Below are 576,716 nucleotides of genomic sequence, written 5' to 3'. Positions count from 1 at the left end.
GTGCCACAATGAACATTGGGATGCATGGGTCTTTTCAAATTTTCCTTTTCTCTGGAAAAGAGAAGGTGTGGGATTGCTGTATCATATGGTAGCTTTTTTTTTTTTTTTAAAGCTTTCCAAGGAAACTTCATACTGTTCTCCATAGCTGTTGTACCAATTTACATTCCCACCTATAGTGTAGGAGGGTTCCCTTTTCTCCACACCCTCCCCAGAATTTATTGTTTGTAGACTTTTTGATGGTGGGCATTCTGACTGGTGTGAGGTGGTACCTCAGTGTAGTTTTGATTTGCATTTATCTATTAATTTAGCAATGCTGGACATCTTGTCGTGTGCCTACTGGCCATCTGTATGTTTTCTTTGGAGAAATGTGTTTTTAGGTCTTATCCCCATTTATGACTGGGTTATTTAGTTTTTTGATATTGAGCTGCATGAGCTGTTTGTATATTTTGGAAATTAACACCTTGTTTGCAAATACATTCGCCCAGTCAGTAGGTTGTATTTTCTTCTTAACCTTTCTGACCTCAGTCTTCTCCTCTGTGACTTGGGGCTGATAGCACCTATTTCATAACATATTCTATGATGGTTTAATGAATGTGCCTGCATATCATGTGAATTTTCAGTAACTTTTTTCAAATTTATCTTTTTTAAAAAATTTTGTTTATTTTTAGGGCACATGGAGATTCCCAGCCTAGGGGTTGATCGGAGTTGTAGCTGCTGGCCTACACCACAGCCACAGCAATGCCAGATCCAAGCTGTGTCTGCAACCTACACCACAGCTCATGGCAATGCTGGATCCTTAACTTGCTAAGTGAGGCCAGGTATTGAACCTGTGTTCTCATGGATACTAGTCAGATTCGTTTCCACTGAGCCATGGCAGGAACTCCTGAAGTTTTTCTTAAAGAATTTATACTATTTATTTTCTTGAGAAGCTGGTTACCTGGAAGAGAGAGGTGCAGAGAGAGGATACAAAAGTCATCTTAGAATCCTATTTTGAAAAAAAAAAAAATCCTATTTTGTTCATAGCAAATCAGCTAAGTACAGGTCACTTCCTAAAGCCTAAAGCCTTAGCAGGTTTGTAATGGGTATGGAGTGAAATAATCTAAGACTATCTAAACCCATGGTTTTTAAATTTTAATGTGCATATGAATCACCTGGGGAGTTTTGTAAAATTCAGATTCTTATTCCAAAGGTCTGGGTGGGCCTGAGAGTCTTCATTTCCACCAAGTTCTCAGGTGCCTCCCAAGCTGCCACTCCAGGGACCAGAGACTGTGACTGGTGAGCATCTGAACTCTTCTAGCCCCACAACTCACTTGCCATTGCGACCTTGGGCTAGATATTTACCTTTCTGTGCTTCAGGTACACCGTCTGTAACACGGCAATATTACTATCTACTTTGTAGGGTGGCTACTAGTTGTAAGTAAGTTAATGCACATACAGTGCTTAGACCAGTGTCTAGCACATGGTAAGCCCCATAGATGCATTATCATATGACACAGATCACTAGCAATATAAACTAGGAAACTGCTAACTTCGGGGCCAGAACATGAAGTAACCTGTGATGTTAATTAAAGCTCACATGTAGTATGTTTTTTAACCTGCTCACTAATGGCCATTTGGATTTTCCTATAAACTTGATCTAAATACTACTAAAGAAAACAAGTTCCGGAGTTCCCATCGTGGCGCAATGGTTAACAAATCTGACTAGGAACCATGAGGTTGCAGGTTCGATCCCTGGCCTTGCTCAGTGGGTTAAGGATCTGGCATTGTGGTGAGCTGTGGTGTAGGTTGCAGACGCGGCTCTGATCCCATGTTGCTGTGGCTCTGGCATAGACTGGTGGCTGCAGCCCCGATTCGACCCCTAGCCTGGAAACTTCCATATGCCGTGGGAGCGGCCCTAGAAAAGGCAAAAGACAAAAGAAAAAATAAAACAAGTTCAGTTAAAACGATGTCATAGAATGGCAGATTTCGGAATACCACCTTAAACCTCATGAATTCACGTGATCTTGGTTAGGAAGATGACAGGCCATCCTATGGTCAGGAAGAATGGAAAGGTCTCCTTAGGGCCCTCTGGGCAGGAAGGGACCCACTTTGTTCACCTCCCTGGAGTCCATTCCCCCTCCCCTTCCCTCCGTCTCCTGCAGGAGGAGAGGCAGCAGCACTTTCCCAATGCCCTGCTGTGTGTGACCCTGGTCAGTTTCACTCACAGCAAGTGATAAAGGGTAAAGTGCCTGCTGTCTCACTAGCCCCAGTTGCCAGCAATTGTCTCAGAAAAGGTAGACCCTTTCACAGCACCTATTAAAAGGCCTCTTTGACCACAGATATCATCTTTAAGAAAAATACACTCCAGGGAAGAGTCAGAGACACATAGACGATTATCCATGCCTTTAAGAATAACAGCACTGAAAGCGACCTTGAAATACTTACATGGTTAAATCATTTATTTGGGGCAGCACTTTCGAAAGTCAAGGAAATTTCTGGAAATTGTAGAATTGCAGGAGAGCCAGTTGCCTGAGAGGAGTAAGTTCTGCATCAGGGGATGAACTAGACAGACCCTGGGAATGGAGGTGGGGGCACTGGAGGGGAGAGTCAGCAGCCTCCAGTGGATTGAAACTAGTGCAACACCTCCCACGGTTTTGTTTTTTTTTTTTTTTTAATACTGTTTTTCTTTTCATAGCCCCACCTGCAGCATATGGAAGTTCCCCTGCTTAGGGGTCGAATTGGATGCACCTGTGGTCTACACCACAGCCACAGAACTCTAAGTGCATCTGTGACCTACACCACAGCTTGTGGCAATGCCAGATCCTTAACCCACTGAGCCAGGCCAGGGATGGAACCTGCATCCTTAGGGACATTATGTCTGAACCCACTGAGCCACAATGGGAATTCCTTAAAATAAATTTTATTGGAGTATACTTGACTTAGAAAGTTGTGTTAGTTTCAGGTGTAAGGCAAAGTGAATCAATTATACAAATATCAGTTCCTTTTCAGCTTCCTTTCCCTTATAGGTTATTACACAGAATTGAGTAGAGTTCCCTGTGCTACACAGTAGGTCCTTAGTACCTCCCTGATTTACTAAACACTAATCAAAACTCACCAGCGTGTAAATGGGGGAGGGAAGAGGCTACTGAGGAAAAGGGAGATGCAGTGTGCCCTGAACTGGGAGCCAAATCCACTTTCCAGGCTCTTTGCGACATTTTACTGTCAGCAATACTAAGACCTCCCTGCAGGGGACGCTGAACTAACCACAGTCCCAAATCTAGGGCACTGAGTCTCGTAATGTGCGGAGGGATCACTTAAGCATGCGGGATACCACACATTCTGAGTCAGTTTCCTGGGGCCTTGGAATCTGCACCTAAGAAAGCACGTGGGGAGAGTGTGACCCAGGGTCTCTGTCACACCGCGTGGGAAACGCCACAGACCCTGGGGCAGCAGGGGCTGCTCCCATTCTGCCCCTGGAAGCCCCTGGGTCCTCCTTCAGGTCTGGAAGGTCTCACCGGCCTCTGCTCAGAAAATCGGAAGTGCCAGCTCAGCATCATTGGTTTTTCAATGTAATTCAATGACTTTTTTTTTTTTTTTTTTAAGAATGGGAACATGTGTGTAATTCAAATTAGCTCTGTAAATGACTGCATGAAACGAAGTGTAGATTATGGCCCTGATGACAGGATTGTTAGGAATGCAAGTCATCAAAATTCATGCAAACAAAGCTACCTGAATGAAGTTGAGAAAAGTTTGGTGCGTGAACATTGTTGTCCATTAGGTTAGACCCAGTCTTAGTTCCCAGCAAGGAAGTAATGTCTCGCACATCTCTTATTTTAGAGATTTCCAGACACTTTCAAACTTGGGTTCACAATCTTAAGTAGATTCAACACACCCTCTTCTCACAAAACGGAAGCAGAACAAAGTAGACGTGCTTGTCACGTGGGCTAAAAAACGTTTAGAAACACACGTCTTTGAGTCCACAATCCTCGGAACTGACGAGGGGGATCTCGTTCATTTCCTTTTCTGGGGATTGTAAGTTAGCTCCAGATCGCAAGGGTTTCTTTTCTTTTTTCTCTTTTCACAATTCCCATGTCTTAGACGCCCCTTGAAATGCCTCCTGCCCCCCCCCCAAATGAGAGCTTATCACTGACCTTGGCATATCATCCATCACTAAGAAAAAAACACTGAAATGAGAGTTTACAGTAAACCCCCATCTCTGTGAACCGTAGGAGGGGAGGTGCTGCGAAAATACTCTGGTGTATGGATTTTTAGTGTGAGGACCACGAGGTAGGAAGTTGTTTACATTAGTTTCTATGTTGGTCAAGGATCCCATTAATCACTGTTAAATAAACTGTCCCTGCAGCCCCCCCCCACCACCCAGGGTGCTCTGAGGAAGCAGCTTGTCCACAACCCACGCAGGAGATTGAAAGCCACTGCCTTTGCCTTTGGGGTTTGTGGGCTTTCACGTGTCTTTCTGCACTTGGGCGTTACATCACATCAAATTTTTTTTTCGAGGCTCATAGCATTTATTATTGATGTTGAGGTCTCTGTGGATCCCCAAATAACTGGCACAAAGCAGCAACCCTTGAAAGCTTTAACACATCCTTTTAGCTTTTATAAACATATGCATACAACAATGAGGAAAGTCTAATCTTTTACTGTGTGAGAACACAGAAGATGCCAACTGAAATAGCCTACATCCATTCATGTAATCATTTACTGTGATCTATTCTTTATTTCATTCTGATTTCATGCCTTTATTTGGTCATATTTGTTGACATGAAAAAGAAACCCCCATGCTGTGCAGTCTTCTATTTCCTCAGTTACAAATGTTGAACAAAGTGGAAACTTGTTTATTCTTCCTTAACAATTTGCAGTTCAAATACTGCTATTTCTACTCCCTCTTCCCATCACTAGTAACTGCTGAAGTCAGGAAATCTCATTGAAATTTGCCACCTCACCCTGCTCAGGCAGATCGACCTACTTAACAGCTTAGTCTACAATTTTTTGCCTGATTGTTGTGAACATCGCCTCTTGTTATATTTTTGTGTTAGTGGCCTTAGAGGGCGGCTTTGGAAGACTGGGATATTCATACACAAATCTAGCCATTATCTTCAGTCAGACGGTCTCTCAAACATTATCTCCAAATTGGGATGGGACTTTGTCCAGGCTTTTTTTTTTTTTTTTTTTTTTGACTACACCTGCAGCATGTGGAAGTACCCAGGGCCAGGGTTCAAATCCAAGCTGCAGCTGTGACCTCCGAAGCTGCAGTAACACCAGATCCTTTAACCCATGGTGTCTAGCCAGGGATTGAACTGGCAACACCACTGAGACAAGTGAATCATTAACCCACTGCTCCACAACCTGAACACCTGTCCAGCCATTTTGGTGTGATGATATAATAAACATAGACAAAAACTCATATGTAAACATTCTCCTCACCACTGCGGATCACCTAAAAAAAAGCAGGGTGCCTTAGCTAAAATGGTTTGAAGTTGAAAGGTACATTTGGGCCTGAGATTGTGCCCAAATCATATTCATTGTATCATATGAAGTTAGGACCATGTATTTAAGTACAGAGTTCCAAGTTCGCAGAAGTTGGGGTAAGGCAGACACACAGATAAATGGAAAGGAAAAGACCCCCCACCCCACCTGGCACACAGGCAGAGAATTCAAGGTCAGGGATGCTTATCTTCTCACATCTCCACCAGACACCACTGAGAAGACAAAATTTTGAGCAAGCGGCTTTGAAGACAACTTCTGCTATGATGGTTATTCTTGCTGTCTGTTCATCAGAAGGAATCACACTTTGGGATCTTCTATCAGCTCCTACTTCCATCAAGTGACTGATGTACCATAGACCTCACCTCACCCGCATCGTCTTCTCTTCTGCAGTTACGAAAGGATGGGAGAAGGAGCAAAACAACACAAAAATCATCCCAAATCCTAGTTGGTCTCTGTTGACATTTGTCAAACTCCTGCTGAAGGACAGTTAGGGAATCTTGACTAGAGCTTTGAACTTCAGCAGCAATTCAGAGCTGACTCACCATGGTCCCCACCCTGGCAGCAAGTCAACAGCCAGGTGGCCTCCCACTCCTTGACATTTCCTCTGCCTTCGGGCTCTAGTTTCTCCTGTTATCCAGGCTGAGACCTTGTTCCAGCCACACACACACACTCCGTCCTAGGATGACCTGCTGCCCCAGTTTACCCCAGGATACTGGAATTTCAGTGCTAAAACTGGAAGAATTTGTCACCCTAACTCCAGCGCTGAGTGGCCAGCCTCCCAACCCCAACGCACTGATTTCAAAGTGTGGATAGAATGCATGATCTGAATTTTGCACAAAGCAAGGTGGGGAAACGTTTGTGCTGTCAGAGCAGTAGGCTTCCTGCACGTGGAAGCCATTACTGCCTTCCTCCCTGGCCCTCAGAGAGCTAGATGAACAGCCTGGGCTCAGGCGCAGAGACTACTAGGTAGACCCACCTCTGCCCTGAAGACATCCAGCCAGTTCTGGATCAGGTGTGCTCACTGGCTCTTTGCCTCCGTCTGCTCTTTCTCTTGACTAAAGACTGCTTGTTTTCTACGTCTGTGGATCTGCTTCTGTTTTGTAAGTTCATTTGTATCATTTTTGTTTAATTTTAATTTTTTATTTGTTTTGCTTTTTAGGGCCATACCTGTGGCATGTGGAGTTTCCCAGGCTAGGGGTCGAATGGAAGTTGCAGCTGCCGGCCTACACTACAGCCACAGCAATACCAGATCTGAGCTGTGTCTTTGACCTACACCACAGATCAGGGCAATACCAGATCCTTAACCCACTGAGTGAGGCCAGGGATCAAACCGACATCCTCATGGATGCTAGTCAGGTTTGTTACTGCTGTGCCATTATGGGAACTCCCATTTGTATAATTTTTTAAGATGCAAAATATAAGTGAAAACCATCTATTTTTCTTTCTCTGACTTAATTCACTTAGAATGATAATCTCTAGGTCCATCCATTTGGCTGCAAATGGCAGTATTTCATTCTTTTTTATGGCTGAGTAATATTCCATTGCATATATGTACCACCTCTTCTTTATGGGGAAGGGGGGAAGGGATAATTTAGGAGTTTTGGATTAACATATACATACTGCTATATATAAAATAGATAACCAACAAGGATGTACTGTATAGCACAGAAAACTATATTCAATATTTTATAAAAATGTATAAAGGAAAAGAATCTAAAAAAGAATATATACAAGCGAATATATATAAATAAACATATATGTAACTGAATCACTGTGCTATACACCTAAAACTATCATGACATTATAAATTGACTATACTTCAATAAAAAATTTAAAGAAAATTAAGGGTATTTACCAAAACATGGGAGACGATAATTGTGAGATATGACACCAAAAGCACAACACATGAGAGAAAAAACTGCTGCATTGGACTTTGGCAAAATTGAAAACTTTTGCTTAGCATGAAATGGAGTTCCTGTTGTGGCTCAGAAGTAATGAACCCATCTAGTATCCATGAGAACGTGGGTTCACTCCCTGGTCTCGCTCAGTGGGTTAAGAATCGGGCATAAGCTGTAATGTAGGTCACAGACTTGGCTTGGATCTGACATTGCTGTGGCTATGGTGTAGGCTGGCAGCTGCAGCTCTGATTTGGCCTGGGAACCTCCATATGCTTCGGGTGCAGCCCTAAAAAAAAACCAAAACAACTTTTGCTTGGCAAAGATACTGTTGAGAGAAAAAAATAAATAAAATAAAGGCCATTTGCATCAGAGTACCTATTGAGTTCATGGTAAACTTTAGTAGGAGACCCTGAATCTATCCTAAATTATTTCTAGTAATCCAAGGTGACCTCAAATTTTGCAGAGGCTGTTGGCAAGACCAGCATTCTGGGCCATCAAAAGAAGAAAAAAAATCAAAATCTTTTCTCCGTTTTAATGTTTTAGACTCCCCCCCCACCCCGGCCTTGTTCTCAACAACTGGCTGTCCATGTATTTGACTGGTTTCTATCATCCACAGGTGAAATGCCCTACCTCATATTAGGGTCAAATAAATTGTGTAAAGGTCAGACAAGAGGGACAACATAGCCCACTGGCTATTTGGAACTGGCCACAACCTAAATGAGCTGGGGTTTGTGCCTTGTCAACTGAGGGAAGCTGAAACTACGTTTCCCAGAACTCCCTTCTCTACCTTGTTTTGTGTGAGATTTGAAGGCAGAGGCGAGATCCTGTGTCTCTGCCTCCATGTGCAGCTGCACCCACTGACCATCCACAGTGCATTCAGTGCCTCCTTCAGCCTCACCGATCTCTGGGCCAGGTTGTGTTTAGCCTTCAATTTGGAGGCTTGGAGTCAGGGAAGGACCTACCAGGTCCAGCTAATCCTTACGGGCCCAGGTTGTCCCACTTTCAATTGGTTGGGAGTATCCCTAAAGCTCACTGGGGCCAATGCAGCAGCCAGCATTCAGGATTTGTGTGATCCCATGCCTTGCTCTTCCTCACCTCCCTATGTGTCTTACTGCCCCCAGACCCCCACTCTACTATTTCAAACCCACATTGACTTCATCACTGCCTCTGATCTACTGCTTGTCTCCTAGCATTTGAATCACTTTCCTGACTCTCCATGGTAGGTGTCTCACAGGCAGAGTCTTTCTTGGGGAGCTGGGGGACCAGGACTTCTTTCTGGGACTCACCTTCCTTCTGGTTCTTGCATCAGAGGCTAAGAAGACAAGGGGTTATCTTAGCACCAAAGGCAGCCTAACGCAGAGCACACTGTCAAAATTTCTCTGGAAGGAAGGTGTGAATGAACTGACAGATTCTCTGAGAGGTTTACAATCTGGCATTTTCCTTCATCACACTCTTCCCAGGCACTAACTTACACATTTGACCAATTGTTCTCCTATCCAGAGAATCAGTCTGAATATCTTTTTTTTTTTTCCCCAAAAGATAGCATATTTTTATTCTGTTCGTTAACTGTAGGTACAACCATTTCTTAGCCATAGCTTGAGTTCAAGTTGTCTTATACTCTGGCCAGTTAAGAAATCAAGCATCTGAATTACAAAGGAATTGGAGATGTTTATCTTGAAATGAACAGAAGTTAAAAGTACCCTTTGGGACATTTTGACTTAGCAGCCAGTGTATCCAGAAGCTAACCTTTCAGCCAATGTGAGGTCTCCAATCATTTTATAAGGTTCTATTTATGTTTTCAGTTTTCAGGTAGTTTATTCTAAATATTGTTTTATCCCTAAACTGGGTCACTTATGATCTCAGCACAGAAGGACATGGCAGAGGGAACACATTGCTCTTTCCTCTCTGCACTCACTTCTGTGCCCAGAGTAGATGGATGTGTGCTGGTGGGAAGGACAGAAGTCCTCCAAAATATCTAAAATATCCCTTACTCTCCTTTCTCATGGTTGATAGGATCTGCTCACTAACAGAGCATGGCTGAGACCAACATCAGAAACAGATTTCAGAAAAAGAGTTTCCACCTGCTCCCTCCAATCTACACTCTGCTCACTCAGCAGCCCGCCCGCCCAAATCTTTCCAGGGCGGTGGTTGCTTCTGTTCATGCTCCTTGGGAAGACAGAGACTTGCTTTTTAGTGGAAATGGAAAAGTAAAGGTTTTGCAGATGCATTGTGAACAGCAACGGGAGGGAGTCATACAGCCTCAAAGGGGATGGCTTGAACCCCCTCTTTCTTCCAGTGGCTCAGCTGCTGCTCACCCAGGGTCTCCTTGTGGGGGGCAAGCTGCTGTAAAAATGAGAAATGGAGAGCCCAGTAGGACTCCCCACTTTAGCCTTTTTAAAGTGACAGACAAGCATGAAGTGGCTAGGCTGCCACCACAAGGGGTTACCGAAGAAAAGGTAGGAAAATACAATAGAAAAGATGACAGTCTAGGAAGCCCAAGAAAGAAGAAGAAGAAGAAGAAGAAGAAGAAAAAGGAATAACAGAACGAATCCCTCCCCTCTTCTGTTAACTAGAAAAAAGATCTGTTACTTTAAAATTATTGCATGTTCACCTGAAAAAGTAACACCAGAGGGTACACAGGGAATATTACTTTGTTATTTGTGATCTCTGCAGTGATAAGTGGGCTGAAGAGAGCTCAGCTAACTGGTCCATGGTTATTGATTTAATGTCTTCATCTGCTAGGAGGAATAGCCAGCGTTTGCAGAGGGTAGAAAACTCTGAGCTGGTTTTATATGAAACTGTGCATGTCATAGTGGTCTGGTTCATGGAGAAGGTTGGCAGTGGCATTGGAATCTCTTTGACATCCCAGTTTTCCTAACAGTCAGCAGGAACATTGACCAGATTGCCCTCCACACATTTCATCATTGATTTGATTGTATATTTACTTTTTATTATATTATTCTATTCTATTCTATTCTATTTATTTTTTGGCAGAGCTCATGGCATGTGGAATTCCCCTGGCCAGGGGTTGAATCTGAGCCATAGATTCATAGAGTGACAACACCTGATCCTTAACCTGCTGAGCCACCAGGGAACTCCAATATACTTGCGTTTTAAAAAGCTACAAATTCTGTGTTCCACCTTGTGTGTTGACTTCTTCAACCTGTCCAAGTCCTATTCCAGACCCACATTTCCCCTGACGACTTGTCCCTGCGCCTGCCCATCTGAATTTCCTGCTCGGCAGAAGGCAGCAGCACCCACCTTTGCTCTTCTTGCTCAGTAAGTTTGTTTGTTTGTTTGTTTTTTATTTTTAGGGCTGCACCCACGGCATGTGGAAGTTCCCGGGCTAGGAATCCAATCAGAACTGCAGCTATTAGTCTACACCACAGCCACAGCAACAGCAACACTAGATCCTTAACCCACTGAGCATGGTCAGGGATTGAAGCTGCATCCTCAAGGATACTAGTCGGGTTGGTTAACCACTGAGCCATAAAGGGAACTCTCCTCAATATAATTTTTAAATACTAATCAGTCTGCACAAAATTCTAAGTTTTTATCTTTGTCAGCATTTGAATATACATCATTCATATTTATATATAAATTACAATACAAAACATTACAAAAAGTTGAATTTCTTTGTTCCAACTCTTTTCTTTCTAACAGAGTAGAATATCTCTCTTCCCTTGGTCTAGCGAAACTCGGAAATTTTGTATTATAGTACTTGCAAAGGCTATGAGACAGATAGCCAGAACTCCCACCTGTGTTCCTGGCTTTTGCTATACGAAGGGAACTAGGTGATGCTGAACGAAGTTTCATTTCTAATTGCTCTGCTACATTTGAAAAAAATTCTTTCTAAATGGAAAGTTATCAGTTTACTTTAAAAACTTCATTATTCCTGCAAGAGTGTGATATTATTTCAAAATGTGTTGCTCCAGAGTCCGTACCTAACTGGTTTGATTGAGACATTAAATTCCTCCCTTCCTTTAGTAAGGGAATTGTTTCTGTAACCTGCACCCCACATGTTTGTTCATTTATTCCACAAATATTTACTGTATATCAGGACCCAGACATTCTCTGCCTTTGAGTATTGGTTGAGGAAGGGAAAAAGACCAAGGGCCAAACTAGTCTGGGGCTTTCCAATTCTGCTAGTTTAGAGTCAATTAGCATCAAAGAATATTGTTACATTATTTACATTCTTGTAGAGCTTGGAAGTCCCCGAACTGATTTTCCCGTAATTCAGTAAGTATAATTTTATTACCATTACTGCGATGTCAACACATGTGAAAAATTAAGATGTAGTTCATACTAAAGGGATGGATGGGGAGTATGGGCTTGGTAGATGCAAACTGTTACATTTGGAATGGATAAGCAATGGGGTCCTTCTGTACAGCACGGGGAACTATGTCCAGTCTCTTGGGTTATCACATGATGGAAGATGGTATGAAAAAAAAAATAATGTGTATATATGTATGATTGGATCATTTTGTTGTGCAGCAGAAATTGAAGGAATATTGTATACTGACTCTAAAATTTTTTTTAAAATTTAAGAGGTTCTATGGAGAGGTTGATGTAGAGGATGAAATACCCAACCTCTACATTTGAAAAGACAATGTAGAAAAAAGCCTAAACAATGAAAGACCACTGGGAATTCCCATTGTGGCTCAGTGGGTTAAGAATCCAACTAGTATCCATGACGAGGAGGTGTTGATCCCTGGCCTTACTCAGTGGGTTAAAGATCTGGTGTTGTCATGAGTTGTGGTGTAGGTTGTAGATGTGGCTTGGATCTGGCATTGCTGCGGCTGTGGAGTAGGCCCACAGCCTCAGGTTCAATTGGACCCTTAGCCTGGGGACTTCTGTAGGTGAGGCCATAAAAAAGAAAAGAAAAGAAAGACCATTGGTTAATAGATGAGAAGTACATCATGGCAACACAGTAAGTGTGTGTGTTTCAATTTGTTTCAGGAAAAAGAGACACACCAAGAGCAAGTGCCATTTGAGGTCATACTAAAGCATGGATGTTTAACCAAAGAATATTTTCTCTTTTTTTTTTTTTTTTAAAATTGTGATCAAGTCAACATAACATAAAATGGGACACTTAAAATCTTTGAAAAAACACAAAATGGTAAATATTTTAAAATGCACAGTTTTGTAGCATTAAGTACATCTACGTGGTCATGCATGGTTCACCATCACCATCCTCAGCCTTTGTTCATCTTACAAAATTGAAACTCTGTACCCAAGAAACACTTATGCTCTGTTTCCCCCCTCCATAGCCCCTGGCAACCACCATTCCACCATTCTTTCTATCTCCATGAACTTGACTACTTTAGTAATCGCACATAAACAAGATTGTACAGTATCTGTCCTTCCAGGACTGGCTTATTTCACTGAGCATCCTGTCCTCAAGGTTCATCCATGTTGCAACTTCTGCCTGACTTCTCTTTTTTTAAAGGCTGAATAATAATCTGTGTAGCACTGGGAACTATATATAGTCACTCATGATGGAGCATGATAATGTGAGAAAAGAGAATCTATACATGTATGTGTAACTGGGTCACCTTGCTGTACAGTAGAAAATTGACAGAACATTATAAACCAGCTATAATGAAAAAAATTAAAATCATTACGTAAACTTTTTTTAAAAAGTCTCCATAAAATATACTGGGAAAAAAAATCTATTGTGTGTCATTAGAGACTGAACTCTTCCCCCGCCAAAGTCCTAGGTTGAAGTCCCCAGTCTCCAGCGTGACTGCCTCTGGAGACAAGTCCTTTATGAAGGTAACCAAGGTCATAGGATGGGACCCTAATCCCATAGAATGGGTGTCCTTATAAGAGGAAAGGGCAGCAGAGCTCTCTCTCCCTCCCTCTCTCTCTCTCTCTCTCTCTCTCTGTGTCTCCCTCTCTGTCTCTCTCTTTCTGTGTCTGTCTCTGTCCCTCTGCAGAGGAAGGACCACTTGGGGGCACAGAGAGAAGGAGGCCTTATAAACCAAGGAGGGAGGTATCACCAGAAAGCAACCCTGAAGTCACCTTGATCTTGGACTTCCAGCCTCTAGACCTGTGAGAAAATACATTTGTGTGGCTTAAGCCACCTAGTCTGTGGTATTCTGTTATTGCAGCCCTAGCAGACTAACATGTGTATTCCACATTTTGTTTATCCATCCATCCATTGATTAAGTTGCTTCTTCTTTTGGCTGTTGTGAATAGCACTGCTATGAACATGGGTGTAAAAACACCTCTTAGAGTCCCTTCTTTCTTTCTTTGGGGTCTATACCCAGAAGTGGAATTGCTAGATCATAGGGTAATCCTATGTTTTCTTTTTGAGGAATCTACAGCAGCTCCACCATTTTACATTTCCACTAGCAATGGAATTTCTTTGGCTTCCAATTTCTCTGCCCTGTATCTCTCATTTTCACATGATGATGATGATGATGATGATGATGATGATGATTATTATTTTGGCTGAGCCCAGGGCATGTGGAAGTTCCTGGCCCAGAGATAGAACTTGTGCCACAGCTGTAACCAGAGCCACATAGTGACACCACCAGAGTCTTAACCCGCTAAGCCGCCAGGGAACTCTTGTGTCTCTCATTTTTGAAATATTTAAGTAGGATATTTTGGTTATGGCAAGGAGCTAATAATAATTGTAGCCTTGAGACTATTGCACCCATTCAAATATGTCCATTAATTTGCTTTCCTGAAAGCATGCAATAGTACACAACATTGCATTTGAGGGGAAATTCAAAATACACAGAACATTTGGTGCCGTTTTGCTCAGTATTGCTTTATCAAAAATTACTGTAAAATTCTGTAGTGCTAGATTAGCCAGGGGTATTCGTGTTGAAAATGAAAAAGTCGAGAGTTCCTGCTGTGGCACATGGGCTAAGGATCTGACTGCAGTGCCTCAGGTAGCAGCTGTGGTTCGGATTCAATCCTTGGCCCAAGAACTTCTATATGCTGCAGGTGTGGCCAAAAAAGAAAGAAAGAAAAAAAAAAGGAGTCATGCACATCCCTCTTCCCCAGCAGTAGCCTCACTCATGTCAACTGAAACCTATTTTCTCATCTTTCCTTTCCAGGTTGTCTAAAGGTATCAGATCAGACGTCATCTCAGATACCACCCCTTGAATCAAATGATGGTATTTGTGATCATGATGTTATTTGCTTTCAGCTCCACATTTCAAAAAATCCTGTAACTCATAAATTGAGGTTATAACCTACAAAGTCTAAGTAGTAATAATCTGTGCTAGAAGGGTATCTTCTTTAAATCTCTTAGCGTAATTATCTCCAATTTTCAAATATTTAAGGGGCCACTTGAGGAATAATTTTGACAAACACAAAAATAAATTAACTTGAAAAATTGCAAGAAATCAAAATTGTGGAGTCATGTTTTCCAGTGGAGTATCAATATTCACTAAACACTTCAACTAATGCCAGATCATAATGAAAGCTTTTAATTATTCTATCCTATTCTTAAACCATCTCCTTCTGCAAACATCAAAGAATGAGGATATATATTTCAAATAGTTAATAGCAGCTATTAAATTCTAAATGTTCCCTAGGAATTATTTTCAGTGCTTGCAGCATTTCTATTTTTCAGGCTACTTTAGCTGGAACAGACCAAAGCAAAATTGGCAAGGGAGAGTCAATATTTAACTAGTACTTCACTTGGACATTTTATTCTAGTTTCAAGCTTTGATGTTTCATAATTGATTGAAGGAGGGGGCAGGAGTTAGCTCATTTTGTTCAACAGTTTCCTTTTTCCTTTTTTTTTTTTCTTTTTATGGCCATTCTGCGGCATATGGAGTTCCTGGGCCAAGGATCAGATCTGAGCTACAGTTGCCACAGCTGTGGCAATGCCAGATCCTTAACCCACTGTGCCAGGATGGGATCAAACCTGCAACCCAGCACTCCAGAGACACTGCCAATTCCACGTGCCACAGTGGGAAGTCCTATTCAACAGTTTTCTGAGTGATTTGAATAGAGGAAAAGCATGCTGTTAGGTTTGCATAAGGCATCAATGTAGAAGGGAGAGAGGGAGTGAAAATTAGATGACAATTTGGATTGTGAATGATAATATTTTACAGTTAGGGGCTGAAACTAACAAGATGGTAATTTAACGGGAATAAATATGGTTTTTCCAATAATACAAGTAAAGACTCAACAAGACTTTTTCAGCCAGTTGCCGACAAAGCTGGTGTGATCACAAGAGTTCTCCACTCAACAGTCAAGCCGGCCACGTGGTAGGATCATTTTTGGTGATGAGCTACCAAGTTTAAGGGAGATGTTAGTGAATTGAAGAGCACCAAGAGGCAGGTTGGGGAGCAGTCTGAGCATCATGTCACACAAAGAAAACTGGGAAAAAGTAGGAAGTCTGATTTGCAAAAGAACCTAGTGTGACCCTTTCGCAGCGTCTGCCAGGTGGTCCCTTGGAAGAGGGATTATTAGCTGAGATTCAAAATTCAGACCTAAGTGGGGCTGTTAAAGGAACAGAATTCAGCTCAACAAAGAAAGAATAATTAGATCCGTCCAAAAATAATTAGATCTGTTTCTATTGCTGGAAATATTTTGGCAGTTGGATGAACCACAGCCACAGAAGGGTACAAGATTATATCTGCTGACCCATCCCAACCCCCAAAACACACTGGAAATATGTCCCTTTCTGCCATGCTGTGGATACAATCGCTGGTGTCAGAGATGTATTAACACAATTGCCAAAACCCACTGGCAACCCAAGTGGATTAGTATATCCACTAATGCAACAGGGCGTCTCCATATTTTACATGGGAATTTTGCCCTGCTCTCTACTGCAGAAGGCACCAGAGATCACAACCAGTGGCACTTAGTGACCTACTCTCAGAGCCTCTGAACAGCAGCTGAAATGTGGAAATATTGGAAGACGAAATTATCTTTCTACCTTCCCCAGAGAGCAGCCTCGTGGTGGCCCTTCTTGATTCCAGGAATATATGAGTTACAATTTCAAGGGACATTATTAGATGCTCTTAAGAATCAAAACACCAACATTGCCGGGGCTGGCACACCAGTTAACATACGATAGAAGTTAATGAGCACTTCCGCTCCTTCAGAAACTACTGTGTAGTTTAAAGCAATTGTTCTCAAACCCTAGCAGGCATCAGACTTGCTTGGAGCAGTTTACTAAAGACAGAGAGCTTGGCTTTGCCTTCAGAGTTTCTGTTTTAGGAGATGTGAGGTGGATTCTGAGATTCTGAATTTTTAGTAAGTTCTCGGGTGACACTTATGTCCAACTCTGCATTCAATGACAGTAGATTTGTAGTTTGGGATTGGCTATGATGGGAATATTTACACCACAGGAATTGGTGTAAATTCTGAGAGCCAATAGTTCAACATTTACCAGTAAACCATTGCTCAGAGCAGAAAGAAAATATTGAAAGATTGAATGTCTGATGTAATGCTGCTCAATTCACTTCATTTGTTGACTTAATGCAGGTTCACTGAGTCCTGGATAAGTAACCACAGCAACATTTTTTCAATTATAATGTGTTGAAAGGGTTTAAAAAGAATGGAGTTCATGAAATAAAATGTACTGTGCTCTTGGACTAAAGCAATGAAATGTGGTTTCAGATGTTAATAATTTGCCATTAGAAGAAGCCAACATTTGATCCATGTCATAGATGTGTGTTAAAATTATAAATTAAAATGAACATAGACCAGTGACTATTAAATAAATGTATGTATCAATTCATCCAAGTCTTCATCATCATAACCATCTAAAATTTACTGACTCTTGGAATGTGCCAGGCACTGCTGGAAGTTTTTCATATGAATGATCTCATTAATTCTTATGAAAATCTACCCCATATATATTGCTATCCCCATTTTACAGATTAAAAATCCAAGTCACAGTAATAGGTCTTTGATACTTATGTATCAGTGTCTGTGGAGTAACGGGCAGCTGGGTATAAGATCTCACATGCAATGTCCTGGAAATCTCAAATACAGCATTTCTTTCTTTTGGTAGGACTTAAATTTTTTAAAATATATTTTTATTAAATATAGTTGATTTATAAGGTTTTATAAATTTCTACTGTGCAGAAAAGTGATTCAATTACATACGCATATATATATATATATATATACACACATACACACAAATATATATATATTCTTTTTCATATTCTTTTCCATTGTGGTTTATCACAGAATATTAATATAGTTCCCAGTGATGTACAGGATAACCTTGTTGTTTATGCATCTTATATGTAATAGTTTGCATCTGCTAATCCCAAACTCCCAGTCCATCTTTCCCCCATGCCCCTCCCCCCTTGGCAACCATAAGTTTGTTCTCCATGTCTGTGAGTCGGTCGAATACAGCATTTCTTAAAGACAGCTTACTGACAACCACATCATTATTATATAATCACTGTATATATAAATATATATATATATATATTTTTTTTTTTTGTCTTTTTGCTATTTCTTGGGCCGCCCCTGTGGCATATGGAAGTTCCCAGGCTAGGGGTCGAATCGGAGCTGTAGCCACCGGCCTACGCCAGAGCCACAGCAACGCGGGATCCGAGCCATGTCTGCAACCTACACCACAGCTCACGGCAACGCCGGATCCTTAACCTACTGAGCAAGGGCAGGGACCGAACCCGCAACCTCATGGTTCCTAGTCGGAATTTGTTAACCACTGCGCCACAACGGGAACTCCATTTTTTTTTTTTTTTTTTTTTGTCTTTTTGTATATTTTTAATCCTTTTTAGAAGAAAGCACATCAGTGTTTTCACAACACGGTCCTAGAAGAACTCTGGCATTCCATGGAAAACAACATTAGCATTGGCAAAACGACCATCCTAACTCTCCTCTTTGGAGCTGCACCTCCCGAGAAGAGACCCCTCTTTTTGATGCGTTGTCACCATCTGTGTTTGGCATTCTGCCTCCCGTGTTTCTATGCTTCTATGAGGTTGACCTACTATTCCTGACATTTTTTATTTCTCCACCATTCTTAGGATATTATCTGTCTATGACAGGTTCTGACTTCAAAACCTTCCATCTTTAAGGTCCTTTTGTATCTCTTTAATCCCAGTGACTGCACACACTGGGGATTTCTGCTTGTCACCACTTAGTGCCTACAATTCGCCTTTGACACGCCGTGATTGGGATCGGAGGCTTCACGTGACCTAAAACAAGTATTGTGTGTAGTGAAAACATAGCTCCTCCCCAGCTGGCTGTCAGCACAGTCAACACATCCTGTTCAGTGTGTAATCTCACTTTAAAAGGGATCCAACTGTGAGCAATTAGCTACAGAAACCTGGGAGGCAGGTTTCAGGGATGAGTAACAAGTCAAACAGTAGTTGCAGGGACAAGGGCGGGGTCACTTCGTTACCTGGCCAAGCCACTCACTCTTCCCCTGTGTAAACATGGTTGCTCACTTTAGTTTCATTTTTGCCTTCCGAATAGACCCTTCTCAACTGTTTAGGTCTGACTCTTCCATCAGCTATGTGCCCTAAAGACCTCACGCCCTCTAACAAACATTACAACAATTTCCTCAATCTTCAAGAGACACCTTTATAATTAGCCGTGAGTTTAAATAGCACAGAATTTCACAGTTTCCAAACTCCAGACCAGCTCATTTCAATAGGAATAAAAAGCAAACCACATTCAAAATGTCCTGGTAACTGCATTTTTTTGTTTGTTTTTTATTGAGGTGTACCTCACATGTTGTGTTAGTTTCAGGTGTACAGGAAATTGACTCAGCTATAATATACTCCTTTTTTTTTAGATCCTTATTTTTTTTTTTTTTTTTTGGCTGCACCCATGGCATATGGAAGTTCCCTGGCCAGGGGTCAAATCTAAGCTTCAGGAGTTCCTGTTGTGGCTCAGCGGAAAGGAATCTGACTAGCATCCATGAGGACGCAGGTTCAATCCTTGGCCTTGATCAGTGAGTTAAGGATCTGGCATTGCTGTGAGCTATGGTGTAGGTCGTAGATATAGCTCAGATCCCTCGTTGCTGTGACTGTGGTGTAGGCTGGCAGCTACAGCTCCAGTTCAACCCCTAACCTGGGAACCTCTTTATGCTGCTGGTGAGGCCCTAAAAAAGCCAAAAAAAAAAAAAAATCTAAGCTTCAGCTACAACCTACACCACAGCTATGGCAATGCCAGCTCCTTAACCCACTGTGCCATAGTGGGAACTCCTGGATGTCAAAAGCTACTAATGGAAACTTTTACATTCTCTCTTTCTTTACTAAGTCTTTGAAATCTGGGACGTGTCTTTAACTCACAGCACGTCTCAGTTTGGACTGGGTCTTTCACAATTTCCCTAAGTCACTTGTGGCTAGTGGCTATGATATTGAAAAGCATGTCTCCAGACTTGTTAAAATCAGATGAATATTTTCTTGGGCCATCCAAATATCCCAACCCCCAGTTGATGGGTTTTTAACTAAGTTTCTGCAATGACCTATCAATTAAACACTCTTGTCCTGTACCTTCTGTACCAGACCATCCTTTCTGATTAGGAGGAATAATAATGAATTAGTTATGGTGAAGAACAGCTAGATGCTTACTGTATACAAATGAACATGAGTACATTTATTGAAGTGGTGATACAGTGCAAAAATGGAACAACCACACTCACTGCCAGAATTTTAGTTATTGATAATCAGGTAGGGTCTACCTAGGCTAGGAATCTAGGTATTCATAGAGTGTCTCCTTGGTTATTTTTAATATTTTAATTCTGAAAGCAACACATTTAGAGTAGGTTGACAGTTTTCTGTTCCTCTTCACAAAGATAACTCTTAAACAGTGTCCCATCTGAATACTTTTCTAAGCCCAACATTTTCTTACATGGAATAAGTTAGAATACTCTCTTTTTTTTTTTTTTTTTTTTTTTTTTTTTTTTTTTTGCCACGTCCACAGCATGTGGAAGTTTCCAGGCCAGGGATCAAATCTGAGCTACAGCTTCAATCTACATCACAGCTGCAGCAATGCCAGATGCTTAATCTGCTAAGCCACTAGGGAACTCCAAATTAGAATATTCTTGACTCTGTCGGCAATCACAGAGTATTCTTATTTTGGCTTTTATGTTCTGGGAAATGGTAGTTCAAGCTATAGCTTTGCCTCTCTTAGCTAAATGGTTAACATTTCTAGCAGCTTTGCTCTTTTTTGAGAGGAACATTTTTCTGTCCACCTTGACAATGGGAGGAAGATTTTCATGTCTCTCATGGAAGGGTCTTTCTTTTTTAGAGTAAAATTATTATTTTTTTATTTTTGTCTTTTTAGGAGGCACCTGCAGCATATGGGAGTTCTGAGGCTAGGGGTCAAATCAGAGCTGCTTCTGCTGGCCTACACCACAGCCACACCAGATCTGAGCCACATCAACCTATACCACAGCTCATGGCAATGCCAGATTCTTAACCCAATGTGCGGGACCAGGGACCAAACCCGCATCCTCATGGATACTAGCTGGGATCACTGCCGCTGAGCCACTACAGTAACTCCTTTTTTAAGAGTAAAATTAAAGCTAATCTCCATCTTTTCGCACCACGATACTTCTGTGTAATATCATTAAACATTTCTCACTCCAGTATTTCAGTGCATTGTGTTTAGTTATCTCAGGCCTGATCTGCATTAGCAGAAGATATGGGCATGGCAGAGGGTGATAGAAGTAGCAGCGATGGTTAGAAGTAGATAATATGATAATGACTAATGCCAGGCATCTGTTATGTGCCAGGTACATGTCTAGACATAGTTTACACATGCTACATAGAATATCTTCTAATTCCTTCCACAACTGTACAAGGTTGTTAGATGGAGTTTCATTTGTCAGATTAAAAAACCAAGCCTGAGAGGCGTGGTTTTTTGGTTTGTTTTGTTTTAATGTCCACACTTGCAGCATATGGAAGTACCTGGGCTAGGGGTTGAATCAGAGATGCAGCTGCCAGTCTACACCACAGCCGCAGCAACACCGGATCTGAGCTGCACCTGTGACCTATGCGGCAGCTTGCAGCAACACTGGATCTTTAACCCACTGATCGAGACCAGGGATCAAACTCAAATCATCATGGACACTATGTTAAATTCTTAACCCATTGAGCCACAACTCAGTGAACTCCTAACAAGCAGTACCTTGAAAAAGGTTATGAATGGATTCTGAAATAGAATTCGGATGAAGTGTGGTGCCTTCTCTTCTCCCCACACTGTGATGCCTCCCATTTAAGCAAAACCAATGGAAGAGGATATGGTTTGCTGCAAACCAGCTGCAACCTGCAAGAAATATTGAATGAATGGGCAGAGTGTGAATTATACAGAGAGTGATATGAATGTGGTGGGGAAAAATCAAGCATCTCATCACTTCCCTGTGTAACAGAGATAAGGGAATGACTGAAGGGGAAGTGAAAACAATGGTTCCCCGGGGTGAGCATAAATACGCTTCCCCAGAAGATGAAGTTTCACAGGAACAGTGAAAATAGAAGTCGGAAGGACTGAGTGTGTAGAAGTGCTAAGGATGATTAAAAGACCAAAAGAGAGAAAAAACTATAATTCAGGTGACCATTATATCAGTGGCTTTCAAACTTTTCTGACTACAGCCCAGAGTAAGAAATACATTTTCACAGGGACCCAGTTAACTAACTTGTGTGACTAGGTGTGTATACACACATCACTAAAACACAGATGTGAAGGCAATTCAGTGGAGAAAGGACGGCCTCTTATTTTTAAAAATTTTTAATTTTTTGCTTTTTTAGGGTCGAACCAGTGTCACATGGAAGTTCCTAGGCTAGGGGTTGAATTGGAGCTACTGCTGCTGGCCTACACCGAAGCAACAGCAATGTGGGATCTGAGACTTGTCTGCTACCTACACTACAGCTCAAGGCAACACTGGGTCCCCAACCCACCGAGCAGAACCAGGGATTGAACCCACATCCTCATGGATACTAGTTGGATTTGTTTCTGCTGCACCCACAATGGGGACTCCAGGACAGCCTTTTAAAGAAATGGTGCTAAAACAATTGGATATTCACATACAAAAAATTGAACTTCAATCCATATCTCTCATCATTGACAAAAACTGACTTGAAATGGATCATAGGAGTTCCCTCTTGGCACAATAGGATCAGCAGCATCTCTGGGGCACAGGGATGCAGGTTTTGATCCCTAGCCTGGCACAGTGGGTTAAGGATCTGGCATTGCCACAGCTGTGGCATAAATCCCAACTATGACTCAGGTCTGATCCCTGGCCTGGAAAATCCATATGCTTTGGGGCAGCCAAAAAAAAAAAAGGAGCTTCCAACATGGCTCAGCAGAAACAAATCTGACTAATATCCATGAGGACATGGTTTTGATCCCTGGCCTCGCTCAGTGTGTTAAGGATCCGGCATTGCCATGAGCTGTGGTGTAGGTCACAGACATGTGTCAGATCTGGTGTTGCTGTGGCTATGGTACAGGCTGGTGGCTACAGCTCCTATTGGACCCCTTGCCTGGTAACCTCCATATACCATGGGTGTACCCTAAAAAGAAGAAGAAAGAAAGAAAGAAAGAAAGAAAGAAAGAAAGAAAGAAAGAAAGAAAGAAAGAAAGAAAGAAAGAGTTCCCGTCGTGACGCAGTGGTTAACGAATCCGACTAGGAACCATGAGGTTGCGGGTTCGATCCCTGGCCTTGCTCAGTGGGTTAAGGATCCGGCGTTGCCGTGAGCTGTGGTGTAGGTTGCAGACGCTGCTCGGATCCCGCGTTGCTGTGGCCCTGGCGTAGGTCAGTGGCTACAGCTCCGATTAGACCCCTAGCCTGGGAACCTCCATATGCCACAGGAGCGGCCCAAGAAATAGCAAAAAGACAAAAAAAAAAAAAAAAGAAAGAAAGGAAGGAAGGAAGGAAGGAAGAAGAAAAAGAAAGAAAAAGGAAGAAAGGTAGGAAGGAAGGGTAAAAGAAAAAAAAAAAAAGAAATGGATCACAGACCTAGATGAAAATCCTCAAGCTATAAAACTTCTAAAAGAAAATATCAGAGAAAAATCTTTGTGATCTTGGGTTAGGTAAAGAGTTTTTTAGAGTCAGCATCTAAAAAATGATCCACAAAAGGACACGTTTATAAATTGGTCTTTATCCAAATTGAAAAGACACTGTTGGAATTCCCTGATGGCTCTGTGGGTTAATGATTCCGCATCATCACTGCTGTGGCTTGGGTTTGATCCCTGAGAGTGCAACCAAGGGAAAAAAAAAAAAGACACTGTTAAGAGGATAAAAATACAGGGACAGACTAGAAGAAAACATCTGGAAAGTACATACTGATCAGACTTGTATCCAGAATACGTAAATCATTCTCAAAACTCTCAAGAAAATAATGGGCCAAAGGTTTGGACCCTTCATCAGAGAAGATAGATGGCAGATAAGCAGAAGATGCTCAACATTATTGATAGAGAAGTATAGATTGATATTGCAGGGAGAGAGAGTTCCTGCCATGGCTCATCGGTAACAAACCTAAATAACACAACTAGTATCCACAAGAATGTGGGTTTGATCCCTGGCCTTGATTAATGGGTTAAGGATACGGCGTTGCCTTGAGCTCCGGTTTAGGTTGCAGACTCTGCTTACATCTGGCATTGCTGTGGCTGTGGTGTAGGCCAGCAGCTGTAGCTTTGATTCAACACCTAGCCTGGGAACCTCCATATGCCTTGGGTGCAGCCCTAAAAAGACAGAAAAAAGAAGAAGAAAAGAAGGAGGAGGAGAAGTAGGAGGAGGAGGGAGGAGGAGGAGAGAGGAGAAGGAGGGAGGAAGAGGAGGGAGGAGGAGAAGGAGAAGAAGAAGAAGAAGAAGAAGAAGAAGAAGAAGAAGAAGAAGAAGAAGAAGAAGAAGAAGAAGAAGAAGAAAGAAAATTGCAGGGAGAGACAAGCACCCTTATTAGAAGGGCAAAAATTAAAACCAACTCTACCAAGTGTGGGCATGAATGTGGAGAAAATAGAGCACTGCTGGCGGGAATGTAAAAGGTTATGACCCCTTTGGAAAGCATTTGCCAGCTTCTTAGGTTAATACACCTACTGTATGATCCTACCATCCCAGTCCTAGGTATTTACCCAAGAGAAATGAAAGTGTTATGTTCACACAAAGATCTGTTCACAGATGTTTACAGCAGCTTCATTTGTAACAGTCTCAAACAGAAAACAACCCCAAAGTCCATCATCAGGAAGGTGGAGAAAGTGACTTTTGGATATCCATATTATAAGATATTATTCAGCAATAAAAAATGAATAAACTCTTGGTACATGTTATAATAATACAGATGATGTCGAAATATAGCCCAGGAAACTATATCCGGTCTCGTGGGCTAGAACATGATGGAAGACAGTGTGAGTAAAAGAATGTGTATATATATATATATATATATGTATGATTGGGTCACTATGCTGTACAGTGGAAATTGGCACAACACTGTTAAGTCAACTATACTCTAATAAAATTTTTTTAATTGCTTATTATCAGTATCCAGACCAAAGAGACTACATACTGAATGATGCCATTTATATACAATTAAAGAAAGTGCATATTAATTTATAGTAACTAAACCCAACTAGTATCCATGAGTATTGCCTGGGTATGGGAAAGTTGGGATTTACAAAGGGGAATGAGGAAATTTGGGGGTATAGATATGTTTTTTACATTGATTGTGCTGATGTTTCATGGAATTTCCCAGGCCAGGGATTGAACCCATACCTCCGAAGTGACCCCAGCCACTGTAGAGACAACACCCGATCCTTAACCCAGTGGGCCATGGCAAGAACTCGGGTTGCCAGATTTAACAAATGAAAACGTAAGACACCCAACAAAAATTTGAATTTCAGATGAAGATTTTTTTTTTTCTTTTTTTGGCTGTTCTCTGTAGGATATGGAAGTTCTCAGGCTAGGGATCAAATCTGAGCCAGAGCCACGACCTACTTCACAGCTGAATCTGAGCTGGAGCTACAGTCTCATAGATTGTGGCCACATGAGATCCTTAACCCATTGCCCTGGGCTGGGGGTCAAACCAGCACCTCCACAAAGACCAGCCAGATCATTAACCTACTGCATCACAGTGGGAACTCCAAGAATATTTTTTAGTAAAAATATGTACCATGAAATGTTTGGAAGATTCTTGGACTAAAAAAATTACTTCTTGTTTGTCTGAAATTCAAATTTAACTAGATGTTCTGTATTGGCACACTGCTCCTGTGTGTACATGTCTGTAAAACTGAAATTGCACACTTTAAATATCTGCACTTTATTGCATGTCAATTATACTTCAATAAAGTTGTTTTTTAAAAAAAGTTGGATTAATTAAGAGATGTAATGATTTCCCAGCTGTGGCAACCACACTGAAGCCGAAGTCCCAAACCCACTCTCCTCCGTCTAAGGGCACTTCTTGCTCCACCAAGTTGACCCCAGAAGAAAATGTTTGCTCACAGGGAGGGAAGAATAGATCCTGAAAGTAAGGACATTGAGATACAGACTGATATGGAAATTTAAGTTAGTTTATTATGTATAATCTCTTCTGTCACATGGCTTTGTGAATCTAATATTTCATCAGTTCACAAACCCATTTTATTTTATTTCTTTTTTTTTCTTTTTTTTTTTGGTCACACCTGCGGCATGCAGAAGTTCCCTGGCCAGGGATCAAACTCAAGTCACAGCAGTGACAACACTGAGTCCTTAATCACTAGGGCCACCGGGGAACTCCTCACAAATCCATTTTTTTTTTTTTTTTTTTGTCTTTTTGTTGTTGTTGTTGTTGTTGCTATTTCTTGGGCCGCTGCCGCGGCCTATGGAGGTTCCCAGGCTAGGGGTCGAATCGGAGCTGTAGCCACCGGCCTATGCCAGAGCCACAGCAACGCGGGATCTGAGCAGCGTCTGCAACCTACACCACAGCCCACGGCAAAGCCGGATCGTGAACCCACTGAGCAATGGCAGGGACCGAACCCGCAACCTCATGGTTCCTAGTCGGATTCGTTAACCACTGCGCCACGAGGGGAACTCCACAAATCCATTTAAAAGCAAAGTGCTGCAGCGTTGTGAGTCCATTCTTGAAATAACTGAGGAGTTGTTTCTTTTCAATCCCCTTAACTAGTACGTGAGAACATAACTAGTCTCCTGGCTGGCTGAGTAGAAAAGGGTGAAAGTATAATAAAAAAGACACAAGAATGTACAGAATACTGATCTGTTGATTACTGCTTACCCTCTTATTAAAATTAAATATTTCTCAATAATCCCAATAGTGGGTTCATATGTTTTTCTTACAAACCACTTTTAGCCATTTTAAAAGAATTTTTATTCTTCCATTACATAATTTAAAAGGTTGAGAAATACCACTTATTATTCTAAATTGCCCTGGTCTAAATTGAAGTCTCTTCCAGCCGTGGAGAAATAAATAATTCTTTCCCAAAATGTACTATTTATCCAGGAACAAAGGAAATGGCCATACTTCACAGAGACTTAAAAGTATTATTTTCTTTTTTTTGTCTTTTTGCCTTTTCTAGGGCCGCACTTGCGGCACGTGAAGATTCCCAGGCCAGGGGTCAAATTGGAGCTGTAGCCACCAGCCTACACCAGAGCCACAGCAACTCAGGATCCGAGCCATATCTGCGACCTACACCACAGCTCATGGCAATGCTGAATCCTTAACTCACTGAACGAGGCCAGGGATTGAACCCGAAACCTCATGATTCCTAGTCAGATTCGTTAACCACTGAGCCATGACGGGAACTCCAAAAGTGTTATTTTCAAAAATTACATTTTATCTTGTCTGTAATTGTTTTTTTTTTTTTTTAATTTTCCCACTGTACAGCAAGGGGGTCAGGTTATCCTTACATGTATACATTACAATTACAGTTTTTCCCCCACCCTTTCTTCTGTTGCAACATGAGTATCTAGACATAGTTCTCAATGCTATTCAGCAGGATCTCCTTGTAAATCTATTCGAAGTTGTGTCTGATAAGCCCAAGCTCCCGATCCCTCCCACTCCCTCCCCCTCCCATCAGGTGGGATTGTCTGTAATTGTGAAGTGCCTTGCTGTCAATGCCTACATTTAAAGTGGTAAATTTCTGGAGATCCCCATGTGGCTCATTGGGTTAAGAACCCGACATTGTGTCCATGAGGATTTGGGTTCAATCTCTGGCCTTGCTTAGTGAATTAAGGATCCAGTGTCGCCGCAAGCTGCAGCTTATTCACAGATGCAGCTTGGATCTGGTGTTGCTGTGGCTGTGGTGTAGGTCTCAGCTGAGGTTCAAATTCAACCCCTGACCTAGGAACTTCCATATGAGGCAGGTGTGGCCCTAAAAAAGAAGAAAGTAACTCTTTGATGAAAAGAATGCATTTAAATGAAATACTTACTTTTGCCATGAAGTTCCCCAGCCTGGGAACTTTCATATGCTGCAAGTATGGCCATAAAAATAAAAAATAAAATTTTAAATAAAGTGGTAAGTTTCTTTTCTCTCTTAAAGCCAAACTGGTATTAGATTGATGGTATGTTTTAGAAGCCATAGCAGTAGTGCTCTTGTGGGTTTTTCTTAGTTCTGCATACGTAGATCTTTTTAATATCTTTTCATGGGAATGTCTAGAGCTGTCTCCATAAACAATCAAGAGTTACTTATGATAAATTGACTATGTTATGCACATTTATACTAGGAAAATTTCAAGTCAGAACCAAATGAAAACAATGAAACCTATTTATCATTACCTACTTAGATTTTCTCTTTGGGTAAAATAAACACGTGGAGAATCACCCACCCAGTTGCAGTTTTATCAAGATGAGTCTGCCGATTTTATTTTCCAAGTAAAAAAGTCCAGAAATATTTACAAAACTTTTGATCCTGCCTTCTTTCTGTGCTCCCCAGGAAAAATATGGAATTTTATACTTTTGGATTACATCAGCAATTTGATGATAAAGTTGTCTTTCTTTCAACAAATATTACCAAGCATTTGCTTAGTGCATCGCATGGCCCAGAGTGCTATGAAAATTTCAAAGCAAATAGGAGACAGTTCAAGCCTCTAAGGGAACTAACCCAGGGCTGCTGGACAAGCAGGGAGAAAAGGTAGGCTCCTGGAACAGCTGGGAAACCTGAGCTCACTCATGAAACATGGATCAAGCTGTCTTTTCAAGCATCAGTGAATAACAATGTTGGTCCTGAGAGCCAATGACGCTTCCTGAAGGAGGCGCATGTAGTCTTTTTACCTTGTATAGCATATCTGTCTGTTTGGGATTATTTTCCCATTTGTGGGTCACTCATCTGGGGCTATAGGTCTTGACTATATGTGTCCTCTGACCTTCTACCTGTTCGATTGTGATTCCTTCTTCATATCTTTATATATATATATATATATATTTAGGGCCGCATGTGTGGCATATAGAAGTTCCCAGGCTAGGAGTCGAATTGGAGCTGCAGCTGCAGGCCTATGCCACAGCCACAGCAACACCAGATCCAAGCCACATCTGCAACCTATGGCACAGTTTGTGGCAAGTCAGGTTCTTAACCCAATGAGCCACAGCGGGAACTCCCTTTTTGTATCTTTAGTTGTAGATCTTGTTTGTAACAATAGTTTTTTGTAACTGGCTATAATTTTGGTGTGCCCATGAGAGGAGGTGAGCTCAGGATCTTCCTACTCTGCCATCTTCCAAACACACATCCACAAGCTGAGTCTTTCAGTTCATTCGATGGTTAAAGCTATTGAAGAATTGCACCAAAGTGGCTTGAAATGCAGAATTTAAAAGTGTTCTCGTCCAGGAGTTCCTGTCATGGCTCAGTGGTAATGAACCTGACTAGTATCCATGAGGACCCAGGTTCAATCCCCGGCCTTGCTCAGTGGGTTAAAGGATCTGGCGTTGCCATGAGCTGTGGTGTAGTTTGCAGATGAGGCTTGGATCTGGCATTGCTATGGTTATGGCATAGGCTGGTAGCTGCAGCCCCAATTCAACTCCTAGCCTGGGAACTTCCATATGCCGCTGGTGTGGCCCTAAAATAAATAAAGAAAGAAATGTATGTGTTCCCATTCGTGAGTGCATCCTGTGCTAAGGGTTGGAAATAGAGAGTCCTGTGTACATCAGCAGTTACAATAATTGATCCCTATCGTTTCCGCTTCTTTCCCCACACTCGAATGTGAGGTGAGTCCATAGTTTGTTTCCTGTTTCACATCCCACTCTCTGACCTTTGCCTCGGCTTGACTGCCCTGACAAACCCTGCTCTTTTGCAGAGCACATCAGCAGTGGCCAATTTATACCCATATTGTCAACATATTTTTCAAATATGCTTATTAAAACACTCACTTCCATGTTCCACGTGATTCTTTTTGATGTATTTTCCTGGTGTGTTTCATTTTGGTTACCGGAGTGGAGAATTGGCCTCCGGAGGCAATATTATGGGGGCAAGTGATATTACTGAGAGCTCTCCTCCTTCTCTCTGCCTCCAACTCTTAAGAGTAAATGCAGTGAAAAGCAATTCTTTCTCTGACCTCACCCTGAAGTGTCATGTCATAATGTCCAGATGAGGAGGATCTAAGGCAGTTCTGGGAATTAGATTGCCTTTAGGTATTTAAAGAACTGTTTGCTTCTCTCTCCATGTGGCTGGATATACTTCCCATCTTAGGTTGTCTTTAATTCACTTCTTCAACAAACAGTTCTCTTTAGTGTTCAACACGTTTCTTGACCTACTATATTCTAAGCACTGTGCTGGTAATTAAGAGTTTATAGAGTTTATATTTGTATGTATTTATGTCAATTATATAATATACATCTATATATCTATTTTATACATACACATACACACACATATATGTATAATTCAGCCATAAGAAAGAAGTCATTGGAGATGCTGTCGTGGCTCAGTGGTAGTGAACCAAACTAGTATCCGTGAAGATGCAGGTTCCATCCCCAGCCTCACTCAGTCAGTTAAGGATCTGGTCTTGCCGTGAGCTGTGGTGTAGGTCGCAGATGCAGCTTGGAGCCTGGGTTGCTGTGGCTGTGGTGTAGGCCAGCGGCTACAGCTGTGATTCAACTCCTAGCCTGGGAACCTCCATATGCCAAATGTGGTGCCCTAAAAAAAAAAAAAAAAAAGACAAAAAAAAATAGAAAGAAAGAGCTCTTCTGCCATTTATGATCACATGATGGACCTTAACGACATCATGCTGAGTGAAAAAAATTCAGACAGAGAATGACAAGTATTGTATGATATCACTTACGTGTGGAATCTAAAAGAGCCACACACTTAAAAACAAAGAGAAGTTACCAGGGGCTGTGGAGTAGTTGGATAGAAGAGATGTTTAAAGGTTCAAACTTGCAAAGAGTAGTAAATAAGCCCCGGAGACATAATACCCAGCATAGAGAATATGAACAATATTGTATTATTAACATCAAACTTGGTAAGAGACTAGTTTTAATTAATTTAGTTCAACCACTAAAAAGAAATGTTGAGGAGTTCCCATCGTGGCGCAGTGGTTAACGAATCCAACTAAGAACCATGAGGTTGAGGGTTCCATCCCTGGCCTTGCTCAGTGGGTTAAGGATCCGGCGTTGCCGTGAGCTGTGGTGAAGGTTGCAGACGCAGCTCGGATCCCGCGTTGCTATGGCTCTGGTGTAGGCCGGTGGCTACAGCTCAGATTCGACCCCTAGCCTGGGAACCTCCATATGCCGCAGGAGTGGCCTTAGAAAAAAGGCAAAATAAATAAATAAATAAATAAATAAAAATAAAAAGAAATGTTGATTAAGTGACATGATAGATGTGCTGATTATTACTACAATGGCGATCATGTTAGAATATATTCATAGAAAGATAAACAAGTTCCTACTATACAGCACAGGGAACTTTATTTAATATCCTGTGATAAACTGTAATGGAAAAGAATGTATATATATAACTGAATCACTTTGCTGTACAGCAGAAATTAACACATTGTAAATCAATTATAAAATTAATTAAAAAATAATATGTAAATTACCAAATCAATATATTGTATAACTTAAATGTACACGGTGTTATATGTCCAACCTATTTCAACTTAAACTTTTTAAGTTGTCTCCTTCTGATCTTCTCTGCATTTGCAGTGTTTCGATTAGTTAATTAACTCAGTCATTCATTTATTTTGTCGCTGATGTATGTACTCATTTATTCAACAAATATTTGTCGTGGTGCAGTGGTTAACGAATCCAACTAGGATCCATGAGGTTGCGGGTTCTATCCCTGGCCTTGCTCAGTGGGTTAAGGATCCGACGTTGCCGTGAGCTGTAATGTAGGTCGCAGACATGGCTCGGATCCTGAGTTGCTGTGGCTCTGGTGTAGGCTGGTGGCTACAGCTCCAATTAGACCCCTGGCCTGGGAACCTTCATGTGCCTCAAGTTCGGCCCTAGAAAAGGCAAAAAGACAAAAAACAAAACAAAAAAAACAACAAAAAAATCCTTTTTAAAGAGTTTAGAGAGATAAATAAGATATAGCCTTTATCTTCTAGGACAAATTGAGTAAATCCCATAGTACGCTATTTTTAAAAATGAAATTAAAGGAAACTACTGTAAAGGCAGCATGCTAAGCGTCTAATTTTGTCTTGGTGAGAGTAAAGGTATTTTCCAGAAAAGGCAGCACTCACAATAATCCTTGAAAGATGAATTTTAATAATGAGAAGAGGTGAAGGAAGGTAAGACTCAGTCCGTAGGCTTGGCTCAGTTTATGAGGACACTAGTCAACAATCCTAAGAAATCTGGTTAAAAAGAATTATCAGCACTGGTGAAAACCATTTCATGTTTTCTAGGAGAGGAGATATATATTTTTATTTGGTTTTAGATTACTTTTGGCAGCTTCATGGAACACGGATTGGATGGAGAGAAACCAGAACTAGTGATAACACCAGATGAAAGATGCTGGATTGTTTGCCAGCATCGCCTGTCTCTTAATTAGATGAGAGGCCCTTTGCTCCTCTATGCCCATCATTCCAAACAGTGCCTGGCATTTAGTTGAATAAATATTTGTTGAATAAATGAGTACATACATCAGCGACAGAATAAATGAATGACTGAGTTAATTAACTAATTGAAACACTGCAAATGCAGAGGAGATCAGAAGGAGACATTTGCTTCAGGATGGAACTTTCTTCCCTCTCTCCAACACAAGCCACAGCCCGGTCCTATCTGAGTGCTGGCAGCAGGTGAAGTTTGTTGGGAAGTCTCCCAGATTCGCCCGTCTGTGCTCTCCCAGCCTCCATGGCATCTGTCTCCTTAGGGTCCACCCTCTTCGGAGCCTGGCAAACTGTGGCTCCTGGATCAGATTTGTCCTGCCACCTGTTTTTGAAAGGCTCACGGGCAAAGAATGGTTTAAAATTTTTCAAATAGTTGGGGAGGGAAGCAAAAGAAATTTTATAATGTGAGAAGCACATGAAATTAACATTTTCATGTCTATAAATAAAGACTTATTAGAACATAGTCATGCCCACTGTTTACACAGTGTCCCTGGCTGCTTTTGCCCCAAAGGGCAGAGTTGAGTAGTTGAGACAGAGGCTGTACACTCCGTACACAAAGCCAAATCATCTCTTTTCTGGCCATTACAGGAAAAGTTGGCCAACTTCTGATCTAGACAAGCTCTCAGGAAAGGCTTTAATGTTTATTCACAATTAGAAATAAATCGTTCATCAGTGAAAGTTCTTAAAATATATTTTAAAAAATGTGACAGGTAAGAGAAAGCATCAAATTACAACAAGAAATAAAAAAGAAGGAAGAAGAGATAAAATAATAATGTTGTTGTATATTATGTGCCAGGTCCTCAAATAAGCACTTTTTTTCAGTAAAATTATTTCCGCTCCTTCCAACAAGGCTACTAGACAGGCATCATTCTTCTTTCTTTTTAAAACCATTTTATTTTTTTTTAAATTTTTTGCTTTTTAGGGCTGCACATGTGGCACATGGAAGTTCCTAGGCTAGGTGTCAAATCATATCTGCAGCTGCAGCTATGTTGGTTTCGGTTATTTTTATGTACACTAAGTTTGGAGTAAGTGTCTCTAATATAATTAATCGTTTGGAAACCAAATAAAAGGGAGGGAATAAAAGGGAAATGTCACCTCATGCATCAGATTATTCAAATACTAAAATTAATTTCAGATTATTAGAGATTGACCTAAAGTCTTCGAGGAGATTAGCAGATGTAAAAGGGGAATTAGGAAATGAGACCACTGCTCCTTGCTGCTAATGGCCCGTGAGGACCCCTTGCTCTGGAGACCATTTTTCTTCTTCTTTTTCTTTTTTTGTCTTTTTAGGGCCGCATCTGTGGCAGCATATGGAGGTTCTCAGGCTAGGGGTCGAATCGGAGCTGCAGATGCTGGCTTACACCACAACCACAGAAACTCAGGATCTGAGACATGTCTGCAACCTACACCACAGCTCACCACAATGCCAGATCCTTAACCCATAGACCAATGCTAGAAAAAGCTAGGGTCCTCGTGGAGACTAGTCAGATTCATTTCCTCTGAGCCACAACATGAACTCCCTGGAGGCCCTTCAATAAATGTAGGAACCATATACCCTAAAGATTGTTCTTTCTCTCTTTTTTTTTTTTTTCTTTTTAGGGCTGCACCTGCAGCATATGGAAGTTCCCAGGCTAGGGATTGAATAGGATCTGCAGCCACATCAACACTGGATCCAAGCTGCATCTGCAGCCCACACAGCAGCTTGTGGCAACCCCGGATCCCTAACCCACAGAGCAAGGTCAGGAATTGAACACAAATCCCCATGGATATTAGTCAGGTTCATTTCTGATGAGCTGCAATAGGAACTACCCCCCCCCCTTTTTTTTTTTTTTGCTTTTTAGGGCCTCATTCGCTGGCATATGGAGATTCCCAGGCTAGGGGTCTAGTCAGAGCTACTGCTACTGGCCTTCGCCACAGCCACAGCAACATCAAATCCTTAACTCACTGATTGAGGCCAGGGATTGAACCCACAACCTCATGGAACTCCCACTTTTTTAACCATTTTTAAATTGAGGTATAGCTGATTTACAATGCTCTATTAGTTTCAGGTGTACAGCAAAGTAATTCAATTATACATATGTAAATATACGTATATTCTTTTTTCAGATTCTTTTCTGTTATAGGTTATTACAAGATAATTGAATAGAGTTTCCTGTGTTATACAGTAGGTCCTTGTTGATAATCTGTTTCATTTATAGTAGTGTGTATCTGTTAATCCCAAACTCCTAATTTATCCTTCCCAGATCCTTTTCCCTGTGATAACCATAAGTTTGTTCTCTATATCTGAGTCTACTTCTCTTTTGTAAATAAGTTCATTTATATCATTTTCAGAGTCCACATATAAGTGAAATATGATATTTATATTTCTCTGCCCAAATTCATTAATATGATATTTTCTAGGTCCATCCATGCTGCTGCAAATAGCATTATTTCCATCTTTATCATGGCTGAGTAATATTCCCTTGAACATATGCACTATATCTTCTTTATTCATTGCTCTGATGATGGAAACTTAGGTTGCATCCATGTCTTGGCTATTGTAAGCAGTGCTACTGTGAACATTGGGGTGCATGTATATTTATTTCCTCATTTTAAGGCGAAGAGCCTAAACTCAGAGGCTGAATAATGTTCCCTAAGTTGCAAAGCCAGCACAAGACAAAGCCAGGATTTGAGTAGTTTTTAGCTTCAAAACCTCATCCTCAACTGTACCTTCAAAATTTCAGACACTGATGAAGAAGTCATGTTGGGTGCACAGAGGGGAGAGAGGAAGTGTTATCTACCCACTAACCTTGAAGGCACAATTTCTCCAGGGTAAGAAGAGGCAGACGAGCACCCTTGAAGGTGGTACAGTTGTTAATGGCATTACAGTCCTTCCCCCATCATGACATGCCCCCCCCACCCTTGGGATGAGGACACACTCCAGGCAGCTCTGTTCAAGCATCACTGCTGTGATTCATCTTGGTGGAAGGAGTTTATCTTCTGATATGAATGAGGACCTCAAAGTGGTCAGACATATGAGGGTTTTATTAACCCAGGAGCTGCCAACATTGTGGCTGGCCAATGAAGGCTGGAGTTTTGGAGAAAAGGATGAACAGTCCAAGAATCACTGCCATAGGATGAAAAACAACTAGGAACCTCCTAGAGGGTGTGGCTAGAGTAGTCACACACAGATTACACTTGTAAAAGGAAAAATAAAGAGACTGTGGATTGGACAAGAGCTGGAAGTTTGACTTTTAAGCAGGGAGTCAGATCCAGCAGAGTCTAGACTTTGGAGGATGAGGGTTAGGAGATGAAATGTGGATAGTTTAAAGCCAAACACCCTTGGAACTGCCCATCAGGGAAACCCCACGTCTGCTCCACTGGTTGGGTGGTGACAGGTGAGCCTTTCAGTGAGATGAACACTGGGGAAGTTTCCAGAGCTCCACACTGAAGGTGGCTCATGGGGGATCAGGGACAGTGGTACCCAGCTGCCTCTGCTGTATAGACTGTTCCCTGTATCAGCTATGGGGCCAGGGACGGTCATCCCAGAACTGCCTATGCCATGCATGTTGCATCACACTATTTCTACATCACAGATGAGGAGATAGGGGCAGAGTTCAGGAAAGTCCAGTGACTCAGCTAAAAAGTCCCAGAGAAGCTTGATTCTCTGGGGAGCCCCTCCCCTCGCACTTGCTTTTCAATGCCTATGCCTTTTCCACTATTCTGTCTAAAACTAAGAATTTGGGTTCAGCTGTCAAGTAATCATTCTCTTAAAAAATGTATTGAGGGGAGTTCCCATTGTGGTGCAGCAGAAATGAATCTGACTAGTATCCATGAGGATGTGTGTTCGATCCCTGGCCTCAATCAATGGGCTAAATTTCTGGTGTTGCCATGATCTGTGGTGTAGGTATCAGAAAAGGTTCAGATCCAGCATTGCTGTGGCTGTGGTGTAGGCCAATGGCGGTAGCTCCAATTCAACACCTAGACTGGTAACTTCCATATGCTGCAAGTGCAGCCCTAAAAAGCAAAAAAAAAAAAAAAAAAAAAAAAAAAAAAAAAAAAAAAAAAAGTATTGAGTCCACAGAATAACGGAGGAGGAATAACTACAGCTATACGCCTGCTTTCCCATCTGCAGCAGCATGAGGTGATGACAAAAACTTTTGCAACAACTGAAACATTATATAGGGGATCAGTATTTCCCCAAATCTGCTGCTATCTGCAGAATGTGTACAGGTGATCCAATGGGGGAAAACGATCCAAGCTTGGGAAATTCCAGGTTACATAACTGCAAACAAGTTAATTTGCTGCAATGTTTCTCAGAAATTTTTTGTTTGTTTTTAGGGTGGCATACAGAAGTTCCCAGGCTAGGGGTTGACACAGAGCTGTAGCTGCCAGCCTACACCACAACCATAGCAACGTGAAATTCGAGCCATGTCTGTGACCTACACCACAGCTCATGGCAATGCCGGATCCTTAACCCACTGAGCAAAGCCAGGGATCAAACCTGCATCCTCATGGATACTAGTTGGATTCGTTTTTGCTGAGCTAGGACGGGAACTCCCCCTCAGAACATTTAACTCACTTTCATATGCCAGGAATTTCTCAAAGGCAAATGGATATTGCTCCCAAATGTGTCTGAGAGTGGCACACCCCCCCACACACACACCCAGAGGTCGTCATGGTCACTCACAGCAGCAGCATTTGGGGAAAACCCTGGCTTACACAGGCCCTGAAATTCCAGCCAGACCAGTACGGTTCTAATTTCATCCTGTTTGGAGGAGGTGACAAAATTTTCCTTATGGCAGGGTTTTTGTAGGTGAGCCCTCAGCACACATCAAATTGGAAAACAGTTTTTCACTTTGGGGCCATGCTCTAGGCACTAGAGAAGTTCTAGCTGAGAGCAAGCCTGGAGCCATGATGGAGTCAGCAAGAAAAATTAGCCACAGTGACCTTGCAGGCACCACAGGGGGGCTAGGAAAACATCCACCCAAGACATGAGTGTGGACAACCACCTCTCATGTTTTCAGCTTCCCTGGAAGGCTTAGGTGATTTTCCAAGCATAGACTTGTTACCACACTGACTGCTCTGTCAGAGCACCTGGTCAAACCCTCCCAGACCTGAGCTGTCTGCAAACTTGAGATCCAAAACTCAGGATAAAACAAAAGGGGCCAGGGGGCCAGGAGGGCTCGGTGACACCATGACCACAGCACCACTTCTGCCTCCAAGGTCTGGGGGTCAACTTCGGGAAGAGAAGTGATGTTCCTTTTCTGTGTCCCCAGTCTGCCTGTACAATCCTGCAGCCCCTCTGCTTCCAGCACTTCTGAGACCCTTGCTGGGCTGGCAGTTCCTTGTCTATTTCAGTCAGGATTGTTTTTCCCACAGGTCTGAGCTCACTTTTGCAAGTCCGCATTATCAACTTTCAACACCGAGTGTATGTAAGTGGTCTTTTCTCAGACCTCCTCTTATTTTTCTCCTTTCACCCACTTCAATAATGCACAGATTCCTTTTTATTCATTGTCTTATGTTTAAAATGCCAATATTGGAGTTCCTGTTGTGGCTCAGTGGTAATGAACCCAACGAGAATCCATGAGGTTGCAGGTTCAATCCCTGGCCTTACTCGGTGAATTAAGGATCTGGAATTGCCATGAGCTGTGGTGTAGGTCAAAGATGAGGCTTAAATCCTGCATTGCTGTGGCTGTGGTGTAAGCAGCTCCAGTTGGACCCCTAGCCTGAGAACTTCCATGTGCCGCACATGCGGCCCTAAAAGGCAAAATAACAATAATAATAATAATAGTAAAAAATAAAATAAAATGCCAATATTTATTAAATGTCCCTGCCTTTTGGAATCATCTGTTATAAACTGTCCTCTTCATCCTACAATTGTCTCCATTTTCCCATGGCTTCTGTTACATTTGGGGAATATTCTCTTTTTTTCTTCTTCTTTCTCTTTCTTTCTTCCTTCTTTCTTTTTTCATTTTCTTTTTTCTTTTTTGGCTACAGCATGCAGCAGCTTGAGGTCCCAGATTTGGGGAATTTTCTAATCCTCATTTCAGGATTTTTTCTCGAGAGAAAAAACATCCCAATGTCTAAAGACCTACATCCTGCAAAGGTGGCATGAGTGAAGATTTTTAGTGTCTATAATGTGTCTGTATTAAGTTGGTTATAAACAAAGCAGTAGAATGGGGTGATCAAGAGCCCCAACTGTGAGAATCTGTTAGGGAGTGAAGAGCTCTTTAGCCGTGACCCTGGACAAGTAACCAATCTTTCTGGGCCTCATTTTCCCCACTGAGAAACTGGGGGAATTAACACTACCTAATTCATTTGTCATTATAAGAATTAGTTGAGGAGTTCCCATTGTGGCTCAGTGGCTTAAGAACACAATATAGTGTCCATAAGGATGCAGGTTCCATCCCTGGTCTCGAATGGTGGGTTAAGAATCCAGCATTGCTGCAAAGTGCAGCGTGGGTTGCAGACACGGCTCAGATCAGCTGTGGCTGTGGGGTAGACCAGCAGCTGCAGCTCCAATTCGACCCCTAGCCTGGGGACTTCCACATGCCATAGGTGTAGCCATTAAAAAAGAAGAATTAGTTGAATTAACACACATGAAAGTCTTATATTAGGACCTAGAACATAATAAATGCTGTACAATCATTAGTTCTTATTTGTTCCACCAATTAAAATAACAAAAGCATCTTAAAGTGTGGAGATTTCAAGTATTTTTTTCTCTGTTTTTAGGCCCAGATTATGTAAAGGATCATCTGCCTAAAGTTGCTCAGCACACTTCCTACATAGGAGAAAAGCGTCCAGAGTTAGAAAAAACTGGAGATCTCAGATATTTATGGAGGCCTGCTTCGAACAGAAGCCTACCAGCAAAATACAAACCTGAGTATGTTGGTGAAGTTGGCTGGGGAATACCAGTGTATGATTTTATCAACAGGACAAGGCTTCAGAACGGCTTTCACATCAAGGTATTGCTCTGGAATGTATATTCCTCCTAGCAAATTGTTTTCCGGTTTGAATGCTCTCTGAGCTTGCTTGCCTAGGAAATGTCATGTGCTTGACCTGTCATTGAAAAGCAATGGGATTTGAGTTTTTGCAGAAAAAAGGATATGTGAATAAATGTACTTGTTGCCATCATTCCCTTAGTCTCTCTGATAACATGAGGGGGGTGGAGGGTAAAGAAAATGAAGCCCTGAGCCATTCAAAAGCATTTGCCCTTGGCCTTGGAATACTTCCAGATTCCTGTCTACCCTGTGACATTCACTCACAGACACTCCCCCGTCCCCGTGCTGCTTGGCGAGTGGGTGGTGTAAGAGCAGCAGCCTGTGCTGGGCTGGCGTCAACCTACAAAGGAGCCCCAGGGCTTTAAAACCCACTGTGTCTATCAAGCCTTTCCATCAGATGATCCAGGCTATGTGGTCTGAGGGCCCTTAGAAACTTTATCTCCGTTCAGGGATGTGGATGCAGCCCACCTGGTCTCCTCTGAGCTAGGAGAGAGCACAGATGATTTTAGAAGCAAATTCTGAGAATTCACATTTTTTCCCCCAAGTAAGCCTTTGCCTGAAATTTGAACATATGTCACCTTCGCAGTAACTGGTTATCTTAAGGCTATTTGGTACAGCTTCATCAAGCAAAGACAAACACAGGAAGAAACCTTTTCCTGGCCCAACCTTCACCCGTGCAGGAAAGCTGGGTGCTCAGTCTTTGATGGATGTGGTTCCAATCCTGCCTCTGAGTCTGGCACTGTTACCCTGGGCTGCAAGTTTACCTCCCTGGGTCTCTGCCACCTCCCCTGACCTGTGACGCTGTGTGGAGCACCCTCCTGGGATCACTTGAATTTCTAACCCACTCCTGCCACCGACTAGTTGTGAAGTGACCTTGTGTCAGTTCCGTAAGCTCTGTACCCCAGTATTTTCATTTTTTTTTAAGTACTTAAATACAGTCAATTTATTTATTTAGGCATGTGGAAGTTCCCGGCCAGGGATTGAATCCCAGCTGCAGCTGTGACCTACTGTGGCAATCCCAGATCTTTTAACCCACTGTGCTGGGGTTGGGGATTGAACCCACACCTCTGCAGTGACCCAAGCTACTGCAGTCAATTTTTTTTTTGTCTTTTTAGGGCCATGCCTGCAGCATATGGAAGTTTCCAGGCTAGGGGTCAAATCAGTGCTGTAGCTGCCAACCTACATCAGAGCTCATGGCAACACCAGATTTTTAACCTACTAAGTGAGGCCAGGGATTGAACCCAAGTCTTCATGGATACTTGTTAGATTTGATACCATTGAGCCACAATGGGAACACCCTGCAGTCAGATTCCACTGTGCCATCATGGAACTCCAGTGTCTTCATTTTGAATGTGATTATCTACCTCCTTGGGTTGTTGTAAAGAAACACTTTTAAAGTGCTGGGTGCAGTGCCTGGCACGCATCAAGACTCCGTGTGCTAATATCATTATTGTTCCATGGTGATGACCAAACACAAGAAGACAAGGAAAGCACTCAGCACGGTGCTCTGTATGCAGGTGGCACTCTGATGTCAGCCATTAGGACTGTGGTTCTTGTACTTAATGTCACTCAGTGCCAGTGACACAGCATGAGGGCTCTCGTTCTCCAACTGCATCCTTTACCACTCAGGCAATAAAGATGAATATCAGAAAATGGATTCAATATTGAAACTGGCCACCCAAGAGAAGAGGACAAATGAAAAGCAAAGCAGCTGGTTCTGAAGGAGTCCAGAATTTCCATGGCCATGTTGCTTCTCTTTGGTGATGCCCAGCTTTGTGCACGGCCTTCCATCTGTCTGCCCATCTTGAGTGGGTGTAGCTGTGAATTCAAGATCCATGTCAGCTGAGACTTAGGCTTCCAGGAAGGTATTTATTCTGTTTCTTTGAATGGAATTTCACAGATGACTGTAGGTCACCCCTCTGCATGGTAGCACCCCCTCCGCATGGTAGCACTTAACCCCTGTGGGAATGAGTGTGTGCCCTACAGAGAGCCACCCAACTGTGGCTAGTGGAGAAGCTAGTCTTGTTTGGCACAAGCTGCAACAGCCATTGCTTGTCATCTGTGCATTTTCTTGGCCTCAGCATTATTCTGTTCTACTTATATTCTGTTCTGTTCTGTTCTGTTCTATTCTATTCTATTCTATTCTTTTGCTTTTTTAGGGCCACACATGCAGCACATGGAAGTCCCCAGGCTAGGGGTCGAATCAGAGCTGCAGCTACTGGCCTAACCCACAACCACAGCAATGCCAGATCCAAGCCATGTCTGCAACCTATGCCATAGCTTATGGCAATGCTGGATCCTTGACCCCACTGAGCAAGGCCAGGGATCAAATCTGCATCCTCATGGATACTATGTCAAGTTCTTATCCCACTGAACCACAGCAGGAGTTTCTTGGCCCTGGCATTTTGACAGTAATTGTTTTCAAACATGTACCTGTCTCAGGTAACAATCTTAAACAAGTCTGAAAGGATTCCTTGGATTTAGAACTTTATCCTGAGAACAGAAAGATTCACTGAGAATGATTCTCAAGAACCACATAGGGGAAAAAAAAGGAAACAAAAAATAGAAAAAGACACTATTGCCGTCTTCATACAGGGAAAGTGAAGGCCGTCCTTTCCCAATGCTTCCCCTGGCCTTGTGCCTTTCATGATTCACCCTGCAGTCCACCTGCCCATACCTCTGGGCTGCAAGAGGGTGGCTCTGCTGGCGTATCCACCCTCCCATTCCATCCTGGGCTCAGACCCAGCTTCTGGAAAAGTTTGCCTAAGGAGGATTGCTAACCCTCATTCTTTCCAACAAAATGATGATGCCAGAGAAAGAGTTTGAAACCCATCATCTCTTGGTTTATAAGTGCTCATGTGCATATGGAGTTAAAAAAAAAAACACCTGATTTCTAATTTGTACCTAATTAAAGTTATTACTGGGTTTTAAATTGCATGTGGAGACTGAAAAAAATAGAACTATATAGGATTTACCCACCAGCTAAGCCTTAGGATTTGCCATGGAGACAGCTTTTCTTTTCTCCCCCCTCAGGGCCACACCTGCGGCATATGGAGGTTCCCAGGCTAGGGGTCCAATCAGAGCTACAGCTACCAGCCTGGGCCACAGCAATGCAAGATCCCAACAGTGTCTGTGACCTGCACCACAGCTCAGGGCAACACCAGATCCTTTCTGGATCCTTAACCCACCGAGCAAGGCCAGGGACCTAACCACAACCTTATGGTTACTAGTCCTATTCGTTTTTGCTGCACCACAAAGGGAACTCCCACCATGGAGACTGTTGATCACGTCCCCCTCCAGCAACTCCCCGCCCCTGTCCCCAACCCCCTCACCCAGGGCCTGGCTTCCCCTCACCCCTCCATCTGAGGCAGATGATTGTCAAGCCTCAGACTTGGATTCCTTATCAACTCAGGGCTCCAGGCAGCCTCTTCCGATCATGAGAAATGGCACAAAGTGACATTTGAGCTGCTCCAGGATCACAAACAACAAATGAGCGTCTATGCCATGATTCACACAGTCCTTGCTAGGCAGCTGGTTGATTTCTTAGTGTTATGTAACACGGGGCAACATCTTCATCCAGGTCCTGTTCTCTCCCTGGTTCCTCGGCCTTGGTGGCCCTTGATCCCCTCCCCCCACCTTCGGGTCCCTGAGTCCCAACAAGGTAGCCCTTTGCTTCTGTCTAACTTAAGAGACCCTTCAGTATCTCCAACTGCAACAAATATCTCAGGACTTTGGTTTTAAGCACAAACCTTCATCTAGTGAATTTTTACAGCCCGAACAGCTGTTCTTTCTAATTTACTGTGCCAGATTCAGATAAGCAGGCAGCTAGGGGAGCGCGGGCACCTCCAGTTGACCTGGGCACGAGGTCTGGGCTCTCTTCTGGGCACGAGGAAGGGTCCTATAGATTATCTGAGGAAGATGATAAATTCCAGGCTGAGTGACACCTTAAAAATTTCCCTATATTGCAGAGGTCAGTAAAAATCACAATATCTGATTCCTCTTCTGGGTCTTTGTGTGCGTTTAGCTGTTTCCTACTCACTCTGCTGTGAGCCACATGCCATGATAATACATGTATAGTAAACCAGTAAAGATCTCTGCTTTTGTTATTATCTTAGATTTAAGAGCAGTACATCCGTTTTTGTAGTGGATTTGGTCTCTGCCAAATTATATGTGTTTATGCAACAATAAACGGAGATCAATGAAACAATTCCTTTGTTTTATAACTTAGGAGTTTTCTACCTCTTGGTAGCTGGGCATGTCTCCCCACCTGGCTTTTCTTTACTCCAGACCTCAACAGCATCAGCTGGCCTCCTGATGCCTATTTTCTGCTCCTGCATCCGACCTCATGACCAAATGACTGAAGTTATTTAGTTTTCCCACAGAAACAATGTGATACTGGACTTGATGACCAACTCATCACAAGTGTGATTCCAAAGGCAATATTAAATCAATTCATCATAACAGATATTACAACCAATATATCATATGGTGTAACACCTTGAACGATCTGTAGAAAGTAATAAGGAGAAGCATGGAGACACATCAATTATATACGTATATGTGCTAGAGTGTGATATAATAAAAAGGAAACCCCTGCCTCCTGTTTAACTGCCCTGAATGCCTGTATCATGAACACAGGGAGCTATTCTGAGTTTTACGGACATGTGAACAGACTTCTTGATGACTGCTGAATAAATCAATCCAATGTTGGTTGCTTTCTGAGATATTTTTCTCTCTGTGAATTTATTTAGAGAAAGTAAACATAAAAAGAGTTCCTGCGGTGGGAATGTAATTTGTTGCAGCCACTATGGAGAACCATACTCGGGTTCCTCAAAAAGTTAAAATAGAGTTTCCATATGATTCAGCAATCCCACTCCTAGGTATATACCTGGATGAAACTCTAATTCAAAAAGATATATGTACCCTATGTCCATAGCAGCACTATTTACAATGGCCAAGACATGAAAGCAAGTGTCCATTGACAGATGAATGGATGAAGATGCAATGGAATATCACTCAGCCACTAAAAGAAATGATGATAATACCATTTGCAGCAACATGGATGCAACTAGAGATTCTCATTATAAGTGAAGTAAATCACACAAAGACAAACATTATATGATATCACTTACATGTGGAATCTAAAATATGACAAAATGGACTTAACTACAAAACAGAATGTATATATACACCAGAAACAAGCACAACATTGTAAATCAACTATGCTTCAATAAAACAAATTTTTTTGAAAAAGAGCTCCTGTCAACTATGTACTATGTGAGGAAGGTAGTGTGATTATTTTCATTTTACAGATAAGGAAACCAAGGCATTGACAGCTGAGGTTCTTTGCCTGAGGCTGCACAGCTGGCCAGTGGTGGAGCCAGGATTTCAGCCCAGGCTGATTTCAGGGACATAGTGGGCATCCAGCATGTATGAGAGGAAATGATAGGAAAGGAAGTCAGAACACTGGACTGGAGCCACCATGGGAGGTGCTCAACTGGCCAGTCACTTTTCTGTAAGGCTGGGTCTGGCTGGGTCAGCCCAGCTGCCACCTATTTAAGGCAGGCACCCCTCTTTCATGGGCCCTTAGGGGTCTCCTGGCTCCCCGTTACGCATCACCAGCACACAGTATGCTTCATTTATAATAGCAAAATGAAGCATCAGTAGTAGATATCACCCATATATTTGATTTGTGGGTCTATTTCTGTTTTGTATATAAGGTCATTTGTATCATATTTTATTTTATTTAATTAATTTATTTGCTTTTTCAGGCTGAACCCATGGCACATGGAGGGTCCCATCTAGGTGTCTAATTGGAGCTACAGTTGCCCACCTAAGCCACAGCCACAGCAACACCAGATCCGAGCCTCGTCTGTGACCTACACCACAGTTCATGGCAACTCCAGATCCTTAACCCACAGAGCAAGGCCAGGGATCAAACCCACAACCTCAAAGATTACTAGTCGGATTCATTTCTGCTGTGCCAGGACGGGAACTCCTGTATCATATTTTAGATTCCACATATAAGTGATACCATATGGTATTTGTCTTTCTCTTTTTGACTTACTTCACTTAGTATGAGAATTTCTAATTCCATCCTAGAGATTGGAATCTCTAGTTCCGTCCATGTTGCTGCAAATGGCATTATATCATTCCTTTTTATGGCTGAGTATTATTCTATTATATATATGTACCACATCTTCTTAACCCATTCCTCTGTCGATGGACGGTTAGGTTGCTTCTGTGTCTTGGCTATTGTGGATAGGGCTGTAAGGAACATACGGGCATGTGTATCTTTTTGAATTATAGTTTTGTCTGGATATATGCCCAGGAGTAGGATTGCAGGATCATATGGCAACTATATTTTTAGTTTTATTACTTTCAAATTTCTATGCAGTAAGTACTCTATACTGCTCCAAAACATATTATCAAATAAAATCTTTGGCATTTTGGGGAAAAAAAAGAGAAGACAATGAGGTTGCTCTCCAAACTTTACCTTCTTTCGAGCCTCCCCTCATCCATTCTTCCAAACTCCATGTTCACATAACAGTGTCCTGGAAAAATTTCACAATCACTTAGAAAAAAGTATTGACAGTTTGGAGTTGATTAGTATATAGACCACCAATCACATCTTTCAGAATTTCTATAAGTTTTTCACTTCAAATTTCTCATTAACCTTTGGGTTCATTTGACAAACAATCTCATTAAAATCCCCAAGATCTCACACTTCTAATCGCCAGATGTTATTATCAATTTAGAAGACTTTTGAAAGATCATAAAGCTTCCTTTTTCAACCAAAGGCAAAATAGAAAATAGCTTTTCTAAAATTAGGCGCATCTTTAGATGGCTTCTGTTTCTTTCCCAGATGGGTGTGTGTTTAGTTCTCACTTTATCCTTCTTAGAGTTATTTGCATCCTAACAGTTTGTGGTTTAATATAAAAATAATTACATTAGCACCTTTCATCCTTAAGTGCTGTGTAAAGTAGTGGATTTTCTGATAGGAAGAGAAGCTTCTGGTAGGGGAGGGCCACACACTGACCATCTGTGAGGGATGAGAACCTTGGCTGTGGAGACCAAATAACTTTTCTTTTTCTTAAAAAATAATATACTTACACCACTAACCTCCTTGTACACAGGTGCTATGTTTTCTGCATTTTAATACAACTTGGGTTTATGGGATTCTTCAGATAAACTGAAGGAACTTACTCATATTTGAATGTTCCCCCCAAATATATGTATTTTAGGGCCTCACCTGTGATCTTTGGAAGTTCCCTGGCTAGGGGTCAAATCAGAGCTGCAGCTGAGGGCTACAGCACAGCAACACTGGATCCAAGCTGCATCTGTGACCTATGCCACAGCTTGTGGCAATGCCAGATCCTTAACCCACTGAGTGATGCCAGGGATCGAACCCTCATCCTCACAGGATAACATCAGGTCCTTAACTTGCCAAGCCACAATGGGAACTCCCCAGAAAATAATTTTTAAGTTTTATGCTTCCTTTCTGAAAAAGGCCATGAAAACAGCAAATGAGGCTTGTGTCACTTGATGTGCAGTCTCTGTGCTGGGTTCAAAGCAGTTCCAAGGAGAATAGCTGGTTTGGAAGGGGGAGCACCTGCTCGTAGCTGGGAACACTGCCTCTCCACATTCACCAGCCCCCAGTCCAGCCCCCATGACCTGGCCTCCCATCCAGACATGGGCCTCCTCCTTCTGACTGTGACTTTATAGGTGATTACTGTGAACTAGAAAAAAGACATCCTAATATTGGAGTTCCCGCTGTGGCTCAGTGGCTTAAGGACCCAACATTGTCTCTCTGAAGATACAAGTTTGATCCCTGGCTTTGCTCAGTGAGTTAGGGATCATGTTTTTTGAAAGCTCTGACATGGGTTGCAGTTGCAGTTCCAATTAGGCCACTGGCCTGGGAACATCCATATGCCACAAGTTCTATCATAAAAGAAAACAAAAACATCCTAATAGTCACATCTTTTATTAGGATGTGGAAAGGTGAAAAAAAGAAGGAAGAAAGTAAAGAAAGGGAAGGAAGGAAGGGAAGGAGGGAGAGAGAAAGAAAAAGAAAGAAAGAAAGGGAAAGAAGGGAAGGAGGGAGAGAGAAAGAAGGAAAGAGAGACAGAAGAAAGGAAGGAAGGAAGGAAGAAAAAAATCTCAGTGTAATCTAGTGGGTGATTTTTTCCTTAATTAAGGAAAGCTAAAAATACACCGTAGTGGCTACTAGCTTTTGTAAGGCTTGACATGCATCTTGAATATTTCTCAATGTAAACATCACCTTTCAAAAAAATACACTTCATAAATAAAGTTAGTATTAAGCATATGCCATAGGTTTTCAGTGAATATTATTTGATGATGATAGGAAGACCCAAAGCTAAGAAAAGACTGTGTAAATCAGAATGGGTTCCAGTAAACCTGACATTTGACTCCACAGCCAGGCTCCTTTAAATATATTGTCAAGAATTCGGAAAGTTTTGCGTGATCTAACATCCCAAGCACAGGAGGCTAAGATACCAGGACATATGTTTTCTAAATCTGGCACTTATCCTGGCTTTTTAAGATCTTTGGGAGAAATGCTAATATCATTATAAATTTAGGATTATAGTTTCCCCTGTTACTCATATGCGACAATTCTGGAGTATCTCAGCTGTGTTGACAAAAATTCATAGAATGCAAAGCAATCTGGAGGTATACATTCTCTCCTCAAGATTGAAACTAGGATTCCAAAAATCTGAACTGAGCAAATTGAAAACAATATACTCAATAAAGGGCCCTTGGGCATGTGGTCCCAACATGTCTCTGGGCACAAAGAAAATGGCACTGAAAATAAATGCTTTGGGGAGTTCCCACTGTGAAACAAGAAGATTGGCAGTGTTTTGGCAGTGCCAGAATTCAGGTTTGATCCTGGCCTGGCACAGTGGGTTAAAGGATCCAGCATTGCTGCAACTGAAGCATAGGTCGCAACTGTGGCTCAGATCTGATCCCTGGCCCAGGAACTCCATGTGCTGCGAGGCGGCCAAAAAAGGGGAAAGGGAAGGAAAGGAGAGGAGAGGAGTGGAAAAGATGTGCTTTGGAAACTACGTGAGGTCCTGCAGTTGGAGTAAGAATTCATAGAAAGTATCTTTGCATTTTTGTTGTTGAAGGTTTTAGTTTGTTGTCAGAGATTGTTCTGCATAGTCCTAGCCACATTCCAAATGGCTTTAACTAACTTGAGGTCTGAGATTTTTTCTTTTTTTTTTCTTTTACCTGCAGCAAATGGAAGTTCCCAGACTAGGGGGTTGAATTGGAGCTGCAGCTACCAGCATACACCACAGCCACAGCCACACTGGATCTGAGCTGTATCTTCAACCTATGCATAGCTTTCAGCAACTCTGGACCCTTAACCCAATGAGCAAGGCCAGGGATGGAACCCACATCCTCATGGATACTAGTTGGGTTCTTAAGCCACTGAGCCACAACGGGAACTCCAGGATCTCTCTTATTTGACTTTATACTGACAGCACCAACAGTACCCTTCCCAAAATAGATGATCATCAAGAAATGATGGAGATGAAGATGGAGATTAAAAATCCTGAATGCAGAAATCTTCATGCAGAGTCTTTGTTAAAAGACCGAGTTGCTGAAGGGGGACACGAGATTTGAAGTGTGCATGAGGTTGAGAATTGCTTTCCTCCTAGCTTATTCAATCGTCATTTGAGAACTACTTTACATTCCTTTTTTTTTTTTAAACCGAACCCTAGTTATTCTGTTATGTTAACAATGCCTGGGCTGCCATCCTTAGTGCCATTCTGTGTTGTAGAGCTAATTGGACAATTAACTTGGGAGGCGCACACTTCCTCACCTTTGAATTAACCACAGCACCAACACATTAGAAAACTCTGAGAGGGAGAACAATCACCAACCAGACACTTGATCATATTTGAGAAACCTTGTGCTGAGCCCAAGCGGAGATTTGGGAACCTCCTGTGTAGCTTATCTGTACCTTGAATAGTTAAATCCACTCATTTTCTAGACCCTGGTCAGGACCGTCCATTGACTTTAGATAAAGGGCTGGTTGGAGTTCCCTGATGGTACAGCAGGTTAAAGATCAGGTATTGTCACTGTAGTTGGCTCCAGTCACTGCTGTGGTGCCCAGAACTGGCCCCAGAACTTCCACATGCTGTGGGTTCGGTCAAAAAAAAAAAATGGGGTGGGGGCGCTGATAGCAGAATGATTGGTTATTCATCACAAATCCTAACAATTCCCATCAGAATACTTTCCAGTCTTGCTTTAAAATAAAATCTTGGGAGTTCCCATTATGGCTCAGCGGAAACAAATCTGACTATTATCCATGAGGATGCAGGTTCAGTCCCCGGCCTCATTCAGTGGGTTAAGGACCTGGCATTGCCGTGAGCTGTGGTTTAGTTCGCAGACTCGGCTCAGATCTGGAGTTGCGATGGCTATGGCATAACCTGGCAGCTGTAGCTCTGATTCAATTTGATCCCTAGCCTGGGAACTTCCATATGCTGCAGGTGTGGCCCTGAAAAGACAAAAAATAAAAATTTAAAAATTTAAAAAATAATAAAGTAAAATAAAATATTTGTGTAACTTGAATTATAGCATGAATAAGGAACACATTAATCTCCCTGGAGAAGGGCAGAAAAAATCATAGAAATATGCATTCTTTCTGAGAATAAATGAGGAAGCTAACATTTACAATCTCAGTTTGCAAATCTTTATTTGTGGCCATAATGAGAAATTAAGGTAATTTACAGGCAAAAACAGCCTTTGAAGAACTTTCCCCCCTTTCTCTCTTTGCGTGCTCATCTGCCTAATGTTCTTGATAATATCTCAGTTTTCCCATCTACAAAATGGGCATTGCCTAGGTTTTCTCTCGGGCATAACAAATTACCATTAAAGTAGTATCTTAAAACAACATCATTTATTTGTTCATGGTTTTATATGTCAGAAGTCTCAGGAGAGCATGGCTGAGTTATCTGCTTGGGACTCACAAAGGTGAAATGAAGGTATCGGCTGTGGCTGTGATCTCACCTGAGGTCTGGGGTCTCTTCCAAGTTCATGTGGTTGTGGCAGATTGCAGTTTCTCATGGTTGTAGGACTAAGGCCCCATTTCTTTGCTGGCTGTCAGCCAGGGACCAGTCTCAGCATCTAGAAACTGCCTACATCCCCTATGATGTGGTCCCCTCCATCTTTAAAGCAACAGCAACAGACACTCTCCTTCATGTTCAGTCCCTCTCATGTTTCAAATCCACTTTGCCGGGAAGCGCCCAGATCCTTTTAAAGGCTCACCTGGTTAAGTTAGGTCCACTGAGGTTAAGCTCTCTTTCTTAAAGTCAATTGATTTGGGATCTTAATTGCACCTGCAAAATCCCTTCACAGCAGTATCTGGGAGAAGTTTTGTATATGAAGGATTGAGACTCTCAGGGGTCTTTAGAATTTAGAATGCCTTCCACAGGGATAATAATAACACATTAAAGTTGTTGTTGTTGTTGCTTTTTAGGGCCCCACCTACGGCATATAGAAGTTCCCAGACTAGGGTCAAATCAGAGCTACAGCTGCCAGCCACAGTCACAGCCACAGTAACTCTGTATCTGAGCCACGTCTGCAACCTACACTAGAGCTCTTGGCTACTCCGGATCCTTAACTCACTGAGGAAGGCCAGGGATCGAACCTGAATCGTCATGAATACTAGTCAGGTTCATAACTACTGAGCTACAACAGGAACTCCAGCACCTTAAAGTATTAAGTGAGATATGTGTGTAAAGCATTTAGCATAATATCTAGTGTAGTAAGTCTCAAGAAATGGGATCAAGTATTATCAATATTGCTATAGTCCATACTTTCTTGCCTATGTGAATTTTTGAAATATATTATGATAAGCACATTAGAAACATGATGAAATAGGTTTCTCATTATTTGGCTACCCCACAGAAAAACAGAGATACTGGGGCCATCACCAATGAACTCACGTAAGTCAATGTTTAGTCTATTTGCTGAAAGTTGATGCATTAATTCAAATTATTTAAAACAGTGCAATTTTTTTAAAAGAGAGAGACCAAGATATAACTCATGCTGGTACTCAAGTCCACATATAATGTGGCATAAAACGAAGTATGGGTCTCTGCATTTTTCACTTTTTGCTTAAGAAGAAAAATGCATCAAAGAATCTATGCCTTAAACATTAACATTTTTCAGAGAGAATTGTTCTGTTTCCACTCATGCTCTGAATGTAAAATGAATGCTTCATTTGCTCCATCCACACAAAGGCCTTGATGTCGCCTCGCTCCCTTCCATGGTTCCAGTCTAGAATAGGCAGCACTGTGCAGTTTGATGACCCAGTGCCAACAACGAGAATGCTCCTCACTGGCTGTGAGAAGAAAGACACCGAAGGGGTTAACAGTAATATTTTGCAAATTGAGGCAAGTGAAGAAAAAAATACATTAGCATAAGAAAGAGTAGCCTTAGGGGATTTTCCACTCCAATGTTTGGTACTAAAAGCTTTGCGTTACCAAGGAGGAGGATGTCGAAGAAGAGAAACTCTAGTGTCTACGCATTCTTGAAATCATTGCCATTGTACTCATTCTACTGGTGAGAATAGTTATAGAGATGGAAAATGGTCCTTTCTAGGGAGGGAATGGGATGGATGGGGAGTTTGGCATTGGTAGATGCAAACTATTACATTTAGAACGGATAAGCAAGAGGTCCTACTATACAGCACAGGGAACTCTATCCAGTCTCTTGAGGTAGAAGATGATGGACTACAGTATGAGAAAAAGAATGTATATATATGTATGACTGGGTTACTTTGCTACACAGCAAAAATTGGCACAACACTCTAAAATGACTATAGTTTAACCAAAATAAAATTAAAAAAAAAAAAGAAAATATCCCTCTAGCAAGGAAAGTCAAAATTCAATATATAAAGAAAAACGACCTGAATTAAATATAGCAACAAAACAAATGGATTCCTTCATGATCTATGTGAGTTCTAGACAAGAGGTGGTTTGAGATTAAAAGCGAAAGTATTACTGTTAAATCAAATATACATACATATATAAACACATTAATTAATTAATAAGTGAAAGTATTAAGGAATGATTTTCATTTTCAACTAGAATGGGCCCCAAATGCCTGTGACTAATTTAACTCCAATTTAGCAACTCTATTTCAGAAACTGTGTCTAATTCATACAGTATCTAAAAGTAGCTAGCAGATATTTCCTTTTTAATTAATACCTAGACTTAGTTAAAGATTGCTTTTTTCCCCTCTTTTCCTTTTTTTTTTTTTCTTCCTTCTTTACAGCCACACCTGCTGCATAGGCAAGCTCCCAGGCTAGGGGTCAAATTGGAGCTGTAGCTACAGGCCTGCACTACAGCCACAGCAACACTGTTATCTGAGCAATATCTGCAACCTCCACCAATGTTTGTGGCAACACTGGATCCTTAACCCACTGAGTGAGGCTAGGAATCCTGCATCCTCATGGAGACAATGTCGGGTTCTTAACTCACTGAGCCACTTGTGGGAATTCCAGTTAAAGACAGGAATAGGGAATATCCAATTTCAAGTTATGATTATTTTCTCTAGTTGAAAACATTAAAAACCGTAAAAGATTCTCTTTGACTCCTTAAGTCAGAAAATATACTAATCAGTTGTTTCCTGTTTCTATGAAGATGGTGAACTCATTTTGTTGTTTTTTATTTTTTATTTTTTTGTCTTTTGTCTTTTTAGGGCCACACCTGCGTCACGTGGCGGTTCTCAGGCTAGGGGTCCAATCAGAGCTGTAGCCACTGACCTACGCCACCAGCAACACGGCTGTGTCTTTGACCTATGCCACAGCTCATGGCAATGCTGGATCCCCAACCCGCTGAGCGAGACCAGGGATCGAACCCACAACTTCATAGTTCCTAGTCAGGTTCGTTTACCACTGAGCCACAACAGGAACTCCCGGTGAATTGGTTTTTCGATCAGTCTTTTCTTTACTTTTATCAATAACTGACCAGTAAAAAAAAAAAAAAAAAGATTTCTTTGATTCTGAATTTCATGAGATTTAATACCAAAGTGAGCCTGACTGCCCAAATAAATCATGGTGAATTCCATTAATAAATTAAGATAGAGAAATGCCAGCTTATTTTAGATAATGGATTTTTTTAATGACATTATATGTTGACAGCTATAGGAGAAATAGTGCGGGGGTGGGTAGCAAATAAATCTGTCAAGTGTCTAAGAAAAGTCTTTTCTTCTAATATATGGCACAAATGAAACTTTCCACAGAAAAGAAAATCATGGACATGGAGAACAGACTTGTTGCCAAGGGGTTGGGGGAGAGAGTGGGATGGACTGGGAATTTGGGGTTAATAGATGCAAACTATTGCCTTTGGAATGGCTAAGCAATGAGATCCTGCTGTATATCACTGGGAACTATACCTGGTCACTTGTCATGGAGCATGATGGAAGATAATATGAGAAAAAAGAATGTATACATGTATGTATGACTGGGTCACCTTGCTGTACAGTGGAAAATTGACAGACCACTGTAAACCAGCTATAATGGAAAAAAATAAAATCATTATAAATACACCAAAAAATTAAAAAAAAGAAAAAATGAAAAAAAGAAATCTTTTCTGATTAAAACAATGAAATCATTTGGTGATTAAAAATGGGAACAAAGATCAAAAAAGAATGATTAAGTCATGGAAAATTTGTTCAAAAGCTGATAAAATATTAAGTCAATTGAGAAGGTCAATTTTCAGTGAATCATCTTTAGAAATCAATTGAGAAACAATGATTTTACCATTACATGCAGAGGCTCACTTTTCTAACTTTCTATAGGTAGTGGGTCAACCTTGCATTAAAATCTTGCTTGTTTTGTCCCTTCCTTTGTTTGTATATTTTATACATAGACATTAAAGATATAGAAGTAATCAAGTTTTCAGTTTTTCACCACTGAGAAAACGACCTAAGTAAATAGATCTGCTTTTCTGACACAATAACTCTGTAGCCCTCGATTGGGAAGGTTATTTTATTTTATTTTTCAGGGCCGCACCTTCAGCATGTGGAAGTTCCCAGGCTTGGGGTCAAATCAGAGCTACAGCACCAGCCTATGCCAGCCACAGCACCTCAGGATCAGAGCCACATCTGTGACCTATACCACAGCTCACAGCAATGCGGGATCCTTAACCCACTGAGCCAGGTGAGGGATTGAACTCGAGTACTCATGTTTACAAGTCAGGCTTGTTACCACTGAGCCACGATAGGAAATCCAGGAAGGTCATTTTAAACCAAAGCTTGAGGAAAAAAGACAGGGAAGATAAAAAAGAATACTACATGATTCCTCTGATGTTAACATTATGATGTGATTTTCCTGGTTTTTCAGATGTTGTGAATACAGCATCACATCAGTGTAAAAATGGATTCCAAAACTGAAATGAAATGATTTTGATGATCCATATCATTGTTTCCCAACCCTAGCATGGAAAATTGAGAAATGATTATGGACAAAAACACTTCTTTTAAATTTTTTTAAATTATTTTTTTATGCCACACCAACAACTTATGGGAATTCCTGGCCCGGGGATTGAATCCAAGCCACAGTTGCAACCTCCACCACAACTGCTGTGGCAACACCAGATCCTTTAACCCATTGTGCCGGGCCAGGGATCGAACCTGCTCCACCACAGCAACCTGAGCCACAGCAGTTGGATCCTTAACCCAGTGGGCCACAGTGGGAACTCCCCAAGCCCTTTTCAGTATAAATATGACACCCCCTTTTCCCAGGCTTACATTTAAGATGTACCCTCCATTGACCAGTTCCTGAGAAAAACGTGCTGGTATACAGTCAGTTATTCAGTTATGATAGATAATTTGATGCACATGAGAGGGTATGGGGATTATGTTTTAATGTAAGAATGAGTTCTAAGCAAACAAGTATTTTATCAGTATTCTAAGGGATGCTTTCTGAAAGGAGTGTTGAGAGCTGCACCTTGCCATAGGCTACCTGTGACCCAGCTCTTTCCTATGTAACTTTCCCCACATTTCTTAACTCTGAGAGGGTAAGGTGAAGGGAAAAGAGCTAAACTCTATGAGTCTAAATGATAAATTGTGGTTTTGCATGCCTGCTTGTGTAGACATAGAATCGTAAGGGGCTGAGAAATTGTGGACAACTGTCTTCTTGGTACCCAACCCCTGTCCTTTAACAGAGAGGGCAGGGAAAACACCGAGAGTCAGATTCATTTTCCTTCTTGCACCTTTTCCTCTCAGTTCAAGAATCAAAAGACCATTTTCTTCTAACTGAATTTAGCATTTCCTGTTGGATTTCTCAACCTGAACTCCATTGGGAATAGGAACCGAGATGGTTAGGTATGTTCATGCCTAGTGACCTTGGAATCAGGGTACAATTTTTTTCTTCCTTTTACAGTATGAAGAGCTAAGTCAAGCTGCCATTGAGAAACTAAGCCACAGATACCAGAACCCGTGGTAAGCACATACTAATTCATACGTTTTAAGTCAATCAATTAATTAATGTATTTCCTTCCTAAATTAATAACAGGGCTAACTTTTTAAAACATTTTATGTCCTGTAATTTCATTGTACAATTATGAATTTTCATTCCTAATAAACACAAAATGTTCACTATCTACTAGGTTTTAATTAGAGGAGGAAAGGGACAGGGTTTGAGTACAGTTTAAAAAAAAAGGAACCAGCCTGTTAAGAACAGCAACTGGATTGAGTAGCTTTAACTATACAAATAACTCTTTTTTGTAGAAAAACAAGAATGTATGTTTTCTTTTGGAAAAAAACTCTCATTTCATGCCGTTGACTTAGAAACCATCACAACGGGTCGTGTGGGTTAATAAATGTAGTCCTACCGAAGTCACACAGTGGCTTGAATTCACACTCTCTAAAGGCAGCTGGTAACCTAAATTAAACATGTCTAGTACAAGGTATGTTAAATTACAGGAAAAGAGCAGAACCTGGGCTTGTCATGTGGATGAAGCATATAATTCAGATCTCTAAGACTGCAGATTCAATAATGCCTTTGTTCTCCTTAGATCATTGGAGGGTTTCTGGAGCCTATTTCACATCATTTTTTTTAATCACTGATGATTCCTATTATTAGTATGTGTAAAATTAATAGGTTTTAGTCTGTTTCTGCTATATCACAACAACGTAAACTGTACCCAAAAGAGACAAGACCTTAAACCTCATATCAAAAGCCTATGAGGGGAACTATGTCTAGTCATTTATAATGGAGCACGATAATGTGAGAAAAAAGAATCTATACATGTATGTGTAACTGAGTCACCATGCTGTACAGCAGAAAATTGGCAGACCACTGTAAACCAGCTATAATGGGAAAAAAATAAAAATCATTATATTAAAAATAATTTTTTTAAAAGCCTATCAGTTACTGCAATACAATCCCAGGACAGCAAAATATCTCATTGCACAAGTACTACAACTTAGAAGCATGTTCTATGTTTAAAGCCATGGAGAAATACTTACAATTATTGCACACACAGTACATGTTCTCATTGAAATATTCCATTTCCTTTTTTCAGATAGCATTGCAAGCATCTCCACGCAAATGCCCTATCAAATACTTGGAAGCAAAAAAAAATAAAAATAAAAAATTAAAGCCCATTGAAAATCTAAGCAATTCAACAAGCATTCATGACATTAAGTGTGAAAATCTGCTTCATTTATTTAAACATAAAAAACTTGTAAGAAAGAACCTGGGTAATATTGAAGCTTTGAATGTTTTCCTTGGATGAAAGAATGTTGGCTACATTTATTTCTAGGGTATATGATACAGATTGTACCAAGGCTGCAAAATGTTTATGAGAAGGATCTTGTACTTAAGGAACTGTGGATTCGATTGGGAAATTGTGTAAGTTATGATACCAATCTGCCTATGCTAAATTCTTTTTTCTTTTTTTCTTTTTATGGCCGAACTTGCAGCATATGGATGTTCCCCAACTAGGGGTCAAATTAGAGCTGCAGCTGCTGGTCTACAGCACAGCTATGGCAAAGCCAGATTTGAGCCTCATCTGTGACCTATGCCACAGCTTGTGGCAATACCGGATCATTAACCCACTGAGGGAGGCCCAAGGATTGAACCCTCATCCTCTTGTACTATGTCGAGTTCTAACCTGCTGAGTCACAATAGGAACTCTAAGTGCTAAGTACTTAGTGAAGACAGTTATAATAAGAAAATTATAACTAGAAAATTTAGAAATTATAAATACTGTTAGAAAATTATAACCTGAAAAATGAAAAAAATTGAATATAAAAAATTGAAATATAAAGTTAAAAATTAGATTTGCTGCTGGCTCGAGTTCTGTCTCTAACTGGTCAGGTACCAGTAACACGAATGCTGCCTCCTTTTAGACTCTAAGCACAACTGCTGCTTAAAAGCTTTGACCCCACCCTACTCAGGCTGGGAAGAGGTTCTTGAAGAAGATGCTGACTCAGACAGGTGGAGGTGTGTCCCTACTCCCCCACTCCCACCCCCTACTTGTGTCCTTTCAGCTGAACTGAGGGCCATCACCTTCCTGGGCAAGGTTCATGCTTAGCCTCTGCGACAGTTTTCATGACCTGTCCTCCTTGACCAACTGCCTTCATTCGATAAATCCAACATCTCTTGTGTTCAAAGTGCTGCTAGATTCTCCAGCCACAGTGCAAAACAAGACAAGCCCAGTGTGGGCCCTCGCTGGAATCTGTATTCTAGAGGAGAGACACTGAACAACTGTATCATACTGTTTCTCAAGCTTTAAATAAATTTTTTTTTCTTTTTTGGCCACCCCATGGCACATGGAGTTGCCGGGCCAGGGATCAGATCCAAGGTGTAATTGCAATCTACACGGCAGCCACAAGCAATGCTGGATCCTTAACCGACTGTACCAGGCCGAGGACCAAACCCACATCCCAGGATGTCAGAGATGCCACCAGTCCTGTTGTGCCACAGCAGGATCTCCTAAATAAGTTTTTAAATGACAAATACAATTCATGCTGTGGCAACAAATCAAACACCATAGATTTGTTTGATTTTTAAGAAAAAGTTGGGTATTTGTTGGGTATTAAGGAAAATTAAACATCCTGCTGTATTGCATCCATAAAACATTTCATTACAAAGGTTGTTTATGGGATGAAAAGAGAAGGTGTTCCTGAGAACATCAGCCTGGTCTGAGAGTCAAAGATTTCACTCAAGAGGTAATTATTATGTTGACTTCAAGGAGGTGGTGTAAGATCATTTCTGGCAGAAGGAATGGCATGAGCAAGGAAAGAACATAGCTAGCTAGTTATCACCAGGGAAATGGGCAGGGAGCAAGATAAGGGTCAGATTTTGCAGAATCTGGTGGTCAGGTGAGAAAATTTGGATTTAACCTAAGAACAAGGAGAATTCATTGGAAGATTTAAAATAGGAAGCAATGGGATCCAATTCTTTTTTTTAAAGATCACTCTGGAATGCTCACGTGCTGTATGGAAAAATCATGGAAAGGTGGCAGGGGCAGTGGTAGGAACCCTAGCTAGGAGGCAATTTCATTTTTAACAGGTTCCTCTTGAGTTTTCAGTGTGCATTGCCAATGATCCAAAATAAATTGTGATTGTGGAGAGTGGTAAGAAGGAAGGGGTTGGAGTCAAGCTTTCCAAGAAATTTAGGCTTTCAATAAATGAGGAAGAGAGATGATGTTTGCTGTGACTATGGGGAGCAAGGATGAATTCCGCCATCAGCTGAGGCAGATTTTGGCATTATCTTCATTTTACATGAGATGAAATTGAACTTCGGAGGCTGAGGTACCTGAACAAGTGTCACAGAGCTCATATCTCAGAGCAAGTTGACTGATCGCCAGGATCTGGGCTGGGATCTGGGCTTGGACTTCAAGTTAGAAGGGCCCTTTGAGTGACTCTGATGATCAGCTGGGGCTGAGAACCAGTAGGAAGTCTGAGGGAGGGAGGAGAGGAGACCTGGGGTACGCATCCTGAGGACAAAGTGCATGAGTGCCACCCAAGGAGGAAGCAACCAGGACAGAGCCTTGAATATGGCAGAAGGCTGTAGAAGCCAGTGAAGAATTTCAAAGGGCAGGGTTTAATACAAGGAGATGGGAATCCAAGAAAACAATAACAGACAAATATTTGGAAGTGATCAGTGGTCTCAGACAAAGCACTGGAGGAAGAGTCAGAAGATTGGAATACAACCATCACTGAAGAATTTTTGTCTGCTGACATAATAGGTGAGAGTCCATTCTGTTTTTGAGACTTAAAATCCAGTCAAGGACAATGACAGGATTTCCTCCATTCTGGGGCATACTTCTAAAATTTAACTTTCTTGAAATCAGAATGTGCTTTATAATAGTAGTTTACAAATGTAGTCCCTCTTTTTCTCCTCCCATGTGAAACAATTTAATCAAATATTAAATCAATGGCTTGTTATACAATCAATTGCATCTTAAAGACCATTAAAGATATACTTTAACAAACTTGAGATAAAAACCTGCTATGGGCCAAGTGCTCAGAATTTAGAAATTAGTAAGCAGATAAGCAATGAGGTCCTACTATATGCCAAGGGAACTGTATTCAATCTCTTGGGATAGAACATGATGGAAGATAATATGAGAAAAAAAATATATGTGTGTGTATATAATATATATATATATACAAATGGGTTGCTATGCTGTATAGCAGAAATTGACACAACACTGTAAATCAATTGTACTCTAATAAAACAAATTAAATTTTAAAAAGATGTAAAGGAAAAAAAATGAGTAATCAGGGTCCCTGTTTCCCTGTTCTCAAGTAGCTCACATACTCTCAGAACAGCTAAATATAAACAGAAGATTTCAATACAGTATCCACTGATGGAGAATGATTGCAGTAACTGGGCATGGGTTAACACTGTTTTTTTGGGGTTTTTGTTTTTTGTTTTGTTTTGTTTTGTTTTCTTCTGAATTAAAGGAATTGTTCTGTTGTTTTAAATACAGAAGTTTCTCTAGACATGTGACCTGCTGATTAATTCATTTTCATATGGTCTCTTCTGTTCACAGCTGGGTGTTTTCCAATATATACAAACAGTATTTCTGATTTCAATAAGAAGAATAAAAAACACAGACAGGAAATGGAAAAACAATTTACGGTCAACTTAGAAGAGTCAATTTATAAGAGAATTCTCTGCAAATAGTGAATGGTCAGGGCTTTTTGTTTGGTTTTAAGAAGTAAGTAATGGGAGTTCCTATTGCGGTTCAGCAAATTAAAGACCCGACATTGTCTCTGTGAGGATGCAGTTTCAATCCCTGGCCTCAATCATAGGTTAAGGATCTGGTGTTTGTGTAAGCTACAGCATAGGTTACAGGTGCAGCTTAGATCTGGTGTTGCTGCGGCTGTGATGTAGGCTGGCAGCAGCAGCTCTGATTCCACCCCTAGCCCAGGAACTTCCATGTGCTGCAGGTGTGGTGTAAAAAAAAAAGAAAGAAAGAAAGAAAGAAAGTGAGGAATTGCCTGGTGGCCTAGTGGTTAAGGATCTGGCATCGTCACTGCTATGGCTTGGATCACTGCTGTGGCATAGATTTCATCCTTGGCCCAGGAACAGCTGCATGCAGCAGGTATGGCCCCCCCTAAATTGAAATCTGTAGATGATACATAACAGTACTGAAGATTGTGGGGTGTGGAGTATCTTGCTTTCTTTTTCTTACATTTAACACAGAGCTTGGTACATATTTGCCAAATCAGATATAAAAGATAAATCCCGGTCCTTGTACTCATAATGGCAGAGACTGATACAGCTCAGGCTGGAAAAGCGGAGACATTCAAGTGGTGAGGTTTCCCTGAGAGAGATGAAATTTAAATCAGGTGTAGAGGGAGCATTTTAGGAAAATCTCTGGCTGCCTACCTGGGCAAATTTGTTTTCCATGCAAATGAAAGTCTTGCTGAGATCATGAAATCAGCAGAATCATTCACAGGCAAACCTCATTCCAGAAAGGAACTGCCAACACAACCTGGCCCTAATGTCACTACAAAGTTGCCCCATGCCACTTATTTGCCAGTTTATAGCTTTGTCTTAGGAATAATATCTTAAGGAACAGTTCAAGTTCCCATGGACAGCCATAGTCAGTAGATAGCGGGGTGGAGGGAGTGGGTGTCAAGGAGACTGCAGATTCTAAGGTGAGGACGACCAAACTAGGTGTCAGCCATGCAGAGAAGAGCAACACGAGCTTCAACAAATCAGAATTGGAGTTCCCTGGTGGTTCAGAGGGATAAGGATCAGATATTGTCTCTGCTATGGCATGGGTTTGATCCCTGGCCCGGGAACTTCCACATTCCATGAGCACACCCCCCCTCCAAAAAAAAATAAGAATTAACTACAACCTTCCCTGACTTTCCATTTACTTGAAGGTCACAGCTCTTTTCAGAGTGTTGGCTCTCCCAGTCTGCTTTCCCGTTGCCTGCCTTCTCATAATCCTAGGATCTGGTGCAGCCTCTTCATGAGGTACACAGTACAGCCTCGTTGAAAGAAGGCTGAATTGAGAATCAAGAAAGCTGGTTTCAAGAGTTCTTGTTGTGGCTCAGTGGGTTAAGAACCCAACAGTGTCTGTGAGGATACAGGTTTGAGCCCAAGACTTGCTCAGTGGGCTAAGGATTTGGCATTGCCACAAGCTGTGGTGTAGGTCACAGATGCAGCTCAGATCAAATGCAGCTGTAGCTATGGTGTAGGCCCCAGTTGCAGCTCGGATTTGACTCCTAGCCCAGGAACTTCTATATGCCACAGATGCAGCTGCTTTAAAAAAAAAAAGAGAGAGAGAGAGAAATCTGGTTTCACTGGATATTTATCATCCTCCAGGAAATAACAATCCTCCTACTCAAAGGTTTAGCTAGAAATGAGTCTTACAGTGTTTGCCATAATGCAAATTCAGAAAAAAATAATATCCCCCAAATAGGGAATTGGAAGCATTGATAAAAGGGGTTCAACAATGATTAAGAGCAAGGGCTTTGAAGACAGTCTTCCTGAGTTCAAGTCCCTACTTTCCCCACCTGGTAATCATGACACCTTTGACAAGTTATTTTAATATTTATGCTTCAGTTTCCCAATCTGTGAAATGATTATAACAGAATCTGCTCTGTGGGTGGTTGTAAGATGTGCTGTCACACATATGGCACTTAGGACAGCACTAGGTACATACTAAGTGCTCATTAAATATTGTGACCATACATTTTTCACCTTCATGCTTCACTTTTGAGAGTGAAGCAGGAAGGTAGTAGACTGGGTCAGCTGGATAACAGAATAAACTGAAAGTATACTGAGCAAATTTGGCCCCTCTCAATAAATGTTATTGATTAAATAAGTGAAGTGCATTGAAATAATGTGGCAAAATGCATCCATTAAAATTCCTATGAAATAGTTAGTGAAAAATAATCAGTAGAGAGATTCAGTATAAAAGAGAAATGTCATACTATATAGTTGGATTAATCTCCCAAAAGTAGAACAAACAGTCCAAGAGACAGAAAAGAAGAAGGGGGAAATATAGGAAAATAAGAAATCGATTAAAATGAAATTAGGCTGATACCAAACCATTAAGAGATCTCAAAAGGGATCAGAAAAAAACAGAAGAAAGAAAATCAATAACACAAGAAAAATTCTCAGAAGAGAATAACATGAATTTCCAGACTGAAAGTCTCCACTAATGCAAAACAACAATAACAACAACAACACTACCAGCAACAACAAAATAATTGCATCAAGCCATGTCACCATGAAACTCCACTGTGCTGGGATGAAAAGACAATTGTAAGGCCCTCCAAAGGGAAACAAGGACACATACAAAGGATTCAGAATCAATAAAGTGTCACACTTCTTGACCATGATGCTGGGCCTTGGGAGACACTGACTTCCCTGCCTGCCAGAAATTGACCTTCAACGTGGAATTCTATACCCAGCCCAACTATCAAGTGGGAAGTTAGAAAAGAGACATTTACATTCATGTACATACCCCAACGAAAGCAATTCTTCCGGAGTTCCCGTCGTGGCGCAGTGGTTAACGAATCCGACTAGGAACCATGAGGTTGCGGGTTTGGTCCCTGCCCTTGCTCAGTGGGTTAACGATCCGGCGTTGCCGTGAGCTGTGGTGTAGGTTGCAGACGCGGCTCGGATCCTGCGTTGCTGTGGCTCTGGCGTAGGCCGGTGGCTACAGCTCCAATTCGACCCCTAGCCTGGGAACCTCCATATGCCGCGGTAGCGGCCCAAGAAATAGCAACAACAACAACAAAAAGACAAAAAAAAAAAAAGACAAACAAACAAAAAAAAAAAAGAAATTCTTCCTAAGAAGCAACTGGAGATTATTTACTAGCAAGACAAAAAAGGAAAGTCCAGGAAAGAGAAAAGGAAAATATCCAAGGAACAAGAGACCCAACAAAGGTGACAGGCCAAGGAGAGTCCCAAGATGGTAAAGGAGAAGATCAGGGATGTGGTTGGTGGGGCACCTAGAAGAGGAGCAGGGTAAGTGGGGACTCCCAAGTGGGCATTTACTTTGTAAAAACATTGCAGTAGATTCCAGAGGAAGCATGTGAGCTGAAGAGTGGTTGCTTTGGTGAAGAGAATGTTGGGACAGGGAGCAGGGAGAGAAGGGGAGGATTTTAATTGTAAGCATTTTACTATTTTCTTTTTATTTATTTAATTGAAGTATGGTTGCTGTACAATATTATATATGGTACAGATGTACCATACAGTGATTTCACTTTAGTACTAGTTATCAGTATGATGTGCATATACCTAAGTTATTGCATTAAAGTGGAAAAAATTAGCACTACATTATGTGCAAGGTATAAGCACTTTATTTTGATAAAAACAAAAGTTAATTATAAAGAGGGAGAAATAGCAACAATCAACTAGAGTTTTAGTAGTTAAGACTCCTAAGCTGAAAAAATTTCTAAAACTACAACTTGAAGTCCTAAAGAAATATGCACTGACCTGAATAAATAGGGTTTTCTGTTTATTCTAAAAGGTGGAAGGTGTGCCTGTACTTGGCATTAGGGAGGTGTAGAAAATTGCTGGGTTTATGTCATAATGAAATACTGCCAAAGCCAGTTGTTAAACTAGCACAGACTTAATGACAGCCGCTACTTAAAAATATATTGGTACATAAATGCCTGCTTTTTTCTTGGAGTTGTTTTCCTCAAAACATCCTTAAATCTTGACAACTTTCTATTTTTAAGGCTGTCAGTGCCTGGCCCATTGGAAGGATTCCCATGAACATTAAGGAACAAAATGCTGCAATTTTTGAGAACTTCAGCACACGTCCCTGTTTTTGACTCTTTACCTAAAAACTTCCTTCAAAGAAGGGAAAAGCATCTGAAAAAAGAGTGTATATATAAATTATATATACTAGGCATAGATAAATCACTTTGCTGTATGGCAGTAATTGATACAACATTGTAAACCAACTACAATTTAATAAAAATAAAATAAAAAATAAACTGTTGCCATTTTTGAAAAAAGAACCTATCAGCTATTACAGAGTTTGATAACAGCTTTGAAGATTAGATGCATGTAGATGTTTAATATATAATCAGTATATATAACATCTATGTAAAATACACTTACATGCACACCTGTAGGGGTGTGTGTGTGTGTGTGTGTGTGTAGTATATGCAATATAAACCAAACATCAGCCTTTGACTGATAAACAAATAAAGATACTGCCTCCAACAGAAAAAAAAAAAAAAAAAAAAAAACTCCCTCCGGAGTTCCCAGGTGGCTCAACAGGTTAGGAATCTGGTATTATCACTGCTGTGGAATGAGTTGGATCCCTGGCCCAGGAACTTCCAGGTATCACAGGTGCTGCCAAAAAACACCTGCCTTTGTACTTCCTCCCCTGGGGCCCCATCCCAGGCTCCTCTCCACACTGAGGGAGGAGAGCTCTCCCAAAGCTGACATGCTGTAGGGTCAGCATGGAGCCCCTGTGCTTGGGCTTGTCACCACTGCAAAGCCACACAGATAGCGGGGGGTTAGGGGGTCATTCATTCATTCAGAAAATACCCAACTGCCAACTCCATACCAGGCACAATGCTGGGCCTGGACATTCAGGAGAAAAGGAGACAGACGTCATTCCTGCTGTCCTTAGATTCTATCAGGAGAGACAGGCCAGAGGTAGGAGGGAGGACTTAGGAAGTATCTTAAGGGGCAACCACTGTGGAAAACAGTATGGAGATTGCTCAAACAACTAAAAATAGAACTATCATATGATCCAGCAATGCCACTCCTGGGCATCTATATAGAGAAAACCATGACTTGAAAAGATACATGCGCCCCAATGTTCATTGAAGCACCATATGTACAATAGCCAAGACATAAAGCAACCTAAATATCCATCAATAGGGGAATGGATAAAGAAGATGTGGTATATATACATACTTGAAAATTACTCAGCCATAAAAAATAATGAAATAATGCCATCTGCAGCAACATGGATGGACATAGAGATTATCATAGTAAGTGAAGTAAGTCAGACAGTGAAAGATAAATATGTGATGTCATTTATATGTAGAATCTAAAAAAGGATACAAATGAACTTATTTATAGAACAGAAACAGACTTACTGACTTTGAAGAACTTACAGTTACCAAAGGGACGGGTGTTGGGGGGTGAGGTTCACTAGGGGTTTGGGATGGAAATGTTCTAAAATTAGGTTGTGATGATGGTTGTACAACTATAAATATAATAAAATTAACTGAATTTAAAAAGTATTAAAAAATAAATGGCTTATACAGCGAAAAATAAATAAATAGAAAGTAAAACGTCCTTATGAAATTGATTGTTATGACTGCAAAGAAAAAAAAAAAAAGAAACACAGGATGCCCGTAAATGTTTCTTGTTGAATCAGTGGCTATTCCTCCTCTCAGGATTGACCACTTACAGCAAAAACATAAGAGACAGCTGTTTTTGAGAGAGGAGACGGTGCGGTTATTCTTAAGAGGAAAGCTTACTGAGCACCACTTGATGTCCAGGTGGGGAAAATTCAGTTCATGCCAGAATGGGGCCATTCATGTGTATGACTGGGCCACTTTGCTGTACAGAAGAAATTGGCACGATATGGTAAATCATCTATACTTAAAAAAAAAAAATGTCCTTCACTGTGAATTACTCTCTGTGGAACTTCTGAAAGACTGTGAGATCTGAAGTGTGTAAGAAAGAGGCACCCCCAAATTTCTGGCCTCTCCCCACCTCTCAATCAAGATTTCAGATATCAGAACTGTAGCTCTTAGAGCCGGCTTCAGGAGACCAGGGTCACCAAGAGGGCAGCTGCTGGACCTAACGGAATGACCTGTGGCTGTGAAGTCCAAGCATAGGCTGCAATCCAACACAGGTGTTAGGCTCAGGCAAAGAGAGTTTGTGTACTGCAAAGAGCACAGAAAAACAAAGGATAAGGTGTGCTACAGGTGTTTGGATTGTTTCCTTTCACTATCACCTGTTTAATTTTGGGGAGTCATCAATATGCCCGACCATGGTCATTTCAAACATTCTTCTCTTACCGACATCTATGGAAGTGGCTTACGAAAAATCAATACTATCCATATTTGGCTCCTTTCTACACTATCAGATGAATCAACAGAATTGTGGTCACCCAGTCCATTTAATGTGCACTATTTACCATCATCTTTGCCTTCACTATTTCTTTCACTTTTTCTTTTAAGCCCGCTCATAATTCCAGGTTTTCTGCAGCTGACAGAATTGGGCAAAATTCCTCCATCTTGTGAAATGTAGACGCTCTGAGACCTCAGTTTTGAGGGTAAAAGGGGGAATGATCACACGTCTGTCTCACAGGTGGTCTTGAGAAATGAAATGTGGGTGTGTAAGCCCCCCAGCATGGATATGACACACAGGAAGGGTATTTCTCCCCCATTTTAAGAAAGCCTCCAAATAATTGTAGGATTAGCCACTTTCTTAAGGTTTTCTATTCATTTTTTAACACTACCATCTCAAAATAGATTAATTCTAATTTTATCCTCTTCTGTAAAATTTTGTCTAAGGGGACTGGACTGTTTGGAGATGTACTATTTCTTCTTCTTTCTGCTTTAAAAAATGATCATTAAAAAGGTTTTTTTGGGAGTTCCCTGGTGGCCTAGTGATTAAGGATCTGGTGCTGTCACTGCGGTGGTTCAGGTTCAATCCCTGGTGTGGGAACTTCTGCCTGCGAAGGGTGTGTCCCAAAAAAAGAGGGGAGGAGGTTTCCCTTCCATCTTTCTGGTAGGGCTTAAACCACTTCAAATAATTTGAGTTTGGAAAGACTTCAGCTTTCAGTGGTGTGGTTTTATCAGCTGGCCCATCCTTTCCAATCAGCGTTATCATTAGTTTCATGATTGGAGCATTTCCCTATAATTTCTGGAGCACCATGATGAGGAGGGGTAGCACTGCTCGGATGGGATATTTGAAGATGAAAAAAAAATCCCAGACCCTCTAATAGGGGTGCTTTGAAATTATTAGCAGTGGGAAGGAAAGTTCTTGTTCAGCATTTGCATTTTTCTTGAAATTCATTTCTTCCACTAGGAATCGTGAGGTTGAGGGTTCCCTGGCCTCGCTCAGTTTGGGTTGAGAATCCAGCGTTGCTGGGAGCTGTGGTGTAGGTTGCAGAGGCTGTTGGGGCCCCGAGTTGCTGTGGCTCTGGCCTAGGCCCGTGGCTATAGCTCTGATTAGCCTGGGAACCTCCATATGCTATGGGCGTGGCCCTAGAAAAGACCGAAAAAAAAAAAAAAAAAAAAAGACACATAGATAATTCTGACATGGGGCCACAGGAGTGACACAGCCACGACCGGTATTATGCATACAACCCAGCGCAGCAGGGAGGAGACGGGACACAGGAGGCCGTAGAGGAGTCTGAAGAGGAGGGATTAGGTAACAGGATGAGCAGGGATGCAGGGAAAGAGTGTTCGAAGAAAAGAAATATCAGCATCAAAGTCCAGAAGTGAGAAACAGCATCGATTGATGCAGTCAGTGTTTCAGTGCTGCTGGATCTCAAAGAGCTCAGGATCAGAGTTCAGGGATGGGTGAGAGGCGCCAGACCAGGCAGGGTTCACGCTTGAGTTCCGTCCGCCCTTTAAAACATGGGAACCCCAAGAAGGGATTTACATTTTACCCACCCATCCTTTTACGGAGTACCCGAAGCCATGACGTTAGGCTTCCAGCTTGGATGCGGGGTTGGACAGGATGTGGGGTTGGACAGGATGTGGGATTGGACAGGAGGGGAGCATCCGCGGAGATGGGCAGGGGTCTGTTAGAGAGAACGGTGGTAATCTAGGGGGATGCACAGGAGGGAATAGGTTCCAGAATTATCAAGGAGCTAAATTGGGCAGGACTTGGGCGGTTGGTTGTGGGGGATGAAAATAATGATGGAAGCAATGACAATCCCCGAATTGCCAGTTTGCATGAATAAGTGGGCGGTGGACGGACTGAGATCATGCGCAGGGAAGATGTTCCTCTACTGGTGATGCGGCCAGGTACGCAGGTGGACCGGAAGTCTCCATGCGACTGTAGCAAGCAGGGAGACCGGCACATGAAATGTGTGCTGGTGAGAGGGAACTTTGCCTGTCGTCAGAGATGGGCTGTATCTGAACATACAGGCGTGGATGAGAAGAGAGAAGACCGGAGACATAAGAGCAGGGCCCGCAAACTCTGCTGGTCTGAGGACGGGGCAGGACTGTGAAAGGAGATGGGCAGAAGCAGAGGAGGGGCAGAATCAAGGTCCGTGAAGAGAGGAGATGGGGAGTCAACAGAGACCCAGCTGACAGGAGAAGCACAGAACAATTTCTGAGATGGAGAAATAAAGAAAGCTCAGAGAAGGGGGACTGGGGTGTGCATACAGTCCGTAGTTTTGGACTTAATGTCAATTAAGAAAGAAAATAGGGAGTCCCCATTGTGGCGCAGTGGAAATGAGTCCAACTAGTGTCCATGAGGATGTGGGTTCCATCCCTGGCCTTGCTCAGTGGGTCAAGGATCCTGCCTTGCCTTGAGCTGTGGTGTAGGCCACAGCAGCAGCTCGGATCTGACGTGGCTGTGGCTGTGACGTAGGCCGGCAGCTGCAGCTAGCATTGGACCCCTAGCCTGGGAACTTCCATAAGCCGCAAGTACAGCCCTTAAAAAAAAGCAAAGAAAGAAAGAAAGAAAATAGGAAGAGTAATTAGAACGATGAGGGCTCCCATGTGAGATTTTTCTGGGAGACACGTTATCCAGAACAGGATGCTGTGGAACCTGCTGGGGTATTTGGTGATACAGCTGTGTGCTTGAGGAGGCAGGTGGATGTGGGGCCCTGGAGAAGGAAAAAGGCCCCCTCATCCCCAGAGGCTGAAGGAAGGAGATGGGGTTTCCTGGTTTATACAGGTGGGGTGGTGGTTGAAAGAGCTTAGACCCTGGGGCCTTGGTGTTCTCCATGAAGTCTTTTTGTGGATTTTTTCTATGAGGGTAAAATATACCTAACATTAAAATGTCTATCTTAATCATTTTTTAAAGTTGTTTTTATGGCCACACCCATAGCATATGGAAGTTCCTGGGCCAGGGACTGAATCCTTTAATCCAGTGCAGCTGCCACCAGGATCCAAACTGGCCTCTGCAACGACCAAAGCCACTGCAGTCACATTCTTTATTTGTTTGTTTGTTTTTTTAGGGCCACACCCATGGCATATGGAGATTCTCAGGCTAGGGGTCAAATCAGAGCTGCAGCTGCCGGCCTACACCACGACCATAGCAACACCAGATCCTTAACCCACCGATCAATGCCAGGAATCAAACCCTCTTCCTCATGGATACTAGTCGGGTTCTCAGACCTCTGAGCCACCAGCGAGAACTTTTGCTGTTGGATTCTTAACCCACTGTGCCACAGTAGATCTCCCCTATTTTAATTATTTTTAAGTGTACAATTCAGTGGTTCATCGACTGTGGTACAAAGCTTGGTCCTATGAGGACTGAGGACTGAGGAACGCTGTGGGAGTGAGATGGGAGTAGGTCTTGAGGAAACAAGGGAGGTATTGAGCAGCTGTTGGAGTGGGGAGGCCGAACACAAGGATATGTGAGAAGATCACCGTTGTGTGAGTACAAAAGGCCTCGTGGGGCTGGAGGGCACGTATTCACACCAGCAAGGTTACCTGATCCTTCTAGGTAAGACTTATCCACCTGGATATAGGATCAGAAAAGTTGCAGTTGGGCAACAGCCTAACTTGTTCCAAAAAGTAAGATTTCATCTATATGTCATAACATCAATAAAATAAATGCCAGATGGACTAAAAAATTAACTGCTTTATAAGTGAAATAATAGGAGTTCTTGTCATGGCTCAGTGGTAATGAACCCGACTAGTATCCATGAGGATGTGGGTTCGATCCCTGGCCATGCTTAGGGGTTAAGGATCCTGCATTGCTGTGGCTGTGGCTGTGGCTGTGTCAGGCAGCTGCAGCTCTGATTCAACCCCTAGCCTGGGAACTTCCATATGCTGCAGGTGTAGCCCTCAAAAGACAGGAAAAAAAAAAGTGAAATAATACACTGTGGAATAGAATAAACAGGAACATTAATATTATGCTGATTTGTAGTCTGAGAATATGAAGGTCAGACTGTTGCATTAAAGCTGCAGCTGAGAGTTTATGAGGATGTTATTCATTATCTTCAGATGTGGCCTCATACTTTTAATGTGAATCTCGAGAGGACATTGGGTTTATCCTCTATTATCCTAATTCAGTTTTCAGCAGTATCACTTTGGTTCTCTATTTCATCCAAACCTTGGACAAGTGTAGCACAGAGGAAATAAGACACAGTTTCTGACTCCAAAAAAACATTTTGGGGCAAGAAACATCTAAACAAAGAGAAATATTAAATCAACAACTTTTTTGGCTGCACCCATGGCATGCAGAAACTCCCTGGGGCCAGGAATCAAACCCAAGCCACTGCAGTGACAACTTGGATCCTTAACCTGCTGTGCCACAGGAGAACTCTAATCAACCAATATTTATTGATGACCTGTTTGTGCCTGGCACCATGCTTGCTGCCATGTTTAGACAAAGTGTACCAATGACTGTTTGTCATTGGAATATTTTAGCGGATGCCATGGAAACAGACATGGGGAATCTACAGGCTGGGGAAGGATCAGCAAGGCTCCATAAGTTCCCCTGAGCTTGAAGGAGGGTGGGAGCAAGCTTCTAGAGTGGCTATATTTAGATTCCAAAATGCTATAATTTTAGAGATGAAACTTCACACATCTAGACCTTGGAGCTCATTAGCATACATTTGACAAAAACTTTTCACTTCCAGCATCTCCAGCAAAGCGTAGAGATGGCAAGCCTGAACCAGAACAGTGTGGCTGTTTTCTGTCTAGCAGCCCAAAGGTTAACTCATTAAAATTCAAAGAAGAATTACATGGTGGGTGGCGGAACAAATGTTTTCTTCCCTGAGCAGAACTAAGGCCTTCCAGACAGCTTCTCCCAGAATCTCAGTTATTCTTTGCAGCTGTTCAGTAAGACATGATTCAGGCATTGCCTCCTCTTCCAAACGTGCCACCACACAGCCCATACCTCTCTCTGCCTTCGACACATATGGTGACAAGAGAAAAACAGGAAAGTGATGCTGCGGCTATAAGATGCTGGGGCCATGCTCAGTTTGACTTTGAAACCATGTGCATGTCTTACCTAGAAGATCTACACCTTATATCTTAGCTCTTATGTATCAAATAAATTCATTTAAATATAAAATGAAAAAAAAAACCCTAAATATGCACCCGGTTGATGGCTTCACCCACAGAGGAAATATTCCCAGGGACTTTAAAGCACATAATTTGCGTACCAATCTAAGGATAAGAGAGCTGCAAAAATCTTGCTGTTAGTTGTGTTACTCTGACTCTGTTGTGGGAAAAAGCAAACAGGCAATAACATGTTTTTCTTATTCATTCATTCCTGCCGAGGCTGAGACCAGGATTCTTGGAGTGGGAGAAAGGAAATGCTGATGTTAAGATAAAACAAACCTGAATGTGATTGGAAGACATGTATGTACATACATGTATGAGTATGTTTACATAGATTTTTTTCATAGTCCTGCTCACTATAGGGGCCAAGATGTAAGAACTATGGGAGCTGTGAGCTCCTCTAGTGCCCAGACTCTTCTCAAATACCTGTTCCACTAAAAGTAATGGGAGCTTTTTAGATCTGAAGAAGGAAGTGGAAAACGTGAGACTAGCAGTCATGCCACACTAGACAAAGACGCTCTCCAAGATGACTACAGTCCTGTCTGAGGGACCAGGGAGCCAAGCTTGAAGAGATTCCCACTGCTAAAAATAGGACAACCTGAGGGAAGGGTCATAAACGTAGTGGATTAATACACATCACACCTTCATATACACGTACATGAACATGAGTTCACAGTGTCACTTAAAAAAGCACGACTAGGTGTTCCAGTTGTGTCTCAGTGGTAATGAACCTGACTAGTATCCATGAGGACTCAGGTTTGATCCCCAGCCTCACTCAGTGGGTTAAGGATCTGGCACTGCCATGAGCTGCAGTGTATGTAGCAGACGTGGCTCAGATATGTTGTTGCTGTGGCTGTGGTGTAGTCTGGCAGCTGTAGCTCTGATTCAACCCCTAGCCTGGGAACTTCCATATGCCATGGGTGCAGACCTAAAAAGACAAAAAATAAACCTGCAACTAACTAATCACATTGGATGAACCAATGAACCAAACTGTTATTCTGAAAAAAGAGTAAATAAAAGGAAAGAACCAAGTATTAATTCTGCCTTTCCAATACAAACTGTACCACTGCACACCAAATAGAAGATCAAGTGACTTTTTTTTAAAAAAATCAAAGTAATCCATCTGATACATAAAGAAGGAACAACAGAATTAGGGCATCATCATTTTGCAAACTCAAAGGAATGATTCTAGGCACAGATCATCAGTGGCTGTCAAAACCACAAGACAAACAATCCAGTATTACGTTCCTCCTGATGGATGAGCTTGTGACCACCTGGAAAGTTATTACAGGATGAATTGTTCACCCCCAAAATCCACATGTTGAAGTTCTAAACCCCTAGGACCTTCAAATGTGACTGTGTTTAAAGACAGAGTCTTCAAAGAGGTAATTCAATTAAAATGAGGTCATCAGGTCTGGCCCCAATCCAATCTGACTGGTGTCTTTGTAAGAGGAGGGGGTCTGAACACAGGTGCATACAGAGGAAAGACCTCATAAAGACTCAAGGAGAAAGCGGCTGTCTGCGTGTCAAGGAGAACAGCCTCAAGAGAAACCAACCTTGACGACTGCTAGATCTTGGACTACCCTTTCTGCTGTCTAGCCACCCATCTGTGGCCCGTGGTAGGGTGGCCAGAGCAAATTAATGTGCTGGTCTTGCCTCGGAGCCCAGCCTGACTTAGATCAAGCCTCTAAATCCAACCAACAGTGTATAAGAAATAAGATGATGGTAGAGGAGTTCTCATTGTGGTTCAGTGGGTTAAGAACCCAACATAGTGTCCGTGAAGATGTGGGTTCGATCCCTGGCCTTGCTCAGTGGGTTAAGGATCTGGCATTGCTTCAAGCTGCGGCATAGGTCACAGATGCAATTTGGATCTGGCATGGCTTGTGGCTGTGGTGTAGGCCAGAGGCTGCAACTCAGATTTAACCCCTAGTCTGGTAACTTCCCTATGATGCTGGTGTGGCCCTAAAAATAAAAAACAGAACAAAACAAAAACAAGGAAAGTGACAACAGAAAATATTACATGACGACATGGATGTATTGTCAGAAAAAGATTGTAGGAAATTTCATAGGACAGATGGAAACAACATTTTAAAAATGTGTTCCTTTAATAAACAGTGAGAAGGAGAAAGATGAGGAGGAAGAATTACTAGGAGGAGGAGGTGGAGAAGAGAGATTTAAGAGTATCCATGTATTAAAGGAAACTTAAAAGACTTAACTAGTTGCAGGTGAGAACTTACTCATTTTCTGTTTTTAACAAATGGGCTGTTTAAAAAAATCATAACACTGATGAGACAACCAGAATTTGGAATGCTGCATGCTTGGTGAAATTATTAAAATTTTAGAAAAAATAAGGGTATTCTGATAATGTTAAGAAAAAGGATATTTACATCTTTGGGAGTTGATATCCTGGCAGGGAGTAGGACTAGTACATGAGATAGAGATTGAATGAGATTGGCTATAAATTGATAGTGTTCGAAATTGGGTGACGGGTGCTGGGGGATCTTTATTTGGTCTGCTTTTGTGTATCTTTCAGTTCCAGAGTATGTAAAACTAAATTGTACCAACTTTATCCTTAATTCAAGAAAGTCAAGTTTGCCTTCTGGATAAACTTGTCCAAAACTAAATTGAGTCAACATTGCTATAGTCTCCTAACCAACCTTCCCCTGGGTTGCCATCACGCAGCTGAAATAAGTGCTCCTCCCCTTTCTTCCCCTCGTTGTTTTCTGATCCTGACACAAAAAGGCAAGTGATGCCTGGGAAGCCCCAGCAGGGCAAGGTAGCCGGCAGTCAGGAAATTGGCAGGACTTCCTGAACATCTTAGGGGAAACCTCCCTTATCTCCAGCAACATCAGGAATGGCCTTCAGCATCCCTCCTAGGTGACCCTGGTCGGTGTCATAAGCTGCATTCCTGTAGGATTTTGGACAGCTGCCCCTGCGGCAATGTGCACGAGTGAGCATCACTTCATAGAAATCATTCAAAGTACTGAACAAAAATCAGTTAACACCTCTGGGTGTCTTGGGCAAACTCTTGGCAACTAGAAGATTTTGAGTGTGTTATTTGGCATTGGAAGACAACACATTTGATTTCAGCCACATGACCCACGTGACTGGAAGCCCAGCTGGTGCCCACAAGGGCAACCAGCCATGTGCTGGTGACATCACTGTAGCAAGAACAGCATTTTTCACCTTCTGGAGCTCAGGGAAGACAATCTGGCCAAGTAAGGAAGTGTTCCCTTAGGGTCATGCAAGACCTCTCTTGTTCCAATTAATTCTTAACTTGAGTACAGTGGTAGAATATTTAACAAGACTTTCAAATACAGTGGTTCTGTTTCCTACAGAATAAAAGCGATAAATCACACTAAAAGAATTACCACTCGAGGTTTGAAGCATATGGGGTGTATAATTTTACGGAACTGCACATGCCTTATATGCTCTCCTACATGAAGAAAGCTGGAGAGAGGGGGATTTTTCTTCTTGAAAGAAAAATAAACTTTTTTCTTTTAAATGGCCACACTCGTGGCATATGGACATTCCTGGGCCAGGGATCAAATCCAAGCCACAGCTGTGACCTGCACCACAGCTGCTGCAACGCTGGGTCCTTAACCTGCTGTGTCACAGCAGGAACTCCAAATATTCTTATGTTTGGTTATATCCTCCTGTCTTTTAAAAATATCATTCAAGCAATATTCTTACATCTAAAATAGTTACACTGGGAATTTGGGGAGTTGCCTCTTGTGTTTTCTTCTTTGGGAAGCAAATTCATTTTCATCCTTGAGACGGTATGTTTCATGTTAATCTGAATTACACAGTCTTATTTATAAATATAAATAATCCTATCTACTTTGCAAAATAATTTATGCCTAGGAAGTTCCCATTGTGGTTCAGTGGTAATAAGCCTGACTAGTATCCATGAGAATGCAAGTTCGATCCCTGGCCTTGTTCAGTGGGTTGGGGATCTGGCGTTGCCATGAGCTGTGGTGTACGTTGCAGATGCAGCTCAGGTCCCAAGGTGCTGTGGCTGTGGCATAAGCTGGCAGCTGCAGCTCCAATTCAACCCCTAGCCAGGGAACTTCCATATGCTGCAGGTGCGACTCTAAAAATAAATTTTAAAAAAAATTGTGCCTACAGATATGCAGACCTATGGAATAAGTTTTTGAATTGTTCATGATGTAAAGTTGATTGTAGGCATTTTTGCTATTTGGGTAAGGGGAGAATTACTAAACAAGAATAGAAGATTCAAACAGGTATAAAAATGCATCTTCTGCATTGCATCATGAATGATTAACAATGGAAGGTTATCAGAATCAAAAACCTCTTTGTAGCCATTGACTCATACACAAGTGTAGCAGCAAGTAAGCAATTGTTTTTTCATGGACTGATGTTTTGATCTCTTGCTGTGTATCTACCTTACCTAGACTGTTAGCTTTCTGTGTGGTTTCCAGAGACCAAGACACTGCCCAACATATACTAATGTCTGTTCAAAAAAATTTGAGCTCAGACTCTTGTTGCCTGAAGGACAGGATCACAATGCAAGTGGCTTCTGCATCTTTTTTTTTTTTTTTTTTTTTTTTTTTTTTTTTTTTGATCTTTTTTAGGGCTGCACCCACGGCATATGGAAGTTCCCAGGATAGGGATCAACCTACGCCACAGCCACAGCAACTTGGGATCCAGTCCTTGTCTGCAACCTACCCCACAGCTCACAGAAACACCAGATCCTTGACCCACTGAGGAAGGCCAGGGGTTGAACCCTCATCCTCATGGGTGCTAGTCAGGTTCATTACCGCTGGGCCAAGAATAGGAACTCCAGCTTCTGCAACTTTGAGGCTCCATCACCTCATCTTGCCCTCATCATTCAGTTACATTTAATGTTGGACTTATATCATAAACTGATTAAGTCAATACTCAGAAAGAACCTTGATTTTTCCTAGCATCTTGAAGACCGAACATTAAACAAGCGAGCTTGGCACACATCTTCCAGACAAGTCTTTAAAAGCTGCTTTAGGTATGAATTACTATGAATTAGCCTCTTAAATAAGTCTCTTTCCACTCATTCTCCTGGGCAACCACCAACCTAGGATAAATTCTATTTGCATTACAATTTTCTCTAATGAGAATTGCTAAATATAGTAGTACACCCACTTTTTGTCCAAATATGAAATATCAAGAAAATTTCATATTTTTAATCTCAGTGACAGCTGTTGATCCAGGATCAAATAAGTTCTATTCCAGAGAATTAAGATGTTGTCGTTTGAAAGTGAGACGCAACATCCTCACATATGATTGTATAGGGTAGGGTGATAGGAAGGTCAGTGGCTATGAAATGAGGTCTTCTTCTTCCTTTTTTTTTTAGGGTCACATCTGCAGCATACGGAAGTTTCCAGGCTAGGGGTCCAATTGGAGCTACAGCTGCCGGCCTACACCGCGGCCACAGCAATGCCAGATCTGAGGCCCATCTGTGACCTACACCACAGTTCACAGTAATGCCAGATCCTTAACCCACTGATCGAGGCCAGGGATCAAAACTGCATCCTCATGGATGCTAGTCAGATTCGTTTCTGCTGAGCCATGATGGGATCTCCCAAAATGAGGTCTTTCTTAACTAAATGAAGACATAGTGAACACCAACCTCCAGCACCCTCAATTTCCCCATGTCCACCTCCGTGATGTGACCCCTTCGGGATAAGTTCTTTTGGGAAGGCCCAGGTAATGATGCTTTATGTGGCCTGTATGACTGGGTGCACTGGAGGAAGCCTGCTATATGTCTGAAGTCATAGGACACATGGCTACCTGGGTCAGAAGTAACACCCACTCCATAGTTGCAGAAGGCCAGTTTAGAAGAAGAAACTGTAGTTTTAAACGTCTTTGTAATACCTTGGCAGATGTTGACTTTATCTGTAGAGTATGTATAGATGCAGAAAAAACTGGGATCTTATTTGCCTGCCCATATTCCATAGAGACAATAATGGAGGGAAGTCCTGTTCTCCCCAAAAGCCCAGATCCAGCCAAAGGTTCCTATATGTGTTTCTCCAAAGTTCCCATGTGCCCTCAATGGCTTGTGAATACTTTTGGAGCAGAAATCAAGGATCCTGCAAGAAAGCAAATATTCAGGGGAACTAGCTTGCTAGGAAAACAGTCATGCCTTTAAGTCATGATGCAGGTACGGCCCAGGCTTCTTCACAGGCTAGAAAGGCACAGGGTTACATCACTGTACCATGCTGCATAGAAAATGCTGAGCCCGATGGGAAGTTTCCACATCTTTCTCCATTGACTCTCAAGTGAATAACGGTCGTCACAGTATGTCTTAGGCAACTAGACTGACTCACAGGGACTTCAACAGTTAGCAATTTGTTTCCCTAACTTTGGAATCCAGACAACAGTCATTTCAGCACTTATTTGAACTATTTTTACTCAACCAGAGGGAACCCAGAAGTTGTCCAAACAGGAGAAAAAGCTTTGCTCCTGGACTAGATGGATGCCAGTGGTCAGTCTCTAAAATAATTGTCGGCTTTGATCAATTTAAGTAAACATAGGAATTCAAGGCCGGTATTTCACCAACACACTGAGAGTTCATTGAATAGTTGGGTCGTGAATCAAAGTGGCCACCCGGAGTCCCTGCAGGCCCGGCTCAAACAAAAAGGCCTGGAAGACCAAGAAGAGCACTGCCCTGGCAGGGCCCCTCTTCAGCCGCATGGAGTATTTTTTCTGGCACAAGGGTCCAAAGGAAAGTTAAGTTTGTCCCATCGGCTTTAGACAGTTATAGAAGCCGGTCCCTGCCTGTCATTTCCTAACTTGGTGCTAGAGTCTGTTTTATCTTCTCACCCCACTTCTCTGCTGTCCAGCCTGCTAGGAAAAAATTTTTGATCATTTCCCAAATAATCAAGTTTTTAAGGAAAATTTGGACATCTTTTATTATTTAAAATAATTACATGCTCCCAGCTTAAACATTTCAAAGAGCAAAAGAGGGTGTGAACTTGAACTCAATCCCATCTCCCTGCAAACCCTCCATGACATGTGCTTCACAGGCTCTCTGGCTGGAGGTAAGGACAGAACATCTTTTGGTTTCTTTCTTCCTTCTTTCTTTCCTTCCTTTTCTTCTTTTTTGTCTTTTTAAGGCTGAACCTGAGGCATATGGAAGTTCCCAGGCTAGGAGTCAAATCAGAGCTGCAGCTGCAGGCCTCCACCACAGCCACAGCCACATGAGATCCAAGTCGCATTTGCAGCCTACACCACAACTCACAATAATGCCAGGTCCTTAACCCACCAAGCAAGGCCCGGGATTGAACCCACGTCCTCGTGGATGCTAGTTGGCTTCATTACTGCTGAAGCATGACAGGAACTCCATCTTTTGGTTTCTTGATAGAACAAACTTGTCTGGAAATGTGTTCTATGTCAGGAACTCTGCTAGACGTTGAAGGCACAAAAACAGTATGACACAGTCCCTTCCTTTTATCCATGGATGTATGAGGGTGAATGACAATAGGAAGATATCAAGGGTAATAGATGTGAACAGTATGTGGACAAAGAAGGTTACCAATTGTGATCCATTGTGAGGGGCAGGGAGCCAATCAGGAATGCTTTGCAGGAAATCTAACTCCAGCTGAGTTTTTAAGGCTGGGCAGGAATCAACAGGAAAGCATGGAGGTGGAGCCTGGAAAGGAATTCCAGCCCTAAAGAACTGCATATACAAAGTCACAGAGGAGTGAACCTTCCTGGAGTGCCAAGGGGGTGCCTGCTTTTCTGGTGTGGCTGAAGCACCAGGCGTTGTTTTGGGAGGGGTAAGGTGGGGAGGTGAGACCCAGATTGCAGTTTAGGGGCTCTAGAATGTCGTGTTTTGAGTTCCAGATGAAAGATGTGCTCAGATCTCTCGGTGACATAATGTTGTTTTCAGATTTTTAAGTAAGGAAGCGATATAATTGTCTCTGTGTTAGAAAGAATACTTGGCAAGGGATAGCTGTTGAAAGTTGTTTGCAGAGTGGGTGGAGCAGAGAAGAAAGGCAGTTTAGGTAAAATTGCAATAAGCCTGAGTGAGAGGTGAGGATGGAGAGACAATTTAGAGAAAGACTCTGTGAGACTTGGCAGCCAGCTCGACATGGGTGGATGGAGATGTGAATCATGTGCATGGCAGTTTTGGTGTCCGTCTGTTCCTGAAGGTTAGGTTCTCATCTCCTCGCAGAAGGAATTCAGAAATGAGGCGAAAAGTGAGGATTTACTTAAATGAGAAATACACCTCTTAAAGAGAGGCCAGCAGCTACTCTGCGTTTCTCTGGAGCTAGTTATAAGGGGCATCCAATTGCATGGGCGGGATATTCACTGAGAAGGAGGGGTTTGGGGATCATATTCCTTAATTTTCATTCCAGTTCCACCTTCCCAAAGGGGAGAGGGATTTGTGTCCTTATTTAGCTTTGACAGGAAGTGTCATGGCTTGGTGCATGATGGACACTCTACCTGCATAGATAATTTTATTATAATTTTATTGTAATGAGGGCACAATGAGCAACAGGTTACATTCCAAAGATGGACATTCGAGCCCCTTTTCCACCTTTCTTTGTCTGCCTCCAGGGCACTTATCACCCTAAAATGTGTGATTTCCTGTCAGTCTGGAGGTTCCTGCTTTTCTTTGTCTGCTCCTGGACCCTGATGTTTATATGACGTGTGGTTTCATGCCATGTGGCCCCATGCTCCCCTTCTCTGCTCATACCTATAGCTATCTGCCCGCTGTACATCTCTTTTGAGCTCAGAAACATCACAATGAACTAACAGCAACACAGAGCAGACTGCAGTGTTTGGGAATTCCTATCTGGCTCAACAGCAATGAACTAGACTAGTATCCATGCATACACAGGTTCGATCCCTGGCTCCTCTCAGTGGGTTAAGGATCTGCATTGCTGTAAGCTGTGATGCAGGCTGCAGATGTGGCTTGGATCCCACATTGCTGTGGCTGTGGCTGTGGCGGGTGGCTGCAGCTCTGATTTGACATCTATCCTGGGAACTTCCATATGCCATGGGTGCAGCTCTTAAAAAAAAAAAAAATTACATCTCTTTTTGGGGGATGTGTGTGTGTGTTTGCTGCTATTGTGGCTATTGTGCATTTGTACCCAACACCAAAACCATTACTGATGGCCTGACATTCCAGATCCAAACCATTCAGAGCCCAAACTCCTTCTCCTTGTTTTACCTCTTAACTTACTCATTTGTAAGCTCTGCATAGTATATGTAACTCTCCATAATTGATGTGGCCATCCTTTCTATAAGATCTTTAAAATCTGGGAATTCCCATTGTGGCTCAGTGGTTATAAACACCATCAGTATCATTGAGGACATGGGCTTGATCCCTGGCCTTGCTCATTGGGTTGAGGATCAGGCGTTGCTGGGAGCTACAGGCTGCAGACACTGCTCAGATCCCGCCTTGCTGTGCTGTGGTGTAGACAGGCAGCTATAGCTCTGATTCCACTCCCAGCCTAGCAACTTCCGTATGCCACAGATAAAAAGAAAAAAAATCTTTAAAATCATTGAATTACAACTAATCGTTAACTTTCCATTGCTCCTGGTGATGCAAGATTCAGGGCCATAGGAATTTGAAAGAGAGGATAATTAAATATTTTAGTATTTAAATGAAGACTAACTACATGCAAGGATTTTCCTTTCTGGAAACTATTCAGGAGAATTACTTCTGTCATATATTCTTTTAAAGAAAATGTGGCACATTCTCATGATGTGGTTTTCCTCTGAATCAAGCTAATGTAAATGGTAAGCAATGCCTGTTCCAGATTCTAACCAGTAGCTACCTTCCCATTTACAGTTTCTTGAAAAGATTCTCAGCTGTTGCTCTGTGAATAAGAAAACTCATACACAGCAGGCTATAGGGTCCATTCCTGCACACCTGCCCTGGTGGGAGGGGAATGGCTGCAGAAGCAGGAGGTGTGGGCCATGGGAGGGAGGGTCGAGGACCTTAAAGTATTTCAGCTTTGATCCTCTCCTTCATCTTCCATCCATCATAGATTCACTAAGCCTCAGCTCTGTTTTAGGACTGTAATAGTCTCGAGTTTGTCAGGGTGGCAGTGGAGCGGGGAGCAGCATTTGGGAGCTCAGAGATCTTTGTCCCAAGAGCAGGGCTGGGTGGAGGCCGTCCCAGGGGTTCACGTGGATGGGGCTTTGGAACAAGAAACAGAGGGAAGCAGACAGCAACCAAACCACACCCCCCTCCGTGCTGTGCTGGGTAGCTTGGTCTCTGGCCTGTGGGTTTGCTGGAGGGTTACATGTGCTCTGTGGTTGTGGGGAAGGAGGAAGGGGCTGGCGACCCCAGAGTTGTAGCTCCCCCTCCACTCAGATCTGCTCCAGTGCTGCCTCCCTCCTGCCCACCCTTGCAAAACAGCATGCCTGACCTTTTCTAGGACTCACCTGGCTTTGCTTTTCTTCATGCTCATTTCCCTTTATTTGGCTTACTTCTCTGTTTATGGGTTGCCCCTCACCGGTATTTAAGCTCTGTGCTAACAGGGACCTTGTCCTTCTGCTGTGGCCCCCTGTGCTTCTTCTGGGTGCGATGCTCTTGAAGGAGTGAGAGGCTGTGCAGACCTGCCCCGAATCTTGACCCAGAGGACTGTGGTAGCTAATAGGTCTAGGAAGGAAGCTTTACAATGGCCAAGAGGCCCTGGGCATCCAACTGTAGGGGTTTGGGGATTAGAAACCCTTAGAAATTCCCGTTGTGGCTCGGCAGTAATGAGCCCAACTAGTATCCATGAGGATGCAGGTTCAATCCCTGGCCTCGCTCAGTGGGTTAAAGGATCCAGAGTTGCCGTGAGCTGTGGTATAGTCACAGATGCAGTTTGGGTCCCGAGTTGCTATGGCTATGGTATAGGCCGGCAGCTACAGCTCTGATTCGACCCCTAGCCTGGGATCTTCTATACACCACTATGTGGCCCTAAAACACACACACACACACACACACAAAGGAAGAAGTCCCAAGAGCTCTGTCCAGGGACAGCAGCCTTACAGATGAGACAGTAAATCCTAACACTTCAATCCTTTTTGTCTCTCCCCCAGACCTGACCCTTTACACTGGGAAAGCAGTCCTTAGATGATATTCTAAGTTAGGGGTGTTGGAATCAAGACAATGATTTCACCTGGGAAGGAGAATGAAGCCTGGATCTTCCCTCTGGCACACTGTCCAAAGCCAGAGTCTGCCATCATGAAGCTTGCTTCCGTGAATTCCCCTGAGTCTCAAACCTGGCGGGTGTGTCCCACAGGAGAACTTGGGGGTTCCATGAAGCCTTAGCCGGATTGTGCTACTGTTGACAAAACTTGGCCTCTATGCTGTTGCCAAATAGAAATGCTGAGACAGAATTTTGGGTGAAGAAGAAATAGATGTCTTTATTGCTTTGCCAGGAAAAAGGGGCCACAGCAGGCTAATGCCTTAAAGACTATGCCCTCCTTGGAAAGGATTAGGAGGTGGTTTTATAGTTTGGGGAGTGGAAAATAGGGCCACAGATGAGGATCAGGGTAGAGGCAAGCTTGCATTATTTCTCAAAGCTGGTGTTTAGGGGCTCCAGATCTGGTTCTGGTAGTCCTCCTTCTTCCTGGAATGAAGAAGGCTTCATCAGGTAGTTATTCCATTTGCTGGGGGTTTTAGTTCTGCAGAAAAGCTCAGATATTTTTGTGTATATTCCTTGAGGAGGAACCAGGACCCTGCCCCAAGACTACGCTATTGTCTCTTGCCTGCTTCTCCCAGGAGAGTCATCCCTTCCCTTCCCTGATTAGCAACTGCCCTTTGGAACTCAGGGAAGGTCGTGGAGGCTGAGGTGTATTCCCTAAAAACAAGAAATGGAGGGCACAGAAAGGCTTGTGTACCCAGGAGCCTCACAGGGCCCTCCTCAGTTACACTACCCCCAACTTCCCAGGAACTTGCCTTCAGGACTTTGAAGGATGTGAGGAGCAGTCACAGTACAGGGGCAACATCAACAAACAGCTTCCTGGATAAGCGCCCACCTGGGCAGTTACTTTCCTGTGTCTCCAGCAGCTGTATGTCCAGGGAAGTGGAGGGGAAGAGCCCAGAAACTTCTCAGGACACCTGCTGGGGGCTCAGGTCCCAGCTTTTCCCAAGCTCTGTGGCTAGAAATCACCATGAACCACAATAGAAACAGACACATCTCAACTTATTGGTGGCCTTATTTCTAACATCTTTCCAATCTGAGAACCAACCAAAGTGCTCCTATTTCAGGCAACCAAATCCTTCGATTATGGATGCAGAGGGAAGCTTCAGTCGTGGTTCTGTCGCCTGGCATATGGGTGATTATGAGAACACAGATCAAAGAAATTCCAAACGGGCCGTCCTCCTTAGGCAGAGCAAGTCAGCCTTGCCAAGAGCATACAGACCACCCAAGCTGCCAAAGCTACCAGAAAAGGAGGTATGATCATTTGCTTGTCTGGATCATCATAGAAAATGTCAAACTGTTTTAACATGAATTAGATAATGCTATTTAATAGTAAGTCTATGAATAATCAGTTCTATAGCTCCTTTTAATCTATCAAAATTGTTTGTAGTTCATATTGTATTTCCACAGTGATGTCCATCCAGTGGGTAGGTGGGCATTTTCCCCATTTAACACCTAAAGAAGATAGGTGGTATGGGCTTCAGTCCTTAGGACCACTTATTTATCATATGGTTTAACCTGGAGAGAATGGCCATCTGCTTGGTTTCTAAAACCTGAGGAAACTCTCAGCCTGTGAAATGGAGGTAAATGTATAGCCTATCTTAAAACCTCACAGACTGGTTAGCAGAGTAAGAATATACCAGTTCCAGAAACAAACTCAAGGACATAGAGAACAGACTTGTGGTTGTCAAGAGGGAGGGGAGGGAGTGGGATGGACTGGGAGTTTGGGGTTAGTAGATGCAAACTATTACATTTGGAATGGATAAGCAATGAAGTCCTACTGTACAGCACAGGGCACTACATCCAATCACTCATGATGGAACATGATAGAAGATCATATGAGAAAAAGAATGCATATCTATATATATAGATATATAGATATATATATATATATATGTTTATATATATGTAAAACTGGGTCACTTTGCTGTAGAGCAGAAATTGACAGAACATTGTAAATCAATTATAATAAAAAATGTAAATAAACACACAAAGAATATACCAGTTCAAATTCCATTTTTCCCCCATTACTATCTAGGACTCTTGAACAAGTTGCATCACTTTTACCAACGTGGGTTTTTTTATTAGTCAAAGGGGGATATTAGTCTTTGTCCTGAATATTTTGTAGAGTTATCATGAGAGTCCAGTAGGTTGTATAAGCATATGTTCTAATGAACAACAATTTCCTGAGGTCCTTCTGCACAATCCCACAGCAAATCTACTTTGTAGTCATCCAGCATTTCAATAATGAGTGTGACAAGCTCCCATGGTAGGGAGGGAAGAGACTAGCTTGGCTACATTGAGAGACTCCTGTTCCTATGTGGAGAGAGGCTCCTTGATCAACTGGAGAATCTGCCACTGCCCTAGAATACTGCTTAACCCTTGTCACCAGAGATCTGATTCACTTGCAGTTTTCCACTTGACAATTAATTGTACATCTATTGGAAACACTCTGTGAGGAGCCTTGGAAGTCCTCCTTGGTACTCCTGCTCCCCAGGGGTATTGCTCTGCATTGAAGAAGGGAGCAGGCCAGCTGCTGACATTACTATGTGGTCCAAATTTTTTTTTTTTTTTTAAAGGCCGCACTCATGGCATATGAAAGTTCCCAGGCTAGGGGTCAAATTGGAGCTGTAGCTGCCAGCCTACACCAGAGCCACAGCAACACCACATCCCAGCCATGTCTTCGACCTACATACAGTGCAGCTCATGGCAATGCTGATCCACATTCCACTGATCAAGGCCAGGGATCGAACCCACTTTCTTGTGTATACTAGTCAGGCTCATTACGGCTGAGCCACCACAGGAACTCCGAGTGGTATGAATTTTGAGCTGGGTCCAAATGAGATTTATTGCAATATGTAAGGAGGAGACTTGGATTAAATATTTTCTACCACTGAAGTAATTTTGTGTGAGCTTAGATCAATCATGGATTAAATGTTCTCAAATGCCACCTCCTATCATTCACTAAATCCAATTGAGATTTTTTTTGCGCACTAGAAACATCTCTTAAAAGACTGATTTGGGGAGTTCCCACTGTGGTGCAATGAGATTGGCAGCCTCTCTGCAGCCCCAGGACACAGGTTCAATTCCTGGCCAGCTGAGCACAGTGGGCTAAAAAGATCTGGGATTGTGGGAGCTCCAGTGTAGATCACAGCTGCAGCTCAGATCTGATACCTGGCCAGATCCCTGGAACTGCGCATACCATGGGGCGGCCAAAAGAGAAAAAAGTCCGATTTTGAAATTATTTCAAACTTTCAGAAGTGCTAGAACCCTACAGAGTGAACTGATACACTCCTTATCCAGCATCATTAATTGTTCATTTTATTTGCTTTAATGCTTTCTTTCTACACACACACACACACACATTTGTTTTTACTGAACCATTTGAAGGCTGCTTTACCCCTAAATATTTCAGGGTGCACTTTCTAAGAACAAGGATATCCTTCTCACATAATGATGGTACAATGATAAGATTCAGGAAATTTAGCACTGATACAATATTACTTCACCTATAGTTCATAAGCAAATTTTATTAATTGACCCAACAATGTCATTCATTATTTTCCCTGATCCAGGATCTGACCAGGATCATGTATTACATTTGGTTCTCATTTTTCATTATTCTCATTCAATTAAGAACAGTTCCTCAGCCTTGTTCTGACATTCTTGAAGGGCTTGGACCAGTTCTATAAACACCTTCTAATTAGGGTTTACCTGACATTTTCTCAGGTGATGTGTTTGGGGCAGGAATCCTAAGGTGAATGTTGTCATGCCATCCTCAGGGTATCACATCAAAGAGGCACTTGACTTGAGTTTAACTCATCACTGGTAGGGTAATGAACCACTGGTTCATACCTCTTCCCTTCCAGAGGTAAATAAAACACTCTATCATTCAAAATAAGCTTTTTTACCAGCTAGGCTTTCTTCTAAATTCCAGAGATACCTTAGGAACTTGTCCCCCAAGTCCAGTTTTTGGACCATCCCACAGGGTTCTTTTGGATGATACATCAGTAGGTACTCAAGCCTTCCCCCCACTCTACATAAACTTTCTTCTGGGAAAACAACTTGGAGTAAATTATAAATTCAAAAGAAAATCATGAGTACAATGTGTATAATGCTGCCAATGAGGTAGGCCTTTGGCATTACATCAGCCCACATGCGTGCCTTGTTTCTATATTCACCTGAGATGCCGCACACCTGCCATTTTCATGCTGCAGGAATCAGAACCACATCCTGGAAGCAGCTTTGGAAAAACAAAACTTGTCAGTGGTTTTGGGGGACTTGGGGGAGACTTTAAATGTATAAATCTATACACAATTATCACAATGCTTTCTCATCAAGATAGATGGTTGAAAATGAGGGTATTTTGTATTCATGCTCTTGAGTTTGGATTTATACTTATAAACTAAGTTTAGAGATTAATTTTTAAGAGTTTCTAAGAGCACAATTTATGGTGTTTAACAGTATATATCATTCTTGTATACATTACCCCAAATGCTCTTACAAAGTTTTTGGAAATCAATTGGGAAAATTTCTAAATTTGTTTCCCCAAATTTCTTCTTTAAAATCACAAAATGTCTCAAATTCTATCTTCTATTACATTTGTTGTTTTCCCATCTTGATTTTTTGGGTGACCTTTTTTTCTCCACATAAATAATAGGTACTTAAGTGCTGTCAAATTTATGTCAGATTTATGATGTTCAACATCGCCATCCATTTCTATTTCATTACTCTGCTTGCAAATATCCCCATTGCTCCCTTTCCTTCCAAAACATGGACATAATCTCAGTGACTGATACATTCTTTCCCTCACCCATTCACTCATTCACATTGGGTGTGAGGGCAGTACTTCTCTGATTTTTATGTGCAGACCCATTGTCTGGGGATCGCATTAACATGTGGATTCTGATTCAGTGGGTCTGGGAAGGGGCTTGAGATCCTGCGCATCCATCAAGCTCCCAGGCAAGGCAGCTGTGGCTGGTTCGGGGACCCTGAGTTGCAAGGTGCTGGCGGATTTGCCCCGAGCTCATTTTCAGCCAGGAACAGGAGGGACTTGATGGAGCAAAGGGGAGCAGGAGACCAGGATGAAGGAGTAACAGGGCAAAGGCAGTGATCAACTAGCGCCATGGTGGAAGGGTGCGTGGTCCAATGAGATTGGATAACCATCAGCCTGCAAAGGCGGGTGTTGGGTGCTGAGGCCAGAGGAGAGGGGCCAGGTGTGGAGGGACTTGGATTTTTCTGGGTCAACTTCTAAACAGAAGTGACAGGGATTAGCCTTTCATTTGGGGGAGGTTATTTAGACATCAAACTGGAAGAGGATTCTTTAGAAGTGTTGCTCTGAAAGAGAGGTGAGTTTGGAGGGCACCTTGGTATGAAAAATGAGGGACTGAAAGAAGGCAAAGAGAAAGGAGAAAAGATGATGCATTTGGGATGCAAGAAAAGTAAGTTCAGCAAGTCTGGGTACTGGTCACGCGGAAAGACTTCAGTTGCTGTGGAAGGAGGTGGTGGAGACGCATGGACAGCAGGCTCTGTGAGATGGGGGGCATGTGCTAAATGAGAGAAGTGAGTGCTGCTAAGCCTCTTTAGAAGATGCTCAATTGTTAAGGAAGGAGAAACTGAGCATGAAGAGTGGAGAGGCGTTTATGGGAGAACATTCAGTAGCCAGGGAACTAGAAGGTGAGAGAAAGGGATGATGACGATGGCCTGAGGTCCCCAAGAACACAGAGGGCAAGGACAGCTGTGCACAGGGGTTAATCTCTTCCCTCCCACTGTGAAGGAAGTGCTACCTCATCCTCTGTCATCTCTGGGGGCGGGGGGGGGGTCCTAACTTCCACCCCTCTTCCTCAGCAACCCCTTCACAGCACATATCCAGAGATGGGGTGACTTGTCTCTCAGCCCTCAAGGGAAAACTCTTAAGTCTATGGTGTTCCCTGCGTTATGGATATTTGCTCCAAAGTCCTCCTCCTACAACCTGGTGTGACGATGTTCTGACTCTCAGCTCCATTTTGGGTCCCCATTACATCACCGGGCTGATAGCTTAAGTACCTGTGTGAGTTAGGGTTCTCCAGAGAAAGACAGCCAGGAGGATGGATGGATGGATGGATGGATGGACAGACGGATGGATAGACAGAAGACATCCTTCTTTTAAGGAATTAAGGAATTGGTTCATGTGATTGTGGAGGCTGGCAAGTCCCAAATCTGCGCGTTGGCCAGGGGGCAGGAGACCCAGACGAGGGTGTGGAAGCAGCCTGGAGGCAGAACTCCCTCCCCAGGGGGATCTCAGTCTGTTTCCCCTGAAGCCCCTCAAGGAACTGGCAGAGGCCCGTCCCCATCACAGAGGACACTGTGCTTTACTCATCTAAATGTTAATTTCATCTGAAACATACCCTCACAGCACCACTCACACTAGGCTTCGATCAACTATCTGGGGACCATATCTTAACCACGTTGACACCTAGTATTAACGATTGCACTACCCACCTCATCCAGGTGCGAGGATTAAATGAGGTAATGGAGCCAACATGACCAAAAAGCCCTGTGATATGTACCTGTGTCTGGAAGTTCTTTACCAATGGCATGATTTTCAAGGGAACCTGGAAAACACTCAAAATTTTCATTTAATCACAAAGGATTTTGAAATACCTACTATTACTTCTTCCCATAGACTTAAAACAGGATTCAGTATTATGTCACAGAAGTTACGCTCAACAGTCTGTTTTTTTCCTGAGGCCGTTATGTATCAGTGACACATTTCATGGAAGCTATTTTGTAATGCCCTTTATTTTCCTGAAACAAAATTCATAAAATAACCTACTTCCACCTATAGTTTATAACAAACCAATATAATGCCCTAGTTGTACTATGTTAAAACTTATATTAATATATATTTTAATATGTACACATTGGGGCACTAGCAGATTAGAACAGAAAATATAGGAGTTCCTGTCATGGCTCAGTAGTTAACGAATCCGACTAGGAACCATGAGGTTGTGGGTTAGATCCTTGGTCTCGTTCAGTAGGCCGTGAGCTGTGGTGTAGGTCGCAGATGCGGCTCAGATCTGGCATTGCTGTGGGTGTGGTATAGGCCAGCAGCTACAGCTCTGATTAGACCCCTAGCCTGGGAACCTCCATATGCTGCGGGTGTGGCCCTAGAAGACAAAAAAAAAGGGGGGGGGATATAATGAACTAAGCAGATGCCTACTTTTGTATGGCATCTCCGTGAAGGCAACATCTATAAGTGGAGATCCTACAGACAGACTGGACTCAAACTCCATGAATGCCACAGCTATTGGTAATATGGTTTTCCAAATAGGTCATTTTTTTAAAAAAATTCTAAACCTTATGAAGCAAAATCTTGCCCCAGTTTATACAACAGTGGCATTCCTAGAAAATTCAGCCCATGGTAAGATCATGAGAGAAATGAATTGTGCTTTTATGCAAGGCAGAATTCAATTATCAGCTTAGATCATTCTAAATAGGTCTTTCCCCTGACATGAATAGCAGCAGGATATTTAAAAGTCACACAGGAGGCAGGACAGTTCCTCATTCCATGGGGGGGGGGTTCCCACACATTATAGACCTTCTCCTACCTTCAGCAGGAGTACCTTTTCTTCACCCTCAGTCCTCACCTACCACCCTGACAACCAAAAAGTGCTGTTTCCCAAGCACCGCTGTTGAAAAATCACTGACATAGGGAGTTCCTGCTGTGGCTCAGCAGGTTAAGAACCCAACATGACCCTGTGTCCATGAGGATGTGGGTTCCATCCCTGACCTCACTTAGTGGGTTAAGAACCCAGTGTTGCCAAAAGCTGCAACATAGGTCACAGATGTGGCTTGGATCTAGTGTTGCTGTGGCTGTGGGTAGGCCTCAGCTGCAGCTCAGATTTGACCCTTGGCCCAGGAACTTCCATATGCTGCAGGTACAGCATCCATAAAGAGAAAAAAGAAAATCACTGACACAGACAGTGAACTTATTTCAGCAAGAATCCCTGGAAACGAGACCTCTAGTCTGATGAAATCTAACAAATCATATGCAGCACCAGGAAAATGTTGGAGATAAATTCAAAGGTTTATTGCACCAAATGCCACAGAAAAATGGATCAAAATAATATGTGAACGAGTTTTAAGAAAAAATGTCCACACACTGACATGGAAATCTATTTAAGTGATCAAAAATAGAATGTCTTACCAATTGCATTAATGGAGTTTTAATAATAATGAATCAGTCCCAGAATTTTCTCCTATTTTAAACACCACTTAAATTTAAGCATATGTAATCTTGCTTCCAAGATATACGGTTCACCAAATGCTGACATTTAAAAATGAACATTCAGAAGGGGCTGCTTGATTTAAGTAAATATTATATTAAAAGGTCCCTTCCCCAAAGCACAATAGAAAACAAAGGGTTCACATTTACCAAGAAGCTAAAGACTTTTTGGATTTAATGGTATGCATGAACAAAATACCTTCAAAAGTTCATATTAGTGGAAAAATCCATAAATTTAAAAGAACTGTGAGGTTACTGTATATTCTTTATCTTTATGTACAACCAACTTAGTTACAGACTGAATTTTATAAAATCTCAGGACCTAATCAGAAGGGCCTAAACAACAGTTTAATATCATTCAGCAGGCGGGGATTCTCCTCCCTCCAAAACAAAGTTAATTTTGAAAAATATGGTTAAGTTTTAAAAAGTTGCGACGCATAAACAGCAGTTCCATGGGATGTGAAAAGTTGAAAGTTGCGTTCATTAAAAAACAGCACACTTGAGGAAAATGGATTGAAGCCTGTACAAAAAGCTATTTAACACTGATAAAAAATAAAATACTTTGGAATTATGCACAAGTATGGAAGCTGCATTTTACATTTTCATTACGCCTCAACATACACAACTCTCTTTACATTCATATCACTTGGCGATCTATGCAAAATCCAACGCACGTTCTGGAAGGAGGCCTATCAGAGTAACTCAGACACACACCTGCCCGGTCGTGCCTCCTTCCAGCTTGCTCAGAAAAGCAAGGTGCTACACAAGGTACACTCAACAGGTAAGACTTCAAAGCTGAAGAAACCCTAAAGATGGAATCCTGTCGACTGAGGTAGTTTTCTCTGTTTTCACTTTTTTTTTTTTTTTTCATGTTTATTTTTTCCTTGAGGTGGGCCTGGGCTGAGGGGCGGGTCCCTTTTTGCCTCTTGGGCTGAGACCAAACGAAGCCACCGCCTGGGTGGGGTCCGGTGTGCGAGGGTACATCCCGAAGCGACCCGTGAGATCCTTTGCGTTCCCGCTTTGGGGAAGATGCTGAGTTTAGCGGAAGGAACACAGGAGTGTTCTTCAGAGGAGGGTTATAGAAGAGCAGTGACATTCCTGGTCTGTGGTGCAGGCAGCAGCCAGGAGGACTGGGGCTGCCCGGGGTCCTGAGGTCACAGAGGCGGCCTCCCCAGGTGGCCCCCTTCCAGGGGAGCCTGGGACAGCAGGTGAAGAGGCAGAGCCAGTCTCCTCCCACTTTGAGGCCCAGTCTTTCAGGTACAGAGTTCAGGATCGGCCACTTAAAGCTCGACGTCCCCCGGTTTGGGTCTAATTTTCAACAGGCCACTATGTGCCCACAAGAAAAGAACTGATTTTATATCTCATTTTCTACAAACTCTGGAAGGTGGCGGATGAAGGAAAGTGCCCAGAATGTGTAAACAAGGACAAGGAACCAGAGATGGGGGAATGCTTGAAACTGGTGCAAGAGGGGATGCTGTGACGTCACTTGTCACAACAGGGTCACATGTAATGGAACATGACTGAGGGAGGAGCGCAGCCGCAGGTGAGGTCTGCTCCCCGTGAACAGGACAACAGCAATGGTGTCACGGAACCGGGGACTCCAAACACCAATCTTAGGTGTTGGGCAAGAGCAAACAGAAAGACACAGACAAACGGACAATGTTAATTTTGTTAAAAGACAGAAAAGTACAAATTAAAGACCTTAAAAGAAGAGCCTCAATGCACCCATCTCCATTTCACATGGTAAATAACAGGGGGAGGCAGCAGTTCTATTCCTAAGAATCTTTCTTAACAAATAACACAGCCAGAGTTCCTGCTGTGGTGCTGTGGGTTAAGGATCTCGCTTTGCCACAACTATGGTGTAGGTTGCAGCCATGGCTCGGATTCGACCACCTGGCCTAGGAACTTCTATATGCCGCAGGTGGGGCCATAAAAAAAAAAAAAAAAAAAAAAAAGGAATAACACACCTTTTCTTCTCCATGGGTTCTGCTGCTCTGCACTTTCAAACAAATAACTAACTTGCACTTGTAAAAGAATTACAGACATAGCCTTATGTAACCTGATGTTTGGGATGAGGATTTTCTCAACTAGAAAATCTGAAGTCATTCTAAATCTTGAAAGGGAAGTCGTTTCATATTCTTAGGTGCAAAGACTACATGGAAAGGGCCAGAATCAATTCATAAAGGAGTGGAGGAAATCAGCGCCTGGTTATATAGTGAACTATCAAGACCTGCAGGATGCTGTTTTCTGTACGAGGTCAGCTCCTGCCTTTTAATGATCCGTTTATCAAAAAGTCTTTTCCTTTACCCTGGATGTCAATATATTGTCTGCTTCACGGTTGGTCAATAAACTCAAGTTTCTTTTATGTCAAAATAAAATCAAGTTCTTGCTTGCTTGTTTTTGTTTTTTTAAAGAAAGCAAATGATGCTAAAAAACAAACAATTCTTCATTTTGGCAGGTTTTATACTATGGGTCAATTTCTGGAAAGGTGATTTGAAAAGAACATTGGGATTGGAAGGGACAGAAATGATAATGTAAAAATTTAGGTCATCTATGAATTGTTTATGAACGTTCAAACTAATTACTTTCATGACTTGTCCTGAATGGTGGCAGGTTCTCTTCCCCACCTGGATAGCTGTGCCTTTTAAAGTCTAAACAGTCATTTGTATTAAATATTATAGGAAGGGGGTAACCTCAGCTGGAAGAATTTAGCAACAGAAACTCTCTTGAGCTTATACAAATAACTTTGGTAAATGGCCTCTCATGAAAAGGCTGCTGAAAGCCCTGAAGCATCGGGACCAGCCACGTGGGGTCAGATGGTGTCCGTGGCTGCCACAGACCTCACCTTGATGGGATCCAAATGCTACATTGATTCTTGGGTTTATTGCACCAACAATCCACCCTTAGCCTACTGGGGCCTGCAGTCAAACAAGGTAAACTCAGAGAAGACTGGCCTCCCAGCCAGGCCACCTATGTTTTACATTAGACGGTGACACCAAAGCCACCGGAGCTGAAGATGGTACCTGCACTGTCTTCACTCCACCCCTGTACCTGGTGTCCAGGGTCCCTGCCCTGGCCAGTTCCTCAGGATAGCGGGATAGCTTTCTCCAGTTTGGAGAGCTCATGCTTAACTGTGAAACAATTCCTATTGGAATGGTATGTGCGTAGTTCAGCCCTGCTCTGAGGCCGCTTACCACCGCTGTGTCCAAACATAGGCTATCTGGACCCCCAGCTGGGCATCCACGCAGGGTTCTGCTTCCTCTGCAAGAAGCTGGAAGGCTGCCCCCTGCTGACTCCAGGGTGACAGAGGCCTGATGTGCTCAGGACAGTAAACCACAGTCTTCCAACAGGCACCCCTGGACAGCGACACAACAGACACGGCCCAGAACTGGAATGATCCTTCCGCTGCTCTGCTCTGCTCACACTGCATCGTCCCAGGGGGTCTGCCCTCTCCCTCCTTCAGCTGAGCATCAGGTTTTACTTCCTCCGAGGAAGAGCTGTCCTGAGTGTTAGCTTATAACAGTATTTGGGCCACGTAAGGAGAGTGAGTGCTGGCGACGGCCGTCAGCAGAGGCAGGTCGTTGGACTCGATCCTGAACATGGGGAAAGGAGAGAAAGTTATTTTCAAGCAGCAGATTTACAGGAAGGTACCGCTGCCAGATTCCAAGCCCGCCTGGTGCGCACTCACAGCTGATGGAAGCACTGCACCGCTGTGTGCAGGGATGGCTCCAGGACCCCTTCCTGCATCCTGCCATCTTTTGCACACCTCCTCGTCCCGTACCCCTCGCCGCCCCTGCGCCCCCAACCCTGCCAGCATTCCTGACTCTGCACTGGGCTCAGTTATTCCCCTGGAACCTGGGACAGTGGCAATGTTTTCCAGACCCTTGGGGGTTTCATCAACCACGCACACAAGCAAGCACCTCACTGAGCATGTGTGCCCAACATGACACTTTCAAGCAGGTGATGCTTGCAGGTGCGAATGGTTCAGTGGATGTGCCTTGGGCTGCCCCTTAATACAGGGGATACAGATGGGCCCACGCATCGTGCTGCCAAGAGTCCTGAAAGGTCAGGACATTTGGTCCATGAAGTACATCCTAATGCTTTCCCTTGAACTCCAGAAACTAGAAATTAAAAATAAAACTGAAAAAGGCAGCTGGCATGACCTCCTGGAGTTTTCCATGCTTTCTCCGGCAATGCTCCCTACAGATCACATTTCAGAGCAGGCTGGAAATTTCCAGCACCAGCAGTGCTGCTGGCCTGACTAAGGGTAATGGGGCTAAGGAGAGTCTGGACAGGACCCCCCACTAACAAGGCGTGGAAGGTGAGGAGGGGTGGCTGGAAGTAAAGCCACCTACAGGATCCCTCTGCTGGTGCTGCTGGGCAGCCTGCAGCCAGGGGCCGGGCAAGTGTCCTAGAAATGGAAGCCGCACATAGGCCTTGGGAACCCACAAGCCAGGACTGTAGTGTGAAGCTGCTGAAGAGATCAAAACAGAAACTGAGGTAAAACTACCACCAGGCCATACTCGGCAAGTAAATGCCTCAAAAGGGGAGAGTGGTTTCAAAATGAAGCATGTAAAAAAACAAAACCAAACAAAATAAAACAAAAAACCCCACAACTGTATGACAGGAAACTATTAAGAAGCAACAATACCATTAAGTCATATCCTGGCCATGAAAAGTGAAAAGTTTGACATGAATGCAAAGGCCTGAGTCTTGAAATAATACTCTGATTGGCAGTCTTAATAGAGAATTTCGGGATTGTTTTATACACAGTATTTTCTTGCCACCAACTGGGGCACCATTGTCACAGGGAAGGAAGGGGAACAATGCCCCATGACACAATGTCTTATTGTTACCCCTCAGAGGAAAAGTTACACAGAGGGTGAAACACAAGTCAGAATTTCTTCTCCCAGAAAGGTTAGGGCAGAGACCCACCTTCTGGGAGACATGGTCACTGTGAAACACACGCCCCCTCTTCTGATGGGCTTGGATGGGAGGGAGGAGGGCAATTACCCCAAGACATGCAGGTGGGCCCCCACACCTGAGGGATGGGCCTTGCCTGCCTCCTCCAGAAAAAGCAGAGAAAACACATCTTCAGCTGCCTGTCTACATACAGCTCATGACTTCCACATCTTGCTGGGTGACTAGAACCAGGCAGATGGAGGAGGATGCTATCTTTCATTTTAGAGGATAAAATAATCAGGGGAAGACTGACCCAAGACCACTCGCTGAAAGGGCTGTTTATTTCTGGATGTGAAACTCTGGTGTCAGATCCCAGAAATGCGCTATTCACTGGGGAGCTGCAGGCTCTGGGGCCTGTTGGCTTAGGGTCCGTGAACACAGTACTAGGGACAGCCCTGTCACAGGGAGAAATGGAGGCGCTTCAAAGAACTCACCCCAACACGACACTTAATTCCTTCACATGGACACGTGTGTGTCCACGGAGATATTCAGACAGCATCTTACTCTTAAGGTACATCTCCTGCAGTCTGTCTTCAAGATGCATGATGCACTGCAAAGCCAACCACATTCACAGTGAGGGCCAGTGTTTTAAGAGCTGGAACTCCCTTAATCCATTGCTAAGTACACAACTATAATCTCATTTCTTTAAAATATACTTTAAAAATACACAAGGTGGAGTTCCCATTGTGGCTCAGCAGAAACGAATCCAACTAGTATCCATGAGGATTTGGGTTTGATCCTGGCTTCACTTAGTGGGTAAGGATCCAGCGTTGCTGTGAGCTGTGGTGCAGGTAGCAGATGAGGCTCGGATCCTGCGTTATTGTGGCTATGGTATAGGTCAGCAGCTGCAGCTCTGATTTGACCCCTAGCCTTCCATATGCCATGGGAGTAACTCTAAAAAAAGACAAAAAAACCCAGAAAACAAAAACAACCACAAGGCATCTCAAACTCACTCTACCACTAGTAGGGATAAGAATAGGTTTTTGTGAACTTCCCTAAAGGCTCAGCAGGTTAAAGATATGGCGTTGTCACTGCTGTGGCTCGTGTCACTGTGGTGCAGATTTGATCCCTGGCCCAGGAACCTCCACATGCCATGGGCGTGACAAAAAAAAAAAAAATAGGCTTCTGTAAAACAATACAGTTTAATTTTTCCAAAGACTGTTAAGATCTTCATATACATACCTTCTAGTCTTTTTTAAAAGGCATTTTTTATATAGTCAAAATCATTCCATAAGGACAATTATTTCCTGCTTTCAGAAAACTTTCTAATAATACCTTCCTCATGTTATTAAAAATTCTTTTTTTTGCTTTTTTTTTTTTTAGGGCCACACTTGAGGCATATGGAGGTTCCCAGGCTAGGGGTCAAATCAGAGCTGTACCACAGCCACAGCAACTTGGGATCTTAGATGTGTCTGACGAACACCACAGCTCACGGCAATGCTGGATCGCTGGCCCACTGAGCAAGGCCAGGGATCAAACCTGCAACCCCCTGGATACTAGTCGGATTTGTTTCTGCTGCACCACAATGGGAACTCCGTAAAAATTCTTTATCAATGTAATTTTATGACTATATAATTTTTAAGAATGTACCTTTACTTAACCATATAACTATCTGCATTTCTGTTATGACACAATTTTGCAAAGAGCATCTTTGTTGCCATTTTCCTGTATCTCAGGGTATTTTGGTGCAGTGCATTCCCAGAAGAATGGCTGGGACAATTTTATTCTGAACTCTTTTTTTCTTTCTCAAGAGTGTATTTTAACTAGGTCTCTAGTAACAGTAAAGAAAGGGCAATTATTTTCAGGACATCACTACCCTTGGAGTTGTGTCCAACTTCATTTCTGAGAGAACAGCCACCATCTGTGTCTTGCACCAGAGGCAAATGCTGTTGATTTGGCAGGCAGAACTATCCAGCCACCTTCAGGAAGTCACCTGATGGCTCTGCCAAGGGTAATTCCATCAGACATGATTTTCATAGCCCATTATGCCTATTTTTCAGGTAAAGATTAGCTGATGCATTTGAAAATGTTGATGGTGACCATCTGGGCTGAGTGGTGATATGGAAAAAAGCACCCCTTAGAGATGCAGTCTTTTCCATTTTTCATGGACTTAAAATCTTAAATGCACCATGTTGGGGGGAGTGAAACACAACTTGTGAATGTGTTAAGAGTAATAATCAAAGCCCAGAGGATTTCAGCAATTCTGATGAAGATGTTCCCCCAAGTAAACAGAGTTAAGTGGTGAAAGATCTCTTGTTAAGCTTCAGTTCCTTATGAAGGAAATACAAAGTTTTAGTAAGAGTGTCATAAAATATTAACAAGAACATTCACATTACATTGAACCCTTTACATTTTAAAATAGTTAATTTACAGTGCTTTCATCATCCCCAGGACTATGTGTGTTGCAAAGTGGAAATAAAAGCAACACTGGTTTGGAGATCCCGTCGTGGCTCAGTGGTTAACGAATCCGACTAGGAACCATGAGGTTGCGGGTTCGATCCCTGGCCTCGCTCAGTGGGTTAAGGATCCAGCATTGCCATGAGCCGTGGTGTAGGTCACAGACGAGGCTTGGATCTGGCATTGCTGTGGCTCTGGCGTAGGCCAGTGGCTGCAGCTCTGATTAGACCCCTAGCCTGGGAACCTCCATATGCTGCAGGAGCGGCCCTAGAAAAGGCAAAAAGACAAAAACAAACAAACAACAACAAAAAAAACCCCAAAGCAACACTGGTTTACATGGACTGTACAGGAAACTTGAAGTCAAAGCATTTATACACATTTTTTTAAAAGTCTGATTACAAAATTGAACTGTCTTTGGATTCCCTCTCTCCCCTTTCTGAGATGAATTTCTTCACTTTTAACTTCTGAATTTTAAATAGCTACTTTCTCTTTTGGTACTGAGGTACTAACAGACGTTTAATCCTGTGTTTCACTGGAGTGATTTTTAAGGAGAATTTTAAATGGCAGATGAAGTTTTCTTTGATCTTGATTTTTTTCAGGTTATCTAAGTCATTCATATTACTAAGTGGTTAAACATAACTTATGTCCAAATGAAGTACAAAGAATTAACTCTGGCAATTTCTTGCTGGGATAACTAAGGTATCAAATGTAACGAGAGGAGTGTCCGTGAGGATACAGGTTTGATCCCTGGACTCGGCGGGTTAAGGATCTGGCATTGATGCAAGCTGTGGTGTAGGTCACAGATGCGGCTTGGATCCAGTGTTGCTGTGGTTGTAGCGTAGGCCAGCAGCTGCAGCTTCAATCTGACCCCAAGTCTGGGAATTTCCATATGCCACAGGTATGGCTTTAAAAAAAACAAAAAACACAACAAAATGTTACAAGAAATATGTATTACAGAATAAAAGATAAAAGTCTAGTAAATACTTATAACAGGTAAAAAGCTATAAAATCAAATATATCTTTCTTCCCTTACAGAAAAGGAGATTCCCACCTCTAAACCAGCATGATGCCAGGTGCTACTAGAAAGAAAAACTGTCTATAAATGTAGAACAGAAATAAAGCCCTAATAATCCACAGGTGCCTCTTGTGTTACCCCCGGGACAGGGGTCCTGTGGTTTAAGGCCGAATAAAGGTTTCAGTGAAAAGGTGGTATCTATCTTTACAGCCATGAATACCGTTTCACCAAACTAATTATTATTATTATACTAATAGGAGCTTTTCTTGAGTGTTTATAACATCCAACACGGCTCTAAGCACTTGACCTGAATTATCTCACTTGATTTTCATAATCTCAGGAGGTAGCTCCTGTGGTTTCCCAGCTTTGACCCTGGCAAGGCACTTGGCCAGGAAGTAGCGGGGCCTGGACCTGAATTCAGGCTGTAGGACTTGGAAGCCCATGCCCTGGCCAAGGCCCTCCTGGCTGCCAGGGTGCCTCATCTTGGCCAGAGTTCGGACGGCAGCACCTCAGAGGATTCCCCCATGTTGAACAGGTGCCACCTTAACCTTACAGACAACAAAGGTGACGTCCCCAGAGGCTCAGACTGTCCACCATCACCCAGCAAATCAATCACAAAGCCTGGACATGACCCCAGAGACGTCCAGAAGTGCCCCGGGATGCCACGGGCCACCTCGGGTGATAGCAGGACAATGTTTGGAAGCTCCCTCTTTGAGGAAAAAGTAGTCTTGACCTTCTGAGTAATGTGGTGCAATTGCAGATTCGGTCCCAAGGATTCACTTCTCTGCCAGCAATGGGTGAGGTAATTCACATGCACCTCCCCGCTTGGTGGTTAACAGCTCTGTATTTTCTGTGAGGCCGGAAGGGAGATGTGAGCTGTCTGGGTTGGGGCTGAGGGCAGAGTGGAGAGGAAGGGCTGGAGGCGGCTGCTCACCCAGCTGCATCTCCACTGGCCAGGGAGCTCCTCCCGCATGAACTGACCCTCAGCACCGCTTCTGCTTTAGAACTCTCCCTCTCTCTCTAAATATACTTCCTCCATCTTTCTTCACACACACACTATCCTGGGAACCCGGAGAGAGCGGCTGTCTGTATTTAATGTAAGGTTATCGAAGTAATTTTAAAATTTAAACTTCAAGGAGTTCCCGTCATGGCTCAGCAGTAACAAACCCAACTGGTATACAGGTTCGATCCCTGGCCTCACTCAGTGGATTAAGGATCCAGCATTGCTGTGAGCTGCAGTGTAGGTCACAGATGAGGCTCGGATTTGGCATTGCTGTGGCTGTGGTAGAGAGTGGCAGCTATAGCTCTGATCCAACCCCTAGCCTGGGAACCTCCATATGCTGTGGGTGAGGCCCTAAAAAGACAAAAAGAAAAAAAAAAATCCCATTCAAACAACTGACACCAACCCCCATGGATTATGGAGCTTCAACATTTACACAATCTTCTATTTTATCCAGAACAACCCTATGAGGGTGGTCCCTGAATAGACAGAACTCCAGTCCCTTTGGAAACTGGCTTGCTTGGTATCGATCTGATAAATAGAAAACCCAGGAGTTTTCCCAAAGGAGGATTTTAAATTTCCCTTCATGCTTGACCCCTGTAACTCACCTACTTCTCCCTATAACCTGTTCACTCCATGCTCTTTGCCTCACAGAAGGGCAGCTGTTGCTGAATGTAGCCCGTGCTGGCTCTGTGTCACCTGTTCCGGTTTTACTTGGGCTATCAATCAGTTACACTAAAAATAATACGACTGAAAGTGTTTTTAGCTCTATTTCTTTGATGACAGGAGAAGACGGACTTACAAAATCGGCGGGGAGGTGAAGTTTGTGCAGCTGCAGGATGGACTGGAGTAGATTGGACACCTGACTCGAGACCAGGACGTCCTGGCCAAGTTTCGTGCTGTCTACTGCCTTCCTCTGACTTGTGGCCACCTGGACACTCCACTTATCCGTGTCTGCGATGATGCAGACTGCCTCGGCGATAGGTTCATCGAGCACGGGGTGCTGCAAGGGAAGCATAGGGTCAGCTCCTCACCACGCTTCTCAGCACACTTCTGGTGATGCTCAGAGCAACCAGAAATCTCTGGGCAGCATCAGACCGAGGGTGGACAGGGCGACCTGGGGGCTACAGGAACCCAGAGGTGCCCAGTGGGCTCAGCCAGGAGTGTCACAACATTGCTATTTATTTTTAAATTTTTTTCTAATGATGTTTTTATTTTTGATATAAAATAAGTCTTTCAGATAAACCAAGAAAAAAATGTCTACATAATCCCATTCAGTAAACAAACAAATAAGAAACAAATTTAAAAGAAACTGAGATCCAGACTAGCTTCAAGTATCTGATATGGTAACAAAAGTGTGGATGATGTAAAGCTATTTAAAAATTAACTCAGAGGAGTTCCAGGGTGGCTCAGTGGGTTAAGGATCTGGCAATGTCACTGCTGTAGCTGTGGTTACTGCTGGGGTGCAAGTTTGATTCCTGACCTGGGAACTTCCATATGCTATGGCACAGCCAAAAAAAAAAAAAAAAAATTAACTGGATAAAATTGCAATCATGATTGTCTTCTTCCATCCAGGAGGCACACTATACATGTCAAATGTTCAGGGGTAAGTAAAAAGACACACCATTTCTCTCCATCCCAGGACATTAAAGCCCAAGTCCTTCTGGAAGACTGCACTTGACTTTTTTTTGGAGGGGGGGGGGCCCTGCACCTGGGACATGAGGAAATTTCTGCGCCAGGAGTCAAATCAGAGCTTCAACCTACACCACAGCAACACTGGATCTGAGCTGCATCTATGACCTACACTGCAGCTCACTGCAACATGGGATCCTTATCTCACTGAGGGAGGCCAGGGATACAACCTGCCTCCTCATGGGCACTATGTCGGGTCCTTAACTTGCTGAGCCACAAGGGGAACTCCTGCAGTTGCCTTTTAAGTGGAGACTCAGAAGAGGGTGAAGGATTCTACTGTCATCATCCCAAGAAGGAGGTCTGGTGGGGAAAAGGAATGTCCCCTGAAAGATACGGTGCTTCAACCACTAAGCAATGTTGGTTCAGTAACTGTGCGCTACCTGCATCAGCAACTCTGACAACTGACTGAAACCAGACAGGGCCAGGAAGCGACTGATCGAGCCGAGGCCAAAGGGTACGAGTGTGGCCACTGACAAACATGCTTGAACACAAGCTCCTTGGTAACTGGGCAGTGGTGGACAAAGCATGTTAACCAGTAAACAGTGCCCCAGGGCAATAGGGTGAAAGCTGACACAGTCAAGGCAAGGGCCTAAAGCAACCAAATTCCTTGAAACTGATCCAAGTACAAGCACTTCCCCACCAACTCCTTTGACACAGGCTTGGTGCCCCATGTGTGCAAAAATCGACAGCACAAAAGCCTTCCTGGCCCCAAGCTGAGAGAAGCAGGCGTGGGCAGGTATACAGACAGACGCCCCTCATGGCCAGCATGCACGGGCACAGCTTCCTGACCTCAGTCACCAAAGGAAAACATGCCTGGCTTCCACGGGTCATTCTGTCCCTGTCGCTGCCCTGGTGCCTTTTGCCACTTTGGCTGCCAGGCCTAACTTCCTCCTGTTAACTTCCTCCTCATTTCCCCTTGGACAATGAACTTTCCTGGCTAAATCCTGCAAGGCCCACCCTCCCTGAGTCTTGGGAGGTACCAGGGCCAGTCAGATGCTTCCTCCCTAAAGCAGGGAGCCAAGGACACTCAGGGCCACTGTGTTCCTACCCAGAGAGCAACTCGGAGGTACCTTGTTTCCCACCTACCCCAAGCCTAGTTCTTCAGCCTTCTTACCATTTTTAAGAATCCCTACTTTCCCTCCATTTAAATGAACACAATTTGGGAGTTCCCATTGTGGTGCAGCAGAAACAAATCTGACTAGCATCCATGAGGATGGAGGTTTGATCCCTGGCCTCGATCAGTGGATTAAAGATCCACTGTTGCCGTGAGCTGTGGTGTAGGTCACATACTCGGCTCAGATCTGGTGTTGCTGAGGCTGTATTGTAGGCTGGCAACTGCAGCTCAGACTCAACCCCTAGCCTGGAAACTTCCATATACCTCGGGTGCAACCTTAAAAAATATACTTTTTTTTTTTCTATTGAAAAGAATAGCAAACAGCAAATCAGACAAAGCTGACTGGGCCAATACTTAAGCATTTGTTCAAATAATCCTTTTTTTAAAAAATCTTTCTATGGCTGCACTTGCAGCAGATGGAAATTCCTGGGCCAGGAGTTGAATTGGAGCTGCGAACTTCTGGCAACCTAGGATACTTAACCCACTGATTGAGGTAAGGGATCAAACCCAAATCCTCACAGAGACAATGCTGAGTCTATAAGTGGCTGAGCCACAATGGAAACTCCTCAAATAATCTTAAACATGAGAAATAAAATAATATGACAAAGCAGATTCTTGAATTAATGAAGCCCAGTTTTCCAAGGATGGGTCTCACTTTCTTAGACTTGTTAACCAAATAGTATGGATGCTCATACACATAATGACCCCAAATTTCATTGTCCCCAAAAGGTTTTTGGACCCCTCACTCCTACTCTCCTTATGCAGACATATACACACTCTCCAAAATTGAAAGCAAAGACGGGGCTGCAATGACTTCCCTTTACAAGTTCCTGCAAATTCTTGCCCATGTGTCCTGAATTCACAGCAAGATTAAAATGGCTCACCATCAATGTACCTGGTCCTTATGAGCAAAGAAAAGGAAATGTGGACATATAAAAAATCTGTACTTCGGGAGTTCCTGTCATGGCTCAGCAAAAATGAATCAGACTAGTATCCATGAGGACGCAGATTCAATCCCTGGCCTCGCTCAATGGGTTAAGGATCTGGCGTTGTCGTGAGCTGTGGTGTAGGTTGCACTTGCAGCTTGGATCCTGGATTATTGTGGCTGTGGCGTAAGACAGCAGCTACAGCTCCGATTCAACTCCTAGCCTACGAACCTCCATATGCTGAGGGTATGACCTAAAAAGGACCCCCCCCCAAAAAAGATTTGTATTTTGAGCTCAATTTCCTTCAAGGCTTTTTGTGCCTATCAGAAATTCACAGTTTTCTAGGTAGCACAGAATGGATCTATACTAAAGCCTCTCCTCCAAGGGGCTTCCATCCTGAAAGCATTTATGTGATCTAAAGGTCTGTCCACATGTAGATGATGAGTGGAATGTCTGCCAACCCCCTTCAGCTGGATTCCAATCACCTGCCTCTGTCAAGGTGGCATGACCAGGCCAGGTAGATGTTTCTTACCAAAAACGTCCTGTGAGCAGGGGGCCCAGAGGCTAAGAATGCTTGGTGTAAAAATCCAGCTTTTTTTTTTGACTATAGGCAGTAGATAATTTGGGCCTTCATTTCCAATTCAACTCAATTTCCTAAACAGTTTCCCCATCATAGCGGTAGGGAAGCACAGACTATAGATTACATGTCCCACCACACAGAACTCTATTTTTGGAAGGGAGCTGCTGGCATGAGGACAGTGAGGCTCCCTGGGGAGGTGACGGATGGAAGATTATAATAAGATACCAGTTACCCCTGAGGGTTGTGGATCCAGACCCAGGAACAACGGAGAAGGAACTGAGGAATTGGCTCAATTACCTTTTTTTCTTCTTTTTTTTAGGGCCACACCTGTGGCATATGGAAGTTTTGGGCTAGGGGGTTGAATGGGAGCCGTAGCTGCTGGCCTACACCTCAGCCATGGCAACTCCGGATCCGAGCTGCATCTATGATCTACTCCGCAGGTTGCGGCAACACTAGATCCTTAACCCACTGAGTGAGGCCAGGGGGTCGAACCTACATCCTCACAGACACCATGTTGGGCTCTTAGGCTTCTGAACTACAATGGGAAAAAGGAAAAACTAAATGGGTCAGAGAAACATAAAAGGGAAAAAAAAGAGCACAAGCCATTTTTAAGTCACTGGTGGAAACCTGAGTAAAGACTAAAGGGGTTGGGGGAGGTGCTAAGAGTTGGGACAAATGGACAGAGGCCCATTGCCTGAAGGAAAGGCTGAACTTTCTCTCCCTGGATCCTTAGTCCTGAGCAGGACTGGGTCCTCGACTAACTTAGAAATAGGCTAAGCACAGCAGTGACACAGCTGCAAACACCCTGCTACCCTGAACAGGGTGAGGCATCCCTGACTGTTATGTACACAGGCTCCAGGAGCATGAAGGACCACAGAACATTTTCAGAAGTGAACCAAAAAAAAAAAAAAAAAAAAATACCTTTTCGGGCCACTAAATATCCAGCATAGAATTCCATGAATACATCCATGGGGCACCCCCAAATGCCTCCATCTAACCACACTCTTGAGGAGTTCCCATTGTGACTCCTCAGGTTAAGAACCTGACATAGTATCCATGAGGATGTGGGTTCAATCCCTGGCCTTGCTCATTGGGTTAAGGATCTGGCATTGCTGCAAGCTGTGGCATAGGTCACAGATGTGGCTTAGATCTAGGATTGCTATGGCTGTGGCGCAGGTCACAAATGCAGCTCTGATTCAACCCCTTGACCAGCAACGTCCATGTACCACAGGTGCAGCCATAAAAAGAAAAACAAAGCAAACAAACAAAAAAACTGAAAACACTCTACTGAGTAATTACCCACTTATAGTAAATAATAAACACTTTTTAATGGCAGATGAAAATAGAGGGAAACACAAATAGGCAAGAAAAAGAAATGAATAATGGAGAGAGATTTTAAAAATGTCATCAGTAATTATGTTGGTTACAATTTAAGGGGCACCAGGGGTGATAGGCTGCCCAGCCCTGATCTGGTCTAAACTTCCAGGTCAGAGAATTGAAGCTTAAGTTCTGGTGATCTGGAGATTTCTGACATGTATCTTTCCAAAGGAGACACAACTCCACTAAAGAGAGGGCAGTTTCTGGAGTTCCTGCTGTGACGCAGTGGGTTTAAGAATCCCACTGTAGTGGCTCTGTTTGCTATGGAAGTGTGGGTTTGATCCCTGGCCTGGTGCAGTGGGTTAAAGGATACAGCTTTGCTGCAGCTGCAGCTAGGATTTAATTCCTGGCAGGGGAACTTCCATATGTCTCAGGTGTGGCCATAAAATTTTTAAAACCAGAGAGAGAGAAAAAGAGGGTAGTTTAAACATATTATGATTTGGCTCATTAGTCAATCTCTAAGCTTCTAGAACTTAAAGAACTCCATGATCCAGAAGACCACGGGTGGATTATCACAGGGGCACACCCACACACACCCTCTGTCCTGTCTTCAACTGAAAATTCCTCTAAGAAAAGGCTCTGACACAACACTGTAAGCCAACCATATTTACAAAATAAAATACATTAAAAAAATTTTAAAGGCTCTACTTTTAAGGCATATAGAGAACTAAAATAAGTCAAGGAAACCCTGAACTGCATGATGCTTCTTTTTTTATTATTACTTTTTCTTATTAGCCATATCTGAACTGTTGAAGTAATTAATAGTGAAATCTGTCAGGCAGTCTTTTAAAGCTCATTATTTTATCAAGTTCACGTACACAAAATATTACACATGAGTACACACATGCTTAGCAACAGTAATATACAGGGAGCAGTACTTTGGAGAAATTAAGTACTTCAACAAATGCTATAAAAATAGCATTTTAAAGCTTAACACTGAACAATCAAATTCCTGTAAGAAGCCTGATCTATCTGGGTCTAGCCTTAGGGCTTGGTTCTGATATTTATTCTTTCTCTCCTTCCTTCATTCCCTCCTCCCTTCCTCCCTTTCTTTCTTTTAAATTTTATGGTTAGAGTTCCCGTTGTGGCACAGAAGAAACGAATCCAACTAATATCTATGAGCTTGAGGGTTCGATCCCTGGCCTCGTTCAGTGGGTTAAGTGTCCGGCGTTGCTGTGAGTTAGTATAGGCCGGAAGCTATAGCTCCAATTTGACCCCTAGCCTGGGAATCTCTATATGCTGCAGGTGTGGCCCTAACAAGCAAAACAAAACAAACAAAAAAAGAAAAACTATGTCGTAGTTGGAAGATGACAGAAGAATGTTAGTAGGGGCATCAAGGATTCCAAAGCTGCTTCCCTCCTCTGCCAGCCAACAGGCTGAGCCTTCCCGCCTCCCATCTGCCATTTAATGTCACTGTCTTAAGTGGCTCTTGAATTCACATCTGTTTGTCTACTCAGTGATTTCATAAGTAACTCAAGGAGAGAAATCACATTTTTCTTCCACAGCCTTGGAAATGAACATAACAAAATGCAAGGCATGGGCTGAATATCTAATACACACCAACTTCCTTGAACAACTCTATTTAGATTCCTTTATGTTTAGATTCAATCCAGTTCCTATCAAGTCATCCACACAACTACTAACATAGTCCTCTTCCATGAACTGCATTTAAATAACTAACCTTTCACGTGGTTCCCTATTTCTTCTTTCTTTCTTCTTCTTTTTTTTTTTTTTTAATGGACCCCAAGGCATATGGAAGTTCCTGGGTCAGGGGTTGAATCCCAGCTAAACTGCGACCTTTGCCGCAGCTGTGGAGATGCCAGATCCTTTAACCCACTGAGTTGGGTCAGGGATTGAATGTGTATTTCCACAGTGACTCAAGCCACTGCAGTCAGATCCTTAAGCCACTGTGCCACAGGGAGAACTCCTATGGTTACCTATTTCTAACTCAAGAGTAGGAAAACACGCTGTGGTGCAATGGGATTGGCAGCATCTTGGGAGCGTTGGGATGTGGATTCAATCCCTGGCCCGGCACAGTGGGTTAAGGATCCAGCTGCGGCTCAGATCTGATCCCTGGCCTGGGAGCTCCATATGCTACAGGGCGGCCAAAAAAAAAAAAAAAGGAGTAGGACAACTCCATCTCATATGTATGCTTCCACAGACTATGATGGAGTTCATTACACCATCTTCCCCTGCTGCCCAGGACTCCAGAGAGAGGAATGCGAGGCAGAGGATACAAGAGCTTATTAAATAGTCTGGCATGTCAGAAATCAAAGCTGGGAACTCATGCAAGCACTCTGACTTGTGGGTTAACAAGTCTGCCAAGCCCGCTCCTTTGAAACCCTGGGACTCTGGCAGAGTGGAAATCCCTAGGGGGACGGGATTTCTACAAGTGTCAACGACAGTCGCCACATAATATAAGGAGAAGAAAACACAGCTATCTCTGTTGTGATTCTGCTGGGAAACTTTCCATTTTTCCACTGCTGGCTGTGCCCAATATACACCCTGAACTGACTCTCTGGGAATCCTTGAAGACGCTGGCCCTCATGTGTGTGTTACACGTAACAGCCATGCAGACAGACCTCTGGTCTCACAGCCAGTCTAGGATCCGCATGCTGGTTATGGCAGAGCAGATTTAACAACCAGAATGGGCAGCCTTTCACACACATAGGGAACAGGAGATTTATGACTCAGGTAATGGGACAAACCTCTCTGTATCTTTTCCTTTCCTCTGAAGTACCTTGAATTATAAAACATAGGATTTGTGGCTTTCACTTGAATGTCAATTTTCTAATCACTCTCTAGAGGATAATTCTGGCAAGATCTTTAAGTTTATTAAGCCGAACTCGAGTAAGAGGATGCTCCATAACAAAACATCTTCCAGAGAACACCGTTTTGCTAGAGCACCACAATGTAATGACAGTATCAAGGATTCGCTTAGTCAGAGAGAGAAGAGATTTAAGCAACCTAAGCCAGCCCTTGGCTAATTCAGCCACTTCTGGATGGTTGAGGGCGGCACACAAGGATGCAGATGTGTGTGGATTGCTGACCAGTTGTTTTTAAAAACCTCCAGTCCCGGAGTTTCCATCATGGGGCAGCAGAAACAAATCCAACTAGAAACTGTGAGGTTGTGGGTTCCCTGGCCTCGCTTAGTGAGTTAAGGATCTGGCATGAGCTATGGTGTAGGTCACAGAAGCGACTTGCATCTGGCGTTGCTGTGGCTGTGGCGTAGGCCAGCAGCTGTAGCTCTGATTAGACCCCTAGCCTGGGAGCCTCCATATGCCGCAGTGCAGTCCTAAAAAGTAAAATAAAAACAAATACAAAAAAAACCCCTCCATTCTCACAGCCATGAGCAGAAAAGAAGCCTGATTATCACACGCCATTCTTAAACACTTCTTCCCATCTTTAAAACCATCCTGGGTACTAAACACTCAGCATCCAGACTTTCCAGACAGTGATTACAGAGACAGATAGAACCTTTGGGCAAAGCTGGCCCTGCCTGGTTAGACTGCAGCTCCTGGGAGAGCCTGCTGTGACTGTACCCTGCCTGGCCCCTCTCACCCTCTCTCTGTTTAGCCCCACCTCCTCCAGCAAGCCCCTCCACACCATCCTGTGCCTCCCCCTGCAGTGGGCTTTCACACATGCAGCCCCTTCCTGCCCTGGGCACCTGCAGGCCTGGCAGGAGATGCTGGGAACAGAATCAAGGGGCCACATGCTAAGGGGCCTAGCACTGTTTCAGAGAAGTCTCAGTGCTGGCGTGGGGTCTACAAAAGGGACAGTTGGTCCAATAATGCCTGAGGCAGAGGGTGCAAATGTATGCAGGCAAGGGGGTGAGAGAGAAGATGGGCTCTTACAGAAGGGCAAACAGCATGGCCGCACCAAACAGGAGTTGCAGGACTGCGTGTGTGTGTGTGTGTGTGTGTGTGTGTAAAGGACATAAAAAGGGGTCATTCTAGCCCAGGAGCCTATATTTCAGTCTCTAAAAGAAATGGGCCCTTATTTGAGGGTAAAACAGTAAACAAGCAAACCCAAGTTTTGAGAAGAAGCCCAATGTAAGGTGCTGGGCTGCAGGCTTGGGGGGATTCTGTTGAGCAGTTGTTTTAAAGACTGTGGTCATGGTGGGGGGGGTGCAGGGTGGGGGGGGTCACCAAGATTTCAGACTGGAGTTGGCAATATGCTGAGATCCATTTTTTTTCAAATATTTTAAAACCACAATCTGCAGGAAATACGTTTTAACCCCATGTACATGCTTATACATGGGCACACGTAAATACACAAGTGTACGTGAACATGCTCACCCACCGAACATCTCACCCAACTATAAGAGGTCCACGGCCCTGCCACATTCATCACCCCATGCAGGGGAGAGAAGGCAACAAGGCGACTCAAACAGCAGACCTGTCTGCATGGGTGTCTCCCCCACAACAACCCGATTCCAGGTTGCTGCTGACTTGAGGCCACCTTAGGGCTGCTCGTGTTACTTAGGCAGTGATTTCTCTTTTGCTTTGACCTGCTGCTCTTTTGCAGCTTTCCCGGCCTCTTCCGCCTCATGGCTTGATTAGGTATTCATGGGCATACCTCATGGTCGAGCCTTTAGCAAAGCTCTTCATCTGCTCTACTGATTTCTGCATGATATTCTGGAGTCAGCCTGTTGTGACTTTTAAAATTAAACGAAAGAGGTTGCTCTATCCTACTGTTGTTTTATAGAGTATTCTGGAAATGCCTGAAGCCCACAAACATGGACCTCAAAAGAAACACTAACATGTGATGTTAATTCTGGTCTTGACAACCCAATCCTGCACAGCTGGAACCGCCTGGCCTGCCCTACACGATGTCATTGGCAAATGGAAAATGGCCAAAATGGCCACCGTCAGCACTGAATGCACACGTTCTGCTTGTGTGCTGTCACTGCTAAGGGAGCTTCCTGGGAAATGTCTAACAAAGCATGTTCACGTGTATCATTTTAATAGCTAATGTTTATCAGGTATTTAATAACGTGCAAGGTACTGTTCTAAACCCTCGATCTGGATCATCTCCCAGTCTTCAAACCAGACCTATAAGAGCTGTTGTTTTCTTCCTTCCTCCCTCCTTTTTTTTAGGGCTGCACCTGTGGCATATGGAAGTTCCTGGGCCAGGGGTCAAATCAGAACTGTAGCTGAGGCCTATGCTACAGCCACAGCAACATAGATCTGACTGCATCTGCAACCTACACCACAGCTCATGGCAATGACAGAACCTTAACCCACTCAGTGAGACCAGGACTGAACCCACATCCTCATGGACACTATGTTGGGTTAAACCACTGAGCCACAACAGGAACACAAAGGCCCGTCATTTTCTAGAAGATGAAACTGATCTGTAGAAGATTAAAGAAACCTGCCCAAAGCCAGAAGGCCATGAGGCCACAAGGGATAAGACTTGAGTTAAACTCAGGTTTGTCTGCCTTTAGAAGCCAAACTCTTAACTGCTGGGTCCTATTTTATCTGTTCCTCCAAAAGCATTTTTCTGAGGTTTAGAGATACCCACTGATAGACGTGACCGCCATCAAACAAGCACGAACATTTAAGCATCAGTGTTAAGTCAGCCGCCTCCACCTCCCTCACTGTCCTGTAACTTGGTACCTTCCCCAGCCCTGGGCAGCAGTATCCACAAGTAGACAAGCACACAGGAGAAAAGAAGGAGAGAGAAAAAGCTCCTCCAGGGTCTCAAGTGCAGGGTGAAGCTGGCTCTCTCACCCTCTCTCTCTCCCCCACTTCACCACATAAAGTCAAAAGGAAAACAGATGAAAGAATGCACATTTAGAGGTGGCAGGAAAAAAAAATGAAACTAAATATGACTTTAGCCTAATTCAAGGCAGCTGTATAATCTGTACGTTCAGAGGCAGAGAAATTGTTTGAATGACAGAACAGAGGTAGTATGTGGATTAAACAAGAACACGTGTTTAAATATTTAAAGACCATCAGCATCTTGCCATGCGAAAGCCAAGAATAAGAATGGAAGTGAATGGAATCGAGTTAATATATCTGTCTACCATACAAGAATAAAATAAGAAAATGCCCCAAAAGAAAGCCTTAATATTGGATGCTCTGGATTCAGCGCTGCAGTGAGAGAAGAAACCCCACAGGCTGGTTGACCGTGGTTTCAAAAGAGCGCGTTTACAGAAGAGATTTTACAATCTAATCATGCAGAGGCCTAGAAAACAGATCAATAGCTTAAACCAACTTTTAAACAGCTATTAAAAATCCTTCTCTAAAAACAATTATAATCTCCAAGCTGGATGAAGTCTGGCATGAACATTAGAAATTATTAAGATCCTCAAAATAGGTTTTTGAAAGCAAATTATGATAAACCAATTTATCCTGATCTCCTCTTCAACAAGCTATTATTTCAGCTCTAATTCTGGCTATCTAATTGTTCCTGGATCTTTGCTTCTTTCTCCAGCAACACGCTCAAGAATTTAAATAATTATTAGGCTTTATGGAGCAATAAATTCACTTTAATGTTCCCCTCAAACCTCCTAATTTTTCAATAAATATTTGTCAATGGCAATTGAAAGTAAGGCTGTTTCTATTTAAATTCTGCCACAGACCATAGTCCTAGTTTGAGAAGTAGTTTAAATAGAACACTTCGAAAGCAAAATTCATTCTGATGAATGTGCCAAGTGAAATTAGAAATCCACTAATGCTAATTGGATACACTGTGATTGCATTAAACTTCTGAAGATACTTTTTATGACCCTTCACAATTTCCTATTAACACCCATGCCCACTGCACTGGGGATGTTCCTGCAATTTGACAAAATACAGGTTATTATGCTTAGTAACTTTTCATCTCTCAGGCTAAAGAGATGAGAAACCACCACTTCAGACAGGAAGAGAAAACAACATATGAAGAGCCTTCAAGAGAACTTCAAGAGACAGAGGAAACATGGTTTGTTTCATTATATGTAAGAATTAGAGAGGTGGATCACCATGAAAACCTACACAAAAATCTGAACTTGGCCTATAGAAAGTATAAAAAAAGTCGTGAATGGTTCTGCAGATAGTAAGTTCAAGGAGGTTTATCCATCAATATATCACACCTCTCTGATGGTGGCAAGTGGGTTCAGGGCATTGGCGGTGCTGATCCCTGATAGCAGGATCAATGGATGAGGAACACATGATCCTCTCTGAGTGCACACATGATCCACTGGTACCTCTATCAGAAGCAGAACATGGGCCAAAATAGAAGGGCCAGCAAACACCAGTGTTCTTACAAATCAAACTGGCACAGAGCAGAAGACAGACCCTACAGGTTTATGATTATGAACCCATGTATGATTATAAACATACGGTACTGACAGAAAAGGGAGGATCCCTAACTCCCTGTCTACGGCTCCAGGTGGCTCCTAAATACAGGTGCATCCCTGAAATCACTGAGGCTCCAGGAGTGATTCAGACAACGGAGAAAGAGAGAAAGAGCATTGCACAAGGCGGGCATCTCCTTTCTCTGAGGCCATTGACATGCAGGCCTCTGAGATAACCAACAAGTATGCAGGGCTCACCGTTGCTTCCTTATAGAAACCAAAGCTTCCTTCTAGGAATGTCCTGGTGAGGGTGGTGGCCCAGCACAAAGCAGGGCAGGTCAGGAATGCGGTGCCAAGTCCTACACTGGCCCGCGGTTGGGAGGTCACCCCTCCCCGTGTCCTTCCCTCCTCATTCAGGGTGCATATGTGCTAACTTTTCTTCCCATTTCACACAGCCGTCTTTAGCCTGCGTGGCCTGGGGCTGAGGGATGTTTAGTCCTCACTGAGGAGAAGCTTAAGGCCAGAGATAACATGCACTACCTTCTGTGCCAGTTCTCCAAAAAAATGTGTTGGGCAAGGAGGCAGGTAACAAGCCAAATTCCAATTTTCCTAATGCAATGGAGACTTTCCCTATTGTACAAGATACAAGGTTTTTCCAGTGCAAAACATCTATTTTCTCACATCTGCCCAACAGCACCTCAATTAAAAACATGCCCATCAGACTGACAGAGTTTCCTTAACTGCACGGTTCCTGTCACGCTGCACACAGCAGTAAGGCACTTAGTGGCAGCCGCAAGGCAATTTTCCAGTGAGACTTGTTAATCTTTATACAGTCATCCTCATGCAGCCATCAAAGTGAACTTAATTACAAATCAGTTAAAATAAATTACTTTGAGGAACTTGCAAGGATCGGATAAAAAGCAAACCATATGTGACATCTCTTTGGTCCTGCCTATGATGACACATAATTGTTACCATCTGTGCTGTTTGTTCTGTCTGCCCAGCCTACCCCACCTCCACTTGCCCCCAGATCCACTCTCTGACCTGTGCAGGAGGTGACCTCTGTGGATGGCAGGACTATATCCACATCAGCTACAACCTTGCTCTGTGGCTTCCAGATGGACTCAGCCAACAGAAGGCAATGGAAGGACTCAGAGGCTGGAGAGAGATGTTGGGGTTCCCCCACCACCACCACACTTCTACAGCCAGGCAGCCCCTCTTCTTTCCCCTCTCTGCTTCAGGCCCGGTGTGCTCACAGCCTCTAGCTGCTGCCTGTCGATGAGTGCCCTGCCAGCCCTTGCTGGTTTCCATAAACTGCATCTCTATCAACAAGCCCTTCATGGCACCTGTCGCTGACACAGCCCCCCACCCCCACCCCCACCCCCCGTGAGCAGCCAGAGGCTCTGAGCTGGGGTCACTTACATGGACCGTGTGGACCAGGTCAGCTGCCAGGCACTGCTTCAGCTTCTCATCGCTGCTGGTCCCATGAAGCACCAGGTCAGGCATGTATGTGGGGCAGTAACCCGCCAGAAGAGAGCGGCCAAAGTTTCTCACGTTGGGGTTGCTGATGCTCCGAGACCTAAAACCACACTGATCCATTACAGCATCCACCTGGAATGTGCTCCCTTCCTGCACTGCAGCCAGAAACAATTCCCAGTGACACAGGTGAGAAAACAGATTCCAAGTGGTTCACATCAAGGACCCTCCAGCGAGCAGGTTGTTGGGGTGGGAAAAGAAAGGGAGCTGAAGAGAAAGTTTTTTTCGAGAGTAAGAACAGGGAGAAAGTAATATTCTGATGATTGGCTAGGAGTCTGTTCACTGGCCTCACACAGAAGAGCCACCAGGCAATCTGTGTTAAGACAGTGAAGAAAGTAAAAGTCTAGGAGTCTTGGTGAAGTATGGCTATAGAAAGGTGACACACCTGCGCACGGTGGCTGGCGCCAGGACATCAGGAATAGAAGACATCTCTAATTGCTGCTTTCAGCCCCGTCAGACCAAATTACTAACCTGATGGATGTTAGGAAGAGGGGCTGTTTCCTGACCACTTCATGCTGCTCTGACCGCAGGGAGAAGCCACTCAGAGTGTAACCTGGTACCACCTCCCAGGCTGGGTGTCTGCTGTGGAGGTGGAACCCCTCACAGAAACAGAAGATGACACTTCCTCCTCCCAGTGGCCATCACATCCCTTGGCTTCTCCCAAGTGACTCAAGAAAGTAGATACTGCCGGCCTCCTGGCTCAGACCTCAGCTGCCCTAAGCCCGCCATCATCCCTGGAGACAAATGCAGGCCAGTGTGAGGGTACTTCTGATCCTTAGAGAAAAGAACCTTAACCTGTAACTCAACCCCGGCAGCAGTGATGGTGGGTGTTGGGGACAGCATCTGACCCCAGCCCTTACCTGGGCAGCGGCAGCTCCACCTCCAGAGACCTTTCAGGCCCGTCAAGGTCACCTTCACGATTGCTGGGACCCAGATCCAGCGAGGCTGAAGCGCACGCCTCGTCGTCACTGGCCCCGAGGGCGCTGTCCAAGCTTTCGTTTCTGGGGATGTCTCCTTCCACCCTGAAGCTGGCCTGACTGCTGGCGTCCCCATCGGGAACAGGTCCCTCGGTGTTCTTCCCCCGCGTACCCCAGGTTCTTCCCCGCGCGCGGGCAGAACCCACAGATGCGCACCAACCGGCAGGTGCGCTGGGCAGCCCCGCAGCATCCGCCACGACCTCGGTCCTGACACTGCGCACCTCCACAGAGCCTCCGCTGCTGCCAGCAAAGGCTGCCGGGAGAACCCCGGGGGGCGCGCAGGAGCACCTGGAAGCCTGCTGGTCCTGGGCCTCTAGGGCTGAATCGTCGGCAGCCGACCCAGGGCGGGCTGAGGGCTCCACGCACCAGGCCTGCAGCCGCTCCTCCATGGTTTTGGTGCGACTTTCAAAGTCCGACTCTGGAGACGCGGAGCTTCCGATATGGAAGGTGACCTTCTCCCAGGGCGACCTCTCCCGGGAATGAGCATCCGGGCACGGCCGGGCCCCGGATCGGTCCGGCAGCATCTTCGGCAGCTCTGCTCTCACCTCCTCACCCATCTTCAGTCCTGGCCCCAGACCCGCGCAGCTGGGGAGCCTCGAAGAGCCACCTCGGGGGTCCTCCTTTTGACTCTCCTCATCCCCACACGACATGCCCTGAGATCTCCAAGCACCGGAATCCGCGGGACTCTGCCCGGGGCCCAGACTTCCTTCTCCGTCGACTTTGGGACATGGGCCTTTGATGTCGGTGCCAGCTTGGGCCCCAGCCAGTCCCTCGGCCGCCGTCGGGGTCAGGATGGGCGGCAGCAGGGCAGGCTCGCTCCTGACCGTGACCACCACATACTCGGACTCCTCCACTTCCCCCCTCTCCAGGGCCGTCGTGATACTGCTTCCATTTAGCACCTGCTCATCTTCACCGTGGTTCCCGCTCCACGTCAGCTGGTTCTCTTGCAGTTCTGAGCAGCGGAGGAAGTAGGTCAGGACGTAAAGAATGCGCTGGACCAAATCCTTCTGCTTCCCCACCACCACTGTGCGGGTCAGCCGCACAGGAGAGCCGATGGCTCCATAAAGGTCGCCTGGGGAGCAGAGTGGACACAAAGACAAAGTTGTCTGGGTGAGCATGTCAAGGGTATGTCAGCCTGAACAAGAGAAAAACAGATGACTTGTTCCTGAGCTAGAATCTGTGCAGTGCACAAATGCCACAGTGTTAGTGTGTATCAGATACACTTGCTGGTGTATATGGGGTGCAGTGCACACAGGTTGCAGGGCTGGTGTGTATCAGGTGCACCTGCTGGTGTATATGGGGTGCACTGCACAGAGGATGCATTGCTGGTGTATACAGGGTGCAGTGCACACAGGATGTAGAGCTGGTATGTATGGGGTGCAGTGCAGAAGGGGGTACACAGTTCCTGGCAGCCATTGCTGGGTCTTCCCAAGCAGCTTGGTGGGCTGGCTGGCTCCCATCTCCCAAGCAAGGTAAACGTCAGAGCCCTGGATATGTGACCAAATCAAATAATTTATCTTGGAAACTAGAATGGATTTTTTAGAAGAATCCCAGGACAATAGGCCTTGGGGCAAAATCTGAACTCTGGGATCCCTGATCTCTGAAATGCAGTGAATCAATTAAAAATGCTTAATGACGTGGTCTGCTCAATACACACACATACCAAGCAGACTCAATTTGATTAACAAGAAGAAAATCACTTTGTCATGAATAATGAATCTGTTTTTTTTTTTTTTTTTACATTACTCCACATGAAAATTCTAAAGGAGGAAAATATCTAAGTTATATCCCAACACATTGTTTGAAAACTGGCTAATGAATCACAAGCATCTGGCTTAAAGGTGAAAGTAGGGAGGGGAATGTGTGTACACACCCAGCAGTGCAGGCTTATGTCCCAAGCATCTGTCCAGGGCCTGACTGTTAAAATGACTGCATTTGGTCATCTGAGTAACACACTTGATGGGCTGTGCCTTGGACCTTTGATAATAATATTATTGACAAGTACAACAAAAAGCCAACACTGACTGAATGTGCGGGCACAGTGCTGAGTGTTTACCTTGCTTACATCTCCCTGTAAGCAACCCCGAGTCAGAAACCGCTTCAGGAATAATCAGAATGTTGGAATAAATCAAAACATGAAAAAATCGTAAATAAAGGAGAGGAGATATATGGTAACAGCTATAGAGGAGAACTGGAGAAATTGGACTCCACCTGGAGGGAGGAGGGGAGGCATTTATTAGACAAGACACACTGGTAAGGTTAAGGTGAGGGAAAAGGGAGGGGACCGTGAGAAGTGCCTCCTCTGGGGAGGGTTCCCTGGAGAAAGGCTCCTGAGAAAGGTTCAAGGGCAGGACAGAAGTGCACCACACAAGCCTCTCCATAAAAAGAATAAGTTACTGAACTTTCTCTGAGGCTTTTCCAACTGTCTGAGGGATTGTGCGAGAATTCAGAAGGACAACTCAGATCTGTGGTCTGATGCTAACACAAGCGGCTGTTTTTGGAAAACACTTTTGAGCAAGTACTACTGTTACTTCCCATGTCCATGTTTGACCATAGTGTGGGGTGTCATGGCCACGACAGGAATTCACAAGACACTACTGTTAAGTCAATCCCAGTGTCAATGAGGAAGATGAGCATTGCATACCCCAGATCTGGTATTAAAAACCACATTGGAAAGGCCACTCAGAATGACAAGATTAATTTTTAGCAGTGCATTTAACCTTTGGTATTATGAAGGGACAGAAGTAAAACAAAGCGGGGAGTTCCCATTGTGGTACAGCGGAAATGAATCCAACTAGGAACCATGAGGTTGCAGGTTCAATCCCTGGCCTCGCTCAGTGGGTTAAGGATCCAGCATTGCTGTTAGCTGTGGTGTAGGTCACAGATGTGGCTCAGATCCTGCATTGCTGTGGCTGTGGTGTAGGCCAGCAGCTGCAGCTCCAATTTGACCCCTAGCCTGGGAACCTCCATATGCTGTGGGTATGGCCCTAAAAAGCAAAAAAACAAAACAAAACAAAACAAAAACAATAAAATAAAATACCATTAAAAAAAAGAGAAGTAAACCAAAGCAAGCTACTAAAATACAACTATAACAACCTGTGTAAAATAGAGAGCAATGTGTGGAAACAGTGCTGCAGTTCACAGTCTAACTCCACAGAATAGGCATTATTATAATAACATTCTTACTGGACCTTGACCTTGAAGGCAACTTTTTGAGTCCTGGACTGGTGAAGCCATTAATTTTAGAGTGGGATTCCCTTTGTTTCCCCGAGTATAATTTCACACCATGAAGAAGAGGCTGCACAAGGATGTGCACAGACTTAACACGTGATATCGTCACATTTAGAAATGGCTCAGGAGTTCCTATTGTGGCTCAGTGTTTAACAAAACCGACTAGCATCCATGAGGATGCAGGTTCAATCCCTGGCCTTGCTCAGTGGGTTAAGGATCTGGTGTTGCCATGTGCTTTCATGTAGGTTGCAGACAAGGCTTAGATCCCAAGTTGCTGTGGCTATGGTAGAGGTGGGCAGCTACAGCTCAGATTTGACTCCTAGCCTGAGAACTTCCATGTGCTGCAGGTGCTTTTCCTAAAAAGCAAAAAAATTAAAAAATAAAATGAGTGACCCGGCAGCACAAAACACCATGTTTCCTAAACATCCAGTGCCATTCCCTTCACCATGGAGCGAGAACTACTTTCTTTCTAGACTGCTGTTCCACAGGAAGAACATCAGTGGCCTGTTCTCCCCAGGAGGAACCTAAGGGCCCAGGGGGGAGTCTGGCTCACAGTCCTTTCCTGAGCTCAGTACTGTTAGGCTGTGGGAGATCCATTCCTAACACCCACAGATCCTCTAGCTAATTCATCTAACCCATGGTCCCTGCCCAAGGGCCCTGTGCTCGCCTTTGCACACGACTCACGACCCAGGACGCAGGGGAAGACATCCTCATTGCCTGTGTTACAGTAAGGAGCCTACAAGAGGTTTAGAATAGAACCTAATGAATGAATATGTGCAAAAAGCACCCCGAATAGCACTTGGCTCACAGGGACAGTTTCATTAGTATTTTTTTCTCCTTTTTTGGCCACCCTGTGGCATGTGGAATTCCAGGGCCAGGGACTGAATCTGAGCCACAGATGTGAACCACGCCACAGCTGGGGCAACATCAGATCCTTTAAGCCCCATTGTGCGGGGCCAGGTATTGAACCTGCATCCTGGCACTGCAGAGATGCTTCCAATCCTACTGTGCCATAGTGGGAACTCAACGGTTTTTGTTTCATTTTTTTTTTTCATTTCCTATTATAACATGCCGTTTCCTAAGATGACAGTGCTTTTCCCTTGCCTGCAATTCTTTTTCTGGAAAATGCCATTTAAACATTTCCTCAACTCTGTCTTCCTTGAAAGCTCTCCCCGCCCAATCTCTTGGTGACTCTCTGATACTAACATCTCGTCAGCAGCACTGATAACAAAGCGGCTTCATGCACAAACAGTTTCATTCCCACAGCGCCAGGAACATCCCCACCCGCCTCACAGGTGAAGAAGCAGAGACAAAGAGCGATCAGGTCGCTGGCCCACGAAGACTGGCTCTCTGAGTCCAGCAGCCTGGCCTCAGCCCTGCCTCACCCTCTACACTGTACTGTCCCTTGAATCCTTCCACACACCCACCAAAGGAGTAATTAGGGCATTCCCAGTACAGTCTGCCACCTCCATCACCAGCAGGCTTCCCAAGGCTGAGCTGCATGTCCCCCAGCTCCCCAGCCTGAGTCCAGCGGGGGAACAGGGTCTGGAATGGAGTGACTGTGAAGGCCTGACCGGTCATTGCAGATGCCTGTCGAGGGGGAGGCCTCTGCTACAGAGAAGCCCTGGCCCCACAAGTCTACCCTCTGCCACCAGCCATGCCAGGTCCCTGTGCCAGGCCCAAGCACAAAACTTAGAGGAGGCCAGCACAGCCAACCAGCTAATGCAGGCAGTGTCAACAGTCTTCGACTTCAGCTCAGATCTAAGAGGGGATGAAATCACAGTGTGTGTGTGGCTTTCTGTTTTCTCTCACTTTCCTCCTAGCCAATCCATCCTTCGAGGTCAGCGGTTTTCAGTCAGGGGCTGTGCCCCCATCCGCACTCTGCCCCCAGGACACTCAAAAAATGGCTGGAAACATTTTCCATCACTACAACTTTGGAAGGGCGTTTTCACTGGCAGCTTATGAACAGAGGCCAGGGATGCTGCTGAACCTCCTATCAGGCACAGGACAAGCCCCCCCCACCCCAGCCCCCAACAAAGAACTACCACTCGGGGGTTGGCACTGTGGGTGGGTGGCTGTGGGAAGACACAGCAGACCCCAGGGCTTGAAGAGAACAAGGTCCTGGCTGGCTGGCTTTACAGGTAGCATCTGTGGACCAGTCTCCCGCCCCCTGCCAGCCCGATGACAACCTTGAATAGCCAGGTGTGGGGGTGGGTCGTGGGGGGAGGCAGTGTGCTGTGCCGCCATCCAAACCAAACATGTAGGACTCTTGACGGTGATCACTCGGCTCATGCATCAATGAAGAACGAAGCTAGGTGCGAGAATTAATGTGAATTGCATGACACATTGATCATCGACACTTCGAATGCACTTGCGGCCCAGGTTCCTCCTAATAACTAAAAGCTCTAGCGTGTTCCTTTTTTTAGGGCCACGTGTGTGGTATATGGAAGTTCCCAGGCTAGGGGTCAAATCAGAGCTGTAGCTGCTGACCTATACCATGGTCACAGCAATGTGGGATCCAAGCCGAGTCTGTGACCTACACCACGGCTCACGGCAACACCGGATCCGAAACCCACTGAGCAAGGCCAGGGATCGAACCCATGTCCTCATGGATACCAGTCGGATTTGCTACCACTGAGCCACTCTAGCGTTTTCCTATTTCATCCCTCAGTCTCTGAATGGTCATCTCAGGTACTGACCCAGCTGTGCCCACAGAGGATTGTACGGGTGCGTCTTGGCCAGTGTGTTCACCAGCTGAGAGGTGCGTTTCTCTGAGAAGGCCTTGATGGGAGGGTGATCAACAGGCATGACGGTCGGGACCCAGGCCAGGTGATAGGTCAGCACTGCAGTCAGCAAGGCAGCAAAAAACCTCGGAGAAACGGGAGAGAAGAGCACCAGGTGAGTCAGTGACAGGACATCCATCAGCATCGGATCCAACAGCTGGGGATCCAGAGAGTGGGTGCTTACTGGTTCTTGTTGATCTGCTCTATCAGGAGGGTGAATTCCTTGAGGAAGCGCTGGCAGAGCTGGGTTTTCTCCAAGGTGCTGGACATCATGGTGAGCCACACAGGCTCCGCTATCCTCGGAACGGAGTACAGGCTCCAGACGGTCCCTCTACAGAAAAGAGAAGGGGTGCACGGAGCTGCCACAGGATTACTGTGGGCAAGCTTCATATAAAGGAATAAAGAAAAGAGCAATAGCTGGACCTACCCCTAAGACATTCAAAGCAGCATTTAAAACAGGGAGTCAGTAACTATGAAGCATGAGCCAAAACTAACCTGACTGCACTTTTTTTTTTTTTAGGGCTGCACCTCCCACATATGGAAGTTCCCAGTCTAGGGGTCAAATTGGAGCTGTGGTGGCCAGCCACAGCAATACCTGATCCAAGCCATACCTGTGACCTATACCGCAGCTCACAGCAATGCCAGATCCTTAACCCACTGAGAGGGGCCATGGCTCAAACCCACACCCTCATGAACACCTGTCGGGTTCTTAACCCACTGAGCCACAACAGGAACTTCACTGATGGCACTTTTCTTGGTAAATAAAGTTTTATGGTAACACGGCCATGCTCAATCATTTCCCTATTTTACAGCACTGCATTTGCACAATGGCAAAGTTGAATAGCTGTGACAAAAACCGTTTACAGAGAAGGTATACTAACCATCAATACAAAATATCCATTATTTAAAATATTTTATTTTCATGATTCCTTGTGTCAGAATTTATGCCAATTTTTATAGTAAAGGAATAAAGGAAGAAATACAAAAGATCATGAATAGCCAAAACAATGTTGAGGAAGAAGAAGAGAGCTGGAGGAATCACACTCCCTGACTTCAGGCCATATTACAAAGCTATAGTAATCAAAACAGTGTGGTACTGGCACAAAACCAGACCCATAGATCAATGGAACAGAATAGAAAGCCCAGAAATAAACCTAGGCACTCATGGTCAATTACTCCATGACAAAGGAGGCAAGAACACACAGTGGGGAAAAGACAGTCTGTTTAAATAAGTGGTGCTGGAAAAACTGGACAGTTACATGTAAAAGAATGAAATTAGAACACTCTCTAACACCATATACAAAAATAAATCAAAACAGATTAAAGACCTAAATGTAAAACTCCTAGAAGAAAACATGGGCAAAATACCACTCTTTGACATAAGTTGCAATAATAATTTTTTGGATCCATCTCCTAAAGCAAAGGAAATAAAAGCAAAAATTAATAAGTGAGACCTAATTAAACTTAAACATTTTTGTGTAGCAAAGGAAACCATTGACAAAATGAAAAGATAGCCTACTGAATGGGAAAAAATATTTGCAAATGATATAACTGATAAGGGGTTAATATCCAACATATATAAAGCTCATATAACTCAATATCAAAAAATAAACAACTTGATTTTAAAAAGGGCAAAAGAACTGGATTTTTTTTTCAAAAAAGACACCCAACAGATGGCTAACATGAAAAGATGCTCAACAATGTTAATCATCAGGGGGATGCAGATCAAAACCACAGTGAGCTATCACCTCACATTTGTCAGAATGGCTATTATCAAAAGACAACAAATGACAAGTGTTGGCTATGAGGATGTGAAGAGAACCTTGTACACTGTTCAGCCACTATTGAAAACAGTGGAGGTTCCTCAAAAAACTAAGAATAGACCAAATCACTCAGCAATTCCATTCCTGGGCATACATCAAAAACACCCCCAAAACACTAATTCAAAAAAAATACATGAACCTCCAATGTTCATAGTAGGACTATTTACAATAGCCGAGGTATGGAAGCAATCTAAGTGTTCAACAACAGATGAATGGATAAGCACATGCTATAAATACACAATAGAATACTACTCAGCTATAAAAAAAAATGAATTTGGAGTTCTCACTGTGACAACAGGTTAAGAATGTGGCTTGGGTCGCTGCAGAGGCGTGGGTTTGATTCCCAGCCTGGTACAGTATGTTAAAGGAACTGGCGCCCCTGCAGCTGCAATGTAGGTTGCAGCTGTGGCTCAGATTCAGTCCCTGGCCTGGAAACTTCTACATGCCGTGGGTGTAGCCATACAGTAAAATAAGAAATAAAGTATTTTTGCCATTTGTAGGAACATGGATGGACTTGGAGGGCATTATGCTGAGTGAAATAAGTCAGACAGGGAAGGTAAATACTGTATATCACATATATGTAGAATCTAAAAAAATACAACAAACTGGTGAATATAACAAAAAGGAAACAAACTTACAGATATGGAGAACAAACCAGTGGCTGCCAGCGGGGAGGTGGGGGAGGGGAAAGATAGGGGGCAAGAATTAAGATGTACAAACTATTACGTATAAAATAAGTTACAGGGAGTCCCTACTGTGGCTCAGTGGAAACAAATCTGACTAGTATCCATGAGGATGCGGACCTGATCCTTGGCCTCACTCAGTGGGTTAAAGATCTGGTGTTGCCATGAGCCGTGGTGCAGGTCAGTCGCTGGTTAGATCTGGCATTGCTGTGGCTGTGGTGTAGGCCAGTGGCTACAGCTCCGATTTTACCCCTAGCCTGGGAACCTCCAAATGCCGAGACTGTGGCCCTAAAAAGTCAAAAATAAAAAAATGAAAAATAAAATAAGCTACAAAGATATATTGTACAGCACAGGGAACATACTCAATATTTCACAGTAACTATAAATGGAGTATAACATTTAAAAATTGTGCATCATTATATGTACATCTGTAACTTATATAATACCATATAGCAATTCTAATTTAAAAAAAAAAAGAAAAGAAAGAAAAAAACCTTATGCTGTACCGAAAATGTGACCAGAGGCAAGTCAACTCCCTCAATTTCTGGTTAATGCTTTCCTTCTTTGAACTAAAGCACCTTATTCACCTTAAATGAAAAAAAAATCCACATAAATGGCTCTTCTTCAGTCTGTTATATACTAGATTGTTACATGGAGTCAGAGAATCCACTTCTTAGAACTGGAAGCTACCAGGGAAACTGACAATTCAGGTTCCAGACTAGGAAATGAGGCCAGGAGGAGTTATGTTCCTTGTAGGAGACACACACTGAAGGACAAGGTCCGTGTGAGAACGCAGGGTGCCAGGGTCTCTGCTCCAGCTTATGGGGCCCTTCGAAAGGGCACGCCAACTTAGCCAGGATCACCACCGACACCTCTGAATCCAAAACACATGCAGTCTTCCTGAGTGAAGACATACAGGCCATAATTTTTTTTTAATGCAGTTGCGGCATATGGAAGTTCCAGGCTAGGGGCCAAATAAGAGCTACAGCTGCCACAGCCACAGTAATGCAGGATCCTTAATCCACCGAGCAAGGCCAGGAACTGAACCCACATCCTCATGGATACTGGTTGGATTCATTTCCACTCTGCCGCCAGCCAACAGGAACTCCACACAGGCCACATTCTGACACAGTTTTCTGGCTGTGTGCATTCATAAACTGGGTCGCAACAGGACCTCAACTATGCAGCAAGCAGAGACTCTACTGAGGCAGGAGCATCGATGGCTTGCAGCCTGGTGGACCCGGGGTTCACTCATTGGGAGCTAGGTCGCCAGGTGCTAGCACTACCCCATCGCCATTTCTGCAGGGGCAGGCTGCTGAAGGAAGGACCAGACCTGTCCATACACAGTGAGACCTCTGGTTCTGTCCCTTTGGGGTCTGGACCTTCCCTTAGATGAGTGTCCAGACCCCCACGCACTAGCCAGCTTCAAGTCTGACCACAGCAGAGCAATAGCAGACCCAGTGCTGCCCACCAAAAGGTAGGTTTACTAGTCATCACGCTGCCATCAAAAGCCCTGGTTTCCCACTATTTCTCAGATATATGACTTGGGTCTGGACAACCTCCAGATAATGACAAATGTGTTACTTGAGTACTTTAAATATAACCCAAGATTCAAAAAAATCCTGGGGATTTTGCTCTGAGTAGCATTGGGGTTTACTGCCATTTACCTAAAGCATCCCTCAAATGTTCTAACATTCTAAGAACTGTAAAACTTTTTATTCCTCAACTCCCGAGAACCAGATGGACTCAGCTCTTGACTGCCTTGAATGGGAATCCACTCCCCACGAAGAAACTGGCCCCAAGAAGCAGTGCGACAATCCAGCTTGGGCTGGTGACAGTGAATCCCGGAGCAGGTATCTTTCTGCCCAGACATGAGAGCAAAGACCTCCAGAAATTTGGTCTCCAGAGGACAAAAGCCATTGATTAGAAACTGACATAAAAGACACACTAGGGTGACCACACAGTTTAATGTCCAGAGCATACTGATGGGAGGCTGTCCAGGGAGACAGCAGTGTAACTGCTCTGACACATACCCACTTCCCACCTGTACCCTGGACAAGCCTCCATGACCCCAAGTTTGCACACCTGTGAAATGGGCTAACAGTGCTCATGCTAGGGCCCCAGTGGGGACGACGTAAGACATGAATATTAGTTTTCCTTGTTTGCGCTATTAGAAGCAATCACAGCAGGAAGTGTCTGTTAGGCGGTGATGAATATTACTTGCTGCTGGGGACTTAAGATTCTTGCTCCATTGGATCTTAGCTTCCGTATGGAAGGAAGGAGTTGCTAAAATGACTAAGAGGGAATTCCCATTGTAGCTCAGTGGTAATGAACCTGACTAGTTTTCATGAGGAGGAGGGTTCAATCCCTGACCTCACACCAGTGGGTTAAGGATCTGGCCTTGCCATGAGCTGCAGTGTAGGTCACAGACATGGCTCAGATCTGGCATTGCTATGGCTGTGGCTGTGGTGCAGGCTGGCAGCTGCAGCTCTGATTCTACCCATAGCCTGGGAACTTCCATATGCCACATGTTCAGCCCTAAAAAAAAAAAAATTACTAACAGCTGCCAATCCCCCACCAATCCTAATTCTCCTGGGATCCATGGATCTTGCCACCACTCATCTACTTCCCCCGTTGGGTTTGCCAAACGTTGACAGTTTACCTGAATTCTCCCAGAGCTTCCATCAGACGGCTGACATAAAACTGGACACGGAGACCTGACTCAGCTATCTTCCTGCAGGAGATCATGGCCTTTATGGAAGAGAAAACAAGCCACATGATGCTTGGAGAGGAAATTCCTTTGTAAGCATCCCCTGGGCTTTAGTAACCAGAGACAAGGTTATAACCCACATTCAAGGTAGCAATGACTGAAGTCACCGGGAAGCACCTGACATCCAATGTCATGTGCTAGGGAGCGATCTAGCTCTGCTGCAGATTTCTGTTCCCTGGGGAAGGGGCCTGGGGCAGAGAGGCCTCATCACCTTTAAGGCCCCATGTGACAAGGGACTGCCTCTTTTTTTTTTTTTTACTTTTTTGTTTTTTAGGGCTGAGCCCATGGCATATGGAAGTTTCCAGACTGGTGGTCAAATTGGAGCTGTAGCTGCTGGCCTACACCACAGCCAGAATAATGCCAGATCAAGCCATGTCTGCGAGTTACACCATAGTTCACAGCAATGAGGGGTCCTTAACCCACTGAGTGAGGCCAGGAATCAAACCCATGTCCTCATGGATCCTAATCTGGTTTGCTACTGCTGAGCCATGATGGGAACTCTCTACATCTCTTTTTTTTTTAATGGTCACACCCATGGCATATGGAAGTTCCCAGGCTGGGGATGGAATCCGAGCTTTAGCTGCCAGCCTACACCACAGCTGCAGCAATGCTGGATTCTTAATCCACTGCGCTGGGCCATGGGATCAAACCTGCACCTCAGCAGCAACCTGAGCCACTGCAGAGGCAATCCTGGATCCTTAACCTGTTTGCACCATAGCGGGAGCTCGGGGACTGTGTTCTTAGTACCTTTTCAATTGCACTCTTCAGCCTGTTCAAGTGAGATTCAAATAGGGGGAAATGAGAAAAAAAGAAGTCCTGGAAATTCCTCTGCGCTTCTTCCTTTTCGCACAGGCAGAAGATGATGCTGATGGCAATCTTCTTCCTCCGAACTATGGCAGGGTTGGAACTGCAGGTTTCCTCAGCCAAGCTGAATGTCTCATCAGTTGACCTGGAAGAAGAAGGCGGTTGAGAAGCCGTCCACGGCCGTGAACCACGCTCTAGGTGAACCTTATGGCTGGGGCAGCACTCAGACGGCTGATCAGGACATGAGTCCTGACCAATGCATATCTACTTTTCTGGAATTCTCTGCCACATGGTGTTATCCTCACATGAAGAGAGACTTAAGCAGAAACTGAAAGTGCTTTGAGACTCAGACCTTTCTCCGTGGACTACTTTATAGCAGGTCGGCGGTATTTGGGAAGGGGTGTGAAACATCTGTTTGCTCAAAGTACAGGCCCTGTGTTTTGGTTGACAGATACCGATGGATAAGAACAGCTGGGAGAAATGACCCTCCATGGGAATCTGTGTGACCTGGTGTCACTTTTGGACATTCCTAGCAGCTGAGGCTTACTTTCCCAAGGTCATTAATACCACTAGCTGAAGTTACTTCCATAAATACTCAGATTAGGAGTTCCTGTTGTGGCTCAGTGGTAATGAATCTGACTAGTATCTATGAGGACTTGGGTTCAATCCCTGGCCTCACTCAGTGGGTTAAGGATCCGGCACTGCCATGAGCTGTGGTGTAGGCTGGCAGCTGTAGCTGGGATTCCACCCCTAGCCTGGGAACTTCCATATGCCACACGTATGGCCCTAAAAAGAAAAAACATATATAAATGCTCAGATTAAGCCACATAACTGAAGGGAACCCCTCTCCTCCCCCACCCCCCTTCTCCCCGAAGCAGAAAGACCATCTCTCTCCTGGTATAGTCAGAGCCTCAACTTCAGATTCTGGAGTTCCTGTTGTTGCTCAGTCGTTTAAGAACCCAACATTGTGTCTGTGAAGATACAGGTTCGATCCCTGGCCTCTCTCAGTGGGTTGAGAACCCGGCATTGCCGCAAGCTGCAGTGTAAGTCATCAATGCTCCTCAGATCTGGCGTTGCTGTGGCTGTGGTATAGGCTAAAGCTGCAGCTCCAATTCCACCCCTAGCCTGGAACTTCCAAATGCTGCATGTGCAGCCCTAAAACAAAACAAAACAACTTCGGATTCTTTTCAGAGACTCTGCTTCTAGGGTAAGAGAATCAAGAAGCCAATAAATGCAGAACAGGCATTCAATCTGTCTTAAGGGGTCAGCCTCGCAAATATGACCCAAGTCATGTCTCTTCTTTAACTACTCTGAAAAACCAGCAAAATGACCCCTTAGGCACTAACAGAAGAGTGAATTCTTTTTAAAAATATTTTGTTCTTTTTCTACAAAGACACTAAAGCAAAGACCATAACACTGTAAAGGGAAGCACCTCGCCCAGCCCGTTTTAGGTATGCAATGTTCCTTCCTGTCGACTCCACCATTTAGCTCCTCTGTCTGCCAAGTGGGGGAGGGCACAGCCTCCTCCACGTCCTGTGCTACGAACTTCTGCTGGCAGAACTCCAGCCTCCTTCTTGGTCTTAAATTTCTCATTCAGTGCACAGTTCCCAGTCTATAACCGTCCTGTGATTTCAAACACACCCATGTTTTTAAAATATACGTTAAGGCAGGATTTTTATGGCTGGGAGAGTTATCCTGGCCAAAAACAAGCTATCTTGTTTTTAAAGGAAAGGAGACAGACATCTTGTTCCAACCTCAGTGGGAGAGGTCACTGTTGCTCTCAACATCAAGCAGATGGAGACGTAGGTGTGGCTGAGAAACCAATAAAAGACCTTGCTGATAGACACATCACAGGAAGGACACAAATCCGAGAGGCTCTTGTAAAGGCTCCTCATTAAAATAAACCAGCAACAGGAGTTCCTGTCATGGCTCAGCGGGAACATACCCGACTAGTATCCATGAGGACGTGGGTTCGATCCCTGGCCTTCCTCAGTGAGTTAAGGGTCTGACGTTGTTGTGAGCTGTGGTGTAGGTTGCAGACAGGGCTTGGATTCCATGTTGCTGTGGCTGTGGTGCAGGTCTGCAGCTACAGCTCCAATTCAACCTGTGGCCTGGGAACTTCCATATGACATGGGTGTGGCCCTAAAAAGAAAATAAACAAACCAGCAATTGTTTTCTCTAAGAAATTCCTGTGTCCTCTCACAAAATCAAATACCTCGGAATACACCTGACCAAGGAGGTAAAGGACCTATACGCTGAGAACTATAAAACTTTAATCAAAGAAATCAAAGAAGATGTAAAGAAATGGAAAGATATTCCATGTTCCTGGATTGGGAAAATCAATATTGTAAAAATGGCCATACTACCCAAAGCAATCTACAGATTCAATGCAATCCCTATCAAATTACCCATGACATTTTTCACAGAACTAGAACAAACAATCCAAACATTTATATGGAACAACAAAAGACCCAGAATCGCCAAAGCAATCCTGAGAAACAAAAACCAAGCAGGAGGCATAACTCTCCCAGACTTCAAGAAATACTACAAAGCCACAGTCATCAAAACAGTGTGGTACTGGTACCAAAACAGACAGACAGACCAATGGAACAGAATCGAGAATCCGGAAATAAACCCTGACACCTATGGTCAATTAATCTTTGACAAGGGAGGCAAGAACATCAAATGGGAAAAGGAAAGTCTATTCAGCAAGCATTGCTGGGAAACCTGGACAGCCGCATGCAAAGCAATGAAACTAGAACACACCCTCACACCATGCACAAAAATAAACTCCAAATGGCTGAAAGACTTAAATATAAGACAGGACACCATCAAACTCCTAGAAGAAAACATAGGCAAAACACTCTCTGACATCAACATTATGAATATTTTCTCAGGTCAGTCTCCCAAAGCAATAGAAATTAGAGCAAAAATAAACCCATGGGACCTCATCAAACTGAAAAGCTTTTGCACAGCAAAGGAAACCCAAAAGAAAACAAAAAGACAACTTACAGAATGGGAGAAAACAGTTTCAAATGATGCAACCGACAAGTGCTTAATCTCTAGAATATATAAGCAACTTATACAACTCAACAGCAAAAAAGCCAATCAATCAATGGAAAAATGGGCAAAAGACCTGAATAGACATTTCTCCAAAGAAGATATACAGATGGCCAACAAACACATGAAAAAATGCTCAACATCGCTGATTATAAGAGAAATGCAAATCAAAACTACCATGAGATACCACCTCACACCAGTCAGAATGGCCATCATTAATAAATCCACAAATAACAAGTGCTGGAGGGGCTGTGGAGAAAAGGGAAACCTCCTGCACTGCTGGTGGGAATGTAAACTGGTACAGCCACTATGGAGAACAGTTTGGAGATACCTTAGAAATCTATACATAGAACTTCCATATGACCCTGCAATCCCACTCTTGGGCATCTATCCGGACAAAGCTCTACTTAAAAGAGACACATGCACCCGCATGTTCATTGCAGCACTATTCACAATAGCCAGGACATGGAAACAATCCAAATGTCCATCGACAGATGATTGGATTCGGAAGATGTGGTATCTATACACAATGGAATACTACTCGGCCATAAAAAAGGATGACATAATGCCATTTGCAGCAACATGGATGGAACTAGAGAATCTCATCCTGAGTGAAATGAGCCAGAAAGACAAAGACAAATACCATATGATATCACTTATAACTGGAATCTAATATCCAGCACAAATGAACATCTCCTCAGAAAAGAAAATCATGGACTTGGAGAAGAGATTTGTGGCTGCCTGATGGGAGGGGGAGGGAGTGGGAGGGATCAGGAGCTTGGGCTTATCAGACACAACTTGGAATAGATTTACAAGGAGATCCTGCTGAATAGCATTGAGAACTATGTCTAGATACTCATGTTGCAACAGAAGAAAGGGTGGGGGAAAAACTGTAATTGTAATGTATATATGTAAGGATAACCTGACCCCCTCGCTGTACAGTGGGAAAAAAAAATATATATATATATATTATTAAAAAAAAAAAAAAAGAAATTCCTGTGTCCTAACCAGTTGCTCATAAAAAAGAAAATCTCCAGGAGCTCTTTCAATTTTACTGAATTTCTACAATGCCCCTCACCTTTCCCAAAGTACCTGTCCTACAACTTTGTTTTTTCTGTAAAGGAAATTCTGAGCTTATGTTACACAATGCTTTCTTGCTACCCTTCGTTGTCTGTTATTTCCTATTTATCTTCCCCTTCCAATGTAAAATGACAATATCGGTACACTGGTCTTTGGCCGGTGTGGTCCTTAATAATCAAGTCACAGCGACTGCTGGGCCCTCAGCATCCTCTCCCCACACAGTGACCAACTCCACTCACAGGGCAGATGGTGCCCCCTATTGATTTTCTGAAAAACATCCTCAGTTGAATAGCGTGAACAGCTCTTACTACACTATAGACATCTCTGCTAAATTCTGAAGCAACTGAGCCTCATCCACTCTATGGTCTTGGATTGACCAGGAAACTGGAACAAGTCAGGTCATGTGGTATTTGTAAATATACTTCCAAAATCAATCTACAATGAAAGGATGTCTTTAGAATGTTGCAAAAAAATTAAGTAGGCACCTAAATACCTTGTCATATCTTTACCCTCCAGGCACTGGGGAAGAAAACAGGCCATTTTGCAAATGTGGAAACTGAGGCACAGTGATTAATCAACCTGCTTCAGAACAGAAAGCTTATCAGTGACCAAGGCAGTCAGAACCCAGGTTCCTATCTACTAGTCTAGGCTCATTTCTTGGATACTGGGAATGGCCAGGAGCTCTGTTCCCATGTCTGATCCGTCTGCTGGGGTTCTCCACCCTCAGAGGCATCACTCAGCTGGAATACCAAGGCAAGAGGCTGGGAGCAACCACACCAGCTGGTAGGTCTACAAATCAACAGAAGACCATACTACACCCAGAATTCTTCTTTTTTAAAAATATCGAATGGAGTTTTGTTGACACTTAAGAGTAAGCATTTACCTGCATTATAAGTACTTCGAGATCTGTGATTATTTAGGCAAGAATGGTAACTAAGTGGATCTCAGGGACCAGTGACTGATCACTGGACTGCTCAGTCTAACTGGTTATATCCACTCTGAACATTTGCCGAGTCTGTGCCTGATCCCAGAACAAGTGACATCACATTTTTATAGGTCAGAGAACATCTCATCATTTTACAATTCAAGTCAACAGCTCCCTGAGACATTATACCTGCTTCCTCAGGGTTTCTACAGCCCCACTAAGGGGGCAATGTCGGCAGCTTTTCTCACCCCAGGCAGTAGTTCTGCACCAGCTGTAAACCCCCGCACCCCCAACTCCTCACCCATCACCCAGCAGGAGCCCCAGGCACAGATGTCAGCGTGCAACCTACCCTGATGGACTGAGAAGACCCTCCCTGGTCACCCCGATCTCTCTTAGGAGTTAAGTCTTTGACTGCAGTGATTTTCTCTCAAGCCAGAAGCAGTCATATTTTTGGTACCGACTGTGCTCCCGTCTGATCCCCACCTACACACCCACCAGAAGGAGAAAGGGGCTGCCACCCCTGGAAACCAGGGGTCTTCACAGCTCAGGGAAGGGGTCCATCCAGGGTGCGGGACAGGATGGAGTCTAGGGCAGCCCCCGGCCTGTGCTTGTCCCACCCCATCCTGGGGACTGCTCTCGAAGGGCCCAGGCTCGGTGTCCTGTTCTGTAGGTGCTATCTTGACTCTCAATAGTTTCACCTATAACTGAGAGGAGCAGGTCTTCATTGAGATGCGCTCCCTGGGGTGCTGGGAGCCTTGGAAGCAGGGGTCCAGCAGGCTGAGGTGTTCTACTCACCCTGGCCCGTTCTGTTAGTCCCACCTCTCCCTGGAAGGTTCCCCAACCCCCAAGACCTTCAACAGGGGTGCCTCCCTCCCCTGGGCCCCACTCTATGCCTTGCTGAGTGTGTGTCACTTAACATCTTGATACTGCTATGTATGTGAGCTTCTTAAATCTAGCCGTCTTTACTCCTCACAGATCCCCGCACATGACAATCACCACTCAATCCCCTGTCAACTTTCTTCCACGTGGATTTTTTTTTTTTTTTTTTTTTTTTGCCACTGAGTCACGATGGGAGCTCACCAAGTGGCTTTTGTTTGTTTGTTTGTTTGTTTTTGTCTTTTCTAGGGCTGCACCCGTGGCATATGGAGGTTCCCAGGCTAGGGGTCTAATCAGAGCTGTAGCCACTGGCCTATGCCACAGCCACAGCAACACAGGATCCAAGCCGCATCTGCGACCTACACCACAGCTCACAGCAGCGCCAGATACTTAACCCATTGAGAGAGGCCAGGGACCTGCAACCTCATGGTTCCTTAACCACTGAGCCATGATAGGAACTCCCCCAAGTGGATTTTTATAGATACAACCTATCATAATTCCTTTTTAAGTTTTTGGGTTGTAGGAAGAAAAAGTTGGAAGTTACTGATATTACATCATAATAAGCCAAAAATGCACATTTTGCAACAGAACTAAATTTATATCAAAAAACCAACTAAGAAGTTCCCTGGTGGGTCAGAAAGTTAAGGACCCAGTGTTGTTACTGCAGTGGCTCAAGTGACTGCTGGCATGGGTTTGATCCCTGGCCTGGAAACCTCCGCATGGCCATGAGCTGGGCCAAATAAAATAAAATAAATTTAAAAAATAAAAACCATCTGAAAATGAAGGCAGGAAATATTTTATTTTATTTTATTTTTTTTAAACAAAGGAAATTTTTTTTAAATTTTTTTTTTTTTCCCACTGTACAGCAAGGGGGTCAGGTTATCCTTACATGTATACATTACAATTACAGTTTTTCCCCCACCCTTTCTTCTGTTGCAACATGAGTATCTAGACATAGTTCTCAATGCTATTCAGCAGGATCTCCTTGTAAATCTATTCAAAGTTGTGTCTGATAAGCCCAAGCTCCCGATCCCTCCCATTCCCATATTTTAATGCCATCTCAAGTCTTAATCAGATTCAGGACTATTTAGTTTAAGAATTTAAGTTTTAGAAAAAAAAAAAAAAAGAGAGAGTATGTTACAATCCTTGCATTCATACATTTCCAAAGGCCACACTGGCATCACAGTAAGCCACGGAAAAGGTCTACCCCAGCCTTGTAACTTACAAAAGCTCCATCAGGAAGGGAACCAGTGAAAAGGGAGCACACTCCCTTTAACACCACACCTCCCCAGATATTCCCAGTGTCTTCCAAAGAACCTCTAACTTGTAGACTTCTGTGCTAAGCTGAAGCTGAGCTGCAAGTCTCAGCCCTCTCCCAGCACCAGCAGCTGAGCGCAGCCCCTGCCAGCATCGCCATGCTGCCCACACCCCCACCCTCCTCACCAAACTGCCCCCCGCTCACCTCCGGGGAAAGATGCCATTCTCCAAGCTTGTTGTCTGGCTCCGAAGCCAGCGGCGCTGATAACTGCTAGACGAGGACGTGGAGGAACTTGGAGATGGGAAAGGTGGGATCAGAAGGCTGCTTAGGGAGGCTGCAGGGAGAAAATTAGAAAGTTGAGAGTTGCATCTGATGAATCCTAAAAATCACAAGCCAAGTAATCTAACCGTTCTGGTTCTAACAGTTACCCCTGCAGGTGGGGCTAGTTTCTCCAAGATCTCTGAGCCACAACGAAAACATCCTTTAAAAGAGGGAACACATCGGGAGTTTCCTGGTGGCTCAGTGGGTTAAGGATCTGGCATTGACACTGCTGTGGCTCTGTGGTTTGATCTTTGGCTTGGACACTTGCGCATGCCTCAGGCGTGGCCAAAATGGGGGGGGGGCAAATCAAAGGGAATAGGGATTACAGACATGGCAAGTGACATCAGTGATCAAGCCTCACATTACAAACGCAAGCAATTATTTATCACTCATCAGTGTGTAGATTGCAGATTTCTGAGAAAATGGTCCACATGACTACTGAGTTGCTGCCTCGTCACTGATGCCGTGCACAGAGTTTACTCATGATTCCACTCTTGACCACTTCATCACTCTGTATTTTGAGGTGAAATCTAGGCAGAAAAGCAGTTCCTCTAGACAGTACCCTCTCTCCCACCCCCTTCCCCAAATACACGGCATTTATGCCGTCCCCCAGCCCCCACCACTCCCTTGGCTGTGGAAAAGCAACTTCTAGTCCTCGATATCTTTTCTGCCTGGGTTACTTACTGGCCTCTGCCCTCTCTCTGCTTCCTCCTGCCACATAATGTCAGTGTGAGTGACACACAGCCCAGACAGGTCCCTGTCAGGGCAGGTGAAGGGCTTCCTTCACACTCCAGCTGCCTGGCAGGGGTCTAGTTTGGAGGAACGGAGGGAGGGGGCAGGCTTTTCTCCTTTGACGACTTCCCAGTGCCAAGGAGTCCAGACACAAGCATGACTCAGTGAAATGGAGAAAGAAATGGAATGTCACAGGTGGCTGGTCAACATTTTCAGAAGCAAATCCCAGGGCAAAGGATGCTGATAGCAGAAAACACAGTGTACTATGCTCATGGACATCACTTGCAAGGCAGTTTCTCCATAGGAACCATCATATTTTTCTTATACTATTATAGGCTGATGGAAATAAGCAGAGTCTCTGATGTGAGTTCTGAAATCCTGCCAGAGTTGCCCGGCTCCCACTCAAGGGTCTCCGCTGTGCCAGGCATAAGGTCAGGGAACTTGACTGGCTGCAAGGCTGTGATACTGATGATCAGGCTGCCTCTGTCCACTCGGAGGTGCTGGGGGTGCTACGAGACGCTTCTCTTCTGACCCAGTCAACAGGCAGGGGAAGTGTGTTTGGTGATCTTGCTTATCTTTGATCCCTGGGGCCCAAGACAGTTCCTGGGACACAACAGATGACTAATAAATGCCTGCTGAATGTACGGTACTTCTGCACAGAGATGGGAAGATGAGGCTGGCCTGGTTTCAGCCTTGAGGCTGGACTTAAACCTCCCAAATCAAATCCCCATTTCAAATATCAGCGAGTAGGTAATTTTACTGAGAATTTGGAAAGGTGATAGAAGAGATTTTTCCCTCACATAATATTACTGAATAAAATCCCAATTAAATGTGTCTGCCCCATCCCCAAGTTTTCAAAGTCCCCTTAAGATCCAGAAGATCCTAGTCCCTGTTTCTAGATCTTCAGGGTTCCCAGTCTCTCTACGTCTTAGGCTGACGAAAGCAGCTTCTTTCTGGCAGCTGGAGGACACCATTGAGGGGCGTGCTTATATTTTAGGTGCTTTTTCCTTGTCACAGAAGCAAGGGAGGACCCTGAGGCCCACTTTCTTCTGGAAGTTGTATTGCTGCCTAATTCGGTTTAGTAAACAGAGTAAGAGCCAGGCTCTCATTTGAATCCCAGCTCTGGGAGGTTCCTGCTATGTGCAACAGGTTAAGGATCTGGTATTGTCTCTGGGGTGGGGCAGATTTGATTCCCAGCCGGGTGCAGTGGGTTAAGGATCTAGTGCTGTTGCAGCCATGGCTCATATTCAATTCCTGGCCTGGGAACTTCCTGGCTGGGATACTGGGCAGTTTACTTAACCTGTCAGCTTTCTCACCCATAAAATGTGGATGAGACATCTCAGTATTTTTCACGAGAGCTGCAATCTACTAATGGGTCATGAATTGTCTAGTGGATCGAAACCTCTATTTTTAAGAAGTAGTGGGATGCATCATTTGAAACTATTTTCTCCCATTCTGTAAGTTGTCTTTTTGTTTTCTTTTGGGTTTCCTTTGCTGTGCAAAAGCTTTTCAGTTTGATGAGGTCCCATGGGTTTATTTTTGCTCTAATTTCTATTGCTTTGGGAGACTGACCTGAGAAAATATTCATAATGTTGATGTCAGAGAGTGTTTTGCCTATGTTTTCTTCTAGGAGTTTGATGGTGTCCTGTCTTATATTTAAGTCTTTCAGCCATTTGGAGTTTATTTTTGTGCATGGTGTGAGGGTGTGTTCTAGTTTCATTGCTTTGCATGCAGCTGTCCAGGTTTCCCAGCAATGCTTGCTGAATAGACTTTCTTTTTCCCATTATATGTTCTTGCTTCCCTTGTCAAAGATTAATTGACCATAGGTGTCAGGGTTTATTTCCGGATTCTCTATTCTGTTCCATTGGTCTGTCTGTCTGTTTTGGTACCAGTACCACACTGTTTTGATGACTGTGGCTTTGTAGTATTTCTTGAAGTCTGGGAGAGTTATGCCTCCTGCTTGGTTTTTGTTTCTCAGGATTGCTTTGGCGATTCTGGGACTTTTGTTGTTCCATATAAATGTTTGGATTGTTTGTTCTAGTTCTGTGAAAAATGTCATGGGTAATTTGATAGGGATTGCATTGAATCTGTAGATTGCTTGATCTCTAGAATATATAAGCAACTTATACAACTCAACAGCAAAAAAGCCAATCAATCAATGGAAAAATGGGCAAAAGACCTGAATAGACATTTCTCCAAAGAAGATATACAGATGGCCAACAAACACATGAAAAAATGCTCAACATCGCTGATTATAAGAGAAATGCAAATCAAAACTACCATGAGATACCACCTCACACCAGTCAGAATGGCCATCATTAATAAATCCACAAATAACAAGTGCTGGAGGGGCTGTGGAGAAAAGGGAAACCTCCTGCACTGCTGGTGGGAATGTAAACTGGTACAGCCACTATGGAGAACAGTTTGGAGATACCTTAGAAATCTATACATAGAACTTCCATATGACCCTGCAATCCCACTCTTGGGCATCTATCCGGACAAAGCTCTACTTAAAAGAGACACATGCACCCGCATGTTCATTGCAGCACTATTCACAATAGCCAGGACATGGAAACAATCCAAATGTCCATCGACAGATGATTGGATTCGGAAGATGTGGTATCTATACACAATGGAATACTACTCGGCCATAAAAAAGGATGACATAATGCCATTTGCAGCAACATGGATGGAACTAGAGCATCTCACACTGAGTGAAATGAGCCAGAAAGACAAAGACAAATACCATATGATATCACTTATAACTGGAATCTAATATCCAGCACAAATGAACATCTCCTCAGAAAAGAAAATCATGGACTTGGAGAAAAGACTTGTGGTTGCCTGATGGGAGGGGGAGGGAGTGGGAGGGATCAGGAGCTTGGGCTTATCAGACACAACTTCGAATAGATTTATAAGGAGATCCTGCTGAATAGCATTGAGAACTATGTCTAGATACTCATGTTGCAACAGAAGAAAGGGTGGGGGAAAAACTGTAATTGTAATGTACACATCTAAGGATAACCTGACCCCCTTGCTGTACACTGGGAAAAAAAAAAAAAAAAAAAAAAGTCACCAAGAAAAAGTCTGAAAAAAAAAAAAAAAGAAGTAGTGGGAAAGAAAACAGAGTAGATTGCAGTGTTAATATTAATTGGTGACACTTTTGTTGGTGGTACAGAAAGCTCTTCGTTACTGGATCATGATGTGAAATGCGGTAGTGTGGGCTGCAGACAGAAGGAAACTGAAACCACTGACCTGTTCCACATGGCTCCTGTGAGAATTAAACTAGTCGATATGTGTAAGACACTTAGCCTAGTGCCCTGCACAGTAAACGTTACCTATTCACTCTCTCTGATAACTCTTGAAAAAGGCGGGCTAAGTAAGACATTCCAGAGGGAAAAATGGTCATTAATTCTGACTAGCTAATTATGAAAACAACTTAGACCTTGTAATGGAGACTTGAAAAGGAAAGGCAAAAAACTAAAATAATAAAGACCTAAGAGGGATATTCCTTTTATCCTCCTTCTAAAATGCTGAATAACAGGAGCTCCCTGGTGGCCTAGTAGGTTAAGGATCCGGCGTTGTCACTGCAATGGTTCAGGTCATGGCTGTGGTGCAGGGTTCAGTTCCTGGCCTGGGAACCTCCACATGCGTGAGCACGGCCAAAAAAAAAAAAAAAAAAAAAGAATGCTGAATAACATGGCAGACACATGAGATATAAGCTAAGGGGCTGGTTTAGTGCTTTCTAGCATTTCCTCAAAAATACTTTAGGATCACACACTTAGGTTTTTATGTAAAAGTACTATGTATATGTCATAAATCTACAACTCTCAAACACAAGAGCAGAGTCTAATTTGGACTTGGAAACTACTGTCATTTTCACAAGAAGAGGGTGGACTCACTTGCCATTTAGTGCGTGACTGTTGGCTGGGCCAGGGTCCGAAAGGCAGAGCAGCCTGGAGCCATGCTAGGGCTGGTCTCTACTGGCACAGGAGTGTGATCACAAACAGAGCTTCGTGGCTCTGCCTGGCCATTTTCCTACCTTTGCTGTGGGGACTGAAGAGCTCCTGCGTGTTACATTGGAAGGGGTACCAGCCCATACTGTGCCCCTCCACCACGTCAGCTCTGTGAGCTAGTAAAGACATTCTCCAGTTGATGCCTCAGTCGTAATAAATGTGAGACATTTAGTTAAATTATTCATAGACTCAGTTTTGCCATTAAAAGTGCTATGTCTAACACAATATTTTTAGTATCACTTTTCTTTTTAGAATACTTTTATAATTAAAACACATGTTACTACACACAGATTACAAAGACTTTTGGAGTTTTGCACATTAATGAGAAAATAATGAGGGAGGGCTCTTTAACAAACATTTATTCCTGCAGAAATTAACAGTGAGAAAAAAGTAAGTCAAAAGACTTAAAACTGCTGATTCAAAGGCTCTTCTTGGTCTGGATCATTCAAGTTCATGATAAATATTTAACTTCCTCTGGAAATATATTTGCTATTCTGAGAGTTTACTAGAAGCACGGTACTGATGATTTGATGACAGGATCTCGATTTGAAGAAATCATGCCCTGAAGCTCAAATCAAAGCCATTCCTTCAACACATGTTTCCTGAGCACCTAGTAAGAGACTAGCACCACCAAGGCCTGGGATGGAAAGTTAACACGTAGAGACATCTCTGCCCTTAAGAAGCTCAGACATTCATGCAATAAACAAGATGATTTCAGACTATGATAAGTTCTGCCTTTAAGAAGCTCACACACTCATGCAATAAATAAACAAGATGATTTCAGATTGTGATAAGGTCACATAATTTTCTTTAGGCAACTAGAGCAAAGGTTTATGGCAGTGGTAGAGGTAGATTCTCTCACTGGCAGTCAGAGAACATCATCATGAAAATGAGACACCTCAACTAAGACTTATATGCCAGAGAGAGGCTGCCATGGGAAGGGCAGGCAGTGGTCTGCACGGAACTATATCTATCAATAACTCTTTCAAAAATCTACGTGTGCTTCTCCTTGTATCTACGTGGGACAAATCCCCCATTCAAATATCCATTGTGCATCTCTCATATGCCACGCAGGATCCAGGCCACTGGGGACAGGACATTCAGCGTGACAGAGTGGGTAGTTCTCTGCCCCCATGGAGCTCACCTTCCAAGAGAGAAGAAGAAACACACGAAAAACTCCAGGGAATTATAAGATATCCACAGAGTGTGGCGAGTCACAAGGAACAACCTCAACGGTGGAAAAGGAAGTGCAGAGGTCAAGCGCTCAGGAGCTGTTTCTTTAAGGGGAAGAATTTTTGAGGTTGGGGTGCTGATGCTACTGGAAAATGGGATCATGAGATCGAAGATGCAGCTGCACCTCTGGGGCAGTGCAAGAGCAGGCCTGGAGCCAAGGTTCTGGGCAAGGATGAACCCTGCCCAGAGTAGCAGGCTCAGATCTGCCAAACAGCTTTCATTCACAAGGTGACACTTGGTGGGGAAGGACACTGCACAGAGCCCCTACTCTTCCACCTCCTCTGCTTGGAAAGACAGGTCTATATGTATCCAGAAAAGCTCCACCAAAAGAAAATAGGTTAATGTGCTGGCGCCCCTACTTCCTCCCCAGGCTCAGCTTGCACACTCTTCCCTCCCCACATCTGGCTGCCTTCTCTTCCTGTTACACAACAGTCTTTCTATTCTCTATGCACGAATCTGCAAGGCCTGCTCTGGCTGCCCCCAGGCCCAACAGCTCTTTGCTCTAGTCTTCATGAAGCCAGCCCAGCTGTTGTGGGCACTCAAGTCAGTGGAAATTTCATCTTGGAGAGGACTTCTTCAAGCACCTTGGTGGTGATGAGCTCTTGTCTACATTTTATTGTCTATTTTCTGTGTCTCCTTTGCTGAGAAGAAACTCCATGAGGACATCAGGGATCGTGTCTATTTGATCACTGATTTATCTCCACTGCCTATAAAAACATCTAGAATATAAAATGCTCAAGAAATGTTGCTGCAAGAAGAATGAGCAAATGATTATGTGAAAGATAGCAATGCCTGTCTCGATCGGTACATATGACGGAAACTAAGCGTTAGAAAACAAATTTCCAGAGAGTTCCAAGCTTGATTTTGTAAAAAGTTTCCTGTGGTCAAAGCTGTATACAGTGTTTGAATTTTCTCTCCTCCCCCCTCTTCATTAAATAAAGGTCTTTTTTCTATTTGGAGGTGACGATGGTGGTGGTGGTGATGGTGGTGGTAGTGGTGTTGGGGGGTATTGGTGGTGATGCTAGTGGTGGTGGTGATGCTAGTGGTGGTGATAATGGTGATAATAATGGTGGTGTTGATAATGGTAGTGGTAGTGTTGGTGATAATGGTGGTGCTGGTGATGATTGTGGTGGTGGTGATAATGGTGGTGTTGGTGATGGTGGTGGTGATGGTGGTGACAGTGATGATGCTGGTAGTGGTAGTGGTGATAGTGATGTAGCCTCACCTCTCTGAGCCGTGAATCTTTCCCTTTCCCATGTGTGTCTGTGTGTATATGTGTATGTGTGGTGTCATCAGATTTAATACCAAAACTACACAGTGGCCAACACTCTACCCTATGTGAACCCCATGACAACATGTGCTCTTATCCTGAAGGTTCACTGTAAAACAGTGGCAGGAACATGTCTGAACACACACATTAGGAGTTCTCCTTGAACTATCTTACCACTTTTAAGAGCCCAGGAAATGCAGTGGCCCACAGAATGGTGACACTGTTTTTCCTGTCCATGCTTTGATTATTCCGGAGAGGAAGAGACTCTGCACCTGAGTTAAGGTGATGGAGGACAAGTCTAAGTGACTCTGGTCCCAGCCCTGGCCCTCAGAACCTTACCCTTCCCATGTACCCAGGCTGACAAATGTAGCCCCTGCCCCCATCCAAGGTCCTGTTTCTGAATTCCAGCTGACTGCTCACAGCTGGAGAACTTCTGGGTACTTGTGAGACTGTGTTGATGTAGGTCTCCTCAGACTGGCCTCCGGCTGCCCCAGCCAATGTCACCATCCTCTGCTTGTTTTCTCAGATCAGAAACTGGACAGTTAGCCTTTTCCCTTTCTGTCCCACATCCTGTGTCCCATCAGTCACTGAGCCCCACCAACAGCACCCCCCCAGCTCGGCTTGAACTCACCCTCTTCATTCCCATTGCCTACTGGAACGTTTCTAAGGACAACAACTCCAATAACCACTCAAAAAATAATTTATCTTCCTGATTCATATATGCACAGAGGATACGCTCAAAATCTCCAAAAGAGAGTCAGAGATGATCTCCCTTTATACCTGTCCAGACACATTCTGTGAACACACATTTCTACCTTTCTGCATGGAGCGAGATCTTGTATATTCCTTTTGTTCTTGAAACATAAATGACAGTCTACTGTAACACACACACTGTGGATAAACCTTCCTTTTTTCGCTTAAAAATACATCCAAGAGAATTTTTTTTTTTTTTTTGGTTTTTTTTGGTTTTTTCGAGCCACACCTGTGGCATATGGAAGTTCCCAGGCTAGGGGTCAAATCAGAGGTACAGCTACCGGCCTAAATCACAGACACAACGATGCAGGATCCGAGACGAGTCTGTGACCTACACCACAGCTCACAGCAATGCCGGATCCTTAACCCACTGAGCAAGGCCAAGGATCAAACCCACATCCTCATGGACACCAGTTGGGTTTGTTGCCTCTGAGCCACAATGGGAGCTCCCTCATCAAAGAGAACTTTTCTAATTTAGGGCCTGCCAGGCTGCCGCAGCCCTTTTAACTGCCACCTTCTTCTCCCGTGTAGGGCATGGGATGTGGCCCCCACCAGGCCCTTGTGACCACTGAGATACCTCTAATCTTCTGCTCAAACTGTGGCTTCCAGTTCTTATCCTCCACAATGACACAGAAAAATGCTTCTCAGACATGTCCTAAGTAAAACTCTATGGATAGGAACCTCAAATTTATACATGTATTTCTTTCTTGACTTCCTTAATACAAAAATTCAGGGAGTTCCTGTCGTGGCTCAGTGGTTGGTGAACCCAACTAGCATTCATGAGGATGCGGGTTCTATCTCTGGCCTCGCTCAGTGGGTTAAGGATCCGGCATTGCTGTGAGTTGTGGTGTAGGTTGCATATACGGCTTGGATCCCGAGTTGCTGTGGCTGTGGCATAGGTCGGTGGCTGCAGCTCTGATTCGACCCCTAGCCTGGGAACCTCCATATGCCACTGGTGCGGCCCTAAAAGACAAAAAGACAAAAAAAAAAAAAAAATTCAGGAAATAAGGCAAAGACCTTTGAGTAAACTTTTGAGCAATACTGTTATGTAAAAAACATTGTGAACTTGTTAGCTAGTCTGATACTTTACTGAGGAAGTGTCTTTTTAAAAACAGATGGGTAGATAGTCTTTCTAACCCATTAAGCCAGTCAATAAGCTGGATATTATCTGTGTTTTTTGGCCACACTTGCAGCATGAGGAAATCCTGGGCCAGGGATCAAACCTGAGCCACAGCAGCAAAAACACCAGATCCTTAACCTGCTGAGCCACCAGGGAACTCTTAAGCTGGATAGTCTTGTTTTTGCTCTATTTCATTGTCTCTGTGTTTGTGTTACAAGCTATGCAAAGAGGCACTGGGTCACTTAGTGTGAGGAGTAAAGTGCATGAAAGCATAGGTCAGAATTAAGATTCGACTTCCTCTCTGTTATTACAAAAAGCTACTGAGTAATCCAGGAAAAAAAAAAAAAAAAGTTGTGTATTTTTCTTAGACTTAATATGAGCCAGAGCTGCGACCTATGCCTCCACTGCAGCAATGCTGGATCCTAACCCACTGCTCAGTGCCCAGGATTGAACCAGTCCCTCCACAAAGACAAGTTGGATCACTAACCCACTGCACCACAGCAGGAACTAAACAACTAAAGTTATTTCTTTATTGAACTATTCAGATGAAAAAGAACCTTAGTCACTCCTCAGATATGACTTGTGATGTTGAGAGTTTTGGGCAGCCTTCAGGAGGCCAGCTCACCTCCTGAAGATGACCTGGTGTCAGCTATGATTCCCAAGCTTCTGCTGGCCTGGTACTCAGACCAGCAAAAATTCCCCATCTCCAAGGATGCTGCCCTAGGTAACCTTGGAAACGACTGGACTTCTCTAAGACTAAAGGCCAGAGGAGCTATATATAAGCACTGCACTTGGGTTTAAGATCTGTTTCCCACAGGAGTGCAGGTTAACAATTCTGATGCTGAGATATGTGTGCTGGACTGAATGGATGCAATTAACTAAATGGATGGCAGGTAGGGGAGCCAGGCTTCTCCCTGTGGGAGGGTGGTTTATAGATAAGCAGGCAGAGGAGGGCAGGATGATCCACATGGTCATGGCTAACAGGTAATGGAGACATCCGTACCAACTCACATTTAACTCAACACGGTGTGGGCAGTACTTATAGAAACGTGCGCACACAGTCAGCACAAACTCTTACTTTTTGCTTATTGGCTGAGAGGGCCTACAAGAAAGGACATTCCAGCTGTAACAAGCCTATCGAGTGTCCAGACCTTGGCATCTAAATCTGTTCTCAATGAAAGGCCAGGGCTCCATGGAGATACTTGGGGCGGGGGGGCAGGTATATGAAAGAAACATGGGAGCTGAATGTGAGCAACCAGATAGAGCAGTGATGGGTAACCCAAATTGTAATGAAGTATCTCTGAGTCCACAGTGATATAAATGGCTAATGGAATGGATGGATGAGGGAACAAAGAAAACCTCCCATATGGAATTCCAGATAGCTGGTGTGGGGCTCTGCCCTCAGCAGGTGGAGCACGGCTCTCCATCCTTAGGGGTTGTTCCATGCACAGAAGCCTCCTTCCTAAGCTACGGTGACCAGGAGAAACCAGACACTGGTTTCTCAGGCAGGTGGTCAAGGCCAACATCAAAGGTCATGAATTATGTTAACAGCACACACCCTTGATCAGAGGCAATGGAAATGTCACTTTACTGATGTAATCTTTCTTCCAACCCATAACTCCTGTCTAATCATGTGAAAAACACTAAACAAATTCTAATAGTTGACATTCTACACAATACCTGACCACTACATCTCAAAACGTCAAGGTCATCAAAACAAAGTCAGAGAAATTGCCAGAGCTGAGCAGAGCCTAAAGGACATGGGGACTAAATGTCATATGGTCCTGGAAAAGGAAAACAATACTGGGTTAAAAACTAAGGAAATTAAAATAGACTATGGAGTTTAGCTAATAATAATGTATCAATGCTAATTCTAGCAAATGCAGCACACTAATGACAGGGAGACTGGGGGCAGGGTACATGGGAACTCGGTTCTATCACCTCAATTTTCTTGCGAATCTAAAACTGTTCTATATGGGAATTCCTGTTACGGCATAGTGGAAACGAATCTGACTAGTATCCATGAGGATGTGGGTTCAATCCCTGGCCTTGCTCAATGGGTTAAGGATTCAGTGTTGCTCTGAGCTGTGGTATAGGTTGCAGATGTGGCTTGGATCCCACACACTGCTATGTCCTCACAGATGTAGGCTGGTGGCTATAGCTCCAATTCGACCCCTAGCCTGGGAACTCCCACATGCCATGAAAAAACAAACAAACAAAAAAAAAAAACCTGTTCTATAAAAATAAAGTCTTAGAGTTCCCTGATGGCTCAGTGGGTTAAGGACTGTCATGTCACTACTGTGGCTTGGGTCGCTGCTGTGGCATAGATTTGATCCCTGGCCCACAGGTGCAGCTAAAAATTTTTTTAAAAATCTCTTTAAAAATAATCCCCCCCCCCCGCAACTCTTCAGACAGGAAGTTAAAAATTAAAGAAAAAAAGCAATGTCTTTCATTGCTCTACATCTTCTACTGCTAATTCGGTCCAAATACTTGGAATCCCTGTTTGGCTTTAGAACGAGAAGCCTGGTGCCCACGCAGTTTGGTGACAGGAGGAGAGGAGGGCCAGAGGGCAGCTACAGTGGGACATCAGGGGGTTACCTTCCCCAGGTCAATGCTCCCTATGCAGACTTGGCCATTGTCGGGCAGCTTGCAGTAGGAAGGACGAGCATACCAGTCAGGAAAACAAGAGGGGCAACGTGCAGCCCCATGTCTGCCCTTCCCCCAGCTGGGCATCTCCAGGGAGAGACTGCTGCTCAGGAGCCACCAACGAAGCCATAGTTCACGTTCATGTCAAGTTCACATCTGCCCTCTCTGCATGAGGAAGCTTTCAGATCTGGCTGTTACCTTCCAGTTCAATTCAAACCACGCCCCTCAACTTTCCTGCTTCTCAAAGGGCACAGGAACTCCTTTCAAGAGAAACCTAGAATCAGAATAGTCCCAAACCAATGGGATTCTGACGTGCACACATGAATGCTTGATATCAATCATATGATAAACCGAGAAGTTACCCAGGAGCACCCAAACATCCAGCTAACAGTTCTGTTGGTACCAATGTCCTCAATGTCTAACCTTGTCTGGAACAAGAAGGGCATAAGCAGGTAACTAAAAGGCTACTGTGGGACCCCATGAACCCAGCAAACGCTGGTTGCCTTTCCCTCTTTGACAGGGAGGTGAAGAGCATCCATCACACAAAGTAAAACATACTAAATTCTATGAGCCACTAAGGCAGTGGTTTTGACTGAGAGTGATCCACATGGTGCTACCTGGGCAATCAACCAGGACAGAGCCAGGCCAGCCCCCGTAGCCAGCACCTGGGCTCTGGGCACAGCACCCATTCAGCTTCAAGCACCTGATGAGTGGGTATAACTCAATGACGTGAGCCACCCTGTTGGGGGGAGGGGGGAGAGTGACAAGGGCCACAGGGGATGGGGAGATTAACACAAGCACCATCAAATGCAAACACAAGGAAGACAGCTCTCGTAATGTCACCTCCCCAAATTTTATGTTTGGAAAAATGCTGCTCTAAGTGAAATTGACACAAGTCTAATTAATGGGACTTACACTTCTAACCAAGGGTTCACCGCCCAACTTGACAGAAGCTGGGATTAGGAAGACCAAAATGAATCAACCCACTTAATTTAATCTAAGGAGAATGCTGTGGGAGTTCCCTGGTGGCTCAGCAGGTTACGGATCCAGCGTTGTTGCTATTGTGGTGTGGCTTTGATCTCTGGCCTGGAAATTTCCACATGCTGCAGGCAGGGCCAAAGAAAAAAAAAAAAAAAAAAAAAAAAAGAAGAATTCGAAAATATACAATGCTGTGTACTTTCCATTATGTGGCATATATAAACCAAATGGGGACTCAGTAAAAAAGTCCACCTCATTTAATTACTCGGGAGCAAGCTGTGCCCAAGGAATGAATGGCTCTGACACCACAGGGAAGGAAGCAGAAAGGGGTGAAGGCACGGAACATGGCCCCAGACTCAGCTCAGCCCAGCCCCCAGGCAGATACAGGAGACACGAAGGTGCTCTGAGCCTGCAGTGGGCAAGCCTATACATCTCTGAACCCTCAAATTCCACATCATTTGCTCACCACCCTTCTCTCACAGCATGGAATCTACCTCAGATTCAAGGGAGAGACACGAGTCCAAATCCATAGCCAAATCGTATACAAAAGCAGAAACCAAGCGGTCTTAAAGAAGCATCATGAAGTTTGGAGTTCCCACCGTGGTAGAGTGGGTTAAGAACTGACTGCTGCGCTCATGTGGCTGCAGAGGCACATGTTCAATCTCTGGCCTGGGAACTTCCATATGCCATGGGTGTGGCCATTAAAAAAAAAAAAAAAAAGGAAAGTTTAAGGTTTGATGTAAAGAAAAGATCCTGGAGATAAAAGTTAAAGCAGCATGGCTCCAGGATGGAAGAAAGAGGGACAAGACAGCGGGCAGGACCTCCCGTTCCCCTCCTGTGTCTCATTAGTCACCGAGTCCTGCCAACTCTGTCTCCCACAGATGCTGTCCTTCCCCTATCTGATGCTCGGTGCTCAGCAGACCAGGTCCCAGGACAAGGGGCAGAAGGAGGCTCCCTGCTCAAAGTACAGTGGTCCCGCAGGGGTCTGAGTGTTAGGAAACATCAGTCCCTGGGCATGGTCACCCCAGAAGGTCTGCACCTCAGTTCACTCCACCAGTTACACCAACAGGAGGAAATGCAAGTACCTGATCGGGCGATGCCGCTGTCCCTGTCTTCATTCTGTCCCCTGCTGGGCATGTCCACTGGAGTGCTGTGCGCTGAGGGAAAGGCAAAGGAAACTTGTCACTGGGCTCTCCAGGGGGCGCTGCTCGAAATGGACTGCGGTCGCTTTACAACAGTGAGTGATGACTGAACATGTTTACACGGGGAGGAAGGAGAAAGCAAAATTCAATACAGAAAAAGAAGAAAACAGGGTCTAGTGACCATCTGCTGGTCACTGTCCTGCTGCAGCAGGGAAACCTTCCTGAGTGCTGCACTTCTCGCCAAGAAATTGAATAATAAATACACAGGCCCTGAACACAATGGGCAAACCTCCTCTGGCACTTTCAGCCATTTTCCTCATCATTAGTATTTAAATAGCATTTAAAAGTATTAGCAAGTATTTTCGATATACGGAAATACTTCAAATATTGAGCACTGCCAAAATGCTTTATAATCAGTTCTGATAGTAACTCTAGGCATCCCAGAGAAGAGAAAGACTCGAAAACCATTTCATACATTTAAAAAATGCCTCTCTGTTTATAATCCCTTCTCTTGGTAGATAGAAAACACCAATATTCATTTTCAAATATTTCTTCCTCCACCTCTTCCCCATATACACCCAAACATGGTATTATTGTAGAGCCACTTAGAAAATCCTCTGAAGGGTTACAGACCTCTAGGAACATGTCAGATCAGTCTGACTGCGTACTTACTGAGCTGGATGGTAGCTGACATGTCACAGTGAGTTACCGTGAGTTACAGGGTACAGGGAGCCCGATGCCCTGCTTGATTATTATACTTGCCAGCCCTTAGGCGAAGCATGTTTATTTTCACAATTTTAAGGAGCATATATATCAACATGTTATCCTCACTCTGGGGTCAGTTAACTGGGGTGCCTAGTGGATTTCAGGCTATGAAGGAAAACAGAATGAAGAACACTGGTTGCCATAAACCCAATCTTTCACGTTAGTAATGAGGCTTCCCATACGTGTTGCTCATGCAGGACCACAGCAGACATCCGACAGCCTTGGCAAACAAGGCCAGGCCAATCTCAGAATGTACCTACCCGGAGTGACCGAGACAATTACACCTGGAAAGAAGCTGGAAAGTGCATCTGAACTACTCAAATGCTAGGGAAAGGGAGAGAAGGAGAGAGAGAAAGAGAGGTCGTCCATGCTCTGGTTAGAGTGACTTTTGAAGACACTGCAGGTGAGGGTGCGGGTGAATAAAAGGGTCAAAGGTGCCACAGCAAAGGGAAACAGTTCACAGCAGCAGGAGGGGCTGAGGAACATCAGAAAACATTATCCTCTTAGGAACACGAAGGGCTCACTTCAGATCCAAATCACCTTCCACCTGGGTGTTAGCAGAGACATTCACAACAGAGGTTCGCGAGAGAAATTTCCACAACACCTGGAACTTGGCAGCATTGGAAACTAGTGTCTTAAGAGCCCCTCGGATTCCTAGAGAGGCACCAAACAGGACTGGCTTCTAAGAACCTGCCTGGGACTGACTAGCGGGCGTGGGTCACAGGCACTCAGCGTCCCCCACAAACCTGCGAAGAAGGAGGCACTGCGGCTGAGCGGGAGTGGTCCTCCTTCGGCCGCCCCCCGTGACAGCTTGCTGCCACATCCCTGCAGCACACCTGGGGCAGAGACACACACGGGTGGGCAAACAAGGTACACACACAAAAATAAACACAGATTAAAGATAATGCCGAAAACAACACGACACCACCAACTCAAGTAAAGCACAGCGCACGCCCGCCACAGTGATGCTCGGCGAGAAGGAAGCCGTCCATGCGGTGGATTTTACCTAAGTTACTTCCAGTCCGACAGGGACCCAGGTTGTTGTGATTTGTGTTCAGTTTCCCCAAGTTAGGATCTTGGTTGATGTATTCAAAGCTGTCCTGCAGGCTAAATCCAGAGGGAGGAAGGGAGAGAGGAGAAAAACATCAAGAGACGGAGAAGGTTGCTTGCTAACGGATACAGACACCCTGACAGTTGGTCAGACTTCTCTTTATAAATAAAGTCTCACATCTACCAAAGGAAAGGAAACTTTATGGGAATCTGCTGGAGGAAAGGACAAGTAAGGCTTTGGGGAGTACTTCAACCTATAAAACTAAATAACATGTTCCAAACAATTTTATATTATGTAAGGGTGGGGGGAACACTGAACTCTACACATCTTGCTTTGGAAAATGACACCCAGGATATTTACATAAACCTTCAAAGTCAAATTCAGTTTAACCCTGAGTTAACATCTAAAACTTTTTTCAAGAGGAACATGTGACAGAAACTATGATTCCTATAGGAGCTTGACTTCACAACTTCTAAAAAACTACAATCACAAATACACATATGAGAGAAGCACATTTTAATAATTTATTGTATTTACTAACAAACAAAAATTTTGAGAATAACATAGCATCCTGAGGCCAACATAATTTTTACTTATATCTGACCTTAATATTTTATTGGGGGGGTTGTATAAATGTTCAGGGAATATCAATGGTCTGAAAAAGAATATCTCACAAAAGATAAACATCAATTCCTATACTGGCGTCAGTCATGACCATCCAGTGTTAAATGTTCAAATAAGTAAATTCATGATTCCATTGAAGAGTCACCAGATTTACTCAGTGGTGCCCAAATCTTCAGAGAAACATGCTTTCAAATTCCCAGGACTGTAAAATTAGCATCCTTCATGTGACCCCTAAGAATAGCCCTTTAACTGACAACAAACATTTCTTTCAAACTTACCTACGTATAACAAATGTTTTGCTGTTTCATTAAAAAAAAAAAAAGGAATGTATGACATATTTCTGCTTGAAAAATTCAAAATATATGAAAAAATGTGCTAGAATAAGAGTTAAGTTAGGCATTTAAGTATTTTCAGATTACAAAGAAGTGTAAAACAAAGGGGGGTGGAAATTCAGGAGGAAGAATCAAAATATCACCTGGCCCTAGCCCCTACCAGCCACAGAGGCTACTGGACGGTAGAGAGATGGCAAACACAGAACGCCCCTCCTGCCACTCAGGAGCCCCTTGGCCTGAGAACCCCACTCTGTGCGTCACTCCTTCAGAAATAAACAGACCAACAGACTAACAAATGAGAATTTTTTTTTTTTTTTTTTTTTTTTTTTAATGGCCACACTCTCGGCACATTGTTCCTGGGCCAATCCAAGCCACAGCTGTGGCAACTCTAGATCCTTTAACCTACTGCTCTGGGCCAGGGATGGAACCCACACCTCTTCAGTGACCTGAGCTGCTGCAGTCAGATTCTTAACCACTGTGCCACAGCGGGAACTCCCAGATGAGGTTTTTGTTTTTGTTTCTCAGGGCCATACCCGAGGCATATGGATATTCCCGGGCTAGGGGTCAAATTGAAGCTGCAGCCGCCAGTCTACACTATAGCCACAGCAATGTGGGATCTGAGCCACATCTGCAACTGACACCACAGCTCACGGCAACACCAGATCCCTGACCCACTGAGCGAGGCCAGGGATCAAACACGCATCCTCATGGATACTAGTTGGATTCATTTCTGCTGCACGACAATGGGAACTCCTAAGGTTTTTTTTTTTTTTTTTTTTTAAGGTAAAATAATATCATAAGCTCATAATCACATAAGCTCATTACTGTGGCCTCTCCTTTTTCCCTTCCCCTTTTCATTTTCTAGGGAATGAAAACTTGGTGAACGTACCCAAAATATATGCAGAGACAGTCATTTGTCTCTAGGGCTACCTGATAAGGTCCAAGGCCTTTTCACACTCCCTATGTGTGGGACAATAGCCACTTTGAAAACCCTTTTGTTGATGTAGACTCATTCTGCATCTCTTCTCAAAAAAACCTCCTGGCCCCCAAATAATGACCCCATCCAGAAACAGCCACTTAGGAAAAGGGGGGTTGGAGGGTGAGGGCAGATACAAAAGCCCAGACTTACTTATTTGTACTCCCGCAGAAGCTGCCCATTCTGGCTGAGAAGACTTTACTAATCATCAGTTGTGGAGGAGAGCTGGAGACAAACAGAAGGGCAGAGAGGGAGAGACAAGAGTTTGATGAGAGGGTGGGCACCCCAGTCTGTGTCGCATGGCTGCAGAAGCTGCCCCAACTCACCGGATATAGTGTATCTTCAGGGTGGAGCCCTTGTAGCTCATGGCGACAGAGCCGAACATCATCTCACCCAGCATGTTGACGTCGGAGGCTGGCCGTGTGTACTGGTGGCCGGGAAAGAAGCCAACATCGCATCACCAACAATGTGACAGAAAATGACGTGCATACCAGCTGGTATTTGATAGCTATTTCTCAAAGCAGCAACTGATCATTCTACAATCTTAACCTATATGTTGCCTGCCTACTTTCCCCCAGATTATTACCGGTATGTGTGATTTCTTCCTTATACACAATATCCTCAGACAGGACCCAGGCATTTTGTCAGAGTTTATTTTTAATCTTATCACAAGAAAACAAGTATTTTCATCATCTCCATTTGCAAACCCTAAATAGGAAAGATTAAGTGGTGAAAGGCCCAGTACTAAGAACACATCCTGAGAAGAAAGATGGCTCAGGATTATTCAGCCAAAGAACCAACAGTCAGAGAATCATTCAAGTTGATTTGGAATGGATTAGCAATGAGATCCTGCTGTGTAGCACTGGGAACTATGTCTAGTCACTTATGATGGAGCACAATAATGTGAGAAAAAAGAATGTATACATGTATGTGTAACTGGGTCACCTTGCTGTACGGTAGAAAACTGACAGAACACTGTAAACCAGCTATAATGGGAAAAAAAATCATTATATAAATAAATAAATAAGAATCATTCACATTGAATGAAAACTCCAATTGGTGCAGGCAGGGTTTTGAGGGGTACAAAAGATAACAGAAGGTCTGTTTTACTAAAGCATTACTAAAATATTTTAAAGTTTTACTAAAATATTTTAAAAATATTTGATCCTCCAGCTTCTGACATCTTTCAAGTCCCTTTTGTCATCAAAGAGGGTGTAGGGTGCTGCCGCTCTGCCCCCAGTCCCCCACTATTCTAATGTCAAGTCCAGTGGGTGCCTCCCAGTTTGCTTTGTTAAACTCTCTTACAGTCTCTGATGCATATGACTGCTCTTCTTCTAAAATCTCTACTTTCCTGAATCATCCCTTGAACTGGGTTGTTCCCAGACAGCCCATGTTCCCAACCACTACTGTGGTCCTAGTTATTCCTGGTGTGGGGACCCCCGCCTTTTATCTGGAAGCCCATGCTCTCCTGCAGCTCTGGAGGCCCCCACCCAAACACATTCACTCCTAGGTCATGACACTTATATGGTCATACAGGAGAGATATGTTTAGGGAGAGGATTCACGGCCCTACCAATAAGGCTGGTGACATGTGGATGAAGAGGGTAGAAGTGAGTGTGGACCAGCCTAGGGTGCTGTGGCCTCCATGGCTGGACCAGACAAAACTACCCTCTCCTGTGACTCAGCCCACCAGAGAGATTCTTTGCTGTTTTGCCTTTTAGCCCAGCAAGAGCATGGCAATCGCCCTTAACTTTTTTGTTTGTTTGTTTTTTTAGGGCTGTGCCCATGGCATATGTAAGTTCCCAGGCTAGGGGTCAAATTGGAGCTACAGCTGTTGGCCTACGCCACAGCCACAGTAACTCGAGATCTGAGCTGTGTCTGTGACCTACCCCATAGTTCATGGCAATGCCGGATCCTCAGCCCACTGAGCGAGGCCAGGGATCAAACCCAGGTCCTCATGGATAATAGTCGGGTTTGTTACTGCTGAGCCACCATGGGAACTCCACTCTTAACACTTTTCTTTTTTTCTTTTCTTTTTTTTTTTTTTTTTGACTGCCCCAAGGCAAATGAAGTTCCTGAGCCAGGGATCAGATCCAAGCCACAGCCTATAGCTGCAGCAATGCCAGATCCCCTAATCCACTGTGTCAGGCTGGGGATTGAACCTGCATCCCAGTGCTAAAGACACCACTGATCCCATTGTACCATAGCAGAAACTCCAATATTGTAACTGAGCTTTTTTTTTTTTTTTTTTTTTGGCCACCTTGCAAGTTCCTGGGCCAGGAATCAGATCCAAGTTGCAACTCCTTTAATCCACTGTCTGGTCCTGGGGACTGAACCTACATCCTGGAGCTACAGAGATGCTGCTGATCCCATTGCATCACAGCAGGAACTACCTCTTCTTTTTTTAACTCCAAATCCATATGCACACATATTTACACACAAATGCACAGACACATACACACGCACACACCTCTTCATACACATTTGCCAAGGAAGAAAGAGAAACATGAATCTATCAGCCTTATTTAATAGGCTCTTTTGTGGTTACAGCTCATACCAATCTCTTCTCACTATGTACAGACAGAAACTAACAGGGCTTCACATTCTTTATTAATTATTTCCACCCACCACCTCCATTTCATAACCTGCTTTTTCTTGGGGTACAAGGTCCACAAACCAACTCTGAAATTAACAAAGTTCCACAGACCTGTGGCAGCTGATACTGGTAGTTTTCCTGGCTTTGCTATTCTAGGAATATGGTAGACAAAATTCCACATGACTCCAAAAAAACCCACCAAAAGCCAAACAAAACAAAACAAAATAAAAAAAACACCTCCATCAAGTAGTAGCCCTCTGCTATTTAATATTTATGGGGCATCTTCCCTTATACCTAGTTAGCCAATATTTCTCAGTAACCCTTATGCTTTACTGAGTTACACACACACACACACACACACACACATACACACACACAATAAATGCTACCAGCCCTCTATCCTCCACGCTCAAGTTCAGCCTTGGCTTCCAGTTTGCTCCTCTAAAGGTTCTCTCCCTTCTACTGGCAAATACTACCTTCTTACATGTGAATACACATCCCCAAGACTTCTTAGAGCTCTTAGAACAAAACTGGAAAATGCCTTAATTCAGCTGGTTCTGACAACAAAGGAAGAAAACCCTGCCTTGCAGTACCTGTTCCTCATTAGGTCCTTGTCACCCTGAATCACCCCCGACCACCGCAGTTTCTATTGCAAGATGAAAGCCTTGAACACAGCACTGACAAGAGACACAGGGTGCATTTCAGAACAATTAGTACCCACCCCCCACCCATGGCCAAGCCCTCAGACTTCATCCCATGTGTAGGAATCACAGCGAACATCAGCCCCGCGGGGCATTGGGCTTGGAAGGGATGGTGGTTTTACCTGGTACTTGGGGAGCTGCTCCTTGGTGTGCTGGAAGGAGCTCCCAGGAGCACCGTGGGAAGAGAGGCTGCCACCGCCGCTGTGGCAGCACTTGGCCGAAGCTTTCCCAGCAACGTCCTCTGTTTTCTGTGGGAAGAGGGAGAAGCGGTTGAGCCAGGACCACGCAGAGTGGTCCCCAGCACTCGCTTCACTGGGAGTCCTCCCCTAAACCATTCTGTGCTGTCCGGCCCAAGCTGCGCAGAAAACCTGAGTTTCGTTTTTTCCTTTTTAATGAGAACAGAAACATGGTACCCGAGAGTCTCTCGTATCTAATTCATTCATTCATTCATTCTCTTGCGTTTTAGGGCCGCACCAGCGAGCGGCATATGGAGGTTCCTAGGCTAGGGGTTGAGTCAGAGCTATAGCTGCCGGCCTACGCTACAGCCACAGCAACCGGGGATCCAAGCTGCCTCTACGACTTACACCACAGCTCACAGCAATGCCGGATCCTTAACCCACTGAATGGGGCCAGGGATGGAACCCATGTCCTCATGGATACTAGTTGGATTTGTTTCCGCTGAACCACAAGGGGAACTCCAAGAGTCTCTCTTATTTAGAAGAGCTGAGTGTTAAAGAAGGGTGGCAGAGAGCAGGTGGGAGGCCATGTGTGAAGACTATTCTTGTTAAATAGTTCAACTATTATTCAGGTTTCAACTCATATTTTAAAATCATCACTGAGATCTGACCTGTTTGGGTCACTAGACGATTTTTAGCACTAGGGAGTCGTAAGCTACAAAATTGATGAGGATGAACACACTGCTCCAAATTTAAGTATCTAGCAAGCTAATGGAATTGAGAAGACAGAACTCTTAATCTGGAAAGACTGAGCAAGTGGGGTTTTTTTGTTTGTTTTGGTTGTCTTTTTAGAGCCACATCTGCAGCATACGAAAGTCCCCAGGCTAGGGGTCAAATCGGAGCTGCCGGTTTAGCCTATACCTCAGCCATGGCAGCACCAGATCTGAGCCACATCTGTGACCTACACCACGGCTTGTGGCAATGCTGGATCCCTAATCCACTGAGCAAGGCCAGGGATCAAACCTGCATCAACATGGACACTGTTGGGTTCTTAACCCACTGAGCCACAATGGGAACTCCTGGGCATGTGCTTTAATGACATACCTCCCATAACTCCTTTAATGAAAGTCACGAGGTCCAGTTTATAAAAGATGAGGATGGGACTCTGGAACAGGGCCTCCTGGGACCACACAGCATGTGCTACAAGGTGGCCTTCAAAGGGCAGGGGTTGTAGGACAATCTACTACATTCCCCACATGGAGTTCACGCTAATTTTTATGACAATGACATAAAGGATGGAGTTCCTATTGTGGCTCAGTGGGTTATGAACCCAACATAGTGTCAATAAGGATGCAGGTTCAAAAACTGGCCTTGCTCAGTGGGTTAAGACTCCTGTGCTGCCGTAAGCTGCACCATAGGTCACAGATGCGTCTTGGATCTTGTGTTGCTGTGGCTGTGGTATAGGCCTCAGCTGCAGCTCTGACTGACCCCTAGACTGGGAACTTTTATACGCCACAGGTGCAGCTGTAAAAGGAAAGAAAAAGAAATAAAGAGGTACTTTTTTAAGGTTTCCCTTCCTCCTACACCAAGATATAGTCCTTACCAAAGTATCCTGTGCCCTCTGTGATAACGCTGTTTCCATCCTGAGCCTTATTTGCTTTTCTGTGTGCAGCTTTTGCTGGGAAAAACATGAATGCAACTGCAGCTGACCTAATCTCCAATGTGACAGTCACATTGGTGGTCGAATGCAAATGCCTGCAGTCATGTGCCTGCTGGGAACTCAGGCTTGTGGAGGGGGCGGGGGGTAGGGGTGGTATTGAGGATGGGCAAAGGGACAGGGGAGCCATGCACCCACAACCTCCAGCAGCAGGGATGGTGGTCCAGGGACTGAGGTCACACCAAGCACACACACACCCCAGCACCCCCTTCAGATCTGCCTGCTACTTAACACCACCTAAGCCAGGAACAGGAGTGACATACAGTCCCCACCTGCCCAGGCCATCTGGCTGGGGACAGCTTGCTGAGCATTCTATGGCGATAGCAACTGGTACAGTGAGCAGAGCCCAGGATGGACTTGTTTTGTGGCCTTGCAAACCTCCCTGGGTCTAACTGCCTTTGTGGTTACATGAGTGCATCCCAGGAAGCTATTGTTTCAGACTCCAGGGTCATGGCTAATCTGAAGGGCTGAAGATTCTGGTTCCCTTTGCAAACTGGTGAGAACTCTTTCCCCTTCACCTCTTTCCAACATTAGGAGCCCTAGTGATGGAGGGTTGGTGTTCAACTAAACCATCTGTGCAAGGCCTTCAGGGAAACAAGACATGATTTGGGAAACCAAGGGGAAAATGTGTCCTGTCCACCAAAGGGTCAATTGCTAGCTCACCTAAACTCTGATACAAATCTACCATTAAAGCCTTCAGGGGAATCACCTGAGAGATTGCTCATCTATTCCCCACCCCCACCCCCCACCTACCTAACAAGCCCAACAACTACTGTAATGATTAGCTACCTGGCCTTCCACTTTAAATAAGCACTATGCAATCTGCCCAGCCAAACTGCCTTTAACCAAACGCTTTCTTCCTGCAGAAACAACCTTATCAAGAGCAGGAAGAGATCTCGGTCCAGATGACACAGTGACATAGAGTATTCACTTATCTACACGTTCTGTTCTCTAAACTGCCAGGATTTGGTCAATACAGGTAGCAGGTTATTGAACATGAAAGGAATGGACACAAGTGAATGTATTTAGTTTGTATACATCTAAATGACTGTTGAAAATGTGGTAAGTCAGAAGCACACTAGACTGACATCCCAAAGACACACAGGGAGGACCAGATCCTGCTCCCACCTGGACACATCACTCCACCTTTCCCATTCTGGCTCCAAGGGATCAAGAGCTGCTCTGCTCTTCCTTTACCCATCCCCAGGTCTCCCCATAACCCACACTACCACCACCAACACCTCTATCACCACCACCATCAGCAGCACCCAACTCCATCACCACCACCAGCAACTCCTCCATCACCACTATCAACACTACCACCAACATCATCAACTCCTCCATCACCACAACCATTACCACCAACACCTCCACCATCACCATCACCTCCCTCATTATCCACCACCTATCTGCCATCACCACCACCATCACCACTCCCTCCACTAAAAAAAGGAGATCTACAAAACTTCCTTGGTCAGACAGGCTTGAGACACAGTCCCTTTTGCAGACAACAGTGCACATTAGCACCCTGAGGCCCTGTGGGGAGGAAATCTCTTAACCCAGTGCTGTGTAACCTCTTAGTATCTATGAGAAACACAAGACAGAACGATCTACTACCTTACTTCTGGGCTAACACTTCATGAATTTCAGAGTTCTCAGTTTTCCCTTACATGGCACATTTCTGGCATCAAAATCCTATTGGATTGCAACTTACCAGCAAATTCACTTCTAGTAATATCTATAGTACGCTGTTTAGCATCTGCATGATTACTTACAGTCTCACCTGTGTATATTAATAAGAACACAAATGAGATGGGGTAAGGGCTTCTGTTTGTGTTTCTTCTGAACCACTAATGGCACTGTATGGTACAGCCCAAACAGAAGATGATGACACCTGCTCAGAGAGGTGGTTAAAAGCACAAACAGAAAACACACTACCTCACACTGGTCAGAATGGCCATCATTATTAAGTCTAAAATAACAAATGCTGGAGAGAGTGTAGAGAAAAGGGAACCATCCTACACTGCTGGTGAGAATGTAAACTGGTACAACCACTGTGGGAAGCGGTACGGAGGTACCTCAGAAAACTAAATATAGAACTACCATATGACCCAGCAATCCCACTCTTGGGCATATATCTGGACAAAACTTTCATTCAAAAAGATACATGCACCCCAATGTTCACAGCAGCACTATTCACAATCACCAAGACATAGAAACAACCAAAATGCCCAGTGACAGATGAATGGATTAAGAAGATGTGCTGCATATTCACAATGGAACACTACTCAGCCATAAAAAAGAACAAAATAAAGCCATTTGCAGCAACATGGATGGAATTAGAGATTCTTATACTAAGTGAAGTAGGTCAGAAAGAGAAAGACAAATACCATACGATATCACTTATATCTGGATTCTAATATATGGCACAAATGAACCTATCTGCAGTAAAGAAACAGTCATGGACATGGAAAAGAGACTTGTGGTTGCCAAGAGGGAGGAAGAGGGAGTGGAATGGACTGGTAGATTGGGGTTAGTAGATGCAAACTATTGCATTTGGAGTGGATAGGCAATGAGATCCTGCTGTATAGCACGGGGAACAATATCCAATCACTTGTGATGGAAAATGATGGAAGATAATATAAGAAAAAGAATATACATATGTATTTATATATATATAAAACCAAGTCACTTTGCTGTAGAGCAGAAATTGACAGAATTTTGTAAATCAACTAAAATAGAGAATTTTTAAAAGAAAAAAAATGCAAAAGATGAAAGCAATCCATGTTTCATACCTGAGTTGCCACCTCCTCAATCTCGTGCACAGCTTTAGAATCAAACAAGACTTGTCTGCCTCTCCTTTCACAGTCCTGGTAAACTATCAGGCGAATCTCATTCAGGTCCAACTCCGAGCACGACCAACTGTGGATTAACAGGAGAGAAAGAAGTCATGTTACCTGCAACGTTCGGGATGGTCATGGGGAGTCTCCCAGTCAGGGTGCCCCTGTGCCCAAGGGCCACCAACGGGCAGAAGGCAATCCCTTCAGACCTCGGACGGAAAGCCCTGTCTGTGGATGCCAATGGGCCACATAAATACTGCCACAAAGGCTGGGAAGGCTGCTGAAGTGAAAGATCACAGGAGTTCCCGTTGTGGCTCAGTGGTAATAAACCCGACAGTATCCATGAGGTCACGAGTTTGATCCCTGGTCTCACTAAGTGGGTTAAGGATCCGGTGTTACTATGAGCTGTGGTATAGGTTGCAGATACGGCTTGGATCCCACGTTGCTATGGCTGTGGTGTAGGCCAGTGGCTACAGCTCCAATTTGACCCCTAGCCTGGGAACTTCCATATGTTGCAGCTATGGCCCTAAAAAGACAACAAACAAACAAACAAACAAAAGTCATTGGAGAGAACGTTTCTCCTGCCAATGCCTGTCTGGGCGAAGATGGCAGGCAGGAGCACAAAGGGCATGTGGACAGAGTTGAACTGGACACCTGGGTTCTAAGGGTTGCACACCTGAGGTCTGGGGGGTCTTCATGCCTCGCCCCATTGGGCCAGGAATTTATAGCAAGTCATGAGAGCCCTCTCTCTCCTTCTCCCAGCTGCTCAGGCCAAATTTACAGGAATTACATATTCCAAAACTTGGTATTTTCTTCTACTATAGCAGGCTCTGATACAGAAGTTTGGAAAGCCAGGTGTGTCGCTGGAGAGCATCTGAACTGCCAACAGTCAGCAATGAAGGAAGTGCAGCTTATTCCTAAGCAAGGAGGAAACCACTGGGACAAGACTGCTCTGAACGCATGTTTGCTCTTTTTTTTTTTGGTCTTTTTAGGGCCACACGCATGGCATGTGGAAGTTCCCAGGCTAGGGGTCTAATCAGAGCTGTAGCTGCAGCCTATGCCACAGCTATAGCAACACTGGATCCTTAACACGCTGAGCAGGACCAAGGATTGAACCCGTATCCTCATGGAGACTAGTCAGGTTTGTTACCACTGAGTCACAACAGGAACTCCAAGAATACACGTTTGCTCTTGAGCAGTAAGTGAAACCAGAACACAAGAACCAACAAAGGGCAGTCATCTAACAAGGCTCCGCCCTGGTCATCTTCAGTCATCAGTCTGTTAACCCGCTCAACATGGATCTGGATGCCTACTATGTTCCAGTCACCAAGCTCGATGCTAGAGGTTTAGCAGTTAGTTAACTGAGCAGACCTGGTCCCTGCCCTCAGGGAGCATGCGGTTTCGTGGGGAACACTGGGCTGCTCACCATATATAAACGTGTAAATACAGACTGTCAAAGTGCAAAAAGGAAAAGACTCTTCTATTTTCAGATTTAAGGGTTGGGGGAAGGGCAGGGAAGTCCCTAAGGACTTAAGGACATGACACTTAACCACGACTTGAAGAAGGAAGAGACAAAGAGAGGACAAGTGTGTGGATGAAGAACACATTCAGAAGAGGGAGGGACAGGACAAGGTTTAAGACTGGTGCACTGGAGGAGCTCCGTGTGGCTCAGTGGGTTAAGGGTCTGGAATTATCACTGCTGTGGTGCAGGTTTGATCCCAGGCTGGGGAACTTCTGCATGCTGAGGGAGTGGCAAAAAGAAAAAAAAAAAGAGAGAGAGAGAGAGAAAGAGAAATAAGATTGGTGCATTGGAGAAAGAAAGAAAAGGCTGAGGGAGAAAGTGAGCAGGAGAGACAAGCAGGGCAAGGACCACTTCTGAGAGGCCAAGGTGAACAGGTTGATAAACTCAGTCTATCAGGTGTCAGTATACACCTTCCAAAGGACAAGCTGCTGCTCTAAGGAAAACACGGCGGGGGGGGGGGGGGGGGTAGATTAAGACCAGAAGCAGGAAAGCCAAACAGAACTTATTCTAAGAGTTCAGGCCCTTCAAACAAAGGCGAGAATGACAGCCTGACAGCCACAGAGGCAGAGGAAAGGGGCAGATGGGCTCAAGGGGCAGAACTGAGATGGTTCAGTATGGGCGGTGGCCAAGGCGGTGCCAGATGCTGGGAGCACGAGGAGAGGATGGGTGCTGGGGGGTAGTTTGAGGACAAACAGACAGAAACCAAGAGACAGTGTAAAAGAGTGAGGTCAGACATGTGGATGCAGATCCCAGTTCTCTGCGGTCCCATCTCTCCGTCAGCACAATGGGAACATGAACAACAACCTCACGAAGCTGCCCCAGGAATTAAGCAACATGTGCAGAGTGCTTCACACGGAGGCTGCTGTGGGTAAGTGCTCCAAAGTGGTAACAAATCACTAAAGGACCGTTAGCATGATTTTTTTTTTCTCTTTTTAGGGCCGCACCTGTAGTATATGGAAGTTCCCAGGCTAGGGGTTGAATCAGAGCTACAGCTGCCATCCTACACCACAGCCATAGCAATGTGGGATCTGAGTAGCACCAGATCCTTATCCTACTAAGCAAGTCCAGGAATAGAACCCACATTCTCATGGATACTATGTCGGGTCCTTAACCCACTGAGCCACAAAGGGAACTCCAATATAATGTTTTTTTAAAACTTGCTTTGGAGTTCCCATCGTGGCGCAGCGGAAACAAATCCGACTAGGAAACATGAGGTCGCAGGTTCGATCCCTGGCCTTGCTCAGTGGGTTGAAGATCTGGCGTTGCCGTGAGCTGTGGTGTAGGTTGCAGACGCGGCTCGGATCTGGTGTGGCTATGGCTGTGGCTGTGGCCAGCAGCTGTAGCTCCAATTCGACCCCTAGCCTGGGAACCTCCATATGCCACCGCTGGTGCAGCCCAAAAAAGACAAAAAAAAAAAAAAAAAAAAAAAATTGCTTTGATGTCTGGTCCCCAAGCATGCCTTGTGCATCGCTGGTTCTTCCCTTTGGGGGCTGTTGTAGTTAATACTAAGCATGGGCTTTTTCTTTTTTTTGTCTTTTTGCCATTTCTTGGGCTGCTCCCACGGCATATGGAGGTTCCCAGGCTGGGGGTCCAATAGGAGCTGTAGCCACCGGCCTACGCCAGAGCCACAGCAACGCAGGATCCAAGCCGCATCTGCGACCTACACCACAGCTCACGGCAATGCCAGATCGTTAACACACTGAGCAAGGGCAGGGATCGAACCCTCAACCTCATGGTTCCTAGTCGGATTCGTTAACCACTGCGCCACGACGGGAACTCCAGCATGGGCTTGTAGAGGGGCAGATTTGTTTTCTTCAATCCTAGCACCAGAAAACACTGAGTTCTGACTGTAGTCCTTGGCAGCCTGTGCTCCAAGCTGCCTACCCAGCACACCTCCTGCTAGTTTTGATACAACTGGGGAGCGTGTGGGAAACCACAGGTCTCCTGCTCACAGGCCAGGCCCAGCCGGTCAGATGTAGCCACCTGACCCCACCTGGCTGATGGCTGTGAGTAGTCACCCTGGGGTGCTGGGGCCTGGTTCTGCCATCGTGAGCTGAGGACGGTCACGAAAGGAGCAGAGGGGGGCGGTCAGCCAGCTGTCCCCAAGGAGCATGACTCTCAGAGCCACTTTCTGTCACTTCCAACCAAGTCGTCCTGATGTTTGTGCCTGAACCACTACACTATAAAATTACAGGTCATGAAAAACACCCTCTGTAATTACTGAAACACAGTACACAGGCCGAAGTTGTCAAAGGTGAAAGATCAACAAAGATGTAATTGCTCTGTGCTTTCTTGTTCAAATGATTTTGCCCCAATAATTACATTTTGCCAAGACAGCATTATCATTTACGAAGGGTAACAATAACTCAGATACATATCAAACTGAGGATGCTGTGTCTGGAAGAGCTAAAATTTAATAATGATCACAATACCTTATCACATGTTTCATGTTATTTTTCAATCAAAAAAGATGAAAAGAAATGGGCTTGGGGTAGAACGTGATGGAAGATAAGTACGAGAAAAGACTATATATGTATGACTAAGTCACTATGTTGTAAGCAGAAACTGACACAACACTGAATCAATTATAATAAAAATTGAATTTAAAATTAAAAAAAGAAAAGATATGGGAAAGGAAAAGCATGTATGTCATATTGTCCAACTTTTGGACCCAAATACCTTAAAAAAATATTTTCTAAAAAAGAAAAAAAGGCAAAAAAAAAAAAAAAAAAAAAAAAAAGGAGCTCCCATTGTGACGCAGTGGAAAGGAATCTGACTAGTATCCGTGAGGACACAGGTTCCATCCCTGGCCTCACTCAGTGGGTTAAGGATCCAGGGTTGCTGTGAGCTGTGGTGTAGGTTGCAGATTCGGCTTGGATCCCTCATTGCTGTGGCTGTGGTATAGGCTGGTAGCTGCAGCTCTGATTTGACCCCTAGCCTGGGAACTTCCATAAGCCACAGGAACAGTCCTAAAAAGCAAATAAAAAAGAAAACCCAAAATGAAAAAAGTATTTTCTAAAATATGAGGAAAGCTCTGTTCTCCCTCCTGCATAAAAACATTGTCACTAGTTTAACTCCTAATTGTGAGTCCAGCTGTCCCCATCACTGACTGTCCCCATCACCGACATTCTGACTGTCCCCATCATCTTTAGTAGAGGCAATTCTAGCCACGGAATCTGGGAAAGGACATGCAGGAAGTTCACTGAGGGCTTCAGAAGAGGGCAGGCCTGGGACCACACGCCAGCTCTCCTCTGTGGCCCTGTCTTAAGGAAGCCCAGCCTCTGTGAAGATTATAGGAAGTGGTGTGTGGAAATCTCAGCACACCACAGGCTCTTGCCTGCCGCCCTGACTCACATGTAACCATAGGCCACGCTATTCCCTTCACGACAGCATCCAGCCAACAGGTACCTGGAGCTGCCCAGAGCACCAGCCACAGGTCCCGTGTGTCACTGAGGGTGGCTCTTGGTGGGAGCCAAAGAGGTTGAAAAATAAGCCTTGGGCTTTTGCCTTAAAATGTCTGACTCGGAGTTCCCATCGTGGCTCAGTGGTTAACGAATCCAACTAGGAACCATGAGGTTGTGGGTTCGATCCCTGGCCTTGTTCAGTGGGTTAAGGATCCGGCATTGCCGTGAGCCGTGGTGTAGACTGCAGGCGCGGCTCGGATCCCAAGTTGCTGTGGCTCTGGTGTAGGCCGGCAGCTACAGCTCCGATTCGACCCCTAGCCTGAGAATCTCCATATGCCCCAGGAGCAGCCCAAGAAATGGCAAAAAAAAAAAAAATGTCTGGCTTATCTTTTAAAGACATTTATTCTGGTCAGAAACATCATGTTTCTCTGCTTTTGCTGAAAGCAAGGGAAGAACACTGTCCCTGGTCTCGGGGACATGGTATTATTTATCTATTTATGGTCACAGCCATATGGCCTGAGTCACAAGACAATAAGGCTGCATCTCTACCTTTTCCTACTGTAAAATTTAGACAAAAGGGCTTATATGAACCCTTTTCCATGATGCCAAGATTTGCCTGGTTGGACCTAAAACCAGGTCTTTTTTCTGGAATAACTCAAGAGCAGAAAGTGTGTGACCAAAGTCTAAAAGACTTACCTGAGGGGGTGATAAGCAATAGTACAAAGGATTTTTTTTTTTTTCTTTTTTAGGGCTGCACCTTGTGACATATGAAAGTCCCCAGGTTAGGGGTCAAATAGGAGCTACAGTTGAGGCCTACGCCACAGCCACAGCAATACCGGATCCAAGCCACATCTGTGACCTACACCACCACTTGCGGCAACACTGGATCCTTAACCCACTGAGCGAGGCCAGGGATCAAACCTGTGTCCTCAGGTAGACTATGTCAGCTTCTTAACCCCCTGAGCCACAGTGGGAACTCCAGTTCAAAGGATTTTAAGTAGAGAAAACAGAATTGTCTTTATGATAGATATAACCATTGCTGTGGTTAAACTGTGTTTCCCCAAAGATATGTTCAATTCCTAGTTTCTGGTACCTGTGAACATGACCTTGTTCAGAAACAGGGTCTGTGTAGGTATAATCACACCAGATTAATCACACCTAATCCAATGACTGGTGTCAACACAAGAGGAAGGAACCTGAACACAGACACAAAGGGAAGAAGGCTATGTGAGAACAGACACTGGATGGTGAACTATGAGCCCAGGAAAGCCAAGGAATGCTGGCGCTCTTATCTTAGAGAGTAGATTAAGAAACGTGAAGGTCCCGGTTTCCAGGGAACTTGAAGAGACAGCCATGTGGGCAGCCACACGAAAACAAGAGGATGCAGAGAGCAAGAAAGAAAACAGGACACATGCCTGGAAGCAGCAGTATCTGAACGAGGAAGGGAAGAGGGGAGGCCGGGATCAGGTGCGGAGGTGACTTCAGAGTCAGGGCAGACAGAGGGCAGGCATCAGACTCAGAGCACAGGGGCACGACGTCCAAGTCCTGGGTGTTGGGTACAGCCACTGCAGGAGAACCGCAAGGAAAACAAGGCTGGAAATTGGGGCCACCCATGGAGGACCTTGGCTGCTGACTGAAGGAACATGCGTTTGGTCCATGGGCAGAGGTATGAGTGCCATTCCCACCTTCTGAGAAAAGTGAACGACACAGTCAGCTGTGTTTTAGGAGAGGAATAAACCATTCTCACCTTCTGAGAAAAGTGAACGACACAGTCAGCTGTGTTTTAGGAGAGGACTAAACCATTCTCAGGGCAAAAGGAGAGGGCGCAATGACCCGCACCAGGGTCTCCAGGGGCCAAGCTCACAAGGCAGAGGGTAGCAGTTTTATGCTTTGCTGCAGCGATCTGCTCCGTCCTCTGAGACCCCCGTGTTGGTCTATGATACTGCCCTTGAACGTTTACAGGAATCAGGCTGCAGGTGCCCTCAAGTTCGCCCATGTGGAAGCATGGTCTATGAGAGACGAACAGTTCAGAAACGTTCTTCCTCAGACTCCATGCAAGGCAACAAAGATAGTCAAAGTTAAGTTCATGTGCAGAGTTTAAAGAGCTGTCTTGTGATCCAGGAATGTGAATGTTTAGAGTCAGGTATGATCAGGAACTTTAAATGGTCCAAGAAAAGGTAAAACGAAACAATACAAACCCAATAAAACCCACAAGAGTGATCACAACAAAGACTGGCACACACTGTCCACCTGGCAATCGGCTCCTGCATGCCTGCTGCCTGCGCGGCACCTCAGGCACAGGGTACAAACCACAACCCCGCCCCATGAGCTCACTGTGTCCATGGTGACATTTCCCTGCCACACATGAGACCTTGGGTATGCTCTTTTCTCTACTGATTCCCACCACTCCTCTTCTCTTCCTCCAAAAAAGTTTTCAGACACAGACAGAAGTCCATCTCAAGAGTTAAGGAGGCTCTAATGACTATTACCTGAAAATAAAGTAACGGCAGGATGGAGGAAAAGGGAAAATTATGCTTGAGACGGCGATCAGAGTTCACCCTGTCAGCACAAATGTACATTATTTCCTGCCCAGTAGCAAGCTATTTATTGCAAGAAAAAAATTATGTAAATAGATGGCAGTAATATATTTGGAACTTTTTGTTTCTTTTTTGCTAGGTTCATAGCTCAGCAAGATGGCAACAGGAAAAGGAATTTGCTAGTCAGTTGACTTTTCCTTCCTCTATTTTGCACATATACAGCATCCCAAATTGCCTGGTTTAGTTTCAGAAAGCTACATAAAAATTCACCTCTGAACTGCTATCCTGCTTTCAACAGTATAGTAAAAAAAAACTTAGAATCAAATTCTCATCATAAGCTTTAATATACAATGTGAACCGAAAGATTTAACTTTAAAATTCTTTCAGAGTTCCTGTCATGGCTCATCAGTAATGAACCCAACCAGTATCCATGAGGACTCGGGTTTGATCCGTGACCTTGCTCAGCGGGTTAAGGATCTGGTGTTACCATGAGCTGCGATGAAGGTCACAGATGCGCCTTGGATCTAGCATTGCTATGACTGTGGTGTAGGCCGGCAGCTGTAGCTCAGATTCAGCCTCTGTCCTGGGATCTTCCATATGTTGCACGTGCAGCCCTAAAAAAGCAAAAAATAATAATAATAGGGAGTTCCCGTCGTGGCGCAGTGATTAACGAATCTGACTAGGAACCATAGGCTGCAGGTTCGATCCCTGGCCTTGTTCAGTGGGTTAAGGATCTGGCGTTGCCATGAGCTGTGGTGTAGGTTGCAGATGTGGCTCGGATCCCACGTTGCTGTGGCTCTGGTGTAGGCCAGCAGCTATAGCTCCGATTCAACCCCTAGCCTGGGAACCTCCATATGCTGCAGGAGCGGCCCTAGAAAAGGCAAAAAGACAAATAATAATAATAATAATAATAATAATAAAATGACTCCAATTAGATGTATCCTACTGTTATTTTCCCAGAAATTTATATTGGATGTTGGCCACAACCCTTTGTCTTTAGTAGGTGACATGTACATCCTTTATTGCTCTTGTAAAAGAAACGTGTGGAATGAAAGAATCGTCCTGCCTGGCTGGGAAAGAGGACTGTAACCTGAGCCACGAAGACCACACCTGCATCCATTCCTTTCCCACGCTCACCACCTGGCTTGACCAGGTGCCTGGAAAGGTGGGAAGAGAAACCACCAAGGTCCCAGCTCACACCCTGGTAGGGAAGGCTGGTGTGCAAGGCAATCAGTAAACTAGACCATCTCAGGTGCTTCAGGAAATGTCTACATAGGGAAGGAAAGGTCAAGTCCACCTAGTTGGGTGAGGAGTGGGTCCCAGTCACAGATGACGTGATGCCTGGCACCTGGTTGTCCTCCAGGGCACACTCTCAGGTAACTGGGCAGGTGCTGACTCCAGCTCGGCTCTCCCCAGATGCATGCCTTACCTGCCTCCCAAGGCTGCTGGGAAAGCCAAGGGGAAACTGCAAAGCAGGACTCCAAGCTGAGTTCAGATACACAATCCTTTAGCCAAGACCCTTGGGGCCAGATGTTTTAGAATTTGAATTTCTTTTGATTTTAGAAAGATGCTTATATAACAGCTCTTCCAGCATCTGAGGTATAGTCAAACCCCAAATAAAACAAATGAATATTTCACCAGGCTGACTAAGAAGCATTTGTGCTAAGTGGATTATCAAGTGGCTACAAAAGTCTTATAGCAGTTTGGGTCAGTTCCACTTCTTTTTTTAGGGATTTTAGGATTTGAGAACTTCAGGATAAGAAGCTGATGCCCAGTGTAAGGCTAACTTGTCTGAGGGAAGGCAGAACTCCCCCTGCATTACCCAGGTATGGGAGGTCTGGAGGCTGACGAGCAAGGAAGCTGCTGGTGACTCTGAGCGCGGCTTCCCACTGAGAAGATGCTATAAATGGCCACGAGGGTCACAAGCTAAAACCACAGTCTTTACATAATACATTCACCCAGCAATGACCAAACATCATGAGTCACCACACAGCTGAGGTTTGGGAGCTACAAAGGGGAACCATGACACCAGGAGAGGAAAGGCAGATTCCACCCTCCTTTCCCGAGGTCAGGGTCAAGGCCAAGTCAGGTAGAACTCCAAGCCAGGCAAGGTCTGTGTGGCAGTCAGGGCATCACCACCCACAGCTGCTGGCTAAGGCCCTGCTGGATGTCAGAATGCCTGGGTCCAGGCAGGATGGAGTGTCTGCTGGACATCAGAACGCCAGGTCCAGACAGGATGGAGCATTTACTGGAACACCTGGTCCAGGCAGCATGGAGCATCTACTGGATGTCGGAACACCAAGGTCTAGGTGATGGAGTGTCTGCTCCCAGGCATACCCAGTGCTCCCTCCTCTGTAAACGATGTGCTGCAGTTGGGATGCCCCTCAACATCTCAAACTTCAACTTTCACACTGATTACCTGCTAAGTGTGCAGAATGCAATCCAAACAGACCCCAGCTGGGGACTGAGGGAAAGGCAACTTCCGTGAATTGGTTTCCACCTCAGCACAGCACACCACACCCTTGCCTTACTCGGAGGACTCTACACTGATACAGAAGCAGACTTCTTAGCACAGATGCACCACTGACTGAGAGAATGTACAGGAGATGCTGGCAAAATCTGAAGGGGAAAGGCGCAAGCTCTCTGGAGGCAAGAGAGGCTGGGGGGCAGGTGTCACCGAAGGGTACCGCGCCAGCCAGGACTCCACCCCTGCAGGCTTCCCAGATTTTGTTGTTATCACTAACAGGTTCTTCCCTTCCTCCCCTTTAAAAAAACTTACAGATTCTCCAAATATGGCTCATATGGTATAAGAAAAAGAATGCATACGTATGTATGTATGTATGGGTCACCATGTTGCACAGCAGAAAATGGCACGGCAGTGCCAATCAACTATAATTTTTAAAAATGTGGAGTTCCCGTCGTGGCACAGTGGTTAACGAATCCGACTAGGAACCATGAGGTTGCGGGTTCGGTCCCTGCCCTTGCTCAGTGGGTTAACGATCCGGCGTTGCCGTGAGCTGTGGTGTAGGTTGCAGACACGGCTCGGATCCTGCGTTGCTGTGCCTCTGGCGTAGGCCGGTGGCTACAGCTCCGATTCGACCCCTAGCCTGGGAACCTCCATATGCCGCGGGAGCGGCCCAAGAAATAGCAGCAACAAGAACAACAACTAAAGACAAAAAAAATAAAAAAATAAAAAAATAAAAAAAATAAAAAAAAAATAAAAATGTAAAAAAAAAAAAATCCAAAATGGTCCATTTAATTTTTTTCTTTTCTTTTTATGGCCATACCTGCAGCTCATGAAGTTCCCAGGCTAGGGGTCAAATCAGAGCTGCAGTTGCAGGCCTAGGTCACAGCCATGGCAACACCTAGATCCTTAACTCACTAAGCAAGGCCAGGGATCGAACCTGCATTCTCAGAAACAACATCAGGTCCTTAGCCCACTGGGCCACAATGGGAACTCTGGTTCCTTTAATTCTTAAAAGAATACCACTTAATTATTTTCTGGTATCTAGAGACTAGAAACTACCTGTAATTTTTTTTTTTTTAAAAAGATGCTCTGCCATCCATCTCCAGAAATGCATTGACTCACTGTTCACTCAGCTAATTCTTCCACACTCTTGTCAGCATAACCTGAATAGTCCACGTGTATTACTGTATCCCAAGGTGAATGAGATGTACTTTTCAGCTCTGCTCACAACTAACTTGCATCAACGTGATTTCCTGTCTTTTCCTAAAGGTAAAGGCTTCCCATCCTCCCTTCCACCCAGAGGAACTGTCTACTAAAAACAGGTAAGTGAACTTTGAAGTAAATATTTAAGACACAGCTTTATATATAAATTCTAGATCCAGTTAACTTGCATACAGATAAGGTAACATTCTTTTTCCCTAGAGGTTTTCAAGGTCAAAAGCATGATTCTCTTCCATAAGATCTGCTGTTTTCAAAATAGGGATGTCAAGATCAATAGAAACTGTACCTATCTCTGGTTGTAAATATGAACTTTAGAAGAGATGGCATGGGGTGGGGAGACAGTCAGAGAGCAGGGCTGCAGCGCAGAGGCTGGGGCCAAACTAAGGAAAATGAGATGGGGAAGGAGGGAGGACACAGTTCAAATACTCATTCTCACATATGCTTTGACCCAGCAATTCCACTCGCAGGAATTAATCCTACAGGTCAACCTGCACAGGTACAAAAAGGGACCCACCACAGCGCTGTCTGGAACAGCAAGGCATCAACATGGGAGGGTACATCTACACAACAGAGTGTTAACCAGGGTACAGCCCTAAATGGGGAGGCTCCTTATGCGATTACAGAATACACTCTAGCATATCACTTTAACTGGAAACAAAAAAGAAGCATAAAACCCTGTGTACATGGAGTTCTTGTCGTGGCTCAGTGGTAACAAACTCGACTGGGATCCATGAGGATGTGGGTTCGATCCCTGGCCTCGCTCAGCGGCTTAAGTATTCAGTGTTATTGTGAGCTGTGGTGTAGGTGGCAGTCAGGGCTGGGATCCTGCATTACTATGGCTGTGGTATAGGCCGGCAGCTGTAGCTCCAATTCGAACCCTAGCCTAGGAACTTCCATGTGCCATGGATGAAGCCTTAAAAAGCAAAACAAACAAACAAGCAAACAAAGAACACTGTGTATAGAATGCTACCATATGTATTTTCAAACAGGAAAAAACGAGGAGAAAAAATGGATTTTATGATACATGCAGAGTATGTCTAGCAAGACGTCGTCATAAGACTGGTGGTATCTGGGGCAGAGAGCTAGGTCGCTAAGGGAGAGAAGCACGTTGGTCACTCCTTACAGAGCTCAGGCAAAGGCGCTCCCTGCACCGCTTAAGGTGAGTCTGTCAAAGCAGTGGAATGAGGATGCTGTCGGAGCCAGGCAGCCTGGGTCCACGTCCCCACCCAGCACCTCCCCAGCCATAACCTGGCAGGTACCCACCACTGCGTTCCTCATATCCTTATCTGCAGAATGGGGGTGATGGGAATACCCGCCATGTGAGTCTTGCTTTGACACTTAAATGTAAAGTGGGTGTTCTCAGCAGGCAGTGGGTGTTACATAAATTTCCACCAAAGCTTTGTGCCTTTTGAATATTTAACCAAATGTCTCTGCTATTTCTTGAAAAATTAAAAATAATGAAATCAAGGAATACAACAGGAAGAGTTCTATTTTTTTTTAACCCATCAAAGATTCTAGTATTGTTTTAAGACAAACAACCTTAATGACTGTTGGCTTTAAGAAGCTTTTGGCAGCTGAAGCATGAGGCAGTGGGTGAACTCCTACCTTAATGAATTCAAGACATTCAGATGCAGTTTCAAGTATGTAGTTTGGCCTTAGATAATGACATTTACTGAGCGTCCTGCTCAGCGTTCACAGACCACATTTTCCTCCTTCCTCCCCCCTACCCCACCTCCCCCAAGGACAGGACAAAGTTTCCAAAAAAGTAGCCCCCTTCTCATTTATTAAACCTAATTACCACTATGAGTTTGCTACTGCTGTTTCAGGACTGTATCCAATTGACTTCCATTGCATTAAATAACTGTCCCTTTTTAGTGCATCATCTCGGAGCCTAGAAGGCCTGGTGCCTGGGTGCAGGCAGGGAGCAGCGCACAGGAAACAACTGCTGAACACCTTTCCAGAATGTACAACCAGAGCTGGCCTTCGCAAGTGTCCTGTGAGAGACTCTTCCACCATCTGGCTGACACAAATGTCAGGAGACTTTAGTCAGGTTAGAACCACCACGTGGCACCAATAGGATTAAAACCAGTGTCTCTTGACTGCAAACCCATGCTCTGCCAATTGTGCTGCACCACCTTCATGTCACCAGCAAACAACTTAGGCTCACATGCCCTGCAGCCCAAGCCCTGCCTCTGCATTTCTGTCTCAGGAGTCAGAACACGCCATTCTGGAAAATACAAACACTGGTGACATAGCGGTCAGCCTGAAAGACACAACACAAGGCTGTGTAAGCATTACAACTTTAGTTACATAGAAAAATGTGATCCAGGCCTTTTCAAAAAGTTCACAAAAAATCAGCAGCTCATACGACAGACAAAGGATCTGTCTCCTTAATATATAAAGAACAATCAGGAATCAATAAAGATGTGCAAACCAGTGCAAGTGTAGGCAATAGATACAGATAGGTCACAGAAAAACAGAAATAAGATGGCCTTCAAAACACAGAAAAAGATGTGAACTCTCACTCTTAGGGGAATGTCAATTAAAATCATATACCTAGTCAGGTGGACAAAAATTCAAAAGGTATGACACCCCACATGAGAGAAACACAGGCAGAGGTACCTGTGAAGGGCAGATGAAAGGCAACAAGCACAGCTCTCAGGGTCACAGGTGTGTTTAACCTTGGACCCACCAATCCACCTCTGGAACTAAACAGATCTAACATGTGACTGCAGCATGTCTACTGAAAGTAGAGAACTGGAAACAACTGGGGAGGACGCCGGCTGGGGCAAATTACATCACTTAAGCTCCCTCCACACAACATAACCCTAGCTGCTGCCAGGACAGCACCAGCGTGATCGTGGGCCTGGAGACCCCCGAGACCACAGCCAAGTCTGATGCATGCAGCAAGTTCTCATGCAGAGTATGCTGCCCTCTATGAGAGAAGGAATACATGTCTGTATTCACTTGCTTCTTACAAAAGAGATAATACAGGACTTAGTCTTAGTACACCGAATTTTTAAAAAGTAGAAAGAGAAAGAAAAAAATTTTTTTCAGTAGGAAGAGGGGCATTCCCTTGGGGTGCCTTGGTTAAGGATCCAGTGTTGTCACTGCTGTGGCAGATGGATCCCTGGCCCAGGAACTTCAACATGCCGCAGGCATGGCCAAAAATCATTAACAACAACAACAAAATAAAAATAGGAAGAGAAAGAATAATACTGACCTCTGAAGGCAAAACTCACAAAAACATTCTGTTCTCCCAGGTAAAGAGCAAGGCTGGTTTATCAGAAGTGGTTTTGGGCTCCACTGGTTCTGAAAGGGAGATCCAGATCTTAAGGTCCACTCCTGGCCATGGACAGGCCTGGGGATGACGCAGAGAAAATGAGGCCAGGAACTGCCCCAGTGCCTCCTAAGCTTGGTCTTTAAATTACACAGTCCAAATAGTTGATGAATTTGCCTGAAAATGCTCTCCCTGGCTAGGTGGGGGAGGGTAAGCCTTTCAAAAGACAATGCTGTTCTCTATATCTGAGTCTGTTTCTGTTCTATAGACAGGTTCATTTGTGCCATATTCTAGATTCCACATATAAGTGATATCAGATGCTATTTGACTTGTGATTGCCAAGGGCAGGAGAGTGGGATGGACGGAGAGCTTGGGGTTGGTAGGTAAAAACTATTACATTTAGAATAGATAAGAAATGAGGTCCTACTGTCTAGCACAGGGAACTATACCCGATCTCTTGGGATAGACCATGATAGAATGAGAAATAATATGAGAAAAGGAATGCATATATATATATATATATATATATATGAATGACTGGGTTACTATGCTGTACAGCAGAAACTGGCACAACACCGTAAATCAATTATAACTTTTAAAAAGTTTTAAAACAAGAAAATAAAAAGTTCAGTTTAAAAATTAATTTTTGGGGAGTTCCCGTCGTGGCGCAGCGGTTAACGAATCCGACTAGGAATCACATGAGGTTGCGGGTTCGATCCCTGCCCTTGATCAGTGGGTTAACGATCCGGCGTTGCCGTGAGCTGTGGTGTAGGTTGCAGACGCGGCTCAGATCCCGCGTTGCTGTGGCTCTGGCGTAGGCCGGCAGCTACAGCTCCGATTAGACCCCTAGCTTGGGAACCTCCATATGCCACAGGAGTGGCCCAAAAAAACAGCAAAAAGACAAAAAAAAAAAATTAATTTTTGGGAGTTCCCATCATGGCTCAGTGGAAATGAATTTGACTAGCATCCATGAGGACACAGGTTCGATCCCTGGCCTTGCTCAGTAGGTTAAGGATCCAGCACTGCTGTGAGCTGTGGTGTAGGCCAGCAGCTACATCTCCGATTCAACCCCTAGTCTGGGAACTTCCATATGCTGTGGGTGAGGCCCTAAAAAGACCATAAATAAATAAATAAATAAATATAATTAATTAATTTTTAAAAAGATAATGCTGGTTTGCCGTCCTAGAGAGACTGGCAGTTGCTATCTGGGAGCCAGAACTTGAGGCCGAAATGTGTATTATGGTATATTCATGTCACAGAAAGGCACCTGCAGGATGGGGCTGGCACAGTGGCTGGGAAGTGCTCGTGCTGCCATGCCTGTCGCCACGAGGTCTCTGTGACCCTAAGCCACAAGGCCAGGGGCTGGAGGAAGGGGTCCCTGCTGCTTCTCCCCCACCCCCCTGTGGACACACCTGGGACCTTTGCCCACCGTTCCTGGATTCCAAACTGATTTTTTTATCCTCTCCACCCCCAAAAAAGTCCATATCAAAACTTTTCCACGAATCCTTATTATTTTTTAAAAATTTTATTATCATTGATTTATTTTTCTGTCCATTTCTGCTGTACAGCAAAGCGACCAAGTCATACATCTATACATGCCCTCTTTCTCACATCATCCTCCATCGTGTTTCACCACAAGTGACTGGACATAGTTCGCTGCACTATACAGCAGGATCTCATTGTCTGTCCATTCTATATGTACCAGTCTATATCTATTAACCCTGAACTCCCAGTCCATCCCACTCCCTACCCACCCACGCACTCCACCCCATCCCTGTCCAGGAATCTTTATAACAGCACTATTCACAATAGCCAAAATGTGGAAAAAATCACATGCCTGGATAAATAAAGTCTGGTCTATCCATACAATAGGATATGATTCAGCAATAGAAAGGAATGAGGTAACAATACATGCCAAAGCATGGTAAATCTTAAAAACATTATGGCAAGTGAAACAAGTTAATCCCAAAGGATCATATATTGTATCATTCTGTTACAGGAATATCCAGAAATACAGGAAATATCCAGAAATAGGCAAATCTAGAGAGACAGATGGTAAAGCAGTGGTTGACTAGAGCTGGAGGGAGAGAGATTAGGGAAGAACTGCTAATTTCCCGGGTCGGGAGTCGAATCTGAGCTGCAGCTCCGACCTACACCACAGCTGTGGCAATGCTGGATCCTTAATGTACTGCACCAGGCAGGGGATCAAACCCACACCTGAGGAGTGACCTGACCTGTTGCAGAGACAGCACTGGATCCTTAACCCATTGCACCACATCAGGAACTCCTGTGTGAGCTTTCTTTTAAGCCTAATGAAAATGTCCTGAAGTTGATGTGGTGATATCTGTAAAACTCTGTGAACACAGTCAAATCCACTGGGGCGGGACACACACACACTTGTGTGTGTGTGTGTGTGTGTGTGTGTGTGTGTGTATCTTGTCTTTTTAAGGCCATACCTGTGGCATATGGAAGTTCCCAAGCTAAGGGTCAAATCAGAACTGTACCTGCCAGGCCTCACCACAGCCACAGAAATGCCAGATCCAAACCACGTCTGCAAACTATGCCACGGCTCACAGCAACACCAGATCCTTAACCCACTGAGCAAGGCCAGGGGTCGAACCCACATCCTCACGTATACTAGTTGGGTTCGTAACCCTCTGAGCCACAACGGGAACTCCCTATGTACATATATTTTAAGTGGGTGGATTGTAGGGAATGTGAATCACATCTCAAAAAAGCTGTTTTAAAGAAAACGAGATTCAATTTACATTCCCCTTTTCCCTGACCTCCCAGCCCAGCCCAAGGATGACGTGTGGTGGGGATATCATGCACTGCTGACAGGAAAGGAGACAGGTCACCACCATAGAGAAAACTGAGTAAAGCCCAAGAGTCACATTTCCCAAAACCTAAACTCCATTCTTCATAGGCATATACCCTATGAAATCCATGCAGATGTGCAGACACAGCCATTTATATACTACTATTCATTGCAACATTATTTATAATAGTAAAAATTTGTAAAAGAAAAACTGGAATGTTCATTAATAGACTAACAGATGCATAAATTGTAGCATGCTCATACAATGGGATGCCATACTAAATTCAGAATGAAGAAACTAGAGCTACACGAATTAATATGGATAAAACTCAAAAACATAGTTTTGTATAAAAAGTAAGCTTTGGGGTTTCCACTGTGGCAAAACAGGATTGGCAATATCTCTGCAGCACCAGGACGCAGGTTCCACCCCTTGCCCAGCACAGTGGGTTAAAGGATGTGGCATTGTCTCAGCTGTGGCAGAGATTTCAAGTGCGGCTCAGATCTGATTCCTTGTCCAAGAACTGCATATGCCAAAAAATAAAAAATAAAAAAATAGTAATAATAAAATAAGCTTCAAAACAATATGTACAGCATGATATCCAGTTTATAATATTAAATATATGTGTAAGCCAGTATTATTTATGGACCACAGACAAGCAGAGGAATGAGAACCATCACATTCGGATGGCGGTTACCTCTGGAAGGAAAGGAGGGAGAAGACGGGGGCCAGGAAGGACAATGCAGGAAGCATCTTTCTCTTCCCCAATGTTTTAGTTCCTTTTAAAAATTATACATGTGAGGCAAAAGTGGCAAAATGTGAAGATTCAAGAAAACTGGGTTGTGGTTATACATAGAGTGATTCTAAAACAGTCTGCACTTTTTGTATGATTGAAATATTTCATAATAAAATGAAAAGTGCTAAATGACTTTTTAAATGAGAAGAAAAAGATTTGGTAGGAAACTAATAAAATTAAATGGGATGAGGAAGAAAAAAGAGGTGGGAGCAACAAGTGTCAAACATATATTTTTATTGTTGAACCCAGTGAATGTATTAGCTCTGAAGACATATAGAGAAAATGCTTTTTGAAACATTAAGGGAAAAGAACCTCACACTTGTATCATCTAAGAAGTGATTTAAACCTATCCAAGAAGCTGGAGGTCTTCAAGTTGGCTGAGGCACCAGCCCAGTGAGTGTGACTCCTGACCTCACTGCACCCTGCCCCAACTGCAACCCAATTTAAAACAACCCAATTTAGGAGTTCCCATTGTGGCTCAGTGGAAATGAACCTGACTAGTATCTGTGAGGATGTGGATTCAATCCCTGGCTTCACTCAGTGGGTCGGGGATGCAGAGTTGCCATGAGCTGCGGTATAAGTCGCAGTCATGGCTCAGATCTGGCATCACTCTGGCTGTAGCAAAGGCTGGCAGCTATAGCTCCAATTCAACCCCTAGCCTGGAAACTTCCATATGCCTCAAGTTAAGAAGGAAGGAGGGAGGGAGGAAAGAAGGAAGGAAGGAAGGGGAAAGGAAAAGAAAAGAAAAAGAAAGAAAAGGAAAGGAAAAGAAAGAGTAAAGAAAGAGAAAAAAAATAAACCAACCTAATATAAAAATATGCAAAAGACCTGGACAGCTCATGAAAGATACAGATGGCAAACAGCATGTGAAAAAGGTGTTCCACATCATCTGTCATTAGAGAAATACAGATCAAAATACCAGTAAGATACCCCTACACACCTATCAGAACGGCCAAAATCCAGCACACTGACACCACCAAATGCTAAGAGGATGTGGAACAGCAGAAACGTCACTTATTGCTGGTTGGCGGAAATGCAAAACATTGCAGCCACTCTGGAAGTTTCACTGTTTCTTACAAAACTAAATAAACTCTTACTTTACAATGCAGGAATCACATGCCTTGATTTTACCCAGAGAAATAAGACTTACACCACATAAAAACCTGCACGTGGATGTTTACAGCAGCTTTAGTCATAATTGCCAAAACATGGAAGCAACCAAGATGCCCTCCAGTAGGTGATGGATCAATAAACTATGCCACATCCACAGTGGATAGTATTCACCACAAAAAAGAAATGAGCTATCAAGCCATGAAAAGACATCGAGGAACCTTTAATGCTTATCACTAAGTGACAGAAGCCAATGTGAAAAGGCAACGTTCTACATGATTCCAACCAAATGACATTCTGGACAAGGTTACAACTATGGAAACAGTGAAAAGATCCATGGTTGCCAAGGGAGATAGATGGGCAGAGCACAGAGGACTTTAAGGGCATGAAACTATTCTGTGTGATACTATTTTTTTTTTTCCACACCTGTGGTACGTGGAAGTTTCTGGGGCAGGAATCGAACCCTCGCCACCACAGTGTCCAAAGCCAGATCCTTAACCCACTGCACCACAAGTGAATTCCTATACAACACTATATTGATGGATACATTTCATTACATATTTGTCTTAACCCTACAGAATGAACACCACCAAGAGTGAACCTTGAATGTAAACTACAGTTTGGGGTGATTACCATGGGTCAGTTGTAGGTTCATCAGTTTTAACAAAAGTCCTGTCTGGTGTAGGATGTTGACAGTGGGGGAGGCTATGAGTGTGGAATGGGGGCTTAGGGAAAATCTGTCCTTTCTGCTTAATTTTGCGGTGAACCTAACACTGCTCTGAAAAAGAAAGACTCAAAAAAATTTCAATGGCCAAGAGAGCCTTTAAAATATAGGACTCTGAGTAATAAGCACTGTTTTCTGTTTCTTTTCTTTTCAGGGCCACACCTGCAGCATATGAAAGTTCTCAGGCTAGGGGTTGAACTGGAAATTTTTTTTTTTGACTACTTCAGAGAGTTTCTTTCCACTGGTTGATGGTTGGGATTTAGAGGTGCAATTTGAGAATGAGTGAAAGGGTGCCTTGTAATAACCTATATTGGAAAAAAAGAATGGACCTATGTATACACATGACTGATTCATTTTACTGTACACTCGAAATAATACACATTGTAAGTCAACTATATGCCAGTAAATTTTTTTTTGAAATCAGTGAATAAATTAAAAAACTATGTCTTTGGGGATTAGTCAACCAATCTCCCACTTTAATTTCTTTTAGAGGAGAAACTAGAAACAGAGAGATGAGGTGATGATCCCAAAGACAATCAGTTTGCAGGGGCAGTGAGTGGATTGAGCTTTTCGATGGTGAGATCCAGGCAGAGAAGACCCCGGATAAGAGGAGCTGCCTCTAAATCTGGCACCACAGCCTATGTTCTCACATGTTCGGGCTGAATTTTTTTTTTTTTTTAATCAGCAATGAAAAAACTAACTTAGCTCTAACAAGGATGTGGTTTTTACATTTTTTTTTTCTTTTGTTTGCCTTTGGTGAGGGTGAGGCATGAAAGTAGAAGGAAATATCATAGAAAAAAAAAAAAAAGACAGCATTTAATTCACTTCTGTTCTATAAAGACCTGAGAGTAGTGGTATATATATTTTTAAAACCTTTCTTATCTCAGAAAAATCTGAGATTAAGCCAAGGATCAACCTTCAAGATGTAAACATGGACTGATGATGTAGGCCTGATGCCCATGTCCCATGTACCTCGGGGTCCCACGGGCTGGATTCCCCTTGGTGAGTTTGGTTCTAAGTTTGCCCGTCACCTCAGCCAGGCCCCAGGTCACCAAATCCCACCAGGGCTGGGGACAACATGTTACTCAGACAATGAAGGGATAAGGCTGAGCTGGCCTGGCTCACGGGAGAGGTTGCAGCAGGACACCCAGGCTCAAGCCCAGCTCACATACCCCAGGCCAAACCATTGATCAGGAGCTCAAGGGGAAAGGTCGCAGAAGTGGCCCAGCACCTGGCCTATGGCCGCAGGGTTAGAGTCACCTGTCTTCTGCCTGAAACACTGTCATTTTAAACACAATTTGTTATGATGACTGACAACACGGGCTCTGCCCTGCTCGCCACTGATATGTATCAAAATAAGACGCAGACATGGTTTTTGTCAGTGTTACCAGGCCATTCATTCGCCCCCTCACTCATTCTCAAATTGCACCTCTAAATCCCAACCATCAAGCAGTGGGAAGAAACTCTCTAAAGCAGTCAAAGAAAATTCCATGTGATGCAGAAAACCACCGAGAAGGGAAGGAATGCAGGAAGGGCAGTGAACTTGTGAGGGCAGGGCCAGTGCATCTGGGAGGGGGAGAGCCCCGCCCAGGAATCCGCAGGCTCGCTGGGAAGCTGGTCACCAGCACAAGACCATCAGCTGACCCGCCTGGGATTTCCCTGTGCTTCCCACTCCCGCAGTGCAGCAGCTCCACAGCTTAAACACGAAAAGCAGAACAGTTCTCGCTAAGTGAAGCTCAAATGAAACCCTCCCCCGTCCCCCCACCCCGCCGCCTGCATTAGACGTTCCTCTAACAGCCTTTTACTAAAATCTTTAGTAACCCCACAACCCCACCTACTCTAAATAAAGACTGCTGGTGAAATCATGGCCGGCTTGTCACCAAGCAGTGTTCACTGGGGAAAATACACCCCGGTTTCCGTACTTGTTCTCTTGTTAAGGAACTTCCACAAACAAGCGAAGGCTCTTTCTTTAATAAAATCACTGCGTCCAAGTTGCTGATAAATCAGAGATCCACCTTCATGACTTGGTCTGTCCCCTCGTCCTGGAGATTCTACAGTTCAGCGCATCTCCTCTGAACCCAAATGTCAAGATGTGAAACTTCAAGCGCCATTGACTCTAAATGACTGTTTCAGTTCCTCTTTGGCGTGCATGGGGCATACTGTTAAAAAGGCAAGGTTATGGCAAATGTTCTCTGGCCATAAGAGAAACAGTGGTTCACAGATAAGCTCGGCAAATCCCAGATTCCACAAATACACAGCCCTATGGACATATCTGATTGGCTGGGAAGGTTTGGAAAAATCAAGTTATTAGCAGCTTTGCTGTGGTTGATATTTTAAGAAAGAATGTTGGAAGCAATGACACTTGAAGACTACACCACACACCCAGTGATATGGTTCAGAGTTTTGAGATTTGACTTGAGTTTCAGCAAATTTTTTTACTAACAAACAGTTTAAGGTGCCTCATCAAACTGTACTGGTTTTTGTTGACTCTAGGATTTCCTGAAATAAACTGAACCCCAAGTTCTGTCATTCTAGAAACGAAGGAGCGTAGAAGTGAAAATACAGAAGACAAACTTCTATCCTGAGATGTTTCTTTCCACAGGAGCCTCAGTGAGAAGATTAAATGTTTCCTTTTGACCTACACTGTGTCTGTTTTGCACTGTGTCACTGTGCCCTAACTGACACCATTCCACTGTACTTATGGAATCTTTCTCTTCACTTTCAACTAATTAGAAGATGGTGAGGAGAGAAAAAGAGAAACAAAAAACTCCTTCTCGGTGTGCTCAGCTAAAACAACCACCTGAACCTGTTGGTTTAAGACACCCGAGAGCACAGCAGGCGCTGGAAGTCACACCTGTCTGGCTGCCACCTGACCTGGACACACAGGTGACTCGTGAGCACTTTGGGGCCAGGTCCTTGCATCTCATACTCCTATCAATCTTCACTCCACCCCAAGACTGGCCTGGGTCCAAAAGGGAGTCAGGAAGGCAATCTCTTCACTTTCAACTAATTGGACAATCATAGGGAGAGAAAAAAAAATTCCTTCTCGGTGCACTCAGCTAAGATGACCACCTGAACCTGTTGGTTTGAGACACCCTCTCTGTTGGAAGTCACACTTGTCTGGCTGCCACCTGACCTGGACACACAGGTGACTCGTGAGCACTTTGAGGCCAGGTTCTTGTAGCTTGTGCTCCTATCAATTCTTCACTCCACCCTGAGACTAGCCTGGGACCTAAAGGGAGACAGGAAACCAAGCACAGTGCTGCATATGACCAACATCTTTTCGAGACCATAGGAGGGGAAGAGAAAGTGGACAGTGGACCGTAGTGGCTGGTCTGGCCAGAGATGACTTCCAAAGAAATGACACATCATTGCACAGAATTTTTATTTTTAAAAATCTCAACATCCGAGGAGCAAATCCAAAGGAAGTTAAAGTAAGAAGAGGAAATAATGGATATGAAAACATTTTGTTAAGTTTACAGGGTTGTTTAAATAAACTGGTTAAAGTCCTACCCCAAATGAGCAAATTCACTGACAGTGAGAAGCAGAAGCTCCTATCAAAAACTTTAGAAGTTTTATAAAAAAAAAACAAAAAAAACAAACAAACAAAAAAAAACAAAACAAAAAAAAAAAACTTGTGTGGCCCTCCCTGTTACCTTCTCACGTGGGTGCCACTCCCAACACCCCAATACCAATTTGGAGGAATCTAGAATTGTCTGAGTAACAAAAATGGGAATCCAAAGGTCCTGATGATGTACTATAGAATCTCAGGGGAGGAAAGAATTTTCAAAGTGATCTTAACCAATCACCCAGCTTCAGAATTGAGGGTGAGAACCAGAAAAGGCAGGGGACTAGCCCACGGTGACAAGGCTGCTGGGCAGCAGAGCTAGGGACAGAAGGTCCAGATCAAGACCCAAGACAACTGGGTGTCAACCCACCACTCTCTCCTATTATTACACCACTCACCCAGTCTAGATAAGAAACAGACGCAGACAGTATAAAAGTGAAATTCTTTTTTTTTTTCCTCACAGCCACACCCTTGGCACATGGAAGTTCCCCAGCTAGGGTCAAATTGGAGCTGCAGCTGCCAGCTGACACCACAGACACAGCAACACCAGATCTGAGCTGCACATGCAAGCTACACTGCAGCTTGTGCCAATTCCAGATCCTTAAACCCACTGAGTAAAGTCAGGGATTGAATCCTGAATCCACATTCTCACAGATACTACTTTGGGTCCTTAATCTGCTGAGCCACAATGGGAACTCCAAAAGTGAAATTCTTATCCGAACCCTCAATACGTGTCTGTAATTGAGTGGAGAGCACATGACTTCCACACTTCTCCCTAACTTTCCGCTCTCCGCTCTCCGGGGTGCTTATACACCGCTTTATTAATTTCCCATTGAGAAAATACTATGACTTTTACATGACAGAATAATCACATCCTGATTATTTGTTAACCAGCCAAGAAACACATTTATGAGATTAACAGTTTACAAGTCAGGTTAATTTTGAAAAAAAACTTCTATAAGGAAGAAAGTAATGACATTTAAGCAAATGGAGAAACTTAGGTTTACACTAATCATGAGAATCAGAGCTTACTCTTTGGCTCACCTTACATAATCTATGTAAGATTTTGAAATGAAATCCAGTTCTCAAAGGACTTTTCTGTTTCACTGATAAGCACTAAAATTCTTAACAAGTAATGTTTCAGTTAAGAGCTACTACTACCAAAATTAATGAACTCTTCCAAAATGAAGGAAATAAAGCAAACTAAAGGGACACAGCAAGTATGATGTGACTCTTTTGATGAGCTGCATTACTAACACTGGTTCATCCCAAAGCCTTCCTTCCCAGGAAAAGGACTTTCCAGAAGAGGATGGCTGGGCTGCCCCCCGCCCCCCACCCTGCCTGGATCTCCAGCCAGAAGTGCCCAGTGCCCCCATCCAGACTGAGAAGTGAGGACCCCCAGCCTGCACCCCATCCATCACATGGCAGTCCTTCAGGACTACACCTCTCTCGCAATGACACTGTCAACAGTGATGCCCAAGCCTCCATGCAAGACAGGATGTACCTGCTGCCTACAGGTGGCTCATATGAGGGCAACGGAAAGTTGAGAAAAAAGCACACGGGCAGTAGAATGGAAACAGCCACCAAAATACGTCCAGGCCTCTACTTCTCCAATAAAGGAGAGGACTTGTCTTTGCACCACCAGCCACTCCCTGACTCCTATTCGGAAGCAGTTTGGAAACACAAGTTTCAGATCAACACAATGTTGTCTCTGTGGTGTGCAGTGAGTTAAACAGGAATTTTTCTGAGATACTGAGATAGAAGTGAAGTCTCAAACCTGCCACCAGGTTCCATGGGACCGGGTCCCCCCCGCATCCTGGCATGCTTTTGGATCCTCGCACATGGAAGCGCCTGGCAAGTCCTCCCATCACACACATGTCCAGCAGAGTCCCGCCAGCCCCTGGGCTGGGTCTTGGTCTTGGCCGAGCCACCACACATCTCCTCTGTAGGTCAACCCTCTTCTGGGTCACTTTGACCATCAACATGGACTTGGCCCCATGGCTGGAGGGGCTCCCGCAGGGATCACCTGTCCAAAAAGATCCCGGCACTCCGGACATAGATGCTGTAGGTGAAGACAAGCTTCTAGGCAGGAGCCTACTATTTCCTCTTTCAAAGATTTTTTTTTTAAAGCAACATTCATTTGTTAAGTAAATGAAGCCCGCCCATGATTTATGAAGTCAGATACATCCATCACATTCTAAAACACACTCTATACTATAAACAGACAAGTCCAAGTCCTGCTTCCTACTTTTGTCCCCGGCTCTGTGCTGGATTAGCAGAAGAGAAAACCCTCAACAGGTTGAGCAGCTCAGGCTGACTCACTTGTCCATGGCCTCGTAGGAAATTATGCAGTGGCCAATTAATTGATCACAAGACCCACTCTTATGGCTCATGTATATGCTCTGGGCAAAATGCAGTGATCTGCCTTCAGCTGTAAGGTTGTTCTGACATTGGCCACCCTCTGGATGGCCCTCTAGTGAGTAAGTGTCAGCTGACAGGCCTCGCTCTGCAACCTTGCAAAATTCTACCCAGAGCAAGTGAAAGAGGGTTAGTGGCAATGGAGCAATGTGGGGCTTAATGTACAGGAGGTGACGTGGGAGAGGGGGGCATCCCTGCTTTAACAGCCACGTATAATTTAATATATATGTAAGAAAAAAAAATAAATGATATTAAACATAAATGAATATAAATTAAATAATAATGATAAATAATAAACCCTCAAAACTCTTGCACCAGTTTCTTAATTCCTAAGAATATTCAAGCTGAGAGGGCCCTGAACTACGAGAACCCAAGAACAAAAGAAGTTCAACTTTGACCTCTGACATGAACAAACTGCATCTGTAAATTGAGACTACTACTATAAAATTACATATCAGGAGTTCCCGTCGTGGCGCAGTGGTTAACGAATCCGACTAGGAACCATGAGGTTGCGGGTTCGGTCCCTGCCCTTGCTCAGTGGGTTAACGATCCGGCGTTGCCGTGAGCTGTGGTGTAGGTCGCAGACGCGGCTCGGATCCTGCGTTGCTGTGGCTCTGGCGTAGGCCGGAGGCTACAGCTCCGATTAGACCCCTAGCCTGGGAACCTCCATATGCCGCAGGAACGGCCCAAGAAATAGCAAAAAAAAAAAAAAAAAAATTACATATCAATATGATATATATCTATGCTATATATTGATATATCACATATTTCAATGACTTTATATAAGCCATATTTTGTATTATGATTATATGCTTTAGACATGTATTTACAGTTTATATATTTTATATGATATATATTGATATAAATACCAGTATGATTCTTCCATAGTAGTGTGAAGTCATGGAAAAAATAATCTTTCTTTTAGAAGAAATAGAAAGTACAGATCCCTAAAACACAGGTCAAGTCTTGATACAAAAACTACAAGGGACCATCCCCATTCATTTTCCTCTGGTCATCCTCAAATCTGGCTGAAGAGAGTATTAACAGACCCCTAAAACCTGATGAACTCTTGGCTGGGTTTTTAGTTTGATGAAATAAAATTCATATTTTGTGGCAAGACAAGAAAAAAATCTAAACATAAAATTTTCCTCTGCCGTGTGGGCACCCTCCCTCCCCTATGGTGTGTGCTGTGCATCTGCACTGACCAGACATCCTAATCCTGCAAGGGGCCTGGGCGACCCACTAACTCTGCACATGAACATTTGGATTGTCATCTGACGGATAACCTTCAAGAACCACGTCCTCCTTCTAATGGCAGAGCAGCCTCAGAACCTTGGGAATGACTGTCTCCTGGGTGATAATCCTCGGGCTGGTGAGAATAAAATTTCCACTTCTTTCTGGATTCTGGGTTAATTCTTCATTGACAAATTTCAGGAGGTTATAAGTGTAACCTTATTCACAGCAGCCAGCTATAATTTGCTCTGCACAGGCAGGAAGATCTAATGGTGTTGCAGCAGAGGCCTCAGTTACCTTAGGACTTTACTATGTATGTGACCATAAAGTTCCTCTGTAACAAACCCAAAGAAGATCTTAACTACACCCTCCTGTGAGAGATAAAGTCAGCGACACACCTACATTTTCCAGGGAGAGGACACATTTTGGGCTTAAGACTTAACATCACAGCCATGGTGTGATCTTGGGTTCCTCTTTTTCCTCTGAACTGTCTAGAAATTCACTTTCTCTTTTTCGCAAGAGCACCCAGGCAAGTTCTCTGCCAAGGCCATCTCACCCCAGGAAGCCCAGCAAGCAGACGCTGGAAGCAGAGCCCCTTCTCCATCATGCCCAACCTGACAGGTGGCCCCAGCTAGGCCCCAGGTCCATTCTCTAACTCACCTGGGGCTTGCCTCATCTAAAATCACAGGAGAGAGAGTTCCCATCATGGCTCAGTGGTAACGAACCTGACTAGTACCCGTGAGAATGTGGGTTTGTTCCCTGGCCTTGCTCAGGGGTTAAGTATCTGGTGTGGCCGTGAGCTGTGGTGTAGGCCACAGACGCAGCTTGGATCCTATGTTGTTGCAGCTCTGATTCGACCCCTAGCTCGGGAACTTCCATATGCCGTGGATCTGGCTCTAACAAAAATAAAACTAAAATAAAATCACAGCAGAAACGAAAACACAGTTCAGTCTTCACGGGGTAAGACCTTTAAAAATGCCCAAGCAACGAGGTTTTATAAAATATGCCGAGGAAGCACTGGGGGAACACATTCCACTTTTCATGCATAAAAAGATGAACTTCACTTTTAAAACTTCAATCTCTAAAACATATTTGTCTAGGACTTGATGAAAGGACAGAAACCCTTTCTAAACATGTATTCTGTACGTACACTTACCTAGCAGTTGCCCCAAAGTTGTTCAATCATTCCAATATTTTATATTTCCCAGAGGGTTCAAACACCATTATAAAAATACAAATTGTATCTCCTATGCAAAAGATGCAAACATTTTAAACAATCACATTAATAAGAGATGAAAATGACAGTGTGGTTACAAAGGACATTTGGATGAAATAAGGATCCAACTGCACTGGGAAAAAAATTCCCTTAAACAGGAACTAAGCTGAATGGCACAGGGAACCCCAACACCTCACTCAGCCTTTACCTAATGTTCAAAGATGAGGAAGAAGATAAGGAACTGGAGGTCCCTTGCAGTTTTGCAGCAAGACTTGCCCTGTATTTTAGGGACCAGTGCTTTTCATTTCTGTACCAGTCACTGTTTCTCCCTACACACCTCTCAGCCTCCATTCGCTTAGCAGTGGTGCTCAAACTCTACAGTCTCACCAACACCCAGTGCCGGCCAACCACTGCCTCCCCCAACCCCGCCTCATTTCTGGTTTAGCAGTTTCGGGTGGAATCTGAGAATGTGAATCTTACAAGTTCCCAGGACGCTGCTGCTTCCAGCCTGGGAACCAGCTGATGGAAAACCACTTCCATAGTGAAAATCCCATGTTCCCCGTAACGCTGCTGCTTCCAGCCTGGGAACCATCTGATGGAAAACCACTTCCATAGTGAAAATCCCATGTTCCCTGTGAAGATGACCTAGGCTTGAATTCTGTCAGGATGTTTTAAAAACATACTCTTACACTTAGCACATAATTGCTTTGCAATAGAGAAGTGGACCTGTCTTATGATCCTCACCAGATCATACATTCTTTGAAGATAAAATAGGGTCTTGACATTCACTTTCTTCGTCATGCAGGTCTTAACCCTGACTTTTTGATTGGTGTAACACCACCAAATATTTACATTAAAACTAGGATGTGAACCCACTTACAACAAGCCGTGTGCCTTAAGGGTAGGTGTATTCTGACCAGAGGGTGCTTATGCACGCACGTACACACACACTCCCTTCTCTACTGCAGCAAAAGTTCCCTTAGAAGCTTTACCATCTTTTACTACATTCGACATTAACTCCTGGTATTTTAACATTGAAAGTTTCCTCTGTTCTCCCCTTAGTAACCCTGAATTCCACACTTCAGAATCTGATCAGATGTAATAAAGCAGAAATGTACATCAACACCACAAGCACTGTACTTAAAAGGGATGCCTCCGTATGGCTCTTAACTTCCGTTTACTTACTTACTTATTGCTTTTTTAGGGCCACATCTACAGCATATGGAGGTTCCCAGTCTAGTGACTGAATTGGAACTACAGCTGTCGGCCTACGCCACAGCCACAGCCACGCAGGATTCGAGCCGTGTCTTCCTACACCACAGCTCATGGCAACGCTAGATCCTTAACCCACTAAGTGAGGCCAAGGATCAAACCTACATCCTAATGGATACTAGTCAGATTCGTTTCTGCTGAGCCACAATGGGAACTGCCATAAACTTCCTTATATTGAAATGGGAGTTTTAAACTGTCATCAGAAAATGGAAGAACCAGGAATAATAATATCACAACCATCTCATGAGACATGAGAGCAGCACATGGAGTTGCTAAGAGAAGGCACATTTAGACCTTTGGTACTTCAAATCTGCTCCCAACTTCAACCCAACCTCCCTCTTCCTGTATCTCCTCGTCTGTCTGTGGAAGCATTCTCTCTTGGAGGTGTTCATCCCTCATTACCATGCTGGGTACCCTGCCACTAAGCAGCGAGCACTACCCATGTGAGCATTCATGCTGGGCCCTCCTTGTAACCCTCCTCGTGGAAGAGCTCCCATCTCCCCACACGGTCAGCGCACACGCACACACTGGAGAAAGTGTCCTCGGTCACCCGCTGGGTACTCACATCCACCTGCACCTGTACACATGCTGTACGTGCCACAACTGCCCCACAGATGCCTACAGGCACAGGCGCACTTAATCAGGCGCTGGAGCAGAGGATGGGAGCAGAACAGAGTGCGACTCCATGGGGCCCACATCAGCTAGGGAGGCTCCTGTGTCAGGTTTTTAGGCTGCATCTGCCTTGCTCCCCTTCCCAGATGGGACCAAGCGGTCCCCAAGAACAGCAGGAGTAAGTACCACTTAGGGCATATGAGGAGGGCGGCCGGGACTCAAGACACACCAGTCCCTTTCCTCTGCCCCTGACCAAGATCTCTCATCAACCAGAATGCTGGCTCCCACTCTGCCTGGAGCCTCTCTAGCCTTTCCAATGCAACATCCCAGAGCACCCACCTCAAATCCAGAGTCTGAGGAAAACGCCATCTCCAGGCCTGACTCAGAGCAGGGAGAATTAAAGTCAGGCAAGGTTCCCAGTAAGTATTCATGCATTTCTGCATCCTTAAAAAATCCATCCCCAGGCCTGACTCAGAGTCAGCAGAATTAAAGTTTGGAAAGTTTTAAGTATTTGTGCATGTCTGCACCCCAGACTGCTCACTCTTCAGGTGACAAAAACACAGTGATCACTGTGTGTAATAAAAATTTAATGAAAAAGCTACAACCAAGAAGTGGATCTGAAGAGAGGAAAAATGAAGGCCTAACAGTTCCCTTCAATGTCCAGTCTAATCATTCAGGTAATGAACCTTCCCCTGCCTATCTGCATTACCTTAATGAAGAAAAGGAGAGAATATATGGGGAGGAGGGGGTGGCAGGCTTCAGGGTCCTCTGATGGGGGTAACTCTCTCCTTCCCTCATGCCTCTCCCAAAGCAGGGGCGACTGACGGCAAGCCTCCCTCCCTGGGACTTTTCCAGCGTGGTCCCTTCCGGGGGAACACACAAAGTTATGGATGCTGGTAAACTGTCTCCTGATCTGGGCACTGGTGCTGTGAGCAGGCAGCAGGCACATTTCTGTCTATAGATTCTAATTCCATATGAATCTAAACAATGGCCCCTGCCAGGCTGCAGAAAGTGGACACAGGTTAGGGGTGAGAAAGCTCGCTCCAGGCAGTAGGCTCTGAAGACAAGCAGGAGGAAGACCATGCCAGCAGACTCGGCTCTTCAGAAACATGATCACAGAGGGCTCCTCACACTGAGCCTTACCCCGGACCAAATGCAGATGGAGCTCAGGAAACTGGGCAGCACGCAGCCCTGTGGGACAGAGAACAACTGGCAGGGTCATCAAGCCTCACTCTATGGACCAGGGTCAAGCTGCGTTTCCTTGGTTTCAGGGAGTAGGAAGCACTGAATTATCTAATCAGTGGGGAGAAGGGGGCACAGACAGGCCAAGGAACTAGTCCAGTGTGGGCAGGGACCTGAGGCATCCTCGCCAGTGACAGGGAGCCACGCCACCTGCCCTGTGTGCTCTGGCAGAGGTGCCATCTGAGGGGAGGAGGTGGAGGAGGAGGCAGCTGGTGTCACTGACTCATCACCTAAGCCCCTGGCTCTCTGCTGCACCTAGAACCCCAGGCCAGGGACAAGTCTCAGTCCTCCGGGGCTGAGGTCTGGTACCATGCATGGGTGACCAGGTCTCCCAGGGGACACCCGGCCATGAACCCTGCCCCTCTCTGCCGATGCCCTGCTCCACCCTCCTCCCCTGACCCCACCAAGGCCATGCCCCAGGGGGGTCTTACTCCCAGGCAGAGGGGTTTTTTGATCCATCCACAGTTAGATTAAATGTACAAAGGGAGTTCCCATCGTGGCTCAGTGGTAACAAACCCGACCAGTATCCAGGAGGATGCAGGTTCCATCCCTGGTCTTGCTCAGTGGGTTGGGGATGTGGCATTGCCATGAGCTGTGGTGTAGGTCACAGATGCAGCTCAGACCCTGTGCTGCTACGGCTGTGGTAGGATGGAAGCTATAGCTCTGATTCGACCCCTAGCCCGGGAACTTCCATATGTCTCGGTTGCAGCCCTGAAAAGATAGATAGATAGACAGACAGACAGACAGACAGACAGACAGACAGACAATAAATCAACCAACATTACTGCTTTGACCTAAGAAGGGAAACCATCTGAGAGATAATTTAGCTTTCAGATTCAAATAAAAGCTACATGAAAATTTGGGATGATCTGCAGGTTCTGATTATGATCCAGATTATTTTTCCATTCCCAGATCCCCAGATTTTGAAGAACAAATCACTGGGCACCCAGCACAGGTAAGGCCACCCATGACTGAAAAGCACCAGTGTCATCTCTTCATGAAGCCTATGAAACAGGAAAATTCTTATGTTAAAGCCAAATAAAAACAACAGGATAGTAAGTGGTGTATGCACTATAACAACTAGTGGACTTTCTAAAAACCAAATGTAGAAAAAAGAACTAGAAATAGCAGAACGTCTTTGAGTAGCTGAGACTCAGAAAGGTTTTCCTTTTGTTATTTTCTTTAAAAAAAAATTTTTTTTTTTCACTTTTTAGGGCTGCACCTGTGGCATATGGAGGTTCCCAGGCTAGGGGTCTAATTGGAGCTACAGCTGCCGGCCTACACCACAGCCACAGCAATGCCAGATCCAAGCCACGTCTATGACCTATGCCACAGCTCATGGCAACACTGGATCCTTAACCTACTGAGCAAGGCCAGGGATTGAATCCGCAACCTCATGGTTCCTAGTCAGATTTGTTTCCACTGAGCCACAATGGGAACTCCATCCTTTTATTATTCTCTATTTTCCATTTTTCAACAATAGCTATGGATTATTTACAAACAATGAGTAAAACTTCTTTAAAAAGTTCTTGCTGCCTGAGTTCCCGTCATGGCTCAGCGGTCAACGAACCCGACTAGGACATGAGGTTGCAGGTTCAATCCCTGGCCTCGATCAGTGGGTTAAGGATCTGGTGTTGCCATGAGCTGTGGTATAGGTCACAGATGCAGCTCGGATCCGGCATTGTTGTGGCTGTGGTGTAAGCCATGGCTACAGCTCTGATTCGACCCCTAGCCTGGGAACTTCCATATGTCGCAGGTGAGGTCCCTAAAAAGAAAAAAAAAAAAAAAAAAAAATTCTTGGGGTCAAACCAGTAATGATCACTTGACTTCTTAATTCTACAATAATTCTCCAGGCTCCACTGTAAGGGAATTGTCAGAGCCAAAACAATTGCAGAAGGCTGAAAGGAAAAGCAAAGCACTCATCCTCCAAGAGTGTGATTCTAGTCACACTATTTTTCCTTCCATGTGATCGCTGTCATTAATATTTATATAAGCGAGGAGTTCCTGTCGTGGCGCAGTGGTTAACGAATCCGACTAGGAACCATGAGGTTGTGGGTTCGGTCCCTGCCCTTGCTCAGTGGGTTAACGATCTGGCGTTGCGGTGAGCTGTGGTGTAGGTTGCAGACGCGGCTCGGATCCTGAGTTGTTGTGGCTCTGGCATAGGCCGGTGGCTACAGCTCCAATTCAACCCCTAGCCTGGGAACCTCCATATGCCGCGGGAGCGGCCCAAGAAATAGCAACAACAACAACAACAACAAAAGACAAAAGACAAAAAAAAAAAAAAAAAAAAAAAATTATATAAGCGAGCAAAAGCACAGAGCTGCAGCTACAGATTCTTAAAACATTTAACTAAAAACAAAACTCCCCAATTTCCCTTTATTTGGAGACTCAGCTTTGTACCTGGCAACAGTACAACACACATAACAATAAGAGGATTTTTAAGCTACACGCGACATTTTTTTTAAGTGCTATTCAGGAGTTCCCTGGTGGGTCAGTAGGTTAAAGATCCAGCGTTGTCACTGCAGTGGCTTGGGTCACTGCTGTGACTCGGGTTCTATCCCTGGCCTGGGAGTCTGCTGCAGATGCAGCCAAAAGAGGATTTTTTTAAAAATTAAAAAGTGGTATTCAGGGAGTCTCTGCTATGTTGCAGTGGCTTAAGAAATCTGACTACAGCAGCTCAAGTTGCTGTGGTTGCTGCAGAGGCATGAGTTCAATTCCCCAGTCCAGTGCAGTGTGTTAAAGGATCCAGCATTGCCACAGCTGTGGCTTGGATTCAACCCCTAGCCCAGGAACTTCCATATGCCTCGGGTGTGGCCATAAAAAAAAAAAAAAGAAAGAAAGAAAGAAAGAAAAAAAAAAGTGCTATTCAAAAGCTATCTATCTCACCAAGTACAGGATGCTAAAGACACAGAGATAAGGAAAAGAAAGATAAGACTCTAGGAGATTCCCTACTTAGTGAAAAGGAGGCTCAGAGGAGGAGGATTACGGTAAAACTGTGGCTTTAACTACTCTGCATCCAAACTTTATGAAAAGAGGTGGCCAGGCCAGGCCCACTAGCGCCAGGCTGGAGGCTCTGCAGTGTAACCCTCCACCCACAAGAAAGGCCACTGTGTGTCTTTTTGTCTCTGTGAAATGATTCACTCTTTCTGAAATCAACTAGATAACCAGCAATTTAGGTAAAAACTTTTTTTTTCAAGGTCCAATATCAGACCTCAATCTACAGTGTACTTTTTCCCTGTGATTTTTACAGCCCATCCCTCTGTTTCTCTGAAATTAACAACCACCACACATTATTGCTTTTCAAGCTTCCCAACCACACAGTTATTTTTAAAACTTCCAAAAGTTAGAAACATATAAGCGACAACATATTACACAATCTTTAAAGTTTAACTCTGCTTTCACACCAAGCTGCCACTAGCATGCGGACCTTAGTAAAAGCATCAGCAGGCCAGGTCTGCAGAAGAGGTTGGGGCCATAGGTTCTGGAATCACTCTCCCCAGAGCATGAGATGGGTACAAACAGTCACACAGCAAAGTAGAAGCTGCCTTGAAGGGTAGCCATAGAAATGCCTGTTCAACCCAGCTGTTTGAAAGCAGCTCTGAGGACTGCCAGTTTTCAGGGTTCTCAGGCTCCCCATCAAAACTGCCATAATTTTTACCAAAACTGTGTAACTCATGAGAAGCAAGCTTCCAAAAAACACCTAGTAGGGGACCCTCTGCTATCTCTACCTCCCTTCCACTTGGACACGCAGCTGTAATGTAATTACACTGCTCTATTGATGCTCTGCAGTGGAAGCAGCCTGGATTGCTCAGAGCACAGCACAGAGCCATACAGGCAAAGTCCAGTTCTAAAGTGCTGTCAACATTGAGATACAGCAGCTCACATCCCCAAGCCACAGCAGAAGCTCTAGCCCCCTTGGCAGAGCGTCCAGAACCCTGCAGTAACCTTCCCATCATTTTGCACCTCTGCTTAGGCCTCCTTCCATGCATTTACACTACACACCTGTGTCCCACACTAGACTGGTCTCTGATCTTCCTGGAGAAGAGTTTAGTCATGAAAAGGGCTTTTCTTCTCCCTTTCTCTTACATTTACAACATTTTTAAAAACTTTTTTTTCTTAATGGCCTCATGCATGGCATATGAAACTTGCTAGGCCCAGGGACTGAATCTGAGCTGCAGCTGCGACCGACCTATGCCACAGCTGCAGCAATGCTGGATCCTTTAACCCACTGCGCCTGGCCAGGGATCAAACCCACATTGTCACAGCCACCCAAGCCACTGCAGTCATATTCTTAACCCAGTGCGCCACAGAGGAAACTCCTAAAAAACATTTTTAAGCATTTATAATTTTAAACATATAATTTTCAACACATAACTATCTATCTCACAGAGGAATAAATAATTGAATCAAATTACTGTAAATGGTATCACATAAACAACTACTATTATTGTAATGATGATAGCCACTGCGATAATTTTGGAATTACTAGGAGTTATTAATTAATACATGATGTAATTCAATAACCCATCAAATAAGATTAAACAAAATAAAAAGCATTTGACACTCTTCTACAATTTATAAAGATATCTCATTTGTTTTACAGAGTAATGTATGACCTTGCCTTTTAATATATGCAATCTAGGAGTTCCTGTTGTAGCTCAGCAGGTTAAGAACCTGACTAGTATCTATGAGGATGTGGTTAAGGATCCGGCATTGCTGCAGGGTGCAGTGTAGGTTGCAGATGCAGCTTGGATCTGGTGTTGCTGTGGCTGTGGCACAGGCCGGCAGCTGCAACTCCAATTCAACCTCTAGCCTAGGAACTTCCATATGCCATAGGTGTGGCCCTAAAAAGACAAAAAAAAAAAAAAAAAATGCTATCTCAAGATGTAGGACTCCATTCATTCACTGTTGCAAATATGGATGTGCCAGGCTCTGGTCAGGATGCTGATGATACAGAGGAAAATGGAATTGGTGTGTTCACAGTCTCAAGGGGTGTGTGATTGTGTGTGATTGTGGGTTGGGGCTGTCAGTGTTGCAGAGTGGGAGAGGAGAGAAAGATCTTCTGAGAAGTACCCAGAGAACTCAGGCCTGCTCCTCCCTCATCACTGGGGACACGGAAGCCAGGGAGGGGAAGAAGTCTTACCTGAAGTATGTGATGCTCCTGGCTCCCTCCTGATCGCCCCCACCCCCACCCCCAACCCCTCAAGGAGACGTGGCAGCCACATCACAATCTCCACAGCTACACTTAGTCCAAGCCTTCCACTTTGCCAGGACTAACCAACAGCTTCCTGGCATCCCACTCATTCCTGGCATGCTACGAATCCATTCAATGGAACAGTCAACGTGCACAGCAGAATAAAGTTAATAAGAGCTATTTAAGGAAATCGACTAAGGTCAGGGTCAGAGTTAACTTAGTGACAGAAGATGATTCTCTCCTGTCTTCCCATCTGGATTGACAGGCAACAAGAGCGATTCTCCCCTAAGAGCTAAAATTCAAAGCTTCTCTTATCAGTTTATCACTGGCAAATCAAATGAGAAAGACACTTCAAGTGCTCTGAGAGCTCTGTCAGCCACAAAGAACAAGGAGGCTGCTTGGAACAAGATAGAACACCATCACCAACCCCTCAATGAGCAGAGAAAGCCAGGAGATGAGAGGCCCAGAGAGGATGCTCAGCTGTGAATCAGCACACTCATTTCTCTGAGTCAGGTCCTCATGACAAGGCTGAGGACTGGGACCTCGGGAGGCACCAGCAGCTGGACAGCAGTCATGGTCAGCAGTGCCTGCTGAGAGCGGTCACACCAGGGGAGGAAGCCTGGTCTGCGAGGCAAAGGGCTGTGTCCAGTTCCAGCCAGTCAGTCACTGGCCAAGTGACTCTCTGAGCCTGTGTTTCTTCGCTGGGAAATAAATGTTGATGGTGACAGCCCACCTATCTAGAAGGTGGTCAAAATGCTTACCCTGAGCACGTGAAGGTCCCCCGAGAACCTGCATGGCTCAAAACAGATGTGACGTTTTACTTCATACACCCTACTGTCCAAAAGCCCCCACTGTCCTGCTTGAGCAGCTAAGCTCGGAGATGACTACACTGTATTTACACAACATGAAGCCAAGATAAATAACTCTGGCCACAATGACATCTGGCAAATAATAATTTTATCTAAGAAAGTCAGTCAACCTCCCCACCCCCACCATAATTCACTGGAAGTTCCAGGCAATTAAGCTTTCGACAACAGACTCACGGCAGAATCCCTTAGGAACAATAAACTCTACAACAAATTAGTGCAACAGCTAGAAAATTCAATCTATGAAATGATTAGCTTTCCAATTAACATAAGGCATTCTTTCTTCCTCTGATCAATTCCTTCTCCACCTCCTATGTCCCTTCGATCACAGCAACCACCCCCCTAACATACCCTTCATCTAACTCTCCAAGTCAAATCCTCCAAGTCTTTCAGGACCCAAACCAAGGGCCATCTATCCAGAAAACACATCCCACAAGGACCTTTTTCCTGAAGATGCTTCAACACCTATAATGAGACAGAACAGACTCATGGACAGTGCCTCCAAAGGAGTCTCTGTTTTCAGGGGCCCAGAATTTCTCCTGTAACCAGGCTGTAACCCTTCCCCCTCCACCCCCCTTACCCCCCTCACCCTGGCTGAACCTTGACTGACAGTCCCCATGTCTCACTCATGGCAAGAGTCACGGTGTAGGACCAGGTCAGCTGCTAGCCATGCACTATCTCCGTAAAATAACACATGCCCAAATATGCTTACTCAAGGTAACCTTGAATCTGTGTTTTTAGATTTTAACACTCTTGCTGCTACTGTACGGTATGCATCCCTCTCCATCACATATCTCAGAATGTTAGGGTGTCCCTTACGAACTTCTAAACGAGATCATGAACTTCTTGAGGGTATGAATACACAACTTCAAATTCTTTTGTGTGTGGCTTGTGTAGCCAACCTAATACTGAGCAGAGAGAAGGCACTTAGGAAGTGGTTCTGAAGTTAGAAATCACCTCTTTTCTGTCATATTTACTAAGGCTGCCTCACAGAGAGCTGTTCACCTAGGTTCTGGAAATGGGCACTCTCTCGGGGACAACAAAACCTCATTACACTCTGGCTCAAGGGGACAAAGATCCAAATGTGCCTTTGAAAAATAATTACACATGAAAAAATCTGACTGTATTTAATGAGTCCAAAACACAGGGTAACGTTAATCTTCCTATCAGTTCTTAAAGATTTCGGTTATAGTCCATCCAGTACAACTACTAGGAATGCTGACTTTAATACAGAATTACAGAAGAATGTTTGCAAAACAAAGCAAATGAACAAACAGAACACGCTTCTCAGGAAGAAAATTTCCTTAGCAGGAGATTTTTTTGTATTCACCCCAGCACTTCTTATGTTTACAAAAGCTACATTCAGGTACACCAGCAACTTCTACATAATTACAAACAAGCGGAGCCCAAGAATTTAGTCTTTAGAAGTGGCACCATCTAATGGTATTTTCAAATTATTCCCTAGAAACTCAAAGGAGGCAATGAAACACTGTCCAGCAGAAATGTATTGTGAGTTACACACCATGTAAAATGTTCTAGTACTCACATTTAAAAAAGCAAAATGAAATGGATGAAAGGAATGTTAACAACTGACACTGGCTTTGGAATCCAGGGTGAATTTTGCACTGAGAGCACATCTCCGTTCAGAGCAGCCCCACATGGCTGGTGGCACCGAATCAGCTCGTGGCGCTGGACACCTGTGAAGGATTTCAGGGTGGTCACGTGTACCAGCTGCCTCACCTCCATCTCCAAACTCTGGGCAAAGACATGAACCTGCCCCAGGCTGTGGGAACATGGGGAAGGCTGGACCTGACACCCAGGCTTGTGAACCCAGCCTCTAAGCGCACAGAGAGGAAGCAGGCTCGCCTCCCAGCCCACACAGGGAGAACCGAGAGGGGCTGACCACAGTGCCCATGGCTACCAGCCTCCAATCCCAGACCAGGGAAACCAGAAGTGCGCCCCACTCTGCGGAAGACAGAGCTTCTGGGACCTACTCCATTTGTGGCATCTTGACCACTCACTTCCCTCCCCGCTCCTCCCAAATTCATAAACAAGCCCAGCTGCTTCTTGCTCTGGTCCTTCCGTGGTGCAAGGGGGGCGGGGGGTAGGCTTGCAAACCTGAGCAGCACGTGGTGTCGAGAACCCGGTCTATCATCTAACACCTTCAGAGGCCTCTTTACACTGTGTCCACACCTGAACTTCTGAGTTTCCCCATCACAGCTCGGGGCGCTTGGAATCTCTGGGAACGTGTGCATGGCTGCACAAGTGGGTGCTGCAACCTGGAGCCTCCAACCCACATATCCCTGCCCGGAGCTCAGCACTGCTGTGATCAGAGGCTCTGGCCCCACTGCTGTTCTTAGAATGCCTGTGCCCGTGGCCCCTGTCCTTACAGCTGTCTGTCCCTCCAGGCCTGTCCTCAAGCTACGCCATCTTCCGGTGTCTCCCTGTACCCAGCCCCCTCGGCCTTTACTTCTTTATCCTTCAACTCTACAGAGATATTGTTTTGATTCCCTGCCTCTTCAGTCCTTCAGCTGGGACAACCTCGAAACTCATGCCAGGATCACATGCTCATTTTCCACCCCCTCCTTCAGGCTGCTGAGGCCGCACAGCCATCCAGGTGTGGGTGGCCAGTCATCTGCAGTGCCTGTTCCAGACAAGCTCCACCAAAACCCAACCAATGAGTAATGAACCACTGCCTTTAGGGGAAATAGAGGGTTAGGTTCCTGTAAGCCTCTGGCCACAAGATTTTCAACAAGGGTTTAGCACTTAGCCTTGTTTTGTGTTTCTGCTATTTACTATGCACTGTTGCCTCATTAGCTTTGAGCTCACCTCCTGAAGCACCATCACTCACACCTGCCTGAACCTCAGCTGACGCATCTCCATCAGGCATATCCCCTGCCCAGGACACCAGCACTGAGCTCTGGGGCACTTCAAACAGAAAATCACCAACACAACGCACACAAATGCAAAGAAAAAATCCACCTCAATATCCAATAGTCCGCAAAAACAGGCACCTATCAGCAGCAGAGCCCATAGGAAAGGCAGGGCACTGCCCAGTCTGACCTCAACTAGGAAGGCACACAGGGTGGCTGCAGGATTCTGCCAACCTGACCGTGTCCCTGAATGATCACAGAACTGGCACAAGCACTGGTCTGAAGGTTAAACAAATTTTGTTGAGTAGGAAGCTGGCACATGTGGAATCTACGGGTGATGAGAAGTGAATGCACTTAGGACCTGTCAGGGATTTTGTGACTGTTTCCTCCACTCAACTGTGAGCTCCAGAAAAGCAGCTTGTGTCTAGTCCTCCACATGTTCCTGGGACCAGCAAGGTGGGGATGGCCGCAGGCTCTTGAGGAACGCCTGTTAACCAGAGCCTCCCCACGTCCATCTGTAACCCCTCTATGGGAAAGTCTGCCTCTTCAGTAAAAGAAAAAGACAAAAGACGCTGCTGTCTGAGCCTCAATGTCCTGTTCTACTTGGAAACACAGCTCCACCAGACGCCCCTCCCAACCTTTCACCCACTTGCAGCCTCTCTCTCCGCGGCACATGGTGCTCAGAAGATGACAGGCTTACACAGCATCCATGGTCTACTCCACACCACAGAGAGGGCACAGGGAAATGAAACCAGAGGGTCATGTGTATGGTCAGTCAGGGTTGGGTGGTCCTGTGCTTTGGAAGTTGATGGAAAGCCCTGATATTCCAAAAAATTCCTTGCATCTGAACCATGAGATTCCTAGTATCACAAACACACCAACATGAAAACCCCTTAAGGATTCTCAATTCAGAAGAAATATCTAAAGCCTGGAGTATCTGGGGGCACTAAAAAGAAAAATAAAGTTAGAGAGGGGATTGGAAGTTACACCGTTTCAGAGTCTGGGGAGAAACCACAGTCTGGTCAGAAAATACCACGCACTCATCCACTACCTGCCCCCCAACCCCAAGGCTCACCTTCACCCTTTCCACCCCATGGAGCCCACTGAGGTAGGTCTGCAGAGAACTCGTGAACACATTCCAGTCATGACACCCTGGCTTTTACTTCTAGAAAATCATTGGCAAATAAGATGGAAGGACAATAAGAACAGAAAGAATTATGAGTACATATGTCAAAATAACACACACACACACACACACACACACACACAGTATCTGACCCACCAAATGAAAAAATAAAAGACTTAAAAATAAAAAAGTTTTAAAAAAGAGACTTGAAAAAATAAAGGCATCTATCAAGCTTAGAGACCTTAGTTGTTTGACAAAAACGTTTATCAGGAACTTGTGGAAGGCCTCCTTGCCTCTAGCTTTTGGCACCATGTTAATTCCTACCACATGTGTCACAACATAACAGTATGGCATAAACCTTCATGAACTGACCTATTCAAGCACAGCGATGTACCCCACTCATCCTTAGATCCTAACAAGTCACTGTACCTGGAATACAGCAAACAGTCAAGAGATGCTTTCGAATGAAGATTTAATGTATGGGGTCCTATAAGTTCATCAGAGGCATTGTTATAAAGGGCAGTCAGAGTACCTGGGCATCCTACAAAAATAAGGTCAACCTATGCTATAACCCTTATTCTGTTAAATACCTGAACTAACTGTTCTTTGTAACAGAATAACTCCTTGAACATCTTAACTATATGAACATGACTTCCGAGTGGCAAGAGCCTGCTGTTTCTCACACACACACACACACACACACACACACACACACTCTCTCTCTCTCTCACACATACACACTCTCTCACACAGACACACAGACACACACACACTCATATACAGACACACACACACAGATACACAAATACAGATACACACTCTCACAACAGACACACTCACACACACACCCTAGTCCTGCTCTGCAGGGGTTCTGAGGGCAGGGGTGCAGGGCAGAGATGGCTCCAAGCAGTTATGAAGGAGGCGCAGCCGAAAGTGCAGGAATGTGAAGTAGCACAGGGTCTGGCAGCAGGGGGGTGAGGTGTGAGAGACACGTGGTTCCCATTTCTTCCTCTCTGATGAGGTGGCCAGGGTCGGGGAAAGTCTGCGAGCCTATTGGCAGACACGCTACTAAAGGCCCCCCAGGAACTCCCCAGCAGGGCCACAGTGGACATGTTCTGTGGTTTTGTCCACTTCCTGGGACACCCCTCACAACCAAAGGTCACACAATGGGGGCAGCACTACTGCACGCACACCACCTCAACCAGCCTGGACTCAGGTTCCATCTACACATCAAAAAAACCAAGATAGGGAGTTCCCATCATGGCGCAGAGGAAACTAATTCAACTAGGAACCACGAGGTGGCAGGTTCGATCCCTGGCCTCACTCAGTGGGTTAAGGATCCAGCATGGCAGTGGCTGTGGTGTAGGCTGGCAGCTACAGCTCCAATTAGACCCCTAGCCTGCGAACCTCCATGTGGCTTGGGTGCAGCCCTACAAAGACAAAAAAAAAAAAAAAAAAAATCGAGACAGGAAGTACGTGGCTCCAAACCACACAGCTAAGAAGAAAGGGTGGGACACTGTACACACGCACTCGTAACTGCACGCGCTCGTAACTGCCACACGTCCCACCCTGCTTTCTTTGGAAAGAAAGAGGCCACCATATAAACAAGCTGTCAGCAGTGAGTCCACACAGGACAACTCCATGTGGGAAGTGCCTGGGACAGTGGCTGGCCATGGTCCTCTCACAAAGTCTTATTATCACCACTCCTCTATGGGGAGAGGAGATGGAGGAAGGCAGGAGCAAGTTCACATGCAGAGTCTGTCTGTCAAACTCCACCCCCCTGAAAGTCTAGTTGGGAGGTGTCTTTGCTGTCCACTACTGCCCCTTGAAAATCCAATAGATTTCACAGCACCTAATCACTAGGCTCACCCTTCTAGGTGTACCACCCTCTGATGGCTTTGAACACAAGAGTCACAGCAGCCCAGCAAGCCCCTTCTCCTCCCCCCACCCCAAGAAAGGCATCATTCTCACTGAGAACATCCCCCCACCAAGTGGGGAAACTGCCAGGACCAAGCCAGATCACCACCACCCCTGGAGCAGAAAAGGCTTCTGCTCACTTCTAGCCAGCAACTATTCAACTCCTGCATGACCTTTCCTTTTAGACTGTTTTTATTCTTGACTAAAGTTGGGTGGCTTCGGGGGCTGCATCATGGCCAGAGCACACCTGACTGTGAGAGAAGCTGGACTCCGGGAATTTCTGAGCACGAGTTTAGAGCACAAGGTCAGCTCTGACCCGGTGCTCCTCTCGAGTCTAGCCAGCACCACGTGGAGCCCACCTCGCGCTCTGCTCAGAGGACACAGCACATTTTCCAGGGGCCCTCTGTGCCCACCACCTCTTCCCAGGGGAGGCATGCACGAGGCAACGATGTGTCACCACCCCAGCAGCTCCCACAAAGAGCCCAGGCCAAACCAGAAGATGGACCTTTCTATTACCCCTCTTCCCATAAAAAGCCCCAAATAAAGGCTAAGAAGATCCTCACAAAAGGGAAGCAAAGCTGAGATCCAAGACACTGAGCTTACCCTGAGAGCTAGCAGGCCTTTGCTCATTCATTCCTTCTTCTCACGTTTGCTGAATGCCTACACAACATGAACACACAGATGTGGCAGGTCAACCCAACCCTGTAGGCACAGGCAGCTACAATCCAGCGGGATGGGCGCTAAGCCCTGTGATGAGTGGGAGGCAGAACAGGGCCAGCCAGTCCCTTGGGGGCTGGGGCGCCACCAGTGGTCAGAGCACTTACCATGTACCAGGCACTGTTCCCACTCTGCAAAAGCACACCCACTTAAGCCTCATAGCCACACTGGCAGGAACACAGGAGCACAGCACAGGCAGGATCGCCAGCCGTGAGCTGAGGGTGTCAGGGCTGCAGAGCTGATGTCTGGTTCTGGAGCCTACAACCGCTCCCACCCCCAAGAGCCCAAGGGTTAGAGGTGGAGGGAGGGGCCGGCTCTAGGCAGAGAGACTGTTACAAAGGGAACACTGACAATTACAAAGGGAACACTCACAAGCATTTGAGGAACCGAGGCAGGTTCACTCTGACTGGGAGGGGAGGGGGGCTGGGGGAAGAGAAATAAGACCAGCCCAGCCAGGTGGAGGACTCTGATCCTGAATCGTCAGTTACAGGTCTGAGCACCTCAAGACCAGAAACAAGCACAGGTCACACACATGTTCAGCAACACACAGATTTAGGATAATCAAAAAATATAAAATGCATTTTAGCTACAAATGCATAAAAATGTTTAATGAGGGCAAAACCAGGGAGCTGGCCACATTTGCAGGGGTGGCAACAGGCTCGATGTAAGGACAAAGAGATCTGGCTCCTAGATCCCTCTCCACCTGCCCAGCAACTAGTTCCTTGGCCAGGGAGCCATTTCCTCGTCTATGAAACAGATGGAACTACTTTGCAAAGTAAAATCATGTAAATATGAACTATTACAGTTAGTCCATCTTATCAATTATGCTTTCTCTGAAATGCTGGTCTTGAACACCTGGCAGCACACATAACCTGGACTCATCTGCCTCTCACAATTCTTAGAAAAGAACACAGTGCAGAAAATTGGATTATGTCACAATGTGAGTCCTGACGTCAGCATTCTAAACCTCCAACATGATTTGTTTCTACTTTGAAAGCATCACCACTATATTTCTCAGACTAAAGAAGTCTTTCTTGGAGTTCCTGTCATGGCTCAGCAGAAACAAATCTGACTAGCATACATGAAGATGCAGGTTCAATCCATGGCCTCAATCAGTGGATTAAGGATCCAGCATTTCTGTGAGCTGTGGTGTAGGTTGCAGACACAGCTCGGATCTGGCATTGCTGTGGCTCTGGCGTAGGCCAGTGGCTACAGCTCCGAATGGACCCCTAGCCTGGTAACCTCCATATGCCGTGGGAGTGGCCCAAGAAATGGCAAAAAGACAAAAAAAAAAAAAAAAAAAAAAAAAAAGTCTTTCTCTGTCTTTGCCAAGGAAAACAAAGGATTAATTAAGAGGACCTCTGGCCAACGGCACTCTTGGTGGGGACAAGCATATTCCTACCTTTCTTGACAACATCTAAGGCCAAGACCCTCCACTCCCGATGGCCTCCCCACCCCCAGACACCCCTTCTGGGAGATGGCAGCGGCCACGCAGAGACACAGGTGCTTCTGGCTCAGATGTGGAAGTCAAATCACACAGGAAGGGATGAAAAGAAACCTTTAAGCCTTGAGAAGCAATACTCAGAAAATGATCTTTTCTCTGGTGTCCCCTGTCCCCACACCTCATAAGAAACCACCTCCTCAGAGTTGATTAAAGTGGCAAATTAAGGGTATGGCATCCTGAAGAGGAACTTGCAAAACAGTCCAGAGACGAAAGAAAGGCCAAGAGATCAAAATTGCAATACCCCTGATGCCCATTAACTTGTCATTGCTTTTCTGAAAAACAGGGAGCACGACTCTCACGGAACAAAGGCTGCAGAGGGTGACTCTCCGGGCCTCTTCCCAAACTAAGCTGTGTTCTCTGGGAAATAAAAAGTGTCAACTCTCATCATTGTGTGGGGACAGCCACCATGGAATAAATACTCTCAAGTACTAGTTGGCCTGCTGATTTCAAAGCTGATACCCAGGAGTTCCTGTGTGGCTCAGTGGTAACAATCCCCACTAGTATCCATGAGGAAGAGAGTTCTATCCCTGGCCTTGCTCAGTAGGTTAAGGATCCAGTATTGCAGTGAGCCGATCACAGCATTGCCATGAGGTGTAGGTCGCAGAGGCTGCCCGGTCTGGCATTGCCCTGGCTGTGGCATTGGCCAGCAGCTACAACTCTGATTCAACCTCTAGCCTAGGAACTTCCGTACGCCACAGGTGCAGCCCTAAAAAAAAAATAAAATAAATTTAAAAAACCACCTGATATCCACTCCTGGGCACTTATCTGCAGAAAACCCTAATTTGAAAAGATACAGGCACCCCAATGTTCACAGCAGCACTACTCACAACAGGCAAGACAAAGGAGCAACCTAAATGTCCACTGACAGATGAATGGATAAAAAAGATGTGGTACAGAAGTTCCCGCTGTAGCACAAAGGGATTGGGGGGGGGGTCTCTGGAGCACTGGGATGCAAGTTTGATCCCCCGCCAGGCAGAGTGGGTTAAGGATCCGGTGTTGCTGAAGCCGCAGGGCAGGTCACAACTGTGGTTAAGGTCTGATTAAGTTACCGTGACCCGGTAACACTACAGCCAAGAAAGAAAAAAAGAAGAAGTGGGGGAGGAGGGGGAGACTTGGTACATATATACAATGGAATATTAGCAGTAAGGAATGAAATAATGCCATTTGCAGCAATATGGATGCACCTAGAGATGATCACACTAAGTGAGGTTAGTCAGACAGTAAAAGACAAACATCATATGATATCACTTATACGTGGAATCTTAAAAAGAATACAAATGAACTTATCTACAGAACAAAAACAGACTCATAGACTTTGAAAAACTTACAGTTACCAAAGTAGAGAGGAATGGACTGGGGGTTTGGGATTGGCATATGCACACTGAGGTATCTACAATGACTGGCCAGTGGGGACCTGCTGTATAAGATTCTACCCAATATCCTGTGCTAATCTATGTGGGAAAGAATCTGAAAGAGAATGGATGTGAGCACATGTATGACTGAATCACTTCGTTGTAGAGAAGAAATGATCACAACCTTGGAAATCAACTATACTTCAATAAAAGTTTTTAAAATGAAAAAAAGTCTGATATTCACAAAATTCAAATGGGAGGGACAGATGTCTGAGAGCCTCCTGAAGCTGGAAGCATATATAACTCATGCACTAGTAAATGTAGGTGGCTTGTTTTCTTAATCTCTGACCATGAGAAACCAAATCAAGCACTCCTTTATTAATCCGAGTCTCACCTGCCGTTAACACTTTTCCTGTATGAAGTGCATTAGTACACAGGTATCTATCTGGTCACTCGTTTTTATGAGGATGAAACTGTGTGAAGCCAGTAGAATATTTATCTTGAACAGAGGTCTGGATTAGGACCAGGAAACAGAAGTAGGGATAAACACACATTTTCTGGAAGGAGACTGTAAACAGAGTGGTCTTTTCCATGGTGGGTGTGAGGCGTGAACTCAGCTTTTTCACGGCCAATCTGAGGGGGAGGCTGACCGAGGAGAGGGCCACATGTATGAATGACTCTAAACACTTTCAGCAGGAAAATGCTCAATGGAGGGCAAACACAGTGAACCCTTTCAGGGTTCTCTGAACAAACAGGTAAGAAAGTGGTAAATGAGTTTCCATTTGGGCAAAGGTCTGGTCAGTTTAAGGAATGACGGTTTTCAAGCTATTCTTATGACAGACCGAGGCTCTCAAAAAAGCATATTCTTTTTTTTTTTTTTTTTTTTTTTTTGTCTTTTTGTCTTTTTCAGGTCCGCACCCACAGCATATGGATGTTCCCAGGATAGGGGTCTAATTGGAGCTGTTGCCGCTGGCCTACACCAGAGCCACAGCAACGCGGGATCCAAGCTGCATCTGCAACCTGAACCACAGCTCACGGCAACGCCAGATCCCTAACCAACTGAGCAAGGCCAGGGAGCGAGGCCAGGGATCGAACCCACAACCTCATGGTTCCTAGTTGGATTCGTAAACCCCTGAGCCACGACAGGAACTCCCAAAAAAGTATATTCTTAACAGACTACTCCTGCATAGCTTGGCAGTGAACCTCAGAAATCGAAAGTGGAACCAGAGATCAAATGGTCTACAGAGAAGAGTCTCTGTGGTTTAAGAAAAATGACATAACCCTGTAACTGAAAAGAAAGAAGCAAAGGGGGAGAAACACACTAAGAGCGTGGACAGGATAAACACACTTACTGGTTAAATTCTGAAATGGAAGCCCTGGAAGATGGTCTTAGAGCTTTAAAGAGGCAAGTTGATGCACAAAAACAAACTTTTTATTAGCCATGATATAAAGGTCCTTTTTGTGCATCAACTTATCTCTTTAAAGCTCTAAGAACAATCTGTATTCCTCTAAGCAGTGATACCAGCTGAAGAAAGGAACAAGCTCAAATAAGCATACTTAAACATTGAGTCCCCAGCACTGTCCACAGTGCTGTGCACCACAGAGACATGTGTACAATGTTCCTTGCACTCAAGGGATAATCTGGGAGCATTGGGAAAATTAGGATACCAGAGAGTAGAATGCTGGAGGTGCCATAAAGACCCATCAAAAAGAGCTCAGAGGGCTTATTTTGGCGAGACAGAGTAAACAATCATGTGAACTGAGTTTGGAAGAGCAAATGGAATTTTTTTCTTAAGTTTTACTGAGGTATAATTTACAAGTTTTATTGAAGCACAGTGATAATTTGCACTCTAAGCAAATGGAATTTAGTTTTGAGGGAGGGAACAGAAAAAGAAAACTCTTACAGTGTATAACACGGTGACTATAGTTAATACTGTACTGCATATTTGAAAGTTGCTAAGATAACAGACCTTAAAAGTTCTCATCATAAGAAAAAAAAAATTGGAACCACATGACAGATAAGACTTACTGTACATATGAATACATGAATACTGTACATGAATACAATACATATGAATACCAAATCACATTGAAAACCTGAAACCAATATAATGCTATATACCAATTATACATCAATTTATTATTATTATTTATTGTATCAATTTTTTAAATTATCAAAAAGGGAAGAAAAAGTCGTAAGAGCAAAATATGGATTTCCTATGCCCTCTGGCAAATACCAGTCTAAAATGTCCCCTAACAACCACTGCCTCATGAATATCATTACTGAGGTGTCCAACTCCACCTCAAATTTAGCATGCACAAAAACAAATGTACATACTCCTTTTTCTTTTTTAAGTCACTTAGCCTTATAATTGCCCTATTCCATTAATTATGCTATCATTCTCCCAGGTTACTCAGATTCAAACCCTGGAAGTTTGTTTGATTTTGTTTTTGTTTTTGTTTTTAATGGCCACATCCATTACACATGGAAATTCCTGGGCCAGGGATCAAACCTGAGACCTCTGCCACAGCTGTCCCAATGCTTGATCCTTTTTTTTTTTTTTTTGTCTTTTTGTCATTTCCAGGGCTGCACCTTGCGGCATATGGAGGTTCCCAGCCTAGGGGTCTAATCAGAGCTAGAGCTGCTGGCCTACATCACAGCTACAGCAACACCAAATCCAAGCTGCATCTGCAACCTACACCACAGCTCACGGCAACGCCGGATCCCCAACCCACTGAGTGAGGCCAGGGTCGAACCCACAACTTCATGGTTCCTAGTCTGATTCGTTAACCACTGAGCTACGACGGGAACTCCCCAATGCTTGATCCTTTAACCCACCGTGCGGAGCCAGGGATGGAACGTGCACCTCCGCTACATTGGGATTCTTAACCCACTGTGCCACAGTAGGAACTCCTGGAAGTTATTTTATATACTACTCCTTTCTTCCTTCCTTCCTTTCTTGAAGTACAGTTGATTTGCACTGTTGTGTTGGTTTCAGGGGTACAGGGTGAGCCAACCAGACAGCTCTGCTTTTAGGAGGCAGGAGTCCAAAGGCTGAGGGGGTGGCTGGGTAGGACTACTCTGAATGGAAGGGAAGTCACTCCACAGATAAAACACAAACTTGTTAAAACAGTGATACAGTTTTATATATATATATATATATATATTTATATATATGCTTTGATGCCCAAACTCAGCCTTACATCCTAGGGAAGACAGATGGGGCTGGGTGCAGAACTGCCTGAGAGCAGATGGAGAATTCTAGCTGTAAGGATTCTAGGCCACCCTGAGGCTTAAACCAAATTAGGTTAAATGACCTCTTCTCCTGTTCTCCCCCCGAAAAGGCTACACAGGAATCAATCCGATAGTGAGGAAGGACCCTTACTGAGAATGTCAGCCAGCAAAAAAAAAAAAAAAAAAAAGAAAAGAAAAGAAAAAAAAGAAAAAGAAAAGAGAGAGATCCAAAAAAGAGAGTGAATGAAAAAGAAAGAGAGGAAGGAAGGAAGGACGGATAACTGAAAAAGACACGTGAAGCCTGCTTGCCCCAGTGCTCAAGGCAGTTGGTGAAGGTTTCACACCCCAAATATTTCTAGCATTGAAGGAAAAGATGAGTCTTCTGAGAAGGGGGATGGTAACTGCTGGTTGAACAATACTTTAGGATTTGTTTTGAAGGAGAGGAGAGACCCCCCCAACAATATCTCTGGAGTAGTGGGGGCCCCAGGCCCTGCACATACAGGTTTCTAAGATACAGGGAGAGAGTGTGGGTCTCCCATGTGATAAACAGCAAGACTTTCACCCCAGAAATTACCTGCTATGGTTTGCTGGTTGGACCACAGCAATCCTGACAATCAAGTGTGAATTTGGACAGAATTCTGAAAAGAACCTCCCCGTTAAAGAGCTACTTAACATGCTAGGGGTCAAGGCAAGCTCAAGACCCCCCAGGTGGCTACCGCTGTTTGAAACACAATATTGACTTTTATGGTCCAGGCAGTAAAACGCCATACTGGCTGCAGTGAGCTGGAGAGCAGCACACAGTCATCGGCTGTGAGGCCAAAGTCCAGCACCAGCTGGATCTGAATGGAGGAGGGTTGGGAGAAGCAAGACATGGTGATGGACAAACTGTGGAGCGTGCACGGGGCTGCACCTCCTGAACCAGGAGGCCTTTCTCCAAACCAGGGCCCCGTGATCACAGGCAGCACTTAGCGCACCAGGAAGAGGAGATTACTTGAGCAAGTGGAAGCCTGTCCTTGGTCTGGCTTGAGACAAATGACTCTCTTTCCCCATTATCCTCCCCTTCTGTTTGTAAAAATCTAACTGGCATTCAAACACAAAGTCCTCTCCTTGGTGTAGGTATGCAATTTGGGGAATCTGTTTGGCTCTTAATTGAAATTGATCAATACGTGAAGCAGAACTGTTGGGGAAATATCTGGGGGAAAAAGGAGCTCCTGGGGTATAAAAAGAGATACTGAGGTTGCCAGAGAGCTGACTAGGCAGAGCACAGAGGATGTTCAGGGCAGTGAAAATACTCTGTATGATATGATAATGGAGGATATGTGTCATTTTTGTCCAAAATCAGAGAATATACAGGACCAAGAGGTGAGCCCAAAGTAAACGAGGAGTCTTGTACAATGACGATGGTAGATGTGTGTCCTTGGTAAGAAATGCACCATCTGGAGAGGATGCAGGTAAGCGTGAGGCTGTGCGTGGGGGGCAGCAGGTATAGAGGAATATCTGTACCTTCCTCTCAGTTTTAGTATGATCCTAAAACTGCTGTAAGCAAAGTCCTTATTTAAAGGGGGGGGGCCTCCCCACAAGCAACAGCCACACCAAGTATGACTCTACCACAGGCTGGGAGGGAACCATCGAGGTGGGGGCTTGACATTGCTGGCTTCTGTCCATTGGTTTTTACCCTTTAGAGGTAAGAAAGGTGTGGGATTGGGGATGAGGGTAAGACTAAGAATGTCCTAGACAGTAAACCTGTTTTAGGTTGGATCCCAGCACCAAGATTTAGGCTACTTTAAGCAAAGGCATTGATAATGAGCAAGCTGCCTCCCCTCCCACATTTGGAACCACAGGGGCTCTCCAGGGCCTGCTGATGAAGACCCTGCCAGTGAAGACCATGCTAGTGAAGACCCTGCCAGTGAAGACCCTGCTTATGAAGACCCTGCTGGTGAAGACCCTACTCGTGACGACCCTACTGGTGAAGACCCTGCCAGTGAAGACGGACTACCTGCCATTTCTCTGCAATCACAACATCCTTAGGGATGAGACTAACACAGGGACGGAGCTGGAGGGAAAGACAGCACCCCACCCTGAGATTTACAGGAGCTGCCTTTAATCAAAGGCCTGGTAGGTGCCAAGCACTATGTGGTGGGTATAACTGTGATTTCTAGTCCTCAGAATCTTGCAGGGAAAGGCATTTTACATCCATTTTACAGACAGAAGGCAAAACTCAGAGAGGATGTGCCCTACATCATAAGAGGGGGTCGTGAGGCTCTGAAATCAAGAACACTAACCCAGAGTTCCTACTTTTTCTATTAACCCTTGAGGTGTGGACTGAGGACTTCCAACTACTCTTTGGGGGTCACCTAAATTTAAAACTCAGCGTTAGGAGTTCCCATTGTGGTGCAACAGAAAGAAATCCAACTAGTATCCATGAGGATGTGGGTTTGATCCCTGGCCTTGCTCAGTGGGTTAAGCATCAGCGTTGCCATGAGCTGTGGTTTAGGTCACAGACACAGCTTGGACCCGGCATTGCTGTGGCTGTAGTGTAGGTCAGCAGCCATAGCTCTGATTCAATCCCTAGCCTCAGAACTTCCATATGCCACAGGTGCGGCCCGTAAAAAAAAAAAAAAAAACAACTTGGAGTTCCCGTCATGGCTCAGTGGTTAACGAATCCGACTAGGAACCATGAGGTTGCGGGTTTGATCCCTGCCCTTGCTCAGTGGGTTAGGATCCGGCATTGCCGTGAGCTGTGGTGTAGGTTGCAGACCTACACCACAGCTCAGTTCCCGCATTGCTGTGGCCCTGGTGTAGGCAGGTGGCAACAGCTCCAAATAGACCCCTAGCCTGGAAATCTCCATATGCTGCAGATGCAGCCCTAGAAAAAGACAAAAAAACAAAAACAAACAAACTTTACATTAATAATGCTTGCAAGGCCCTGCACAATCTGGTCCCAGTGGGTCCCACCTCCCAGGAGTGCTCTTATTTCAAAGTAACTGATCCATCATAGACCCAGGGGCACCATTAAAGTCAGAAGTCTTCATCCTCTCCACCTGAGCCCTATCCATCAGATCTCACCTCCCAGGTAAAGCCTCCCCATCCAGACAGACCAAAGGGTCCTCACTCATCCCTTGTGTTTTAACAGGAGAGCAGGACATGGTCCTGAACTACTACTCTGTATTTCCAAGTATTTTTTAAATTTAATAACTGTTATTTGCACAATTAAAGGGAAGCCCTTAGAAATAATATTTAGACCTCACACTTGCTTATAAACCCCACAGAACAGGAACCTCTTAGGTCCTTCAAATGCTAATCTGCAGAAGGAACGCAGACCCCCTACGGCCTTGGGTTTGAATTCCCAGCGTCATCAGTTAACCACACATTGATCTCCAGCAAGCCTCAGTTTTTCATCTATAAATTATAACTTTCTGATCTACAAATTAGCTAATGAAATCCCTACCCTTACAGAACAACTGTGAGGCAGGAGTAAGATGAGGTAAGAAAAGGCCACTTGGCAGAGTGCCCAACACATGGCAGACGGTTCCCTCCCCACAAACACTAGAAGGGTCTCCTATAGCATTCTGAGGAAGCAGCTACTTACATGCATCTTTTGATGTCAGAGAAGCCATTTATAGAGACAGACTATAATACGTCCGCTACTTAATGAGGTTTACAATACAAAAAAGACATCTTAAAACCACAAATGGTTATTTGTATTATAAGATAATTTTTTCTTAATTTTTATTTTTGCCCACACTATTTTATAACAGTAAAGAAAATTTTTCTAAAGAATATTTACCTGCAAGTTCATTACCCCATCGCATCAATTGTTGTATTTTTCTGTTTTCCTTTCTAGTCCTTGGTCATACATTTAGACATTTTACTAATGTATTCATCTTGTAGGTCCCAATTGATTTTTATTTTTTATTTATCATCTCAAGCATTTGATTACATTAATATTATATTAAATATGAACATATCAATTATAACATATAACATTCATATTGTATAATAATGTCATAACATATATATAAATGTATAGTATTTAATGTATTTGTTGACATGTTAAATATACATTAATATATTTGATATACTATATTAAAAATACAATTGATTAATTAATATAGTCTCTATACTCATTTATACATCCTATAATATCCCATGAAGCTAACATCACAATTTAGCCACTTTCCTGACCAGTGTGTTCAGCAACCACCATTTTGTGTGATCAGAAGAATGCTTTTTTCTTGTATTTGCATAGAATATTTCCAGGAGGAAATACTAAAAGAAACTGGTGTAATAATGGTAGCCTTTGGGAAGAAAGATTAAGAGTGTGAACTGACAGCTTTATATTTCAATGTATATCATTTATTTATTTATTTTTTATTGGGGGAACCCACAGTATATGGAAGTTCCCAGGCCAGGGACTGAATCTGAGCTGCAGCTGCAGCAGCAACCCACACCCCTGCGCCGAGACAGGGATCAAACCCGCCCCTCTGCAGCGACTTGAGCTGCTGCAGTTGGATTCTTAATCCATTGTGCCACAGCAGAACTCCTATTGTTTGCTTTTTAATCAGGTGCATTTAACAATTAATAATCTTGAATAAAACCATAATTCAATTCATAAGCCATTGCTCAGGACCAGATGGCATTAAGCAGGAGGGCCAACACCAACTTTTCAGGGTCTCCATGGAGTATTGCACACTTGGAAGGGACCCAGAGGACCTCCTTGCCCTGAGGGCAGAGACAGGAGTCCCCACTGCCCTGGCAACTAGCTCACCATGTGCCATCCTAAGGCAAACAGCCAGCGTTAAGACTCCCAAGGAAAGCGTTTTCCCAGGGCTCCTTCCCTCTCACAGTGAGGCCATCATCAGTGGTATGTTAGTCTGGGCTACCTCTTCCCAGAGAACATGTCAGACTTGCAAACCCCTCTTTAAGTTAGTGTTCCAAATGGAAACATCATACATGGAGAGCAGAGATGATTCCATCTGTTTTTCAAAGAGTGCACTTCACACAGCATGCAAACACAGTCTCTGCAGGCTTCAAAATACCAATGCTGTTTTTACAATTAAATGTGCTATATCATGTGTGTGCATGCGCTTTTTAGGGCCACACCCACAGCATATGTAATTTCCCAGCCTAGGGGTCAAATCCAGGCTGTAGCTGCCAGTCAACACCACAGCCAGAGCAACGCAGGATCTAAGCCATGTCTGTGACCTATACCACAGTTCACAGCAACGCCAGGTCCTTAACCCACTGAGCAAGGCCAGGGATAGGACCCGAATCCCTATGGATACTAGTCACGCTCATTACCACTGAGCCACAACAGGAACTTCCAGTGTGCTATACCTTATATTTGAAAGAACCCATTGGCTCATTTCATTCTATAATGCATTTCAGTTTTAGCAAGCCACACAAAAACTCAATGAATCTACAAAGTACAGAACAGGGAGTTCCCTTGTGGCACAGCAGGGTTAAAGATTCAGTGTTATCACTGCAGCAGCTTGGGTCACTGCTGTGGAACAGGTTCATTCCCTGGCCTGGGAACTTCCACATGTCGTGGGCATGGTCAAAAAAACATTTTAAAGTATCGAAAATGTTTTACACTGATCAACACACACAGCTAGTAATTTCAGAGGTTCACAGATATTATTTAAATTATAAATAACATGTTTTCTACAGGATGCTTTCAACAGCTGTGGGACTTTATAACTGGGGTTCAGATATATTACTCGCCTTTTTAGGTGTTTCTTTGTTTGTCTTTTGTTTGTTTTGTTCTGTTTTGTTTTTCTGAGGAAGGGGCAGGTCTAGAGTATTAACCCTGTGCTTTTTTTTTTTTTAACAGCCGCACCTGTGGCATATAGACGTTCCCAGGCCAGGGGTTGAATCAGAGCTACAGCTGAGGCCTACCCCACAGCCATAGCAACACCAGATCCAAGTTGCACCTGGGACCTACACCACAGCTTGCAGCAAGCCTGAATCCTTAACCCATGGAGCAATGCCAGGGATTGAACCTACATCTTCATGGAGACTATGCCACGTTCTTAACCCGCTGAATCACAAAGGGAACTCCTACCCTATGATTTTGATACCAGAAAAACAAGTGATTCATATTAATGGAAAGATGGGAACTGAGTTGTCTATAACAAGATTCCTTTGAAAAATGACACAATATGTGCCAAAAACATCAAGAAAGGCAGGTCTCTGCTTAAAAAAAGAAAAAAAAAAAAAAAAAAAAACAGCTAATGGATTCTTTCAAATATAATATGTCAAGGGTCAGATGCTGGAACACCAGACAATCTTTAAGGATCATCAGTTTACAAAACTCTCAGATTACAAGAACTCCACATCCACCCTCTAATTTTAACACATATGTTCTTGTTTCATTCAATTACTTTCAAATGTGTGCTTTAAAGTGACAAATTTAGGAGTTCCCATAGTGGCTCAGCGGAAACGAATCTGACTGGCATCCACGAGGACACAGGATAGATCCCTGGCCTCGCTCAGCAAGTTAAGGATCCAATGTTCCTGTGAGTTGTGTAGGTCACAGACGCAGCTCAGATCTGACATTGCTGCGGCTATGGTGCAGGCCAGCAGCTACAGCTCCGATTCAGTCCCTAGCCTGGGAACTTCCATAAGCCTCAGTGCAGCCCCCAAAGGACAAAAAAATTAAAAAGTAAAGTGGCAAATTTAATGGGAGTTTCAGTTATGGCTCAGTGGGTTACAAACCCAACTAGTATCCATGAGGATGCAGGTTTGATACCTGACCTCACTCAGTAGGTTAGGGATCTGTGTTGCCATGAGCTGCAGTATAGGTCGCAGATGTGGCTCAGATCCCACGCTGCTTTGGCTGTAGTGTAGGCCAGCAGCTATAGCTCCAATTCAACCCCTACCCTGGGAACTTCCATATGCCGCAGGTATAGCCCCAAAAAGAAAAAAAAAAAAAATTGGCAAATTTAAAAGACACTCCTGCTACATTTCTCAATCATGTTTTAGAAGAGACCTTGAGTAAATGAGGATAGTTAATTAAGAGCCAAATGATAACAAACACACTAAATTCTCCCTCATCACCCAGAAGGTTTCAACCATAAGACAGAAAAAAGAAAATTCTTGGTTTTCTGGGTACACTGGGGAATGAGAGTTGGCAATTTTAAGTACATATAAGGTGTGAATGGCAGAACTGATCAGAATGGTGATTTTGCTGCTTCTTCCTAACACATCCTAAATCAACACCTGTTTTATCTCTTCAGGAATGTGCAGGTTAACATCTAACTTGTCTTCAGCTTGTGAAGGGACAGTGTTGCCATGGAAACTGAATGGAAAGTTAGGGAGCAGAATTTACCACTGAAATGCAAACATTCAGTCAATTCCATTTAACTGATATTTACTTGTAAGCAAATGCTAGTTTTCTGTTTGTTAATCATTAAAATAAATGACAAAGTATTCTGTGAAAAGTCTCATGGATAATATGTTTAAACACACACACCGTTTTGTCAGAGTAGGCCACAAACAATAAATAAAATTGAACGATGACTGCTGGACAAGTAAATCTTAGCAATGCTGCATTTAGCATTACAGGGTCTCAAGTATACTTAAATCAGGGAAAACCAGATAAACCAGTTTAAAGTTAGTACGTTTCTTAGGTTAGGTTAAGCTGTCCAGTAAATTCATGTACGTGTTTCATCTCTACTGACATCTATTACACAATGTAACCCAAGTTATATTCAAATAAACAGATTATTAATTTCCCTAGAAAAATATTTCTGCCATAAACACACACTTTATTTAGGTTGTTGACACATGCTGTATGATTACATGAGTAACTTCCAACATGCAAGTTTACTGGAAACTAGACTGAGGTCCCCACCAGATATGTAGGTTCCCAGTCTGTCCCCATCAGCTGTGGGGAATGAATTCCTACTGCCTCTTGACCACCCTCACTTAACACCCTGCATGAACTGGTGGTCACTTTCAAGTAGACATGCATGAATAATCAGACACCAGTGATCATTTATTTAAAGCTGTATTATCTCAAATACAGAAATGCTCTTATTTATGATTAAAAAGTCTCAAGTGGGGTGATACCATCTTTATAAAGAGTTATGTATCTCTTTCTAACACTACACTGTGCACAAGTTCTAGAACACAATCTACAAATTAAGCAAGATTTAGGGACAAAGAGCTAGAAAAATATCATAAATATATACAAAAATGGACAACATACAGTTAGAGAGGAATATGACAGCCAGGGATCCAGACTCAGGCAAACGCTAAAATCCTATGTAGCAGAACAAGCACCCTGCCCTACAACACGTACCCACAATGTTAAAGTGTTCATGGCTGCATTAACTGCACTTAATATGCCATATTGTTTGGGCACCAAAATAAGAAAGTGCAATAAGAAATATGTATATGATGCAGGATAAGGCACATTGTCCTTTTCAGAAGTCCATTCTAAAGGCAGCTGTATGGGTTCTCGCTGAACACAAGCAGGATGGCAGCCCATCTCCCTCCATCCTCATAGAAGTGCCTGTGTGGCCCTGAGCAGTGAGTCACAGACATTCCATTTACGGATGGGGTGGAGTTGAAGGAAATCACTGTTACATGCCCAGTTAGCTGGAAAAGTCCATCCTGTTTTTTTCTCTTTTACATAATGATCCTTTTTTTTTTTTTTTTTTTTTCCACAAAGCTGAGATAAAAAGAATGCTTGGTAAGTAGGAACTTACCAAATATTTCAGCACTCTTGCCCGCCAAGGGGAAGACTGACTGGCTTGTACAGCCAAGGACCTGCTCTCACGGTGCAGGCCTAACCATTCACACCAGCCGGGGACTTGGACCATCAGGAGACAACATGTGTTCCTTTTCGCCCACATCAAGCAAAACGGTGGCTGGGGAAATAAAGCACTGTATTGGTTCCCAAATCTGATTCACCCACCGGGAGTTCACACTGGCAGCCAAAGGATTTTGTGAGTACAGTGACAATCTTTGCAGCTTCCTTTGCCAAGGCAGCAGCGGCGGCCTTAAGCTGACCTCACAGGCAAAGCAGGCAAAATGACACCTCGACAGAAACCAACCACCCCTGTATATCTACACTCCATGCAGTAAAAGACCACCTGCCCGGCCCACCTCTCAAGACCACCTCCTAAGTCAAACAAATGCCTGTAACACAACCAGTTCACATTTCAGAACTTAAAATTGTAATGCGTGTCTTGGCTTTAAAAACATCCAATCCCAGCCCCTTATCTCATACAAGTTCCCCCAAATGTAAAAGGTTACATCACCATTTCCCAAACATATTTCAAATAAATCTTAATTAGATCTCTCTTGATCACCAACTGGAGAGCTGGGTACAGCTCTGAAACTTTGATGAGCCCTGGTGGAGACCAAGCTGGCTGGGGGCGGGGTGCATGTAAAAATTGTGTACATGTAAACTGCCTACAATTATCAAGCTCACCAATTAAACCAGCCTCCTAAGGATTACAATGAACTTAGGTGCTAAGTACATTAAAATTCACAGCATATTCCTTTTAATAACAGGAACTACCAGTTATTTTAACAAAGAGGTAAGAGCCTATAAAGAGTTCTTATTCAAATCAGGTTTCTCCACAAATGTTACACTTCCTCCCTCCCTCATCATGTAAAACACTCTGAAGACTAAACATTTAAAATAACTTAAATCACAAAAACAACACAAATTCCTTAAAAGCAAAATCCAAAATACCAGCAAAAAATAAAACACAGAAGAGTTTTCACCCACCACTTGACCACCACTGTGAATGTGGTGTTCAGTGCTGCTAACCCTCCTGCACACATACGTAATCAACCACACACTCCTATCTTAAATATTATTTATAAATTTATACTTTGCTTTTACTTTTTCTAGAGAATACCTTCCCATGTGTACGTATATATACACACACATACACGTGGTTGTATACATATGTGCATGAGTGTGTATGCATATAGATATAAAATGTAAAATAATGATTTGGCTGCTGTGGAGTATCAGCTACTGCACAACTGTCTCACTTTAACACATTTCCCCCTTCTGCTTAAATAACATTGTGTTGTTTTTTTGGGTTTTTTTTTCCGCCATGCCCAGGGCACACAGAAGTTCCGAGGCCAGGGATTGAGCCACAGCAGTGGCAATGAAGAATCCTTAACTGCTAGCCTACCAGGGAACTCCAGTAAGACTGTGTTCTTGACAAGAAAAACTTGCAAATAATTCTAAAAAATGCATCATACCCCTTAAACTATTCCTAAACACCCAAGCACCTCCACCCGGTCTGAGCAACTGCCTGCTGAGGTCCTTAACACTCCTCTGAAAATTCAGTCTGTTCCATCACTGACACTATCAAGGTAAAAAAATAAATAAATAAGTAAATAAAAACATGTCACTTCTGTTCTGCCTTTAGTCTCCCATCTACACATAGAGAAAATAGCCTCTGAAAAATAATTTTGGTAAAGCCTCAAAACAAATGATACTGAATGCCATGTACCAAATTTTATTATTTTCAAAGGATTTTCAAAAATATTACCTCATCAACAACCTTATTACACAGGATGAGCATGTCATGCTACAAATGATGAAAATGAGGCCCAGGGAAATGGAGACATTCTGGGTCCCATGACAACACACTGCTTGAGGCAAGACAAAATCAATGTTTCCTCAGCTTGTCCTCTGAGTGCTTTTAACAGAACCCACCACTGTAGAGAGACCAGCCCCAAACCTCTAATAACCCCCAGAGTGCATGCCTGGCTCAGGACAAGGAGAGATGATGTGGGGAGTATGGCCATGAATCCAGAACAGGCAGCAAAGAGATCTCCAGGAAGCCTTTTGAAAAGCAGTAGGAAGAAATCAAAACTGTCATTTACATATCACAAGTCTTATGTTATAGTCTTTAAGAACACAAATATAGTGGAGCTGATCTGTGTTTTTTCCAGAATATTCGGCCCCCTGCTGTAGGAATATCTCCCTAGAAATGCTTGCACCCTGGGAACTGGCAGTGGGGAGAGGAAGCCCTCCTGTCCCATGTGCAGTCGCACCAAGGAAGATCTCGATGCTGGACCAAGTATAAGGATTTACTTTTTATCAGTACCTGCATTATCTTCCTGTTAAGAGTTTCCAATGTGTTCTCTCTCTTGATTCATCTTGGTGTGTGACTGCTGTCCTTTAGGCTGTCCTGCCTCAAGTCAGTGCAGGGGGAGCAGGAAGCCACGAGCCCATGAGAGGAGCATCAGACACTATCCGATGATGATGATAAGGGGATTAAATTATACTAACCCTGGAACAGATTAGTTAAATTTGTCCTAACAGAACAATGTGGATTAGCACTAACTAGGCCATTTGGCCTCAGATATTCAGGACTGGAGGGGAGTGGCATTTACCCAGCTAGTACCAGCAGCTGAACCGCTTCCATCAGCTCCTTAGAGCCCAGGTGGTACACATGCTTACTCCCTTCATCTAACTGGTCCAAAACAAGATATCTGACAACACATGGTCTTTTTTACCTCCCTCTTGTATACATATTTGAAGTGGAAACTGGTCCACAAATTTACCAGAGACATTTTAAAAAACATCTTAAGGTGAAACTTTAAATTTGAACCACTCATAAGAAGTCAGTAGGCACATCTTGGCTTTTAAAAGTTCCTAAATGAGGTGTTCCCTTGTGGCAGCAGGTTAAGGATCCAGTGTTGTCACTGCAGCAGCTCAGGTCACTGCTACGGCATAGGTTGGATCCTTGGCCTGGGAACTTCCGCAGGCTGCAGGCCTGGCCAAAAATAAAAATTCCTAAATGAACATGCTGACCTAAAATCCAAGGGAACCAAAACCCAATTCTACTTCTCATTTGAACCACTAGACAAATAACCTCATTTTGTTCTACTTATCCTGGGGGGGAAAAGGTTATTCAAATATATATTTATGCATCAATTAGTTAAAAAAGAAAGCATTGTAAAGACCAGCAAATAGAGAATTCTCTCAAATTTCAAGATTACAATGCAACTTTATTACTTTAATTAGAGCTTACATTTTACATATACCGGTCATAACTACTTCCCCCAAACATGTAAATTCAATCTCTTCAGATTTTTTTTTTTTTTTTTTTTTTTCGCTTTTTAGGGCTGCACCTGTGGCATATGGAAGTTCCCAGGCTGGGATAGAATTGGAGCTACAGCTTCCAGCCTACACCACAGCCACAGCCACAGCAGATTCAAGCCACATCTTCGACCTACACCACAGCTCACAGCAACACCGGATCCCTGACCCACTGAGTAAGGCCAGGATCAAATCCACATCTTCCTGGATACTAGTCGAATTCATTTCTGCTGCACCACAATGGGAACTCCTCTTCTGATTCATTTTATGTTTTTCCTAGCAAGCTCTCTCCTCAAAACTAAGAAAAGGGTTGCTTGTAGAGATCCTGAAGATGAACATACTTAAGGTGGAATGCCAGAAAGCATGAAGATCTGAAAATGATCTGTGATGTAAGGTCCTTACACTGGACAGCAAAGTTCCTCTCTGGGCAACTACAGTGAGAACGGGAGGGACGAGGGAACAGTAGGACACTCGGAGAAGTAACGAGGTCATGCATAAGAGTGACCAGGGAAATGTCCAGGGCAAGACTGTAGAGAAGTGGGGAAGAGTTTAAAATAACTCGTGGAAGTCCATCACAAGAGAACAGAGAGCTAAAATCTTTAAAGCAAAAAAGATATAAATAAAAATTAGATCTTACTTTGACTTAGGTTCCCCCCAGAAAATATATGGCAATCTATGCTACAAAACTGCCCCCAAAGCCTACCAGGATCTTCCTGTCATTCTCAAGATCTACAAGTTACAGCCCGTATTTAAATGCACTGAAGAACAAATTCATGTCAAACATGTTAAGCATGTTAAGAAGTTAACATGTCAAGAAGTTAAGGGTCTTCCCTTAACTTCTACAAAGTGGGCTCCCAAGAGGAGCTCCTGCCCTGTCTGAGGTAGTTCCTTCCTCTCCCCCAAATAAACGTGCCATATCCTATTTGGCTAAATCTGGAAAAAATGAAGCACAAGGTCATTATTCTGTAGCAAGAAAGGGAAATTTTGCCCAGGAAAGGTGAAAAGCACCTGAGAGTTAAGTCAGGTGAGGAGAACAGGAAGAAAGGTTGGCTTGGGCACCCTGGGTCGATGTGATGGGTCATGGTTGATTGGTCCTCATCTTCTTTGCCTCACGTCTCTACTTCACATCTTTACTTCACGTCTTTACTTCAGGTCTTTACTTCACGTCTTTGTCCACACTGAGCCCTTAGCAGGGACCCTGCTGAGGGAGCCCAAAGATCTCCAATTCTCGTAAAGGCACTCATCACCAAAACTTGTTGAAAATCCCAATGAGGTCAACAAACACCCAAAAAAACAGTCCCTGGCACAATTTCCTGCTCTTCCCTAGACACCGATGGGAAGTCAGAACACTACAGAAAATGTTCCCACCAAGTTAGAATCCGTTTCCCTAATATGGCCAGGCCCTAAATATAGCCACAGTTTTTTTGTTCAAAATCCACTCCAGTTAGATTTGGGGATGGAGAACATGGTGGCGGGCATATGAGCAGAGGGCACAGGAAAATGTGGCAGGTAAAACTCACCATCTCCACCAACATTCAGAGGGCTTTAATGTCCTCCACAAGGGCTACCTAGGCAAAGGCACCTGCAACACATGACTTTTTCTCTCCAGGTTTTGCTCCCCCCCATGGAGTCTGGGTTGCTGGGAGGGAGGAGAAGAAATTCTACCATTGGGAGAGAGGACACAGCATCACCAGGACCCAAAGCAGTGAAAGGAATAAATTCCCCACTCAAATTATAAGGATTCCGTTAGCCTTAAAAAAAAAAAAAAAATGAGAATTTCAGGTAGCGTCAAGTCCTCACTATTTACTTTTCAAACAACACCACACACCCACACACTCACCAGTAATACAAAATACTGGTAATGTCCACAACTGTGGTGAGAGGCTGTGTGTGCTTTAAATGAGCGGAATTTAAAATAAGCAAAACCTAGAACCTAAAACTTAATGCAAAATGTTTTCAAAGTTTCCTTTGAAACTTTCAAGTCTTCTTACACTTATACTCCTCTAATAATCCACCGTTTTTGCAAGCCATTTTAGCCAAAAATGACCCCAGCCTCAGAGTTGGAAGTAGATGCTCAATAAAACATCTGCTAGAAAAATAAGAATTGTTAATGGTAAGTAACTGAACTTCTCAATATAAGCGTGCTGAGAGGCTATATAGGGGATTCCAAGGCCTCTTTTAAAACGTAGCTTTGAAAGCGGGACAACCTAGAGATTTCAAAGACTGGATTCTGCGGTCAAAGCGCTGGGGTCAAAGGAGGTTCGGCTGCGGAGGCCCGGCCGGCTGCTTGGGTTCCGTGACTCTCTCTCTCTTCGCTCAGCTGTAAAATGGGCGTTATCATCGCACCCATCTCACTAGGCTGTCGGAGACAGGAGAGAAATCAGCACGAAGCGCGTTCAAGGCCAGGCATCCCTCCTCCGAAGCATGAGTCGAGGCATGAGTACAGGCACAGGCGTCGGCTTCGCTCGGCTGGAATCTCAGCCATTTCGCCACCACACCTCAGCCCCCTGCGCGCACCACGCGGCCCCAAGCCCCCACCCCCACCCCAGCGACGTGGAAACCACACACTCCCAACCACCCGGCCGGGAACTTGTCACTCGGCGAGGCAGGGGGACAGCTGAACACCAAGTTCAGGGCATGGGCGCGCACACAATGGGCTGGAGCTGCCGCCCGAGGCCCCGCAACCCCGGCTCCCGGCCGCGCGAGCACACGGGCCCCCGAGGGACCACGGGAGCGGAGGGGCGGCCCCTCCCCCCTGCTCCCCGCCCCTCACCTGAAGGCAGGTCCCTCTCGAGGCGCACGGCCAGGGGCCGCCGCTGCCGCGGAGCTGCCTCCGCCCTTCTTGTTGAAGAGCCTCTGGAGCAGGGTCGGGGCCATGACGCCGCGGCTGCGGCTCCCGCGGCGCGCGGCCGGCTCAGCGCGCGGCCGGGGGCGGCGGCGGGGCCATCGCGGCGGCGGGAGTCTGCTCGGCGCCGGGGCCGCCGGCCGGTCATATGACGATGCTGGCCCGCCGCCGCCGCCGCGCGCTGACAGTTCTCTCCCGCGGGAGGAGCCGCAGCCCGCGCGGGAGGAGCGCGGGAGGAGAGCGGCAGCCATTGGCCCCGGGCCCCCGCCCCGGCCCCAGGAGGGGGCGGGGACCGCAGGGGCGGGGGCGCGGCGCTTAAAGGGGCCAGAGGTGGCCGCCCGGCTCTTGTGAGGTGAGGGCCGGAGCCGCTGGGGATGGGGCAGGGGGCGGGGTCAAGGTGGGCGGGGGGGGGGTTGTGAGGAGAGGAACCCAGGGCCCTCCCGGGGGGCTGAGGTGGGGACCCGGGGGGCCTGGCTGCGGGGCTCGCGGGGGAAGAGGCCGGGTGGGCGGGGGCCCGGGGACCTCCTGGAGGCAAGGATGGGGGCGGGGCGGAAATCCTCGCGGGGGCGGTCCTGGGGCGCGGCTCAGCGGGCGTCTGGGGTCCCCGACGCTGCTCTGATCTTCTGCAGCGGCGGGAGAGCCACACGGCGAATCTTTGTTCTTTGAAGACAAAGCCCCTGAACTTGGGTCTTTGCCTTGTGCAGGTGCACAGGCAGGTACATGCGAAGCGTGTGCTGGGGAAGACGGATTAATTCACAAGGGATTAATTCTCTGCGGCCCGGGACTGATTGGAATCTCGCAACACCCAAAGTATTGGCACTTCTACCGTATCCAGGTTGGATTTTTCCGACTTTGATTTGGCGTTTTTTTTACATTTACTTTAAATACTTGGTCGAACGATTTGCTCTATTTCGCATCTTGGGCCACCATACCATAGTTACGTAAAAAGTTGCAACATGAAATTAAAAAGCATGTGGATCGCACTACATAGATTTAGAAACTTAAGCTATTTTATCCTCATGCATATTTAACAGTCAAAGCACATCCTAATCTCATGTCAACGGCAGACATTGTCTGGTGTGGGAAGGAGGGCTTGCAGTACCTAAGTCCAAGTTCCCGCCAGTCCCACCTAGTCTCTGCGAGCACTTCAGCCTGTGGTGTGAAGGACCATAGCAAACGCAAAGCAGCTTAATCTTGGCCTTGTAACACTAACTCTCCAGTTTTTCCATGATGTTAAGTTTCCGACCCTACATCGCAGCGTCCTGCATGAGCAGTGGACAGCGGTTCACTGAATTCTCTTAGACGTGTTCAAAGGACGTATTCGTGGAGACAGATGTATTTCCGTCAATAGAAGTAATCGAAAATATTTTTTCTGGGCCCATTTTCATTTGCATTGTTAATTTTTTATTATGTAGGTTTCTGGCCTTGGTGGGAAACTAGCTGTTAGTGAAAGGCCAAACGTTTACAAAGATAAGGGGAAGGTGGTAGAAACTGAAACTCAGTAATTTTTTTCCTTCAGATTTTTATTATTAAAATTCTAGATGAAGTGTTCATTCTGGTCCATCCTTCTGCACTGTGGAGTGTACACAGAACCCTGATTTACACCTTAGCTGTTTCTGTTTGTGGAAAGCAGGTATCTCACAGAACTGTCAGTATTGATCAGAATCCTATATTTCAGTTATTGGTCTCATCTATTGTGCCTTTATTAAGATAAGATCCCGGGTCACATTACAGCCAGCAGTACACCACCCTCCCTTACCCCGTCCTTGGTCAGAAAATGTATTTATTCTTCACACTAAAGTCTGCATACCTGTGGTGTGCCTAGCAGCTTTTGCAAGTTTCTACTGAAAAGGAATTTGGCATGATATCCTTTGCTCCTCACCTCCAAGGGCCGTTTCTGTCCCATTCCAGTCCAGGTGTGCTGGATCATCCAAAAGAAGCAATGAAAAAAAAAAAATCTTGCCCCAGCCACCATCCTCAATTTTGGACCTGCCTGGGAACTCTAAAGAAAAACTGTGCCTTTAAAATGAAGACAACATGGAGTTCCCGTGGTGGCTCAGTGGTTAACGAATCCGACTAGGAACCTTGAGGTTTCGGGTTCGATCCCTGTTCTTGCTTAGTGGGCTAAGGATCTGGCATTGCCGTGAGCTGTCGTGCAGGTCGCAGACGAGGCTCAGATCTGGCGTTGCTGTGGCTCTGGCATAGGCCAGCAGCTATAGCTCGGATTAGACCCCTAGCCTGGGAACCTCCATATGCTGCAGGAACGGCCCTAGAAAAGGCAAAAAATCAAAAAAACAAACAAACAAAAAAACAATGACAACAAGAAAAACTAAGACAACACTTCAGTTTGGGGAGAGAAAAAAGGAGCCAAGATAGTGCCCCCATCTCTCGCTTTCCTCACTTTGCTTCCACTCAGTACCACATTCTTCCTTATCCTGGTTCCATCCACACCTTTTTTGCTTTGGATTTTTTTTTTTTCATTCTTTAAAGTTTTATTGAAGTAGAGTTGATTTACAATGTTATGATCATTTCTGCTGTACCACAAAGTGAATTAATTTTACATATACACATATCCATTCTTTTTCAGTTTCTTTTCTCATCTAGATCATCACAGAATACTGAGTAGAATTCCCTGTGCTACCAACAGGTCCCTGTTGATCATAACAAATCCTAACTAACCAAGTTTTGGGAGGTAGCTCCAGAAACCGCCTGCACCCTAGTTTCATTATTTTTTTATTTATCATTTCTTTTTGGCCAGACCTGCAGCATGCAGAAGTTCCCAGGTCAGGGATCAAACTCATGCCACAGTAGTGACCTGAGCCACAACAGAGATGATGCCAGATCCTTAACCTGCTGAGCCACCAGGGAACTCCCATTATTTCTCCCCTTGGCCATCCCACACCTCTTCAGAAACCCCATCTACCACCCTCCCTCTGCTGGTAACTGCCTATTTCCTGAGGCTTGACATCACCCCAGTCTCCAGCCCTGATCCATCCACACATCTCATCTACCTCATCCCACTCACTCCCTCTTGGAAAATATATCCATTAACTGCTCCTGGAGGCAGCCATCAAGAGGAGGAGGAAATAAAACAATATCCTTACCATTTGGAGAGGCAGAATAAGACTAAGATGGGGAAGAGGGAATTGTAGAAAGGCTGACTTCCTAGTCCTCTTCCACTCTGAGTCCCAGTGAGAGTTCTCTCCCAGGAGTATGTATCCTGTAAATTGCTGTAGGAGTTTTCCTTCCGCAATTAGACTGTTGGGGACCCTGTAGCCTACATGATACCGGTTCCTAACTTCTTCCTAACAGAACAGGTCTTGTTTTTTCTTCCTTTGGATGTTGTCTGTCTTCATGTAGGGCTATATCTGTTTTGCTGCCATCCTGAGCATGAAACTCAGTACTGGAGCTGGCAGAACAGAGATGTGGAAGTGGGCTGTGTCCCTTGAGAGCATTATTGAGCCACTATCCCTTTCCCACAAGCTGACCTTCCCCATACGATAATATTTCTATTATTTGAAGCCCAAAGCAGTGTGTAAGAGAAGGTCCTATTTTCTGTCCTCAGTTACTTGTTATTTGAGACAAATGAACCCTACCCATTTAACCCTCAGTGTACCAGAGAAAACAGTCATCACCAATGGACCTATTCTGTTTTTTCGTATTTTTATGTCATTTTGCAAATCATTTACAAGAAGAAAGAATAAAGGAATAGTGTGAAAATAATTTTACAAACAAATTTTACTAAGAATTTAAATATGGCAAACTCAGTTTTTTATTGTTTTCCTACCTTTGAAGGAATATTACCCTAATGGGCCATGTCCTTTGAGTACAACTATTGATGAGTCAACATATGTGAACCTAGAACAAAATCACCTTGTAAATAGTGACACCAGATTTCAAATAAATCTCTAAACACATGCATTCTCAGTTATTATTTCTTCTGCTTCTTCTTGGACTTGAATCAGCAAAAAGCAACACTTTTGAAAACTGATGATTTATAATTTTGTCAAGAAAAGATGGCTATCTTCTCAGCTGCAAAACATTTTCATTTTTGGATTTATAAACACCAGTTATAATTAGCAATTCATACACCTTGTCACCTTAAATTTACACAATGTTATATGCCAGTTATATCTCAATAGCTGGGAGTGCAAAGAATTCAAAATTCAATGAATTCTTCCATCTCTACCTCATGCATATCTTTCTAGTCGCCTTTGATGAATATTGTTTTAATTTAATTTAATTTTTGCTTTTTAGGGCCGCATCTGAAGCACATGAAAGTTCCTAGGCTAGGAGTTGAATCAGAGTTACAGCTGCCGGCCTACGCCACAGCCACAGCAACACAATATCTGAGCATCATCTGCAACCTACACCACAGCTTCTGACAACACTGGATCCTTAACTCGCTGAGCAAGGCCAGAGATCAAATCCACATCCTCAAGGATCCTAGTCGTGTTTGTTACCAAATGAGCCACAATGGGAACTCCCTATACATTGCTTTTAGCATTTGTTGACTTACAACTATATCAAGTATATTTGAGGGAAAATGTCATAAAAGATGATAGAATATATCACATATCTTTTTAGGATAGCTCAGGTTTCTTGTTACAATATATTGAACAATGAAGTCATTCCTGTTGAATGACTAACTGGGTAAGAATGCTATGTTTTCTTTTTACCTTTAAATATATATTGTCAAATCATTAATTCTTGAGTTTGAGAAAATTACCTAGGATGTCATCATCTAAGGACTCAGTGTCTGCAGTTTCCCTGACAAATTTTACCATCATCATTAAAGTCTAGAGTGCTTCTGTCTTTCTGCATTTTTTTTTTTCTTTCTTGGCTTTTTAAGGACAAACGTGTGGCATATAGAAGTTCCCAGGCTAGGGGTCCCATTGGAGCTGCATCTGTGACCTACACCACACCTCATGGCAGCATCAGATCCTGAACCCACTGAGCGAGGCCAGGGGTTGAACCTGAGTCTTCATGGATACTAGTCGGGTTTGTTACTGCTGAGCCACAATAGGAACTCATTGTTTTCCTGCCTTTTTTTTTTTTTTTTTTTTTCTTCTGTCTTTTTATTGCCATACCCATGGCACATGCAAGTTTCCAGGCTGGGGGTCAAAGTGGAGCTATAGCTGCTAGTCTCTGCAACCTACACCACAGTTCATGGCAACACTGGATTCTTAATCCACTGAGCAAAGCCAGGGATCAAACCTTCGTCTTCATGGATAACAGTCAGATTCGTTTCCACTGAGCCATGATGGGAACGCTCTGTCTTCGGCATTTATCTTCTGATTTTTCTAATAATCTTGAAGTGTCTTCCTCTATCAATTTTCTTTTTTATTTGCTGTTATAGGAAGAAAATAAAATTTCTGAATTCTGGATTCTCATCAGTGATTAATAAAAGCTTTAATTTAAAAACTACAAAGATACTGTCTCTAGTTTTTGTTGTTTTTTTTTTCTCTCTCTCTCTATAGTTTCTTAAAAGACAATGCAGTATTTTGGGCACTACAAGATAATAGAAGGGACTTCCTGTCATGGTTCAGTGGTTAAGGAACACAACTAGTAACCACAAAGTTGCAGGTTTGAGCCATGGCCTTGCTCAGTGGGTTAAAGGATCCAGCAATGCCATGTTCTGTGGTGTATGTGACAGACATGGCTCGGATGCAGAGTTGCTGTGGCTATGGCGTAGGCTGGCAGCTACAGCTCCAAATGGACCCCTAGCCTGGGAACCTCCATAGCCACGGGCATGGCACTAAAAAGACAAAAAAACAAAAAACCCCACAAGATAACAGAAGGATGATGTAATAATGGTGATGTATTCTACCATTGAATCAACCATCTAGGTGGTTCCAGATTCTATTTTCTTATTTCCTTTGATTTTCCTAGTGTAGTTGGAAATAATTATTGAGTAATGTTAAAAAATCCCTAGGATGGTACTCTAGTAAAATGTTGAAAGCTAGAGGAAATTGGAGTTCCCATGAGGCTCAGTGGGTTAATTATCTGGCATTGTCACTGCAGTGCCTTGGGTCACTGCTGTGGCATAGGTTCCATCCCTGGCCAAGGAACTTTCTCATGCCACACATGCAGCCAAAAATAAAGAAAGCTAGAGAAAATTAAGATAACTAACATTTCATAAGTTGTGAAATGGTCTAACTGATCCATATGGTAATTACAAGACAGAATGAGTTTTACTACCTTTTAAAAATAGGTACATCCACTTTTCGTTCTTTGGAAAGAGTAAGAGTCTAAGAAAGGATGAAAGTCATGAAATATCTCTCCTGATAAATAGTTAGAACCTCTAAGAATAGAAACCCAAAAATCTAAACTTGGATGCAATGGACTCTGATTTTGCAAGAGTTAACCCACTGATTGATTCCCTGGATTTGCAGTAGAATACTTGAGAATCTCACCATGGCCTCTATGACCTCCATGGTGTTGAAATCAAGGGACATTTCCCTGACTTGCAGTCAACACTGACCACCTCTTCCTTGTTGAAGCCCTCATTCATTAGTACTGTAGAACTCTTCCAGTTTTAAACAACCTTACTAGCTTCTCCTTCAGTCTGCTTTGGAAGTTGTTCCTTCTCTATCCTTTACAATATGAAGTTCCACAGGATTTCTCTTCTCATCCATACCCTTCCTCTCCCAGATAAACCTTTCCATTTCTATAACTTTAAATGCCATCTATACGCTGATGACACCTAGCCACTAACATCTGATTGTAATCTCTTCTAAATTTTTTTAACCAGCAGCCTACTTGGTGTGTCCAATTGGGTATTTTAAAGGCATCCCATGCCAAACTCTTTTTTTACATTTATTTTATTGTCTAGTTGTTTATAAATTTATTTTACTTTATATTGGATAGTTAAGTGTAGTTGAATTACAATGTTGGGAGTTCCCCTTGTGGCTCAGCAGTAACAAACTTAACTAGTATCCATGAGGACACAGGTTCAATCCCTGACTCTGCTCAGTGGGTTAAAGATCGGGGGTTGCTGTGAGCTGCAGTGTAGGTCACAGACACAACTCAGATATGGGATTGCTGTGGCTCTGTGGTGTAGGCCGGCAGCTGCAGCTCTGACTTGACCCCTAGCCTAGTAACTTCCATATGCCCCAGGTGTGGCTCTGAAAAAAAGAAAAAAAAAATACAATGTTGTATTAATTTCTGCTGTGTAGCAAAGTGAATGTTATACAATATATGTATATATACATTCTTTTTCATATTCTTTTCCGTTATGGTTCATCACAGGATATTGAAAATAATTCCCTGTGCTGTGCAGTAGGACTTTATTGCTTATCCACTTATATATAATAGTTTGTGCTTGCTAATCCCAACCTCCCAATCCATCCGTCATCCACCCTCCTTCCCCTTGGCAACCACAAGTCTGCTCTCTAGATCATCTGCACACCAAACTCCTAATCTTTGCTTGCTCCAAATCCCAATGCTCTTGCCATAGTCCCCTTCTCAGGACAAAAAGCCTCCCTCTACACATTTGTTTAAAACAGAGACCCAGGAAACATTCTTGACCCTTTTCTTCCTCTCATCATGCAAGATACTTTTCATAGCCATTCATCTCCCCAGCCCCTGCTGCCGCTACCCTCATCCCAGCAAGCAGTATCTCCTGCCTGGATTTCTGACACAGGTGTGATTGGTTTCTTTGTTGCGCCATCACCAGTCTAGTCTACTTGCCTCCATAAGGATGCTTTAAATGTGTAAGCTGTTGGAGTTCCTGCTGTGGTGCAATGGGATCAGCTGCCTCTTGGGAGTGCAGGGACACAGGTTTGATCCCCAGCATAGTGCAGGGGGTTGAGGATCTGATGTTGCCGCAGGTTACAGCTTAGGTTGCACAGATCTGATCTGTGGTCCAGGAACTCCATATGCCTGTGGGGAAGCCTAAATAAATAAATAAAGTATAAAAATAAAAATGTAAGTTTTTTCATGTCACTTCCTTGAGCAAAACTTTAGTGGCTCCCCGCTGCACTTAAAATCCAAACTTCTTAGCGGGGGCTCACTGGTGTGCTCTCACTTTTTCTCCCAGTGCTCCCCTTCCAGTAACACCCCCACCCCATCCCACAGCTCTGTGTCTGATTAACTCCTATTCATCCTTCAGTTTTCAGCTGAATGTCACCTACTCATGCATTGACTGCCTGACTCTTCCCATCTCCATGCTTAACTGAGGAACCCACCTCCTTCCAGTGTTTCTATTACAACACCCTTTTCTAGTCTTTTAAAGCACTTATCATAATTTATACTTAACCAATAAATTAAATATATAACACCTTTATCTCCTATTAGACATATACATTCCTTTAGGTCAGGGCCTGCATCTGTCTTGTCAACTGATATGCCTGGTGTGTGGTATATTCTTAAATGCATATTTGTTAAGTGAATGAATGGATGGATCAGAGAACAAATGAAGTCCACAAGTACTTTGTAAACTCTAGACTCTCACAAAATAATTCTATATGGTAATCGCTAGCTAAGGAAGGCTTCCCGAACTTTTCCCACTTACTTATTTTGGGAGGAAGAAGAGGTCACTGCCAGACAGTTATTAGGAAACTCATCATACATAGGGCTCAGACTTTTGTTCCCAATTTTCTGGTTTAACCTTAAAGCTTCTTTGCTGAAGCCTTTCCTAATTGGTTCTGCACAGAATCCTGGTGTGGATTTTGTCTTTCTGAATCACCTAACATCTAATACTACTGGATAAAGGATATATTATTAATTAGTATATGGCAGAGATGCTGGAACACTGGGAAAAAATGAACAATAGTTTGCTGGAAAACCAAACAAACGATAAGATGGGGCAATTATTAACTCAGGAGAAAAGGAAGCTTGTGCAGGAAAATAAAAAGTGTGGTTGCAATGCATTACTTGGCTCAGTGACCAATATTTATATAGTCTCACTAATGTAACATTGACTATTGACTTAAAAAAATTACACGTAACCATATTGGGGAAGGGAAGGAGAAAAGCAGAGTTGGGGTAAGGAAATCAGATTCTAATGTTTCTTCACAATGGCAGGAAATCAAGAGACAAAAACTGAAATGGGCCAATCAAGAAGTGGTGACATAAGCATATATTTTTTAAAGATCAGTGAAACTGGCTAGAAAAGTTGAGGGTGGTAACATGTAGGGCTGGGACTGGATGTGGGGAAGGGTGGAGTAGGAGACTGACGGATTTTATTATAAGCCTTTAGTACTATTTGACTTTTAAAATGATACACATGACTGTACGTGTGTGTGTTTCCTTTGATTTAAAAAATAAAGTATTTTTAATAGTATCACTTGTGGGCATTGTTAAAAAGTCCTATTTCTGGGCTTGGCCCTGTGAGATTACAGTCTAGTAAGAGTGAGACTCAGGAAATGAACTTTAAATAGAACCTCAAGAAATTTGGAAGCAGAGGGTTCAGGACAAAACTTTGAGAAACCTCATTCAGGACCCCCAAAATACACAATGTTTTGAAAGAATGTGCAGGTTTTTGGGAGAGAGTACATATTTTTCATGGCCTTTGATGCCCCTTAACCCAAAAACGTTTAAACATTGCTCTTCTATATCTGCCTCCCTTCCAAGAGTAATTGAGTTTCCATTCATTATTTAAGGTTAAAAGCAGAGCTAATTATTGCTGTAGTGAGTTAAACACTTTAAACAACTCATTAATCATCTAGACTGAAATGTCTGGCTGAGTTTTAGTCATTGCTTAGTACATTACCAAGCAGAACACCAGTGCATTACTCCTGCAGGACACTGAATGTAAATCTGGTGGCTTGAAAAGGTTAATGAGGGCCCAGTCCCCACCAAGTGATATTGACCAAGCCTTTAGTTAAATTTTATTTAATTGAAAAAACATCCATATGTTTTCATTCAATTGTATCTTTATGTAATAATGCCACATAAATAGTGCTGGAGTCCAACTAGAAAATTTAATACAGTGTTGTTGGTTTTTTCTGTCTTTTTAGGGCTGCACGCAAGACATATGGAAGTTCCCCGGGTAGGGGTCAAATCGGAGCTGCAGCTCCTGGCTTATGCCACAGCCGTAGCAATTCGGGATCTGAGCCACATCTGAGACCTACACCACAGTTCATGGCAATGCCAGATCCTTAACCCACTGAGCAAGGCCAGGAATCAAACCTACCTCTTCATAGATACTAGTCAGATTTGCTTCTGCTGCGCCACAACAGGAGCTCCTAATTGAGGCATTTTAATAACCTTTTACTGTTACTCAATATTTTCATAACTTTAGGCTGAAAAGTTAAGTGTAACTTTAGGCTGGCTGGTATAAGCCAGCCTTTCTCAAATGTATTTAACCTTTCAACCATTTGAAAATTGTTTTTTTTTTTTTTTTTTTTTTTTTTTTTTTTTTTTTTTTTTTTTGTCTTTTTTTTTGTTGTTGTTGTTGCTATTTCTTGGGCCGCTCCCGCGGCATATGGAGGTTCCCAGGCTAGGGGTCTAATCGGAGCCATAGCCACCGGCCTACGCCAGAGCCACAGCAACGCGGGATCCGAGCCGCGTCTGCAACCTACACCCCAGCTCACGGCAACGCCGGATCGTTAACCCACTGAGCAAGGGCAGGGACTGAACCCGCAACCTCATGGTTCCTAGTCGGATTCGTTAACCACTGCGCCACGACGGGAACTCCTGAAAATTGTTTTTGTCTTTGTAAAAACATTACAGGAGTTCACGAGTTGTGATTTGGATTAAACTAGAAAGCAAGATATAATTTCAGATTAATTGTTGGAAGGAATTAAATTTTAATTCATGTGTTTTTCTTTTTCTTTTTTTTTTCTTTTTACGGCTGCTCCTGCTGCATATGGAAGTTCCCTGGCTAGAGGTCAAACCAGAGCTGCAGCTGTGGATCACACCACAGCCACAGCACCACCGGATACTAGCCACATCTGCGACCTATGCCACAGCTTGTTGCAATGCTGGATCCTTAACCCACATCCTCATGGACACTATGTCGTGTTCTTAACTCTCCAAGCCACAGTAGGAACTCCCATATGTTTTCTTTAAACCTTATCATACATGAAGAAGTTAGAGAAGTTACTTTTTTTATTTTAGTGACTATAAAATTATGAGAGGTTTTGAAAAGATACATTACACAGATCAGTACAAACCGGTAGCCTAAAAGTTAATATGTGATGAAAGAACAATAACACATGGCATGACAATTATTATTTAAACAGATTATGTACCAATTTGCATATCAAATGTTTCTTATTAATAGACCATCATCTCTTATATTCTTAGGTATCACAGACTAGTTCTTAAAAATAATAGCAAGCCCATCCATAACACTTATGTGTCCCAGATCTTGTTCTAAGCACTGTCCTGCTGTTATTTACCCCTGGCAGCAACCCTATGAGGTAAGTAATATAGTTATTCCCATGTTAGAGACAAGAAAATTGATACACAAAGTTTAGTAGCTCTGCACAGGTAATGAACAGCCAAGCAATGATTGGAAACTGTTAATATGGCACTAGGATCTTATTCTTTTAACTACTATGCTAAACTCTCACAAAACAAATTTTTGCAGAAAACCTCTTAAGCAATTATATCAATGTACTGTACAAAAAAATCAAATGAAATCTGTATGTCCTCAAAATCTGAAACATCTTCTTTAACAGGGAAAGATTTTGCATTATTCTTTGATATCCTTGAACCAATGTTTTTGTTGTTGTTTCTTGCTTTTTTTTTTTTTTAAGGGCTGCACCTGAGGCATATGGGGTCAAATCAGAGCTACAGCCACCGGCCTACAACACAGCTATAGCAATGTGGGATCCGAGTCACTCTGCAACCTACACCATAGCTCACGGCAACACCAGATCCTTAACCCACTGAGCGAGGCAAGGGATTGAACCTGAATCCTCATGGATCCTAGTCAATTTTGTTAACTGCTGAGCCATGAAGGAAACTCCCCAAGCCAATGTTCCTATTTCACTTCTCCTATATAATTTTATCTTATGTAAAACAATGTTTACATTTGGAAATCTTTGATTATTCAACTATTATACTGTATAAAAAATGTATGTTAATTTAAATTAATTTATTTCTGGGCCAATAATGCTCTAAATTAAAATATTCTATCATTATAGTACAAAATTTATAACATAAATTTGTATTTTTTCTTCTTTTTTGTCTGTCCCACAGCGTATGGAGTTTCCAGGCCAGGGATCAGATCCAAGCTGCAGTTTCAACCACGGCCATACTGGATCCTTAACCCACTTTCCCCAACGGGGGATTGAATCTGCATCCCAGGGCAGAGACGCTGCCAATCCCCTGTGCCACAGCAGAAACTCCAAATTTGTAATTATTAAATACAAAAAAGATAAAATTGTGTTATAAATGCATTTCTAAATAACAGATGAGATTTAATTTATTCACTCTCATGGCTAAAGGTTACTCATTGTAAGAAACAGACAGTTCCAACATTAACTTACACTTTTTGTTTGTTTTTATAGATGTAAATACCAAGGAACATTATTTATATAAATATGTAATTGAGAACGCAAGGAGTTTTGTTACAGCATTATAATTTTTTCCAAGTATAATTTAAAAAATAACATGCAAGTATAATTTTAAAAATCACTATGTTCTAAATATGAAGAACTAGACTGGTGTCCAGCATGTAGAAAATTCTCTAGCATCAGCTGTTCTGAAAATGGACTTTCTATTCTCTTGCACATATTTGTTTTTTCCTTTTCAGCCAACTACAACACTCTTTTTTTTGTTGTTGTTCTTTTTGTCTTTTTAGGGCCGCACTCGCGGCATATGGAGGTCTCCCAGTCTAGGAGTCTAATCAGAGCTGTGGCTGCCAGCCTACGCCACAGCCACAAGGGATCCAAGCTGCGTCTGCAACCTATACCACAGCTCATGGCAACACTGGATCCTTAACCCACTGAGCAAGGCCAGGGATCAAACCGAACCTCATGGTTCCTAGTCGGATTTGTTTCCGCTGCGTCACGACGGGAACTCCACAACACTCTTATTATTATAGATTTAGAGGATATTTTATTTCTGTCTAGGCCAAGTTCCCCACTCTCACTCTCAAAAAAAAAAAAATCGACTTCTATTTATCTCTCCCAATAGTTTTTATGATCAACTTGTCATTTTTTAAAAAAAAAAATCTAGATTGGGCTATTTATTGAAGTGCACTGGATTTTAGATGAATTGGGGTATATCTGATATTGTACCAATAAAGAGTCTTCCCATTCAGGAGCACAGCAAGTCTATCCATCTAGGCAAGCCTGTTTCACAATGAAATTTTATAGTTTTTGTTTCTTGGGTTTCATATATTTCTTTTTGAACCTAAGATACATATATTTTGACCACTTTATTTAATTTTTTTAGGGCCACATTCATGTTATATGGAAGTTCCCAGGCTAGGGATCAAATCAGAGCTACAGCTGCTGGCCTACACCACAGCCACAGCAACACCAGATCTAAGCTGTGTCTGCGACCTACACCACAGATCACTGGATCCTTAACCCATTGAATGAGGCCAGTGATAGAACCCACATTTTCATGGATACTAGTCGGGTTTGTTACCACTGAGCCACAACAGGAACCTCCTATTTTGACCACTTTAAAGTCATTCTTTCTTTCTCCTCTCTTCCTCCCTCCCTCTCATCTTTTTTTTTTTTTTTTCTCTTTCTTTCCCTCTCCCTCTCTCTCTTTCTCTTGCCACCCCCAAGAGACTGTAAACTCTTACGGGATTGGAAAGGGACTGGTTTAAAATCTCCTAGGTACCTAAGACAAAGCTGGAACAGTTGCTAAGGAAGGAAATACTTGTTGAATAAATAAATGAATGAAAGGCCTGATTCATAAACTAGAAACGGCAACAGGAAGAATCTGGGGGATATTTCTGGAAAAGATTCAAAAGAATTATAGTTCCTTAAAAATGGATGATAAACGGTGGCTTGATTATACCACATGGCATATTAGACCAGTTGTTTTATTTTATTTTTTTTTAACTAAAGAGAAAAATGAACTAGGCAAATTCTCCATTGTGGATCCACTCAGAGATTCAGAGAAAATAAATACATGCTTCTGATCTCCTCAGGCTTTGAGAAAAATGCTCAAGTTTTTCCACCTGTGAGGGTTCCTGAGACACAATTTTCACTGAATATCAAGGATTATTTAGGAGTTCCCACTGTGGCAGATTAAGGATCGCATTCTCACTGCAGTGGTTTGGGTCGCTGCTGAGGCATGGGTTGGGTCCCCACCAGCACAGTGGGTTAAGGATCCTGCATTGCTGCAGCTGTGGCTAGTTGAAACTGCAGCTGAGATTCAATCCCTGGCCTGGAAATTTCCATGTGTAGTGCGTGTGACAGCCCTCCCCCCCCCCACCAAAGGATAATTTAGAATTTTCTTTTAAGATGGATGTCTGCTGCCTAAATATCACAGACTTAGCTGGTCCTTTAAAGTAGGGAGCATGTTGGGAGTTCCCATTGTGGCACAGAGATAACAACCCACCTAGTATCCATGAGGAAGTGGGTTCAATCCCTGGCCTCGCTCAGTGGGTTAAGGATCCAGTGTTGCCATGAGCTATGGTGTAGGTTGCAGATGCAGCTCAGATCTGGCATTGCTGTGGTGTAGGCTGGCAGCTGCAGCTCCCATTCACCTCCTAGCCTGGGAACTTCCATATGCCTATGCCATGGTGCAGCCCTAAAAGGCAAAGAAAAAAAAAATGTAGGGAGCATGTTAAATGCAAAGACTAATGGGTGGTAGGGCGGAGAAGGGATTTTTGAGTTGAGCTCCCCTCCATCTTGTCTGTTGCTTCACCCCTCACATCTAGTCTGTTGCCTGGAGAAAATCATCACTGCTGAGTCCCGCCCCAGGCCCCTAGCTTCCATCCTGATGGACAGGGCCCAGGGGGAGGGCATGCATCACCCTGGATTGGGACCTGGACCTGGATCTGGACCGGGACCAGACCCAGGGCCTCTCACACTGTGTGTGAGGGGTGGGGAGGGAGACAGAAGCTTGTTGGGTAGGAAGTTGCCCTGCAGGTGTGGAGTCTCCTGGCATCACTTAGGAAGAGAGCTGGGAGACCCTATGCTGCAGGTTTCGGTCCCAATGTCAGGCTGGGGAGGTGCCCCCACCCAAAACATCAGATGCTGTGATCCAGCTTGGCCCTTGAGAGGGCAGTCCCTCCCAAATGAGCTGTTGTCCTTCCTCTCTGCCGAAACCCGGGCTGCTCATCTCCCACGCTTGGGGCAGTGGCAGGAGGTAAGAGGTGGCCGCAGAATCCCTGGAAAGACATCACTCCTCTGCAGCCCAGGCCCTCGCAGCCCAGCCGACCTTATTACCCTGAAAACATCAGGATGTCTTCATCCCTGTGAAACTAAGTCATCCCCACGGGAAGCTAGAGGACTCCAGGCCACACCCCCTCTGGCCAATGGCCATCCCCATGCAGCTCTGTAACACACCTCCATCCTGCTCTGTGAACCTGGCCTTCACTACTTGCTCCATCCAAACCCTGAGCCCCCACCCCCACCCCCTCCCTTCAGGAGAGTACCACTGCCCTGGAGCCTTCGCTCTATCATGCACTCTGTGACCTTCCGCCTGAAGGTGGAGTGAGGGGTCTCTTTGCTGGCGGCCACGTTCAAACCCCTCCCCTGCCCCACCTCAGCTTTGAACCTCATGTCATCATATACATCACTTCCAACGCCTCATTGTCATTGGCCCGCATTCTCTGAGATTTTAGCAGCTGGCTCCTGGGTCATTGCCTCAAAGAGTAGTCCTTTCACAATTCTACTTAATTTCAAGTTTCATTTGGGTCCGCCTGCAGATACCCCAGCCTCAATCCCTTGCCCTTCCTTTTTCCTGCATTCTTGCCCTTGTCAGTCACTCCACAGAGCTTGACCTCATCTGTAATGGTAACTCCTTCAGACTATCACGGCCAAGCACCCTCTGGGTCTGCTGCAGCCACCCCTGCACATCAATCCCCACACCTGTCTCTGCCCTGACATCTGCAGCCCCTCTGCCCTGGCTGCTTTGTGTTATGCCCACCCACTTTGGACCCTCTTGCTCTTAGTTACTCAGCATTCATCCTGTGCAGAGTCCTAATTATCCACCTGCTCCATCCATCCTCCTTTCTTCCCAAATCATGAACTAGCTGGGCCTGTAGCTGGCCATACATAGTACATTTTCTGAGCTTCCTTGGTTTAATATAATAATAGAACGAAAACTGTGCCACTGGAATGTGGTCCTAGGTGACGTAGCCCCTGCAGGCTAGGCTCTACAACAAAGGCACAGTTCGCTTCCTTCCCAAGCTTGCTTTCTCCTCCTCATAACAGGTACAGATATGCTTGCTCCCCAGTCTCCATGATTCAGATGAGAAAAACACCATATTATTAAAGAGAAACAAGGAGTTACCACAGTGGTTCAGGGGTAACGAACCCGATTTCCATATGCCGCGAGTGTGTTCCTAGAAAGACAAAAATTAAAAAAATAAAAAATAAAGATAAATAGGACAGAAATCCTGGAGTTCCTTGGTGGCTCAGTGGGCTAAGGAGCCAGCATTATCACTGCCGTGGCTGGGGTTCAATCCATGGCTGGGGAACTTGGGCATGCTGTGGGCATGGCCAGAAAAAAATAATAAAAAGACAGAAAGCCCCTCAGTCCCTAAAGGATTTTTTTTCCCCCAGGGTCGGACCTGTGGTATATGGAAGTTCCAAGGCTAGGGGTCAAATCAGAGCTGCAGCTGCCGGCCTATGCCACAGCCACAGCAACTAGGGATCTGAGCAGTGTCTGCAACCTACACCACAGCTCACAGCAACACAGGATCTTTAACTCACTGAGCAAGGCCAGGGATCAAACCCGCATCCACATGGATACTAGTCGGGTTCGTTACCGCTGAGCCACGATAGAGAACTCCCCTAAAGGATCATTTGAAGCTGAGACCCAGTGACCTGGAATGGTCCCTTCTGCCTGTTGCTTGAAATAGAATTAAAACCTGCTTGGTATCACAGAATTAACATTGGATTGCTTTGTGACAGCAAAGATTACAACTCCCCTGCCAATGGACTCAAACTCATCCCTTCGCCCTCCTTGGGCACCTCCTCTGCCCTACTAACAGGACACCACACTTGGGATCCACTCTTAACTGGTTGCTGCTCCTTCTCAGTCTGTTTTGCTGACTCCTCTGGACCAATCCTACCTCTAAGTATTGATGTGCTGGAGGATTCTTTTCCGTTTCCCTTCTCCACATGCATCACCTTGATGTTCTACTCCAGTTTCAGGCTCTAATCATCACTTTATACCTGCTGACTTCTTATTTTCTAGCTTCTTCTTCTTACTTTCTAGCTTATTTTCTAGCTTCTGCCCGAATTGGCACCCAAACCCCAAATGTGTAGAGTCAACTGTTGAGATGATGTTTCCATTTGCATGTCTAACAAGGATCTCAATGTGGTCCTGTCTGTGATTTGACACCTGTGCTCCTTCTCCATCTGCTCCTCTCTTAAACCTCATCATGTTGATTGAAAGACAGCAACCCTGTCTTTCCAGTTTTTCAGGTCAAAAATCTTAGAATCTGCCATACCTCAAACAGAATCTGCCGCACATCTAAGTAACTTGACCTTCAAAATACACCCACCACATGGGTATTTACCACCACTGTCATCTTGATTCACCCATCATCACCACTTGCCTCACACCTAACTGCTCTCGGAACCACTCCTTTTTTGTTGGCCCAGCAACAAAGAGTGAGCTTTTAAAAAATGTAGGTCACCACCTCCCTCCAGTCAGAATGGCCATCATCAAAAAGTCTACAAATAACTAATGCTGGGGAAGGTGTGGAAAAAAAGGAGCCATCCTAAACTGTTGATGCAAATGTAAAGTGGTACAACCACTATGGAGAACAGTATGGAGGTTCCTCAAAAAACTAAAAATAGAGTTACTGTATGATCCATCAACTCCACTCCTGAGTATATATTTGGAGAAAATTCAAATTTGAAAGACATGTGTACCCCAATGTTCACAGAAACACTACTTAGAATAGCCAAGACATGGAAGCCAACTAATTGTCCATTGACAGATAAAAGAATAAAGAAGATACGATTTAAATATCTTTATATATGTGGAATATTACTCAGCCATGAAAAGGAATAAAATGATGCCATTTGCAGTATCATGGATGGACCTAGAGGTTATCTTACTAAGCGAAGTAAGACAGACAGAGAAAGACAAATATGATATCACTTATATGTAGAATCTAAAATATGATACAAATGAACTTATTTAGAAAACAGAAAAGATTCACAGACGTAAAAAACAAACTTATGGTTATCAAAGGGGAAAGTGGAGGGGTGGAGTTTGGGATAATGTGTATACATTGCTATATATAAAATAGATAATCAACAAAGACCTACTGTATAGCACAGGGAATTGTATTCAATATCTTGTAATAGCCAATAATGGAAAATAATGTTTATAAAAAGTACAACTGAATAACTGTGCTGTACACCTGAAAATAACACATCATTGTAAATTAACTACACTTCAATTTAAGAAATAAAAGACAGACATCAGGTCTCTCTGCTTAGAATAATCTTAGTGATTTTGTTTCTTTACAGTCAAAGCTGAAGTCCTTATAATGACCTGTGAGACCCTTTGTGTCTTGTTCCGCTAAAACTTCTCTGCCATCTTCCCCGTGTTCTACCCACACCTTGTCCCTGCTTTCCCGTCTGTTCTCACTGGCTCTCCTGCTGATTCACCAGTAGCCTTGCTCTCTCTCAGCTCTCTGCCTTGGGTGTTCTTCCCACCACATCAGCACAGCACCCTCCTCCACTTCCTTCAGGCTTTGCCTTTCCATCAAGTCCTTTCCTTCACCATCATGTTATTCTAGAAGTAGAATTGATGGGTCAAAGAGCATAAGCATTTGAGTTTTGATAAATACTAAAAGATGACCAAATTACTTTCACCAATAATGCATGAGCATCCAAGTATCCCCAAAGCCTGGACAACAGAACTTTTAACAGCTTTTGGGAGTTCTCTTGTGATGCAGCATTGTCACTGCAGCAGCTCAGATCACTGCTGTGGCACAGGTTTGATCCCTGGCTAAGGAACTTCCACCTGCTGTGGCCATGGCCAAAAAACTTCCAAACAAACAACAAACAGACCAGCTTTTGAATTTTTGACAATCACAGTTTGTTTAATTTGCATTTCTTTTCTTTTGTGAGAATTTGAATTTCAGTGAGGAAGCCATTTGTATTTCTATTTCTGAAAACTGTAAGTTCATATTCCTTGTCCGCTTTTCTAAGAACGTTAGTACTTTTCTTATCTATATGTTGAGGCCTTTTGTACATTACAGAAATAAGTACTTGGGATGTGATATGAGTTGGAACAAAACGTTCCCTGTTTGTCATTTGTTTTTGACTTTATGATGGGTTTTTTTACGCAGCATTTTTATTTTATTTATTTATTTATTTTTTAGGGGCTGCACTCATGGCACATGGAGCTTCCCAGGTTGAGGGTCGAATCGGAGCTGTAGTCACCGGCGTACACCACAGCCACAGCCACGCCAGATTTGAGCTGTGTCTGCGACCTACACCACAGTTCACGGCAACGCCAGATCCTTAACCCACCGAGTGAGGCCAGGGATTGAACCTGCAATCTCATGGTTCCTAGTCGGATTCGTTTCCGCTGAGCCACGTCGGGAACTCCTATGCAGCATTTTTAAAAATTGGAAGTCTACTTCTTTAATATTTTTATGGGTTCTGAGTCAGTATTGTGTCGTGCTCTAAAAGGCCTCTTCCATCTGAGATAACTTTTTCTTCTTTTACATTGAAGTCTTTTATCAATCTGGAATTCAATTTACACAAGATGTGAGACATACATCCAACTCTATTGTGTTTTCAGATGGCCCCCATGTGTCCCCACACCATTTATTGAGCGCCCGTCATTTTCTCCGTTGACATGAAAGGCCCGGACGGATTAGTGGGTTGGCTTCAGTGTTTGAGAGCCAAGGTTAGGGTAACAGTGTTTGCTCTTTGTGAAACCTCCCCTGGCAGGCAGTGACCTCAAACATGCCACTCAGTGCTGCAAACAAGTCAAACCTGTAAGGTGCTGAAAGCCCACACCCAGAACAGGCAACTATGTCTCCAAATTGCAGCTTGAAATGTTGTGAGCACATGACTCTCATAGAGTCAGTTCCTCCACGCCTCACAGTGTCTCCTGCCATGTCTGAAGGTGGCAGGAAATGGTCATGTGGTTTTGGTGGTTTATGTTGCAGACTTGCTCCATCAACATGGGAGGAAGACCTGAGCTTAATATTTGCAAACCACTTTGAACTATGGAGAAGAAAGGTGCTGTGCAAACCTCAAGTTACCTTTAGATTTCAAGCATGTTCTTGCGACACCAGCATTCTAGGCATAAGGATGTTTTATTTCAATTAGTATAAGTTCATCCCTCTGTGTTCAACTAGCTGTGAAGCCAGGCTACTGGGTGTGGATTGTGAGGGTCGAAATTTTGGGGGATGGGATGAAGTTTTTCAGCATTGGTGATGTCATATGAGATCACTGAAGCCAGTTTACCTGGCATCTATCTACCAAGGTGCTTTTTAAACAGAAACACACATCTATTGCTCAGGATTATACACACACACACATCTACTGTTCAGCATTATATTGATGATGCTGACACTAAGATGTACTTTTGAATTAAATTCTGAATCATCAAAAATAATTATGAGAAACATAACTTAAATTTCAAGCCTATTTGGCTATACTCCTTAATGGAAATACTGTAGGACATAATGGTTAGGAGTGTTGTACAAAACACAGACAAGGGTGAGTGTAATTTTGATTCTTCCACATTTTATCTGAGTAACTTCGGGCAAGTAACCCAACTTCTGTAAGCCTTAATTTACTCATGTATAAAATTATGATAATAATTGTACTCACTGTTATAGGGATTAATAAGAAAATCCATTTAAAGCATAAACAGGGCACTTCCTGTCCTATGGGCAAAGATCAAAAAGTTTAATAATACATTTTGTGATGAGAGTCTGGTGGAGAAAGGTACACTCATATCAATTGATAAAACCACCATATAAGGCAGTTTGGCAATATCTGTCAAAAGCACATACCTCTGAGCAGCAATTCCTCTCTATGGAATTTACTGAACACATGTACTTATAAATGAGCAAATCGATAACTGGATGCAGATATTTATTGCAGTACTGTTATAATAAGAATAGAGTGGAAAAGTCCTAAATTTCCATTTATAAGGAATTGCTCTGATGGACTCAAGCTCTAATAAGGAACAGAGAAATAGTTATCAAATGGGATATTACTAGGATATACTGCTAATCAGAGAAGCAAAATGTAGGATAGTGTGTAAAAACAGGGGATGGAAAAGATATATTTGTTTGTCTAACCACAGAAAAGCTCAACTCAAGGAAATGGCAGCACTGATTTCCTCTAAAAGTAGAATTTCTTAGTGGAAGTTTTCTAGGAATTTCATGAGTCCAGAAAACATTTCACTGTATATCCTTTTCATCTTTTGATTATACTCTCTGAATGTGTAGCTTGTTTGTTTGTTTATTTATTTATTTATTTATTTATTTATTTATTCTTATATTTTTGCTATTTTCTTGGGCCGCTCCTGTAGCATATGGAGGTTCCCAGGCTAGGGGTCAAATCGGAGCTGTAGCCACCGGCCTACACCAGAGCCACAGCAACGTGGGATCTGAACTGCGTCTGTGACCTACACCACAGCTCACGGCAATGCCGGATCCTTAACCCACAGAGCAAGGCCAGGGATTGAACCCGCCACCTCATGGTTCCTAGTCAGATTCGTTAACCACTGAGCCACGACGGGAACTCCTGAATGTGTAGCTTATTTTTTAAAAAATAAATCGTATAGGAGTTACCTGGTGGCTTAGCAGGTTTAGGATCCAGTGTTGTCACTGCTGAGGCTTGGGTTCAATCCTAGACCCAGGAATTTCTGCAGGCTGCTAGTGCAGCCAATAAATAAATAAAGTATATAGAACACTCATGACATATCTGCATGCAACACATATTAATGCTTATTTAAAATTTCAACTTAGGGATTTCCTTGGTGCCTCAGCAGGTTAAGGGTTAACCTTGTTGTGGCACTGGTTCCATCTCTGGCTGGGGAAATTCTGAATGCCATGGGTGCAGCCAAAAAAATAAATATTAATTTAATTAATAAAAATTCAACTTAGTCTTAATGGATTATCTTCCACTAAAATAAAGATACCCAGATAATTTAAAACTCAGCTGACTAAACATTTAAATACTACAAATTTTGTACTACATGAATAATTTGAAACAATACAATCCTATAAATGGTAAGGGCATTTCTTTTAGCCCATTAAGTCTCACAAATTGGGTCTGTTATCTATATACATTTCTCAAAAATGTAATGAAATATCTGGTAATTTTAAAAATCTACTTAAGCAAAAAACATGACTAGAAGGAAAAAATTTTTCTGTTTACAATGAAAATTTGTCATGAGTTAGTCTTTGAGAAAATGAGAGTTTTGCATAGATCTTAGGTGTCATTTAAGCATCTCTCAAATATTATTAGATTTTGAAGAAGGACAAAAAATACTGAACATACTCTAGAGTTATTTATTTATTCATAGTCAAGTTTTGTTTATACATCCGAGTTTCGAGCAAATTTGGATGAATTGTGAAATAGGAGAATTCTTTTCCTATTTGACTTTCAGGTATTTAGACCATCAGGCTGCACCAGGTTTTTCCTCAATAGACTGTATCTCTAGGTCTCACTCTTATCAGATGTTCTGCTATTAATATTCTACACTGTTTCCCCCATACTTTGTTAATAGTTGCTTCTCTTCTTTCCCTGGCTTTTAGTTTCTTAGACATAGACCGTTTTTAGGCTATGCTCTGTGTGTAATATTAACAGGTATCCCTCTAGACCCTAATGTCTTTGTCTAGCTAATTCAGAAGACTTAGGCAAATGGCATCTCCCCTATAAAATTGTTAGAGCGCTCCAAAGTCCCAACTCCCCAATTTTTTCTCACAGTGTCTTGAGCATGATACCTATTATTATGTGTATATATTAATATATATTGTGTTACATATATTACAATGATTTGTCTCTTTTAGAAGACAGTGAAGTCAAAAACAGCAACTCTACTTCGCATCCTTATAACTATATGCCAGGCCTGGCATGCATTAGGTACTCAGTAATGTCGGCTGAATAAAGGCACTTTTTCCCAGTAGATGTTACGTAGTGTTACTTCAGCAAATATTATCACTTCATCACATCTGAGTATTTTATTAGAAATAAAAGTAAAGCAAACAACCAGAGTCCTCTTCCAGTGCGTCTCAAAAATCTGAGTGCGGGAGTTCCCGTTGTGGTTCAGTGGAAGTGAACATGGGTTCGAGGGTTCGATCCCTGGCCTTGCTCAGTGGGTTAAGGATCCAGCGTTGCCAAGAGCTGTGGTGTAGGTTGCAGATGCGGCTTGGATCCTGAGTTGTTGTGGCTGTGGTGTAGCCCGGTAGCTGTAGCTCTGATTTGACCCCTAGCCTGGGAACTTCCATATGCTGCAAGTGCAGCCCTAAAAAGCAAAAAAAAAAAAAAAAAAAAAAAAATCTGAGTCTAGAGGAATTCTGTTTTCCTAGACCAAATTCCAATTTACTTGTGTACTAAAAAATCATTATCTATATTCTCCATTTGAGGCTTAAAAGATTTGTGATTTTTTAATGACCTGAACGTAGCGCCTCCTTCCAGCAGCATGGTCCAATGACTGCTTTTAAGGGAACCTCAGAAGCAACTGAAGTGGGTTAAGGATCCAGCACTGCTGTAGCTGTGGCATAGGTCACAGCTGCAGCTAGGATTCAGTCCCTGACTTGGGAACCTCCACATGCCATGTGTGGAGCTGAAAAAAAAAAAAAAAAAAAAAAGAAGAAGCAAATGAATCAGTTGGCTAATTTCTTAGAAGCAACAATTTTAAAACTATCATCACTTAGATAATAAACAAAATAGTTAATATTGGCAGATGCCTCCAAAGGTCCAGATAGAGAAAGAGCAATGTTCTCTCTCTCTCTCTTTTTTTAGGGCCCCACCTGCGACATATGGAGGTTCTCAGGCTAGGGGTAGAATCGGAGCTGCAGCTGCCAGCCTACACCACAGCTGCAGCCATGCAAGATCCAAGCCACATCTGTGACCTACACCACAGCTTATGGCAATGCCAGATTCTTAGTCCACTGAACAAGACCAGGGATTGAACCTGCGTCCTCATGGATACTAGTCAGATTCTTAACCTGTTGAGCCACAACAGGAACTCCCTAAAGAGCAATGTTCTTGGTGACCCACACAGCATGTTTCTGGGCCTGGCAGCTCTGATAACACGGCCTTGGGGCATGTTTTTTGGCTTCTCTCACCTTGTTTCCTCCTCTGAAATGTGACCAAGTTATCAGCCTCACAGTGTTTGCAGTCAAGGTTGACTTTTTATGGATGATGCTTTGTAGTACAGATTTCTGGAACTATCAACAGAATTCCAGGATTTAAACAGATCCATCGTTGCAACCGGAGGAAAGTCATAACCCTCTCTGAAAACTTTCTTCTTGGCAAGGTGAGATATTCCTTTCTGGGGGTGAAAATACAAATTCATTTATTTGCTTCACACTGGCCTGGTATCCAGGGCACCTGAATTACTGTTCTAGCAACAGCATAGAAACCCTTTATTTCATATTGTCACTGGTGATCTCAGTGATGGAGCCACAACACAGAGCCTGTTAAAAGCCCTAGCTGAGGTAGTTTCCTTTGTGGCTCAGCGGTCTGAATCCTGCTTGTATCCATGAGGAATTGGATTCCATCCCTGGCCTCGCTCAGTGGGTTAAGGATCTGGAGTTGCCATAAACTGTGGTGTAGGCAGGTAGATGCAGCTCTAATTCAACCCCTAGCCTGGGAACTTCCATATGCCATGGGTTCAGCCCTAAAAAGACAAAAAAAAAAAAAAAAAAAGAAAAAAAAAAGCCTAGCTGATACCACATGAAAGTCAGCAGGGATTGCATAAGGAACATGAGATCATTAAGGTATGTGGCTCCACTAAACAAACCCATCCTTCCAATCTGAATTCTAGAAAACCATACACATCTGAGACACTGGTGAAAATGACTTAACAATATGTTTATATGTATATTTATTTTGAGAGTCAATACAAGAAAAAACTTTGGGGAGTGGTAATATGTGCTGTGCTTTTGGTATTTTCAGGAACGCCATCCATCATGTTATTTAATGCTCCTCTTATAAATTAGGGGAAATGTAGAGATGGCAGAGCCATTAATGGTTATTCCATTAAAGTGTGAAAGCTTCTGAACAGGAGGGAGGAAGATTTGAGAGATAAATTAGAGGAGGATTGACAAATTGTGCCCATGAACATTTCTGAGTACCTGCTGCCAACCAGATGTTCTCTGCTTCTGCAGAGTGAGACCCTGAATATTTCTAGCCCACTGTACATTTAAGAAAATAGAGAGGGTAAGAGGAGAACCCTAATTAGAGTTGGGGAACTTGTAGGTAAGAGTTCAGTTTTAAACACATCAACTTTGATGGGATGTGTTACAGGAATGAGGACTGAAAAACTTCTATGGGCCAACTCACTTTTTGAATTTCAAACTGTCACCAGCAGCCATCAATACTGATCTAGAAAAACTGATGTAGACACTAGGATACAGATGTATGTGAAAGTACCTGGCACATTAGATATTCAGCAGTCTTAGTTCTTTTAATTCCCACAAATCGTTCTGCCAGAGGAACTGGATCACACTGTGGTGGGGGACACCCTCTTTTTCTGAAGACATTTATATGTTTACAGGAGTCTGTATTTTATTAATCACTTTCAATAAGGACATTAAAAATAATATTAAGACTAGGCATTCTGTTCTGGCTCAGTAGGTTAAGACCCAACACTGTCTCCTTGAGGATGTGGGTTCAATCCTTGGCCTTGCTCAGTGGGTTAAGGATCTGTTATTGCTGCAAGTTGTGGTGTAGGTCACAGATGTGCCTCATATCTGGTGTTGCTGTGGCTGTGACATAGGCTGGCGGCTGCAGCTCCAATTTGACCTCTAACCCAGGAACTTCCATATGCTGCAGGTGCAGCTGCAGAAAAGAAACAACTAAAAAAATTAACGTTAAGTTTATTGGGAATAAATGTTACCACTATGAATTTAAAACATTATTAATCAAAATTATTCCATTAGAAATGTAATCCTGGAAGTTCCTACTGTGGTGCAGTGGGTTAAGCATCCAACCGCAGTGGCTCAGGTCACTGTGGAGGTGTGGGTTTGATTCCCTTCTCCCACAGAGTGGGTTTAAGATACTGCGTTGCCTCAGCTATGGCATAAGTCACAGCTGTAGCTCGGATTCAGTGGCTGGCCTGGGAACTTCCATATGCTGCTGGTGTGGCCAGTAAAAAAAACAACAATGTAATACTAAATCCAGTGGATGTTTGTGGTCTCCTTTTTACTTAACCTTCCAGGTGTACCAGTCAGCCTGTTTTTCAATCTCTCCTTGATACATGATACATTCTGCCCTTCCTCCCTTCCCCTGGGATTCCATGATCTTACATTCCGTTCTTAGTTTGTTTTCCAACTTTCCTTCTCTGTCTCCATTGCGGACACATCTTTCTCTCCTTGGCCTTTAAATGTTGCAGTTCTTCAAGGCTCTGCCCTAAGACCTCTTCTTCTTTTTTTTTTTTTTTTTTGTCTTTTTTGTCTTTTGTTGTTATTTCTTGGGCCGCTCCCATGGCATATGGAGATTCCCAGGCTAGGGGTTGAATCGGAGCTGTAGCCACCAGCCTACGCCAGAGCCACAGCAACGCGGGATCCGAGCCGCGTCTGCAACCTACACCACAGCTCACCGCAACGCCGGATCGTTAACCCACTGAGCAAGGGCAGGGATCGAACCCGCAACCTCATGGTTCCTAGTCAGATTCGTTAACCACTGCGCCACGACGGGAACTTCCCTAAGACCTCTTCTCTACTCACCCTCTGCTCCCTTCCCCAGCAGTTACAACTGTCTCCATGAAATTGTCACCTGTCCACTCATGACACCTAAATTTCCACCTCCATCTTAGACCTCCCCCGTGATATATCCCACTAACTATTCAACTTCCCCACCTGACTGTCTCAAAGGTACCTTGAACTCAACGTGTCCAAGACCAAACGTACGCTACTCTGCTCAATGTTATCTTCTCCCAGTGTTCCCCACAGTGAACAGCCTCACCATTCTCAGCATGTGCTGATCAACACACAATAACATCCAGGTGTCACCCTGCATCCACACTCTCTCGTATCACATCCCATGTCCAATCCATTGCTTGCAACTGTTGACTTCACACCCCTTCCCCAAATGCCTTTTTCACTTATCAATTTTTATTTATCATTGCTACTGCCATTTCTCTACAAACTAGAGTCATCTCTCATCCCTAGTAATTGGTACACTGCCTTTCTTACATCCGTTACTGCTTCCTTTGATTTTGTTTTCCATGATAGAACTGGAATAGTCGTTTAATAATGTAAATCTTTTAATGTTAACCCTGCTAAAAATCTTACATTGGCTCTTAAGAGATAATCCTAAATCCCCCCAAAATCTCTGTCAATCAGTAAGGCCCAACAGACCCTCCCTGTATAAATCCCTCTTCTTAGGGTGACTCTACAGTCAGAGTCACCAGGATTTGTTACTTGCATGCCTCTTAGTTTCTTTTGCCTTCAATCTCTGTCCTGAATTGAGGAAATTCAGAGATGCCAGAGATTAGTACCAACTCTACTCTCTGTGTAAGGTGATTAGGAGGAAATTTTATTATCGTTTTCATTCTCTATGGAAAGGTATTTTATTTGTCTCAGTTCATATTCTTATAGGTAGAGAATAACTTACAAAAGGTATAGAAGCCCAAACTGTTTTATGATGTCTGGTCAAAGACAAGTTCTGCAAGGATAAACCAAATCCACTGTTAATATCAGGAGGAACTCAGAGGCCCCTTACATATCCTGGTGTTTTTTACATAGTATATTGGTTTAAAGATAGATACATAGTACATAGTGAACTGGCTTTGGAATCCTATCAGGCAACTTTCTTTACCTTGCTAGCACATACTTGTCTGCTAAGGGAAATAGGATGCTAAGATCACTTATGATACAGAGTTATGTTGAGGATAAAATAACATTAAATATGTAAAGCATTTAGCACAGAGCCTGGCACACAGCAGTGAGTAATAGGTGCTAGTTATTATGATTTTTGATTGTGATAATCATAAAATCCATTTTGAGGTGGTCCTTTTAGATGAATGTGAATTTTTCTTCCTTTGGAGAAAGGGAATACTAAGGATTTCAACAATGGATTTGTATCATTGGATTTGGTCTATGAGCTAAATACACATTTTGCAACAGAAAAGAGTTAATCCTGTTAGTCCTCAGAAAAGGAATAGACATAAAGCCTCTTGTCTGGTGCTATAAACTGGTCATCAATGTCAACTCCAACTCCTACAAGAGACTTGGCACACTGGGAGTCCTGAAACAGGATCCAACACATCATTTGTGTGTGACTTCTGCTGGTGTGAGACTCTGCTGTCCCCTGGTGGCATCTGTTGTTTTCTACTGGTTCAATATTCCTGCTTAGGAAATCTGCAATTATCCTAAGATAGTTATAAACTTAGCAGGCAGAGCCTGTGAGGTGTTTTCCATTTTGCCTTGTAATGACTGGTCTTGCAGTGTAAGCAACAATTTCTCTGTGTGGTTCAGAGCAGGATCCTTTTCCCATACATTATCAGTGTTCCCTCTGGGAGCAGAATCATGTGTCTCCTCAGGAGTTACAAGTTGACATCTTCCTAGAATTCTGATTTTGCTGTCAGAGCCTGAATCCTTAGACTTTCTCCCCAAACTCCAGTGGCCTTCCTGATTCTTTACCTTTGATAAGGGGGTTGAGTGTGACTTCAGACTTGTCTGGGTCCTAGTGAGGACCTCAATGATCCGCAGCCTATGCCCACGTGATGTGTATGGAACACAAGTTTTTCTTTTTCTTTTTTTTTGTCTTTCTAGGGCCACACCTGCAACATATGGACCAGGCTAGGGGTCAAATCAGAGCTGCTGGCCTACGGCCTATACCACAGCCACAACAATGCGGGATCCTAGCTGATCTGTGACCTACACTACAGCTCATGGCAATGCGAGATCCTTAATCCACTGAGAGAGGTCAGGGATGGAACCCACATCCTCATGGATACTAGTTGTGTTCGTTACTGCTGAGCCATGATGGGAATTCCAAGTTTATTTTTCTATAACTCACTTTTTAAGTTCAAATTCAAATTGCCTCTTCCAAAGGATTGGTGATACCATAATGCTGCCAATTTCTGGCATTCCCCCTCCCCGGGGGTTGGGTCTACATCTGAGAATCCTAGTATGGAAGCAAGTGTTTAGGTTGGAAGCCTCTGGTTCCCAGTGTCATCTGTCCACATGGGCATCCAATGGGAAATTCGACATCTTCATTCAGTTCTTCCAGTCTCTGCTGAGCTCTGAGCTCTCTTCTGCAAGCTCCCTTTTAAGCGTGGTGTCTTTCCTCTTCCATGACACACGTGCATATACAGGGATATGATTTTGCCCTCACTCCAAGTGAGGGCACAGGAGATGTTTGGGAGTGTGTGTTGCTCTCATTTACCTGTTCATACCATGAACCCATATTCTCTCAGGGGTCAGCTGCCTTCCTGGGCTGTTTGCAGGAATCTGGGCACTTGCCTTCTGTTCTCAGATCTCACAAACCTGTCTTCTCAGGGATGTGACTGGGGAACACAGTTCAGACACCCTGTGGCTGGGACAGTGGAAATCAGCCCACTGCTGCTTCCCTCCTACTCTCCCCTCTCAATCGCCCACAACCTTCTCCCGTCCCAGCCCAGTGAATGGGTTTGTTCCTTTGAGTTTTATGTTTTCTCTGTGAAAGCCATACTCTTACAAAAGATGCTTTATCCAAATATTCTGCTATGCCAGTAATCTTTATTCCTGTAAAGCCGAGTCTTTCGCAACACCAAAGCCAGGAAGGACTCTTCCCCCCTTTGCTTTCTCTGTGCTCACATCTTTCCCTAAAGCAATGACAACAGAAAGCCTAGCTGCTTGTTTGGGGTGGAGTGATGGGCAAAAAAAATTTTGAGAAGCGAATATTGGTTGGAGGAGGCAATCTGTTAATATTATCCTATCACACTTATGAGAGACAGAAACAATAATAGGGTTCTTAGAGGAAATATTCCTGCCACTACTCAAATGAAACTTGTGTCCTTAGCCTTAAGAAACAGGAGTTCCTGTCGTGGCGCAGTGGTTAACGAATCTGACTAGGAACCATGAGGTTGCGGGTTCGATCCCTGCCCTTGCTCAGTGGGTTAACAATCCGGCGTTGCCATGAGCGGTGGTGTAGGTTGCAGACGCGGCTCGGATCCCGCGTTGCTGTGGCTCTGGAGTAGGCTGGTGGCTACAGCTCCGATTCAACCCCTAGCCTGGGAACCTCCATATGCCATGGGAGCGGCCCAAGAAATAGCAACAACAACAAAAAAGGCGAAAGACAAAAAAAAAAAAAAAAAAAAAAAGAAATAGTGCATAGCTTTGGTTCTGTTCCTTGCTGCACATGAGTAAAAAGACTTCAGAAACCAGAAGCACTGTTTTGTTTTTTGCTTTTTTTTTTGCCACGGCAATGTAGAAGTTCCTGGGCTAGGGATGGAGCCTGTGCCACAGCAGTGACCCAAGACCAGCAGTGCCAACACCAGATCCTCAACCAGCTGAGCCATAAGACAGAGTGTCTTCCAGGAGAAGGGTTTATTTTCTCTCTAGGGATCAGTTCTGGAGGAGTTTTCAAAGGTATAGTTCAGGTTATTCAGGTTGGTCCTAGGAACATGACAATTAATATAAAGCTGTTACTTTCCTGTGAAAAATCTGGACACAGTGAGAGTAACATTTGGATTACTCTTTTACACCCAGAAACCTTTATAACAGCAAGTATCATGTTCTACTTCCTGAGAATGCAGAGCCATGCTCAAACCACCTTTGCAGTTTTAGCTTTCATTTTGAAATGTTGATATTATTAACATTTATTATAATAAAGTGTTAGTATTATTATAGTGTTAGCTATTTATGGTAATAATTGCTTACACTTATTGAGTACTTAACTGTGTCAGATTCTGAAACACCTAAATAATTCATTTAATCCTCATAAAAAACTCAAGATACATACTATTAGCCAAATTTACAGATGAGGAAACTGAGACACAAAGAGGCTAAGTAACTTGTCCAAAGTCACTAGTATCCATGAGAGATTGAATTTAAACCCCATAAGTCTGATAACTAAGTAGAAGTACTTAGTTATGCTGCTGAGTTAATCATAATGATTATGATGTAAGAATGGTTACATAAGAATGGTTATGGGGTAAAAGTAATAATTCTTGGATTAATAAGCTACAAGCTGATTCGAAGCTAGTAGATTAAAATAAAATTAAAAAATTTTAATTATCATTTGGTATTTGTCAGACAAAGTCTAAGTTACCAGTTTGTAGCCTGAGAATAGGATTGGGTTAAATATCAACTTATTTTGAATCTGTTATTTATCACGGGGACCCAGAGGTTATGTGCTGAGCTGTTGTGGATCTTAAGGAACCACAATGGATAAACACCATAAACTGAAGGGCCTCAACTGATAAGGAATTAACATTTTAAATTTTAATGTCTTGCAATTGGAAAGGATCAGCCTTAAGAACTGATACAGAAAATTTTCTCAAACAGTACATAAAGGCATATGGAAATGAAACGTTCTCAAGGATAGAAACTGTAAGAAGTGCTGGGGCAGGAAAAAATGAAAAAGAAAAAAGAAAACCAAATTTCTGTCCTCGTGGGGTTTAATTCTCACGGAAGGAAACATGAAATAAATCAGTCAACAATTAGAATACCGCAAAGTTCCAAGGACCATACATACCACTCTTCTCCAAAATTAGGCTATATCAAAAAGTGAGACTGCGCAGTCACACAGAAAGGTAAAACCCTTGCACAAATCCCCCTAAGGTAAAGTGGGCATTGTAATGACGCAGTTTCAGCAGGAATCCACTGCCCTCTCCTGGACCCTCCGCCCCGGCCTCCCGCGCTCACTCACACCGCCAGCATGTCGGGGTAAGTCACAACACGGCAACAAAAGCACAGCGACCACTGGTAGCCATGGCCACGTTGTACCAGGCCTAGTGTTAAGTGACGGACTCTTTATCCTCAAACGACCCTCTTTATCCCTGTTTTCCAGAGTTGCACAGAAGCAGCCCTTCCGGTGAGCGGAGACCGAGAATGGAATGGGGAAGGCCAGCGGAAAAGCTCTCCCACACCATGACAGCAGGAAAAGCGATGAAACCCAAGCGAAAAGAATAAAAAGAACTGCGGCTACAACTACAGCGGAGAAGAAATGAGGGGGAAAAAGAAGGCGGGAACCGCCACAGGCAGGTTCGCGTATGCGGAGGCGTCGGAAGTTGGGAGGCGGGACCGGAAGTTTGGTCGCGGCGCCGGAAGTCTGGAGATGGCACCGGAAGGCGGACCGCGGTTTCCGGACCTGGCGCCGGAAGAGGCTCGTCAGCGCCGCCGCTTTTCGCGGACTGAAGCGCTCAGGGGTTTGAGCTGCGCGGTGGCCACGCGGTTATCAGGAGTAGCTCGCTAACGCTTCGGCAGGTTACCATGTCACACCCGTCTCCCCAGGCAAAGCCCTCCAACCCAAGTAACCCCCGAGTCTTCTTTGATGTGGACATTGGAGGGGAGCGAGGTGAGGCGAGGCGCCCCAGGGTCGGGGTCTCGGGACTTGGGGCCGGGCTCGGGCCGGGGGCCGCTCTGGCGCGGGGGGCGGGAGGGGGGGATGGCTGCCCACAACGAGCCCTGGAGCAATACTACCGTCTAGTCTTGGCGTCCGGGGTTGGGCCAAACCCACGCCCTTGTGCCGGTGCTGTTGGGTGTAAGGAAGTTTCTGGAAATTTCTGGTCGGGGATGGTGGCGGTCTTTCGGCTTGTCTCCGGATTTGTTTTCACTAGCCAGCCACCTAGCACCATCACGTTGGCCTAAGATAAGGTGATTTTATGTTTGCAGGGGGACATTCAAAAAACCTTGGTGGACTCCTGTCACGCCGTGTCTCTTGCTACCGACATAGATCAGTAATTGCCATGTTATACATTAAAGCGACTCTTTAAAAAAATTGTTTCTTTTACTTTTTTTCCTCCCTCCTTATTACTGATTCTGAACTTAGAGGTCCATTCAGCGAGGTGAACATTTCCCTGTTTTGGCATTTGGGAAAATTAGATCCATGTGGCTCTGTGGTTGCCTAGGCTACCATAGCAGCTCTGAAGTGCCTGAAGCCTTGTGAATTAGCACATTGCTTTGTTGCTGAATTGCTCTTGTTCCAGAGCTCTTTAAAATTGCTGGCCAGGCAGTGTGTTTGAATGCATTATACAAACGGACACATCTAGCTTGAGGGACCCTGTGGATGTTATTCATACACATGTATGAACTTAGATGTTCAGTTTGTTTTGAATTTTAGTGCTACGTTTATTTTTCATCTGTCTTAGAGTGGGAACTTTTTCAGCTTTCGCTTTCAAGGCAGTTCTAGGCAGTTTCCACAGAGCACAGAGACTACAGTTATACTTAAAACTTGGCCAGCCTGACCACTCAAAGGATATTTCATTTTCTCCTGTTGTTTCTGTCACCTGAAAAAAAAAGCATAACCTAAAAGTTGAGACATAATGTATTATTTGCTGGACAAAACTGAGGGCTTAGGCCTGGGAGTCAGCCTCTCAGCTATGAGGGACTGCCTCAAAGAGGTGATGGGGGAGCTGGGATACAGGAGTTGTGCCACAAAGACCAGCAGAAGAGTAAAGAAAACCAGGCACCTAAAATTAGTGAGTTCAGTGCTTTTCTATGTAGGTAGGCTTCTGTGCTTATTCAAGTCCTTTCTTCGGTATGCACCTTAGCTATCTATCTAGGGCCATCCTGAATCCCTTCAGGTGCACAGTTGGGGGCAGCTGCGGTGGCTGCCGGCTTGATGGCTGCCAACATCTTTTATTTATTAATGTGGCAGGCAGTATTTTTCACCCACAATTACTTGGTTTTGGAAGTTAAGAGGACATGTCAGAGAAATTAGAATTAAAAACTGCTTGTAGTTCATGGTATCCCTTAAATAGTGCTAGTCTTCTGGCTACTGTATTTATGATCCTTTGTAAGGTGTAATAAAATGTTTCAAATTCATCTAAATATATGATACTTAACATTAGGTAGACTAAATATAGAAAAATGCAGAGCTTGGTATTTCAGTCACTAATTTTACCAACTCATCTTTTACCATTTATTTGGTTGGTTGTGTGGCATACCAACATTCTTTCACTTTTTCTTTCAGTTGGTCGAATTGTCTTAGAATTGTTTGCAGATATTGTACCCAAAACTGCAGAGAATTTTCGTGCGTTGTGTACAGGAGAAAAAGGCATTGGACCCACCACTGGAAAACCGCTCCATTTCAAAGGATGCCCTTTCCATCGAAGTATGTATACTTTTTCTGAATCTCATTCCTCTTATGGATCATTGAGTCCTGTTCTGTAGGAGTTAGGGAAGAAAACACTAAGTAGGGGATGAGAGTCAAAAGTTTAACTGTTAGTTTCCGAGAAGATGCTTTGACATCTGAGACAATGGTCATTTTCATAAGGGTTGTGAAAGGTGGAATGAATTGTGGAAGGGCACTAAGGTTTAGGTATAGAGAAACAGACTGCCCTCAATTCACTAGGGTGCAGTCTGGTAAATAAGTAGTGCTTGGGTAGCTGGTGACAAAAAATTATGCCTATTGGGCTGGATTGCTTGGGAAGGCTGCAGCTGATTTAAAGGTTCAATGTCTTGGACACCTGGTATCATACGTGATTAAAAGATATCATCTCACACTGCTTTTCACACTGTGTAGTCATACATACTGTTACCCAATCAAACTTGGGTCCACTTGCCCACTTGCAGTAAAGCCAATCTACAGACTCTGGATTGTCGTGAAGGAAAGGGCACCATTTATTGTAGGCACAAACCAAGGAGTCCAGGCAGCTAGTGCTTGAAAGAGCTGAAGTCGCTTAGGGAGAGATTTTTAAAGACAGGAATGGGGGGTCGGGGGGAGGTGTGATCACCTCGGGGACATCTTCTGATTTGGTGGTGAGGTCATTGGGAGGCAGCATCATCAACGTTCTGGTTCCAACTGGTCTGGGGTCTTACCTGCTTGTGGGAGGTGTATGGTTAACTTCTTCCGCCTGGGGCAGGGTTTCAATATTTGCAAAACAGATCTAAGGACATGGCTCAGGATATTATCTAGCCCTTAAGGAGGAACTAAAGGTCCTTGACTTTGTTTATGGTTAAGCTATTATTTTGTCTTGCTTGACTCTTCCTTTTTTCTGCATTTTCTCACTTCTCTGATTAAATTTACTTTTTGGAACTGAGGGGAAACTTAGGAGGCTGAAGTTTTTCTGTAGATAAGAAGGTGGACGACATGGGAGGGGGAGGTCTGTTTTGAGGAGCCCCGTAGGGTCCCACTTGGTTACAGTACCTTTGTTTAGTGATTATTTGATAGGCCCCCCAATAGACTGTAGGTTTCATGAGTTCAGGAACTTGGTCTTCTCACCATTTGGTCCTCAGCAGCTAGTATAGTTATTGAGTAGGCACTCAATATTTGTTTAATGAATGAACAAATAAGTTAAACTGTAATTATATCAGTAATTATTTTAAAGACTTGATTAAGAAAATATTAACATTGATTTAAAAATATTTCAGAATTCCTACTGTGGCTCAGCAGAAATGAACCCGACTAGTATCCATGAGGATTTGGGTTTGATCGATGGCCTTGCAAAGTGGTTAAGGATCTGGGTCTGGCGCTGAGTTGTGTAGGTCACAGACAAGGCTCGGATTTGGCCTTGCTGTGGTGTAGGCTGGCAGCTGTAGCTCCAATTTGACCCCTAGCCTGGAACTTAAGTATGCCATGGGTATGGCCTTAAAAAAAATTTACTGGTGGTTTACTTTCATATTTAATAAAATACCAGTGTAAGAAAAGATGGAGATGCTGGAGTTCCAGACCACCTTGATAAAGCAAATTTTGCAGTAAAATAAGTCACACAAATTTTTGGTTCCCACTGTATTTAAAAGTTTTGTTTACACCATGCTTTAGTCTCTTGAGTGTGCAGGAGCGTTAGGCCAAAAAAAAGGTATGTAACTTAATCTAAGAACACTTTATTGCTAAAAAACACCAAAACAGTTACAGTAGTGACATCAGAGATCACTGATCACAGATCACCATAACAAATAATAATGAAAAAGTTTGAAATACTATAAGAAGTATCAAAATGTGATACAGAGACACAGTGTGAGCAGATGCTGTTGAAAAAAATGGTGCCGATAGACATGCTTGATGCAGAGTTGCCATAAATCTTCAAGTTGTGATAAACACAGTATCTGCAAAGCACAATAAAATGAGGTGTGCCTGTATGCTAATAAAGCGTATGTAGAAAAGAGCATGGCAGGCCCGAGACTGCTATTCTTAGAAAAGTCTGCTTGCAAGGGTGGCTGTTTCCTGGAGTCTGGGGACCTGGCACTTGAACCATTGTCTACATTGTCAAGGTGGTTTTCTCTGCCTAGACTGTTTGTACAAATAATTCAGTTTCTGCTGAACACTTGCTTCCCTTTTTGGAATCTGGAATTTTGGTGCCTGTGTGATCAGTCCCAATAAAAACCTTGCTGAGTCTTTAAAGGACTTTCCAGGGCAGAAACCTTATGCACATGTTGCTGCGTTTTCTTTGCTCGAGGAAGAATGTGCTCTGTAACCTTGATGGCAGGGAGAGAGACTAAGGAAACATTGAATTCTCCAGGCTCTGCCTGTATCTTTCCCCCGTCACCCAGCTGTGTCTCTTTACTACATCATCCGGTGAGTCTTAGGTAGGGAATCTCTGCATGTGGCAGTGTTCTTGGGAACACTGCTCCTAAGTGAAATTTGCTGAAGTGCTTCCATCACAGTGTAACACATCTCCTGGGAATAGTTGGTTTATTCAGAAGGCATTGTTGGGTAACCAGCATGTGCCCAGCCTTGGACATGAGTACTAGGGATGAAGGAGGGAGTTGCTGTACTTAGGAGCTAATTGTTTGCTGGAGGAGATGGATCATTATGATACATATTATAAAAGGGAGTTAGAATCAAGGTACCCTGGAGATCTGATTTTGAGGTCTCTGACAATTGTGTAGAGCAGGTGCATATGAACTAATTCTTAGAGTGTCATTGGGGCCTCAGGCAGGCATAGTAGTTGGGATTCAGATTGTGAAAAGCCTTTCATGAGTTTGGAGTTGGAGGGATGGGTGGGGACAGACAGAGAAACTGTCTTTATTATCACATATTCATCAGTTAACATTTCTGAAGTCAGCCATTCCATGGTTTCTAATAGTGATTTTCCTGTTTTGTAGTTATTAAGAAATTTATGATTCAGGGTGGAGACTTCTCAAATCAGAATGGGACAGGTGGAGAAAGTATTTATGGTGAAAAATTTGAAGATGAAAATTTCCATTATAAGGTAAAGTAGACAAAAGTACATGTTTATTGCTGAGAGTAAAGGTTGTGTTATATGTCTGGGATACTTGTTGGATTAGGATAAATGCCTCAGATGTCCTTAGAGTCTCCTTTTCTTGTGAAAGAAATCATACTTGTAAAGCATCTTTAATATGAAAAAATTTTACCCAGTAATGCTTTTATTTGGCAAGAATACAACAGTTATTTCAGAGCGATTCAGGTTTCTGTCCTTTAGTAAAGCCAATGACATTTTTAAGGGTGGCACCAAATGGTAAAAACTTGCAGGGAAAATGTTCTTGTCGGAGGGATGGTAACTTGTGCATCTTTATGCTTAAATCTGAAGAGCAACAAAACCATCACTAATGTTCAAGATGTCAGGGGATTTGCAAGCTAGCAGATCTGGTTAATGTCCAGGCTCCTAAAGGACATTAGTGGTACCTGTGCCTTCTTATCTTCATTGTCCTAAGATGTCCCCATTGGGGTATGTTGCATCATTCACTGTATAAGAATGGATGTGTAAGTACAAAAGTAAAGGGATGTCTTTGGAAATGAGGAATATGAGCAAGGTAATTAGGATTATTTGAGAATAAAATGTCATCAGTCTTTTAAACAGTATTTATTGACCACAGCTAATACAGTCACGGGCACCAAAGGATTTATAAAAATGAAAGGACCTCATGATAAGGAATTGAAAATCTTACCAGAAAGATAGAGTTAAAACACATAGGACAACTGGAGAATAATAGTATGCAGATAAATGCTAAGTTGATTGAGACTTTCTATATGTCCTGTAGGAGAAAGGTGTAGTTTATATGGTCCAGATTATCAGGAAGACATTGAGGAGTGGTACTTAAGCTGGGCAAACTAGGCCTCACAGGGTGAGATTGGCTAGATAGGAGCTAAAATATAGATGCCCTTTTGAGGGAGGAGTGTGAGGGAAGGCAAAGGAATGAGGAGGCTGAGGAAATACAATTAATAATATTTAAAGTTGTGGGAAAAACACCAAACTTTTGGAAAGGAAAAAGGGGAGCTACCAGAAGGATGAGAACTAAGATCATGGGATGGACATGTTGATCAAAAGAAGAGGGACCTAGAGTTCCTGGTGGCTTAGCAGGTTAAGGCTCTGGCATGGTCATTGGTGTGGTTCGGGTTCGATCCCTGGCCCGGGAACTTCTGCATACCATGGGTGCAGCCAAAAAAACCAAAATAAAAGTGAAAGAAAGGAGGTCTACTGAAAGGACACGTGGTTCTTGCCTTCTACCAGTTTGAAAGCTGAGTTAGATTTAGATTTCAGGGTAAAAGGCATTTCAGGTGGGAGGCCTAACCTGAGTCAAAGGTGTGGCCCTACAAGGTGTACATGTAGAAAGCCTTAGGGTGAGGTGGGAAGGTGAAGAAAGCAGGTCTTACATAACCTTTGAATAAGCTGGTGTGAGGGTGGAACTCTGATTTCAAGATGTGTGAGCAGTTTCTTTTGGGCATTCTCTGAAGAAGGGCTTCCCCTGGGGTGGAAGCCGTAATATTTGGCTTCCTTGGAGATTATGAAAGTACCTAACTTAATGTCCTGTCTGAGCTGAATGTCCCTCACTGTTCTCAGCTTAATGGTGTTGTAAAGGGAAGAATTTCCATAGTAATAGAATAGATTTCCATAATGCAGCATCTTCATCGTAAAGATGACATGTAAGCATTTTCTCAAAGTAGCCAGTTTAGAAGTACCACCGCTGCCCCCACTATTATGTCTGTTATTTTATTTGGTTTCATAAGTTTTTCCTAAAGTTTAAAAAGTGATTAGGTACCTTGTTTTGTGAATTGAAGGTTGTACTTAATATGAAGTAAAACTACACTGTGTTGTTTGACCTAAATGATGTTCCAGTGCACCCCATCCCCGAGCTGCTGCAGAGACAATGCCGTATCCTTCACCTCCTGCACCACAGTGGAAACACCTTAGTTTTTTTGTGTTTTGTATTCTTCAATACCTCCTTGTTTAATGTGAATGGTTAGTAGAGAGTCATTGAAACTCTTGACTGTATCTAACCTTGGTTTTCCTTTGACTTATTCCTGCAGCATGATAAGGAGGGGTTACTGAGCATGGCAAACGCTGGCTGCAACACAAACGGTTCTCAGTTCTTCATCACAACAGTTCCAACTCCGCACTTGGATGGGAAGCATGTAGTGTTTGGCCAAGTGATTAAGGGCATGGGTGTGGCAAGGATCCTGGAAAATGTGGAGGTGAAAGGTGAAAAGCCTGCCAAAGTGAGTAACCAGTTACAGGGTGAGATGCTCATTATCTCGGCTGCTGTTAAAGAAGAGTGAGTGAAGGCTCAGGTGAATCTTTGCTGGAACAGCTCTTGGTGGAGAAGCTGTTTCCTAGTGGGAAAGACAAGGGCAGCATGAAAGGTTTTTATTATTTCAGCTTCAGTCTTGCTGACTTTTAGTCAGTGTGTCCATGAATGCAGAGCGCACAGGAAACCAGGGACCCTTGGTCTCCTCTCTGTCACTTAACCTGCGGTTTCGCCTTCTCTTATTATTTACCTTTTCTTGGCCTGTTTCTTTATCCCCTGTAACTTACTTAAAGGTTTAGGCTAGATGATGTAACTCTCGAGAAACGGCCGTCATACGACCCACTCTGATGGGCAGGGCTGTGAATGGGCAGTGGAAATGCAGACCTGCAGGAGGTGGGCTGAGGAAACAACGTTCACTTGAAAGCACATGCCCCATGTAAAGAGGATGATGATGTTTTCCATGTATCCTGTGCACACCGAGCTGTGAGGAGCCGTCAGTGCTCCGTGCAGTAGTGGCATGGCTTGTGCTACTGGGCTGCGTGTGGAGGGCATCACAGCACTTGGAGCAGATGGGCCTCCTGACGTCACTCTGTCCTTTTACAAGTGACTTGGATGCTGTCGAACCTGACTTGAAGCTGTGTAGCCTTTGCACCCAGACCCTTTTTAAATCATCATTAATATGGTATTGCAGTTCTACATTTAGGGTTGTTTTTACAGTTGTGCGTTATTGCAGAGTGCGGAGAACTGAAGGAAGGGGATGATTGGGGAATATTCCCAAAAGATGGTTCTGGTGACAGTCATCCAGATTTCCCTGAGGACGCAGATATAGATTTAAAAGATGTGAGTACTTTCGGATTAATTAAACTTTAATTATTTAAATTGCCTAAAATTATTTAGCACTTAAATTTTGAGCTTTTTGTATGAATCTGTCTTAATGATAGAACTTAGCACTAAACCGTGTTATAAACTATAGTATATTTACATTCTTTCTTTTATACAGATAGATAAAATTTTATTAATAACTGAAGACTTAAAAAACATTGGAAATACTTTTTTCAAATCCCAGAAGTGGGAGATGGCCATTAAAAAATACACAAAAGTTTTAAGGTAATAAAATAATTTTAATAAATTGCTTTTAAGAACTTGTAAATTGAATTATAAACTGAAATTCAGGAGTCGTGTTTTGTATTTTTTCGCATATTACTTGCAGAGTAATCAGGCATATTGAAATAGTTGAATTTATTTGGTTGCCTCCAGATTCTTATTTTGAAAAATTGCAAAATACAGAAAAGTAAAGAATAGTACATAAATACTCATGTACCTTTACCTGCATTCACCAATTTTTAACTTTAGCTATATTTGTTTTTGCAGAGTCATTTTGAAGGGAAGTTGCAGATACCATGACACTTTGCCCCTCAATATTATAGCAGGTGTTTCCTAAGAAACAAGGACATTCTTCTGCCTAATCTTAATACCATTAAAACATCTCACAAATATCACTGATACAGTATTATCTAATATATAATCCATATTCAAATGTTCCCAGTTGTTTCCATTTTTTTCCCTCTAGACTCCATTGTTCATTTGGTTTTCTGTCATTATTCTCCTCTAGTCTTTAATAGACCTACCACTACATGTTTTTTTTTTTTTTTTTTGTCTTTTTGCTATTTCTTTGGGCTGCTCCCACGGCATATGGAGGTTCCCAGGCTAGGGGTCGAATCGGAGCTGTAGCCACTGGCCTATGCCAGAGCCATAGCAATGCGGGATCCGAGCCGTGTCTGCAACCTACACCACAGCTCACGGCAATGCTGGATTGTTAACCCACTGAGCAAGGGCAGGGATCGGACCCGCAACCTCATGGTTCCTAGTCGATTCATTAACCACTGCGCCACGACGGGAACTCCTACGTGTTTTTTTAGTCATTTACACTTTGTGGAGTCTAAGTTATTTGTCTTATACAATACCATCTGTGTTTGTATTGCTTCCTCAAGATGAGTTCGAGGTTAAATATTTTAGCAAGAGATCTTAAATAAGTGAAGTTGTATATTTCCTGTGATAGCGCATCCTGAAGGCAATTGGCAGTTTGGCCTGTTGTGAGTTTTGGCACTTGGTTAAGGTGGCATTATCATTGTTAGCCATAGTTGTTAGCCAGCTGTCTGTGTTGTAAAAGTTCCTTTCTCCTTTGTAAGTAATTAGTAACTCCTCCAGGAGGTGATGCTGAGAGATGGTGTGAATACTACTTTGTAGCCTTGCAACCAGTGGAGTGCATCATTGAGGATTTTGCCTGAATCAGTTTTACACTGAAGTTTGTGTAAAACTAATTTTATCATTCATTCTGCTGTTATTAGTTGACATTCTTCTGTTTGAAAGCCCCCCCCCCTTTGTATCACTGTAAACCTGGGGATTATATTGAACTCAGCATATCACACTGTTACCACTGTTCTTTTTGATGCTCGAAGGCTGTCCAGTGGAGGCCCCTTTCCTGTACCCCTTTGGTATTTTCCTGATGATCTCTGAGCACTTGCCTTCTGCCACAGCTTGTTCCAGGCTCATCTTATACCTAACCTCGTGTGTGGATCTGAATTTCTCCAAGGAGCCCCGATTCTTTTCAGTGGGGGATAGACTCTAGAAACCAAATCCTAGGGGCCAGGTGTGCATGTTGGTTGGGGGCCTTTTTCAGTAATCAGAGCTAAAATACAAGTCAAAATCTGCACCAGAAGTTTCTTTCCCCATTCCATTCCCGCTTCCTTCCACAAGGAGAACCAGGGTTTCACCCACTTATGTTAGCAAGAGGGTAATGGAAACCCACTTAGTTAGAAAGTGGGTAATGGAAACCTGAGTTTTAAAATAGAAAAGTGTTTATTGGGTATAACCTTTAGACTTTAAAATAGAAAAATATATGGGTATAACCTTTAGGGCTTGTTCTTAAGTTGGCTCCTTTGAACATTCTGGGAAAAAAAGTTGAAACAAATTTTAAATTTTCTGAAGGAAAGTATTTAATAAAAAGATTGTGGCCATTAAGAATATTCACATTTGTTGAACTTTATAGCAGAACTGACATAACACTTTTTGAAGAGTTGAATAAGCAGAGTGTAAGTCTTATGTGGCATCGCATGCTGCTTTCTTACATATGCTTTCCAGGTATGTGGACGGCGCGAAGGCTGTTTCTGAGGAAGCAGATGGGTTAAAACTGCAGCCTGTCGCTTTAAGCTGCATGCTGAATATTGGTGCTTGTAAACTGAAGATGTCCGATTGGCAGGGCGCAGTCGACAGTTGTTTAGAGGTAAGTCTGTTTGATTTTTTGAAAGAGTTGGATTGTGACTTATCACTTCGAACAGAAGTAGTTTTATGTGACACTGGTATATCTTATTTCATAGAACATAATGAGACTCAATGAACACATAACTTCAAATATTTTAGAATTTCGGTTCTTCCACTTAGGCCACTCATTTAGCTTGCAACGCTATATCAACGTAATTTTTTTAAAATAATGATTTTATTTTTTTCCATTATAGTGTATTATGTAATTTCTATGAAGATACTTTCTCAGCTCATTTATTCATATAACTATTGAGCACCTATTATGTGCTGGGCACTGGAAGACAAAGCCAGGAATGATTAGGAATGTGGCTTGTGGAATCAGTCAGCAGACACAGTTTTCTAATTAGACCATTGTTACTAACTTTATGATCTTTAGTATGTTCCTAATTTTAGAGTCTTTTAATTTCTCCATATGTTGAATCAAAACACTGCTTTCCTCCTGGGATTGTTTATAAAGACTGGGTAATGTATGTGAGCATTCAGCACAGTGTTGGGCACAGACAGGTTGAGCACTTAATAGACACTTAGGTATTTTAATTAAAACAGACTTATCCCCTCAAGGAACTTCTTACTTGGTGGGAAGAGGACTCAGTTTCGATTTAGGGTCATCAGGACTTGTATAAGGAGAATGGGTGCTATTGGAACATACCTGCCTTCATGGGGACATCCAGGAATACTAACCCATAAAGCTGGAAAAGCGGCAGCATTACCTTCCTTAAATGGAGCAGTTATGACTATCTCCCTCTTAGTATGGTTTGAAAAATTTTCCAAACTAAAGCTTCTGTGTTATAAAAGACCACCTCTAGTAATTTTTATGTCTGTTTTACATTAATCTAGGTACATAGATCAGCTATGCCCAGAGCGAGGACAAATGAAATGAGATCCTAATTTATTATTATTACTTTTTTGTCTTTTTAGGGTCACACCCTCAACATACAGAGGTTTTCAGGCTAGGGGTCTAATCAGAGCTGCAGCTGCCAACAAAGTACACCACAGCCACAGCCACGCCAGATCCGAGCCGCATTTGCGACCTACACCACAGCTCACAGCAACGCCAGATCCTTAAACCCACTGATTGGGGCCAGGGATTGAACCGCAACGTCACGGATCCTAGTCAGATTTGTTTCCGCTGCACCATGAAAGGAACTCCTGAGATCCTAATTTAGAAAGGAGCATACAAACAGAGGAAAAAACTTACCAGAGGAAAAGATTGTTCTTCACTCTGAATCTTTTTGATTTTAGGAAGGCGGATAATACACCATTTCCAGTAAAATCCGACGTTAAGTAAATAAAATATATTTAAACACTTGTTTCGGAGGGAAACCTATTGAAAGTCACACATGCTGCTAAAAAAACCCCTAGACGTCAGCTAAAGGAGTGTACGCAAGTTCTTATTCAAAATGTTTTGGGGAGTTCCCGTCATGGCGCAGTGGAAACAAATCTGACTAGGAACCATGGTTCAATCCATCCCTGGCCTCCCTCAAGTGTGTTACGTACCCGCCATTGCCATGAGCTGTGGTACATAGATCGCAGATGGAGTTCAGATCTGACGTTGCTGTGATTTAAGCCAGCGGCTACAGCTCCGATTAGACCCCTAGCCTGGGAACCTCCATGTGTTGAAGGTGCAGCCCTAAAGAGACAAAGAGACCAAAAAAAAGTTGTTTTGGTATTGGCTAGGGCCCAGGCAGGAGATGAAGTCACAGTGACTTCAGCTGCGTTTACTGTGAAATAATATATTGGGGGTAACTGGAATCACGAGGGGTTGACTAGTAAAGAGAACTATGAAGAATGTGGGAACAGCACTTATTTATATGTGCATATATGTGGATCACACAGAGCAGCTGCTCCCTCCAGGCTGGGCCCGAGTTCCTGGGGCTGAGGTCCAGACCTCCCTGCGGAGGGCTTGGCTGTGATTCACAGGGTAGCGGGGAGGTTCAGTTCGTGGTGGGGGTTGGGAGGCTGCTTGTGGGGAGCCATGCCTTTGGCCACCTCACTGCAGGAGCCTAAGGAGCAGAGCAGGGGAGCCTGGAAGGGAAACCGCTTCCTCTCCTGCGCCCACTTAGCGCCCTCTGCTGACAAGCGTCAGCAGAGGAGGTTTCTGCAGGGAAGAGTTGATTTTGCAGCTGATAGGCAGTAAATTGAAATTTAGCAATGAAATCTAGTATTCAGTAATTAGATAAAAGTACTAATTTTATAATTATTTGCAGGCCCTTGAAATAGACCCATCAAATACCAAAGCACTGTACCGTAGAGCCCAGGGATGGCAAGGATTAAAAGAATATGATCAAGCATTGGTAAGATTTTGTTCTAAGTTTCAAATTTTTTTTTTAAAACAACCACTTTCATGAATCATAACCTATTATTTATTTGTTTTTTTCCAATTAAAGGCTGCTCTTAAGAAAGCTCAGGAGATAGCGCCAGAGGATAAAGGTAAGTTGGCAGTTTTTGTAGTTAAAATCCATTTTGTCCTGTAAGAATATATCTTTGTGGACCACTGTACCGCTTGCCACTTAGATATTTATTTGCTCAGCAGATGTTATAGAACACCTGCTCCTGGGCCAGCTGCAGTGAGCAAGTTAGGGTCCCAGCCCGGAGACAGCTTGCATTCTGGTCCCTTTCCACTTCACATGTCTGAAGACTGCTTTGCTGTATCATTTGAGATCTGGTTCCTATTCTTGTAATTCTAGATGAAAGAGCAACATTAGAACATAAAGTATTTATGGCAAATTTAATGTTTAGGGCCATTCTTTAGGCTGAAACTGGCCATAACCTAAGTATTCTAAACTACTGGTTATGTTTTAGGAAAGTTTTAGAAAGCTATGACAAAAATAAGCTTGTTTTTCAAATCAACCAACCAGAAGTAGCGAGTGTAGGTCTAGATATTAAAATACCTTTGGTCTCTTTCTGCAAAAATGAAATAGGGGAGGCACTACACTGCATTCTATGATGGAGAGGGAGAAGACCCTACTGTGTGTAATTCAATTAGTGGACAGGCTTCTCAGTTTATGCTCCAAGGTTTTTATGTTTGTGTGGTCGCTTTCTCCGAGTAAAATCTTTGGGTTAATAGGGCTAACCCAAAGATAGCCCTATATAAAGATAGGGCTCAGTTACTCTTCAGGAGAAGAGTTTTATCATTTTTAATGTATTTTTTATCATATCATTTTGTTGGTCAACCTAAGTTTTTGGATGCTTTGAGAAATAACTCATTATATTTATTTTGCAGCTATCCAGGCAGAATTGCTGAAAGTCAAACAAAAGATAAAGGCACAGAAAGATAAAGAGAAGGCAGCTTATGCAAAAATGTTTGCTTAAAAAGGAATTCAGTTTTGCTTGTGTGCATTGATTGTATAAAGACAATAAGAAAATGTAACGGTTTGTCTATGTATGACCCCTAATGTGTTCCCTTTGATAGTTCAGTTCCCCATTGTTTAGTGGGAGGAAAACTGATAGGGACTCTGTTAATAAACTAGTATTATAAAATACAGTGAAGTTGATTTCTTTTTAAATGGCTGTCTGCATTATTCACAACGGATAATGATGTCCAGCCTGTTTTTAAACTCCTAAAGACACAAATCTTGTTTGAATAAACAGATGAAAGCTTAAGTATGTGTATTGTTTTTCTGAATTCTTTGATGTATCTCTCTGTGGTTAGGTTGTCCTCATGTTTTATATTACAGGTAAGGGAGTTGGCAGACTATCTCAAGGGCCAGATAGACATTTTAGTCTAGTCACAGCTCCTCAGTTCTGCACTTGCAGCTCACTAGCAGCTGTCGACAGTATGTAAACTAGTAGGCACTGCTGTGTTCCAGTGGAACTGTTCATAATTCATAAGGAAGTTGGTGGGCTGGACACCAGTATCTGGTCTAGAATATGTATTTATTTTTATACTTGAAGTATTGAATTTGACAAGTCCAATGGACATTAACGGCCAATAGTATATTTTGTGGTTAGTACCAAATCTTGGAAGAATTAGGGAGGTAGGTCATCACTTAATAAAGCTTTATTTAAGAGAAATATTCATAATTATTTATGGGACAATTTTAGGTACAGTATAAAATTATTTTGCTGATAATTATTTTACGAACATTCTGGTCAGTAATATGCTGTAAAGTATTTTGACACTTGTGAACTTCCAAACATTTGAAGTTGGCTTGCTGTCCACTTGAGAGAAACAGGCACAGGTGAGGCCAACTGCAGCTTACATTCCATTGTACGCAGGGCCTCCACCACCTTCAGGCACCACCCAGTTAATATTCTGACTTGGGTCCTTAATATCACATGTTTTACAGTGCACACAGTTTTGAGCATTTATCTGTAGCCGAAATCCATCACCTTGTTCCAAAGGTACAAATTCATAGACTCCTGTGGGAACAACAGAACCACTGTGAAGTAGCTGTGAATAAAGTTTTAGTCCCGTGGTGGCAGCTCCCAGAAACCCTCAAGGGCTGCTGACCAAATGTTTACCCATGGAGAGTATGTGCATTTGCTGCTGTGTAAATCAAACATGGATAAAAGCAGAAGGTGGAGTTCCCGTCAGGGCACAGTGGAAGTGAATCTGACTAGCATCCATGAGGATGCAGAAGTGGCTTGGATCCCTTGTTGCCATGGCTGTGGTACAGGCCCGCAGAGCAACTCTGATTCGACCCCTCACCTAGGAACCTCCATATGTCATGGTTTCGGCCTTAAAAGGCCAAAAAAGAAAAAAAAAAAAAAAAAAGCAGAAGGAATGGTAGCATTTGGCTGAGTTAGTATTAACAAGGGACTCCACCTTTAGCAGTCTTTTGAGTTTCAATTTTATATACAGACCTCTGTGGGAGACCCAGACACTGCAATAACGCAAACTATCACAGTAGAGCAATCATTTTTTTTTTGGTTTCCACTGCATATAATAGGTTTACACTATTTTGTAGCCTATCAAGTATGCAATAGCATTATGTCTAAATGAAATACATGCCTTAAATATTGCTAAAAATGCTAACCATCTGAGCATTTATTGAGTCATAGTAACATCAAAGATCACTGATAGAATATATTTTGCAAGAATCACCACATGGGAAGGGAGCAAGTGTTGGAAAAGTCACTGGTAGGCTTGCTCTGCGCAGGATTGCCACAGGCTTTCCATTTCTAAGACATGGGATAAAACAAGGTCTGCCTGTATATATGTGTGTGTGGGCTGTGGCTGCAGAGACAACAGATCCAGCCCTTACCCTTGGTTTACAACCCAGTGTGATGACAGAAATGATTAGGAAATAAAGTGAAAAGACAGTCCAGGTCCCTGCAGTCATGAAGCTTATTCCCAGTCTGGAGGTGCTGATTTTCACATGTCTGAGTACCACTCTACTATCATTTGAAACCCAGTTTCTAGTGGAGTTTTAGTTGCAAGCTCAGCACTCTAGATAAAATATGCATAATATTCATGATGAATTTAAAAGTTTGGGCCTATTTCCCTGAGCTAAATGTGGCTATGATTTGTGTTTTAGACTGTGTATATGTATGTATACATGAGTGTGTGTACACGTATGTATGCAGCTGTGACAAATGACTCTTTTAAGTCACATGACCATGGATAGAGGTGTTTGGTGTTTTACATAACCAACCCTAACATTGGGCTGAGGGTAGACAGGGAAAGGCTTGTGTGGGAAATGCTATCTGAATTAGGCTTAACACAAAGTTCTACTACTTCAACATTGCTGGTTAGAGTAGGAACCACAGGAATAACGAATTTTCAAAAGGGACCTAGATGTAGGAGTCATTCATTAGAAATTTCTTAAAATGATGGAAGCATATTTATGACACGTTTAAAGCAAGTGAAGGAGCAGATGGAAATGATGTACTTACCTGCAGGGCAGAATCGCTGCTCAGGCCCGTCGTATATGGACAGGTTTCTGTTCACAGGTACACTGTCATCCTTCAGGGTTAAATGTGCTGGCTGGTCATGTTCATGGTTAGTACCGCTCAGAGCCACAGACGACAGGAGGTCAAAACTGATCTGTCCGTCTGGTTTTGGATACTCAATAGGGGTGCAGTCCTTGGCTGGCTTGAGCTGATCAGAGTCAGAACCTTACAGAGTTTGGGGGAAGATTTTTTAATGAAAATGTAACACTTATTTTAAAGTACTTCCTTAGACATTTTAATAAAAACTTGTAAGTATCATACTAAGGAAATAAGACTTTAGCCCTCATATAACAAAGATACCTTGTTCCCTTTGAAGATACTGAATTCATCATTTCTCTAATAAAGTAAGTTTAAAACACTGAAGTGAAGAAGATCCTTTTCTTTACTACTCACTGGATCCCATTCCTGGTTGTCTCCCAGAGGCTGAATTACCTTTATGTTTCAGAGTCCATGGCTCCATCCCTCTGAATATCCAGTAGAAGATTCCAGTGTAAATCATCCCTCCATATACACCCAGGATCCCGTGGCAAGATGGTCTGATGTTTCTGACGGAGTAGAGCTCCTTCCACACCCATGAGTTCTTCAAGTTGTCCTCATACTCAGTTACATGGAGTCCTTTATATAAAAAACATGAAATATTAAGTGCAAAACTGCCTCAAGGAGCATGAAACACTCACTGTCAAGGTACTTTGCTACTGAAATAACTGATAACTCTTGGTACTTTTAAAAGGCAGGTGGTCGTTTAAGACCACACTTGAAGAATCTTTCAGTGCCCCTTTGATATATGTTGTTAACAGGCAGTAAGGCCATACTGGTAGCATGGAAAACTAGTGTCAAGATTCAGTGAACCTGGAAAGGAAGTTAAGATAAAAAGAGTTTATGCTCCCTATAAAAGAGAGAAATTGAATAACTTATCAGTGAGACACTTCGGTTAGGAGTTGAAACTGTGTTCCTCTCCAGAAAGGTATTTTGAAAGCTAGGCCCTAGTTATCTCTGAGTGGGTCCGGACAAGGTCACTGCAGATGTGATTAGTTAAGATGAGGTCTTCCTGGAGTAGATTGGGCCCTTAATCCAATGACCGGTGTCCTTATGAGGCACAGAGAGGACAGCAGGTGGGACGCAGGCAGAGGCTGGTGTGGTTCTGCCACAAGCCCAGGCAGGCCTGGGGCACTCAGAAGCTGAAGGCAAGAAGGCTGCACCCTGAGGACTTTGGAGACAGAGCATGTTCCTGCCAACACCTCAACTTCAAATTGCTGCCTGCAGAGTTTAGAATAAACTCATCGTAAGCCACTTAGTTTGAGGTGCTTTGTGGTGGCAGCCCTAGGAAGGATATATATAAAGCCTGGTGCCCACATTTTACTTTTAACAGGATGTGTTTGTTCTCGCTGACTTTTTGTGAGCTGCACAGCCAAGTGGTTCCTGGCACCACCCCCTCCCTGGGGCTCTGACCCTCAACCTGAACTTGCTGACCTGCCTGCTTCCAGTCCCATCTGTGTGAAAAGCGAGCACAGCTGGCAAGAAATCGGACAAAGGTCCACCACTCGCCCAGCACCTCCACCGCAGGCCGTGCTCACCTCAGCTCTTCCCCACACCAGGGCCTCTGCTTCTCCGAGGACACCTCAAAATGTGATGGGCTGAGGGTTCCTGTCTGTCAGGACATTTGCTACCTGACTCTAGGGAAGAAGGCTTATTTACCAAGCATGTATGGAGTTGCTTACCGATGTTTATCATTCACAGTGAATGAGGTCCCTGCTCTTGGAGTTTTCCATCCAAGAGGCAGGAGACAAAACTGATAAATAAGTACATTACATAGTCAGCTGAGAGGTGGGAAATACCATTGACAAGAACAGTGCAAGGGAGAGGGCTGGGAGTGTGTGCGTGCGTGTGTCGTGTGTTGTACGTGTGTTTGTGTGTGTGTGGTGTGTGTATGTGTCTGTGTTTTGTGTGGGTGTGTGGTGTGTGTGCGCGTATTTACTGGGCTGCAGTGCTGGCCATGCCTCCCCGGCAGTACCAGGGTCCTGAGGAGCCCTGAGCTTGCAGGCCTGCTAAGGCAAGGGCTGTAGGAAGGCACTGTGGAGCCTTTGGCCCAAATGGCTGTGTGGGAGGAAAGGGCCCGTGAGGACGCACAGTTCATCAGGTTGAACTCAATTCTAGGGAGGTGGGGCATGAAACAGAGAATGGCCAAAAGTCTGACACTGAGTGGTCACGTAGCTTTCTTTGTCCAACACACATCTCAATGCTTTGTGTAAAGACTGTGTGTTTTTTAATGCTCAATGAAGTAAACATAGAGACCACCATGATATTTAACTGTATTTATTTCCATCCTCTAACCACACACTGAATGTATGTTTAAATGGCTTCTTTTTAAATGTCCCAGTGAAGAACCCAACAATTTTCTAGAGTCTAAGTAGAAAATTCTTACCTATTGTCTTCGATTGGAGATTTTCACTAGTTAGTTGATTGAAAATAGATTCTGCTGCCAAAATTCCACTTTTCATTGCTGTGTGGGTCCCTTTGATCTTGGGAACATTCATGAAACCAGGGCTGCACCCAATCAGTAAGCCCCCAGGAAAAGTGAGTTTTGGTATAGACTGAGGAGATGAAAACAATCAAAGTGCATCTGTTAGTTCAAATTGAATAAAACCGAATACTCCAAATTATAACCTCTTTTAAAGCTGTAGGGAAAAATAGAAAAAAAATACATAAAAGGGAATACAGTGAAGGGAAAAATCAGAGCAAGGGCAGTTTTCCCCTCTCCACTAAAAATGCAGATCAGAACTACTACTCTTTTTCTATTAAGACTATTTCCGCCTCCCTCCCCATGACTTACCTACATAGCACAGATTTAAGACTGGAGCATTAACATTTAAATAAAAGTTTTATTTATGCATATCCATGTCATAATTAAAAACAGCCTTAAACCTGAATGGCTATTATCTAAATTATGATCTTTTATATGCATTCTGGGTGACACATGGTTTACAAAGGATGTTACCCTTTGTTTTACTGTGATATCTAGGGATGGAAACCTAGGTCCTAACCATGGCATCACCCACAATTAACTACTGCCTTAAATAACATTTTAATTAACCCAAGAATACGTTGAATTTCCAAAATAAGTATCAAGACGGTTGTTTGGGCCTCAGTATACATTTCTGATGAAAGACAAGGTAACGTAGCAGCTAAATTATAAACTGTTTGCACAGCCAAATGTACTGTCATCCCTAACCTGAAAAGGGAGAGAGAGAGCCAGGGGAGCTGCTCTTTCCTTCTGTACTTTTTCTCCTCTGGAGGCTTCCTAGAGTAAGCCATGGGTCTTTGCTGAGGAAAGGGCTGATGGTGCTGAGGGACTCAGAGGAGAGGGGGTCGACAGGAGACGGCTGCCATGGCGAGGGGGCCATGGCTGCCATGGCGAGGGGGCCATGGCTGCCATGGCGAGGGGGCCATGGCTGCCATGGCGAGGGGGCCATGGCTGCCATGGCGAGGGGGCCATGGCTGCCATGGCGAGGGGGCCATGGCTGCCATGGCGAGGGGGCCATGGCTGCCATGGCGAGGGGGCCATGGCTGCCATGGCGAGGGGGCCATGGCTGCCATGGCGAGGGGGCCATGGCTGCCATGGCGAGGGGGCCATGGCCACACACAGCTCACCATCCCTTAAGTGTTCTAAGTGAGGGGGAGGTGGGAGACGCTAAGGCGGTGTGGCAGCAGGAGTGCCGGCAAAAGAAGGGTCGGGGCCCAGGCCCTTTCTCAGGACACATGGGGAATGAGTGTCCTGTGGTTCTTAGACCAAACTCACTATCAGAACCACCAGGCTAAAGGAGCAAGGAATCAGGATCACGGAGTTGACAACAGGGAACAAGGGCTTTCTGGAATGCTACGAGCTGAAAACAAAGGGAACGGTTAGGCACCTGGAAAACAACAATGCTCTTCTCAAATAAATGATTGCCTTGCTAATCCCAAATCTGGTTCAAGAACCAGAAGACGAGGAGTTTCCCGGTGGCCTAGGAGTTAAGGATCTGGCGTTGTCACGGCTGTAGTGCAGGTTCTATCCCTGGCCTGCGAACTTCCTCATGCCATGGATGTGCTCCCACCGCCCTCCACAAAAAGGAACCAGAAGACTGAAGTTTAATAAAAGGACAAGAATTGCTAGCACAGATTCTTTCAAATGGGTGCCTAAGTTCTAAGAATAAGAATGTGATGGCTCACAGGGAAAATGTGTGTTTTCCAGTTCTGGGGGAATCCCACCTGCATGGGCAGTGTTACTGGAAGCCAGGCATCTTGGTAAGGAACTAGGGAGCAAGGAAACAGTGCACTGAGAAATGCTGCATCCTGTGACATCCGTTAAACTGGGCTAAATGATTAGAAACCCACCAGGAAAGGTGAGTTTGGTACAGACTGAAGAAAGGGAAATAAAAAGTCATGCAAAATTTGTTAGCTCAAAATAAAATTGAATGTTCTGAATTTTTGCCTCTTAAGGGTCTTCAAAAACTTAATGGAAGTACGTTTCTGAGTCTTTGACTAATTAAATCAGAAAATTGAAGTAAAAAGTGTGTGTGTGTGTGGAGGGTCACCTCTTCCTGCTGATCTAAAGATCATCTGAGACACTGAGGCACACAAGGCAGGTGCTGTAAATATAAATCTATGTGCTACAGAATATACAGAAGCCTGTACACTATAAATTGGAAAGTAGAATTCTGCTGGCAGTAGGTATTATGCGCATTACCCAAAAGAGCTTAATGAGCTTGAACATATGCAATTTAATAAATATTACTGCAAATGAATATTCTAGAAACAAAAACAACCCCAAGGGAGGTAACCCCATAGCAACTTAGAGACAGTGTTATTTTAAGGTTCCAGTGATTACATTTACAATTTAGCCATGATTTTACGAATTATTGTTGGAGTAACAATGTATTTAGAACTTCACTTTAAAGGTTGTCAACCTTTCTCCCCAATTTCCTATGATCTGTTGCTTACACAACAGTTTAAAAAGATACCCAATTTCTAAAATAGTTCTGCATTCTTAGAATATTAGAGAGAGATGGGATCATCTTTATTTTATATGATCAGAGAAGTTAAACAACTCAACCAAATGATTTGGTGTAAGTTTTAGAGCTGATTTTTAGATCATTTTACCTGTTTAATACTATTTCCACAACAGTACTACTAGCTTTTATCATAGCCATCTCAGTCTTATTTCATTGTTTAATTAGTAGGTAACAATAAATTAACTGCATTGGATAGGATTTATTTTGAAAATACACCAACGTAGGACAATTAAGGGTAAAAACTTAACAAAAGCCACCTGAAGGGCATGGATGTTAATGGGTAGTCAAAATTATCTTTGCTGAAAACTACATTTGTCCTTGAATTTCCTGGCAGCTAAGGAATAAAGGAAAATACTTTGGATCACATAGTTTAAATTTTCTGGTTAAAAACCAGCCTCCCCAATCAACAAAAAAAAAGCCCATGAATTTGTCTCTAGAAATCAATACATCCTTAAAACAAAATTCATGATGTAATTTGTTGAACTCTGGTTATGGTACAGTTTTATAAATACCAGGGTGCTCTGCTTATTAGATATTTAAATTTTTTCTTTGAGATAATGTAACAGCTTTAGATAAAGAATAGAAGATTAGGTTTCAACGATGAACTGATAGCACAGAAATAAGGAATAATAAAGTGGGAACTGTCACCTGAAAGCCACCTTCGTTGAGGGCTCTTGCTCCATATGCAATCCTTTTACCACCTTCCAATGTTGGCTTGATGCTGGGGTGGTGTTTCCACCTCTGGAACTCTCTAAATGGACTTAGGTATGGATTTTGATAGTCTAGACCAACCTGAAAATTTTCAATTTAAATTAGACACTTATTTCAAATTATATCAAGCTAACGTGAGTAATATTTATCAGAAAACATGTACACTAAATTTCTTGTACTGAAAGTACTTGGAGAAGTGTATGCAGTCACCCAAATTTAAATAAATAACTGAATAAATCTGTTTGGAATAAAAATACCACATGTTTGTAAACTGGCAAAACTTAAAAAATTTAGAGCATATTAATAAATCATTGTGCTTTGTAAATCAAGGTCCGAATCAGAAAAATATTTGTAGGTAAGTGTCTTGCATTATGTTTCTACAGAAGGAGCTGTAATAATTTGTTATTCATTTATCGATACCAAATGCAAATAAACTCTTAAGTTCTATGTAGTACTACTGATGCAAAAGGAAGAAACAGAAGGTAATCATATTTAAAAAAAGGGGGCAAAGAATATTGGAGGTTATATTTTACATGGCATCATCAAAATGCTGAAATTAATAATCAAACTTTTTTTTGCCTTGAAAAGATTGTCACTGTAAAAATTAAAGGCATGCACTGAACACACTAATAATGCATAAATTTAACAATGTGTCATATACAAGTCTCATGATGACATTAAACTGTAAAGCTGCCACCAGCCGTAAGGCGCACAAACTCATATTATTGTTTCATTCCTTGTAGTTTTCAAGATGTAATTTACTGCAGAGATGTAAGTGACCAAAAGGGAGAAAAGGCTCTTGGTTTAAAAAGTTACAGGTTCAGGAGTTCTCATTGTGGCTCAGTGGTTAACAAACCTGACTAGTATCCATGAGGATGTGAGTTTGATCCCTGGCCTTGCTAAGGGGGTTAAGGATCCAGCATTGCTGTGAGCTGTGGTGTAGGTCACTCAGATCCCTTGTTGCTATGGCTGTGGCGTAGGCCAGCGGCTAGAGTGCCGAATCAACCCCTAGCCTGGGAACTTCCATATGCCACAGGTGCGGCCCTAAAAAGCCAAAAAAAAAAAAAAAAAAGTTATAGGTTCAGAGCCAGTACTGGCTGCATTGGCAGTGTGGCAGGCCACAGGACAGGCTTTTAAAAGAGTCAAGGCAGGATTGGGCATGTCTCCTGCCTCTGTCACTTTCATGGGTGTGTTTGGGTAACCATGTAACTTGTTTGGACTTCAGTTTTCCCATCAGTAAAATAAGGACAAACTGACTTCAGAGGATTTTTATGGAACAGAGTTCTCAGGGAAGGATCTAGCACAGTGCCTGTCATACAGCAGATACTGCTAGCAAAGCTGCCTGTGCTAAAGCAGACTAATGTCTATAACAGCCAGAAGCACTTGACATGTGGACAGACTCAGCTTTAAATGAGAGGCATCAGACACTCTCCAGATTCAAAAGCCTGGTTTTGTAACAACTAGTTTTGTAACACCAATCACTCCCACAGTGGGACTTTCCATACTGGGCGTATAACTTACCACAAAGCCAAGAGCTAAGAGAGGTTCCCCTTCATTGAGATGGTAGAGGAAAGAGCCACCATAAGTGTGTCTGTCCAGGGGCCAGCCCACAGTGTGATCCACTCTCCCAGGCTTCCACTTCTTCTCATCAATAACCCATAGCTAAAAAAAAGGTCCTAGAGTATTATTTAAATGTTTTGTCACTTCAATGTATAAAATTTGCTAAGTTTTGTCTTATTTATGAAAGCTACAATGGAAAAGCTGTAGTAAGAGAAACACAAAAAAGGTACTTCATATATCCCAGAAAAGGACATCAAATGTATCAGGATGAATTGGAGGAAAGTTATGAACTGTTTAAGATGTTAATTAGATTCTCCAATTGGTAAGGCATTTACTCATTCACGTAGTTATAGGAAACGCCACTGAAGAGATGACAGAATCTCCTGGGTCCTGGTTAAGGAGCTACATACCTTGATCCAGGTGGTGCTCTCACAGGTGTGCTCACCTTATAAAAATGATCTGGGCCCTGCACTTCAGGGCTGCGACTTTACAGGACAGGTGTTATTCTTCAGTAAAAAAGCTTACCCTCTCCTGCACTATCCTCTCTCCGACTGAAGGAAACTGACTATTCTATTCTCAGGTAAGTTTTAAATTTTAAACAACAATTTCCATATGAAATATTATCTAAAAATCTGATATTATGCACCATCACATAGTATTATGCACAATCTACCAAAACAATTAGGCCCTTTTTCACAACATAATTAATCTAATTATATAGAATTTAAACTTTTCTGAGCTTTACCCTAAAGAAAATTTAAACAAAAGCGCTATAATGAAACTTTTACACCAATAAACCTGAGGTTTGGGAAAACAGACTAGAAATTGTATAAACTGAGAAAATACACAACACTTAGCCTAATTAAATTTTAGGCTTCAGATCAATATACTATGGTTGAGTGTATATTTCATAAACTAAATTATCTTTGCATTATAATTTTGAGTAACTAATTCTTGTAGGATGTGGTTATCTAATAATCAGCATATGGATTAACGGGTCAAGTCCTATCAGGCAGATGGCATTACACTGAAAAAAAAATCACTGTTACAAGTATTTTCAAATTTAAGACATTTCAATCAACATTTGAAAAATAATTAGAACATGCAGATAAAATTTAAATAGAGGAATCTGATTAGTCATATTTCTAGCCCCTTGAAAAACATCCCAAATATTTTCAGTCATTATGAACATTTCAAGTCATTGAAACATATAACAACTGGAGTGAGTTCCTGTCATGGCTCAGCAGTAACGAACTTGACTAGTATCCATGAGGATGCAGGTTCAAATCCCTGGCCTTGCTCAGTGGGTTAAGGATCTCAGCTGTGGTGTAGGCCAGCAGCTACAGCTCCCATTCAACCCCTAGCCTGGGAACTTGTATATGTCGCGGGTGCAGCCCTAAAAAGACAAAAAATACATACATATACATCTACATAACAACTGAAAAGTTAAATCAGTATTATAAACTACATGACAATACAAATGAATGTAAGCTTCATCTTTCAAAATTCAGATTCCAACACCAAAGCTAGGTACCTCCTTTAGCCCGATCCCGTAGGTCTGGGGCTCACAGTTGGCCCTCAGGTCAAACTTCTTGTACAGCTGCTTGGCCAGGTGTCCGTGGCAGCCTTCTGCAAAAATTGTGACTTTGGCATGTAGTTCCAGCCCTCTCTCAAATGTTGTCTAAGAAATAAAAACATGTTAAACTGCAACTGTGATGATCTACAGAACATTCAGTCTGGGTAGCTTTGAACTGAACTATCATCCAGGTAAAAAAGAAATGGTGCAAATACATAATATCAGGAATAAAACTAAGTACTATTGTAAGTAGAATTTAATTTTTTCTTTTTTTTCTTCCCTTTTGTCTCTTCTAGGGCCCTACCCATGGCATATGGAGATTCCCAGGCTAGGGGTCTAATCGGAGCTGCAGCCACAGCCACAGGAACACGGGATCTGAGCCACATCTGTGACCTACACCACAGCTCACGGCAACGTCGGATTGTTAACCCACTGAGTGAGGCCAGGGCTCGAACCCGCAACATTATAGTTCCTAGTCGGATTCATTAACCACTGAGCCACAACAGGAACTCCCTTTATTTATTTACTTATTTTTTTACTTCACAAGTACTTGACTGCATGGTTAAGTTTGTAAGAATTAAAAAAAAAACAACAACTAAAGTATGCTCATCCCCACCCCCCCAGTTATTCACAAATGAATATCCAGTGAGAAGTGAAGGGGGAAGGATGGCATGGGTGAGGGTCAAGTGTGTTGTGACAGAGGGTGACCAGACTTGTGGTGGTCATCACTGTCCAGTGCACACAGATGTTGAATGATAATGCCAGATACCTGAAACTTAGATAAGCAAAAACATTTTTTAAAGTGAAAGGCAATTTCCCCACTGTTCGACTTTTTAGTCCCACGGTTTAAAGCAAAAAACACTATTGATAGCTTTCTTGAGTCAAGTCAGAAAATTTCCATGAAAAAAAACTACAAAGAGTCTATTTGCATCCTTCTAACACAAACAGGATCATAATATACTCTTCGGCTGCTTGCTTTTTTCATTTTAATTTTGTTCTCTATTGCTGGATATATATTGTAAAACTTAGATGTTTTTTTCCTAGGGAAAAACAAAACTACAATCAAAGTATTAATTGCTCTTTTTAGCACTTATCTCTGACACTGGGTTGCCACTGAAAAAAGGAATACAGAATAAGAAGGAAAATCTCTCATGAAATACATATTTCCCGATATTTCTCCATTTGTTTTTTTTTTTTTTTTTGCTTTCTAGCGCTGCACTGGTGGCATATGGAAGTTCCCAGGCTAGGGTAGAATTGGAGCTGCAGCTGCCAGCCTACATCACAGCCATAGCAACTTGGGATCTGAGACGAGTCTGTGACCTGCACCACAGCTCATGGAAACACCAGATTCCCAACCCACTGAACGGGGCCAGGGATGGGACCGGCATCCCCATAGGTACTCATCGGGTTCATTACCACTGAACCACAATGGGAACTCCACACACCTATTTTTACTTTATTAGATATTTTTAGACTGCTGTCCCCAAAGCCTGAAGCAATTAATACTTCCACCTGCAGCATATACGAAGGCCCTTTCCCTATACCCAGCCAGTGACAGACACACCTGTTCCTTTTATGGTTTTGCTAAGTATAGGGTTAACTCACTGCTATTTTAAATTGCATTTTCCTGACTACGGTTTTCATCATCTTTTTCTTTTTGATTCAAGATACAGTAACTCATGCCTCCAGTGTGAAAGGTTCTCTGCTAGGCGCTGGGGATACAGAGGTGAGCAAAAGAGGTACATCCCTTCTCCTTAGGCAAGCCACAGAGGCTGTTCAATAAGTACAATGTGACCTAGTCCTGCGGGCAGAGCACAGGGTACTGGGACGGGGGAAGCAAAGGGAGATATCTGGGCTGGGTGAAGAGGAAAGGCCTCTCTGAGATGACGCTGAGGCCGTGGACTTTGGAGAAATCTCGAAATACCTCCTTACGGTTAGCAGTTGCCTGGGTCTGCTCTTCTGTGAATTGCCACTTTTTTCATTTTTCTTTTTAGGGCTGCACCTGCAACATATAGAGGTTCCCAAGCTAGGGGTCGAATCAGAGCTGTAGCTGCTGGCCTATGCCACAGCCACAGCAATGCAGGATCCGAGCTGTGTCTGTAACCTGCACCATGGCTCATGGCAACACTGAATCCTTAACCCACTAAGCGAGGCCAGGGATCGAACCCATGTCCTCATGGATATTAGTTGGGTTCATTACCACTGAGCCACAGTGGGATTTTTTAAAAACTGTTTTAAGAAATCAATAGAGGAGTTCCCGTCGTGGCACAGTGGTTAACGAATCCGACTAGGAACCATGAGGTTGCGGGTTCGATGCTTGGCCTTGTTCAGTGGGTTAAGGATCCAGCGTTGCTGTGAGCTGTGGTGTAGGTTGCAGACTCGGCTCGGATCCCACGTTGCTGTGGCTCTGGCGTAGGCTGGCAGCTACAGCTCCGATTAGACCCCAAGCCTGGGAACCTCCATATGCTGCGGGAGTGGCCCAAGAAATGGCAAAAAGACAAAAAATAAATAAACTATTGCATCTCAAATGTCCATAAAAAAAAAAAAAAACAATAGAATCTTTAAAAAAAAAAATGAAGGTCCACGAGTTCCCTTTGTGGCTCAGTGGTAACGAACCTAACTAGCACCCACGAGGATGTGGGTTCGATCCCTGGCCTTGCTCAGTGGGTTAAGGATCCAGTGTTGCCTCGAGCTGTAGTGTAGGTTACAGATGAGGCTAGGATCTAGCATTGCTGTGTCTGTGGCTGTGGTGTAGGCCAGCAACTGTATCTCCAATTCGACCCCTAGCCTGGGAACTTTCATATGCCACAGGTGCAGCCTTAAAAAGCAAAATGAAGGCCCAACTCTATCTGCTTCCTGGTAGACATGCACTTTTCCCAGCACCACTTATAAAACAATTCAATCTTGATGAACTCAAATGCTCCCTAGTACATTTCTGCTGCTTCTTAGAGACAACATGCCCCTCAGTGTTCAAGGGGCAGGCCCTGGGACCACGCTGCCCATGTTCCAATCCCAGCCTCACTGCCTGACAGCCATCTGACCCTGGGCAGTCAACCTCTGAAACGTAAAATCTCCAAATCAGAATTCTTACAGTAAGGTGCCCAGTAGACCTAAGATTAGAGCTAATGAATAAGCAATAGGACACATGATTCTAGGACATGGCGGGGAGGTGCTTCAAGCCCTGCACCTGTATATTCCAAGGACAGGGAGAAGACGAAGGGCCTGCAAAGGTGGCAGAAGGGGCCTGAGACACACAAGGAAAACAAGAGGAGGTGGTGTGAATGGCCAAGTCCAGATGGCCTTTCAGAAAACTGAGCACTGACTGGGCAGGTGGAGGCATCTGACCCACAAGAGTGGGCAGTGAACTGGCAGGAGGGGCCCTGGTGCCAGGCTAGGGGGGAGCAGAGAGCAGAGCACACAGGATCCATCCTTGGTCCTCCCACTCCAAACCTGTCCTACCAAAGTAATTTTTTGAAAACTTAAGATTCTGGTGTTCACGTGACCAACACTCCACTGTACCCATCTGTGCTTCTATATTTTCACAAATACAATATATAAAATATAAATGTTTTTACAACCATAAGGTACAAAACACAAAAATATACACTTGAACAAATATCATGACAACACACACACAAAGAAATATGAGAATAGGAGGATTTGGGGGTTTTGATTTTGTTGTAATGTTAAAAATAGAAACTTTAAAGAATAAACATACAATTTATAATTAAATGATTCTAATACAGAAAAGAATAGCTTTTCCGCAACACTGTAAAGAATATAGGAAGAATAATAATCTTTTATATTACTGAGTCCCCCTAAAACCAGGTTTCCTTCCTGAGTTTATGGTTAATTTCTCTATCCAGGATGGTGTTCCCTTTTTGTCCCTGTGACCTCAATCCTGTGCTAACTCAATACTAATCAAGCAGAGTCAGATAACTACAACTGCTGTCATTGGTGATAGGGTTCACGTAGGGATGCTGCTAGGACAGATGTGATCATTAAACACAGGCTCAGGTGGCTTCTCCAGGGCAGGACGAGCTCACAGACTTCTGGGCTAGGGAATCATAAACCAGAGATGTTCTGACTCCCAAACTAGAGCAAGAAATGTCACAGAAGTATCATGAGATGATGATTAATCCCAGCTTCTTTATTCTTGCGCTTTAAAACACCTTCAGCTCAAAGACCAGGCTGGAGTGAATCCGAGGCTTGTCTCCCAGGCCCTTGCTGGGGGCCCTGTGGTAGATGCTGACTATGCTGCAAATGCCTGCTCTGAGTTTGGCTTTCTGTGCTGCAGGTGCACATTATGAGAAACAGGATTGAAAACAGTTGTCTGAAAACCTGGCTGTGTGTCAGAATCCCTGGGGGCTTGTTAAAAAGAAGCTTCCTGGGCCCTGTTACAGGACCCTGGTGTGGCCAGTCAAGACACCAGGACAGAATAGCGAAACAGCTGGGATGAGAGAGCTTTGCTACCTGCTTGTCTCTAAGCAAGAAGGAGGGAGGAGACCAGACTAGATGTCCACTTGTGTTCTAGAATGGCCGAGGGAAGGACATACTAGGAGCTGACAAATTTTTGCTGGGGGCCTGACATTACCTGGCACTATGCTAGCATGGGAGTGACCCTCAACAGTCGCTGCTTTCATGGAGCTTCTAATTTAGTTGAGGAATGAAGGCAATAAACAAACACACATGAATAAACAAGTTAATTGACCAAAGTATTTTGTTCTTGGTCTTGCAAGAAAGCAAGTTATTTTCTTCCTGGTCCTTTCCAAGGAACTCACAGGGTGTGAGATCCATGTCTTAAGAGCTCTTCGTTGACAAATTCGAAAATACAAGTTGTGAAAACGAGAAGGTCATCTAGGCTTATTTTGAATGAAAGGAAGATGATCAGTTTTATACTTACCAAAGATGTCAAAATCCTGTCAAAGACTTGACTGGCATTACTGATGGTAATGGTGCAAAATAGTGCACTGTGGAGGTGGTTGAGCAGTTGACCAGTGACCATCATGTGTTTTCTGACTCTCTCTGAACTGGCTGTAACGTCTTACTGAGTCCCTTGTTAGTTAATGAGTGAAATAAAATCCTTGACATGTTTGCTTTATATTTGTAGCAGTGATGTTTTATTTTTTAGAAAAATCATTCTTTTTTCTGCCATGCCTATGGTGTGGGAAAGCTCCCAGGCCAGGGACTGAACCCTTGCCACAACAGCAACCTGAGCCATTGCAGTGACAATGCCAGATCCTTAACCAGCTCTACCAGAGGAGAACTCCAAGAAAATTATTCTTAAGCACGTTATATCTACTTGCCTAAATTATGTTTTAGTTCAAACATGTTTCTAGATTTTTTAACAGTAAAATTTCATATTAATAATTATATTCTATCATGCAGGTAATTAATGTGCAATTTGTAGCAAGACTAAATTATCGAGTGTGAGGTTTTTTTTTTATTGTCGATTTGCTAAGCACCTATTAGCGCGTTTACCTTTGGTGCCCCATCCTTCTGTATCCCTACGTCGTTTGTAGCGATGCCTTTCACACTACCATCTTCATGAAAAAGGATCTAGAATGAAAACATTTCATCATCACTTCAGGACTCATAATTGCCTTGAAAAGAAGTGGCAATTTGCCTACGGTTTTTCAGAAGGTAAACTTGTTCTCTAGATAATAGAGATACAAACTTAAGAATGTTTGGGCAAAAAAGGAGACATGCTTTTAAGGTGCTTCCTTCAAGATACAACAGAACACAGCTCAAAAAGCTGGAAATGAAGGAAATGCCCCAACCCTGGAAGAGGAATAGGAGCAGCTGCTACAGAGGGCACTGAAGAAGCCAGAAAGATTCCACAGGAGACCCTCTGCCAAGTCTAGAGGTCAAAATGCACAGAGAACCTGGAGTCAGGGCCCATGGCAGACGAGGACCACCACATAGCGGGGACAAGGATAGTGTCAGGAAAGCCTCTGTCCTCGGTGAGCTGAGACTCAAAACCAAACAAAACAGTGAGGGGCTAAAGATAAGAAATAATTCTCTCTCTTACTTGGTTTCTGTTTCCTCTAGAGGAAAACACTCTTTGGATAGGAAAGAATTGTACATGAAACCCTCACAGTAGGAAGCAGCAGGTGGAAAGGCCAAACAAGAAGGAACAACAATGGAGACATGGGGATGATTCCATAAAATAAATCCACAGTAGGATGTGGCCGTGACCTAGACCTATAGCCTCAGAGCAAAAAAACTGAGGAGGAGGGAGGTGTCAGGGCTATTAAAGTGTGTGTGTGTGTACTTGAGCATACACACTCAAAAAATAAAACCCATGGATGCTACAAATCACCTACACGTGTGACTTTGACACTGATTCAAGAACAGTTAATGGGAGATGTGCAAACCCAAATGCATACGTATGAACTGGGAAAACAGAATTAGTAGCAGCAGGTATAGCACAGGGACCCATGTGATTCAGGTGATTTGTGCCCTGTAAGGGTAAAAAACAAAGTTTCTGAATTTTCCCTGGTGCCTCAAACAAGTGAACTCTCTCTCCCATCCAGATTCTTTCATAATTTCCTTTAGAAAACTAAACTGTAAACCCTTTCTTGGTCTTAGATACTTGGGATTCATGCTCAAAGCAAAGCTAGACTACAGCCAGATCTGCATCTCAGCAATGTCTTTCCTAGGGCCTGGGAGACACGTGTGAAACATGTCGAGGACACTGTCCCGTCTCCCTGTCTCTGCAGGAGTCAGGACTGCACACCTGGCTCCGAGGTGTCACTTCCCACTTACAAAACAGACACAGGAAACTTTAGTTTTCCTTTGGATAAAGACAATTAATGTGTATGTAATAGACTGTATCTGCCTGGCTACGTAAAAGGGCTAGATTTCTTTCTGTCTTGGCAACCTCCTTAGCAGACGGCCTGTAATATACATTGCAGTCTTGGTTTAATGCTCATTTAATAATAAAACTGTTTCACTCTTTATAATCTGTAGAGGTGATTTTTCCGGGTGGGCAGGAGATTTTATTTTTAACAATATCCCCAACAATACTTAGTGAGAATCTACAGAATGATGTGGCTGCCAAAATAGTTAGTGAAAGAACAGTTGCTAGAATGAAGCAGGTTAACAGCCCTTCTGTATACCAGGTATGAAGTAGTTTACTCATTCTGGGTGCCACTTAGATAGGGGATAAAAAAGGGAATGCATTCGGAGGAGGGCAATGAGAGAGAATATACCAAAGGAACTCAAGATGTGTGTGTGTGTGTGTTTGCACGCGCACGCGTGCACACAACATGGTGGTTGTAAGAAAGGAGAATACTGAACCTGGGAAAGAGGAAATGACAGGGATGGAGTAGGCACAGGTAGTTGCAGAAGTCCCAGTAAGGGACCATAGATAGAGAGGGAAACGTAGGGGACTTTGGGAGATCATGGTTAAGTTAATAACTGTTCAAGAGGGGCATCAGAACAGGCAGGCTTGCTTGACTAGTGGAGGTGAGAGAATTGCCTCAGGTCACTGAGTGGGGGATGGGATGAAGCCTGCTTTCAGGTTCAGACCAGGGTCCGGAGTTTGTGTCCCACTCTTCTGCTAATTTGAATAAGCACCATGACTGGATACCAAGGAGGAGCTACTACTGGAAAAAGCTGTCTTTTCCCATCCCCACCCCCGTAGCCCACCTGATCCTTGGGGCAGAGCCTCCCTGTCTGCCCTCTTGCATCTCTCATAAGCGTCCTATCTTAAGTCTCTTTCTTGCCTATCACTTTGTCTCTTGCTGAATTCCTTCTACTGTGGAGGCATAAAGAACCTGAACTTCAGTAAGTCCAGACACCGGATGAGTGATTCAAATTTAAAGCTGTGGGTTTAAGCTCCAATCTGGGTTTTAGACTGGGTTCAAGTCCCAATCTGTGTTTTGGCTGGGTTTGAGTCCCAGCTTGTGATTTCAAGTCCCAGTCTGGGTTTAGGCTGGGTTCAGACCAATAATGCTGTCAGTTTTAGCAACACCAGAGTGAAGGCGGGGAAGGAGAACAAGGTGTAATGACTGTTGGAGAGCTGTCCTTGGAAGGGGGCACAGATTTGCTCTACCAGCTATAAAACAGTAAATAAACTGTTATTTAAGGAGGGAATAGTACCAACAATCCAAATGTTCCAAATGTCAGACTTTTGTCATCCTCGATGTCATAAGCTGCACAGTCACTCGATGTGGATACAGTACAAGGAATTCAAGACTCTCTGTATTAGATCTTGTTAGGATTTCTTCAAACTCTAAAATCCTACCTACAGCTTTTCTAAAACACCTATTTTTTTTTTTTTTTTTTTTTACCTCTGTACCATTCTCGGTTCACACTGAAAAGACAGAGAGATGGCTTCCTGTAAACACAAAGGGCAGCTGCACCAACCTCTGCAGCAGCGTAGCCGGGGTACACTTCCACACCGAGGGCTTCTGCCTGCTCCCCCATCCAGCTCACCAGGTGTCCCAGGCGGACCACATAGTTGCCGTGGTTGTTCATCGGAAGACCTACAGACACATGCTTAATTTGCAAGTCTGACCTTTTAGTGGTAAAACATCTCAAAACCATAAACACTAAACTTAAAACTTCTAATCAATGTTTAGTTTCTATAGAAATATATGTAGTATCTTAACTCCAACTTCTTTTCTTTTCTTTTCTTTTCTTCCTTTTCTTTGATTTTTAGGGCCACATCCTCGTCATATGGAAGTTCCCAGGCTAGGGGTCGAATTGGAGATACAGGGTCAGCCTACACTGCAGTCACAGCAACGCAAGATCCGAGCTGCGTCTGCGACCTACACCACAGCTCGGAACAACACCAGAACCTTAACCCACTGATCAAGGCCAGGGATCCTAGTCAGGTTCGTTACCAATGAGCCATAATGGGAACTCCTCAATTTATTTTCTAACAATTTTGGTCTGGCGTACAATTTATTACATTGAAAATAATGTTACAGAACTATTCTTGGCTGGCTTACAGGACTACCTGCATTCTTCTAGACCAGAAGCTGGGAGAACTGGGTGCTCCTCCTGCTTCCTTTCCACAAACTAGCTGTAAATTTCAGGTAAGTCTTAGTTTTTTCATCTTTGAAAGGAAGGGGTTTCACCAGGTAGAATGTAGTTCCTTCCAGCTGTGCAATTGCTTAGTGCTACAAATAGTTATCATTCCTTACCTGGAAGAATTGGCACAGGAATTCTGTATTTCTCTGTTAAAATCCCAAATCTATCTTCTGTGACAGGAGTGTTAAGTGGTGCCTGGAAACAAAAGAGGACAAGCAAAGGACGTTTATAGTTGATCTATATCTACAGAGAGGGTAAATCCAAACAAGAAAAGACTGTCAAAACAGAAAGGCGAGTATGCTCCTCACTTTTTTTTCACCACTTCATTTGGAAATGCTCTATCTCTTTGAGATGCATGGGAATCTTCCAGCCTTAATCCTAACCTCACTTCAGCTCCAGCCTCTCCTAGAAATGTGATCTTAAGCAGTCAGTCTCACCACCAGTCCTGGTGAGGTCACCCGCCTGGAGTCCCTGCCTGAAGGTGACAGAACCTGAAATAACCCTTCTGCTTGTGACTTCCGTGCCCCAGTCCCTTTCTGCCTGTTTAAAAACCCTTCCTCTTCTGCAGCTCTCTGGAGCCCCTTTCTCTTTGCTAGATGGGATACTGCCTGGTTCATGAGTCATTGAATAAAGCCAATTTGATCTTTACATTTGCTCAGCTGAATTTTGTTTTTTACATCTTTACAAAGTATATTCACAGATACTGGATATTCTAACCTTGAAGGTAAGAGGTGTAATATAATATAACCATAATACAGAAGAAACATCTGAGATATACAGAATATGAGATTTTAACCAAGGCCGTGCAAATTATGAGCACAGTAAAACTAGCTGTGGTTCTGTGTATCATGCCAGGGCCTTTTCTGCTTAGGTTATGAGAGGTCTTAATTATTAATGCATTTCTTTAGAAAATTAAATTATCTTCATTGGCTTTAGATAATGCAATGTCTCAGGAAAGTTACAGAATACTTTATTAAAAACAATGATATAAATATCTATGAATAAATTACAAAACAGCCTCAAAATCAAAATGCTCTATTTCAGTCAAAGATCTCAAAGAGATGGCATTCTTCTAAGCCCAGTACACAAATACAACATGTAAAAGGCATTAAATAAAAATGAGTATCTTAAAACTACAACTATATTTGATATGATTCAATATTGGGCCCTTTTTAAATAGAAACTTATATCTACAATTATCCTCTAAGAGACAGAATTATGTGAAAGTTTTCCATAATCCTTTGGGTTTTTTTTTGCTTTTTAGGGCCATAGCATGTGGAGGTTCCCAGGCTAGGGGTCAAGTTGGAGCCACAGCTGCCAGCCTACACCACAGCCACAGCAACTCAGGATCCAAGCCGCATCTGTGACCTACACCACAGCTGATGCAACGCCAGATGCTTAACTCACTGAGCAAAGTGAGGGATGGAACCCACATCCTCATGGATACTACTTGGGTTCTTTACCACTGAGCCACAATGGGAACTTCATCCATGACCTTTTAATTGGAACAGAGACAATAAAGGTTAGATCTGGTATACAAAAACATTTCATACTCCCTTCTCCTTCCAGTCTGGGAAAAGCTCTTCGAAAGCGCGTGGATCCAGGCAAGCTCCGGAGAGCGTGTGAGCCCCTATCTGAGCAGCCTTCTCCACCAGACACACACGGAGGTCCTTCTCATGCTGGGCCGCCAGCTGCTTCAGCCGGGTGGCTGCGGAGAGCCCTGCGGGGCCGGCACCCACTATCACTACATCAGCCTCCTCTGCGAACCTCTCCATGTTCACTCCTGGGAGCGAAGAGTGTTTAATAAAAGTGCATTAAGATTCTGGAATGACTATGACCTGATCACATCACAGGCTGGATTCCAAGTATCCGCCATCCTTTAGAGCAATTATTTATGGAAATCGCCCCTCTGCTCTGCATGAGAATTATACTAAGCATATTATTGTCTTAGTTGAATGTTTTCTTAGGCTCTCTTCGAGAACATATTTTATTTTAACTTCCACAAACCAACTTTCATTATTGAGACTTATTATTCTAAGTTTGCAAATATTTCCTTATCTAAATATTAATATGTAACAGATTTGGTAAAGTTGTATTATTAGATGATTTTACACTCTCATGAAAAATAAAATATTTACCCCCACGAAATGATACAAAGTATCTAGAGAAGTCTTAACAATTTTATGCAAATGAGTACTCACCTTCCCATCGCTTGTCCTGATCCCGGGGATAAATAGTGTAGTGGGTAGTAATTCGAGGCACTTTGCAAGTTGAGGACCATCTTGTAGCACACAGAGGTAGATAATTTTTCTTAATTTTTAAGGCATGAAAGCACTGATATGCTGTACAAAAATGATGATCATTATTTGGTTAGTTTTCTTCAGTGGATTGAAGAAAACTTTTTATATTATTATTATTATTTTTGCTTTTTAGGGCTGTACCCGCAGCATATGGAGGTTCCCAGGCTAGGGTCGAATTGGAGCTACAGCTGCCAGCCTATACCACAGCTACAGCAACACAGGATCCGAGCCGTGTCTACGACCTACACCACAGCTCATGGCAAGGCTGGATCCTTAACCCTCTCAGTGAGTCCAGGGATTGACCTGCAACCTCATGGTTCCTAGTCAGATTCATTCTGCCACAATGGGAACTCCAAAAAAACTTTTTTAAAGCAAAAAAAAAAAAAAAAAAAAATCTGGGATTGGGTATCAGATCTGTTTTCTGCTTAGTGTTAAAGACTAAATTAATCAGCACTAAAACCTTAAACCAATCACTTAACTGCTGTAGATTTCAGCTTTCTCATCCAAAGAAACAAAAAGGGGACCAGGTGACCACTAGGGGCCTGTCTGGCCTGATTCTGTGAGTCCAGAGCTGCCTTCTGTTTGGTCATGAGTTTATCTTCTGGCCACACCAACAGTCAGCGGATCCTTAGGTCTATACTATGGAGCTATTAGTTGGGATACAAACTGAAACAGACTGTACTATTTCCTAGTGAACAGTTCAGTTAGCTTTTTTTCATAAAGCAAGTTTTCCAATGATAACATTTTAAAAGTATCTAATAAACTAATTTATTCAACTTGTCACAGGTCAAGCTTAACCTATAAATAGGATCATCATTTATCATTTAAACTGGATACCTTTGAGAGTTGATAAGGGGTAGCATTGATTACGCTGGGACAATGTGGGCAAACTGTGTTTCATGGTCAGCTTCCTTTTATATTGCTGACCCTCCCATATGGCAATATTTTCTGTAAATATTCTTTTAGTTAGTAAGTAGAATTTTATGGAAATAAAGAGAAGTATACAAAGATTTATCTGTGGTAGTGTTCATGAAACCTCTGCTGTCTTTTTTTTTTTTTTTTGGCCAAACAAGCAGTATGTGGAAGTTCCTAGGCCAGGGATCAAACCCATGCAACAGCAGTGACATGCTGGATCCTTAAGCCACTGAGCCATCAGGGAGCCCCAATCACTGCTGTCCTTAAACATCCCCCTCTATCTCCTCCCTTCCTCATCAGAAATCCAGCACATCACATGCCACGTGTCACAGCTCAGAAAGATAGAAGCAGTCAGGTGGGAACTTTCCTAATTCCTGGTAACAACTGCTGAGGCCATCTGCACTGTGTCCATCCTTGTTCAACCCCTTAGGTTATAACAGAGGGGATGTCTCTCCTCCTCCCTCAGTGTTCTCCTCCCACCTGGACCACCAGGCCTCCTTCCCACCAGCCAACCACCTATGTCATGATACCTTCCATCACTCTCTCCTCTATCTTCAGGTTCTCACTCACTTCTCTGCTGCTCTTCACCACTGTCACCCTTCCCATAATAAAAGAAGGACAGGGAATCCTCCCTTGGGAGCAGCTCCATATAAGAAATGATATTTGGAGCTACAAGAGTCTGTTATGGGAGAGGGGATAAAACAATCAAAGGAACAGAATAGAGTTCAGAAGTAGACAGAAGTAGACACACAGGGATTTGGTATATGACAAAGATGCCACTTCAAACCAGAAAGAAGATAGAGTTCCTCATTAAATGGTCAGAGATAGGTAGAAAGTCATTTGGAAAAAAGAATACCTCTCTCCTTACATCAAAGTGAATTCCATTTGATCAATTATTTTAAAAGAAAAAGTCACAGCATAAAGGATTATAGTGATAGACCGCAGAAACAGAACAGACACTTAAACCAGGTGATTAAGTTTAATATTACCAAGACACACCGATATCACAGACGTCTGACTTGATGTGATGGGAAGGGCTCTGTAGCTCTGTGGTGTATCTCTCCCAAACCCACAACTGGAGTTCAAGCATGAGCAATCACCAGACAAACTCAGATCAAGGGATGTCCTACAAAGTGCCTGACCAGGAATTCCCATCATGACTCAGCGGTAACAAGCCCAACTAGTATCCAGGTTTGATCCCTGGCCTTGCTCACTGGGTTAAGGATCTGGCATTGCCACAAGCTGTGTGTGGTGTAGGTTGCACACATGACTCAGATTCTGCATTGCCATGGCTGTGGTGTTTTGACCCCTAACCTGGGAATTTCCTTATGCCGTATGCTAGGCCCTAAAAAGGACCAAAAAAAAAAGTGCCTGACCAGTCCTCACTGATGGGGTCAAGGTCAAAAGAGACAAGAAAAGACAGCAGAAGTGCGGCAGTGAAGCAGACTTGACATGAGAGACATGACAACTGAAAGCCCTGGACTAGGTCCTGGAACAGAAAAAGGAACTCCGAATGAGAGTTGTATGGGAACTCTGTGCTATCTTAAAAAAAAAAAAAAAAAAAAAAAAAAAAGTGTATGTGTTTGTGACCTTGGATTAGGCAATGGTTTCTTAGCTACAGAGAAAATGTAAACTGTACTTCATCAAAATTAAAACATTTTGTCTTCAAAAGATACCATCAAAGGGAAAAAAAGAACTCACGGAAGGGGAGACTGTATCTATAAATCATACATCTGATAAGGGACTTTTATCTAACATGTATAAAGAACTCCTAATAATAAAAAGGCAAATAACCTGATTAAAAAACACACAGAAAATCTGAACAGATGTTTCCACAAAGCAGATAAACAAAGGGCCAATGAGCACACGGAAAGATGCTCAATATCATTAACCATAAGAGAAATACAAATCAAAACCACAATAAGATCCTACTTTATATCCACTGGGATGGTTATAATCAATAAGAGATCATAACCAGAACTGGTGAAAAGACAAGATGTTTCAGAAATTAAAAAAACAAAAAAAACAAAAAACAAGTATTGGTGAGGATGTGGAGAAACTGGAACCCACACACTGCTGGTGAGAATGTAAAACAGTGTATCCATTTTGGAAAACAATCTGGCAGTCCCTGAAAACGTTAAATATACAGTTTATAGTGTATGTTTATACTTCAGATAAAAGAAAACAAACTTGTACATGGATGTTCATAGGTGCATTATTCATAGCAGCCCCAAAGTAGAAACCACCCAAATGTCCATTAGGGAGTAGATAAATAAAAAGCAATATATCCATATAATGGAATAATATTCAGCAATAAAAAGAAATTAAGTAATGATATATGCTACAACATAGATAGATCTTAAAAACATGATGTTAAGTGAAAGAAGCCAGCTGCAAAATACCACATATTATATGATTCTATGTACAGGAAATATTCAGAACAGACTAACTTATAGAACACAAAATAGATTAGTTGTTGCCTAGGTCTGGAGGGGCTGGGGAGTGGTTGTTAATGGGGAGGAGATTTCTTTTTAGGATAATGACCAAAAAAATAGTACAAACATAAATACCGGTTTTTAGCTGTCTGTATTCCCCAGTAGATAGAATACTCCTAAAGTATTTGTCTTTTCCTTTTTGTATGCTAAATCCCAGTATTAGCCTACATATGCATAAATATTTGTTGACTACGAGTCCTTTTCATACTCTTCTTTATCAGGGTAATCATTTATGATTGACTCATGGTATTTTTATTTTTTATTTTTATTTATTTATTTATTTATTTTTTGTCTTTTTGCTATTTCTTTGGGCCGCTCCCACGGCATATGTAGGTTCCCAGGCTAGGGGTCGAATCGGAGCTGTAGCCACTGGTCTACGCCAGTGCCACAGCAACACGGGATCCGAGCCGCATTTGCGACCTACACCACAGCTCACGGCAACGCCGGATCATTAACCCACTGAGCAAGGGCAGGGACCGAACCAGCAACCTCATGGTTCCTAGTCGGATTCGTTAACCACTGTGCCACGATGGGAACTCCGACTCATGGTATTTTTAAATGGCTAATGTTCCTTTAGTGTAATTCTCTAGGAAAAGGTAAGCTAGAGTCATAAATCAGAAGGATTAGAAGGCCAACATGAAGGAATAAAAAGTCAAGCCATACACTGGAAGAAAATATATGTAAAACACATATCTGATAAAGGGCTGCTATCTGAAATATACAAAGAACTCACACAACTCGAGAAAATAGACAACTCAAAAATGGGCAAAAGATCTGGACACCTCACCAACAGAGATATCTGGATGGGAAACAAGCACAGGAAAAGATGCTGACCATCCTGTGTCATTAGGTAAGTGCAAATTAAAACAAGGAGACACCACTACACACCCATTAGAATGGCCAAAACCCAGCACAATGACAACCCCATTGTGCTGAGAGGACGTGGAGCAACAGGAGGCCTTATTCATGGCTGGTGGGAATGCAAAACCGGTATAGCCACTCTGAAAGACAGTCTGGCAGTTTCCTACAAAGCTAAACAGACTCCTAACGTAGGATGCAGCAATTGCAATTGTCCTCCTTGGCAGTTACCAAAGTGAGCTGGAAGTTAACATCCACACAAAACCCTCAGCCAAGCAATATGAATAAACTAGAGATCTGCTGGACAATGGTGTACCTACAGTCAACAATAAGGCACTTTTAAAATTTTGTCAAGAGTGCATATCTTATGTTGTATTCTTACCACAATGAAATACCGTATCTAGAATTATTTTAAAAATCTTTACATGAATGCTTATAGCATCTTTATTCATAATGATCAAAACTTGGAAGACGTCCTTCATGAGGTGAGTAAATAGAATGTGGTGCATCCATGCAGTGGAATAGCATTTGGTGTTAGAAAGAAAGGAGCTATTAGCCATGAAGACAAAGAGGAAATGCAAATGCATATTGAAAGGAACCAACCTGAAAATGCTACATGCTGTATGCTTCCAAATGAACAACAGCAGAAAGATGAGTGGGTGTCAGAGTTGAGGAACAGGGGGGAAGGGACTGTGCAGCACAGGGGACTGTGGGGCAGTGAGACTGTTCTGTGTGACACTGTAAGTAATGGCGGATGCTTGACATTACACATTTTCCTCCCTTCCTTTCACCTTTTAGGGCCTCACCCTCAGCATATGGAAGTTCCCAGGCTAGGGGTCAAATCAGAGCTACAGCTACTGGCTGACACAGCCACAGCAATGCCGGATCTCCAACCCAGTGAGGGAGCCCAGGGATCGAACCCACATCCTCATGACACTAGTCAGATTCATCTCCACTGCGCCACAACAGGAACTCCCTACACATTTCTTAAACCCATGGAATGCATAACACACAGTGTGAAATAATATAAACTATGGACTTTGACGATAATGTATCACTACTGGCTCCCCACTTGTGACAAACGTACTACACCAACACAGGATGTTAATGCGGACTGGGGTAAAGTTACATGGAAATTCTGTGTACTTTCCGCTCAACTTTGCTTTCAACCTAAAGCTGCTAAAAACATTATTTATTAACTGAAAACAAAGTAAACAAAAAAGTCAATATAGAGAAAGGCAGCGGTAAAGTTACAGGCTTTGGGGTCTGAGTTTGAATTCAGCAAGTTATTAACTCTCCCCACTCCATTAGCTCTCAGGTCTACAGTCAATCTTTGCCTTAGAAATACTATGATATAGGATCTATTGTGTCTTACACAAAGCAAGTGGCCAATACACTTTATTAACTGGATAGGTACAATTTTAACTGTCATCCAGGAATCTGCAAATCTCTGGTTTAATTTCCTGAAACTAATTCCTGGGTTATAGGGCAATAACAATGACACCTTCTCCAGTTTTTAATTTATCTCTTGTAATGAAGCATCTACCTGCACAGAAACAGGCTTCTAAATATGTAAAAACAAAGAATAAAGATCAACGAAGACTTTTGCGTGGATTTGGAATATGTTATGAAAATTTACATTTTCATGGACATACTGACCAGTTAGAAATTTTCAATTTTAATACCACATATTACCCTTGATAACCTTATGAGGTATTAGGGCATCTACAACCCCCATTTACAGCAGAGTTCAGATGACCCCAGCCAATCTTAGCCAAGCTCTGAGGCTACAATTGGATCTGAAATGATCTCTGGAGTAATGGAATCTGAGCTGTGTGGAAACATGTTGCTTTTTTTTTTTTCTGATTAAAAGGAGAGACACCAGCCTAGCAGAGGCTAATTTTTTAGCAACCAACTACATAATTAGTAATTAATATGTTTTGTTCTTTCCAATAAAATGATTTTTTAAGAAGTAAAAACCTGGCATCAGACAATAACTAAAGATGATGATGAATGCAGGAAGAAAAGAGATTTGAAATGACAAATCTAAAGCCTCTCAAACTTTAAAAATCTGTTTTCGATAATTACTCTTTTTTTTTTTTTTTCTTTTTATGGCTGTACCTTCGGCATAAAGAAACTCCTGGGTTAGGGGTTCATTTGGAACTGCAGGCCTACACAACAGCCACAGCATCAATACCAGATCTGAACCTTATGTATAACCTATGCTGCAGTTTACCCACTGAGCAAAGCCAGGGATCAAACCCACATCCTCATGGACATTATGTTGGGTTCTTAACCCACTGAGCCACAAGTGGAACTCCCCTGATAATTACTCTTAAAAAAAGAAAACCACAGTAATTAATTTTCTCTACTTGTAAACAGTTTACTAAAAACTTAGACTACAAGTAATTTTTTAAAACTTAGTTAACCCTTCACCTATCCTAAATTTTGAAAAAAAAAAAAAAAACCAATAAAGATATTGTAGGAGAGCTCAGTTCCAGAGCTCAAATATCATTATTATTATTCAAAAATATTTCTTAAATATTTATATTATTTCCCATTAAAGATAAGTTTGTTTTATGATACATTGTGGTTTAATGAATAGAAATTATTATTTGCTTCTGAAAAGTGAAGACTTGGTATCAGACAAAACTGTAATGTTATTGCTTATACAGTTACAGATTTCCTTGGAAGTATTTGGAACTGGGTAATCTGATTTCTTTCAGGGGGTAAAAAAATTTATGACTTTTAACCTCTTTCTGAAACAAATCTGATACTTTGCTTTAGAGATTTAAACACTTAGATACCTTGGCTAAATTTTGTACAGAAATCAGGTCAAAAGGTCTGCTGAACTCATAACATCACCATGTCAAAATCTCACTGATGTGCATTTGCATCTATCTGTTTGATGCCAATAGTGCTAACAACAGGCTATGAAAATAGCAATGATCTAAACATCCAAGGAAAATGGAAATATTAATTTTGGTATGATTTAACTAAATAAGAGTAGGGCAGACAGCATCCCATTACTTTGATATTCCAAAAAGCATAAAGCATATTATGGATGAAGAATGTTGCTTGCCAGATAACTAAACAAAGGATATTGCAGCCATCAAGCCACCAGTCATGCAGCCTCCCACACCCTACACTGTGCGCCCTGAGGGAACTCAGGATGGAGAAAACAGGACACTGGCCCTAGATAGTTAAGGAGCATATCAAAGGAATTTTTTTTTCTTTTTTTCTTTTTACAGCACATCTGCAGCATATGGAGGTTCCTGCTAGGTTGAATTGGACCTGCAGCTGAAGCCTACGCCACAGCCACAGCAACACCGGATCTGAGCCGCATCTGTGACTTGTGCTGCAATGTGCAGCAATGACAAATCCTGAACCCACTGAGTGAGGACAGGAATCGAACCTGCATTCTCATGAATACTAGTCGGGTTCTTAACCCCATGAGCCCCAAAGGGAACTCCCAAAGGACTGATTTCAATGAGCCTAGACTCTTGCATCTTCCCATACATAGAAAAGTGCTAAATTCCTCAACTTGAGATGTCTGCTTTTTTAAATTAGCAATAGTCTTCTTTTTTTTACCCCCTTGGCTGTGCCCACAGCATGTGGAAGATTCTGGGTCAAGGATCAAACCCTCATGGCAGCTGCGGCAACATAGATCCTTAACCCACTGTGCCACAAAGGAACTTCTAATTACCAAAAATCTTCTGATGTTCCCACAACCTGTTTTTTCTTTCTTTCTTTTTTTTGGGCAAACAAAAGTCCTGGGGGACAATGCATTTCTCTTCCTGTGTCTTTGAGATGTAAAAGTTCTAACTGCTCTTCTTTAGCATTGTGTGTGTGTGTGTTTGTGTATGTGCGCGCGCACGCGTGTGTTGTGGACGCGCGCGTGTGTTGTGGAAACTTGGACTGTGCCATCCGGAAGGTACACACATGGTGTACATTTGGCAGCCAATTTGGGAGATTGGATTCTGAACCATTCTCCTCTGTGACAAGTCTCAGAGGCGTTTTGTCATTTTAACCTTTGTTGCATCAGTCTGTATGATGATAAGGCCTTTACTTTCTTGGAATAAGCCTGGACCTTGGTTCAAGGGCATCCTTCACATTCTCTTGTGAGGAATGCCTCTTGAGTCTTAATTGGTTTGAGTCACTATTAAGATATATCTCATTAATGGCCAGATAATGGATCCTTTAAATTGGAGTAACTTCTAAACTCCTAAGTTTTCAGAGAGCTCTCATTATGAACAGCTGTTTTATTAGTACCTATGAAAAAAATAAATTAGAAGGGGGCAAAAAATACGTATAATGGTTAATCTAAGAACTCCTTTAAAACAAACAAAAAACAGTCTGGGAAGCCTTTTTTCTTTCTTTTTTTTGGTCTTTTCTAGGGCTACACCCACGGCATATGGAGGTTCCCAGATTAGGGGTCTAATTGGAAGCTGTAGCCGCCCGCCACAGCCACTTGGGATCCAAGCTGTGTCTGTGATCTACACCACAGCTCACGGCAACGCCAGAATCCTTAACCCAGTGAGTGAGGCCAGGGATCGAACCCAAAACCTCATGGTTCCTAGTCAGATTCGTTAACCACTGGGCCACGACAGGAACTCCAAGTCTGGGAAGGATTATTTGTGATCTCTGCTTCCCTCATGAGTCTCACAGATTAAAAACATTAGGGTAATTAATGTCAACTAGGTTGATTAACAGGGAAATTAAAAAAAAAAAAAAACACACACACACACACAAAGCTGAAGGGAATGTCCGAGACTTCTTCCTAATCAGGTGGAAATTTTAAAGGGGCCTGTCCCAAAAGGATAAAGACATCTATAGATGGTTATTAAGAAATGGGATGAACAAGACAGATGTTAATGGCATTAAAACAAAAGGTTTTGATACAACATTACCTAAGGTTGGATGGACCAAAGGGACACTCTACTGGTCCCCAACATTAAGGAGCTTCAAACAAGTCTACTCTATTTATCCCAGTTTAAAAAGCATATATTTAAAAGGCTGGAAGAAAATTAAACTGAGACAACTGACCAACAATTACTTGGGGCAACAGTTATGCCAATTTTCAAGTTAAGGGACTGACAAAAGGGCCTGAGGTCCCTTGGCTCAGCTCCTCACTGGGGACATCAGAGCCTTTTATACAAAATAGATACAATGGTCAGGGAATAAAAAAGAAAGAAAAGCTTCTAGGAGTCCCTATAAAACCAAGGCTTGTTGACTGGGTCCTAATGAAAACTAAAGTCAAAGGCATAACGCTTGATGGAATTGGACGAAAGCTTATAAAAATTGGTATGTTTAAATAAACCTCATATAAAATGGTTACATCTCTTCTGTTTGATTATACTGTGGAATAGCCATATTTCATGGGGCATGTGTCCCTTGCTTATATAAAAGCCAGGACATGTGACTCTGCCCCTCAGGAAATGTTAATTAAACATACTAAAGGGTACCAGTAGCGTTCCCTGAGCCTCACAATACAAAGTAAACTGGGAACAATATTCAGGGGCCAATAAAAATAATAATAATAGAGATTTTGCTCTGTGTCTAACCCGTACACTCAGAAAGAGGGCCTTTGTTGAATGCCTTATGCAAGCTTTTGAAGGCATGATAAATTAAATCCTGAATTTCTAGAATATGGAACTCTTGATTTTCAGTTTAGCTAGAAATCTTCTCCACTGATATAAAAGCAAATGAAAGAAAATACAGTTGGAAAAATCAATCTTTTAACAGCATTTAGGCAGCAGACAAGTTCTTTGGAGAATTAAAAGCAACTGCCTTTGTCTTGGACATCTCTACAAATCAGAAATGTAAATAGAGCCCACAATTGCAGCCACAAGAGGCTGAACCTAATTAGCTCAACCAGGTAAAACCTGAAACCAAGGGGAAAAGGGGAAGGCCTTTTTAAACTTAAACCACTGGAAAGACTCCATCACATAAAAAGTAATTCGCTACCTTCTTACAGATTATGAAGGACAAATACAAATCTTAAAATTCTTTCCTACAAATAGCTAAGCCTTAATTGAGCAAACAAATTAACTTTACCCAACTGTTATTTAGAAACTAGTGAGTTTATACTGTTAACACCTGATTCACAACTAAGTTTTTAGAGCAAAGCTATGAGATGTCGTTTTGTCTGTTCATATCTGTGTGTACATTATACATATGTCTCTACTTCTAGAAAATATTACCAAGATTGAATTTAAAGGAGTTCTATTTAACTGACCTAAAAGTTAAGTGCTTACAAATTAAATATTTCTAAATATAAAGAAAACTGGCCAGAATGAATTTCAGGTTCACGTGATCTTGGAAATATTAGATATTAACTTAATGAAACTGAGCAGGGCCCTGTGGGGCTGGGTACAATAGCCTTTCTGTGCTTCCCATTTCTAGTTAGGAAAATGGGCCTCATTCAGCTTCCATGAGCTTCCTGGACAGGTTCAGGCAGTTGCTGATCAGGGAAGGAAGCGGATGCAAAGACAAGGGGGGAATGGTCAAGGAACAGCAGTGCAGCCTTGGGGCAGGACCCTGGTGCCCTCTCAAGGGATACCCAAAGTAATAATATAGGCTTCTTTTAGAAAGGAGTACTTTAAAACTGAACACCTTCTTTGTCCTTCTCCCTGACTTAATTGCACCCTAAACACATCACCTGCAAGCTAAAGATTAGGCATTCTGAGCACAATTGCCTGTGGGTTAAAGATTATTAGCACATGCTGTTTTTGAGGGACTTTCCTAGTTTGTTCTAATCTCTGATCAATATGCCACTTTCACAAGTACTGTTATTCGAGGCAATAACCCAGAAGACCACCATCGTGATCGTGCCAAGACCTCCTGACCCCAGCTTTGATGACTAAGATTTCCCCCAAAAAAGAAGAATGCATGTTTGTATCAATCCAGATTCCTATCTGAAAACCTGTTTTTCTCCTTTTTACTATAAAACTCCTGGAGTTCCCATCGTGGCTCAGTGGTTAATGAATCCGACTAGGAGCCATGAGGTTGCGGGTTCGATCCCTGGCGTCGATCAGTGGCTTAAGGATCTGGCATTGCCATGAGCTGGGGTGTAGGCCGGCAGCTGCAGCTCCGATGAGACCCCTAGCCTGGGAACCTCCATATGCCGCAAGAGCAGCCCTAGAAAAGGTAAAAAAGACAAAAAAAAAAAAAAAAAAAAACAAACTCCTACAATTCTTTCTTGGGGGAGTGGGGGCAGAGTCTTTAAGGCATTAGCCTACTGTAGCCACCTTTGCCCGGCAAAGCAAGTGAAGCTATTTTTTCCTCCTTTACCCAAAACGCTGTCTCCGTGTTTCAGTTCTGCAACAGCAGACAGAGGCCGAAATCTGGCAACAAATTCTGTGGGCTTGTCCAGGATCTGCCTGTGGGCAGGTGGCCCCACAGGGCTCCAGCTTGATGGAAAGCTGTGAGGTTTCACTCCATGCCAGTCTCCCTTCAGGTGAGTGGAGGGTTGGAGGACTCTTTCAGAGGCCATATTACTGAGAGTTTCCTGCTGCAGGGCCAGGCCCCGAGGAGACCTGACTGGCCATCTCAGAAGTTGGAACTCTGGGCTGGAAAAGTGATCAGAAGGCAAGGACCACCTCAGCAGCTGCGGAGGCTCCACTGGCCTTGGGGGAGTTCCTTCCTTTCCCACTGCTCCTGTCGACCACAACTTCCCACTTCAAGAAACCTTTTTGTGAAGGAGAAAAGTAGCATCTGGGATGTCACACCTCTGCCAGCATCTGGGTAAGTCCCCCAGTGTGTGCTCCAAGGCCCCTTGGGACTTGTCCATCTGGGGAACCTTTGGTTCCCATTTGGGGATTTTCCTTTTGGGAGATCCCATTTGTAATTTTGTGGCTTCCTTTTGGCTGGTGACGATTCCAGTTTTGTTTTCGGTTTTGTGCGCGAGTATTTAATTCCATCTGATGGTATCCTAGAAAAGATTCTGACAGAGGTTCTAGCCTAGGCCTCAGCTTACAAAATCAATCTGGGAAACATCTCCAAAATTGCCTGGGGATGATCGCAGGCAACTAGTCAACTTTAGCTATAAACCAATGACTTGCCACCTGCTTAGCTGGAAGAGACTGAGGGGTCTTGGCTGAAAGTTTGGTTAGGAGGCTGATCTGATGCTTTTCCTCAGTTCAGTTGCCTTAATGGAATTTGTTGGGATAAAGGTGAAAATAATACACGAGAGCCATTGCGCTGAAGAAGAGGGACAAGGCTCCTCTGGCTGGGTCGGTTACCGCTTTCTCAGGTGACTGAGAAATTTAATGGGGGTGATGGTGGCTGAGTCCTCACGCCATGCAGTGGTCCTACAGGGAAACTCACCCATTAATTAAAACCTGATCAACAGGGGACGTGAATAATTGGCCATTCAGCCATCTGAGCACCCATGGTGTCCTAGTTGCCACTTAGAGATCCGAAACACGTAAGAACAAGCTGAAGCAACTCTGGGTTAAAACCTAGAGGAATTAAGTTCTCAAGCAGCACACTGGCCCACCACAGAATGTCATTAGTAAAACTTTATCTCTGACAAATTCAACCTTAAACTAGGAAATAGAGTCGCAAACAGAAAAATGAGAAGCGCCCAAAAGCCAGCCTCCAACACCTCAGCAAGATTTATGTTTGTTCAAAACTTATTTCTAGTATCTACTTAATTGAGTATTAAAGGACAAAACTTGCTCTAAAAATAGCCAAAATAGGCTTTTCTATTGCATATGCAGTTATTAAAGAAAACTCGCTTTGAAGAAAAAAATCTTTTCAGAATTCCCAACTCTAGTGGGATATCCTTTCTTTGCCTTGACTGGCATCCTGATGACTTGGGGTACTTGAGGACCAGGTCACCAGCCAACAGAGCGACCCCGTGGCTGCAACTGGGACCCTTTGATCCCTGGTCTCCTCCTGTCACAGACGACTGGCCAGAGTGCCCTGACGGGGCAAAGGACTAGAGACTTTGTTGAACTTTTCCCCTTTCCTCTCCCTTTTCTCTTTTTCTCCCTTTGAAGACCCAAGATATTTCCATTTACTGTTTATTAGTACTTAGATCTGAAGGTTCTGTGTCTCTGTAGGTTCTTCAAGTGACTACAATCTTGAATTTAAGGGAATGTCTGATTAGGACGGCCATGCCTGTGTGACCTGTACTTTATGTTCTGTGTTGTCATTTGTGATAGCCATTCTGCCTTGTCAAAATAGGAAATTCTGACTCTGCTCTACTGCACAGCCCTCGTGGGTGAATGCTGTCCGAATGGAAAGAGGCTAAGACTATCAATATTTTATTGATAACAAATACTTCATTTTAACACTGTATGGCCAAAATATTCCTTAGACTCCAGAGAAAATTGATTCGGGTGAGACTCTTAAAAATTCCAAAACTGCTTTTTTTTTTTTCTATATATATACAATTAAAAACAAACAAAAAAGCAAGCTTGAGAAAATTCTTTTCAGAATTCTGACCTTGAGGGAATAAGTCCTTCTAGGTGAACTTGCTTTTCTCACTCTGCCTTGAGACCTGGGCTCTCAGGAATACCTATTTTATCTAAACTGTCTCTAATTCCTGAGACTGAGGAAAAAAAAAATGGGGAAAGAAGTCTTTTCAAAAATCATTTATAGGAGTTCCCGTCGTGGCGCAGTGGTTAACGAATCCGACTAGGAACCATGAGGTTGCGGGTTTGGTCCCTGCCCTTGCTCAGTGGGTTGACAATCTGGCGTTGCCGTGAGCTGTGGTGTAGGTTGCAGACGCGGCTCGGATCCCGCGTTGCTGTGGCTCTGGCTTAAGCCGGTAGCTACAGCTCTGATTGGACCCCTAGCCTGGGAACCTACATATGCCGCGGGAGCGGCCCAAGAAATAGCAAAAAGACAAAAAGACAAAAAAAAAAAAATCATTTATAAACTAGTGAGTTTTATTTGTAACATCTGACTCATGACTTAGCTTAGAAAATGACGCTATGAGATCTCTGCGCCTATGAGTTTGTGTATGCATCGTGTCTTAACTTAGGGATGGTATTATCAAAAATTAAATATAACCGAGCCCTACTTAATTGGCTTAAAGGAAATTAAGTGCATATATAAATTCTCAAAATATGCAAGGGAACTAACTGGCCAGAATAAATTTTAGGTTCACGTGAACTGGAAAATATTCAGTATTAAATTAATATCTTGTCTTAGAATGTTTGTTGATCTAATTAATACAGACCTGTCTTTAGAGTTATCAAAATTAAGTGTAATACCTTATTATACTTAGGTTTAACAGAAGTCAAACGAGACACTGAGATATCAGTTACTAAACAGAGAAACTAAAGGTATTTAGGACTATTAATATATTTGTGCCACCCTGAGATGTTCTCTGTAAGAAAAACACATGCTGGAGGAGTTCCCATTGGAAACGAATTAGACTAGTAAGCATGAGGTTGCAGGTTCAACTCCTGGTCTGCTCAGTGGGTTAAGGATCTGGTACTGCTGTGGGCTGTGGTGTAGGTTGAAGACGTGGTCTGGATTCCACATTGCTTTGATTAAGCCATAGCCCAGAGGCTACAGCTCCAATTTGACCCCTAGCCTGGGAACCTCTATATGCCACTGGTGTGACCCTAAAAAGCAAAACAAACAAACAAACAAAACCCAAAAAACAAAAAAACAAAACACCACATGTTTTTAGAAATTATAAAAGACGGTCCTTGGTTGCTTTAGAAAAGTAAGGATGCGTGTTTTCAGTAAAGAAGGAATGAGGAATGGAAATGCATCTTATTAAGGGAAAAGAAAGACTGTCTTATAGCTTGTTGCTCTGGATGGAAAAGTAAGGGAGACTAGTATGGATACAGAAAGTGATGCAAGATGTGTGGGAAGTGGACACTGAGAAAAGTTTTGTGTATGGTCAAGACTAAGTTTAAAATAAATTTAATCAAGTAAATTAAAAGTAAGCTGGTGCAAAACTTGAACTTGGCTTTTCTCTGCTAAGAGAACAGTCTTATTAGAATAACAGATTATGTGAAATCCTCTGCCTTTAAGTGACCTGTATTTGCTTTTGAGATCTCTTGTAACTTTGGGAAAAGTATCCACAGTGACCTATGATTTTATTTGTCCAAATGTTTATAGTGAACTTCCTATCAAATTCTAATTGAAGTTTTTTTTTTTTTTTTTTGGCTTCAGCTAACTTTGTGATGGTTCAAAGGGCCCCAGGCTTCCCAGAGGTGGGGGAGGGGGAGAGTGAAATTAGGAAAATACATGGAGAGAATATCAAATGAGTGATAAGCCTCCTCAGATTTTACAGTGTGATGTCTCAACAGTAACCAAGTTTGTCAACTGCATTGTAATCAGATCTTAAATGTGCCTTTTTTTTTTTTTCTTTTTTTTGTCTTTTTAGAGCCACACCCATGGCATATGGAATTCCCAGGCTTGGGGTTGAATCAGAGCAACAGCTGCTGGCTGACACCACAGCCACAGCAATGCTGGATCTTTAACCCACTGAGCAAGGCCAGGGATTGAACAGCATCCTCATGCATACTAGTCATCAGGTGTGTTACCACTGAGCCACAATGGGAATTCCTAAATGGGCCTTCTTAAGTCTTTTGTCATTACAGGCAGTTAATGGCTTTAACTCTGATGTCTTTTTAAAAATGCTTCCCCTTCAAGAAGATCTATAGAAAGGACTTTTTGAAAAATATGAGCTCCTGATTTTCAGACTATAATGCTGAACTAGTCCCTGCACTGGACTGCTCTATAGAGGGGACTGCTGACAAAATCATGCTCACATGGAGGGAAAGCTATACCAGGAGAAGACAACATCAGAAGTAGATAGCTGGTCCAAGATGCTGGACCTGACTCAGTATGATGACTTATAATGTCTTCTTGACTTCTTGGACTTCTGCATATGAATCAAATGTTGATCAGGAGCATTATCCTATGCTGATTTTGAAACCCAATCCAATTATTGGGCTGGTGGCCAATTACCTGAGTCTAGTGCTTCTGGGTTGCCTGGCGGATTTCTCCTCTCCAAGGCTCTGACTGAATAACCCTTAAGAAATTTATTTTATTATTGGGTGGAATTTTCTCACCTGGCCAATTAATAATACCTGCTCTGACCCTGACCATAAATATGGATTTTCTTTTAGGGTCACTCAAACTCAGAACAATGGGCTAAGTCTCAATCAAAACTGTAACCTCCTGTTTATTAGAAGGAAATCTCCCACAATTGAGGGATGGGCTGATTTGATTAACCCTAACCTATGACCACTTAAGTTTAAAGGCTCCTCTATGTTGGGAACAATTAGATCATACTAAGAATGATCAGCCTAGCCTAGTGACATTAGGAAACAATGAACAATGCCTACATATTATTAGCCTTGGAGATAGTGGCTGGTGTGGAACAGGCTGGGTCAGTTGACGGGAGATTTGCTGGGTTACATCAAATGGAACTCAGTGAATTTGTAGTACTAATTTATGGCCTTGGCTTCCAACAGGATGAATAGGAAGTTTTTTATATATATATAAAACTGTATATATATATATATATATATATATATATATATATATATATATATATTCTAGGCCTCCTTTAGACTCAAGATCGTATATTTAACAACTTAAAGATGACCCTAACCAATCTACCATTGATAAGAGCCCAATGGGTCAAGAAACCTGTATTCCACTAGTACGACAACTTAGCAGCTATTTTTGCCCTGTCAGTGGGATTGGAGCCTATAATCAGCCACATCAAAGACTTAAGAAATTTCCCTCAACAGATTTTAAACGACAGTAACCAGGCTATTAGCCTACTGAATTCTAAGGTCCTATGCTGCTTTAAGTGACGTGCTCCATAGTCTTGACAACATACTCTAAAACTGGTTTGGAGTAGGAAGCTATTGGCTTAAATATTTACTTATAACTATTAGCTATATTGCTTGTATCTTGACTGTCTTATGAGATTATTGTAACTTATTTTACCAAATGTGTGACTGAGCCTCCAAGAAAAATAATTATGACTAGGTGACTTGAAGCAGTTAACCAAATATACAGTTCTTTACCAGGTCTATGATTGTAATAGTGTAATTCTAAATATGGGAAAATGAAACAAGAGGGAATATTTCCCTGGACCGTAATAGACTAGTAAGACAGGTGGTCCAGAGACTTTTGGCTACTGTAATAAGGCCTAGTCTAGTAATAGCGCATTGAATGGACTATCAGTGAAATCTTTGCCAGACCTAGGAATGAGCATTCCTCGTACCGTGGGATGAAAATAAGTCATGAAATGCCTCCCAAAACTATGTGTCAAATTTATGACCATGAGGGAGTCCTATGAACTGGGGATTGGCACTTGCCATCTGCCTCTACACAGATTGAGTCATGAGCCTTTCAACACCTCCTGAAAGGTCTCCGGGTGGAGATCAGGAGTGAGGCACTCTGTGCTCTGGTAAAACTGGCAGAATAGGTCTTCAGACAGATAGTTTTTCAGAAGAACATTTTATGAACCGAACTCTTATATCTCCTCATATCTAGAAAAGCACTAATGTCATTAACAGTGATATCTGCCTTGGCCATCAAGGAAAATACTATTAAAAAATGGAGTACCTAAGGTTCAGACATCCAAAGTAATGCTAGGTGGCATTAGGATCGTGATTTCAGACAAGCCCTTGTATTGCTGAGAACTTTCTGACCCATTAGACTTGGGATGCCACTAGCCATTCTTAAAGCAATATCTGCTGGTAGCCAGCAGCTGCAATCTTATGGCTTCAAGGAATCTCCTGACTACTTTTTTGTTTGTCTGTCTTTTGTCCTTTTAGGGCCGCACCCACGGCATATGGAGGTTCCAAGGTTAGGGGTCTAATCGGAGCTATAGCTGCCAGCTTATGCCAGAGCCACAGCAATGGGATCTGAGCCTCATCTTTGACCTACACCACAGCTCACAGCAACGCTGGATCCTTAACCCACTGAGCAAGGCCAGGGATTGAACCTGTAACCTTGCGTTTCCTAGTCAGATTCATTTCCGCTGTACCAGGACAGGAACTCCAGAATCTTCTAATTATTAAATTTTTTAGACAATGAAATTGCTTTAGATCAGACATTAGCAGAGAAAAAGGAAATATATAATCATTGTTATGTATATGTCAGTACCATATCGGAAGTTAAAAAACCCACGCAGACAACAAGTCTCCCCAGAGTGACCGCTGCAGACTGGGTTTGGGTTAATTCTCAAAGAATGAGCTCTCTTTTGTCTAGTGAAGTTCCAGTTGTCACTCCTTCTACTTCTAACTGGGTCTGTTGCACTAGAATGTTCAAGAGATTGAGATCTTAATCATTCAAGACTCAGATCCAGGACTTGGAACTCAGGAATATTTCTAATTTGGTGTCCATTCCCTAAATTGAGGCAGGACTATGCCCCATTTCAGCAGGAAGTAGCCAGAGTGGTCGTCACCCCATTCCCTGGAAGACTTGGGAAAATGTAAAACAGAAGTGGGGATTTAAAACCAAGATCCCCCTAATACCGAGTTCCTCTGCTGAGTTTATGATTAACAACTCTCCAAAATGATTAATTCCTTTCTTGTCCAACACTTGTTCTCCTCAAGATTGAGGAGTATCAAAGAAAGGGGGGTGGGGAATGAAACCAACAGGGCCCTGGGGGGCTCCTGGGTGCAAAAACCTTTCTGTGTTCCTCATTTCTTGTTCTCAGGAATGAGCTTCATTCAGCTTCCATGACCTTCCCTGAGTAGGACAGGTTCAGGCAGTTGCTGATCAGGGAGGGAAGGGGATGCAAAGACAAGGGGGGAATGGTCAAGGAACAGCAGTGCAGCCTTGGGGCAGGACCCTGGTGCCCTCTCAAGGGATACCCTAAATAATATAAGCTTCCTTTAGAAAGGAGTACTTTAAAACTGAACAGCTTAGAGTCCTTCCTTGTCCTTCTCCCTGACTTAATTGCACCCTAAACACATCACCTGCAAGCTAAAGATTAGGCATTCTGAGCACAATTGCCTGTGGGTTAAAGATTATTAGCACATGCTGTTTTTGAGGGACTTTCCTAGTTTGTTCTAATTCCTAATCAATGTGCACCTTTCACAAGTACTATTATTCTAGGCAATAACTCAGAAGACCACCATTGTGATCATGCTGAGATCGCCTGACTCCAGTTTTGTTTTTTTTTTTTTTTTTCTGTCTTTTTAGTGCCGAACCCAAGGCATATGGAAGTTCCCAGGGTAGGGGTCGAATTGCAGCTGAGGCTGCCAGCCTCCCCAACAGCCACTAGAAATCCGAGCCACATCTGCTACCTACACCATAGCTCACAGTAACGCCAGAACCTTGACCCAAGGAGTGAGGCCAGGGATCGAACCCATGTCCTCATGGATACTAGTTGGATTCGTTACCACTGAGCCATGATAGGAACTCCTCCTGACTTCATCTTTGATGACTAAAGTTTCTCCCAAAGAAAGAGGAATGCATGTTTGTCCCAATCCTGATTCCTATATGAAAACCTGTTTTTCTCCTTTTTTACTATAAAACTCCTTGCAATTCTTTCCAATGAGGGACACAGTCTTTAAGGCATTAGCCTGCTGTGGTCCCCTTTGCCTGGCAAAGCAATAAAGCTATTTTCTTCTCTCCTTTATCCAAAACTCAGCACTGACACAGAGGCTGAATTTTGGCAAAAGTATCTGGTATTGAAGCGTTTAGCTAGCTTTGTTGGTTCTACTGTATCTAGGTTTATTGAAGGTCAATATATTCATGTTATTTCTATTGCAGAGTTTGTCAGCAAGGAAAAAATTGGTACGATTTTCATAAATTATAAAGGTAAATGAGATAAAGAGTTTTCAGGTGAACTTCTTTAGGAATTAATTATGTTTTGGGTACATCTATCTAAAAATAGTTTCTCCAGGTTTTTGGTAAATTGAGTTTTGCCAAGTTAAATGATTGAATATTCAGGTTATTTATTTATTTTAAGAACCACAACTGCGGCATATGGAAGTTCCTAGCCTAGGGACTGAAATGGAGCTGCAGCTGGGCCCTTTGTCACAGCCACACCAATGTGAGATTTGAGCCTCATTTGCACCTACAGCACAGCTTGTGGCAGTGCCAGATCCTTAAGCCACTGAGCGAAGCCAGGGACTAAACCCTTATCCTCACGGATACTAGTTACATTCTTAATCAGCTGAGCTATAATTGAGAACTCCCCCAGGTCATTTCAAAAAAGATAAAATACTGGGCATTAACTGCTAAACAGGTCTAAATTTACTTACTTTGTCTCTTTACAAGAGGGAAATGAAAGATGTTTGACTTTATTAGACACATGTCTTGCTTGTAACATGGAGAAGGGAATAAGAAGATGTATGTTCCTGCAGGCTAGGGAATATTCCAATCAGAAAATGCTGGTATGGCAGACAGCTCACAATTACTTGTTCCTACAAGGTTTTCACTAGAGATTAAAGTTTTTCAGGGTTAAAACAAATACATAATCAAAGCTACCAAAAATATTAAGGGAAATATCTCTATGTGCAAGGAAAGTAAGATGCATGTTTTCAGCAAAAGAAGATATGAAGAATAGAAATAAACTTGCTGGGAAAAGAAAGGGGATTTTGTCCTAGAGCTAATTATTTCTAGATCAAAAAAGGAACAAACTAATATGGATACAGAAAGTTGTGGAAAGGGAGACTTGAAAAGGTAGTTTTGTACATGGTCAGGCTGACATTAGATTACATTTAGTTAGGTAAATGGATTTTGTTATTAAAAGAGAGCTAGTACAAGACTGGACTTGGTTCCTCTGTTAAGACAAAGTTTTCTTGGAATGCTGCTTTTGGTAACAGACTGTGAGTTTCTTTGCCATTAAGTGATCTGTATTTGCTTTTGAAATCTTTCATCACTCTGGTTAAGTGAACAAGTATTGTTTCATAGTGACCAATGATCCTATTTGACCAAGAGGTTTGAAACCTTTTTATATTTTTTGACAAACGTCCCAAATATCAAATTCTAACTAAAGTTCTTTTGACCATCAGCTTCAAAGAAATCCTGAGACATCTCAGAAAGGGATATTAAACTAATTAGGTTTATTTATATTCACTTACATGGGATACAGTTCAAATAAGTGGCGATAAAACCTTCTTAACATTAGATGTCATTAATATGGATCACCCAAAATTTATATGGAATTCCCTGATATGTCCTGATACAGTGTTATCAATCATAATTCTAGTCATTATCTTGAAATGTTTTTTGTCACAGAAATATCTGTTTCTTATCAATTGCATTGTAACCAGATCTTTTTTTTTTTTTTTTTTTTCCCACTGTACAGCAAGGGGGTCAGGTTATCCTTACATGTATACATTACAATTACAGTTTTTCCCCCACCCTTTCTTCTGTTGCAACATGAGTATCTAGACATAGTTCTCAATGCTAGTAACCAGATCTTTTTTAACCATGCCAAATTAAGTCTTTTGTCATTTATAGACAATCACTGTTTTACTCTGATGCTTTTATAAAATGAAGATCTTTAAGAAGATTTTAGAAAAGGACTTTTTGGCAAATATAAATTTCTGATAAATTTTGGATCATACCACTGGAAAACCTTTCCTCTTACACTTACCTACAACAAGTTGATAAAGAATAACTTTGTAAACAAAGATGAGGCATTTATCTTTTTCTCTTTATTTGTTCCCTCCAGAATTTGGCTTCTCTAACTAGCTCCCCTGTGGACTTGATGGCTTACTTTAAGAAGATTACAAATAGTTACATTAATTATTTTAATTTGCTCTCTCTTGTTGGTTTCAAATTATTTACGCCTTGTGCCTTTCTCTGTTGTACTAGGACCTTCTTGATGTTACTAGTTGGGGAGTTCCCGTCATGGCTTAGTGGAAATGAACCTGACTAGTATCCACGAGGATGCAGGTTCAAGCCCTGGCCTCACTTCAGTGGGTTAAGGATCTGGCGTTGCTGTGGTATAGGCCAGAGGCTGCAGCTCTGATTCCACCCCTAGCCAGGGAACCTCCACATGGTGTGGGTGCAGCCCTAAAAAAAGAAAAGAAAAAAGAAACAATGTTACTAGCTTTATTATTTATATCCTGTCTATTTTATAAGATTGTTTTTTCTTGCATTACCCAATGTGTAACCAGGCCTCCAAAAAAATTAATATCTCAAGATAGTTGATCACATATATAACTGCATAGAAGAACTGCAACAGTATAACTTTTAATATGGGGAGTAGCAACAAGGAAAAACATCTCCTGGATAATAAACTAGCATAATAAACAGGCCCTCCCGAGAATTTTAGATTATCAATAGGCCCTGACGCAAAGAGTAACCTATGGAGTGACCCATCAACAGAATCTCCAACTGATCTGGGAATGAGCCTTCCTAGTGCTATCAGACAAAAATTGGTCATGAAATGACTCCCAAACATTGGCTGAATTTATGACTAAAAGGAGGTACCACGAACAAAGAACATCACCTTATATCTATAAACAAAGGATATGCTGCCATTAAGCCATCAGTCACTGCAGGCACCCCTGACCATTCACCCTGAGTTAATTCAGGATGGAGATAAACAGGATACTGGCCCTAGGAGTTAAGGTGCATATCAAAGGGATGATTCCAATGAGCCCAGACTCATGCATCTTCCCCTACAGAGAAAAGTGCTAAATTCATTAACTTGAGATGTCTGGTTTTCTTTAATTAACAATAATCTTTTGATGTTCCAAGTACCCCACCTTGTTCCCCCCCACCCCAGGTATCCTGGTCCCTCCCTTACCTCTTCAGAACAGTCCCTCAGAGCTAGCTGAGAGGCCAGCTCCTGTGCCTAAGTCTCCAGTATGTCTTCCAAACAAAACGTAATTCTCAAATTTTAGGTCGTGCTTTTTTTTTCAGTCAACAGTATCTACATAGTAGGTGTAGTAATACATGCATGAGTAATAGAAACTTTAAACAAAATCCTAATTATTTAATATATGGTGGCCAAATTTGACAAAATTCTACTTTCATGAAATTTACACAATATTAATATCCTTAAATTTCCAATATGTACACTTATTTATTCCATAACTAAAAATTAATTAATTTTAATTTTTTTTAGCTTTTTTTTTTTTGCTCCCACAGCATGTGGAGGTTCCCAGGCTAGGGGTCAAATCAGAGCTGTGGCCACCAGCCTACGCCAGAGCTACAGCAGCACAGGATCCAAGCTGCGTCTCCAACCTACACTGCAGCTCACGGCAACGCCAGATCCTTTAACCCACTGAGCAAGACCAGGGATCGAACCTGAAACCTCATGGTTCCTAGTCAGGTTCATTAACCACTGCGCCACGATGGGAACTCCTTTTTTTAGTTTTTTTAGGGCCACATCTGCAGCATATGGAAGTTTCCAGGCTAGAGGTCAAATCAGAGCTGTAGCTGCTGGCCTACACCACAGCCACAGCAACACCAGATCTGAGCCGCGTCTGTGACCTACACCACAGCTCATGCCAACACTTGATCCTTAACCCACTGATCTAGGACAGGGATCAAACCTGTGTCTTCATGAATACTAGTCAGATTCATTACATCTGAGCCACCATGGGAACTCTCCAAAATTAATTTAAATAAAAATTAAAAACCAGTTGTGAGAGAATTCAAGATCCTGTAGTACACTTTTTGAACTTTAAACCTTTTGTTTTTAAATAAACCACCCCCTCCAAAAAAATCCCCCAAACCACCCAACTGCATCCTACTTTTTTTTTTTTTTTTAAAAAAAAAGAGGAGGTAATGAGGTATTTTACCAAGTCATCAGGATGGTTCTAGGGGCAAACAGAACACCATAAGCCCCTAGAGTTAATTTTAGACAACGTAGAAAAATTCCTGGCTCCAGATAGTCTGATGACTCAGGCAGCATACACATGTTAATGATGATGTGCCACATTAGACTTCGAATTCTTTTTTTTTTTTCTTTTTTGTCTATTTTAGGGCTGCACCCCGGCATATGGAGGTTCCCAGGTTAGGGGTCTAATCAGAGCTGAAGCCGCCGGCCTACGCCAGAGCCACAGCAACGCCAGATCCCAGCCGCGTCTGTGACCTACACCACAGCTCACGGCAACGCCGGATCCTTAACCCACTGAGCAAGACCAGGGATCGAACCCACAACCTCATGGTTCCTAGTCGGATTCGTTAACCACTGAGCCACGAAGGGAACTCCTAGACTTCGAATTCTTAAAATGGGGTAGGATGACTGCAAATACACAAGTAAGGTGAGGACCAAGGAAAAAAAATCTGTGCAAATGTTAATTTACTCATTTGCAACAAGGCAACAGACATTACCTGAGCTTGGGATAAGAGTCTGCACCAGGACTTGGAGAGATTCCGCTCAGGAGCCGTGTTGACAAGTTCACTGCATTCATGACCTATGTCCTAGTTGTCAACTCTTCCAATTGAGACAAGCCCAGGGGAGGAACCCAGCGGCGACCCTGCGCCCTTTGCTCTGAACTAGTTCCACCCCCCAGCGGTGGTCCCGCGCGCCCCTCGTAGACCCTCGACTTTGCTCCCCGCGCCCGCAGACCCCTCCTCACCTGGGCTGGCCAGCTTGGCCAGCGGCACCATCATGCTCTCGGCAGCCGGGACCCCGGCGTACAGCGAGGGAGGAGGCCCGGCTGGGGCTCGCCCGGGCACGGGACCACTAGGCCGCGGGGGGCGCCATCCCCGCCGGGACAACTGAAGTCTCAGGCGGAGTCAGCCTCCCTACTCAGCCGGCCACTCTGGCTTCACCGTACTGCCGCCTCTTTCTTGCTGTGCGCCTGCGCCACGCGCGATATGACTGCCCGTAGGACTTCTGGGTCACAGACCAAGACGGAGAGGGTAGGGAACCCTTCCACCCGGGGCAAGCAGAGGACACCAGCGAAGACTACAAATCCCAGGGTGCAACGCGCTTGGCGCCAAGAAGCGGAGGCGGGGCGGTGCGCGGAACTCTAGGAGTTGTAGTCTTCGGCTCAACAGTCCAGGTTGCCCGACTGGGGGTTTGCGCAGGAGTGAAGAGCCGCCCAAGGCGAATTAACTGGTTTCTGATTGGCTGTCCGGAGAAAATGACTGGGCTTCGCGGTCCACCGCCGAGAGACTAGAGGAGGCGGGGTCGCTGGACTTTGGGCGCGAGCGGTTGAAAGACAGTTGGTGTCGGTTCGGCTGTCAAAGTCCGGTCCCGCCGCCCAGCCCGGCTCCATGGAGGACCCTGAGGAGCTGCTGGTTTCTTCGCCTCCCCCGCCGCCTCCCTCCTCTCCCTCTTCAAACTCATCTTCAGCATCTTCCCCAGGCGTCCCGGGGAGTTTGGGATGGCCGGTTCCAAGCAGGAGCAGCGGCCGGACAGTGGACCCCCTGGAGGAGGTGGAGCTGCAGATCGGAGACGTGGGTGTGGCCTGCGGGGCCGGGAGGGGCCGGAGGGACGGGGTCCGCGCCCAGCTAGGGGGGCTGGTGAGGAAGGGTGGGGGTCCGACGCCGCCCAAGGCCCCTTCCCCCATGTGGTGTACCAGTTGAGGCGTTGGGAATTGGGGTGTCCCTCCACCCGCCCCGCCCCGCCCGGTTTTCTTTGTGCCTGGCCATCTGGTTTCCAACACGCGCTGTAACCCGAAACCACACAGATCTCATTCGCCCCCACCTTCGCCTTTGCTGTCCTTGGGTGCTGAGGGTCAGGCTGTGATTTCTTACCCGGGGACTTAAGGACTGCTGTCCTAGTTGGCCACCTGCCCAGAGTCAGCTGACAGATATTATCTGTCCCACCGTCCTGTGCGCTAGATCCAATTAGGACGGGTTAGTCACCACCCCATGGTGCAGATTCCTTTCACTAACGGTTCAAAGACCTCTCCCTCTGAGCACTTGGCATGCCTAGTCTGGATGGTTTCTGTTGAATCTCCAATTTCCAGGCGCCCAGCTACTGGAGCGCATGAGCACACACACACTCTCTGTCTCTGTCTCTCTGTCTCTGTCTCTCGTTCCCCCGCCTCCGCCCACCGCTCCTTCCAAGTGACCCTGTAGGATGGAGTGCTGATGTGTTATCCAGGAACAGTGCTATTTCATGTAGTGGGCGAAGAAAGCATTTGATCAAGGAGTTTTCCACCAAGGGATGATTGTCTACTGCACCTGTTTTGATTTTGTTGATGTTATTTGTAAGCTGAGAGCATCTCTTCTTTGGACTATACATTTTCATAGTCTACAGCGTTCATGGGTAAAAATAGTGGAGCCATGCCCTTGTTACCCATGTATTAAGCGTTATTTATGGAGTCTTTCAGCTCCTTCTGATACTTTGTGTCAAGGGATCCAAGTCTCCTGTTGAGCTAAATCAGACTAGTGATTTGTAAATAAAAAAGTATCGACTGGTCATTTCTCATGCATAATGGATATCTTTCTAGCACATCTTACTTCCTCAAAGCTTACTTCATATTAACGAATTTCTTTGGTTCCCTGAAAGAGCCAGTATTTTAGTTCTAAGATTTTTTTTTTAACTTTTAAAGAAGATAACTTTAAATTTGAGGCATCAGATTTGAGGTTCTGTTATTTTCAGACTGGTTTGTAAAATGAGGTGAAAATTAAAAAAAAAACAACTTATATTGTTTGACTTTTTTTTTTTTTTTAAATTTCAGGCAGCATTTTCCTTAACCAAACTTCTCGAAGCCACATCTGCAGTATCAGCTCAAGTGGAAGAGCTTGCCTTCAAATGTACAGAAAATGCACGTTTCCTTAAAACATGGCGGGACCTCTTGAGAGAAGGCTATGATTCCTTGAAGGCTGACAACTGACTTGCCATGTAATAGTCCATGTGTTCTCACGATATTTGCAGATGTACCATATGGATAGGATAATCCAGCAGTTCTGTGAAATGAAAATGAAATTTTGCTTGGTTTTCTTCATTTTGTGAAAATAGAATGTTATTTTTGATGCTGACTAGTATTTATCTTTAAATACTTAATGTCTGCTAAACTTTCACACAATCTTTTATGAAAGTTAATTCAATCAGTAGATAATATAATGCCACAGTGTTACCAGTCACAAACTAGATAGACCATTTGTTTGATTTGCAAGAAGATACCAAGCATGGCAGAGTTTGAAGTTGAGCCTCATTTTTTTGGAACAAAGGAGATGACTTTAAGGTTTATCACTGTTTGACTCAGCTCTATTTGGCTAATTTCCGTAGAACCAGTTATTGTGTCTTATTTAATTCTGTATTTTCAGCACCTAGAACATTGTTATACAATAATCACTAAATGTTCAGTGACAATACAGTTAAAAGCAGCGTTTTCTCCCTGTTTTTAGCATGAAGATTATAAATTTTTCTTGAAGAAATATTTGAGTCAGAACCTCATTAACTTGGAGAAAAACATTAACATTATTGCTCTCTTTTTTAACAGGGATTTGAACTTTAACTAGTAACATCTTTTTAAAATACAAATTTTTTTGCCCTTCTCTGATGGATTTTCAAAAAAGAAAATGAAACTTGACTTGAAAGAATGCACATTTTTTCCCCTATTTATTTCTAAGGTTAACTGATTTTACAGAAATTTCTTGTATACAATGTTGTTATATGTTTGGTTGCTCTTTTAAAAGTGCCTTATCAGAATTATGGCTGTGTATTATTACTTTTGGAGCTTTACAAGTAATAATCCTAAATTCTTTCTTTTTTTTTTTTTTTGTCTTGCCATTTCTTGGGCCGCTCCCGCGGCATATGGAGGTTCCCAAACTAGGGGTCGAATCGGAGCTGTAGCCACCGGCCTACACCACAGCCACAGCAACACCAGATCCGAGCCGCGTCTGCGACCTACACCACAGCTCACGGCAACGCCGGATCATTAACCCACTGAGCAAGGGCAGGGATCGAACCTTCAACCTCATGGTTCTTAGTCGGATTCGTTAACCACTGCACCACGACGGGAACTCCATAATCCTAAATTCTAAATGTAATAGTTAATTAAAACTAAACAAGTTACTTTTTTAAATGCGTCAAATTTATTTTTATTTTTATTTTATTTTATTTTGCTTTTTAGGGCCACACCCAAGGCATATGGAGGTTCCTAGGCTAGGGTTCAAATCGGAGGTTCAGCTGTCAGCCTGTTCCACAGCCACACCAACGCCAGATCGGAGCAGCATCTGCAAGCTACAGCACAGCTCACAGCAACACTGGATCCTTAACCCACTGAGCGAGGCCAGAGATCAAACCACAACCTCAAGGTTACTAAGTCGGATTCATTTTTGCTGTGCCAAAATGGAACTCCCAAATGCATAAAATTTATATGATGTAATTGTTTTCACATTGTTTGACCTTAATAACATTGTTCTGTTTTAATTGTCCTGTATCTTAGGTTGTGCGCTCTCTTTTCTTTGGTGGGTTTGTGTTATATGTGTCAGTGATTAAGCGAGCTACTTCTCCACTGTATAACTTCAGGACACTCTGATATGGAATCTTAATTCTTTGTAGGTATGGAGGTATGTATAGAACTATATTCTAAGCCCCATAATGGCTGTGAAAGGGTACAAATAGATGGACAGAGGATAGTTTTGTTCAGTATATTAGGTCATAGCTCTTAAAGAGAACACCCTTGGTGTTCCTATACCAAAGAAATGTTTATTTTGATACTAGAAAAAAAAATTTTTCTTATATGTTGTAAAAATTGCAATTTTTAAAATGAACAAAAATAAACTCTTGTTCAAAGCAATGTGTTTTCCATTTCTTTGGTTTCATTATTTTAAAAGTTCGATTGTGCTCATGTAGTCCCACCAGGCAGATTGAATAAATTATTCCAATTTTAGCTGTGTCATAAGTGTGATCTGTGGTACTTGGCTTTTGTTTGTGTCCCTTCCTACCCCCCAACCCTGTGTATATTTTTTAAGTTAGAAAAAACATATTAATTGATTTATAATTTTACAGACTTGCCCTCAGCTAGGGTTAACCCCTGGTTTTAGACAGTGGAGACTGTTAGTTACTTCCTCAACCAAAACTCATAGCAGCTAGTGTCTGGAGTCCACAGGCCCCACAGCTCAACTCTGCTAACAGTTTCTATTGCCATGTATGATCACAGAGTTCATCTTATAGAGAGCTTTAGAAAACATGTCATCCCTTTTTATATTTCTTTTTGCTCTGCTTCATGGGGAAGAACTCAAAGCATAAAGATTTTCTTGAATACTTAAGACAAATTTTTTAAACTTAGTAACTCATTACCAGCTCTACACAAACCTCAGAGGACAGCTCAACATTTCTTTTTACAGCTGCAGCTGCACCACATGGAAGTTCCTGGGCTAAGGGTCAAACTGGAGCTGCAGCTGCTGGCCTACATCACAGCCAGAGCTGAGCGAGGCCAGAGATTGAACCTGCATGCTCACAGAGACCATCAGTTTCTTAACCAGCTGAGCCACAATGGGAGCAACTGACTGATGGAAACTTTTGAAAGCATCAAGAGGCTGAAGTCAATAAAATGGACTTTTAACATTAAAATAGTGTATTGATTTTCAAAAGTTCTGAATATGCTTCAGATACTATGCTGGGAACTTTGTAAATGTGATTTCATGTAACTTTTGAAGAAAGTGATATTATTCCTCTCTACAGAATAGAAAACAGGCGGAGATGAAATAATTTGCATGAGGGTCACTGACACTAGAATTAGTATGGTTGTCTATGCCATACCCAGCTACCTAGCTCTTGGTTAGACTTATTAATGTTCAAGGTTGTAATTTTATTTACGCTCTCCATATGTGATGGTTTATGTGTTGACTGGACTACAGGATACCCACATATTTTGGTCAAATATTCTGGGTGCTCCTGGATGAGATTAACAATTATATTGGTAGACTGAGTAAAACCAATTCCTCTCCATAATATGGGTGAGCCTCATTCAATCAGTTACAGGCCTTGGAAGTGGTGGGTCTTTCTGCCTGATGACCTTCAAACCAGGACATTGGTTTTCCTGGTTCTACAGTAGCTTCTGCATATGAACTTGAACTGGGACATTGGCCCTACAGATTCTGGGCTTGGCAGTGTTCATAATTACATGAGTCAATTCCTTATAATAAATCATTATATATTTAAGTGTGCATATATATATATATGTGTGTGTGTGTGTGTGTGTGTATATATATATATATATGCTTTTGTTGAAAGTCTACCATATTCTTCTTATAGAAAAATTATTGCTGTCATTCCATGTAACAACAGAAGGACCCAGGGAAGCCATATTTGTAACAGAATTAAATTTCAAGTAGTTTACTTTCAAAGGAAATTTATACAATTGTATATTCAACAAATTTGCTATATTTGATTCCAGTATTTTCATGTTTCAAACATTTTTGGTGTATTTAAAACTACCTGAAAACATTCCTGTATAAAGTTTTCAAATTATGAAAGCAAGAAATGTCAATAGCTCAGAGAGCATTGGAACAACTAGCTGAAAAGTTAGGATCCGACAAACTGGCTGACCACATGAACAGAAGGCAAATCCATCCCTTGATGACTTTGACTTTTGCCATAGAGTAAACATGTGCTATGGGGTAAAACATGCAGATCTTTTCCCCTAAAGTTCAGTTCCTAAATCAGTGCATTCTAGCTCTTACTTTCTTTTTCCTTAACTGCTTTATTGAGATATGATTCACGTGCCATAAATGCACCCATCTGAAGTGTACAATTCAGCGGCTTTTGGTATAATTGTAGAATTGTTCATCTACCACTACAATCAATTGGAGAATTTGTTTTTACCCAAGAAGATACTCAGTATTTCTTAAGCACCACCTTCCCAACCCTCCGACCCCAGTAACCTCTAATCTACTTTCTGTTTCTACGAGTTTGCTTATTCTAGGTATTTCATGTAAATTAAATCATACAGTTATGTGAACTTTTGTGCCTGGCTTAGTCATCATGTTCTTTTGTGTCATAACTTCATTCCTTTTTTTGTAGCTGAATAATATTCCATCGTGTGTGGTAAAATGGCACACTTGGTTTATCTGTTCAATGATTGATGGGCACTTGGGTTGTTTTCATCTTTTGGCCCCTGTGAATAATGCTATGACAAGTTTTTGCATACAAGTATCTGAGTCCTTCTTTGGGGTTTATACCTGAGAGTGAAATTGTTGTATCGTATGGAGATTCTATGGTGAGGTTTTGAGGAACCACCAAACAGTTTTTTACAATGACTGCATCATTTTACATTCCCACCAGCAATCAATCTCCACATCTTTGCCCATACTTTTTATTTTCTGTGTTTTTATTATTATTTTTAAATTTCAGCTTCCCTAGTAGGTGTAAAGTGTATCTCATTGTGGTTTTAATTTGCATTTTTCTAATGATTAGTGACACTGAGCATGCTTACTGGCCATTTGTATATCTTCTTTGGAGAAATGTCTATCAAGTCCTTTGTCCATTTAAAAAAAATTGGGTTGCTTATCCATTTTATTGAGTTCTAAGAGTTCTTGATATATCCTGGATATTATCCCTTCTCTGATACATGACCTGCAAATATTTTCTTCCATTCTGAAGGTTGTCTTTTCACTTTTTTGATACTGTTTTTCAATACACAAATGTTTTTAATTTAGATAAAGTCCAATTCATCCATTTTTTTCCTTTTGTTTCTCTTGCTCTTGTTATATCTAGAATCCATTGCCAAATTCAAGGTTTTGAAGAATTTCCACATATTTTCTTCCAACATATTTGTGTCTCAAACTTAGATTATTGGTTCATTTTGAGTTAATTTTGGTATATGGTGTAAGGTAGGGGTCCAACTTCATTATTTTGCATGTGAATATCCAGTTTCCCAGTATCATTTATTGAAAAGACTGTTCTTTCACCCATTTGATTGTATTGGCATCTTTAAAAAAAAAATCAGTTGGTTGTAAATATGAGGATTTTATTTCTGGACTCTCAGTTCTATTCCACTGATCTAAGTGTCTGTCTTCATTCTAGCTTTTCTGACTCACTCCTTCACAATTTTTTAATTCTCTTTTTATAATTCCAAATAACCGTGTTCATTTCAAACAAAAAGATAAGTGGGCAGAAGGGGACAGAGAGGTGCTGTTTTGAGTTAATATTAGAATGTCTTTTTTTCATAGCAATATATATGTGTTTTGGCTCGCAAGTGTATGGAGACTTGAAGAGAAGTAAGCTGAATTCTAAAAACAAAATACCTATACATTACAAACAGACATTTTCTTTGAAGCTCTTATACTGATTATTCCAAAACCTCAAACCTTTATTTAAAATTGTCCGTCATTCTCATGGTTGCTGTTAAGCAAGACAGATTGAGCTCTACCTTAAACTATGAGCTGCAGATAGACTTTGCATATTCTACAAAGTTAAATACAATTTAACATTGCAAACTGAGAAAATTCTATACTATCTACTCCTATGAATTTACTGCAGTGCCATGCACATAGAAGGTACTCAATAAATGCATGGTAGAAGAATAAATGAACCTCTTTTAAGCAGATTTTTCTTAATTTCCTATCCAAAATGTGTACTAGTATACATAAATTATCAATATAATTTATTTCTGTTTATATGGGCATCAGTCACTTTGATTTTTCCCAAATAACCTCATGTCCTTGTCAGCTAATTAATCTTAGCCATTGTTATAAATTATTTGCGGCATTTATTGTATACAAATAAATCCACCACGAAGCATCTCACAATATTCTTTGTGTAGAAATGGGTTTTAGAGTCAGTCAGGAATAGGAATTGAGTCTCGTTGATTGAGAAATTAGTGATAATTCACAGGGGTCTTTGAAAAGAGCCGGCTTCATTAAGTCAGCAGTCATCTCCTGCAGGGGCCACATTTCTACCCAGATGAATGATGGTGCATAGGCTTTCTGACTTCCTTTGCTGTCAATGGATCGTCTTTGTCTGTAGTTATACCAAAACTGATGGATCATTTCTTTGAATGGTCTTGTGGTCAGAGTATAGAGAATTGGGTTCAAAGCACTGTTGATAGGCAGTATAAAAATCACTACCCAAGAGGTTATGGTACCTGCAAGAGAAAAGTGAAACACCTTAAGTGTTTATGGATGTTTACAAGGCATAGAAACCCTTTTTTCTTGTTTATCCCCAGCCATTTTTTGAGTCTGAACTTTTCCCCTTGATGTCACATGATTAAATACCAACCCTATATGTGTCTCCAGGATGCCAATGTTTGAGAGAAGTGCTGATGCTACAAAACAAACGAACGAAAACCAATACGTTTTTCGCTAGGTAGCTTTTCTTGACTAAATCAACAAAGGTATTCTATGAGGTAGGTATGTTTTCTAACAAGTGATGACATATTACTCTGATATGATTCCATTTTAGGAAAAACAATATTGTTTAGTATTTGGAGCATACCTTTTCAAGTGTTTTAATTACTAGATAGTACATGTAGTATTTCTCAAAATATATATACATATTTAGTAGATTTGTTTCCTGCTGTTTGGCTTTAAAAACAGGTATGCATTTTAGGCCTTTGACTAGATATTTTATTTCAGTAAAAATATCCTTGGCTAAACTTTTTTTTTTTTTTTTGATCTTTTTTGTCTTTTAGAGTTGCACCTGCGGCATATGGAAGTTCCCAGGCAAGGGTTCCAACTGGAACTGTAGCCGCAGGCCTACGCCAGAGCCACAGCAATGTGGGATCCAAGTCACGTCTGTGACCTACACTCAGCTCGTGGCAATGCCAGATCCTTAACCCACTGAGCAAGCACAGGGATTGAACCCATGTCCTCGTGGATGCTAGTCAGGTTCGCTATCTGCTGAGCCATGATGGGAACTCCAGCTAAACTTATCTTAAAATTACTGTGGTATATCTGCAACTACCAAATACTCAGGTTTTGATTATAATTTAATTTATGCTATCTTCCCTCTTTTTTTTTTTTTTACTTATAAAAAGAAAGGCACTATCACCAGCAACCGTAGGAAAAAGCAAAATTAAAATTGTGTGTTTATAAATGTTAAAAATGTGACTATGAATTGTATTATACATATAGTTCACAGGATTTCACACATTTTTTACAACTCTATAATAAAATTCATTCAATAAAAAAGAAAGAAAAAGTGTTATGTAAATCCAATGGAATATTACTCAGCCATATAAAAGAATGAAGTCTTGCCATTTGTTACAGTATGGATGGACATAGAAGATATTATGGTTAATGAAATAAGTCAGACAGAGAAAGACAAATATTGTCTGTTTTCAGTTATATGCAAAATCTAAAAAATAAAACAAACACAAATAAATATAACAGAACAGAAACAGACTCATGGATCAGAAAGCAAACTAGTGGTTAGTGAGGAGAGAGGTGGGGAAGGGTAAGTAGGTGAAAGGGATTAAGAAGTACAAACTACAAGTTATAAATAAATCAGAGAAATATAATGTATAGCACAGGTAACATAGTCCATATTTTATATTAACTTTGTATGTTGTGTAATCTTTAAAAATGTTGAACCACTATATTGTATACCTAAAACTACTAGTAATTGTATACAACTACCACTATGTTGTATACCTGAAACCAATTACAATACATTAAAAAAATTTAAAAATCTATTTCATTTAAGACAAAAATTAATGTATAGATATCAATCTAAATCTAAAAGTATTAATCTAAAAATAAAATGGAATGGCTTAGGAAAAAAAGAACTGAACAGTTTCTTCCTAGTAAACATCTTATTGATGAACAAAGTTTTAAGTACATATAAGCCTGATTTATAGTTCTTGAAATGAGTTAGTGTTAGGGAACTTAATATTCTTTCTTAAAGGAGCTCTGTAGCAAATAGATTTATTATTTCTTTACAGAAAGAAAAAAAATGTGTACCTGGTATTTCTACCTGAAGCAATGAAAGAAATTTTAGTACAAAGATAGGTATCCAGCATAACGCATCAGTAAATACAATAAAGAAAAAACGCTTGGCAAGGATCATCTCTTTTCTAACTTGATTCCGAACTTCAGTTGCTGTTATGGTGCTTTGGTGAACACTGTAAAACATGCTCCCATAGGAAAAAACTATGATGATAAATGCTGCCAAATTAATACCTAGTAAGGACACAAAGATTATTATTAATGAATATGAATATTCTTTCAAACTAACAAACATATATGCTTTTAGCTCTTATTATAATATAAAAGGTGAAAATACAAAGACCACAGTATGTTTTCTGTTCTTCCTAGGAATTAGGGAAGTACAAAAATCATGAATGTAAAAAAAAAATTTAAATATTGTCAAAGTCATAAGGAATGATGAAATGTTTAATTTTAGGATAGCATATTAAAATTAATTATAGTGATTCAATGAATCTCTGGGCTTATTAAGTCTTTTTTGTATTTGTTTTCAGTAGTTTGATTAGATTATACTTTGAGGTTATTTTTCATGAGAGAAAACACTGTTGAGTGCTTGGTTGGCTTGGTACTCTCCAGACAAAGACTTGTGTGGCTCCCTTGCATTTGTTCATATTTTAAAGGCAAAGAATTAAAATATGTTTTGCTTATTATTATTTATTTTTTTGCAGGGATCATATCTGAGCCGCCGTTGTGACCTATGCTACAGCTGTGGCAACACCAATCCTTAACCCACTGTGCCTGGCTGGGGATCCAATCTGCATCCCAGTGTGCCAGTACCCCGCCAATCCTGTTGTACAACAGTGGGAACTCCTGTTTAGTATTATTAAAGTGAATGCATGAAATGCAACTCTTCAGTGTCTTGCATTTTAATAAAGTGCATTATATTGGAATTAGTATGAAGTAAAAAGTTGTAAACATTAAAAGCCATAGTGAGATTATTCCAATTCCATAAATTCCAATAAATTCTCATTTATTGTGATTCTAATAAATCACAATAATTCCAATTGTGTTTTATTTCTACATTTGATGAAAAGGCTTATAATACAGAATTTCTTACCAAGAAAAATTGCCACTGAATAAATCTGGGCTCCAATACTTTCTGTGTCTTCTGAGTGAAGAGGAAAACATACTCCATTGGTGCCATAGTAGTTTTTGAACAATTCCTTGTTGCACAGTGGAATGAAAGCCACTATGAAACCAATAATCCAAATGAGAATCAAAACTGTAATGGTTCTGCATTTGCCAGGTCTTAAACATCTAAAAGGATATACAATGCAGATATATTTTTCCAATGTCAGAAATGTCAGAAGTAAGACTGATACTTCTGTGGACAGGATGGCCAAGCATCCCAGAAGCTGACAATGAATGCTCTCCATCCACAGCTGTGCATGTTTATTGTATTCGCCCCGAAACTTCAGGTCAAAGGCTCCGATCACAAATAAATAGATTCCCATTAGGCAATCAGCACCTACAGGGATCAGTACATTTCACAAATTTAGAGAAATAAATAGGTAAGATGGAGTCATCAATAAGCAGTGGTATTTTTTTGGCCACACCCATGGCATGCGCAAGTTCCTGGACCTGGAACTGAACCTGTGCCACAGCAATGACCTGAGCCAGATCCTTAACCTGCTGAGCCATCAGGGAATTCCAGCAGTGATATTTAAAAAAATTCTTTTTTCAGCGCTAACATTTTTAATATTAGTCCCCAATAGCCAAGTTTCTTCTATCCTGGGGTGGGGGTAGGTAATTTTTATTCTAAGAATTCATTTATGGGTAAGGACCACTTCATCCTCTCTCTTTGATAACTACTCTTAGAGCACCTCCTGCAGCCAATTATGTAATAATTTCTCTGTTTTCATCTAACCCAAGTCTGTAAGAACAAAGATCTTGTCTGTTTTATTTTCCCTTCTAGTCCCATCACCTAGAAGTGCTGAATAAATGAGGAAAATGCAATTATGTCAAGCATTCAATTAGGGACAAGAAGAGGATGTTATAATTTGTTTCATTTCTTCCAATGAAATTCTCCGAACTTAACAAGCTAAGGGCATAATTCCAACTCCCAGAGAAAGTCATCCAGAAGTTGCTATGACAGAGTAATGACTATGAATTTTGAGGTCTATAATTTAGAAAATATGCATAATTATAAAGTGCTTTGCAGTCAGTAAAGTATGGGGGGTAGGGAGGGCTTAAAAGATTTACCCAGAGATGGCCTATGCACAACTGTTCTGATTTTCTCTTCCCATTTTAACATCTTTCTCTGTATGTCTCTTTATTTCCTTAATTGTTTTTTCTTTTATGGCTACATCTATGGCATATGGAAGTTCCCAGGCCAGAGACTGAACCTAAGCCTCCGCTGCAACCTGTATCACAGCTGTAGCAACACCGGATCCTTAACCCAGTGTACTGGGCCAGTGACTGAACCCATGTCCCCACAATGACCCTATTCATTGCAGTGGAATTCTTAACTCACTGTATCACAGCAGGAACTCCCTCTGTCTCTTTTTAAACTCTTCCCTCCCCCAAATCAGCTGGTTTTGTTTTGTTTTGATTTTAGTACCTGGAACATAATGAAGGTTTAATATATCCAAGGTAGCCTTATTACTGTACAGTCCTTAGAGATTTCAGAGCATTTCCATATCATTTGTTTCTCTAGATTTTAGGTATCATCCTTTGCCGTTAGCTAGTCTGAAATTAATTTTCTCATTTTAGAGATGAAGGCACTGAGATCCAGAAAGTGTGAGTGAACTGCTCACATTCACACAGGTAGCATCATGATGGTAGGACCAAGCCTTCACTTCAGGTATTCTTAAGTCCCAGATCACCATTTTTTTATATTAAAATATAGCTGATTTACAATATTTCTTCAATTTCTGTTGTACAGCAAGGTGATCCAATCACACATAGTTCCCTGGGCTATAAAATAGGATCCCATTGCTCATATGTTCCAAATGTAAAAATTTTCATCCACCGACCCCAAACTCCCTGTCCATTCCACTCCCACCTCCCTGCCCCCTGACAACCACAAGTCTGCGCTCCATATCCCTGATCCATTTCTGTTCTGTAGATAGGATCATCTGTGCTATATGTTAGATTCCACATATAAGTGATATCATATAGTATTTGTCTTTTTCTTTCTTATATCACTTAGTATGAGAATCTCCAAATCAGCTGTTAATGTGATACACTTCTTTGTGTAACTGCTTCTTGAGCAAATATGACCTATCAGAAAGTCAGTGAGATTTTCTTTTTTTTTTTCTTTTGACTGCATAAGCATTCTACACAAAGATTCTAAAAATCACATCACAATATAAGTCATAAAGCTGGCCCTGATCTTTAAACCCTGAAGTTGTATTCTAGCCTTTACCAGGGAAACTGAACATACTTAAAAATTTGTAGCAAAGAATACATAGTAAACAATTTCTGAGTTGCTTCTTAGGTAGCTGGCAATGGAAAAACAGACATTAGACTTTGAATGAAGGTGGGAGTAAGGCATGGCACAGCACACATTAAAAAGTAGAATATCATGGAGTTCCCATTATGGCTCAGTGGGCCTAGTATCCCTGGCTTCACTCTGTGGGTTAAGGATCTGGTGTTGCTGCAAGCTGCCACATAGGTTGAAGATGCAGCTTGGATTTGGTGTTGCTGTTACATGGATTAGGCCAGCAGCTGCAGCTCCAATTCCACCCCTAGCCCAGGAATTTCCATGAGGTACAGGTGTGTCCCTAGAAAGACAAAAAAAGAAAACAATAACAAAAAAACTAAAAGCAATACATAGAACATCATGTACATCGATGCTTGCTTGAGGGAGTATGGACAAACATTTTTTTAAGAGTAAAGGAATATTTAAATCTATCACCAGATTACAGAGATAGTTTCTGGGGCCCCAGAGTTTCAAGGGGCAGGCCTGTGACCAGGACACTTCTGATTCCAACCTGTGAGACCAGATATTTGAGAACTGTACCTGCCCCATGATTGCCTTAATTATTTTTATCTTGTGAGTAATACTTTTTTATTAGAAAGTAAAAGTAAGCAAAAGCAAACCCCCAACTTAAAAAGTATTTAAGTTTGTGGCTTATGCCACAGCAGGAACTCCCCCTTATTTTCTAATAGCAATTCTTTTATATATAAACTGCAATTTCTGTTCAGCCAGGAAATACTCACAGCAGAGAGAAATGATTGACATGGCATGCAGCTTGTTCTCCGACCTGATATAAGGTCGCATACAGATGACAAAGATGTTTCCAAAGCATGTAACCGCAGATACAACCCAAACGAATACTCTCTGAATAATGCTTGCCAAGAGATTCTCTAAAGATGAGATTCCATCAGTGTTTGGTTTACAGCTGCGAACATGTGGTGCATAGCCACAGTATTGGAATTTCTTAAAATATCTGATGCACAAAGAGAAGGGAAAATAAGATTTTAAATTTAAGTCAGTGTCTACTCTTTATTTTCTCAGCAGAAAGAAAATGTCTTAATATGAGACTCAGAGGAATGTAAAACATTAAGAATCCTAAAGCTTTAAACTTTAATTCTCATTAACTTGATTTTATGGTTAAAGAACGTCAAAGAGGAGTTCCCGTGTGGCACGGCAGAAACGAATCCGACTAGGAACAATAAGGTTGCAGGTTTGATCCCTGGCCTCACTCAGTGGGTTAAAGATCTGGCCTTGCTGTGAGCTATGGTGTAGGTCACAGATGTGACTCAGATCTGGCCTTGCTGTGGCTGTGGTGTAGGCCAGTGGCTACAGCTCTGATTAGACCCATAGCCTGGGAACCTCCATATGCCGCAGGTGTGGCCCTAAAAAAACAAAAAGTTAAAAAAAAAAAAAAAGAATGTCAAAGGGAATGAACCTATCTACAAAACAGAAACAGACTTGTAGTTGCCATGGGGGAGGGGGGAGGGGGAAGAGGGGAGGGAAGGAGAGTTTGGGGTTAATAGATGCAAACTATTACATTTAGAATGGATTAGCAACGAGGTCCTACTGTACATCACAGGGAACTATAGCCAGTCTTTTGTGATGGACAATGATGGAAGATAATGTAAAAAAAGGAATGTATATATGTATGACTGGGTCACTTTGCTATACAACAGAAATTGGCACAGCAATGTACATTACCATAGTTCAAAAAAAAAAAAAGAATGTGTAGGGGAGAGCAGCAGATAGGCATAGTGAACATACAAATGTTAAGACATATCTTAGAATATAAATCAACGGTTAGCGTGTGATTAAGACAATCCATCCAAGGAAACATTGTATTTTTAATGTTCAGTGTATGTAAATGCACTGTTACATAGCTCCATGCTATCAGCTGCAACTGATTTTGCTTTTTCACACAAAAAGAAGAGAAGAGAAGGGAAGAGAGTTAACAGCTTTGTCCTCTGTGATTCTACGGTTTTCTATTAAAGTTATGTGATCTGGAACTACTTGCTAACATGCTTATCTTTCACATTAGATTTTGGTACATAATAAGATGTTCAATAAATATTTGTTGAGTGAATTCTTTCATCAGTAGAGAGATCTTCCCAGAGAATCAGTAATTACTATGGTGTTGCCAATGACACTAACGCCATTTTTCGAGGATCTTCCAAGGATCAGGAATAATTTCTCAAAACAATTCCATGAGGTTTTTATCAGTATTATCATTTGAGGAGATAAACCTTCAAAAGAGGCAAATTATCTGCCAAGAAAATTTTCCAGTACCTGTAGAATGGGGATTAAAATTAGATCTTATTGCCCCTAAAGCCATGTATTCTGGCAAAAAAAATAGCAATGATCTTTGTAGTATAAACAGTTTGTAATAATTCAAGATCAAAACTTAACAATTATAGTATATTGCTCTGTTGTGTAACTCTTGTTGCCTGGATACCAGGATCTGCTACAGTTTCTGCTCAATTCAAGTCTGCTCCTTGAGTTGTTTCTTGGGTTTTAGGAGCTACACCATTTTCTTCCAATAAACTCTGCTTTGCTTAATTTAGTCAGTGTTTTATGTTGTGTGCAAACAAGAAAATTTTACAAGCATGTTCTCTAAGGAGCTACAGAAAAAAACAACCTGAAACCAGAGCATCCTCTGTTAGATTTAAAATACAAGCAAGGTTTTAGAGTGGTGGTTGCTGCCATGATAGGGAATTAATTAACGGAGATCATTCTAATACCTGCTATATATTACATTCAATTAAAGAAAATGTTTCTGAAGCATGTAATTGATGGTGTGATAAGACAGTTCTCTATTTATCCATACATCCTTGCTCCATCATGTGCTGACATCTGGGCAATTTTCCCTGAGGAGGATTTCTCTCTTCCTTTCTCCATTTATATCAATTATTTACAATTATGTTATGTTGTTTATGTAAATTCCTATCTCTTCATCTGGTCACAGATGAGTGAGCACAAATTACTTACTCATCAGGAAAAATATGTGAATGGCATCAGAGCTGAAGAGAGCTTACAACCTTCCTTCCACACTCATGTTCTCTGACATTCACACAAACCTTTTTTTTCTTTTTTTTTTTTTTTTCAGCTGCGCCCATGGCATGCAGAAGTTCCTAGGCCAGGGATCGAACCTATGCTATAGCAGTGACTGGAACCACAGCAATGACAAGGCTGGATCCTTAACCTACTGAGCCACCAAGGAATCCTCCCAAAAACCTCCTTTGATTCAAATTATGGAAAACTAAAATCACCTCACACAATATCGACGCTTTAAGAGTTAATTATCATTTCAGCAAATTAGATAGTAAGAAATGTTAATAGATTGGATGCATTGGGTACAGTTGGTATTAGCACAACACATACGGAAACATAAAAGATTGAATCAAGGTGAAGAACAAGAAAAAAGTCTGCTTACATGTGAGAGAGATTCGTGAGAGGTCTGAACATCCTTTGCTGGATATTTGAAATTTCAAGTCCTTCTAGACTGCTAAAAATATCAAATTAATTATCAAAAAACATGTTATGCAGGATATAATAAAATGAGTTTCTGTGCAGGAAAATTTAGTAAAATGTTATTAGTTAACACTTATTCTGAACTAAACATTCATACTTAGGCATTTCTCTAACATTTATTTTCTTTCTTTCTTTCTTTCTTTCTTTCTTTCTTTCTTTCTTTCTTTCTTTCTTTCTTTCTTTCCTTCTTTCTTCCTTTCTTTTGGTTGCACCCAGGGCATGGATAAGTTCCTGGGCCAGGGATTGAGTGGGCGTCATAGCAATGACAGGAGCCCCAGCAGTGACAATGCTAGATCCCTAACCCACTAAGTCACCAGGGAACTCCTCTAACTCCTTTAAAAATTTTTTTTATTAAATTGTTTTCATCAAATGAAAGCTTCTTTAAACTCTATAGTGCTCTATCATTTTCAAAATTCTTTCACATGACTTCATATAATTCCATAATAATCCTTTTTTCCCTCCCCAATTTCTTTTTTGATTCTGCTATTTATACACATATATCTCCCAATTTAAATTTTTTGGCTCCTCATAGATTGTGGCACAAAGCTTTGTGCATGATATCTATTCAAGAAATATTTGTTAAATAAATAAGCATTATCTTTAGACAATATTACAATAGCAGGGGTGTTTTATGTTCTTGACAATTTTCTAAAAATTTTAAATAATACTTTTTTTCCTAATAAAATGCCATTTTAGTGAGGGAATAGTTAACTAAAGATTACCTTCTCAAGGCAATTCTTAGACCTTAACTGAATTTGTGTGTGTGTGTGTGTGTATTACAAGTAATGATTTATATAATCTAGAAAATTCCATGTTGGGATAACCACAGCTATAATAAATTCTTAGTACCTGGTGTTAATGAAGGAATAAATATGCATAGATTTACTCAGAGGATCAAAGCAAACAATCTGGTATAAGATCCTGGTGGCTATAGAAAAATACAAAATTATTAACTATTATTTAATTTTTAGCTTATAAATACGAAAGATTAAACTAATAGCTACCTGTTTATAGCCTAGCAAGCACCCTGTTTCTGTGGAGTTTAACTAACATCCTGGAAATAAAGCTTCTGATTTTAGAGATTCTATCAATCTTATTTTATAGAATTTATTGGCTATTAGTATACAAACAAAAATCACATCATAAAAATATCCCCATAGGTATATACTTACAGAGACTTGAGTTTGACAAGATAATCAAATTGGTTTGCTTGAATTTTCTGGATTGGGTTATAGGAAAGATTCCTGTATTTTAAAAAAAGGAAGCAAAAGTCATTTCTAGAAACTACTTGAGTAAAAAGAAAGTGCAACTATTGACTGAGGGTTACTTTTAAACATTTTTTGTTGATTATAGCCCTTGCCCCAGAGGGCTCACTGGACATTCAAATGGGTTGATGGAAATAAAACACTTAGAACAGCACATAGTTCTCAGTAAGTGCTCTGTGGCTGTGCTAATAATGGAGAGAGGTTAGATAACATGAGCATGAAAGTGGAGTGGTGGAGAAACAACTCCAACTGGAGGAGGTAGGTACCCCAAAACATGCTGTGCTCATTTCAGATTTTGCATATAATCAGGTGTGGCTTAAATGAAAGAAAAATAATCTCATTTAGTAAAAATTTAAATTAATAAAATCATAATGAATCCTTTTTACAATAAATTATGTCAAGGAGTGGCCTATTGTATTAGCAATCTATGAAGCATGAAATGAAAAGCAAAAATCCATGGCTAGGAAAAAAGAGATATAATTCAAAGTAATGGTCTAGCTGAACACAAATGGAGAACATTTCAACATCTTTGTAGAATAACACCTTGAAACAAGAATCATTGATTAAGTGGAACTTCTCAGGGCAGTTTCACTTTTTTAAGAAATTTATTCCAGATTAGACCATTAGTTGGGTAAGGGAGGGGTGGTGATTACAGAAAAAAGGAACGAGATGAAGAATGACAACGAAAAATGTGTTGTGTGTGTGAAAAAAACAAAGGTAAATCAATATTCTATGAACAGAAACAAAACCATCTTAATAAAGGCCATATGTGAAAGCCAAAACTAACATTATGCTCAATGGTGAAAGGCTGAAAGCCTTTTCTCTAAATTTAGTAATGGGACCAGTATGCTTATTTCCACCATTTCTATTTAACATAGTGCTGGAAGTCCTAGCCAGAGCAATCAGGCAAGAAATAAAAGGCATCCAAATTGGGAAGGGGGAAGTAAATGTTTGCTGATGACACAATTTTATGTGTTTAAAACCCTAAAGATTTCACACACACACACACACACACACACACAAAACTGTCAGAACTAACAAACAATTCAGCAAAATTGCCAAATATGAAACCAACACAAAATAATCAGACAATAATCAATAATCAAATGCAATAACAAACAAGAATCAAATGCATTTCGATACATTAATCATGAGCAATCCAAATTGAAAATTAAGAAAAGAATTCCATTTACAATAACATCAAAAGAACAAAATTCTTAGGAATAAATAATTTGAAAAAAGGTGAAAGACTTGTACTTTGAAAACAAAAGGTTGCTGAAAGAAATGACAAAAATGAAGGGATTAATATGGCAGAGGAGAAGGACATGAAGCTCACTGTCTCCCACAAATACATCTACACATGGAATGAGTCTCATGGAACATCTACTGATTGCTGGTATAAGACCTCAGACTTTCAAAAGGGCAAGAAAATCTCCATGTAATAGGGTAGGACAAAACAAAAAAAGAAAAAAAGAAAGAGAGAGAAAGGAATTGGGATGGGACTAGTGCACCTGGGAAGGATATGTGAAAGAGGAAAGGTTTCTGCACACCAAGAAGACCCCTCACTCTCAGGCAGACCAGCCAGAACAAAGGAGGAGCTTAAAAGCCTTGGAGATGAGTGCAGGAACTGGTTTGCAGAGAACAAAGTGGAGAAAGATTTGCACAGATGGTGCTGCCACCTGCATGCCCCAGCCTGAGATGCACCTCCACTGAAGTGGGCAGGGGCAGGACCACCATGGGAACTTTCTCCATGTGTGGGCTTGCAGGCAGCAGGGCACCCCTTGCATTAGCTCTGGGGGCAGGAGTAAGCTGCTGCTGCCATCTCAGACTCCAGAAGTAGGTGCAGACTACTGTATCCACTGAGGGTCTTATGAGCAGGCAACAGTCACTGCCCTAACCTTCCCAGGAGGGCATGCAGTCTGCCAATGCCACCGCTGAGGGGCCTGTAACTGGGTGCCAATTGCTGTCCTAATCTTCCTGGCAGTGTGTGCAGGCTGTGCACCTGCATAACCCCTATCATGGGGATAATGGCCAGTATACACTGAGGAAAGAGATGGCAAGCATCCAAATCAAAACCATCCCTCTCACACATGCACACACACACACACACACACACACATACACACACACACACAAATTAAACCCACACAAGTTATGTAGGAATGCCCCTGCACATAAATAGCCCTCCAACACTACAGTAGACAATTATTTCTCCTAAACTCACAGAGTAAGAGAAATGTAAGCAAAATGAAGAAGCAGAGGAAACAGTCTCAGTTAAAAGACCAAGAGAATTCTCCTGAAGGAACAATGAAACAGAACTTTTTAGTCTAATAGAAACCAAGTTTAAAAAGGAGATAATGAAAATGCTGAAGGAATTAGGAAAAGCTATCAACAGAAATGCAGATTACTGCAAAAAGGAACTAAAAACTATAAGGAGAAGCCAAGAAAAACTAGAAAATTCATTTGCTGAGATGAAAGCTGAACACAAGGCATGACTAGCAGAATAATAATGCAGAAGAAAGAACAAGTGGTCTGGAACATAGGATAAGGGAATTAATCAAAACAGCAGACAGAAAACCAAATGAAAAAAATAAAAACAATATAAGGGTCTTAAGAGATAATATAAAGCATACCAAAATATGCATAATAGGAATTCCAGAAGAAGAAGAAAGAGAAAAGGGTATCGGAAATGTATTTGAAGAAATTATGGCTGAAAACTTCCCAAACATAAATAAGGAAATAGATATCCAGACACAAGAAGCACAAGATGAACACAAACCAAGACATATAACAAAAACTGCAAAAGTTAAAGATAAAAGAGAGGATTCTAAAGGCAGCAAGAGAAAAACACAGTTAGTTACAAGGGAACCCCATCAGCTGATTTCTCTACAGAAACAGTGTAGGCCATAAGGGAATGGTACAATATATTCAAAGCCTTGAAACTGAAAAATCTGCAGCTTAGAATACTCTACCTACCCAGATTATCATTTACAATAAGAGAAATAAAGAATTTCTCAGACAAGGAAAAACTAAAAGAATACAGCAATATTAAGACTATGCTAAAGAAATATTGAAAGGTTTTCTCTAAATAGAAAAGAGCCAAGAAGATATAGGAAGGAGGAAATCACAATTGGAAAGTAAATCTCTTAAATGAGCCAGTATACAGATCAAAAAGAAAACTATTTGTGAAAGTAATGATAAACACAAGGAACAGCAAAAGGATAAATATGAAGATGTACAAAAGGATATCCAAATTATAAAAGGTGGGGAAGGAAAGTAAGAAAATATAGATTCTTTTTTTAAAGAATGTGTTTAGCCTATGTCACTATCAGTCTAAATCAAGCAGATATAGGAAAGGGTTAACATACTTGAACAACAGAGCAAACATAAACCCCAAACAAACAATAGTTTCACAAAAACCAAAAAGAAGAGGTCAAAAGCATAATATAAAAGGAAATCATCAAACCATAAAAAGAAAAAGAAAGGAACAAAGAGAAACATAGAATCAACTGGAAAATAAGGTTTAAAATGGCAACAAATACATAAATTATCAGTAATTACCTTAAAAGTCAGTGAACTGAATGACATACATAGAGTGGCAGGCTGAATTAAAATAACAAGAGCCTACAGTATGCTGCCTACAAGAGACCCATGTTAGGGCAAAGGAAACACAAAGATTAAAAGTGAGGGGATGGAAAAAATATTACATGTTAATGGAAATGACAAGAAAGCAGAAATCACAATACTCATACCAGACAAAATAGACTTTAAAACAAAGGCCATAAAGAGAGATAAAGGAGGATACTATTTAATGATAAATGCATCAACTGAAGAAGAGGATGTTTTGGAGTTCCCATCGTGGCTCAGTGGTTAATGAATCCAACTAGGAACCATGAGGTTGAAATGAAAACTCATTTCAACAACAATGAAAACACAACCATACAACAATTTATGGGATGCCACAAAAATAGTTCTTAGAGGGAAGTTCATAGCAGTATGAAGAGGAAGACCGAAAGTCCTCCTCAAAAAACAAAAAAATCTCAAATAAACAACCTAACCTACCACCTAAAGGAATTAGTCAAAGAAGAACAAACAAAACCTAAAGTCAGCAGAAGAAAAGAAACCATGAATATTGGAGAGAAAATGAATGAAATGAAGATTAAAATAACAGTAGAAAAAAAATCAATAAAACCAAGAGTTGGGTTTTTTGAAAGGGTAAACAAAATTGTCAAACCTCTTGTCAGACTCACCAAGAAGAAGTGAGAGAGAACTCAAATAAATAAAATAAGAAATTAAAAAGGAGAAATCACAACTGATACTGAAGAAATTTAAAAAAAGAGGATACTATGAATAATTATATGCCAGCAAATTTTACAACCTAGAAAAAATGGGCAACTTTCTAGAAACATACAGCCAACCAAAACTGAATCAAGAAGAAATAGATCATTTGAACAGACCAATCACTAGAAATGAATTTGAATTTGTAATTGAAAAAAAAACTCTTTGTAAACAAAAGTCCAAAACCAGATGGCTTCACAGGCACATTCTGCCAAACATGTAAAGAAGAACTTATATTGATCCTTCTTAAAATTTTCCAAAAGGTAGAAGAAGAAGGAACACTCCCAAAGACATTCCACAAAGCTATCATCATCCTGATACCAAAACCAGATGAAGATATTAGCAAAAAAGCAAATTATAGGCCAATATCTTTGATGAACATAGATGCAAAAATTCTCAACAAAATTTTAGCTAACTGAGTCCAATAGCACATAAAAAATATCATACACCAGGACTAAGTGGGATTCATCCCAAGTTCACTAGGATGGTTCACTGTATGCGAATCAATCAATGTCATACACCACATTAACAAAAGAAAAATCAAAAACCACATGATTGGAGTCCTTGTAGTGGCTCATTGGAAACTAATCTGACTAGGATCCATGAGGACACAGGTTTGATCCCTGGCCTTGCTCAGTGGGGTAAGGATCTGCCATTGCTGTGAGCTGTGGTGTAGGTTGAAAACATGGCTTGGATCTGGCATTGTTGTGGCTGAGGTGTAAGCCTGTGGTTACAGCTCCAATTCAGCCCCTGGACTGGGAACTACCATATGCTGCAGGTGCAGCCCTAAAACAAAAACAAAAAAAGAAACAAAACATACAATCCCCTCCACATGATCATCTCAATAGATGCAGAAAAAGCATTTGACAGACTCCATGATAAAAACTGGAGTGGGTATAGGGGAACATATCTCAACATAATAAAAGCCATTTATAAAATATAACACTCAACAGAGAAAAGCCGAAAGTCTTCCTGCTAAAATCTGCAACAAGACAAGGATGCCCAATGTCACCACTTCTATTAAACATAGTATTGGAACTTCTAGCCACAGCAATCAGACAAGAAAAAGAAATAAATGGTATCCAAATTTTAAGGGAAGAGTTAAATCTGTCACTATCTGCAGATGACATGATACTATACATAGAAAACCCTAAGGACTCCACACAAAAACTACTGGATCTGATAAGTGAATTCAGCAAAGTAGTAGGATACAAGATTAACATTCAGAAATCAGTTGCATTTCTTTACAGTAACAATGAAATATCAGAAAAAGAGTATTAAAAAAAACCTTTTAAAACACATTAAAAAATACCTAGGAATAAACCTGACCAAGGAGGTGAAAGACTGATATACTGAGAATTATAAATCATTAGTAAGTGAAATGTTAAAAGATGCAAAGAGATGGAAAGATAGCCCTTGCTCTTTGATTGAAAGAATTAATATTGTTAAAATACCCATATTACCTAAAGCAATCTACAGATTTAATCAGCTCTCTATCAAATTACCCATGATATTTTTCACAGAACTAGAACAAATAATCCAAAAATTTATATGGAACCATAAGAAATCCAGAATTGCCAAAGCAATCCTTAGGAAAAGATAAAGCAGGAGGCATAACTCTCCCAGACTTCAGACAATGCTACAAAGCTACAATAATCAAATTAGTGTGGTACTGGTACAAAAACAGACATATGAACCAATGGAAGAGAATAGAGAGCCCAGAAATAAACCCAGACACCTATGGTAAATTGGTATTTGACAAAGGAGGAGAGAATTTTTATATTCTTGTCTTGGGAAAAAGACAGTCTTTTCAGCAGGTAGTACTGGCAAAATTGGACAGCTGTGTGTAAATTAATGTATTTAGAACACACCCTCACACCATGCACAAAATAAACTCAAAATGGCTTAAAGACTTAAACATAAGACATGCTAGCATAAAACTCCTAGAGGAGCACATAGACAAAACATTCTCTGACAAAACTATAGCAATGTTTTCTTAGATCAGTCTCCAAAGGCAATAGAAATTAAAAAAAAAATAAACAAGTGGGACCTAACCAAACTTACAAGCTTCTGCACAGCAAAGGAAACCATAAAAATGCAAAAATACAACACAAGGAATTGGAGAAAATATTTGCAAATGATGGAATTGACAAGGACTCCCAAATATACAAACAGTTCGTAAAAATCAACAACAAAAACAATCCAATCAAAAAATGGGCAGAAGTCTTTTCTCCAGATAAAACATACAGATGGCCAGTAGACACATGAAAAGATGCTCAATATCACTAATTATTAGAGAAATGCAAATAAAAACTACAGTGAAATACCTATACCTCACACTGTTCAGATTTACTATCATTAAAGTCTATAAATAACAAATGCTGGAGAGGGTGTGGAGAAAAGGGACCCCTCTTGCACTCTTGGTGGGAATATAAATTAGTAGAACCACTATGGAAAACAGTATGGAGGTTCCTCAGAAAACCAAAAATATAACTACCATATGATCCAGCAATCCAACTCTTTGGCATACGCCCAAGCAAAAGAAATGATTCAAAGGGATACATTAACCTCAATGTCCATTGCAGCAATATTTACAATAGCCAAGACTTGGAAACAACCTAAACGTTCATCTCCAGATGAATAGATTAAGAAGGTGTGGTAGATGTATACAGTGGAATACTACTCAGCCATAAAATGAACAAAATAATGCCATTTGCAGCAGCATGCATGCAGCTATAGATTCTCATACTAAGAGATGTTAAGTCAGAAGGAGGACAAATACCATATGATATCAGTTATATGTGGAATCTAAAATATGACACAAATGAACTTACTTACACAACAGAAACAGACTCACAGACATGGAGAACAGACTTACGGTTGCCACCAGCAAGGGGGTGGGGGTTAAGTGGAAGGGACTGGGAGTTTGGGGTTGATAAATGCAAACTATTACATTTCGAATGGATAAGCAAAAGGTCCTATTGTGTAGCACAGGTTACTATATCCAGTATCTTGCGATAAGCCATAATTTAAAAGAATATAGAGGGAGTTCCAATCGTGGTGCAGTGGTTAACGAATCCGACTAGGAACCATGAGGTGGCGGGTTCGGTCCCTGCCCTTGCTCACTGGGTTAAGGATCCGGTTACTGTGAGCTGTGGTGTAGGTCGCAGACTCGGCTCGGATCCTGCGTTGCTTCGGCCCTGGCATAGGCTGGTGGTTACAGCTCTGATTCGACCCCTAGCCTGGGAACCTCCCATGCAGCGGGAGCGGCCCAAGAAATGGCAAAAAGACAAAAAAAAAAAAAAAAAGAATATAGAAAAGAAAGCATATAGGGAGTTCCTGCTGTGCCTCAGGGGAAACAAATCTGACTAGTATCCATGAGGATGCAGATTCAATCTCTGTGCTAGCTCAGTGGGCTGGGGATCCGGCATTGCCGTGAGCTGTGGTGTAGGTCACAGATGTGGCTTGGATCCCCTTGTTGCTGTGGCTGTGGTGCTGCCAGCAATAGCTCTGATTTGACCCCTAGCCTGGGAATTTCCATATGCTACAGGTGTGGCCCTAAAAAGCAAAAAAAAAAAAAAAAAAAAAAAAAGAATGTATATATATTTGTATAATTGTCACTTTGCTGTACAGTAGAAATTAGCATAACATTGTAAACAACATACTTTAAACAAAACAAATAATATTTGACAAAAAAGAAATTAAAGAAGATACCAATAAATGGAAAGACATCCTGTGTTCATAGCTTAAAAAATGGAATATTGTTAAGATGTCAATACTCCCCAAAGCAATCTACAGACTCAGTGTAATCTCTAGCCAAATTCCAATTATTTTTTTGCATTAATAGAAAAACCCATCCTAAAATTCATATGGAATCTCAGGGGAATATAAATAGGTTAAATAACCTTGAAAAAGGAGAACAAAGTTGGAAGTCTCACTTCCTGATTCAAAACTTCCTACAAAGCCACAGAAGCCAAAACAGCGTGGTAATAGTGTAAAGGTAGTTATAGAGAAAAATGGAATAGAGAAGATATCCTAGAACAATTCTTTGTATACATGGTCAAATACTTTTAAACACACGTCAAGACTGTTCAGTGGGGGAAAGGATGGTCTTTTCAACAGATGGAGCTGGGAAAATCTGATAGATATTCACATGCGAAAACATAAGCCTATATCTTTAGCTTCTACCATGTACAAAATTAACTCAAAATGGACCAAAGGCCTGACTATAAATGCTAAAACTATACAACTCTTAGAAGAAATCAGAGGAGAAAAGCTTTACAACATTTGATTAGGTGATGATTTCTTGTATATGATACCAAAAGCACCGGTAACAAAAAAAAAAAAAGAAAGAAAATTCAGACTACATCTAAATCAAAAACTTTTATGCATCAGAAAACACTGTCAATACAGTGAAAAGCTAACCTACAGAATAGAAGAATATATATATCTGAAAATGATTTAGTATCAAAAATATATGTATTCTTACAACTTAATGAAAACTGAAACAACACAATTTAAAAATGGGCAAAGAATTTGAGACATTCTCCAAGCAAGATACACAAATGGTCAATAAGCAAATGAAAAGACGCTCAACATCAATAGTCATTAGGGAAAGGTAAATCAAAACCACATGAAATACCATTTCACATCCTTTAGGTTGGCTATTATAAAAAAATTATAAAATAGCAAGTGTTGTAGAAGATACAGAGAAATTGGAACCCTTATGTACTGATAGTGGGAATGTAAAATAGTGTAGCCACTACAGAAGAGAGTATGGTGTTTCCTCAAAAAATTAAAGATAGTGTTACCATAGGATCCAATAATTCTACTCTTGGGGATATATACCCAAAAGAATTGAAAGCAAGTTCTTGAACAGATATTTGTAACCCACATTCACAGCAGCATTACTCATAATAGCTAAAAGGTGGAAGCAACCCAAATGTCCATCAATGGATGAATGGATAAATACAGAGTGATATATACACAAAATGGATTATTATTCAGAATAATAATATTCAGAAATTTTGACATATGCTACATCATGGATGAACCTTGAAGACATTATGCTAAGTGACATCAGCCAGTCACAAAAGAACAATTATTGTAAGATTCCACCTATATGAGGTACCTAGAGATGTCAAAATCATAGAGACAACATGAAGTGTTAGCTGCTGGTGTGTGTGTGGAGAGAATGGGAAGTTATTACTTAATAGGTATGAGTTTCAGTTTGGGAAGATGAAAAAGTGCTGGAGATGGACAGTGGTGGTGGTTGAGCGACAATGTGAATGTACACTTAAAAATGGTTAAAATTGTAAATGTACATATGTATATTTTATCACAACTTAAACAATAAAAGAAATGAAAAAATAAAGATACAAAATTCATATCAGTCTTACAATTGTGAGAGCTCCTTCAGATCCTTAAATACATGTGGTGAAAGATTTTCAATCTTATTACTTCCTAAATCCCTAGAGAAATAATTGCAAACATGTCATATTACTTTCTTAGGACTTTATTCATAGTTCTGTAATTTATTAGAAAATCATTATACAACTTTTCAACCATGCTATTAGTGAGTTATACTAATTAATAGAAGTTGAAACTTTAAAAACGGAGTGAAATGGTAAAAGATAAAAATATTTTATCTGGAGTTCCTGTTGTAGTGCAGTGGAAACAAATCCCACTAGTAACCATGAGGCTGAGTGTTCAATACCTGGCCTTGCTCAGTGGGTTAAGATCCCATGTTGCTGTGAGCTGTGATGTAGGTCACAGACATGGCTTGGATCCTGCGTTGCCGTGGCTGTGGCGCAGGCTGGCAGTTGCAGCTCCTATTCAACCCCTGGCCTGGGAACCTCCATATGCCGCAGGTGCAGCCCTAAAAAAAGACAAAAAAGTAAAAAAAAAATTTTATCCCATTTTATAACTCACTCAGAGACAATACTTGGTGGTATTTGATCAATACAGATATACATTTCTAATTCAATTAATACATGTGTTGTGCCTGTCTTTCTTTCTCCCCTCCTTCCCTCCCTCCCTCCCTCCCTCCTTCCCTCCTTCCCTCCTTCCCTCCTTCCCTCCTTCCTTCCTTCCTTCCTTCCTTCCTTCTTTCCTTTCTTCCCTGTTAAGTAGAAATATGGTTTGGAGCCTTAATCTTTTCTTTTGCTTGGGTTTACTATGATTTTCAAGTGGAAGTGGATTATTTCAGGTGCTATTTTCTTCCACAGCTGACATGCACTGGATTTCATATACGGCTGGGACAGGATATTTCTTGTGTTACCTCATGTGTGTATAGAAGAGGGGGCTGAACATGGAACGACCTTGTTGCTTAGTTCTAAGAAGATTTCGGAGAGTAGTAGCTCTTGTGGTAGCTTTGACGGTGGAAACTCTCATGAGATAGGCCTTGGATTCTTCTAAAGAAGACAATCTTCCAATAGGCTTGGGTTCTCCTCTGCCATCAAGACATACTAAGAAGATGCCTAACCATGTTCCCTATCCATCTCCAAATCCTACTGGTTGCCATAAGGAGAGGTAGGGGAATAGATCTATTTGTTACATAAATTGGAGTGCTTGTAAATCAAAAGTTAGGCTATTCAACTTGGAAAGGCAGGATGGTTTTATTTTTATTTATTTATTTTTTAGACCTACATCTGTATGGCATAGCGAAGTATCCAGGCGAGGGGTTGAATCCGAGCTGCGGATGCAGCCTACTCCATAGCCACAGCAACATTGGATCAGAGCTGGATCTACAACCCATATCGCAGCTTGCAACATTGGATCCTCAACCCAGTGGGCAAGGCCAGAGATGGAACCTGTGTCCTCACAGAGAAAACATCCTGTCCTTAACCGCTAAGTCACAATGGGAATTCCAGGGCAGGATAGTTTTAGATTGAGTTTTCAAAACTAAAAATAAGTAGTGAATATAACCAACATTATAAATGTCTTTGCTGTAAGTGTTTTACTTTCATACTGTAAACTGAACCCCAAGACTGTTTTTTGTTATTTATGAATTTGTGGGTGAATTGTCTGTGAAGACAGTCTGATTTAAAAACTAAAGAAATCTTTCTAAAATTTCATCCTTTTCTTAAAATCCTCCAATAGCTCATTGTTACATAGAAGATAAACATCAAAACTGCTTAGGGTGCTATAAAAAGTCTTTCAATATCTAAGTATCTTGCCACTCTCTAGCTTTTCAGCTTAATTTCCTACTACTTTCTACTCAGTCAAAATGATTTTCACCAGGGCCTGAATGCACTTCAGTATTCTTTTTTTTTTTTTTTTTTTTTGGTCTTTTTGTCATTTAGGGCCCCACTTGCAGCATATGGAGGTTCCCAGGCCAGGAGTTGAATCGGAGCTGTAGCCACTGACCTATGCCAGAGTCACAGCAAAGTGGGATCTGAGCCACCTCTGCAACCTACACCACAGCTCATGGCAACGCCAGATGCTTAACCCACTGAGTGAGGCCAGGGATTGAACCCGAGTTCTCATGGATGCTAGTCGAGTTCGTTAACCACTGAGCCATGATGGAAACTCTGCACTTCAGTATTCTATCCTCTGGGTTTTTTTCATGAGTGTTTCTTTCTGCCTGTAATAAGCTTTGCTACTTGTTCTTCTGGTGAAGTCCCTATGCATCCTTCAAGATTCTGCTCCTATAAACAAGGATTTACTGCAGTGCATAGGGAACTATATTCAATATCTCATAATAACTTATAATGGAAAAGAATCTGAAAAAATATATTGCATAATTGAATCAGTTTGCTGTACACCTGAAACTAACACAATACTGTAAATAACTATACCTCAAAAAGAAAAATTCTGCTCTCAAGCTCCTCCTCTGTGACTGGGTAGTTAAACATTTTCTTCTCTCTTCTGTCATAAGTAGCATGTATAACACACACAGGAATATAGCATCATATTAAAACTGTTTCTGCACATCTGTGCTCACCTGAAGGAAAGGAGTTCTTTGAGTACATGAAATATACCTATTCATTTTGGGCTTTCCAGCATGTAGCTTAGTTTTTTTTTTGTTTTTGTTTGTTTTTTGGCTATACCTGTGGCATGCAGAAATTCCCAGGCCAGGAATCGAACCTGAGCCACAACAGTAACAACACTGGGTCCTAGGCTTCCAGGGAGTTCCTAGCTTAGTGTTGGAATAACTCTTCTTTCCACCCCTAATTAGAAGTCTATGAATAGACTGAATCTGCTTCACATTTAGTGGCTGCACAATTCCGCTTCCTTGTATGCAAAGCCAAGTAAAATATTGATTATATGAGTGAGGCGGTGTGGAAAACCGATTTAGACGAATCCACTAGGATATTAAAACTGGCAATACCACGTTCAGTCGTTTCTGATGGGAGTGCTGGTTTTGGCTCTCAGAGCAAACATAGACATATAGTTCATTTATCATGAATCATATAACAGCGACCATTTGTCCCAGATCTTAAATGACATGTAATAAGACCATTTTCTCAGTTTTGGTTTAGGAAAGTTGGCCTAAACTTAACTGGACTTAAGGTTCATTTCTGAACAAGCTCAGGAAACCCATTATCACTTAGCGTAGTCGACTTCAAAAGCACAAATTAAATCAAGCGTGTTGCAAAAAGTTTCTGCTACCAGGACTATAAAGTCGACTCTGAGAAGTGAATCCTATTGCTACCACTTGATTTGCCCTCTTTAACTCTCTTGGTGGGCTCAAGCCAGGAGGGGCACAGAGGGTCATCTAACCCTCTCACAAAAGGAGAGTCATCTGATTTTAGGTCTAGACTCATCCATTTACAGCCATCACCGCTTAGAAAACATGGCATTTTGTCCTCGTCAATCTGATTTTCCGGGCCAGTGTTTAGTACAGGATTTGGCAGAATTTAGGCAGGACTAATTGTTGGCTTTAGGTTACCTTTTTTTTTTTTTTTTTTTTTTGTCGCTCTTTCATTTACCTCTGAGCCTGGCTCAGCACTGGCTATGCACTAAGCTGTTGTGTCCCATGCTTGCTGCTGGCTACTGATGCACAGAACTTGCACCTTAGTGCCATCATGAAGGTTAGGACTTGGAGAAATTGCCTTCTGGTTTTTAGAGAGCTGTAGCAAGCAGGCTAAAACAAGTGCAAGTATGGACGCCTTGACTAAGTACTTTAATGGCTAGGTGATACCTTTTGAGTCACCTAATGCACCTTTCCCTACTGAGAATAAAATAATGACCTGACGTGCTGATATGATTTACTTGCCAGACACCAGGAATTGTTACAGCAGAAGCTTGGTTTTGATATGTATTGAGACATTCTTGTATGTTTTGTGAATGATTGGTACTATCTACCAAAAATGTTTTAAGCTAAGGGTTATGGGGAAAATGGTGGGTTTTTCATGCCTTGCTTATGATGCTTTGCGTCAAATCTTGGATTGTTTCCTGAGGAATGTTTCTGTTGGTAGCACATATATTCCCTTTACACGTCTTAGTGTGAAGGTAAGGTGCCTAGAGAGACCTTTAGTTTCATTAATTTTTATGGAAAAGTTTTAATGAGTCAAAGTTCTGCCCAGCTAATTGTCAAAACATGGAGTTTCTCTCTAGGAAACAAAAAATCAAACTAGCTTCTAGCCCAAAGCTTAGCAAAAATCTAATGGAAGAAACAAATACTAAAAAATTAAAAATTCCCTAAAGGACATGTACTTCATTCATTGTTTTATGTATATTTTATTTGGACAATCAGCTACTACATGTTTGGATTGCAAGGCTTTGATTTATCAGAGAGTTGCTTTAATGTCCTTTGGAATTATGTCATTGACTTAAGAAAGGGACATTAAATAGCTACCTTTAAAAAAACAAACTTATGGTTACCAAAGGGAAAGTGAGGAGGGATAAACTAGGGGCTCAGGATTAAAATATACACACTACTATATATAAAATAGAAAAACAAGGACCTACTGTATCAAACAGGAAATTATACCCAATATATTGTAATAACTTTTAGTGGAAAGAATCTGAAAACTGAATCACTGTGCTGTACACTTGAAGCTAACAAAACATTCTAAATCAACTGTATTTCAATAAAATTTTCAAAAATAGATGTCTTAGCTTTCTTCTTCATTATTGTAGGCTAGGATGTTATCGACACAGTGCCTAATTTCCTTATGGATCCAAGATTATCCTTTTGTTTCAGAATAGCAAAGTAGTGTCTTTTTATTTCCCAGTCTCTGAATTCTAATTTTCTGGGAAACTTAAATTTGCTGCTTCTCTTTAGCAGTGGGTCAGAGTGGTATAGGATGTATTTTATTTATGTTTTCCCTTACTTTATTCTTTCTCCACAGTTGTCTTTCCTTTACCTCACTTTCCTCAAATATTTATTGCATATTTTTCATATATATATATATATATATTCTTTTTAGGGCCTCACCTGAGGCATATGGAGGTTCCCAGGCTAGGGGTCAAATCAGAGCTGTAGCTGCTGGCCTACGGCACAGCCACAGCCACAGCAACAAGGGATCTGAGTTGTGTATATGAACTATACCACAGCTGATGGCAATGCGAGATCCTTAACGCAGGGAGCAAGACCAGGGATCGGACCTGTGTCCTTATGGATACTAATCAGGCTTATTAACCACTGAGCCACAAGGGGAACTCCTATACATATTTTTTTTTTTTAAAGCTATCAGATTCCTTTGTGGCTCAAGTATATAAAAATAATGCTAGAAAGAGATAAAATAAATATTTCTTTTCTGCCTTTTTAGGGTCTAACCTGAAGCATATGTAGGTTCCCAGGCTAGGGTTGAATCAGAGCTGCAGCTATTGGCCTACACCACAGCCAGAGCAATGCCAGATCCTTAACCCACAGAGTTGGGCCAGGGATTAAACGCATCCTCATGGATACTAATTGGGTTTGTTACTGCTGAACCACAATGGGAATTTCCATAAATATTTCTTAAACGTAAAACATATATGTGTAACAAAAATGAACTGAAACAGTAAAACTTACAATTCATCTAGTTTCTGGAGAGGTGCAAACGTATTTTCATTTAGGTGATTAATTTTGTTTTTCCTCATTACCCTGAAAGTAAAAAGGAAAAGATGTAACTTCTTGAAGTAACTGATAAATGAGTTATTGGAGAGGTGATTACCAGCCTGCAAAACAATTATATATGGTGCATTTTTGCATCAAGATATTTTGAAGTAGTGTAAGAAATTACCCAATCTAATTTTAATCTTAAATTTCCCCAATCTTTTAATGATTATAAAAATAAAATAGTTTTCAGGGTCTTTTTTTTTTTTTTTTTGGCTTTTGTCCTTTTTTAGGGCTGTACCCATGGCATATGGAGGTTCCCTGGCTAGGGGTCTAATCAGAGCTATAGCTGCTGGCCTACACCAGAGCCACAGTAAGGCCAGATCTAAGCCACGTCTTTGACCTACACCCTGGCTCACAGCAATGCCAGATCCTTAACCCACTGATCGGGGCCAGGGATCGAACCCAAAACCTCATGGTTCCTAGTCGGATTCGATTCCGCTGTGCCACGATGGGAACTCCCAGTTTTCAAAGTCTTAAGTGAGTTAGGGAAGAGCTCTGCAGAGGAAATAGTGAACAAGAATACAGTCTGAGTTTCAGCACAGGGAGTTTTGTGTTTTTTTTCCCCCATTTATTCATTTATTCAGCACATCTTCACTGAGGTCCAGTTATGGGCCAGTTGTCTCTGCAGTCTGTGTAGCAGGTCTGTCTAACAAAATACCCCCCACACAATAGCACTCATGTGCCTTCAGTAGTTGACGTGATTTAGGACAGAGATGATGGAGGGACTCTAATCTAAGCTGGACCAACTTAGAAGAAAATTCTTATCAATATATATGTAATCAAACTTACAATTTATCTAGTTTCTGGAGAGGTGCAAACTCAGAAGATCTCTAGTTTGGGATACTGAATCAGACTGCATGTCTTGACACTTGACAGTTCATCTCTGCACTGAGCTGGAGTGATGAGCTTACAGAAGAGACTAGCTCACAGAACATGTAAAGGATTTTCAATTCTTGAAACAATGTGGGACATGCCTGGAAGCTGGAATCTTTAAGTATTTATTTCCTGCCAGCACTCCAAACCATGACCAGTTTCTCCTAGCATCCCTGGACCAGAAAAGCACAAGCACCTGCCAAGAGAAACTCAGAAACGATTTCTTTGTTCAGAGATTTCTCTAGGAACAAACACAAGTAGAACAGAAAAGAAGAGCTACATTTTGTGGATATCTGTTTGGTCTAAGTCCAGTGCCTTTGAGCCCACTGCAATGGGAGGGGCACAAGTGGAGAAAAATGATTGTGGATATCAGTGGTAGATACTTTGTTGCTTATACACAGGGGTCCTATATATTCTAGCATGATTTTCAGACTTTTCTCCACGGTAACCTACATTTTTTACAGTTTAAAAAAAATGTATTTTGCATTGGGATCTAGCCTATACCCACACAACCCAAGATTCATGAACCAATGCACATAATCATCTGAATTGCACTCTGAAATTTTTATTCAATTCAATTGTATTTCAGTAAAAAATGCTGCTTGGGACGCACTACACTGCTTTCTTCACCCACCTCTGAGTTTTGACCCACAGTTTGAAAAATGAAAATTCTGGAAAAATAAACTGCGAATGAGGCAATTGCATTTTTATACTGAAGGAAGCCTCAGCTTCCTTCCATTTTTCTGGAAGAGGCAGCGCAAATTTAAAATAAACCAGAGAGGCCTAAGGAGAAATTATACTCGATAACATTCCAAGGTTTATGCTGGTGTCCTCAATTATATTTTCAGGGATATGAACATGCTACAGTTTTTAAAAATTATATGTAATTCCACCCATGATCTTTGCAGTAATAATTCTTGCAGATTAGGACTTTAACTTAGTGCTTCTGAACCTGAGATCCAAGGATAGATTCTAGGTGGTTTATGAGAAATTCTTTCCATTAAATTGGGTATTACTTAAGTTTAAGAAAAACAGGTCTCTTTATAGAGTGCCTTTGCGATGACTCACGTATGTTCTAAATCTGTGGTTACGCCTGGTTTGAACTTAAATAATTTTGCTAATGTGCTTCCGTTTCAAAAAACTTTTCTGCACTGAGCTCTGCAATGAGAGGGAACATTTGCTATAATTACTATGCTAGACTCTGTTCATGCTAGATTCTGTTCACATAAATGATTCATTTTGTTTGTAAAGAGATATGACATTACTTCTAAGGGACAAAACGTTACTTACAAAACAGTTAAATTACTGCAGGAAATAAAAGTCAAATTTCTTAAATTATGGATATGGTTGCCTTCAAAGTCCCTGAAATAGAAAAAAAAAATGTAAAGCTAAATTTAATCACAGACAGAAATAAATTGGGTAAGAATTGTTTTCTGGACTCAAAGATTTAGAAACCAAACTAACGGCTACCAAAGGGGAAATGTTGGGGGTGGGGGAAGGGATAAATCAGGAAGTTGGAATTAACATGTACACAGTACTACGTATAAAATAGATACATACTGTCTAGCATTGGGAACCTACTCAATGTTCTATAATAACCTACGAGGGAAAAGAATCTGAAAAAAATGGATATATGTGCAGGTATGACTGAATCTCTTTCCTATACACCTGAAATTAATACAGTATTGTAAGTCAATTACACTGCAATAAAATAGAAAAAATGAAAAAAAGAATTGTTTTCCTTTTTTTTTTTTTTTGTCTTTTCGTCTTTTCTAGGGCTCCACCCACGGCATATGGAGGTTCCCAGGCTAGGGGTCCAATCGGAGCTGTAGCCGCAGGCCTATGCCAGAGGCACAGCAACGCCAGATCCAAGCTGCGTCTGTGAACTACACCGCAGCTCACAGCAACTCTGGATCCTTAACCCATGATCGGGGCCAGGGATCGAACCGGAAACCTTATGGTTCTTAACCGAATTCATTAACCACTGCACCACGACGGGAGCTCCAAGAATTGTTATCTAATAATTTTTTTCACATATTGTTTATTTCATATGGGTTCTCCCATGTAGCCACTTATATAATACTTTAAATTATATATATATGTCTATGTTTCCTTTTTCTGTGTTAATAGTAAAAACGTTTTGAGTAACATCTGTATCATGTGTTCAAATGGGTACATATGTTATCCCAAGGAATGTGAAGAGAATGAGAAATCACATTAAAAACTTTTGCTATAGTAAATTCCAACTCTGCAAGCAAATATCTAATAGTGATCTGTATTAGAAGTTCCCATTGTGGCTCAGTGGTAATGAATCTGACTAGTACTCATGAAGACATGGGTTCAATCCCTGGTCCCGCACAGTGGGTTAAGGATCCAGCATTGCTGTGAGCTGTGGTGTGGGTCGCAGATGTGGCTTGGATCCTGTGTGGCTGTGTGTAGGCTGGCAGCTTAAGCTCCGATCCTACCCGTAGCCTAGGAACACCCATATGCCGTGGGTGCAGCCCTAAAAAGACCAAAAAAAAAAAAAAAAAAAGTGTTCTGTATTAAACATCTGTCCAGAGTTTCCAATGGAATTTCCCTAAGCAGTGTGACTCTATTTGCTACAGCCTACAGAAAATTCTACCATTGTCGCAGAAGCTGCTACTGCAACATTTAACTTCTACCAATATAATATTTAACCAATACAATACAATACCAATACAATATTTAATCTTTACCTCCTTTCCCTAAACACTTCCCAGAAAAAAATTCTCAAAAGCCCCTTACCACTGCCAACACCCTTTATTGCTTTATTATCATGCCACACTGGCTGGTGCAGAGGGAAACCCACAGGCTGGCTTTTGTGCTCTACTCCCAATTCAGGGACTTCTTGCAGACCTTCCTTGAGCACCCCTGCTGCGTGACGCTAGGTCACCAACAGAGGTCTGGTCTGAGCAGCAACACTTGTCAAAAAGTTGATATTTTACTGTCTCTTCTTCAAGATTATCATGAAGGTATTCCTCCATTGCCTGTCTTTTATCCCCAGGTTTATGGTAGAAGTTTGTAGAACAGTTAGCTGACTTTAGGGACACATGTTCAGAAGTAGATGCTGGACCTTAAATCTACTCATTTTACCCCAACACATAGCTTACTGATCACCATACAGAAACAGAGCCATTCAAACAAACAACTGTGACTAAAATATATGAGCTGAAGTTTGACACAGCTACTAAAATCTGTAAGAGAAACATGGGTAACATCAATAGAAGTGCCACTATTCTGCTGGCTAGGCTGCATCTGGGACAGTGAGTCTTATTTTGTCACTGCATTAAAAATAGGTACTGACAAATCAAAGAATATCTGGAAGATCTGGGTAGAAGGCTTCTAGAAATCAAGTCAATGGAGTAAGAGAGTGTATTTATAATAGAAAAGCACATATGAGAGATATCTGAAGTCAAACACAAAGTTTTTTTGTATTAGCAATATCTTATTTTGGTATTCACAATTTTGGAAGTTTTTTTTTTTTTTTTTTTTTTTTTTTTTTTTTTGTAAGGCGCTGGGTTTTTCTATGTTGCATCAGATTGCAAAATTAGATTTATGGGTTGAAGGACATGAAGCATTTCAAAATTAAGCTCACAATCAATGATGTCCAGAAAATAAACTTATCACTACAGTGATTTGCAGGGGCATATACCATTACTCAAGGGTTTTGTAGGTAGGATTTTAATACTCTATGGAATGTTGTATTAATATCTAAATCTTGATTCTAGATCACCCTTTTTAAGAAAAACTTCTATTGTTCTATTAAATGGGAAGTGAACCACTTGCAGTACTACTTCTTTTTGGTCATTAGGTTTGGCCGAGGCTCTTGGCCTCCTCTAATGTATGTTGTCAATGACAAGACCGTTAACGTCCTTTTCCTATTTTGTTGTTGTTACCAGAAATTTACACCAGGTGGTGACATTCTCTTAAACTTCACAAAATGTCTTTTAGGGGAGTTCTTTTCTGGTTAGTTACTCATGTAACTTTTCTTTCCTTCTTCTTCTTCTTTTTTTTCTTTTTTTTTCTTTTTTTTGTCTTTTTGCCTTTTCTAGGGCCACACTCGTGGCATATGGACCTTCCCAGGCTAGGGGTTGAATCAGAGCTGTAGCTGCCGGCCTACACCACAGCCACAGCAACTCGGGATCCGAGCCGCGTCTGTGACCTACACCACAGCTCATGGCAACGCTGGATCCTTAACCCACTGAGCAAGGGCAGGGATCGAACCCGCAACCTCATGGTTCCTAGTTGGATTCGTTAACCACGAGCTATGATGGGAACTCCGTCATGTAACTTTTCTATTAAGGTAGCAAAGATATTTAAGCTGATATTAATTTCCTAATTTGTAAAAATCAGTAAGAGGCATGTATTAGGGACTTTTCATTAAATTATTGAATTCAATGTTGAGTTTATTTTAAACTTGATGAATTTTCTTTGGTTTTCCTCCTAAAATTAGATGTTTTAGTTCTTGATATGCAGGGATCTGGCTTGCAAGCCTGTGGATTAGCTGAGGGATACAAACCTGATCCTTGTGCCAGAGCACTAAGTTCCAAGGGAACTGAGGGGGTTGTTTTGCTTATTCCATGTCTGGACTCCATGTTTCCAACTTAATGAGCTTCTGAACCCAACCATGTTATTTTTCCCTTTATATGTGGCAGAACTGGCTGAAAATGAAAATTCTGTTTTTCAATCTGAAGAAAATAACAAAAACCGAAACCACGAGGAATTTTTACCTGTTCCCTCTCAACTTGTTCTCTCATCCAGTAGTGGCACAGTAAACATGCCTCCCCTAACTTTTAAACATTTCTGGCTCCTATTTCACAGAGAAAATTGAGGTGATGAAGGAGGGGAAAGCCTTTGTTTTTCTGCCTGACATCTATAATTTACCTGCATATGTACCTGGTCTCCTAGACTTAGGAAGCAATGACCCTACTCCTGCTTTAGGCTTATCCTGAATTTTCTGAGTTTTGTTTGTGAACGTATATATTCTAAATTATATGGTCAATTCTGATGAATTTTTGGGGGGCATTCTCCGCTTTCAAATTTACATCTGTTATGATTAGGTGCAAGTACATAGAATAGACACCAAGCTATAACAGTGTAACTACACAAGGATTTGTTGTTTGTTTTTTTTAGGGCTGCACCTGCAGTTTATGGAGTTTCCCATGCTAGGGGTCGAATCAGAGATGTAGCTGCCAGCTGTGCCACAGCCGCAGCAATGCCAGATCCGAGCCACGTCTGTGACCTACACCACAGCTCAGGGCAATGCCGGATCCTTAACCCACCGAGCGAGGCCAGAGATTGAACCTGCGTCCTCATAGATGCTAGTTGGGTTTGCTAACTGCTGAGCCATGTTGGGAACTCTGGATTTTATTATTATTATTTTTTTAAATCTAGGGTTGGTAGTCCAAGGCTAGACTGGTAATTTCCCAAAGTTGTTAGAAACCTAAGATCTTTCATATTCACTGTTCACATGTCCTTGTCTTCCAGGTCCAAGATGTTGCTAAAGCTCCAGCCATAACAGCCATCTTTTCTGGATAAGGAAATAAAGGAAGGATTTGCCTGTTTCTCCTCAAGGAGATTTCCTGGAAGTTCTGCACTGTATTTCTTCCACCTCATTAGTTAGAGCTCAGTCTCAGGGTTCTGTCTAAATGCTGGGAATGTCGTATTTTAGCCAAATACCTTGTCACCCTGAATAAATAAATTCTGTTGTTGAGAAGGGACATCACAGTTTGATATGCAGCAATTAGAGCTAACTCATTAATTACGTTATTTAGTTCTCCATATCCTTTCTTGGTTTTACTTGATCTTTTGTGGACTGAAAGAGGTGGTTTTTTTTTTTTTTTAATCTCTTACTGCTTTTATATGTCTATTTTTCCTTTTGGTTCCTTTGGCTATATGAATCTATTTGGTGCATATATACTCCTAATGTAATATCTTGTATTGGAAATTGCACACTGCAGCATTTGAAGGTTCTTCTTTGTAGTGCTCAATGAAAATGGGCGAGAATTCTACCAACTTAGATAAAAAAATATGACACCTAATTTTTTGTTTGCGTCTACATGGCATACTTTTGAATAGCCTTTTATTTTTAATCTTTCCTAAACTTCCTCCCCTCATATATATTTGTCTATATATCCATCTATCTATGTATCTATCTGGGGGGGGAGATGCATTTTTTTGGTAAATAGTACTGAATTAGGTTTTGCTTTATGAGGCAATTTGAAAACCTCTTTTTATTTTAGTAAGTTTAGCCACTTTTATTTATTTATTTATCTATCTATTTATTCATTTATTTGGTCTTTTTTTGCCATTTCTTGGGCTGCTCCCATGGCATATGGAGATGCCCAGGCTAGGGGTCTAATCAGAGCTGTAGCCACTGGCCTATGCCAGAGCCACAGCAACTCAGGATCCGAGCTGCCTCTGCAACCTACACCACAGCTCATGGCAATGCCAGATCCTTAACCCACTGAGCAAGGCCAGGGATCAAACCCGAAACCTCATGGTTCCTAGTCGGATTCGTTAACCACTGAGCCACGATGGGAACTCCAAGCCGCTTATATTTATTGATATGACTAATATATCTGAACTTTGCCTGCTATTTAAAGATTATTATTATATGCTTTTTTTTTTTTTGTCTTTTGTCTTTTTTGTCTTTTGTTGTTGTTGTTGTTGCTATTTCTTGGGCCGCTCCCGCGGCATATGGAGGTTCCCAGGCTAGGGGTTGAATCGGAGCTATAGCCACCGGCCTACGCCAGAGGCACAGCAACGCGGGATCCGAGCCGCGTCTGCAACCTACACCACAGCTCACGGCAACGCCGGATCGTTAACCCACTGAGCAAGGGCAGGGACCGAACCCGCAACCTCATGGTTTCTAGTCGGATACGTTAACCACTGCGCCACGACGGGAACTCCTATTATGTGCTTTTATAGGTTTAACAATCTTTCAACAAGTAGCTTAAAAATTTTCTTATAATATTAAAAAATCTATATATTCTATTCATTAACTTTATAACTTTACCCAAGATGCTTTATCTTCCCCTTTTTAAAGAATAACATTTAAGTTCCTATTATAAGAAATTATGAAATTAGTATATATTACCTTCCCATCCTTCCATCTTTCCCTCACCATCGGATTTTGATCAATTATATGCCATTTATTAATGTTCATCCTAGGAATATCAAATATCCACATATTGGTAGATTTCTTAATTTTAAATGACATCTCTTGACTCCTAGCTATTTTTCTTTAGAGTTTTATTGTTTCCACATTATTCATTTTGAAACTGTGTACTCATTTAAGATTACTGTGTCCTCCTGTGGAATTAATTCTTTATTGTCATGTGATAGCTCTTCTTATTCCTGGCGATAGTCTTGTTCAGAAGCCCTTTATTCCAATGTTAACGCATCCCCTCCAGCTTTTAAAAAAGTCAGTGCTGAGGTTCTTATCCTCATTTTACAGTATGTAATATATCTATTTCCTCTGGCTGCCTCAAGGTTTTTTCTTTATCTTTCATTTTTCAGCAGTTTGCCAATGATTCTTCTAGTTTTATTTTTTTTTCTTTTCTACTTCTCTTATTTTTTTTTCCCTGAAGCTCTTGTATTTTTGGTTTGTTGTATTATATTAATTTTAGAAAATTCTTGAAATTATCTCTTCAGATATTTCTTTGAAACTGAACACGACCCTCTGAGGCCATCACAGGGACAGACTCCCCCCATGTCCCCTGCCTCTTCTTAGTAGAAAAGCTTTAGCCTCATTGGTCTTCCCCAAGTTCCAGCAAGCAAATTTAACCAGAGAAATGAGAAAATGCAGAAACAAGGGAAAAGAGTCAAGCAAGACAGAATAATAATAGTTTAGCCATAAAGAAAGTCAAGGACATTTAGTTCCCCCTCAAGGGCTCTAGACAACATTCTGAGCCATGTCCTTGAGTTGTTTTACAGATATGGAAGCCCCCACCAGGTCGAGGAAGTTAACTGCATGTTAACCATCTGCACATAGACCCAAGACTGAAGTCAAAGGTTGATGATTAAGATACTGTGACTTTTTCTTTATACTGCCTCTTATGATCTTGAAATTGAGCCATGCTGATTGAAGCAGGGCAGGTCCCTCCCTCTTCATGGCAGCCATGTGTGCATCACATCTTATTTTTCCATCCTTTCCATGGCTTTGAGGACCTTGCTCCATAAAGTATCTTCAGTATTTTCTATATTTTCAAATTCTTTATGTTAGCTTCTTCTGCCCATGTATAAAACTTGCTTAATTCCATCCCCAAATAAAGGTTTACTTTGCTTTCTTGATCTTTAGTTCACCTTTGACTATTGCCCCATCTGTTGACATGCTTATTTTTTACTTATATTTCTTCCTTTTTGAATTTCAAACTTCTATTGTGGTTTGATAGTTTTATTTATTACTCTGAAGGAACCCTAGTAAAGGTTTTATTCTGCTGTCTGTCATACATCTTGTAAGTATGACATACATATTATCTCTTTTTGTTTGATTTGTATTTTTCTACTTAATCATAGTTTTTAAAAAATTTGCCAACATATCTGTCAGATCTTCTAGTTTATACTTTGCAAATGAAAGTTCATGTGCAAGGTAAAGGTATTGCTATGAATTAAAAAAATGAATGCTTACAAAGCAAAAGTTGTTATTAGCATTAAAATTGGAATAATATTCACCATCAGAGATGCATGTTTTAGATAGCTAAAATCTAAAGATTATAATTTTATTTATGACATTTAAAAGCTCAACTCTTTAGTAATAAATCTTAATCTTTTTTTATCTAAAATATACATTCGGTTGCCTTTTTAAAAGCAAAGATTTGTTATGGTGTATGTACATAATATCACCCACATTTGCTTCTGGTTTCAATGCATGAATATTTTTTTCTTTTTACAGCTGCACCGGCAGCATTTGGAAGTCCCTGGGCAAGGGGTTGAATTGAAGCAGCACTTGAGGCCTATGCCACAGCCATGACAACACCAGATCCTTAACCCACTGAGCAAGGCCAGGGATTGAATCTGCATTCTCATGGAAACTATGTTGGTTCTCAACCCGCTATGCCGGAATGGGAACTCCATCAATGCAAGATTTTTTAATTGCTAATTTGCTTATGTAAATACCGATCAATTTTTACTTCACTACTGTTTGGATTGCTGAGCATGTAACAATCAATAATAAATTTTTGAAAACCAAAATTGAATCACCACAACAGATATTGAACTTAATTTGCCCTTGTCCCAGTCAGTTTTTTTTTTTTTCAAGTCATGAATTATTGGTTTTAAAGATTACACTAGTTAGTAAGTTATTTTCATGGTATTTGATTATATTTATCATATAGAAGAGTTTCTGTAGTTTAATTCTATTTTTTCTGAAATTAATAAATGAATTTTATTACATTTATAGTTGTATAATGATCATCACAACCCAATTTTATAACATTTCCATCCCAAACCCCCAGCCCAACCCCCCACCCCAAACCTGTCTCCTTGGAAACCATAAGTTTTTTAAAGTCTGTGAGTCAGTATCTGTTCTGAAAAGAAGTTCATTTTGTCCTTTTTTCAGATTCCACATGTAAGTGATAGTATATAATGTTGGTGTATCACTGTCTGACTCCAGGTCCATCCTTGTTGCTGCAAATTGTTATTTCTTTCCTTTTAATGGCTAAGTAATATTCCATTGTGTATATGTACCACATCTTCTTTATCCACTCCTCTGTGGGTGGACATTTAGGTTGTTTCCATGTCTTGTCTCTTGTAAATAGTGCTGCAATGAACATTGGAGTACATGTAACTTTTATCAGTGATGTTACTATATTGGCACATCAGGATGCCCTCTGGGCTTAGTGACTATTTGAAGAATGTGTCTCTTCCCCCTAGATGGTTCCAAACTAGTGTGTTTTGAATTACTGTGTCTGCTTTTTATAGCATTTTGGGTTTCCGCTCTATTATCAGGTTGATAGTTTTTATTTCTCACTATATCAACATTTCTAACTTCTCCTTCCCACTTTTGTTTTGTTTTTGTTTTTTTTTTTTGCTTTTTAGGGCTGTACTTGAAGCACATGGAAGTTCCCAGGCTAAGGGTCAAATTGGAGATATAGCTGCCAGTCTACACCACAGCTACAGCAATGTCAGATCTGAGCTGCTTCTGCGACCTATACCACAGCTCACAGTGGGATCCTTAACCCACTGAGCGAGGCCAGGGATAGAACCTGCATCCTCATGGATACTAGTCAGATTCATTTCCACTGCACCACAACAGGAACTTCCCCTCATCCCGCTTTTGATTTGGCAGTTCTAATTGACTGTGAGCTTGGAACTCAAACAACCCAACTTTTGCGCATTTCCTACAAAGGAAGAGACAGAGGAATTTTCATATGGTACAGTATATTTAGTTTATTGATTGAACTTATTGATAGCTATTTTGGATTTATTTCTTCAGCTTTACCTGCATTTTATTTTTATTTTATTTTATTTTTTTATTTTATTTTTGTCTTTTCTAGGGCTGCTCCCGAAGCATATGGAGGTTCCCAAGCTAGGGGTCCGATCAGAGCTGTAGCCACTGGCCTATGCCACAGCCACAGCAATGTGGGATCCAAGCCATGTCTGTGACCTACACCACAGCTCAGGGCAACGCTAGATCCTTAACCCACTGATCGAGGCCGGAGTTCGAACCTGCAAACTCATGGTTTCTAGTCAGATTTTATTTTTATTTTATTTGGCTGCACCTATGGCATGTGAAAGTTCCTGGGCCAGGGATCAAACTCAAGCTACAGTAGTGACAACACTGGGTCCTTAAACTGCTGAGTCACCAGAGACCTCCATATACCTGTATTTTTATTTTCTAAAGTTAATTTTTTTTTTTAAATTAGTTTTGTTGGAGTTCTCATTGGGGCTCATCAGGTTACAAACCCAAAAAGTATCCTTGAGGATGCAGGTTTGATCCCTGGCCTTAATCAGGATCTGGTATTGCCATGAGCTGTGGTGTAGGTCACAGATATGGCTTGGATCTGGCATTGCTGTGGCTGTGGTGTAGGTCAGCAACTACAACTCTGATTTGACCCCTAGCCTGGAAATTTCCATATGCTGCAGGTGCAGCTCTAAACAAAGCAAAGCAAAGCAAAACAAAACAAAACATATATTTTTAAAAATTTTATTTTTATGGTCAGAGACTCATGGCATATGGAAGTTTCTGAGGAGCTGCAGCTGCTGGGCTACAGCCACAGCAATGCTGGATCCAAGCTGTATCTTTCCTAATGCTGCAGCTTATAGCAAGGCCAGATCCTTAACCCTCTCTGAGCTCCACTGAGTGAGGCCAGGGATTGAATCTGAATCTTCAGGGACACTAAGTCGGGTTCTTAACCTGCTGAGCCACAATGTGAACTCCTTTTATTTTATTTTTTTTAACTTTGCTTTTTTGGTCATACCTGTGGCATATGGAAGTTACCAGGCCAGGGATCAGATCTGAGCTGCATCTGCAACCTATACCACAGCTGCGGCAACTCCAGATCTTCAACTTACTGTGTTGGGTTGGGGCTTGAACTGGCAATGCCACAGAGACAAGCCAGATCATCAACCCACTGGGCCACCTCAGGAACTCCATCCTTATCCCTGAATTTTAAAATAGACATATTTACTGGGCAATTGAGTTCTGCATAGCTGGAGTGATGTTAATTACCACAAGCAAAGCTTCTGTGTGAAAAATTCCGTGAAACAGATTCTGTTGTGATTAGACTTCAAAAATAACTTCTAAATGTCATATTCTTATTGTGCAAAATTACAGATAAAACTAAAGTGATCTAGTCTCTGCACCAAATGAACAGGTGAACAGGTTGGTGGAGGAAGAAGAGGTGATGTTATATGGATGCTATCCCTTGTCTTCCTTCTCCCTGCCTCCAAAGTATTTTTTTTTTTTTTGGAGATGTTTAATTTTGGTAAGAGTTTAGTGGCATTAGTTTAGATAATAGGAATATTTAATAAAAAAATCATGCTAAACATTTTGAGGAAATGTGACAATATTAACAACTACCATTTGAGAAAAACTAACATCCAAAATAAACTAGGCAAAAACAGAAAAGTTAGTTGTCGTCTGTAAGAAAAGATACAACAAACCCCCCTACACTGTTGGTGGGAATGTAAGCTGGTGCAGCAACTATGAGAGTAAGGTGATTCCTTAAAAAACTAAAAATAGAACTATCATCCATGATCCAAAAAGCCCACTGCTGGGCATACATCTGGAGAAAACTATAATTAATAAAAAAGGTACATGCACCCCTATGTTCATTGCAGCACTATTCGTAATAGCCAAGACATGGAAACAACTAAATGCCCATCTACAAATTAAGAAGATGTGGTCCATATACACAATGGAATATTATTCAGCCATAAAAGGAATCAAATAATGGCATTCACGGCAACATGGATGGACCTAGAGATTATTTTACTAAGTCAGACAGAGAAAGGCAAATATCATTTTTTTTTTTTTTTGTCTTTTTGCCATTTTCTTGGGCCGCTCCCATGGCAAGTGAAGGTTCCCAGGCTAGAGGTCGAACTGGAGCTGTAGCCTCCAGCCTACGCCAGAGCCACAGCAACTCAGAATCAGAGCCGTGTCTGCGATCAACACCACAGCTCACGGCAATGCCGGATCCTTAACCCACTGAGCAAGGCCAGGGAGCGAACCTGAACCCGCAACCTCATGGTTCCTAGTCAGATTCGTTAACCACTGCGCCACAACCGGAACTCTGCAAATACCATTTAATGTCACTTCTATATGATACCAATGAACTTATTTACAAAACAGAAACAGACATAGCAAACACAGTTAACAAAAGGGAAAGAGGGGGAGGAATAAAGTAAGAGTTTGGAATTAAAATTAACACACTACTATATATAAAATAGATAAACAAAAAAAGACCTACTGTATAGCACAGGGAACAATGCTCAATTTCTTACAATAAACTATGGTGGAAAATCTATCTATCTATCTATCATCTATCCACCCATCCATCCATCTATCATTTATCTATCTATACTTTGTTGTACACTTGAAACTAACACAATATTGTAAATCAACTTTATTTCCATAAAAATTTAAAAAAAGAGAGATGTGGCAACTTACAGCCAGTGCAGTCTGGGCATGTGCTGACAAAGAGGTTTGTCAGGCAAATGGGTTAGAACGTTATTCATCAGCACTCTGAAAAAGAGAAGCAAAGAAGAGTCCCATTTTTCTGTTTCTTCTCTCAAGTCAAATATTGTTCTAGCATTATTTTCATGAAACTATAACATCTACTAAGTTAGTTGTGTTCTCTAATTTTTCCTGTAAGTCTTGTTATACATGAGTGCTTGTTAGTCATAAAACTAGACAAATGGTGGCCACCATATGAAAGAAGCAGTAACACTGGCAAATGAAAAAAAAAAAAAGGTCCATGCCCTTCAAGAGTGGGTAGCGAAAAGGAGGTGATTTTAAATGAATGTTATTTTTCTTTAGGAAGATTAATATGGCATAGTACTGGCATGCTTCAGGATATTTCAATAAAACATGATGGCAAGGCTATGTTCAGTTTTGATGGGCTGACATTCTAGAAGACAGAATATCTTATAAAGTTGTTAGATCTATAAAACAGCCTCATAGAACATGATGAGGAGATGGTTTTTAGTTGAAAAGGCCTTTATAGGGTTTTAATTCCAAATGTAATGCTGTTATACTCAAAGCAGCGATTTTTATTCATGTCGTTTCCTTCAATTGAAGTATTTGTTTAAATATTTAGTACTTACAGGAGAATAAGAGAATTTAGTCCATAAAATGTTAGTGGGGAAATTCGATTGAGGTGATTATCTTCAATTATCCTGTCAGCCAGAAGAAAAAAATGGGTTCATTTATATATTTTTTCCAACATAAAAGCTAATACTATAAAATTCCACATAAATTAAACATACAGCCATTCTAGTCTGTGGAGATCTTCAAAAACACCTGGCTTCAAGAAGGTTATTCTGTTATGACTGAGATACCTGTAAAAAGAGATAAGATGAGAGTAATTTTGGTACCTTCTTGATATCTTAGAACAAAGAAAGGAAGAATAATAATCATCCATCTCAAACTTTCTTTTTCTACAGCTACACCTGCAGCATATGGAAATTCCCAGGCTAGGGATCAAATCGGAGCTGCAGCTAAGGCCTATGCCACATCCATAGCAGTGCTGGATCCAAGTGCATCTGTAACCTACACCACAGTTTGAGGCAATTCCAGGTCCTTAACCCACTGAGTGAGGCCAAATATTGAACCTGCATCCTAATGGAAACTATGTTGGGTTCTTAACATGCTGAGCCACAACGGGAACTCCTAAACTTTCTTGTGCAGTATTCTCATCAGGCCATTTTCCTGCTTTTGGTGTTCTACAAGTCCTTTATCTGTCGAGTTTTTAATTTCCCAATCATCAACCAAGCATCAATCAAATTGTCATTCTACTCATTTATTTGTCAAATTGTTTCCTTCAATTTTTATTGAAAAATTTTATTGATTTACAAGGTTGTGTTAGTTTCAGGTGTACAGCAGTTATATATGTATATTCTATTTTAGATTCTATTCCATTGTAGGTTATTATAAGATATTGAATATAGTTCCCTGTGCTACATAGTAGGTCCTTGGTAGTTAGTGTGTATATGTTAATCTCCAATTTCAAGTTTATCCCTCCCCTCCCTTTCTCCTTTGGTAACAATAACTCTGTTTTCTGTCTGTGAGCCTATTTCTGTTTGGTAAGTAAATTTATTTATATCGTTTTTTAAGTTCCACAAATGTGATATCATATGGTATTTGTCTTTCTTTTTCTGACTGACTTCACTTAGTATGAGAATCTCTAGTTGCATCCATGTTGCTGCAAATGGCATTATTTCATCCTTTTCATGGCTGAGTAATATTCCATTGTATATATGAACCACATCTTCTTTATCCATTCCTCTGTTAATTGACATTTAGGTTGTTTCCATGTCTTGGCTATTGTAAACAATGCTGCAGTGAGCATTGGGATGCATACATCTTTTCAAATTAGGAGTTTTCTCTGATAGGTGCCCAGGAATAGAATCACTGGATCATATAGTTTGACACATTGTTTTACAGACCTGCTCTATGGCACTGTGCTATGGGTAGACTCTTTGAGGGGCTTTGAATCTAGAAGAGGACAGCATGTGAGCAGGTTATCATAGCAGGAGGGGAAAAAGAGCTTTGGCAACACACGGTTGCTCTGACTTTGCAGCAAAGTCACCAGGCTTAGCTGGGGTTCGGGCTGCAGAGCTGGGAAGGTTGAGGTGACAGGAAGTCTTGACTAGAGGAGGCTCAGTAGAGAATAGCCTTAGATGGAGATTTGTCATTCAAAAAGCAAAGAAAGCGTGGGAGTAATTCTAGGCAGAGGGAATGGTTTATGTAAAGGCGAGAAGTGTAAGAGGGTAACAAGCTGAGGGATCACAGTGAAGAGGCTGGGAGGAGAGACAGAAGCTGTCCTGTGGACAGGCAGGGACCTGCTCTGGATAAAAGACATTGGACGCCTTGCTGGATAGTGACGTACCTTACTCCCCAACTTGAGTTTTCACCCTTCTGCAGAGAGCCAACTTTCTGTTCTGTTATGCTGATCTCTTGCATGTTTATTTCTAGCTCATTTTCTCCATTGCAGCAACTCGGTGCTCTGAATCTGCTCTCAGACAGTTTTGTTCCCAGCTTTGCTGTTTGTTAATAGTGTGAGGTGAAACAAACAACAACTTCTGAAAGCCTCAGTGTTTCCAACTCTAAAATGGAAATAGGAGTTCCCGTCGTGGCGCAGTGGTTAACAAATCCGACTAGGAACCATGAGGTTGCGGGTTCGATCCCTGCCCTTGTTCAGTGGGTTAACGATCTGGCATTGCCGTGAGCTGTGGTGTAGGTCTCAGACACGGCTTGGATCCCGCGTTGCTGTGGCTCTGGCGTAGGCTGGGGGCTGTGGCTCCGGTTCAACCCCTAGCCTGGGAACCTCCATATGCCGTGGGAGCGGCCCAAGAAATGGCAAAAAGACAAAAAAAAAAAAAAAAAAGACAAAAAAAAAAAAAAGGAAATAATATCAGTAGCTAAGCTGTTGGGTTGTTGAACCTCTGAGACCATGCACACATGTCTGAAGCACTTGGTGTGTATTCTTAGAATGATGTCTCCATTCAACTTCCCACGTTGTCTTCTTTTCTCGATGCCCATGACTCCAGTGCAAGTATTCATTCAAATTTCACTTCCACTGATACACCGACCACACCGATGCCTCTCTTTCCTCCTCTCTGATGTGCCTTAGAGCTGACATCCTGTAACAGTTCTCCTGCCAGGATCTCTCCTCCTCCCTCAGATTTGACATTTGCTTGGGGATAGCAAAGGATGAAGTTCCGTATTAGAGCCATTTCCTTCCTGCTCTTGCAAACCTTGAGCCCCAGTTGGGCACAGAAAGAGGTAAAGAATCCCTCAGCACTTCTCCTGAACCCTTCAGGGGTTTCCTTAAGAACCACTAGAAATCCCCCAAGTAAAGGTGTTTGATCCACCACCCACACCATATGTTCCTCTGTTTAGCCCTGTCCTCCTCATTTTCCTTCATGTCTTTGGACCCAAAATGGTCACTCCTTTGAGGGAATCATCAGAGCAACCGTGGTCTGAACAATACAGGTTTGGGTTCTTTTTAAAACATTAAAAAACGCCATATGATATCGCTTATATCTGGAATCTAATATACAGCACAAATGAACCTTTCCACAGAAAAGAAAATCATGGACTTGAAGAATAGACTTGTGGTTGCCAAGGGGGAGGGGGAGATGGAGGGAGCGGGGTGGATTGGGAACTTGGGGTTAATAGATGTAGACTATTGCCTTTGGAATGGATTAGCAATGAGATCCTGCTGTGTAGCACTGGGAACTATATGTAGTCACTTATGATGGAGCATGATAATGTGAGAAGAATGTATACATGTATGTGTGGCTGGGTCACTATGCTGTACAGTAGAAAATTGACAGAACGCTGTAAACCAGATATAACAAAAAAATCATTATAAATTTTTTTTTTTTTTTTGTCTTTTGTCTTTTGTCTTTTTGTTGTTGTTGTTGCTATTTCTTGGGCCGCTCCCATGGCATATGGAGGTTCCCAGGCTAGGGGTTGAATCGGAGTTGTAGCCACCGGCCTACGCCAGAGCCACAGCAACGCGGGATCCGAGCCGCGTCTGCAACCTACATCACAGCTCACGGCAACGCTGGATCGTTAACCCACTGAGCAAGGGCAGGGACCAAACCCGCAACCTCATGGTTCCTAGTCGGATTCGTTAACCACTGAGCCACGACGGGAACTCCAAATTTTTGTTTTTTTATTTTAAGGCTGTACCTATGGCATATGGAAATTCCTGGGCTAGGGGTCAAACTGGAGTTGGAGCTGATGGCCTACACCACAGCCACAGCAACACTGGCTCCAAGCCACATCCATAAACTACACTGCAGCTTGCAGCAACGCTGGATTCTTAACACACTGAGCGAGGCCAGGAGCCGAACCTGCATCCTTGTGGAGACAACACTGGGTCCTTAACTTGAAGAGCCACAACAGGAACTCCCAGATTTTGGTCTTAATTAAGTAAATTCTAGTGCTGTTCTCCAATTGTAGTATATACTTTGGCATCATTTCCCCACCACAGCCTGCAAGCTGCTGGAGACCGAGAGCCTATCCAGTGGCAGCACAGGGTCGTACCTGAAATATTAGGGTGAAAGCTGCTGGAAGGCAGCATGTCTGACTTATCTTTCTGTGCTTCCCCCCACTCCCCGCCATGGAATCAAGCTGAAGAACTTGTACCCCATCAGGGCTAATGAATATCTATGGATGAACCAAGAGCAGGTGTCTAAGTGTTGTCTGTGAAAAACCAGAAGTATGTGACATTTTAACACCCAGACAATATGGTAGTACCAGGAAAAACTGTGGAACAGAGGGAAGATGCTTTGAAGTTTACTATCCTGTTCTGCACAATTTTTCTTTTTTTTCCCCCTTCTTTTTAGGGCCACACCTGCAGCATATGGGAGTTTCTGGGCTAGGGGTCAAATTGAAGATGCAGCTGCCGGCCTACACCACAACCATAGCAATGCCAGATCTGAGCCGCATCTGCAAACTACGCTGAAGCTTGTGGCAACACCAGATCCTTAATTCACTGAGTGAGGCCAGGGATGGGACAGGTATCCTCATGGAGACTATGTCGGGTTCTTAACCCACTGAGTCACAACGGGAACTCCTGCACTATCTCTTAAGAGCTGCCTCCATATTCATTGAACATTAAACCAAGCAGATTGGTTTAGCAAGTTTTGAACATTCAATCAAGCAGATGCTGTTTAGCAAGTTTTGAGACATTCATGGGGGGTTGGAGAGAGAAGTTGTCAGGAGCATCGTGAAGATATATTCACCCTGGGTAATTTGCTAAGACACGAAAGAGCAGGGATGGGATAGAGGGGAAGAGGGCATGGTTAAAGTGGTTATTGTTAAGACTTTGGCTCTCCAGTGACTTTCTTCCATTGTGTTAGTAAATGATTAGGTGGTCTTGACTTCATCCCAAACTCTGATACCACCAGTGAGGAATCTGACCAGAAAGAGTTTATTGGGTTAATAATTAAGACATGGGATAAGACAGAAAGCAAGGGACCGGAAATAGAAATACAAGGAGTTGTTTATTTAAGTGTTTGGTTCTATTTCCATACAATAACTTCTAGGAGATATGTTTCAGCTGCTTGGTAGAATGCAATGAAATGGAATTTTGGGAAAGACTATTTAAAAAACTTTGCTCTTAGAACAGATTTGTGGTTGCCAAGTTGGGAAGGAGATGGAGGAGAGATGGATGGGGCATTTGGGGTTAGCAGATGCAAACTACTACATATAAAATGGATAAACAACAAGGTCCTACTGTATAACACAGGGAACTATATGTGTATATGTACGTATAACTGAAAGAAAACTTTGCTCACAATGAGATAACATTTCACACCCACAAGGATGGCTGTTATTAAAAATGATACAACACAGGAGTTCCCTGGTGACCTAGAAGTTAAGGATCTGATCTGGCATTTTCACTGCTGTGGCTTGGGTCACTGCTATGGCACAGATTCCATCCTTGGCTCAGGCATTTCCAAATGCTGTGGGTGCAGCCAAAAACCCAACAACCCTCAACAACATAATACAACGCAACAACAAAATCCCAGAATATAACCAGAATTGATGAGGATGTGGAAGAATTGGAATGCTGTGCATTGCTGATGAGAATGTAAAATGGTGCAGCTGCTGTGGAAAACTGTATGGTGGATCCTCAGAAAATTAAACCTAGCATTGCCATATGACCCAGCAATTCTGCTTCTAGGCATATACCCAAAAGGACTGAATGCAAAGACTCAAACAAATATTTGTTTATAAATGTTCATAATATCATTATTCACAGTAGCCAAAAGGTGGATATGACCTAAAAGTCCATCCATCAATGAATGAATAAAGATTATATGGCATGTATACATACATATACATACATATACATTGTGTATGTGTGTGTGTATACACACACACAATGGAATATTATTCAGCCTTAAAAAGGAAGGAAATTATGATATGTTTCAACATGGATGAAACAAAGATATTATGCTAAATCTAAGACATTATGATATGAGCATGACACAAAAGGGAAAATATTATCTGATTCTACTTATATGTAGACCCTAGAGGAGTGAGATTCATAGAGACAGAAAGTAAAATGCTGGCTGCTAGGGGCTGTAGGTGGTGGGAGGGAAGTGAATGTTTAATGAGGATGGAGTCTCAGTTGGGGAAGATGGAAAAGTTCTGGAGATGGATAGTTGTACAACAACGTGAATGTACTTAGTACCACAGCACTATGTCCTTAAACATGATTAAAATGGCAAATTTGTTATAAATATTTTATCATAATGTTAAATAGCTTTGTTCTTTTAAACTTATCACGCCTTATGTATTTTTAAAAGCAGTATTACTGAAAAAAGAGGACCTGGAAAAGTCTTTGGGTTTTCTCTGTCATACTTCTCTTTTCTTTTTCTTTCTTTTCTTTTCGAGGCTTATGGAAGTTCCTGGGCTAGGGGTCTAATTGGAGCTGCAGCTGCAGGCCTATACCACAGTCACAGCAGCATTGGATCCAAGCTGCATTTTTGATCTACACCACAACTTGTGGCAACACTGGATACTTAACTCACTGAGAGAGGCCAGGGATTGAATGTGCACCCTCATGCAAAAAACATCAGGTCCTTAACCTGCTGAGCCACAAGGGGAACTCCTCCTTCATACATTTTAATCATCATCAGCCTTTCTCATCCTGATTAAGTTCATTCACTCCTCATCCTGGTCATTACAGCTAATGTATTGGGTTCTTACTCTGTGCCAGGCACTGCGTGCCTAATTCTTTCCACAGACTTTCTCATTTGCTCCTTCCAGCAACACTGAGGTAGTACTGTTGTAGTTTGTATTTACAGGAGAGGGAGCTGATGCTTAGAAAGGAGAACAAATCGCTCGAGTTCACACACCTAGTGGGTGGTGAGGTCAGCCTGTCTGACCCAGAGCTGTACTTGTGGCCACAGGGTTCTGCTGCCCTTTCAGCTGTCTGCTTGCTCCCTGGACGCTGCCTGGGCAGGAGGGTGTGTGGCGTGGGGTCAGTCGGGCTGAGAGACCACCATGGAAGGGGGAGATTAATTGGCATGGGTACTTACAGTTTAGTGAGACTGTACAGTCCTCGGAAGGCATAGACAGATACGGACCTAATCTTATTGTTTTGCAGGCACCTGTAAAAATGAGTATTAAAAAGAAAATGTAACGAAAAGGAGTTTCCACTTTGCAAGGTGAAGAGTTCTGAGGATGGATGGTGGTGATAGTCATGTAAGCTTAATGCCTGCATGTACACTTAAAAATGGTCAAGATGGTACATTTTATGTTGTATGTATTTCCCCATAATTAAAAATTCTTAAAAATTAAAAAGGTAAACATGAAATAATTTGGCAAAGCTGGGTAGCCTGTCATTTTGTTTTGCTATTAAGTTCACGTAAATTAGGCTACATTTTATTCAGAAATTCTATTTGTAAAGGTATGATCTGGTATGATATGCTATGATAGCTAAAATTTAACATTTGAAATTTCTGAGTGAAAATTTAGTTTTAGTGAATACTAATGCCCTCATTAATCAGAGGCCTAGAAGCCTTTTTAATGTTTTTTGTCTTTTTAGGGCCGGACCTATGGCATATGGAAGTTCCCAGGCTAGGGGTTGAATCAGCCCACACCGCAGCCACAGCCACAGCAACAACAGATCCAAGCCGCATCTATGACCTTTGCTGCAGCATGCTGTGAAGCTGGATCCTTAGCTCACTGAGCAAAGCCAGGGATCAAAACAAACCTTCATCCTCATGGTTACTAGTCAGGTTCTTAACCCGCTGAGCAACAGTGGGAACTCCTTTTTTTAACTTTTTACATTTCCTGCTATAATTCTACAAAGATGATTATTCAACACAGTGCTGCCAAAACTACAAGGCGGTGACATCATCAAGACCCCAAACTACAGGCCATGTTCATCACAAATAGGCCAAGGATGTCAACTTGAATTTTATTAGACACCCAAATTATGTTTGAGAAAATGTTTGAGAAAACTTATCAAGAGTAATTTTTCATAGACTTTAGGTGTGATAAAAGATAAACCAGTGTGAATGAACTTCTCAATTAGAAATTTTGGCTAAAATAGAATCCCTGTTTCTCCAACAGGCAAGAAAACCTAACCTTGATTTTAAAATGTTGTCATTAAGTTTGTTATGCATCTAACAGTCTCACAGGATGTGCTATGGCCCCTTCATGTAGTAGGTAATGTATTTTCCTCACTTACACACAAAAAACTTTGACATGTATTTATTAATTTTTTTATAACTACTGTAATGATTAACTAAGCCATAGACTATATTGCCTGGAGGTTGAGTCACACTGCATCTCTAATAACCAATTTGACTTTTGGGTGTAATTAGGCTCTTTGATCTATTATGTGGTACACACTGGTGGTTCAAGGTAATTCAATGTTTATTGTGTAAAGATGCTAAACTACTGAGTTCTTGATACTTGGAGTTTTAAGTCTTGGCTTCTTTTAAACAATGTGAACGTAAGGTGGTGCTGAAGATCAGGAAAGTTTTTCCTTCTCCAGAAATCAGAAAAGAGAGTAAGGAAGGATGCTCTTGAAGTTTTTTTTTATCAAGCCTAATTTTGAAAAGCTCTTCAAAGTTGATTGGTAAATTTCTAGAATGAAGTTCTGAAAAGTCATTTTTATTGGCATTTAATTTTCCAATAGGAAACATTTTTCTGCAGGTAATCTGAGCTTTAAGAACATTTCATCAAATAAAGTAGATGCACTTTTCTTCTGATTCTGCTCTATATCCGTTACCTTAAAGAAAAATGTACAGACAGATGATATCTATATACCAGGCTTTTCTAGTGTAAAAACAGAAACAAAACTGGAGTTTCTGCTGTGGCACAGCAGAAATGAATCCGACTAGTATCCATGAGGATGTGGGTTCCATCTCTGGCCTTGCTCAGTGGGCCAGGGATCCTGCATTGCTGTGAACTGTGGTGTAGTTTGCAGATGTGGCTTGGATCCTGAGTTGCTGTGGCTGTGGTGTAGGCAGCAAGTTGTAGCTCTTATTTGTCCCCTAACCCAGGAACTTACATATGCCATGGGTGGGACCTTAAAAAAAAAAACAAACCCTAAAACCAATATAGGTGTGTAAATCAAACTAGGAATTCTAAGACGTTTTCAAGATAGAGTCACACAGAATATTTTAAACCCAACAGTTTAAGCATATGATAATGGGATTTAGCCACAAAATTGACCTAAAAAACAGGAAACCATCACCTGGGATGTTATGGATTCTGTGATTACACAGGTAATCTTAAATTGAAGGGAAACTAGCATGTCATATAACTATATGAGGCCACAATAAAACTCCCAATAAGGCAGATGTGAAAATGGAATTAAGTTCTCCAAACAAAATGCTCAGAGGTTTCAAACCACAGGGTCTTGAAATCTTGGGTAGAGACTGAACTTGCCATCACATGGAAGAAAAATTTTCTTTATCTAAACTTGAGGGCGGATCTAGTAAGGTTTCATTACGTCTTTCTCTGTGATGGTCATTGAGATGCAGGGAGTGAAACCTCTTTTGTATCTTCCTTTGGGAGGAGTGTGGCAGGAGGGTTCGCTATGTATGTATTCCAGTTTCTTTGTGCACAGGTATCTGAGATTTTTCTAGGATGACTTCTGGAATTATTTAGAAAAAAATGTTACCTGGTGGTCTCCACCTAACAGCTAAATAAATCCCCCCAAAATGATCAAATTTAGGCAGCGGTGCCATGTTGGTCTCTGCAGAAGTGGGAAGAAATAGGTATGCCCAGAAAATTATTTAATACCAAGAATTAAATTTTTTCTTACAGCTTCTGAAGATCATGGTACTTTTTGAAGCCATCAGGAGGAAGCTTTCTTATTAAATTCCACTGAAGTGACCTGAAATAAAGGTAAATTTGGTTCTTAAAGCTTTTTTGTTTACTTTTAATGACAGTATGAATAATTATAAACTTTATTTACCTTAACACTAGCTTTCAGGAAATATTTTGCTTTATGATGAAACTTGTATTCATAATACTATTGAATTTTAAGGGATTTTATTTGAGAGGTATTTTTATTTATTTAAATTATTTTCATTGAAGTGTAGTTTATTTACAACATTATATTAGTTTCAGATGTACAGTATTATGATCCAAAATATTTATAGATTATACCTCATTTATAGGTATTATAAAATATAATGAAGCTCATTAATTTTATATATAATAGCTTGTACCTCTTAATCCTCTACTCCTGCCTTGTTCTTCCCCCTCCCCTCTCCCCATTGGTAACCAGTAGTTTGTTCTCTATATCTGTGAGTCTCTTTCTATTTTGTTATATTCACTAGTTTGTTGTATTTTTTTAAGATGCCACATGTAAATGATGACATACAATATTTGTTTTTCTCTGACTTACTTCAGTAAGCAAAGTGTCCCCCAGGTCTACCCATGTTTTTGCAAATAGCAAAATTTAATTTTTCATGGTTGAGTAATATTCCAGTGTATGACTATATCATATCTTCTTTATCCATTCATCTGTTGATGGACACCTGTGTTCCTCCCACATTTTGGCAATTGTAAATAATGCTGCTGTGAATATTGGGGTGCTTATATCTTTTCAAATTAGTTTTTTTTCTTTTAATATTCCCAAGGGTGAGATAGCTGAATCATATGTTAACTCATTTTTATTTTTTGTCTTTTTAGTACTGCACCCACAGCATATAGAAATTCCCAGGCTAGGGATCAAATTGGAGCTGTAGTTGCCAGCCTATGCCACAGCCACAGCAATGCCAGATCCGAGCCGCATCCATGAGCACCAGAGCTCATGGTCACACCGGATCTTTAACCAACTGAGCGAGGCCAGGGATTAAACCCGCATCCTCATGGAAGCTAGTCAGATTCATTACCACTGATCCACAATGGGGAACTCCTGTATGTTAACTCTATTTTTAGTTTTTGAGGACCTTCCATACAGTTCTCCATAGCGGCTATAGCAATTTACATTCCCACCAACAGTGTACAAGTGTTCCCTTTTCTCCACATCCTCACCAACATTTGTTATTTGTGTTCTTTTTGATGATAGCCATTCTGACAGATGTGAAGTGATACCTCATTGTGGGTTTTTTTTTTTTTTTTTTGTCTTTTTGACATTTCTAGGGCTGCTCCCTTGGCATATGGAGGTTCCCAGGCTAGGGGTCTAATTGGAGCTGTAGCCACCGGCCTACACCAGAGCCACAGCAAAGCCAGATCCGAGCCGCATCTGTGACCTACACCACAGCTCATGGCAATGCCGGATCCTTAACCCACTGAGTAAGGCCAGGAATTGAACCCGCAACCTCATGGTTCCTAGTCGGATTCGTTAACCACTGAGCCACGACGGGAACTCCTCATTGTGGTTTTGATTTGAATTTCCCTGATGATTAGTGATGTTGATCATCTTTTCATGTGCCTGTTGACTATCTGCATGTTTTCTTTGGAAAAATGCCTATTCAAGTCTTCTGCCCATTTAAAAAATTGGGTTGTTTTTGTGATATTGAGTTGTATGAACTGTATATATTTTGGATATTAACCCCTTATCAGTCATACCATTTGCGAATATTTCCTCTCAGTACGTTGTTTTGATTTTGGCAGTAGTTTTCTTTGTTATGCAAAAGCTCTTAAGTTCAATTAGGTCCCATTTAAAATACTGAAGTATAGTTGATTTACAATGTTGTGTTAGTTTCTTGTGTACAACAAAGATATTCATTTATACATATATATATATGTGTACATTCTTTCATATTCTTTTCTGTTATGGTTTATCACAGGCTATTGAATATATTTCTCTGTGCCAAACAGTAGGACCTTGTTGTTTATCTATTTGGTATGTAGTAGTTTGTATCTGTTAATCCTAAACTCCTAATTTATCCCTTCCCCAGCCCCTTTGGTAACAGTCTCTTTCTATTTTGGAAATAAGTTCATTTGCATCATTTTTTAGATTCTCTATATAAGTGACAGCATGTGATTTTTGTCTTTCTCTGTCTGACTTAGTGTGATAATCTCTAGGTCCATCCAGGTAGCTGTAAATGGCACTATTTTGTTCTTTCTGTGGCTGAGTTCTATTCTGTTGTATATATTTACCCCATCTTCTTTTTCTATTCTTTCTCTATTTGTGAATAGACATTTAGTTTTCTTCCATGTCTTGGCAATTTTAAGTAGGTGTGCTGCTATAACCATCAGGTTGCATGTATCTTTTAGAAGTAAAGTTTTCTTGGGATATATACACAGAAGTGGAGTTGATGTACTAATTAAGTCCATTTGTTTATTTCTGATTTTGCTTTGCCTTAAATTGCTGATCTCTTAATTTAAAAAGAATTTTAATAACCCTGCATTTTCACTTTCCTCCTCTCATGATTACTGGTTTTGATATCATATTTTACATCTGTTTTGTGTATCTCTTAACTGCTGATTGTAGGTATAAGTAATTTTACTACATTTGTTTTTTAATCTTCCTACTAGTTTGTACTAGTTTGATTTTACTACTTTTGGCTTTTAATCTTCTGACTAATTTGTTCCTACTAGTTGATCTGCTCTTTGTTATGTTTGCTTTTATTGATGAGTTTTTTCCTTTCATTAATTTTAATATTTATAGTTATGACCTTTTCTTTTTTGCTTAGAGAAGTTCCTTTAACATTTATTGTAGAGCTGGCTTGATGGTGCTGAACTCTTAGCTTTTGATTGTCTGTAAAACTTTTGATCTCCCCATCAGATCTGAACAAAAGCTTTGCCGGGTATAGTATTCTTCACTTAAGGTTTTTCTCTTTCATCACTTCGAATATCTGGTGCTACTGCCCTCTAACCTGCAAAGTTTCTGCTGAAAAGTCAGCTGATATCTGGATGGGAATTTCCTTATATGTAATTTATTCCTCTTTCCTTGGTGTTTCCAATATTCTCTCTTTATCTTTAATACTTCCCATTTTAAATACAAAGAGTCTTGGTGCATTTCTTTTTGGGTTGATTCTGTCTGGGACTCTCCGTGCTTTCTGGACATGGGTATCTCTTTCCTTCTTCAGGTTAGGGAGGTTTTCAGCTATTATGTCTTCAACTAAATTCTCTGCCCATTTTCTCCCTCTCTTCTTCTGGGACCCCTAAGAGTTGCTAGTACACTTGATGCTGTCCCAGAGGTCTCTCAAATAGTCCTGGTTTCTTTTTATTCTTTTTTCTTTTTCCTGTTCAGGTTTAGTAATTTCCATTATTCTGTCTTCCAACTCACTGATCCATTCCTCTGTATCAGCACATCTACTGCTGATTCCTTCTAGTGTATTTTTATTTCAGTTATTGAATTCTTTTAATCTTATTTTTTCTTTTTATGGCTGCACCCATGGCATATGGATGTCCCTGGCTAGGGGTTGAATTGGAGCTGCAGCTGCTGGCCTATGCCACACCTATGACAATACAGAATTCAAGCTGCATCTGAAACTTACATCTCAGCTTCTGGCAATGTCAGATCCTAACCCACTGACCGAGGCCAGGGATTGAACCCACATCCTCACAGACAATATGTCGGGTTCTTCACGCACTGAGCCATGATGGGAACTCCTCAGCTATTGTATTCTTCAAATTTGTTTGTTTCTTCTTTATATTTTCTAACTCTTTGTTAAAAATGTCTGACTTCTCACTCTGTGCATCTCCTGAGTTCTTTGATCATCTTTACGATCATTACACCGAACTCTTTATTAGGTACATGACCTAGATTCTCTTCATTTAGTTCTTCTGGGGATTTATCTTTTTCCTTCATTTGAGATATGTTCCTCTATTGCATCATTTTGCCTAATTTGTTGTTTTTATTTTTACGTATCTGATAGGTTAGTTATATTTCCCAACTTTGGAGAAGTGGCTTTATATAGGAGATGCCCTATGTGTCTCAGCAGCACATGCCCTTCTTGTCACCAGAGCTAAATGCTCTATGGGTGTCCCTATATAGACCGTATGTGTCCTTCTGTTGTGGCGGGCTGACTGTAGTGGGAGGTCTTGTAGGTGTGGCTGGTCCCTGGTCCAGTTGGTTGTCAGGCTGTGCTTTGTGCAGAGGCTGCTGGCCACTGGTGGGTGGGGCTTGGTCACAGGGCAGCTGGCTCTGGAACCCCAGGGCCCCAGGGGCTAGTGATGGCTCACTGGTAGGCAGAATTGAGGTCTAGGAGCTCTTGGGGGTGGTGCCTGCTCCTTGATGGGTAAAGCCAGGTTCTTGGGCTAGTGCTGGACCACTGATGGTCAGAGATAGGTCCTGGAGTCTGGCTGCAGGGCCCAGGTTCCCAGAATTGGTGCTGGAATGCTGGTAGGTAGACTGGATCCTACCACAGCAGGCTGTAGGGCTGTAGTTGTTCTGGGACTGGGGCCCACTTGCTGGTGGGTGAGGTTTGTCCTGAGGCTATAACAGGCTCACAGGTGGGTAGATATGGGACCCAGGAGATTCTGGGGCTGGTGCTTGCTCAGTGGTGCATAGAGCTGTGTCCTGGGGTCTCTGGTTGTATGGCCCTGGGTATCTTGGAACTAGTGCCTGCCTGCCCATTGGTGTTTGGTGCTGTGTCCTTGGTCCTCTGGTGGGTAGAGCAATAGCTAGGGTGGCTATAGGCTCAGAAGATCTCAAGGGAGCCTGTCTGGTGGTGGGTGGGGCTGTGTCACCACCTAGAGAGTTTCTTGGCCTTGAAGCTAATGTACTAGAGGGGAATTCAAAATAGCACTTGCCGGCACCAGTGTTCATGTGATAAAATGAACTCCTCAAAGTGGCTGCCACCTGTGTCCATGTCCTCAGGGTGCACTCCAGGTATCTCCCCGCCTCTCCCGGACACTCTCCAAGATCAGTAGGTGGGACTGACCCACTCTCCTTTTAAATCACTGCTTCTTCCCTGAATCCCAGAGTATATGAAATTTTGTGTGTGCCCTTTAAGAGTGGAGTCTCTATTTCCCACTGCCCCCTGGGACTTTCAAAAGTAAGCTCTGATGACCTTCAAAGCCAAACATTCTTGGACTCATCTTCCCAGTGCAGGACCCTGGCTGGGGAGCTTGATCTAGGGCTCAGACCTCTTGCTCCTTTGGGAGAACCTCTGCAATTATAATTCTTTTCCAATTTGTGGGTTGCCCACCCAGGGGCTTGAGTCTTTAGTTCCTGAGATAACCCCCATTGCTACTTGTCTTGTGGTTACTTCTTTCTGTCTTTTAGTTGTAGAAGAGCCTCTCTGGTAAGTTCTGGTCTTTTTCACAGATGATTGTTCTGCAGATAGTTGTGGTTTTCTGTGCCCATGAGAGGAAGTGAACTCAGGGTCTTTCTACTCTGCCGTCTTTGGGATTCCCTCTCTTTATAGGACCATGTGAACTAGGTCTAAATGTTGATTTTGTATTATTAGATTTCAACTTTTCTTAAATTTAAGTTACAACATTATAATTCTGACTAAACATCCTTGAAGCAATAAAAGTGGGAAAATGATTTTCAGTTATGTTTTTTTTTTCTGTTTTCATTTAACAAACAGAAAGCATCTCAGTTTGGGAGTGACAATAAAAATAGCATTTTCTTGCTTAAAACACACTTAAGAACTTAAATAATTTTGTATTCCTTAATATTTCATGTCTCATATTCTACTACCTTTGCTTCCTTTAGAAATTAGTTAGAAAGGAAATTGTCAATCTGTCCACACAATCAAACCATCTTTACTCAAGAAGTGCTCCACTGCAATTTCTAATATATTGTTTGGGAAGATTTTTCCCTATATCACAATTTGATAAGCAGGTCCACACAGATTAGGTTCACATAATTGTAGTTGTATTGGAAAGGATTAAACCTTTAACTTTTTAAAAGAAAAACAAGCAGTATTGTAGGAACAAAATAAAACAAGCAAAAAGCCCAAACAATTGAAGCTGGGGGGTCCCTTGGATGAAAGAACAGTTTCTCTGTGTCAGTTTCCTTAACAGTGAAAGAATGGATTTGGACTAAATGATCTCTAATAATACGATGACATTATATGCTGCTCATTGAGCAATGAGCAATAGACTTCATTGTCAGGAGTTTGACCCTCTGTGGAATAAGCCCTTTGAAACATTTGATCAACATAAAGGACTCAGGTGAAGACAGTTTCATACAATAGACACTAACAATGTTGGGTGTATTGGTTTTGGACCAGTGTTGCCTGAACTCGGTAATGAATCCTTCTTAAAGAAAAATAGATTCTTAGACTCCCTAGAACACATTTTTGGAAACTAATTTGAGAAAAAAATTCTAGAGTCTAGGAAACCATGTACTCTCAACATGAGTGTTATTGCTCCAATGGGATGAAAACTGGTTCTTGGAGAGTGAAAAAAAAATCTTACTTTTTTGATGGCTATACTGCTATACATAAACAGATACATAGCATACCCACGGTATTAAAATAGCACAGGAGGGGACAAATAAGAAAGGTCTAAAAAGGCTTGGGAAAGGGGGAGCAATAATGAAAAGAAAAAAGGTTAAGACACACCATTCTCGACTATACATACCAGTCACTTGGTGATTTTTAAAGTGAAGGAATGTCAAAAGTAGATTAATTAGTTACCATCTCTTGAAATCACTACTAGCTACCAGGTTATCACCAAACGTTCTTTCATTGCTTATATTAGCTAACTGAAAATCCATTTTCTACTAATGATTTTCACTTGGCTTAGATCTTCCATTCTGCTTTACATCCTGTTTAAATGTTCATATTGCATAAACTGCTAAATATTTGAATTTGATTTAAGGATATGGATGCAAGTATAGTGTGCTTTCTTAAAAAATGTGTTCATTCATTCATTCATTCATTCATTCATTTGCTCAACAAACATGGGTTGAATGCCTTCCATTTTCACTTTGGAAAAAAAAAAAGATAGTATCCCTGCCCTTAAGGAGCTTATACACTATATGGATGACAAATAACATATTTTCTCTCCAAATAAAGATTTTTTTTCTTTGGATACCAGCTTCATTTCAGGGTTAAAAAGTAAATCAGCTAATTTTATTTTTCCTGTACTCATTTACTTGTAAATTCAACTCAAAAATTGTTTAGAGCTTATTATATTCTGTTGGGAACTTTGGCATATGTATAGAAAAACTATGCTGTGGGCCCCCATGAAGCTTATGGCATTTCCCATTTTCTGGTGGAGAAGATTATGACCCCAACCACTAAGGCCCAAGGAACAATGTTTGATATACTTAAAGGAGACAGAAGTGAAGTTCTATGTGTAAACCTAAGAGGAAGAGGTTCATTGTACCAGAGTGGGATGGTTACTCTAGAGGGAAGGAAGGGTCCTGAAAGGACCCCTAAATAATGTTTCTTAGGAAGTTTATTAATAGTACCTAGAATTTTGGGTCTACTTCTTTCTAGCAGATGTTGAGTGTTTTCACAAATAACATTCTCCATATTTTCATAATACCCTATTGAGATAGAAAGAGGTAAGTGTTATTACCCTCATTTTTCTAGGATGAGCTGGAATACTTAAAAATAATATTTTTTATGGCTGCACCTGTGGCATATGGAGGTTTCTGGGCCAGCTATTGAATTTGAGTCACAGCTGTGACCTATACCACAGCTATGGCAATGCCAGATGCTTTAACACACTGCGTCAGGTGGGAGATTGAACCCATCCTTCTGCAGCAACCCAAGTCGCTGTAGTTGGATTCTTAACCCACTGCACCATGGTGGGAACTGCCTCCAATACTTTTTAATATAATAGATTCTTGCATTTTGAAGTTTACTATTAAAGTTTAATATTAGAGTTATAGACATAAACTCCTAAACCTGATTCCTACATTTCCAAATGCCTGCTGGAAATCTCCATAGTATAACCTTTAATCTCCAACTGAAAAAAGGCAACTAAACTGCAGTTCTAATTTTCCCCACTCACTGTCACCAAGTGTCCCCATCACTCTTACTCAACAGAAACTCTGGTATCATCCTGGACCCCACCTTCTCTCTTGCCTTCCAAAACCAATCTTTCATGAAGATTTGATTCCAGTTTTTTCTTTATACCAAGGGCTGAAAATTGGTGGCTCACAGGCCTGTACACATCCCTTTACGAATGCCTGGATATATTGATGTGTGTATTTGTATGTGTTGATCCAGGACAATCATTTTAAGTTGAATCAAAATACCCTCAGTCAGGGCTTTTGCTCTCTCCTAAGTCATTGTGATATCCACGTCCATTCCTCTAGCCCTCTCTCTCTCTTCCTTTTATAAAAGTTAGTTAAATTGTTGAAGAATTGTATTCAAATAGTACTTGTGGGAAAATTAAAAATGACATTCCTGGCAACAGGGTATTTATTGAATCGGATTTTTTTGGGGGCAGTGCCTGTGGCATATAGAAGTTCCTGGATCAGGGATAAAACCTGAGCTGCAGCAGTGACAATGCTGGTTCCTTAATCACTAGGCCATTAGGGAACTTTGATTTGGATTTTCTATTAATTTGATACAAGCAGTATGGGTTATCATTTTTTTTTCTTTGAAAATAGAATGAAACCCTCACACATTTTTTACACCCAGCCATTCTAGTCAGAATTTAAATCATGGAAATCTTCACAGGCCCTCAAACTTTTTTAGGGGATTATTATTCTTTCTAGTAGAACTGATTCCTGTGGGAAAGATCTGTGGTGAGTGGAGGGTAGGATGGAATGCTGTTCTTAGTACAGGTGGGAATGCCACCTCCTTTGGAAAACAAGTCTCTGTGGCTTAACCTGCCTGGTGTTCTCTGCTCATTATCAAATTAGGTAGGCTCCCTATATACTGTTAATCGGATGATAGCACTGTGTACAGGAGCTCTGAGCTAGAGCTCTTCCTTAGCCCTTGTGTATGTCAAGCATATCAGCTGAAGTGTTATGTGATTTGGGTTGAAAAAGGCAGGACTTGCCAACATTTGTAACCTTAAGAATTACTCCTTTCTTGCCCTCATATAAATCAAAGCCATAAGGCACTACAACATCTGGATGAAAACAAAATACTCAGCAAAAATATTGGATTAAAATTATCTTTGCTAGTTTCTTTTGAAAGTTTTAGCCAAATGTGGGTGTTTTGTTGCTGAAGTTTGTTGAATTCAAATTAGTACTGAATCAATAAACTGCTTATTATGAAGATATTTTTCTTTTATATACATAAGTTCAAGTTAGGGAAAAAACAACATCAAATCTGAGTCAAATGTGATTCAGAAGAGTTAGATTTTAAGTGTGAATTTCTGGAATACTTTATCCAATTTATTTTACTTGTTTTATATTTTTATTTATACATGAGTATGTTAAAATTTATTTCCAATGAAGTCAAAAATTGATTCTTTCAGTGTCAACTCTTGTAATAAAAAAGCTCTACATGACACTTTAATTGGTAGACTTTTTTCTTTAGTAGCACATACACTTGATTTCATCTTTGTTTAGATAAAATAAGGTGATACTAAATATTCATAAGATTTATATGACAGACTAAATAGGTGAATATATAGAATAATTTAGAGTGGGGTCTATCATTTGGTAAATGCAAATAAATATCAACAATCACCAGAATTGATCAAGGAACAATGACATCATCTTTGATTGACAACACATTATTAATAATGACAATTACACCTTAATTATGATACAGTTTTACAGGTGCTGCTCTGGCTGTCAGGATGAAGCCATTCTTATTTTTTCTACTTACATTAAAGTCACATTTGAAGAAACTGATGGAACAGCTCGTAAATTGGTCTCATCACAGTCAAGCTCTAAACCTCGGCAAAGACATTGCATGGGCACAGAACCGACCACTGAATAAAGAGGAAGTAGTAAGGAATGGGGATAACGAGGTACCAGGAACAGGAGGGTAATGAGAAGAAAGAAACGAAAAGCTATGAGAAAATCATACACAAAGCTGTGTCATGTCTTATGTAAGCAATTTGTGCAAAGCTTTAAATTAAGGTTCCACAGTTTTGCTCTTACCATTAAAATGATGCTAGCACTTTAAGATAAGGAAGCATGCATTTACCAGAGCATGCTTTCTTTCTTTCTTTCTTTCTTTCTTTCTTTTTTTTTTTTTTTAAAGCAGCCTGCTCTTCTCCACTTGTTGCAAAATGAATTAAGTCATCCACTCTTTCTTTTTTTTTTTTGTTTTTTTTTTTTGTTTTTTTTTTGTTTTTTTTTTAATTTTATTTTCCCACTGTACAGCAAGGGGGTCAGGTTATCCTTACATGTATACATTACAATTACAGTTTTTCCCCCACCATTTCTTCTGTTGCAACATGAGTATCTAGACATAGTTCTCAATGCTATTCAGCGGGATCTCCTTGTAAATCTATTCTAGGTTGTGACTGATAAGCCCAAGCTCCCGATCCCTCCCACTCCCTCCCCCTCCCATCAGGCAACCACAAGTCTCTTCTCCAAGTCCATGATTCATCCACTCTTTCTTATCCTTGGAGAGTAGCTGTGTCCAAAGGTGACACGACAGTGCGTGATGGGCTTTCATGTCCAGATTAAAACTTCTACTTAGGCATTTATTAGCAGTTTTAATGGAGGACTAAGCTATTTTTTAACTAGCAAGAACGAGAACTCAACTCTGAACTATAGTGCTGGAAGATTTTTTTTTTTTTTTAAATTCAGAAGTCCCTCAAAGGACTTCTTTTGGCTTATGTGTATATTCTTATATCAGGATATCTAAACTTCCCTTAAGGAAGTGAACAGTTTTTTGGCAGACTCATTCTGTTCTCACTGGATGGTGCTGGAAAGAGATGGAAAATGGGGTGGGCACCTTTGGCTCCCTTGTGGGATTATAGTTATAGTCTTAAAGATGTGAGCTGATATTTCCAAAGTCTACTAGAGACTTGCAGTTTTGTGTTCATATGGCTAACCAGCAAAATGGAATTATCATTCAGGGTAATAGACACAGTCTGATTCCTGACTTGATGGGAAATATATAATTACTGAGAGCAATGAGGTGTGCTTCCTTTCTCTGTTTAGTTTGAAACCCCACACTCAGAGTGGAGGCTACAGACTCAGTTACCTACTCTATACCTACAAAGCAGGTATAGACCATGTCCAAATGTTCCAGTTTCTCCTACAACAATAGGAACGTGTGTGGGGCCAAGTTAACCAACTTCCTCGAAGAAGCCAGAATGACCATGTTTTGTACATAATTACCTCCTTAGAAATAATAATAGCTAACTAAAACATTTAAAAACATTATGGGATAAACAAAACTTCCTATGAGAGTTTTCTGTTTGCAGACTTCCAGGCTACGACCTTTACATTAAACCTTCTGGATAGCAGAAAAGCATTGTGATGGCAAAGAAAAGACTCCTGACAAAGCTGGTGGTGGGTGGTGGTGAGCACAGTTGGCACCAGCCTTTGAAAGAGTCAAGTGTCCCTTTGCTCAGGTGTGAGGCCACAGCTGTTTTTCCTCTCCTCCCAAACAACTCTGATCCTCCCTACAGGATCATGAGAAACCACCATCATAATTTAGGTTGTGTGTGTTTTGTAAACAGAGTCTCTGCCAAGAACTTTTAAATCATCCATTTTGGTGATGGATCTCTGAAAACCGACCCTGTCTGTCAAAGTCATGTGCTGGTGTGTGTGCTGGGGGGGAAGGAGTGAGGAGGGTTGGGGAGGGAGATGAAGGTCCTCAGAAGGATAGATGGAAGGTAAAAATAATGGGCAGTGATGTTAGTATTGATTCGTGTGTTTTTCCTGTTTATATTGACTGAGTAAACACACGCACATGTTGGTTACAGGGTTACCTGTGATTGGGAAAAATGAAAAAATAACACCTAAATATCCAACAAAGAAAGAAAAATGAAGCAAATTCTGTCATTTAAAATATATAGTATTTTGAAAGTTTTGTAATTATATGGATACCTGATTATGCCAAAATACTACCCGAAAATGTGATAAAAATGGATTGCATAGAAAATTTCAGCTATGTTAAAGTAAAAAAGATGAGATAGGTACCAGCAAGTTAAGGCTGAGTGTTTATCTTATGGTTGAGTAAATAATTCTCTCCAAATATCTGTACTTTCCAAATTCCTTGAATTTAAACTTTAGTAATATATAGGTTAATGATGGATGCATTTTCCATGGTACTGTCTTGAGAGATGACTTTATAAATGTGAATTCCTCACATTCTTTCATCCAGCCAAAAATTACTGTCATTCTCAGTTTAATTCCTAATAAATCCTTAAAATAATAAGATTTAAATAAAGTGGTACAATAGGAACCTTAATTTAAGTTTTACCCCCTAATTTTACACTACGTTTCCCATCCCATTTTTATGCTGCTTTTAAAATTGAACGAAGACATTTAATTATGAATTACCACCCCTCCCCAATCTGTCTTGAGAGAACTCTAATTAAAAGGTATATATTAAAAAAAAGAAGGTATATATTTGTTCATTACTAAGAACTGGTAAAAAATTGCCTTTGTATTTTTTGAAACTTTTTTTTGTCACTGCATTCTTCTTATGTAAGTACACTTAAGACACATTTCTCCCAGAATTCAGCATCAGGCAGAAATTTATTCCTCTTGCTGACTTGATCTGTTTTCCCCATTTGTTTGTTTTTGCTTTGCGGACCAGACTGTGAAAGTTATGTAACCCATTATTTTTCCTCTTTAACCGAATGACTACAAAATTAAGACCTATGCAGTAACTTTTCTCAGTGAGGATTTCCTTATATAATTTTTCTTCTCCATTCTTTTCCCCATTCACATGGAATTTTTGTCTCTTATGTAAGGTTAATGGGTTAAATCTGTTAGTAGCCATATTTTTATTGTAAACTACCTAACATCATTTTGGGAATAAGGTGAGAGGTAAAAAGTTTCAATAAAAATTTAAGAAATGAAAAGGACATGCAATAAAACAAAAAAGAAAATTAAAATCTACTTTTTGAGATGATAAGGCTTAATCCATGAGTTTTTTGCTTTATATTAGTAGCTAAATTATACCTGTTAACTTTTTCCTTCCCCCAAAGCTTTTAGCTCCTTAATGATCAGTCGATCAATTAATTTTGACAATAAGACAATGTGAGGTTGAAATAAATTGTTGAATAGTTCGTGAGACTCTGGAGGGGTGAGTACTTCCTTCAAAGAGAATTGCTAGCAGATTAAAAAAAATTAGTTTCATGTGAGTAGTGAAGAACAAAAAATTAAAAAAATTAAAAGCTGTACTTTATGATTTGTGTTAGAATATAAAGGGAAAATATAGTAAAGGATTTTTTCCCCCCAATGCCTACTTTTAATCCAAGGTTTTGAAAAGTTAGGATTAAAATTACAACTTCAAGACACACATTTACCTTTGAATAATTTGTTAGAATCGACCAAATATATTTAAAAGAAATTACTTACATAGATCTTCCTGATCTAAACTATTATAGAGTTTATCCTCAATATTATACCCTCCCACAGTTCTTCCAGGGGTTTTGTAGGTTTTCAGTATCTGACTAAACATAGCAGATTATAATTAATAAGGCTTTTTCTGTAGCTCAAAAGTCTGGCTTAGACCCCAGAAGCTTTTTCACTTACAAATGTTAAAATCCAAACAGCTTCTCTGCTCTTCTATTTTCAGTCTCCTTTATATCAGAATTTCTTTTATATCAGAGTTTATAAAGATTCTGAAAATGGGATAATCAAAAATAGCAACCCTGACTGAAATTAATTTTGTTCACCATGGCCTGGCATGATTTATTACTTTTACACTTATGATCCCTGAGTCATTTTAAAATAAAACTCTCAAATTAAGGCTGCATGTCTAATAGAAAATTATAATTTTGCAAATAGAATACTATAATTAACTTTCTAAAACATGTTGGATCCAGCTTTCAAGAGCATGGTGCCTTGATATGAAGCCACAGACAAGGATGCTCAGCTCCTCTGATTACTTACAGCATTCAGATGTCTCTGCCTCAAAGTGATGCAGGGAAGTCATTTTGTAGTAATTGGCAAAATATTTGTCAAGTTGCATAGACCATCCATTGTTGTCTCCTAAAATAAAAATCAGAGAGCAGAAAAGTTCAGGAAAACAGAAATGTTCTTAGAGTTCCCTGGTCACCTAGTGGTTAAGGATTTGGCATTGTCACTGCTATAGTGCAGGTTCAATTCCTGGCTGGGAATTTCTTCCTGACACAACAATGGCAAAAAAAAAAAAAAAAAAAAGACATATTTTGGAGTGTTGGGAAAAATAGGTCCTCTCTTTAAAATAAACAATTGATTGTTAAAGTTAGATCTTGTCAACATTGTGAATTCCTGGAACCCTCACTAGAGATCCTGATCTCATAGATCTGAGATGGGTCCCCAGCCTCCATTTTTAAAAGGCTCTGTAGGCAATTCTTCAGCAAACAGTGTTTGAACCACACTTCAACAAACAGCACCTTAGAGGCACTGAAACACAGCATGCTGTTCTCAGCAGTTTAATTATGATTCCCTTAATCTTCAATTGTTAAAACAGATATTGGAGATCTGTTAACATGAATAGATAGAAGGCCATGATTGTTAAATAGAAAAAGAAAAAAAATTAACATGACCAGCATGACTCATTCTTTTTTTATATATTTTTTAAGTTTTTATTTTTTTGTCTTTTTTTTGCCTTTTCTAGGGCCGCTTCCTGTGACATATGGAGGTTCCCAGGCTAGGGGTCCAATCAGAGCTGTAGCTGCAGGCCTATGCCAGAGCCACAGCAATGCCAGATCTGAGCCGCGTCTGCAACCTACACCACAGCTCAAGGCAACGCCAGATCCTTAACCCACTGAGCAAGGCCAGGGATCAAACCTGCAGCCTCATGGCTCCTAGTCGGATTCGTTAACCACTGCGCCACGATGGGAACTCCTATATATTTTTTAAAGCACTATGGTATCATGGATCGTGTTGAGTGCTTATCCTCTGAGGGCTTACTTATTTTCTCATTTATATTTTCCTTTTATTTTTTTCTTTTTACAGGGCACCTGCAGTATGTGGAAGTTTCCAGGCTAGGGATTGGTCAAATCAGAGCTGCAGCTGAGGCCTACACCATAGCCACAGCAACACAGATCCGAGCCTCATCTGTGACCTATGCTGCAGCTTAGGGTAACGTGGGATCCTTGACCCATTGGGTGAGGCCAGGGATTGAACCCACATCCTCACGGACACTATGTTGGATTTTTAACCCATTTAGCCACAATGGGAGTTTTCATATCCATGATATTAATGCCTATCAGAAGACTTCCAGATTATATTTCCAGCCTGCACTTTTATCTACTCTGTGATTAGTTCACTACCGGCATCTAAAACACATCTTCCAAATGGAACTCATTATCTTTCTCCATATAAACCTGCTACTCCTCTTAAATTCTCTCGATTGGTCAATGGTCCTACAATCTATCAGACTGCTTCAAACAGAAAAGTTAAGGTTTTTGGCATATGCTCATACCAGATTAAATGTAATTTATATGATTTCCCCCCTTCTCCATGTTATTTTCTTATTTTTCCACAGCTCATTAACTATGCCATTAAGATTATATTTAGGAAGGGATTCTAACATAAATACTATGTATACTTGTAAAATTAGTCTTCCTTTGAGAAGTCCCACTAAAAATTTAAAAAAATGGAAAGGAGGTAGATTATTTAAACACCGTATTTATGCCTCTACCCTTTAGTATTACACGTTAGTTTTAAAACTTCTTTATTACAGAAGGTTTCAAAATAAGTTTCAAAGTATTGTAACAATATCTCAATGATATCATTACGATATTTTGGAGGGAGATGACTGATGGACCTCAAGTTTACTTAATGCCAAGTTTACTAACTGCAGACTTTAGCCCAAGACTGCTGCTGAGTGCCTATAACTGGGTGGACAGGAGGCAGCAAATCCTAGCTACTGAACGCCTGGGAATCAGGTCAAGATTCCCTGGCTTCTGACATTGCGAGGATGACACTTTAGACAGAGTAACAGGAGGAGGGAAGGAAATTTGAAATACTGGGTTTTCCAGCCAAATAGAGATAATAGTTTATTGAGACTGTGGGGATTTAGGATGTATTTGCTCCTTCTTTATTCCATCTTCGCTTTGGAATACTTCCTAGTTCTTTAGAAGCTGGTAACTTAGATCTATGTTGTCCAGACCCTAAGCAACTCAGGCTCTCGTTATGAATAGGTTTCTACCAGTAGGATGCACTCATGTGAGACTGGAAGTTTGTAGACACCTGTCTTGTGGTACCTAGTGCGGATAGGGCAGTTACTGTAGCTGGTCTCAGAGCTCCATCTTCCCGGGTAAGGAGCTGATGAACAGTGGTTGCAGCTTGATCTTGGGCTTGCAACTATGGTGTTGTTTTCTCCACCTCTGACTACTGCTTCTGTAGTCTTCGTAGTGATTCTAGAAACAGTCTTTGTATGGAATCTCTTTTCTTAATCCCCCTCCCCCCAAGAAATTAGGGTTGTTTCTGGTTCCTCCTTCTGGAAGGAGTTGCGGATAGCAGAAGCTCATGGAGAGTAAGGCTGGATTGGTTATCTGATCTGGCTAGTTTTGAAGATAATGGCAGTCTTGCTACCATTAGAAAATAATGCTCTTGTAGCTTATGGCACACAGTGATCAAATTAGTTGCTTAAATGATCACTTATGGCTTCCTGGGTTAATGTACCTCTTTGAAGGATAGACTCTGGCAAAGTGGTTGCTATGGCAACACATCAGCATGAAGAGAAGTTTCAAGGGTTGTGGGAATGAGATGACTATGGGGACGGCCATGGAGAGATTAAAGAAAGAAAATGACAAGCTCAGGGTATGACATCACCAACTCAAGAAAGTTCAGGGAACCGAGGAACTGCCATGACTTCCCTAAGAAAATCTTTTATCAATTGGGACCTTGGGACTCAGATAGAATCTGATCCAGTGGCTTGCTACATAAGCTGAATTCACATTTTGCCCAAACTTTTAAGTGAATATTAGGATACTGATTTGGAAAGAAAGGGACCCTGAAAATTGTAATGGGACATTTGTGCTTGTTCAGCTGAATTTGCATTCGCTAGACCCCTCTTGCCAGCATAAATGGCTTCCTTCCCCTGTCTATTGAGGTTACTTGCTTGTTGGTGATTTGCTAGCTACTTTATTTGAGATAAATAACTTGTCAGCTCTCCTCAGGCTCTTTTATGGCCATGCTTCTTTGCCTCTTAGCCTATTATAACTAGAGTCAGATCACAGCACACCCCAGAAGACAAGCACCAGTTGGACTTCAGAAAGAGAAGAGTGACATCACAAAATGTTTTACTCTCTGATAATAGCAGAAACCAATGGAATTTGTGTGGCACAGTTTCTGGGAGACTACACCAGGAGGAGCGGCTCTAACTTTAGAGTGGGCCAATTGGATTAATACGGTTTTCTGGATTTGGTGTGACAGCTCAAGCAAGAGCTTGCCAGATTGTTGACTAAAATCTGAATTCAAGGTTGCCCTAGGTTAAATGAAGTTGAGAGGCAAAGGTATATATGGATGTCCAGTCCCTGAAGAGATAGATTATGAAGAAGGTGGCTGTTGTATTGCAGAGTTGGAACAGCTCTGTAGTGGCTATTGTAGGTTGCCCTACTCAACCTCCATTGAATACCAACCTCTGTTAGTGTGTTCCTGTAGAGCAAAGACTCAAGAGCATACAACATTTCACATCTCCTTCATAGCCAGGATTTCCAGTGTGTTCACATGCATTTCGGTTGGTAGAAGAAAGGCAGTGGTCATTTTCCTGCTGTTCTGTCTACAACAGAGACTCTGTGCTAAGAGGCAATTGAGGCAGATGCAGGGAATTTCAGATGTGGCCAGCTCTGTGGGTGTCAAGAGGCTTTGCATTGTTCGGGCAGATGGACCAGTGATGGTAGTGTCAGCATCTGTCTCCATCTCTGGATTCACAGGCACCAGTGGGGGCCTTGCTGACGCCTACACTTCCAACCCATCTCGGGATTTTATAAGTATCTAATTTCAGTTTAACATACCTAGAGTGAGTTCTGTTTCTTGCACGAAAACTTGAGAGATTTAGAGACTGACTGAATTATTGAATTAAAATATGGCATACGCTTAACTGGATTTGTAGTCAATTTTGCAAGCTCAGGTAGAATCTCATGAGTGAGAACAAAGCACTGCTTTTTTTCTGAATCCATGACCTTCAGAGTAATTTAGGTTTGTGGTCTCACTACAGAGCATCAGTAATACTTTTCAGTATTTTCCTGCATCGCCTACATGGAGTCTGGAGACGGGATCAGGAGCCTTATAGCATGCTCTGCTCTGGTGGCCTTCAGAAACATAGATTTCTTTCATTAGTTGTCAGGCTTTGAAGTTTATGGCATGGAATAGTACCCCCTTTCCTGGGCTGACTGAGTTTTTTGACTTCTTGGCAAGTTTTTACTTTTAAAAACTTAGTTCATGTTTTTAGATACAAGAAAAGAAAGTCCTGTGAGAAATTTAATTTCCCCCATTTTAACAGAGAAATTGAAATATTAGCACTTAGCACAGAGAAACTGAATATTAGCAAGTACAAAACTACAATTACATTACTTTATCCTCATACTAACTTGATTTGGTCATTATTGTCAACTTCACTTATAGATGGAAAAGCTGATTCTGAGAAGTTTAAGTTATTTGACTAAGAGAATTATTAAAAAAAAACAAAAACAAAAACTAAGGGAGTTCCCATTGTGGTGCAGTGGAAACCAATCTGACTAGGAACCATGAGGTTGCGGGTTCAATCTCTGGCCTCGCTCAGTGGGTTAAGGATCCAGGGTTGCCATGAGCTGTGGTGTAGGTGGCAGATACAGCTCAGATCTGGCATTGCTGTGGCTATCATGTAGGCCAGGAGCTACAGCTCTGATTTGACCCCTAGCCTGGGAACCTCCAAGTGCTGCAGGTGTGGCACTAAAAAAAGAAACACCACCACCACCACCACCAACTAAAGAATTGGAATTCCTGTTATTGCTCAGCAGCATAAAAACCTGACTAGAATTCATGAGGATGCAAGTTCGACCCTAGGCCTTGCCCAGTGGGTTAAGGATCTGGCTTTGCTGCAAGCTGTGGTGTAGGTCACAGATGTGGCTTGGATCCACTGTTGCCATGGCTATGGTGTAGGCCTGCAGCTTCAGCTCCAATTCAGCCCCTAACCTGGGAACTTCCATATACTGCAGGTGCGGCCATAAAAACAAAACAACAATAACCCTACCCCCCCAAAAAAATCCTAAAGAATTAACATAATAAAATTATTTTAACCTTTTCTAGGCCCCAGAGATGATTTAATCAGTTTGTATTTTTCCTATAGAATTCCAACTTTTATGTGACACTGACTTTAAACATTTAGCTGTTATTATTGGTTACCTATTTTCTATTGCCTGTTTCATATCTGTTCTTGAGGCTCTTACATCAGCATTTTGTGAATTGTATAAAAATGTATTTGATAAGTAGAAGTGGTCACTAACTGGGATTTAAGTTCATCATTATGGTTATCCATGGAGTCAATGAAAATATTGCAAATCATTAAGATATCACTAAAAATAATTTAAAAATGAATTAATTTTTATACTACTGTTATGATTTTTTTATGGATTTAGAAATGTTATAGACAAAATGTGTGAGTAAGAGAAGTCATTTGGCTCTGGATATACAGAGCCAGGAATTATTGTTACAGATGAGTTTTTGTGTGTCCATAGAGCAAGGGTGGAAAGGGTCTGAAGGACTTTGGAAAGGGCAGCCAAGGATGGACAAGTGGCACTCAAGTTCATGGTCATGCTCCTAACACGTCCACCTGGACCTCAGAATACAGCGATGGGACTCAGGTGAGCTGACAAGCATTGCAGAGCCTGATCTGTCTCTGTGGGTGGTATTTCACTGCTGTTGTGACATTCAGGAGATGGAGGTTGGGTGACTGCCAGAAGACTTTGCTTTTCCTTCACTCAGGTTCTGTAGCAGGCTCTATATTACCTGAGCTTCTGCAAGTAACCTATTTCAATTTGCTGCATTTTCCCCAATGATAGAGCAGTGCTTAAAATTAAAATTATGGGGGTCAGTGCCCTTTGTTCCTCACCCTTACCTCTGGCCCTTCTCTTTTAAAAAGGTTCACCATTTATGGTGTATTTGCAACACTTTAGTCTAACAAATCCAAATGATGTCATTATTTATGCTGCTTCTCCTCTCTGCCTTTTTTTTTTTTTCTTTTTTTTTTCTTTTTACTGCTGCACCTGCAGCATATGGAACTTCCTGGGCCAAGGGCTGAATTGGAGCTGCAGCTGCAGGCCTGTACCACAGCCACAGCAATGCCAGATCTGAGCAGCATCTGTGATCTAAGCCAAAACTTTCGGCAATGCCAGATCCTTAACCTGCTGATCAAGGCCAGGGATTGAACCTGCATCCTCACAGAGACAATGTAGGGTTCTTAACTTGCTGATTCACAATGGGAACTCCCCCGTCTCCTCCTCAATCTTTCCTCTTCACCTCACTGTACTTCAACACACACATACACACACACACACACACACACACACACACACACACACGAAAATCAAGAGAAAGGAGAAAGAGAGGTGATGGAGAATTTGAAAATTCAGGAGGAGTTCCCGTCATGGCTCAGTGGTTAATGAACCCAACTAGTATCCATGAGGATGCAGGTTTGATCCCTGGCCTTGCTCAGTGTGTTAAGGATCCGGCGTTGCCGTGGCTGTTGGTGTAGGCCAGCAGCTACAGCTCCGATTCAGCCCCTAGCCTGGGAACATCCATATGCTGTGGGTGTGGTCCTAGGAAAAAAAAAAAAAAAAGAAAATGCAGAAGGAAACAGAACGAGACTACTTGTATTTCCCCAAGTCAGAGCATATATTTTTGTGGGGAGATCTCTTTTTAAATAGCAACATCTTCAAACAAACAAGCTTTTTAGAAATTAGCATTTACCTTCCTTCCTGCCTTCCCAAAGCATTTTCTTCTTCCCACTCATTACTTCCTCTCACCAGAAGTCAGGCATGCAGCACACAGGAAATCTAGCCATAATTGCCAAGTTGGAAAGTTAGCATTTTTAAGAAAACAGCTTTTGGTATATGTGTTTCTATATTTTAATTCCTATATCCTTTATATTTTAAGAGTGCGTGGGGGCAGAGAACAGAATGCTTTTGTACTTTAGTTCAATACTTTAGTTTCCCGCTGAAATTTGACTTTTCTTGTAGTAACACAGACTAAGGAGCATGGTACTAAGAAGATATTACGTTAGGGGATATGGCTTCTAGTATATGTTTGCAAGGCAGACAGCATTGATTAAATAGATATATACTTACTAAAAATAGTTTTTTTTTAAACTAAAACATGTAATGATCCTCAGAATAGAAATGAATGACATGGACCAAGAAAAATCTGGCTTTGCATCCTGCATGAACTCAATAAGTATTTGCTAATTCAATGAAAAAATGGATGAACGGGTTTCTATCCTCAAAGGCATGTCAGAGAAAACCCATTCTGCCTTATGTTATAGTAAAATCTGGGAACTGGGGCATTGAAGAAAAACACAGATTTCCAGGCTCCTCTACTGGAGAGTGTGATCTCTTTGGTCATTATGGTGTCTAGGGAATCTATGTTTTCCTTAAAGCAAGTTACAGAAGAACTGCATTATGGGATATTCTCTGATGCAAGCCCTTTTCTCACTGCAGAAGAGGGTGGCCAGATTTACTAACAGAGAGGTTCTATCAATCAAAAGGAGCCAATTTCTATTCCTTAGTAAAGCTACTGATTGTGAATAAGAGTAATGCAAGTGGTCCCTAGTTTAAGGGAACTTTGCTCATATCTCTTGTTGCATTTATTGTAATTTGCTTCATACTGTGCCTATTTATATAGGTATTTTATCTCTTTACCAGAATGTGATAGGAATTAATCTTCTCAACCTATGTATTTTTATTATCTTAGTGAGTTCTAAGGTACTATTTCTTTTTCTTTTTTTGGCCATGACTGGCATGTGGAAGTTCCTGGGCCAGGGATTGAACCCAAGCCACAGCAGGGACAACAGACAACACTGGATCCTTGACCCACTGAGCTACCAAGAACTCTTCTAAGGTACTTTTTTTTTTTTTTTTTTGCTTTTTAGGGCCACACCTACGGCATATGGAGGTTCTCAGGCTAGGGGTCCAGTCGGAGCTACAGCTGCCAGCCTACACCACAGCCACAGCAAAGCCAGATCCAGGCTGCATCTGTGACCTACACCACAGCTCACAGCAACAGTGGATCCTTAACCCATGGTGAGGCCAGGGATCAAACCTTCCTCCTCATGGTTCCTAGTCAGATTCGTTTCTGCTGTGCTATAATGGGAACTCCTAAGGTACTTTTTTTTTTTAACCATTCTCTTATTTCAAATGAGCCAGAAAGACAAAGACAAATACCATATGATATCACTTATAACTGGAATCTAATATCCAGCACAAATGAACATCTCCTCAGAAAAGAAAATCATGGACTTGGAGAAGAGACTTGTGGCTGCCTGATGGGAGGGGGAGGGAGTGGGAGGGATCGGGAGCTTGGGCTTATCAGACACAACTTAGAATAGATTTACAAGGAGATCCTGCTGAATAGCGTTGAGAACTTTGTCTAGATACTCATGTTGCAACAGAAGAAAGGGTGGGGGAAAATATAATTGTAATGTATACACCATTCTCTTATTTATTTTTTTATATAATGATTTTTATTTTTTTCCATTATAGCTGGTTTACAATGTATTTCCATCCACAGATGACTGGATTAGGAAGATGTGGTATATATACACGATGGAATACTACTCAACCATAAAAAACAACAAAATAATGCCATTTGCAGCAACGTGGATGGAACTAGAGACTCTCATACTGAGCTAAGTAAATCAGAAAGAGAAGGACAAATACTATATGATATCACTTATGTCTGGAATCTAATATACAGCACAAATGAACCTTTCCACAGAAAAGAAAATCATGGACTAAGGTACTTTTAATATAGTTAAAATAGGTTTATTAATGGCTCTTCTAAAGTATATATGTTATAGGATTCAAGTCTACTTCAAGGAGATTAAACCCAAAAGCCTCTGGCCATGTCTCATTGTAATGCCCCTTCCCCCACCTTGACCAGCCTGGGCTGCTCACTCCCTGGTAGAGAAAGAATGTCACCCATTCCTCACTGGCCTCTGTGTAACCTGTTCTCCATGCAGATAAGGTGTCTGCTCAAGATCAGTCAGAAAATCAAATTGGGTCTCTACTCAGGTCCACACTGTGGGATATAAAGACTATTGCAGAGTGAGTCAGGCCCTCTTTTTAACCTGTGCACATGTGAGTCCTCTCTCTCCCTCTGTGAAAATGCACTTTCACTTTAATAAATTTGTAAAAACTTCTGCTGTTCTAATGCTTTGCTATGATGACATGAGGACTGAGGAAACTGTGAGATATCATATAAAATAACAAATCATTATTTTACTTGCACCAAGTATTAATTATAATTTCGTTTCATGGAAGAGTGGGCTAGACACATCCCTTTCCTCCATATTCTCAGATTTGCCTGGCATTGGGTGGATGTCAAGGGATGAGGTCTGAGCGGGAAGGGGAGAGGTCAGTTTCTTGAATGCACTAGCTGGTAATGGTCCTATATTGGGCTTTCCTTCAATAGTTTCCCAGGACTCTCCTCAAGAAGAGGAGTTCTGTGGTTAAATATACTTGAGAAATGCCACATCCTCTATCCCTCCTTGGAATGAACACTGCATGCTATTATGATGAAAGGGGAGCTTTTGAAGAAACATACTCAACTTTGTTGAAGCTTTTTCATAGGCCATCTTTGAATTTGAGGAACTGTTTGCTTTTGCCTTTGCACAAGAAATGTCTAGATGAGTAGTGTTCAAATGCAGATCCAGGACAGCAGTGTCAGCATTGCTTGTGGATATCAAAGAAGAGCAAATGCTCGGGTCGCCTCCCAGGATTATTAGTTAGAAACTCTGCAGATGAAGCCTGGCTTTCCATGTTTTAATGACCCCTCCAGCTGATCCCATATCTGCTACATTTTGAAAATCACTGCTCTTGATTAATCACTTTCAAGGTGTTCTGAATTTGGTAATAAAATTGTCTGCATTGGGAAGTGAATCATTTTAAAACTTTAACAGGTGTGACGTTCACCTGTGGTGTTAAAATGCAGATTTCTGGGCCCCACTCCAACCTCTTAGATCAACATTTCTGGGACTCTGCACCTTTCACCAGCCCACTGGGACACTGCTGTGTCAGAGCATGCTTCCCATACAGCCCTGTGGATTGGCAAGGCAACTCCTGGGTGCCTTTGATGTTTGGGTTGTAAATATTCAGCAGGTGAGGGACTCTAGAGTGAGGAAGCAGAACTAAAGAGGGCGCCATGATTCTTTGTTAAGTGGTCTACACTTTTATGAAACCAAAGGCATACATCCTATATGTGCTTATTCATTAAAGAATGCATAGGTGGTTAATTTATACAGTTTGAATTTATGCTAAGCTGAGCATCCTTAATTCTCAGATACTTACTCAACTCTTAGCACCTATTCTTGGGACACAATGGAGCATATTTTTGTCATAAAGTAATGATCCCCAGAATAGAGGTGCCATGGCCATTAGATAGACATTGTATGTCACATGGCCAGGCAGACCAATTCATCAAACCAGTAGTGTGAATTTGAATTTGAATGAAAACAGTTTGCTGCACAGAATGCATATGCATCTCTCTGGGCCTTTTGTCCCTCTAGAGGCAACTCTTTGAAAAAATTAAGGGTGTGACATTATCCTGGGTATATTTTAAAGGAAATTGAGACCACTATAGAAACTGCCTTTTGGGTCCTATCTTGTAGGAAGTGTTCTGAGCTGAAAGTCTTTGTGGAGTTAACTCAAATGTCATGGAAACATTGTTGGATAAACATAGATAAACATATCTGAGGTGAAAATGGGGTTTGTATTTATAGAAAAGCCTAGGGTTCAGCTACTTAGGTATTTCCAATGTTATTTTGAGAAGAAGAAATAGAAAACCAATGGCTATTTTTGAATAGACAATGCATAGTTGTGCATTAATGCACATATTTATGACCTGTATAACTTTCCTCCTGTTTTTTTTTTAACCTTAAAAAAGACAAACCACCAGCTTTAATGGAATATTCTACAACGAGAACAGCTGAATTCTGCACCAAACTCCTTGGCATTGCCATCACTCTGACAGCTGTGTAAAAAACTGTATTGAGGAAGTGAAGTTAGTGTTCCAGAATTTTAAATACAGGACCAATTAAAATTAGTTAGTGTTCCAGCATTTTAAATGCAGGCCCCATTAAAAATTAAAAGAATCCTTGGCTATACTTCAAACATTCTAATAAGCCTATTAAAAAGTATATATCCCTGCCATCACACCCATAAATAAATACTGTTTGTCTAATTCTCATAGATTAGTAAGTTCCAGCCAGTGATGGGCATATATTCAGGGGTATGAATAAAAGGTTTTATTTTTTTTCCTTGAATTCCTTGCACTCTACTCTTTTCTTATAGCAAGAGGCTAGAATTTGCCACTTTTTTTGCCTTGGAGAAGGGAGACCAGAGAAGTTTGCTGATAACGAAGGGTCAAATTCTTAGTATTTGATTGTCAAAACACTAGATTTAGACACTGGTTTCTAAACTGGGCAAAAGTCTTGGAGCAGAGAGGGAGACGGGAAGGGTCTGCCTGGGCTGAACCAGGAGGAAACCAGAAACTTGTCATCTTTGTTAGATCTGCAAAGACCCTATTTCCACATAAGGTCCCATTCTGAGCTTCCAGGTGGACATACATTTTGAATGGATGCTAACTTACAGCATCACCCAAAATGTTTTGGAGGAGGGTTCCATTTTCCCTGTGGATCAAAGAAATACAAATATGGAAACAGAGTGACCAATGTCTTCATCCTTTCCCTGCAGACAAGCCTGTCAAAGTGCAGAGCAGGCCAATGTTCAGATGCCACAGTGAGCATCTGAAATTGGGTGTTCGTGGTAGAATGAATCAACCCACTTCCAACAGGGGTGTGAGGTTGGTCTAGTGTGACTTTGATGGGCTAGTGTGACTGTGATGGGTTAGTATGACTGTGCTGGGCTAGTGTGACTGTGATGGGTTAGTGTGGCTGTGATGGGAAGACTTATTTGTACAGCCATTTTTTTCTAACACAGAAGGAGTGCTAGCAAATTCCAGCCGGAAATGCAAAGAGTTCCTTCTAAATAAAAATCTGGATATAATGAATTTTATATAATTTTATATCATCTGAGAAGTTGATGCCCTTTAATATTTCATTTTTACTAGAGTTAGCATGCAGTGAGGACAAAAATAATTCCCAAATGAGAGTCCTTACCTTTAAAATTTTTTCCTTTTTCTTTTCTTTATTTTGTAATGGTCGCACCTAAGGCATATGGAAGTTCTCAGGCTAGGGGTTGAATCGGAGTTGCAGCTATTGGCCTATGCCACAGCAACAGCAACAGCAAAGCCAGATCTGAGCTGAATCTATGACCTATGCCGCCACTTGTGGCAATGCCCACTGAGCAAGGCCAGGGATCAAACCCAAATCCTCATGGAAACTAGTTGGGTTTTTAACCTACTGAGCCACAACAGGAGCTCTAAGAGTCCTTACCTTTTTGTAATTAGGTTCACTTGGCATTTACTCAGACATGGTTTCCCGAGTATCTAAGAGTTTTAACTGAAACAGTGAAAAGTCCCTACTTTTTTGGCATGTCATTGTCCCAATAATACTGCTCTAATGACACTTAGATTTGTTTAGACAATCCGTGATAATACAAAACTAACAATTCTTTTTAAACAAAATTAGGTTATATTATAGCTCAATACATGGGAAGTTGGTTTAATTTTTTTGATGGTGTTTCATTTTTTTTTTCAGCCACTTTCTTAAAATCTATTACCACTGTATCCATTTGACTTGTTTCTCCACTTTACTAATTATTATTAGTGTCGATATTTAAATAACTTAAGGGAATAAGGAAAGAATTTTGGAGCCCTTTTTTTAAGGATATATCTTTTAAAAGGTTTAGTTAAGAAAAAAATCCCTTCTTTCATCAGAAGATTCATTTGATAATATACTAAGCTGTAAATGATCATCTAAAAGTGATTTTTACCTATGGGTTTTTCTTTTGTTTGTATCAAAGACACTGTTTTTTACGTGATTGCAAATGTATTTGATGCTGCTTATTCAATATGCATGAGATTTACATATTCTGAAAAGGACCAACTTTCTGGCTTAATTAGCATTAAGCAAGATTTAAATATGGATGTCCTATAAATGAACAGCCCAGGGAAAATAAATTATCCAGATACTATAAAATGAAGGAAAAACCACAGCTGGTGAAGGAAATGAAAGTAATGAGGAGCAGGGAGAAATAACTACATCTCATAATTTTTATCACCTGGACTGTAAAGATGGTGTGAATTCTGACATTCCTCTTGGGAAGTTCCAACCTACTGGTGCACAGACAGCGGCAGCATCTCAACTAGCCACCTCTAAGGTTTTGAGTGTAGTTCAATTTCTTGGTATTTTCAGATGACTGCCACTAGTAGGGTGTCGGTTTTATAGAAACTAAGCAAATTGACAATGATGGTAATAACGGGTTTTGTTAGTGAGTTAGATACTTGCATACCATGTTGTTACCTTGCTTCTGGTTTAGTTTTGCTGTGCTTCCTGGTTACCATACCTCCCTTATTTTCTGCTCACTTGGTTTAGGTCAGTGGTTCTCAAAGTCCAGAGTGCATGTGATTGAAGCAAAGTGCATACAAAGATGCTGAGGAGCCATTGGCAGAGTTTCTGATTCCACAGGGCTCAGTTTATGCCTGAGAACCAGCATTTCTAACATCTTGGTGGATGATGAGTTTGGTCATGAACTACACTTGAGATGTGCAAGCCAAGATGAATTTCAAGAGGGTTATGTGATTCTGGCATAAGAACACCAGGAGCAATTTAACGTAGTATTTGTTACAAAGACAGGTCTTCATAAGAGTGGGTTATGATTTTCCCCATATTTCCAAAATTGGACTTGTGGGTTTTCGAATGTTTATATTTTTAAAAATTAATAATTTAATTAATTTTTGTCTTTTTAGGGCTGCGCCTGCGATATATAGAAGTTCCTAGGCTAGGGGTTGAGTTGGAGCTGCAGCAGCAGGCCTGCACTACAGCCACAGCAACACTGGATCTGAGTTGTGTCTGTGACCTACACCACAGCTCATGGCAACACCAGATCCTTAAGCCACCGAGCAAGGCCAGGAATCAAACTCGAATCCTCATGGATAGTAGTTGCATTCGTTACTGCTGAGCCATGACAGGAACTCCTAAAATGTTGATAATGGTGAGTAATGAAGATTTTTAAAAGAGCATACTATTTTTGTGTCTAATAATTTAATTAATAAAAATTTAAAATATTAATTGCATTTCAAATGTCACCCATATTTTTAATAAATTGTGTCAGTTGATTAAATAAAATGCTGTGTTATTTTCATATGCCAATATTTAAGGTGTTTATATGCACATGTAGCTAGAACTTGTTATTTAATCCATGCTCTGAATATTTCTTTTTCATAAAAGTGGCACAAACCATTCCCCGCTCATGTCAGAGATCCCTAGGAGGACATATTATCAGGACCTTGGAATACATTCCTTATATTACTTTGTCTCAACTTGCTTCATACTTTCCTTCAGGTCTACAAAGTGGCTTAAGGATCCAGTGTTGCAGCAGCTAGAGCATAGGTTGCAAATGTAGCTTGGATTTAATCCTTGGCCTGGGAAACTCCATATGCCATGGGTGTGGCTGAAAAATGAAAAAAAAAAAAAATCACCAGGATTCAGACTAATGAATATCCTTAAGGGCCAAATATAGGAATCCACATAATTTATCTCCCCTGACCCCAATAAACCAGTTTACATTTTCAGGAAATGGGGGAAATCTTATGCATCTCCTAAATAATTATCCCAGAATTAAGAGGACACACACACACACACACACACACACACACACACACACACACCCCTTCATATACATGTAACTACAAAATCAAGAGTATCAAAAAATATCACTTCAAATATCTGCTGCTGTTTCCATAAGATAGGTAAACAGAACAATCATGGTTGCTCCTGGAAATATTTAAATTGTTTAACAGATAGAACTTCCTAAGGTCATGCAGGTGGACACTCTTGGGTCACAGGGAGTTAAGATTCATGTCTGTGGGAAAAGCAAATAAATATAATACCAACTGTGGCAGAGTTTGCAAGAGTGGCTGCAGTCCATCCTCCTTTGGCCTCAGCTCCTTGCACTTGACTTTGAGTCCCTCTCGGCAGGAGAAGGCTCCATTTCCCAGGCTGGAACAGGGCTGGCCTTGTGACCTGCTTTGGGAGGGATGTGGTGGAAGGGCTGGTGTCCTCTACTGTCCCAGCCCAGGTTCTGGGCATGGTGATAATGCTGACTCATGGATGACTGCAGGAGCACTGAGAAAACTTGCCCGAGGCCAGAAGACTCTGCAACTGAACTCAGCTGAGCCCAGGTGGGATTGCTGACCCACAGGAACTGAGGTAAGCCAGAGAGCTCCTAAAACGGCCACAGCTGACTGACACATCAGCCAGCACTTATGGGGGCTCTATCAGGTGCTCTGCCAAGTGTCTTAGATACAGCATCTCACAGAGTCCTCTCAACAGCCCACGGGACACAGACAGTCTTATCCCCTTTTCACAGAACATCTCGCTAGAATTTATGCCCAGGTCCCTGGAGCCTGATCTCAAAACTCCAATGCCATCTTGCCTCCATCGGAACCTGCTGGTTAGTTGATCCTAAGAAACTTCCACAGCTTAAAGGATTTGTGGATGAAGAAGGTCACCTGCCATGCCATTAAACAAAGGATGTTGCAGCCATCAAGCCCTCAGCCACTGCAGCTGCCCCACACTGTGCACCCTGGGGGAACTCAGGGTGGAGAAAAGAGGACACTGGCCTTAGAGAGGTGAGGTGCATATCAAAGGGATGATTTCAGTGAGTCCAGACTCTTGCATTTTCTCATACATGGAAAAGCACTACATTCATTGTCTGGTTTTCTTTAATTAGCAATGACCTTTAGATATTCCAACTACCTGTTTTTTTGTTTGCTTTGTTTTGTTTTTGCAAAACTCCTCTATATCCTGGCTCCTCCCTTTCCTCTTCAGAACAGTCCCTCAGAGCTAGCTGGGTCCTATCTCCTAGACTTAAGTCCTCAGTGTCTTCACAGAATAAAACATAATTCTCAACTTTTAGTTTGTGCAGTTTTTTTCAGTCAACAGCTTATCACTTTCAGGATTGTTACTTCTTTACTAGGTCTATTTATTTATTTTTGCGGAGTTCTCAAGCCAAGAATCGAAACTGCACCACAGCTGTGACCCAAGCCTCGGAAGTGACAATGCAGGATCCTTATCCTGCTGTGCCACAGGGGAACTAACTCCCCCCCGCCCTGCCCACCCTGCACTGGTCTTTATAAACTTAGCACTGAAGCAAGACTTCCCAAACCCTCTCTTTACCACCCTTCCCCAAGCTACTTTTGCAGGTAAATTTACTGCTCCTCCTGCTTCCTGCTTGTTGCCACCATTCCAGTTGGTGGGGTGCACTCCTGTTACTGTGTCTAAAATTGCTAGCAGCTTGAGGGGGAAGAGTTTGGCAGTGGGAGAGACACTTTTTTCGTGATTAAAAAAATTGTGTAGTATCCAGTTATTTTTAACAAGAAGGTATCTAAACTTTTATAGAAGAAGACACATCCACATGGCCATCCAGATCACAGGCAATTATAGCTTAAGCCCACCAGTTTTGATGGTGTGCTCACATCTCAGTTACCACCACCACCTAGAGACAGTTCTCCAGATGGAAAAGTTTCATTATTTCCAGGCAGTGTCTTAAAAAGTCCGTAATACTTGAGAGAGTAATAATCATAAGCTCTCTCCAGGGTATCAGCTATTTATGCAGCACTTAGAATTTTGCATGTTTTGTCCTCCAAAAATAGTACTTTATTTTCCCATGAGTGAGAAATATCATTATTTCCCATTATTAACCAAAGCCCATTTTTTTTTTTGCCAGCAACTCAGATGCAGCCAATTCAAGTTCTTTTATAAATTTGTGTTTCTGAGGCTTCAGAAATTTGAACAAAATCCTAACCAAAAGTCAAAATTTTCCAGATACTTTCATTGTCCCGAAGCCCTACTTGTTTGTTATATAAAGTCATACATATGGTTGTTGGTTACCTTACAGGAAAGCTGGACTTACTGATTTTTGTGTCTTTTAGGAGATCTCATTTTTCCTTTGTAACTGTAATAAGCAAAATATATAAAGAGCAGCAGCAGCCAGTGTTTAACTGGTGCCTGCTGTATGCCCGTGTGCTTATAATCCTTTACATTTAATCTGCCAAATTCTCTTAGGGTAGGTACAGTTCTTTTTTCTTTTTATAGCTGCACCTGTGGCATATGGAAGTTCCCAGGCCAGGGGTTGAATTTTAGCTGCAGCTGCAGGCCTACACCACAGCCACAGCAATGCCAGATCCAAGCCACATCTGCGACCTATACCACTGCTCACGGCAATGCCAGATCCTTAACCCACTGAGCGAGGTCAGGGATTGAACCCGCAACCTCATGGTTCCTAGTTGGAATCGTTTCCATTGTGCCATGATGGGAACTCCCTATTTTCTATATAATAGTTTGTATCTGCTAATCCCAAACCCCTAATTTTCCTTTTGGTAACCATAAGTTTGTTCTCTATGTCTATGGATCTGTTTCTGCTTTGTAAATAAATTCATTTGTATCACATTTTAGATTCTACAAATAAGTGATATCATATATTTGTCTTTCTCTGAGTTACTTCACTTAGAATGATAACCTCTAGGTCCATCCATGCTGCTGCAAATGGCATCATTTCACTCTCTTCAATGGCTGAGTAGTATTCCATTGTGTGTGTGTGTGTGTGTGTGTGTGTGTGTGTATGTGTGTGTATCAATCTTCTTTATAAGATTGGGTATTTTGAGCTAATGAGACATGTGTAAGATTTTTTTTAAGTGACATATATTTTGTATTTCAACTTAGTTTTCTCTTTTCCCATTTCTCTATTTTCTGAGAGGTCTCAGTGACTTAACCCCAATCCTCTCACCCTTGGCCCTGCTCTGACTTGACCTTCATCATCCTACCCTAGTCCTGCCCTGACTTGAACCTGGTCTTCCTGCCCCTGATCCTGCCCTGACTTAACCCCCATCCTCCCGACCCTGGTCCTGCCCTGGCTTAAGCTTCATCCTCTTGCCCCTGGTCCTGCCCTGACTTGATTCTGGTCCTCCTGCCCCTGATTCTGCCCTGACTTGATCCCTATTCTCTTGCCCCTTGTCCTGCCCTGACTTGACCCTGTTCCCCCAGCCCCTGGTCTTGCCAGGACTGGGAGCTGCACTCACCACAGTTGTCCTCGTCAGCCTGGTTCCCACAGTCGTCCACACCGTTGCAGTGAAGCAACTGAGGCAAGCACTTGGTGATGTTCCCACAGGGGAAGTAGCCCAGGGCGCATGTGACATCCTGCCCACTCCCAGGAGCAACTGTGATGAGGGAAGGGGACAGAGAGTTTACACAAAGGCACCACCAGGAGTGGTTCCGCCCACATTCCCCAAAGTTTCCCTCTTCTTATCCTGGCAGGTACCACCATCCCTGCAGCAGCCTCAACCTGAGCAGTAGCTGACACCAATGATTTTTCCAAGAACTTTCACCTCTAAAGGATGGTCTATTCCATATCCCCAGAAGATGCCAGGATTCTTCTCTTTGCTTTTCTCATGTTACCCACCTGGCATATCCTCATCATCCCTTTTTTTTCTATAAAAAGTATGCCTATAACTTACAGCCCTCTCTCTTTCAAAAATATTTCAGTCTTTTAAAAAATCAGGACTCTTCTGCATTGGCTCAGCCTCAAGACTTTTCTGATGATGAGGGAGGAAGAAGACAAGGAGGGTGATCTGAAGGCACTGCCTGGGCTTGGTCATATGTAGGGTGGTTCTTGAAGTCCTGTGCCAGGCTTTGGGCATGTCACATGGGTAAAACAGAGTTCCTGCCTTTGTCGCACTGGCTTCTTTCACCTTGTAATGTGCATTCCATGTTCCTCCATGTCCTTTCGTGGCTTAGTAGTAACTCACTTTTTTTAGTGCTAAATAATCTTCTGTTGTCCAAATGTACCCTAGTTTATCCATCCATTCACTTAACGGAAGGACATCTTGGTTGTGCCCAAGTTTTAGCAATTTTGAGTAAAGCAGTTTTTTTGTGAGGATGGACATAAATTAACTGTGCCATTTAAAAACCTGAGATTTGGAGTTCCTGTTTTGGCTCAGTAGGTTAAGAACCCGATACAGTGTCCCTGAGGATGTGGGTTTGCTCTCTGGCCTTGTTCAGTGGGTTAAGGATTCGACATTGCTGCAAGCTGCAGTGTAGGCCAGCAGCTGCAGCTCCGATTTGACCCCTAGCCCTGAAACTTCCACATGCCCCAGGTGCAGCCATAAAATGAGAAAAAAAAATTAAAAGGCTGAGATTTATGTAAATCAAAAGTTATTGTAGAATCCAAGATAACTCTGTTGCTTATTATCCTTACTAACTTTGTAAATATTTGAGACTTTCTAGAAAAATTGTCAGTTATAAAGAAATAAAAACAGAATAGTTTAAATGGTCAATAAAGCTTATTGTGTAAAAACATAATTGTCTATCATCAAAACATAAAAAGAATAAAAGTGACGGTTTCCCTTTTAAGATGCAGTGGGAAATTTTAATAGCAGGACAAATGACACTCTAATAGGGCAGCAATCCATCTATGTCAGGTTTTGCCTGCCCTTATGTGTTTCAGAGTGCGCACCATTGGTTGAAGGAAATAGTCAAGTCTATGCAATAATAAGCTTTTTGTAAATAGTGTTCTCATTTGATAAATTATTTAAAAATTAGTTGTCAATCTTTCCTCAATAAATTGATTAAAACAAAGTCAAGATAAAGGCCTTGTATACCACAAGATGTCATAGGCAGAACATTATACACTTCAGACAACTGAAGTGTGCATATAAAGAGATTGATCTTTGTTGAGACTGACTTATATCTTTGTTAATTTTTTAATAGCCAACTTTAAAAATCAAGGGTTTCAGAAAAATTCTTTGATGAATTGTAAGGCTTAAGCTACAGTGACTGTTTGAAGACATTTTAACTGGACATACCCGCCCATACTTTCATGCTGCTGTTTTGAACATTCTTCTTCGAGTAACTTACTTTTATGAATAATATGCTTTCATGTCCTGTCTTTAACATTTCTATTTAGAGGCAGATATAGTTCTTTTTTTTTTTTTTTTTTTTTTTTTTTGTCTTTTGTTGTTGTTGTTGTTGCTATTTCTTGGGCCGCTCCCGCGGCATATGGAGGTTCCCAGGCTAGGGGTCGAATCGGAGCTTGTAGCCACTGGCCTACACCAGAGCCACAGCAACGCAGGATCCGAGCCGCGTCTGCAACCTACACCACAGCTCACGGCAACGCCAGATCGTTAACCCACTGAGCAAGGGCAGGGCCCGAACCCGCAACCTCATGGTTCCTAGTCGGATTCCTTAACCACTGCGCCACGACGGGAACTCCTTTTTTTTTTTTTTTTTTTGTCTTTTGTTGTTGTTGTTGTTGCTATTTCTTGGGCTTTTTTTTTTTTTTTTTTTTTGTCTTTTGCAGATATAGTTCTTTAATGACTGTGTCCTGAAATTAGTCTTACATTTTCATAGCATTATGATTCAACAAATATATTTGAAATCTTAGTGGAGTTCCCATCTTGGCCCATTGGAAACAAATCCGACTAGGAACAATGAGGTTGCGGGTTCGATCCCTGGCCTCACTCAGTGGGTTAAGGATCCGGCATTGCCGTGAGCTGTGGTGTAGGTTGTAGACAGCTTGGATTTGGTGTTGCTGTGGCTCTGGCATAGGTCAGCAGCTACAGCTCTGATTAGACCCCTAGTCTGGGAACCTCCATATACCACAGGTGCAGCCCTAAAAAAAAAGACAAAAGACAAAAAGACAACAAAAAAAGAAATCTTAGAGATTTTTAAAATAATTTTTTTAGAGATGAGTTCAAACTTAAAGAGAAGTTGCAAATATAGTATAAAGAATGTTTACCTCACCTTAAACCATTTGAAAGTAAATTCCTTTGGAAAAGGAAAATTTATGGAAAAATCATGTTCCATACCCCTAAAAACTTCAGTGTGTGAATAGTGCTGAAATGAACATAGGTGTGCATGTATATTTTTGAATTACAGATGAATATTTTAAGAAGATGTGGTACATATACACAATGGAATACTACTCAGCCATAAAAAAGAACCAAATAATGCCATTTGCAACAACATAGATGCAACTAGAGATTCTCATACTAAGTGAAATTAGGTAGGGAAAGACAAATACCATATGCTATCACTTATATGTGGAATCTGGCACAGATGAACCTATGTACAGAACAGAAACAGACTCACAGACATGGAGAACAGACTTGTGGTTGCCAAGGGGGAGGGGGGAGGGAGTGGGATGGACTGGGAGTTTGGGGTTGGTAGATTCAAACTATTACATTTAGAATGGGTAAGCAATGAGGCCCTGGTGTATAGCACAGGGAAATATATCCAATCTCTTGGGATAGAACATGATGGAAGATAATATGAGAAAAAGAATGTATATATATGTATGAGAGGATCACTTTGTCTACAGAAGAAATTGGCACAATACTGTAAATCAATTAAACTTTAATTAAAAAAAACTTTGGTGTGTATTTCCTATAATAAAGGTCATTTCCCTACTATAAGGACATTCTCCACTCTAGATCCATCAAAATTAGGAAATGAACTTTGATACCTTACTGCCATTTAAAGCTCAGAACCCATTCAAGTTTCACAAATTGCCCCCAAATGTCCTTCATAGTAAAGGATGCATTTCACTCTCACTCCTTGCATGATGTTGTTATAGTTCTTTAGTTTCCTTTGGTCTGAAATAATTTCTTAGTCTCTCCTCATCATCCATGACCTTGTCACTATTGAAAATTGCAGGTTAGGGAGTTCCCACTGTGGCTCAGTGGGTTAAGAACCTGGCTAGTACCCATGAGGGTGCAGGTCCAATTCCTGGCCTTGCTTATTGGGTTAAGGACCTGGGTAGGTTGCAGATGCAGCTTGGATCTGCTATTGCTATGGCTATGGCATAGCTTGCTGCTGCAGCTCTGATTTGACCCTTAGCAGGGAACTTCCATTGCTGCAGTTGCAGCCCTGAAAAGAAAAAAAAAGGAAAAGAAAAAGAAAAAGAAAAGAAAATTGCAGGTGAATTATTTAATAGAATGTCTTGAATTTTGGGTTATTTCATCACAATTTGATAGAGGTTATGCACCTTTGGCAAGAAATTCACAGAGGTGAAGCTCATTTCACCCCGTCAGACAGTGCAAGATTTGATTTGTCCCATTCCTGATGATGGTCACTTTGGGCACTTGATCAAGGTGATGTCCCCCAAACTTCCCCACTCTGAAATTAGCCTTGGGGATTACTAAGCATTTGTAGAGGGGTCTTTGAAACTATGTAAAAATCTCTTCCCTTGCTGAAGGTTTTCCCCTGCTCTCTTCCAAACCAGGAGGAGTCTACAGCCATACCACCCTGAACATGCCCCATCTTGTCAAACCATGAGAAGAACCCTTATATCTAGAGAAGGAAAGCTAGCACCAAAATGAGTCAGCCCAAGCAAACCTACTTTTTTTCCATTGATTTCCCCATATATTAACCTCCTCACAATTTACCATCCCTAGAAGCTCAGGCCCCCTTTCCTGTGTCCTCTTTGCTAAAATGGTCTAACCACTTCTTTGAGTTTTCTTATCTGTGGAGATGCCATGTATGTACAACTAAAAATATTAACATCAATAACGTTTCTAACATTTTCCTCCCTGTTAACCTGCCTTTTGTCATTTTTTTTTTTTTTTTCTCTTCAGGGCTGTATTTGTGGCACGCCGAAATTCCCAGGCTAGGGATTGAATCAAACCACAGCCACAGTGAGGCCAGATCCAAGCCACATCTGTAACCTACACCATAGCTCACGGCAATGCTCTATCCTTAATCCACTGAGTGAGGCCAGGGATCGAACCTGTATCCTCATGGATACTAGTTGGGTTTGTTACAGATGAGCCACAACAGGAACTCTGTTTTTTGTTTTTTTAGGGTGGCACCTGAGGCATATGAAAGTTCCTGGGCTATGGGTCAAATCCTAGCTTCAGCTGCTGACCTCCACTACAGCCCTGGCAATACCAGATCCAAATTGCATCTGTGAACTACATCTTACCTTGCAGTAATGCCGGATCCTTAACCCACTGAGAGAGGACAGGGATTGAATTTGTATCCTTGTGGATACTAGTTGGATTCTTATCCCCCGAGCCACTTTGGCTTGCAGGTCCTCTTTACAGGATGTGATACTTTCTTCCCCAGCTCCCTAGTTTATAGGTGGCTAAGAGGCACAGTTCTGGTGATGAAAAATGGTAGCAACCTGCTGAGGAAGTTCTGAGGGGTTGGCTTTCTGTTATAAGAAAGGATGGAGCAGTTACCCTGTCCTCAGCTTCTTCCTGCCTTTCACATGTGTGAAGTGTGGCGCTGCAGCAGTGGTCTTGCAGCTGTGAGGTAGCAAGCCTTCCTGTGAGGCCAGGAAAACTCACAGGGATCTGAGAAATGCTAGCCTTGAAATCATAAGGCATTTCTCCTTACGTGAGGAAAAGAAACATCTACTTGTTCGGGCCATGGTAGGTCATATTCCTCTATTTTGCAAGAAAATGCATTCCTAACTTACATGTCAAGAACCTCATTAAAAAATTTCCAGACATGAAAAAATCTCACAATGGCAATTTATTTGTGAGGATGGTTGAATGAGTAAGTGAAAGCCTAGTGGGGCTTAGGGGGCAGGAGTAGCAGGGGCCCATGCTCCCTGAGCCTCACTGGTGAACCGCCTACACCTACTCACTTTCAAAGTTGGCCGGGTTAGCACTTTCTGTTGGGTTGTTTAGATCAAGAGGGAATAAAAACATCACAGAGCTATCAAATCTTTCCCTGGCATCCAGTTTACTGGAATCTCCAAGGGAGATAATTGGGAAATAAAAAGACAGTTTAGGGTATGAAGAGATTGTTGATACCGACATGCAAATGAAACTTTTGTATGATGTACTCTCTGTAGCAGGATGGTCTCTGGCAATCCTGCCAGACTCATCATTACAGACAACTGGGTAGCCACATCCATACAACTGAAGGAATAAAAACCAGAGTAAGGCTTTACCTCTGTTTACTTCCCACCGACATTATTGTAACTTTCCTGGACTAGAGGAATGGGGCTTGCCTTTATTCTGCGGAAAGAAATCCTTAATGACTAAAATAACTTGTTTGCATTTTATAACTTAGTTTTACATTGTCCATAGTTCTGAGGTTTCTTTGACCTGATAGTAAGCAGTTTAATTTCATTTAACAAGTTTATTGCAATTCACTACTATCAGTGCAACAGAGGTACTTAAAAAAGAATTGTAAGAATTCTGTAAGGATATTATTTCGCCATTGGAAAGACAGCTTGGTGTCTTGCCATAAATGGATTCTTGCCTTCTTAGTTTGCATGATATACTCTTGCACTTCATATTAAAATAGAAAAAAATAGCATATATTGTTGTAGGGCTAGAAATCATGGTCACTTGTTTTAATATTGAATGTATAATTTGTATATGAGATTATTTTTTAAAAGCACATCCACTTCTGGTGGAGCCAATAAAAATCCCAGTGTTGGGAATCAGTACACTGAAAGATCTATCCCTCATATGTCACCTCCCTAGATCTGTGACCCTTGGGCCATTTTTTTTGAGCTTAAGTTCCATCGTCTGGAAAGTGAGTGGTTCAATAGTATTAAACATGACTTAATGGAATTAGGGCTTGGGGAAGGAGCTTTAGAGGTTCTGCAAGTCCTTGAATAGAACTTTTTAAAAATGTATTTTAAACTAAAAATATGGTGAAAACAATACACATAACTGTGTTACATATATAAGAATTCAACACCACGTTAATGGAGGAAACCAGGTTAACGTCTCTCTGCATAGATCTTGAATAACAATTCTTCCAGGTCTGCTTAACTGAAGAACCACATTGCAATGTGAGTTTTTGTTTTAAACTAGGACCATTTACAACTCTATGTGTGCATAAATGTTTGTTTTGATACTGAATGCATAAATTTTGTTGAACCTGATATTACTAGAGTTGTAATATCATACTCATAACCTCTAGTTCAAAATTATTGTTTTCATTAGCTTGGCCTCTTTATTCTTATTGATTTGTTCTTTAATAAATACATTTTCTAAATGTGTTGAGAAGTTTTAAAACTACTGATCACCCAACTTGCTTTTTCAATTATACTTTTACATGCCTTGGCTTTTGTGTACCCCCAAACTCATTTTTCTATACATGGACAGGATTCATATAATTCATCTAAATTCAAGATTTCTTAAACTTTAAAAATCTGTGCCTGGTTTTGATGATTAAGTATATTTTACAAGGATATTTCCTGAGATTCTGATGATTTCCCACAGAGATGAGCATATATCTTGCTAAAGATTATATATATATTTTAAAAAGTATAGTTGATTTACAATATTATATTAAATTTATATGTACAGCATAGTGATTCAAAATAGTTTTGGATTTTACTCCATTTAAGGTTACCACCAAATAATGGCTATATTCCTTATGTACAACGTACCTCTTGTATCTCATATCTCATTTATTTTATACATAGTGGTTGGACCCTTAATCTCATACACCATCTCATCTTTCTCCCATGATAACCACTAGTTTTTTCTCTCTTCGATGATAACCACTAGTTTTTTCTCTATATTTGTGAATTTCTTTCTGTTTGTTATATTCATTGATTTCATTTTTTTAGACTTCAAGTGTAAGTGATATAGAGTATGTGTCTTTGTCTGACTTATTTCACTAAGTATAATATCTTCCAGGTCCATCCATGTTGCGGCAAATATCAAGCTTTGATTCTTTTTTATGACCGAGTAATATTCCATTGCATATATATCACATCTTCTTTATCTGTTCATCTATTAATGGACACGTAGGTTGCTTCCATGTCTTGACTATTGTAAATAGTGCTGCTCTGAACACTGGGGTGCATCTATCTTTTCAGATTATTGTTTTCATTTTCTTCAGGTATACATCTAGCAGTGGAATTTCTGGATTGTATGGTAATGCTATATTTAGTTTTTTTTAGGAAACTCCATACTATTTTCCATAGTGGTTGTATGTTACATCCCACCCAACAGTGTATGAGGTTCCCTTTTTTCAACATCCTTGTCAACATTTGTATTTATAGTCTTTTTTGTGATATACATTCTGACAGGTATGAAGAGGTATCTCATTGTGGTTTTGATTTTCATTTCCCTGATGATTAGTAATGTTGAGCATCTTTTCACGTGCCTGTTGACTATCTGCATATCTTCTTTGGAGAAATGTCTATTCAGATCTCTTGCCCATTTTTAAATCAATTTCTTTGTTATTTTGATATTGAATTTTATGACCCTTTACCTGTTATATAATTTGCAAATATTTTCTCCCATTCAGTAGGTTTTCTTTTTAATTTTATTAGTAATTTCCTTTGCTGTGCAAAAGCCTTTAAGTTTAATTAGGTTCTATCTGTTTATTTTTGCTTTTGTTGCCTTTGCCTGAGGAGACAGCTCTAAAAAATATATGTCAAAGTGTGTTCTGACTATAGTTTCTTCTAGGAGTTTTATGGTTTCCAGTCTTACATTTATATCTTTAATCCATTTGGAGTTTATTTTTGTGGATGTGTGAAAGATTATGTATCTTTTGTGGGTCCATACCAACAAAGTCAATTCTATTTTTTTTTTTTGTGCTTAAGAAAGAAATAAAGAATAGCTTTTTGGAAATACAAACTTATCATATTCAATTCACTATGTTAAGACATACATGCCTTACTCTGTCTATTCCTCAACCCTGATAGGCTGCTCTTCACTGAGAATCTCTGTTTAGACGGTTCTGTGTTGTTTGTCTCTACATACGGGATGATCCAGTGATTACTGGATGTGAAACTCGACTTGGGTGTGTGTGTGCGTGAATCTGCAGATATGCACACAGCAAGATTTAAAGCACAAAGGCAGAGGACAGTGAATGGCTTCATCTGAATCATTTTTTGCTTCTTTTAAAATTAAGTTTATTTAGTCCTCAATGTGATAGCAAGCTCTTTTCAGATAAGGAGTAAATAGATGAGATTGAAAAGTTTAAGAAAATGCGATTTTGTGAAAATATTGTTACGCTTACCCCACAGGGAAAATAATATGACATAGCAGTAGACATAGCTCTAGATAAGTTTTTGAAGCCTCTCTAATCACAATAAATGAAGTGTTAAATATATCTGGATATATTTACACACTGTGTATTTGTTGAGGCACTGGGACCAAGAAATTAATAATTTAAACAGAGACCGAATAGCAAAGACTCAGAACTGTAGTAGAACACTTAGAAGAATGATACAAAAGAGCCTACTTATAAAACAGGAAAAAAAAAAAACCCTCACAGATTTAGAAATCAAACTTAGGGTCACCAAAGGGGAAACCATGGGTGGGAGGGATAAACTGGGAGGATGGGGTTAATGTACACACTACATAAAACAGGTAAACAACAAGGACCTGCTGTATAGCACAGGGAGGTCTACTCAATATTCTGTAATAACCTGTATGGGAAAAAATAATGGATATATGTATATGTATAACTGATTCATTTTGCTATACACCTGAAACTAACACAATATTGTAAATCACCTGTAATTCAATAAAATTAAAAAAACACTTAGCAGAGCTCTGGTGATGCAGGGGATGATCAATGGTGGTGACAACATAGCATTGGCTCTGTCCACATGGTGTAAGTTAATGCTGAATATTAGTATAAATGCATCTTGCTTTTAGAGATACCTGAATTTAAATTTTTGTGATTACTGTTTTTTTTAATTTGCATTCTCTCATCTCATACAAAAATCATTCATAATTCAAGAAATTTATAAATAGTTTAAAAAATGCACAGTATGAGTTCCCACTGTGGTGCAGTGCGTTAAGAATCTGACTTCAGTGGCTTGAGTCACTGTGGAGGTGCAGGTTCAAACTCCAGCCCAGGAACTTCCACATGTTGTGGGTGAGGCCATAAAAAAATGCACTCTAACTGAAAAATTACTCCAACGCATAAGAACTTATATATTATAGTCAGAATTTGTGCAATTTGGAAAAAAATGCTTAATATTTTAATTGCAACAGCAGAAATATTTTTGATGAGGCACTTAACTCTTCCTTCTCCTGGAAACCCTTTGAGATTATTAAGTGGATGGAAAAAACAGAGGAACAGTCCTATATGCTGATTGCCAAGTGAGACACTGTACTGAGTGAAAATTAGCAGCTTTTTTTTTTTTTCTGTCAGAGAATGAATTATTGTCATTCCCCATGACTAAAAAATGTGCATGTGCCTTGTCTGCATTTCCTGGGTCTGTGTGAACAGTAGTGCCCAGAGAAGGGAAAATTGCTCCAGACTTTGTGCAGGGATCACAGCTTCTCTTTAACTTAACTGGGTGCCAATTAACTGAAGGGCCAAAGTGAATGAGGAAGTACAGTAAAGCATTTTTATAACGTGGTTTTGAAGAAACGGCCCTCATTTCCATATAGTAAGGTAATCATGCTGTGGCTGGCTATCATTTTTTGGAGGGAGACATGATTTGTCCTGGGTTGTATCCAAATCTTGAATCCCTCCATCAGAACTAAAATCTTAAGGGTTTCAATAAACATGCCTTGGAAGCTAAGTTCCTAATGATTTACTATTAATGGAATAAAACTTAGGTTTTACTTTTTGACACACCTTGACAGACTCTCACAAGCATTTATGATTGTGTCTAGGGAGCTCATTTTCTATAGAAAACACCAACTCAGTGAAAACATACCCCTTATTCTGTAACAACTTTAAACTTCAATGGAAAATGTCATCGTGGTTGCTCTGAAATCAATGCAGTCACCGTGTTAAAGACAGTTCTGCCTACTTAAATTCAAAATAAAGGGGTGAGTGTAATTGGTACATTAATTGCTTATACTGTTTCTGAATAGCTATGACTTGTGCAGGTACTAAGGTAAGATTTCCATTGGATTCTATGACTTATTTCCAGCATTTGAGATTTTTTTTTTTTGGTCACGCCTTCAGCATGTGGAAGTTCCTGGGCCAGAGATCAAACTCATGCCACAGCTATAACCAGAGCCACAGCAGTGATAATACCAGAACCTTAACCCATTGGGCCACAAGGGAACTCGTTGAAACCCTTATAATCTATGGAAAATATGCAATATTCCTATTTTCTTCAGTTGCTAACCACAGTGTTAAAAGCATAGAGGTAGTTTGCTAAAACACTTTGTTAGGAAGTAAAATTTTAGAAAGCACACACACAAAAAAGAAAAACCATGTACAGAGGCAAATGTTCCCCATATTTACCCATTTATTTTATAATTTCTATCTTAAATGCTATCATGTATTGCAGATATCCAAAAACAAAACAAATAAAAATGCCAGTAGTACTAGAAGGTTGTTAAATAAATATGTGGTATAATTTCAGAACTATGTATTCTTATATAGATATTCAGTTCAGCATTTTGGAAAGTGAGGTAGATATACATCTACTAATGTAATATGATATTCAGTGCACATTCTTAAGCTACAGAAAATATGCTAAACAAAAGCCTATGTAATTTGGTCTTATTTGTATAAAATAAAGCATACATAATCCCATGTTTATAAAGTTCTGTTATACTAACAAGAAACTCTTACCAGTGGTGGTCTTTGGGAATTGGGACCAATAATGGCAGGAGAAAGAGGTGAATTTACCTTTTAGCTTATACCCTTAGGAAAATTTGGATTTTTGAAAGAGGTATTACTTTGATAAGAAAAAATAATCCAGGAGAGGGGTATATTGGAATTTGGGATTAACAGATACACACGACTGTAGATAAAATAGATAAACAGCAAGGACCTACTGTATAGCACAAGGAACTATATTCAATATCTTATGATAAACTATAATGAAAAAGAATATGAAAATGAGTATATATATATATATATATATCTCCAAATCACTTTTCCATATACCTGAAATATTGTAATTCAATTATACTTCAGTAAAAAAAGAATCTGAAACTATTTACAGATAATTCAAATGCATGGAAATCTGGTTTCTTGGCTATAGATGAAGAGGCACTTGTAATTAGCTGGCTTTCATTTTTAAAAATTTATTTTCTATTAAAGTAGAGTTGATTTTTACAGTGTTGTGCTAATTTCTGCTATGCAGCCTACTGACCACATCAAACCTACATACACATTCTTTTTCTCATACTATTTTCCATAATGTTCTATCCCAAGAGACTGGATATAGTTCCCTGTGCTGTACAGTAGGACCTTATTGCTTATCCATTCTAATAAGCAAACTTATAATAGTTTGCATCTACTAACCCCAAACTCCCCATCCATCCCACTCCCTCCCTCCTTCCCCCTGGCAACCACAAGTCTGTTCTCTATGTGAGTCTGTTTCTGTTTTGTAGATAGATTCATTTTTGCCATATTTTAGATTCCCCATATAATGGCATTTGCAGTAACATGGACGTAACTAGATATACTCATACTAAGAAAGAGAAAGATGGTTTTCTTTGGACCTTTTGAAAGGAGGTAGGACCAGGCCAGTGGCTTTCAATCAAGGATGTTTTACAGCCCAGAGAACATTTGGAACAGTCTGGAGGTATTTCTTATTATCGCCACTTGGGGTGTGCTACTGTCATCTAATCATTAGAGTTCATTGATGCTGCTAAATATCCCACAATACACTATCCCAAAGATTCATTGTTCTAAAATGTCATTAGTACCCAGGTTTAGAAACTTGGGACTAGGGATTGGTGAAGCACCAGTGGGAAAAAAATTCCATGTCAGCAGACTGCCAACACATGTGCTTACTTGCAAGAGAGGCAATTTGTTACTTCTGTGGCTGTTTATCTTGCACAGATATTCTCATTGATTTAATGAGATTCTAGATATAGATGGACATTACTAAGCAGAGGGACCAGTGCAGATGTTGCATCTCTTGAAAGGTTGTGATTGCTGTTGTCTTGACAAGTAACTTGGGGAGGAGACTGTCACTGGTCCTGTCCCCTAACGGCAGGAACGATATTCAAGTTATAAGGAGTTATTTCTTAGCTACAAGAATTATTTATTACATAATGGACTGGGTTACTAATACAATCTCTGGAGGTTTTGAAAAATTGGAAAGATAATTTAAGGATATTCTGCCAAAATTAAGGAAATCAGCCACAAAATATTTTCAGGCCGTTTAAACTAGTTCCATCAATCTATGAATAACAAACAGATGTTTAAAAGAAGCTATCATTTAAGGAATATTTTAGACTTCAGATTTGAGATTTTGAGATGTGTGTACTCTGATATACACAAAAAATCTTGAAAAAAATTGTCTATATCTCGATAAATGAAAAAAGGGAGTTCCCTCTGTGGTACAGTGGGTTATGGATCTGGCACTGTCTCTTCAGTGGCTTGGGTCACTATGATAGAGTGCAGATGCGGCTTGGATTTGATCCCTGGCCCTGGAACGTCCATATGCTAAGGGTGCAGCATATATATATATATATATATATATATATATATATATATATATATAAAGTAGCCTTTCTTCCTGAATCAATTGCCCTGACAAAATTCAGGTACTCAATATCTCTTCATGCTGTTGCCTTAGCCCAGCTTCTCATGTTCAATTTTTGCTAATGTTCTATCTCATACATTATACTGGGCTAGAGAAATTGGACATTTAGTTTCCCAAGAATTATGCCTTTTTTCTTTGACTGGCCTCATGCCATTCTGACTGCAAACCCTACACAGAACTGACCTAAGGACAGAACTCTTTTCAGTCCCCAAATGTGCCATGACCACTGTTGCCTCCTTCCAATAAAATGGGAGCTCTACTTCCATCCCTCTCTCCTGCTCAGGACGGATCCAGCGATTCTCCCTTCTCTCTCTGTCTCATCCATTCTCATCTCTTTCCTAGATCATTCCCACCCGCCTGAAACATGCTCTTGGGTCCCCCTTCTTGAAAATAAGACAAGACAAAAGAAAACAAATTTTGGAGTTCCTATTGTGGCTCAGAGGATTAAGAACCCAGCATAGTCTCTCTGAGGACACAGTTTGATCCCTGGCCTTGCTCGGTGGGTTAAGGACCTGGCTTTGCCGCATGCTGTGGCGTAGGTCACACATGCTGCTGGGATCCAGCATTGCTGTAGCTGTGGCATAGGCTGTAGCTGCACCTCTGATTCCACCCCTAGCCCAGGAACTTGCATATGCCACAGGTGTGGCCTTTTTTAAGAAAAAAATAAAAAAGAAAAAGAAAACAAATTTCTTTCCCCACTCCAGGCACATCCTCATGTCTTGTCTCCCCTTTTTAGTAGATATTGTCAGAAATTCTATACTGGTATCTCTAATTTGAGTTTTGGGTGTTGCTCTAAAGGTTTGGAAATCCACTGAACACAAGGGTAGGCTTCCTTAATGAGTTTAGGTTATCATGTTTGTAATAGGGAAGAACAAATCTGACTCCACATTGGCTCTGTTTTCTTTTGCTTTAAACTTTGTACTCAATTGCTTTTGCTACAAGTTAATCACTAAAGGAATGTTGCCTTCAACTTAGAGGCTATGTAATGACCCATCTCTGGGAACCCTGTATCCCATGCCTGAGCCATTGGGCTCACAGGAAACATTCTGATCAGGCCCACCTGTGAAAGGCAGCAGAAAAGAAGAAATTAGCACATCCCCTCCAGAGTCTGGCCCCAATCAGAAAATATTTGCGACAACTTATCACTTTTATACTTTACCTCCTCACCTCTCCCTCTGTGTTCTATAAAAGAAACTAGCATTCAAACCCGGGGATGAGTCCACCATCTTCTGGGGCTGACAGCTTTTAGAATAAAGTTGCTATTTCTTGCCCCAACAGCCCATCTCTTGATTTATTGGCTTGTCATGTGGCCAGCAGTATAAACTGGATTCGGTCACATGTTGAGTAGGGCAGTGATGCTTGGGGTCTTTGAGGGTACTCGTGTCCTATAACTTTGACCACAGACTTCTGTGCTTTTGGAGTCCTGTCAAATTTTTATGGTTTTTCCTCCACAATTCTTTACTAGCTGTCACTTCAGCTATCATTAATTTGTCTGCCTCTGGAGTCTCAGCAGTCTGATTACCATTTCTAATTTATTACTTGAATCTGCTATAGCCAAACATGCAGATTTCTTTGTAAAGAGTGAGCAATTAAGGTGTGAATGAGGGCCTGAAAACGGACAAGGTAGTCTTCCTTCCTTTCAGTCATTCTTTCTTCCTTCCTTTCTTTCTCTCTCCTTTTCTTTCTTTTCTCTCTCCTTTTCTTTCTTTTCTTTCCTTCCTTCCTTCCTTCTTTCTTTCTTTCTTTCTTTCTTTCTTTCTTTCTTTCTTTCTTTCTTTCTTTCTTTCTTTCTTTCTTTCTTTCTTTCTCTTTCTCTCTCTTTCATTTTTTTTCTTTTTACGGCTGCGCCACAGCATGTGGAAGTTCCCAGGTTAAAGATTGAATAGGAACTGCAGCTGTTGAACTATGTCTCAGCCACAGAAACAGATCTGAGCTGCATCTGCAACCTATGTCTCAACTCGAGGCAATGCCAGATCCTTAACCCACTGAGTGAGGCTAGGGATTGAATATGCATCCTCATGCACACACTGAGCCACAGGGGGAACTCCTCCCCTTTTTTTTATACCTTTGATTCTTCAAGAATCAAAGTTTTTAAGATTCTAGGATAAGTGAGCTTTGGGGTGAGGTGTTATTATAAGATTGCTTAGGGCTTAGGATCTTGCCACAATAAACATTCAGTGAGCATTTATTGAATGAATGCCCATGTTGTCTAACACACAGGATAGCTGAAAGTTCTAAATTTCGTATTTTTACATGACTGGTGTATGGCTTAAACTATGACAAAACTCTTATCTTGACTGTCCAAGCATCCCATTTGATTCCTGCTCAGTGGTGTGAGAGGAGGCAGTTTATTGATGACATTGGTAGTGTAGTCAAGAAATAAAGATGCTAAATCAAGGGCAGTGTTACATCTTCCTAACAACTCTTCCCTCCAGAAGCTCAAGTCCATTCCCACCGTCTCAACTGTGATTCTGATCTGGATTATTTCATGTCTGGCTAATACATTTAAGGAATTGAAGTATAGTTGGTTTATAGTATTATATTAATTTCAGGTGTGCAGCAAAGTACATACACACATATATATGTATGTGTGTACATATATATATATATATATGTAAACTGATACATTTTTAAAAATAAAGAATATTTATGTATATTTGGCTGCAGTGTGCAGTAGCTTGATGTGGGATCTCAGTTCCCAGACCAGGGATTGAATCCTGGCTGCACAGGTAAAAACTCCCACTGCTAGACCACCAGGGAACTCCCTATATTAAGCATTTTCACATGAATAGTCTTATATATTCCAATTCATTCTGCTATTTGCTTTTTCAATGAGTTACATTTTCAAAATGGATACAAGAAGCTCTTGTTCTTTCATTGTAACTGATGTGTGGTATCCCATGTGCGAGTATTCCACACTTTATTCTGCTTTTTTTTTTTTGGTGGCACCCACAACATGCAGAAGTTTCTGGGCCAGGGTAGCAATTTAAGCCACAGCAGAGACAATGTCAGATCCTTAACCTACTGAGCCACTAGGGAACTCTCTTCATTCTCCTCTTGATGAGCCTTTGAATTATTTCCAACTGTTTTGCTATTACCAATAAGTTGTGACATATATCCTTGTAAATGCCTCAGGTGCATATGTGCGTTTCTCTAGAAGTGGAATTGCTGGATTACAGGGTATATGCACATTCCACCTTCCAGATATTGTCAAATAATTCTCTTGAGTTGTATTAGACACTGCCTCCCACACATTAGAGAGTTCCCGTTGCTACACTTCTCTGCCAACAGTTGGCAGCATCACTTTCTGTTTTTTGTAGTTCTGAGGGTGTCAAGTAGCATCTCGTTATTGTTTTTTTGTTTGTTTTGTTTTTAGCTAATACTTTTTTTTTTCTTTGTAGGGCTGCACCTGTGGCATATGGAAGCTCTCATATGAATCAGAGCTGCAGCTGCTGGCCTATGACATAACCGAAGCAACGCAGGATCTGAGCTGCATCTGTGACCCACAAGGCAACTTGCAGCAATGCTGGATCCCTAAGCAAGGGTCAGGTATGGCACCCAAGCAAGGCCAGGTATGGAACCCGCCTCCTCTTGGAAACTATGTCAGGTTCTTAACCCAATGATTCACAAGGGTAACTCCTAGCTAATGCATTTTTAAGGGCTTCCTTTTGATTTCCTTTTATAGTCAAAGCCTCCTCAACTGGCCACAACCTGCTGTCCTAAGAGTCGAGGACATTGACCTTTGAACTCTGATCAGTTTTTTCTTTCCTGTTTGTTGAGCATTTACTATATTTTAGGCATTGACACAAAACACTTCCTATATCTTATTCCATTTCATCCTGGGAACAATGCCATTGAGTAGTTATTAATATTATCATTATTTTACAGTTTAGAAGGTAAGACATAAATGAATAAACTGTTTGGAGTTCCCAGAACAAGAAAGTACATAAGTGGGATTCAGACACAAGTCCGTCCGTTTTCAGAACATGTGTTTTTAACCACTGCCCCTCTATTAGCCCCCATGTTGATTTGCTTACTAGTCCCTGCCTTCCTTTCTTGGCTTATGACAATGTCCCTGCATAACTTATTTTCACCCAAGTCTTACCCTTCATTATCAAGTTCAATTATACCTTCACACTGACATCCTCTCTGACCATTTTTTTTTTTTTTTTGGTCTTTTTGCTATTTCTTTGGGCCGCTTCTGCAGCATATGGAGGTTCCCAGGCTAGGGGTCCAATCGGAGCTGTAGCCACCAGCCTACGCCAGAGCCACAGCAATGCGTGATCCAAGCCGCGTCTGCAACCTACACCACAGCTCACGGCAATGCCGGATCGTTAACCCACTGAGCAAGGGCAGGGATTGAACCACAACCTCATGGTTCCTAGTCGGATTCGTTAACCACTGCGCCACGACAGGAACTCCCTCTCTGACCATTTCTATTCTGAGCGACCTGTCCCTATTTAGAAATCTTCTAGTGCAAGGATGAGATGCTGGCTGCTCCATCAGGGTATTTTAAATTTTTGTTGCCGTGGGTGTCCTAAACTATTTCCCCTCAAGGTCCAAGACAAACGCAATGCATCTGAGTTGACATGGTCCTGTTGTTTCTTGACAGATGTATCCGAGATGGCAATGCTATAAATTCAGATTCATGGTTCAGAGGGGCAATGATTTCCAGTGAAGACAATGGTTTATTACCCTAGCTTCTCCTTCCTTTCTAGTTAGAGAGTAAATTTTAAAAAGTGAAAAGGGAAAAATACAGTTCTCTCATGACTTTTTCTCCTTGGAGAAGTTTTCAACAGGAGACAACTGAATTGATGATGTTTCACAGAAAATTTTATATTGAAATGCCCAAGATCTGGATGAAAGGAGCCAAACGGAGCTGAGTGGAAAATATGCACTGTGTATTCTGAGTGGCGGGTATTACCATACTATTAGCAGAATTATGTTTTCTTCTAGGGTGTGCCTCTCAGTTGATGGGCAAATTTGGTCAAGGCACCTCATCTTAATGGACTTCAGCTTTCCTCACCTGTCAAAGGTGTACAGCTGCTGTGATATTATTTGATTCTAGGCAGTAGATGAGGTGTTAATAAAAGTGTCTACAAGTTCATTTTTCAAGGAGGAGTATTAGGGAGAGAAGATAAATGAAGAAAAACTGAGGAGAGACCTGGAATAAAATTGAGCAGCAGGGAATGTGTATTTGCACAGTGACTGGGAACTGTCAGAGAAGCTGTTCCTTGTGAACGTAACTGTTCTCCATTTCCCCTTTCCCTCTAAAGGTGGAATCCTCACTGTGTGGTGGTTCTCTGGTCAGTATTGGCGTGTGAAGTGTGTGCATTCAAGAATGAGGCTTTCCTTGCTGCCTTGGCAGTTAGGCATGACTATGGGACCAAATCTTGACCAATGAGATCTAAGCTACACGTCATGTCCTGTTCTTCCTGCTTTGAACATAGACTTCATGTCTGAAACTACAGTAGCCATCTTCCAAAGAATTAAGAAGTAAACTTTAACATAATAACCAGAGCACAAAGGTCAGTGGAGTGGGGATTATGTATAGGGAAAGCTTAGGACCTGTATGATGTAGCTGGACAGCTGATCCAATGCCAGCAATCCCTTACTTCTGGACTGTGTTTATGTGAGAAAAATAAATTCTTACTTGTTTAAACCACTGTTTCTCTTTGTTGCATCTAGAATCATTTCTCACTGATACAAGGAGACTAATGAAAACGACAACACAGATGCTCTACCTGGAGGGGAACATCAGTGCATCTGGGTCAAGGAACCCTAGAAATGATGAAGGTGAGGTGTGATCCTGGATTGGAGCCTAGATGAGGAAAAAACAATTTTTCCGATATAGGACACAGTTAGAACAATTGATGAAATATGAATATGGACTTTTGGGAGTTCCTACTGTGGTGCCATGGGCTAAGAATTTGACTGCACTGACTGGGGTTGCTGCAGAGGCAGGGGTTCTATCCCCTCCATGGCACAGTGGGTTAAAGAACCCCAAGTTGCCATAGCTGTGGTGTAGGTAGCAGCTGTAGCTTGGATTCAATCCTTTTCCCAGGAACTTCCATATGCTGTGGGCTTGGCCATAAAAAATATGAATGTGGGCTTTATATAAGAGATATCCTCATTTCAGTGCTAAATTTCTTGAATTTAGTAATCATATGGAAGCTAAGAGAATGTAGTTTTTAGGAGATCCTAGGCTGAAGTATTTAGGTAAGAGGGGTCACAATGTCTGTAATTTATTTATTTTTGCTTTTTAGGGCTGCACCCGTGGCATATGGAAGTTCCTGGGCCTGGGGCTGAATCAGAACTGCAGCTGCTGGCCTACACCACAGCCACAGCAATGACAGATCCTTAAGCCAAGGAGCAGGGCCAGGGATCAAACATGCATCTTCATGGATACTAGTTGAGTTTGTTTCTGCTGAGCTACAACAGGAACTCCTGCAGTTTACTCTTAAATCATTCAGCAAGAAAACATAGGTATGTATGTTCATTTGGTGAGAGAGAGAAAGAAAATGTGGAAAATATTAATGGGTGAATCCAGGGGAAAGGGCTAGGGGTGTTCATTTTACTACTTTTGGAATATTTTTGTAGGTCTGAAATTTTTCAATGTAAAATGAAAAAAAGTTTGGTACACAATTTTTTAACTTGTGCAGCTGAAACTGTTTGCAAAATTTCTAGGTTTTAGAATTTATTATTTGAAGAATATTTAACTCCCTCCCATCTGCCTGGTATTTGGACATATACCCAGTTTTCGAGTAAATATGAAATTACCTAGACATTGTGTGTGTGTGTGTGTGTGTGTGTGTGTGTGAGAGAGAGAGAGAGAGAGAGAGAGAGAGAGAGAGAGAGAGAGAGAGAGAGAGAGGAGAGATGTATGTGTGCTTTAAGCTTTCTGAGAAATATGAGTGTAAGACACAAAGAATTTTAAATGTCAGAAATATTATTTGTAAGATAGACCATTCCATATCATCTGTGTGTTTACAATTTGGAGTCCATGATATTTTTTCCCCACCTTTAACCCAAAGGACAATTTCAAAGGCATTTACAGGCTATGAGTGTTGGACAAAATTTTATCGGATGTAACATAAAAGTCTCATGATATACAGTGGGGATGTCTCTGTTTCTGGTGTGTGTGTGGGTGCATATAGCAAGCAGAATTCTAAATGCCATTATGAAGCAGCTCAGGCAGAGATGCTTAGCCAAATGCACATCTGCACATATAGATGAAGTGGCCACACTGCTTCTTTTTTTCTAAAAAAAAGAAGCAGTGTGGCTGCTTCATGGTTTCATGGTTTCATCTAATCACATGTGGCTGTTACTTTGTGAATGCTATCTTGTGAATGGGCTAATTTTCAGTGCTTTTCCATACAGTTACCTATTATTAAGCAAAATCAAGGAGGCTCATTTAAATGCGAGAGCAGGGTTTTCCCGATGTTGCCTTTTCTTGAATTTACCACAACCACAGACCACAGCACTTCCTGAACCTTGCTCTCTCCACCTGCACTCAGGTGCCCAGCATAGGCTGAGCGTGGCCGCTGCTGGGTAGGGAGGGTATCCTGGAAGTTCCCACTGCACCCTTATGGACTCTGCAGGTTTTGTAATTTCTTAGTTTCCTCTTCAAGAACATGGGGATTAGTGAAAATCCCTCTCAGTTTTTTTTTTTTTTTTTTTGTGTGTGTGTCTTTGTGTGTGTGTGTGTGTGTGTGTGTGTGTGATTAGATGAAACCATGAAACCAATGGATTTGAAAGGGTTCCTTATTGCCTTTCACAGAAGTCACAGGTACTAAATATGAATTTCTCTTTTTTAAAATCCATTGGTCTTAGTTTCCAGGTAATTTCTACTGTACTAAGAATTGGGCTAAAAATACGTTTAATAGAATCTATACCATACAACCCATGAAATTTTAAGTAGATGCTAAGAGTCACATGTGGTCCACTTAGACGCTGAATCCAAGTAAATATTGCTTATGCCTTTCTTCTCTTGTAAACATCTATCAGGAACTAGTTCATATTCCTCTTAATCTTTTGCAGAACTCTCCCATCCTCAAGTCTTTCATGAATGAGTTTTAATGAACACAGCCACCCATGGGTACCTCATTTGTATTGCTGACTGCCTGACTTCCTATTTCTGTCCAGGCTGCCATCTCAATTTAAGACCAAAGCCTGGGATGGGAGGTGGTTGCTAATTTAGGTCACCAGGTGAAGCAGGGAGAAAGGAATTATTTTCTCTTCTGTGGTCATCCCTCTGCAATTGATGTTGACACCTGGGCTGACTGTGAGTGGCTCCCTTCCGACCTGCCCAGCTCACTGGACCAACAAAGGGGTTGGATGCTCATCTGTGGCAGCTAAGAGGAAGTACCATTCCTCTAGAATGGAATTATAAGCAGAGAAGCTGTAGATGACATGACCATTTTCTTATGTATTATTCTCTCCTTTAAAAGAAAATTCCTTTAGCTTCTCTTTGATCTTTACAACTCTGTTTCATTCCTGCATCTTGCAGGGGTAGAGGCTTTTCTTCTTGTTGCTGTTGCCCTTCTCCTTCCAGCTGTGAACCTGCAGCACATGCTGGCGACCTTCTCCCCACGCTCTTCCGAGCACTTCATCTTCCCTCATCCCTGCTTCTACCCCCACAGAGTCAGTCCCTTTCACATCCTAGTGGCATCACATATCTCTTCCTTGGACTTCTGTTTCCATTTTTCCTCCTTCCCACCTGTTCTCTACATAGCAGCCAGAAGAATCTTTCAAAAATAAATTCGATGAAAAAAAATTCTTTCTCGAGTATTCTTTGGTCACCTCATTGTTCTCAGAATAAAATCCAGACTTTTTATCCTTACCTTTGGACCTCCCACCAATGAACCATTCCTATTCATTGATTTGGTTTCTTTCCACTCTTTCTGCCTCACTTAATTTGAGCCATGTTGACTGTCCTCTAATTGAACTAAGTTTGGTCCTATTTGAGGGCCTTTGGGAGAAGCTGTTCCACCTGCCTGGATGCCTGAGTTGTTTTTTCCAGGGGCTGTGGCTATTTCTCATGATTTAGGCCTTGATATAAACATCTTCCCTTAGACTGAGGACTGCTCTATCTAAGGACCCTTCACATGTCTTGTTAGTTATTATTCTATTATGCTGTTCTTTTTTTTTCTTCTTCACAACACAGATTACTATCTGAGACATTTTATTTATTAGTTTACTTCTGGAATTTAAATATCACCACCAGAATGTAAATTCCCATAAGTGAGGGTTCTTTCTTGTTTTGTCCACCATTGACTTCTGGTGCCTGTATTGGTGCTGGGCATATTGTAGGAACTCAGAAAATATGAGTTGAGAGAAAAGGAGAATGGATAATTGTGTATATGAGACATTTAAAATAGTATTTTTAAATGGGGGGTTCTGTGAAGGACTGCTTGATGGCTATGGCATATGGCCCTTCTCTCCAGATTCTGAATACAGCTAGTTTGGGCTCAGTCTCTATAAATATCCCCTACACCTCAGAAATACTGAATCAACATAACAGATTACTATGGACAACAAATGGACAGCCTGGAAGAAATGAGAAAATTCCTAGAAAGGTAAAATCTCCTACTACTGAACTAGGAAGAAATAGAAAGTATGAAAATAGACAAATTACCAGTAATGAAATTGAATCAGTAATTTTAAAAACGCCCAACAAATAAAAGTTCCGATGACTTCACAGGTGAATTTTACCAAACATTTAGAGAAGAGTTAACACCTATCCTTCTGACACTATTACAAAAAATTTCAGATGAGGTAATGCTTCTGAACTCACTCTATGAGGCCAGCATCGCCCTGAAACTAAAATCAGACAAAAATACTACAAAAAAGAAAATTATAGGCCAATATCACTGATGAACATAGATGAAAAATCTTCAACAAAATATTAGGAAACCAAATTCAACAGTACATTAAAAGGATCATACACCATTAATCAAGTGGGATTTATCCCAGGGATGCAAACATATCCACAAATCAATCAATGTGATACACCACATTAGCAAATTTACGAATATAAATCATATGCTAGTCTCAATAGATGCAGAAAAGGCTTTTGACAAAGTTCAACGTTAACATACAATAAAAACTCTCAATAAAGTGGGTATAGAAGGAACAAACCTCAACACAACAACATAATAAAGGGCATGTATGACAAATCTACAGGTAACATCATTTTTAATAGTGAAAAGTTGAAAGGATTTCCTCTAAGATCAGGGATAAGACAAGAATGTCTGCTCTTGCCACTTTTATTCAGCACAGTTGTGGAAGTCCTGGCTATGGCATCAGAGAAGAAAAAAAAAAAAAAAAGTAAAAGGAATCCAAACTGGAAAGGAAGAAGTAAAACTGCCACTTTTGCAGATGGCATGATACTATACATAGAAAAATCCTAAAGAAGCCACCAAAAAATTGCTAGAGCTTGTCAATGAGTTCAGTAAAGTTTCAGGATACAAAATTGATGTTCAGAAATGTGTTAAATTTCTATACACTAATGACAAAAGATCAGAAAGAAATTAAGAAGCAATCTCATTTACCACTGCATCAAAAAGGATAACCTAGGAATAAATCTAAGGAGATAAAAGACCTGTACTCTGAAAACTATAAGATGCTGATGAGAGAAATTGAAGATAACATAAATTGATTTGTTCATGAATCAGAAAAACCAATATTGTTAAAATGATCGTACTACCCAAGGTAACCTACAGATTCAATGCAACCCCTATTAAAATGCCAAAGGCATTTTTTTTACAGAATTTGAAAAAAAAATTCTAAAATTTGTGTGGAAATAGAAAATACCTCAAATAGCCAAAAAAAAAAAAAAAAAAAACCCTTGAGAAAGAAGAACAAAGTTGGGGGAATCACCCTTACTAATTTCAAGCTATGCAACAAAGTTACAGTGGTCAAAACAGTATGGTGATGGCCAAAAACAGACCCATAGATCAATAGAACAGGCTAGAGAGCCCAGAAATGAATCCACCCTTATATAGGCAATGAATCTATGACAAAGGAGACAACAGACATAAGAGGGAAAAGATAACCTCTTCAATAAATAATTTTGGGAAAATTAGTTATATGTAAAGGAATCAAACTGGACTACCATCTCACACATGTGCAGAAATAAATTCAAAATGGATTATGGACTTAAACATGAGGCCTGAAACCCTAAAATTCTAGAAGAAAACTTAGTACACTCTTGGACATCAGTCTTAGTAATTTGTTTTGGATATGTCTCCTTAAGGCAAGAGAAAAAAAAAGCAAAAATAAACAAACAGAACTATATCAAACTAAATAGCTCTTGTGTAGCAAAAGGAGCTATCAGCAAAGTGAAAAAGCCACATACTGAATGGGAAAAGATATTTGCAAGTGATACATCTGATAAGGAGTTAATACCCCAAATATAGAAAGAACTCATACAACTCAACCTCAGAAAACAAACAAACAAACAAACCAAAAAACTGAACTGAAAAATGGGCAGAGAACCTGAATAGGTATTCTTCCAAAGACATACAGATGACCAACAGGCACATGAAAAGATGCTCATCATCATTAATCCTTAAGGAAATGGAAGTCAAAACCACAGTGAGGTATTATCTCACACCTCTCAGAATTGCTATGATCAAAAAATAACAAATAAATTCTGGTGAGGATGTGGAGAAAAGGGAACCCTCTTACACTGCGGGTGAGCCAGTATGGAAAACAGAATGGAGACTTCCAAAATAGTTAAATATAATTACCATATGATTTTACATTTCTATTCCTGGATATTTATATGAAGAAAATGAAAATACTAATTAGAAAAGAGGTTTGAATCCCTATGTTCACTGCAACACTATTTACAATAGCCCAGACATGGAAGCAACCTAAATGTCCATTGACAGATGAATGGTAAAGAAGATGTTGTATATACATACAATGGAATATTAATCATAAAAAGAGAATGAAAATTTGCCATTTGTGACAACATGGATGGACCTTGAGGGCATTATGCTAAGTGAAATAAGTCAGATAAAGACAAATACTATATGATTTCACTTATATGTGGTATCTAAAAAACAAATGAACAAATATACAAAACAGAAACAGAGTTATAGAAACAGGGAATAAAAGATGCTTGCTGGAGGGGAAGTGGAAGGGAGAGGAGAGAAATAGGAGACAGAGATTAAGAGGTATAAACTTTCATGTGTCAAATAAACAAGCCACCAGTGTGACATGCGCAGTGTGTGGCATATAGTTCATAACATGTGACGTCTTTGTGTACTGACATAGTGTAACTAGATTTATTGTGGTGATCATTTTGTAATATGTAAAAATATGGAATCACTCTGCTGTGCACCAGGAACGAATGTAGTGTTGTGGGTCATCTGTACTTCAAAAATAATCAAATGAACAAATGCATAGAAAAAGAGATCAGAATTGTGGTTACTAGGAGTTCCCGTCATGGCACAGTGGTTAATGAATCTGACTAGGAACCATGAGGTTGCAGGTTCAATCCCTGGCCTTGCTCAGTGGGTTAAGGATTTGGCGTTGCCGTGACTGTGGTGTAGGTCGCAGACATGGCTCGGATCCCGCATTGTTGTGGCTCTGGTGTAGGCCGGTGGCTATAGCTCTGATTAGACCCCTAGCCTGGGAACCTCCGTATGCCACTGGAGCAGCCCTAGAAAAGCCAATTAAAAAAAAAAAAGAATTGTGGTTACCATAGGTGGGGCGTTGGGGTGGGAAGAGGGAGAATTGGATGAAGGCAGTCAAAAGATACAAACTTCCAGTTAAAGATTAAAGAAATCCCCTCAAAGCATCATGGACCTGATCCTAGTTAGGCAGACACCAAGTCTTTGTTTCCTCAAAGGACATGATGAGCCAGTCCAACCTCATAGCAGCTCTGGGATCTATGTTTTGTCTATGGAACAATCACACTAAGGAATCTTAGTTTTTTTTTTTTTTTTTTTTTTTTGAGGAAGGGAAGGAAAGGAGGAAAGAAAGAAAAAAATTAAAGGAAGAAAGAGGTAAAGACATCTTCTAAATATTTTAAATTAGGACTAGCTTTTCAGCAAAGCTAGTGGTGGAATAATACTGTTTTTACCTCAGCTATGGTTTGTTATCAAATGGAGGTGAAAATCCTGAAGAGAAGTTAGATTTTAGATTTAGAATTAGAATATACATCTGCATTAATTGACTGAATAAAAATTTATTTTCCCAGATTAGCTAGTTTTCTCTAAATTGACCAGAGATTAAATTGGTATGAGATTTATTTTTTTGGGAAACAATAAACAAAACTTTGGGCATTCCATATGCATAGAATTCTTTCAGCCCACCAATGGAAACACTATTTAGTAACCAATATTGTAACTCCAGAATGTATATAATTTTCTATATTATTTTAAAAGAGTTAATAGAGTTTCCAAATGTGCATTTAATTTATACCAGAAAGTAATTTATCCATTGGAAAAACATTACTTGGTCCATTTGAAGATGAATCATGTGTCTTTTCATAAATGTATTGAAAACTATTTTTTTAAGTTTTCTATGACCCATAGTTAAAATATTTCTATCAGAAGCCATCAGCATGGTTTTTACATAATGTATATAGCATTAAAAGGGGGGGCATATTCAATCATCTATCTCTTTTAGTTCATTATAATCAATGATTACCTGCAAGCATGGTATAATATATTCTTGCTTTAAAGATGTTTTAGACAGCTATTTCTCTAGATAGCATGACCATGGTTCTGCAATTTTTAGGGGAAATTAAAAATGTGCTAAGGGTTGAAAATGTCTAGATGCATTTTCAACAATGAACCTTAAATTTTCAGCACCATTTCACCCTATATTTATTGTGCCCTTCCTAATGGAAAACTCAAGAAATAAAACCATGAATGTACACCTGTGCATCAACCTCACCATGGGTAGTATTGTAAACATATTAAATAGAGGAGTAAAATTAAATCCTCATAGATATTAAGCTTTGGACCTATGAACACAATATTTTAAATTATTTATATATCTGCTACTTCACCACTCTTGGGAGGTTACGCCTGCTGAGTGAAATCTCTGAAGTTTGTTCTCTTATACTTTCATAGTAACAACCCTGTGTTGCAAGGTTACTTATTGGTGAAGACAGATTGTATCTTGAGATAGTCAGTACCTTATGCTTGGTTCAAATGACCATGTACATGGACACTGTATCCACCTATTGTGGACTGTTTCCATCATTGTCTGTTACATTTTTTATCCACTGCTTTGTTTGCAAATTACACCCAAAAATTTACACAGTTAAAGAAAACCATAGGAAAATAACACAGGAGAAATAGGCAGTATGGGAAATACAGGCACAGACTAGATTAAAAGACTGTTTTGGGAAGAAGTGAAGATGAGAGTTGGATGTTTGAGGAGTGCTGTGTCAAAATCCAGTCCTCTCACAGTCAGGGCATTACACAAAAACTGTATTGCAGCTCATGTGTATTTTGTGTATTTCACAGGTGCAAGTCAGGGAGAAAATGTATTGAAAATGTACTCAAGTTCTAGGAAAGCAATGTCAAAACCAGCAGCTGACTTGGTCTTAACCTCTTCCTTTCTAGCAACAGGAGAGCAACAGACACTGTCTCTTGCTTTCAGTTTCTCACATTCTAGTTTATTGGGTAGTAGTTTCCAGAGTTACATCCTAAAGAAAAAAATCTCTTTATATCATTCTATGCCCAAACCCCCTTCCAATTGTGTATGCACTAAGTCTGAAGTCCATTCTTCAGTGTGGCTCACAAAGGCTTCATGATATGCTTCTAGTCGTCTCCTCCAGCTTTATCTCCCAGCATGTCCCACAGTCCTGTCCTTAATCCCCTCCCCCAGCTTCTCCTAATTATCCATGTCTGGCCCTGCCCAGACCCCACCTGTACCTGCCTTGCTTTCACCACTTTTCCTGGAAGTAGTTAAGTGGTAGATCTGAATTGAGTTCAACTTGCTTATCTATTACATTTAGAGTGGATATAAGCAATGATGTCCTACTGTACAGCACAGGGAACTATATGTAATCTCTTGGGATAGTAAGTGATGGAAGATAGTATGAGTAAAAGAATGCATATATATATATATGCAACTGGGTCTAGCAGAAATTGGCACAACATGGTAAATCAACTACATGTTAATAAAAACTAAAAAAAAAAAAGATAGGATGTACATAACTTTGCACATTGATTTGGGTATTGGTATGGTGCGTGGAAAGAGCTTAGACAAACCCAAGGCACATCCTGCATCAAGCACTTAGAAGCCTGTGATCTTGGCAGATTTCCAAGTCTCTCTGAGACTTTGTCCCTCCTCTGGAGAGGGGAGGCTCCCTGGCCCGTCACAGTTCATGAGAATATTTAATTACACAGCCCTTTCAGATATTTATCATTGAACCAGAACTTTAATACTGCAACAGACTCTCATTACAACTTCAGGGACATAAATAATTCATGTTCATCATCAGAGGATGGCTACTTGGCCTAGCACATTTTGTGTATTTCATCTAAGCCCATTATACTTTGTACTAAAAACTTGCGACAATTTCCCCAGAATGAATTTAACAGTAGCATAGGTTCCTGGGGTCTCCTTAGAGATCTGTGTTGGTAATGGTACAGCTTCTAGATAGGATGGGAGATCATTCCAGACTACTCTTTATTCCTTTTAAATATCACAACTCTGCTGTTTTAGGTATTCCATCATAAAGACTTTGTGGAAGAAACTTAATAGATAAATGCCATGACAGGGAATTTTTTTGCAATCTGAATAACACTTTTCATAATTGTGGTGTTTTGTCTATATGACTGTGATTAATGTTGGTTAGAACAACAGGAAAAGAAAGCATTAGGTAAAATTCAGGGAAAAGAGACTGAAAACAAAAATATCACAAAAAGTAGGTGTAAGTGAAAGTTAGAACAACAGGAAAAGAAAGCATTAGGTAAAATTCAGGGAAAAGAGACTGAAAACAAAAATATCACAAAAAGTAGGTGTAAGTGAAATAAGATAAACCAGTCTGGGCAAAACAGAATGGAAGAGTAGGAGGAAATAGTACTAGAAAGCGCATTGGATTTTGAATCATGATATTTGAGTTAGAATCCAAATCAAGTGGGCACATTTTTGTGTAATTAAGACATACAACCAAATGAAGATAACCCTCTGATAGAGCAAATAACCGACCTACCACTATCAAGAAAATTTCACAAATTCTGAATTTTCTTTCAAGAAACTTTCAAGTGGGAGTGAACATGTATCTTCACTTCTATTTAACACCATTGGAAATACAGCTTAATATTTCATATTATATATTTTTTCATATTCTCAAGAGTTTACATTTTACTAACATTATGTCATTGTAAATATTATTCCAAACTACCTTGGCTTTGTATTTGTAATTCCTTTTTGTCAAATGTCCTCAGGTTTTAGGATGGATCCAACTATACTTCCTTCTTGGTTATTCCTTTTTTTTTTTTTTTTCCTTCTACACTAATACTAGGCAGTTAGATTGGACTTTATTGCCCAGAGAAGGTAGAGCACAAAAGAAGTTTTTTAGAATAGTAAAATGCAAAAAAATAGTTAATTGCAAAAGCCAGATATTTGAGAGAGAGAATATTTATATGCTTTTGTAACTGAGCAGGGCCCTGTGGGGGTCCTGGGCACAAAAGCCTTCCTGTGTCCTCTATTCCTTGCTTTTAGGAAATGGGCCTCATTCGGCCTCTGTGGCCTTCTCTGAGTTGCAAGGGGCAGGTTCAGAAGTTGATGATCAGGGAAGGGAGGGGATACAAAGACAAGGGAGAAAGAGTCAAACAACAGTAGTACAGCCTTGGGGCAGGGTCCTGGCTCCCCCTCAAGGGATTCACATAATGATGTGGCATCTTATATACCTAAGAGAAAAGTTGTATTTTTTATGCCCCTTTTAGAAATGAATACTTTAAAATTGAACAGCTTAGAGCCCTTCCTTGTGCTTCTCCCTCATTGGATTGCACCCTAAATATAATTATCTGTGAGCTAAAGATTAGGCATCCTGAACACAATTGCCTGTGGGTTAAAGATTATTAGCACATGATGTTTTTCATGAACTTTCCTAGTTTGTTCTAATCTGTGCTCAATATGCCCTTTTTGTAAGTAATGTTATTCTAGGCAATAACCCAGAAGACCACCACTAAAATCATGCCAGATCTCCTGACACCAGCTTTGAATGACTAAGACTCCCCTCAAAAAACAAGAATGCACATTTGCCCCAACCCTGATTCTTACCAGAAACCCTGTTATTCTCCTTTTAGACTATAAAACTCCCTATAACTTTTCCCCAAAGGAAGCCAAATTCTTTAAGGCATTAACCTGCTGTGGTCTCCTTAGCCTGGCAATGTAATAAAAGCTATTTTTTTCCCCTTCACCCAAAACTCTGTCTCCAAGTTTCTATTTGGCCCCGGAAGACAGAAGCTGAGTTTCAGCAACACTTACATGAATTCTACCATCTTGGCCTGAATACCAAGACACAGTGCTGAAGGACACAGAGCAGTACATCTTTCCACAGCCCGTATGTTTAAGGTTAGAAGATGACCCTGAACATGGTCAGAACTACATGTGAGAACAACACATCTGTCCCATTGGAATTCAGAGCTCTTAGGAGAAGGAAGGAAATGGGAATCCCCAAAAGAGTGGGGGTTGCCCAAGCAGAGGTGATTCTCATCTTAGATTCTAAGCTGCAGCCCAAGAAAAGGGCATAACTGGTAGAAGCCATATGCTCTGTTTGACTTGAGGCTAGGTGGCTGTGGTGGAGGGTAAGGCAGAGATGGGGTCCAACTCAGTCCCAAATTTCCCTTGGTTCCCACCAAGAAGAAGGACATTTGACGTTTCTCCCAAGAAGGCTGGCTAGGAGCTGGCTGTCTATACAAATTGGGTTGTTGCTTGTGTGAGAATCATGAGTTATATGATCTAGTAGCTAGAGTGTTTTTTTCCCCTCACATATCACAATGTTTATTGGTAGATATAAGTATATAAAATCAGGGCATGAACATGACTGGATAAATTAAGTGGACTTAATTTCAATACTATAATAAGGGAGAGTGATGCAAATTCTCACCAGTTGTTTCACATCCAGAAAAACCACTGCAAGGGCATTTCTGAGCTCTCAAAACCGATCAGGTTTGTGCAAGTAAACTGTGTTTCTTCCTTCCTTCCTCTCTCTGTCTTTCTTTCATATGCTCATCATTTTATTTGCTGTTGTCCTCTGGTTTTGACCTTATTCTACACCCTGGCTTTGATCATGATTTCCATCAACCAAGTTACTGCCATTTCATTTAAGTCCCTTCTGGTTGTTTTTGTTTTGTTTTGTCTTTTTGGGGCCACACTCATGGCATACGGAGATTTCATGGGAGCTATAGCTGCTGACCTACACCACAGCCACACTGGTTCTGAACCTCATCTGCAACCTACACCACAGCTCCTTAACCCACTGAGTGATGCCAGGGATCAAACCTGCATCCTCATGGATGCTAGTCAGATTCATTTCCACTGAGCCAGGATGGGAACTCCCCATGTTTCTTTTAAAAAAAGATGTGTACACTTGTGCCCAGGCTCAAGGATATTAAAACATAGCACAAAGGCCCATGCCTAGAGGTAGAAATAGAGGTAATATACTATTATGCAACAACCATCAATTACAGTTCAGAATTTTTTGCTAACAGCCAAATGGATCATCACTTGGATCAGTAAGTGCAGCTTGGGGTAAGGTGCCGGTGGCAACATCTAAAGGGGTGAAGTTAAATCTCATGAGAAGCTGCAAAGTTATGTAGCCCCTCACCTGTCTACCAACAGCTCCATGTTGATGTTTCAGAAGCTGCCTTTGAACCTAAAAGCTATTGGGCAGAACCGGAAAGGGATGGAACAGGTAAAAATTCCTAAGTGACTCAGACTATTCTAAAGAAAAAGTGCCTGGTTTTTAAACCAAAGCTATTTTGAATTAGCAAATTCCACAGCCACAGCAACACCAGATTTGATCCACATCTGTGACCTATGTATGCCTCAGCTTGCAACGTTGCCAGATCCTTAACCCACTGAGCCACAACAGGAACTCCTAAATTAACAAATTTAAATGTCCTGTTATTTTACGCAGGAGTCATGGGCTCCAAGTTTAGTCATAGAAACATACAATTTTATATTTTGCACATGTAAGTGTTGAGTAAAAAAGGAGGTCAGTAGGTGGAGGTGGCGCTAAAACTGTGGCAGCAGAGATAAGCAAACCAAAACCTAAGCCCATTAAAGGCCTCAAGGTCATGAAACCAAAGAGCCAAGGACAACAAATTACAAACAGCCAACTAGGCTTTAGGCAACTCTCAAACAACAATTTCCTTGCTTGGCCTTTACAATTTTCTCTCAATGTCTTCTACTCCTCTTTCTGGTTTTGGGCTGCTCACTTCAAATCCATTTTTGCTCAAATAAACTATTCAAGATTTTAATACGCCTCAGTGGTTCTTTTAACATCTTTCAACATGAGATTTGTGGCCTAAAAATATGAAAATTTTATATTATCTACCGCATCTGGTTTTGATATAAATATATGTATATATATTTTTAAGGCTGCACCCGTGGCATATGACAGTTCCCAGGCTAGGGGTCTAATAAGAGCCTATTCCACAGCCACAGCAACGCCAGATTCTTAACCTACTGAGTGAGGCCAGGGATCGAACCCTCAATCTCATGGTTCCTAGTTGGATTCGTTTCTGCTGCACCATGATGGGAACTTGGTTTTGATATATTTAATATTAATAATGGAACAAAACTTTTGTTTTTTGGTTTGGGGGATTTTTGGGCCATGCTCATGGCCTGCGGAAGTTCCTGGGCCAGGGATTGAACCTGAGTCACAGCTGTGACAAGAGCCATAGCAGTGACAACATGGGATCCTTAACTCACTGAACCATGAGGGAACTCTGGAACAAAACTATTAAAAGATGTCTGTGTATAATAGTTTGTGACATTTCCCTCTACCCTCAAAATTCAGGACGGAGAATGCTGCCACTGCCTTTTAACCTTCTTCTGTGACCTCCTTCCCTATCATATGCTTTCTGAGGAAATAAAGGCATAAAACATTTTTTTTCCTCCTGAAAAAATTATATTAGAAAAGAAACTTTGCACCCAAGAACCACAGGGGAGCATGTAATGTCAGGAGTGCATTAGGACTGACGGCTGAGTGATGCAGCAAATGAGAGGCAGACCGGGGTCCATGCAGCCTTGGACCAGAGAGAAATCTGAGTGAAAAGAAGCAAAGGCTCTTGGTGAGACTCCTCCCTGTAGATCATATGTGAGGGAACTTGAAATCTTTTCAGAGGCATGCTTGAAGGTGAATGCGCTTGTTCAAGATGAATATCTTTAGATATGAGCCCCTTCTGGGATTGTACTGCATATCACAGCTTTCTAAGGGTTATACTAACATCATCACCAGCACATATATGCCTTATCTTGTTCCTTCTTCTGCCTCTACATCATGGCCAGCTGGCTAATTTTATTGAATTCCTCTTTTATCTCTGAAGGCTTGCTCTCTGTTTGCAGGCACAGTTTATTTTTATTCATCACTACATGGCATCATTCCTTCTTTGATTCTTCCATGATACCCTGCCTTGTTAAATTCCACTTTTGATTGGTACCACGTTCATTCTCCATTATCTATTCAGGCATTCATGATAACTATTCCAAAGGCAAACCGTGGAGGGGATAACAATAACATGAACTATGTGTCCTCATTTTAATTTAATATTTCTAGCCTATGTCTATGTCTGCCTATCTTATAAAATATCTGTTATATCTGTCTTAGATTCCGGACTTAGGGGGAAGGGAATACACCTATTTAATTTCTTTTTTTTTAGAAAAATTTATGGCTGCACCTGCAGCATATGGGGTTCCCCAGGCCAGCGACTGAATTTAAGTCGAAATTCACCACAGCAGCAACACCAGATCCTTAACTCACTTCGCCCCAAACCCATTCTTAACTCACTGCACCATAGCAAGGAACTCTTCTATTCAATTCCTTTATGTAGTTCCTCCTAGGTAATGACTGTAAAGGACCATGAGGTAATGTGGGACCTACTACATGTACTATCTTAGAAATTTGCAAAAAGTCGCTTAAGAGCCAGCAGCACTACCATCAGATTTGGACAGATTTTTTTTTTTTTTTTTTTGGATGAAAATGGACTTGATGGGCAAATGAGTTGCCACATTATTTCAGGTCAACAGTTGCTGAGAAAAGTGATTGAACTTCAACAATCAAAAGCTATGCCTTTTCCCGAGGATTATAAATTGTGGAGCTGTGAGCTCAGAAGATTGGGGCTAAGGACTGAAATCAAAAGGGCAGAAATAAAAATCTATATTTACCTTAGCCAAATCAGCCACCTCCCCTGATTCTGAACACAAAGCAGGAGGGGATTAATGGAGGTTAAGAGAAGCTACCAGACAATATGACTGATGACGTCTCCTCATCTAAGTTTGAAATGTGTGAGAAAGTAGAAACATTTATAAATCATGAGGTGTTTCTGCAATTTCCAACAAATCAGACACAACGAAGGAAGTAAAAATGGCAAATCTTCTGGACCATTGAAAATGAGTCAAGCATTTCCAGTCTGCTCTGGGAAAAGCCTATTAAAATATCAAAAGGCTGGGGTGGGAGGCAGAGGATGAGAGAAAAGGATGAAAAAGGAAGACGGGATCAGGGGTTTTGTGAGTGACCGCAGTGGCACAGTGATTAATGTTCTCAGCACCAGATACAGCTGAGAACTTAATCAGTTATTCTCATTAATTTATACTTGCAATATGTGTCCTGGGTAAAGGCTTCCAAAAAAGGCTTGTGGGACCGCTTCTCTGATTTCTCTCAGTAGATCCAGGGACACGCATTTATAAATTTTGTTCAGAATTGTCAATTCATGTCTTTTTGCATGTCTTGGTGTGTAACATCTCAATTTCAAATCTGTAAAGGAAGGTTTATCTGTTTAAATGGCCACAACTACAGAAATTTTCAAGGTCATCACTTCCTTACACTGCAGGAATAAGATATTGGAACCATCTTACTAACTATTGCAAAAAATAGCCAAAAGTGTCCATGAATCCAGGTTAACTGCAAAATGGGAATGGAAGGATGGGGTGTAAGCTACATATAGCTTGTTTAATAAGCAACTGTCCTCTAGCAAAGTATGGAGTCATGAGGAGAGAATCTTAGGGAGAAGAGGTGGGTAGAAAGAAGAATTCTGGTTGCAAGGTTTGGGACCAAGAGAGGTGAGTTTGTTTGTGTGTATTTAGCCAGGTGGTGTGGTACAGCTAAAGAATAGACAAAATGGTCAAGATTCAAAAAAGGAGAAATTGAGGGCTGGGAGAAAGAGGAACTGGATGATCAGAATTGCAGATAAGTATCTGGACCACTGGGAGTCCAGGAGAAAAGATGCTGCTGGGTTCCATGTGGGAGAGATGGAAATGGAGGAGAAAGTGAGCACGGAGCAGGATCAGAGCTTAAAGGCAGTGGGAAAGTGGCCGAGATTTTGCTTAGCTTTTACTTTCAATGCCTGAAGCCAAAATACAAGACAGTTTCACTAAGAAAAGCAAGAAGTCAGACTGGCTGGTCACAGATGTATTTGCTACCAAACCACAAATTGTCGGGAACATTGTGGAGCATCACACAGCACATTGCCTGGCTTCTGTAAGCATTCTGGCAACCCCTGAGAAGGTGGAAAATACGTGACTCCAAATGGAATGCGTGCTGAGACCGGGCAGGGGCAGAAAGACCGAGTTTAGGGGGTGTCTGTCCAAATGAGCACAGTCTTATATGGACGTCCTCCCTCTGGCACCAGGCTCAGCACAGACTGGAGGGAAGGAAGGGGTAATGGGAGAGGTTACCGTAGGTGTTTCGTGCCCAAACTATTGGTGTGGGGGGAATCTAGAGACGAGAAAGCATCTGTCTCAAAATAGAAGTGGAGATATTCTGATCATCTACAAATTACTCCTGAGAAGTGGACAGTTTCTTCGCTGGACACATGCACAGCAATGCTCAGCCTCATCCAGCCGGCAGCAAAGGATGCCTCTCTCACCTTAGCAGGACATCTCAAGGGCCCCATTCATTCATCTACATGGCAAGTGGGGAAAATGCTGTATTTTTAAAGGCAGTATAGTTATAGTTATCTTGGGAGTAGCAGGGGAGAGAGGAATGCAGAGAGCGAAAACATCCATTAGATCTGAATTTACTCTGACAATTTTACAAGCCCCTTTCCTGAAAGTTCCCCTGGGCCTGACTGTTGGCGGAGACTTGGGAAGGTGTCATCCGCCCAGTCTCTCTTAGGTTGAGAGAATGGTTTAAAACATTTATTTGCCAGGCAGGTGTATGAAACATGGTGATGTAAACTTGTATTAGCAAATCTTAATTTTTGAGGCTAGGATTTTGGTGGATAATAAATTTATTTTAAAAACCTGGTCTAGGTTCTTTCTACTTAAAGGTGATGTTTTACCCTCTGATGTTTCTTGCTTTGCCTCTCCTATGTATGAAATTTGAGACCCATTTTTATTTTTAACTTTTTTCACTAAAAAAAAAATAGTAAACTGCACCATTGTGCAGTTTTCTGCTGTGCAGCAAAGTGACCCAGTCATACATATACATATATATTCCTTTCTTATATTATAAGATATACATATACACATAATATATATTCCCTTTCTTACTTTACCTTCCTCCATGGTCTATTCCAATATATTGCATATAGTTTCCTGTGCTGAACAGTAGAACATCATTGCTTATTTATTCTAAATGCAATGTTTTGTGTCTTCTAATCCCAAACTCCCAGGAGACTCACTTTTAAAAGTGAGTAAATGAGAGTAAAACTGAAAGCAAAAGGTTCCTTCCTGTGTGTAAAATGAAGTGTTTTATGCTATAAGCTTTGTTTGTTTCCTTTGTTCTAAGAAAAATCTAATTTTAGGAAACTTCAATTTAAAAAGTACTTGAGAAACAAAAGAGGACTTTTTTTCTTTTGCTTTTTAGGGCCGTACCAGTGGTTCTCAGGCTAATGGTCTAATCCAAGCCACAGCTGGTGGCCTTCGCCACAGCCACGGCCATGCCAGATCCGAGCCGCATCTATGACCTAACCACAGCTCACAGCAACACCAGATTCTTAACCCACTGAGAGAGGCCAGGGATTGAACCCACGTCCTCAGGGTTCCTAGTTGGATTTGTTTCCGCTGTGCCACAACAGGAACTCCAAGAGGAAACTTTTTAAACAAATTGCAATCTACTAGAGACTCAGACTGCTGGAGACAGAAAAAGAGACTTCAGAGTTCCTGTCCTGGCGCAGTGGAAATGAATCCGACTAGGAACCATGAGGTTGCCGGGTGGATCCCTGGCCTCGCTCAGTGGGTTAAGGATCCGGCATTGCCCTGAGCAGTGTTGGTTGTAGACACTGCTCAGATCTGGCATTCCTGTGCCTCTGGCTTAGGCTGGCAGCTGTAGCTCTGATTAGACCGTTAGCCTGGGAACCTCCATATGCCGTGGGTGAGGCCCTAAAAAGACAAGAAAAAAAAAAAAAAAGAAAAAAAAAAAAGAAAAAGAAACTTGGTATAATTTTTAAAAAAAATGAATTAGATAAGAATTGAGAGAGAAGATGGTTATGAGACAATGGTTCACCTAATTATTTTTTAAATCAGGGAATTAACTCATGTAATGGTATGACTGCTCAATTCAAATGCACACTCAACCCTCTACCGAAAGAAAAAAAAGATTTAAAATCTTAACTGCTTCTCTGATAGAGAAGGTGTCCCTTTTCATAGCTAATCACGTGGCACGTTGACTAAAGGTGGACTTGGCTTTGAGTTTGGAGAAAAGTCTCTGTTTGTCTTCACCCTGGAATGAGCACTTGAGCTTCTGGGGAAGGAAGGATGTAGTGGGAGTAGTGGGAGGAGCCCGCAAAGTGACCAGAGGCCAGGGCTCCAGGTGTCCTAGGACAGCCAGCAAAAAGCTGGGGGTCCTTCTTCCCCAAAATAATGCTCACATTTTCTAAGAGCACTGATTTAAAAAAGATGTATTCATTATTAGAGAAGACTTAAGAAATGAGGTGGCTATAGTTAATTCAGGTAATATTGAAATCATTATAAAATAAATCTATTTAACAAAAAATGGAATATCCAAATGACAATACAACTATTTTAGAGGGAAATACTAACTTCTAACACAAATAACCAGAGATCCCACTTTATACTCTCCTTTATTTCCACTCCACACTTATCTTGGTTGTGATAGAAAATAAAGCCTAAATTTGAAATATTCACAACTCAACCCTGTTTATTTCCAAAGAAGGGAAGAGCTTTTGTTTTCAGTGATGGACCTTTGTTGTTATGATCAGGGTGGAGGAGCAGAACTGAAGATGATGACAGAGTATTGAATCACTGTGCATAAGAAAGGAAATAGAGCTGCTGCTGTTGTGGAGACAGTGAGGGGAGAATATCCAGGGGGAGGGAGAGGTAAGCTAAGAATTAAGTTACTATGTATCGGTACATCCTGTGTGTACAGCTCTGTGCTGTGAGCTGCAAACAAAAGTGCTTTCCAAGCAAAATCCTGGAATCAGTACAGGTTGGGTCTAATTTTCCATACATTCAAGTTATTTATACATGTACCCTCATTCATCAATTCTTGGTGTACTCTGAGAAATGCATGTAAAGCAGATGGTACCAGCTCATGGGAGGGGGTGCATAAATATAGAGCATGGCTTTCTCAAGCTTCTCTGGGATGGGGGGGGGGCCTTGCTTCAGTGGAAACTTTGATTTTGTTTGGATTTCCCAGCTGTGTGACCTTGGGCTGGTCAATGTTTCTCTATAGCTTAATCACTAAAATGAAGGCGTATTTAACGCACTTAAGGACCAGTGGGCTGGATCAGGGCATCTGTTCAGGTCTCTTTTAATTCCAAGATATTGTAGCTTTAGAAAGAATTAGCACTGAATCATGTTTTGCTAGCATAGGTCTTTCAAGGACACAGACTTGGATGGAAATCTTTTTTTTGCAACATATACCAGAGGGTGATGCCAGGCATGCAACTTAATATTCCTCATTTTCTGTTTCCTATTTTGTAAAGTGAGACTCTCTCTTAAGGTTGTTACAGGGATAAAGTCAGATCACATTTGTAAAGCACTTAGCACATTCCACGGTCCATGGACATCTCTGGAAAAATGGCAGATATAAAACCCACCACATCCATGACCACAATCATAGAACTTGAAATTATAATGGTATAAATGTGCATGGTTTGTTTGTTGGGAGATTTTGTGTATGTGTGTGTATGTGTCTTTTTGCCATTTCTTGGGCCACTCCCGTGGCATATGGAGGTTCCCAGGCTAGGAGTCTAATCAGAGCTGCAGCCACCAGCCCACGCCAGAGCCATAGCAATGCAGGATCCGAGCCGAGTCTGCAACCTACACCACAGCTCACAGCAACGCTGGATCCTTAACCCGCTGAGCAAGGGCAGGGACCGAACCTGCAACCTCATGGTTCCTAGTCGGATTCGTTAACCACTGCGCCACAACGGGAACTCCTGGGGGATTTTTGATTACTGTTTCAATCTCCTCACTAGTAATTGGTCTATGCAGATTCTGTTCATTGATGGATGAATGGATAAATAAGGTGGGGTGTACATACATAATGGTATAATACTCAGCCATGAGAAATAATGACATTGGGCCATGTATGACAACAGGGATGGACTTAGAGAGCATTATGTTAAGTGAAATAAGTCAGATGGAGAAAGTCAAGGACTGTATGATTTCACTCATATGAGGAGTCTCAAAAGACAAAACAAACAAAATAAAACCAAAACAAACTCATAGATACAGCGATTACATTAGTGATTGCTAGAGGGGAAGGGAGTGGGGGGGTGGGTCAAATGGGTGAAGGGGGTCAACCATATGGAGATGGATGGTAACTAGACATATGTTGTCAACCACTCTGCAGTGTATACAGATGTTGCATTATATAATAATTATATGAATTAAAATTTATAATTAAATTAAAAATTGCATAATAAAAATACTTTTTTTTTCCAGACCAAAAATAAACCTAAAGAGAATACCCAGATCCAGGCATTTCAGCTTAACAAGTTTGTTGTAATGTGTGAAATTAAGCTCGGAAAACTGTTTATCGTTCACAATGTAATGACTTGTTTTTTTATACAGATGATGGGGATGCATTTGCACAGACTTGTTAATTTTCTTTCTGTTTGAAATATAAAAATGTGATTGCAAATTCATAGCAAAAACAATACAAAATGTTGAGCAACCTTATAAAATATAAAGTGGACTGTTAGACACTTCTTTAATCTGCATATTGGAAAGCTTTTTCTTCCACCTTTTGGAAGTGGGTAAATACATAGATACGTGTGTTTTCTCCTGTTTCATGTACTACTGGTCTGTTTTTCATGTACTAATGGTCTATTCAGGAAAGCCTCTTCCTGCCCCTTCTTTGTGGTTAGAGAAGAGAGTTGCCAGAAGTTAGCAAGTGCCAGGACCCAAAGCAAAGACCAGGTGGTCTTGTTAGTAATCACTTGGTATCTAAACATGAGGACATTTCCAGCTGGTTCAGACCTTGGGAAAATGTTAAAGTGGATCAAGTTCATGTTTGGGTCCCTTCTATTTCCTATTTCCTTGCCTGGTCCCTGCCTATCAGAGTATGAAGTAAAATGATTGGTTTCCTTGATGATACTATTTAAGTCATCAGTAAAGTAGGTGATGATGAGGACTTAGGATTCAATTCTTCCAGGAGATTGTTTTGTAACTTTTAATTTTGCACTAGTTGAGACTCACAAGAAGTTGCAGGTATAGTATAAGAGGGCTCATCCACCCTTCATCCTGCTTCCCTAAGACTACTGTCTTATATGACCATAGGACATTATAACAATTAAAAAAATTAACATTGGCACAATATAGCTAACTAAACTACAGGCAGAGGCATTTTTTTTTTTTATTTTGTTGGCTGCATCCATGGCATATGGCAGTTTCCAGGCCAGGGATTGAATCTGAGCCACAGCTGTGCCCTATGCCACAACTGTGGCAACACTAAATCCTTAACCCACAGTGCCATAGTGGGAATAACAGAGGAATTTTTTTTTTAAAAGTAAAAAATTCTCAAGACTAGGAGTTCCCTGGTGGCTCAGTGGGTTAAGGATCCAGAGTTGTCACTGTAGTGGCTTGGGGTGCTGCGGTGGTGAGGTGTGAGGTTTCACTGACCTGGGAACCTCTACATGCCACAGGTGTGACCAAAAATAGAAATAAAAAATAAAAGAAAAATGTTTTAAAAAATTCTCAAGACTAGAAGGAAATCTTTCCTAAATTTTAATGTTGCCTATCTCTGTGTTCACCTAGATTTTTGCCCTTGTCTCATGATTTGGTCAGCTTAAGTAAATTTCTCTCTTCACTCTAACCCTTCAGAGCAGGATCATGCTCTGGTCACCCTTTAGTCTTGCCTATTAAAGTAACCGGCATTCAATAAATAGTTTTGGAAAAATGGTGACTAATAATTGCTTAAGTCCATTAAGTGCTTTCTGTTTTCAAACCCTGTTGTATACATTATCTCTGCTGAGAACATTCATGGTCTAGGAGAGCGTAGACCATGAAAGCATTCAAATCTTGGCATTTGTTAGCCTCAGTCCTGTGACAAGGTACTGAATGTCCTTGGTCTTGCCTTTCCCACGTGCTTAATTGTATTAACTTAATTTAGTTGTTGTGAAGATTCAAGGAGGTAATTTATGTGATAAAGAACCAAACAAAGGGGTTCTGGGAGGTAGACAGGGTAACAGATTTTATTGCCATTTTACAAGCTAAGGCTCAGAGGTAAGTCACTGTTGAAAGTTATAGAGCTAGTACAGGGTAGTGTTGTCAAGTGCCTTAAATCTTCCATGATAACACACTGCCTTTCCCAGGCAACAGGAAGGTGGATTAAAAAACAAACTACCAACAGCCACCACGAGGTAGTTACAGAGATTTAACACGTTGCCTTTATGTGGTTGGCTTCTTTTGCTCTATGCACAGGAAGTCCTCTTTTTGGTGAGGCTGGGTGATGAGATAAACTAACAGGTCAGTCATGGCTGTAGGTTGTTCCTTTGGGGCCCCAGTCAAATATTCCTCCATCCTACCTACCCTGTGGACAGCATTTAGTCAGGAGTCTCACTTGCCCAACTCTTCCCCTGTAAGGCATAGAAAGATGGAGAGGTGGGGTTCCTGAGTACTCAGAGTACATTATCACATTTTTTAAAAAAGTTCAAAGGTGAATTTAAAAAGTTGGAGGGTTTTGACATGATCGCATTCATTGCTATACTCTAGTCTCTGCTCATGAACATACATTTTTAGTGACAAAAGAGAACATGTAAACAGAGAACTTTTTTTTTTACTAAACACAGAATATTTTTACCTAAACGACCGGTCACACATTAGTCAAAATGCTTCTCAACCTGCCCTGAATACCTTTCACATTACCCTGCATCCCTCATATGAGAATCCTACTTGGAAGTATCCCTTTGGCTTATTCACAATCTGCTCACATCATGGAAATGGAAGAGGAGATGGCAAAATATGTTATGGATTTGTGAGGCTGTCAGCTGCAAATGTCAACAACACTTGGATTATATTAGAAACATTCAGTTTTTGGTGGTGGTGTGCAATTTGACTTTTACCCTCTAGTTAAAAAAAATTGGAAATGTCAGCAATAAGATTAGAGATGGACAAAGCTGAGAACTAGACTGTTTCTCCAGGATTCAGAGTCATTTCCTTGGTTTCCTGCTATCTCCCAGCATTGACTGTTAAAATGAGGTGAACTACAGGTCAGGAGGGCAGGAGATAAAGAATAAAAAATACTTTGGGGTGCAGTATATACCATCAAATTTGGGAGATTTAGGACTGAAATTTACTTTGAGACATTCCTCAAGAGAATGTCTTACTGTAAAGAAACTTCTGCAGACTTTTAAGAGACAAGACATGTAAGCATGCTTGTGAAGTCTAAATTTGCTAAAGCTTCATAGTTACCAGCATGTACCCGGAAAGTTTTCTTTCTTGATTTGCTTTGACTTCCTCATGACATATTACCCAAGAAACAAACACATTGTATTTCTATTTACCTATAAATTTAATATAATTTTAAAAAGTTTGAATGCAGAACAACTATTTCCTTTGATTATGAAATAGATTTTCTGAGAAATAAATGCTGGTACCCAGAGAGGAAGCAAAGACTGTCAGGACAGCAAAAGTAAAATGTTCATTTGGGCTCCTCGTGTATCTGTGGTTTTCACTGCTTTTTTAACCTTGTTTTTCTTTCAAGAAATAGTGTGAAAGCTTGCTAAATAAAAAAGGAGTTTTCTGAATGCAACTCTACTGAAGAGGCACACCTATGATATAAATCACAAAGGGCTAACATAAAGAAGCATTACAACAGCACAGGAACAGGAACAAATGCACAGATGTCCCCAGGATGTCATTGAGCACATTCCTTGAACCCAATCTCTTTAAGGACCACTCTCTCAAAATATTATATCATGGCTTAGGAAACAATTGTTAATATCAATTAGACCAACTGGTTGTTGGGAGGCATAGGTTTACATGGCATGTTAGCCTTGCTAAACTATGGAACTTGACAATATATTCCAGTTTTAATATAAATACCAGAAATGTATTCAGAAGAATAATTCTGATGTGAGATGACAGTTTTATCAGACAGAACACTGGTGCCTTAGAAGCATACATGTCAGTAATCAACATTTGTACTTTAGATTATTTCATTAAAATCCTAAGGTAGACAAAATGAAATGCTGAGCATACTTACAATAGTTTCCAAAAATCAAGATGTAGATGAAGACGGGACCAGATGTCATTTCCTTCTCTTGGAGAAACTGATTAATGAAAGTGAATATAATTTGGTCCTGGTTTCCGAGTCGCATCAGCTCACGGTGGTTGTGTGCTATTTCTGTCTGCAATCTTAGCAGCCACAAAGCAGCCGTCCCTCCTTCCTTTCTCCTTGCCTCTCCCTCTCCCTTTCCATTCCCTCTTTTTAATTTCTTCCTTTCTCTCTCCCAGAATCTCTCCCTCCCACTCGCCTTCTCTTAAGGTCTAAATATCCTTCTTTACACACACACACACACACACACACACACACACACAGACACACACAGACACACACACACACACACACACCACGCACACCCCCACAAACAGACAGAGCTGAGCAGGGACGAAAAGTTTCAGAGAACACACAGGCTCTTTTCGTTGACTCTCAACATTGTAGTTCCATGCTCTGCGCCAGTCTACAAAGGAGGGTGTGTATGAACACTGACAAATGTCTGAACTGATCAAAGTCACGCAGGGAGAAAGAAATCGAGCTCAGAGATACATCACAAGCAATTCCCCCCCCGCCCCCCGGCCAACCTGGGACTAAGAAAAGAACAGAGCTAACAGGGCAAAATGCCTGGGTGAGATGAACTATCAGGCAAGAACTAAAGGGTAAAACCAGCAACCTTTTATGAGATGTCTGAGTTCAGGCATTTGAGGCATAGGATGTTGTTCAAAGAACAATCTAAAAGACTGAAAAACAAATCTTACATTTTCTCAAACTGGTGAGTTTTACTACGGTGTCGACCATGCTGTGTCACTGGCTGTGGAGTAAAGCCTTCCTCGGTTTGAGTCACAGTCTGATACTTTTTTGCAGAGTTACTGATTCTTGGCTGAGCTTTGCCTCTTGGGAGGAAAATATCTTTCCATCTAGGTAGCTGTGATGAGCAGCCCAGAGTATACTGAATGCCTGGCGTAGGTCATACTATATCAGAAGTGATTTCTAAGTGGCAGCCTTTCACAGGATGATGCCTTTTATTATTTTTAGCGCTGGGGAAAAAGGCATGTAAATGCAAAGGACATTTGCATGGAATGCATTTTCTTTTTTATTTTAATTTTTTATTGAGATAGTGTTGGTTTACAATATTGTATTTGTGTCAGGTATACAGCACACTGACTTAATTATACATATATCTATATATTCTTCTTCAAGTTCTTTTCCATTCTGGGTTATTGCAAGATATTGAAAACAGTTTCCTGTGCTATACAGTAGGTCCTTGTTGATTATCTATTTTAAATATAGCAATGTATATCCATTAATCCCAAACTCCTAATTTATCCTACCTTTTCCCTCCCTTTCCCCTTTGGTAACTGTAAATTTATTTTCCATGTCTGTGAATCTTCTTCTGTTTCGTAAATAAGTTCACCTGTATCATCTTTTTTAGATTCCACATATAAGCAATATCATATGATATATGTCTTTGTCTGACTTACTGTGTGTGATAGTCTCCAGGTCCATCTGTGTTGCTGCAAATGGCATCAGGAATGCATTTTCTTTAAACTGGGCTCTATCATTCTTATTTTGCAACTTGATTATTGCTAGAACAAATGCATAGCATTTTGACATGAGAAATTTGTTTGTGAGGTTAATGTCTCCTAACCACTCTATATGTAGAATCTATTTAAATTATGTGACTATATCATTGACTCCGACATAAGAAGCCTATTTCTAAATGGTGGCTAAAAGATTTTACTAACACTACTTTTCTTTTCTTTTTTCCTATGGAAGTAATTCATATCACAAAGGAAAAATAAGACATATGAATCTTCAAAATTTCTTATTCATTTAGCGCATTTATTTAAGGAACACACCTTTTTTTCTGGTAGAAATATTTATGGTCAACTGAATTCGAATGCTCATTTAATGTTCATCAAGTGTTCCTTAAATGTTTATTGTTTATAATACTACTTGAAATGTTTTAAGTGGATAATAATTTTCTTAAATTTATTTTAGAAATACAGTTTTCTGGAGGATGCTGTCAGACCTCTCAAGGATGTACCAATGAGAAGTTTCTCAACAGTGAAGCTTAGCAACTTGCTTTGGGAGGCACCTGGCATAAAGTAAGCTGTTAATACAGAGGTTTTCTTTCTCTTTTTTCTTTTCTTCCCCCCCCCTTTTTTTAGGGCCCCAGGTGTGGCACATGGAAGTTCCCAGGCTAGGGGTCAAATCGGAGCTGTAGCTGCCGGCCTATGCCACCGCCACAGCAGTGCTGGATCTCTGACCCAGCAAGCAAGGCCAGGGATTGAACCCTAATCCTCATGGAAACTAGTCGGATTCGTTTCTGCTGAGCGCCACAATGGCTCCCAATACTGAGGATGTCAAAATAATCTTGATGTTAGTTTGCCAGCTTTGAATATTTTGCCTGAGCTGTTATCAAAGACATACACAGTTGACTAAAACCAGGAAGTACTATTTAATCACATATACATGTAATGCATTTTTTAAAAAACTGTTTTGGCTGCAATGTGCAGCAGTTTGATATGGGATCTCAGTTCCCAGACCAGGGACTGAACTCTGGCCATGGTGGTAATAGGGCTGTATCCTAACCACTAGACTCCCTTATGCAATATATTTTTAATCTGAAATGATTACTGCAAAACTTCAAAATAATATCTCATTTCACTAAGGCTATACTAAATTTTGCTAAAATAGCTATTTACCTGGTGGAACAATTTTAGACATTTAATTTTTCAGGATACCTCTTCTTTCTATTTTTGGCAAAGACAGTGAATCTGCAGTATTTATTTGCTTGATACAGGCATGTTGGGGTGGGCGTGGGGGGGGGAACCAAGAGTGTACCGGAGTATTCCTATTGTGCATTGCAGCAGGCACTGATTTTTATCTAATTTAATTGCGAAGTGCTGTCTTTGTTTAGCAGCACCCCTGGCCTCTACCCACTAGATGTCGATAGCATGCTCTAGATGCAACAATTAAAAATGTCTGCAGACATTGACAAATGTCCCCTGGGGAGTAAACTTGCTCCTGATTGAAAAGAAGTGCATTGCAGCAAAAGACTTTCTGAAACAATGTTTAAGTATTGATTTTTTACCAGACAATTAAAATAGAATTCTTCTTATCTACATTAAAAGTGTTTTTTCCTTTTCTTGTTTTGTGGTTTTGAAGATATACATAAAAGAGTTTTGAAAACAAACAGATGTTGTACCTGACTTGCCATCCCTTTTTGCCCATGTTTTCCATTATCGACCTGCACGGTGGACCACATGGACTCTGTGATGTGACTGTCTGTTTGGCTGAGGACTTCTGGGTTTTCACCCCATATTTGTTCCTGACACAGGCTTATAAAGGCTAACACATTTCTTATCTTGAAACCTCCTCTTCAAACCTTACTGTGGCTCTCTGAATAACAAAATAACAATCTAGCAAGGAGAGCATTATTAACCTGTATGCACCATGTAGATTCAAATTTCTAACCTTGTGTTTTTTTTTTTTTATCCCACTACCATCGAAATACACTACAACATTTTTCAGCATCATATTTTAAAGTTAGACGATGACACTAAGGGCTTTTGTCCATGCTTCTAAACCTATTTTCCACCATCTTTTTCGGCAGTAGAAACAATCATTTTTGTTAAATGTCTGTTTGACTGTAGACCTGGGAAAGTCCTAATGAAAGAGTTTGGTCAAATCTAAATCAGGGCCTCACCATGTAGAGATATTCAGATAATAGTAAGCCAACTCATACATTAAGAATAGTGCATTGAAGAGCTAAAATGCCTACTGTCACATTGTTCATCCTATGGATCCATCTGTAATCGACAGCTATCAATCAGGCAACACTAAAGATGCTTATCATCGCTAAACCACAGCAAAGGACAATTTTAGCTATCACTGTTTAGTATTAATTAAACAATTCTGGAATGAAATGACTTCTAGGGAATGATATGAAGCAAAATGTGCAACTGGGACAGAGTGATGAATAGGTATAGGTATTTCAAAAGACATTTTGTCCAAAATCTAAACAATTTTGCTCTGGATGGAGGTAATCTGAAGCTATCATGTTATTTTAGCAGAAAATCAACAATTAAGTGGTAGACCAACTCCTGTGGTGTGGATTCCTGTGTTGTCTTTGAGGGACATAATAGGGTCCTAGCAGAAATAAATGATTTCTGCAAAACCGAAAGCAAAAGCATGGAGAAGAGGAGGACAGAATTAACAAGCACAACACTATCTATCTATCTATCTATCTATCTATCTATCTATCTATCTATTTATCTATCATCTATCCATCTGCCTATCTATCATTTACCCGGTATCTGTCTAATCTATCTAGCTAATCTATTATCTATCATGTATGTAATCTATCTAGCTAATCTATTATCTATTTAATCTATTATCCATTATGTATTATGTATCTAATACATCTAGCTAATCTATTATCTATCTTTCACCTATCACGTATCTATCTAGCTAATCTACTATTCAGCTAATCTGTAATCTATCTAATCTATATATCTGTCATCTATTATATGATATGTATATAGACTATCCATAGTCTATTACCTCCCATGTTTCTATCTGTCTAGCTAATCTATTATCTACCTATCAATCATTTTACACAGTAAATACCAATTGATGGCATGTATTAAGTGCAAACTATGTCCAAAGTTTAGTATTATTTGCCTTACTTAGTTCTCTTGGACATTCAAGTTTCAGGCTCATTCTATCCAGACTGAGCCTAACTAGTTCAAAACTGACAATATAAACGGAGCCACACAGCTCCGCTGATTGAGCCAGGGGTCAGTATCTGGAAACTAGACTCCCTGATTCCTGCCTGGCCATCTCCTTGCCCGCCCGCTGAGCCTCGCTTTTCATTGTCTTTCTACAAACCCACCGCGCATGCTCAGTCCTTAGAGTCGGCTTCCGAGGCTGCAGCTTTCTAGTTCGCCTTCAGCTCCTCTGTAGCCGGATCAGCCTTGGCTTTAACCCCAGCTTGCGTGCCTGTGATTTAGCTTTCTCTTCAGCTCGTGAAGAGGAGGTTTAATGATCTTAGCTGTGGCCTAGTAAGGGCGGATATTTCTGCTTGGCACACTTGAAGCTACCCGATTTATGCAAGGGACGTCTCCTACAGGCTGGAAAGCTAACTGAATTATAAAAGTAAAGGTGGCATGTTCCAGTAGTACCAGTAGACGATGGGGAGTTCCAGTCCTAGTTTTGCTACTGATGAGACATGTAACCTCTGATAAGTCACGTAAAGGCTCTGGTCCTCGCTTGCCTCATTTGTAAGACAAACAGATGCTTTCAGATGTATTATCGCTGTGTCGATTTGTGAAATATAAAACTCCCTTTCAGAGTCATGTATAAGTTAATATGGAGTCGGAATGCACGTGTATTATCTGAAATATATTCTTTACCCAATCTCCCAGTGAATGCAAATTGATGCCTCTAATAAGGAGCTATGAGAGGTCATCCAGGAGACTGGTACTGGGAGCTACGTGGGTCAGCTGCAGAATACTGTTTAGGGAAGAATACATACGAATATGGAGAAAGAGAAGGTCGTGAACCTATGGAGTGTAATACAAAGAGCATTTCACTCCAAAAGCAAGTGAGTGCAGGAATAAATGAGCAGTTTGGGATTAGCAGATTCGAACTACTCTATGTAAACTGGATAAACAGCCAGGTCCTACTGTAGAGCACAGGGAACTATACTCAAAACATTGTAATAAGCCATAATGGAAAAGAAAAAAGAAACAAGTGAGTGCAAAGGATAAGTAGAGGCAAACAGCAGGGATAGATGGATTATGCCAGAAAATAATAAGAAATGGCAGTGGGGAGCCATGGGGTAGTCAGTTTTTGGAGAGCGTCAGATATTAGGTTGATTAATTGACAAGACAAAATAGGACATCAATGTTTATATTAATTTGATCAATGGCTTGATCTAAATCAAAAGGATACTAATAAGGAAGACTGGTCTCATGACTATGGGCTGCAAAAGATGAGAAAGAGCAGAGGCTGTAGTCAAGGGGGTGAAGCTGTTGTGTAACAGATGGAAGTTAGCTATTGTGGTCTAGTGTGATTGCAAAGGCATGCAAACTAGCCATTGCCAGAAAGAACACCATCTCAGTTATGCTAATCATGAACACACTTTGACTTTAGAACAGAAGTGGCCAAAAGAAATATAGCACGAGCCACACGTGCAGTTTAAAATTTTTTGGTAGCCATATGAAAAAAATAAAAAGAAATAGGTGAAATTAATTTGAATAATAGTTTATTTAACTTAATATATCCAAAATATGATGTTGTCAACATGTAGTCAATATAGGAGTTATTAATGAGATATCTTCTTTTTTGCCTTTTTAGGGCTGCCCCTGCCGCATATGCAAATTTTCAGGCTAGGGGTTGAATTGGAGCTGCTGCTGGAAGCCTATGCCACAGCCATAGCAATGCAGGATCCAAGCCAAGTCTGAGAGCTACACCACAGCTAATGGAAATGCTACTGGATCCTTGACCCAATGCTTGAGGCTAGGGATTGAACCTGAATCCTCATGGATACTAGTTGGGTTCATAACCCACTAAGCCACAGCTTCCTGTTAATGAGGTATCTTCTTCATTTTTAAAACTGTCTTTCAGATCTGGTGTGTGTTTCACCCATGCAACACAGCATATATCAAGTTGGACTGGCCACATATCAACTGCTCAAGAGCCATGCGTGGTCATGACTGCTGTACTGGACAGTGCAGCCTGAGAGGATGGTGCAAAAGGTTTAAGATCCCATCAAGTGGAATTCCTGTTGTGGTGCAATGGGATTGGCGGGACCTCTGCACTGTTGGGATGCAGATTTGACCCCACCCAGGCACAGTGGGTTAAGGATCTGGCTCCCGCATTGCCTCAGTGGGGTAGGTCATAAATTCATCTTGGATCTAATTCCTGGGATGCCTTGAGGCTGTCAAAAGAGAAAAAAAAAAAGATTCCATTAGGTTACATTTTATTATATTAAAAACAATCATAGAATATTGCATGTATACAATTTTGTAGTCCTTCAGGAGTTTTTAGATATGATGGTCACATAAAAATCATTCTTTTATAATGAAGTAGAATTTTAAGAAAAATAACAGGGACAATGTAAATTTACCAAACAATGTTGCAAAGTAAAAACACTAATAAAAACAACAAAAGCCTTATTTGGCATCATCTTTCATAACCATTTCATAAATGTAATGACATTTGAATAACACAAAATTGGAGAAACTAGAATATTATAACATGGAGGATTTCTCTCAACCAAATATGTTCAGTTTCATTAAAAATGGTTACATTGTCTATTTTTCTCATTTCACCAGAGATGAGTAAAACCTACTCCACGTTCCATGTAAGAATTGTGATTTGGGACTCACTGATCTGGCCTTTGGGTTCTGGTAGTACAAGTCCCTTAAAACCATTGTGGACTGCCAGTGGCTTAGTTTTGGAGCACTCAGTTAGCAATTAACCAAAGTTTTAAGAGTCTTGGTCTATGAATATAGGTACACCCTTTGGAAGTCTCCCTTTTAGCACCTGCTAGATTCCCTAACCCTTAGTTTATTATTATTATTATTATTATTATTATTATTGGAATTTGTAGATTTTTATTTTTTAATATGATTTTTATTTTTTCCAGTATAGTTGATTTATAGTGTTCTGTCAGTTTCTAATGTACAGCAAAGTGACCCAGTCATACACACATATATATATATACATTCTTTTTCTCACATTATCCTCCTTTATGTTCCATCATAAGTGACTAGATATAGTTCCCTGTGCTATACAGCAGTGCTTATCCACTCCAAATGCAATAGTTTGCATCTATTAACCGCAGACTTCCAGTCCATCCCACTCCCTCCCCCTTCCCCTTGGCAACCACAGTTCTATTCTCCAAGTCCATGAGTTTCTTTTCTGTGGAAAGCCTAACTCCTAGTTTAAAGGCTGCTGTCTTCAAATACAGGTGGTTCACATGGCATAAATAATCTGCCACCTGACTCCAGAATATGTTTCAGCAATTGGTGCTTGATGAAGGGGGCACCGTTACCTCCATTACTCAGAGACTGTCCCATGCAGTATCTTGGAGAAAAGTTGGGAATTTGGAGTTTCCTAATTTCTTTGGCTTTCCAGGTAGGTATTTCCCTTCAAACTCAGGGAACCAACTCTTGGTTTGGATACAGAGTTGAATCTTTGCAAAGCCCTAAAAGCAAACACTGTCTGACCTATAGTGATTTTTGCAGAAACGACCTCTCTTGACAAAGTTATTTCTTTTTTCTTTTTACTATTAGAAGGGCTATCTGTCAGAATAGACTAGACAATATTGTGATAACATATAGAAACAAAATCTCAGTGTTTAATAAATCAACAGAAATTTATCTCTCACTTTACATGGCTATTGTGGATCAGCAGAGGGCTCTGATCACCAGGGTCTCTCAGGCACCAGGCTCCTGGAAGTTCCATGTTGACATGTGCATCCATGATTAGCAAGGCAGAAAAGGGAACATGGCAAGTTGCACTCTGGCTTTTAAAGATTCTGCCTGGAGCTGATACACATCATGTCTTCTTGCATTTCATTGACTTAACTTCAGAGTGGTAAAGGAAGGAAAATCCAACATTCCTCCTGGAGGGAGAGGAGAAATATTTTGATGAAAAGCATTAACGAGGTCTCCGATCTGCCTTTCTGATCACTTGTGGGCATAATACACTAATATCTTTCCCAAGGGCTACATTGCAGAAATCACATCCAGTCACAGTATCAAGCCCACAGTTTAGCCTCTGGATTATGGATAGTAGGTGGTTCTGACATGATATCTAGCTATGGATGCTCTTGACTAAACATCTCTGAACAAAAAAGACAAGCTATCTCTCCCTGATATGCAATGATGGACCAGAGGCAAGATAATGGCCAGAAGCATTCTCCTTTGGAAAGGGATGGTTTAGGAGAAACCCTGCAGGTAGTTGAGCATCAGATGAGGTCAGGCTTCTCACGCCGAGGGTGGGAATGGTCCTTAATTAGGCTGAGTCTGCACCCTGGGAGGGGCTTCCCCAATCCACTGTCCGCTGTGGCCTTTGATCTGGACTTGGGGGGGGTCTTTCTTACTCATTATCCACATACTCTACATCTAAAGTGGTCATTGGAAGATAAGCCCTATGATGTCCAGGGCTGGGGCTGAGCAGAGTTTACAGCATCCCTTTTGCCTTTGGTTGGTTGGGTACCTCAAGGATGCTTTATAAACAGGACAGTTGCTATCTTTTTTTTTTTTTTTTTGAAGCTCAAGCTAGTAGTCCTTGCAGTAGTATAATTCAACTCTTTCAAGGACTTAGTTGTCTTCTTATTTGTTTGATTCCAATTAGTTTCATGTGTCAATAACCACCTCTTTAGTTTTTCTCTCAGAAAAGTTTTGTGAACATAATTCCCTGATTTGCTATGCTGCTCCCCCCCCCGCCCCAATATCTCTCTCTTTCTCTCCATTTATCAATTTATTGTAGGTAACTCGAGCCTGTTCAGTTTTGCTGACAGTCAATTCCTTTATCTTTTCTTTGGTCCATTTGATACACTGAAAAAGATTTCTGGAATCACACTCTTAGTTGAACTTTGACTCTTAGATAGTTTAGTGTCTTCAAAGATTTTAGCCATGGATGTCATGGACATAACCATAATTTAATCCTTACTGCAAGGCTGATTTTGATTGACCTTTATTGTTCAATTTTATATTTCACTGGTTGTGATTGAGAAGCATATAGTCCTAATCCTTCACTTTCTAAATTTCTGGACTCTATTTCCCTTCATTTATTTTTTGCAAACTGGCAAATTCCTTAATAATCTCATTTGTGTTTCTTATAAAATCTTGTGGAACGTAGACAACGACAACCAAAACATCCCACTGCATTTTTATAATCTCTTGTTTTAGGGTTATACATTCATAAGGTATACAATCTGATTGCTGGGTTATCATTGATAGCAATATTACCAAATGCTTTTTCACTAACATGGATGACTATTGTTATAAGCTTCTGGCAACAGTTTCCTTCCTGTCTGCTCCCTGGCTTTTAAGCCTGAACCACCTATTTTCTTTTAGCTATTATGATAGCACACCACATCTAGCTACCATTTCTGAATCAGCCAGTACATGCCAGGTTGCACTACAGTAAAAAGCAGCCCCAATGAAAGTATAATTCTCGGAAATTCCCATTGCAGCTCATTGGTAATGAACCTGGCTAGGATCCGTGAGGATTGGGTTCAATCTCTGGACTCTCTTAGTGGGTTAAGAATCTGGCATTGCCCTGAGATGTGGTGTAGGTCACAGACTTGGCTCAGATCCTTTGTTGCTGTGGCTGTGGTGTAGGCTGGCAGCTGCAGCTCTGATTTGTCCCCTAGCCTGGGAACTTGCATATGCTGCAGGTGTGGCCATGAAAAGCAAAATAAAAAAGTTTAATTCTTATAATTCTCATGTTGTGTTCACTCAGGGACACAACTTGATAAGATTCTACCTTGATACTTATCTCCTTGGTCTTTGGTTGAGGTGGGAAAAAAGGAAGGTGACAGACCACGACCCAGTCCTAAGATGCAAGAGGCTGTAGATTAATCGGATACTTTTTTCCTTCTTTTTATGGCTGCACCCGCCAGATACGGAAGTTTCTGGGCTAGAGGTCGAATCAGAGCTGCAGCTGCCAGCCTACACCATAGCCACAGCAATACCAGATGTGAGCCTCATATGAGACATATGTCACAGCTTATAGCAACATGGGATACTTAACCCACTGAGTGAGACCAGGTATTGAATTCATATCCTCACAGACACTATGTTGGATTCTTAGCCCACCGAGCCACAGTGGGAACTCCAGGTGCCTTTTTAACTGAATAACTAAACTGCCAACTTTCCATTCTGGGATTAAGGAATTACCATTGCTCTCTACCACTTATCAGTTAAGTTCCATCCAAACTTAGCTTCTCTTATGATGACAACACATTTCCCATTTTTGTATTAGTCCAGACTCATTAGGCACAAGTGACATAAATCTGGCCCAGATGAGGTCATCAGTCTCTTTCTGTATCTATTTTTTTGTCTGTTTCTTCCTCTTTTACTCTCTCTCTCTCTCTCTTTTTTTTTTTTTTTTTTTTTTTTTTTTGTCTCTGCTTGTCCCTGCTTTGTGACTTTAGGCAGATTTTCTGCATGTTGTTGAGATAAAGGCTGCTTGTAATCCTTGATTCTTATCTTGTCAAGTCCATGGTCCATGAGCCCCAAAGCAAGGACACATATCCTGGTGTAGATTGAGGACTTGGTTTGGTGCAGGTCTCTGATTTTAGGTGCCATGTTCAACCCTGAGATGTATTTAGGGGAAGAGGGCCTTATGATTATCTGAGACTAGATTATGCATTTATCTTGATAATTAGAAGGTAGTAGAGGATACATTCTCAGAAGACAGAGGATGGGTAGGATTGATGGGCAGGGGTGCAGTCTACTGCAATCCAGAAGTTTCTATGCCAGTAACTATAGAAGGAAAGAGTACCAAGGCTAAAAATGTCTTAGGAGATGTTCCAAGTTAGTACAGGTAAGAGGGAATATGGCAAAGGGGGGCATGAAATTGAAGGAAAGAAATATTGGGAAAGGAAAAGACAGATGGCAAATAAGTGGATCATTAACTAATATAAATTAAATGAAAATACTGTCAGGCTTTACCAATTGGTGTATGTGGATCTTGTGAAGAATATTAAAAGTAACTGCTATTATCTCAGTAGTCACAAGTGCAAACATAAAGAAATATATAATTAGGGAATAAAGTTTATGATTTTGCCACACGAAGACAGACCAGTTTTATCAAATCACTTTTCTCTTGGTGAGGTAACACTCTTCAGGCTTTGCTACTGAAATAAGAAGGTCTTAGTTGTGAGAACAAAAATGTGTCTCTTATTTCTCAATCTTCTTTTAGAATTATCAGAGCTCGATGCTAAATTATATTCCAGATAACTGGCTATTGCTCATGTTAGCATGCCATGAAATGGCTACAGGGAATTTCTTAGTTGTTGTATCTTCCACAGACTAATCAAACACAATACATAATTAGGTCTGGGCATAAAAACTTAATAAAGACAGATCTGGGCTGTTCCTTTCATATTTATAGATTGCTATTCACCTTTTGAAATGTGAAGTTGAGTTTTCTCCACAATGTGTCAATCTGTCAACATATTAAATCATCATATAATTATTGGGATCAAATATCTTCCTATGGGGGATAAGAAATATTCTGGGTGGAATATTACTGGAAGCAAGGGGAGGTGCAAAGGAAAAACTAGAGAAACAGCTGCAGTCATGGTGCCAAGAAACAAATGATGGGAAAAAGTAAAGGGGAATCATAAAGATTCATATTGAAAACACCACAAATCACATAGGTACTTAACAAAAGCTTAACAGACTATTGGGTACTAATGACCAGTAAAGAGAACTAAAGGGGCAGGCAGGAGGAGGATGGGGTATTGGAAGTGGATGCTGAGTGGGACAACTTGGTGTGCTGGACTGCTTGTTCCTGGATCTGAGGTTAGCCAGTGGATGGCATACCTTAGTCGCAGTCTGGTACCTGGAGATTTCCGGGGGGAGATGCTTGGGAAGAGAGTGATGATTAAAGTGTTAGAAGAGGTAGGGTTGGAGAGATGATGAATTCAGGCACATTATGTCAAATTAGCCAATTGATGGCAGAATTTATTTACTTGCATATCCCATGTGACATTATTGGATTCATCCTTTCCCCCTTCTGAGATAGTGACTATTCTTTAACTCCAGCAATCTATTCATTTTTGTTAATTTTGCCCAAATGCTTTGTAAGTCTCTACATCCTAGTAATAACCTATCCTGGGAGAATTGGTGTTACAGGCATCATCAAAGTGGGTTTCTGAGAAGGGTTTTCATGAAGACCTTGCTTGATTATTAAATGACACAGTAAGAGAAACAATCCAAAGGCCTGAAAAGTCAGCTTGTCTAAAGTTACCCTTGTTACCACAAAATTATCTTTATCTATACCAGGTAGTACAGAGCTAGGTTTAAGAGAGCTGAACAGTGAAAGGCTTTTTTTTTTTTTAAAGGTGCTTCGAATAAACATACAGGGTTACAGACCATTAAAGTTAAGTTCTTATGCACACTTGTTTAATAATTTGCAGTTTCAAGTCTTTAACAAAAGAAAAATATTTCCTTTGGATGGTATTTTATACCATAAGATTTAGGAAACTAATGTGGGGCCTATGCTATTATAAGAGCTAATCTTTTCTTTTTCTTTTTTATTAAGGTATAGTTGATTTACAGTGTTATGCCAGTTTCTGCTGTACAGCAAGTGACTCAGACACACACACACACACACACACACACACACACACACACACACACACACACACACACAGAGAGGTTTCTTTTCTTATACTATCTTCCATCATGGTCTGTCTCAAGAGACTGGATATAGTTCCCTGTGCTGAGCAGCAGGACCTCTTTGCTTATCCATTCTAAATGTAATAGTTTGCATCTACTAACCCCAAATTGCCAGTCCATCTCACTTGGTCAATAAAAGTTAATCTTATTAATTCTCCAATATAGTATGTGTATTTAGGACTCCAAAGGAAATTGCATTTTTTTTTTTTTTTTTGGTCACTCTCTCTCTCTCTTTTTATTTTATGGCCACACTTGCGGCATATATAGGTTCCCAGGCTAGTGGTTGAAATGGAGCTGTAGCCGTTGGACTACACCACAGCCATAGCAAAGCCAGATCTGAGCCACCTCTGTGACTTACGCCATAGTTCATGGCAACACCGGATCTTTAACCAAATGAAGAAGGTCAGGGGTTGAACCTGCATCCTCATGGATACTAGTCAGATTTGTTTTCACCGTGCCACGACTGGAACTTCTTGATTTTTTGATTAGATGTTATTTCTTACATTATTACATAAATGGTGATATAATAATAGATGGGGCAAATTGGAAATTTATAAAAATGTGGCTTTGTTTTTAACAAGAAGTACAAGTAAGTGGTAGCAAACCACACCCAGGTAATCATATATGATTTTAGAAAAATTTAGATTTTATATGTAGTCAGAGTTTGTTGTATAGTTTTTGGAAAATCTATAAAATATGCAAAGCCAACTTTAAATTGGCTGTTTTTAAAAGTTAATGGTGTCTTTTCTTTAATTTTGTGTTATTTTGAAATGAAAGATGAATATATTTTGGGGGAAAATGTTTATATGCCAAAATAAAATAAATAGCTGTTCTTAAAGTGACAAATATGAAGGCAACAAGAGATAGAATATAATAACATTACATACATTTTTGACAATTAAATGGATATTCATAATATTATTTACTAAAATTCTTTTAAGAAGTATTATGGGTCATAATAAGAAATTATATAACTAGAGGTAGGAGTGTTTTATTTTTCCTAGCAGTAATTTCAAGTTATTTATTTAAAAAATAATTTTTTAATGGTCTATCCCAGGAGATTGGGTCTAGTTTCCTGTGTGTATGACCTCATTGCTTTTCCATTCTGCATGTAGTAGTCTGCATTTACCAACTCCAAACTCCCAGTCCATCTTACTCCCTCTCTGCTCCCCCTTAGGAACCACAAGTCTGTTCTCTATATCTGTGGGTCAGTTTCTGTTTTAAAGTTAATTTTTGTAACTACATTTGTTTCTAATTGGATCTCTAGAACAGTATATACCAGTGGTTCTCAGAGTGTGGGCCTGGCAAATATTTAGAAATACAAATTCTCAGGCTCCATCCCCATCTATTGAAGCAGAGACTGATGGTGCAGCCCAGCAATATATGGTTTCACAAGCTTTCCATGTGATTCTCATACACACTCATGTTTAAGATACACTGGTCTAGAAGGAGTGTAAGACATGAAAAAATAATAAAGAATTTTTGTCCTTAAGTGTTGGTTCTGCTCCTTCTTTGAGTGGATAAAACACAGCTGCTAAAGATACCCATCAGTAGTGAGTGTTAGACAAACAATGGGTATTCCTCTTTTGGAACTCAATGATGGCTTTTCAAGTTGGATAGCAGGGGAAAAATATGTTTACTTAATGTTCGGAATAATGAAATTTTGGAAGAGGTTAAAAATTGTCATGGGTCTTTGTGCCAGGTAGTAAACAGAAATCCAGGTGGTCTTGAAGAAGATCAATCAGTGACCTAAAATAAAACTATTTTATCTTTTTAATTTTTTTTGGGGGGGGAACATGTCTTAGGAACTGGTGAAGGAAATTTTAGGGTGTTAAAAGCTTCTCTTCAATCTGCATCATAGGGACCAATTGGGGGGGAAATATGTACACATTTCAGGGGCTGATTTTACATTGCCTATTTTTGATGGGAACAAGAATATCTTGTTTTTGAAATAGAATATTTGAGGCCCGCTGATTTGAGAAAGTTCTGCTTTGAAGATCTAAAGACAAGCTATATTATTGGAGCCAAACTTCGATCTGTTGTGTCTTTAATTCCAAATTATACATTTGTTTTTGATCACATTGTCACTTTAAGTGCAGTGAAGCAAATGTTGTGAAGGTGTCTTGGAGAAGGACTTTAGTAATTATAGGAGTGAGGAATACTGCCAAATGTCATACTGCATCCTGGGGAAATATTTACCAAAAAAATTTATCAAGACTAATTTACTTTATTTAACAATGTATATAGTTCTTAAAGAATCTCCAAGTTAATGTATAACTTTGCCTGCTGAACTACAAAATGTGATCATATAAATAGGCTGTGATTACCAGCTGAACAGGTTTTCTTTGTTTAGAAGCAAATGACATAAGCCATGTTTATTGCATGTCTGGTGCAATAAGGAGGTTTGTCTTTGCTGAGTTCTGAATTTTAATTTAAATACCTCCTTATGCTGTTTTAAAGAGGTCTCAAAATTTTGCACTTAAAAGAATTTGTGTAACTTGGGATTTCAGTTGAAATTGTCTAATTTGAAAAGGTAAGAATTAATAGAGAAATGCAAATACTGTATTATATCACATATGTAGAATCTAAAAAATCCAAACTTGTAGAAACAGAGATGTAGAATCATAGTTATCAGGGGCTGGGGGAGGGGGCATGGGGAGATGATGTTTAAGCAGTCTGCAACTGGAAGATGAGTAAGTTTTGGACATCTAATAACAGGCAGCATGGCGATTGAAGTCAATAATACTGTATTATATACTTCATAATTACTGAGAGACTAGATTTTCAATGTTCTTGCCACAAAATAAGAAATGGTAATTACATGATATGTAAAGGTCACAGAGTTACAGTGGCCATCATATTGCAATATATAAGTGTATCAAATCAACATGTACACATTGAAGGTACACAATATGGAAACTACATCTCAGTAAAAAAAAAAATAGACTGAGGTGGATTTATTTTTGAGCTCAAGTAAGAAGAGATTATGAAACCAGTGTAAGGATATATCACTCTCCTTCATTTTTTAAAATAAATTAAATCTTGTTCTAAGACCACCTGGCTTCATTCTTCCTTTCACTGGATGCACAGGGATTCCTGACCCTGGATGTACAGGGTGATCACCATTGTTACCTTTGCTTTTTTGCTACATGATTGCTAATGTCAACAACTTTGCAGCCCAGCTGCTTCAGACAGTGATATATATATATATATATATTTTTTTTTTTTTCCCAGAACCCAGCAGCTCTGTAAGGTCAAACACAGGAGACATTTGTTATTGCCCTCAAAGCCAGTTGTGTAAGGCTTAGAACACAGGAAGCTCTCTACTTTCTGCATTAGAGCTTCTCTTCCCTCCTGAGATACTATGATGAGCTGTGCCCAGGTCCTAGCACTCACGGGGCCTACTTCCTACAAATCCCCTGTCTTGCAGAAGCCAAACACCTCACCTGAACCTTGAGTTATGTCCTTCTGGTTGAGAGTAGCTGGTCTCTCTAGATTTCTCTTGGGGAGCTTGGAACCCCATCATTTTCTGAATTGGCTCAGGGAGGGTTTTTTTTTTTTTTTTTTTTTAAAGAAGTTTCTAAAACACAAGGAGATAATATCTCTCCCTTCCCTAGTCAAATTGAGATTGACAGAAAGGCTTGGTAATTCTTTGGGAGTTCAGTGAGTCTAAAAAGGAGTACAAAGTAGACCTGCCACATTTGTGACAAAGAACACAGCCCCCAGACACTCCCTTTCCTTTCTAACCAGATAGACTTCAAAAGCAGGCAATGGCAGAGGCAAATGATTATATATATGATGGATAAACAACACGGTCGTACTGTACAGCCCAGGGAACTATATTTAATATCCTGTGATAAACCATAATGGGGAAGAATATGAAAAAGTATATATATGTACAAATAAATCACTTTGCTGTATACCTGAAATTAGCATATTTAAAATCAGCTGTACTTAAAAACAATTGAAAAAAAAAAAGGAGGCAAGGGCGTCAAGAAACGCCCATGACCTGGGACCCCAGCCTGTCCTCCCTTCTTTTTATTACTTCCATACAATAGCTGACCCTATAGCCTGAAAGTCATGGCAGAGAGGAAAGTGAAAAACTGGGCTACTCTTAGTTTCTTTTCTTTCCAGTCTTTTCTTATTATCCATCAAGTCAAAAGTGGAGAGTCTTGGTAGAATGTGCTGAATCGAGAAGTGAAATACATGTTAATTTTGTGCAGTGTTCCCACTGTTTCAATAAATATTAATGTATGAGTACGATATAGAAATCGTGTAATTTTGGTGACTTTGCATTAAAGATGAATGCTCTTATACTGGTGTTTAAAAGCAGCATTATACAATATAAAGATGAACAGCATAATTAAAAAATTATTTTTTTCTTGATTTAGAACAACATTAAGCAGCAAATAAAACACACACAGAGCAGTAAAGCTTTTATATGTTAGCACCGTTTTTTTTTTTACTGAGTTTATTTATTTATTTTTCATTATTGATTTTTTTTCTTTTTAAATGATTTTTTTTTCATTATAGTTGCTTTACAGTGTACTTTCAGTTTTCTTTGCTGGGGTAGGGTGGGTGGGAGGGAGGGGAAGGACATAAAACCTGCCGTTAATTGATGCAGACTATTGTCTTTGGAATGCATAAGCAATGAGATCTTGCTGCATAGCACTGGGAAGCATATCTAGCCACTTATGATGGAGGATGATGGAGGATAATGTGAGAAAAATAATGTATATGTGTGTAGCACTTTTAATGGCAATTTTTTCCTTTTATTTCCTTTTATTTAATTTTTTATTCTTTAAATACATTAGTGAAGTATAGTTGATTTATAATGTGTTAGTTTCAGATGTACAGCAAAGTGACTCAGCTATACATATATGTGTGTATGTACACATATATTTATTCTTTTTCATATTCTTTTCTATTATAGGTTATTATAAGATATTGAATATATCTCTTGTCTACACAATAGGTCCTTATTGGTTATCCATTTTATATATAATAGTGTGTGTATATTAATTCCAAACTCCTATGTATCCATCCGACCTTTCCTGTTTCATAATCATAAGTTTGTTTTCTGTGAGTCTATTTGTTTTGTAAATAAGTTAATTTGTATCTCTTTTTTAGATTCCACCTATAATTGATATCATAAGATTATTTTCTTTCTTCTGTCTGACTTACCTCACTTAGTATGATAATTGCTAGATCCATCCATGTTGAGGTAAATGGCATTATTGCATTTTTTTAATCTTTTTAGGGCCACATCCACAGCATATGGAAATTCCCAGGCTAGGGATCAAATCAGAGCTGTAGCTGGTGGCCTACGCTACAGCCACAGCAATGTGGAATCAGAGCCACATCTGCAACCTGCATTGCAACTCACGACAATGCTGGATGCTTTAACCCACTGAGTGAGGCCAGGGATCAAACCCACATCCTCATGGATAGTAGTCACATTCGTTACTGCTGAGCCATGATGGGAACTCCACATTATTTCATTTTTTATGGCTGAGTAATATTCTATTGTATATATGTACCACATCCTCTTTATCCATTCCTCTGTGGATGGACTTTTACATTGCTTACATGTCTTGGCTACTATAAATAGTGTTGCAGTGAATATCGGGGTGCATATATCTTTTTGCATTAGAGTTTTTGTCTTCTCCAGATGTATGTTCAGGAGTGGGGTTGTAGGATCATATGGTAACTCTTATTTTTAGGGGCTAGATATTAACATCTATCCAGGAGTAGATACACTCCCTATAGTAAACAAGGCCTGTGGGGATGTTACTCCCTGGAGCCCTGAAGCCACATATGTTAATCAATAACCATATCAAAGAATGCATCAAAGCTCATGCTCCTACACTGACTACCTGAGTTATTACTCTGCCTCTATCCCCCCCTCTAGAGTTGGAGACTCTCACTGCGGGGGGTGGGGATTGGGAAAGAGTAACAACTGCTCTGTTTCCTGCTGACAAGGGACATTGTTAGAGGAAAGTAATTAGGTCTCCACACATGGGATGGTTGAGTGGGCTTTGATACATTACATTGGGTACCCCTTCTATCACCATTTGAAAGTTGATAGCTTTGGGATGAAAGGAAGTGAGAAATACAATTAATTATACAGGGTTTGAATAAAAGGATCAAGATCACAATGATGACTGTGGTGAGCAAATATTTCCACCAGGAGGAGGAGGTCAACCAGAGGCAGCTCTGAAAGCTGGAGCTGGATCTTATATATCATGAATCTGCTGCCAGAGATTTTGCAGGGAATCAGACACATTCTGTGAATAATCAGGAATATAGACACAACATTCAGATTTTATAATAGCACAGGTACCTCCTTGAGCTGCAGTGAGCATATCTAAGGCCATTCGGGTTTATAGCATTACTTTTCTTATTTATTGTTGTTCCATATTTAGGGTAGAAATAGCTTCTGCAGTATGATTAAGAACTTGTCAAATAAAATTAGTTAACACTTTGGAAAAATGGGCAAAAGACCTGAATAAACTGTTCTCCAAGGAAGATGTACAGATGGCCAGCAAACACATGAAAAAATGCTCAACATCGCTGATTATAAGAGAAATGCAAATCAAAACTACCATGAGATACCACCTCACACCAGTCAGAATGGCCATCATTAATAAGTCCACAAATAACAAGTGCTAGAGGGGCTGTGGAGAAAAGTTCCTGCACTGCTGGTGGGAATGTAAACTGGTACAGCCACTATGGAGAACAGTTTGGAGATACCTTAGAAATCTATACATAGAACTTCCATATGACCCCACAATCCCACTCTTGGGCATATATCCGGACAAAACTCTACTTAAAAGAGACACATGCACCCGCATGTTCATTGCAGCGCTATTCACAATAGCCAGGACATGGAAACAACCCAAATGTCCATCAACAGATGATTGGATTCGGAAGAAGTCATATATATACACAATGAAATACTACTCAGCCATAAAAAAGAATGACATAATGCCATTTGCAGCAACATGGATGGAACTAGAGAATCTCATACTGAGTGAATGAGCCAGAAAGACAAAGACAAAGACATATCACTTATAACTGGAATCTAATATCCAGCACAAGTGAACATCTCCACAGAAAAGAAAATCATGGACTTGGAAAATAGACTTGCGGCTGCCTGATGGGAGAGGGAGGGAGTGGGAGGGATCGGGAGCTTGGGCTTATCAGACACAACTTAGAATAGATTTACAAGGAGATCCTGCTGAGTAGCATTGAGAACTATGTCTAGATATTCATGTTGCAACAGAACAAAGGGTGGGGGAAAAAAATGTATGCATGTAAGGATAACTTGATCCCCTTGCTGTACAGTGGGAAAATAAAATTAAAAAAAAAAACAAAAAACAACAACAAAAAAAAAACCAAACAAACGAAAAACAAACAAACAGAAAAAGACTTCCACCTCAGAATTATGTCAGTGGTTCCTAATTAAGGCACAAATATTGCTGCTAAATAATCATACCAGTGGAAAACTGATCTGGCCCATCTAGTATGTAAATAGGGAAGGTTGGCTGGTACTTGGTTCAGAATTTTCATAACGTTGCCATGAGCAAAAGCCAGTCCTAGAGTGCAGCACCCTAACCATCCTGGGGGCAGCCAAGGTCACTGATTCATTCCACATAATCAATAAGTTCCATTTGGGGCTAGCCAACATACTCCAGGATTAAATCCCCTGTCCATTCTAGGACATACAGGAGTCTTATCTGGACTGTGTGTGACCTGGATAATTCGTAAACAATGTTCAGTTGCTAAATATCCTAAAGATTTTAGCTCGTTAGAGGATAGGTGTCTCCCCTCAAATGCAATCTAATGTTTATTTTGCTCCCAGGAAATAGATGCAGATTGGGTTAAATAACCCTTCTCAGGAGTGATCCACATATATTGACCCCATATTTGATAAAATTGATTAAAATACCTATAACCTGTATGATTTTTCTGATTTCTCTGGCTGGCCATGAAATATTTGTACGCATTTTCCTTGGTTGACATATAACTGAAACTTGCCTCACATTGTTCTTCAGTATCAGCACAGAGAAGAATGTTGTCCACTTATTGAATAACTTTAACAGGCTTAGAATCCTTAAAGTTTGCCAGATCTCTGGCTAATGCCTGTCCAAATAAATGAGGGCTCTCTCTACCCCTTTGAGGCAAGACAGTCCAAGTTAGTTGTGTGGATGAATCTGAGGGATCCTCAAAAGCAAATAAAAATTTTGAAGCCTTAGACAAGGGAATGCAGAAAAAGGCATCATTTAATTCTTTTATTTTTTTAATTTTTTAAATTTTTTTATTTTCCCACTGTACAGCAAGGGGGTCAGGTTATCCTTGCATGTATACATTGCAATTACAGTTTTTCCCCCCACCCTTTCTTCTGTTGCAACATGAGTATCTAGACATAGTTCTCAATGCTATTCAGCAGGATCTCCTGAATTTAATTCTAATACAGTAAACCAGGCTGCTGTTTCTGGAATCTGTGAGAGGAGCGTACGGGGTTGGGTACCACTGGATGTAATGGGACCACTGTCTCATTTAGTAGATGAAGGTCTTGTGTTAGGCACCAATCCCCCTTGGGTTTTTGTACTCCCAATATAGGCATGTTACAAGAGCTTTTGCATTGAATTAATAGTCCCTGTTTTTTTAGGTTCTTATAATGAGGATAAATCCCTGTCATGCCTCAGATCTCAGAGGATATTGTTTTTGGCAAGGAAATAAATTTTGATCCTTAAGAGTTATTTTCACTGGTTGAGCATTTTTTGCTCTTTCTGTCTTTCCTCCTATGGTCTAGACTTCTGGTTCAATATCTACTTCCATCAAAGGCAGGCATGAACCTTGATTATGTTCCATTGTCATGTGAATTGAGGTTCTAACCTTTGACAAAATACCTCTTCCTAACAGAGGAGTTGGACTCTCTGGAACAATCAGAAAAGGATGAGAGAAAAAAATAGACTCCCAATCACAACTCAAAGTTTGTGTAAGGAATTATGTAACTGGATTGCCAGAAATACCACGAATAGTGGCACAGTTATTTGAAGGGAGCCCAGGTTTGGAGAGGAGAACTGAAAAGTGTCTCCTGTATCCAGGAGGAAGTCAATAGGCTGTCCTCCTACATTTAGATTCACCCAGGCTCCTGAGTGGTGATAAGGACAGGAGCCAATATGAAAAGCCCTGGGTCCAGTCAGTTTTGATCCTGTCCCTGAGGGGTCCACCCCAGGGACCTACATCTTTGGGGGAAATCCCTTTTCCAGTGATGTCCCCAACACATGGGACATGGCCTAGGTGCTGGGGTCCGAGCCTTGGGCCATTCCCGTTTAAAGTGTTCCTCTTTTCCACAGAGGAAGTAGGCTCTGGGCTTGGGTCTCTGCCCTAGCCCTCTCTTCTTGGAGCTCCCAATTTGACTCCCTATAGTGACACAACTGGAGCCTCAGCCGTTTCTCTGTCTCATCTCTTGTTCTTCTTCTATTTTTCCTGGTCCTGATTATAATTGCTTGAGTTGGTACTCTAAGGAGGTGTTCCAGATTCTGATCAGGGCCAAAAGTCAATTTTTGGAGCTTTCTCCATATATCTTCCTTATCAGTGTAGCCTCTTCTCCCATTGTCCCTGTCCATTACCTGCCTCTGGACAGAGGTGAGAAACCCAGACATGCAGGTGTTGTCCTGAGTTTCAGAAGCCTAAGATGCTTGCTCTGACATGCCCTCTATTAATGCTAGGAAAGTTCCCAAGCCACAGTTAATGGGTAAATTGGATGAACCAGTTGCCAGTTTCTCCAACCAGGGTGAAAGTAAACAGCAAAAATCAAAGGTGACCATGCCCAGGCTCTGAGACTATGCACTTGTTCTAATTCAGATGAATACCAGTTATGAACTCCTTCTCCCTCACAGGCATGGTAATGACTTGGGGTGATCTTAACATCTAGAGGTCTGTTTCCTTTGTCTCTGCAGCTCCATTAGAGGTAATAGCTAAGGAAATGATAAAGGAGAGGATTAGTCAAGTCCTTTAAAAGACTCCTAAGGAGATCGGGCATCACTTGATGAGAAGAACAATGACTATCACTTGATGAGAAGAACAATGACTGATCCCTAGGGGACAAGGCTGAAATTGTGTAAGAGGTGGCATCAATTGGCCTAAAGCCCAAGGGGTGCTGAACTGGCTAAAAATAATGAGGGGTGGAAGACCAGGAGTACAATATAAAGGGATGGAATTATAATTCAAGGGGAACTTCCTAAACTTACAGAACTGGATTATGAAGACCTTTGTCCATATAGCTTTTAACATTTTTTTTTTTTTCCCACAGTGCAAGGGGTCTCCTTGTGTCTTGTCCTTTTAGGGTTGCCACTAAATGATGGATTTCCATTAAAAATTGGATTCCAGCCCCTCAACTAACATCATTTATTGTGAAATGCTGGCTCCTAACATACTGTAGGAAGCAGGGAAGGTGGAGACATGAGTCTTGTAAGGGGTCAGTGATGGCTACACTTAACCCTTCGTCACTCTTCAAGAGTTCATAAAAACAACATTTTTGTTCCTCACAGGCCTTTTAAAAATTGCTAACCTTTAGAAATACAGTAACCTGTGATTTCCCAAAATGCTTACAAAGGCTAGAGTACATAGAGAGAAGAGATCTTGGGGTGGGGGAATGGGAAGGAAAGTTTGCCTTGTGACTTGCTTCATCTGTCTCTGGCCATCTCCCTCTTGGTACTTTCCGTTTGGTGCCTCTTGGCATATGGCAGGACAGTATAAACCCCTGACCAGACTTCTGGCCTGGTTTGACTCAGGAAGGCTGCCTTTTAGCTGTATGAAGTCCCTCAGGAGCTTAAATGGAACCAGGAATCAGGACTCCACACTCGCTTCATGTCCAGGACATATCTCAGGCTCACACACTCACTCACACATTCACCCTCCTTTCAGAGCCAAACAAAACTGAACAAAGTAGAAAGCAAAAGTGCAAGCTTTGGTGTTATTGGATCATAACCCAGATGAGCCCCCCAAAATAATGCTAGAAATATGTTACCAGAATTCAGATTCTTGTTCATGGAGCCAAAGAATGAACTTTGTGAACACACAGGCAGCAAGCAAGCAAAGTCTTTATTACAGGAAACCAAACAGCTCCCAGGACAGCTGGGAGGGGGAAGAACAGTCCCCTTATTTTTAATTTTATAAGTGAGGTCTATAATGTTTTCCGTAGTGGCTGTACCAATTTACCTTCCCACTAATAGTGTAGTAGGGTTCCCTATTCTTCACACATTCACCAGCATTTACGGTTTGTAGACTTTTTGATGATGGTCATTCTGTCTGCTGTGAGGTTTCTCTGTCTTTTAAAAAAGGAATTCTGGGAGTTCCTGTTGTGGCATGGTGGTTAATGAATCTGACTACGAACCATGAGGTTGTGGGTTCTATCCCTGGCCTTGCTCAGTGGGTTAAGGATCTGGCGTTGCCATGAGCTGTGGTGTAGGTCACAGATGTGGCTTGGATCATGCATTGCTGTGGCTCTGGCATAGGCAATTCAAGATGAATCTTTAAAAAAATGCATCATTTTAAAATCTGTTTGACTGGAGAGACCCTCTTCTACTTTTACCATTTAATATGCAAACATTCTTTTCCTTATAGTCAGATTGATGTATTCATTACATTTGCATCTCAGAAGATGAATTTAATATTTTAAAATCAAACTATGTATTGTTATGAATATCTTGGAGCAGAGTGTGAAATACTTTTCCAAAGGTGGGATTTCTTCTTTGCTTGTAGTTTATTTATAGCAACTATTAAGCATAACTTAATTGGTAAAAATAAGGAAATATTCTATAATATAATTTTCTACAATTCTGAGAAATAATATATTTTATTGGAGATGTGTGTGTAGCCTCATGTTCAAATTGTTGAGATGACTTTATGTTGTGTAATGATTTTAATGTTGTTGTAACTCAAATTGACAGGTAAAGAAGACTTCGCTTTTCCTCAGTAAACATTTATAGTCTAACTGACTTAGGACATTATGTTTCACAGTATTTGGCTCATGATAAAGGCCTTTGGAATAGTCCAGCTTATTTTGCTTAGAGCAATTTTTGACAGTTGCTATGTCTATTCCTACCTAGCATTATAGGTTATAGAATAAAATAGGCAGACATCACATACATAATAATTTTATTAACAGGAAAAAAAAACCTGACTAATGAGTATAAATTTCAGTGACTAATCCCTCAGGTACCTTTTTGTTCAGTTATCTTTTTTTTCCCCTCCTTTTCTCTTGTATTCCATGATGGAACTCTTTCTGTATTTTTGTTTGCAATGTTAGGAAATAAATAGGAAGATATTTACTCTCTTGTTCACTGAGTCATTTAATCAAAAAAAAAATTAAACATCAAGTGAATCTAATCTGTTTTTGGAACAATGAAATGTAAAAATTAAATTAAAAAATCATGGATGGTCTCCAGAATCAGTCAGTTGAATAATCACTCAGTGATTATATTATGTTCTTTATCCCAGGCACTGTGTCCCAGGGTTTCTGCCCAAAGGGAACTTCCTTTTTAGTGGACGATACCCACAGTACAGGTGCATGTGTGCTGGAGCCGAGTGGTCAGAAAAGACCTTGCTCAGAGATCACTTCTGAGCTGTACCTGGATGATAGACTGGGGCATGCTCACAGGTGAAAAAGTTTCCTTCTCTTGGATCCAGCCCTGCACCTTCCTGATGCTTCCACTCTCTTACCACTAGTTCCTTCTCAGGATCCATCTTGACTCCTGATTCTCCTGTGTATAAACATCATAATCTTTGGGGAATTCTTCCTAGGTATCATCATTTCTCAGTCTAGATCTCTTGTTAAGAACCTTGCTGGGTAGTGAAATTTCAAGAATCTAAAGAAAGCTATCCTGTTCCCAGATAAAAATGACCATGCTCACAAAATCTTATATAATTTTTAAGGGATTAAAAGTACCCCCTGAAGACTATTTTTGGAAACTATAGGGGTGCATGGAGCCCTCCTTTACCTGATTAATTTCAGCCACATCTATGGCATTAGCCATCCAGGGACTCTGATGTCTGTTCTTAGCACAGATTGAGCTCTGTATGCCTGGCTGCTTTCTAGACATTTCTGCTGCATGTGCCAAAGTGAACTTGTTTTTCAGTTTGTTCAATGGGGAACACATTTATCCCCCAGTCATCACTGTTCTTTCCTTCCTGCTCTACCTCTTTCTCCTTGTACAGTTCTGTCTGGTTAACAGCAGTACAATTCACTGGGCCTTTCTTCTAGAATCCTGGGTGTCCACCAGGTTTTCTATCCCTAAGTGTATATTCTGAATCAAAGATCCTTGTTCCAAGGAGCTGCCACATCCATTATCTTTTCCTCATTCTCATTGACACACCTGCTCTGTAATCATCCTCATTGCTTTTATCTATGCCTTTCAATTTCTTCCTTGAGCATTAACAGAGTGGGAGTGGGAAAGCAGCCATTCACAAAACGGGTGCGTTTGATGATTTGGGATTGCTGAGTAAAACTAGGGGTCCCATCAGTTCTCATTAAAAAGGAATTTCCTGAGGGAAAAATGAAGCATCAACAAGGGGTTAGTGGGAGTTCCCGTTGTGGCACAGTGGTTAACGAATTCGACTAGGAACCATGAGGTTGCGTGTCGATCCCTACCCTTGCTCAGTGGGTTAACGATCCAGCGTTGCTGTGAACTGTTGTGTAGGTCGCAGACGCGGCTCGGATCTCGCGTTGCTGTGGCTGTGGTGTAGGCCGGCAGCTACAGCTCTGATTCGACCCCTAGCCTGGGAACCTCCATATGCCGTGGGAGCGGCCCAAGAAATGGCAAAAAGACAAAAAAAAGAAAAGAAAAATAACAAGGGGTTAGTAGCCAACATATATAACTCATATAGCTCAATATCAAAAAAACAATACAATCAAAAAATGGGCAGAGGACCTAATAGACACTCTTCCAAAGAAGACATACAGATGGCTATAGACATGAAAAAATAATCCAGATCACTAATTATTAGAGAAATGCAAATCAAAAATACAGTGAGGTTTCACCTCACACCAGTCTGAATGTTTATAAATCAAAAAGTATATAGATAAAGGGAAAATTCCCACACTGTTGGTGCAATGTCAATTAGTGCAGCCACTATGGAAAACAGTGTGGAATTCTTTAAAAAACTAAAAATAGATTTACCATTATCCAGCAATCCTACTACTGGGCATATATTCAGAAAAGATAAAATCTGTACTTCAAAAAGATGCATGAATCCCAATGTTCACAGAAGTGTTATTTACAGTAGCCAATACATGGAAACAACCTAAGTGCTCATTGACAGATGATTGGTCTTAAGAAGATGTGTTTATATACAATGGGATATTACTCAGCCACAAAAATAAGGAAATATTTTCATTTGCAACAACATGGATGGGCCTAGAGATTATCATACTATGTGAGGTAAGACATAAAATAATATCATTTATATGTGGACTCTAAAAAATAATACAAATGAATCTATGCAAAACAGAAACAGGGAGTTCCTGTCTTGGCACAGCAGAAATGAATCCGACTAAGAACCATGAGGTTGTGGGATCGATCCCTGGCCCTGTTCAGTGGGTGAGCATCCGGCATTGCCACGAGCTGTGGTGTAGGTCTCAGATGCGGCTTGGATCTGGAATAGCTGTGGCTCTGGCATAGGCCGGCAGCAACAGCTCCTATTAGACCCCTAGCCTGGGAACCTCCATATGCCCTCAAAAGACAAAAAAGCTCCCCCCCCCCAAAAAAAAAACCAAAACAGAAACAGAGTCACAGACATAGAAAAAAATTTATGGTAACCAAAGGGGAAGGGAGCTCATGAGGAGGGATAAATCAGGATTATGAGGTTAATAGGTACAAACTGCTACATAAAAAATAGATAAACAACAAGGATTTACTTTATAGCACAGGGAACTGTATTCAATATCTTGTAATAACTTGTAGTGGAAAAGAACCTGAAAAAGAATATACATATATATGTATCTATATATAATGTATGTAATGTATATGTATATAACTGAATCACTGTTTTGTACACCTGAAACTAACTCAATATTGTAAATCAACTAAATTTCAGTGAAAATGTTACTAGTGAGTAACTGTATTTTTTCTAACCTGAGAATAGTTATTATTTTTTTCATCGCCTTTTCACTGACCAGTTAAACAGGTTCGCTTCCCTTAATTTCCACATATTTTCATCTGTATTTCTGTCTTTTGAACCCTTTCAATATTTACTCATACATATTAATGTTTAATTCAGAACTAAATGTTGGATCCCAGTAATTTAGTCAATACAACAATTCTATATTCTTTGTCTGCAAAAAACTGGAGATCTTATGGTAGAAGGTAGTTAGGAAATTCTTTTTATTTATTTTATTTATTTATTTTTGGCTTTTTAGGACTTCACCTGCAGCATATGGAAGTTCCAAGGCTAGAGGTCGAATCAGAGCTACAGCTGCTGGCCTACACCACAGCTACAGCAAGGCAGGATCTGAGCCATGTCTACGACCTACGCCACAGCTCATGACCATGCTGGAACCATAAGCCACTGAGCAAGGCCAGGGATTGAACATGCATCCTCATGGATACTAGTCGGATTCGTTACCACAGAGTCATGATGGAAACTCCTAGTTAGGGAATTTTGATTAGATTTACACATGTTACAATTAGGCAAAGCAATTTAAGGCAATACAATCAAGAATGTAATAAAAATGTTGAAAAAAATGTGATTGAGCAGTGACATGTCTGGCTTTGAGATGGGTAGGAAAAAGTAAGACCAACCATAAACATAAGGGTTGTTGATACCAGATCAGTGATTTCAGGTTTCAGGAAAGTCTTAATGGAAACTATTACAGTAATTAAAAGGATGGTTCCCTCCCAACTGTACAGCACAATCTCTTGGGATAGAACATGATGGAAGATAATATGAAAAAAAGAATGTGTATATATATATGACTGGATCATTTTGTTGTAACAACAAATATTAAAACAATACTGTGAATCAACTATACTCTAATAAAAAATTAAAAAAAGATGGCTCCCTGAAGGAGACTCCTTTCTTGTGGCTCTTCCATTTCTGCTTCTGTTTGTAGCTCTGCTCCAAGGATCCTCTTGAGGAAGAGGCTGTGCTCTGATTTTCCACCAGATGGAATGAAGTCTGGGTTCCTTACCTCCTGCTTCCCCAGGAGAGGTTCTTGTTTCATTTGTTTTATATGTTTTTCCTCTCTGTTAGATCACATTTAAATGTAGATTTCCAGAAAAGGAAAAGAAGGAAGGTATTGTTATGGATGATGAATAAATTTACCCTTTACACAAAATATTATTTTGTTCGGATTCTTCTGTCCAAAAGTCAGAATGCTAAAATTTATTATAGATGGTATTATTTTTGCTTACTGTATGACTGTATGATGTGTCTGTGCTAAGATTTCAATATTTGGGTCTTGAGAGAAAAATTCCTTTTATTTTTCCTACTTATAATTTTGTAGGATCATAGACTTTGGCAATGAAAAAAAATCCAAGGGAATGTTTGGACCAGACTTCTGACTTTGGTGAGTTAGTTATGATTCATTACATTTTATAAAAGTCATATTCGAGGCTCAAAAAAGTGGTTCCAAGACACGTTATGACATTGAATACCAGTGAAATTAGTTCTTTTATGTATATTTGTGTAGATTTTACATTAAATATCCAGAAAATATGAACAAATCAGTGCATTAAATTTCCACAGTTTCAGCACAGAGGTAATATATTACTTAATTGCAAGGTGTCACCAGTTTTTTATTTCTTTAGTGACTATTTTAGTTTCCTCCTTCCTTTAATAGAAGCTGGCTCTTGTTTTGTGGTTTCTGTCCCCCGAAGCCCCTAAAAGAAGCATATACACTCTCTCACTTCAGAGAGACACTGTAAGACCATCTTGCATCTTCCTTTCTCTAGTGCCACTTGTTGACTATAATACCCCATGATTAACTCTTATCTTTGCCCTTGAAATCTTACCCTATATGTTACTGCTCTCTCTATCCCTCTATGTTGCTGTCATTTACCTCCATTCTGCTACTTCTTCTCGTTCAGTGAAGACTAACCAACTAGTTTTGTCTTCCTCTCTGCCCTGTCTCACCATTATCCTGGGTGACATCCAGGTCAAACAGACAACTCATACCTTTTTCTAGAAGTTTCTTGACTTTTTCATCTCAATTTTTTTCCCACTTCCTTTTAGCTGGTCTTCTGTGGACACATCTGGGTCATTATTAAGAATGACTCCACCTCTGACTAAAAACAAACATCCCACTTTGGACCAATCCACTATTCCTTCTAGACACTGTATGGACATGATCTCAGTCTATACTCTTAAACCTTACAGAGAAGTTGGGACTGAGACCTATGCACCAAAAATTCATGTTTCCCTTCTTTAGTGTAGAGTTTTTGCTAGGAAGTGGCTGCCCAATCAAGTTGTTATATTTCTTAGGTCCTCTTGCATTTCAGTGGCAGCACTAATTTGTCCTGAGGACACTGAGTGTAATGATGTCTGATAATTACAAGTTCAGCTGGTTAAGAAGAAAATGTACTTTTCTGTGTGCTGGCTGAATGTCTTACCCAGGAATGACCTTGGAAAGCATATGTTGAAAATACTAGGTTACCTGTTAACATTTGTCCCCGAATGATGGTTGGAACAGAACCCCCCATCTATCTTAATCAAGAACACTCAGTGTTGGAGTTACATATATTAAACCATTGGACTATTGGTGTTTGTTACAGCAGCCAGTATTGTTCTGACTACTGTTAGTAACTAAATATCTAGTGCCTTGATCTTCCCCTTTCCATCATCTTCATTTTTTTCTTTATTCAGTTTAGATTCCTTAGCTAACATTTTCTTGCTAATCTTTAACCAGGTGAACCTTCATCCTAATTTCTCACCTTTGGGAAAAACCACAATCCTGGATCACTCTAACCATGTACTATTTTTCTTCTGTCTGTACTGTTCTTGCTGCTGGAGAATATTGCATAGCTGTGTAGATTTGCATGAGGACAAATTCAGGGTCTCCAACTTCATATGGATACTTAGGAATACCCTAATTTTTTTATTTTCCCAAGTCAACTTGCTCTCATATTTTAAAGATTTCACTCTCAACTCATCTTTCATCCCACTGCAATCCTTATTCATTTGCATAAGCACCTAAACCATGAAGCAGCATAGCTGTGTTGACCCCTCTCTCCTTCTTGGCTCAACTTTCCCTTGGTTTCTGTGACATCCCACGCCTCTGGTCTTTTTGTTTTTCTAGCTTTTGACTCAAAATCCCTTTGAAGATTTTTCTTTCTCCATCCATTCCTTGAGGGTTGATGTTCCTTAAGCTTGTATGTAAGTCTCTTCCTTATGTACTATATTCCTCATTACTTCCTACAGCTAAAAGCATGTCCATATGCAGATTAATCCCCCGGTTTTATCCTCAATCTTATCTTCCACCTAAGCTTCAGAGACTTATTTCCAACAGCCAGCTAAACATTTACATTTCTATGTCCACAGCACTAGAGTTCAGCAGGTTCTGGAGTGAGAAATCCTCTCATATGACAGTCTGCCTCTGCTTCTATAAATATTGGAAATGGCACCATCACCTACCTACTGCCCTTCCTGAAAGTGGGTAATTGACTCCTTCCTTCTTCATCCAAATTGTCAGTTTTATATCCTAACAATATATTGACTCTACTTACTTCTTTTATCTCACTGCCTCTTCCTTATTGAAGGCACATCATCCATTATGTAGAGTATTATGACAGCCTCTGGGTTGGTCTCCCTATATTCATCCTTGACTCTTTCAATCTATTTTCTACATTGTAGCCTGAGTGATTGCTTAAAAGTCTTTAAGGGGTCACGACACCCAATAGCCAAAGCAATCTTAAGAAAGAACGAAGTTGGAGGCATAATGTGCCCTGATTTCAAGCTGTGTTATAAAGCTATAGTAATGAAAAGAATATAGCATTGGCAGGAGTTCCCACTGTGGTGCAGTGGAAATGAACCTGAGAAGTATCAAAGAGGATGCAGGTTCGATCCCTGGCCTCACGCAGTGAGTCAAGGATCCAGCATTGTTGTGAGCTGTGGTGTAGTTTGTAGATGTGGCTTGGATCTAACATTGCTGTGGCTGTGGCATAGGCTGGCATCTGTAGCTCATATTTGATCCCTAGCCTGGGAACTTCCATATGCTATGGGTGTGGCCCTAAAAAGCAAAACAGCAACAACAAAACCCAATATGTTATTGGCATAAAATCAGACACATAGATCAATGGAAGAGAATAGAGAGCCCAGAAATAAACCCATGCACACATGTTCAATCAGTTTATGACAATGGAACCAAGAATGCACAATGGGGAAAGAACAGCCTTTTAAATAAATTGTGTTAAGAAGACTGGACAGCCACATGCAAAAGAACGAAATTGGACCATAATCTTACACCACACACACATATGGAGTCAAAGTGGATTAAATACTTGAACATAAACTCCTAGAAAAAAACATAAGCAGTAAGCTCTTTGATGTAAGTCTAATTAAGGATTTTGTTATAAAAGCAACAAAAACAAAAATAAACAAGTATGATTACCTCAAACGAAAAAGCTTCTGTACAGCAAAGAAAACCATCAACAGGAGAAAAGATGACCTACCCAATTGGAGAAAATATTTGCAAATAATATATCTGATAAGAGATTAATATTTAAAATACATAACTTATACAACTCAATAGCAAAAGAAAAACTCCACTCAAATTAATAAATGGATGGAGTTGAGTTCTCTTGTGGTTCAGTGGGTTAAGGATTGAGCATTTTCACTGCTGTGGTTCAGGTTACAGCTGTGGCTTGGGTTTGATCTCTGGTTCAGGAACTTCTTTTGGCTTACTGTAGGTGTGGCCAAAAAAAAATGGGCAGAGGATATGAATAGACGTTTTACCAAAGAAGACATGTATGTAGCCAACAGGGACGTGAGAAGATGCTCAGTATCATTTGTCAGTGAAATGCAAATCAAAACCACAATGAACTGTCACCTCACAGCTGTTAGAATGGCTATTATCAAAAAGACAAGAGATAACAAGTGTTGGTTACAATGTGGAAAAACAGGAACCCTTCTCCACTCTTCGTGGGGATGTAAACTGGTGCAGCCACTGTGGAAAACAGTATGGGAGTTCCTCAAAATTAAAAAAAAAAGATCTACTATATAATACAGCAATTCCATTTTGGGGTATTCATTCATTTTTTTTTCTGCTCTGTGTCTTTATGTATTTTTTAACTCAAAGAATTTTATTACATTTATAGCTGTACAACCATCATCACAACCCAGTTTTATAGCATTTCCTGAAAACAAAAGAACTAACTTGAAAAGATATATGCACCTGATGTTCATTGCAGCATTACTTACAATAGTCAAGATATGGAAGTGTCCATCCATGGATAAATGGTTAAAGAAAATGTAATATATACATTACATTTATTTCTTGCCTTGAGGGTCTTATGCTAAGTGCAATAGGTCAGCCAGAAAAAGACATGTACCGTATGATTTCACTCATATGTGGAATCTAAAACAAAAACAAAAATATCGCTTCCCCACTAAATCCACACAGAAACCCTGAGCTCTTAGATACAGAGAGCAGCTTGGTGTTTCCCAGGGGTGAGACGTTGGGGCGGGGGTGGTTAAATTGGTGAGGTGCCGGAGTCCAGCTCCAGCAGCCAGGGTGTTCCGGCAGAGATGGACAGTGTTGGCGGATGCACATGGAGACAGCCTCTTTGTCCCTTCTTTCAGGGCACTGGACTGCTCGAATTTTATTAGCGTAGGTAGCAGTTTATATAGACAGCTTAATTGTAACTTACATCACAGTGCTTAGACCATATTTTTAAAGGTTAAACTTTTAGATTACATGGTACAGTAGATATACATTGTATTCAAAGGATTTTAATTAAAACCAACGGATACATCATGTAAAACTATAATGGGTACAAAACATCATGCAGAAAAAACATTAGATAAAAATAAGAAGTTTTGGTACAAAGCATCTTGTGGTTACTACCTATTATCATGTTAAGTTAATCATTAACAGCCAGAAAGGTCACAGGCATAAGAATCTGACATTAACAAAGATCATTTTTAGATTAATACCAAGGGTAAAAACTTCAAAGTATTATGGCAAGGGGACAGAATAATAAATTATTTTTATTTCTAAGTCAACCAATTTATTAAAACTTAAAAGCTTCCCAGGAAATTAAAAACTAGATTTATAATTATTATGTTTTTTAACATGAATAATGCACACCTATTTTCAACCTATTGTGTACTCCAAAATATCTAACTCTAAGACCTATTGTTACTTATAACAAACCAATGAATATAATTTCTTAACTTTAACTAAATTAGATTTGAATGGGGGGGAATTCCATCAGGGTGAAACTCTTATTATTCCATTGTTATTTCAATTCATTGAGTCACAAATAAATACAGGAAAGTAAAATAAAAAGCAAATAACAGGAAAGACTGAATTATCCAAGAAATAGTTTCCACTATTGCGCTGCTAAGCAGCCCCTTCGTTTTGTCGTTGTTAGGTCAGCAGGTGAGCCGTATTGTCTTCTAGGGCCTGTCCTCGGAATTGTGCCTTACAGGCAGGCATTTCCTTGTTCAGGAACCTGCCCTCGGAATTGCACCTTTCAGACAGGCCTTGATCCGGAGCTAGCCCTCGGAATTGTACTGTTCAGGCAAGCTCCCTTGCTCGGCTCCTTGTATCTTCTCCACTCCCTGAAGTGAGGAGGTTTAAAAGGTAACAAAATTCCAATTATAAAATAAGCAAATCGTGTGGATGTAATACAGAGCACAAGAGCTAAATTTATAATACTGTATTGCATATTTGAAAGTTGCTAAGAGAGTAAATCTTAAGAGTTCTCATCACAAGAAAAATATTTTATAACTATGTATGGGGTTGTTTGTTAACTAGACTTCTTCTGGTGATCATTGTGCAATAAACATATACAAATATCATTATTACATTTATATTACCTAAAACTAATATAATGTTATATGTTGATTATATCTCTGGAAAAGTACTTAATGGTTCTTCATTGCTTTAAGAATAAAACAGACATAAGTAATTAGATTCTAGTACACTGATATTATAAGGGTAAATGAATGCAATTATACACATTTTTGATCATTGGTAGTATTGTTCCATAGATTGATATTAGCAACATTAGTATAACTATCTTTATTGTCTTAATCAGTTGTTAGCTCTTTTGCAAAAATTGTATCATTCATTCCTTACTGAAAGGTTTAGAATTATTCTTCTGTAAGTTGTTGGGAGCGAAAAAAAATTTTATAACTGTGATTCTAGAATTGTCCTTTGCTCCATTGGTTCTCATTTTTTTCTTCGTATGTTTTAAAGCTCTGTTATTAAGTGCATACATATTCATGATTGCTCTTCCTTTCTCCCTCTCTCCCTTCCTTTCCTTCCTTCCTTCCTTCCTTCCTTCCTTCCTTCCTTCCTTCCTTCCTCCCTCCCTCCCTCCCTCTCTCCCTTCCTCCCTTCCTTCCTTTCACTCCTGTCTGTCTTTCTTTCGGTCTTTCTTTCTCTCTATGGCTGAACCCAGGGCACATGGAAAGTCCCAGGTCAGGCATTATTAAGTTCCAGATTCCACTGCAACATACACCGCAGCTGCAATGCCAGATCCTTTAATCCACTGCATGGGGCTGGGGACTAAACCTGCACCTCCATGGTGACCTAAGATCTGCAGTCAGATTCTTAACCCACTGCACCACAGTGGTAACTCTGATTATTACATATTTCTGATATGATGTCTCTTTTATTGTTAGGAAATATCACTATCTCTGATGATACTCATTCTCTTGAAGTCTACTTGATGTAACATTAGCAGAGATACTCTGGCATTTTTTATGCTTGTGCTTTGCATGGCATGTTTCTTCAACAAGATTTCAACCTATTTGTATTTTTATACTTAAAGTGTGTCTCCTTAAAATAGCATATATTTGAATCTTTAAAAAAATCATTCTGATAATCTCTGTCTTATAATTGGGGTGTTAGGTCCATCCCAAGTGCATTTAATGTAATTACTGGTATGATTAGATTTATTTATTTATTTATTTATTTATTTATTTTATTGTTATTTTCCCAATACAATTTTTTTCTACTGCACAGCATGGCGATCCAGTTACACATACATGTACACATTATTTTTTCTCACATTATTATGCTCCATCATAAGTGAGTAGACATAGCTCTCAGTGCTACACAGCAGGATCTCATTGCTAACCCATTCCAAAAGCAATAGTTTGCATCTATTAACCCCAAGCTCCCAATCCATCCCACTCCCTTCCCCTCCCCCTTGGCAACCACAAGTCTATTCTCCAAGTCCATGATTTTCTTTTCTGTGGAAAGGCTCATTTGTGCCATATATTAGATTCCAGATATAAGTGATATCATATGTATTTGTCTTTCTCTTTCTGACTTACTTCACTCAGTGTGAGAGTCTCTAGTTTCATCCATGTTGCTGTTGGTGGGAATATAAGCTGGTACAACCACTATGGAGAACAGGATGGATGTACCTTAAAAAACTATACATAGAACTACCATATGACCCAGCAATCCCACTCTTGGGCATATATCTGGACAACACTTTCCTTAAAAAAGACACATGTACCTGCATGTTCATTGCAGCACTATTCACAATAGCCAAGAAATGGAAACACCCCAAATGCTCATCAACAGATGATTGGATTCGGAAGATGTGGTACATATACACAATGGAATACTACTCAGCCATAAAAAAGAACAATATTATGCCAATTGCAGCAACATGGATGGAACCAGTATGATTAGATTTAAATCTACCATTTTACTCCAAGTTTTCTGTTTGTCTCCTTTCTTTTTATTCCCTTGTTACTCTTCTTTTGCTTTCTTTTAGATTAATTGAATATATATTTTTAGAACTCTATTTTAATTTATGATTTGAGTTTTTTAGTTATAACTCTTTGCAGTGTTAATGGCTGCTCTTGGGATTTCACAATGCATTCATAAATTTCACAGTCTACTCAGAGTTAATAGTTTATGACTTCAAATAAAATTTGGACAATCTATAACTCAATGGATTCATTTACTACCCTCCCATCTATTATGTTATAATGTCATATATATTACATCTACATATGCTATAAGTATCAGAAGAGTATTATAGTTTTCACACTAAAACCATATGCATTTTAAAGACATTAAAATAATCATCTTATATTAGAAGATATGTTTACAATTTTTGAGACTCTTCATTCCTCCTTGAAGATTTGAATTTCCACCTGGTATTATTTCTCTTCAGCTGAAAAAAATTTCCTTCAACTTTTGTTTTAGTGCAGTTGCTGGTAATGAATTCTACAACTTTTTATCTGGGTGTGTGTTTATTTCGCTCCATACATAAAGGATATTTTCACTGGATTTAGAGCTTTGAGTTATCTATTTTTTTTTATATAAGCATTTTAGAGATATTGACCCACTCACTCTAGTCTCCACAATTTCTTTCTTTCTTTTCCTTTTCCTTTTCTTTTTATGGACACAGCTTATGGCATATGGAAGTTCCCAGGCCAGGGGCTGAATCAGAGCTGCAGATGCAGGCCTATACTACAGCCATAGCAACACTGGATCTGAGCCACATCTGTGACCTATACTACAATTTGTGGCAATGCTAGATCCTTAACTCACTGAGTGAGGCCAAGGATTGAACGCAATTCCTCATAGAGACTACACTGTGTGTTTAACCTGATAAGCCACAATGGGAAATCCTGGTGTCCATAATTTCTAATAAGAAGTCAGAAGGTAATAGAAGAATTGTTCAAATTATATAATTTTTTTCTTATTTATTTATTTATCTGGCTGCTTTAAGTTCTCTTTACTTTTGGGTTCTGCAGTTTGACTGCGGTATGCTTAGATTTGTTTACTTTGAATTTATCCTACTGTGGTTTTCTGAGCTTCTTGAAGTTGTTAACTTATATCTTCCATTAAATTTGGGAATTATTCATTTATTAGTTAATCAAATATTTTTTCTGACCCATTTTCTGCTTCTGAGATTGTGGTTACCCACGTTTTAGACCTGTCTATATGTCTCTCATTCTGTCTGAAAGTTCTCTCAGAAGAACACACAATTATCTCACAAGAATTGAGCACTTCTAGAGACTAGACATATAGGTTGGTATTAATGAATATTTCCTTCTTTGCTCTAGATTTTAGAAATCCAAAAAAACCCCAAAAAAGTTAAGGCTCAATCAGAGAAAATACATTTTGTATATATGATTCCTTTCTTTCAATTTTATTAACCTTACTTAATATTACTGTTTTGCAAAACATCTTTGATTAGTTTGTAAGAGCTGAAGTATGATGACTGTGAAATATACAATAAATGCTTGTGAAGAAAGTGGAAAAACCTCCTCCCCAAAACTTATGGCTACTAATCCCTAATGGCCCAAAGCATGAAATCTGTGAAATTCAACTCACCAAAAGAAATGTAATTAAAAATTCATCTAATGAGTATGATATATTTTGAATTATACCATTAATTATGTTAAAAAAGAGATGAGTAAGATATAGTCTTGGCATTCAAAATTTTAAGTGTAAAAATATACATAAACAATAATTTTGTAACAAATTTGTGAATGTTAGTTATGGTTGACCTCAGCTATTAAAGAAAGGAGCACAGGAAAGAGGTTAAAAGTTGGTATTTGATGTGGGTCTTTAAGAATGTGTGAAGTTTGACAGATGGGGAAGAAATCACCAAGTCACATAGTGACCTATATGTGAAGTCAGCAGTGTCTGAGGATTGGGAGCAGACCAATAGTGTGAAGTGAGTTGATAAGTTAGCAGAAGAGAACATGGCTAAAGTAGGGAAAGAAGACTCCACAGAGCTGAATACCAGGAGCAACCTCAGTAGCTGAGAAGGAGCAGAGACTTTAAAAGCTATAGATCTAACTTAAGCCAAAGGTCAAATGGCATTTGTTCTCACAAATGTGCTGTTGCAGTGGGTGGTGGGGCAGCAGTAGTGGTGTGAGTGTGTTTGCAGTCACAAGAAGACATGTTCTACTGGCAACATAAATGGTGTTCCAATTGGGTTTAATTGTCTCCAGCACAAGGTAGAGCTCCTCTGGGTGCAGGTGAGGGAACATGGGCTGGTGAGTTTCTGTTAAATAGTCAGTTTTGGTTGCAGATAAGTTTCATGAGAAAGAGGCAGAAAGAGACAAATGAGAAATAAAATGAGACAGGTATGTTGGGAGTAGAATTTTTAGACCTCTTTAATTAAAAAGATTCAAAAGTTTTCATCAAAAAAATGTGCGCTGTTGATGATCAAAGAGTAGCTAAGTGAGATCTGGGAAAATGGTGAAATAATAGGACATGGGACTCATCTATTCCCACAAATACACTGAAAATACATCTACATGTGGAAGTATTTGCACAAAAAACTTGCTAAAAACTGACAAAAGACCTCAGGATTATGATAGAGGAAGAAAAACTTCATGAAACCAGGTAGGACAAAAGAAAGAAAAAGAAGCAAAACAAAGCGAGACAGGAGTTGGAAAGAGGAAAATCTCCTGTATCCATGGGAAATTCCCTCACCAGCAAGGAGGTCAACCAGATGGAAGAGAACCACAAGTCAAAGAACTATAGTGGTCACACATATAAAAAAGAAAAATCAAGCCAAACACAACACAAAAGATGGTCAGCAAATGAGAAGAGAACACAACAAAAGAGGAAAGGAAGAAAAAAGACCCAAAATAGCAATCTAAAAAATTTAAGAAAAAGGCAAGAAGTACATAGTTACCCATAATTACACTGAATGTAGATGGATTAAATGCTCCAACTAAAAGACACAGACTGGCTGAATGGATACAAAAACAAGACCCATATATTTGCTGCTTACAAGAGACCCACTTCAGCTCTAAGGACACAGTTAGACTTAAAGTGAGGGGATGGAAGAAAATAGTACATACAAATGGAAATTCTAGAAAAGCAGGAGTAGCAATACTCATATCAGAAAAAAATAGATTTTAAAATAAAGGTCACAAGATACAAAGAAGGACATTACATAATGATTAAAATCTCAATACAAGAAGAAGATATAACAATTGTAAATATATATGCACGCAATAGGAGCACCACAATATATAAGGCAACCACTAACAGCTATAAAAGGAGAAATCTACAGTAATGAAACAATAGTGGGGGATATTAACACCCCACTTACAGCAATGGACAGATCATCCAGACAAAAAATCAACAAGGAAACACAGGACTTTAAATGAGATACTAGACCAAACAGACTTAACTGATAGCTATACAACTTTTCACCCCAAAGCAGCAGATTATACTTTCTTCTCAAGTGCACATGGAAATTCTCCAAGATAGATCACATCTTGGGGGCACAGATCAAGCCTTGGTAAATTAAAAAAAAATGCCTGAAATTATTTCAAGCATTTTGTCAGATCAGAATGCTATGAGACTAGAAATCAACTACAAGAAAAAAAAAAAAAAAGACCACAAACTCCTGGAAGCTAAATAATATGCTACTAAACAACAAATGGATCATTGAAGAAATCAAAGAGGAAGTTAAAAGATACTTAGACATAAATGACAATGAAGATACAGCAATACAAAAGCAATCCAAGACCTATGGGACACAGCAAAAGCAGTTCTGAGAAGGAAGATTATAGCAATACAATCTTATCTCAGGAAAAAATAAAACACTCAAAAAAAACCAACATAACTTTACACCTTAAACTTCTAGAGAAGGAGGAACAGACCAAGCCCAAATTTAGCAGAAAGGAAGAAATCATAAAAATTAGAGCAGAAATTAATAACATAGAGACAAAGAAAATAATAGAAAATATCAATGAAATCAAAATTTTGTTCTTTGAAAATATCAAAAAAATGGATAAACCTCTAGCCAGACTCATCAAGAAAAAAGGGCGAGTGTTCAAATCAATAAAATTAGAAATGAAAAAGGAGAAGTTACAACAGACACCACAGAAATACAAAGGATCATGAATGACTACTATGAGCAGCTGTATGCCAATAAAATGGACAACCTAGAAGAAAGGGACAGATTCTAAGATATAACCTACAAAGACTGAACTAAAGAGGAAGTAGAAAATATGAATAGATCAATCACAAGTGATGAAGTTGAAAATGTGATTTAAAAACTTCAAAAAACTTCATGGCTCAGTGGTTAACAAATGCAACTAGGAACCATGAGGTAGCAGGTTTTATCTCTGGCCTTGCTCAGTGGGTTAAGGATACAGTGTTGCCATGAGCTGTGGTGTATGTCATGGATCACACGTTGCTGTGGCTCTGGCGTAGGCCGGCAGCTACAGCTCCTATTAGACCCCTAGTCTCGGAACCTCCATATGCTGAGGGTGTGGCCATAGAAAAGACAAAACAAAAACAAAAACAAAACCCAAACAAACCAACCCCAAAAAACTTCAAAAAACAAAAGTTCAGGACCTGATGTCTTCACAGATGAATTCTGTCAAACATCCAGAGAAGAATTAACACTTCTTCTGAAACTCTTCCAAAAAATTGCAGAGGAAGGAACAGTCCCAAGCTCATTCTATGAAGCCACTATCACCCTGATTCCCAAAGTAGACAAAGACAGCACACCAAAAACAAGAAAATTAGGTCAACATCACTGATGGACATAGATACAAAAATAATCAACAAAATATTAGCAAATCACATCCAAATATGTATTAAAAAGATCATACACCATGATCAAGTAGGATTTAACCCAGGGATGCACAGATTTTTCAATATCTGCAAATCAATGTAATACACCACATCAACAAACTGAAAAATAAAAACTATATTATCTTCTCAATAGATGAAGAAAATACTTTTGAGAAAATTCAACACCCATTTCTAATAAAAACTCTCCAGAGAGTGGGGATAGAGGGGAACTACCTCAATATAACAAAAGCCATTCATGACAAGCACACAACTAACATCATTCTCAATATTGAAAAACTGAAAGCATTTTCATGAAGATGAGGGACAAGACAAGATGCCCACTTTCACCAATGTTCTTCAACATGGTTTTGGAAGTCCTACCCATAGCAATCAGAGAGGAAAAAGAAATAAAAGGAATCCAAATTAGAAAAGAGATAAAACTATCACTGTTTGCAGATGACATGATACTATACCCAGAAAGCCCTAAAGACACTACCAGAAAACTGTTAGAGCTCATCAATAAATTTGATAAAATTGCAGGATACAAAATTAATACACAAAAATTAATTGCATTTCTATATACTAACAATGAAAGATCAGAAAGAGAAATTAGACAAACCACCCCATTTACCATTGCATCAAAAAGAATAAAATACCTAGGAAAATATCTACCTAAAGAACAAAAGATCTCTACTCTGAAAACTATAAGATGCTGATGAAAGAAATCGAAGATGTTGCAAATAGGTGGAAAGATATACCATGCTCTTGGATTGGAAGAATCAATACAGTCAAAATGACAATACCACATAAGGCAATCTACAGATTCAATACAATCCCTATCAAATTTCCAAAGACTTTTTTGGGGTCTTTTTAGGGCCACACTGACAGCATATGGTAATATGGTAGTTCCCAGGCTAGGGGTCGAATCAGAGCTGTAGCTGCTGGCTTATGCTAAAGCCACAGAAATGCCATATCCAAGCTGTGTCTGTGACCTACACCATAGCTCACAGAAACACTGGATCCTTAACACACTGAGTGAAGCCAGGGATCAAAACTGCATCCTTATGGATTCTAGTCGGGTTTGTTACCACTGAGTCACAATGGGAAATCCCACCAATGACATTCTTTACATAACTAGAACAAAATATTTTAAAATTTGTATGGAAAAACAAAAGACCTCAAATGGCTGAGGCAATATTGAAAAGAAAGAAAACAGAACCTGAGGAATCAGGATCCCATTACTTCAGACTATACTGTAAAGCTTGAATCATCAAAACAGTATGATCCTGGCACAAAAACAGAAATATAAATCAGTGGAACAGGATTTAAAGCCCAGAAATAAACCCAAGCACCTGTGGGTGACTAATCTATGAAAAAGGAGGGAAGAACATGCAATGAAGGAAAGATAGTCTCTTCAATAAATGGTACTGGGAAAACTGGATAGCCACATGTAAGACAATGAAATTAGAACCTTTTCTAATACCATTAACAATTATAAACTCAAAATGGATTAAAAACCTAAATTTAAGGCCAGATATTATAAAATTCCTAGGGGAAAACATAGGAAGAACATTCTTTGACATAAATCACAGCAACATTTTGTTTGATCCACCTCATAGAATAATGACAGTAAAGACAAAAATAAACCAGTGACACCTAATTAAACTCAAAAGCTTCAACACAGCAAAGGAAACCATTCAAATAATGAAAGGACAACCCACAGAATGGTAGAAAATCTTTGCAAATGATTCAATAGATAAAGGTTTAATCTCCAAATTATACCAACAACTCATATAATTCAACAACAAAAAACAAACAATCCAATTGAAAAATGGGCAGAAGACCTAAACAGACATTTCTCCAAAGAAGACATATAGATATCCAGTATGCACATGAAAAAATGTTCAATATCACTAATTATTAGAGAAATGCAAATCAAAACAATAATGAGGTACTACCTCACACCAGTTAGAGTGGTCATGATTAGCAAGTCAACAAAAAACAAATGCTGGAGAAGGAAGGGAAAAATGGGAATCCTCATTCACTGTTGGTGGGATGTAAATTAATAGACCTCTATGGAAAACAGTATGGAAGTACCTCAGAAAACTAAATATAGAACTACCATATGATCCAGTAATCCTACTCCTGGGCATACATCCAGACAAAACTTTCATTGAAAAAGATACAGGCACCTGTATGTTATGGCAGCACTATTCACAACAGCCAAGACATGGAAACCACCTAAATATCCATCGACATATCAATGGATTAAGAAGATGTGGTATATATACACAATGGAATACTACTCAGCCATAAAAGAGAACAAAATAATGCCATTTGCAGAAACATGATTGGAACTAGAGACTCTCGTAAGTGAAGTAAATCAGAAAGAGAAAGTCAAATACAGTATTATATCACTTATATATGGAATCTAGTACATGGCAAAAATGAACCTATCTATAGAAAAGAAACAAACTCATGGACACAGAGAACAGACTTTCCATTTGCCAAGGGGGTGGAAGAGGAGTGAGATGGACTGGAAGTTTGGGGTTAGTAGCTGCAAATTATTACATTTAGAATGGATAAAGAATGAGATCCTACTGTATAGCACAATGAAACATATCTAATCATTTGTGATGGAACATGATGGAGGGCAATGTGAGAAAAACAATATATGTATATATAAACAATATATATACACACACACATACATACACACACACACACACACATATGTATGTATGACTGGGTCAATTTGCTGCATAGCAGAAATTGACAAACATTGTAAATCAACCGTAATAGAAAAAATAAAAATCTACTGAATACTACTCAGCAATAAAAATGACAAAATTATGCCATTTTCAGCAACATGGATGAAACTAGACTCTCATTCTAAGAGAAGTAAGTCAGAAAGAGGACAAACACAGTATTATATTACTTATACGTGGAGTCTAAAATATGGCATAAATGACCTATTTACAAAAGAGAAACAGGACAAGGACATGGAGGGCAGACTTGTGTTTGCCAAGGGGGATGAGGGAGGGAAGGGTGCTGATGGGTAGTTTTGGGTTGGTTGATGCAGACTGTTACATTTAGAACTGATGGGTGATGAGGTCCTGCTGTACAGCACAGGCAATTGTATCTAGTCTCTTGGGTAAGGACCTGATGGAAAATGAAAAAAAATTGTGTGTGTATGTGAGGCTGGGTCACTTTGCTCTACAGCAGAAATTGAAGGAACAGTGTAAATCAAGTATACTTTAATAAAAATTAAAAAAAGAGTAGCTAAGAGTTCGTAATGAAAAAGCTCTGTCACACTTTTTACATTTTCTACTTCGTCTTCCCCAGAGGAAGCTACTTTTCAACTCTTTTCTTTTTAAAGTTTCAATCTACTGAAATACTTGATTTATTTAATTATTTTTTTCTTTTTTATAGTTGCATCTGTGACATGGAAGTTCCCAAACTAGGGGTGGAATCAGAGCTGCAGCTTCAGGCCTGTACCACAGCCACAGAAACAAGATTCTGAACACACTGAGTGAAGCCTGAGATCGAACTCTCATCCTCATGGACACCATGTCAGTTTCTTAACCCACTGAGCCACAATGGGAACTCCCAATATTTGATTTATTAATCCTAGGTACAAGTTATTAACTTTATGCTATTAAAGATAAAATTTATCTCCCATAATTTACTCAATTACATTTTACTTTATGTCAATACAGTTATAATTTTACTTTTGTCCCTCATGTGAAATTTAAATAATGTATTTTTATTGACATATGGTTGATGTACAATATAGGGATTCACTATTTTAAAGGTTATACTCCATTTATAGTTTTTTTTTTTTAACAGTATATTGGCTATAGTCCTCATGTTGTGCAAAATATTCTTGCAGTTGCAGTTTATTTTATAACCAATAGTTTGTACCACTTATCCCATACACCTATATTACCCCTCCTCCCTTCCCTCTCTCCACTGGTAACCATAAGTCTGGTTCTCTGTATCTGTCTGTTTTTTTTTTTTTTTTTTTTTTTTGCTGTTGTTATATTCACTACTTGTATTTTTTTTTTTTTTGTCTTTTTTGCTATTTCTTGGGCCGCTCCCGCAGCATATGGAGGTTCCCAGGCTAGGGGTCCAATCGGAGCTGTAGCCACCGGCCTATACCAGAGCCACAGCAAGGCAGGATCCGAGCCTCATATGCAACCTACACCATGGCAATGCCGGATCATTAACCTACTGAGCAAGGGCAGGGACCGAACCCGCAACCTCATGGTTCCTAGTCGGATTCGTTAACCACTGCACCATGATAGGAACTCCTTTTTTTTTTTTTTTTTTTTGCACTACTTGTATTTTTTAGATTCCACATATAAATGATATACAGTATTTATTCTTGTCTGGCTAATTTCACTTAGTACTATGGCCTCCAAGTCCATCCATATTGCTGCAAATGGCAAAATTTCATTCATTTTCATGGCCGAGTAGTATTCCATTGCATATGTATATACTGCTATGTGTATATATATACACACCACATCTTCTTTATCCATTCATATGTTGATAGGCACTTAGTTTGCCTTCACATCTTGGCTGTTATAAATGATGCTGCTGTGAACTTTGAATAAGTAATTTTAGCTTTTTGATATATACCCAGGAGTGGAAATGTGGGTCATATGGTAGCTTATTTTTATTTATTTTGAGGAACCTCTATACTGTTTTCCACAGTGTCTCCACAAATTTGCATTCTCACCAAGGGTATATAAGGGTTTCCTTTCCTCCATACCCTCATGAACATCTGTATTTGTTGTCTTTTTGATAGTAGCCATTCTGATAGGTGGAAAGTGACATCGCATTGTGGTTTTGATTTGCATTTCCCTGTGATTAGTGATGTTGAGAATCTTTCCATGTGCCTGTTGGTTATCTTCATGTCTTTAAAAAAAGTCATTAAAGTCCTCTCCCTATTTTTGAATTAGGTTGTTTTTGTGTTCTTCTTCTTCTTTCTTTCTTTTTTTTGCTTTTGTATTGTATGGGCTAATTATATTTTGGATTATTAACCCATGTCATTTACAAATATTTCTCCCATTCAGTACGTCATCTTTTCATTTTGTTAATGGTTTCCTTTGCTGTGCAACAACTTTTAAGTTTAATTAGATCCCGTTTGTTTATTTTTGCTTTTATTTCTTTTGCTTTGGATAAAGATCCAAAAAATATTGCTACCATTTATGTCAAGGAGTGTTCTGCCTATGTTTTTTTTTTTTTTTTTTTTTTTTTTTTTTTTGTCTTTTGTCGTTGTTGTTGTTGTTGCTATTTTTTGGGCCGCTCCCGCGGCATATGGAGGTTCCCAGGCTAGGGGTTGAATCGGAGCTGTAGCCACCAGCCTACGCCAGAGCCACAGCAACGCGGGATCCGAGCCGCGTCTGCAACCTACACCACATCTCACGGCAACGCCGGATCACCAACCCACTGAGCAAGGGCAGGGACCGAACCTGCAACCTCATGGTTCCTAGTCGGATTCGTTAACCACTGCGCCACGACGGGAACTCCCTGCCTATGTTTTAAATAATTAAATAATGTATTTTTAATTCTTATGGCATACTATAGACAATAAATCTTTACTTACTTTCTAATGTCACTTTCCTTCACCTTTTCTTTCTCTTTCACCAAATTTCTGGTATTTCACTTTAAATTGTTAACATTGATTCTGAAATTTGAAAGTAATCAAACATCATTTTCTTTGTATGGCTAAGTAACTACTTTTGCTCTGGCTATAGATATGAGGTAATTATGTTTCTTTTTTTAGTTTTTTTTGTGATTATGTTTTTTTTTTCTGAAGATTTTACTTATGTCTCTAATTTGTTGCACTGACTGTGTTTATTACATTCACAGATTCTTAATAACTTCTCAAGAATTGTATCTAGTATGCAAATATTTCCTGAGACAGCTTCTTCCCATACTTCTGTATCTTCCAGCTACACAGTTAACAGTGATTTATAACTATTTTATTCCTTCAAAACAATGTTAAAGAGTCTTGATAAAGAACGAAGGTCAATATTTGTGATTACTCTTCTATTTTGATCTATGTTACTCTGAAATTTACTGAAGCTAGAACCAGAATTTTTTTTTTTTGGTCATGTCAGTGGAATGCCTCAGTTCCAGGGATCAAACCTGCACCACAGTAGTGGCCCAAGCAACAGCAGTGACAACTCAGATCCTTAACCAGCTATGCCATCGGGGAGTTACAAATATAGATTTTTTTTAATTTCAGTCTTTACAAACTTTGAATATATGAAACAGAATTCATTTTCTATCCAACTGTCATCCCAACCTGTTCCTCTTAAAAATGCAAATGTTCTGAATGCGTTAAATCTTTAGTCTCAAGTGGTCTCCTAGGCTGTGCTCACATCTTATTTTTAGTGTTGGGGAAATCTCATCTCATCCTAGTTTCAGTTCTCATCCATTTGATAATAAGTCCTGAGTCAGTATATCCAGCTGAGAACTGTTTTTTTTTTTGAGCCTCTTTCTCATCTTGTAGCCCTGTCCTGTGGCATCCTGACTTCATCCCAGATGTCATTCCAACATCCTCCTCACATTAGCATGTACGGAGCCACTCACCATCTCTCCACCTCCACCTGCTTTACTTCTGGTGACCCCCACCTCACCCAGTGGAACCATCACCCATTTGCACAAGCTAGGGATCTGTGAATCACTCCTGACTCTTTTTGTTCCTTAACTTCCTGGGGTCTCACCAACCATTAATTACTGCTAAGTCTACCCCATAAATATTTCTCAAGTTCATTCTACTTCTTAATCCTTGCTGCCACCTTTTGAGCTGCTACCATCACCTGAATTATTCAAATCTTCCTGACTTAGTCTCTTTAATGCTCAGTCCTGCCTGGCATACACTTTCAGCTCCATTTGCTTTGGTTAATTTCTATTCATCATTTAGGCAATTTTCCTTTAGGAAGATAGGAAAGAGGACTATACATGAGGTTAGAAATTGTTGCTGAATATTTTCACATCAACTGTAGTTCTCCTATATGTAACAATGTAGTGTAATTTTCCTTTCTTAGCTTGTTCTATTGAATAATTAAAATCGTGTCTTTCTTGCTCAACATTATGTTCCTGGTGCCTAGCACAATGTCAGGGACATAACAGAAGCATCATGCATATTTTTTGAGTGTTGTACAAATGAATGAATCTCTTATTTAGTAGCCCTTTGGAAGTTTTTCTCCAATTTTGATCTTTTGTGTCTGAATATTAAATTAGGTTAATCATGTACCAAGAGACAGAATTTGGCTAATACATTTCTCACTTGGTTATTAAAAATCCATTATCTTGAGTTTCATTCATGAATGTAATTTTTTCTTTTATTGCCTGCAAAACATTTCTCACTTTCATGGTTGACTTCCTACTTGTAGGGCTATGACTGCTGTTCTCAGGAGCCTCCTAGTTTCTCAGAACCCTTTTGTAATTATTAGGTCACTTAAAAAATTTATTAAGAGAAGTTTTCAATTAGAAACATAGTAAATGGTTTTAGCCATAAAGGCAAAATATGATTAAATAGAGATAAAACCCTTGGAAATGTAAATGATAAATTAGAATATATAGTAAAACATTTGAAACTTCTAGTGATTATCCAATGGAACATATTCTAAATATACACCATTTAAATTCTAATATTAGAAATGGCCTCATCCATGAATTTAGTGCATGGAAGGTCAAATGGGTCCACACAAGGCCCACGTCACATAATGCCACGTTACACAGGTTAGAAAAGTTAGGACTCAGGATCAAGATGGAGGAGGAGTAAAACATCAGACTCACTTTCTCCCACAAACACATAAAAAAAAAATCTACATGTAGAATGATACAGAAGATCTACTGAATGCTGGAAGAAGAATCTTAAACCTCCAAAAGGAGCAAGAAACCCTCCACATAACTGGGTAGAACAAAATAAAAAAAAAAGAGAGAAAGTGAGAAAAGGAATCAAGATGGGACTAACAATCCTGAGAGGGAGCTGTGAAAAAGAAAAGGATCCCACACCCTGAGAGGCCACCTAACTGACAGGGAGATCAGCTGAGACAGAGGGACCTCAAAGTCGCTGGGAAAAGTACAGCAGCTGGAATGAGGAGGGCAAAGCAGAATGAGAGCTGCACAGATCATTAGCTCCACTGCCCCAGACACCACAGCCTGAGACTTTCACATGGGAGCTGGGTGCTGAGACTCAGGCTCTGGGGAGTCAGTTCCAGGGAGGGGACTAGCATTGGCTGTGTGGAGACAGCCTGAGGGGTTAGGGGAGAGTGTGATATGAGATGGGGAGCAGAACACCACAGTTGAAGGAACCTGGGAGATCTGGACCCACAGGAGAAGCAAGTCACCATTGTTGGGGAGGGTGAGAAGAGGAGGGGTGGACCACCATAGGAATCTCCATGCACATGCATGGACTCTCAGAGGGTGAGAGTCCTCTGGCACAATCCTGCAGGTGATGAGAGGGCACTTACTTGGGCTACAGGAGTCTGTGCACCTCTTGTTAGGCTGCAGGTGGTTGGGCACCTCTTGTGTGGACTAAGGGCAGTGTTGGGCTGTGACATGGTGCCTCTTCTATGATCTGCAGGTAGCAGGAACAAACAACAGCAGTCATCTTAGAAACCAGAGGGGTGCGTTGGTCCACCACCACTAGGGGTCTGTGAAGAGGTTCTACATGTGGCTCTAGCCATGGCCGGCCTGCCTCTACTTGGGCTCTGTGAATAGCTACAACTTGTGGCCCCAATCACCTCAAAAGGAACCACAGAGGAGGGCACTGTGACCGAACACAAACCATTTTCTCCCTACCCTGGGAATACATACACACTGCCACTTCCACTGACAAATGCTCCGAGCACTGCCTAAATTTGCCCAAGGCTCAATACCACATCCCAGGGCCCTGCAACCACAAGCAGCCTGTGCCACCTTCCTGCAGTTCCTTGCTACTGCCAAGAGCCACTGACTACTAGCCCTGCCCATGCCTCTGACTCCCTGGAAATGCACTCAGCACCCTATTAAGGGGAAACCAACTCACACTGAAGAAATAGAAAATATTCAAACTTCCATGCCAAAAATATATATAAACCCTCCACAAAATACAAAGGGGCACTCTTGCATAGAAATAGTCCTCCAAGATTGCAGTATTTGGTTTCCCTAAACTCAAAGAAAAAGAAAAATATAACCAAAATGAAGAAGCTCAGGAATCATTCCCAGTTAAAAGAACAGGAGGATTCACCTGAAGCAGCAAACAATGAATCAGACCTTTGCAGTCTGATAGACACTGAGTTTGAAAGGGAGATAGTGAAAATACTGAAGGAATTAAGGGTGAATATAAAGGAATTAAGAGCAGATATAAACAGTAATACAGATTTCTTTAGAAAGGAACTAGAAAATATAAGGAGTAACCAAGAAAAATTAGAAAATTCATTTGCAGAGACACAAACTGAGTTAAAGGCAATAAAAAGCAAAATGAATAATGCAGAGGAATGAATTAGTGACTTGGAAGATAGAATAATGGAAATCACCCAATCAGGACAGCAGACAGAAAATCAAATGAAAAAACATGAAAGCAATATAAGAAATATCTGGAATAATATAAAGCAGGCCAATCTACAGCTAATAGGAATTCCAGGAGGAGATGGAAAAAGGGATTGAAGATATATTTGAAGAATTATGGCTGAAAACTTTCCAAATCTAAAGGAAACTGATATCAAGATAAAGGAAGCAAAGAAATCCCCCAAAAGTTGAACCCAAATAGGCCCACACCAATATATATTATAATAAAAATGGCAAAAGTTAAAAATAGGATTCTAAAGGCAGCAAGAGAAAAGCAAAGGCTGTCAGTTGATTTCTCTACAGAAACACTACAGTCCAGAAGGGAATGGCAAGATATATTCAAAGTTCTAAAAGGGAAAACTTTGCAGCCTATAATGCTATACCCAGCAGGAATATCATTTAAAATGGAAGGATAATAAAGAATTTCCCCAACAAGCAAAAACTAAAAGAGTATAGAAATACTAACCCATCCTAAAAGAAATACTTAAATGACATCTCTAAATAAAAAAGTAAGAAGAAATAAGATGGAGAGAACCACAGTTGGAAAACAATCACTTAAATAAGCCAGTATACAGATCTAAAAGAAAAAAAAAGAGAACTATTGTAAACGTAACGATAAACAGAAAGAACAGCAAAAGGACAAACATGAAGATGTTATAAAAAGACTTCAAAATCATAGAATGTGGGGAAGGAAAGTAGGAAAATCTAGACTCTTTTTTTTGAGGAATATGTTTGAGCCTATATGACTATCAGGCTAAAGCAGGCAAATATAGAAAGGGGTTAACATACTTGAAAAACAGGGCAACCACGAATCAAAACCAAACATTACAGGAGTTCCCATCGTGGCGCAGTGGTTAATGAACCTGACTAGGAACCATGGGATTGCAGGTTCAATCCCTGGCCTTGCTCAGTGGGTTAAGGATCTGGCATTGCCATGAGCAGTGTTGTGGGTCGCAGACATGGCTCGGATCCCACAGCTGTGGCTGTGGCATAGGCTGGCAGCTAGAGCTCCAATTAGACCCCTAGCCTGGGAACCTCCATATGCTGCGAGAGCAACCCTGGAAAAGGTAAAAAGACAAACAAAACAAAACAAAAAGAAAACCAAACATTACATTCACAAAAACTAAAAAGAAAAGGACATGAGCATAAAATAAAAGAAAATCATTCAACCAAAGAAAGAAAGGAACAAAGGCGAAACAGAATCAATTGGAAAACAAGGTTTAAAATGGCAATAAATATATATTTATCAATAATCACCTTAAATGTCAATTGACTGAATGCTCCAATCAAAAGACATGGAGTGGTAGATTCAATAAAAAGCAAGAGCCTACAATTTGCTGTCTAAAGAGACTCACCTTAGGGCAAAGACACATATAAATTGAAAGTGAGGGCATGGGAAAAGATATTTCATGACAATGGACAAGACAGGAAAGTAGGAATTGCAATACTCATATCAGACAAAATAGACTTTAAATGAAATCCATAAAGAAAGACAAAAAAGGAGACTACTTAATAGTGAAAGGATACATTTAAAAAGAGGATATTGCAATGATCAATATATATGCCCCTAATATAGGAGCACCCAGATATATAGCAATAAATACTAATGGACATAAAAATAGAAGTCGATGGGCATACAATAATAGTAGGAGAATTTAACACCCCACTCCCATCAATGGACAGATCCTCTAGACAGAAAATTAATAAGACATCAGAGATCCTAAAGGACACAACAGAAAAGTTAGACTTCACTGACATTTTCAGGACATTACATCAAAAAAAAAAAAAAAGAATATACATTCTTTTCAAGTGGACATGGAACATTCTCAAGGATTGATCACATATTGGGGCACAAAGCTAACCTCAACAAATTTAAGAGTATAGAAATTATTTCAAGTATCTTCTCTGACCACGATGGCATGAAACTAGAACTCAACAACAGGAAAAGAAATAAAAAAAAAATCTGACTACATGGAGGCTAAACAATACGCTACTAAAAAACCAATGGGTCAATGAGGAAATCATAAAGGAAATTAAAAAATACCTGAAGACAAATTATAATGATGACGCAACAATTCAAAATATATGGAATGCTGCAAAAGTAGTACTTAGAGGGGAACTTCATACCAATACAGGCCTTTCTCAAAAAAGAAGAAAAATCTCACATGGAAAACTTAACCCACCACATAAATGAATTAGAAAAAGAACAAACAAAACCTAAAGTCAGTAGAAGGAAGGGAATCATAAAAATCAGAGGAAATTAATAAAATTCTAAAAAACAATAGAAAAAAATCAATAAAACCAAGAGCTTGTTCTTTAAAAAAGTAAACAAAATTGATGAGCTTCTGACCAGACTCACCAAGAAGAGGAGAGAAAAAACCCAAATAAACAAATGAGAAATTGAGGAATTGAATGGATACTGCAGAAATACAAAAACCATAAGAGAACAAAATTGATGAGCTTCTAACCAGACTCACCAAGAAGAGGAGAGAAAAAACCCAAATAAACAAATGAAAAATGAGAAATTGCAATGGATATTGCAGAAATACAAAAACCATAAGAGAATACTATGAACAATTATGTGCCAATAACTTGACAACCTAGAAGAAATGGACAAATTTCTAGAGATTTACAGCCCACCAAAACAGAATCAAGAAGAAATAAATCACATGAACAGACTAATCACTAGAAATGAAATTTAATACATAGTAAAAACACTCCCTACAGAAAAAGTCCAGGACCAAATGGCTTCACAGGCGAATTCTACCAAACATACAAAAAATAACTTATATCCGTCCTCCTTAAACTTTTCCAAAATGTTGAAGAAGTAGGAACACTCCCAAAGATATTCTATGATGCCACCACCACCCTTAATGTTAAAACCAGACAAAGATACTACCAAAAAAGAAAATTATAGGCCAATACCTTTGATGACTATAGATGCAAAAATTCTCAACAAAATTTTAGCTAACAAAATCCAACAACATATGAAAAAAAGATCATACACCATGATCAAGAGGGATTCATCCCAGGTTCACAGGGATAGTTCAACATACGCAAATCAATCCATGTCATACACAACATTAACAAAAAAAAAGTAAAAAACCACACAATCATCTCAATAGATGCAGAAAAAGCATTTGACATAGTCCAACATCCATTTATGATAAAAACTCTTACCAAAGTGGGTATAGAGGAAACATACCTTAATATAATAAAAGCCATTTATGACAAACCTGCAGCCAATATAATACTCAATGGAGAAAAACTGAAAGCCTTCCCACTAAAATCTGGAAGAAGATAAGGACGCCCACTCTCATCACTGTTATTCAACATAATATTGGAAGTCCTTGCCACAGCAATCAGATAAACAAAAGAAATAAAAGGTATCCAAATTGGAATAGAAGAGGTAAAATTGTTACTGTATGCAGATGACATGATAATATATATAGAAAACCCTAAGGACTCAATCCCAAATCTACTCAAACTAATCAACGAATTCAGCGAAGTAGTAGGATACAAGAGTAACATTCAGAAATTGGTTGCATTTCTGTATACTAACAACAATATATTAGAAAAGGAATACAAATATACAATACCTTTTAAAATTGCACCCCCAAAATTAAATACATAGGAATAAACCTGACCAAAGAGGTGAAAGACTTGTATGCTGGGAACTATCTAACATTAATCAAGGAAGCTAAAGTGGATTCAAAGAAATGGAAAGATGTTCCATGCTCCTGGGTTGGGAAAATTAATATCATAAAAATGGCCATACTACTCAAAGCAATCTACAGATTCAATGCAATCCCTATCAAACTACCCGTGACATTTTTCACATAACTAGAACAAACAATCCAAAAATTTATCAGGAACTATAAAAACCCAGAATTGCCAAAGCAATCCTGAGGAACAAAAACCAAGCAGGAGGCATAACTTTCCCAGACTTCAGGCAATATTACAGAGCCACAGTCATCAAGAGAGTGTGGTACTGGTACCAAAACAGACATACAGACCAATGGAACAGAATAGAGAACACAGAAATATACACAGAAACCTATGGTCAATTAATCTTCGACGAGGGAAGCAAGAATATAAAATGGGAAAAAGAGAGTCTTTTTAGTGAAAAGAAAAGGTGCTGGGAAAATTGGACTGCTGCATGTAAGTTAATGAAACTGGAACACACCCTCATACAATGCACAAAAATAAACTCCAAATGGCTTAAAGACTTAAATGTAAGACAAGACACCATCAAATTCCTAGAAGAGAATGTAGGCAAAATATTCTCTGACATTAACCTTACAAATGTTTTCTCAGGTCAGTCTCCCAAGGCAACAGAAATAAGAGCAAAAATAAACCAATGGGACCTAGTCAAATGGACAAGATTTTGCACAGCAAAGAAAACTGTAAAAAAATAAAAGACAACCAATTGAATGGGAGAAAAGTTTCAAATGAAGCAACTGACAAGGCTTAATCTCTAAAATATACAAACAACTTACACAACTCAACAGCAAAAAAATCCAACAAACCAAATGAAAAATGGGCAAAAGACCTGAATAGGCATTTCTCCAAGAAGATATACAGATGGCCAACAAGTATATGAAAAAAAGCTCAACATCACTGATTGTTAGAGAAATGGAAGGCAAAACTATTATGAGGTACCACCTCACACCTGTCAAAATGGCCATCCTTAACAAGTCAACAAATAATAAATGCTGGAGAGTGTGTGGAGAAAAGGGAATCCTCCTACACTGTTGGTGGGAGTGTAAATTGGTACAACCACTGTGGAAAACAGTATGGAGGGACCTTAGAAAACTAAATATAGAACTACCATATGCCCCAGCAATCCCACTCTTATTCATATATCAGGACAAAATTTTCCTGGAAAAGTATACATGCACCTGTATGTTCATTGCAGCACTATTTGTAATAGCCAAGACATGGAAACAACTTAAATGTCTATCAACAGATGAAGCAATTAAGATGTGATATACAACTCAGGATGAAATACAACTCATCCATAAAAAAGAACTAAATAATCCATTTGCAGCAACATTCTCATACTAAGTGAAGTCAGAAAGAGAAAGACAAATACCATATGATATCACTTATATGTGGCATCTAAAATATGGCACAAGTGAACCTTTCCACCTAAAAACTCATGGATTTGGAGAACAGACTTGTGATTGGGGAGGGGGGAGGGGAGGGAGTGGGAATGACTGGGAGTCTGGGGTGAATAGATGCAAACTATTGCATTTGGAGTGGATAAGAAATGAGATCCTGCTCTATAGCACAGAGGACTATATCCAGTCATTTGTGATGAAATATGATGGAGAATAATGTGAGAACAAGAATATATATATGTACGAAAAAAATAAAAATAAATAAAATCAAACCCCCAAAAATTAAATACTTAGGAATAATCCTGACCAAGGAGGTGGAAGACTTATATGCTGAGAACTATAAAATATTAATCAGGGAAATTAGAGAGCATTCAAAGAAATGGAAAGATATTCCATGCTCCTGAATTGGAAGAATTAATATTGTTAAAATGGCCATACTACCCAAAGCAATCTATAGATTTAAGGCAATCCCTATCAAATTCCCAAGATATTTTTCACATAACTAGAACAAACAATCCAAAAATGTATATGGAACCATAAAAACCCAGAATTGCCAAAGCAATCCTGAGGGAAAAAAAGTGAAACAGGAGGCATAACCTCCCAGACTCCAGACAACATTATAAAACTGCAGTAATCAAGACAATGTGGTACTAGTCAAAAACAGAGGCACAGATCAATGGAACAGAATAAAGAACCCAGAAATAAACCCAGACACCTATGGTCAATTAAACTTTGACAAAGGAGATAAGAATATAAAATAGGAAAAGACATTTCCTTCAGCAGTTCATGCTGGGAAAACTGGACAGCTGCATTTAAATCAATTAAACTAGAATACACCCTCACACCATGCACAAAAATAAACTCAAAATGACTTAAAGACTTTAACATAAGACAAGACACCATTAAACTCCTAGAATAGGACATAGGCAAAAGATTATCTGACATCAACCGTACAAACGTTTTCTTAGGTCAGTCTCCCAAAGCGATAGAAATAAAAAGAAAAATAAAACCAATGGGACTGAATCAAACTTATATGCTTTTGCACAGGAAAGGAAACCAAAAAACAAGACAAAAACCAGAATGGATGAAAATAGTTGCAAATGATGCAATCGACAAGAGCTTAATCTCCAAAATATACTAACAACTCATACAGCTCAACAGCAACAACGACAACAACAAAATGAAAACAAACAAAAAAAACAACCCAGCTGAAAATTGGGCAGAAGACCTAAATAGACATTTCTTCAAATGGCTAACAGGCACATGAAAAAATGCTCAACATCACTAATTATTAGAGAAATGCAAATGAAAATTATAATGAAGTACCACCTCACTCGGGTCAGAATGACTATTAATAATAAGGCTACAAATAACAAATGCTGGAGAGGGTGTAGAAAAAAGGGAACCGTGCTACAATGTTGGTGGGAATGTAATTTCATACAACCACTATGGAAAAACAGTATGAATGCACTTCAGAAAACTAAATATAGAACTACCACATGATCCAGCAACCCCACTCCTGGCATATATCAGACAAAACTTTCATTCAAAAATATACTTGTACCCCTATGTTCATTGCAGCATTATTCACAATAGCCAAGACATGGAAACAACCTAAATGTCCACCAGCAGGTGAATGGATGAAGAAGATATGGTAAATATACACAATGGAATACTATTCAGTTTAAAAAAAACAAAATAATGTCATTTGCAGCAACATGGGTGGATCTGGAGATTCTTATACTTAGTGAGGCAAGTCAGAAAGAGAAAGACAAATACCATATGATATCACTTATATGTAGAATCTAAAATATGGCACAAATGGACCTATCTACAGAACAGACACAAACTCATGGATATAGAGAACAGATTTATGGTTGCCAAGGGGGAGGGGGAGGGTGTGGGTTGGACTGGGAGTTTGGGGCTACTAGATGCAAACTTTTACATTTAGAACTGATAAGCAATGAGATCCTGCTACATAGCACAGGGAACTATATCCAATCATGTGATGGAACATGATGGAGGATAATGTGAGAAAAAGTATGTATACATATATGTATGACTGGGTCACTTTGTTGTATAGCAGAAATTAACAGAATATTGTAAATCAACTAAATAAAAAATGTAAAATAAATGAAACATAAAATGCTTCTTTGGGTTTCAGTTATTTTCTATGATTCCTATGCATGGAAATACTAATAACATTTTTTGTTATTTTTCACCTGTTAATCTTTTTGTCGGTTAAGCTTGCAGGCCCCCAGGCAATGAACATTAGGTGGTAGAGGACAGAACAAAATAATTTTAACACTGTCTGAGAAAGAAAAAGATGGGATCACCATCTGAACTGTTTGGAAGCCTCTGCTTAGTGAGTCTTTTTTTTATTTTTTAAAATTGCTGCCTCTGGGCTATATGGAAGTTCCCAAGACAGCGACTGAATGTGAGCAGCAGCTGCGACCTATGCCACAGCTGTGGCAATGCCAGATGCTTTAACCCACTGTACCAGACCAGGATCAAACCTGAGCTGCTGCAGCAACTTGAGCCAATGCAGTTGGATTCTTTTTTTTTTTTTTTTTTTAATCTTTTTGCATTTTCTAGGGCCGCACATGTGGCATATGGAGGTTCCTGGGCTAGGGGTCTAATCAGAGCTATAGCCACCAGCCCACACCAGAGCCACAGCAACATGGGATCCGAGCCGAGTCTGTGACCTACACCACAGCTCATGGCAATGCCGGATCCTTAACCCACTGAGCGAGGCCAGGGATCGAACCTGCAACCTTATGGTTCCTAGTTGGATTCGTTAACAACTGAGCCATGACGGGAACTCCGGATTCTTTACCCACTGCACCAAAGCAGGAACTCCTACTCAGTGAATCTTATTTCTTCTAGAGGACCCCTCAAATGGATTTTTTAGAGTGGAAAAATCTTTGCTTTGCTTCTTTATGAGCATAGGGAAATGCGTCAATGGAAAGATGAAAATGCTGGAGACTAGAGGTATAAGTGAGTTTTAAGGCCCCTGAATAGCTGGGAAAATTTGGAATGTAGAACAAGGGTGGGTTTCACTTTACAGAGTGATGGAAGGACAAAGAAGATAAGATGAATGATCTGTAATAAGATATAATATAGAGGTGAAGATGACAGCAATTTATGGATCTTCCATAGAAGGAGGCTTGTGGTTACAATAAAGAAGGCAGTTAAGGTATCTCTTTAGGTTTTGGGGAGGGAAGTATTACAAGGGGGTTTTTGATCCTCAGTGTTTTTTGGCACCACACCAGGCTATTATGAGTTAAATTTCTTCCTCTTCTTTGTACCCACACTCATATGTTGAAGTCCTTCAGTACCACGAAATGTGATTTTATTTGGACATAAGTTCCTTGTAGATGTAATTAGTTAAGATGAAGTCATACTGGGGTAGGCTGGGCCTCTGATCCAACATGGCTGGTGTCAGAAGTGTTGGTGCAATGGTTTGAGAATCTGAATTTAGCAGCTCAGGATGCTGTGGAAGCATGCCATAGGTCACAGCTGTGCTTGGATTCATTTCCTGGGAACTTTCATATGTCATGGGTGAGTCATATTCATATTTTTTATTTTATGGTATATTTTCATAAGCCATAAAATAAAAAAAACAAATAAAATAGAAAAAGGGGAAGTGTGGACACAGACACACACAGAAGGAAGATGGCGTGAAGAAGCCCAGGGAAACAGGGGTCATTTACAAGCCAAGGAGAGTCGCCTGGGGTAGGTCCCTCCCTCCCAGTCCTCAGGAGGAACCACCCCTGCTGACAGCTGGGTTTTGGACTTCTAGCTTTTAGGCTAATGAAAAAATTAGCCTCAGTTATTTAAATCACTCAGACTGTGCTATTTTACATGGAAAATGTAGCAAGCAAATACACCATCCATGGTAGCAGGAAGTAAATACATGCAGACTTGAATGAATGTGGGACCTGCTAAATGGCGTGAGTAAATGGGGGAAGAGGAGAACTAGAGAAATTTCAGTCAGTTGTTATTTTGACCCTCTGTGGTCAAAATAGTTCTTGGTGCTCTGTTGATGATTTTGAGAAAATAGTAAATCTGAAATCAAATGAAGGCAACATGAAGGAAAGAGATAAGTTAATGGTTTAGAAATAATGAGAGAACAAGGCAGAAATAAATGCTTTGTCTTGTCCGATTGAATTCAAGAGGAATTGGAAAATGTGAACCTTTAACAAAGTGAACAGCTTGGGTATGTGGTATAAAAACACTCATTATCTTTTCTGTATTAGAACTCGTGTTCATTGATTTGTCACTGAGCGATTCAGGCAGATCCTTTTTAAGCTCCTGGCATCCCAGGGCAGTTGGGTGTCAAGCCAGGAGCCCAAAGATGTGTACACACTCATGTTTCCTACTTTGATAATTTGGCATTCTTTCTGAATATGTCCTTCAGTTACGTCCTTTGGTGCCTACCTTGATAAAACTGTGAAGGTTTTTAGGTGCCTTTCCTCACATCTCCTTTGGTGCTGTAAATGCACAAGTGATAAGCTATAGAACCTAAGATGAAAATAAACATTCTTTCTAGGTTCTAAGTGTCAGAATTTAGTCATCAAGTTTCAAAGATGTGTTTTATAGACAATATCTATAAAAGTGAATAATAGGCAACAATGAGTGGATGGCTTTGCTATTGAAAATAGCAGAATATTAAGAAATTAGATCCTAGGTTATAAACATGGTTTATGTGATACTGGCATTTTGTTCTCCCTAGGAAAATATTTACAAGATGATGGACTCACAAAAGTGTGGATGCTATTGTCATAATGCTGCTGAAAGCGTCCTTTGTATGATGCTACAGTCTCAGGGGGTCAGTGGACTCTGTAGTGTGTTCATGTGAATTTGTGGACACTCCCCAGGCCCTATTCCTGATGATCTGAGGCAATGTCTTTACTGGTTCTTTTTATTGGAAAATGCTTCCTATTTCTCATCTCCGTTCTTTCATTGCAACGGCTATGCCCATAGTTTAAAAAGTGAACTTAAAAAAATTTTGTCTTTTTTTCATTTTTTAAAGGTTTATTGAAGGATAGTTGATTGATAATGTTGTGATCATTTCTGCAGTAAAATAAAGTGTACAAGAAAATTATCTCTTGAAATCACACAATTGACGTCTAACCAGAGGGATCACACAGAAAATATATGTTAGCATGTTACCTTCATAGTGAGCTCATTAGCCTGGGCAGCAAATAATCTATGAGAAGATTTTAGAGTTAATATCCCATCTCTTATGTTGGCACAGATAATTAATATAGTTTTCTGTCCTAGGAAGTCATCAAAACCTAGTTCTTCTGTAGAACAGAGAGGGGTAACAAAACCATCTTTTAACACAGGGTATAAGGGCAGATATGGTACCCTCCTGTGCTAGCCAGGGTTCTCCCAGAGAAGCAGAACCAATGGGGTGGGGGCAGAAAAAGAGAGAGAGGGGGAGAGAGAGGGAAAGGGGGAGAGAAAGAGAGAAAGGGATAAAGATAGAAACAGAGAATATGTATATAATATTCATATATACACGAAGAGTTTTATTATAAGGTATTGGCTCATGTGATCATGGAGGCTAAGGATTCACATAATTTGCCACCTGCAAACTGCGGACCCAGGAGGGCTGGTAGTGCCATTCAAAGACCTGAGAACTGGAGGGTCAATGGTGAAGATTCCAGTCTGAGTTAGATGGCCTGAGAACCAGGCGTGCTGAGGGCAGGAAAAGACAAATGTTCCAACTCAACCAGTTAGGCAGGGAGCAAATTCAGCCTCCCTCTGCCTTTGTGTTCTCTTCAGGCTCTCAAAAGACTGAGGCTGCCTTCCCTCTGGGTGAAGGATGTCTGTTTTACTCAATTCACTAATTTGAAAGCTAATCTCTTCTGGAAACCCCTTCACAGACACACCCAGAAATCTTGTTTAACCAGCTATATGGGTATCCCTTGGCCCAGTCAAGTTGACACACACAATTAACCATCACAACAACACAACCCATGAAATGACCTTCTCTACAGAAATTAACCTCAATTCCCTGTCACTGTTCCTTCAGTCACTATGTCACATTCCATGCTTAACTTTTTATAGCTTCCCTAACTTGAACCATGGCCCTGTGTGTAGCCTCTTGTCCTGGAGTTGGTTTATGTCTGTTGTTCATTATCTCATCCTTTCTAATCAGGACATTGTACCTGCCTTAGCCTGTTCACTGAACTTGGACCTTTTGTTTTGGTTTTCTTTTTATGGTCACACCTGCAGCATATGGAAGTTCCAGGCTAGAGGTCAAATCAGAGCTGCAGCTTCAGGCCTATACCACAGCCAAAGCAACACTGGATCTGAGCTGCATCTGTGACCTAAGCCGCAGCTTGTCACAATGACAGATCGTCGACCACTGAGAGAGGCCAGGGATCGAACCTGCATCCTCATGGACTAGCTGGGTTCTTAACCCACTGAGCCACAAAGGGAACTCTGGGAGGTATTCTTTGTTGTTGTTACACTTGAGAAATGGTGGCTTCAATGCAGTCAGTGAGCAAATACCTCTGCATGTGGCTAAGAGGATGGTCAGTAACTGCTTCTAGAAACTCTGTCTCCTCCTTCAGATTGGTCTTAGGCATTTATTTAACTCTGTTTCGTAAGTGTAGGCATGTTTCCTATAAGTGTTTCCAATTTTAAGTTGAGTATCCTAGTTCTCATTTTTTCAAAGTTATAACATCAGTTTAATGTGAGGGGGTGATTTTTGCTGGAACATCCATACAACATTAGAATAAAAGGATAGCTGAGGTTTCCTTACACAATTACTGCATAACCTGCCTTGGCCCTCACCCCCATAAAAGATGTAAACTTGCATGAACCTCGTTATTATTCCCAGGGTGACTTGAGAGTTTATGTGTGTCTACATGTGTGTGTTTATACACATTGCGGGAGCAAAGATAGAACAGGATGAGTCTTTATTAACCTTAAGATCTTTTCATTTTCTCCAGTAATTGCACAAGAATCCCATGTGAAACTAATTATGGAAGGTCACACTGACTAGTGCACCCCCTGAAATGCTTTGGGTTTACTTGATTCATTAAAAGATTGAGTATGAGAGAAAAATTGGACTTTTGTAAAAGTTATTTCCAAAAGGAATCAAATAACTCTATTTAAAATGACTAGATTAGACATCCTTCTATTTTCAATGAAATAATTCTTTGGAAAAATGCACATCTCCTTTTGTTTATGAAGATCTCTAGTGTATTTTGTTTGGCCTTCTCTACGCACTCAACTCAGCAAATTGGCTTTTACCCAAATGTTTTATACATGCTGTATTATTGGACCATCTGTTGTCGTTGACACATTGTTTTTCTCTCTAAGTTTTATTTATTTATTACTTTTAAAGTTGCCTCTCGGTGACTTTCCCATTTAATTATTTATAGAGACATTCATTTAGCATGTGAAATAAAGGACATTGCTTGCCTTTAAAGGATCACCACTGCCATACTTGGTAAATACACCCAATCTTCAGTTTGTATGCAGTATGGGTCTCATGTATAGCTATGCATCCTAGGTGGTGGATTGCAGTGGAGACTGGTCAGGACAAAATGACACAGTACCTAGAGAGCTTGTGGATGAGATCCAAAGAGGAAAGTATGTGGTTCCAAGTTGGATAAAGCAAAGTGAGTTACATGAATAGGAGAAAAGCAAGTACCATAAATTCAGAGGATGAAACATCAGAGTCAAGGGATGGTGGCATCAGAGTAGCATGGGAAGTTCTACAGAAGACTTGGAGGAGAAATCTTGAGGTAATGGTATAATTAGGACAAGGCGCCAGGAATTAAGACCTAACATAATAGGGATACAGAAACCAGAAATTCTCTGAATCTGATAACATTTGGTGGGTCCATGTGTGTGTCTTATATGGATGTAATTCCTCAATTCTGGAAAAGGGAAGGTATGTCTGCAAGTAGGGTGATTCTTCTCAGCCTAGAGAAAGGCATGACACTGAGATTTCAGGTAAATCATTTCAATAGGGTAAAAGCTGGGTATTGACTTCTTGACTGGCAGATTTTGAGGAATAACCATATTGGTAACTGGTAACTCACTTGACGACTGTGGCATAAAACAAACATCCCATGCCAGTCTTTTTGGAGCCAGATACCGGCTAAACTGTCTATGATCAGGAGTGTCAGCTATAAATATTTGCCCATCTTTTTTTCTTTCTTTTTACAGCTGTGCCTATGGCATATGGAAGCTCCTAGGCTGGGGTTCAAATTAGAGCTGCAACTTCAGCCTATGCCACAGACATAGCAACATGGATCCAAGCCACATCTGTGACCTACACCACAGCTTGCAGCAACTTTGGATCCTTAGCCCACTGAGCGAGGCCAGGGATTGAACCAAAATCCTCATGGATGCTATGTTGGGTTCTTAACCCACTAAGCCACAATAGAACTTCAAATATTTGACCATCTTTTAAGTAGTAATATTGGGTTTTGTTTTTTGATAATCTTAACATATATCTGTGCAGTAAAGAGAAAACCATGAAATGACTATAGAAATTCTAGTTCAGAACTAGTATTCCCAGGAAAAGAAACAATCCATTTTCCCTATACAACCCACTGCTAATCAACACATACCACTATTTCTGTGTCAGAAAACTCCAGTTTTGATGGCTAGATAAAAGTTACCAACCACTTGATGAGGTCAGCAATATGACTCATGGATGCAAAACAGGCAATTTTTGGAAAGGCCAGGTGCTGATTTATGCAACTGGTCTGATGACAGACAGAGCAGATGGCTTAGGAAGGCAGAATTTGGAACAATCCATGTGGATCTTTCCATAAACATGAATCGTTCTTGAAAAAAATTTGTTCATTTTATTGGATATGGAAGTCTTATTCCTCATCAGGGATAAATGTTTCTATTTACCAATGTCAAAAGACTAAATTTCACCATTAATTCTGGGACTCTCAAAGAACAGAGCTTTAAAAGAGGTACAAGTGATTACTTTTTAAAGAGATACTTGAAACTCTGGCAAGGGTCTTGGATGATAATTTGTATAAACTGGGATGCATTCATGGAGAAAGAGTTTATTGTAAAACTACTGGGATTCTCAGATGCTGAGCTAATCTTAGGGTTATAATATTAAATTAGTAAACTTATACTTTATTTTTCCCTCTCCCACTGATTGAATTTACTGGGTGAGTCATTTAATATATTTGGACCTTAATTCTTCCTTTTAAAAATGTAAATTAAGTTGACACATAGTACAAATAAGAGTTTAGGTCTACCCTCTGGTTCTTTAGATATTTTGTATGAACTAATAGCACTATCTTCCAAACAAATTAAAAAACCAATGAGATTTTATAAGAATAAGATTGGAAATGAACAGTTCTATTTACTCTTGTTTGAAACTGATACATTATAGTTAAACAAAGTTCCACTGCCTTCCCTCCCAATATATCAATTTTCTTGAGCAAAATATAATTACTGCTTCTTCTTTCAAATTATTTTTAAGAATCATTTTAATTTACTAATAGTGTTTTTATTCTGAATAAATCATATATTTGTAATAGACGTTCCCTCTAAATATTTAATAAATAAAATTTGTCTTTTGATTGAGTCTCTGGTCCATTAGAGTAATTATTTGACTCTGAGACGCCTCTCTAAAATTTAAACTGAGTATAATATTTCTCAAAAATTATCATGAATAAAATTAATAAAATGTTTTATGGAACTTTCCTCCATTCACCATTAAAATAGTAATTTGGGTTCTTTTATTAATTTAATGACAAGGATATATCAGTAGAAAAAAAGAGCACACTTATTATTAAGAGTGATCTCCAAGTGAAACCACTGATTTATTGAGTTATTCATTCTATACTGAGATTCTTGGTTCTAATTACACATAACAAAAATAATTGAATTAATTGGTTCTAGGTGAAATTGGATGTCAAATCTGGCTGCTTAAAGGGAGCTTAAAATTTGATGCATAGATCTTTTCTCCAGATATTCTGATCCAAGTGTTTCGGATTTGGCTTTGGTCTCAGGAATTTTAAGAGCTCATAGGTTATTCTAATGTTTATCCCTTGGTCTAGAGATAAAGACATGACTGGGAACCAAAAGGCATCAGCTCCTGACACCGTATCCTATGAGTTTCAGGATAAGACAAGAAGAACATAACTCAGATGGTGACTGAGAAGGGTATTAATACCAAAGTTTTGGTCAATCTCTCCTATGTGAGGATGACGAAAGCAGAAACTTTTAGATTAATTAAATAAGGAGGCTGTTAGACAGAGGTTGCTCTAATGCCATGGCAGCTGACATAAACAACCCCAAATCTAAGCTTCTAATGCTTCAAGGTTACATAATTAAAACTTAAAAACAACCAGTCCAAACAGCCAACTAGGCAGTAAGATATAGCCCATCACTAATTTGCTTTCTGTGCTTTGGCCTTTTCTCTGTAAAATTCCTTTCTCTTGATGGAGCTCTCCTAATGACTTGCAGTGTGTTCCTACCTTTAGAATTTGTTTTGTTTGTTTGTTTGTTTGTTTTTACTGAAATAAACTCTTTTTGGGGGTATTTTAAAAATTAAAGTATGGTTGATTTACTATGTTGTGACAATTTCTGCTATATAGCAAAGTGACCCAGTCATATATACATACATATACATTCCTTTTCTCATATCATCCTCCATCATGTTCTAGTCCAAGAGATTGGACAGCCCCTGTGCTATACAGTAAGAAACTGTTTTTTCTAAATGTAATAGTTTGCATCTACTAACCCCAAACTCCAGTCCATCCCATTCCCTCTCCTCTCCCGCTTGGCAACCACAAGTCTGTTCTCTATGTTTGTGATTTTGTTTCGGTTTTGTAGATAGGTTCATTTGTGTCATATTTTGGATTCCACATATAAGTGATATCATATGGTATTTGTCTTTCTCTTTCTGATTTACTTCATTTAGTGTAAGAATATCTAGTTGCATCCATGTTGCTGCAAATGGCATTATGAAATAAACTCTTTAAAAAAAAAAGACATCAGCTCCAATAATAACTTTCATTAAGTAGGATCGTGAACCTGATGATAAATATAAGATAAAGGGTAAATATTACATTTACCATACCACCTCTAGCCAAAAAGAATCTTCATGATAGTAGATTTTTATTCTTCTCGAATATTCGACCTTGTAAAATATTGCCTTGGGTTGGCAGTGATGAAATCGTCCTAGGGTTCTGGAAGGTTTGCCAGACTAATTCTCTATTGTGCACATTGTCTGTGTTATTGTAATGATTGGCAAAAACCCATTCCCAAACAATGGACATAAACTTTTGCCTTTTCTAATTAGTCTTCTGGCAATGATACCACAATATAATAAGAGAATAAAAGCGCTTTCTAGGACTCCATTTTGCTTTCTCTTTAGAAATCTTTGAGAAAAACTTTCCTTTAAATATCATGAAAAATTTTGCTTTCTTCCTCATAAACATTGACTATTTACCAAGGCCTGAGAGACCTTTTCTCTGGATTGATTTAGAAAAATTTAGAAATTTTTAGAAATTTAGAAAGCTGATTGACTTTCTTATAAGCATAATTATTCAGAAAATATATCAGATTCCTTCCTAGCCAATGATAAGACAAAACATTGTATCCTTTAGTTAAAGTAAGTACTGCCGCTCTAGGAAATGAAAATAGGAAAGGTGGCATAAATGTTTCTTCATGACAGATATTATCTAGGTATTTTGTCCTGTGTACATCTAGGTGACTGATTGTCCTCTTATTCCAATAATATGATCACTGCTGGTTCCTATTTGGAGAAATTTGAGTTTGGAGTGAACTAAAACTGGGGATAGCTTCAGAGGTGATGAGGACACTTTTTGACTGCAGAATTTACTTCTAAATTATTTTAGTTTCAGAAAGGCTCAGGAAAGCCTGAGGAATAGTGAAAGGATGACCTGTCACTATTCCTTTGGCTGAGAAGAAAACTATTTTTCTAATTATGTAACTGTATTTAGAAATGATTCCAATATCATCACTTTCCATGTTGAGCAGACTCAATGGAAAATTAAACTAATTCATGTGATAAATGGAAAAATCTTTAAATAAAGTCCGTATGAGGGAAAATATAAAATAATGTAAGGCAGAGAGGAAAGAGTATAACCATGCAGGTCACAGTTACTAAAATTAAGCAGGAAATTTGGTTCTGGGCTTCCTGGATTTCAAAGAAAAAGGAGAAAAAGAAAATTACATGTATCAGAGTTCCCACTTGGCTCAGTGGGTTAAGAACCTGACATAGTATCTGTGAGGAGGCAGGCTTGATCCCTGGCCTCAGTCAGTGGGTTAAGGATCATGCATTACCACAAGCTACAGCATAGGTTGCAGAAACGGCTCAGATCTGTTGTTGCTGTGGCTGTGGCATAGGCCTGTAGCTGCAACTCTGATTTGATCCCTAGCCCAGGAACTTCCATATGCTGCAGGTGTGGCTGTAAAAATAATAATAGTAAAAAAGATTATATGAGTCATCTTAAGGAGAAAACACACTTGTCCTAGGGAAAAAATTCACAATAGTTTCAGAAAGAAGAGACAAGCACAATCTCTAAAAATTCACTGTTGAGGGGGAGAGCTTGATTGTACCCCTTGGTCCTCCATGGTCAGTGAAATCTTTAGAGGATACCACTTTTGTCAGGAACATTAAGAAGGGTGGCTGTCACCTCTACTGGCTCAGTGAGGTGAGAGAATTTGTGAGGACTGCATTTAAGCCCTGAGGTCTGAGGATTTGCGAGGACTGCATTTAAGCCAACCCACCAATTCTCACATAATGACACTACTGCTGTTATACACATCTCCTTTGGATTCATTTCTGGAACTAAAATGGCCATCTGTGTAAATCATATGGATTCCTGTTGCTTTTAATTTATGTAGTATCTATAGATCATTCAGAGTGGAAATTAAGACAGAGGTTTTTTTTTTTAATCCTTAGCAGTGCCTCGGAATCTCCTATGGAAAAATGTATAAATATTCCCAAGTCTCACATGAGTTCCACAGAATCAGAAGATCTGAGGATAAAGGTCTAACATCAATATTTAAAAAAAAAAGTTTTGCAGGTTATTTTGATGCAAAGTCAGTGTTGAAAATCACTGCAATAGTAGTTGTGACTGTTTGCCTAAGGAAAGAAATTTACATAAGAAGGAAGAGGAGGAGGAGGGGGAGGAGGAAGAGGAGAGAGAAGGGGAGGAGGAAGTAGGTTAAGGGTCTGGCATTGCCATGTGCTGTGGTGTAGGCCAGGAGCTGCAGCTCCAATTCAACCCCCAGTCTGGGAACTTCCATATGATGCAGATATAGCTCTAAAAAGAGAAAAAGATTGATATCAAATTCTGTATTTTTATCATTTACTCAGAACATAGCCAATTCTCCATAAACATTTCTTTATTGCATTGTTTATAAAGAACATTTCATTTAAAAGTGTAACAACATAGTTATTAATTATTCCTCTAAAGCAAAAATGACCTCATAATAACTCATTCCCAAGTAGAACTTGCCCCTAGCCACCTTTATTTCATGCACTGATCCTGTATATCTTCATTTTCCATTTATATTAAGATAGTTTGCTTTAGAATGGATAAGCACAGGGAGCTATATCCAGTCTCTTGAGATAGACCATGATGGAAGATAACATAAGAAAAAGAATGTATATATATGTATAATTGGGTCTTTTTGCTGTACAGCAGAAATTGACATAACTCTGTAAATCAACTATACTTTAATTAAAAAAAAGACAAAAATAGCTTACTTAAGAGACTCTGAACAGTGCTAGATGGAGAGAATGTGGGGCTGAGTGAAGTCAAAATGACTTTCAGAACTTTCCTATTCATTCTGTCTTACTTTTGTAGTCATCATGCCCTGGAGATGATGGTCTGTGAAACACAAAGGTTGTACACTATGTGACCTCAAACAAAACCCTCCGATGATTCAGTGGTATAGATAGGTTATTGATACTGAAATACTTTTCAGAGTTTGATGTCTAGCTTACCTCTGAAATTAGATTGCAGATTATGTTTGTTATGAACTTTACTAGTGCTTCTTTTATACCTAAGACTCCAAGTTCAGTGTGATTCATTCTAAATTGGGATGTGTGAGAAAAATCATCATGGGGTTTAAATTAGAAAAATGTAAAGTTCATTCTTGTTTGTGGTATGAATTTAATATTCTATTATTGCATTGAGTTGGCTTTGAGTCTTGGTCATATGGTGCATGGTCAGAAGTTAGCTCAAGACCCCTGATTCCCAGAGTTTACCATCCATCCTATTTATCCTAAAGCTCTATATATTTTTGCCCAGAGATGACACTTTTATAATAAACCAGTACCAGATATACTTTCTACTTCCTGTGTTTTCTTCCTTAGATGCATTAGTACCCTTCTCTGCATCTCTTTTCTGAATTTCTTGTTCTGTCTTGGTCTCTCTGGCCATCCATCTGGAAGTCTTACTTTCCCAATTTTGTGATGGGCTACAGGAATTAGGACCCCTCCTCTACCTGCCACCCATTTTGACCTTCATATTTACCAGGTGGCTGGGTAATTGCTATTATACATTTGGGAAGAAATTCAGAAATTTTAACTCTTTATTTGAGGTTTTTATGTTATGCAAATTTTATTTTGTTTGGAGTTGAAAAAACTGATTATGATATATGCAAATAAATTAGGAAAGACATTTCAGTTCACATGATAGGGAGCAACCCATGAACTTCTTTTGACATTGGCCGTCAACACTATTTCAGTCTACACTGCAAGAAACAGGATAAAGCGGAGTTACCTGGTGGTCCAATGGTTAGGATTTGGAGCCTTCAGCACTGTGGTCCAGGTTCAGCTTCTAATCTGGGAACTGAGATCCCACATCAAATCACTGCATGCCATGGCAAAAAAAAAAAAAAAAAAAAAAAAAAAAAGAGACAGAGAGAAAGAAAAGACATAAGATAGAAATATCAGTATCATATTTATTTATATATCCATATTCAGTGCTGATCTCTACATGGCACAGAGCAAGGAGCTGTGAAGTATGAGAAGTTGTCTAATATGGATCCCCATTTTCCAGGAATTTATAGTTTGGTTGGTAAGAAAACTCAAAAAAATTCACAATTCTGTACATTTTAACTTGGAACTTATTTTCCCACATTCTCCATTGTTACTCCTGACATTCTGAATGTCAGCAGAAAACCCTCTATAAGCACAATGATTGACCCAATTACACATCCTGAACCTAACTTAAAGACTAAAATTTTTACGTTTCTAGAGGTAAAAGATCTTCTTCCACAAAAAGAAAAACTTCTGCAATGTCTTCATGATCTTGGGGTGGGCAAAGATTTCTAAGAGAGGACAATAATCCACTAACTGTAATGGAATGAATTAGGAAATTTATCTCCTTGAAATGAATATAGAAAGAACAATAGATTAATAGTGAAAAGATAAATAGCCTAATAAAATATTTGTGGCCTTTCTATTCTGTTGCATTGATCTATTTATCCATCCTCATGTCAGTACCACTCATGAGCAAAGTTCTTGAACAGACACCTCACTGAAAAGGCTATTATTCAAATGGCTAATTCACAATATGGTCAGTTATCAGGGAAAGGCAAATTAAGTCCACAGTGAATTACCATGTTACTCCCACTGGAATGGCTAAAATTAAGACGACTGGTAACACTGCGTATTAGTGATGAGGTGGAACAACAGGAACTCTGATTTTGGAAACTTCTTAAGTGTGGGTTTGACACCTTGGGAGTTCTCCAGGTGAAATTCAAAACTGGCTCCTCTTCACAGAGGCCAGGGAGAGACTGATGGAAAAGGCAGAACCTCCAGATTTGTAGGTGGCAACTTGAACCTGCAAGGGAACTTAGGTAGGAGGTAAGTGAGTAGATCTCTGCAACTTAACATTTATACAGAGGCTTTCACAAGGTTTCTTCATGGATTCTATCCATCTGGATAGAATCACCACATTACACCACATTACGCTCTCAAGGCTGTACGCTTGAAATAGCTCCTAGCCTGGGAATGGTGGGCAGATATCCATTCTAAGGATGGGTAGGGAGTCAGAAATCTCCCATTGCCTGAGTCCAGCTTGCAAGTCAACAGGTGATCATATCTTCTCCATGACCTGCTCCAAAAGGTAGTTTTATATAAAGTTAAATATCAACTTATTTTATGACCTGGTCATTCTACTCCTATGTATTTACCCAAAGTAATTGAAAACACATGTCCATAAAAAGACTTGCATAAAAATCCCTAAAGCATCCTGTTCATAACATCCTAAAGCTAGGAAAAACCCCAAATGTTTGTCAACAGGACAGCAGATACAATGTGGTCTAATCATAAATGGAAGGTGAATCAGCAATAAAAAGTAACAAACTACTGATATATGTAACAGCATGAGCAAATCCCAAAAATCATATGTTCCACAAAAGAAGCTAAACAAAAAGAGTGCATATTACTTTGAGGTGACACTTCTCAGCTCTGCCCACAGTCCAATGATCATAGCAAATGTGGCTCTGCCAAAACCCTACAAGGCAGGGCATGTATAATTATCCCACAGGAGGAGAACTGAAAAACTCATCAGACTTAGCTTATGGTATGAGAGTCATCTACATATTATAGAAATTATAGCTTTGTGTTTTGAATTGATTGGGGCGGCAATTTTTAATTTATCTTTTGACTAGGTTTTGGCAATGTGGAGTAAAAATATATATTTTTATTCTTGGTCCTATAGTTAAGTGGAATCAATACTCAATGCCAATTCTTTTGCAGTAACATTTCTATTCATTACTTGTTTGGCTTAAGTTTATTTTCTAGCAGTTTCTTCAGCAAAGATTTTATGCAAATTTTGTCCTATGGGTTTAAAAATATTTAAAAGGAATTTTCCGTTGCCTTTAGGCTGTGACAGTTTGGCTGTGTATAAAATTCTCGGGTTGTACTTTCTTTGTTATTCTACTGTCTTCTAATGATAATTTTTTTTTTTTTTCAGAGAAATCAGAGCTAGTCATAATTTTTACTATAGAATTACATGATCATTTTGCTTAGGTAACTTTGCATAATTCTGCCTTACTACAGTTGTAATACAGTGCCTATGTTAATGTTGTGAGGATTAAATGTGCTATGTGCAAGCATAAATTGAATGATTATTATTATCATAATTTATTAATAATAATAAATTTAAAAATTTTTTTAAATTTTCTTTTAAAAATTTTTTTATTTTTTATGGCCACACCTGTGGCATATGGAAGTTCCCAGGCCAGGGATTGAGTTGTAGCTGCAATCTGCACCACATCTGAGGCAACACCAGATGCTTTAACCCACTGCATCAGGCCAGGGGTTGAAGCCAGGCCTCCACAGTGATCCAAGCTGCTGAAGTTGGATTCTTAACCCACTGTGTGTGTGTGTGTGTGTGTGTGTGTACAATGGGAACTCCAATATGGTTCCATTTTCTTGTGGAAATGTTTTTTTACAATCTGTGTTTTACTTATTTTATTTCTGGAACATTTCCTTAATTTATCTCTTATTTTTTCTTTTCTAGTTCTTTGATTTTCTTCATTGGTAATGCTGTAGGTGCAAATGTTGGATCACCTTCATCTGTCTTCCCAAAACCATTTCCTATCTACTTGCTATTTCATTTCCCTCAAGTTTTGTATAACTGTGCTCTAGTTTTTTTTTTTTTTTTTCCCTGCTTTTGGTGCACTTATTTTTTATTGCGTTGCTTCCAATTTAATTATTTCTGCGATGGCTTTTTTTTTTTTGTATTTCTTTATTAAGGTTATTATCTGTCTTCTATTGTTGTTTTGCCAGGACTTCTTTGAATTCTAGTATCTCTTATTTGTGCTTTTGTTTTAAAAATGCACTTGCTTCATTATGCTTTTCATATGTAGCGCCCTATATTTGGCTACATTTATTCTGTGTCATTATTTCTTCAGTAATTAGTCCATACACCTTTTATTTTCCTTGTTGCTTTCCTACTTTAAAAAATAGATCTTATGTCCTTTTCTTTCTTCATTTCATTTTTTTTTTTTTTTTTTTTTTTTTTTACTTAATGGCATATAGAAGTTCCTGGGCCAGGGAATGAATCCAAGCTGCAGCTGTGATTTATCCAGCAGTTGTGGCAACACTGTATCCTTTAACTCACTGCACCAGGCAGGGGATAAAACTAGACTTTGAAGCCATCCATACCACTGCAGCCAGAGTCTTAATCCACTGTACCGCAGTGGGAATTCCCATCTTTGACATTTTTGAATGAGATGAATTGTTTCTGCAAAAAAGAGGATAATCTTTTTTGTAGTAGAGGTTAAGAGAGGAGATTATCATGATTCAGACTAATAATAATTCTGTTTATGACGTGGGGCCGTATAAATTCTTTTAGCTTTTATTCCTCTCTAGTCAATTAAAAATGGCACTATAGTGTGTTTGTAATCTTCAGCCTTGTCTCCCACTCAGATGGTTGCCAAAATATAGCTCCACTATGTGTTTCCTAAATTATCTGGGATATTTTAGACTTGGTGGGATTAGTATCCAGGACATCTTCCACTATTAGACTACACACCTCATTCATCTTGTTTCAAGCAGGAACTGGTTCCTAAAAATAGCTCAGGGCATGCCACTCACTTGAGAGAAGCATGCCCTGCTGGCTTTTTTTGAGCTTTTCACTGGGCTTGTTCTCTCTTCATATCTTCCTGTCTGACCTTCCCAACTTTTTGGAAACTTTCTTTTGTTTTCTGATTTGGAGTTTCAGATTGCTCCACTTTAATCGAAGATAGATTTATATTTCTGTTTCTCATACTATTTATATGCAGCAATGCTTCATTTATTTCATTATGATTTCATCTGAAGTTCCTCCTGGCTCATATTTATAGATCCCAATCCATCAAGGTGACTGGTGGAACAAAAAGATCTCAGCTTTACCATGGTCCTCCCAGATGGGGCAGTAGTGTGCTTTTAAGTAGCAAATCACTTTTCTCCTCATCATGTATGTATGCACATATCCAAACCAATATCTCTCTATATATTTTTATTTAGGAAATAACCTGGGAGGAAAATGCTAAGATATTGGCTGTGATTATCTATGCAGAAAAGGAAGCAGTGAAGTCCAAAATCTTGTACGTATATCAGCATCTAAGACATTTCTCACCATTTAGCAGGCACAAATACTGAAGTGAGGAGGGTGTAGCTGTGAACGTTTGGGTGTGGAGCAGAAGTTCATGGATAGGCAAATCAGGGATCAATTAGTGGTTGGTGTGGGAGGATAGATGAGGTCAAGAAACTCTGTTTATCTTCAAACCAGCATTTCTGAGCCATGTGGGACTATTGCGTGGGTTCTTTGTTCTGATTTAAAGGCCAGTGTGTCAGGAGGTAACAGGCCTGCCACATAGTACTTTATTCCTCCATGCTGTGTTCACCCTGCCAGCCTGCAAATTCTTGCGCATTCTTTAAGGTACATTCTGAGAACAATCAGATCTCTCTAGCTTCCTAGACTCCTGCCATCTCCCCACTCCACTTGGCCTTCTTCTTGCTTCTTCTTTCTACTTCCCTTAGCTATTTAAGCATGTCTCTGTTACAGCCCTTAAAAGGTAACTTTAAGTAACTACTGGTTTGTCTGTTTCATTATAAATTCTTTGAAGGTGAGAATTTCATTTTATGGAGTTCCCATCAAGCCTCAGCAGAAACAAATCCGACTAGCATCTATGAGGACACAGGTTTAAGGATCCTACAGTGCTATGGCTGTGGTGTAGGCCTGTAGATGCACCTTTGATTAAACCCCTAACCTGGGGAACTTCCAAATGCTTTAGGTGTGGCCCTAAAAAGAAAAAAAAAGTAAAATTTGTGTTGATATTTAAAGTGTCTGTTTATATTTACAGTTTCCATGATGTAAGTACCTAGAAATATTTAATATATCATCAGTATTTTACTTATAATTATGTGATTCATTCACTGCATGCCTTTTTGACCATTCTGTGGAAAAAGTCTAAGGATAAAGTTATAGAGAATAACTTCAAGTGTGTAAAATTTTCCTTGCTTACTCTTCATGAATGTTTCAATTGATCTGAGGAATTTTATATCTACTAATCCTGGACTAAAATACATTTCCTCAGATTGTATTGAGCTCATGGAAACAGACCTGCTGCAGAGTGATTCTAAGAGTTATTCTGAAGATCTGTGATCTGAATATGTTGTATATATTAGCCAAGAATATGTGTGATTTTCTTTTAATAAATAAAATTTGTTGAATGCTTTTTATCACCAAGCACAGTGCTAAATGCTTTACACAAATTGTTGACTTTGATTTTCCTTCTAATTGATAAGAAGACTAAAATTTGGAACAGTTAAACAACATGTCTAATCTCACCCAACCAGCAAGTGACCTAAAAGTGCATCCCCATATCCTGTTTTCTTAGCCATTGTGCTATTTCGCCCCCATAAGGATAAATGAAAAATATCTACTGAATTTGATTCAAACAGATAAAAAAAATTTTCTGTAAAGCTTCTGCTTTTTCTTCTGCAGTCTCAAAGTCATGTCTAGAGAGACCAAGAGGCTTCTTGGCAAAAGATATGACTTAACAGGATTTTTCAATTACTATGCAGAGCATCATGAAGCCAGCCTCAAACTCATCTGACTTGTGTGCTAGAAATTCCAATCCCTTGTGAAAGAGCTGAGGATGTTTTATAATTGGAAAAAGCTTCAGTAGTATGGCCTTCCATGACCTCGTCTTCAACCTCAATCCGGATGGTCATGTGAGGCTTGGGAGAGCTCAAAGGTGGAGCCCATCTCAGAGCAACAAGGGTGTGTGTGTGTGTGTGTGTGTGTATGTGTGTGTACGTGAGTGTGTGTGGGGGGAATCAAAGTCATCCTTATTAAAAAAAATACTTAAAGATGTTTAGTTCAAAACTGAAAAGCAAGGCATGAATTTAACAAGAGCATTTCCATCTCTTTTATAAAGGCCAGTAAATAGTCTCAGAATTTGAAGTGGCTCAGGTATTTGTGGGAAGGAAGATATTGGTTTACAGATTTACATATATATATATATATATATATATATATATATATATATATGTAAATCCATATATATATTTGTTTTTATGGCCAAACCTGTAGCATATGGAAGTTTCTGGGCTAGGGGTCAAATCAGAGCTGCAGCTGAGGGCTATCTCATAGCCACAGCCACACCAGATCTGACCTGTATCTGTGCACTACACTGCAGCTGGTGGCAATGCCAGATCCTTAATCCACTGAGGGAAACCAGAAATCAATCCCACATCCTCTTGGATACTAGTTGGGTTCTTAATCCACTAAGCCATAATAGGAACTCCAAGATTTATATTTGTAATAAAAAATTTAGAATTTTTCCTAATGACCAATTTTTTTTAAAACTTAGAAACAGTATCTTCTAGGACAATCAAGCCCCCCAAAGTTAATTTGAGCAAATGGATAAGGTGTTTTGGATTTTTATACCTGAAATCAGAGACATAAGTTTTTGATATAAGGGCAAGGTGAGAAATTAATCAAAAAAACTGATGTGATTTGGAAAAAATATAGCATACATTTTCTTAAAAACAAAATAAACCTACATGTAGGCTATAATGAATGACTCTGTATATACTGCTTCTCCTTCTTTTTACTCTATGAATTTATGTTGTGCCTAAACAGGAAATTGAAGGGGTGGAGGGAGCAAGGTACAGGCTATTGGAGCAGACCTTGTCTTCAGATCAACACAGTACATGTGGTGTGCAATGTGCAGCTGTGAGCAAGACAGGTGATTTCCCACCTCCAGGGAGGGAGTCAGTTCTTTGGGGCAGAGGATGAATCACAACTCCTGGCTGGCAGCAACGTGGATATTTGATATCAAAGAATGACAACACAATGGATAATATATTATTAAACCTACTGTAAGATTAGACCAGAATATATTTCCTCATACAAGTATGTGGAATAAACTGGAGTAACAATTTATAGGAGAATTATTAAGCTCTACATCACATCCCCTGTCATAATTGAATTTTGCTCTTGGAGCTATGACTAGAATGCTTTTCCAAGCCAGGTCCCCTATTGACCACAATGATTGCTCTTTCTGTGTTGAGGAATGTATAGACTCGATCCATGCAGGGTTTTCATCTGACTGTTATATTCAAGGGCCTTAGGAACCTGAAAAGATATTTTTCCAAAGAAGACATGGAAACAGACAATAGGTACACAAAATGGTGATTAACGTCATGGATCATCAGCAAAAGGCAAATCAAAACCACAGTAACATGTCGTTGCATGCTGTTGGATAATATTATCAAAAAGGCAAGAGATACGAGTGTTGGTAATGATGTGGAGAAAAGGAAACACTTGTGTACTGTTGGTGGGCATGTAAATTGGTGCAGCCATTATGGGAACAGAATGGAGGTTCCTCAGGAAATTAAAAATAGAACTACCATAAGGTCCGGCAATTCCATTATCCAAAGGAAATGAAACCACTATCTTGAAGAGCTATCTGTACTTTCTTGTTCACTGCAGCATTCTTCATGATAGCCAAGGTATGGAAACCACCTACATGTCCATTAATGGATGAATGGAGCAAGATAATATAATATATTTATGAATATTTTTCAGCCTTTATAAAAGAAGGTGGAGTTCCCGTCGTGGCGCAGTGGAAATGAATCCGATTGGGAACCATGAGGTTGCAGGTTCGATCCGTGGCCTTGCTCAGTGGGTTAAGGATCTGGCATTGCCGTGAGCTGTGGTGTAGGTCACAGACACAGCTTGGATCTGGAGTGGCTGTGGCTGTGGTGTAGGCCAGAAGCTACAGCTCGGATTAGACCCCTAGCCTGGGAACGTCCATATGCTGCTGGTGCAGCCCTAAGAGGACAAAAGACCAAAAAAAAAATATATATATAAAAATAAAAAAATAAAAAAAAAATAAAAAAAAGAAGGAAATCCTGTAATTTGCAACAACATGGATAAATCTGGAGGGCATTAAGCTACATGAAATAAGCCAGAGAGAGAAAGACAAATATTACATGGCATCACTTATAGGTGGAATCTATAAAAAAGAAGTCATATTATAGAAACAAAGAGTGGAAAAGTGGTTGCCAGTGGCTGGGAGGTGAAGGAAATAGAGGTGAAAGGGTAAAAACTCTCAGTTTCAAGATGAATAATATCTGAGGATCTAATGCTTAACACAGTGTCTGTAGTGTATAATTGAAAATTGCTAAGAGAGTAAAGCTTAAATGTTCTCAGCAAAAAAGGTAAGTACAGGGAGTTACTGTTGTGGCTCAGCTACTGTAATAACCCAACTAGTATCCACGAGGATGCCGGATGGATCCCCGGCCTTGCTCAGTGGTTTAAGGATCTGCCGTTGCCGTGAGTTGTGGTGTGTGTAGGTCACGGAATATAGCTTGAAACCTGAGTTGCTGTGGCAATGGGGTAGGCCGGTAGCTGGAGTTCTGGTTCGACCCCTAGCCTGGGAACTTCCATATGCCACAGGTGTGGCCCTAAAGAGAGCACACACACACAAAGGTAAGTATGTGAGGTGATGGATATATTAATCCCCTTACGATGTATGTAAATATCAAATCTTTATGATGTACACATTAATTATCTTACAATTGTATTTATCAACTATTCCTCAATAAAGCTGAAAAAAGAATAGCCAGCAGGAAAATCTGTAAAAAAAAAAAATTAGAAAGCAAACAACACTCCCTCTCCAAGCACCTTAAGAATTACTAAGTTGTAGAACTCATAAGAACAGGAAATATTATATTACTCCTTGGTATCTGAGAAATTTGAATCATTCAATCAGTTGCTATTTATTGAGTTCCTATTATGTGGTCTTTGATACAAGGGATGGTTTCACTCTTGAAATCATTTACGAAATCTGAAAGAGGCAGGTCAGCAAAGTGATTGAGTTTAGATTCACATCTTGTTTCTGGCACTTACTGGTTGCCAATCTTAGGCAGGTTTCTCCACCTTTCTATACCTCAGTTTTGTTCTGCTACGATGTGTTCTTGTGTAAGGAAACCATGTTTGACCTCATGGTCTGGTTTGCAGTGATTTTGTGCATGATGACTGTGTGTATGATTCTCTCTGACTTTGGAGCTTGTTGGCTCTGGGCACCTCCATCCTTTCTTACACCTACCTTAGCCCAGCAAACTCCACAATTTTTGAAAGCTAAAGCCCTGTAGCCTTTCTTATATATTAACATTTCCTGTAGCACTTCTACATTATTGAGAAGGAGGTAAATTACACATAAACTCTCCTTTCTTTAATTATTAAGTATTTGTCACATTTAAAAGACGTACTATTAAGGAGTGGCCTAGTGGGTTAAGAATCTGGTATTGTCACTGCTCGGGTACAAGTTCAATTCTTGGCCTGGAAACTTCCACATGCTGTGGGCACAGCCAAAAAAAGCACTAATTTAAATTAATTCTATTAATGCTGTGCTTAGAAAGCTGCATACATTTTAAATCATCTCCTTTTAACCTTCTGTCTATGCTAAATCCTGCTAGCTTGAGTGCAAAATTTTGCGGAATGTGATTTTTTTTTTTTTCCTGGAATGTGTGTATTGCATCTTAGTACCTATGTAGTATTCAGAGTATGTATCTCACAGTATTTTTTGTGGATCAGATAGATTAATACTATTATTATAATCACTGATGTCACCATCACTTACTATGTTTTCAGCTCTGTTCTGAACACTTAGCATGCAAATGTTTATTGAAGCTGGTACTCAATAAATATTTGCTTTCATCAAAGGAAATATTGAATCTACATGCTCATGGTGCCCTGAATCAGGACCACAGTTTATGCCTTTATGTAACTAACTCAGGGTGATGGGGACACACACCAAAGACACTGCATATTTGTATAGGTATGATAACTCCCTGGAAGATGGCAGTACAGTGTCTGGTTTTAACAAAATAATTTCTTTCTTTTTTTTTCTTTTCTTTTTTGTCTTTTTGCCTTTTCTGGGGCCACTCCCGTGGCATATGGGTTTCCAGGCTAGGGGTATAATCAGAGCTGTAGCTGCCAGCCTACACCAAAGCCACAGCAATGAGGGACCTGAGCTGCATCTACACCACAGCTCATGGGATTGCTGGGTCCTTAACCCACTGAGCGAGGACAGGGATCGAACCTGAGTCCTCATGGTTCCTAGTCAGATTCATTAACCACTGAGCCACGATAGGAACTCCCAAAATCATTTACTGTAATGGTAGTAAAGTGACTTGAAGAAAAGGAGCAGGGCAGTCATTATAAAAGGACTACAGGATGCATTGGAAAAATCAAACATTAGAATTAGGCATCTCAGCACAACAATGTAAATTAACTATATTTTGGAGTTCCTGTTGTGGCTCAGTGGAAATGAATCTGACTAGTATCCGTGAGGACTCAGGTTCCATCCTTGGCCTTGTTCAGTGGGCTAAGGATCAGTGTTGCTGTGAGCTTTGGTATAGGTCACAGACATAGCTTGGATCTGGAGTGGCTGTGGCTGTGGTGTAGGCCAACAGCTGCAGCTCTGATTTGATCCCTAGCCTGGGAAATTCCATATGCCACAACTGCTGCCCTAAAAATACAAAAAAAAAAAAAAAAAAAAAAAGTAAATCAACTACACTTAATTTAAAAAAATTTAAACATTTAATCTAAAAAAATTCCACTACCAAAAAGAGAAAAAATTAGGCATCTAAATTTGTTGCTTATTAGCAGCAAATTAGTGGGAACTTGGACAATTTACTAAAGTGTTAAAAAGATTTCTCATTGTAAAATGTGGGAAAAACCTATTTTGTGGACGTAATATAAAACATAAGGTAATGTTTTGCAAAATCCTTGTAAACTTCATAGTAATCAGCAAGCATTTAAACATTTTTTTAATTAAAATAAATTTTATTGTTGCATCCTTGGCATATGGAAATTCCTGGGCCAGAGACTGAATGCGAGCCATAGCTACAACTTATGCCACAGCTGTGGCAATGCTGGATCTTAAACCCACTGCACTGGGCTGGTGATCGAATCAGCACCTCTGCATTGACCAGAGCCATTGTAGTTGGATTCTTTTTTTTTTTTTTTTTTTGTCTTTTTAGGGTGGCACCGGGGGCATACGGAAGTTCCCAGGCTAGAGGTCTAATTGGAGCCACATCTGCCAGCCTACACCACAACCACAGCAATGCCAGAACCGAGCCATGTCTGCGACCTACACCACAGCTCATGGCAATGCTGGATCCTTAACCCACTGAGTGAAGCCGGGGATCAAACCTGCCTTCCCATGGATTCTAGTCAGATTCGTTTCTGCTGAGCCAAGATGGGAACTCCTGTGGTCAGATTCTTAACCACTGCCATCACAGCAGGACCTCCTGCAAGCAATTTTTATTTGCCACAATATTTTGACAGAAGAATATTACTAATAGATATTTTGATACTGAATTTAAAAAACTGGTTTCCATGTGTAAGCCTAGGACAACAATAAATTTAATATAGTCAAAATAGAATATTGCATAATCACAAAATTCCCCCTTTGGAGTTATTAAATAAGAAATTATTCTAAATATGAAAGAATTTATTAGAAAAGATTAATTTATCCCACCTGATTTAAAGACTTTTTATAAAGTGATGGTAATTAATTAAGACTGGTTTTGATATTAGGAGATGCAAACAGACCTCACACAGTCACATACACACATGCACACAGAAATTTAGTATATAAGAAAGGTGCCACTGCAGACCCTTTTCCTCTGAGGAAAAGGATTATTAAATGGGGTTAAAAAAAACCCTGCTAACTAGATGGGTAAAAGTACAATTAGATATCAACTTCACATTCTCTATAAAATTACTAAATAATGCTCTGGTAGATTATACTCCTAGACTATGAAAATCTAAGCTTTAAAACTTAAAAAAAAAGTTATGAGAATATCTCTATGACATTAGGACATAAAAAGATTTCTTAAGACATTTGAAGTACTTTTCAGTTGTAGTTAACACATTTGAAGTAGTGAAAACTACTTTTTTCCAGTTTTCACTACACTAAAATGGAAAAATTCTGTATGACTCAAAAAACCATAAACAAAAATAAGAGCCTGACCCTTTACTAGATGATGATATGGTCCACACCATAACTAATAAAAACTTGGTGTCGAGAATAAATAAAAAATAGATACAAATCAATTGGAAAATCAGAAAGAGTAGGCATGGGATGTGAATAGACCACTCTCAAGAGAGGAAATATATTTGGGCACTAACCACTTTCAAAGATATTCAAACTCTCAGTAATTTGGAAAATGCGATTTTAAATCAGCAAAAATTTAAAGTCTCACTATACTGTCTGTTGGTGAGCATGTGGGGTAAATGAGAATCTGACATAGCTCTGGGAATGTAAATTAGCACACATATTTGGGGATAATTCATGATTCTCAATAAAGTCAAAGATGCACATCCCCTGCATATTTGCATCTTACTCTAATGTATTGACTTAAACTCTCTTATGTGCACAAGGTGACAGATTGTCTGTTTCAGTGTTGTTTGCAATAGTGAAAATGATAAATGTAGGATCAGCCAGATTATCAGTCAGTAGAGACATGAATGAGTAAGCTCTCATGAAAAATTTACTTGAAGTAAAAGATGAAATAAAGAAGTAAAGAAATAAGGAGTTCCTGTCATGGTGCAACAGAAACAAATCTAAGAACCATGAGGTTAGGGGTTTGATCCCTGGCCTAGCTCAGTGGGGTAAGGATCTAGCATTGCCGTGAGCTGTGGCGCAGTTCGCAGATGTGGCTTGAATCCAGCATTGCTGCGGCTGTGGCATAGGCCGGCAGCTACAGCTCCAATTAGACCCCTAGCCTGGGAACCTCCATGTGCCGTGGGTGTGGCCGTAAAAGGACAAAAAGACAAAAAAAAAAAGTAAAGAAATGAAATGAAATGAAAAATTTACTTGGAGGAAAAGAAAAATGAAAAATTTACTTGAAGGAAAACATGAAATAAACATAAAATAAAGAAATAAAGAAGTAGGGAGTTCCCAGTTGAACCATTGGTTAAGGATCCGACATTGTCACTGCTGTGGCGTGGATTCAATCCCTGGCCTGGGAAGTTCTTCATGCCACAGATGCAACCAAAAAAAAAAAAAAAAAAAAAATTAAGGATAGTTATCAAAGTGCCTAAATCTCAATAACCTTAGGTGAAAAAACAGCAAGTTACAGAATGATATGTTGAGTGTGACACCATTTCACACGGATTCTATCACGCTTTAAAAATACATGTAGTTTGTAGTTTATGGATGTGTACTTGTACAAAATATATTTGAAATGGAGTGATCTACTTTTTTTGCTGGGAAAAAACTGTTTTTAATTTTTATTAGATTTTATCGATTTACAGCATTGTGCCAATTTCTGCCATACAGCAAAGTGACGCAGTCACATATGTATATATACACTCTTTTTCTCATATTCTCTTCCATTGTGTTCTATCCCAAGAGACTATGCTGTACAATAGGACTTCATTGCTTGCTCATTCTAAATGGAATAGTTTGAATCTACCAACACCAAACTGCCAGTCCATTTCACTCCCTCCCCCTTGGCAACCTCAAATCTGTTCTCTATGTGACACACATGAACCTGTCTACAAAACAGAAATGGACTCACGATCCAATTTTGGTTTCATGGATATTAGGCAATGAGCTGGGGGTGGAGAATTAGCTGTTAGCAACTGTTTTGTTCCTTAAAGAAATAACCTGAAGCAAACAAGGGAAAATATCAATGTTTTAAAAAATCGAGATGGATAAATGACCGAGGATAAATGACCTTTTTACTATCTTGTATCTGCCATATTCATATATGTACTTATTTATGAATATATTACTTAATGACTCAGCAGTTGTACTCCTAGGTATTAGCCTGTGGGAAATAAAACATATATCCACAAAAAGACTTATACAAGCATGTTCATAGTAGCTTTATTCTTACTAGCTCGAAACTTGAAATAACACATGTCCCTCAAGAGATGGACCATGCAGTTACCCAATGGAATGCTCAACAACTGGAAGGAATGAACAGCCTCTACACATACAACATGGATGTATCTCATAAAAGCTTTATGCTGAGCTAAAAAAGACACGCAAGAAGCAATATTATAAGACTCTGTTTCTGGGTCAGAAGGGCCGGCCCCATTATTTGAATAACCCAGAGTACAAAAGGAAAATGAAGAGTCATTGATCAAACAGCAGAAAAAAGGGACCCTTAAAGATACTAAGGTGTAATTTTTTCTTTCTGTCTTTTGAATTGTCATAGCATTTTTATTTGCTATTTCATGTTGTTCGAAGTAAAGAAAAATTAAAAATTAAAATTCTTACATTTAAATTTAGTATTCAATATTAAAATGTATTGTTCATCTTTACATTGTACAATGCCAATTTTACATGCAAATATAAGGACATTAATCTTGTAGGCAGTACAACTAAAATGACACCATTTGTATTTTGTTGCTCATCCATGCATATGTATTTTGTTCTTATCCAAACAGTGAAAATGCTGCCCAAAACTAATTTAACCATTTTTATTTCACTTGATACATGAACATTCTACCCACACTCTGCACCTTCTGTTCAATGATGAGTAAGCCTGAAGGGTACAAGAACTAAGGGTACACTTTGCCCTATCTTCAGTCCTTTTTATAGCATGATTTTTAGCATAAATGGTTGACAAATGCAGGGAAGTCACAAAAAATAGGAAAGGCTATGACACAGCTTTCCTTGGTCATTGGTGTTCTCTAGAACATTGTTTCTTTCTTCCTGTGTTGGAAGTGAGTTCTGATCGGCCTGTGAAGAGTGGTCTCTGAGGCTATGGTGCCCACGTTTGCTCATTCCTGGAGGTAACCACCTTACCTCCCTTGGTATTGAGGAACTCCCACTTGCGACTTGTCCCCTGGAATTTTGTCTTCATGGAGCTTTGCAAAGGCCATATGCCAGTGGGGTGACAAGGAACCATGGACACACATCCCGCTCTATTGTCCAATCAGACTTGATTTATAAAACATAAGTTCAAAGATAAAATTATTAAGAACTTCAAGACAGCAGTAATGGCAGAAGAGACAAATGTGGGGTCCTTTGGAGCAGTTATATATGTATACATTTCATTTAGATGGATACATGTCCCAAAACTCAGCAAACTTAAAATCTGTGCAATTTATTCTATGTAAATTGTAAGTAAATAAAAAATGAAACAACAACAATATCAACCCCCCCCCCCGCCGCAGGGATTACATTTCTCAGGAATGTAAAACAGCAAACCATTTTTACATGTTACTGTTTTAATTTTTCTGATGACTCATCCTGTATCACACAAAATAGATAAAATTTATCAGTGGTCAGCCTCCTCCTGCCATTTTTCCCCAGCTCTATGACCTACTTCAGTAGTTACTTAAAAGTGGCAAAGCTATTACACAGTCACAGAGAGTAATTTTTTGTCTTGTTCCATATTTTTTCCAAAGAAAGCACAGCTATCCCTTTGAGAATGAAGATTATAGTGATCAGTCTACAATTTCAGCTAAGTAATGAAGTATTGCCTGCTTCTTTTATGTCTAAGGAATATGTAATGTGCCTGCAATTCATGGGATATTGACATTCATTTTTCTCTAGGACAGTACTAGCCCCCAGAGGGAAAGGCTTTGATAGGAATCATGACGTTGTGCCTTCTGGAGTCAGCTGTCCTGGTCAGGGATACATGTTGAATGACGTTTCCCCTCAGTGCCATTTTAAGTTCTCCAGTGGAATGGAATGAACTTTAGTATAACTAGATTTTATTCACACTTAGTTATCACATCTGCAATGCAATCAAGAGATTTAACATAACCTTAAGATTTTATTTTACCATTTCCCCAATGACAAATCTTCAGCAGTATGGTGAATTATTTTCACATTTCATGTCCTTAATTAAGAAGCTAAGGGTCACCATGCTGTGCAGTAGAAAAAATATATATATAAAGAAATAAAAAAAATTTTTTTAAAGGTAAAAAAAAAAAAAAGAAGCTAACAAATTGCTTACTTTTCAGTTCATGGAGGTGATATTTGATAGAGGCACTTTTTTGTTTTTCTTTTTTGGCTGTCTGAAGCATACGAAAGTCCCCAGGGCCATGGATTGAATCTGAGCTGGAGTTTCAACCTACACCACAACTGTGGCAATGTCTAATTTTTTTTTTTTTTTTTTTTTTTTTTTTTTGTCTTTTTGCCATTTCTTGGGCCGCTTCTGTGGCATATGGAGGTTCCAGGCTAGGGGTCTAATCAGAGCTGTAGCCACCGGCCTACGCCAGAGCCACAGCAATGTGGGATCCGAGCCGCGTCTGTAACCTACACCACAGCTCACGGCAACGCCAGATCCTTAACCCACTGAGCAAGGCCAGGGATTGAACCCGCAATCTCATGGTTCTTAGTCGGATTCATTAACCACTGAGCCACGACAGGAACTCTGGCAATATCTAATCCTTAATGCCCTGGGTACAGCTGTGGATCCAGCCTGTGTCCTTGATGCTGTAGAGTCAGTCTATCCCATTGTGCCACAGTGGGAACTGATAGAGGCACTTTGTAAAGAGACTAAATGAATGTACGCCACCCATCTTAGTGTTGTGTTACCTGCTCAGAGCTAATATCATGACTCCAAATATTTGCTAAATTTACAAGGAAAAATCATTTTAAGAAAATACTAGAAATGGAAAAAATTTTAGATATGAAAAACATTAAATTTTTAAATTAAATATAGTTGATTTACAGAGTTCCTTCAATTTCTGCTGTACAGAAAATTGACTCAGACACACACACACACACACACACACACACACACACACACACACTTTTTTTTTCATACTACACTCCATCATGTTCTAACCTAAAAGACTGGACACTGTGCCCTGTGCTATATAGGACCCTATCACTTATCCATTCTAAATGTAATAATTTGCATCTATCTTTGTGTTTACCAGGGAGGAGGGGGAGAGAGTATGATGAAAAATATTTTTTACTTATTTATTTTTATTTTTATTTTTTGGGGGGCTGCACCCATGGCATATGGAACTTCCCAGGCCAAGGGTTGAACTGGAGCTGTAGCCTTAGGCCTACACCACAGCCACAGCAATGCCAGATCCAATCCACATTTGTGCCTACACCACAGCTTATGCCAATGCTCGGATCCTTAGCCCACTGAGCGAGGCCAGGGATAGAACTTGCAGCCTCATGGATACTAGTTGGGTTCGTTACTATTGAGCCATGATGGGAACTCCTGGAAAACATTTTTTAAAAGCATATAGTAACCAACAAATTTCTCAGTGCCTATACATGTTACCTACATGAGGTAATCCTCAGGCAAGGGGGCACAGCCTGGGAAGGTCAAAAGCATTTACAAGCCAGTCCAGAGGAAGAGCACGAAACACAGAAAACACTTTCTGAATCTCAAAAACACATACCTGAATTATTATTGCCTGAATTACTATTACTTGCTAACAATTCAACTTGTTCTTTTGTTTGAAAATGATACAATATGTTTGAGCATGTTTCTGCTCATATTCTGAATAGTCATTGATATTTACAAAATTTTTATTAGTATATTGTTGATTTATAGTGATCTGTCAATTTCTGCTGTACAGCATAGTGACCCAGCTACACACATGCACATACTCACACACACATATATTTATATACATTCCTTTTCTCATACCATCTTCCATCATGTTCTATCTCAAGAGATTGGATATAGTTCCCTCTGCTATACAGTGGAAACTCATCACTTATCCATTTTAAATGTGATAGTTTGCACCTACTATCCCCAAACTTTCCATTCATACCACTCCTTCCCTCCTCCCCCTTGGCAACCATAAGTCTGTTCTCCCTATTGTGATCTGTTTCTGTTTCTTTTCTTTTCTTTTTTTTTTTTTTTTGGCTTTTTGCCTTTTGAGGGCCACTCCCGCAGCATATGAAGGTTCCCAGGCTAGGGGTCTAATCGGAGCTGTAGCTGCCAGCCTACGCCAGAGCCACAACAACACTGGATCCGAGCCACGTCTGCGATCTATACCACAGCTCACGGCAACACCGGATCCTTAACCCACTGAGCAAGGCCAGGGACCAAACCCGCAACCTCATGGTTCCTAGTCGGATTCGATAACCACCGAGCCACAACGGGAACTCCTATTTCTTTTTTGTTTTTGTTTTTGTCTTTTTGCCTTATCTAGGGCTGGCCTCTCCCGTGGCACCTGGAGATTCCCAGGCTAGGGGTCTAATCAGAGCTGTAGCCACTGGCCTACACCAGAGCCACAGCAACGCGGCACAATGGAAACTCCTGTTTCTGTTTCATAGATATGTTCATTTGTGCCATATTTTAGATTCCACATATAAGTGATATCATATGGTTTTTGTCTTTCTCTTAACTTCATTTAGTGTGAGAATATCTAGTTGCATCCATGTTGCTGCAAATGGCATTATGAAATAAACTCTTAAAAAAAGACATCAGCTCCAACAATAACCTTCATTAAGTAGTATCAGGTTCCGGAGTTCCCATCGTGGCGCAGTGGTTAATGAATCCGATTAGGAACCATGAGGTTGTGGGTTTGATCCCTGGCCTTGCTCAGTGGGTTAAGGATCCGGCATTGCCGTGAGCTGTGGTGTAGGTCTCAGACGCGGCTCGGATCCCGTGTTGCTGTGGCTCTAACGTAGGCCAGTGGCTACAGCTCCAATTCGACCCCTAGCCTGGGAACCTCCATATGCCGTGGGAGTGGCCCAAGAAATGGCAAAAAGACCAAAAAGACCAAAAAAAAAAAAAAAATAGTATCAGATTCCTGAAGATAAAGGGTAAATATTACATTTACCATACCACCTCTAGCCAAAATGAATCTTCATGATAATAGATTATGTTTTATTCTTATCACCTAGACTATTCGACCTTGTAAAATATTGCCTTGGGTTGGCAGTGATGAAATCGTCCTAGGGATCTGGAGGGTTTACCAGATAAATTCTCTATTGTGCACATTGTCTGTGTTATTGTAATGATAGGTTAAAAAACCCATTCCCAAAAAATGGACATAAACTTTTGGCCTTTTCTAATTAGTCTTCTGGCGATGATACCACAATATAACAAGAGAATAAAAGTGCTTTCTAGGACTCCATTTTGCTTTCTCTTTAGAAATCTTTCAGAACAACTTTCCTTTAAATATGAAAAACTTTGCTTTCTTCCTCATAAATATTGAATATTTATGAAGGTCTGGGGAACAAATCTGACTAGCATCCCTGAGGATGCATGTTGGATCCCTGGTCTTATTCAGTTGGTCAAAGATGTGGCATTGTTGTGAGCTGAGCTGTGGTGTAGGTCACAGATGTGTAGGCCGGCAGCTATAGCTTATATTCAACCCTTAGCCTGGGAACTTCCATATGCTGTGGGTGTGGCCCTAAAAAAACACGAAACAAAAAACAAACCCACAGTATCTGCAAAGCACAATAAAATGCAGTGCAACAAGTTATGTCTATAATTTCTTCCAAAATGTGTTTCCATTTATTATAATTTATTTATTCCTCACAACAAACTTTTAAAAAAATTATTTAAATTTATTTATTTATTTATTTGTTTGTTTATTTTGTGTTTTTTAGGGCTACACTTGCAGCATATGGAGGTTCCCAGGCTAGGGGTCAAATCGGAGCTGTAGCTGCCAGCCTACACCACAGCCGCAGCAATGCGGGATCCTTGAACCCACATCCTCATGGATACCAGTCTGCGGGGAGCTGAGAAGATGCAGGAACTCGAGAAAAGGACCTTGCCTGACAGCAAAAAAAACCTGAAGGCAGGTTCCTAACCAAGGAAGGAAGCTCACCTGACCGGTACATGCCAAAGGTGGGCCTCTGGTCAGGATGAAAGCCTGCCTGCACGGTACAAGCTGAGGGCAGGCCTCAGGTTACAAGGCTCTCATTTTGATGTTGATGGGGAAGAATTGGGGCTTTCCTGGGAAAACAATTTCCATGTTTGTGCCGGAGAACATGGATTGTTTCTCGGGTGACCTAGTCTTTCCTGTTGTTTTATTTGTTATTCAGTTTTCCTCAGTCTTTCCTGATCATTTGCTTATTATTCTTATTTTCCCTTCTTATTTTCCTGTGGTGATTTGTGATTTAACAAAATTGCAACAATAATATAATAAGAATTTCATCCTGAAGGACTTTCCCCTATTTAAATCCAACTTAATTAAAACATAGTGTTTATCTACTAACTAGTTATACAGTAAACTTTAGAGTTAGGATTTTAATGAGGTTCATAGAAGTTAAACATATATTATTCTTGATCAAAAGACATTTAGCTATGAGTTATAGAAGTTTTTAGTGATAGCTAGTTAAGCTGGTTTATATTTTCTTACACTGTCTCCCTGCCGTAACACTTTAAATATAAGCACCAGTCTAAAAACAAGATTTGTGAATGCCAAATTCTTGTGTCTGTGACCTCTTCAACTTGTGGAGACTGGCTGGCCATGAGATGATTTTTACTGAGTCTCCTCCTTTCCACATGATGTATTGTACCTAACTGCCCTTAAATTGTACTCACTAAATTTAGTTAAGATAAAGATCTTAGAACGTGATGTATAGCTGCTGTACCATGTAAAAGTTAACCGATGTACTTTTAACACTATGACGTAATCTGTAGTGAAAAACTGTCTATATAATCAACCACTTATGCCAATAAAATTTGAGCAGTCCAGCACCCTGAAAGAAGGGACAAAGAGGCTGTCTCCTTTGCAAAAGCTGATGCTCGTCCATCTCCTTCGGGGAACGTGTACACTCCCTGGCCGCCGGAGCTGGCCTCCGGCACCAGTCATGTTGATTAACTGCTGAGCCATGATGGGAACCCCAAAGTATAGCTGATTTAAAGTGTGTCAATTTCTGCTGAACAGCAAAGTGACCCAGTCACACATGTACACACATTCTTTTTCTCATATTATCTTCCGTCATTGTCTATCCTAAGAGATTAGATAGAGTTCCCTGTGTAGTAGAGTAGGACCTCATGGCTCATCCATTTAAAACTCACAACAACTTTTTAAAGTAAATATTAACCTCATTTTTCAGAGGAGGAAACATGTTGAGAGAGATGAATTTATCTAGCTCAGGGGGAAATTGGGTGGAATTAGTAGACAACAGTGAGGACATTTGAATTCAAGTTGACCTTTCTCCAAAGGCAGCATCCTTATTGCATCACTTTAATCTGACCTCCAGGTTAAAAGCAAATCAGTAAGTTGAACTACTAACATATTGTATTTTGTTAGAAAGTGTTGGTAATTGGGATCTGCTTGCTCCTCTCCCAGGAGAGAGTGGCCAGTCGCCAAACTGGGTCCCTGCTGTGTACCAGTGTTGGAGTGAGGTTTCGATTATATCCACTAGATCTTACCTGGTAGGGGGCTCACTTCTTTCATGTCAGGCTGAGCTAGATTCAAGGCTGTCAATGGCATCTGGTAAGAGTTGGCCGTTCATGGGAGTCACCAAGTCAGGTTAGATATTTGGTGAGGATCATGGAGTTAAGCCTGAAGATAAATATTTTCCCACAGCAATTGACGCAGATTGATGGCTGCACTGTGAAAGGAATGGAAAGTGTGCACCGATGAACTTTTTAGAGGCCAGGTGGATAATGGTACATCAAAATGTGAAATGTACATGTACGCTCTGGTCTGACAATTTTACTGCTGGATCAGAGGAGCCTATAAGCTGAAGCTAATATTCCCCCACAAGTGAGGCACATCCCATTTGTGTGCTCCCCTGGTTGGCCCAGGAACTGGGAGCAAACACTGTTCCTGACCCTGGTAATGTGCCCTGCGCTGGTCCCTCTATTACTTCTGGGGGATGGAGGAGGTTCTCTCCCCTGCCTCATACTGTTTCTTCATATGCCGTGATTAGGACGTGGCTGAACATGCAGAGGTCTCCTCTTCAGGCTCCCAGGGCTCTCTCTGCAGTGCTTGCTTCTCCAGCTCTTTGACCTCCATATCCTCAACTCTGGGAGAACTTGCCCTTCGGGAAGGAAAATTTCTCCCTCCTGCACCAGGGCCTGGAGACTTTCCTTGCACAAGTTTGATTCCCAGCACAGCATAGTGGATTAAATGATCCGGCATTGCCACAGCTATGGCACAGGTCACAGCTGTGGTTTGGTTTAAATCCCTGGCCTGGGAACTTCCATATGCCACTGGTTCTGCCATTAAAAAGTAAATGAATAAACTTGGTAAAAGCAAGAGTAATAATATATATCATTTTCTGTAGGGCACCTACTTACTTAAAAATTAGTTATTGTAAGTTAATTAACAGCATCAACAACATAGATCTAACTCAAACTCCCAATACTTCACTTGTATATTTTACATTTTAAAAAACTATTATTTTGTCTTTCTGACCATCACTACATACAGTTTCACTATAGCCACCACATATATGAAGATGATGAAGTTCTTTGCAATACATTGCCTAAGAGATGTGGATTCTTTTTTTGGGGGGGGAGACTCACACCTGCAGCATATGGAAGTTCCCAGGCTAGGGGTCGAATCAGAACTGCAGCTGCAGGCCTCTGCCACAACCATGGCAATACCAGATCTGAGGCTTGACTGACCTACACTGCAGCTCACAGCAATACCAGATCCTTAACCCACTGAGTGAGGCTAAGGGTCGAACTTGCATCTTCATAGATGTTACTTGGGTTTTTAACCCACTGAGAGCCTTAACAGGAACTCAAAGATGTGGATTCTTTATAATTAATACACGTTCTAGACAATTAAGTGCCTGGGAGTAAGAGCAAGGCTTAATATTTTTTTTATCTTTATACCAGCCAGTAGCCCCTTAACCAGAATAAATATTATAATCTAATAATAAAATAGAGAATGGAATAAACACATGGGGAGAAAAAAAATTACAATTTGTCCTCTACACTACTAGCTGACAATATCTCAAGATCAAATACATGTGACTATATAGCCCTTCATTTTCTTTTTTTTTTTAAATGATTTTTATTTTTTCCATTGTAGTTGGTTTAGTGTTCTGTCAATTTTCAACTGAACAGCAAAGTAACCCAGTCACACATACATATATGTACATTTTTTTTTCTCATGTTATCCTTCACCACGCTCAGTCTCAAATGACTAGATATAGTTCCAGGTGCTATACAGCAGATCTCATTGCTTATCCATTCCAAATGCAAAAGTTTGCATCTATTAACCCCAGATTCCTAGTCCATTCCACTCCCTTCCCCTTCCCCTTGGCAACCACAAGTCTGTTCTCCAAGTCGATGAATTTCTTTTCTGTGGAAAGGTTCATTTGTGCTGTATATTAGATTCCAGATATAAGTGATATCATATGGTATTTGGCTTTCTCTTTCTGACTTGCTTTACTTAGTATGAGGGTCTATAGTTCCATCCATGTTGCTGCAAATGACATAATTTTGTTCTTTTTATGGCTGAGTAGTAGTCCACTGTGTATGTATGCCACATCTTCTTACTCCATTCATCTGTTGATAGACATTAAAGTTGTTTCCATATCTTGGCTATTGTGAATAGTGCTGCAATGAACATGCGGGTTCATGCATCTTTTTCAAAGAAAATTTTGTCTGGATAGATGCCCAAAAGTGGGATTGCCGGGTCATATGGTAGTTCTATATTTAGTTTACTAATGTACCTCTACGCTGTTTTCCATAGCAGTTGAATCAATTTACATTCCCACCAACAGTGTAGGAGGGTTCCCTTTTCTCCACACCTTCTCCAGCATTTGCTATTTGTGAAGTATTAATGATGGCCATCCTGACAGGTGTGAGGTGGTACCTCATAGTAGTTTTGCCTTCCATTTCTCTAATAATCAGTGATGTTGAGCTTTTTTTCATGTGCTTGTTGGTCATCTGTATATCTTCTTTGGAGAAATGTCTGTTTAGGGTTTTTTTGCCCATTTTTCAATTGGGTTGTTGGATTTTTTGCTGTTGAGTTGTATAAGTTGTTTGTATATTTTAGAGAGTAAGCCTTGTCAGTTGCATTTTTGAAATTATTTTCTCACATTCCCTAGGTTGTCTTTTTTTTTTTTTATGATTTCCTTTGCTGTGCAAAACTTGTCAGTTTGATTAGATCCCATTGGTTTATTTCTGCTTTTATTTCTGTTGCTTTGGGAAACAGACCTGAGAAAACATTTGTAAGGTTAATGTCAGAGAATGTTTTGTCTATGTTCTCTTCTGGGAGTTTGATGGTATCTTGTCTTACCTTTAAGTCTTTAAGCCATTTTGAGTTTATTTCTGTGTATGATAAAGGGTGTGTTCCAGTTTCATTGATTTACATGTGGCTGTCCAGTTTTACCAGCATAACTCACTGAAAAGACTGTCTTTTTCCCATTTTATATTCTTGATTAATTGACCATAGGTGTCTGGGTATATTTCTGGGTTCTCTATTCTGTTCCATTGGTCTGTCTGTCTGTTTTGGTACCAGTACCACACTGTCTTGATGACTGTGGCTTTGTAATATTGTCTGAAGTCTTGGAGAGTTATGCCTCCTGCTTGGTTTTTGTTCCTCAGGATTTCTTTGGCAATTCTGAGTCTCTCATGGTTCCATATAAATTTTTGGATTGTTCTAGTTATGTGAAAAATGTCATGGGTAATTTGATAGGTATTGCATTGAATCTGTAGATTGCTTTGAGTAGTATGGCCATTTTTAAATATATTAATTTTTCCAACCCAGGAGCATAGACTATCTTTCCATTTCTTTGAATCCTCTTTAATTTCCTTGATTAATGTTTTATAGTTGTCAGCCTATAAGTCTTTCTCCTCCTTGGTCAGGTTTATTCCTAGTTATTTAATTCATTTCCTGGAGATTTGATTAGGATTTCTCTGTTAAACTGACATGTCTCCAACTTTAGGGTTTGAGCACCTGGAAATGGGTTTCAAATATGGAAATACAGGAGTTCCCTGGTGTCTCAATGGGTTAAGGATCTGGCATTTTCACTGCCATGGTGTGGGATGGATGCCTGGCCTGAGAACTTCCTCATGCTGCAGGTGCTGCCAAAAAAATTGGAAGTTTTACATGCACGTGTCTCATATTTGACATAAAATTCCATCAAATTTAGAATGTTTATCCAGTTTAGAATGAAGCATTAAGGACTCTATTACATTAAAATTAAGATAAGATCCTTAGACAAGACACCATGAAGTATTTCCTTTTGGAATGGGGTCATTATCAGGAGAAACCAAGGAAGGATTGGCTCAGAACACTTTTTTGAAAAGTTCTTGTAAAGGACAAATAAAATTTTCTAACATTTTGCTGGACAAAGAGCTTATATTTAACCATTGAAAGTAGGCAAAACTGCTAAGAATGGGGGAATGGATCCTGTAAGCTCTAACAGTAAGCCACTAGACATATATGTTATGTAAATGAATAAATAAATGTAAATACTTTACAACCATAGTATTTTTGAACTTGTGTTTCAAGACTTAGGGTGACTTGCTCTATTTCTGTCACTTGCAGTCTTATTTACCACTATTCCTACTCATTGTACTCATTCTACTCAAATCCCCTCATACTTGGCCCTTTCCAATTCTTCAGCCCATCTGGACCCTCCTGGATTCATTTACTTTCTTTTCCAGCCTGGACATCATGATAAATTACCTCAACTATTTCTGTACAAGCATGATCAGCTCCTTACTCCACTTTTCCTTTCAATTAACATGATTTACCAGTCCCCAGCTCTGAATTGAACCCAACCTCTTTTCTTTTTTTCACCACAGAGTGGAGAAATAAATATAAGCATTAGGGTTGAAATAACAAATTTATAGTTTTCATCCCCATTTGGGCCTCTTTAATCTTCCACCTTGTTTCTTTTAAAGGGTATTTTTTTTCAACCTGCAAGCTCTCAAAGATGAAAATCTTTTTGTTATTTATCCTGGTTTTGGCTTAGAACTTCCATGTCATGGGTGTGGCCATAACATTTTTAAAAAATATAGATTATGCTCTATTTAACATTATTATAAAATATTGTCTATATTCCCCATGCTGAACAAGATATCCTTGTAGCTTATGTATTTTATACACAGTAGTTTGTGTCTCTCAGTCCCCTACTTCTATCTCACCCCTTCCCACCTCCCTCTCCCCACTGATAATCACTAGTTTGTTCTCTATTTCTGTTAGTCTCTTTCTTTTTGGTCATACTCCGTTGCTTCATTTTTTAGATTCCACATATAAGTGATAATATACAGTGGTTATTTTTCTCTGTCTGACTAATTTCACTAAGTATAACACCATCCAAGTCTACCCATGTTGTTGCAAAGGGCAAAATTTCATTCTTTGTCATCACTGAGTTATCTTTGTTACCCATTCATCTACTGAGGAACACTTCGATTGCTTACCCATCTTGACTATTGTAAATAATGCTGCTATGAACATTGAGGTGCATATATGTTTTTGAGATAGTGTTTTCATTTACTTTGGATAAACACCCAGAAGTGGAATTGCTGGATTGCATGGTAGTTCTATTTTTAGTTTTTTTGAGGAACCGCCATACTGTTTTCCATAGTGGACCCTTTTCTCTATATTCTCACCAACATTTGTTATTTGTTGTCTTTTGTTGATAGTCATTCTGGCATGTGTGAGGTGATATCTCATTGTATTTTTGATTTGCATTTCCCTGATGACTATTGATGTTGAGCAAGTTTTCATGTGCCTCTTGGTTACCTGTATGTCTTCTTTGCAAAAATGTCTATTCAGGTCTTCTGCCCATTTTTTAATGCAGATTTTTTTGGTTTTTTATTTAACATTGAGTTGTATGATCTGATTATATATTTTGATATTAATCCCTTATCAGTCATATCATTTGCAAATATTTTCTCCCACTCAATAGGTTTTTTTTTTTTGACCTGTCAAGTACTTTCTTTTTCTGTATAAAAACTTTTAACTCCCATTTATTTATTTTTGCTTTTGTTTCCTTTGTTTTAGGAGACAGAGCGAAAGAAAAAAATACTATGATTTATGTCAAAGAGTGCTCCATCTATACTTTCTTCTAAGAATTTTATGGTTTCCAGTCTTACATTTAGATCATTAATCCATTTTGTATATGGTGTTAATATACATATATTTTGTCTTTTGTCCTTTTAGGGTCACACCTACAGCATATGGAGGTTCCCAAGCTAGGGGTCCAATCGGAGCTGTTACTGCTGGCCTACGCCAGAGCCACAGCAATACCAATCCAAGATACAGTGGCAACCTACACCACAGCTCATGGCAATGCTGGATCCTTAACCCACTAAGCAAGGCCAGGATTGAACCCACAACCTCATGGTTCCTAGCTGGATTTGTTTTCACTGCGCCATGACAGGAACTCTGGTGTTTGTATTTTTAATTTTTATTTTAATATAATTTCTAAGGGTTACTTTCTATTTGCAGTTACTACAAAACTTTGGCTATATTCCCTATGTTGTACAATACATTCTTGAACCTATGTTACACCCAATAGTTTGTACCTTCCATTCCCCTACCCCATATTGCCCTTCCCCCATGTATATGGTGTTAGATAATATTCTAATTTCATTCTTTTACATGTAGCTGTCCAGTTTCCCCAGCACTACTTATTGAAGAAACTGTCTTTTCTCCATTGTATATTCTTTCCTACTTTGTCATAGATTAATTGACCATGAGTGCATGGGCTGAATTCTGGGCTCTCTATTCTGCTCCATTCATCTATGTGTCTGAAGTCAGGGAGCATGATTCCCCCAGCTCTGTTCTTCTTTCTCAAGACTGCTTTGGCTATTCAGGGTCTTTTGTGGTTACATATAAATTTTAGTATTATTTATTATAGTTATGTGAAAAATGCCATGGGTATTTTGATAGGGAATACATTAAATCTGTAGACTGCTTTGGAAAATATGGACATTTTAACAACATTAATTCTTCCAGTCCCTGGACACAAATATCTTTCTGTTTCTTTGTATTGTCTTCAATTTCCTTCATCAATATTTTATGATTTAAAAACAAACAAACAAACAAACAAACAAAAACACTGGAGTTCCCATAATAGCTCTATGGTTAATGAATCTGACTAGGAACCATGAGGTTGCGGGTTCGATCCCTGGCCTTGATAGTGGGTTAAGGATCCAGCGTTGCCATGAGCTGTGGTGTAGGTTGCAGACACAGCTTGGATCCTGCATTGCTGTGGCTTTGGAGAAGGCCAGTGGCTACAGTTCCAATTAGACCCCTAGCTTGGGAACCTCCATATGCCGCGGGTGTGGCCCTAAAAAGACAAAAGACAAAAAAAAAATATTTTATGGTTTTCAGAATGTAGGTATTTTATCTCTCTGGTTAAATTCATTCCTATGTATTTTATTCTTTTTGAAGCAGTTTTTAATAGAATTGTTTTCTTGTTTTCTCTTTCTGGTAGTTCCTTTCTAGTGCATAGCAAAACAAAAGATTTCTATATATTAATTTCTTATATCTTGAAACTTTACTGAATTCATTAGTTCTCATAGTCTTTTGGTGGTGCCTTCAGAGCTTTCTTTTTTTTTTTTTTTTTTTTTTTTTTGTCTTTTTACGGCCATAACTTTGGCATATAGGACTTCCCAGGCTAGGTAGCTGCAGCTGCTAGCCTACAGCACAGCCACAGCAATGCAGGATCTGAGCCTCATCAGCGACCTACACTACAGCTCACCCTCAACCCACTGAGAGAGAACAGGGATCAAACATACATCTTCATGGATACTAGTCAGGTTCATTACCACTGAGCCACCATGGGAACTCCCATAGAGTTTTCCAAATATAGTGTCATATCATCTGTGACATGTTTTATTTCTTCTCTTCCAATTTGGATGTCTTTTACTTCTTTGTCTTGTCCGATTGCTGACATTAGGAGTTCCAATACTATGTAGAATAGAACTGGTGAAAGTAGGCATCTTTGTCTTGTTTCTGATTTTTAGAGGAAAAGTTTTGTCTTTTCATTGAGTTTGATGTTAGATGTGGGTCATTTTTCGTATCTTAAAAAACAGCTCTTGGTTTCCTATCTATTGTTTTTTGGTCTCTGTTTTTATTATTTCCTTTCCTATTCCTCTGATCTTTATTATTTTCTTTCCTATTCTGACTTTGGGCTTTTTTTGTTCTTCTTCATTATAATTCCTTTAGAAGGTAGTTTAAGATGTTCATTTGCGGTTTTTCTTGTTTTGTAAACTATGCTTACATCATTATAAACTTCCTTCTGAGATGTTTTTGCAGTATCATAGATTTTGTGGTGTTGTGTTTACATTTTCATTTGTCAGAAGATATTTTCTGATTTCCTCTTTGGTTTCTCCATTGATTCATTGGTTTTTCAGTAGCATGTTGTTTTGTCTCTGTGTGTTTGTTCTTTTCCCATTTTTCTAGATTCATACTACTGTGGTCAGAAAAAAAATGCTTCATATAATATATATTCTCTCTTTTTTAACTTTTAACAAATTTTATTGGGGTATAGTAGATTTATAATGTTATGTTAGTTCTAGGTACACAACAAAGTAATTCAGTTATATGTAAACATATGTAATTTTTCAGATTCTTTTCCCATATAGGTATAAAGAATATTGAGTAGCTCCCTGTGCTATACAGTTGGTCCTTGTTGGTTATCTATTATATATTTATATATATATAATATATAGTGTGTGTATAATATATATACAGTGTGTATATGTTAACCCCAAACTCCTAATTCATCCCTCCACCCCAGTGTTTCCCCTTTGATAACTATAAGTGTGTTTTCAAATTCTGTTTGTTTCTTTTTTATAAATAAGTTCTTTTGTATCATCTTATTAGATTCCACATATAAGTGATATAATATTTTTCTTCCTCTGACTTATTTAACTTAGCATGAAAATCCCTAGGTCCATCCAATAATTTCTATTCTCTTAATGTGTGGAGGTTTGTTTTGTGTCTAAGCATGTGATCTATCCTGGAGAACATTCCATGTGTATTTGAAAGGAATGAATATTCCTTGTTTGTTTTTGGATGGAATGTCCTGTAGATATTTATGAAGTCCAATTTGTCTGTGTCATATAAGATGACTGTTTACTTATTTATTTCTTTTTGTTTGGATAATATGTCCATTGATGTAAGTAGGGTGTTTAAATCTATTATTTTATTCTTGTCAATTTCTCCTTTTATGTCTTTTAATATTTTCTTTGTATATTAGGTGCATATATATATTAATGAGTGTTATATCTTCTTATTGTATTTATCCTTTTATCATTATATGATGTCCTTTTTTGTCTCTCCTTATAGATTTTTTTAAAAAGTCTATTTTCTCTGATATAAGTATCACTGAACCTGCCTGCATGTCATTTTTATGTCTTTAGCTTCAAGGGTCTTTTGTAAGAAATAGATAGATAGGTTTTTTTTTAAATCCAATCAGCTACACTATGTCCTTTGATTGAAGCATTTAGTCCATTGACATCTAAAGTGATTATTGATAGTTGTATACTTATTGCCATTTTGTTACCTCTTTTGTGTGTATGTGGTTTGTGTTGTTTTCTTTTGGTTTTCTCTGTTTTTTCTCCTAAATTTCTTCCCTTGTGGTTTGATGATTTTCTCCAGTGGTATGCTTGCATTCTTTTCTCTCTAGTTTTTGTGTATCAACTTTTGTGTAGGTTTTGGATTTGCAGTTTCTATGGAGTTCGTATATGTTAACCTGTAATTATATCTACTTGTTTCAAATTGCTAGTCATTTCAAGTTCATTCTAAAATATCTACATTTTTTTACTCCTCTTCCCCACACTGTTTTTCATGTCGTATTTTACATTTTCATGTACATCCATTCACTATTTAATACAGTTATAGTTAATTTTACAATTCATTGTCTTTAAATCTTCATAGTAGCTTATTTAAGTGGTTGATCCTCAGCCTTTATTATATATTTGCCTTTACTAGAGGGATTTTTTTTATTATTCAATGAATTTATCACATCTGTAGTTGTATAATGATCATAACAATCTAATTTCACAGGATTTCCATCCCACAGCCCAAACACATCACCCCACCTCCCAAACTGTCTCCATCAGAGACCATAAGTTTTTCAATCTGTTAGCATCTGTTCTGCAAAGAAGTTCAGTCTATCCTTTTTTCAGATTCCACACGTCAGTGAAAGCATTTGATGTTGGTGTCTCATTGTATGGCTGACCACACTTAGCATGATAATTTCAAGGTCCATCCAAGTTGCTAAAAATGCTGGTATTTCATTCTTTTTAATGGCTGAGTAATATTCCATTGTGTATATATGTACCACATATTCTGGATCCACTCCTCTGTCCATGGACATTTAGGTTGTTTCCTTGTCTTGGCTATTGCAAAGAGTGCTGCAATGAACATCGGAGTACATGTGTCTTTGCGAGTCATGGTTTTCTCTGGATAGATGCCCAGGAGTAGGACTGCTGGATCAAATGGTAGTTCTATTTTCAGTTTTCTGAGGAATCTCCATGCTCCTTTCCACAGAGGTTGCACCAATTTACAATCCCACCAACAGTGTACTAGGGTTGCTTTTTCTCCACACCCTCTCCAGCACTTATTGTTTGTAGACTTTTTGATGATGGCCATTCTGGCTGGTGTGAGGTGGTACCTCAGAGTGGTTTTGATTTGCATTTCTCTAATCATGAGTGATACTGAACATCTTTTCATGTGTTTTTCGGCCATCTGTATGTCTTCTTTGAGAACTGTCTGCTTAGATCTTCTGCCCACTTTTTGATGGGGTTGTTTGTTTTTTTGGTACGGAGCTGCAGAAGGTGTTTAGAAATTTTGGAGATGAATCCCTTGTCAGTTGATTCATTTGCAAAGAGTTTCTCCCATTCTGTGGGTTGTCTTTTCGTGTTGTTTAGAGTTTCCTTTGCTGTGCAGAAACGTTTAAGTTTGATTAGGTCCCATTTGTTTACTTTTGTTTTTACTGTCATGACTCTAAGAGGTGGATCTGAGAAGACGTTGCTGTCGTTTATGTCAGAGAGTGTTTGGCCTATGTTTTCCTCTAAGAGTTTTATAGTGTTTGGTCTTATATCTAGGTCTTGAATCCATTTGGAGTTTATTTTTGTGTATGGTGTTAGAGAGTGTTCTAATTTCATTCTTTTCCATGTGGCTGTCCAATTTTCCTAGCACCACTTATTGAACAAGCTGTCTTTTCTTCATTGTATATTCTTGCCTCCTTTGTCATAGATTAGTTAGCTGTAGGTGCATGGGTTTAATTCTGGGCTTTCTAGCCTGTTCCACTGATAAATGTTTCTGTCTTTGTGCCAGTTCCATATTTTTTTGATGATTGTTGCTTTGTAGTATAGTCTGAAGTGCTGGAGCCTGATACCTCCAGCTCCATTTTTCATTTTCAGGGTGTCTTTGGCTGTTCTGGGTCTTTGTGCTTCCAAACAAACTTTAAAATAGGGATTTTTTTCCCTATAAATTCTTACTTGGATTTCCCATAGTGGGTCAGTGGTTAATGAATCTGACTAGGAACCATGAGGTTGCAGGTTTGATCCCTAGCCTCGCTCAGTGGGTTAAGGATCTGGCGTTTCCATGAGTTGTGGTGTAGGTCGCAGATGTGGCTCAGATATGTCATTGCTGTGCCTCTTGTGTATGCCAGTGGCTACAGCTCTGATTAGACCCCTAGCCTGAGAACCTCCATATGCCACAGGTGTGGCCCTAGAAAAGATAAAAAAAAAAAAACCCAACAAAAAAAGGGCCAAAATAAATAAATAAGTAAATAAATAAATAAATTCTTCTTGTTGTAGCCTTTTCTTTTGCAATTAGAGAAGACCTTTTAACACTTCTTTTAGGTTAAATTCAGTGTTGATGAACACAATTTTTGCTTGTCTGAGAATTTGTTTATCTCTCTTTCAATTCATAATAATAACCTTATTCTGTAGAGTATCCTAAGTTGTAGGTTTTTCCCTATAACACTTTAAATATAACTGGCCACTCCTGATAAATCAGCTGAGAACCTTATGGGGTTCCCCTGTATGTGACTCTGTTTTTGTCTTGCTGCCTTTAGAATTTGCTCTTTAACTTTAAATTTTGCCATTTTAAATGTGATATGTCTTGGTGTGCATCTCTTTGTGTTCTTTTTTTGGGTCTCACTGTACTTCCTGTATTTGGATATGTTTTCTTCTTTAGATTTGTAAAGTTTTCAAACTCCTCCTTCTGGCACCTGAAAATGTTAGTATGCTCAGTGCCATACCAGAGATCCCTTACATTGTCCTCATTTTCAAAATTTGTTTTTCTTTTTCTTATTTTGATTAGGAGATTTCCATTATTTTATCTTCCACATCACTCATGGATTCTTCTGTATGACCTAGTATGTTCTTAATTCCTTCTAGGGTGTTTTTTATTTCAGTTATTGTACTCCTGAATTCTGACTGGTTGTTTCTCATATTTTCAAGTTTCCTTTTAAAATTCTCACTTTGTTCATTTATTCTTTACACAACTTCAGTTATTATTCTTATTGCTAATGTTTTCAGCTCTTTGTCTTGTAATTGTTTATCTTTGTTTCATTAGTTCTTTTTTCAGGGGTGTTTTCTTGTTCTTTCATTTCAAAACAAACAATTCTCTGTCTTATTAATCGGTATAACTTTATCTGTCTCTATGAAATTAGGTGGAACAGTTATCTATCCTGGTATTGAAGGTGTGTCTTCGTATAGGAGTATCCCTAGGCAGTTTGTGTGTCCCCAGTGGCTTTTGGTGGGATCTGAAGTGAGCACAGTTCATGTCTTTCCTCAGGTTCTGGTAGATATCACCTTGACAGGAAGTAGGGATGCAGTTGGAGGGACTAGAGCCAGGGTCAGGTGTGAGCCACAGTTTCTCCTTTGCTCAGTGGCCATCAGCACCCTATCAGGTGCACAGGCAGGTCAAAAGATGCTATAGCAGAAGCCCTGAGGGTAAGGTCCCAAGTGATTCCATTCCTTCTAAGTGTTTGTTCTCCCTATTCCCAGGAATGGTAACTTTTCCCCAGAGGAGAGCAGTGATGAAGTAAGAGGGGCTGGAGCAGTTTCTCTGCAAAGACTGAGGCAGGCACTAGAACAGGTCTTGCATACCAGTCAGGGCCTGAAGACCACTTCCATGTGTACCAGTACTAGCAACCCTCACCCTGTTCAGTGGCAGGGCTGGATCTGAACTAGGTCCATGCCCCCAAATGTATACTCTCCTCCACAATGGCAGCCTTTACTGTAGTGAGGAGCTGTACTGGAGCTAAAGGGACTGGGAGACATACTTGGGCTATTGCCGGAAACCAGCCAGAGCCCCAGGAAGTTTTGCTTTTTCTTTGTGCATTGTTTCTGGAAGTGTATGCACTCTTTACAAGCATAGCATAGGTTTCTTGCAGCCCTCCTCTAAGCCTCACTGGCTTTGAAACCAGCCAAGGGGACTCGTCTGTCTTCCTGGTGTCAGGTCCCAGGCCTTGGGTGCCCGATATGTGGTTTGAACCCCTCGCTCCACAAGGAAGATCTCTGGGCCCTTGTAATCCTCCTCCTCTACTGCACCCCCTCCCACAGGGACATGTCCTGCTCTGATGTTTCTCCTCCCTCCTACCCAGCTCCATGTGGCTCTTTCTTTAAAGCCTTGGTTGTGCAAGTCTTTCTGCCAGTCTCCAGTTTTTTTCAGTGAGAACAACTCCACATGTAGATGTATTTTTAGTGTGTTCATTGGAGGAAGTGAACTCCACATCTTCCTACTCAACCATCTTGATCTTCCCTTGAGACTACATGGAGCCTGTATTAGGGTGCACTTAACTATACAAAACAAAAAACAATTAATACAAAATAGCTTAATCAATAAGGAAACATATGTTGACACATGAAAAGAATTTCTAAGAGAGTATAGCCTACGGGATACCGTGGAGGCTGTATTAGGGTGCATTTAACTACACAAAACAAAAAACAATTAATACAAATTAGCTTAATCAATAAGGAAACGTATGTTTTCACATGAAAAGAATTTCTAAGAGAGTATAGCCTATGGGATAATTTGATACAGTGACTCAAAAAGTCATCGAAGACCCATTTTGTTTTTACCTCTCTGCTATCTTCTTTGTGTTACATTTGCCCTTAGGCCAGCTCCACATGGCCCCGGGTAATTCCAGGAGATTCCAAGGATCACATCTAAATATAATAATATCCAGAAGACTTATGGATGGTCAACAGTTGCATGAAAAGGTGCTCAGTATCACTAATCATCAGGAAAATGCACATCAAAACTGCAATGAGATATCGCCTCACTCTTGTCAGAATGGCTTTTATCAAAAAGAGAAGAAACAAGTGTTGGCCAAGTTGTAGAGAAAAGGGAGCTCATGGGCAATACTGGGGCGAGTGTAAAGTGGTGCAGCCACTATGGAAGCCAGTATGGAGTCTCCTTAAAAAATTAGAAATAGAACTACCATATGATCTAGCAATTCCATTTCTGTGTGTTTATCCAAGGTGAAAATATTAACTCAAAAAGATATATGTACCCTATGTTCATTATTCCTATGTTCGTTATTCAGCATTATTTACAAAAGCCACAATACAGAAGCTTCTGTCCATACAGATAAATGGAGAAAGAAAATTACATATACATATGTAATGTATGTGTGTGTGTGTGTGTGTGTGTGTGTGTGTGTATTATTCAGCCATAAAGAAGGAAATCTTGCCATTTGCAATAACATGGATCATCTTTGAAGATGGGCAAAATGAGTGAAGGGAGGGGTCAAAAGACACAAACTTCCAGTTATAAAATAAATAAGTCATGGGGATGTAATGTACTTCATGGTGACTATAGTAATACTGTATTACATATATATATGAAAATGGCTAAAGGAGTAGATCTTAAAAGTTTTTATCACAAGGAGAAAATTTTGTAACTAATTGTGGTGATGGTCATTAATTTATTAACTTGTGATTATTTCACAATGTATATGAATATTGAATAATTATGTTGTACACATGAAACTAAAATAATGTTATGTCAAATTACTTCTCAATAAAAAGCATATATTTTCACATAAAAATAGCCAAATCAATATTCATAGTAGCATTTTTAATAATAGCCAAAAAGTGGAAACAACCGGAATGTCCAATAACTGATGAATGGATAAACAAAAATAGTATATCCTTAGGATGAATTGGTATTAGTCCCATAAAAGGAAAATAAATAAATAGATAAATAAATAAATAAACACGATAATGTTCCAAGAATGAGATAAACCATCACTTAGCATACCTCCTTCTTTAAGATGTTAAATATTTTCCTTCCTCAAAGAACACTGACTCTCCTAATATCTCATTGACTAGTATGACATCATATGAATTTTTTTAAACTGGTCACTGGCAAGGGATTTCCCTACTTAGTTTAGACCTCTTGTATAAGAGCACCAACAACAGAGATTACAGGGCACGTTATAAGGAGCTGTCTCCATTATCTGATCAAATTTATATAGATTTTCTTCCCTTAAGACTTTGAACCAGTGATTGTTTTAGCTGACAGATTTTATTCATTAACAAAATGAGATGAAAAATAATAATAGAGTCAATTCAGTAAACATTTACTGTCTACGAATAAAGGGAAAAGTACTATTGTAGGAAGGAATAAAAATATGAATAAGGCATAGTCTCATTAGGTATCTCATCAGCTAGTAGAGGATCTGACATAATACAAACTTCCATAGAAGGTGGACTTTGTCATACTGGGAACAGATGCAGTGAGACATCCTTTCTAGTGAGGTCTGTGCTGAAGAGACCATTCCACCTGATGCTCTAATGGATACCCATGTAAACCCATAGACACCTGGTACTCAGCACGTTTGAAGAAAATATTTCTTCCAGTCTTGCACTGAGCAGGGCACTTCTTCAAATAGCTACCTTCCTTTTCACACCCTAACCTTAGTCAGACACCCTCCAAGAGCCTGATAATGTTTTCTTCTCTAGCCAGTTCTGCGGCGGATGGCACTTTTCAGGTGCTCTGGAAGAATGAGTCAGGATTAGCTGCCATTTCTGGAAGATAACAAGGCACCTGTTCTTTAAAAGTGATTCTGCTCTTGAAATAGAAGCTCAGATTTCAATAAAAAATATCATATGGAGGAGTGGGAGCAGGGAACCTATAAAAATTCTCCATGCTTTAAAAGAATCAGGTGGAAGTAAAAAAGAAGAAAAGACTTTACTGGATAGTTTTGAAGGACTAGCTTATAACTGAACTAGCGTATCACAGGACTAGGTTAAAACAAGGCAACTTTGGTTCTGCCTACCATACTGCAAGGCACCAAGTAATTTTCTTCCAGATGCTCTCCAAGTCCCTCCATAAATGCCTATATTTTTAAAAGGAGTGGACCTTACGGACATTAATTGATTTTTTTTTTTAATGCCTTAGCTTTCCTGTGAAAATCTCTCAGACATGTCAAAAACATTGACAACAAGCCTTTATGGACTAAATCTATAAAAATCCCTTTATTTTTACTTCTGTTAAATCAAAGCTACTTTACTGAGAAGGTAGGTCTGTAATCCTGTCTTATCAGCCGACACTAACCAAGTGCTGTTAAGTGGTGCTCAGGGGATGTTACACTGAAGATCAAAGGGCCGCACAGGGCTCGTCTGTAAGCTGCTCTTTGAAGTTCCTCCCTGCCCTGATGTTTCTCTGGTAGATTGGGGTAGATCACTGTCTTCACAGGTCACGTCCTTCTACCATTTCAAACACACAGGACAATAAAATCCCAAACCACTAGCTCTGTTTTAAATCTAAAATCTATTAGCTTTTATTGTCAAGCAAGGCATGTTTATTATAGAAAAAGTAAAAAAAAAAAAATACAAATAAGCAAAAATGAAATACATTTTAAATACTTATAATTCCAACTACCCAGAGCAATCCTTGTTAACTCTTTGGTATACACATAGTCCCAGACTTTTCTATATACAAAAAAACCCCCCAAAAACAAAAAACCTAACACTATGTATATTGTTTTGAATCACAATATTCCAGACAGCATTCATCTAACATACACACTTGTTCAGCAGCCTTTTTTCAAATAGCTGCATAGTATTCCACTGCATAGATATACATTCATATTCATTAATTTATTTAGCAAATTGCCACTATTTTATAAATACATATAGATATGTCTTCATTTTCCTATTAAAAACTGCATGTCAAGGAATACATCTGGTAATAAGTATTTATGCATCTTTTTAATTATTTCCTCAGGGGAAGTTCCACAAAGTCATATATGAGGAACACATTTTTTTTTTTTTATTGGTTGCTATAAGATCTTCTTGGGAAATAAACATTTTCCTTATGGTTAAAAAAATCTATATTTTAAAACACCAGATTTTTCCATACTCTTTATTTGTTTTAAAAAACAAAGAGTAAAACAGAGTCATAGCATATTTGATAGAGCTATGTTTCATGATTAGTGATTTATTTTCCATTTTAAAGTCATACACTTTAAAAAGATCATTGAAATTGGTTACAAGAAAATTTATATATATTTGTACAGAAAAATCATTTTAGGTAAAACAGAGGTGAGAAATCACACAGAGAAAAAAGTAAGTGTGTACAGAAGTAGCCATGAGTTAATGTTCAGTTAATTTTAATATTCTTACAGCTAAGGTGAAAAGAAAATATTGCAGGTGAGAAAATTCTCATTGTCTAAGAAGCGCATCAATTCAAAAGAGTCAAACTTTTTTTTTTTTTTCTTCTGGCAATAGGGATAAAAACATGTATCCCATGGGTCTTTATTTAAAAAAACTTATTATGAAACTTTTTCATTCGACATTTCTTATTCAGAAAGATGAGGACACAATGTTAAATTTTATTTCAGGAAAAACATCTTTATAGGAAAAGCTAATATAGTCAAGTAGATGATATAACTCACCTAGAGGGACTTATATTCATGGTGCCAGTGTGGCTTCTTTCCAGCATCTCTCATTTTAAGCAGAAATTGGCAGGATCTGAGAGTTCCCTGGTGACTTGGTGGGTTGAGAATCCATCATTGTCACTGCCGTGGCTCGGGTTGCTGCTGTGGTGTGGGTTTGATCCCTGGCCTCAGAACTTCCCCGTGTCTCAGGTACAGCCAAAAATAAATAAATAAAACCTATTTGAAAAATGAAATGAAAAAACCTCCTTTGATTTGTATAGTCTCTGTAAACTAGGTACTATTACCATTAAAAAAAAAAGAAAAAAAAAAGAAATTTACAGAATCTTAATAAGCTGGGGACTTTGGAAGTGCCTGACATCAGGATGAACACTTACCTCAAATTTCTGAATTTATTCAAAAGCTTACTAAGTTGAGCCCCATAGAGCAAGATGCAGGTGACTGGGTCTGGAAATATTTAAAGGCAGCTTTTATTGACAATGCACTGCCTTGACCATAGAGGAATTTTAGGATAGTTTGGGTAGAGTGAAGTTTGCCAGCTCAGAAGTCCTCAGGTGTTACTGAATGCGAAATGGGGCCAGGCGTGAACAGTGGCAAGCTGGAGATGCCTTAAGTTAGTAAGAAGAGACTAAAACATAGCTTTCTTTTATCTCCATTTGAGGTATATCAGAACACCATCTTACCCATCTTGATTTTGGCAGGTGTATTGTAAAGAATTCTCAAGCCCTAGAAAAGTCCCTGAGCTGTTTTAGCTTCCTTTATTCCTTAGTTTAGCCTTTTTTTTTTTTAATAATATAAACAGTCAAAGTGAAAGATAGCAGTATTGAACGGAATAAATTTAAGCAAGAAGCAATGACTTTTAACCTCATCTAAGGTCAAGGTAAATATTTCTGGAAAAATAACCCATGGGGAAATCATCTTTGAATAAAGATTTTCTAAGGTTCAGTTTTTTTGTGGAGTTGTATCCAAGCATTCCAGGCTTTCAACACTTCAATTAACAAATTAATCATTAAACATGTGACTTATTTTTAAAACTGTAAAGGTGTTCTTTAAATGAGATTAAAATAAGTCCTAGTCAAGTTAGTACACAATGATGTCTCTACAGTCCCTTTAGAAAAAGACTAAATAAATTCACAGGAAAAGAAAAACATTCAATGGAGTTTCACTTGTGGTGCAGCAGGTTGAGGATCCAGTATTGTCAGTTGCTGCTGTGGTGTGGGTTCAGTCATTGACCTGGGAACTTCTACATGTTGCGAGTGCAGCCAAAAAAAAAAGAGAAACACGCTTAGCACAGAACTTTCCTTATTGTCATCTTTGCCTCTATCCCAATTTTTTTCAAGAATCCAGATTAGAGCTGTTTGATGCTTTAGCTACTAGCCTTGTGATAACATCTATATTTATATTTAAATAAAAATTAATTAAATTAAAAGTTCAGCTCCTGTGTCCTATAAGCCACATGTTGAATGCTCAGTGGCCACCTGGGTCTGCTCCGTACCTTGTTGGATGGCACATATATAGAACAATTTCATCACGAAAAGTTCTTTTGAACATCTGAGGTCTAGATAACATAAAAAACTATTGAAGACTTGCCGGTAAAGAAAATTACATAGAAACTTGCTGGGGGAAACAATTTGCTTATAAATATACCTGCTGACTGAGGAGTCTTAATTTGTTGGAGTTTAATTACAAAATGATTTTTTCTTCTGTGCTCACTAGCAATCTTGAACAAATTTGCTTTTCCAGCTGGGTGATTACAACTTTAACAATGTCTTAATTCCATAGTCATTTTCAGTTACTAACACAATCTTGGTACCAGTAATTAAGACTTCATGCTACTCATTTTCTTAAAACTATAAACTCACACTTGATTCAAAGCTAGTTCCCTCTCTTACCCACACAAACTTTAGTCTTTGAAGTGTGTGGGGGGGTCTGTCCCTAAGAAACCTCCTTTTCTTTCTTCATATAGATATTTGCTACTTTGGAAACAAAGTGGAGATGGGAATGAGGGTGACCGTGTTATTCCTTGACTGTCTCCACCCTATTGGTTGGGAGGGTCCCTGCCTTCTTTCTAGTTTAGGCTGATTCCATCTGGTGGTGGCCTCTTCCTATGTTGACGGCCTCTTCAGAAGCGATGTGCATGTGAAGTTTCACTCTTGACCTCTTTGTCTGAAATAATCCCAGTGTCTAAGTGTTCCCAAACGTTAGGTTCTTGGCTCCTCGCAGAAGAAATTCAGAAATGAGACAGAAATTGAGAAAGAAAAGTGAGGATTTACTTAAGTGAGAAATACATCTCTTAAAAAAGGGTGGCAGAGAGGCGAGCAGCTGTCCTGTGTTTCTCTGGTACCAGTTATAAGAGGCATCCAATTTCATGGGCGAAATATTTACTGGGAAGGTGGGGTTTGGGGGTCCGTTTCCTTGATTTTCATCCCAGCTTTACCTTCCGGGGCGGGGGGTGAATTTTGGTCCTTACTTAGCTTTAATGGGACGTGTCATGCATCATGGGAACTTCTTAACGGCATAGCTAATTCTATTATAATTTATTATAATGAGGGAATAATGAGCCGAGAGGAGATTTGCCCCTTTTTCCACTTTTCTTGGTCTGCCTCCAGGGCATTTACCCAAAAATGTGTGGTTTCTTGTCAGTCCGGAGGTTCCTGCTTTTCTTTGTCTGCCCATGGACATGGACGCTGCTGTTTGCATGATGCCTGGTTTCTTGCCATTTGCGCGCCCCGCTCCCCCCGCCCGCCCGTCCGTCTCTGCTCAAACCTAACCACCTACACAAGGACCCCTCCAAGTGGCAACTTGTTTCCTTCAACTTCACCATGACACACCTTCAAACATCAAGAGAAACAGTCAAGCACATTCCTCATTTCCATTGTGAGAGAGGAGAACTGAAAGAGACGTGGTGAGGAGGAAAACCCTTTCTTCTACCCACTTAGGTTAAGTACCTGGGTGGCTGAAAATTAACCTAACAAAAGGCAGATTTAACAGGAGAAACAAATGAAACAAACAATTCTCATTCATATTTATGTGCAGAGGAGTTCCCAGAAAAGAAGTGGAAATCAAAGAAGTGGTTAGACTCAAGGGGTTATATACCATTTTTAACAAAAGAGAGGGGGCTTGGGCTTTTAGGGACAATAAAATATAGGAAAATGGCTAGGAAATATATAGAGGAACTAATGGAAGATCAGGGCTATTTTAGTAAGATTGTTTAGGCAAAGGCATCTTGGTGTCAACTCTCCATCTTCAGTGATAAGAATTGCCTTCTCACCCAAGTAAGGGAGGGAGGATTGACACCTTCCTCAAAGAGAAATTTATGCCCTGCTTTTAGGCAGATAAAGGGAAGAAAGAGAACTGTCCCTTCATCTATTGATTCTCAGTTGCCTTCAGCTCAAAATAGTCCTTTTGCCAAAGTAGCATATTTAAGGGGTGGATGTTCTGATCCTCTTCAGTTTCTACAAAATTGATTTTGCAAAAAAAAGTGACTTTACCTACTGTGTTGGTTTACCCATGTTTCCCACTCTGAATGAAATAGTTCTCAGTGTGCCCCTGGATATCTTTTTTTATGTCCTGCTTTTAGGCAGGTAAGGGGGAGGTCAGAGATCTCATCCTATGTTTATTATTTCTGGAATGCCTTTGGCTCAAAATAATCCTTATACCAAAGTGGCATGTTTGGGAGTAGCATCTTCTAATATCTTTCAATAGCATTCATACTTTTAGCAAGAGAAAAGTCTGTGAATTCTGCAACTAAGTAGATATCCAGAGGATCAAGGTGTCAGTTTCCACTTTATAAGACACTCCAATCTTCATGAGGATTTTATTGAAGCTGACTCACTTGGCTTTATGGATGGAAAAGCATCTTTGTCTCCTCCTCCAAGGACAAGGGAGGGAAGAACCTCCAGCCATAAATTGGGAATGTTCTTCCTCCCTCAAGTCCGGGACAGCATGAGGAAATGGGGGTTGGGCAGGGGTGAGTGGAAGAGAGAAGGTAACGAGTTGGGACAAATGCCATTTTTAAGCTTGGGCAACTCTTAAGGGCTTAGGGAGACTTAGTGCCTTGTGTCTTCGGCTTTGGGTTTCAGCCACAATTCTGAGACAAGGAGAAAGTCCAATTCTACTTCTTCTTACATATGCAATAGATATTAAAGTCAGCCTTAAATTTATGCTTTAAATTTTCCATCCAGCCATAATAATGAAGATTTTTAGTCATGTGGAGGTATGTTCCTGGACAGTTTTCAAGTCAAAATAAATAAAACCATTTGCCTTTTGATACTTTTTTTGTAGTTTCAAATTTTCTGTTTGCAGCCAACCCAAAAGTAAAAGACTAATTGATCTGGATCGAGAAACAGCATAACCAACCAGTTTGTCACAGTGAGAGGTCATGAGACAGAGCCAGAGGATGGCTGAGAATGAGGGCAGTCAGTTCACAGGAAAGGAGAGCCCAGTGCCTAAAAGTTCTACCTGAAAACCTGAGGACTGCCCCTGAATTATAAATACTTCCATTTGAAGGAATCAATGCTAATATAGTAGTTAAAAGCATTGGCTTTGGGTCAAACACCTGAGCTGATAGTTCATCTCATATTAACTCTGTGAACTTAAGTCAGTTGCAGAATTTTCCTTTTTTAAAAAAAGTTTTATTGAAATATAATTGCTGTGATATACAATGCTGTGATAATTTCTCCTTACAACAAAGTGATTCAGTTATGCACGTACACATATCCATTCTTGTTCAGATTCTTTTTGCACATAGACCACCACAGGATATTGGGTAGAGTTCCCTGGGCTATACAGCAGGTCCCTGTTGGCCAGTCATTCCATACATCTCAGTGTGCATGTGCGAATTCCAAACCCCCAGTCCAGCCCTCCCCACCACCGGTCCCCTTTGGTAACCATAAGTTTGTTTTCAATGTCTGTGAGTCTCTTTCTGTCCTGCAAAGTTCATTTTTATCTTTTTTTTTTTTTTTTAGATTCTACATATAAGTGATATCACATGATGTTTGTCTTTCACTGTATGTCTATAATTTCACTTAGTATGATTGTCTTTATGTCCATCCATATTGCTACAAATGACATTATTTTATTCTTTTTATGGCCAAGTAATATTCCACTGCATATATGTACCACATCTTCTTTATCCATTTCTCTGTTGATGGACATTTATGTTGCTTCCATGTCTTGGCCATCATAAATAGTTGAATTTTCTGAACATCAGTGACAACTTGATAGCAGGTAGCTGGGAAGGTAATATGTGATAATACAAATTCTGGGCTTGCATTATGCTTAGTTACTGAATTTCACAATACATTCTAATAGAATCAGAATTCATGAATTATTTAAAAGTATGTGAATCTGTTTCTGTTTTGTGTATCAGTTCGTTTGCATCAATTTTTTTTCAGATTCCATATATAAGTGATAGACTTATAGACTTTGAAAACAAACCTAGGGTTACTAAAAGGGGAATGGTAGGGGGACGGATGGATTAAGGGTTTGTGATTGGCATATGCACACTATTGTATGTGGAATGGGATGGTCAACAGGGACTTGCTGTATAGCACAAGCAACTCTGCCCAGTATTCTGTGATAACTTATATGGGAAAAGAAACTGAAAAAAATGGATGTGTATGCATGTATAACTGAATCACATTGTTGTATAGCAGAATTTATCAAAGTATTGTAAATAACTATACTTTGATAAAACTTTAAAAAATGAAAAAAAGAATTATTTTCGCATTCGCATCCCACTTAATGGCATGCTAATAAAAGAGCTTTAGAGATTAAAAAATTGTAGGTTTTGTACAGCATAAATAGCAAGTTGATGGCTTGGCAGCTGTTAGAATTTGTTCAGTTTTCATTATTTGATGAACATGAGAAATAAATCTATTCTTTTGTTAGAAATAGTAAAAATGTTCCAAATTTATTAAATAATTAGTTTAAAAATTTGAAAAAAGAATTCATGAATTATTTCAAGGGCTTTAGAAGGAGGAAGAAGAGGAGGAAAAGGAGGGGGAGACTTTTAGAAAAATAGGACTTCCCATCATGGCTCAGACAACTGGTGATCAGTAATGTTACCATTTTCCACACATGTACTGCTCATTCCCCATTGCTAGATTGTGCTTTGTAATGTGATTTTTTTGTGTGTGTGTTCAGGTACCACATCATTTTTTGGCATAATATTCCATTTATTTATTTATTTACATCTGTACCCGCAGCATATGGAAGTTCCTGGGCTGTGGTTAAATTAGAGCTGCAGCTGCAGGCCCATACCACAGCCATGGCAACACTGGCTCAGAGCCACATCTGCTACATATGCTGCAACTTGAGGCAATGATGTATCCTTAACGAGGCCAGGGATCAAACCCACAACCTCATGTACACCATGTTAGGTCCTTAACCTGCTAAGCCATGATGGGAACTCCAAGATTTATAGTTGTAATAATATATTTATAATTATTTCCAATAACCAATTTTTTTTTCTTTTTTAAACTTGGAAACAAAATCTCCTAGAACAACCAAACCCCCCAAAGTTAATTTGAGCCCATGGATATGGCTTTTTTGATTTTTATTTGTGAAATCAGAAATGTAATTTTTTGTTATAAGGGCAAGATAAGTAACTAATCAGACAAATTGATGGATTTTTTTTGAAAAAAATATAGCATATGCTTTCTTAAAAACAAAATGAACTAACACATGGGCTATAATTAATGATTCTGTATATACTGCTTTCCCTTCTTTTTACTTTACAAATTTATGTTGTGCCTAAACTGGAGAGAAAGAGGAGGGAGTAGCGCCCAGGCTATTGGAGAAGACACCGAATTAGAGTTGCATCTGTGACCTACATCGAAATTTGCAGCAATGCTGGAGACTTGACTCATTGAGTGAGGCCAGGGATTGAAACTGAATCCTCATGGAGACTATGTTGGGTCCTTAACCCACTGACACACAATGGGAACTCCATATGCCTTTTTTAAAAAGTCATATTACATTTATCCTGATTGCTTTGTCCATAGGAATCACTGAGATCAAATGGTTTTTGAAATACGTATCTCTTGGAGTTCCCGTCATGGCGCAGTGGTTAATGAATCTGACTAAGAACCATGAGGTTGCGGGTTCGCTCCCTGGCCTTGCTCAGGTTAATGATCCGGCGTTGCCATGAGCTGTGGTGTGGGTTGCAGACGTGGCTTGGATCCTGCGTTGCTGTGGCTCTGGCGTAGGCTGGTGGCTACAGCTCCAATTCGACCCCTAGCCTGGGAACCTCCATATGCCGTGGGAGCCGCCCGAGAAAAGGCAAAAAGACAAAAAAAAAAAAAAGAAGTACATATCTCTTTTTATGCAAAAGAGAAAGTCACAGAGATTCAGGTCACAAAATGTTACATAAGAACAAATTTAATAAAATCAGCCCACCATATCCGTGGATTCTTCATCCACAGACTCAACTGACCACAGATCAAAAATACTCCATAAATTTTAAAATTTCAGAAAGTTCCAAAATGCAAGACTTAAATTTGCCATGCCTGCTGGCAACTATTTACATAGCATTTGCATTGTATTTACAACTATTTACATAGATTTACATCATATTAGAAAGTCTAAGTAATCTAGAGATGATTTAAAGTATATGGGAGGGTGTGCAATTTTGGGAGCATATGTAAAGACTATGACTTTTTTTTTTTTGTCTTTTTAGGACCGCACCCTCAGCACATGTAAGTTCTTAGGCTAGGGGTCGAATCAGAGCTGAGGCTGCCTCCCTACACTGAGCCACAGCAACACAGGATCTAAGCCACGACCTGTGACATACACCACATCTTACAGAAATGAAGGATCCTTAACCCACTGAGCGAGGCCAGGGATTGAACCTGTGTCCTCATGGATAATAGTTGGGTTCATTACCACTGAGCCACAGCAGTAACTCCCAATAAGCAACTTGAGCATCTGTATACTTTGGTATCTGAGTGGGGGGCATTTCTGAAACCAATCCCCCTGGATATTGAAGGACAACTGTACAAAAAAAAAAAAAATCTGTATCTGTTTTTACTTCCCATCCATTCACTATTTGCAGCAGCACTAGAATAAAGGGAAATCTCTTTGCTGAAAAAAAAATCAGAAAGCAGAATCATCTTTTTAAAAATATAAGTAAAAAAATGAACTCATTTTTCAAATTCATGTTAAAACTTTAACAAAATTCTGTAAGTTGAATTTGGGTGGTTGTTAGAGTGGAAAGTCAAAGAAGAGACAGGAGGCTGGAGACTTCAAGTGAGTTTTATTGACCAATAGATGGATAGGAGCACTGAGAGAAAATTCAGGTTCCCCACCACTCAGGGAGCAGTTAGTTATGCAGAAAAGGCATAGTTTTTATTGTTATTTATTTATTTATTTATTTATTTATTTATTTATTTATTTATTTTGGGGCCACAACCAGAGCATATGGAAATTCCCAGGCCAGGGATCAAACTGGAGCTACAACTGCTGGCCTACACCGCAGTCACAGCAATGCCAGATCCGAGCCATGTCTGTGACCTACACCACAGCTCATGACATCTCTGGATCCTTAACTCAATGATTGAGGCTGGGGATTTAACCTGAGTCCTCAGTGGATACTAGTCGGGTTGTTTCCACTGCGCCACAATGGGGAACTCCGGGAGTTTCTATTTTTAGCACAAATTTGTTCTTGGGCTAAGTCAGTATTCAATGGTTAGGGGAGGCCATCTCCTTAGGAATGTGGGTAATAGTTTTGGGTAGAAGGAAGTTGTAAAGAAACATCTCATGACAAATGGCCATTTAAGTTTAACTGGTCTCCAAGGCAGCTCATTGTTGGGAGACGGAATCAGCCTTCTAGATTGTAAGTATGGTTAGATTTTTGGTGGTCCCTAGCAAGTCATATCTGATTCCCCACCTAGGAGAGGTTTTATATGAGAAGACAGTGGTGAGAAAGTAATATAGGCACTTCTATGGACTGAATTCTATTTCCCCCACTTTTATATATGAAGCCCTCATCCCCAGTGCAATGCTGTTTAGAGATGGGACTTTGGGATGATAATTAGGTTTAGATGAGGTCACAAGAATGTGGCCCTTGTGATGGGATTCTGCCCTAATAAGAAGGGATACCACAGAGCTCTTTCTTCCAAGTCCAGTTAGGTGAGGACGCAGAGAGCCAGGGGCCTCTCCAAGCTAGGAAAAATGACCTCACCAGAATCTAGCCACATTGGCACACAGATCACACATCTCAGATCTCCTTGCCCCCAGAACTTTGAGAAATAAATCTTGGTTTTTAACTTAAGCCACCCAGTCTATGGTACTTTGTTAAACAGCCCAAGCTCAGATGGTATTCCACAAACTTTAATTATTAATGACAGTATTGATTATTGTGAAATAAATGAGTGTGTTTGTATAGAAATAAAGATGTATTACTTTGAGTGGCGTCCATGAACCCTTGGAAATAGGTTATAAGACAAAAAAGTGTAATATTCTAGCATAATTTATGAAGCTGTAAATAAAAAGAAGTGGCTGTTGGCTGCTGGCTCCCTTGCTAAGGCACTTGTGAATCTTTGTGCTGACCATACAAAACCTTCTCAAACTGAGCACACAGCTGAGAAGGCAGAGGGGTCTCCATCTGAGACTAATTTGGAACTCATGGGACAAGCTGGTGGACAAATAAATTCAGTTCAAATATAAGAAGTGTATGCCTTCCTTACTGCTGTGAAAGACTCATGTAAAAGAGAGCAAAGCAAACTCATTTGAGCTCCAGGTAATCCATCTGGGGAAGAAGGACGAGCAGGTGTGGGGCTTAAATGGCAGCCGTGCATTTGGACTGGGAGAACTGGAGGGGTGAAGTGGTGGAGGGTGTGGGGAGCTTCTGGTAGGCAGATGCCCTGGCTCCTTGAGGGGGTGGTTCTAAGGGTGGAGCTTCCCTACTGCAAAGCTCTGCTTAAGGCACCATATCTAAATTCATTTAACTATTTCAGTGCTTCTTGTGGTAAACATGCTTCTCTGCATCTCATAAAAATTCTTTGGGAAAAAAAATCAGACTCATAAATTTAGTGACAGAAAATAATTTTTATCTCAAAACCCGACTTTGCAGAAAAATTATTGCCTCACTGGTCAAATGGCTTTCTGGCAGATGTGACTTAAATAACAAGGATGTGTCTGGAGAGCAGATTGTAAGAACTAGAGTGAAATAAAGTGTGCTTCTTCTTAAAGGATTGGCCATCACTTCTAACCAGCCTTTGCTCATGAGCTATGGTTATATTTGTCTACAGTGAATGGGCTCCAGGAAGTTTGACTCCTGGAACAGGGTTGGGACACTCTGCAGATGT

The 576,716-nt window shown here is 41.1% G+C and overlaps 5 protein-coding genes across 29 annotated transcripts; 2 read left to right on the top strand and 3 right to left on the bottom strand.

The window, feature by feature from the left end:
• Nucleotides 91,190–226,854, bottom strand: FNIP2 (folliculin interacting protein 2). 7 transcript variants are annotated; one of them, XM_021101304.1, is made up of 19 exons: nucleotides 186,815–186,931; nucleotides 185,392–185,396; nucleotides 184,589–184,627; nucleotides 161,504–161,630; nucleotides 156,938–157,063; nucleotides 153,846–153,946; nucleotides 153,673–153,744; nucleotides 151,543–151,643; nucleotides 149,715–149,786; nucleotides 135,765–135,894; nucleotides 128,305–128,506; nucleotides 127,450–127,538; nucleotides 122,466–122,612; nucleotides 122,198–122,367; nucleotides 116,151–117,339; nucleotides 115,177–115,333; nucleotides 101,583–101,783; nucleotides 96,803–96,918; nucleotides 91,190–94,999 (listed from the first exon to the last, which is right to left on the bottom strand). In XM_021101304.1, the coding sequence occupies exons 1-19, from the start codon at nucleotides 186,929–186,931 to the stop codon at nucleotides 94,921–94,923; spliced, it is 3,240 nt and encodes a 1,079-aa protein (XP_020956963.1). In that variant the 3' UTR covers nucleotides 91,190–94,920. The 7 variants fall into 7 exon arrangements, 6 of the variants coding, with proteins under 6 accessions (XP_020956963.1, XP_020956958.1, XP_020956959.1 ...); XR_002346652.1 differs by lacking the exons at nucleotides 184,589–184,627; nucleotides 185,392–185,396; nucleotides 186,815–186,931 and adding exons at nucleotides 151,283–151,372; nucleotides 226,629–226,854 and having other exon boundaries at nucleotides 115,177–116,024; XM_021101299.1 differs by lacking the exons at nucleotides 184,589–184,627; nucleotides 185,392–185,396; nucleotides 186,815–186,931 and adding exons at nucleotides 151,283–151,372; nucleotides 226,629–226,854.
• Nucleotides 226,926–273,462, top strand: PPID (peptidylprolyl isomerase D). 2 transcript variants are annotated; one of them, XM_021100359.1, is made up of 12 exons: nucleotides 226,926–227,052; nucleotides 227,405–227,535; nucleotides 258,959–259,465; nucleotides 261,083–261,223; nucleotides 264,157–264,263; nucleotides 266,321–266,509; nucleotides 267,256–267,378; nucleotides 267,539–267,645; nucleotides 269,680–269,821; nucleotides 272,067–272,153; nucleotides 272,247–272,289; nucleotides 273,083–273,462. In XM_021100359.1, the coding sequence occupies exons 3-12, from the start codon at nucleotides 259,381–259,383 to the stop codon at nucleotides 273,169–273,171; spliced, it is 1,113 nt and encodes a 370-aa protein (XP_020956018.1). In that variant the 5' UTR covers nucleotides 226,926–227,052; nucleotides 227,405–227,535; nucleotides 258,959–259,380; the 3' UTR covers nucleotides 273,172–273,462.
• On the bottom strand, nucleotides 273,842–321,232 carry ETFDH (electron transfer flavoprotein dehydrogenase). Of its 3 annotated transcripts, XM_003129003.4 has the most exons (13): nucleotides 320,758–321,232; nucleotides 295,893–296,033; nucleotides 295,245–295,474; nucleotides 293,805–293,886; nucleotides 293,023–293,141; nucleotides 290,131–290,208; nucleotides 284,608–284,754; nucleotides 283,035–283,175; nucleotides 281,451–281,594; nucleotides 278,177–278,345; nucleotides 276,187–276,369; nucleotides 275,698–275,919; nucleotides 273,843–274,221 (listed from the first exon to the last, which is right to left on the bottom strand). In XM_003129003.4, exons 1-13 carry the CDS (start codon nucleotides 320,789–320,791, stop codon nucleotides 274,058–274,060), a joined length of 1,854 nt encoding a protein of 617 aa, XP_003129051.1. In that variant the 5' UTR covers nucleotides 320,792–321,232; the 3' UTR covers nucleotides 273,843–274,057. The 3 variants fall into 3 exon arrangements, with proteins under 3 accessions (XP_005666725.1, XP_005666726.1, XP_003129051.1); XM_005666668.3 differs by lacking the exon at nucleotides 290,131–290,208 and having other exon boundaries at nucleotides 273,842–274,221; nucleotides 320,758–321,042; XM_005666669.3 differs by lacking the exon at nucleotides 284,608–284,754 and having other exon boundaries at nucleotides 273,842–274,221; nucleotides 320,758–321,004.
• C8H4orf46 (chromosome 8 C4orf46 homolog) lies at nucleotides 321,182–324,975 on the top strand. The gene is made up of 2 exons (XM_005666666.3): nucleotides 321,182–321,583; nucleotides 322,816–324,975. The coding sequence occupies exons 1-2, from the start codon at nucleotides 321,401–321,403 to the stop codon at nucleotides 322,969–322,971; spliced, it is 339 nt and encodes a 112-aa protein (XP_005666723.1). The 5' UTR covers nucleotides 321,182–321,400; the 3' UTR covers nucleotides 322,972–324,975.
• RXFP1 (relaxin/insulin like family peptide receptor 1) lies at nucleotides 326,399–456,266 on the bottom strand. Of its 16 annotated transcripts, XM_021101289.1 has the most exons (19): nucleotides 456,151–456,266; nucleotides 455,723–455,789; nucleotides 411,518–411,655; nucleotides 393,023–393,121; nucleotides 388,818–388,923; nucleotides 378,983–379,054; nucleotides 376,239–376,310; nucleotides 369,441–369,512; nucleotides 369,279–369,350; nucleotides 368,623–368,697; nucleotides 356,778–356,849; nucleotides 354,528–354,599; nucleotides 348,964–349,035; nucleotides 339,134–339,205; nucleotides 337,864–337,935; nucleotides 335,177–335,406; nucleotides 332,070–332,480; nucleotides 330,989–331,207; nucleotides 328,372–329,172 (listed from the first exon to the last, which is right to left on the bottom strand). In XM_021101289.1, the coding sequence occupies exons 2-19, from the start codon at nucleotides 455,769–455,771 to the stop codon at nucleotides 328,871–328,873; spliced, it is 2,277 nt and encodes a 758-aa protein (XP_020956948.1). In that variant the 5' UTR covers nucleotides 455,772–455,789; nucleotides 456,151–456,266; the 3' UTR covers nucleotides 328,372–328,870. The 16 variants fall into 16 exon arrangements, with proteins under 16 accessions (XP_020956957.1, XP_020956948.1, XP_005666721.1 ...); XM_005666664.3 differs by lacking the exon at nucleotides 456,151–456,266 and having other exon boundaries at nucleotides 337,864–337,932; nucleotides 455,723–456,143; XM_003356934.4 differs by lacking the exon at nucleotides 456,151–456,266 and having other exon boundaries at nucleotides 455,723–456,142.

The sequence above is a fragment of the Sus scrofa genome, chromosome 8, assembly GCF_000003025.6.
Source record: "Sus scrofa isolate TJ Tabasco breed Duroc chromosome 8, Sscrofa11.1, whole genome shotgun sequence".
Classification (NCBI taxonomy): Eukaryota; Metazoa; Chordata; class Mammalia; order Artiodactyla; family Suidae; genus Sus; species Sus scrofa.
This window is presented reverse-complemented; position numbering and strand designations above follow the sequence as displayed.

Excerpts from the sequence above, each read along its gene's own strand:
- FNIP2 (XM_021101299.1), bottom strand. The coding sequence starts at position 226,732 with ATGGCCCCGACCCTGCTCCAGAGGCTCTTCAACAAGAAGGGCGGAGGC. Across the intron at positions 153,947-156,937 it reads AGCAGCTCCCCAAGTACCAG|TACACACGGCCAGCCTCCGA; the intron begins GTAAAACCACCA and ends CCCGGCCACCAG. Across the intron at positions 127,539-128,304 it reads TGAAGAGTGCAATTGAAAAG|GCCATGATCTCCTGCAGGAA; the intron begins GTACTAAGAACA and ends TCTTCCATAAAG.
- PPID (XM_021100359.1), top strand. The coding sequence starts at position 259,381 with ATGTCACACCCGTCTCCCCAGGCAAAGCCCTCCAACCCAAGTAACCCC. Across the intron at positions 261,224-264,156 it reads AGGATGCCCTTTCCATCGAA|TTATTAAGAAATTTATGATT; the intron begins GTATGTATACTT and ends CCTGTTTTGTAG. Across the intron at positions 267,379-267,538 it reads CAGATATAGATTTAAAAGAT|ATAGATAAAATTTTATTAAT; the intron begins GTGAGTACTTTC and ends TCTTTTATACAG.
- ETFDH (XM_003129003.4), bottom strand. The coding sequence starts at position 320,791 with ATGATGGTGCCGCTGGCCAAGCTGGCCAGCCCAG. Across the intron at positions 293,887-295,244 it reads CAGACTGGAAGGAGAAGGGA|GCACCACTTAACACTCCTGT; the intron begins GTATGAAATGTT and ends TTTTGTTTCCAG. Across the intron at positions 278,346-281,450 it reads TCAACGAAGGTGGCTTTCAG|TCTATACCAAAACTCACTTT; the intron begins GTGACAGTTCCC and ends TCATCTCCTCAG.
- C8H4orf46 (XM_005666666.3), top strand. The coding sequence starts at position 321,401 with ATGGAGGACCCTGAGGAGCTGCTGGTTTCTTCGCCTCCCCCGCCGCCT. Across the intron at positions 321,584-322,815 it reads TGGAGCTGCAGATCGGAGAC|GCAGCATTTTCCTTAACCAA; the intron begins GTGGGTGTGGCC and ends TTTAAATTTCAG.
- RXFP1 (XM_003356934.4), bottom strand. The coding sequence starts at position 455,837 with ATGCGACTCGGAAACCAGGACCAAATTATATTCACTTTCATTAATCAG. Across the intron at positions 337,936-339,133 it reads CTTGTCAAACTCAAGTCTCT|CAGTCTAGAAGGACTTGAAA; the intron begins GTAAGTATATAC and ends TGATATTTTTAG. Across the intron at positions 332,481-335,176 it reads GTCAATCATTTCTCTCTGCT|GTGCTGATTGCCTAATGGGA; the intron begins GTGAGTATTTCC and ends TGATCCCTGTAG.